This window comes from Zalophus californianus, chromosome 13 (genome assembly GCF_009762305.2).
Source record: "Zalophus californianus isolate mZalCal1 chromosome 13, mZalCal1.pri.v2, whole genome shotgun sequence".
Classification (NCBI taxonomy): Eukaryota; Metazoa; Chordata; class Mammalia; order Carnivora; family Otariidae; genus Zalophus; species Zalophus californianus.
Window position 1 is genome coordinate 5,629,754 of NC_045607.1, and position 424,980 is coordinate 6,054,733.

At 54.4% G+C, this 424,980-nt stretch overlaps 6 protein-coding genes across 8 annotated transcripts; all 6 read right to left on the reverse strand.

Moving 5' to 3' along the window:
• Nucleotides 1-5,253: 5,253 nt before the first annotated feature.
• PRDM12 (PR/SET domain 12) lies at nt 5,254-19,072 on the reverse strand. The gene is made up of 5 exons (XM_027616997.2): nt 18,850-19,072; nt 16,702-16,892; nt 15,057-15,212; nt 6,998-7,109; nt 5,254-5,669 (listed from the first exon to the last, which is right to left on the reverse strand). The coding sequence occupies exons 1-5, from the start codon at nt 19,070-19,072 to the stop codon at nt 5,254-5,256; spliced, it is 1,098 nt and encodes a 365-aa protein (XP_027472798.2).
• Nucleotides 19,073-35,877: 16,805 nt separating this feature from the next.
• Nucleotides 35,878-86,412, reverse strand: FUBP3 (far upstream element binding protein 3). 3 transcript variants are annotated; one of them, XM_027615504.2, is made up of 20 exons: nt 86,250-86,412; nt 73,133-73,238; nt 62,586-62,616; nt 60,213-60,262; nt 59,773-59,844; nt 58,438-58,495; nt 56,242-56,404; nt 54,932-55,030; nt 52,128-52,232; nt 50,724-50,826; nt 49,999-50,099; nt 48,244-48,318; nt 47,651-47,792; nt 43,840-44,000; nt 42,967-43,040; nt 42,597-42,677; nt 42,325-42,401; nt 39,663-39,734; nt 38,208-38,335; nt 35,878-37,228 (listed from the first exon to the last, which is right to left on the reverse strand). In XM_027615504.2, the coding sequence occupies exons 1-20, from the start codon at nt 86,331-86,333 to the stop codon at nt 37,220-37,222; spliced, it is 1,791 nt and encodes a 596-aa protein (XP_027471305.1). In that variant the 5' UTR covers nt 86,334-86,412; the 3' UTR covers nt 35,878-37,219. The 3 variants fall into 3 exon arrangements, with proteins under 3 accessions (XP_027471305.1, XP_027471304.1, XP_027471307.1); XM_027615503.2 differs by having other exon boundaries at nt 62,586-62,619; XM_027615506.2 differs by lacking the exon at nt 48,244-48,318 and having other exon boundaries at nt 62,586-62,619.
• Nucleotides 86,413-137,514: 51,102 nt separating this feature from the next.
• On the reverse strand, nt 137,515-187,807 carry ASS1 (argininosuccinate synthase 1). The gene is made up of 16 exons (XM_027615272.1): nt 187,712-187,807; nt 182,610-182,671; nt 180,705-180,814; nt 178,673-178,741; nt 175,308-175,496; nt 170,748-170,804; nt 168,553-168,627; nt 165,199-165,269; nt 164,612-164,642; nt 159,354-159,444; nt 156,433-156,517; nt 155,772-155,836; nt 147,866-147,997; nt 143,075-143,231; nt 139,262-139,327; nt 137,515-137,797 (listed from the first exon to the last, which is right to left on the reverse strand). The coding sequence occupies exons 3-16, from the start codon at nt 180,807-180,809 to the stop codon at nt 137,752-137,754; spliced, it is 1,239 nt and encodes a 412-aa protein (XP_027471073.1). The 5' UTR covers nt 180,810-180,814; nt 182,610-182,671; nt 187,712-187,807; the 3' UTR covers nt 137,515-137,751.
• Nucleotides 187,808-195,859: 8,052 nt separating this feature from the next.
• HMCN2 (hemicentin 2) lies at nt 195,860-346,163 on the reverse strand. The gene is made up of 98 exons (XM_027616876.2): nt 345,665-346,163; nt 327,458-327,528; nt 326,024-326,182; nt 325,023-325,145; nt 317,582-317,753; nt 316,834-316,940; nt 315,575-315,695; nt 313,625-313,888; nt 310,569-310,713; nt 309,959-310,080; nt 307,915-308,187; nt 306,672-306,813; nt 306,129-306,256; nt 305,076-305,189; nt 302,693-302,842; nt 296,306-296,494; nt 295,598-295,693; nt 295,210-295,337; nt 293,438-293,582; nt 290,722-290,834; nt 290,438-290,597; nt 288,809-288,974; nt 279,141-279,268; nt 277,170-277,424; nt 276,043-276,129; nt 272,299-272,493; nt 271,627-271,757; nt 271,154-271,301; nt 270,662-270,788; nt 269,349-269,503; nt 268,160-268,438; nt 266,450-266,731; nt 265,681-265,789; nt 265,318-265,487; nt 264,294-264,448; nt 263,818-263,914; nt 263,265-263,360; nt 262,324-262,500; nt 259,654-259,811; nt 258,652-258,775; nt 257,003-257,178; nt 255,836-255,932; nt 255,525-255,644; nt 253,562-253,723; nt 252,526-252,807; nt 251,304-251,471; nt 250,039-250,152; nt 249,465-249,551; nt 248,249-248,440; nt 247,330-247,503; nt 247,111-247,224; nt 246,415-246,557; nt 245,711-245,861; nt 244,879-245,097; nt 243,233-243,346; nt 242,690-242,877; nt 242,078-242,174; nt 241,127-241,288; nt 240,867-240,980; nt 239,770-239,972; nt 239,011-239,092; nt 237,375-237,506; nt 234,979-235,122; nt 234,726-234,885; nt 234,514-234,638; nt 233,895-234,078; nt 231,185-231,282; nt 230,420-230,686; nt 229,743-229,924; nt 229,209-229,290; nt 228,979-229,115; nt 228,233-228,374; nt 227,998-228,142; nt 227,110-227,237; nt 226,374-226,530; nt 225,516-225,637; nt 224,560-224,724; nt 223,335-223,442; nt 222,916-223,050; nt 222,392-222,526; nt 221,722-221,912; nt 220,619-220,832; nt 219,539-219,673; nt 218,157-218,347; nt 216,584-216,665; nt 209,547-209,816; nt 206,087-206,236; nt 204,619-204,756; nt 204,396-204,517; nt 203,820-204,057; nt 202,578-202,640; nt 202,314-202,436; nt 201,422-201,556; nt 200,312-200,440; nt 199,460-199,780; nt 198,686-198,805; nt 197,670-197,796; nt 195,860-196,672 (listed from the first exon to the last, which is right to left on the reverse strand). Exons 1-98 carry the CDS (start codon nt 345,912-345,914, stop codon nt 196,327-196,329), a joined length of 15,213 nt encoding a protein of 5,070 aa, XP_027472677.1. The 5' UTR covers nt 345,915-346,163; the 3' UTR covers nt 195,860-196,326.
• A 27,615-nt stretch (nt 346,164-373,778) lies between these two features.
• Nucleotides 373,779-424,366, reverse strand: NCS1 (neuronal calcium sensor 1). Its single transcript, XM_027615792.2, has 8 exons — nt 424,233-424,366; nt 400,381-400,405; nt 389,202-389,340; nt 388,198-388,276; nt 386,926-387,014; nt 386,502-386,579; nt 383,163-383,280; nt 373,779-376,478 (listed from the first exon to the last, which is right to left on the reverse strand). The coding sequence occupies exons 1-7, from the start codon at nt 424,294-424,296 to the stop codon at nt 383,182-383,184; spliced, it is 573 nt and encodes a 190-aa protein (XP_027471593.1). The 5' UTR covers nt 424,297-424,366; the 3' UTR covers nt 373,779-376,478; nt 383,163-383,181.
• On the reverse strand, nt 384,591-385,166 carry LOC113934549 (60S ribosomal protein L17-like). The gene has a single exon (XM_035723647.1). The coding sequence runs from the start codon at nt 385,134-385,136 to the stop codon at nt 384,591-384,593; it is 546 nt and encodes a 181-aa protein (XP_035579540.1). The 5' UTR covers nt 385,137-385,166.
• Nucleotides 424,367-424,980: the final 614 nt, after the last annotated feature.

Below are 424,980 nucleotides of genomic sequence, written 5' to 3' on the forward strand. Positions count from 1 at the left end.
TTTACCCCAAAGCCTGTACCATTTACCAAACACTTCTCGAGGGCCTTGTCCTTTGCTGAATGCTTTACAAACACATGCTACTTATTCCTCACACTTGGCACATCTTGGAGGTAAGAATTGCTATTCCTGACGGTCCCTTGGGGTCTCTGAGTCCCACAACAGACCGGCAATTGGAACTGGCACCCGAGACTCCAGACTCCCCACCAGAGCTCCTCTCTGTGCAACAGACTTGCTTCTTCATACCACACCGGGCAACCGGGCACCCGGGAACAGTGCACATCCCAGAGGGGCTTATTAGGAATATGGTTGCCTCGGGGCGTCCGGCTGGCTCAGTTGGTTAAGCGTCTGCCTTAGGCTCAGGTCATGATCCCTGGGGTCCTGGGATCGAGCCCCGAATTGGGCTCCCTGCTTTGCGGAAAGCCTGCTTCTCCCTCTCCCTCTCCCTGCCGCTCCTCCTGCTTGTGCGCGCTCTCTCTCTCTCTCTCTCTCTCTCTCTCTCTGTGTGTCTGTCAAATAAATAAATAAAATCTTAAAAAAAAAAAAAGGAATATGGATTCCTGAGCCCAAACTTGGGCATTGAGGTGCTACAAAGGTGGGGTCTTGGAAGCCTGTGAGCATGTGTTTAACTCCCTCAGTGATTTTAATGGCCTATCAGGTCTAACATTCATCAGTTCCCCCCACATGTATCTACCTCCCATCTGTGTACTTTCCTCAGGCCACTCAGTCATGTCTCACCTGGGCACCACCTCCAGGCTGGTTCTACATCTGCCCCTCCTACCATCCAATCTCCATACAGCAGCCAGCGTGAGCTTTTAAAAAAAACACATCAGGTTAAACCACTTCCCGGGTTAGAACACTTCTGGCAGCTTCCCTTTACACTAACAATAAAATCCAAACTCATCTTCGCCTGGCCCCGTCTCTGAGCTCGCTCTCCTCCTAACCCAACCCCTTACTCCTTCCACTGCAGCCAGATGTGCTGGTCTCACCTGCATTCCATACACACGGCTCTGGTCGCCACCCCAAGATCAGTGTACTTGGAGAGCTCTTGGCATGGAATTCTCTTCCCCTAGGTCTTGGCGGCGCTGGCTGCTTCTCACACAGACCTCAGTTCAACTATCACCTCCTCAGAGAAGCCTTCCCTGACCACCTTCTCTGGAATAATCCTCGGTCCCTTTTTTATCACTTGATCCTGTCTCCTTTCTTGTCACTGAATGTTCTTGTGTGTTTGCTTATTTATTGCAGACTTCCTCCACTAGAACGCGAGTACTCCAAGAACCGGGGGCTTTATGCTTTTTGTTCATTGTGTCTCAGTGCTTGGAACTGAGGCCCCTTCCAGGGTTAGCCATTTCCTAGAGATAGTAAATAACCGGCCCTCCTTTAGGGGGCTCACTCTGGGCCACTCTCCACCTGCCCTAATCCCGCCTGGGCCAGGTACCAGACAAGCAGGCACAGGCTCTTGGAGCACTTGCCTTTGAAGCCCCACGCTAACATGCAAGATGTCTGATTTCGACGAGGCAGCCACGTTGCAGGAAGCAGTTGGCATGGGTGCTAATCAGCGACCATCCAGAACTTTCCCCACTAGCCACAGACATACATCCCAGTAGGCCAGCTCTGAGGTGGGAAGGAAGCTGAAAGTTTGAGATATCTGTTCCTCCATTTCAAGAGATCCAAGGATAATGAATACAGCAAAGGGTAGGAGAAGAGGGGGTGGACCGCTGCCTCAGATGCCCTCTGGGGGAATGCCCAGCGGGGTGGGTGGTAAATGAAGCTACAGCCCTTCTCACCCACCAAAGGCATCCCTGCATTAACAATAGCTTCCATTTACTGAACACTTAACTTTGTGCCAGGCAGCAAGCCACATGCTTTATTTATTTATATTATCCCACTTTATCCTCACAACATTCTTTTCCATTTGAGGAAACTGAGGCACAGAGATGCTAATTGACTTGCCTCAGGTCACACAGCAAGTGAAGGGCAGAGAAGGTTTCAAACCCAGACCCGGTGGCCTCTATCTAGAATCCTCCACTCCTGGAGTTCCTGAACTACGCAATAAGATGAGAAAAAGAAAGAAAAGGCATCTTGATTGGAAAGAAAGCAGTAAAACTGTCTCTGTTCATAGACAACATGATCACATATATCGAAGTCCTAAGGAATCTCCAAAAAACTTCTAGAATGAGTAAGCGAGTTTTGCAAGGCTGAAGAATACAAGGTCTATATACGGTGCCGGTCTGCACTGCATCCCTGTGGGATATGCAGAAAGCCCTGACTCTGGGGGTTGACTGGGATGTGGTTGGCCTACTGGTCATGAGCATGGCTTCTAGGGTCAGCGGCCATGGCGAAAACGGCTCTGCTACTCGTGGCTGGGTGACATGGGCAAATGATTCACTCTATAGCTCAGTTTTCTTCTACTTCAAATGGATATTAATAGTGCATCGGGGAGGAAAAAAGAGCATCGGCTTCATGGGCTTGTGGGGAGGATTCCCAGAATAAATGCATTTAAATCCCTGAGGACAGAAACTGCTGTGGTGTTTGCATGCCTTTGTGGGGAGGAGGGGGTGTGCACTTCGTGGAAAGGGGCCTGAGGCGTCTGCTGGGAATGCAAGCACGGTGAGAGCTCAAGCCTTTGGTATCAGGCCTCCCAGCAGTGTGCAATTCTTCAGGACCCCCATTCTTCTCTGCTCATCCTTGGATCTCCAGCGCCCACACACTTGCGTAGGTCGGCCGCAGGCGGAGCAAATGCACTTTAGCCTGCCATTACAGCCTGCTGCCACCAGGTGGGTTCTGGAGCCCGGGCTGTGGACCCTGCGCTCAGTAGCGGGGACTTCACAGAATGGAATTAGCTACGGAGAGCCATGTAGATTTTTGATCAAGGGCCCTACTGACTTCTCTGAAGTCTGACTCCTGAAGGAAGCCAGCATTACTCTCTGGGAGGCACGGCATGTGGGTCAGGAGGGTGTTTAACTCTACTGGTCAGCATCCAGGAGAAAGGGGATTCAGCGTTTTTATGGAAACAAGAGGCCTCCTGTGGGGCCTGCAATGGGGGGAAGGTAAGACCAGGGGCCCCTGGAGGCATCAGAAGCCTAGTGGTGAGGTTTCAAAGGAGAGGCGAGGTTGAAGACAAGGGGAGGGGGAGTAACAAGGGTGACTTTCCCCGCTTACCCTAGGGAGGAAACCCCAGATGGGCCTTGCAAATGAACACAAGTGTACATCTCTACCTGTGTCCCCATCTGCCAGGGTACAAGACCAGTCCCCAAAGTATGGGGGTCTTTGGGAGTACCTGAAGCTCCAACTGGGGATGGCCTTTATAAAAGTGTGAGTTCAAGTGTCTTCGTGTGTGTGTGTGAGCTCGTGTGCGCACACACACACACAGCTAAATGAGGATGCACAGAGGTGTGCCTGTAGGAGGCCGGTGGGTTGGAAAGGTGACCCTCCCAACTAGCACATGCTGGAGTACAGGTGTGAACTCACACTTCCCAGTGTGCACACCTCCTCCTGGCCAGGAGGTGCTGGGTAGGAGAGCCAGGGCCTGGCCCTGCATTGAAGGCCTTCCTCCTCTTTCCTCTTCCTCAGGGAGGCTCTGGAAACGGGGACCCAGAGCATTTGGAAATTCTAGGCATTGGGAGGGCACTTGTCGGCCATCTTGGTCCACCCCACGGACCGCCTGAATTCTCTTAAATTGTTCATGAAAAAGAAAAAAAAAAGTAAGTAAAGATTTGGGGGAGGTAACAAAGCGGGACACCAGGATTTGAGAGTCCAGCTGGAAGCATGAAGAATGTGCCCAGCCCCTTCAGAGATTTCTGGTTGCTTTGAACCGTGGCCATCTCTTCAGGAGCTGACATCCCAGTTGTGATGGAGAATTTTCCTCGGGGAGGGCACAATGGTGACTTTCAAAAGCAGTGAAACAACTCTGCCCAACCCCTCTCCAGTTTCTAGGCACTTTTCATATTTCCTTTTCATGCAGATAAATGTGTCGACCCCTTCAGATGCTAAGTGATAAATGTTCCAAGTAATTTTTATTTTAGAATACAAGAGAGGTACAAATGTATTTACAGTTGTACATATACAATCAAATAATATATATCACAGTTTCGTAAATATCATTTTAGATAAATATTTACAAAGTTAAAGTGACCATTTTCTGGAAGTAGAACACAGTTTCTTGAAAACTCTATACATTTTATACTTTTCATTATTATTATAGTTTCTTTATTTTCCAAAACGCCCTACGGGAATTCTGGTACATGACTGCAAGGTGGGACAGCCGACACCAGAGGGCGCCCACCGCCAGAGTTTGGGGAGACTTGGGAGGAGGCAAGGGAGGGAGTGGGTGGGCGGGGCGGAACCCCCCCCCCCGCGGATCCCGCACTGCTTGGAAGTGCTTTCCCCGTGGAGAAGCCAGTCTTGCCCTCCTCCCGCAGGAGTGTGGCCAGGAGGGGAAGGGAAGCTTCTCCTCCCTAAGCGAGAAGTCAGATGAAGGGGAGGAAGCATGGCTCCCCCTTTCTCATTTTACGGATGGGGAAAGGGGAAACTGAGGCCCTAAGAGGAGCAGGGCCTTGCCCGGGTACCCCAGTGGATTTCCGTTGGCCCTCGCGCTCAGCCTGCCCGGCACACTGCACAGTGTTCGTGCCTCGTCCCTGCCCGGGAGCCGGCTTTGGGGGTAAGGTGGCCAGAAGGAGAGAAGGGCCCGTCCGCCAGGGAAGAGCAGGTCTCGGGTCTCTCCTGGCTGCCCCAGAGCCCCGCCAGCCCCCAACTCTCAAGATCATGTCCGTGACTCCCGACACTTCCGGGCACCCGGCTCAAGAGGCGGCCGGAGCGGCCGTGCGCTCACCGGCCCGCCCCCCGCCCCCCGCCCCCAGGGTCCCCGCCCCCGCTGAGGGCCTGCCACCCCCGCGGGATGCCAGCCCCGGCGGCCGGCTCGACAGGTGTGCCAGAGCGCCCCCGACGCCGGGCGTGGGGACCCCCGTGGAGGAGGCGGCCGAGCAGCCGCACCAGCTGGGTGGCCTGCAAAGGGACGCTGCCCCTCAGTGTCCTCACCTGCGAGATGGAGCGAAGACTGTATGCCTAGGGGGTCACTTGTGGGGCGCACCTACAGCGCCGGGCGCCGGGCCGTCTGCCGTCGGGGGGTGGGGGGCGTCGCGTGAGGAGAGAGCAGCCCAGGCCCCCGCCCCGCGGGCCGGAGGCGGGAGGCGGGAGGCGGGGCGCGCGGGCGCGAGGAGGCGGGGCGCGCGGGCGCGGCGGGCGCGGGCGCGACGCTCACAGCACCATGGCCGGCAGGTGGTGCGCGGCGGCGGCGGCGGCGGCGGCGGCGGCGAGCGCGGGCGCGTGCGCGTGCGGCGCGGGCAGCGCAGGCGAGTGCGCCTGCAGCGCGGCGCTGGGCGGCCGGTGGCGCGCGCTCTTCTGGTGGGCGCGCAGGCCGGCCAGCTGCGAGTAGGCGCTCTGGCACACCTGGCACTTATAGGGGCGCTCGCCCGTGTGCAGGCGCACGTGGTTGCGCAGCGTGGACGACTGGCTGAAGCGGCGGTTGCAGAAGCGGCACACGAAGGGCTTGTCCAGCGTGTGGATGCGCATGTGCGAGCGCAGGTTGCTGCGCGAGTTGAAGCCGCGGTGGCAGATGACGCAGCGCATGCGGCCCGCGGTGCCCGCCGCCGAGTCCGCCGGATGGAAGTCCTCTGGCCGCGCGGGCGGCGCCCGGGGGGCAGGCGGGGAGGGGGGGAGAGAGAGCAGCCTCGTTACGACCCCGCACCGCCGCCGGGCCCGGCCCGCCCAGCCCGCCTCGGATCGACGGGGGTGGGGGTGCGGGTGCGGGTCTGAGCAGACGGGTTGGTGGCGCTGCCAGAGGGATGAGAGAGGCATTGAGGAACCTGGCTTGGGGTCAGATAGGAGCTGGACTCCAGACCGTGCTGTGAGACCTCAGGGACTTAGTGACTTCGCCTCCAAACCTCCACGTCCTCATCTGTAAAATGGGGACCTACTACGATCTCACGGGGCTGTGCAGAACATCACGAGGTGTTCATAAAAAGGTGCATTTTACCTCCCTTAGCCTGTATACAAGAAGTACCTGACTCAAAGTAGCCTTGTGTAAATGGTAGCCTTCCATAAAAGGCTCCCCACCCCCCAAAAAACCCTTTGATTTATTCATCCCACAAATATTTACTGAGTGCCCTACTATGTACCAGGGAACTGAGCCTCACCTTTCTCATTGCTGACATGGAGTTAATAATAGTATCACCCCCATAAGCCTGCTTCTTCTAAGAATCAGAGAAATTACTGTTTGTTAAAACATTAGTTGCAGGGCAAGGGCTGGATAAACAGTAGTTCATGAGCCTCGGGTTCTTCCTCTAACCAAATTTCGCAAGGGTTTTATGAGGACCCCAGTGGGGTGATAGCTGTAAAAGGTTTAGTGCAATACTTGCCATGAAATAGGTCTTGAGCAAACTGTCTATCGTGATGACCAGTGTACCCCACAACACACAGGTACCCCACCTTCATTCAACAGGTTAATACCAAGCACCTCCACCAGGGACAGAGGGAAATGTACATTGTCAGAGCTGGAAGGGGGTTTAAAAATCATGTCGCCCAACCTCCTGCCTTTACAGATGGAGAACGTGAGGCACAGAGCCCTTCCCAAGATTGTACAGCAGAACTGGAACTCAATCTAGGCTCCTGCTGCCCGGCCCCTTGCTCCTTCTGCTCCACCTTCTGCCTCTCTGGTATCCCGACACCCCCCCCCCCCCCCGCCCCAACCCAGCCTGCCTCCAGACAATTTGTTTTGTCCAGAAAACAGTGCCATTCGTGTCCGGACTGTGGTGGTAGCTCTGGGGGCATTGGCCTGCTTGAGCCAGTAGCCTCATGGGCTCAATACTGCTGGAGATTGAACCCGGGTCCCTGGAGACCAGGAACCTCCCTGCCACACACAGGTACACACATGCACACTCTCACTCTCTCATTCTGGGTTCCAGGGGTCCCTTGTCACTGTGGCCTCATGGAGACTACCTACCATGCTTGTTCTTTTTCTGCTCCTCCTCTAGCCCGGGCACACCAGGGATCCCCAGGAAGGTGTTGTGTGAGTTTCCATACCACACCAGCAGCTCCTGGTCAGGAGGGATCATCTACAGGGAGGAAAGCAAAATTAGATCAGGGAGGCAGCAGTCCCCAGGGGTGGGAATCAGGGTCTCTGCATGTCCCCCTGCAGCCAGGAGGCAGCTGTCCTGCACCTGCCATGGAGACGGAGATCCAGTCTCAGCCCAGAGAAAGCCACACCAGCCATCCCTAGCAAGCTGCATAGACACAGAAGGCCCTGGGTTGCTCTGCCCCCGCCCCCTCTTTCCCCCTCCCAGCCCAGGCCTTCTCGCTGTTTCTGTCCTAGCTCTGGGGCTGGGAACAGAGCAGCCGCCCACCCATGTAAGAGTTCCCAAACTGATAGCAACAGAATGGAAGGCTTACAGCAAGCTGACGTAACAGAAGAAGGAAAGCTAGAAAACTTTTCCTTTCTTACTGGGGGGGAACCAGAATCAGCCAGCCCTCCTGTCTGCAGGGCTGAGCCAAGGATGGTGGGCTGCAGGGCGCCCTATGGCACTTGGTTACATCCTGTCTGATAATGTTCAGGAAACATCTCTCATGCAAAACGCCCACAAGGCAGCACCACGCCGCATGTACCTCTCTCCCGATCACGGGCTCTGTGTGACTCCGTGCACACAACAAATGCTAAAAAAGAAGCATTCGGATTGAGGAACCCCTCCACCTCAGGAAATACTGGGGCACACAGCCTGAAACAAAATCCATTTCTACAGAAGAGAACTCCACAGATGGTGACAGTTCTCTGCTAATCCCAGGGGAGGACCTGCACCAGGGAAAGGGTGAAGGCCACGGGGGGGGGGGGGGGGGAGGGGTTTGCAATGACAGTCCCGGGAGGCTGTGGAAGGCACTGTGGTGGCACTGACCATAGACCCCACACTCCAGGATGTCCCAAGGGGCACACAGGTCTTTGGCGAAAGCCAGTTAGCCCTCCCAAGTGGGGAACCTTCAGGCCCCAGCCAGCTAAGACAAATGAGAGAGATGGGGCGCCTGGGCTGGCTCAGTCGGTGGAGCGTGCGACTTCTGATCTCGGGGTTGTGAGTTCAAGCCCCACGCTGGGTGTAGAGATGACTTAAAAATAAAATCTTGAAAAAAAAAAAGACAGTTGAAAGAGGGGACAAGCCTGCACCCCATAGAGCTGGCTTTGGCATCTGTCCTGGGGGTCACTCTCTGAGCTTCCCAGAGAAAGCTGGACACACCCAGGCAGCCACCAGTTTGTTTTCCTAATGGGTCCTCAGCCGCCTCAAAGGCGTCGAGGCACCAAAGATACCATCTTGGGGTATCTGAAATCGCGCAAGAATAGGACCCTCTCTTTTGGGCCCCCTGGTTACAGTGAAGGCCCCAGCCCTTGCATTTGACTCTGGCCTGCAGACCCCTGCCACAAGCAGGACCCTTCTGTACCACAGCTTCCTTCCTCTGGTCAAAGCCAGGAAGACCCTCAGACCATCACAGCCAGCTCTGCTTGACCCTGAAAGGAGGTGGGGGGGGGGGGCAAAGGAAGGAAAGTGTGAGGGGGCCTAGTCACTGCCTCCTCCTGAGACTCAGCCTGGGGCCACCGTGTCCCTGCCCCCACAGCCTGTGGGGCATCCCGTCAAGCCCTCAGGGTCAGTGAGTGACCAGAAGCCAGGCAGAGGGTGCCAGCTCGGAGGTACAGGGTTCGAATATGGAAGAAACAAGTACAGTCCCGGAACCCGAGGAAAATCAGGTGGTGCCTCAAAGAAAGCAGACAGGTTAGAATCTGGCACCACAGAAGTCCTCGAGGCCATTCACAGTCATGACCATTGTCCCGGGGGTCAGCGGGACAGAGCTGGAGGCCCTGCTGGAAAGGGAACGGAGAAGACAGAAGGACCAAGAAGGAAGGAAAATACTTAAGATCAACTCGTTGCGAAGGATGCTCTCTGTGTGAGGATGCAGATGGACCCTCAGCCACCGGGCGCCTGGGTGACCTGAGGCAAGCACTTGTCCTCTCTAAGCTTGTCTCCTCAAGTGAGGGGGTGGGGGAACCTCCCTGAGGCCCCCCAACTCTGAGAATCTGATTGTAAAGTCACCTCCGACCCTGTCCCGACCCCTGGCTTCAATTTTCACAATCAGGGTTCTTCTAAAGCAGCCAGTCCCCCATCAGACTTGTCTGAACTGGACAGAGTGCTGGCAGAGGTCACCCATGTCAGGGTCCACCTGGGCTCCCCACCTGCTGAGCCTGTGACCTTGGGCAAGTTGCCTTCTGGCGCTGGGCCTCGGTTTCCCACACTGTAAAACAGGGACGGCCTCTCTGCTCAGGCCTCACGGGGCCAGGCCTCTGTGGAGCCGTGTGCAGAAAACTTTGCAGGGCGGAGGGATGCAGGAGCGAGTGTTATGATTTCTCCCTGAGCTCACCAACGTCTCAGGAAGCTGACAGCGCTCTCTGGGGGCATTGAGGCCCACAGTGGTCCCCACAGAGCCTGCAGTGTGGCATGGGGCCGCGGGCACAGGTAAAACCCAGGGTGACTGGCGGCTTTGCCTTCAGTGACTGACAACAGCACGGGCTGGGCGCCCCAGTGCCCCAAGGACGCGAGCCCCACTCAGGGCCACTGCCTCCGGCTTGGCTGGGGCGGGGGGGGCACCCCCAGGGAGAGCACAGATGTGGAGGGGAAGCTCAGCAAGCCCACATCGGCTGTCGCCCTGAGTTGCATCTCCACCTCCAGACTCTCAGCCGAGGAATCAAATATCCAAATCAACACCAGCCTTCTCATTGTAATTGACAATAACAACTGTTACTAAATGTAAATTTGGGGCGCCTGGGTGGCTCCCCAACGCACTTTGGCACCCAAAGTCAGATGCTTAACGGACTGACTTTGGCTCAGGTCGCGATCTCGGGGTCCTGGGATCAAGCCCTGTGTGGGGCTCTCTGCTCGGCAGGGAGTCTGCTTCTCTCTCTCCCTCTGTCCCTCCCCACCCTCCCACCCAGACTTATGCTCTCTCTCTCTCTCTCAAATAAATAAATAAAATCTTTTTAAAAATTAAAAAAATATATAAAATAAATACAACAACAACAGAGGTGATGAATGAGGAGAAGCCAAGAACTCCGGGCTTGCACAAATTCTGAATATTGTTCAAAATGGTTGTTTGGAACATGATTTTCTAAATAAGAGCTTCGACATTGACTTTTAACATAGAGTACATCATTTATTTACTAACATAATTTTTACATGTCCTAAAATTAATCTTACTAGTTAACTTCAGAAATTAAAACAACAAAGCAGACACATTGACAAACACGTGTCAACACATAAAGGGGGTAGAAGATGAAAAGTGACTCTCTCCCCCACCCTGGATGCTCAGCCACTGTGGCCAGTTTTCTGTGCTTCTTTCCCCAGGAGAGTTTGTCATTTTGAGACTATTAAAAAAATGCTGATTTAAGGTTCGTGAGGAGCAGCATGATGAGCAGAGTGGCTTCTATTTTTCTACATGGGATATCTGATTTTTTAAAAAATAATGAGCACATATTACTTTTATACTATCTTTATATTAAAGAAAGAAAATCTAGGGGCGCCCGGTTGGCTCAGTCGCTTAAGCATCCGTCTCTAGATTTCGGCTTGGGTCTTGATCTCAGGGCGGTGAGTTCAAGCCCCGCATTAGCTCCACTTAAAAAAAAAAAAAATCTATTTAGAAGAATCTACTGGAATTGAAAACGGCACAGATATTGAGAAGCCACCAGCACTGGGGAAGGCTGGAAGTGGAGTCTGTTGGCTCTTCAGAGCTCTGGGAAGCCAGTGGCAGCCCCTGACCTGGACGCCTGGTCCCTGCTTGCTCGCTGGTACCCCTCATGCAATAACCCCAGAGATCAAGACCAGGAGACCCTCAGGATCAGCAGCCTCTTCCCGGAGATTCTGGCACTATTGTCCACAGGCTCCCAGGGTCCCGGCAGCTGACTGCCTGAGAGCAAAGGACAACCACCGTCGCCCTCCCAGGCTTCTCGGTCCCTCAATACTGATGTTTCTTATCAGCCAACACTGGCACGGCCCTGCCAGGGCTCTCCGTTGGGGCCGGCAGACCCAGGATCACAAAGGTGTCCTTCGGTCACTTTTCTAGGCAGCGGGGACTCATTCGGGACACACAATAGACCAAATAATTCCCCCAAGAAACCGAGTCCCGTATCATAAAATCCACATCCCCGAGATTCTGGGAGAATATCAGGGCCTGAGTCTTCCCTTGACAAATTACATAATCTCTCAGCTCGTGCTTCTGAACCATCCCTAGCAGCCCAGACATTCTGTCCTGCCCCCTCTCTGAATTTTTATTATAAATGGAAACCAATCCAATTTTGGTTTGTTTTCTTTATATAAATGTATGTCACACTTTGAACACACTCCCGGGAGGCTCTGACAACTCCCTTCCCCCCCCCCAACCCCGGGCAGCACAGAAACCTTAGTCCAGAAGGATCTCCGTGTCATCTGGACGAATATCAATTTCCATTGTACCACAGATGTCCTGACAGACCAATTAATAGAGTTCCAGCAAATACATATTGGCTGGGGAGGCCCCCATGGCATGGTGACCAAGGGCTCTGCTCTAGGGTCAGACAGGCCTGGATTCAAACCACAGCTCACCAACTCCCCGTGATCTCCTTGAACCTCAGTTTTGCCGTCATTAAAATGGGGACAGTGATAGTATCTCACAGAGCGGAGAGGACTCGATTCTTAAACATTTGCTAAGACCCTCAGCACGTGCCAACAGGTGATAAATGCTCCACAGATGGCGGCATTATTAATGATGCTTAGTATTAATAATCAAGGTTCCCCAACTGCATCCGCCCCTGAGCAACATCAAAAGGAAAACGGTGCCAGGAAAAGCAGACATGGGGCTCTGCCGTATAACATGTTCGAGTGCTTGAAAGGAGAAGGAAAGTAGCGGGAAGGAAAGGCCCACACTTCAGGGCATGGTAATCTGCCAAGACATAGGGAGGGGAAAGACTGGGAATTTTCTTCCCAGCTCCAGAGTCCAAAGCTTTCATAACTTATTACTAAATCCTTTGCTTGCGCTGAGTTTCGGCATCAAAAGTCTTGCTTCCTGCGGTAGCTGGTTTTGTTTTTCTGGGAGAACGGGGGTCTGCGTGTTCCCCTTTCGACCCAGTCCCCATCACCTGCGGAAAGACTTAGTCATTCAACACTGAATGGTCACTTGCTATGTGCTGGGCGCTTTCTAGAAATGCTATTTTAGGCACCCCGCGTTATAGTAAATTCTTCTGTGGTTGAATCGATGGGAAGAATGCCCCAGAAATAGCATGCCGTAGATCCAGCCAGATGCCAATCCCGCCTGGGGGTTCTCCTCCGACTGGCTGGCCTTGAAACCCCATCTCCATTTGGAGGGCTATTATTTTTTATTTGTGGAAGATTTGAGAGCAGCAACAGTGCATTCCGCTTATCGAATAAAGATGGGCCTTCCCACTTTTGGGGTGAGTAATGGGTTACTCATATGGAATATAAATGGCAGTTCTAAGTGACAGAAAGACTAAGAAAACAGATCGTCGCAAAGGCCCGTCTCCTTGGCTGACTCGCACGCGCGCACAAAACAAACAGCCCATGTATTCCAGAGACTTCAGGGAGTGGCCTGGGGGAGAAGCAATTTCTTCTGGTGGAGCCTAGAAAGGCCAGTGAGCCCTGGCCTCTGCCCAGCGCACAGTGGGTGGTCACACTGGCCCAGACACACCGCTGGTCCAGTAAGTGGAACCTGACATGGCCACAAAATGATCTGAGAAAAACTGCTGCCACGAGAAAAGTGTCCAGCTTTGCTGATGAAAAGTAAAATGACCATAAAGTGATATTTTCTGTTTCCTTGTCCCTCCCTCAAGGGGTCCCTTCTTCAGAGGCTTGCTACCTCTGGGCAAGTATTAACTGCACATCCATGGCATCTTGCTCATGGTATATCCTATATGGATCGGTTTCTTTTTCCTGATCCTCTTTTATCAACTTACATCCTGATAAAATGCAGATGACTTTTTTTTTTTACTCTTCTAAATTCAGATTCCTCCCTAGAGATCCTCTTCAGCCCCTCTGATCTCTGACTCAATTTCTGTAGAAATTTCTATTAATATTTCCTGACTCCGTTGAGCCTTTAGCCAGTGTGATCTGCACAGGGAGATGATCGAGGCCCCCCGAGTCGGCCCCAGCCGGGAGTTCCTTGGCCCGAATCATACAAGCATTCCCACCATCTCTCATGTGCATCTGTGCTTATGTACATGGGCGTGCATTCGTGTTAGAGGAGGGAATGGAAAGACTGTGTGCCTGCTATCTCATCTGTATTGGGATGGCCGGGAAGCAGTGCATGAACGTGAGGATGTGTGTGTGAGGCTGGGAGGGTAGGAGGGGAGAAGACCCCGGAGCGTGCGCTCTGCCAGAAGTGAGGTTCAGCCACACCTGAGGCCGATTCTGGGATGTCTGGCAGGGAGTCCTTATTCCCACAGGGTGGTGGCCCAGCCAGATGGTCACAGGAGCCACCTTTGTCCTAGACGTTTGTCCTAGGCGCCTGGGCCACCTTCGGCCCTACCTTCACACAGCCCCATGCTGTTCTGCCTCACTTGAACACCAGCCCAGAACTTGGGCACCTTTCTTTACCCTCCACTTCCTGGCCCTCCCAGAGTCTACCCCTCTGCTGGGACCCACTCCGTGGCCACAACAACACCCAGGCAAAGACCATTCTGCTGTCATCCCTGGGAAATTTCCTGGAGCCTGGTTATTGAGGGACAACTGGACCCCAGTTCCAGAAGCTGCTAGGCCCCAGTGCCCCTCGGGCCTTAGAAAGATTTGAGGCTTTGAGTCCCAGGGATAAAATGGACTATAGGGAAGTCATTCTCCTGCCCTGGGAGACCTCCTTTGGACCTCTCCAAAACTCAGCAAAACCCAGCCCCACCCCCGAGGGAGGACACTGCCTCTCTCCACTAGGGGAGTGGAAGCAGGAGGTCCAGACAGGTGTGTGTGTGGGGGGGACATCCCCACCACCCCCACACAGCACTGGCCACCAGTCTGCCATAGGGAAGGAGGGAGCTTGTCTCACTCCTGGGACAGATGCTGAGCATATTTCCTGCCAAGAGACACTGCCCAAAGGGTCCCGCCAGCATGGCCCTCCATGGCTACCACCACTTGGCTTGCCTTGTGCCCTCAGCCCCTCTCTGTAGACCGTGAGCTTTTCTGCCTCTGTCCAAGGTTTCCCTATCGGGAACACCTCCTTTTTCCAACCTCCTGGTGAACCTTCCCATGACCTGGGCAGGGCTTAGCTACTCCCAACCATGGGATGTGATATTTATCTGCTGCTATCTTTCCCTTTCCCTTGCTTCTAAGCAGTTCGACCCAGCACAATAGTGCTAACATCCCCCCCCCCCCAATGCCTGGTAAGAGCGCCCAAGTCCCTCTGCCACCAAGTGAGCCCCAGCTTCCCTGTCTGCAAACTGTGGATGATCGCAGAACCCTCCCTCATGGCTTAAATGCACAAGGATTATAAAGGATAATGCATCCACAGAGTCTAGGAGAAGCCTTACACAGCGCGTGATCGATGTGTCAGAGCCGAGACTTAGAATCATGATCCCCACGTCAGCGTCCCATGCATGCAGAGCAAGGAACAACACACAGCGAAAATGCCGCAGACACAATGCCCTCTCTTGCATTCAAATGCTTTCCCCTGCGTCTTGCTCTCTGTATCTCTTGGCTTCTGAACCCCAGGACACCCTAAGCAGCTATCCGGGAGCCTCACGGTTGAGGTGCTCATGACATCCACAATGGCCTAAAGTCAAAGGTTCTGTCCTTTCTGATCTACAGCCCAGAAAACCTGCCACGAAATTCATGCTCCCAGAGACCATGATGCCTGGGCCCCAGCCCTAGGGCCTGGGCAGGGCCAGCGTGGCCGGCATCGATGCACCTCCATCCCCCCCACCCCCAGTCCCCGGACACGGCTGCCTGCACCCCTTCTCCTGGCTGCCCCCTGGCTTCGTACACAACAGCACAGGCACTCACTTCGATGGCCTTGTAGAAGATGCTGGTGCCGATCTGGACGACCTCCAGGTTCTGCTCCTGCTCATTGCGTGCGCACTTGATGTAGGTCATCCAGCTTCGGTGGTCCTCCTGGCTGGCATCGATGAAGTAGCGCACTGTGCCGTCCTCGTTGAACACCTGCATGCAGGTAAATTAGGGACTGAGTGAGGCAGGCTGTGCCGCAGGTGCCACCTGTGGCCGGGCTGGGCCGGTGCGGGCATATCCTCATACGCTCTCTCCATCCTCACGACAGCCCCAGGAAGGACGAGCACCTGTACTCATCTCAGTTTTCCAGCTGAGAAAAGGGGGGGGGGGTGCTCGGAGCAGTGCAGTGACTTGGCTGAGGCCAGCCAGCTAGAAGTGACCGACAGGGAGTCAGTCTCCAGGGCCCCACAGGCTCCTGCGGCCACGTACTCCCCAACTCCAGAAGAAAGGGGTCTCCAAGGGATCACTGACTCAACAAAGTGACAGCCAGCTAACTCCCTGGGGATGCAGAGGGGCTCCCCAAAGCAGCAGAGAACACGGACCAAGACCTCAGAGGGGGACACAGGAGCCTGGAGAGGGAAGGCTGGCTCACTGTGGCACCCTGGCCTGGCCAAAGCCCCCTGTGGGAGCTACCAAGAGTACTCAGAGATCAGACTGGGCCCCAACTTCCTAACCTAGCCACAAATGGAGAAGATAACTACGCCCAGGCCTCCAGGGAGGGAGGAGGTGAGGTCAGGAGAAGCATCTGGACCATCCCCCTGTTCCCTTCCTCCTGCGCCTGTGACCAGAGGAAAGATTTGTCACATTGGGCTCCTCCAGGGACTGTCAGGTGGGGGCTGTGGTGGGGACCCATGGGGGGAAGGGAAATGAGATTAGGGAGAGGTCACACCAGCCTGGCATCGGCAAGGTAAGAGCCCCAGGGGGAGGAAGAGCTTTGGGAGTGGCTTTGTCCTAAGGGTGTCCTAAGGGTGGCCGTCCCTGGCATCTGGCACTGTCGGAGGAGAGCAGGGTCAGAAGGCCTGGGGTGGAAGCCTCTCTGAGCTTCGGTTTCCTACTGTAGAATGGGAGTAATAATTCACAGGGCTGCTGAGATTTGGTGGAATGCGGGCCACTGACTCAGAAAGTTGACTCAACGCCATTTCGTCCCGGATCATTTCCAGTTGTCACTGTTCTGCCTGGGTTGAGAAGCCCATTCCTAGGAAGCACCGGCCCCTTCCATTCCCCACACTGGCCACCCTTACCCCCAGGCCAGGGTGTGGTTCAAAGGGGCTTTCCTTGCAACTTCCTCCCGAGAAGAAGAATGCAGGTAGCTGGGAGGTTGCCCCCAGAGTTGGCTTCAGCGCTGTGGGCATAACCCTGGGCACGCTACATGGCTTCCCGAGGCCTCAGTGCCCTCCTCTGAAGTAGGGCCAACAACAGTCCCTAGGTTGGCCAGAAGAAAGAGGGTCAGATTTTCTGAACAATGGCCTTAGCAGCCCGGTTTGGGGAGGCACCGCCAGGCATAGGGCGGTAGGATCCCGGATCCCGCGTCAGGGAGCTCAGGGGCCCAAGTGCCCCAAGCTCCCAGCAGGGGCGACAGGGACGGAGTGGCAGCTGCCTGGGGCCGACCGGCCGGCGCCCCTCTCCCCGGGCCCTCACCTACCTCCCACATGAGGTTGTTGTTCTTGCAGATGTCCACGTGCTCCGGGGCGATGACGCGGCCAGTGAAGGGACCCATCTCGGTGCCCGCCTTGATCCACGTCTTGGAGAAGATGCCGAGGCCCTCGCCCGGAATGGAGCTCTGCGCGATGATCACCTCCGCAGGCAGCACCAGGCTGGACAGTTTCTGCACCTCTGTGACCGCGGCCAGGGCAGGGGGGACTGGGTCAGAGCCTGAGGCAGGGAATGGCCCGCCCTTCCCGCCAGAGACCCAGGCCGGTCCTGTTCAGCCAGACCAACCTCAGGCCCCCTCAGGCCCGCCCTGGAGTGACTCCAGAGAAGTCACTAGGGTGCGTGTGTGTGTGTGTGTGTGTGTGTGTGTGTATGTGTGTGTGTGTGTGTATGTGTGCGCGCGCGCGCTGCGGAGTGGGGGAGGCCGGTGGGGCGCGGGGGGGTGGGTGGTGGTGGCCGGGTGCTCCGCGCAGGAATCTCCTCCATTTGCAACCCGGGGACCCTCTGTGCCCTCGGAAGCAAGAGGTGCTTTGGGGCTCATTTCTAGGGGCTTTTATTATTTTTATTTGTTTATTTGGTCCCTCCACTAATTCTCAAAGCATCCACAACGCCCCTGCCCTCCACCCTGAAAGAGTTGAAGAACGACTGCGCCCACCGCAGCGCGTGGTTTTACAAATGGGTAAACTGAAGCCAGCTCCCAAGAGGAGGTGATAGCCAAGCTGAGACCGCCCTTCCGCGGGACGCTCGACGCTCACTGCGCCTCCCTGCACCAAACACAGGGCGCTGTCGAAGGATCCCGGTTGCGGCCAGGAGCGCTGACTCTTTTCGGGGGTGCGGGAGGCCTGCGCCTGGGGGGGCCGGCGGGCGACGGCGCTGGGAAGAGACCTCAGGCTGCGGCGCGGCGGGGGGCAGGGGGCGGCGGAAGCTCAAAAGGAACGCGGGCTGCGGCGGGCCGCCTCGGGCGCTCTCTGTGTGACCCCGGGCCCGCCTCTGTCCCCGTGGGCACCCAGGATCCGGGGTGCCAGAAAGGGCGGCGCCGGGAACCTAGGCGAGCCCTGAAGTCGCCTCTCTGGGAGGGAGAGAACGGGCGGCCCCCAGCCCCCCGGGGGTCCCCCTGCCCGGCCTGGCAGCCGGAGTGGGGGCGGCAAGGCGCACAGGGGGCGACCTCCGTGTCTTACAAGGTTCCCCTCTAAGCTACCTGGGAAAATAGCCGGCGAGCGGGCCGGCTGAAAGCGGGGGGGGGGTTAAACGGTGTCCATTGCGGAGCGGCCGGCAATTTGTCACGCTGTTAAAGTGATAGCATTCATTCGGTTCCATTCGAAAGAAATTGCTAATTCTAAATTCATTAGCCCTGGAAGAATGCTGTAGCAGTAAATTGTAGCTCAATGCGGAGGGGACTTGTTTAAAAGGGGCCGAGGAATTCCCCTTACAAAAAGGGGGGATTAGATGGTTGACATAGCGTGAATGGAAGTGGGATTAGTCTGCACGGTAAATTAAGAGAGGAACAGAAATCGTCACGGGGGAAGAGAGGGCGACGCGCAGAGATGCCAGCGCCGGGGAAAGATATTGTTTGCAGGTTGATGAATGAGGAATAAGAACTTGAGACATCTTAAAGAAAAGAAACTTTTCTGGCGCTCTCTCTCTCTCTCTCTCTCTCTCCCCCTCGCTCCTTCAGCGGCTTTCTCTGCCGGCCCGCCCGCCCTCCGCCCCCTCCCCAGCCCCCTGCCTTTTAAAGTTCTCGGTTGAAGTGGGAACTTTCGCGGGTCAAGCCCAAGTTAACTAAATGAATTTTAAACCCCTTCTTTTTGAGTCAACTGCTATTACACGCCTAGTAAGGCTTTAGATGCCGGGAACCCGCCGGCTCAAAGGGGTGAGGGGCGGGCAGGGGGCCGCGGGGGGCCGCAGGGCCCGGGCAGCCTGGACGCGGCGATCCCTTCTCCGAGCCGCGCGGGGCCGCGGAGCTGCTTCCCGCCTCGCCCGGCCTTTGGCTGCTCGCGCCGCCGTTCGGCTCCCGGGAAACTAAGGCCCACCGAGCAGCCGCGACGCCCCGTGTCCCTGCCGCGCGCTCTTAGCGTCGCCGGCGGGGAACCCGGCAGCGCCGGGAGGAGAGGGCGCGACCGGCCTCGACGGCGCGACTCACCGCCGGAGAAGGACTGCGCCAGGACCTCGGCGGTGAAGGCTGTCTTGGGGCTGGCGTGGTGGCTCTTGTCCTCGAAGAGCTGCTCGCCCAGCACGTTGCGCCAGCGGCCGTAGAGGAAGCTGTGCAGGATGTCGGAGGTGATGACCTCGGCCAGCGCCAGCCCCGGCGCCTTCAGCCCGGTCTTGAGCACCAGGGCCTCAGCCGGGAGCACGGAGCCCATCATGGGCGGTCCGGGGCTCGCCGGCGCCGGGGACGGACGGCCGGGCCGACGCGGGGCTGTGGCCGGCGAGAGGAGAGCGGAGGCGCGAGAGAAGGGGGCTGCGCCGGACGAGAAGGAAGAGGAGCAGGGGGAGGACGCGGAGGACGCGGAGGAGGAGGAGGGGGAGGACGCAGGAGGTAGCGCGAGGCGAGGCGGGCTGGGAGGACAGTGAACGAGGGGGAGCGAGGCGGAGAGGGAGCGAGATGGAGAAATCAGCAGAGGTGGCAGAGGCGGCGCGGAGGGCTGGAGAGACGGGGGTGGAGGCGGAGGCGGGTGCGGGGGGTGCGGGGCGGGCGGGAGGCGGGTGGCTGCAGAGAAACGGCGGCGAGGGGCTCTCGGACGCGCGCTCGGCTCTCGCACACCCGGCCCGGACGGTCTTCCCGTTGGCAAAATCTCAGCGCCTTTATAGGAGCCGCAGTGACCCTCCTAATTGGTTATTAATGACCCCCTGACGTCGGACAGACTTGTTGTACCCGGCCGGGCTCGAGGAGCCCTCGTCGCGAGAGCTCAAGGGGCGGGGGCGCGCGGGCCGCTCCGAATTGTCCCTCTTCGCTCCTCCCGCCCCTCCCTGGCCCTTCCTCTCTCCACCCCCCTTCCTCCTCCTCTCCCCGTGGGAAGCGCCGGACTGGGAGGGAGGCTCAGCCCGCGGCGAGGAGAGGAGGGGACAGAGCAGGGGAGGGGGCGCGGCGAGGCTCGCTGGGACTCCAGGGACCAGACTGGGCAGGAGGGGACGCCTGGCCTCGGGCCCCGCCGGCCCGGCGCTCACCCACTGCCCCAGGCTGGACCTGCGTTCCGCATCCCCGCCCGGCCGGGCCCGGCGTTCACCTCCCCTCCGCTCCCTGGCCCTCCCCGCCCCGGCCCGGGCTCTCCGGAGCTCCGAGCCCCAGCGCGCAGGCCGCGCTCCTCTCCTGCTGCAGACGGCGCCTGCTAGAGCCCGGCGCTTCGCTTCAAACGGGCCGCTCAACCACCCCGCTCGCTGCTCGCCGCCGAGCGTGAAACTCTTCCCGGGGCGGAAAGGGCTGCGGGGAGGGGCTGCGGCAAACGGCTGCGGCGAACGTTGGGGCTGGGTCCTGCCCGAGACGGCGTCGTGGGCGACCGGCTCCCGACTCTCTGGGGGGCTAGGGACCGAAATCCGCACTGGCCGTGGGTTGCCCAGAATAGGTTTTTCTGATGGATACGGGGGATGGAAAGGGGTCCCCGGACAGTTCTGAGTGGGAGCAGCCGGGCTCCAAAGCGAACGATCTCCGAAACTGCAGGCAGCCCCAGGCCTGCGGTGCCCGCGCCGCTTGAGGTTCCGGCCTCCCAGCTCCTTCCCTCAGCTGCGACCTAGGGGAGACCTCTGCGTTCCGCACTCCTTTCTTGCCTCCTAGTTCTCGTTCTTTCTCTTCTGGCCTCCCCCTTCTCCCCCTTCCTCCCAACTGCCCCCTCCCCCATTCCGCCAGGATGCTTTCTGTGCAGAGGTTCCAAGGCACCCTGGGCGCCAGAACGGTGTCTCTCGGTCTCTTTCTTTCCCGTGACAAGGAGCTGCTGAGCCCGGAGCCTAGGAGGGAAGGCCACAGCTTCTTGCGGCCTTTGCCGACTTCTTGGGTTAGCCTCAAGCCCCCGACTCCAGCCCTAGACACTGGAGGGGCATCATGGGGACACCTCCCTTCCTCCCGCAATTTCAGATTCTGCTAGCGGAGCCCAGTTTTCTGGACCCTCGGGGCATGGATTGGGCTCACAGACTCTCTGGACTTTCTCCGCAGCACAGGGCCTTGGGCAGATGGTCAGGGGCCTGGCCTTCCCATAAGGAGTCACTGTCCTCACGCCCCTTGGCAAAGAGCTCCTTCCACGGGGGCGGGGGGGGGTTTCTTAGCTTTTGCTAAGCCATCCTCACACCTGGCCATGAACCCCCAGCGTCCCGCACCCAGTGCTGGCCAGGGGTCTCTGCCATCCCCGGGTCTGCATCCAGGCATACAGTAAGGAAGGCGGCAGTCACCGGCCTTCAGACACAGAGCCCGGATGAGCTTGGAGGCTGATGCCCAGAGGAGGCTTCACCGGGCACAAGGCACGACCGTCGGGCCTGGCGCCAGCAGAGGGCAGCGCTGCAGAGGAGCCAGCGAAGCTCGAGGGTTAGGGTCCTGGAACCTCAAATCCCTTCCAGAGACCACCGGTGAGTCACCACTGGCTCCGGCTTGAGCCGAGGGTTCCGTCGGAGGGGGCCCCCCCCAGAGTCCGAGCCTGGGTGCCTCACCCACGCCTGGACCTCGGCTTCTACAAAGACTTGGTGGAGGGGGAAAATGCACCAAGACAGAGGAGACTCCCTCGGGGAGCACTGCCCAGAGCTTCGAGCGCAGTTCTCAAGCTTGGCAGCCAACCTCAGCGCCTCCGAAGTGGACTGCTGTGCGTCCTTGGGGCCGCCCTTCTCTCTGGGCCTCAGTGTCTCTGCCTGCGAAACGGTTTAGGTTGGACTTTGTGAACTGAGATTTCTTCCCACCTTGTCCCGTTTTGGGTCAGGTCGCTTTCCTCTGAAAGCCCCGAGGATTTTGCCAATTCCCCGGGCCACACCCCAGAGAAAAGCCCTCAGGTCTGTGCGTACCTCCACCCACGAGCACAGCATTTGGGACCCGGACCCCAGCTCGGGGTCAGAATGTGAAAAGACCGAGGGTTCCGGCCGCGGCTAGGGAGCCCTATTCCTTTCCGCGCCCCCCCCCCCCCCCGCCCCGACCCGAACACCCAGGCAGCGGTGCTGGGCGCCGGACGGAAGCGGAACTCGGGACAGCCTTCTAGCTCCTGCGCCCGCCGGCCCCGCGCGTCTCCGCTGTGCGCTCAAATTTTGCGCTTCTGGTCTAGCCTCAGACCCACCTGGACCGCGCCCCAGGGAAAGGGGACCTATAGGGAGCGCTCCAGTCTCAGGGCCCATTGGAAATGGGGAGCAAGGCCCGTGCGCTGAGATTGCGAAGGAAGGTATTGCAAGTCCCGGAGTTTCTCCGCGGCGGAACCGTGTCGTTTTCCGCGGGGCCCAGGCGAGGCGTGTGTCCGCGCCGCAGCCCCCTACCCTACCCCGGCCCGGCCCGAGCTCGCAGGCGCCGCCCTCCTCGCGCCTGCGAGCCGCCGTTCCGCGATCTCTTTAATATTCATGGGCGTTAATAGAGAGGCCCCCAGTATATCGGTCCATTGTGGGCGGCTCGTAGGGCTTGAATAGGCCCCGGCCCTCTTTCTTCGGCGCAGCTTCCCGAGGGGCCGGGCCAGGAGTGAATGGCCCCGCTTCCCGCCCCGCGCCCCCTCCCCCTTGCGGGGAGAACATCTTTATCCCCGTCGCCGCCGCCAACGCCGCTGCCGCCCCGGCCCCCATTCACGCGGCCCGGGCTCCGGGCGGAACGAATCAATCGGCCGCGGCTCTTCGGAGGTCATCCGCGTGGCCCGGGCTGCCTCTTCTCCCCGAGCCCACGGGAGTGGAGAGGGGGAGTCGGCGGCAGGCCGACGGATCCACGGACTGAGGGACACTGGGGGGGGGGGTGGCCAGCGCCGGGGAGCCCCGGGAGGGGTGGCCGGCACAGGCAGGTGAAGAGGGACTCAGGGTCCCGCGGCCGCCCGACCCTGGCTGATTTCTACCTGTTGCCCCGCACAGAGCGGAGCGCGGAGAGAACGGGGGCCACGGCGCAAGCTCCTCTCGAGGCATCGGCGCGCGCCCCTCCGGGGCCCGGCGGCAGCAGCCCCGTGCCCCGGGACTCGGGGTGGGGGGCGGCCTGGGGCTCCCCAGGCCCCGCGGCCAGGCCCGCAGAGCACTTTCGTTCTCGCCTCTGCGCCGGGGCTCAGCTCGGGGCGGCCCCGGTCCAGAGAGAGCGCTTCAGCCGGGCGTGCCGAGGGGAAGCCGGGCTCCCGGCTCCCGCGCCCTCACTCAGCTGCCCCGACTCGGGTGGAGGGGGGCGCGAGCCGGTCAGGCGGGGCCCAGCGCCCGGGTCCCCGCCCCTCCCGCCCCGCGGGCCCTCCGAGGCGCAGAAAGGAGCCCATTGTCCGCCGGGAAATACATTTTTGGGGGCCGAGTGAAAGCCCGTCTTTCTTTTGAACTTTAGAAAAAAGTCTTCTGCCCTCGCCCCTCAGAGGGAGAGATTTGTCTCCCCTCCCGGGGGCCCCCGCGCGCCTCCTCCTCTCGAAACATCTGCCGGGGGAAAATCCACCCTGGAGGGCAGATCGCGCTCGCTCTAAGCCCCGCGAACTCATTAAAAAGATATTAGCGGCGGGGGCAGGTCCCGCGCAGGTATCGATCGGCCGGAACGAGCCCGAGGAAGAAAAGGCGAAGAAGGCGGTCGCGCCGCGCCCCGACCCCCTACGCGGCTCCACCGGCCCCCCGCGCCCCAGCCAGCCCCGCGGCGGCAGTGGGGCCCGCGCGCGGTCCGCAGCGGCCAGTGGCCTCCAGCGGCGGCTCGCCCCCTCCCCCCACCCCGGGCTCCCCCTGCCTCCCCGCGGCCGGCTCTTCCCGCCGCTCCCCTCGGCCGCTTGCCGCCGCCGCCCCGCGCTCCCCCGCCCGCGTCGCTCGCCTTCCCCCGCGCGCGCTCTCCTCTTTCGCCTGCGCTCCGGCCCCCTCGCCGGCGATCTCACACCCTCTCGGCTTCCTCCTCCCATTTCTCTCCCGAGCAGAGTCACATCTCAGTCTTTCGGGTCCCAGTCCCGCGGTGGCCCAGGGAAATTGCTTCCTCTCGTGGGGCCCGCGTGTCCCCCGGCCCCGCTCCCGCGGGACGGTCCAGGGCTCCAGGGCGCCCCCGCCGGCACCTACTAAGGCCCGACGGGCTGCCGAGGTGGGGTGGCTGCGCGGGCCGCAGAGACGACAATTTCATTAGACGTGACCCGGGCTGGGCCTGCCCGGGGCTGCCACGCGGAGTGGCGGTCGCAGCGCCTTGAAGAAGGACGGCGCCCGCCCCCCCCAACCCCAATCTAATTAGCCTCCCCGGCCCCGGGAGAGACAAAGGCGCGCCCCTGGGCCCAGGTGACTGGCACGCGAGTCTCGCTGGGCGCAGAGGGCGGGGATCCCCCCCTTTCCGGCACCTCTCAGGCGCCACCCAACGCCCATGCCCGGGCCTCCAGTCCCGCGGGTGGCAGCGCCCAAGTCCGAGTGATGAGCGATCCGTGTAGCGGGACCAAGGGGAGGGACAGTCGGGGTCCGCGGGAGATGGACACAGGCTTATGGGGGCGGTGAGGGGCCGAGATGGAGGGAGACTGAGGCAAAGAAGAGGCTGAGACGGAAGGATCCAGATGGAAATTAAAATCTGGTATGGGGAGACACAGGGCTATGTAGAGAGGAGGCAGAGCAGGAATTCTAAAAGTGCGGGGGGCTTTCGGAGACTTTTGAGAGCTATCGAGGTGGCCGGGAAGAGGGAAGAGGGAGGACAGGGCTTCCTGGGACAGAGACTTGGGGGGGGGTGTCCTGGGAAAGCAGGCAGGCAGCAAGAAGAGAGCAGGAGGCTGGCTGGGGAAGGTGGGAGAAAGGCATGCCCCTCATTGCCTGGCTGTCTCCAGGCCCTCCGCCATGGCCCCTCAACTCTCCCCAGTTTCTTGCCCCTGGGGGTCCTGGGACAGCCAGAAGGAATGCCCAGACCCCTCACACCCCCTTCCTTCTCCAGCGGCCCTGCCCACCCGGCACCCAGCCCGCCTGGCCTTCCTCCACTCCTCTGCCGCCTGCCTCCCAGTCCTTGCACCTGCTAGCCCTCCGCCTGGGATGCCCCCAGAGCAGAGAGGGCTGGGGCAGAGAGTTATGCCCCCATGCTGCTGCCCCTCATGCCCTACCGGCTGCCATCCACACCATATCTGGCCGCACAGAGATCCCAAAGGCTCCGGTCGTTCCTTTGTCCGACAACTTGTTTGAGGCCCTGGGGCAGCCAGGTGACCAAGGCAGACCCTTGTCCTTGCTTTCTCAGAGCAGCTTCCAGAGTTGGTGGCGGTGGGGTGCACCCTGGTGGGGCTAGAGGTGGTGACAGCCTGTTTTGGGCCCTGGTAGCTCTGACACCTCTGTCCAAGTGGATCTCATCTGTAAAATGGAACAGTAACCCTGCCTTGTCTCACAAAGCCTGATGTGCCCCATGAGTGAGCTCACACTTAAGAGGCGCCTGTGATTGTCATTCCTGTTGCTGCCCCCTCTCCAAAGACGCTCAACCTGATGTGGATCCTCTGGGCCCATCAGGAGATGCTCCAGGACCTGGAGACCTGAGGGTGTGAGTCCAACCCTGGCTCTGGTAGGTACTGGCCGGGAGCCAAGGCACCAATTTCCCCTCCTTGAACCTCAGTTTCTTCATCTGCAAAATGGGGATAGACTGGGAGGGCTGTCCTGTGGAAGAAAAGACATAATGCATGAAAAGCTCATAGGATAGGAGACATGCTTCATATATGGAAAATATTAGCAACTTCATTGCATTTAAAAAGTCACGTAGGGCCATGCTTGAAAATTTAGGAAATATGAAAAGTACTAGGTGGGTACCAAATATGGCCAGTGGGACATTGAAAAACGAAACCAGATGCATTTATCTACTCCTACCTCTACACCTGCCACTTCTTCTATGCCCACCTTTACCCACTCCCGCCTCTCCCTTCTTCCCTGTCCAGAGTCTGACTTTGGGCAAATTAGGGAGGATAAACTTATTTGGAGATCAGTTAAATAAGTTGTAGTTACAATGAAGGGGAAATTTACTGCCTCCAATGTCCAGTAAGTCACAAACTGTATTTATTCTGGAGGCCTCTGGACACTCTAGACTCTCAGATCATCATGCATCTATTTTAATCATGCAAATAATTATGCAAATGTTTAACACACACTGACAATGTGCCAGGCTGGACCTGGAGTTTGGGGCGTTGAACAAGGCGGGTTGTGCCTTGTAACATCAGCCCAGCCTTGGCAGCCGCTGGTCCCTGGAGACTTTAGTTAAAGGTGAATTAGTTCAACCAGCACCTGCTGAGAACTTGCACTGAGCTAGCCCTGTCTGAGCACTGAGAGGCCAAAGAGGACCCACCTGGCCTGGTCTCTATCCTTGAGATGCTGATGTTTTCCTGAATGAGCAGGCACCTCCACAGATCTCAGGTCACACTGCAAGATGTTGGCCTGGATCGTGGAATTCAAGGCTCAAATCCTCGCTCTCCAGCTGGTCGGAATGTCCTCTTGCTCGCACTTCTGTGCCCGCTCCATGCCTCCCGCCATGAAGTGCGAGACTCACTCTTACACACGCACATGAGGGGCTTCAAATCTTCAAATGTGTGTCGAGTAGTGAAATGCTTTCTCCAGATGAACTCTTATGAAGAAATCTAATTTATTTATTTGCTTATTTATTTATTTGACAGAGAGAGAGAGAGAGAGAGAGAGAGAAAACACAAGCAGGGGGAGCAGCAGGGAGAGGGAAAAGCAGACTCCCCGCGGAGCAGGGACCCCGATGTGGGGCTCGATCCCAGGACCCAGGGATCATGACCTGAGCTGAAGGCAGACGGTTAACTGACTAAGCCACCCAGGGGCCCCTGAAGAAATCTAATTTAGAAAACAGATATAGGACTTCCAGTTCCAGCCCCAACATGTTGAGAACTTGGAAATCATCACTCTGGTCCTTACAACAAGAAAAAGCTGGACGTTGTGAAAATCAGCAATTTTTCTAGGACCCATCAGAGAACTGAGGTTGTAAGGCATACCGTCACCTTGCAGTCTGAGGAGACAGGGGGGTCTGGAAGACCTGTGTACCTACAGCAGGATTGCTGAGGCCACAAACCTGTAGGAACACTTCATGGCAATTTTGACAAATTGCTGGAGACCGCGTGTGGAATAGTATCACAGTGAGAAACTCCTGGAGTCTCTAGTCTTGCGGGGAGGCACGCTTTCATGGCTTTTCACTTCCAGGAACCCCACTGGGTTCTCCAGGAGAAGATCTGAGAAGACTTGCTCGTGTCCCTGGCACGCATGGGGAGAGACAGCCTGGTGAAATTCACCCAGAGCGTTATCCCAAATTGGGGAAGGGAACTCTCCTCTCCCTCCAGCCCCTTCCAGACTTCCTGTCTCACCTAAGGGAAAAACAAATGAACAAACAAAGTCAGCAGGATATAGGGCTTCCAAGAATTTGCTTGAAATTGCTGCAGTCAGAGAAGGCTGTGATAGGCAGTTGGGGGAAAAGCTCTTCCACTGGAGAAACAGCCTTAAGAGCCAGACCCACTAAGAGACTGACCTACAATTGAGCCACTATAGCATGCTCCCCATTTCCAGCCCCTCCCCGCCACGCCAGCAGGGCTCCAGAATACGGTGGTGGATCCCAGCTGAAACAGTTGCAAGATTCTCTCTGAGGAGGTGTGCACAGGGAAGCCCCAACTCAAGAGAGGAGGTGAGAAAAGACACAAGAAAATTTGAAGCCATGCACGCCCACAACTACAGCAAACATCACACAGCCTCACTCCGAGGGGGACTCACATAGCCTCTCACACTAATAGCCTATTTATTTACCCCAGTTCCTATTTTCTGATACAGCATGTTCGGCTTTCAACAAAAAATTACAAGGCATACCAAAAGGCAAGAAACAACAAAATCTGGCGAGACAAAACGATGATCAGAACCAGACTCAAATATGACACCAGTACCAGAATGATCAGACAATGAATTTAAAATAACTATGATTAATATGTTGAGGGCTCTAATAGAAAAAGTGGGCAACTGGGGAGCCTGGGTGACTCCATCAGTTAAGCGTCTGCCTTCGGCTCAGGTTGTGATCCCCGGGGTCCTGGGATCGAGTCCCACATTGGGCTCCCTGCTCAGTGGGGAGTCTGCTTCTCCCTCTCCCTCTGCCCCTCGCCACCGGCCCTGCCCCGTGCTCTCTCTCTCTGTCAAATAGATAAATAAAATCTTTTTAAAAAGCACCCAAAATAACACAAACAAAAAGAAACAAAACCAATAACAAAAAGCCAATACACAGGAAATACCACACTCCAGCGTAACATAGGCAAACTGCCGAAAACCAAAGGAAACAGGTACAGGTGGCATTTAGGTAGCAATAGATTGACAAGTTCACATTTACAGTCTGTACTTGCTAGGTGGTCAATCAACGGCAGCAGGGAGGCTGATGAGAGATTCAAAAGGAGTTAGGGGTTGATGGTTTCACCTGAGCCTCAACATCCGTCCCCGTGTTATTTGTGAATTGGCTGCATAGTATGGGTGTGATTCTGATTCAGACAAATAAGTGGTTGTTAATGACTACAGTTATTTGAACGGCTTACCTCGTCATCTTAGATACTTTCCTTTTTTTTTTTTTTTAAGAATTTATTTATTTGACACAGAGAGATGGCAAGAGAGGGAACACAAGCAGGGGGAGTGGGAGAGGGAGAAGCAGGCTTCCTGCCGAGCAGGGAGCCCGATGCGGGGCTCGATCCCAGGACCCTGGGATCATGACCTGAGCCACCCAGGTGCCCTGACACTCTTTCCTAAAACTGATTCTGAAGATTCAAAGACAAGGTGGAGGATGAACTTTGTTTCCAAGTTGAGTTGTTGAGTAACCACAGGCATAAATAAGCCCTCCCCCGGATGGCAAGCTCCATGAGGGGAGAAGCAGCTTTGCCTTAATTCCCCCAGGGCGGAGCACAGGGAGGTGCTCCAGCAATGTTACTGCCCAATGACCACTGGCCACAGTGAGATGACCTGCTTGCTGGAGACTTGCCTGGCATCTGACTGAGCTTGGAACTCAGTAATGAACCTTTTGGCACAATTTTGCTGGAGACCTGAACCCAAAGACCCATCCAGAGTTAGAACATTCTTCATCAGGAATGTGACCAGTAATGGCATACCCAGATGGAAATGAGGAGTAAGCTAATAGCACAAGTCAACATGTTTCAGATGTTTTTAAAATTTTTAAAATTATGATTTTTTAAAAAATTATCGACTGTTCTCATGAATATACATGCAAAAATTCTAAACAAAACTATGAGCAATTCAATCAAATGATATAAAAGAAGAATTGATAATATATTGTGACCAAGTGAGGTTTATTCTAGGAATGCAAGGCTGGTTTAAAATTTGACAATCAAAGTAATTCACTATGTTAAAATTAAAAAAGGAGATAAATCATATGATGATTTCTAGAGATGCAGAAAAAGCATTTGAAAAATTCAGCACCCAGGCATGATAAAACTTTTGGCTAATGAGAAACAGAAGGGAACTTCCTTGTCTGATAAAAAGTACATATAACAAATGCACCACAAACATAATTAATGGGGAATTATTAAAAGTGTTCCCTCTGAGAAAGACATGTATCATATGACCTCTCTGATATGAGGCATTCTTAATCTCAGGAAACAAACTGAGGGTTGCTGGAGTGGTGGGGGGTGGGAGGGATGGGGTGGCTGGGTGATAGACATTGGGGAGGGTATGTGCTATGGCGAGCGCTGTGAATTGTGCAAGACTGTTGAATCACAGACCTGTACCTCTGAAACAAATAATGCAATATATGTTAAGAAAAAAAAAAAAAGAAGATAGCAGGAGGGGGAGAATGAAGGGGGGGAATCGGAGGGGGAGACGAACCATGAGAGACGATGGACTCTGAAAAACAAACTGAGGGTTCTAGAGGGGAGGGGGTTGGGGGGATGGGTTAGCCTGGTGATGGGTATTAAAGAGGGCACGTTCTGCGTGGAGCACTGGGTGTTATGCACAAACAATGAATCATGGAACACTACATCCAAAATGAATGATGTAATGCATGGTGATTAACATAACAATACAAAAATTTTTTAAAAAAAGTGTTCCCTCTGAGACTATGGATGAGACCAGCGAGGATGCTCACTGTTACTACTTTCAGAAAACAATGCACTGGAGGCCTTGGACAGGGCAGTAAAGCAATCAATTAAAAAAAAAAATGGCATAAGGATTGGAAAGGAAAAAATAACACCATTTTTATTCATAAATGACATGATTTGGAACAGAAAATCCAAAAGAATCTACAAGCTGTTAGAATTGATAAGGAATTCAAGTAAAGTCATTGGAATCCAGGTTAATATATTTAAAAATTATATTTCTAAAGCCAATGACAAAGAAATGAAAAATGAAATTTAAAAAGTACATTTTCAATAACAGCAAAACATCAAAAACCCAGGAATAAATGGAAGGAAAGGTGTACAAGACCCCTCCACTGAAAGCTCCTACAATTCTAGAGAAAAATCAAAGAATTAAAGCAAAAGAAGGGATGTACCATGTTCATGAAGTGGAAGGCTGACTATTGTTGGGTTTTGATACTTCCCAGATTGATGCATAGATTCAGGGCACTTCCAATCAAAATCTTGGCAGCTTTAAATACATTGTTTGTGGGGCATAGGGGAATGATAAATGGATTCTAAAATTTACATAGAGGGGCACCTGGGTGGCTCAGTCTGTTAAGCGTCTGCCTTCGGCTCAGGTCATGATCCCGGGGTCCTGGGATGGAGCCTCGCATCGGGCTCTCTGCTCAGTTTAGAGCCTGCTTCTCCCTCTCCCTCTGCCTCTCCCCCTGCTTGTGCTCTCTCTCTGTCAAAATGAATAAACAAGATCTTTTAAAAAAATAAATAAAAGTTACATGGGGATGCAAAGGGCTGAGGATAGCTAACACAAGCTTGAAGAGCAGCGCTGAAGGACTCACTGAAAGGCACAGTAACTAAGACAGCGTTGTGCTGGCATGAAGATAGACACACAGATTGAAAAAAAAATGAGAATGCAGTTGTAACATATTCGAATGCACGGTGTGTTTAAAAAATTATAGTCAAAACATTTTAAATACATTTAATATATTTTATTGGAATTTGAATCCAACAACAGTGGAACCCTTGACCCCAGCCTCACACAATTTGGAAACCACTGGTGTGGTCTAATTCCCATGGAAGGGACACTGAGGGATGTGACCTGTTCCAGTGACAGAGGAAGTCAGCCGTCCAAGTAGGGGAAAAAGCCAGGCCTCTGGACTCTCCAGGCGGCTGTTGGCTCCTCTCGACTGAAGAAAAGGCGGATTTGGGGAAGAACTTGTTGATATAGACACTCGGAAGGGGTGACCTAGTGGGATGTTATCAATCCCTAGAACGGAACCATTAATCCCAGGCCTGTCACCACCCAATCTTTATTGTCATCCTTCTCTTAAACACAGCTAAGAGCACCCGACTACACCCCAGAGAATTGAATGTACATGGATTTCTGGAGTGTCGTGTGGACTCCGAGCAAGTGCAGCTGGGACAGTTGGGGGCCCAGGTCCCTGCGCAGGGGTCGAGGCTTCCTGGGAAGTCCAGATTAGAGAGTCTGCTGCGAGAAGGGATCAGAATCCTTTCCAGTGTGCTTGAAATAGAATTGCCTTAAACATCATCTTGCCGGCCAGAATTGGGCAGCCTTGATCCACTCAAGCGCTGGCCAAAGTCATCTCCCACACAGCTGTGGCACATAGCAATGTGAGTGTGTGTGTGTGTGTGTGTGTGTGTGTGTGTATGTGTGTGGGGGGGTCCTGGCTTCTCCCGGAGTCACCCCACCTGCCCTTGGGGGCCGTTCTTTCCTAATGGCCTAGCTGCCGTGGCTTCACGGGACCAATGAGCTAGACCTGTGGTCAGAGAATCCCGGGGAGACCAGGAGAGCCCAGAAGAAGCTAGAGGGTCAGTGGTGAGGCTGATACATTTTTCAGATCACACACTCAGCCCCTCGCATTCCTTGTGGAATAGAAAAAGCCACGGGCGCAGGCAGAAGCCCTGGGCTCAATTATTACTAGGAAATGCCATGATTTGTGTGCTCATTATGCGGCAGGTGTCAAGTGCTTGTCATTGAATCTTAGCTCAGCCCATGACCAGGTAGATAGTTCTTATCCCCATACCGCAGACGAAGAAACTGAGGCACAGAATGTTAAATAATTTGCCATCGGTTGTAGATTTTGAGTAGTGGGGACACTGCTCAAACCCAAGCTTGAGGGGCGCCTGGGTGGCTCAGTCGGTGAAGCGTCCGACTCTTGATGTCGGCTCAGGTCTTGATCTCAGGGTCGTGAGATGAAGCCCCCCATCGGGCTCCACGCTGAGCATGGAGCCTGCTTGAGAGTCTCTCCCTCTCCCTCTGCCCCTCCCCCTGTTCGCAGCATGCTCTCTCTCTCTCTCAAATAAATAAAGTCGAAACAAAACGAAACAAACAAAAACCCCAAGCTTGAGTGTCCACACATTTATCCCCTATACTCTGCTGCCCCAGGTGGGCTGATAGGTGGCCTTTGCACACGTGCCATCTCCGTCCACGAAAGGGGCCATGCGGGCAGGTTGCGCAGTCAGACCGAGGTCTGAGCCCGGGCTCTGCCACCTCGTGTCCATAGTATGATTCTGGCAAGAACCCCTTCAAACCTGTTTCCTCATCTCTAACATGAGCCCCAAGAGTAGTGGGGCCCTCGGGGGAAACTAAGAGATAGTTGATTCTCCTTGTCTGCCGGTAGTCACATTCTACAAAATCTCCGAGAAGTTGGATCGGCGAATACAGGACCATCGCTCCCAGGGGGGTGGGGAAATGCAGGGTTAGGGTCCTGCCAGCCTCTGGTCACGACATTTCATCAATCAGTGCATAAACGTGTTTTAGGAGTGTTTCCGTTTAAAGGCACCTTACTTAATATATATTGTCGATTCCTGAAGATCAAACTCACAGCCAACCGCCGTGGGACGTGTGAGTACCAGACTCCCAGCCCTATGCTTGGGCACCATTTTAAGCAGCAAAATCACAGAGAGAAAAGCACAGACTTTGCAAAACCGTGGCACTAGACAGACTGCAAGACGGATGCCTGCTTACGGCCCGAGAGCCGTGACACGCGGGCGGCGGGGGTTGTCCTTATTTTCGTCGGCTAGAGACGTGCGCATCGGGCAACTCCGACTCTTTGCTGAGAATGACTGCAAGAGCGCAGGGGATAGGCATTTTAAGATTGTAAATAAATTGTAGCGAGTAGGTGAATTTGTAAATCCGGAACCAAAGACCGTGATTGCCTGTGACGCACTTAGAGGGCCCAGCCCAGGGTTGGCGCTCGACACTCACTTTTAGGGTGGTTTCCCCCGCCCTATGGACCACCTCACTTGGTGACAGCAGCGTCCGGCAACGTGACCTGGAGCTCCCTGTGGGCAGCCATTATGCTCCCAAGCCCAGCATAGAACTTGGCACAGAACCCGCCCCTACACTTGTGTGAACAAGAGCAGGTCGCTTAGCTTCTGACTCTGAGCCCTCCTCTGTGAAAGGGGAACAGTCCTGCGTACCCTCCAGGGTGTGCAGACCCTCAGCAAAGGAGATGCCCGCCAAGGACCGGAAGCCCCCCCGCCCCCCCCCCCAGGTGCTACTAGAAGGCCCTCAGGACAGAGGCCAGCAAGGCTCCCCATTGTTGCAGCGGTTCTTTGATGAGGGCTGTCTTTACTTCCCCTTCTACCCCACACGAGCAAGGCAGGGACCCCGGGCCAGCATCCCCTTCGGAACTGAGTGTCAAGCCACTTTCTGGCCATTAATCTCTAAGAGTCTGTCAGGACCATTTGCATTAGCCTGTCTGAAGAAACCCCAGTGGACCAGAAGAGGGCCTTGGGAAACCGAGCCACCGTAGCCAGCTAGGAGCCGAGGCTCCGAGGTGTCCAAACGCCCTCTCGGACCTGCTCCTGCCTCATGCCATCTGTGCCCCAGCCACGCCTCCGGGGGGGGGGGCTGTAGGACATCACGGGGTGGCCACCCCTTAGAGGGGACACGGAAAAGACAGCACCTCCTACCTGACGAGAGGGCAGGGATGTTGATGGAACACGCTGGCTGGAGCACTCCCCACTCCCCCGCCCAAACTCTTGGGTCGGATGGGAAGAGCCCAGCCGGATCCTCGAATCCGGAACTCGGAACCGGGGCAGTGGGCAGAGACGGAGTGCGCATGTGTGGCGGTGGGTGGGAGCCCGGGGCAGAGCGCTGAAGACAGACTGGGCCCCCGCCCCGCCCCCACCTCCCCAAACACAAACTTGTCCTTTCAGTGATGACCATGCAGCTTTTCTTAATGGAACACAATCGCTGAACCTGGTACATTTCAAGCACTTTAGGCTTCCAGGACACCAGACTGCTGATGAAAACCATCTTATGTGGGCGCCATGTTAATGAGAGGCCAAATTTCATATGCTTGCAAACTTTCCCCCCTGCCTCCTGCTGTACTGTACCCCGCCTTCCTCCGCCTCAATAAAAGGTTGCATCAGAGGGAGAGAGAGAGAGAGAGAGAGAGAGAGAGAGAGAGATTTCCATAATTTATAGTATGGGCATTTCACTGGGGACAAGCGCTAATCTGTACTTACCGATACATTTAAGAAAATGCATCCTCCCGCAAGCCTGCACCATTTATGACTCTTGGCACAAACCGCAATGCTCAGTCTTCAATTAAGGGACACCTTAGGGTTCATTATCACACAATCGCTCCCTGTGAACCATGCCAAATGCTGTTTTGGCACGGAGCTTGGAAGATGAATTAGAAGGAAGTCTTCTCTGTAATGCCCTCTCCCCAACTCCCATTACCATCATCAGCGTTTATGCCCTCCTCCTGCTCGCCCCTCCTTCTTTCCAAGTGGCTTTTACTATTCAATTTCTCAACGTCAAACTCGATTCTCTAGAGGTGTAGTTAAAGATGCCACAGCCCCCTTTTGTCTTCCGGCTCTCAACAGGCCTCAGAATGGCTGCAGATGGGCTGCTCTCCACACCCCTTTTCGGCCTCAAGGAGCCACAGATGCTTTTTTTCCCCTCCTCTTAGAGCTTGGGGTAGAGAAAAGAAAAGGGACCTGAACTGGAAACACACACACACACACACACACACACGTGAGCCATAAGGAGGGCTCTACGCAGGATCCTCACAGCACCGGGCGTCTCAATGAGGAGATGACTCACACGTAAAGCTAGCAGCAAAGGCAGGGCTGCTTCAAATAGGAAAGTCAGTAGCTGTGTTCAGAGCCGGTTGCTTCAACGGACCAGAAGGCAAGGAGGGAAAAAGTGGAGTCGAGGCTCTTCCTCTCCTGACATCCTCTAGTGGGGGGCCTACACTGTCCCGCTGTGTCCTGAAACCGCAGGACCCTCTGATTGAAACCTCGGGGTAAGGAGGACACTCCTTTTGTTTCCTCAGTGGAAACACCAAAAGCAAATGGGCACATTTGCTGGCGCTTTCCAGCCCTCCCAGCAACCTGGTGCCCCAGGGCGGGCCCAGGGGCCGAGAGTAAATGCTGCCCAGCCTGCCACACACCACGCGGCTGCAGGCCGAATGCTGGGGCCTGGGGACGAGGCGGGAGCGGCCCAGGCGGCCGCAGCCTGAGAAGCAGCCTGTGGAAGGACGCTGCCGCGGCCTGGGACGCCAAGACCGGCCCTACCTTCTGGGGGCACAACCGCGTGCCAGGGAGAGGGAGTGGGGAAGCGGGCGGAGGGAGGGGCATGCTGACTCGGTGACGGGAAGTGTGCAGATCCGGCTGCCGCGGAGCTGGTCACCACCTCCCTTAAATGAATCTTCCAGCTCTCCTTCCCCTGACAGCGCCTCTGCCTCTGCGCTAGGAGAACTCCTCATTGACTTCCTGGTGTCACACCCACGTCAAGAGCTGCTTAGATGTGACAGGTAAGGGGCTGATGGTAATCAAGGCTCTCGAATCACGCTGTCAAATTATATGAAGCCATTAAAATAAAATTAGCTTAACGAAGTGGCTAGAAATCTAGGCCGTGCACCGAGTCGGGCTGGTGTAGTGCAAGGCTGCAAGCGGCAAGAATCTTCGCTCGATTTTATTCCGGGGGCGGGGGGCAGAGGGAGGGACAGCAGAAAGGAGGGCAAACAGACTAAAAATACTTGGCCCACAAGATGGCTTGTGGACATTTTATTATATAGAGTGTAAAATGAATTGTCAGTCAAATAAAAAGAACATTTTTTTTAAAAACAACATGCATAACATTTTCCAATTGCCTTTTTTTAATAGTTAGACATTTCAAGCATTATAAGGAAAATAAGGAGAAAAACCCAGAAACTGTAACTTCGGTACATTTCAAACGGAATGTCCCTCGGGTCAATTAAAAATGCAAGAAAAAATAGCTTCGACTCCGTTTTTCTTTCCTTTAAAAATACAGGTTATCTGTACAAGACGCACTACAGTAAACACTGGAAATCATATTATCCCTTTTATTAAATCAAAATTATTTAATTCATATGGTGGTTAATACTAGATTTATTTATTCACCTAATTAATTTGACAAATATTAAGAAAATATTTAAAAGAAAAAAGGAAGAAACATCTTGGAATTAAACAACAGTTACTCCATTTTCACGCGGTTTAACGTTCCACAGTGTTTGTTAAAAGTTATATCGAATTTCTTTTTAATATTAAAAATAACAGTATTTATATTTCTGAGAGAAGAGAGAAAGGTTTTTTGTTTTGTTTTAAAACAAGCTTGGAGGTCTTAGATACACAATTGCAACTGGTAATGGAGACACAAAAAAAATGTATGCTAAACACACGGACACATTTTTATATTACCCCTTTAGCACTCTAGAAATTATACAAACCCTATAAAATGCCCCCTCCCAACCCCTGTTGGACAGCAATACAATTATCTGTCTCAATTCAGAATTCACATAATTAATTACAATACATAATAGTTCAGTTTTTTAAAAAATGCAATATAACCAGACAGCCAAGGTAACAAGAAATTAGAAGTAAAACATTTAATGAATTTACACATTTAAGAATATTTAAATACTGTTTAAAAATTTTTTAAAGAATTTGTTACATACCACCTAAGACTTCCAAGCCACTTTCTGTTGCAACAGAAAAAAACTGTAAATAAAAAGACACGCAACAAAACGGAACAAAACAAAACAGAAACACACCGTGTTGAAATGTCACTGCTCTGAGGCACGCGCTGGCGCCTGAATTTTGCAGGTCTCGCTCCAGAGAGAATCCCAGAGCTTACACATTTGAAATAACAAACAAAAATAATGAAACAGAAATTATCAGCAATTTTTAGTAACTAATTTTCCCGATTTTTAGAAAAATCCTGTTAATCTAAATATAGTGTTTCACAGAACAAAACAAAGGTTCTTCATCAAAAGGTTTGCAAATCTAAAAACCTCTGTTACAAATAGGTTTTCGCTCACAATGATTTCGGGGAGGAAGGAGCCGTGGGTCGCTGTTCTACTGCTCCTGCGGAAGGAAGGGGACAGAAGTTAGTGTGTGAGGTCAGCTCTCGCGTCCTCGTCTCGGTCTGGGGCTCCAGAGGATCGGAGGGGACAAGTCACCCTCTCCCTTCTGGCTCCTCAACGGGCACGGATACACGGCCCGTGTCCCTGCGTCCCGGGATCCGGTGCAGACAAACCCTCTCCTGCACAGGAGGTCCTGGGCGGCCCTTCAAGCAGGGGTGCTGGGGGCGGGGCAGGGGAGCTCGTGCTCCCCCCCGGCCGCCCACCAGCCCTGACACCTGTCTCCACTGGGCCCAGGCACAGAGGGACCATTTTGGCAGTGAGATGACTAACGAGCTTCGGGTCCGGGGCCTGCAGTAACCGGCACGCTGTCTGGGAGGACCTGGTCGGCATTAGGTCCCCTGAAAAGCGCACCTGAAGAATGCCCTGGGGCGGCCTCTGGCCATCTTCCCCACGTTAATAAGAAACCTTTTTCTGGCTTCTGACTGGACCGAGCGCTCCAGGTTTCCGTGCAGGAGGAAGACCTGGCGCTCTGCCCGGCCCGGCCTTCAGAGGGTGTGCGCTTGCCTTCCTCCTGCCACCCCTTACCACGGCCTGGGGGCCGGGGCACAGTCTCGCCACACCACCCTCTTTAGGAACAGCAGTGGGTGTGACTCCCGTGGTCCCTACTGTAGTGCCGAGCCCGCCCCAACTCATAAAGCTCGGCACTCCCACTGACAGCTGGAGAAACTGAGGCCTGGGAGAGAAACTGAGTGCCATTCGGCACTGCAGTCTCTGGGCCCCGACGTGAGGGAGGATCAGGCACTTCCTTATCGCGGCCACCAATTCCTCTCCCGCCCGGCCCCACCCCTGTCCCCTCCGGAGGGGAGGAGCGGGGCCCGCGAGGGCAGGCGCGCGCACGCGCACAGGCTCCAGGCTCCGGAGAAAGGGCCTTGGCGCGCGGGTCTGGGAAGCGCCCCCCGCGCTGGTGCTCGGCTACAGACCTGGCTGTGGGCCTGCGCTTGCCCTAACGTCTGCCCGTAGAAAGCGACCTGCTGTCTGTAATATTCTGCCCAGGCCATTGTGTAGTCCGGCGGGGAGCTGGCCTGAGGAGCGGCGCTGGCAGCGTGACCTGAGTGACGAGGGAAAGCACAGGGGTTAGCGGGGCTGGGGACGACCCGGGGGGACGTAACGGACGCGGTCAACTTGGAGGGGTCCCTTCCGAAAGACCGGGGCAGCTGGAACAAGGGACGGCGCTGTCTCCCTCTGGATGCCGGCGGCGAGGCTGGCGCTGGGGGAGCCACCGGCACGGGGACGCCGTGCGGCCGGGCGCTGCCCACTGCGGCAGGAAGTGCTCTGAGCTGCCTGCTGCCTGTCCCCGCCCCGCCCCTACAGGTCTCACGTCTGTCACCATCTCTGCCTCTGTCCGCCTGCCCCAAAGGCTGCCAGTGCCAGAGACAGAGAGACAGAGACACACACACACACAGAGAAACAGACAAACAGACAGACAGACGGGGGGGGTGGGGGGGGGTGGGGGGAGGCGGGGGGAGACGGGGAAGGAGGAAGAGCGAAGGAGTGCAGGTCCCCGGCTTGGGCGTGGGGGGCCCCTGTGCAGAGTGTCCAACCCCAGGAGGGCTGCAAACACAGGTCCACACACGTCCCGCGACTCTGGATTTGGGAGGTCTGGGGAAGACTCGGCATCAGGCCTCTCAGCAGGGGCTCTAGGCGACGATGACCTCCCTGACCCCCACCGAAGGCCCCCGGCCATCAACCCGGTGATGATTCCAAACACCAGGGAAACTATTTCTTTGACAGTCCCTGGCCTGATTTTTGCCAACCAGCAGGTGACATCCTCCGCAGTCAAGGCGTGGCAGTGAGACCTCCAACCACACTGCAGAATACGTACAGCGGATTTAGGACTAATTTTAAGAAAGGGGGGGCTCTTTTGGTTGCTGTTACTAGATGTTTTTCTTCTCTTGTTAAAAAGACAGCTTTAGTTTTTGGCACAGCGAAGAGAACGAACCTACTCGAGAAACCAGCACCCTGGCACCCGCTCCAACTTTAAGGCTCCCTTCCCGGAGCTCTACCTTCCTCCCCTTCCCTGTCCTGAGGTGGGACCAAAAAGGAGCCGGGTGCCGACGACAGCCAGGGAACACAACGCCTGCTGGTCTGAGTCCTGGCCCAGCGGTTCCAAAGGGGGTGGCTGAGGCCGGCACAGCTGGCCCTGAGCTGTCCTCAGGCCCTTTGGCGTCCAGAAGGGGGGGCGGCAGACGACTCCACACGTCTCCTCTGACGGACACACGGGGGATACAGGAAAGCAAAGGCAGGGACTGAGACCGAGTCGCACAGGCAAAGTGCTGAAGAGAACAAAGGTGACCGGAAGCCACGGACCATGAGGTCGGACAGGCAGGGGGGCGCTGGGCCTAGGGACCTGCTTGTTCAGAAGGCCGCTCACTCACTCTGTTTTTTGTAATAGTCTTCCCAGGCCTTGCTGTAGTCGGGCTGGCTGCTCGGCGGCTGGCTCTGCTGGCCTGTGCGGAGAACACGAAAGCAGTCAGGCCCCTGTGCCGGCTCCGGGCCCTGCTCTGCGGCTCCCTCGCCCGCGCCACGGCCCGCTCCAGGCCCTGCGGCCCCAGGCAGGCGGCGGCAGGCTGGCCGCGGGGAAACACACGGACGCCCCACAGGGCCTGCACCCAGGCCGACGGGGAGTGACTAAGAGCCCTGTGAGGAGGGGACTGGGCAGGACGGCTGCCCCCCAGGAGCAACGGGTCAGAACAGCCTCGACCCTTCAGATGGAGATTTGAGCTTGGGGAGCCCCGGGGCCAGAGTGACTGCGTCAGAGGCTCCCTGAACCGGCCTTCAAACGAGACAAAGAATCCAAGTGGTGCTGACCGCACTCGTCACCTGGCCCTTCTGTGCACGGACCGATGGCTTCCGCTCTGGACAAGCACAAGTGCGGGAAAGGCACGTGGGAAAACGGCCCGGAGACCGCCGGTGACGACAGGAAGACGAGGTACACACCGCCGAGGGGCCGAGCGCCACAACCCGCACCTGGTCCCGACCTAGCCTCATGCCTTCCTGGGGGAGGTGCAGACGGGGACAGGAGGTGTGCGGGCTCGTTCCTGGCGCGCGAGCCGGGGCGCCTGCTCTGTGTGGCGCTGGCAGCAAAGAGCTGGGGAGCGGAGTGGCAGCGGCCTGCCCCGGGCAGGAAGGCGTCAGAAGCCCCGACCAGAGCGACGAGGAGACCTTTTCCTCTGCCGAGGTCAGGGCTGGCTTGCATGCCCACCTGCTAGGACCCCCCTTCAGCGCCCTGTCTTGTTAGAACCGCAGCGGGCGGCAGGCGGGCAGGACGCGCTGGTGACCGCGGTCACGGCAGAGTGTGTCCCTCGCTAGTTAATCTACTGCGGTCTGAGGAGGGGCGTGGGGTGACGGGCGTGTGTGTGTGGGGCTGGGAAAGGAAGTGAGGCGGAGGTCCCCACAGGGAGAAGACCCCCCTCCCCGCCCTCGTCGTCCCAGGAGGGCAGGAAGGGCCTCCAGACGATGCAGGGAACAGAACGAGGTGGGTGTGGAGGATGTGGGCAAACAGGACGTTTCTTCCAAACAAGGTTTCACCGACGGAAACCGGTTCTCACCGCCCCCACGGACGAACACAGCTCAACACCACAAGACAAGGATGGGGACAGCGGCAAGAACCCAGGCACTGACTGTGTCTGCTCTCACTCGCCCCACGGGCCTCTGCCTGCGGCAGGCAGCGCAGCCGGGCCTCTGTGGAACCGTGGCCCCCGGGCCACTTCCCCTGAGGAAGGAGGACGTGTCCCCTACCTACTTCCCCCCAGTTTAGGGCTTTCTCACAGAGTCTCTGTCCCAGACAATGGGGCAAATGTGAACTCAGCCTGGGCTGCCTCTTGTCCCAAGGGCCCTTTCCGATCAGAACAGAAGGAAACGTGACAGGCCCTGGGAGCAAGTGAGTGCGGTGAGACTGGCCCGGCGGACTCCAGGCGGGGTGCAGGTGTTCATGGCGAAATTCTTCCTAACACTCTGCACGTCTGAGACGTTTCATTGAAAAAAATACTGGGAGGAATAAAGGAAAAAAATGCAACTATACAATTTCAGAGCTCATGGGTTACTCTGGAAATCAAACCTAAAGCTTTCATTTCTTAGGCCACAAAACTGGAGGCCAGAGGAGGGGAAGGTGCATGAGGCACACACAGCATCGGCCTCCAGACCCCACAGGGCGCTGCTTGTCTAGCTGTGACCTTGAGCAGGTCCCCCCTCCGCCGGGCAGGGCTTCTGCACAGCAGCACTCTGCCCAAAGGGGGCGGCGGGGGGGGGGGGGGCAGCAGGAGCCCAGAAGGCGGCCTTAGTCCCTCGTGAGCAAAGCTGCCACAAAGCAGTGTGGCGCCGCGAGGCTCATGGGCAGACGCGCCCAAGGATGCCCTCCAAACACAGACAGGCTGCCGCCTCAGGGGGACAGAAAAACTGAACGTAAGGTTTCTGTTTGGTTTTGGTTTTGAAGGCTGTGCAAGATGGGCTCTACCAGCGATCAAACTCCAGAGTGACTCCTGAAGCTCGTGTGGGGGCCGGAGGGCAGGCCACGTGGGTTGGATGCCAACAGGGACTTTCTCTAACAATCAGCTGTCTTGCCGAGGTGTCACTCAGCACAGCTAATTCTCCAGCTGTGTGCTTTCTGAAAAGTTCAGGAGACAGAAAGGACATCCTTTCTAAGGGAGTGCTGGAGAGAAGAGGAGGAGATGGTCACCAGGAGGCCAGAGCCGGGGAGGGGGCACTGTTTGGTAGGGAAGTGAGGGGAGGGGCTGTGGGCTGGGCCAGGTCCAACCCATCTGTGGGAACAAAGCTGACAAGAGCCCCTAGCTCTGAGAATAATAAAGGAGACGGGAAAGAAAGGTCTGAGAGGTGGGCCAGGAGAGAGCCAGCCGCCACCCTTGCTTAGCTAGAGGCCCCCAGGGGGCTTCTCCCTACCCCAGGGGGCTCCCGGCATCTCTGGGGAGGGACATGCTGGGCCTATTGGTCAAGAGATGCAACTAGAGCATTTCAGACACACGAGCACCCTCAGCCCTCCCGTGGGGCACGCGCAGTCCCACCTCCTCCCGGGCCACTTACCTGGGACCTGCTGTGTGGGCTGCTGCCACGCCTGGTAGGTGCTGCCCCATCCCTGGGTCAGAAAGGCCGGAGGACCGCTATGGAGGACAAAAGGGTCACTCGTTCCAGAGCAGGCCACATCCCCGCCTCCGCAGCTGGGTCCACCTCCCGCCATGCCATCCGTGGTCTGGCTCTTCACTGCTCCCCCCGCTCCCCAGTGGCAGCGGCCCCGTGGTGGCCCTGGTCCTGCCCGTCCCTAGAGAACCGCACGGATGGAGTGAGAAGTCGCCTACCTCACAGGGGTGCTGTGGGGGTTTCCGTTCACTTTAGCAGCAATGCTCGGGAAGCAGCCTGAGCTCCTTGGAGGAAATGTGCTAAAACAAAGTGAAGAACAAATGAACACAAAGGGCCGAGGACCGCTGGGAGGGGAGGGCCGCTCGGGGATGCCCGCGCCGACCACAGGCCCTCCGCCCCCTGGGAAGGCCCTCCCCCGCAGGACTGGTCGGTGGGCTATGAACAGGGTACAGGGGCCGGCCGAGAGGGGCAGAGGGATGAATCCTGCCCACACCCAGGCTTTTGGCTGGCACTCCCTAGAAGAAGCTGGAAGAGGACTTCTTGAGGCCGAGTGAACTCTTCCTGCCGAGACCGACGCAAGAGACTCACTTTTGATGAGGTGCGGCAGGTGGCTGGCTGAAGGGGCTCTGTCCGAAGGCTCCGGGTGCTCCGAGACTGGTCCCCTGTCATAGGCACAGAGGGGGCTCTCACTTCCTGTCGCCTGCAGCTCTGCCCGCTGCGCAGGCCCACCCCAAGGCCAACTACAGCTTTCGGGGAGACAGAGTCAGGTGATGTAAGATACCCTACGATACTCGCTAGCCTTGCTTCCCCACAGTGGACTCGCCTTGCAGAAATGGCGTCTGCCCCATCGAGTGACCGAAACCACCACATGGCCGATACTGGCACCACCACAGTTGCCCTAGCATGTCACCCTGGGGGTAGGGACCAACCTGCTTGACTCTCCCGTCAATTTAGGCTGGCCCACGGCTCTTTCTGCCATTCTACGTCCCCTTTGAGGTGAGCAGTGGCCAATCTGTCCTCCATCAACACTCCCTTTCTTTATCTGCTTTGAGGCGCCTGAAACTAAAGCCAGAGTCAATGAAAGCCGCCTGTAGGGCTGGCCGCCAGGGCCATGCCCGCGGGAGTCGGGGGCGGTGCTGGGGGAAGGCTGCCGCCCCAGCTGCTCGTCTAAGCCTGCAGGGGACCCGGCTCTGGGCCTGAGCTGCTGAGCTGCTGAGCTGCGGGGGCCTCGGTGAGTTCTGCCACAGGGCTTCCTTCAGCGCGCCTGGGCCTGGCCCTGGCCCTGGCATCCCTGGGCCCCGGCCTTCCCCCCCTTGGCAACGTGGGCGGGGTCGCCCTCACATGACATGAGGACCAAAAGGCACAGGCAGTACAAGGTTCTGGGGAAGAGCAGGTACCTTGGACATCCAAAAGAAAAGCCAGCTATCCTTAAGCCAGGTAGGGGAAGGACCTTGTACGTACGCCAACTTTCTCATCTATGAGATGTCTGGCCACCTCGATCTGTTGAGGAATCCCCCTGATGGTGAATATTCGCAGGTTGGGGTCAGTGTTGGGAGGGGGGTTCCGCTGGAGCTCCACGTGCGCTCCTGACTGCTGATTTATGCTTTTGATGTTCTCACCCCCTGTAGGCAGGCGGACACAAGACAGAAGGGTAAGTGGCAGCAGCGGCTGACCCGCAGGCTCGGCAGTCCTCTGCCGTGAAGAGGAGGAAAGGGTGTCATCTGCACCCCAGCCCGCACCTGAGAGCGGACAAGTACCTTCGATTTACTCAGAAACAGTTCTGACAAACACCAGGGCGCTCTCGTTTGCAAAACCAGACTGAGGAGCGAAGAAGCTGGTCCTCTCCGAGCCGGGCTGAGGCCAGACACCCCGCGGTACCTGCGCCAAGGCCTGGAGCCCACGGGTGTGCACGGTGGAGCTGGGCTCTTGGAGGCTCACGGTAAGCCCGTCTCCACTGGGAGAACACAGTCCGTCCTCAGCCCCATGGGCCACGGCCTCCAACAACGCCTGGAGCCCACTCGGGCCTTCCACGCCTATCCTGTCACTTCCCCAGCCCCTGCCTCCTTATGGGGGGGGGGGCAGGTCTAGACAGAGAGGCAGCCGAGGATGGGGGTCACAGAGGCCTGGGTGGAGCGGGGTAATGAAAATTTAGTGGGACCCTTTGAAAAACCTGTGAGAGTTCCAGTCTCTTAATGAGATTTGCGTAACAAAAGCTCCAGCAGTGTCACAATGGTTTGATTCTTCTTTTGAAATTTCACAGAATTTACAGATCGGTTCTGCTCAACTGGGGGGGGGGTGGTGGTGGGGGGGGGAAGAATACAAGGAAAACCCGGGAGCACAGCGTTTTGCAACATCAGAAAAAGACAGTCTGGAAGATCCGGTGCAGGCGACCAGAGAGCCCCAAATGATCAAAAGCAAAGACTAAAGGCCAGTCTCTGTGTCACTCTACCCCGCCCAGAGTCAAAATGAACCTCAAATGACATTTGTCATTTCATGGTAACATGTCCGCAATCCCTCCAGCTCGCTGCTGGAGGGCCTACGCAGCAAGCAGACAAGGAGGGGATCCCAAGAGCGGCCCCAGCCCGTGTTGCGTCTTACCTCATCCTCGGTGGGGTGTTACGGGCTCAGAAAGCAAGATCAGAGCCGGGGTCCTGCGGGCCTTCCGGAAGGCAGACGCCACAGGGAGGAAACCAGGAGGCTGCCGGCCTTCGGGGAAAGCTTTGTTCAAATTGGCTCGGGCCGCGTGTCAATTTCGTGGAGGGTGGGTTTCAATTTAAAAGCAAATTAAAAACAACAGTGCAGCAGACCACCGTGCTGTGCACGTGATTCTCTTCGAGTTCTGCGACAGTTTAAGAAAAGCGTCCCTGCATTTTCCACCTCCAGCACGCAGCACTGGCCAATGCAGAAAGTCGCAGAAACGCCTGATTCAGCAGCTCGGCTGGCCTCCGGGTAGGAGTGAGGCCCGGCCCCGAAGGCCTACAACTACCACCCTCTGCTCCTGCGCTGTGAATTCATCCTCTTTGCACCATGGAAAGTGAGCAGCTTTGCTCCTAGGCAAAGTGCTTCTGGGGCTTAAGGAAGGGCAAGAAGAAGGAACTGGAAGCCTTCCTACCACACACCCAGCACCTGAAGGAGTCCTCCAGTGTCCCCCAGGCGCCACTGGGATCCAGAGGCAAGAGCACAAAAGGGCACGCGTGTCTGAGGCTGAGAGCCCTGCAGCCCAGATGAGCCCTCCTCCGGTGGGCACTCGGACCCGCAGCCCCGCTCCCCGAGGCCCGGGCAGCATGCTAATCAGATGAAGAGGCAGCACAAAACCGTGCGGGCCGGAAGGAGTTCATTTAAGTTCATCTTCCTTCAAAATGAGGTCACCAGCTTGGCACATGGTGGCTGTCTACAGGCTCATTCAGCAGCCTGTCCATTCTTCCACCTGATGCGGGGCAGAAGCGACCCACCAGTGGCCCCCCGGCTGGACGTGAAATCGTAAAGCAATTAATCAACCTGTTAAAAGGCCCGGTTGACAAGAGCAGGGCCGACCACACTATCTGTCACTGCTGCTGTGTTTATCATGGAAATCCAGCAGGGGCCCCGGGAAGGCGCAGCGTCTGTCCAAGGACTGCGGCTGGGGAGGGGGAGCGCAGCCTGCCTGCTTGCAGCTCCCTCTCCTGTCTCCCTCACTCATGCGCCTTCCCTAAGAGGGTGCACCCCCTCATGTCCAGCCAGTGTGTGCGTGTGTGTGTGTGGGGGGGCAGATGGGGGGGGCGGCGGTGGAGAAAGACCCCAGCTGACAAAACTTTGGGCCTCTGAGGCTGCAGTTGGAACCGCAGGTCACACACAGATCAGTTACTGCTCCATGCTGTCACCCCTCTCCTGTGGGAGTCGCTCAGGATGACTTCGTCGAGGATAAACCACAGGGAAGGTTCTGCCCGCACCCAGATTTCACTACCGGGAACGGTCGCAGTGAAGACAGGGAGGCTGCGCCAGGCTAGAGGAGATGCCCAGTCACCGAGTCAACCCTCCTTGATAAAACGGTCCTCCAGAGGCACAGAAACCTAGCTCTGCTTCTCAACCTACAGGCACCAACTGGTCTGAATCTCACAGTAGCCAAGCTGATGGTCTGGGTAGCGGATCTGACTTTACCACAGTATGTGGGCAGCTGACAATACCCACTAAACCCTGATCAGCATGTACACCCTGCCAGGAAATGCAAACAAACCCACATCGTTCCTACCACCTTTGAGAGATTAACCAGCTAGAAGACGACACAAAGGAGAAAAACGTTTCAAAGGAGCATACCACACACACACCCCGTCCACGACAGGACCAGATGCAGACTCTAGAAGGTGACCGAGAGAGGCAGGAGGGACCGCCCCCTTGGGCCGGCACAAGAGAGCATGCTAAGGTAGCCTCAGCTCTCCGTCAAACATGCTCCCAAATCACGGTCTGAGGAACGTTAGCTCTCTCCCAGAGGTCAGAGAGGTCTGGTGGTGGCAGAGATGGGAGAAACTCTGGGGGGAAGCCTGTACTGATCTCCTCCCCATGTGGTCAGACAAGTATGAAGGCAGATGCAAAGGCCACAGCCAAACGTGCCTGTGCTGCGGGGCCAGCCCGCAGCAGAGAAGGCCGCCTGGTGGCCCAGAAGGCTGCCTGCCCTCCCCCTGCTCACAGTGAAGGACAGCTAGGGGGACATCAGCCACTAACAGGGGCTCTTACCTAATGTTCCCTACAAGCCTAGAAACAATGAGCCAGTCATTTTTTATTTCCCTCCACAGGGTATCCGTTACTCACGGTAAATGTGCTCAAAGGTTCAACACAGTTTTCACATGTGTCGGTAAGGACCAAATACCCAAATCCAGTCAGGACAGAAAGTGACACACTTGTCGAGGGCGACCTTCACTTGAGGAATTATCTTAACTGTTCCTCTGAGCTCCCAGGAGGCAAATTAATCACTAATCGGTCTCTGGACAAACATCCAGAGGCCCCTCAGGCTGGGCAGGGTGCCTTTGGGACAACCTGCGCAGCTTCACCAGGCAGTGGGTCTCACTTCCAGTCTGTTCATACGGGATAACCGACAGCCCACTCTGTGTGTACTTGTGAGAAGCCCTGACCTGGCAGGGTCCCTACGGGAGGCAGCTGATGGTACAGCCCGGGCACCTGCAGTCAAGCGCAGCCAACAGCCCTGGACCTCATGCTCTGGAGGTACCGCAGGGGACCCGTCTGCGGTCGGGTAGGACAGACGGAGGGGGACCACGAAACCCCATCAGCGGCTCCTCACCTTTGCCTATGACGAGGCCGCACTTATCCGCTGGCACCGGGTAGGTTATCTCCTGGACGCCACCAGGGGCTCCCACGCTCCAGTCGCCACGGCCACGGCCTCGACCTCTGGCCACCGCGAGGCCTCCGAAGCCATCTCTCTCCTGGGAAGGAAGCAAAGCTCGAGTGACGATTTCTGCCACTGCCACCGGGACCACTTTTCAGCCCCAGGGAGGAGGTGAAGTGACAGGATATAATCAGTGCCACACGCTAGAACCTCAGCACCTTTCCACATTTCAGCTTCTGAAGTGCTCTTTCAAAGCCAGAATTAACACAAATCACAGGCGCAAAGAGGATGTGTGCAGACGAACGCGTGTGGTTACCCAAACAGCCCCACTGTACCCAACTAAAACAGGCAGTCAGGTATAAACTCCTGTGTCTGAAGCCCAGTGCCCTGCTGCAGCGAGTCTTAATTACTGGGCCCTAACGTCCAGGTATTGGGCGTCGGTTTTCTCCTCCACACCGAGGCTGCCCTTTCCCGTGGCTAACACACGCTGGGCCTACCAGAAGCCAGGCGTCAGATGCGAAAGAGCCGCGGGCATCTCGAAGTGGTACCTGAGTGGCAAGCAGGCCTCCAACCCTCCCGTCCGCAGACACTGCTGAGGGTAGTCGGGGCACCTCGCAATCCAACTAGCAGAAAGGATAAAAGGCTCTTAAAGAAAGCCAGGTTGTCGCAGTCTCCCCAAAAGGAGGGAAAACCAGGTGCGTGGGCTCATGGTTTGGGGCCAGAGCAGCCTCCAACATCGCCACGCCAGGCCCCCAAGCAGAGAGAGCACAACCCACGGCCAACGCCTAACAGAAGAAGGTTCCTTTCATTCAGGGGCAGCCAATCTCGTTGGAAGTCTTTGTCCTCTGACTCACTCTGGTACTGCGGCACTTACATTCTTTTTTTATATGTTGAGGGCAAACGTGGTCAAGCCGAGAGCCCCTCCATGGAAGGCAGAAGCTGAACCGATGCTCAACACAGCGGACAAATGTCTGGCAAAACCTGCCTATGCTGATTCAGAGTAAACTGAGCACTTACCCAGAATCTAAACCAGCAGAAAGCCAGAGATGGTTGGAGTGCTTTTTTCCCTGCATTTGGCTTTTATGAGAAACAAATGATGAGTAAACAAGGCAATTTTAGGGATTTCTGTTAAAATGCCTGCATGCGCATGTGTGCACACACACAGCCCACTTCCTGGCCTGCACCAGACTCGCGGAGGTGAGGCTGTCTCCCCGCCACCCTGCACCTCCGTAGCTCTGGGTCTGTCGACTCTTCTTGCTACAAACGATGCTGGGCTCACTTAGGGACTCTCTTCTGAACTGGTCTCATCCTAAGAATTGCCCTGGACTCTGGCAGAAGCCCAAGCCCCCTCTCTGGGATCTGTTGATTCGGGAAGTCTGCGGTGGGGGCCATCATCCTGTAACTTCAACACGACGCTCAGTGACTTGGGGGACCGCGTGGGCGGCATGCCTGGTACACCCTCCCCCAAACCCCCGGCAGCTGAGGGCTCGTCCTCAGCGGGGAGGTTCAGAGGCTCGTCCCAGCTCACACGGCTCACGGCAGAGCAGGGGCTACGATTTCCGATTGTGTGCTTCTCCTCGGCTCCAGGTGTTTTTAAACTTTCCCTCAGTTTGGCACACCTGGGAGACATGCTGACCTAGAGTCAGTCACAGGGGTTCCAGGAGCACTTCACAGGAGGGGGCAGGCGGAGATGCTAACAGCCTCACACAAGCTTGCTCGCATCCCCAGACAGAGATGTGTGCGGAATCCAGTGCGTGAAGACAGCTCTAAGACTCTGGAGGAGACTAAAGTGCTTTCTGAGGCTAAGATTAGAGTTTATTTTTTAGGTAGACTCCATGCCCAGCGTGGAGCCCAATGCGGGGCTTGAACTCGTGACCCTGAGATCAAGACGTGAGCTGAGATCAAGAGTCGGATGCTGAACCAACTGAGCCACCCAGACGCCCTGGAGTTGACTTAATACAGTTCCACGCAAGGTGCACCCGATGGCTTGACACGTCGTGACCTGCGCTGTACTTCTCCCAATAGTTTAGAGTCAGGAACTTACTGTGTCAAGAAAACCTAGACCCTGGGATAACAAAGGCAGGAGAGCAAGAAGCTAGTAACAAAATACATGAAGGCAGGAAACGGGCAGGTGTTGAAAAGCCACTGGCCGTGTACCCAGAAGTGGGTAACTGGTAAGAGCGCTGTGTTCCAGAAATGTGACCCAAGAGGGCATGGCTGCTCTACGGTGCTGCCCTGAGACCCCATGTGGCACTTTCTGCTTTCGCAGGTGACGTATGGAAACCCCAGGGGGCCGGACCCACCTGGGCTGTAAGAATAAGCTCGTTGATGATGTGTGCTGCATGCTGACACCGATCTGGGGGTCCCATGACTTGTGCGGCTCTCTCCGGACTAATACCATCGTCTGCAGAACAACGTGAGAAGTGGGGTTAGGAAAAGCCCAACTTCAGTTGGAAACAAAGGTCAGTCTGACTTGCAATCAATGCATAGAGAAGTGTGTATGGTTACGTCTTTTTGCATGGCCCATGTCAACACTCGCTTCTCATGTAATTACAGGCATTTAAAAAAGCTATCGTTATAGAAACACAAAACAATAAAGCGAAAAAAAGCAGAGTTGAGCTACGGCAATGTTGCCAAAAATGAACCTATCACAACGTTCTCCCATCTTCAGAGAAATGAGGAAAATTAAGACAATGTAAACAATTTTGCTCATGAAGGTAAATTTACAAAATTTAAAGAACTGTCCTTTATTCTAAGATGTTAGTCCTTTTTTAAAATGGTTTATCTTTAAATAACGAAGTCAAAATAACAGTTGTTTTTAAGTCTTTACTTAAGAAAATTAAAAGCTGGAAATGCTATGAGGGCCCAGAGGAGAAAGCTAGATTGATGATCTGGTAATAGTACGGGGCGGAGGGGAGGAGGGAAGGGAGGCGGCAGGGCGCACGCAGCGGGCTAATTACAGAGCCCTTGTCAAGTGCTTCCTAAGTCTCCGTAGCACTAAGGGTTTTTGAGGGTCATCAAAACCAACCTGGCTTGAACTGAATCCTCACCCCGGCATCATTCTGAATCTTTTTGATCATCTCCCCATTTCTTCCTATTACAATCCCAACAGCAAACCTTGGCACAGACACCTGAGCACAGGGAAACGAAACCTGATCAGAGCTGTCTGCAGATCCGTTATTTCTTAAAGGATACATTAAAAACAAACAAACAAACACACACACACACACACACACACACAAAACCCAAAAAACACACAACTTGATTTTGATTGCAGTGAATTCCTGGAAATATGATCTAGCGTATTTTTCCCTCTTAGGGAAAATATCGTGATTGATGACTGCATTCCTGCCTATTAAGTATATCTAATGCGTCTGAGATTTCATCACAATAGTTATAAAAATGAAGGAAAGCATAATAAACCTTGTACATAAAGGGTTAAAAATGGCAAGCTTATCTTCCCAGTTCCATGAAATCAGCATAAATATACCAGGTATACGGATTATACTGGTGGTCCTTGAAAATGTTTTTTTATTGCCCCTTCATTCTTTTATTGTGATAAAATATACAGAACATAATCTTTATCATTTTAACCATTTGTTAAGTATATAGTTCAGTGGCAATTGTTGTGTAACCATCACCGGTTTCTATACCCACCCCCCAAAAAATTCTGTATCCATTAAACAGAGACTCTTTCCATCAGCCCTGGTCACCTCTGCTCTACATTCTGTCTCGATGAACTTGCCCATCCTGGGCACCTCGTGGAAGTGGAATCCCACAGTATTGGTCCCTCTGCATCTGGCTTATTTTACTAAGCATGATGTCCACAAGCTCTATCCATGGTGCAGCGTACTGCAAGACTTCACTGTAAAGGAAAGCTTTTTGGGGCACCTGGGTGGCACAGCTGGTTAGGCGCCCAACTCTTGGCTTTAGCTCAGGTCATGATCTCAGGGTTGCGAGATCAAGCCCTGCGTTGGGCTCTGCACTCAGCAGGGAGCCTGCTTGAGATTCTCTCCCTCTGCCCCTCCCTGCCCCTGCACACGCTCGCTCTCTCTCATAAATAAATCTTTAAAAAAATTTTAAAAAGGAAAGCTTTTCATCCCATTCCACCTCATCAATAAGTTGGGCTTCCAGGTCTGATATGATCACAATGCAGAGCACCTAGAAAACCTGGCCTCTGGTCTTTACCCTAGGCAGCAGGAAAAGCCTTGATTGAGGCAAAACCTCATAACCAGGAGGATAGCCCCATTCCCTGATGTGTGCGCAGCTGGCTCCCCTCCCCACTGTCGACTATTTCGGTCATTCCTCACAGCCACCCTGGCTTCGAAGATGAGAGCAAAGCTCACTCACTCACTCAAGCTAACCAAAGTGCAGCCTATGATCTGAAAGCGCAGCCCGTTTGCCTGGGAACTAACTTGCAGGGCAAGCATACCTCTATGCTGCCTCCTCCCACGCGGGCACTGAAGTCACCTCGGACACCTCGAAAGTCAGCTTGGTCTTTCTCTCGGATGATCTCTAATACCATTTCTCTTGCTTGCTGCGTAAACACAGAGGAAAGGCATTATGGAAACCAAAATCCTAAGAAAAGACATGACACCAGGTGAAATTTCAAGATCAGACCCTGTTACATAGGGCTTAAAGACTCAGAAGGCGCTTAGCTGTAGGACAAGTCACTTCCTGGGTTACAATACAGGACATGGGTAGGCTGCTGGGGAGGGTCACATATTATCAAATCTTTGGTGACGTGTTCTTTACACTGCCCAAGACATCCACACAGACAAGGGCCCTCCCGCCTTTAAATCACAGTTGGATCAGCACATTTGTGCTGGGTCAGAGCTTGATTACTATGGCCTGAGGCGTTTTGGCACACTGTTTCTTCCTGAGAGCTCTGTGGGCAGATTCCACAGAAAATACATTACAAGGCATTCCATTGCAGAGGATCTCTGGGGAGGTAAAGGGAAAAAGCCAGCCCAGGGGGCCTGAAAATATCTTCCAGCACCCAGAGATCAAATACCCCAATTACCAATTGGCAAGACTACCTCCCGGGCCTGACTCTGAGGCACACTCAGCGTCCTCTGCCCCCAAATGCACTTACGTCGGTCCATCTTCCCTACACCAGTCCCAGCCCCAATAGGAATCTGCATAAACATCAGGCGTACAGAACAACTCAAGGTCATGGGAACCCAGACTGAATCCTGGTTCTGGAAAAACCAAACCAAGCCAAAAAACCCCAAAACGGCAATTAAAGTCTTCAGACATTTGGAGAAATTGGAGTATGGGACTGACTATAAGATGATGTTAGGAGACTTGCTATCATTTTCTTAGGCCTGGTTAGAGAAATTAGTTCTTATTCTTAGGAGACATATGCGGGATCTAGGGGCAGACAGTCATGACGCCTGCCACTTACTCACTTCGAAATGGTATGGTAAAGCAGAAATAAGTAAATAAAGTAAACACACACTAGCGTGGCAAAATGACAGGCAGGATGAGGCTACCACACGCACACGTACATGTTCACTGTTCTATCTTTTCAACTTGTCTGTATGTTTGAAGTTTTTCATAATAAAAAGTTGGGGAGGAAAAAACAAATGACCAACAACTTATCCTAAACACAGCAAACGGCTTTTCCCAAATAAAAAATGTGGAATACACAGTTTAAAAAAAAAAACCAAAAATCTAAAAACCTTTGGTTGTCATGATTTTCCTGCAAATTCAGGGAACATCAAGGAAATAAGCTCTTTGCTCCAGTGTTCCTTTCATAAAGGAACCAAAGGTTCCACCAGCGACGGCAAGCAGGGAGCCCACCTGGACACGTTTAGGGAAGTTAGAAGCTCTGGTGGGCAAGGCACCTGGGGGACCCTGGCCTGCTGGAGGGGAGTGAAGGGCCACACCACTGACTGGAGCCCAAGGAAAGAGGCTGTTTTTATCACCGGCCCTCAATCCTGTTTTAAAACCAGGATTTTACATATGTAATATGTACTTGGACCAGAAGAACTACCAGTGACACCAACTTGAGTTAAGCCAAACAATAGCATTAAGCACTGGGGGAAATAAATAGGTGAAGGGGATTAAGAGGTACAAACTTGCATTTATACAAGAAATAAGTCACAGAGTTGAGAAGTGCAGCACGGGGATACAGTCACTAATACTTTAGCATCTCTGCACAGTAATGGAGGGTAAGCGCACGCATGGTGAGCCACTTCGTAATGGACAGAATTTCCCAGTGTGTTGAGTCACTGTGTTGTGCCCCTGAAACGGACATAGTATCATGTGTCGATTTCAGTAAAAATACATCCATACGTCAATAAGCAAACACATAAATACATCCATACGTCAATAAGCACACACATAAATACATCCATACGTAAATAAAGTATCATGGGAGGGGAAAAATAGGGGGAAATATTTTGCTGGAGACTGGTAACCTCTGCTGGCTCAAAGCCCCAGAACTCCTACGGAGAAACAGCTGCTGCTGACAGACCAGCTCACAAGGTGCGTCACCCTGGCGCTGTTCTAAATGCAGCAAAGGGACAGCACGCTGCAGCAGGCAGGAAAAGAACATGCGTAGTTCACGGGGACAGACCCATTCCCACACCCAGCCCACTCACATTCCTGCTGACAGCGAGAGTCGGAGGGTGGATCTGCCCCAGACGGTCTAAGACTAAGCCCCTTACTGCTTTCAGAAATGGGCTGTCCTCTGTGGCTGGGAGCTCAGGGCACAGGCCGCTTGCTCCAAGGGCACACATATGCTTGTGGGCCGCTCACCTCCCGCCTGAGCTGGAGGTCTTGCAAAAACGGGCCAAGAGAGAACAAGCAAGTAAGAGCCAAACAGAGCCTGCAGGCCGAGGTGCCCGCGGGCCAACAGATGGGAGACCGCATCTGAGCAGTGCAACAAAACCGTCTTCATTTGTGGGAATGTTGTGTACATGCAGTGTCCATGACCATCGCCGCCATCCTCATGTGGCTCTTAGGCTCTCAAAATATGGCCGGTGTAAACGAGGAAATCCATCCTCATTTACTCCGAATTAATCTAAATGGCCACCTGTGGCTAGCGGCTCTGGTGGAAGAAAGACAGCCCTACAGCCCTTCCGTCATCAGACTTGGTTTGGGACAACAGTTCACCTTAAAGGAACATCCAGTTTTACAACTTCTTGAGTGACATGCGAGCCCCACACATTCCTCCCGAGCGCCACCCCCCATACCCAGGACCCATCCAATCCGTGGTTTCTCCCCTACCTGTACTTTGAATGGGTCTCCGGTGATGCGGAGAGGCTTATCTGCTCCCGTAGGCAACGGGCCGTCCTGGATCATGACCATTTTCACACCTGTCCGCTCCTGTGGGGGTAGCATGCCAGGACAGGCCTCACCACCGTGAATAAGAACATGCATGTACTGCAAGCACGGGGCTGGGCCCTGTCTACCATCAGGCACGTCCCACCGACCATGAGGTGCTGCCCTCTGAGGTTGCCGGCACGTGGGCCATGGTAGACAGCTGCCAAGTGCGATATGGAAAACCGTTTCCCAAAACCCTCCTGCTTTCCTGGTCCTCAGAATATCTCAACCTGATGAACTCTGTTTCAGAGGTGCCAGGCACTAACGTCTAGTTAGGGCCCGTGCACAGCTCTGAGATGGAAGGGCTCCCGGTGCCCTATTTCACTGATGGGGTGGGCCCCGAGAGCAAGCTGCCCAAGGTCCCAGAGCTGAGGTGGGGCGGGGAGGCAGCAAAAGGTGGATTCTGGCTTCCAGGACCCTAGAGCCCACACTACAGTGCCCACCAGGCCGAGGGCTGGGCTGTGAGCACGCACCCCTGACCTCCAACTTCAAGAGCTCAGTTGTTTGTGGAGATAACAGTTTTCGCGTAACTCATCTGGCAGCAAAACTAACGTGAGCTCTTAGTGTATCTATATATAGCCCAACTCACACCGCGTGTGACTGTCTTTGCGTTTGACTAGGCCAATAGGCATCTGATTACGGGGTGCGCCCCGGAACTTGCCAAGGGTGTTCAATCCTGAAATACGTCTGGCTCCCCGTGTCTCACACGAGGGATTCTGGAACAATAGCAGCTAACGTCTGGGGAGCATTTACTCAGTAACGGGCTCTGTGCTAAGGATCCTAGGTAAAGATAAAATCAAGACTATCATTTCAGCCTCATGACAGCAGTGAGGCCGACAGGGCTCCAAGCCCTCGAGAAATACTCAAACGTATTTAAGATCCCACAGCTAGCGAGGGGGCATGTGGCTGGCTAAGAGCCCCAGCTCTGGACGTGGTACTTTCATCTGAGAGGTTGTCACCTGGTGGTAGAAGCAACCCTCACAGAGCGTCACTGCCCCAGCGGGCTGCAGGACTTGGCATCATACCTGCCGCAGTACCTGTTCATAAAGCATCTGTCCAACAGAGGGTCTGTGGCACCACAGAGCATGCTGGGAAGCTCTGCACCGAGGGGTGTACAGCCAGCCCAGCGGGGGTAATCCGGGTTAGGACCAGCCCTCCCACCCCCCGATCCCAGAAGGCCCGCTGAAGTGCCACTCTGCTAAGGGCTCACATACCTGCAACTGCTTGATTGTTTCCCCTCCTTTGCCGATGACCAGACCCACTTTAGACGCAGGGATAAGAATTTCCTGGATCGTGCTATTGCCGTCTATGTCGTTATGAAAGCCAGGTCCGTTCCGACAGCGGTCCACGATCTGCCCCAGCAGCCGTTTGGCTTGTCTTTGGGAGGGAAAAGAATCACAAGAGAAGGAGCATTAAATGAACGTGCCGGGCACCCGTGGGGGGGAAACAGCACCGGGGGAGGGCCACGAAGGAGTCAAGGCAGCCCTCCATCCAGCTCCGGCTCCTGCCCCCACAGCCCGGGAGGTCTCTGCCATCCGCCACGCTACCGGGCTGGAATTTAAAAGCAACACACACCGCACGCCAACATTCCACCACAGCCCTGTCCGGCCTGCCCTCTGCTCCTGAGGATGTCTGCCGTTCCCATCACCAACGTGTCTCGTCTCCTATCACAACCGTCAGCCGCTACGGCGGCGGAGACCACCTCTGATCCCTCTGTACCTTTCCCTGGTCCCCAGTCCGCCATAATGCTTCCCACAGAGGAGACACTCAAGAGACACTCGTTAAATATGGGCAGGAGAGAGCAACGAGAGAGGTGGGAAGAAAGAAAGCGAGGGTTAGTAGTCACCATCTGAATTCCCAGACTCCAAATCTCTTCTCCCTAGCCAACCCGCTCTCTGGCTTTTGAGCTCAGGCTATGGATCGCCAGTGTGGTCTCAAGGGGTGGGAGGAGGAGGCAGGGGCCTGGGGCAGCTGCAGAGCCACAGACGCTGGCTCCATGCCTGTCCGCTCGGATCTCCAGGCCCCCTGCTTCCCCTGTGATGCTATCTGGTGCCGGGGGACTCGGAGGCTGGGGAGGGAGACTGCTGTGTCGACATAGCACGCCCAGCCCGGCCCCCCAGGCCACCTGTTGGGGCAATTGCCTTTTCAGCACCAGAAGCTCCCCTGGCTGGTCTGGTCTGCAGTATTTGTTCTTTAAATCACCATGTACGGTCTATTTTTTGGCTCCTCTGATAGGGAAGAATTCTGCTACTATGCAGCACCCGAAGAAGAAAATGAAACTATTTCCTCCTAAAGTTACAATCCCATTGCCCCGACTGCCTGGGTAGAAGAGGAAGCAGGAATGGTTAGAAGAGTAGAGGAAAGAAGAGAGAAAGAGAGGAAACAGATGTTGCCTTTCATCGTCTTGAGCCTCTCTGGGTACAGAATCGGCCTGGCCGGTCTTCTCAGCGACACCAGCTTTTTAATATTTTGCTTGTGTACTAAATTAACCTGTGTTGGAAGAAAAATGCCTCGACTCTAGCAAAACCATCCCGCTTGGCCTATAATGCACACCTGCCAGTGATACTCACTCTGGTTCACTGCTTGCAATGTTGCAGCAGAACAAGAGAATTTAAACTCATCTGGACTCCCGGAGAAATGGAAACAGTAAAAGAGCCCTATCTACCGAGCCAGAGAGAATCTTAGCACCCCTGTCCCCAAATACAACGCTACTCAGTCGACTGAAAAGGGAGAGCGAGCAGACTCTAAGTTAGTACATCCCTGTTCCCCAGGAGGTTCGTGGATTGACAAGGCCTGCCTCTGGTGGTACAACGCTCTGAGCATGGGTGTCCCACGGTCAGAAAGCAATGCCAGCCATAAGGTGGTTGCAAGGGCCCCCCCTAGTCAGGACACCCTCTGACCGGTCCATACAGCCCCCCGAGAGGAGCAATGGCCACGAAGAATCAATTCGTTTGGTTCACGGATGTCAGAAGGGCAATGGGATCAGCCCCAGGCAAAAGACCTGGTACCAGGATTCTCAACGGTTCACCAAGTGACAGGCTCACGAAGGCAGACCTGCTCAGGGAAAGGAGGTGTCACCAAGGAAGAAGTAAAAGCTGATGAGAGCCTTCAGGCGGGGCAAACGCACACTCTTTAAAGAACCTGGTGTATGAAGTGGATGTTATGACGGCTGCCAGAAATTCTGTAGGGTTTGAAAAAAAAAAAAGGTGATACCTCATGTGTTTTTTAAGTAACAGCAAACTCCCCTGGCATGGCCACCTCCCAGATCCTTCTCCACAGAAGCATCTGCTTTCGTGGCCAGGCAGCAGGACAGATCCACAGTGTTCAGTGACAGTTTTGCCCTTCCGTGTCTCCCCATTTGGGGAAGGAGGAAGAAGAGTGAAAGGAAAAAGTAAATAAAATAAACTTACTCAATACTTTCTGGGGTTCCGGTAAGTACACAGGGCCTCTCTGGAATCCCAGAACTCTCTATAAGAAGAATCAAGAAGATGAGGTGTGTTGGTGGGCATCAGGCAACCGTGCACCTGTGCCTCTGTGTACAGCTTGTCTCTCTGGGCTGGTTCCTACACCGGCCCCACAGAAGCCCAGGCCCCAGGAAAAGACAGTTTGCTTCCCCTTGTGGAGAGAACGGGAGGCTGGTAGCTCCACCCTAAACTCTCAAAGTAGAAACAGGTTCTGCAGGGGGAGCAGGCAGGACGCTGCGGAGCCCTCCGAGTGGGTCCTGATTAGGGGTCTCAGCTTCATTTCTGACCCATTTGTGTGCTAAGAAGTGCCTGAGCCGCGTCACCCGCTCTTCCTCAGTTTCTCCGCCTGCAGAGTGGGGTAAGGTCACCTGCTTGCACACCAGTGAGCAATTTAATAGTAGATGCACATCAGGCCTATTACCAGGTAGTGCATGAATCTCCCAAGAGAACAGCGGTATCTATGTGGAAATAGTTCCGGGTGATTTGACAAGAGAGGAGAAGCTTGCTTTCCAACACCACACGACGCTTTACTTTGTTCCTAAAAAACTCGCTCCTTAAAATTCTTTTAACTCCAAAAAAAAAAAAAAAAGACAAATAACTAACAGCAGTTACTGCCTTCGAGACACTGTAACGTGTATCTTTTAAACAGACAAATGCCTCTCTGGTCAACGGTCCTCCACACCCCCTCCTCCACTATGGAAAGAGACCAAACTCAAACGAGTTGTTCGAACTATTCATAAGAATGCTTGTTTTCCTCAACCTCTTTCCGTAATTCATGGTCAAAACGGACCCAGCTGGGAAAGGTCCTGAACCGTGTTTCACGTGTGCTAATTTAGCCAGAACCGCCCCCAGCTGGCCTTGGCCTCTTTCCACAACGAGGGGTGGGAGGGATGGTCTAATCCAGGGGAGCCAGTGAGCAGTCCCCAGGAGTGACCCCAAAGACACAGCACTCCTCTAGGCCCCACTGTCTGGCATAACACCCTGGTACAGAAAACAGAGATCCCAGAGCAACAGGTGTCTGGCAGGGGCCACGCGGAGCCACAGAACTACGGAGGGCCTCCTCCAGAGGCCAGACGGGCGGCCTCATCTCCGGGCCCGCTTTTGCCCTGGTTTTTCTGGTTCTCATCTGAGTTCAGCTCTAAAAGCACAAGGAAAACAGCAATCGCACATACTTACCCAGGCCCCTAAACTTCTAAGCAACGAGCAAAGGTAATGAATCTGGAAAAGTGGACAAAATACTGATTTCTACCAAACTGAGATCTAGGAAAAAAGAAGCCTTACCTGAAGCAATCTGAATTTTGCAACCAGATTCTGCTTGAATCCGTGAAATCTGCTCACCTCCCCTGCCGATAACTGAAACAAATGGAACAGGGTCAGAACATTACTCCGTTCCATATTTAACCATGCATGAATGACTTAATTAATTCAGCAAACATTTACACTTGGCTCGCGGCACTGCAAAGCAGGGTGGCCTCAGCGAGCCACGGAAATCACATGTGAAACACAGCGGACAGGTACAGGGTACTCCAGCTGAAGTGAGGAGAGAGGTGGGGTGGGGAGAGAGATTGGAGGAGGCAGGCGCATGGGTCTCTATCTCTCAGCCTGGAGAGAGACCTGTAGCCCTTTGGGGCTCTGGGGGACACAGTGTGCAAAGCATTCTACCAGAGCGACAGTTACACTGAGAGACTCATCAGAGGAAAGTAGATAATGTGGATACTTACTAAATCCAACCATTTTATCAGGCACTTTGAATTCTTCTGTTATTACTGCCCTAAAAACAAAGAACATTTTGGAAAAACATAAAAAGAATTTCACAGCCATTTCAGGTCCCCCAAATTTCCCATGTTGGCAATGCTGGAAGACAGAGACTTAAAATGAATCATGCCAGTTTGGCCAACAAGTCCCCAGCCCTCAAGAAAGAGCGTCATCTAACGGGCCCTTTGGTCAATCCCTTCTTGAAAAGATCCAAGCCTCCTCTCTCGCTGTGTCAGAGGAAGAAACCTCTGATTTTTCATTAAACCATCAACTCTACTAACAACTGCCTTTTCTTCTTGGTATTGCTTAACACTTAAAAGACTCTCCAAGGCTTGTGAAGTTAGTTTAGACTCCTCTTCCGGTCTCGTTGCTAAATACAGACAGCAATGTTGAATTTCTCTTCAACATTCCTTGTTTCCCCATCTTTTTATTGCTTTCTGGCCTCCCTCTAATTTATCTGTTGTTTCGGGTGAGATGCTCCAAATGGAACTAGTACCCAGCAGAGGCCTAATCAGTGTTGACCAGGACAGGACCATCACCCACTTACTCTGCAAGGTACTTTCGTAAAATGCTATCCCAACCATTATGTGTTGGGTGGTTTTTTTTTTTTAAACAACTACTGCACTGGTTCTTTCAAACAAACCTTCAGATTTGCCACAGAGTGTATTGTGGACAATATCTAATTTGCCCAATGCCCCAGAAAGCAATTAAATCTAAACATTTACCTTAGGAGGAAGCTAAATGCAAGTAGTTTAAAAAGAAAAAAAGGTGAGCATTTTTAAACGTCTCTCACACAGCTGAATTTTTACCCATCATGGAGAAGACCGAATCAAGTGCACGTTTTTAGGGACAGCGGGGCACGCAGGAGAAAGACAGCATCATCAACAGCACTCGCCACTCCATCAGTTTGAGGAGAGCAGACCGTCTTCTGCCCGAGTTTACCTCCCCCGGTTTACACATGTGCAGAGATCCTTCCTACGTCTTGGGATATTTGAGTTCGCCCCCAAATGAGGCAATTTCAACGTCCTAAATCAGTAACACTGTGGGCCCAACACATCTGGACAGCACGGGTCCCTGTGGGGAGTGTTTCCCGGCCGTGGCAAAGGGTCACAGTGCTCCTGTGTGTGCAGCCACAAGACTGCGGCTCACGTGTGTAGCACCGTCTGTTCTCAGCAAGTGTTAATGGGGAATTTACTAGAAGCGGTTCAACGCTATCACAATACAAACTGTCACACAACTCAGGCAGTTCCTCAGCCCTCAGGAACGGCAGGAGCAGACTCTCTTTGAGGAAGAAATGTATGAAGATGAGCTGCTCTGGGCCCCCTGGAAGACAAAGCTCCATTCTGGTTGCGAGGCTGAAACTTGTCGAATGCACAAAGTATGAATGTTCTTGGGAAAGTAAAATCTTAATTACGGCTTTATAGGAAAATTATGTTTGATACTAACAGCAACATCATTTAAATTATTCTAATTCATTAAAAAACAAAGCAAACCAATAACACAACAAAACCCAGGTTAAATCTTTTGGTTAACTGAGGCCTGATGATTTCTAGAAACTCCCAAACATCTGTGTAGCACACAAGAGCATATAATTGTATCATTGCTGGTGAAGATTAAGGATAATATGTTATAGTAACAGATGCACACCACAGAATGTCATCCATGAGGGAAGAGAAACTGTGGCAGTTTCCTGCATATTTTATTGTTTTTGAAAGGTAACAGTGTGACCACAAATATCCTATCTTACAGATGGGTCTTTTTAAAGCCCAGACGTCTCTGTATCTAAATCCTCAATATTTAAGGGAAGGCTATGAGGGTAAACTGAGGCAGGGAAACAACTAGGCCCTTCTCCAAGGTTCTCTGGCAAGTCCCTCCTCAAGGGCATGAGCTGGAGCCCGGGCTTCTGGCCGCCCAGGCCCACGACTCCTTGAGAGTCACAAGGTTTATCTTGTGAAAGCCCAACGATGCATACTTCTTGGGGACGACTTTGCTCAAATGAAGGCATTAAGGATTCGTAAAACACTGGGGAAGCCATCAACTCAGGATGGAAAATTTCTCTCTTTAGATTGATGTATGTGGACAGAAAAGAGCAGCTCCCACACTCTAGAGGTCTGTTAAGTTTACATACAATAATGGCTGATTTTTAATACCTCCTGTTCGTTTATCCTTTGAGCCTTCGCTGTCTTGGGAAGGACTACAAAAAACTTGAGTCTTAAAGAAATCTAGCCCCTGGTTTTTCCCATTCTCAACCTCTGACTTTCTAACACTCTAGTACAGATGGTGGATCAATAAACAATTAGAAATGATCAATAAATAATAAAACATAACCCACTGCTTACCTTTGATGTACCAAGGCCCCTAACTGGTTACCTACTGCGGCAAAGAGAAAGAGAAAAGAAAAATCAAAGCATTAGCTTGGATAAACTAACTCTATCCTTACACGAGTTCTTACCATTTCGGGGAGGGTGGGGGGAAGAAAGGCAGAAAGAAAAGCAAACAGTAATTTAGGCTCAGTGGCTGCAATGAATGCGTTACATGATATGAAACAGGAGGGGACATCTTGATCAACACAGTCTCTAACCCAGTGTCCAGCTGAACGCAGGATAAGAAATTGATCTGCGTGTCCGCCTGCTGAGAAGCCTGGGAGAAAATCCCGCCTGCCTAAATCCCTCTCCCTTCCCACCTCCCTCCTGCTCTGGATCCAGACTCAATGTAAAGATAGTGAGGGTTCCCTCTTTCTCTTTCTCAAACAAATGAGAAGGTTTAACCTCCTAGCCTGGGAGCATTGTTAAGGACGGCTCCGTGGCAGCTGTGGTCACTAAGAACATGCACATATGTTCCTGCTGGCCATGGGGCAAACCGCCCCCCCCCCCAATTCTCCCTGCCCTCCCAAGAACATAAACATCTCAAGGAGAGGATCTGGCATCTTCCTTCCTTGGGCCTCTTCGTTGACCCACCACAGCAGTCCATACGCAGTGGACGCTAAGAATGAGCGAGTGCCTTTCAAGCCCATTTCACAGAGACAGCAGTGCCAAACAGCCTCTTACTATGAAAACCAACTCTGTAATCACATTCCCACAAAACCACTTTAGCTACGCTTTTTGTTCCAGTTTCTCCTCTTTCAGCTATTGATGAGTGTCTCCCTCACCAGCCATCAGCAAAAAGGATTCTGTGCTGTTTCTCTTTTGGAAAACGCAGCCCAGGAAACAGTCAGCGGACAATGAAAAAGTATAAATCCTAAACGTATTCCGAGGAACTGAATGGATCTTGCAATGTGCTAACCAGAGCATTCAAAAATATGTCTCAAAAATACGAAAGTCAGAAGGAGGACAGACAGGAGATCAGTGGGGAAGGGTCAAGCACATCAGCTTCCAAACAAAGAGTGGAATGGTCTGACAGCTGAAATCTACAACTCCCAACCGCTCTTCTTTCTGCCTGAACTTAACCCTGTCCTTCTGACTGGACGGGAACTGGTCCTAAGATGACAAAGGAAAAGAAACCAGATCATGGTATTTTAAAAGAAGAAGAAAGAGCATAAAGAAACAAGCTAGCAAAAAGTAAATGAAGCTACGGAGTCAGTACCATATTTCTTCAGGATCAATAGCAAGATAATGGTTTGCAGCCAAAATATTGACATTATATACTATTAATCTGCTTATCTCAGGGATAAGAGAATTGTTTTTTATTGAATCTTCAGATTTTCTTTTTGCATTTCCAGTTAGAATGTGACAAATGCTCTCACTTGGGATAGGTGGTGCTCAGGATTCCCATCCCACGTGAAAACTGTTCAATTACAACCTTGGGCAAGGAGTCCTTGTCACACACTCGGCCCCTGGATGGCGTGCACATGAGAGGACTGTCCACCATCTAAGGCAGTGGGTATGAAAAAAACAGGCTGAAGAAGGAGGTCTACAAGAGTGCCCTTGAGTTTGGTTAGCTGTCCCTACTCAAGGGCCCAGCTCAGTCTCCCTGCTCACTTTCAGAATGCCTCTCGGGGGTCAAGAATACACTGAAGACGGAGAGACTAAAGGCTGAAATGCCTTGACACGCAGAGAACACAGAGGTATCTGGTCCCCAAACAGGGCAACATAGCCGGACCTTGGCTCCTGGCCCGCTGTGCTGTTTGGTAAGAGATGTCAAAAGGCTGATGATCTTCAGATAGTTTGGCCAGAAAAGCTATAGAAATAGGGTAAGGGGCAACGCTACTACCGTAAAGAACTTCATGAGATTCAGAAGAACATTCAAAAGGCTCTGGTCGAAAGCCGTTTGAAATTTTGTGCTTGTCACACAAAAAAGGGCAATTCCTTTTTGCTGGTAAGGTACGTGTCACAGGTGCCCACTGCCTCGCTGGGAAGGTGAGGGGCTCGAAAAGAGCAAAAGTCGAAGTGCACACACCAGCATCCCGCCGAGAGACGGACTGCCGAGAGCCACGACCCCGAGGAAGGGAATCCAATTCCAACCCAGACTCAACTCGGAGTTGGTAGACTCTTAGGAAGCACTCTCGCACTCTCCTCTGTGCAAATGCTGAAGCCGCAGGCTGAAACGTGCGATTTATTAAAGTTTCAGTCCCTGTGGAAACGGCCCCATTTGATGCCTACAAGTGAAAACCAGCAGTTAGATCGGGCACTCACACGGGGGATGGGTAACACGAACAGGGAGCCTCCTCTCAGTCTTCACAATGAAGAGGGGTCCGACAAGGGAGTAATATGGGGACCTATCAAGTTCAATTCCATGGTAACTACAGTCATTTTACTGTAAAAAAGGCAAAATGCTGCATACAATCAGTCCTATTTCCCGTTAATGGTGCATGCTGGTCCACAATGCTTCATTTCCCCTCAGAAGTTCACCCCCGCTCCATTCCAGCACACACATGTGCAATTGCGCATACACACACAGACACACACGCACACAGGTGTGGTTCTCGTTTACCTGGCACACCACATAATGGGAAGCCGTCTGGGCTAGGGGAAAAATGAGCTTCCCATAGAAAAGACTCATGCTACAATACGAGAAATTTTTTCTAAAGAGTAACAACACTCTGCCAATTTCAATAATGATCTTCAAAAAAAAAAAAAAAAATAAGGTACTGGACACATTTTTCCCCACTAGCGAGGAGAAAAATGTCTTCCTCTTTCTTCCCCTAAAGAAATGCTACAAAATATCACCAAGGAACATACCCAACTTTATAACATGCATCAATTTTTAAAAAAATTTTTTTAAAGATTTTATTAATTTGACAGAGAGAGTGAGAGCGCACAAGCAGGGGGAGCAGAAGCAGAGGGAGAAGCAGGCTCCCGGCCGAGCAGGGAGCCCGATGCGGGACTCGATCCCAGGACCCTGGGATCATGACCTGAGCCGAAGGCAGACGCCTAACCATCTGAGTCACCCAGGTGCCCATGTACATGCAGCAATTTTAAGAGTTAACCCCCAGGCCCCCTCTTCACAAAAGCCCCCGTCCTCCTTGTAGGAACGCAGACAGCAGGCGCGGGCATGGTGCACAGAGCGGCAGACCGGAGGCAGGTGAATGGGTGGGTCGGCCAGGACAGAAAACATCAGCACTTTTTATATAACTGACCAAACAAGTAAAGAAACCAAAGCTTCCTCTACAGATTTCGGGAACAATCCTGCCCCCGTCCCTGGCTCCCCGGCTCCTCCGACTCTGATCAACGCCTTTCCAGGCCCCGGTTACGGTCAGGAATACCTACAGTCGGTGGCAGAGATTTCTGCCTTTTTCTTTTCTTTTAAGGTTTTTATTTTTTTTGACAGAGAGAGACACAGTGAGAGAGGGAACACAAGCAGGGGGAGTGGGAGAGGGAGAATAGGTTTCCTGCAGAGCAGGGAGCCCGACGCGGGGCTCAATCCCAGGACCCTGGGATCATGACCTGAGCCGAGGCAGATGCCTAACAACTAAACCACCCAGGTGCCCCTTCTGCCATTTTCTAAGCAGTTTTATAAGGCTTTCTTCCCAAGGACAGGACAAAGGCTTCCTGTGTTCTAAGGCAGCAACTCTCCACCCAGGGCCACAAAACACTGACCTGCTGAGTTCAGCTGAAAGTCCTTAGGCAAGTAATCCGTCACTGATTTTGCAAATTGTCATTTTCAAAAAATCAGGAGTGAACCCAGGCTATTCTCCATAATGGCACCCTCACTCGCAAGCTCACGGGCCTTGGCGAGCGGTGTTCTAGGCACCTCACCGCTGAGCCCACTCAGGCCTACGAGAGCCCCAGGAGGCAGACGCTTTATCAACAGGCCCGCTCTACCAACCAGGAAGCTGGAGGGCCCAGGAGAGCACCTGTGCCCCTGTGAAGGCATGCTGGTCACACCTCTCTGGTCTGGGCAGAGTCCGGAGGCAACACAGTGTGCAAGGCCATCTTGACCCTCAAGAAGCACAGAGTCTAGTAGGGCCAGGAGGAAGCTCTGGATGAGCAGTGACCTGACCTAGTCTCCAAGGCTGTGGGGGCGTTAGGAACCCCACCTGCACCCCTTCCCTGTCCGAGTGCCTACCCACAGCCTGACCTGAGGAGCACTGGAGTGACATTAAGAGGAAAAACAGGTCTCTGATACGTGTTTGTAGCACTGGGCCTTATTTTCCTTTAGGCCAGAGGTCATAAAATCAGTTTTGGGGATCACAACCAGCTTTATTAAAACCCGAAATCAGAAATGGAGTATATCATATACAGTAAGGGTATATATTCCATTAAGCTTTTATTTCAGCTACGCATGTGTTTTAGTGTGTGTGTACTAACTAGTTCTGATGGAAATATTGAGTGGTGTTTCACTCACAAATAACTTGTTATAATCCTTAGGATAACCTCATGAGGTCAGTATTAACTCCATTTTACAGGTGAGGAAACAGAGGCTCAAACAGGTTAAGCAACCTGCCCAAAGTCACATAGTTAACAAATTGCAAAGCTGGGATTCAAACCCTACTCTACCACTTTGGAGCCCACATTTTCTTTCTTTCTTTTTTTTTTAAGATTTATTTATTTTTAGAGAGAAAGTGTGAGTTCACGTGCATGTACACAGGGAGGGGGAAAGGGAGAGAGAATCTCAAGGAGACTCCGCACTGAACATGGAGTCCAACAAGGGGCTTGATCTCATGACCCTGAGATCACAACCTGAGCCGAAACCAAGAGTCGGATGCTTAACTGACTAAGCAACCCAGGTGCCCCGGAGCCCACGTTTCCCAGCATGCACTATCATGGCACGAGAGACAGTGACTTGGGTTCAAGTCTTGCCTCTGCCACTTCTCAGACATCAGCCCTTGGTCAAACCACTTCTCCAGACATCGGATTCCTTATCCACATGAAAAGGAATTCAGGCTTCTGGGTTCCTTCCAGTGATCTTTTCTTATTATACAGGGGCCTCCCCCACCCAGCTCCATCTCTACATCCTGGCAATCACTAATCTATTCTCCATTCCAAAAATGGTACATAAATGGGATCACAAAGTATGTAACCTTTTGCGATTGGCTTTTTTCACCCAGCTGAATTACCTGCAGATTCATCGAGATTGTTGCGTGTATGAATAGTTTATTCCTTTTGTTGCTGAGTAGTGTTCTACCATACGGATGTACCATTTTGTTAGCCATTGACCTGCTGAAGGACATCTGGGCTGTATCCAGTTTGGAGTCATTACGAATAAAGCTGCTACAAAGATCTGTGGACAGATTTTTGTTTCTTGAGAATAAACAGGTCTAACTGTGGGCTGAATGGAGAGCACATGCTTCATTTTGTAAGTTTTCTAGAAAGGCTGTACCATAAGATGTGTTTTTAAAAGCTCCTTGGGTGGGCCTCATAGCCAGCCAGGGTAGAGAACCACTTAGGATCATACATTTCCTAAAAGGGTTTTGAAAAACTATAAATCCACTTTTAATGTGACATCTAAAAGGAATCCCTACGTTAACAGGTACAAAGAACATAGCAGGTATTGTACAGAAGCTTCGGTTTTATCTCTGTTGTAACACTGATGTGACAGATTTATTAGCTCATTCATTTCTGCGGATCATCTCTATCTACTATATGGGATATCTAGTTGGCTAAGCCAACTGTCAAACCTGTCAGATCATACTTCGCCAGGGGGGAAAAATTTCACTTCCTTTTTCCAACTTACACATACATGTTAACATGCACCCATATGACTACCACTCACTTCTAAATTTTAATCCTAAAATGGATGGATGGATGGACGGGGAGGAGGGAACTACCTGAGTCTCTGCGATGAGTTGCTACCTGAATAAAAATAAAAATCAGATCCTGTCCCTTTCAATATTTCTTACCAAGACTCTCATGCTTTGTTGCTGGGGAATGCCCCACTCAGAATTCTGGATTCACGCCTCTTGAGGCATCTGAGGATGGTGATGTGCCACCATAAACCAAGGGGAAATATGGCAGGGGACACAGAGATGAGAAGGGCACAGTGACTCCACCACAGACCCAATTCTCAGATCCATTTTAGGGAAGAGGGGGCACACAAATAGAAGAGCTGGGACAGGGCTCTTGGAAACCCCTCTCCCCCACCTAGGGGTCTTCACTCCCCCTGCTTGAAGTCTAATGCTGGACAACACTCCTGATCCCCCGCTCCATCCCTGCCCCATCCCATCCCCCCCAGGCCTCAGGGACTAAGGTCTAGTCTTGGCTCCTCATCCCTGCAGCTTCCATCATTCTCCTCCTTCAGGGATGGTACGAGCATGTGTCGGATTCAGGTTCTCTCTTTTCAGAGCAGAGACTCCTGCCAGAGGTGGCGTGGGCCAGAGGTAGCGGTCCACACACCACTGCCGCCCAGCAGCAAGAACCCTGGCCCTCCCCACTATTCAGCACCGGCACCTTTCATCCCTCTTCTCTCTTGAAAAGTGTGGATTAAAAAAAATCTTCCCGCCTCATTCTTGTTTCCTCCTTCTCTTTGCCCCTGGGCCACACATGCTGAACCAAAACTCGTCCGGGGCCACAGCGATACTCTGTCCCGATCTTCCTGTAAGTGGTTCATGCGAGAGCACACTCAAGAACTCTGCCTTCGCTCACCAAGAACGCCATCCCGATAACCTTAAAAGGCGGTACTATCTAAACAGTAGTACATAAACCTCAAAGACTGACGGTCTGTGGAGCAGCAGCACAGCCATGCTCCTGTGCTTCCTGATCGTCTCCAGCTGCTTTCAAGCTGACAGCAGAGCTGAGTCGGTGGGACAGAGCCCATATGGCCTGAAAGTTTAAAAAAATTTACCGTATCGTCCTTTTAAGAAAAGTTACGCCAACCCCCGATTCAGATTAAATTAAGCTAATACCAGTCTCTTTGATTTGGATCTAACTTTTCACAAAATTTTCTAAATGCTAATCGTAGGACATGAAGAGAAAGAACGTAAGCATCAAGCGTTTATTCATCTACTACGTAAGGGAGGGAGGGAGGGAAAGAGCCCATCTCCAGGATCACAGCCTGCAGAATCTAGTAGGAGAGGCACATGATATACTCTGGTATCTGCAGAATAAAGTAGGTATGTGCCCTGGGAAGGGGACACATGAACGGCTTTCGAGGTTCAGAGCAGAATGTGACCTGTTTACTCTCTGGTCAGGCGGGTATGTGGAAAGGGGGAAGGGGGAGGGAGGAAGAACAGGGGACAAGTGAAGAGGCTCGGCGGCATCTGGCAAGGCACTGAAGAAAGGCAAAAGATGAGGATGAGGCCAGGTTCTCAGGAGGATGTCCCACCAATTCTGAGACCTAAGGACCAAGCAGGACTTAGCCAGGTAAAGAGCTGGGAGGGGGCATGGGTTTCGGGAAGAGCAAAGAGAAGAGACAGATGACCAGGCTGCTGCAGAGCGCAGAACAACAGGGACGGGGGGGAGCCAGAGTAGAAGGGCAGGTTAGGAAGGGCTGGACCCCCCTGATTACCGGAAGCTGCCACAGGTCTTAGGACAGAGGAATGGAACTGGTCAGACTGGCTTCAGCCAGAGGCCTCAGCTGTAGCAGGAAGAAAGTACCAGATGGAAAAGCTGTCTGCCACACTGAGGCTAGCAGGAAGATTCCCGAATTGGCAGGGTGCGCCTCAAAGACTGTTATGAAGTGTGGGTGCCAAGAGCGAAGATGTTAATGCTTACAAGGACCTGACCCAAAGCAGAGGGCAGTGGACCGACGGCTCGGCCCAGGTCAGGGCACCAAGGCAGGCAGGGAAAGCCACGCTCCGACCCCTTCTTGCTGGGCTCCGAGAGGGCTCACGAGCCGGCAGTGTGACGCTTCAAAGCTGCCCAGGACACAACTAACCGGTCCCTTCCTACAACAAGAACAAATCCTTTCCCTCATTTTACTTGTTTTTGTCCTCCTGTTGGTGTACTTGTTTGCAGATCTCAATGTCCTGCAGAAACCTTGAGGCTTCTGAGGGTTCTCTCTGGTTGACTTAATGAGTTGAAGCACTTTTAGACAGACCCAAGCAACACCTCCAGAAACTTCTAGGGAACTGGGCTTCAACCCTTGAGAGGTTAAAGAATCCGGCTTCCCAGGAAAGTCAGAAAGTTCATGTTGCTAAAGAAGTGATCTGGTGAACTTCTGTCAAAAACACCCGAGCCAAACCAAACAAATGGAAGAACCGCGAAGCTTTGGAAATCTTTATTGCTCAGAAAAAAGTGCAGAATTCCTGTTTGTTGTTCCGTCTCTGCTTTTCTAAACTCTCCTCTCACAAATGGCACGACTGTGACCCCTAGGAAGCTGTCGGGTAACCATGAACATCACTGTCCTTGACAGGACCTGTTTATTCACATATGTATTTATCCAAGAGAAGAGGAATGGCCCAGTGACCTTATTATCCCTGTCAGAAGACAACCGTGGCCTGCCCTGAACATGTTCCAAACGCCCAGAGTTCTCTCTGAACTCGACGGCACATCTCCGATGCCACGGGTGGAGACCGACTTGGAGGAAAACAATTTACATAATTCTGTTGTTGGAAAGGTGCTCAACTGAAGAGGATTAACTATCAAGCTGTCATGTCCAGTGTAAAAAGCCCGAGGGAAGTTTCTCGTTCTTCACACAGTCTGTTGTGTAAGACGGAGAGCTGGCCCCAGACAGGAAGGTTCTTTCTCAGTTCTTCCCTACTGTAACTGGGCTTCATATTTAGAAGGAAGAAAAAGAGAAACCATGTTTGTTTTCTGATTCCAAGGACTCAGTCCCCAAAGGCAGACATGGAAAAAAATTATGGTTCTCAAAACAGAGGTGAAGATACACCACAGAGTAATGAACTGGAGTTCCAAGTGAGATTCTGGAATTTCCCGTGACTCCCTAGCTACATCTGCCTGCTCCCGAGGTCTCTTTCTTGATAAACTCAGAGCCTTCTACGAATTTCCCTCAAATGGGTGTACAGAGGATTAACGGGAGAAGAAAGTCGGCCCAGCGCCCGTAGGTTCATTTGCAAATATCTAGGCGCTCTTTATGCAAAGGACACAGTGATCGCCTGTGCTGGGCACACACAGGTTTTACACTTCCCGCCACACGGGGGTTGCGAGCAAGGCAGGGAGCTGTGAAAGATATTGATCATGATTTCTGGAAACAGTGGGGCAGAGGGACTGTCCATTACCAGAGCATGTGCTCAGAGCCAGACAACTTAGTTTTATTTTTATATCGATGTCCCATAAGAGAAACCGAAGCATGATTGCCTTGAAAAGGTAAAAAGGTCACTTTGCATTATAGTTTTTCATGTCGGCAAAAACGCAGACAATGCAATCAGTCATATTTCTTTTAAGAAATCACTAACACCAATCAAATATAAAAAGATCACAGGGTACCATTTTGGAGTAGCAGTTTAAATGGTCACCTTAGCTCCAATGGCCCTGGGGTAGGTTTTGTGTGTGTGCGCTCATAAACAGTTCCTTTAAATAGACAAGAACTTTTACACCCAGATGAGTGCAGCCCCCTTAAAATCTTCACGCTGACCCTATACAATTATTCCAAAAAGGTTAGCACATTTAAAAACAATGGCAATCTCCCCTTCAGGATTCCCTAAGAGACGTGAGAAACCAGTCACACCACATTACTTTTTCTACATACATCAAAACACGCACTTTTTTTGGAAAAGGAAATTACACCATATCTACTGTTGTACACCTTGATCTTTTTCCATTTAATAATACATCGGAGAGATATGTGCATATACACATGGTTGGGCACACATGCAGACAGGCAGTAGGACAGAAGACACGCTGCGTGCATATTCATGTACAAACCAGTACATTTCCGATTCCCTTTTATAATAAGTCATACTTTGCAAGACACAAAATGCGATCAAGGAAGTCCGAGTTCCCTGTACACACCCAATCTGACAGATACTCTTTGCCAAGCTGCTGGTGACAGGCACTTTTAAGTGGGCTGAAGTAAGTATAGACAGAAACCAACAAAGTAACACATGAATGAAGGAAAGACGGGCGCCTGTGGGGAGAGCCTGTCATAAACAGGAGTGCTGAAAAACTCAGCAGACCGCAAAGAGGTCACCACCCCCTTGCCCTTTATCTTTAAGGTCAGGATGTAGCCACAGCTTCCTCTGGGCCATGCACCAAATCATAGCTTTTCTTTGGAGAAAAGTGGGAACTTCAATTTCCACGTGTGTCTTTGAAGAACGGAGGGCTAAAGCAAACAGAATTCTCGAATCAGTCAAATTACTTCCGAGCTGATGCGCAAAGGCCAAGCGAGGCCTTTACCTTAGAGCCCAGCTGAAAACATTCCCGTATTATCAAGGCAAATAAGAACTCAAATGCCGGAGAACTGTGCAGAACAATCATCCCCAATATGTCCCCTCCACTGTTCCTCTTCAGAAAGACGCTGGAGAGCTGCTAAGGAAATGGCTGACACCGACTCCACCTTAACTGGCAGGTTCGCTACCATCTGAAAGGCAAAGACATTTACTGCAACTCACCTCCGTCATCCAAGGGCCGTTTCTGTGCTCCGTATCCGTACACTGAGGGGTCCACTAGAGGTGTGGAATTATTCAAGTGAGGAACTGAATCAATTTTAGCAGCAATCTACAGAGAGAATCAGATTTAAATACTCAGTAACAAGTCCTGGCTCCATGTGAGGGCGAAAGAGGAGTCCTCTTAAAAGGCCTGTGGCCCCATTTCTCCCCCGACCTAGATTAACGCAAGCCATTGTCACCGAGGGGACAGACAATTTTCACTGCTAACTGAATTCTCTTTTGGCCTTAACAACGTCTTTAGAAATAAAATACTTCCAAACATTGGTCTTCTACAAATTAGTATTTTTAAGCCATCACTTAAAATACAGGTATACTGCATTCTAAGAAAACAGAGGAGACCAACAATATGAAGAACTTTGTTCAAAAGCTTTTATCACAGGACTCCCTTAGGAAACAAGCTCCCCAATATTACTTAAAAGGCTGTGTTTCCTCAAACATGACAACTCGTTAGGAAAACATCCATCCCATAACTTCAACGCCTATAAAGTGATGATGTCATCTACGGAGATCTAAAATAGTAAGCTGCTCCTCACTGAAGTGTCCAAACAGTGGGGAGATGACCCTCTGTCCAGACTACTTCAGAAGGATTCCTGCACTGGACAAAGTGAGATAACCTCTGAGAGCTGTTTCAATTTTTAATATTTATTATCAGTTAAAAAAATGATCACATAGCTATTAAAACGTTTTCCCCCCAGAAACAAATGCTACGTGGGATTTATCTACTTCATTCTTATTGGAAAATTAAATGTGATCTTCATGATAAATCAACTCTTTCATTTAATCAGAAGAATATTTACAGCCACTGCTCTTGATGTTAGTCCCTAAATTAAGCTTAATAAATAGGTGTGGATTAAGGGGCAGATAGAAGGGGCGCCTGGGTGGCTCAGTCGTTAAGCGCCTGCCTTCGGCTCAGGTCATGATCCCAGGGTCCTGGGATCGAGCCCTACATCGGGCTCCCTGCTGAGCAGGAAGCCTGCTTCTCCCTCTCCCACTCCCCCTGCTTGTGTTCCTGCTCTCACTATCTCTCTGTCAAATAAATAAAATCTTTAAAAAAAGGGGAGGGGCAGATAGAAGCTCTGTCCCACAGAGCAAGTCTTCAGTGGTAGTTCTCCTGAGCTTGTCCAAATGTGCCCAGAAGTCTGAGACCTTCTGGGACCAACATAAATGACCTTAAACAAATAAACAACCCAAGATAATCATGACACTGAAACCCCAAGGCAGGACTTAAATGTCAGGGATCCAGGGTCAGGTCTCTCCCTCCTCTTTACTAGTTCTGTGGTGTTGGACAAGCCCCTCTCCTTTCCGCATGAGATCCTCTGGGTGTACCATCACCTGCCGCAGAGTTTGGGGAAAGCTAACAACATACTCTCAACACAAAGGAGCTTTGTATACTAGAACGTGCTTCACAAATAGCACGGCTGTTAAAATAAGGCAACTCAAAAAAAAAAATAAGGCAACTCATCCAACCAATGTCAAGTGCCTACTATGTGCTGGGCTCTGTTCCAGGCACTGGAGTTCCTGTGGTGAGCAAGAATAACCAGGCCCCGGAGGGGCACCTGTGTGGTTCAGTCGGTTAAGTGTCTGACTCTTGATTTTAGCTCAGGTCATGATCTTATGAGCTTGAGCCCCTCATCAGGCTTTGCGCTGGCAGGGAGCCTGCTTAAGATTCTCTCTCTCCACCTGCCCCTCCCCAATTCTATTTCTCCCTCTCTTAAAAAAAAAAAAAAAAAAAAAAAAAAAAGGAATAACCAGGCCCCTACTCTGAATCAGCAGTCAGTGGGGAGTAACAGGGACACAAGCTAACCAATAACTGATCATTTCAGCTGGTAATTAGCATTATGCTAATAAGAGAAGATAATGACGTAGCATGCTTTGGAGAGCTACCTGAAACAGGGTGATGAGGGAAGACCACTGTGATCACGCTAGGTCGTGTGATCTAAGACCTAACGGATGAGGAAGAGCTGGCTATCGAAAAATCTGAGGAAGAGCATTCCAGGCAGAGGGAACAGCCTGGATAAAGGCCCTGAGGCAGGAGCCAGCCTGGTAGGTATGAGCCCAGAAGAGAGAAATCAACGTCACAAGAGTAGAGGGAACTAGATGTGTTCCAAGACACAGGCAAGGGCTGGTTCCCTAGGGCTCTAGGTCACGGTAAGGGTTTGGAGTTCATAGGAAGGGTGACAGGAAGCAACTTCGAGGCGTACTTGGGGAAGAAACATGTTTTCAAAAGGTCCCCTTGACAAGGAAAATAGATCCTAAGGAGAGAAGAGTAGGAAGACCATTTAGGAGATATTCTAGATCAGGAGTTAGTAAACTATGGCTGGTGAACCACTTGCTTTTGTAAATAAAGTTTTTATTAGAATCCAGCCACACAGTTTTTTCGGTTGAGGAACTGCACTGAGACCATACGGTATACAGTGCCTAACACAGGTTATTTATTATCCAGACTTTCAAAGTCTGCCAGTCCCTCTCTAGGCTACAGATGATGGTACCTGGATAGGTGCTTGTTTAAAAATATTAGTAGTAGTAAATAATTAAAATATTAAGACTGCTGATAGAAACCCAACCTCCTATATCCAAGAGGCCATTTGCTCTAAAACAAAACACGGTACAGGTCTTGCCTAACAGCATTCTACCACTGACTTTAATCTTGCTTTCCATATTTGTTTTGGATAAGTTTATGGAAGGTTGGCTACTTACTTAAGATGCAAAAGTTACCTTTTAGGACCCAGCTGGTAAAGCAGGTAGATTAAAAGGTGAGAACACTGCCTTGGCTTGTGCCTCACGGAGACTCTTTCATCTGCCACAATAAACTGAGCGGTAAATGACTGACGTGGGGTTTTTCAGGATTATTGGCCCAGCTGCTTTTAAAGACAGCCCAAAATGTTCCCAGCTGACCGCAAAGCACAAAGAAAGGGGTACAAGGGCTCATGATTATCAGGAGTCCCCCAACAGTGTGCATGCCAAACCACTCCCAGACACAGACCCCCAAAACATCAGCTCGACACATTAGGCACACTCCCTGCTGCTTTCTGATGATACTTCTTTGCTTCCAGATCTTTTTCCTTTCTTCCCAAGTAGTTACAAATGTTATTCCTGAGTTTTTAGCCTTCCTTATAATTTATACAGTATGTTTCGCATGTTGCGGAATGTCATTTTTTCCCAAAGCTGATAGCTAAAAATGTTACAATAGTTTCCTGTTCCTGAATTTGATTAAAGGCTGAGGCTTTCAGATTTGTTCTTAAGTCATGTTTACTTCAGTTATCTGTAATTTGGGAAATTTCCACTAAGAGAAAAGCCGTACACACTACTGCTTAAGAGGTGTAGCTCTGACTCTGAAGTCAACAGACTGCATCTGAACCCGGCTAAACAAATGTTAAAAAGGAGTTTAACAAGACAATATACAATTGTATCATAACTTACACCGATAGTACATTGTACATACAATATTCTGTAAAGAAACAATGTGTTCTTTCATTCATACAAATGCAAACCTTACTTTATTTTTTAGGTAGGCTCCACAGTGTGGAGCCCAATGCAGGGCTTGAACTCAAAACTGTGATTGAGACCTGAGCTGAGATCAAGAATTAGACGCTTAACCGACTGAGCCACCCAAGCACCCCCAACCTTGTTTTAAGAAATGATTTTAAATATCCACTAAAATAATGAGTTAAAATTTAGTGAGTGTTTACTGCGTGCTGGGCACTCTGTGAAGAGCATTTTATTTATTTTTTAAATAGTTAAGACTTTTTTTTTTTTAAGATTTTATTTATTTGAGGGCGCCTGGGTGGCTCAGTCGTTAAGCATCTGCCTTCGGCTCAGGTCATGATCCCAGGGTCCTGGGATGGAGCCCCGCATCGTGCTCCCTGCTCGGCAGGAAGCCTGCTTCTCCCTCTCCTGCTTCCCCTGCTTGTGTTCCTGCTCTCGCTATCTCACTCTGTCAAATAAAGAAAATCTTAAAAAAAAAAAAAAGATTTTATTTATTTGAGAAAGAGAGAGCAGCCCCAAGCAGGGCGAGCAGTAGGCAGAGGGAGGAGCAGGTTCTCTGCTGAGCAGGGAGCTGGATGAGGGGCTCGATCCCAGGACCCTGGGATGATGACCAGAGCCGAAGGCAGGTGCCCAACCGACTTGAGCCACCCAGGCGCCCTGGGAAGAGCATTTTAAATATTCTATCTCATTTATTCCTCACAATGATTCTCCAGGAGGTTGGTATTATTTCCATTTTACAAGGAAAGGTGAGGCTCGGAGCAGCTGAGGGCCCTGTGCAGTCACACGCCTCCCTAAGTGGCAGGAGCCCCATTTACGCCCGGCTTGCCCAGCTCTAACCTATGCCGTGACCCACAGCACTAGGCACCTCCCTTCTTCCACCTAATACTCTATTACACATATTTCATTTCCCAAGGACTTAAAACCTAATGATTTCCAGGGCACAGAGCTCAAGCAATTCCTCACACTGTAACTGATTGCTCTGAAGGGTACCTGCTTCAGGGAAGTGAGGTACATTCTCAGCTAATAATGGTGTGGGACAGAAAACGAGAGTCACTGAAGCCAGGATAGTCCAACAAAACCAAGGCCACTCCCGTCCTTGCCCTGAAGGGACTCTGCTGCTGATTTTTTAACCACTGGATTTCCTTTTCCCCCTTTTTTGGGGATGAGGCCAGGAGGAACATCTGCCATCTCACTACCTGTGCTATTTTAGGCACCATAAGAGATGAACTATAAATCAACATCACAGACATTTGACCTCGATTCTGAATAGTTATTGGAAACGAGGAGGAGGGGAGCACTGAACCAGGAGTCAGTCAGTCAAGGGTTCTGGTTTTCCAGCCAGCTCTTCCAATGTATGACCTTAGGCGAGACCTTCAGTGGCCTTGTTCCTTGGGGTACTCACCTGTAAAATGCAGGGATGGACTAAATCAGTGTTTTCCAAAGAGACGTATGTAGGCATTTTGGGGAGGTGCATGGATAAATGTTTTTAAACTTCTGTGTGTGTGTGCGTGTGTGTGTGTGTACACACACACATATATATTTTACAGTTATTTAAACTTATATGTGTGTGTGTATATATATGTTGTTTCTTACAGTTAACTTCTATGCATGGCAAAGTTTTTCACTTACAATAGTGATTTAGTTTCCTTTTAAAAATATTTTAAATAAATCCAAATTTTAAAAACACTTAAAAATATTAAGTAAACAAACACTGAGGGTTCAATGATATGGCAAAAATCATAAAGGTGGTACACAAATCATTAAGCTTAGGAAACACAACAATTAATTATTCCCAGTGCACATTTTTGCAACTAAAATTCTCCAACAAGTTTCATAACCGAAGTAGTTCACCTTGTAAATCCAAAGAAGCTCTGTGTATCTCCACAGCTTTACATTTATTAAAACATTACACTCAACAGAAGCCGGCAAAGCCATCGGAATGCCACGTCATCCACATCCTGTGTCCATACTATTAAATATAGCTACTGTTGATTCTCACGGATCCAGCAAGCAGACGTGAAAGCTCACATGACCTCCTAGGGAGCAGGAACCCAACTTGCTTCTTGGGAACCTCTGCTCCACGGTCACCTGAGTGATCCTGCCTAGGCCCCGGAGAATACATGGGCTGGACAGAAAGTCTCTGCTGCCCACGGCAGGAAGACACAGTATGTCACCCACAGTCAAGCCCAGTGGCTGAGATCAAGTCGCAGATGGCAGGTTCTGGAGTCCTGGTGCACAGGAGCAAGTCCCAGTTCTGCTTCCCACTACCTGAGAGGTCACACTGAGGGCAGTAGTGTATCTGTAACAGACTGACTGCACGCTTGCTAAGTGCCTGATGGTGTCCTCAGTTCATCTCCACGGTGGCCTTATAAAGTAGCTACTCTTCTCCCCCCCCACAAAAAGTAGCTATGCTTCTCATTATTGGGGTATTGGGAGCCCATCTGCGTGGAATTACATCCATGGGGATAAGGAGACAACAATGTAAAGCACCCAGAACAATGCTGGGCACATGGTAAGAAATAAGAAATGTTTGCTATTTTATCTTTTATTGAAAAATAATAATAACACAGAAAAGTACATAGATCATAAGTTTACAGGTCGCTGAATGTCCCCCACGCTAAAATACCTCTATAACCAGCATCAAGATCAGGACACAGAACATTACTGGGGCCCCAAAATCTGCCTCACACCCCCTTCAGTCACTACCTGCCCCCACCTTCCAAGGGGAACCTCCTAACTTCTAATATTAGCTATTAAAAAAAAATTATTACAACCACCAATGACCTCCATTTTCCAGATGAAAAAACTAAGGCTTAAAGAAGTTAAAGAACTTGCCCAGTCGCTAAGGTAGTAAATGGCAGAACCAGAACTTGAACTCACATGGGCTGAATCCAAAGTCTTTTTTTCTTTTTTAAGATTTTTATTTTATTTGAGAGAGAGAGAGAACACAAGCAGGGCAGAGGAGCAGAGAGAGAGGGAGAAGCGGGCTCCCCGCTGAGCAGGGAGCCCGACGCGGGGCTCGATCCCAGGCCCCTGGGACCATGACCTGAGCCGAAGGCGGACGCTTACCTGACTGAGCCACCCGGGCGCCCCAAATCCAAAGTCTTAATGAGCACTTCACTGTACAGTAACCCTCCCCGCATCCATGGGGGGTACATCCCAAGACTCTGGACACCTGAAACCGCACACAGTACCAAACCCTCTATGTACTGTTTTTTTCCCTATACGTACATGCCTATGATAAAGTTTAACTTCTAAATTAGGTACAGTAAGAGATTAACAATAACTAAAAACAGAACAATTATAACAATATACTATAAAAAACTGTTATGTGAATGTGGCTTCTCTATCAAGATGTACACTCACTCTTCTTGTGATGATGCGAGATGAGCGGCAGAGGGGCTGTGAAGTACCGTTAGGCTACTGCTGACCTTCTGACAAGATGTCAGGAGGAGGATCAACTGCTTCTGGACTGCGACTGAGCACAGGTAACTGAAAACCCGAAAAGCAAAACCGCAGATAAGGGGGGACTACTGTACTACCCCCTGGGGCCTTTGTGACCATCAAATGAGAGAACATATATGGAAGCCCTTGCCTGGCATCCAGCGCAACAGGGGCTCAATGAATGCCAGCTATTGTTGTCATCAGAGATGGGGCCCCAGCTGACCCTGCCCTATTTACTGGCATTAACCAAAACAAGGAATTCTATATGCCAATCAAATAAGGCACAGCTCTCCGGAGTAGCTTTTCCGGACAGCTTCATGCCACCCACATTTGGGCAGAATTAAATACTCCCTTTTCTGCATTTGCAAAGCACTTTATAAACTACCTCTAAATAATGTAACTCACTGAGGAAGTTATTGGTTATATTGTCTCCCCACTATAGGGAGCTGAATGGGAGACCTGTCTCAGTCCTCAGAACCTCTAGGACAAAGGTTTTTTTTAACTGGGAACTCCGGGGCTTAGCTTTAGAGAATTCACAAACCTCCTGAAATTACATACAAAACTATTTAAGTATTCCTGTGGTGAGGTTCAAAGTTTTCAAGAGTTTTAAAAAGGTCCGTGTTCCTGAAAGTTAAAGTGCAACTTCCTTAATGCATAGCAAAGTGCTTGACACACAGAAGGTACTCCTTAAAGGTTTACTAAATTTAAAGTGGATCTGGAGAAGCCCATCTGAAGGCAAAATGCTAGGATGACCAGCTGAGGCTCTAAGCTGAAATGCAGCTCCAGCCAGAACCTGCAGAGGCCCCAAAGATGACATGTCCATTCGTTTTCTACCCTACATCCCAGCTAATTCTACCAGCCTCCCCTCGGTGTGTTGTTCAGATTCTGATGCCTCAGAGATGGAAAGTTACCCAGCTCCCTCTGTGAAGGAACCAAGTCCTTAGAACGCAGAAAACAGTGACCCAAGAACAACTCTGTATATTAACTATTTGTGTACCTCTGAGAAAACAGCTTTATTTCCCTTTGGCTCATCATTTTCAAATACAAGATGAGAATCAGAACCCTGGTCCTATTTCACCTGGCTCTTGTGAGGACTAATCCCACAATAAGATGAAACCAGCTGCAAACCCGTCTGTCTTATCTTTGCGCTGGCCCAGCATCCAGGCAGGAGGCCTTCGAGTCAGCAGATCTTCAAATAATGGCAGGCAATCCGAATCACATCACTACTTCTATTAACACTACTCAGTTTCGCAAGTGATTTGCTATTAGCTGGTATGAGGATAAAAGTACAGTTTATGCCTCTAAAAGAAGTACTGGCTATTCTTTCCCAGGTGTCTTTGTAACAAAACTCTAAATGCAAAACATTTTCAAGAGACAGGACTCTTAACAGAGTAAAAGGATTGCACAGAAAAGCTGGGGAAAGGGGAGTTTGAATACATAGCCAATATAACGTAATAGAAAGCAAAAGAACCAAAATGATATGGCCAATTTTTTTTCCCTAGATCCAGCTAGATGACAGCTCGGAATGTTCAAGGGCTTGAAGGAACTATTGAGATTATCTAGCTCAACATTTCCTGAAATTTGATCTGTAGAATGTGACTTGGTTTTATGAAAAGACAGTATGAAATTATATAACTTCAGATTTACAACACACCTCCCAAACTCCTATAGGACTTAATACACACAAGCATATTAAAGGTTCTGAGAAGTCCTGCATTAAAGAAGCTAATTCACCTTTACCTGACCCTGAATTCCCCAAACGTATCAGTCCATGAATCCTTTTCCATGGAAGATCCATGAATAGCCTGTAGATCAAGAGGTGGGAATGGCCGACCCAGCCCAAGGTCAGACAGCTACTTGCAGGAGGAGACTCAGGTCTCCTCGATCTCCCTACACCGTTCTTTCCATTAGAACTTTCAAATAAAAACCAGAGATGAGGGACTCACAATTTGGAAAAGGACAAGGGGAAAAAGCTGTTGATTAGGCATCCCAATGGCAACCCAGAAGTCAATGCCCCGTGTAAAGGGGCAGCTGCTAGTCAGCTCCTGCTGAGTATTGCCGTTCCAAAATGTGGGAGCAGTGTGGCCAGATCTTTTCTTGAGAAGCTAGAGATCTCAATTTCTATTTGAAATCATTCTAGTTTCTAACTGGCATTGTGTGGGTTAAACAAAGCACGCCTGCAGGCCTGCTGTAAGCCCTCTCCAGCCCATGGGCCACCGGTTTGAGAACTCTGGTCCAGGTAAATTTGTATCTGCAGAATAAATGGGACTTCGGGAGAAACCAAAGTCTGACGCTACATATGCGCTATCAGATTTTAAAAGAAAGCTAAAGAAGTCTCCGATGAAAATGAAAAAAACCTTAGAAACACACAGTGGAACATACTGTGCATTTACTATCTACTTTTCAATACCGAATAGGAAGTTCAATACTTCCATGAAAGCAGTGACCCAAATGGGCTCAGTCACATCAGCAAAACCCTTTAACAAGGACTTGCTCTTTACAGAGCACTCTACTGGGTCCTATCAAAGCAAAGATACAGGAGCAGCTCCTAGATTTCCTGCAAATATTGGTTTTCTTCAAATGTCTGAGAAAGCAAAAATGAATGGAGTTAGTCCCTCATGAATCAATGACCTGAGCTACTTGAGCTGGGTGTGTAGGAGATAATCTCAGTGGCATAGAGCTGAAATCAATGGGGTGCTCAGCACATTTGCCATGAGTCAGAAGCATCATGTATTAAGGAAGCAAAGGCAGTCTCTCTCAGGGAGCGACCAAGAGCCAATGAACAAAGGCTTTTTCTTTTAATGGTGGATGCACATTCTCGTAAAGGCAATTTTGTGCGTTGTACACAGCACACATGCCAAATCATCTACTGCTTAGACTCAAAGCTCGAGACAGCAGCACTAGCAGGCATTCATGGAGAACCAAGGACATTCTGAGACCCCATGCCAATGAACACTTCCCAAAATAAAGTGCTGGTGAAGGACAGGTTCTAGGCCTACGGAACTGTCAAAAAGTTACTTCCTATTGATTCCACAAGGGGCTTGGTCACAATCATTTGGGTGCTGAACCACCATGATGCCCAACTCCAATTGGCACCCATTACACTGTATTTATGTGAAGAATACCCCGGGGTTGTGCAACACAGAGGCACTGACTGGGTCTAGAACAAAATAGGGGCTTAAAGTCCTGAAAGCATTAGCAGTTAGGCAAGAGAACTTCCTTCTACTTAGGTGATGACTGGCAGACAGCTGGTCCAACCTGGGGAAGGCTGCTGGGAATCTGTAAGACACCGTGGTGTTATACTGTCCTGTTAGCACACAAATGTGTGCACTACATGACAGGGGCTGCTGAACCACCAGCAACGGGCTTTCTGGGAACATTTTTGTTTTTAGAAAAAACAAACCAAACAGAACAGAGTTGTACCTACTTATCCATCATCTCTATGAGGTCCTCTGATAACCTAGACAGTCAGGGTAGAAGTGCACTGTGGCCGCAGAACAGGATGGCCTAGCCTGTCTGGCTCTGAATCCACATCCCACCCTTCACAGGATCCGGCTCTCTCTAAACGATGAGTTTAAAAAACTTGTTTTTGCTGACCTGCCTATGACTTGGAGGACTGAACGTGTTTTTTTAATACCCAGCAGTCTTAAATCTTCATCAGTGGGACTGAATCAGACCACACTTCTACACTTGTATGCTTCCCTATGGAATGGCTGTATTATTCGTTTGTGCCAAGCACTATTAACTCACTGAACTTCACGCTGCTGCGGAAAATTTTACATTTTACATGACATCTCCATAGACTCCCTTTTGATCTAGGAATACCATGCTCAGAGGAAACGAAGAGTAACAACTGGTTCCCTATGTTGGAAAGAGTCCAAAGGATATGCAGGAGTCTTCAAGATGCCAGGCAGGAAGCTTAGTGGATTAGGTACTGGGCTCCACATAGCAGACTTATTAGAAACTGCAGGTTCAAATCCCAGCAGGTTCGATTCAGACTCTGTTACGATCTTCTAGATAAACTGAGCACAAGACAGCTTATTGCTCCCTAAAAAACCCATGAGGGCTTTCTAGGCAACTGCTGGTGTTTATGAGGACATGTTGTGGGGGAGGGGGGGTAGCTTCGCAATCATTGAAATACAGAAATACCTTATCTTTTATTTCCAGTTACTAGAGAGAAAAAAAGCACATTTCTGCAACATGCCATGTATACAATGAAGTAGAACCATCATCATCTGAATGCCCCAATATGAGACCCATTGAGGTGAGCTTTACTATAAAGCATACAACAGTTTCAATTTCTAATATTCCATTCTTGCCCAATGCAAATCTATAAATAAACCTAAAATTACTCACAAACCTGTTTTTTTTTCTTTAGTTTTTAAAGGCCATCAAATCCTTGGAGATAGTATCGACCTCCAGCTGTTAATATTCAGAAGTAATACACTTACAGCACTGTCTCCATTGGGCTTATTACTGCTCCAGTCAATGGTGCATTTCAGAGCTGGGAACATTTCCAATGAAGTTTTCTTTGCTAGTAGTAAACACCACTGCTTCAACAATCCACATTAGGTCAGCATTTAACAGAGGGTCTCCCTCCCTCTTGAGCAGGTTGTCCAAGAATATGAGTTCAACCACTGGCTCAAGAGAGCAGAAAGTCTTCTCAATGGTTCAAAATTCATTTTATGTTCAACTACAGGCCTTCTGCAAACTGAGGATCTGAGCTCTTTAGGGCAGTGACTATAATTCTTCCTGGATAGAGAAGGCCAACAGGTGATTGTCACAAATCAGCACAAAGCGAAAGCCATTACATATTAGTAGCCAGTGAGAAACAAGGTTCAGGACCCTGGACTGTAGAGGAGAGCAGTGAAACACGCCGGCAAGCAGGGTGGTGCAAGGGGAGCTGGATGGCATGTTCATCCATTACAGCCACTGGTTGGCTCTGAAGTCTAAGTAAGATGGATACTCACTATTGTACCGGTTGATGCCTAGGCAGTAAGTAACAAGTCATTGGATAAAATTTTAGGTGGAACCACAGGTTTGGAAAGTTCTGGGATCCAATATAATGTCTACAGGAGCATCAGTATTAAAATGAAAAGTCAGTATCTGGGAAACAGGTAGGGTTCCCTCCCCTGGAATACTGGAAAGAGATGTAAAGACCATATCTTCAAGCGACCAAGTGGAGACCTTCTTCTAATACAATGAGTCCTGTGGCTTTCTGTTAGGAATCAAGCAGTAATTAGTTATAGCCCAACTTTTAAGGTGTCAGTTAGTACGCCTACAATTAAATAGGAAGAGACGATGAGTATAAGACACTCAGCAGCAAAGGTTTAAGTGTGAGAGCTAACTTGTAAGTTTTACACACGATACAAGGACATGCTCTGCTCTAAGCACCATGCCAGAAGCCAGAGTATTTCTGGCAGGTCCCACATTCATTCTCCAGGGAAGCCTGCAACCTCTTAAAACCCAACTTATTTAACTCTGGCAAAATGCACGACACTGTCAGATGGTAAGGTGTCACTGCTGGGATGAGTCCCTATCACATTCTCCCCGAGAGAGGAACTATCGTCCCTCAGGGATTTCTACGTCTTGTGGTCCACCCACACCTATTTAACATCTTCCTCTCTCCTCTCTCCAAGAGTAACTTCAAAAGTAAAATACCCTCGAATTCCTGCCACTCCACCCTCCGAATACAGGAAGTCCGAAGACGATGTTTTCCAAGTTTTAAGAAGCTAAAGGGCCTGAGACGGCCGCTTTCTGTCTACACCCGGGTCCTCACCGTGAGCTCCCCAGCACCCCCCCGCCCCGCCCCGCCCCGCGAACCTCAGAAGCCCACGCTGGATGCCCTGCAGGTCCAGCCCGGGCGTGGGGGCGCGGTGGGGCCAACCGACCCAGGCAAACCTTCTCCCAGCGGCTGCGCCTAGGAGAGGCGCCCGACAGGCTGGGCCTGGGCCTCGCGGTGGCGCCTCATCCCTCGGCTCCTCCGGCTACAGGAATCCCAAGAAAAGGCCGAGCCCGGCTGAGGCGTCAGCCCAGGCTGCCTCCCGTCCCCAGGCCCGACCCCCTCCTCCCCATCGGGCCCGGCCCCGCCTCGGGCTCCCGTGCTCCCGCCAGCCGGCCGCGCCCGTACCTGCCGGACCCGGTGCAGGGCGTCCACGAAGCCCTCGGCTTTCATCCCCACCGGAGCGCTCTGCCCCTGCACCAGCTCCGCCATTACCGCCCCCGCCGCCGCCGCCGCCGCCGCCGCCGCTCGGCTCCCCAGTCCGGCCTCCAGCTCCGCTTGGGGACCCGTAGCCGGAAAGGGAAAGTCGCCCCACTTCCGGCGGAAGGGAAGCCGGGACGCTAGACGCCAGAGGAGCCGAGCCTGTGGGGCGGGGTCAGGGCACGTGATCACGGTCCGGCCGGAAGTGGGGGCGGGGCCGCGGGCGCGTGGGCGTGTCCAGGGTGGGAGGTAGCTATCCGGCCTCCGGGAACAGGTATCTGTTCCCAGACCAGATCTGGGCCGGGCCCGTGGATGATGTCGCAACAGGCCCTAAGGCTCGGATGTGGCCCGAGGTGTCCGGCTGTCGGCTGTTTGAAACCCAGGGAGGAGTGGTGTAGCTTTCCCAAGACAGCACCAAGCAGTCTTGGTTCACCAAAAACCTGACCCTGGCAGCCCCTCCCAGGAATGGCCATTGATTTAGAATACTGGGATTGAGCTCTTGGAAATGGCACCGTGAGGACCGAGGGAGGCTAGAGGGCAAGGGGCAGCACCACAAAATGTCAGTTTCCCCAACGTTTGCAGAGAGAACCGGGCCGGAGTTCTTCAGATTGCACGGAGGATGGGTCAAGCCACACCTGGGGTTGCCTGGCGACACAGCTCTGGAAGGACGCTCCCAATGGAAAGTCCTCTTACACACGCTTTCTCAAACCTTGGGACTCTGGGGAAACAGAAAATAGAACAGGACCATCGTTGCTTCCATGCTGCTGAGTCAAAACCCTACTGCAAGGTGCCTTCTTGGAATGCTTAAGTAAATTTTTCTTAATGGTACTAGCTAGGTATAGATACTGCAAAGCAAGGGAAGGAATCTTAGCGCTGGAACACACTTGAGTTTTTGAGGTGACTCTTACAAATGAGCAAACAAAACCCCCAGAAAAGAAACCAAGGCTTTGGGACTTTGACACACATCTTGTTAGTGGCAGGTCCAAGTTGGGGCTCCCATCTTTTGATTAACAAGATTGCCCTCACGATTAATATTTCCCAAGTCCTGTTGTGCCAAGGAGCTGGATTTTAATGGAGAATCATGTCAAGCATTTTATGCCCCTCTTGAAGTTAGGAAGGAAGATAAGCACTAGAAAGGAAATTAAGGAGTGCCTGGGTGGCGTGGTGGGTTGAGCATCAGACTCTGTTTTTGGCTCAGGTCTGGTCTCAGGGTCGTGAGACTGAGCTCAGTCTTGGGCGCTGCGCTCAGCATGGAGTCCGCTTAGATTTTCTCTCCCAATCCCTCTGCCCCTGCCCCTTTATAATAAAATCTTTAAAAATAAATAAAAAGGAAATTAAGAAGTAAAATATAGTATGATTTTCTTTGATGATCCTTTGTGTCAGCATGCTAGGAGAGCTTTGGGTTTTGGAAAGAAGTGTGGAGAATAACTGGCCAATAATCAAAGAGTAGTTCTTCATTTGTTAATGACTTCACTACCAGACTGTGAGTTCCTCTAGGACAGAGACTGGGTCTTATTTTTCTCTGTTCCCTAAAATTTGGCACATAGCTGCAAAGAAAACTTATTTTGAATTGAATAATGCCAAATTGGAATAATTCTTAGGGTATGGTAAAATAAAAGAATTTGGCAAAAGTGTAACATTGAAGATTATCACTTTCAGACAAAATGTTTCAACCCATGTAGGAAAGCACATAGTTGGCTGTGTTCCAGTTTCTGGTGAAGGGCTGTCATGAGGCAGGACCAACACATGTCAACACACCTATTTGTGGTCCATCATGGGTGTGTTCTGTTTTAATTTTGCTATGTTTGTAAAACTCAAGGATATGGCATCAACCTTCAGGAATGGGGATGATTCTACTGACCTAATATCATGACATTTGTGTTATGAATATTTTTTTAAATCAGAGGTATGTTAATTAATCCAAATTCTAGCTGGCTCTCCCTATGAATATGAATAGTGAAAACAAGGTTATTGGCCCAAACTTAAAGGCATATTCCAAAGACCACAGACTGCCTAAGTAGGAAGACAAGGTTCTGATTCTCCCCCTCTTACTGGTTGAATAACTGGGTAACTCACTCATTTCTAAGGGCACAGAAGAGGAAGGTGACCCACACCTGGTCAAGTCCACTGTTATGTGTTCTACTAACGAACCGGACTTCATCATCTTAACATTTATCACAATTGATTTTAGGATTGTATTTTTTTATTTGACAGAGAGAGAGAGAGAGACAGTGAGAGCAGGAACACAAGCAGGGGGAGCAGGAGAGGGAGAAGCAGGCTTCCTGCTGAGCAGGGAGCCCGATGCCGGGCTTGATCCCAGGACCCTGGGATCATGACCTGAGCCAAAGGCAGCCGCTTAACAACTGAGCCACCTAGGTGCCCCTATCACAATTGATTTTAAATCACTGTGCAATTATTTATTATTTGTTTCTTCCACTAGAATAAAATTAATAGTTTAGCTAGTTACAGAACTCTGGATTGTAAATAATTCTTCTTTAAAATATTGAAGGCACCACTCACTGTCTCTAGCATCTCGTATTTATTAAAACAGCTTTATTGATGAAAATTTGATATAAAATAAACTGCACATACTTAAGGTATATACTTTGATTTTGTTTCACATATTTATATACCTGTGAAGCTATCATTACTATCAAGGTCATGAATGTATACACCACCACCAAACATTTCCTCATGTGCTCTTCTGACTCCTCCATCTTACCCTTCCACAATTCTCCAGCCTCCACTCCACTAGCCTCCCCAACCACAAACAACCACCAATCTGTTTTCTGTCACTCTAGATTAGTTGTAATTTTCTAGAATTTTATATAAGTGAAAGTACATAGTATGTTCTCTTCTGAGTTGTTTCACACAGTGTAATTATTTTGAAGTTTATCCATGTCGTGCTGTGTTTCAACAATTCATTCCTTTTCACTGTCTAATAGTATTTCACTGAATGGATATACCACAATTTATTTATCGGCTCTCTCACTCTCTTTCTTTCTCTCTCAGATAAATAACTTAAAAAGAAACCCCCAAACCTTGAAGTTGGAATGGGAGGTGGAATGGAATAGAATATTTGCTGGGCAGGCAAAAGTCAGTGCCTGTCATAGAGTTGCACAAAGAACGAATTGGATTCATATTTGTTCATCATATTCTTGTTGAGGAGCTGAAATTACTCTTATCTCTTATCCTCTCGTCCTTTCCATAATCTTTGTGACTCAACATAGATGAGCATCAGATCCATTTTATAAGTGGAGAAAGTAAGGCACAGGGAAGTCAAATGACATATCTAGATTCCCAAGAGAAATTACTGTTTGTGTTCCCAGCACCATGTATCTGGTCCATAAGTGACATTGAAGTATATTGGGTGGATGAATCCCAATTTATCAAATCTTTGAGTGTTATCACTTGGGTAGAGTTTCCTCCCAATGCTCTGTTAGAATTGAAGTTGTATCATTGGTTTCAGCCAGAGCTGTTCCCCTCCTTGCCGACAATAGGACAATTTCTCTAGCTCATTATTCAGCTCTCACCCTTGATGGATACATTGGCTGGATATAGAATCTTAGATTGGGATAATAATTTACAAGGCAGGGGCGCCTGGGTGGCTCAGTCATTAAGCGTCTGCCTTCGGCTCAGGTCGTGATCCCGGAGTCCTGGGATCGAGCCCCGCATCGGGCTCCCTGCTCGGCGGGAAGCCTGCTTCTCCCTCTCCCACTCCCCCTGCTTGTGTTCCCTCTCTGGCTGTCTTTCTCTCTGTCAAATAAAATAAAATCTTAAAAAAAATAATAATTTACAAGGCACTCCTTCATTATCTTCTAGCAAGCATTGTTGCTGTTGGGAAGCCTGATGGTATTCTAATGTACAATCCTTTTTGACTTTTTTCCTCCCTTTCTCTGGAAATCTATAGAATCTTCTTTTTTTCCCCTCAATGTTCTAAAATTCCACAGTGGTGTGTCTTGGAGAGTGGGTCTTTTTCCATCCTTTATTCTGGCCCTTTCACTGTGGAAATTTATGTCCTTCAGTTCTGAGAAATTGTCTTGAATGATTTAATTGAGGATTTCCCCCCAGCACTTTCTTTATTCATTGTTTTAGAGCTTCTATTATTATTTGGATATGGGACCTTCTGGACTGGTCTTCTAATTTTCCTATATTTTTTACTTTCTCTTTCTCTTTCCTCTTCTTTCTGGCTTATTCCCTCAATTTGATCTTCCAATCTTTCTGTGGCATTTTTTTTTATGCTGTCATGTTTTTAAATCACAAGAGCTCTTCTTTGCTCTCCAAACAATCCTTTCTTTAAAAAATAACATTTGTTTCTTGTATTGTGGATGGAATACGTTTTCTTATCTCTCTGAGGATTATAGTATTTTTTGAGGATTATAGTACTTTTTTGGAAGTTTATTCACTGCGCATAGTGTATGTTGCTTGTAGGTCACTGTTCCCAGTTATTTTATGTATATATGTATGTATACGTGCATGCATGTAAGTGGGCATTATGGTCTCTATCTTTCATGTTACAGACTTTGCTCAGATGTTTCAGAATCCATGGTGGTCTGCTCATGCCTCTGGGTAGGTGAGAATTGTGACTCTGAGCTTTACTGTAGAATGGTCCAGCTGGGGTGTTTGTTGGGCAACCCCCAATGTCAGCATCTTTAGGCTGTTCCTCTTGGGCATGTTAGATTACCTATAGAAAGCTATCCCAGTCTCCTTCCTGGAGACCAGAGCACCTATTTTAGTTTAAGTTATATTTTCATTCCTCTGATTATTTTACTGATACCTGTGTCCCTCACATGACCATGAGCTTTGGAGATGGTGGCCCTGTGTCCATATTGTTTGCTATTGTATCTCCAGCATCGAGCACATAGGGTATGTTCAATGAACAATTATTTCTATAAATTAATGAATGGACTCTTTTGGCAAGGTCTTTTAATCCCTGCTTTATTATTTTGTATTATGAAATATTTCAGATATACAAAAAAGTAGATAGACTAATGGCAATGAACGGCCATTTACCCAATACCAACATAAGAAATCAGCACTACGGTTGCTAGTGAAGAACCCTCTGTGACCCTCCACCATCCTTTTCTATTCCTTCCCTCTCCAGCGGTAACTGTCTTCCTGAATTTGGTGATCTGCATGCTAGTGGATGTTGTATTCTTGTATGTATATATAGTGAATGCTTTTAAACATCATATAAATGGTATCAAACACTACGCAATTTGAGTCTTTTTTTTTTTTGGCCCCACATGTATTTTTGAGGTCTATCCAAGTTCACATATGTAGCCATATCTCAATTACTTATACTCCATTCCACTATATGAATAAACCAGAAACTATGTATTCTTTCCCCTGTGGGTAACCATATAGTTTCCTTTTCTCTGTTACAATGTTGCAACAAGTCTTCTCCAACTTGTCTCTTTGCATATGTATTTGAGAGAGTCTCTAGAATACATGCCCAAAGGTGAAGTTGCTGAGGGGCCAGGGTGAGTAGAGGACATGCCCCTTAGCTTTGCTCGATAAAGCCAAATTGCTCTCCAACGTGGAAACTATTTCTCCAAAGTGGGACACGCATTCCGTCAGTTAAAAATGACCTCTTGCTACTCCGCATCCTTGCTGACATTTGGTATTACCACAAGTACTATTTTTTTGAACTCCAATGAGTTAAAAATTTTAAAATAAATATTTAAAATTTAATTTTTATATCATGGTAAAAGATACATAACATAGGAGTTACCTTAATTTCAACCACTTTTAAGTTTACAATTCAGTGACATTAAGTACACTCACGATGCTGTGTGACCACCACCACCATCCACCTCCAGAACTTTTTCCTCTTTCCAAACTGAAACTCTGTGCCCTTTAAACACTAACTCCTCATCTTCCCATCTCTCAGGGCCTGGCACCCACCACTTTACTGTCTGTCTCCATGAACTTGACTACTCTAGGTACCTCATGGAAGTAGGATTGTATAATATTTGTCCTCTTGTGTCTGGCTTATTTCACTGACCATAATGTCTTCAAGGTTCATCCATGTTGTAGCAGGGGTCAGAATTTCCTTCCTTTTTAAGGCTGAATGACATTCCATTGCATGCATATACCACATTTTGTTTGTTATCATCTGTCAAAAGACATTTGGGTTGCTTTAGCATTTTGGCTATTGTGAATAAGGCTCCTGTGAACATGAGCGTACCAATATCTGTCTGAGTCCCTGCTTCAATAAAATTGAATTTTTTATTTATTTTCATTTATCTGAGAGAGAGAGAGAGAGAGAGCAAATGGGGGGGGAGACAGGGAGGACAGAGGGAGAGAAACACAAGCAGACTCCATGCTGAACATGGAGCCCAACGTGGGGCTCGATCTGACCCTGAGATCATGACCTGAGCTGAAATCAAGAGCTGGTCACTCAACTGACTGTGCCACCCAGGTGCCCCTCAATAAAATTGAATTTTAATTTATGTTCTTTTCTTGGGATGAGCCCATACCAGCTTTCTAGGAAGATAAGTCCCTTCAGGGCTTACCTCTATTCCTCTCAGCACTTAGTATATAGTGAGTACTCAGAAAATAATGGTTGGCTCATTGGCAGAAAGAGAAGGCTGTATTCACCCTTAGTCAGTCATGGTTATGATATCTGATGTACCTACCAGGCCACTCCCTAGTTATTCATGGGGAGGTCCTGAGACAGAGTCTCACCAAATGTCATGTCTCTGTCTAGCAACAGGAATTACCCTATAGGCCACACTCCCCAAGCCAGGACTAACTATTCGGGGCTTGGTTGTTATTCTAGCAAAATAGCTGCCACTTGAGATAAGAGGAGCTTTATTCATCAAGGGAAGGGAGTCCAGGCATAGCACAACCAAATACCTTGACCTTTGCCGTTCACGTTTTACCAGCACTCAACTGACAACCACGGGAGACAGGATCTGATCTGCTTGATGGTGGAGGGGCTTGGATTTCCAAGGAATATGTGCAGAAGCCCTCTCGTGCCTCCCCCCACTCCTGTTTACTGAATGTTTTACCATTCTGAACACCTGATATACATCTGAACACCTGATATACATCGCCTCATTTAATGCTTGTAACACTCCTGGGAGGTGGGCACTGGTATCTCTGTTCCATAGATAAGGACACCAAGGCTCAGATGAGTTGAGGCACTAGCCACAGCTACTTAGCTTTCTCTCATATGGGAGAGTGCACCTAAAGGATTATATTAGTTTTCTATTGTTGTGTAACAAATAATTACAAATTTAGCAACTTAACTTATTAGCTCACAGTTCTGTGGGTCAGAAATTGTGTCACAGTATAGCTGGGCTTTTTTCCTGGGGTCTCATGAGGGAGAAGTCAAGGTATCCCCGTGGCTGAGGTCTTATCAGAGGCTTGGAGTCCAATCTCATGTGGTTTTTGAATTAATTTCTTCACATTTGTAGAACTCATGGAGTCTGGATTTTCATGCCTAGTAAGAATACATCTCTCTGACACTTCAACTTCTTCTGAAGTCTCAATTGATTAGGTCGGGCCCACTCAGGATGATCTCCCTTTTGATTACGATAAAGTTAACTAAACAGTATAACCTATTCACAAGGGATGATATCCCATCATATGCCTAGATCTCATCTACTCTCAAGGCAAGGGGACTATACAGGATGTCTACACCAGGGGACAGGAGCTTTACATGCCATCTTAGAATTCTGCCTACCACAGAAATCAATGAAGAATTCTCTTGCATGTAACAAAATAAGATTGGTGAGGTATGGGGGAGTAAGGAGGGTGATCAACCATTCAGGTTTGCCTGGGAATGAAAGGGTTTCCAGGATGTGGGACTTTTGGTGCTAAAACCAGGATGGTGGTGGGAAAATTGAGATGAGTTGGTCACTGAAGATATAGAAAGAACAGACCCATAAGGCTTGCTACCTTAACCATCCTTGATTGTTGCTTTGGGCTTTCAGGAGGGAAGGAGAATTGAAGGGGGAATAAAGCAAAGTAAAAAGGAGGGGAGTCAGTGGCAAGAGAATCAAAAGGGGAATAGAGCCTTGATTGCATCTCTGTACAACTCTGGGAGTGGAATTAAATCTAATAAATACACTCACTTGTTCATTCATTCATTCAATGAGCTTCAAAATCTTTTTTTTCCTAAATAAAAAAGCAAAACCTGCCTTTATCAATACAGTTGTCTCAAGAATACCTCAGGTAGAAAATTAAGTTCCCTGTGCTCCCACTTCTAGAAGTCTCTACCAATACAGTTTTGTAAAATAATGTGACGATGATGTCATTATAAATATGTATGCTAGCGATAACAACAATATTCAGTACCCAGAAGAGGAGGAAGTCACTTCATGATGGGCACGAAAAAACAAGAGAGATCAAGAAAAAATTTAATGGGGAAGGTGGCATTTCAGAAGGGCCACGAGGACATCTGGAGGTGTGGCAGAAGGGCATTCCCAATGAAAGCAACAGCATGAACAAAGGTGTAAGGGCAATAAAATGTGGGGTCTAGGTGGACAACAGTTTGACCTGGAGCTTGATGCAGGGACTTGGACAGTGTCCCTGGGACCTGGTTTCTCTGTCTTTGGGCTTTGCTTCCAGTGAATCCATTCTCAGATTAGGTATAGATATGGCATCCCCTTAGGCTCATGTCCAGCCAAAAAGAGTGTCTGTTTTTGTCTCCACATTCCTAGAACATGAGTCATTGGTTTGACTGGGTTGTTCACTCATGCCTGAAATAATCTTGTGACCAAGACAATGAGATTTACTAATTGGTGTAGACCCTGATTACATGCTCATAAAACACACCATTGAGAAAGTAGAAAGGTGGGAGCACTCCTAACCACTTCCAATTTGGCACTGCCTGACTGGAATCAATGTTTGCTCAAATAAACTCTCAAAAAAAAATATAAAAGCAAGCCACAGACTGGGGGAAAATATTTACAAAACATACATCTGACAAAGGACTAGTATTTATGATATACATAAAAAAAAAACCCTCCCACAACAACAACAACAACAAAACCCCAATGAAATAGGCAAAAAAAAAAAAAAATTTTTTTTTGGACATGTCACAAAGGAAGATGAATCGCCCAGCAATTCTACTCCTACATATTTACCCAAGATAAATGAAAATTTGTGTCCAAGAAAGAAGTTGTGTGGTAATTTTCATAGTGGCATTATAACAGCTTAAAACTGGAAACAGCCCAAGTGGTTGCCTCTGAAAGTTGAGGGTGGAGATGGACTGGAAAGGGGCATGAAGGAACTTTCTGGGGTGATGGTAATGTTCTACATATTTTTTTTTAGATGTTATTTATTTATCAGAGAGAGAGCATAAGCAGGGGAAGTGGCAGGCAGAGGGAGAAGCAGGCTCCCCGCTGAGCAAGGAGCCCAGTGCAGGACTTGATCCCAGGACCCTGGAATCATGACCTGAGCCGAAGGCAGGCGCTCAACCAACTGAGCCACCCAGGCATCCCAGTTCTACATATTAATAGAGATTTTGGCTACATGGTGTATGTAAAACTCAGCAAATGTTAAGGTTTGTGTATTTTAGTGCATGTATGATTTGGAATAAAGGAAGCCTCATTTAAAAGGAAGTCATGAGGCTAGAAAAGGAAGCTGTCATGTCCTACCACTCATCGTCAATTGTAGACCCCAATAGCAAGAGACATACTTTGCATTCTTAACAGGAAGAAGCCTAGGGGTGCCTGGCTGGCACGATCGGTTAAGCATCTGACTCTTGGTTCCAGCTCAGGTCCTGATCTCAGGGTTGTGGGATTGAGCCCTGTGTTGAGCGCCGCGTGTGGCGTGGAGTTTGCTTGGGATTCTTTCTCCCTCTCCCTCTGCCCCTCCTGCTTATGCTCTCTCTCTCTCTCTAAAATAAATAAATAAGCCTTAAAAAATTCTCTATTAAAACAACAACAACAACAACAACAACAACAACAACAGGAAGACGCCCATATTTTACTACCCCAACAGGATGAAGGAAGATTTTTCTCCTTGCCCGGCAGCAGCCCATCCAATGAGAGACTGTCACAACTCAGCCAATGCAAAGCTACTATACTTCAAATTCCCAGTTTACTCCAATGGACTTTTTGTCTATACTAGTCCCTCTCAATTACCCCTTTTCTTCATAAAAGAGAAGTTCCTCTCCTTTGTTCTCTGGATTTGACTATGGTTTTGCTGTAGCTTGCATGTCCCAAATTGTAATTGTCTGCTGTTCCTGAGTAAACCCATTTTGCTGGTAAAACAATGGGCTGTTTTATTTTTAAGGTTAATATATATAAGTTTTACAAAGAAAAACATGTAAACAAATATTGGACTCCAGTCAATGATACATATGAAGGAGGAAATGTACTGATGTCTGCAGTTTACTCTCAAATACACCAAAAATGAAATGGATTAATTGCAAGTTAGAAGCAGGATAGGAATGAGATAAAGCAAGTGTAGTAAAATGTTAATGGTAGAATTTGGTGGTGGGTTAATGGGGGTTTGCCATTAAATTCTTTCAATTTTCCCCTATGTTTGAAAATGTCATAATAATAATAATAATATGTTGGAAAAGGAGATTACATGAGTCATCTTTTGGGGAAGGGATTTGAGCCATAGATCTCAGCCATAGAGTTTGGAGATCTCAGAGATCTCAGAGATCTCAGAGCCATAGATCTTGAGTGTGAGTGAAGGGATCAATTCACCAAGGGAAAGATAGCTTTTAACAGAGGACAAATGGTTGCAGTGCAAATCACCAACTCTTGTCCATTACAAATGGCGACACAAATGTTCAAGGATGTAAAAAAGAAACAGATTTGATGGAAGAGGATGAATTCAAAAGAATCATGTTCATACAGCATTCAAGAATATGTGTGCTCCTGGGGCGCCTGGGTAGCTCAGTCGTTAAGCATCTGCCCTGGGCTCAGGTCGTGATCCCAGGGTCCAGGGATCGAGCCCCACATCGGGCTCCCTGCTTGGTGGGGAGTCTGCTTCTCCCTCTCCCACTCCCCCTGCTTGTGTTCCCCCTCTCACTGTCTCTCTCTCTGTCAAATAAATAAATAAAATCTTAAAAAAAAAAAAGAACATGTGTGCTCCTGTTGGACACAATCAACCTCCCTCATCCTTACCCAAGTGTTGGACAGACATATCTTCTTCCCTGGCTAGACCAATACAGAAACATTTGGTTGCGTATGCGACTGTGTCCTTTCCTTCTGCACAGAGAGTAAAAAAGGCTGGTAGGGACTGTTGCATTAATCTTTCTTAATTCCACCCATCCACCCATCCATCCACCCATCCACCTATCCATCCATTGATCCACCTATCCATCCATCCATCCATCCATCCACCTGTCCATTTGTCCACCCATTCACCCAATCATCCATCTGTTTGTCCATCCATCCATCCATCCATCCATCCATCCATCCATCCATCCATCCATCCATCTAACAGAAGTTCTTCCTGTGGGTGGATTGTTGACACCAGGGTCTCTGAAAGACCGTTGCCTTCAATAATCCATTCTCAAGAGCAGGGCATGATATCAGGAAAAAGGCAGCTAGCCCCGGGCTGGAAATGAAATCTAGGGAAGAGTTGCAAAAGACACAAGATAATAACCAAACCATCAAGAAAGCCTACAATTAATTGATGTCTGTGACTGGAAAGAGGCATAAGTCAGCAAGTAGAAATTGATGTGTGTGTGTGTGTGGGGGGAGCAGTGATGAATATCGCACTGAATCAACTGGGTGCAGAGGCCTCTCTATTAGTGATGAAGGGAAAGGACATGTCAAGGACAGTTACTGTTAGAACGTGTGCTCTGTTTGTTACACAGAGATTTCTAGAGATTCTAAAATTTCAGGGCTTCTTCTACCCTAAATTAGGGATATGGTTAGAATGGTCTGTGTGGTGTGGATTGGGTTAAGGCTGGAAGTATCTGGAGTGGACAAGAGGCAGGCTGGCTCCCCTCTCCTGGTCACATAGGTATCATGTGTCTGTCTCACATTTACTTTAGGAACACTAGTTTTCTGCTCTGCAGCTCGGCTGTTGTGCTTGGCTCAGCTCTGGACCTGGAGGCCAGGGTGAGAAACGATGACTACTCCACTGAGAACGAGGCTGCTAGGAGGCAGGAAAAATGTGAAGCTTCCAAAGAAAATTCCATCCTGTGTGGCAGCAGGAAGTAACCTGGCCACATTTTCACCAGAATGCCCCTCCTTGCTAAGGGTGTCTCATCTCTAAGAAAGTCAGGGGCTGGGTTTGCCCCAAGGGTCACAAAATCTGAAAAGCCAGGGGTGCCTGGGTGGCTCGGTCGGTTAAGCGTCAGACCCTTGGTTTCAGCTCAGGTCATGATCTCAGGGTCGTAGAATCACGATCCCTGCATCAGGCTCCACATTCTGCATGGAGTCTGCTTGAGATTCTCCCTCTCCCTCTGGCCCTCCCCCTGCTTGTGCACACTCTCTCTCTAAAATAAATAAATAAAATCTTTTTAAAAAAATCTGAAACGCCAGGTTGCGGCTTATCCTCTGTCGCCCGAGTGCCGGGGACAAGTTCTGATTCCAGTGCTAAATCACAGGTTGCTTTTATAAGGCTTCGGCGTGTATTCCAAAAGCATGGTGACACATGCTTTTCCATTTCTTCTTACCGGTTATCACAGCTTCCTTCCAAAGACTTGTGGCTCCAGAAAAGAGGCTTGGACAACAGGCCTGGGCCTCAAAGTCCATAAAGAAGAAACAAACAGAGCTCACAGAGAGTATCCAACTCCCCCACGGCTGGCCAGAGTTGATAGTCCAGCCCAGCTGAGTGGAGAGAAAAATGCTTTCGTGTTTTAGAACCTGAGGGGTGATTCAGTCAAAGAATGATTTTGGTTTGTTTGCAAAAATAAAATAGATAAGCTGCAGAAAAAGCAAAGTTGAGCACACCTAAAGTCAAGAGCCCCAGTGGACTCACAAGTAGTTTGGGAGTTGTAGGCTTTCCATGAAATTTGCCCCAGTTTCCAGACATGGGATCCTCTCCTTCCTCACTGGCAGTAGTAAATCCAAAGAGGTGTTACTGAGTTAAAAAAAGCAAGTGGTAGGAACACCTGGGTGGCTCAGTCGGTTAAGCGTGTGCCTTAAGGCTCAGGTCATGATCCCAGGGTCCTGGGATTGAGTCCCACGTCGGGCGCCTTGTTCAGTGAGGAGCCTGCTTCTCCCTCTCCCTCTGCCTGCCACTCTGCCTACTTGCGCTCTCTATCTCTGTCAAATAAATAAATAAAATCTTAACAAAAAAACAAGGGGTAGGGATGCCTGGGTGGCTCCATTGGTTAAGTATCTGACTCTTGATCTCAGCTCAGGTCTCGATCTCAGGGTGGTGAGCTCAAGCCCCGCATTGGGTCCATGCTGGGTGTGGAGCCTACTTAAAAAAAAAAAAAAAAAAGCAAGCGGTAGAATGATATGAATGATATGAGCAGTCTGCTCCCTTTATGCAAAAACAAACCAAATGTACTGCGCACACCAACTACTCAGTTTATTTCAAAAGATAAGTATGTATGTGTGCAAATGCATGGATTAATGTTTGAGGCACACACAGCAAAACGCTAATTGAGAATAACTCTGGAGGGCGGGGCAAGGGGCACAGAGGGGGAGGGGCAAGAGGCGCAGAGGCGGGGCCTGCAGAACAGGCAGTCAAGAGACTTAAGTCTTACCCATAATGTTAGTATTTTAAAAACAAGTAATATGTATTCGTATGTATTTACTGATGCAATTACAAATCAATTTTTTTAAAAGATCTTATTCTTTTTTTTTTTTAAGATTTATTTATTTGACAGAGAGAGACAGTGAGAGAGGGAACACAAGCAGGGGCAGAGAGAGAGGGAGAAGCAGGCTTCCTGCCGAGCAGGGAGCCCGATGTGGGGTTCGATCCCAGGACCCTGGGATCATGACCTAAGCCGAAGGCAGACGCCCAATGACTGAGCCACCCAGGTGCCCCAAAAGATCTTATTCTTTAGTGCATATCAAATGGGTGAAAAATGTTTTATATGTCAGATAAAGGAATGATGGAAATTAACATTTGCCTATTATTCGCATTATTACAAGTAATAATGGTGGTGGTGGTTGTAGTGGTGGTGGTGATGATGATGTTGTAAGGTAATATCAATTATTCCCATTTTACAGATGAGGAACCTGAGGCTCAGAGAGAAAATGAGATTTGCCCAAGCATTAGTATGTTGCAAAGCTGGATTTCGAGGCCATGTCTGTTGGATGTCAGAGCCTCAACTTTTGACCACAAAGTTATGCCATCTCCTGCTGATTTTCAGATTCCCTTCCCCACCAAGAATTAGGAGGGTGGGGAGTGTAGGGGAGGAGGGAGGTAGAAGGAGGAGAAAAGAGCAAAGAGGTGCTGGGATTGCTGTGGGGTGAAGCCTCCAGACCCTGAGGGTCCTGAGCAGGGTCAGAAACCTTGGCCACGGGCGCCTGGGTGGCTCAGTTGGTTAAGCAACTGCCTTCGGCTCAGGTCATGATCCTGGAGTCCCAGGATCGAGTCCCACATCGGGCTCCCTGCTCAGCGGGGAGTCTGCTTCTCCCTCTGACCCTCTTCCCTCTCGTGCTCTCTATCTCTCATTCTCTCTCTCTCAAATAAATAAATAAAATCTTTAAAAAAGAAAAGAAAAGAAACCTCGGCCAGATGCCCTGCCTAGTCTGTGGCAGTGTTGTTCAGTGGCTAGGAGCACAGGTGTTAGAGTCAGATGGGGCCACAATCCCAGCTCTGTGACTTAGTAATTGAGCCACTTTGAGCAAATCCCTAAGTCTCTGACCAAGCTCAGTGTCCTCTGGAAAATGGGTACATCACAGGGCTACTCTATGGAATGCATGTGGGATATGTCCAAGCACTAGCCAATGGCAAGAAGATGCTCAGAACTGCCTGTTACCAGGATTGGCATCGCCAGTGGGGCTGAGGGCTGGGTCCCAAGGACAAAGCAACCAAAGTGTGAGTACTTTTACTCTGTGGCAGATTTACTCTGTGGCAGAGACCGAGTACAGATGGTGTGTGAGGCAGGCAGCAGGAAGGTGTCCCCAGCCCAACCAGACCCGCCTCAGCCTCCTGAGGGTTCTGTGAGTGGGTGATGGTGCCCTGAGAGCAGATCAGTCCTAGCCAAGGCCCAGAGAGGTCATCCTTCAAGAGAGACAGCAGACTCTGCCAACACCTAGCTCTGCAGCCCCTTCCACATCAACCACACAGAAGTGCCAGGGGGCTTGGGAGATGCCCTTTGGAAGGTGTGGATGAAAGCAGTCCAGGTTGCTAAGCCCTGGTGTCTGGCTCTCACCGTGCATTTGCAGGGGCATCAAATGAACCAGCACACTTTCCCTTTGGAGGCCATAAAGCCATGCTTTTAGGGACCCTACAGCACCGAGGTGCCAGGCTGGGGAACCATGGCTTAGGAAGGCTAACCTCCCATCCGTTCCTGCAGGAATGACTCTCGGTGAGAGACAGCAGCAAGCTAAGGGGAAGAAGATTTTGTTAACCAGTTTTCCTGCTACAGAATGGCCCCTTAACCTGTGTTCAGGTTACTTTCACTAAATCACAAATGGACCCAAGTGTTGCCACTTTAAAACAACTGTTTTGTTTTGCTCCTGATTTGCAGGTCAGGGATTTGGGAACGGCTCATCTGGATGTTTCTGGCTTGTGAGGTCTCTCGTGCATTGGGCTGCAGTCAGAAGATGAGGGATGAGCTGGAGCAGCGGGGTGGGGGTGGAAGACTGTGGGGGCTCACTGAGCTCCCCTCCCTTATCATGAAGTCTCAGGTCCTTTTCACATGGGCTAGATTGGGCTTCCTCACATCATGGCGTACTCAGGGCAGTTGGCCTGCTCACAAGGTGGCTAAAGGCTTCAGGAACAGGTATTCCAGCAAGCAACATAGACATTGCGTTGCCTTTATGATCTTGCCTGGGAAATCACCTCTGCTTCTTCTGTTGGTTGCTACATAACAAAAACCCACTCAGATTCAAGGGGAGGAGACACAGACATCACTTCTTCCTGGGTAGAGTGTCAAAGTCACCTTGTCCATAAGCACTGGGATGGGGAATATTGTGACGACTCTGTTTGGAAAATGCAATTGCGCACTCCCGGCCATATTCCTAAACCATAATCTTAACCCCCTCTGGATTTGGCCACCTGTTATAATTCTCAAGGGAGTGACCAGCAGGAGAGATATGGGACGTAGGACCACCAGTGGAGCACCATCAATTTCTTTTGAGTGGGGTTGGGGTCTCAAAGGGCTGGCTCTGGCCAAGGTGATTAAAAATAGCTAACCCCTACAGATGATTTCCTCTATACCAGACACTCTGCTACACACACGTTCTGCTCACTATCTCACAGAACGCTCATTCTTTAGGAGGAAGGACGGTTAGTGTCCAAATTTTACAGATGAGGAAACAAGACCTAGAGAAGCTAGTAACTTACACAGTTGAGTGGTGGCTGAGTTCCCTCCCCCCCCCCGAAATGGACCCTGAGACAAGGATCTGGGTGCAAGTGGTGTGGGGGAAGGGGCACTGAGACCAGGGCGAGAGGAGAGCCAATAGATGATCCCTGAGCAGCTGGTTTGGGTGATTCTAACAATGGCCACAAAGTTCCACGAAGAGATGAGGACTATGCCCCTGTTCCTTGAATCTAGGAAAGCATCGTTCAATTAACATCTTCCTTCATGAAGATAGAAGGGTTTGCAAATGTATGTGTGGGAGCATAAAGAAAGTGCCATATACCTAACTCTAAGAAAGGACACAGTATAGAAAGCATCTTTCAGTGAACATCTGCTAGGTGTGCTTGTGATTCCTGCAGCCAATTGATAAAGCAGAGGTGACAATGTGTGACTTCCAAGATGAGGTTAAAAAAAAACAATGCAGCCCCCTGCCCAGTCCGCTGGGACACTTGCTTTGGGAGCCCTGAGCAGCCGTGTAAGGAGTTTGCCTATCCTGAGGCTACCATGCAGTGAGGAAGCCCAAGCTACATGGAGAGGCCACGGGCAGGTGCTTCAGTCCCCCGTCCCAGCTGAGCTGAGCCCTTGCAGCATAACAGAATGGTTGTGTCGTGCCACTAAGTTTTGGGGTGGTTTGTTCTGCAGCAATAGTAACTGGAAGAGAGGGCAAGTAGGGCTCATTTTTTTCCCGGGGGTCCTCTGAGCCATTTGCCCTACCTCCTGCCCATCATCGGTTTCTGGTTTGCCTCTCATGTGGGCTGAGCACGGCCCTGGAGGCAGAGATGAAAGAAGCTCACGGACAAGCTTGGGAACTGTGGATAGCCCATGGAGGCCGCTGCGTGGGGAGGGACCGGCCAGAAACTGGCTGCTCAGAGTTGGAGTCGGGATTTGAACCCTGAACTTTCCATCTCCATGGAGCCCAGTGGTGTTACCAGACTCCCCCGGGGACAATGAGAGACCCCAGCACAGGCAGGAGTTGTTTCATGACATCTACCTGTTGCACGTGTGAGGTCAGCCATCGATGCACAGGGATCAGCCTGTCCACCGACACATCCCCGAGCTGCTCTCTTCCCATCCTTGGCCGTCTGTGACTATTCCAGTCCCTACCTGGGGTCACAAAAGCAGGGTGACATTCCAAGATGTGGCTTTGCATATTCGCCCCCAGGTCTGTATCCCCAACCAACCAGAGTCTCCTGGCGGGCTTCAGTCCCTGGGGGACTCTCCCGGTGCCCAACTCCAGCTCTGGCACCTGGCTGGGAGCTCTGTGAGGGCAGGGCCTCTGCCTGCCTTGCTCACACCGTAGCCAGGTACCCGGGACAGTGCCGGACACACAGTAAGTGCTCAGGAATTATTTTCAGCAGAGGAAGAAGGTTGGGTGCTCGATTACGTTTCCCGTGTGAATAAATAAATGTCTGGGTAAATAAATGAAGACTTCTTTAAGTTTTATTTATTTAAGTCATCTCTATACCTGACATGGGACTCGAACTCATGACCCTGAGGTCAAGAGTCACATGCTCCTCCAACTGAGCCAGCCAGACGCCCCTAAATGAAGACTTCTGTGGACAGCCCAGTCCATACAACCTCCCCCTTCTCCCTGGAGATCTTGGTATTTAATGCCTCCAGAAAGGCAAGTGTACAAGTGTGTTTTCTGGTTTCTCCCCGGCAGCCTTGGCTTCATCTCTGAGCGGTCACCTCTACAGCAGCACCCGCTTCCACTAGAGATGAACTATCATAGCGATGTCATGGCACACGTTTTTTTACATAAAAGTACTGAAAGCTTTGTTCCTGTTCCTTTTTTAAAATATGAATTGCTGATTTATACTCATGGCCATGAGTTTGTGAACATAATTTATGGGTGAATTAAAATCGCCAGAATTCAATTCATGACTTTTGCATCTCAATTTGTAGGAGAAGTACCGTAGTCTTTGGTTTTATGTGCTGTGTTATGACTTGGCAATGAGGTTATGCAAATATCACAAGGTAAATTGGAAAACTTCCCATCTTTTCTCTGATGTGGAAGAGAGTTTGAACCTTGCGATGGCTTGTTCCATGAATGTCTGAAATAATCCAGACTTAAAATTCCTGGGGCCCAAGACTTTCTTTAGCGGAGGGAATTTTTTTAAGAAAATTGTCAGTCTCTTCCATAGTTCATGTCTTGTTTGGCTTTCTACTTTTTCAAAATTTTAAAACATTTTAAATTTTAGTAATTTTATAATTTCTTGCAAATTGTAAGTCATTTCATCTAGATTTTTGATAGTATTAGCTTTGATCTACAGATGGAATCTGCTGCTAAATTTTTTTTTAAAGATTTTACTTATTTATTTGACAGAAAGAGACAAAGTGAGAGAGGGAACACAAGCAGGGGGAGTGGGAGAGGGAGAAGCAGGCTTCCCGCTGAGCGGAGAGCCTGATGTGGGGCTCGATCCCAGGACCCTGGGATCATAACCCGAGCAGAAGGCAGACGCTTAACGACTGAGCCACCCAGGCGCCTCCTGCTGCTAACTTTTAACGACTGAGCCACCCAGGCGCCCCCCTGCTGCTAACTTTTAAAATCCCTCCGTGGTGTTATCCACCTTTTCCATTCCTCGTGGCAGATATTTGCTGTTCTTCTCTTTTCTTTTTAGATTGGTTTTTAGAAGCCAACTTTTTAGTTTACAAAATTTTTAAAAATTGTGGTAAAATGTATATAACATAAAATTTACCATTTTAACCATTTTAAGTGTCTAGTTCAGTGGCATGAAGTACGTTCACATTGCTGGGCAACCATCCCCACCAACTCCAGAATTTTTTCATCTTGCAAAATTGGAAGTCTGTCCCCATTAAGCCATAACTCCCCATCTGTCTTCTCCTCGCCCACCATTCTCCTTTCTGTCTGCATTAATTGAACGACTCTAGGTGGCTTACCTATGTGGAATCACACAGTATTTGTCCTTTTGGGTCTGGATTCTTTCACTTAGCATAATGTCTTCCAGGTCACTTAGCATAATGTCTTCCAGGTTCATTCACAGTGTAGCAGGTGTGACAGTGTCTTTTAAGATCGGATACTATTCCATTGTACGGATAGACCACGTTTCGTTTATGCCTTCATCCATCCAAGCACCCTTGGGTTGTTTCTACCTTTTGCCTGTTCTGAACGTGCACACACAGAAGCTGACTTTTGAAGCCATTGCAGGGGAGATGGGGTGGGGAGGGTGAGGTGTGGGGAGGTGGGGATGGGGGGCAAGACCTCCCCCTACTGGTTCCTCGCTGGGGGAAATCAGGATGAGAGCAACCACCAGTTGGCCAAGACCTTGTTTATCTCTTGTGCAGATGAAATGAGGCTCAGAGAGGGCAAACGACATGTTTGGAGTCACACAGCCAGGAAGTGGAGTCAGCATTCAAACCCAGAACTGCTGCACGAAGCATGGTTTCCCAGGACTTGTCCTGTCCTTTCCCGAAGCCTGTTAGCCCTGCTGGTGCCTGCTCAGTGACAGGCTTGTCAGTGGCCCAAAGCAGTCCTGGGGAGGGCGCCTCCTCAGCACTGGGTGAACGGGCTGTGGGAGCCTGCAACCCACTTTGTTCATTACAAATGAAAAGCAGATGTGATTTTAAGTGCTGTGCTTCAACTGCCAGTGCTGGATGGAGCCGAGACCCCGTGAGCAGTCACACCAAATAAAACGTATTATTTAGGAATGATTGGAAGGCAGACAAGCTGAAAACATTGTGCACGGAAAGGCTACCGTTATCCACCCATGAGCAGCAAAATCACTTTCCGCGGCTCATACGTGGATTCACATTTAGGGCAATTTCCCTCATGGTAGCGCAACTCCGTGAGTGGGTTCGGGCTTGTGGACAAGCGATTTCCCAGCCGAATGGCTTCTAGCCCCAGCGCGGAGCACGGGGCTTGGTGGGGCTTGGCTCCCCTGGGTCTGCCCCTGGAGATGTTACCCCAGAAGCAGTTCCTCATCACTCAAAAGTCACTTCCCCAGTTTCTGTTGGGATGAGAAGAGTGGGCAAAACCTTGATCCCATGCATTGGTAGAATACTCACTCTGCATCGTAACCAGTAGGCTGCAAGCTGCAAAGTAGGAAACTGGGGCTCAGAGAGGTTAAGGTGCATGTCCAAAGTCACACAGCTTCCCCAAGGAGCTCCTAAATGTGAGGAAGGCAGGGCTGGCTAGCAGGTGCAGTCCTGTGTGGCGCTGGTGCCCCCTGTATGGATGTTCAGAGGGAGGAGGCAGTGTAGGGCTGCCCAGGTTATGGCACATGACCTTCTGAAGGCAAACACCTTGCATTAGAACCCTGAACTAGGGGACTGACGCATGGCCACAGGCTGGGGGATCCTGCCAGTGGGTGCTGGTACATCTTTCTCACACTCTGGGTGGAGGCAGGGCCGAGTCTATAGCAATAGGCAGGAGGAAGCCTACAGGGGCCAGGGGCCGCCGACCTGAGGTCTTCCTGATGGAACAACAGGGAGCGCAGCTCCTAAAGCCTGAAGGGCTGGGACAGGAACACTGCCCCACCTGCAGACGCAAGCATACAAGGCATCCGCACGGGATTTATGAGCACCCGGGCTGGGCCGGGCTCTTGGAGCTCACACTCTGGCTGGAGGGAGCTGTGGAACCCTGAGGATACACCATTCACCAAGGTGTACTATGCATAAGCACTGTGCTGAGCACTTTGGGAGAGATTCACTCTTCACCCTCACGAGAGCCTGATGGGGGTGTGTTCACAAGAGCAGGCTCACCGTCTTAACAACTCCACGATAGGAGCTCGTTCTGCTCCCATCACGGTCCAACGTGAGGCAGGGTGTCAGCTGGGAACTCGACTCGGGTGGGCCCAGGAAAGAATGGCGCAGGGACTTTAGCGCGTCGCTTCCTCCCACCGTCCAACGGCCAGAACTCAGGTGCACGGGGCCTGTGGGGGAGCCTGGGGAACACAGTCTAGCTGGGAGCTCCCGGGAGGAGAAGGGAAAGGGTTTGGTTTACAGCAGCAGGTAGATGCCACCGGTAGGAACCACTAATATTCCGATTTTGCCTTGAGGACACGGAAGCTCAGAGCGGTCCAGTTGCCTCGCTGGAGGGGGTGGTGCTGGGATCCAGCTGTGGGCACTCTGACTCTGGGTGAACGGGGCTGTGGGAGTCTGCAACCCACTTTGTTCATTACAAATGAAAAGCAGATGTGATTTTAGGTGCTGTGCTTAAACAGCATGCCCTTAACCACCAGGCTACACTGCCTCCCTGGAGTGGGTGCTGAGCTAAGGAGGGGGCCCCTGTGGGGGCCCTGTGTGTGTTGAGAGCAAGGATGGCCCCAACGTCCCAGGTTTCATCCCCTGACTCTGCCTCCAGCTGACCAGCTGTGTGGCTTTGGGCAGGTCCCATAAACTCTCTGTGCCTCAGGTCCTCCATCCCTGGAGAAGGGTCCTGGCCTTTTCTCTCCCCTTCCCTGCTCTCTCCTCGGGGCAGCAGGAACAGGAGGAGGAAGGCAGGACGACACAGGAGAAAATCAAGCAGCTCACACAACAAGAACGTGGGTGGAACCAGGAGAAAGAGATGCAGGGGCCTGGCCGCCGCCTCGCACATCCACGGCGGTGCCGTTGGGCGACACCAGCCCCGGGACAGCACATCTCCTTCTGTCAGTCTCTGCTCCCTCACCCCGGCCGTGCTGTAGGGGGTGTCCCAGGGGTGGACACGCTGTCACTCCGCTCCCTCATTTAACCCGTGTTCTGTATATGGCGTGCTCCGTGACGGCCACTAACCTGGGGGCCCCGGGGGAAGAGCCGAGGCATCAGGAGGCACGGGCCCAGTCATGGGCGCCGAAGCCACTGAGGAGGAAAGCCAGGCCGGGCCTCCAGAGCGTGTGTGCCAAAGGATGGGGAAGCAAGGGGCCGTCTTGCCCGTTTCATCCTTTACCTGTTACCGGGGTGTGCGGTTCGCAAAGCTCATCCCACCCACCCCCTTCCTGCTTAAAATGCTCCCTTGCGCTGCCCCGCAGTCGCCGTGGCCCTCCACCCCGTGGCCCCAGCTCTGCAGGGTCCGGTCCCGCTCCTCCAGCCCCACGGGCTTGAACTCCAAGCACCCACCTTGTGGAATGACAGGCACTCCTCAGGGTGGGTCCTTCCACGTCCCCACACATATTTGCTTGCTGGGGCTCCTGTAACAAAGTACCACACGGGCAGGGACTTCAACAACAGAAGTTTGCGGTCCCACAGTTCTGGTGTCTAGAAGTCTGAGATCGGGGTGTCCCCGTGGGCTTGGTTCCCGCTGAAGGCCAGGAAGACCTGTTCGATATCCCTCAGTTGCTGGGGCTCTGCCGGCAATTGCTGGCCCTCATTGGCTTGTAGAAGCATCACCCCAATCTCTACCTTCACGTTCCCTTGGACTTCTCCCCTGTACGTGCCTCTGCCCACTCAGATTGGATGAGGCGCCCCTCCTTCCCTAGTGTGACCTCATTTTAACTAATGACATCGGCAGTGATCCTATTTCCAAATCAGCTGATATTCTGTGGTCCTGGGGGCCACGACGTGAACACGTGAATGGGGGAGGGGGACACAGTTCAGCTCCTAACACAGGCTTTTGCCTATGCTGTTCCCTCAGCCTGGAACTCCCTTCCCCAAGTGGTCCAGCAAGCAAGCATCCGCTCCTCGACCAAGGCCTCAGGGTAGCTGAGCTGACAGTGACCCTGTGTCCATGGTGCCCCACTGTCCTTGCGCAGCCACTGGCCAACACACCCAGTGCTTTGTGCCCATTTGTCTGCCTCTTTGTCTCCCCGACTCCGCTAGACTGTCATCTTCTCAAGGACAAGGATCGTGTCCTATGCATTCTGGGGCACCCAGCACCCCGACAGGACAAGCACGTGGGACGTGGCCCTGGATCAACACCCACTGAATTAATGCATGAATGAGGAGGAAAGAGGTTGAGGAAAAAGATGAAAAAAAGAAGAGAGGGGCTTGGGGCAGGCAGTGCCACTTGGCCCTCCCCTCTACCAGGGAGGCCTCCATGGTTGCACGCCTCTGCCAGAACCTCAAGAACCGAGGAGGAGGTGGCGTGTGAGGCCCTGTGTCCTGCCCTTTGGCTCGGGGTGGCGGAGATGAGGGTGCCTGTTGGGGGACTGGGGGGGTTGGAAACCCACAGGGCCAGGGCCAGCCCCCCACTGCAAACCGCAGTCCTTAAACACTCCCCAAACAAATGTCTGATGTAAATCTGGTTTTGAAATAATAACCATCATGATAAATAAAAAGAGGAAGGGGACGTAAGAAGGAGGGAAGGGGGTCCCTGCCAGGCCCCTCCCCGCGGGCCACCAAGCAGGGGGAAAAGCACATGGGAAAATTGAAATTAGTTGTGACAGCTGAAATTCTCTGCTCTACAGACGACATTTGACAGGGTACTTAAAAAAATAATAAGAAAAGGGAAAGCGGTTTGGGTCGCCCGTGGAAGGGGGGGACGGGGGATTTCAAGTGACACAAGACGCAGAATTCAAGCTTCTTAGATTGCAAAAGCTCTTCTTACCTAAGGGGCCCGCTGCCTTTATTTTTATCCAAATGGCTCAATTACTGCAAAGCCCCACAGAGAAAATTACGGATGTTTGCCTCTATTTTCTCCTCTTGTCTCGACAACTGGAGATATTTTGTTTTCCTTCTTTCTCTTGCTCTCTCTCTCTCTCTCTCTTTTCAGCGGTGGGGGGGGGGCAGTGAGGAGAGAAGGGGGTGTTCAGACGGACCGAGGGGCCGGAGGCTTCTGAATTGCTCCTCAAAGCCCTCATCTCACGCGCGCCCCACCCCCAGCTCGGGCCACACCACCCGCCTTTCCGTGTGTGTCCCTGCTGTCCCTCTCCTTCCCTGTCCCTCCCTGCCCGTCCCTCCTGTGCCCAGGCCTTCAGTGCCCTGCTCCTGCCACAGCAGCGGCTCGGGGGCCTCTCCTCTGCCCGGCGGGCACCCCTCCTTGTGGCTCTCCTTCCAGCTCAGCTATTTCCGAACCCTTCAATAGACACAGGGAGGCGCAGAGGTGCCCATTTTCCAACCTTCTTATTGGGTCTCCATTTGTCATTTTCGGAATTGGCGCTCCGGGGAGCCGGGCCTGGAGGCTGCGGCGCTCACACCTGCCCGCTCTGCCAGGCGAGGGGGCTGAGCCTCAGAACCCACAGCAGGCTCCAGAAGGGTCTCTTTGGGGGAGCTCTGGGGGGGACCAAGGGATGGGGGCTGAGCATCAGGTCCCGGGATCCTGATGGGTGGGGACAAACTGGGGAGGGGTGCCTGCCGATCCATTTTACCTCTACAGGCCTGTGGGGTTGAGCCTCCTTCTCTATCCCCTTCCCTGACCTTCTTCCAGGCCATCCTTACCACCTTTGCCCCCACTAGGCCACAGCCTCCCTTCCTACTCACCTCTCTGGCCCCCTCTGCTTCCTCCCTTGCCTAGAACCCCTTTCTGGTGCACTGACCTTGTAATAAAACCAAATCTCTTCCCCTGGCCCACAAGGCCCGGCAGCTCCAGCCGCACCCCAGCTCCAGCTTCATCACCACTTCCCTCCCTCGGCTCCCCGCCCCAGCAGCATGAGCCTTCGCAGCTGTGGAGGCTTCCACCTGGCCGGCTATGTGCCTCTCGCTCTTCGTCCACCTAAACTCACTCCAACTCAGGTAGCACTGGAATGCATGTCCCTTCATCAGGAGCCTTGCTGGTCACCCCTCCCCTCCCTGCCCAGCAGGCCAGGCCCTCTTCAAAGCTCTCACGCCCCCCCCGCCCCCCCCCCCCCCCCCCGCACGTAGGGTTAATATATAAACTATCACCACCGCCCAGAGCAAGGACAACCAATCAGAGTGGATGCTGGTGCAGCCCCCAGGCCGGGCCAGCCTTACGCCTCTCGTGGGTGGGTGTCACGAGGCCTGTGCGGTGGGTCCCACGCGAGGGAAATCGACAGAGGAGTCCAATAGTTTCACCCCTATTGCGGCCATGACATTGAACTTGCCTGTCCGTGTCCTCCAGGGGTCTCCACCCACTGGGAATTCCTGGTTTGATGTTGGTCCCCTCCACCTGTGTGAGCAGCCTGTGTGCTTCCCGCTCAGTGTTGTACCCGAGGTGGCACACGTAGTAGGTGATTGAGGAATAGCTGTTGACCGACTCTAAGGCCCTTGGGATAAGGCCCTTTCTGGGGAACCACTGAAACCTGGGCCCACCACACCCTGCTGTACCCGCAGGTAGCTTAGCCTGCGGGGTGAGCACAGTCCCTGTGGAACATGACATTGGGGGCACTGGGCAACCTGGTTGTACTTCAAAGGCTTTAGGACCCAAGAGCCTGGATGCAGTTCTCTCTCTCGGGGTGTCCTTGGGCAATTTTTTTTTTTTAAAGATCTTATTTATTTATTTGAGAGAGAGAGAGCGCACACGAGCGGGGGGCGGGGGCAGAGGGAGAGGGAGAGGCAGACCCCCCTCTGAGCAGGGAGCCCTACCTGGGACTCGATTCCAAGACCCTGAGATCATGACTTGAGCCAAAGTCAGACGCTTAACCGACTGAGCCACCCAGGCGCCCAGACCTTAGGCAATTTATTGAATCCTTCACCTGGAGGGGAAATGCTAATGTATGTAAATTACTTAACTCCTTGTGCCTGCAAGTAGTATATTGATTATTGATTTAGCTATTTCTCTTATCCCCTTGCCTTCCATCGTCAAGAGGGACCCCCTAATTGATCGTAGCTTGCCCCCACAAAACCGCTGTCCATGCCTCCATTCACTCGACACATACTTACCGAGTGTCTATTATTCTCTAGCTGTGAAGATACAGCAGCTGAACAGATTGTCTAGACAAAGAGCCTGCCCCCAGCAGCTATGGGTTGTGTAGGGTGCTGGGCTCACGGCTCCACACAGTGTCTCTGCAGGAGAAGCTGTGGTTATTCTCATCTTACAGCTGGAGAAACTGAGGCTCCAAGGACTCAAGCAATACACCCGAGATCGCTCAGTGGCAGAACCAGGATTTGAAACTCAGGCCCTTCTGAAGCCAGATCTTGATCTTTCATCTGCCAATTGGATTGAGCTACTCCTTTGCATCATAATCCTCGGTGGCCTCCACACTCCTGAACCAACCCAAGGGTCTTGCACCTTCTCGCTCCAACTCTTTCCTGTTCCCTTGGAGCCCCTCCACCCTGGTTGGGTGCCTCCCTCCAACCACACTGGTCCTTCTGTTCCCCGGGCAAGTCTAGCGCTCTCTTACCTCCTAGCCTTTGCACATGCTGTTCCCTCCGCCCAGAACACCCTTCCCTTCCTCTTGCTAACATTTCCTCTCCTCCAGGTCTCAGCCAGACCCAGTGTCCTCAGGGATGCTCTCCTGTCTCCCTGAGGCTGTGAAGCAACCCCTTCCCTCTCAACTTCATGCCCTCCCCGTGTGGGGCTTGCCTTGTCCTGAAGCTGGTATACTAACAGCCTGACTCCCCTCCTAGCCTGTGAGTTCCCAAGGCCAGTGCCTTCAGCAGCCTTTCACAAAGTTAGATCCTGAGTGCATAGCACTGAGCCTGGCACACAATAGGAGCTCAACGCGTATTTGCCAAATGAGCAAATGAATGAAAAATCCTTGCCTTCTCTCACCACCCATGCTGCAAAAGTGAGCCATCGCCATATAAACGTAGAGGATATTTTTCATGATCAACGAAAGTGGGGAGTTGTTCACAAAAGTATTGCCTTTATATAAACTTGCCCTATCTGGGAAACACAGCTCAAAATGAGCCTTTCACTAGAACAAGTGTTTGGAGAACTTTTTTTTTCCCTGAAGAAGAAAGACGCGAAGAACCCGGGGAAGATCAATAAACTCCGTGTGTGGAGAGGATGTCCCACAAGAGTACCAGCGACCACAGACTTTGGAGAGAGTGCAAAGCCGCTCTGTGAGTGGGGAGCGCAATCCCTGATCCTTGAACTCTGTATGGGTTCCTGGGCAGCTTCATCCAACATCAGGGTTGCAAATGATGCAATTGCCATGTTTTTGGGTTGTTGTTGTTGTTTTTTTAAAGATTTATTTATTTTGCGAGAGAGAGAGAGTGAGCGTGCGCGCGCGGGCGTGCACATGTGCATGAGGGGAGGGGCAGAGGAAGAGGGAGACTGAGTCTCAAGCAGACTCCCCGCTGAGTCCAGAAGGAGTCCGCAGGGCTCCATCCCACCACCCATGAGATCATGACCTGAGCCGAAACCAAGAGTCAGGTGCTGTTGCCTGAGCCACCCAGACGCCCCCAAAGCATAGGCACTATGTGGAATGTACCGCAGGGTCGGACTTTACTGGAATCTCCGTGCTAGGCCGCGTGGCATCCCTCTTGTGCGAGAGTCACACAAGCACCTCCCACGAGGCCTGAGCTGTCAGGTGTCAGGAGGTGCTCTGCAGAGCAGAGAGAGAAGATCGAGGAAGTCCTGTGGGACCCCCCCCCCCCCCGCCCTCCAGCCCAATCTTCTCCAGAAAAGGTCAGGAAACCCACAGGTGTGGTGGGAGGGAGATGGGGGTGGGGTGGGGCTCCTATTGGGGTTGCCTGACGGAGGGAGAACCCACAGAGGCAGAGTGGGAGGCCAAGAAGGTCGCCCCAGTGTCCGCGTCCCAGGATTGGAAGGGACTACCCGCAGGCAGGAAGGCCCCAGCAGACGTCTGTCGGGTCATCTCAGAGCCAGGGCACAAAACCAGGAAGAAGGGGCAGCAGAGGTGCCTCTCTGTGGAGCCCCAGATGCAGAGGTCCCCAGATGCCCCTGCAGAGGCGGGGATGGCCAGATGCCAGAGACCTGGGCTCGGCCAGTCTGTGGGTCTCAGCCTGCAGGTCCCCGGGCCCCCCCTGGTGAAGTCAGGAGTGTCTGAAGGTGGGAACCAGGCAGGACCAGACCCCAGCTGCCAGCGGTCCACACACCAGTGCTAACATCTCCTTTCCCTTCCTTCTAGCACCATCTCCATCCTTCTTCCTTAGAACCCTTTCCTGGTCTACCTGAGGAGGTGGGGACCAGACGGTTCTCCTGGGAGCATCACGGCCTGGAGGGCCCTCTGCCCCTGCCTTCTGCTGGGAAGCACACAGTGGGGGGGGCACTGGAGCCACAGGCCCTGGGTTCGAGTCCTGCTTCCACTGTTTATTTGCTGTATGTCTTTAGCAGCCGGCCTCACTGATGAGCCTCAGTGCTTCCACCTGTAAAATGGGGGGTTGGGAAGAGTCAGGGAGACGTGGTGTGTGGAGCCCTTGTCACAGAGCAGGTGCAGGGTCCTGGGACTGGTGGTGGCTGTGGTGCTCATCATGATTCTTTTTCCAGTCCGGGAGGCTCTGCCTCGGCCAGCCACTGCCCCAACAAGAGCTGGCATGGCTTTCGAGAAAACCTGGCTGAGGGTAAGGTTACGTCCACTTTGTGGCCATAAGCACAGATCAAGTCCGAGGGCCAGCGTCCTGAGACCCAGAGAGGGGGCACTTGTGCACATTGTGGGAGGATCCAGGACAGGGAGCCAAGAGAAACCTGACCTCAGGCCCAGCACACAGCATCCCCAAGACCCGGCCTGGTGCACACATCCTGCCTCGAGCCTGGGGCCGGGAGGGCGGAGGGTGGGGCTCAATCAAAGTTTTTGAAGAACAAACAAATCATAAAAATCTGGTCTTGTCACTCCCAGCTGAACACCTCCCCCAGCCTGCAGGAGTGCTTTCAAACATGTTTGCTGCAGAGCCCTTCAGATAAAATCTTATGCAGAAAATCCAATCGTACAACCAACGAAAGTACAGATTTCTTGTCTAAGGCCAGGGTGGGGGGCTGGGGTCACCTCCTTTCTGTTTCTCTTCTTCCAGGGTGCCCGGGAGCCTCTGAGGAACCCCTGGAATTCCAGTGAGCTCATTTCGAACCATTGGGCGAAAGCTCAAGTCCAAAGGCCTGAACAGAGTATTTAAGGCCTGGCAGGGTGCAAGCCAGCTAGCTGACTGCCTCTCACCTCACCTCCCAGCCCTTCCCTACGTGCCTCCCTGCACCTGGCTTTCCCACCCCCAACCGACTCACACCTTTGGCCAGTCCCACAGACTATTTCCTCACCTTCCAGTGCTTTCTGCTCGGTTCCACCTGGCTGACTCCTATACCTATGCATCCTTCAAAATTCAGTCAAGCATCACCTCCTCCAGGAAGCCTTCCCAGGCCCCTGTGGATGTTGGCACTGTCCTTCCTGTCCTGGGCATACCTCTCTGAGGGCGTTTATCACTTGCCCTGTAGGATCAGAGTTGTGCAAAGAGCCAGTCCCGTGTAGGAGCTCAGAGCTTGGGGCTTGGCCTCAGAGACTCAGGTTTGAATCCCGGCTCGCAGCTCAGCCGCTGTGGTTCCTGGGGCAAGCTTTCTAACCTGTCTGGGCTGAGTTTCGTCATCTACAAAGTGGGAGTAATAACAACGCCTGCTTCCCACGGTCATTGTGAGGATCAGACGAGATCGTGTGTGCAAAGGGTTTGGCCTGGTGTCTAGCACATGCCACCCACGTCTGCTGCCCTTCCTGCAGGTGCCCTGAAGTCCCGCTCGGGGACAGTCTGGGCCAGGGCTACCAGGAGACAGAAGCTGTGGATCTGCCTCCCCCAGGAGCTGATAATTCAGGCCCCGGACAAGTCTAGAGGCTGGGTAATGAAATCATGCCATGCTAGTTAAGTGCAGGCAGAAAGGAGTGAATCCATATGGCTGGACCCAAAACAGACGGTCCATAAATGCTTGTTGAAATGAAAAGAGCTGAGCTCAGTGGAAGGCTAGACAGCCCTGGGCCACAGCAGTCTCGGGACTCTTTGTGGGGAGCAAGATCCTGAGCTGGGGCTCCGGGGTGGGCAGGATGTGGATGGGAAAAGGAAAGGTGTCAGCGGCGCTGGGAGGGCTGGAGCCAGGGAGCCCAGGCAGGGTGGGGGGCAGGCAGGGAGCTCCCCGGGTTTATAAAGAGGGGGTCTCCTTATTCTAACTCTGCTACCAACTACCTGAGGCTGCCTTACCATCTTCTCGTGGTTTCGCTTCTGTCGACCTTTCTGTGTTGTCTGGGTGTTTTTCCTAACGAGCAAGTTTTCTTTGAAAATCAGAAAAAGCAATTAAGGTATTTTCATTCACAACTTGGTCCCCCTTACAGCACAAAGGGCAGAGGAGGCCCCAGAAGCAACAGTCAAGGGGGCGGTAATTAGACCAGGAACCTGGGAAGAACGAGTGATTTTTGACCAACAGGTCATTCTGGCTTTGAGCTGCCCGAGCCAAAGCCAAGGGGGCAACTGGCGGAAGGAGAAGATGGGGTCATGAAATCACTCGTACCTTGCAGCACGGAGAGGCAGGGTTACGGAAGCAGGGAATGATAGCAGTGGCCCCAGTTTGCTGAGCATTTCCTCCCAGCCCAGTGTCTCATGGGAACCTCTCATGACCCTCCCGGGGAGCCGCCCCCACTGACTTCACTGCGCCGGTGAGAGACCGGAACATGGAGGACTGGAGGGCTCGAGCATCACATCCGAAGTCCAGGAGTGGGCAGCGGCTGACCCGGGATCCGAACCCGGGCTGCCCAGGCCCCGGCGCCCGCTGTGTGCCCGTGCCTCTGGGGAAGGGACAGGAGGAGCGTTGAGCAGCGGACAGAGCTGTCCTCAAGTGTAGGCCCAGGGGGTGAGGACCGGCCCCCCTGGGGACTCCCAGCCCGACAGCTGTGAGCTGCTGCCTGGGCCTCCCTGATGGAGTCCTGATACCGTGCACTGCTGTGCCAGTTGAGCCCAGGGATAGCAGGGTGCACCCGAGCCCAGTGGGGCCAGTGAGCAAGGTGTCTCGAGGAACCAGAGCAAGGAACGCTGGCTCCCCGCTCTTTCCATCCCAGGGAGGGTCGTTCGCTTCGGCCACCCAGCCAGGGCTTTGCTTGGGCCCTTCGGAGCCCCAGAGGGAGCGCTCCCTGCTTCTGCTCTGTCCCCTACTCCCCAGATTCTTTCCACCTGGGAGGCAGGCAGGGTCTTTGAAAAAGAGAAATCTAGCGGGAACACTTTGCTGCTCTCATCCCTTCCATGGTTCCTTATTGCCCTCTGGATGAAGGCAAGCTCCTGACCATGGCCTTCAGGGTCCTTCTGACCCAGCTCTTGTCATTTCTCTAGCTTTTCCCTCTAGGCTCCTTTCTGATCCTCTAATTCAGTCCTGCCTCAGGGCCTTTGTATATACCATTTCCCGCCAACTGTGATCCCGCCCCGCCTTTGCCCAAACCCTGCGCTGGCTTGGATCTTATCCTTTCCACCGCAGCTTAACACACGCTGATTCCCGAGCCTGGGTCCGGGTGCCCTGTTATGGGCCCCAGCAGCCCCCATCCTTTAGACTGTGAGCTCCTGAGTGCAGTGGAGGGCCTGTGCTCCTGGCTTCAAGATCCATACAGGCACCACCTCGGCGAATTCTCGCAGTACCCAATGAGAGCAGGCACTGCATTATCTCACGTTCTCGTTGAGGAAAATAATGCTCAGGCTGAAGCAACAGGTCACATAGCCAGTCTGTAGCTGAGGCAGGATCGGAGCCGGGGTCTGTCCGAGGATCCCGGGATGCTATACCAGGCAGCATCTAGAAGCTGGAAGAGACTGTGAAGCCATAATCCAAACCGCCCAAGTGGTATATGGGGCTATATGGGGGTGTATGGGGAAGCTCAGGCTCAGAGATGGGCAGGGACCGCGCCCCCCCCCCCCCCAGGGCCCCACAGCAAGCTGGCAGGAGCTAGGAGAGAATTCTACCCTCTTGGTCCCACGCTTGCTTCTTCTCCTCACCCAGGAGCGCCCGTCCCCCCCAGGAGGGCTGCCTCTTCTCTCCTAGGGGAGCCTCCTGGTGCAGAGGCAGGGGAGGGAGGCGATGCCCAGGTTAGGCACCCTTCCCCAGGAGCGGGGCTCAGTGGCGTGCAGAGGGGCTTCTCCCAGAAGTGCAGCCTGAGGGCTGGGCCAGAGGTCCCCTCTCTGCCCCTCCCCCAGCCCTGCTGGCAGCTGCTTAGCACAATGAGCCAACAAGTGGCTGTTTTGTGGAGTTACTGCTGATGTGTTTTAAGTGGCTTTCTGAGTGGGAAATGTTCTGTAGGAGAGTTGGGCAGACAAAGGGGAGCGAGTGCATTAGGTTTTATTGGTCTGTTTTGCACACATCTGACATCATTCTTTGAAGCAAGTTCTGTTCAGCCCTGGGAGAATGATAAAGAGACAAGAGGGAGAGAGAGCAGAGAGGCAGACAGGCTCGCTCGCTCGCACGTGCTCCATCCGGTCCTCCGAGTGGAGGCATAATGGCCGGAGACACTGGAGCAAACTGTCCGACAGATGGGGCCTGCCCTGTTCCGGAGGGGAGGCTCTGGCTGCAAAGAAAGTCTTCAGGTGAAAGAGAATAACTGAATTAGCCAACCATTGTGCGGTGAGTGGGTAATGCGTCCGCCTCTTCCTAATGGCCGCCCTGTCACCAGAGAATGAAACCTCTTCTGAGCACGCAGACGATCCAAGGACAAAAGTCACCGAGAGAGATGGCAGAGGGAGCAGGGAGGAGGGAGCCCCCCAACCTGGGCTGAGGCTTGGACAAAGGGCCTGGCTCCTCACCACCCTCATGCCCAGGGCTTTTGCTCCAGGTTTAGTAAAAAGTAGTGAGCAAGGAAGTAGCTACCCACGGAGGGGAGTAGCCACCTGTGGAGGGGAATAGCTACCAGTGGAGGGGAGTAGCTACCCGTGGAAGGGAGTAGCTACCTATGGAGGAGCTGTAGCCACCTGTGGAAGGGAGTAGCTATCCATAGAGGGGAGTAGTCAAGTCACCTATGGAAAGGAGTAGCTACCGGTGGAGGGGAGTAGCCACCTTTGGAGGGGAGTAGCTACGTGTGGAGGGGCTGCTTGGTGTGAACACCGGGTGGGGCAGGGGCCCTGGGAGCAGGGAGGAGCATGGCAGACAGGCATCGGTAGCACAAGGGTAGACAGCGGGACATGGTCTGGAGTTAAAGCAGCTTTCCTTAGCCTCAATTCAGTGTAGCCATCTTTATAAGTCCCTCTTTCTCTTCAGGCCTCAGTTTCTGCTTCCTTAAAAGGAGAGAATTTGATTTTTTTTTAAAGATTTTATTTATTTATTTGACAGAGAAATAGAGCCAGAGAGCACAAGTGGAGGGAGAGGGAGTAGCAGGCTTCCCGTGGAGCAGGGAGCCCAATGTGGGGCTCGATCCCAGGACCCTGGGATCATGACCTGAGCCGAAGTGAATGCTCAACCATCTGAGCTACCCAGGCGCCCCAGGAGAAGATTTGATTTAACCCACTGTCCATCTGTCCATCCATCCCATCTCATCCATCCATCCATCCATCCAACCATCCATCCATCCATCCAGATAGAGTTATTCATTAATAAGCTTTCTGTTTGGAGGAAGGGTTAAAAATGTTTTATTTTGCTGTTCATGAAGCTTCAAGTCACTGAGGTTGGCACGTGCTCTCCTACCTCCATTTCTGGGTTCACGGTGAGCTCTCTCCTTGGAAACTTCCGTTACTCCATCTTTGCTTATTGACACTTTATCTACTTTCGAAACCTATTTTGCATACGAGCTCCTGTGTGGTGCCTTTTCAGCTTTTTAGCCAACTCTATATGATTTATATATCATTTAATAAGTATTTTTTGAGCCTCGATTATGGACCCCAGATTCTGTGAGGGGCTGGGAATAGGGAATGGGGAGGGACACTGAGCCCTGGAGGCTGAGCCTTGGGAGCAGAGAGGAAGGAAAGGAGGTGTCTGGATGCAGAGGAGCAGTGAGAATGCTTTGAGGGAACAGAGCCTCAAAGGTGGGAAGGGCACAGCCAGGGCCACAGAGCCCGCATGACGCTGGACACAGGGGTGACACCGGGAGGGACCCCAGCTCTCCACATCAACACTGGAAAACACTGGGGGTGACCGAGGTGGGGATGAAGGGAGATAGGGGGGGCATCCTTGCCCAGAAGGAATTGGCCATGGAGGGGACCCAGTTTGGGCTGAGAATCCAGTGATGGAGAAAGAGGCTCTTTTCACCCAAAGCAGGAATTTCATTCAACTCACCAAAGCCTTCTTGCTGCCCCTGGTCCTCACTTCACCCCCAGTCCCTGTTCGGGGCTGCTCCTCTGTCCATCCCTGCAGGCCCTGGGTGGAGACTCAGCGGGTGCAGCCGCAGGGTCCGCCGCCCTGTGGAAAGATGGCGCCTCCTGCCATTCACCGCCCCGGGGATCGCTTCCAACAGAGAGAGCCTTTCTCCCCCTTGAGTAAAAGATACATCTTCCCTCCTGCCCTTTCTCATTACAATAGTAGCACACACTTGCCGTAAGAAAAAGTCAAGAATCACAAAATTCAACAAGTCCAGAACCTTGGCGCCCTCTGGGCTCCTCCCTACCTCCTACCCCCACATTCAGTCCTCAGCCATTCCTGGCAGCCCCACCTTCAGAATGGGTCCTGACCCCGACACTGGCCACCACCTCCACCTTACCCCGGCCCAGGCCCCTACCTTGGGGCTTCTGGACCGAGCAGTAGCCTCCTAATGGTCTCCAGACTGAGCCCCTTCCTCAGGCTCCTCACTCAGTAGCCAGCAGAGACCATGCCATTGAAAGGGCGGGGGATCAGGACACACCTCTGCCCCAAAGCTTCCAGACACCTTTTCCTCTCACTCAGAGCAAAAAGCCGAAGTCCTCCTCTGCCCACAAGACACTGCACAATCTGTGCTCCCTCCCTCCTCTAGCTCCCTTTCTCTCCTCTGCCCACCCTCCCACCAGCAGCCCCCTTGCTGCTCTTTGAACCCATGACCCCACTCTTGCCTCAGGGCCTTTGCACCTGCTGCCTTGAACACCCTTCTCCCCATATCTGAGGGGCTAGGCCAGGTCAGTCCCCAAATGTCACCAGTTCAGAAAGCTGCCCTCAAGACCCTGTTTAAATAGTCCCTTCCTGGGCCGAGGGGAGGGGGAATGCAGAGTTGGTGTTTAATGGGCACAGAGTTCCAGTTTAGCAAGCTGAAAGAGTTCTGGAGACGGATGGCTGTGGTGGTTGCTTAGCAATGTGAATGTACTTAATGCCACTGAACGGTACACTTAAAAATACTAAGATGGTCAATTGTGTATGTATTTACCACAATTAAAATTTAAGAAAATTCAGCCACGTGTGCAAGCATAACAGACGGTGCTCCTCTGGGTGGGTCTCACAGATAACCCAGACTCCAACCATGGGCAGGTGTCTTCATTCTCTAGGACTCTGACATCAAAGCAGGTAGATGGTTTAAATGCTGTTTTCAATGACCAAGTAAGGCAGTGGCTATCAGAGGGGAGGGCAATCTCAGCATTCACCACCATGGAGGTAATTATAATAAAGGTCCAATTAAGGTCCAATAAAAAAAAAGTCCCTTCCCATCACTCTCTACCTCTTTCTCTGCTTCATGTGTCTTTCTAGCCCCATTGACTTTTTATATACCTGTCTCCATGTCTATGATCTGCTCCTCCACCCGCTGAGCGTGGGTCCCATGGGCATAGACGCTTGGTCTGCTCTCCACAGCATCTGCATCACCTGGTGGACTGGAAGGTCACAGAATGACTGAGGCTAGACCAAACACTGACCTTCCACCACCTTCCTGACCTCTGCCTCCCGAGCTCAGTGGAATGCTTCTGTTCAGCTGGGACCCGCGCTCTGCTCTCTGATCCTGGTTGGGAAACTGGCTCTAGGCAGAGAACTAGGTGACTATAGGGCTCATGGGTTTCCCTTCTCGCAGGGATTATAGTCTCACGCTGCCTGAAAAGAGCTGCCTCGTACATTTGGTCCAGTTTCCTGGATATTTATGGTGGGAGGGCTAGTTGTGTGCCCATTCCTCTACCGTGGCCAGTAGCAGATGCTTCCTAGAAGCCTGATTTATTTGCTTCTTAAATACAATTTTTATTTTGGAATGATTTCAGATGTACATAAAAGTTGCAAGGAGAGGGCAGAGAGCTTCCCTACGCTCTTCCTCCAGTTTCCCTGTGGTTAACATCTCATATATAACCATGACTCGTTTGTCAAACCGAGATATTACCATTGGTACACTATTATTCATTAAACTGCAGACTTCACTCTGATTTCTCCAGTTTTTCCACTGCTGTCCTTTTGCTGTTCTAGAATCCAGTCAAGAATCCCACAGGCTAGCCGCTCTGTGTTAATAGCCAGAAAGTGGACCCCACCCAAATATCCATCAGCGGAGGATGGGGCCATAAATGGCGCATTCACCTACTGAAATGCTGTGTAGCAGTGAAAAGAAACAAATCGCCGACACCGGCAACAAGGTGGATAAATCTTACTGTCGCAGGGTCTTGCTTGAGAGGAGCCTGAAGCTAAGACGCTGTGTGCTTCCATTTGGGGGAGCTCTAACTGATGATGACAGAGGTCAGAATAGTCGTCACCGTTCATGGCAACAGACCCTAGTGAGTGATGCCCCTGTAATTCCTACCCCCCCAAACCCCGGTGCTTAAACCTGGGGTAATCCCCTCCCCTTGACGGTGGGTGGGACCAGTGACTTGCTTTTAGGCCACAGCACCTGACTGAGCTGAAGGAGTTTTACAGGTGTAATGGAGGTCCCGTATCTGTTTGATTTTCAGTTCATCCAGAGGCTAGACCAGACTTAATCATGCAGAAGCCTTAAAAAGAGAGACTCTCCCACTGGCTTGCAGGAGCAAGCTTCTGTGGCGTGAACTGCTTGTGAGAAGGGCCGCGTGGCCAAAGCAGCCCCCCGGCTGACGGCCAGCAGGACAACCAGGCCCTTGGTCACACCCCTGCAAGGACCCAAATTCTGCCAACAGCCATGAGATCTTGGAAGACAGCCCTGAGCTCCAGAAAGGAACACAGCCCAGCTGACGCCTTGGCCGCAGCCTTGGGAGACCCTGAGCAGAGGACCCAGGAAGCCGTGCCCAGACTCCTGATTCACAGAAACTGTGGGATCCTACATGGATGTTGTCTAAAGCTGCTAAATTTGTGGTCATTTGTTACACAGCAGGAGGTGACTAGCATACTGGAGGGGGAGTGACTGGGAGGGGAGAGGAAGGGGCTTCTGGGATGCTGGGAATGTTCTATATCTGGATTTGGGTGGTGGTATTAAATAGTAAAAATTCATCAAGCTTCACCCTTAAGCTTTGCGCAGTTCACTATACGTAACTTATATCTAAATTAAAAAAAAATTGTTTTTTAATTTAAAAAAATCCCAGTGGCGAGCACTATGGATCACCAGCCCCAATTTTCTATCCCAGTCACATGAGGACTGAAGAAAATTTGGACTCAGGGCCCTCCAGGTCTCAACAACTTTCCTCCCTAAATAAAGGCTGCTCTTCTTTCTGGGAAGCGAGGGGGTCTGAGCACAGGACAGCTCAGCACCTCTGGCTTCTGCTCGTGGTGGGATGTTACGGCTGAGCTGGAAGACTGTCCTAAAGGTCTGGTTTCGGCTGTACATGAGTCAGGGGCAGAAGAGCTCTACCCTGGTGGTACGGTGGGTCCACCGTGGTCCAGCTCAAAGGCTCTGGGAGAGCCAAGCTTGGCCTTTCGAGGTGCCAGGGACATCCCAAATACCATGACCACCACCTTTGCTCAGAGGAGAAGACAAAAGAGCTGAGCAGGGCGCGTGCCCCACGGGGAAACCAGAAACCTCCTTGAACTTGCTCTGTGAACTTGCGGAGCATCCCAGCCTCAGTTTCCCCATCTGAAACCAAGGCAGCTGGACTCCATAATCCCAGCTCTTGCAGGCTTATGCCTGAGACATTTCAGTGGAGCAGTGGACAAGCCCGGAGATGTCCCAAGCCTGTGTGTGCACACAGACCCCAGCTCAGGGGCTGTCACCAGGGGGCTTCCGGGACAAGGGTCCCTCTCTGCTGTCCTAACTGGCCCACATGGGGCTGTTTTTCACAGCACCATTGATCTAGCTAAACCAGGGAGATGCATTATGTCTCCTCCCCCGAGGTCAGAGGTTGGGCAGCCCCACTGGTAAATCGCCTGGGCGGGGGGGTGGGCAGTGTTTTAAAGCCCTGCCCTGTGTTTTGGCTCCTTGGGGCCCAGCTTGGGAGTGAGGCTGGGGGCAGGCTGCTGAAGCCTGATATGGCTCTGGGGGGGCTGGCAGGGCAAAGGGTTGCAGCCAAGGGAGGGACAAAGAGATCGATGGGAAAGTGCCATGACCTCGTGACCTCAGAGATGGCTTTAAACCATGGTCTCAACATGTCCTAGGAAATCTGGGGGTGGATCTGCCTCCCCTGGGGATAGCGGAGACAGGCGTAGGGGAGCCGAGGAAGGGGGTGCCAGGGCTGGATGCCCAGCGTCCCTGACCAGACTGGGCTTGTCTGCTCTCCTTTGTCGTCATATAATGACAGCACAGACTTCACGGTTTGCGTGGAACTCTCCATGCACCATCCTTGCTGGAGCAGCCTCTGAGGGGCAGGGTTCGTGGCGCCATCTGACAGTGGGGAAACTGGGCTAGCCCCGGCCCAGGTGTGCCAGCTTGCTGGAGGCAAGCTGTTGAGGAGCCCACAAGTGGGTCAGTCTGGCTCGGGGACAAAATTCAAGGGGGTCTGGACAGGTTGTAGGGTGGGGCCCATAGGCGGCAAGGAGCGCCTCCAGCCTTAAGGAGCCCCGGGAGGGTTTTGGCTCCCGCGGGCGAGGGGCACGACATGATGCCCTTTGTGTTCCGGAAATCTCCCGCTGTCATGGCCGCTGTGGGGCCAGAGGGGAGGCGGGCGTGGTGGGCGATGACTGGGCTTGAGCTTCCCTCCCAGCACTGCTCCCCGGCCCGCACCATCTTCCCTGGACTCTGACAGACCTGGGTTCGGATCCCACCTCTGGCCCTGACTTGCTGTGTGGATGCGGGCGAGTGACTGCCTCTCCGAGTGTTGGGGTCAAGCGGTGAGTATGGCCGCCATGATTATCCCACTTCCACTTCTGGCGGCCTCAGCCCCCCCTCCTCAGCGTTCCTCCACCTCTGAAGACACACCTGCCAGGTCCCCGGTGCCCAACACAGATGGGCCGAGGGCACAGACAAAAGCAGGCCCCTCTGCTCCCCTGGTGGCATCAGCTGTCCCTGCCGGACCCCGCACAGCCGCCCAGGGCTGAGGTGGCCTGGGTTCCAGCCCGGGCTTTGCTTGACTGGCCCGGCACCCAGGGGCTGCCCCTTGCTCTCTCTGGGCCTCCACGTCTGTATGATGATTGATTGGTGTTGCCCAAAAGCAACAGGTACTCCTGGTGCCCACAAGTAGATTTAGGACTGTAAGCGTTAGATATCACAGACTCCCTTGTGATAAACGATCCTGTCCTTTTAATTCTCCTCCATTCCTTCCCATCGTGCCAGGAAGCCTTGGGTCAGGGTCGATTTCTCTTTTAGCGCGTGCCACAAAGGTCTCATGGGCATTAGAAATGCTCCCCAAGGAGGCACTGCACGGACATCATGGTCACCGTTATCCGTGCTCACCAGGGCTAAGCAGGGGCGACAGAGACTCGGCTGGGAGCCACCACCCCACGCACCCAGGGAGAGTCTGCGCAGGGAACATCGGCCCTCCCGGCAGGTCCTCTTTCTGATTCACATTCCCTCCAGTCTGCCCAGTGGTGGCTAAGGACATAGATCTTTCTCAAAGCTCCTTCTCATGGGGAAAGCTCCCCTCCTTATCGGTTGGCTCCCACTTCCTGGTGTTTCCCCAGGACCAGAGAAGGGGAGCAGGGAGCGGGCCCAGTAGACCCGGTTACGGGCACCCCAGCCTTACCTGCCTCCTTTCTCCCACAGGACGGAGACCATACAAAGGCCCATGTCACTGACCACTGCGATCGAGTGACCATATTGCAGGGGTGGTGAGGAGGGATGGGGATGCCTGTGTCGTCTTCTTGTCTTCCTCTGAGGCCGGGCTCTGACCCGCCACTCCCGCGGGGCACCCTTTTGTCCCCGGCCCCTCTCTGCATCTATAGCCCCGGGACTCAGGGCTGCCACTGCTGCCTGGCTTCATGGGCTCGCCCGGAACGCCCGCTTCCCAGCAATCTGGCCTGGGACACAGATAAAGCCGCCTTTCAGAGCTCCCCCTCAGGCCGCTGCAGGGGGCCTGGGGAGGAGTGCTGGGGTCCTCAGTGCCGGCACACAAAGCTGCCTTGTTGGGAGGACTCAGAAGGAGCAGGGCCCCCACTGCCTGGTGAGACCCTTCCCCTCGGGGGCTGTCCAGGGTACATGGGGCCTGCTGCTCCCAGGAGCAGGGCCATCAGCCTCACTGAGCCCCAGGCACACGAGGGTAGGGGGGGGGTTGTTGAGGGGTCTGGATCCCTGAGAGCTGAACTCCTGGGTTTGGGAATGCCTTGGCTGCCTCTTGACCGGCTCTTCTCGGCCACCTGAGACAACCATGGCTCCCCAATGCTCTTAAAATAAGCCCAAGGCCCATGAGGCTCCCCATGACCTCCCTAGACCCTCCGTGTCTCTCCTCTCTCTCCTGCGCCCACTCAACCCCCTTGGTTCCTCAAACGTTGGGTCTTAACCATGCTGTTCCCTCTGCCTGGAATGCCCTTCCCTGCACTTTTCACACGGCTCCCCCTGCTGGGCCCCCTCGGAGGCCTCCCTGACTCCCCTAGCTAAATGACTCCCTACCTCGGACCTGTTTACTCCCCCACCATGTGTTCTCTGGTACATGGCGGAGCTTGTGTGCCCTTCCCCTCTGTGTCCCCAGCACCCAGAACAGGGTGGGATGCACAGGGCATGTATTATGAATAACCATGGAATGAATGAAGCATCCCTGTTTCCCTAGGGCGAGTCATCTAGCAAGAGGAAGGAGCTGTTAAGTAATCTCTCACCCCCAACTATAGAGTGTCTCCTTTGGGCCACTCCAACCCCAAGAATGGGGGAGCCATACCCCTACCTCTGTCTTATCACCCACCCGCCCATCCTCTGAGTGGTGCCGAAGGGCTGGGGGCTGCCTCCGTTGGGGCCACGGCCCTGGACATCTGTCTTCATGAACAGGCCCAGTAGGGGCAGAGCAAGGCCTGGGGGGAGACCAGTGGAGCCCAACAGGAGCTGGAGGCCAGATCCGTGTGCCGGGAATGTGGACACAGATAAATGATGGCACCAGGGATAAACAGCTGGGCTGCGGGAGGTGAGGTGGGGGACAGAGGAATTTCTCAAACCTCAGGCCGGAGTCGGGTCAGCCGGGGTCCCAGATGGAAAGGCCTCCTGTTCCCAGCCGCTTCATTACCGTCTTAACTGAGTGGCCGGCTGGGTCCCTGTTAGCCCCAGTGGGGGTGGCTAGTGTCATGATTAGTCACAATTGGAGCCCCCGACCCCCAGGGCCAGGGTGGGGGGGAGGGGCCGGGTGAGGGAGCCCTGCGGGGGCAGGAGGTTTGCTGGTGGAATTGTGATGACCACTAATAATGGGACCGTTCTCATTTGCCGAAGAGCTACCAGGTGCCTGGCTTGTTTTAAGCTCTGTAGGTGCATAATTTCTTCCTCAGGACAGCCCTATAAGATAAGTACTGTCTTGGGTCCATTTTACAGATGAGCAAGTTGAGACTCAGAGAGGTCTGCCTGAGTTCTTGCGACCGCTGTGCTCCCTGGTGTTACTGTGGCTGTGCAGGGAGCCCTCAGAGGCCCAGGAAGCTCTGACTATCTTCCCTAAGGAGGCCGGCCAGTGGGGGCTGAGTCTGCACAATCCTGATGAAACATGCAGCACTCCACCTGGTCAAACTCCCACAGAGCCCGGACGGGTAATGAGGAAGCATCGGGGAGCCCGTATATCAAGCCTCCCCTTCCATGGATGCAGTTGGCCTCCATCTCTCCAGGTCTGTGGTTTCCAAATTTCAGTGGCATCAGCATCAACCAGGTAGCCTGTCATCAACCAGGGACTTTTGGGCCCCCGATTCAGAGGCCCGACTTGGGAATCTGCCTGTTTTCCAGAAAACATCCCACTCCTTGCAGCAAGTACTACTCTGCCATTTCCAAAGCCACAGAGGAAATCACTCCCAGAGTCCTTTCCTATTGGTATACCCGAACCCATATGCCAGAACCTGGACAGGTGGGCCGGAGTCATGTCTAAAGTCTTATGGCTTGGCCCTACTGAGATCTCCAGGCTGTCACCAGCAGGGACCCCTGGAGCTTCATGAGGGGTTTTTGCAGCCTCACAAGCTGTAAAAAGGACATTTGAAAAGAAAGGGAACCTGGGAATTGTTAAAATACCCTGGATTGTTAAAATCCTGACTGTTTTACATGTGGGGGAACTAAAGGCCCAGAAGATTCAGGTCTGCCTAAGGTCACACAGCAAATTAGTGGTGGAGTCAGTTTAGCAAATTTCCATGATGTCAAGCTGCCTGGGGTAACAGGTGTCTAGGTTTTCACTGTTCGAGGGCCAGTACTTACTGCCAAGTCCCTGGAGGTACACATGAAGCCATTTAAATAAAGAGCTTTGTGTTAGCTGGGCTGATGTGCCCCAGGGCCTGGCATATAGCGGCTGCTCAGCGAATAGTTTTGAAACGGGCACTGAACATCCTCCACAGTGGGCAAGATGGATGCAGTCCTTGCTCACAGCCTGTCACTTCCATGGCTTGTGAGCCAGGATAACGAAGACTGAGCAGGGGTCTCAGTTCTCTAGGGGACGAGGCTGATTCTCTTCCTCCTCATCCCACTACTCTAAGACCTCAGTCTTACTGATCCAAGTCCAGACAGGTGACGAAATGAGTAAAGCTGGCTGAGTGTGAGGCATTAAGGAACGGTAGGGACTGTGGCCAACCTTCACGGCATTTGAAATCCAGTGTTTTCAAGAAGCACTGAGCCAGCCAATAGAAAACCCCAACATACCTAAGGGCCAGGTATGGTCTATGGCCGTGAGTTTGCCATGGCCAGCATCCATTGTACTGGATGAGGAGTCTGGAGACCAGAATTTACTTCTGGGGCCATCTTCTGACTGTGTGACCTTGGACAGATCACTGATTCAGTCTCCCCACCTGTGCTCTGGAGGATGGGTCAGGTTCACCTCCGAGGCTTTGTACCAGGAAGTTGCTGGAAGACCAGGATGGACACGGACGTGCAGTGAGGCTGCTGTGGCTTTAAAAGTGCCCCAGTGGCAGCAGAAAGCCCCGGGCCACCTGCGGAGCCCTCCTCAGCTGGGAAGATTAGTCTCTTCCACAAGACAACACCCATTACCATGTTCCAATAGCCATCACTTCCGCTAGGAGAGCCACAGATGAGATATCGATTGTGCTGACCCCAGGCGAGCCCTTTCCCCAGCCTGAGAGGCGTGCAGATCAGCTCTGTGTCTGGGCCTTGGCTGCCAGGCCCGGCCACTCCTCCCTGCAGCTGCCTGGGGCCTCGAGAGCCAGGTGAGGCTGACGGAGGCCGCACCAGGTGAGCTCTGAGCCTTTATTCCATGTGCTCGTTGCTGTTAGGAAGGGCAGTTGGGGAGACGGGGGGTTTCACATGAGCGGAGGTGTGCACGTAGGAAAGGAGGGTCTGCCTGGAGCGTGGCTGGGGAATGGAGAGAAGTGGCTGCAGTCGCGGGGGGTAAGGGGACATGATCTGATGCCAGCATTTGGGCCAGGAGTGCAAGCTTTGGGGCAGGACGGGACACAATCTCAACCTCACCTTTGTCACTTGAGACTTTGGCCTCCGTCCCAGGAAGCCCAGCCTGCTGGCAGCTCCTCACATCTGCTCCTTCTCCCACAGTTCAGGCACCGGAGCACTTGAAATGGAAAGGGGGACACCCTTGGACTTGCGCCCCAGGGGCAGGCCACCCTAGCACGCCGCCCCCACCGCGGCCTGAGGCCACGCACATCGCCCATGTGTGAGCTAAATATCTCAGGAGAAATCAGCTGAGAGCAGAGGCAGGTGCAGCCTCCTTCCTTCCTTCATTCTCTCATTCACTCATTCAGGGAATCCCACAGGGCAGGAACCAGCCACAGCCCAGAGCTCTCAACAGGCAAGCAAGCGGCCCTCGGGCGTCCCTGCCACCAGAACTGTGACCGGGCGGCCTTGGTGGCTTTGAGCTTTGTCCACTTTCCCATGTGCCCAACGTGCCTCCATGAATTTTTAAAAAGAAGCAAGGTGTCTTCCCCCCCGCCCCAACCCTATGATTTCTAAGAGTCTCATGGTGGCACCAGGGAACCTTCTGGGCACTGGAAATGTTCCCTATCTTCATCTGACTGGTGCTTACACAGGTGGATACACCTCATCAAGCTGTCCACTGAAGATGTACTGTGCGTGTGTGTGTGTGGATGTGCATTAGTGTGTATGTTGGGTCTCAACAAAAACCAAACCCGTCTTCTGCCTTTGAACAGGAATGTTTTGCTTCTTCTTTTTTCTTTTTTCTTTTTTTAAAGATTTTATTTATTTGAGAGAGAGAACGAGATGGAGAGAGCATGAGAGCGGGGAGGGTCAGAGGGAGAAGCAGACTCCCCACTGAGCAGGGAGCCCGATGCGGGACTCGATCCCGGGACTCCACGATCATGACCTGAGCCGAAGGCAGTCGCTGAACCAACTGAGCCACCCAGGCGCCCTGTTTTGCTTCTTCTAAGAGCAGGGGAGCCTGGCAGGTGGGCCTGGCTGGCGGGCCGTTGGCTTGGATCTTTCCTTGTTTCCCCTGCCCCACAAGGTGAAAAGGGTCTGGGGTCCTTGCTCAAGACTGAGGCTCAGGATCCCAGCACCAGACCGCTCAGGATCCCGTAGATGAGAAACCCTCCTTCACCCAGCCAGGAGCTAGAGGAAGGAGAGGGGGTGGATTTAGAAACAGTAATAAAATCACAACTAGGCTGGGATGGGAGAATTCATTCATTTAACATAGTTTCATTGAGAACCTCTTATCTGTGAAATCCTGGGCTGGGTGCCAGGTGCTAGAACGATGGGCACAATGCTCACACTCGCACACACTGCTCTCAGGGAGCCTGCAGTCTGCAAGGTAGATGGAACCCATCCCAGGAATGAATGTCCAGGGCTGCGCATTTAGGGAGAGCTGGAGGATGTGCCCCTCTACCTCGAAGGACAAGAAAGTGGCATTTGTCAGGGTCCAGGGCTCATCGGCTCAGAGCCAGTGGCCGCTGATAAGTAAAATGCAAAAAGTTAAATTGTCGCAGGCCAAACACATCAAGAGAGTGCCTTTTCCCTTGCAGGCATGCTACATGGGCTGACAACCATGGTTGGAAGCCAGGAGCCCAGACACCCACGGTTGCTGCATCATGAAGTGCCCCTGTGGGGCGGGCACTGTGATTATCTTGGTTTGTAGCTGAGGACACTGAAGCCAATGAGATATACTAAGGAAGTCACCCCAGGTCACTGGTTAGGAAGTGGCGGAGGCAAGATTCAAACTCAGGTCTGAGTTCTCCTTCCCCCCTCCTTTTCTCACCACGATTGTGAAGCTCCCATGGTGTAAAGCAGGAGAAAGGGCCCTTTGAACTGCCCACCCAGGGTGCACATAAAGGGCAGTTTTTATTTGCAGTGACCAGCTTCCATGATGCTGCACCTCCTCTTATGTGGATCAAGGATGGAGACGAGACTCTGTCCCAACAGCCCACCGTGTGCCCCCGGGGGTCCTCTAATATCCCCGGGAGGAGGGACCCATTATGATCCCATCCTACAGATGGAGAAACCAAAGCTCAGGAGGGTGAAGTACTTACCCAAGTTCTTGAGGACCCAGAGGAGTAGCCAGGATTTAGTATGGGTAGCCCATGTCTGGCGCCTGAGCTGCCCCCATGGCCCCATCCCACCTGCCTCGTCCACAGCTGCCTCGTGAGAGTCCTTTGCTCCACTCTGGCGGGACGCTGTCCTTGCCTGCCAGAGGCTGGTTCCAGCCAGCACCTTCCTGGACAATGCTCTTCCCCATCCTTTCTTTAACATGGGCCATCTTTCCTCCTTGCATTAAAAACATTATTTGTTTTTTTTTAAATTTTATTTATTCATTTGAGAGAGAGAGAGAGAGAGAGAGAGAGAGAGAGAGAGACAAGCAAGGGGAGAGGCAGAGGGAGAGGGAGAAACAGACTCCCCACTGAGTGAGGAGCCTGACGCAGGGCTCGATCCCACAACCCTGAGATCATGACCTGAGCTGAAACCAAGAATTGGATGCTTAACCGACTGAGCCACCCAGATGCCCCTTGAATTTCCTGACTGACTTGAGAGCTAAGAACATGCCTGGAGAAAGATTGCCAATGTTGGCAATGACCTGATTCAGACATACCTGGACTGCTGTGGTGGTCTGGGGGCAACTTCATGGAGCCTAAAGCCAGGGGGTGAGGGAATCTCGGGTCTCCCAAGGATAACATCTACCCTGAGAGAAGCAGAGTCAGTCCCAATGAGCTAACCCCTGCAACAAGGTCTGTATCTGGAGGACAAGGTGGTTCTTGTGAGAGCTGGGGGCTGTTGGTTGAAACCATCGGCAAACAGACCACTTGGCCACACCTGCATGCCCAGATGTGGCAGAGCTGTGTTATGGGAAATGCTGAGTCTAACTCTCAGTGTCTAAGCCACCCTACTCTAGATCCCTAAGGTGGTGGTTTCCTCCCACTTCTCAGTGGAGTTGGGGTCCATGGTCATGAGAGCAGGGGCAGTGGCATGTCAAGGTTGCCTGTAGTGGCTAGAATGAAGTAACAGGAGTGACAGGAAGTGAGTGAAAGCCGGACCTGGGCTGTGGGATGAGGATTGGATTGGAATGACTCTGGAATGTGTAAGCACCCCCTGAACTGGGGGGAGAGGGAATCTGTGTTTCTGAAGTACCTTGGATGTGGCTTCTGAGCTAATGAAGACTGGGTAGATATTCACTCATTGAACAAATATTTACTGAGCACCTGTTATGGACCAGGCATGGTTTCAGCAGCTGGGACACAGCTCTGAATAAGACAGACCTGATCTCTGCCCATGTGGAGCTCCCTGTCCTGGTGGAAGAGACACACAACAATGCCCAGCATCTAATAAAAAATTATTAGGCACACAAAGCAAATCGATGCATAACGGGTCAGGTGGTGATATATGATATGGAGCAGAGAAAGGCAGGGTAAAGGGTATAGCAAGTGCCAGGTCGGGGCTCTATAACTAAGCAAGCCTTGTGGTTGTCTCAGGGAGGAGGCTCCAGGCAGAGCTGGTCTGTTTGGAGAACAGCAAGTAAGAGATTGGGCTGGACAGAATGGGAGGGAGAGTGAAGGGAGGTGAGGAAGGGAGCGAGTAGGGAGCCAGATCATGAAGGGATTCACAGGCCATAGTAAATGTATCAACGATCTGTTTCCGCATAATAAATAACCCAGTGCAATAGAACTGAATGCAATAGAACCAAACTTGACTCGTTGTAATGAGCCTAGAGGTTGCGGTTCTGAGTGATTCTTTGGCTGGTCTTGCGTGGGATCATTCAGACAGCTGCGGTCATCTTACGGCCTGACATGTGCAGTCTCACTTCTGTGTCCGGTAGTTGGTGCCGGCTGTAGGAGGGACTTTAGATTTTATGCTGAGTGAGATAGGAACCATGGTGGAGACAGCAAGGATGAGAAACGACGCGATGTACGTAAACCGAGAGGAAAAACTGCCCCAAATGTTCCAAATTTGATAAAAATCCACAGTTCGAGCTCAATGAACCCCAATAGAATAAACCTAGGAAAACCATAACAACGCATAATCAAGTTGCTGAAAATCAGTAATAAAGAGAAAGTCTTAAAAGCAGGCAGAAAGAAGAGACATTACGAAGCAAGGGACAAACAATGATAAGTTTTTTTTTTTTTAAGATTTTATTTATTTATTTGAGAGAGAGAGAATGAGAGAGAGAGCACGAGAGGGAAGAGGGTCAGAGGGAGAAGCAGACTCTGCGCTGAGCAGGGAGCCCGATGCGGGACTCGATCCCGGGACTCTAGGATCATGACCTGAGCCGAAGCATTTGCTTAAGCAACCGAGCCACCCAGGCGCCCAAACAACGATAAGACTTTAGTTACATTGATCAAGAAAACACAAGGACACAAATTACCAAGGTAAGTACTGAAAGAGGAACATCACTATCAATCCGAATACATTAAAAAGATAATTAGGAGCCTTTCCAGTGGTGATGTGAGAACATGCCCCTCTCGAAGGACCTCCTCCACCCATCCCGGGAAGAGGACAGAGGAAACACAAGAAGGAGCACCTGGTGCAGAGCCCCAACTCCTACTCATGGACGTGAAGTGCCCAGGATGCTCCACTGTCCTTTGCCAGACCACAGGAAGAAAAGTGAGGCTTCCAGAAGGATTCTCCTTCAGACAGAGGCAGCGCTAAAAGCACCCTGAATCAAGATGAGTGGGAAACTATCCCAATAAACACATTTTGGAGGAAAAAAAAAAAGAAAAAAAGATCATAAGGAAATATCATGAAAGACTTTATGCCCATCAAATTGGCACCTAAATGAAATGGGTAAATTTCTCCAAAGACACAAATTACCCAAAGTGACCCAAGAGGAAATGGACAACATGAATGACCCTATGTGAATCAAAGAAACTGAATTTCTACTTTATTTTTTTAAGATTTTATTTATTTATTTGAGAGAGAGAGAGAGACAGCACAAGCAGGGGGAGGGGCAGGCAGAAGGACAGAGAGGAGACTCCTCGCTGAGCAGGGAGCCAGATGCCCGGCTCGATCCCGGGACCCTGGGATCATGACCTGAGCCCAAGGCAGACACTTAACAGACCGAGCCACCCAAGTGCCCCTTTAAAAGCTTTCCACCAAGAAAATTCCAGGCCCAGATGGCTTCACTGGTCAATTCTATCAAACACTGAGGAAAGAAACATCACCAATCCTATACGCGGATAAATACAAAACATTCTTTTCTTATTTTTAATCGTTTAAAAATATTTGGCAATCCAAAGCAAAAGTAATAGCAACGTGCTGTGGGGTTTTGAAAGAAGTAATGCCTATGACAACAAGAGCACAAAGGGAATTGTTCTAAGGTTGTCGTATTGTAAGGTTCTCGTATACACATGAGGTGGTGTGGTATTAGTTGAAGGTAGACTGGGGTAAGCTAAAGGTAAACCCTAGAGAATCCACTAAAAAAGGCAAAAAACGTATAGCTAATAAACCAAGCACCCAAAATACTCAAATTCAACAAAGGGCAGGAAAACAATTTAGATGTCGAAAAACTAAATCTACAAATGGGAAAAAATTGAGTAACTTTGTTTTTTTCCCCTAATATAGCAGAATATTATGTAGCTGTTGTGTTTGAGAAGAGGTTTAATGATGTAGGGAACCATTCATGATATAGTGTTAACATTTTAAAGCACAGTGCAACATCTGCTTTTAAAATACGTTAACCCAAAGAACTCTGCAAAAATATTCATAAGCGTAGAAAAAATATGACCGTAGAGAAATACACCAAGTATAAGCAATGTTTGTAACTGGGATGCTAAGCTGATGGCTGATCATTCTCGCCATAAAATTTAATTTTTTTTTTTTTTTTTTTTAGTAGGATGCAGCCTATCATGATGATTAAGGACATAAACAAGGCTTTGGGGGTCAACCCGGCCAGGATTTGGTTCTTGGCTGTCTTCTTGCTAGCTGAGTGACCTTTGGCAAATCAATTTCTCTGCATCTGTTGTCTCCTCTGCAAAATGGAAATGGAAGTGTCTACCTCACACTGTTGTTTTGGAGATCAAGTGAGATAATGTGAATCAAGTGTACAGCAAAGTGTTTGGCAAAATTAATATTGAATAATTCATTTATAACTTTTATCATCAGAGAAAAATACGTTTTCAAGACAAAACTTGTTTGGAACGAAACCCTCAATGACAAAGGCAGTGGAGTGTTCAGAATCAGGGCAGGGCCCAGAGTAACCAGCATTCAGGTTTTCCCAGGAAAGATGCTTCAGGTTGCAAGTATCAGGAACGCCCTCGTCAAGCTTAAGCCCTAAATGACAATTGGTTATGAGAACCCCAGGTGTCTTACAGAATCCGGATGGAGAAATGCCACCATTAATGCCCCTGATTGGCTCAGGTGGTTGTCTGACTCTTGATCTCAGTTCAGGTCTTGATCTTGGAACCTGACTTCAGGCCCTGCGTCGGGCTCTGCAATGGGCATGGAGTCTCCTTAAAAAAACAAAACAAAACAAAAAAACCCCACAAAACACGCCATCAGCACCATGGTTCCTACCAGGAATGGGAACTGGGATTCTAAAACTGAAATCCACTCTTCCCTCCTTCTTCCTGCTTCTTTCCTCTCCCTCCGCTTTCCCGGGGAACCGGACATCCTATCCGGCCCAAGGGTACCTGTCCTCACTTCTGGCTATTTGCACCCGCCCAGTTCCTGGGAGTGAGATTCTGATTGGTCCAGCTTAGGTCAGGTGTCCAGTCATGATCCAATGAACTATGACTGAGGGGGCGGAGTCACTGTGCAGACATGGCCACCTTGGGTTGGTGGAGGAGCAGTAGCGGGAACCTTGTAGGCCAGGTGGCCTCCCCCAGGAGTGTCCGCTAAATTCTGTGCCTGTCCTTTTCTGTTCTCTGCCAGGCTTTTCTTCTTACTGGGGGCTCCTCCTCGTCCACAATTTAGGCTACTTAAGGCCACGGTGCTGTGGTGGGGGAGCGTCGTGTGGTCAGTCATGGCTGCCATTCCCAGTTCTTTGTGGGCGGTGGTAGGACAGCTCTCCCGCATGTCACCCAAACTCTCCTTGGTTCCCCTGTGACACGGCACGGGGCCACAGTCGGTGATAAAATGCCAGGCCGACCCAGGGGGACATATCTGGATTCCCTGGTTTTCGCTGGGGGCAGAGAGCCTCCGATCCTTCCAGAGAAACAGGTTCCCGGGCAAAAGGTGGCTTTGGCAGCGCTTAAATCAGAAAACACCAAGGTTGGACTAAGAAGAGCATGATTGACCACACACACACACACACACACAAAGAAGAGCATGACTGACACACACACACACACACACACACACCCCTCAATGCCCTCTCTGCAGAAATAAAGAAAAAGACTCATGTATCTTTTTTTAATTGTCATTTTACATCTCCCCAGCGCAGCCGCCTCCACCCTTCCCTCCGATGACCACTTCGGCAGGCTACAGGGGAGCAGGGAACAAAGCTGGGGCCTGGTACCCCCACCAGGCTGCCAGCCCGGGAGAACAAGTCACAATTACAAATTATCACAACAATTAGCGCCTGTACTGGGGAGATGGGCAAATGAGGAGGCCCAGCTCCTCATTGTCAGCCGGTCTATTTGGCAGTGACCTTGCTCTGGAGGCGATGATATTCCTTCAGCCTGTAAACCAGATTGAAAACAAAGAAAAATGTAAATTAACAATAACAACATGCACTCCGTTCAATTAATTCAGGCAGAACCCGGGTGGCGGGGGCAGCTGTCAGTTCAGATGTGTATGAAGTTGTCTTTTTTTCCCCCCTCTGTTCCCGCTCCTGCCCTGGCCCCTCCTGCCCTCCAATCAGGATAATGTAATTAATTTATCTTTGGGGGAAACATTGCTTGGCATTGTTGAAGACAAAACATTTAACTGGCAATGGGAGAGATGAAGAGGCCATTATGAAAACCCGATGTGTTTGCAGCCATTTAAAAGGGTTTATAGTCATAAAATACAGAGGGCGAAGGAGGTGGGGTGGGGGGTGTGGACATGATTGTTGGAGTGGAGAGCACCCCGGGAAGGTCAGCCGGATTCAGCGTCTCTCCCAGTCTCTCGGCTCCAGGGACAAGAGCCTGGCGTTGGGAGGAAATGGTGGCTCTGTGCCCAGGACATGTGTCAGGGAGACAAGAGAGACTCGTGCCCTCTTCCCAATGCCAAGCCGGGAGAGAAGGAAGCTGGTGACACAGAACTGGGAGTTGGACAGACAGACCTTCTGGACTTAGCTCCACAGCTTTCTAGCTGTGTGACTGTGGATGGCTTACTTAACCACTCTGGGCCTGTTCCTGGAGTTGCAAATTTTGTGTAAGAATTCAATGGGACGGCCCAGGAGAGTGCCTGGAAGTGAGTGTATAGTAGCCGCTGGTAATAAACCACCCTGTTTGCCTTTGTGCGTGCCCCTCCCCGGGCTACACCTGGGCTGAGCACGTGAGCTCTTCCTGCAGGCCAGGGTCTGGGCTGAGAGCCTGATTTCCTGGGATTCACACAAACTTTTGCCACACCTGTCAGGTGGCTATGGTCAATATCCCCACTTGTGTTCCCAGGGGTCCAGAAGGGGTCTGAGGACCATCCTGCAGAGCCAGGATCTGAACCCAAGTCTGAGTGGCTTCAGATGACGCATGCTACCCCACTAGGCCATGGGCATCCATGTGGCTAGGATGGTTTCCAGTTAGACCTGCAGCTCAGGTATGGTGACAGGTAGGCACCAGGTGCCTTCTGGCCTGGTGACTTTCTGAGGTTCCTTTCTACCTCTGGGCCATTTGCCTTTCTAACCTGCCCAGGCAAGGGGCTCCTGGTGGAGTCCTTCTTGCAGCTGGAGAGGGCGGGGGTGAGTGTCTGAGGCAAAGGGCAGGACCCAGAAACAGGGGACCCAAGCACCCAGGGCCCTGTGTGGCTTCCGGCTATGCCTTCTGCCCCTTTGAGGACAGGAGCAGGCTGGGCCCAAAGCAGGTACTGAAGATGTTGTGGGCAGAGGGACGGGAAGATGGGGCTTCTCTAGGACAGGCCAGCAGTCGGAGCGGCTGAGGTCCCATCAGAGCCTGCTGCGCACACCTGGGGGGTCCGGAGACCCATCAGGGCCCAGAGCTGCTCACCTGAGGGAGTTGATATTGATGAACCCAGTGGCATCGACGGGCTCATAATCACCCTGCACGTTCATGCTGCAAAGAGAGAGTGAAAGGCTGTCAGCACGCCGCCAGGCCTCACTCCCGACGTTGGAGGATCTCTGGGGCTGGGGACGACAGCTCAGGCTCGCAGGTACCCAGGGTATCTCTGCCGGGTTGGCCCACACTTGTGTTTCTGTCCAATTCAGGAGCCCTACTATGGGCCAGGCACCGTGTCCAGGGCTGGAGAGCAGGAGTCTCAGCCCTGCTACAGGAATGGGCAGGTAGGGTCCCGCCTCGGTCAGTGCCAGCCGGCGAAGTCCTCCGACGAACCAGAGAACTGCACTTGTAAGCCCAGGACACACCTGTGAGTCAGCTCCGCCCTCACGGCTGTGGTGGGGTGGGGTCGGGGGGCTCTGGGAGAAATCTCCAGCAATAGCTGATGGCGTCCAGTGGCCCGAAGGTCCGGGAGGCCACGGGGTGTACCCGGAACAGCCTCGGACTTGTGACAGCGCCCCTGAAGCTCTCAGCGCCCCCAGCACTGAGATCCATCCACAAACCTGGCACCTGCCCCACGCCGGCTGGCCCCGAGAAGGGCTTGCTCAGCCGCCACTGTTACAAACGTTTCCCCCATCCACAGCTGCCATCTTCCAGATTCGACAACCTTCAGCTTCTGGGCTGTTTTCACTTAGCTATTCTTCGAGGAATCCTTCCCAAACACAGTCCTCCCGGTCGGGGCTACCGCCGAGCTCTGCCACCCCGCCCCGCCGCAGAGCTTAGGGCACCCGTTCTGCTCGGTGAGCTTCAGGCTTTCACTTGTCAAATGGGCCTCTCAGTGTTATCACTGACTCCACGGGAACTGATGCGGCTGCCACACCATGGCTCGTATCATTCATTCACTCATTCAGGCATTTATTAGGCACCTATGGTCTGCAGGTGCTGGGGAAATAGGAGCAAGAAGGGAACAGGGCCCAGGGTACGTGGGTGGGGCAGCAGACGTCAGCAATCAGCCACCCATCTGCCTTAATCACGGCTGGGATAAGCTCTTTGAGGACAAGTTCAGGGCATTGTGGTCTCAGATCTGGCTCCGCACGGCCACCCTCCAAGCCTCTGGCGGGGAAGGGTCCCTCCTCTGTTTCTCACGCGTCCTGCTCTGAATCAGCCCCTTGTCCTCATGTCTCCAGAACTCCAGCCTCAGGACAAAGCCGTCTCAAGGTTCTTGATGACAAGGAGGCGGCCTGTCCCCTCAGGAGCCTTCTCCGGAGAGGTGAGATTGGGGGGGAGGAGGGCAGAGGGGAATCTGTTATTATTTGTCCCCCCGGGACCCTAAGGCTGTGCCTCTGGCTGGCTCTTTGTGGATTGTGGACTTCTGACAACAAGTAGGGTGTCTGCGCTCAGCTGTCCTGCAACTTGTTCAGGACCGTGGGCTCTGTTGCCCTACCCCCACCATGACCTTCACGGGCCCAGGAAGCTGCACATGAACTCCCACACTCCCACCCCTTCTTTCCTCCTCCCCACCTTCGCCGGCCCCTCCAGGTCTCAGGTGGCGCAAGCCACCAGGAGCAGACCAGCAAGTCCCCTGTAAGGGGGAAGATGTCGGACCTTGGAAAAGCTGCCTCTTGGCACCCCTCACTGGGCAGAGAAAAAGCTGGACCGAACTAAAGCATCAGGCTCTGCAGCTCCCTTTTACAGACCTTGTTCTGGGTGAGAAAGCGTACCCTTCCCCACACAAATCAAATCCTGGAACACGCTGCCACTGTCTGAATCACCCGTCCCCTTTGGAAGGACCCTGTGCTCCGCTCAGGGAGAAGCCAGGGCTCAGAGCCCCTTCCAGCTCCCCTCCATGCGCATCTGCCTTTTCATCGCCATTTCGCACGTGTCAAAACAAACTTTCCCGCTCCCCTCCCAGGACGCCGCAGCAGCCCCGGTAAAGAGAGGCCCACGTCCAGGGACACACTTGTCCCGCGCTCGAGGCTGCAGAAGAGTTCCCAGAGGTGTTTCTCGGGAGCTGAAAAACCTCTTTTTAAAATAGTGGTTTGGGGTGGTGGTGGTGGGGGGGTGGTGGAAAAGAGTTTACAATGATTTTTTTTTTTTTTGTACCTCCCCTGACGGTCTACAGAAAACCTCTGTGCTTTTATTTTTGCTCATTCGAGTGGCTCTGACCTGCTCTATAATTACGTTACTTTCTACCTACTGTGCCACGGCATTTCCAGTTCTGCTACCTCTCGCGGCTTCCTCGCTGGTCCCTGTGAGGCTGTCACTCAAGGGCTTTCAAGTCAGCGATGTAGAAATCAAAAAGAAAGGGGAAATGGTTGGAGACACAGTGAGAATAAATGCGCCTGCTTTTCTCTCTTTTTTTCCTTCCCCTTTTTACTTTCTTCATTTAATCTCCCTGAGTGAGGCTGTAAGGTTTAATGAAGGGTTGGGCAGATTATTAGAGGCTGCTGATTCGGAGGGGGAGGGAAGAAAGAGCCAGAGAGAGAAAGAGAGAAGATAATTTGACATTTACCCCGACTGATCTAAACTGATTCGGTTATATTTATGGCTTATAAAGTGTTTAGAAAGATGGAAGGGGGGAGAAGCTCAACGTGGCGAGGAGACGGGAAAGAGGGAAATAATATTGACCGCCAAACAAAACTCGCACGCTAATTCCCAACAGGCTTCCGCCGGGGCTAAGCTGGGCCTGGGACTTGAGTCAGGTGGGGCTGTCGGTCCCCACCTCTTGTGTGGCCAAGTGACCTCCAAAGGGGACACCTTGATCCTCCATGGAGGCCACAGTCTCATGCACAAGTGTAGGTGCAGCTCAAGAGCCAAGGCTGCCCTTGACCCAGCCCGCCAGGGCGCGGCAGCCCGTCCCGGAGCCGTGGCAGCACCCTTGGCGTGGCCTCAACACCCCTCCTTGTCTCCCTTCCCGGCTTGCACAGACCCTCCCCTCCCCGGCCAGTTTCCTCCTGGCTTCGGAAAACCTCGAGATGTCTGCCACTCTGCCCTGTCTTCCACGCACTTCCTCCTCAATTCTAGACCCGTGTGTCCAAGGGCTGACCAGGTACTCCCCTGATCTGTCTCCAAGATGACTCACCCTCAAGGTGTCTGAGCCTAGATGTAGGATCTTCCTTCAAGAACCCCCTCAATTCAAGAACTGCCACCCGCGTGTGCCCAGCTGCTCATGCCAGGCAATTCTATACCTCTTCATCTCCCTCCACATCCAAGCCCTTGCCGTTCTTAACCTCTTAACCATTTGTCAAATCCTCTGTTCCTCTCACTCTCACCTCACCCGAATCTATTCTCCAGAGCAGCCAGAAGGACCCTCGTAAGAAAAAGGTCTGACGGCTCCTTCTCTTTAAGATCTGGCTCCGGGACCCTCACGCTCTGGCCCCTGGCTCCCGGTGTTCTTGTAGTGCCTGGAATGTTCTGGACTCTTCCAAGGCCCAGAACCTCTGCCCATGACCATGTCCCTGGAAACTTCCCTGCTCCCTCTCCGCCCGGTTAGCTCCTGTCCTTTGGAGGCCAGCTCAAAGGTGACTTCCTCAGGGAAGCTTCTCCATACCCATTACTATACCCAGCCAGACTATCCTGCACCTCCTCACAGCCCGACACTTGCCTAATTCTACGTGCAGGTGATCATTTGATTGGTGCCTTTGGAAGGTCCCTGGGGGTAGAGGTAGCATCGATTCTCTTCATGACTGTCTCCTCCCCCTGCCCCGTACAGGCTTAGGCGCATCTTTGTTGAGAAAGCTGGTCAGAAGGGACACTGGCCGTGAGGGTCTGTTCCCCGGCCGGGGGGCCAGTGTGGGGGGCACCTACCTCACCAGCTCCTCGTTGTAGAGGGACAGCGGGGACTCCCGGCCGAGGATGTACACCTGGCCTTTGAAGACAGACACCTGTACTTTCCCTTCCACGCGCTCCTGGGACTTGGCGATGCAGTGGCGGACAAATTCACACTCTGGGCTGTGCCAGAAACCTGTAGGGAGGAAACAGTGAGGGTGCTAGGGAGGCCCACTGTGCTGGGGCCTAGGATTGGGAGGATAGGGAGGGCGCCCCGAGCCACAGTCCATCATGGCGGACCTTTGGGGGTGGGTCTTGCATCAAAGGAACGAGCCCGAGTCCCTGTCCTGTGATCTTGCAGGGCTCTTGTGGGTAGGGAGGGGCCCTCCCTGCCCCCGCAAACAGTCACCTCCCAGGGATCAGGAAGAGGGCAGCTAACCCTCTGCCTCACGCCAGATATTCGGTGCAACGGGCCAGGCCCTGGGAACACTGCCGGGAATGGACGCTGTCGCTTGCCCACAGGGAGCTCAGTCTCCTGAGGATGGCAGACAGCTGTGGGGCAGGAGACCTCAGGTAGGACTCAGACAAGCGTGAGCCTGGGCTGAGCGACAGGAGCACCCAGAAAGTCAGAAAGACCATGTGCTTGTGGCCTTCACCACCCTGTGCCTCTGATTCCCCATCTACTGAGCGGGAATGACGCAGTACCCCCTCCCAGGACCAGTGGGCTTATTGTGTGTGGAGGCCCCGGGTGTCCACATGCTGGTGTTCTGGCCAGGAGCCAGGAAGAGCCCCCCGTCCCCCCCCCCATCTCAGACATCAGTAAACTGTCTACATGCTGCTAATATTTTCCTATGCAAATATTTGTATGTATGAAGCACAGGCTAAGCTCTTTGAATCGTCAGAAACAGCCTGTGAGAAAAACTCTCTTCGCCTCTCTCTTTTCTGAGTTAGCAAGTAAGGCTCGGGGAAGTTGAGGTTTCTTCAAGATCACACAACAGGCTGCAGTGAGGGGCCCGGGGCTGGACCTACGGTAGAAGAGCTCTGCCTCATATGATAATCTGGGAGTTTTCCTGTCTGTGGATGGAACATCCGTCAGTATACAAGGTGCCTGGGAAATGTGCTATCCACCCCTCCTCGACCCCACTCTGGCCCCCAGAGGCCTCAGACCAGGGAAGGCTGTGTGCTCAGTTCCCAGGCTGCCCCGGGGCTAGTACCTCGGCACCAACAGGCTCAGATGTGCAGACAGCCATCTCCTCTCTAGTCTCTGTGGAGGGCAGGCGCGTTGTGGCCAGGGTTGGGGGAGGGACAGCTCAAGGGGTAGGGTTTCCCTGAAACGGAGCCGGGAAGGTGAGCCCACCTGGGCAGCTGTGGGGCCAGATGGTGCGCGATCTCCTGCCCTGATAAAGGGCCAGGTCAGCCTCGGGTCTGTGGCTATTGTTGGAGGCTGGGCCTCCAGGGGCACCTGCTGAGGCTCTCCGTGGGAAAGGAGAGCAGGCCTTCTCTGGGATAGGGTCCAGTGGCTTGCAGAGGTCGGGGAGGGCCGGGCAGGGAGAGAAGAGACTGGGCCACCCTCCGGCCACCTGTCATTTGGGTTTGCATCCTGCTCCACACTGACAGGCAACGTACCCACTTTGTACCTGAGTTCCTCACTTACACAATGAGATATTACTGCTCTCCAGGGGGGTGTATGGATTCCCTGATGGGATGCAGGCCAAGCACTAAGCATTTTAAAATCGAGATCTGAATATGGCCTCCACCAGCCCTCCCTGTACACAGGGAGACGGGCACCCAGAGAGGTGTGCCCAGCCACAGTGAGATCCTGAAAAGTGCTCCTGACCCCCACGGGAGGGGACACTGATGCTTCCCTACCCCCCCCACCCCCCCCCCCGCCATGCCCCAGTGGCTTGGCCCTCTTGCTAAGTCAGGATAATTAGACCATTAAGCTCTCAGGCTGGAAGACAGGGAGGAGATGGAGCCAGAGATTGGGGCGGGGGCAGAAACCCACGTGGGAGCACCTGGCCTGCGTTTTATCTCAGGATCTCCTACCTCCCCCACACGGGGGTCTTGCACTCAGATTTCTTTTCCCCGCAGACCCAGCCTGGGGCGAGGGACAGTGAGCCTGGCGTGCTGCATGGGTATCTCAGGTCTGGGGGTAGGCCATGCACTATGCTAATCGGGACGACAGCCCCCCGTATGAGCTGAGCATCATACCCGTTCTCCTGCTGAAGAAACAGGCAAGGGAGAGGAGGTGAGCTCTGTGCCCTAAAGGAGAGGGGTCCCGAAGCTGGGGTCCTGCCAGGATGCCCTTGTGGGCTGGGCCCCACAGGGAAACTTGGGGATGGGGTGAGGAGAGGATGATGAACAGGGCATCTAGCAGTGGGGCCGAGGTAGGAGGGCTTCCTTGTGCCTCAGTCTCCCTATCTGTGTTTCCGAGGAAGCCACGTGTCACAGCAGAGTGGCAGGAAGAGACCTGGCCTGGTGCCCTTTATTTTACAGGAAGGGAAACTGAGGCTCAGGGTAGACAGGCCTACTCGAGGTCATAAACCCAGCCCGAGGCAAGGCCCCCAGGTCCCTGACTCTATCCTCGGAAACCACGCCAGGCATTTGTAGTTTATCGACCCACATTGAAATCGCATTCCTCTGTGTTCTAGATGCTTTACAAGTGTTTATGTAATTAGTTGTCATTATGTGACATGTACATTTATGATCCCCGCCCTTCAGATGAGAAAACCGAGGCACAGGGAGGTTCAATAACTTGCTTAAACCGCTCTGTAACGTTCATGTCTCCCTAACATGAGAAATCACATCAAACAGCCCCTCCGAGTTGCTGCCCGAGGCCAAGGTGACATCTACAGGGCCCTGATGACAGCAGGGGCACCTGGGAAGGCGAGTGTCAATAATCCTCTGAAACCTCCTAATCACTGTACTTCATTTGAGGATTTGGAGGGCTCGGTGGGTTTAACAGAACAAGGATTCCACCTCGGCAGCCAGGTGTAGAGGCACTGAGCCTGTGGGCCAAGCTGTGCCCTAGACACCGAGGGACCCCTTGATCTCCCTTTCCTAAGGGCCCCAGCCCACCCTGCCGCCCACCCTGGATCCACTGGAGTGGCCAAGCACTTGGCCTCTGAAGCCGGCCTGTCCCGGGCTCAAAGCCCCCACTCATCAGCCGTGAAAGCTTGTTCTGTGTCCTGGCCTGCCTGGGGCTCAGTTTCTTCACCTTGGTGCAGCTAAGATTAGGTAATACCCGCGGCTGCCCAGCTCAGGCTCCTGCAGCAAGAGAGGTGGCGGCCCCTCTATCGTGGGAGGGGAGGGCAGCTGGCGGCCTGCCCCAACTCGGCCTCCCCGGAGGAGCCTCCGAGCTAGCAGCCCGGGCCAGGTGCTCTCCCCTATGGGCCTGCCAGGCTTAATGACTCTCCTACTCTGTAACCAGAATCCACCTTTCTGCTGAAACCCTGCTGAGCAAGAGAGCCTGCAGGAGACAATGGTATTTAAACACCTGTCAGTACCTGGGGGGTGGGGGTGGGGGGTGGTGGGGGGGGGGCGGATCCCAGCTTCAAAGCTGCCAGATACAATGGGAGGGAGAAATCACCCAGCCAATAACCACCGAGTCTCCTTGAAATCCCTGAAATCCCGAGATGAGTTACAGTGATTTGGAGCTTTCAAAGGGAATAAAACCTCTGAGGGGAGGAGGAAGGGATGAGGCGAGGGCAGTGGAGGCTTATCCCGGGTACGGATTATTAATATGCACTTTGCCGGGTCTCCCTGATGTCCAGGCATCCGCAGTTGTCAACGCCGCCTAGGGCGGCAGCCTGTCCCCCACCGCAGTTTGATGTGCCTTCTCACGTTATAGAGCGGGGTCAGCAAACATTTTCAAGAAAGGGCCAGTTAGTAAATATTTTAGGCTCTGCAGGTCATGTGCTCTCTCTCTCACAAACTACTCAACTCTGCCCTGTCACTCAGAAGTGACCACAGACAACATGTAAGCCAGTGCACATGGCCGTGCCCAAATGCTATTTATGGACACTGGAATTTGAATTTCCTAGAACTCTCATGGGATGTGAAATAGTATTAATAAACAGTTTTTTCCCCCCCAACCATTTCAAAAATGTGTAAAAACCTAGGCTTCACTCGTGGGCTGAACAGAATCGGGCCATGGGCTGGATCTGGGGACCGCTGTTACACGGTGTGAGGGATGGGTTTGCAGTCAGGAGGCCTGGATTCCAGCTCTATGACAGATAAGGCACCGAGTCTCACCTGTAACATGGTCCCCCACCCCACCATACCGTGTGCTAATGTCATTCCGTGCACGGGCTCCCTCTGGCTCAGGCAACGCCCAGGCCTGGGGCCAAGTTCTTGGTCAAGGCAGACTTTCCCTTGCTTGTGGCAGCTCCAGGTTCTGCCTGGTCACAGCCCGGCCTGGGGTCAAACCCAGCTAGGCCACTTCCAGTTGTGTAACTTTGTACAAGGTCCTTTTGCCAAGACTCTGTCTCCTCATCTGTAAAAGGAGCTGGCTGCACCTCTCCTTGGGACGCCTCCAGGATGGCTCGTGTCCCCACCTGGCACGTGCTGGGTAGAAGCTGGCCACCCTAGGGATGACACTACCGAACTCGTGCAAATCACAGGTGCAGAGGCAACTGGCCATCTTGGGGGGGTCCCTCAACACCCCGTGAACAAGGCAGGTGCCGGCACCCCCCCTACCCCTTGCTCCTTGTCCCCTGCCCTCTCTCGACCCCCCGTCAACCTGCCTCTTTCAGGCTCTCATGAGGATGGCGGTGGGTGGGGTGGGACTGGAGGAGGGTGCTGTTCGCTTCGGGAGGGGGGTCTACGCACCCGTGTACACCAGCTCGGCGAATTTCAGGCCCAGGCCCTGTTTGATTTTGCGCACTTCGCGATCCATGGTGAAGGCCTCGATGTCTAAATGAGCGTGGTAAAGGATCGTCCCTGCTGGGGTCTCGTAGATACCTAGCCATTTTTCCACGCAGGGGGAAAAAGAGAAAAAAGAGAGAAACACATGAAACCCAAACTGTCAGCAAATGACAAAAAAAAAAAAAAATAATAATGACTCGTCTGACAGAAGACAAGGCGGTCGGACCCATTCACTCCCAGCTTGTTGCAAAATGCGCCTGTCATTATGCTCATGCTGGGGCCACGACAGTCCACTCTGAGGCTTGTGGAGAAAATGTCTGGATGCCCCCCTTTGAAGAGGCCCTCAGACGTTGGAAAATGACAGGGTTTCGGAGCTGCTCCCCCCTCCTTCCCAACGCGTGCCCACTGGCCCGCGGCTGAAAACCTGTAATTAAACCAACTACGGTGGAGCCCAGGGCCCCAGATATCCCTTCCTCCCTTCCACTGGAGAGCCAGGGGAGGGGACAGCTGTGCACACACTTGCACACACACACGCGTGCCACCGTCAGCCTGAGGCTCCCTTGCCAGCCACGTCTCTGCAGATACAGCCTGACCTCTGTGGCGGCAGAGGGCTTGGCGGTCTCCCGCACCGACCCCACGTGCAGGTGTGGAAACTGAGCCCGGGAGGAGACAGAACGTGCCCAGTGTGGAGCTGGGACATGGACTGAGGCGCCGAGTCCCTGACCGGTGCTATCTGCTGCCCCGTGGGTCAGCTGGCGATGGGGCCCAAACCCAGAAGGTCGTGGGGCTCTTGCTCGAGCCCCCTCCCGATGACCTCAGGCCCCGTGTCTCCACCTCCTAAACAACCTGCTTGGAGCCGAGGGTCTCCAAAGTGACACTGGGGGGACTGCCCCTGAGCTGAGCACGGTCCTGGCTGGGAGGGAGGTCTGATGAGGAGTCCTACACTGGATTTGAGGACACTGAGGCCCCAGGAGGCAGGACTGCCCATGCGCACACGGCATGCCAGGGGAGCACGCTGAGCTGACCACAGGCACCCCTGCCCTAGGGAAGCAGCAAGAACGGACCCCCTCCCACCAACGCGACTCTGAAAGCTTCCTTTCTTCCCACCACGTAACATTACAGCGTTGAGGGGGCACATTTAAAGGGATCCCGAACATTTACCACCGTCCTTCCACACTGGCTGCTTTAAAAATCAGAAAGGATCTGTGCGCCCGTGTTCGTGGCAGCACTATTCACAACAGCCAAAAGGCGGAGGCCACCACAACGTCCGTCGCCGGCCCAAGGGATCAACAAAATGTGGCATATACACACGGTAGAATATTATTCGGCCTTAAAGAGGGAGGGACTCTCGACACCTGCTACAGCGAGGATGTACCTGGAGGACAGAGAGCGGGCGTGGGATGGTGGGTGCGGGGGGCGGGGAGGAGGGGGCAGAGGGAGGTTGTTTGGGGGGGCGGGCTACAGGGGGGCTCTCAGTTTGGGAAGACAAAATTCCGGAGGTGGATGGGGATGATGGCTGCACAACAGTGTGAACGTACTTTACTGCTCCTCAGCTGTCTGCTTCAAAATGGTTAAAATGGTAAATGTTATGTACGTTTCACCACAACTTAAAAAATACTTTTAACCACCCGCCTCCCCCCACACCCCCCAAAATCAGAAGGGAGATTGTTTTTGAACTTGGAGCCCAAAGGCACCATGGGCGTGGCTGAGGGTGCTGTCACTAGCCATAAACATCCCCCTCTAAAGAACCTTCTGGTCTTCGATCTTTCACCCTGGGAATCGGAGAAATGTCAGCTGCCAGGAGAGGCCCTTTCAGACCATCGGTGCCCCGTTCTTCTAACTTTGAGCTGCAAACCCATTATTCAGTCTTTGGCAAAAGCCCAGCATATAGAAGAGAGAGCCCAGACCCCGCTGGGGGGAGCAGACGCCCCTCTGCAGACCCCAGGCTCCACCAAGAAGTTCTTAAAATGCCAGTCTTGCCCAACATCACTTTTACAGATGGGCAGACTGAAGCCCCGGGAAGGAAGTGACTTGCCCAAGGTCAATGGGAGCAGCATCTGGATCTCCCTTCTCTGCTCCAGGTTGCTCCTCAGGTCCTTTGGCAAAGTGATCCTGTGCTTACCAGGGCATGGAAAGGAATGCAAACCTGGGGAGCCGTGGCTGTGCCTGAGGAGGAAAAGCCTGGGCTCTCACCCTGGCTCTGAGGTGTTCCCAAGCAAAAAAGAGCGTCTCTGGGAGGTGAGTCTCTTATTGCAACCCCTTGATATCCTGGTCTCGGGCGGGGGGGGGGGGGGGGCGGCGGCCAAAATTGTCAAAGCCCCACCTGGAGACCAGGTGCTGATATAATTACAACGTGCCACGAAAGAGCCTATTCCATTTCACTAGTGTGGCTCTTGGGCAATTCTGCTGTCCTGATCCAGTTGTGACCTTCTGGGAGCAAATGGCCTCCCCAGCAGGAAAAACACCAATGTCCCAAGTTCCTGCACCAGCCCCAAGCCCTGGAGCCCTGGAGTCCCGGGGTGATGTTCAGGCCCTCGCTCGGCCTCCTAGTCTCTCTTGCAAACAGTTCAAACAGGCTCGATCATCCATTCTACCGAGCGGCTGGGAGCCCCAAACCAGAAAGGCTGTTGGAGGCGGAGATGGATGGATGGCTGAGAAAAGCCAAGAGCATGAAAACGGGGAGTCATGGAAAACCTGCGAAAACTCAGCACAGAAGTCAGGGCTCCTCCTGGGGGGCCAGTAAGGGGCCACAAACACGTGGCTCCCGATGGCCCCGGGCCACGGAGGAAGGCCCAGTGGTTCAGCCATCTGTTTACAAAGACGTTTGCAGAACATTTAGAAATGTCTGCCTCCAGCACGGCAGACATGGCCACCAGGTTAAAGGGCAGGTTTCAACTCTCCTAGAAACTTCATCACCGGGAGTACAGGAATTCCCCAGGAGCTACCTAAAGCAAGACACACGGACAGAAACTTACTGGTCTTTCACCCTGGCACATACTAAGAGCTTGCTATTTAGCGAATTGGAGACCGGCCTTCTAATGATTAGTTTTCCAAGGCTCTCCGTAATTGGCACAGACATTCTCCGAGAGCGGAGCCCTCCTGCTTTCAGCTCCCGGGGCATCTGACACCTTGCTTGTCTGTCTTCGGCTGGGACAGGCACGGGGCACAGTCCAAGCTGTATCTGCAGGGCTGAGGCTGCGGAGCAGGAGTCTCATGGAACAGACACCTTCACAGAGTTCCCAGCTCAGCTTTGCTGTGTGACCTTGGCCTACCTCAGTCACCTTCTGAGCCCCAGGCAAAGTGCTCTTCGTTCTCACTTCCACGGACACCTGCCTGGATGGTAAGTACCCGGACACACTGTCACCCCCATGTGGTGGGCACTCTGATGGCTTTGCCTCTTTAGAAGATTGGGGCCGGCTCCACAGCATCACCTCCCAGCAGCCCAGAGAAGGAACAACAATGGTTGTGTGCAGAGTGCCAGGAGGACACCTATACTCTCCAGCCAGCAAGAGCCACGACCTGCCCAAGGCCACCCGCTGCTGCCCCACGCTAGCAGATCCCCAGGGAAGGAGCGGAGAGCGTCTGGTGGGCAGAGCTGCCCGCCCCTGCGCACTCAGAACCAGCCTCATGGCCGCCAACCCTCCCAGATGGCCGCAGGAGGCGCTGAGGGCTAGAAGAAAAGCCACAGCCCTCAAACACACCGCACAATTAATGTTCCTGCTCCTTTTCTTAGGTGTTAAAGTTAATTGTGACTGATCAGAAAGCTGTTTTCAGGTTGCTGCTGTCATGTGTGTGTGTGTGTGTGCACGCACATGTGTGAGCATTTGAAAGATCCCCCCCCTCCTCCCCGCAGGGGCAGGGGGTACAGATGATTTCTGTGTATTCCTTCTGGGAAAAAAAAAATGACTTAAAAAAAAATACAGTGACAGAAACCTGATGCTAAAAGACTATGGATTTGGGGCTTTTGACAGTCGGCATACAAACCACTGCGCAAAAAGAAGGAGATGACAGGTGAGTCTCGCTGTCGCGGTGGAAGAGACAACAGACACCTTCATAGTGACATGCACAGCGGCTCCGAGTGTCTATTTTCATCTCCCCGTGTTTACAGGAAAAAGACAGAGGTGTCAGTGGTTCTCTGCGGAGCAGCTTCAATCACACCATAATTACTGCCAAGGCGGGGATGGGGAAAAGGGCAAGGAGCTGGGGGGTGGGGGGGGTGAGTGGACCAAGGAGGAAGAGGTGGGGACCAAAACATTACTGCAGCTTATGTCCGTCTCCTCTGTTCCTGAGGCTGCCGGGTTAACCGGACGGCATGATTTGGCAGAACGGAGTGGGATCGGCCAATCCGCTGGGGTCTGGGTTGGGGTGGGGTGGGCGTTAGGGCACCTGGACCAGAGGCTCTGGTCCTTTGGGAAAGCAGTATCCAGAGGGAGATATCTGGAAAGGCCCGGGGAAGGGAGGTTGGCTGGAGCCCAAGGGCTCCCCTCTTGGGTACCAGGGCCAAGGATGGAGGCGGTTGCCATGGTGATGGGGAGTCAAGTCATGGTGGGCCTCTAGCCATCCTCTATGTTCCTGGTGCCCTGCAGGCCCCAGCCCGGGGATCAGGGTGGGCCTCTGGGGGTACGGACGTCTTTGTTTCATAGCTCTCCCTCTACTCTCCATCTGGAGCATTCCACCTGAGCGGAGCCTCTGGGAGGCCTGGACAGGTGGGCAGGCAGGTGGGTAAGTGGGCGGGCAGCCCTTGCTGCTTCTTAGCCAGAAAGTGGAGGAGTCAGGAGGAAGTGAGATAGGAGGGGAGAGTGGGAGACAGATGGGAAGGGTGGAGGAGAGAGAGAGACAGGGGAGGGAAGAGGAGAAGCAGGCAATGAGGAAGAGGGGGAGGGAGTCCGCCGAGGGAAGAGGCAGCGGCAGGCAGAGGTGAGACCGGCAGGGACGGGGCTGGGAGCTAAGGAGAGAGCCGAGCTGGCTAGAGAAGGAGGGAGGTGAGCAGAAGGACAGGCGCTGGCTCCTTCCCTGCTTCCCTCCTGCCTGCCCTGCCCCCCCTCCTCCTCCCCACTGATTTCATTTACTTCACTTAATTAGCCCCCCTCCAGAGTTAAAAAGATAATGTGATAATGACGATGTGAACAGCCACAATACAGCAAAAGCTACTCCATCTGCAGCTTCCCCAGTCCCCTGCCCCTCTGACCCCATGACCACCCCAGACTCAGAGCACTAACATTGCCCAACTCCCTACCCAACTCCCCCCTGCTCCCCCCCCAAAAAAACAAGCCCTTTAACGAATTTCAATTATGAGCTTTGTAAAATCAATACAAATGACATTTCCCCCTTGTACACGGAGGTATGGACAATAGCGTCTTCTGCTCTGCCCTCAGTATCATTGACAATTAACCGCTTCTCCCATTACCGTAGACTTAATAAAAACTGTGGCGTGTGGACAGCCCCAACACACTCATTTACTGCCCCTGCTCATTCTTCCTCATGACGAATTACTCGGAGTGGAGACATAAAAACAGGACACCACCCTAAAATCATGAAGCAACCTTCCTCTCTCACCCCTCCGACCCAAGTAAGAAAACAGGCAAATTACAACTTCCAGAGGGAAGATCACCTAGTCTCGCGCCACCTTTGATAGTCGGCGCCACAGGGAGGGAAAGCAACGTGCTAAAGGTCACACGGCAAGTTCTTGGGAGTCCGAATCCTGACTGTCTTCCCCAAAGACTGTACAACCCTCTGGCTAAATTCCATGCATGCAGGGACAGACCCTGCAGGTCCACACAGAGTACCCGGGCACCGTGAAGGCCGTGCTCCAGGAACCATGGGTTAGAAGCCAAGGGGGTCAGAGCTGACTGCTAATCTCAAGGCTCTGAACTTCAGGGGTGATGATGCCCCCCCAGTTCTGGGGAAAAGGTAGTAGTCTATCATCCAGAGCTCTCTGTATTTGGTCCACACAACAACCCATTTCACAGATGGAGAAGCCCGAGGCTCTAGGAGGCTAAGTTGCTTTTCCAGTGGTGATGGGGCCGAGACGGGGTCTCATATCTGCCACCAGAGCCCAGACTCGCTACAGGTGCCTCCCTCTGGCTCCAGGGGCCCAGCCCCCATCAGACCTAACGGGCCACCTGGGGTGCCCCCTACCTTTCTCCTGATCTCCCAGAATGTTCCTGCTCCACCCTCTTTATTCCACATCTACCAGCTGAGGCCTAGTTCCTGTCACGTCCTCCAGGAAGCCTTCTCGGCATAACCTCGTTCAGGCCTTTATCACCACCCCCTTCAGTTCACGTTTACTCGACCCTCCCTACCCAGCAGGATGGCATTTCACGGAGTGACCTCGGGCCGGTCCTTACCTTGGAAGGCAACCATTTTCACCACAAGTGCCGATCCTGGTTGGTTGGTAATAACTATCCGCAATTAGTGATGGTGCGGGAAGGGCAGCCAGCAGGTGCCACCGAGGACACCTCTGAGCCACACTGAGCTCCCAGAGGGCACAGGCTGCCTCTGACCTTTCAGCCTGCCCCTGGGGCCGCTGCCATTTATGGGGCACATTCCCTGCACCAGACCCCACTATCAAACATGGGCTGGAACTGGATCTACCCCACCCCAGAGTTCTAGTTCTTAGCCTCCACTCTGTGCCTCTCTGGGTCTGGGCATCAGTCCCGGCCTCGGTTTCCCCTTCTGTAAAATGAGGGTGCTGGTCTGTGGCTCCCTCCCAAGGTCCCCCCTTGGCCTGCCTCGCATGATTTACATTGTGTTGTCTCCCAAGGACAGACTGAGACAAAGGGACATTTAATCAGATGTTAATAGGGGTAAGAGGCAAAGATTTAAGCCAGGACAAAAGGGAACAGCTAATTAGTTATATTGTTCTGACAAGGCCTTCCCTGCGAGTTTCAATTAGGTTGCTTCTCGTAGACAGTAGCTGTGTTGAGGAGGAAAAAAAAAAGAAAAATCACAGGAAAGAGGCAAAGTGGCCCCACACCTTTTGAGACAAATCCAAACAGGTCAGAGCCGGAAGGATCTGACCTCCACCCCGGGGCCCACCACATCACACTTGGGGAAATGGGGCCCAGAGGTGACAAGTCAGATAAGTGAGGACCCCCGCTTCCTTTCGCCCAGACCAGCACCCTGTTCTAAGGGTGCTAAATCTGGTGGCCATCAGCTCTCTGGACAGGAGATCCCCTTGGGGAAACTGAGTCCGGGAGGGGCGGGTGTGGTCTGATGACCCGGCGAGGGACCGACAGAAAACCACAGGGCTCTGGTTAATAAGAGAAGACAGAGGCACCTGCTTGGTTGGGGACCAAACCTCTCTTCACCCCCGGCCCAGCCGGAGGTGGCAACAGCCCTGGCAGCCTAGGGGAGGTGGCATCTGTTGCACACAGAGGCAGAGCGCCACCCAGCCTGTGCCATGCTGGACCCTGGGACAGGCCCTGGCCGGCTCCCACCGCCAGCACAGCCCACAGCACCCACCCCTGGCGGGATTCCTGCCCTGTCGGGCGGGCCGCCTCTTCAAAGCAGCCTTTATGACTGTGAAATCGGCCCTGCGTGGTCGGCCTCCAAACCTGGCCGACCCGCCCGGGGCACAGGACAGCCTGACCTCCCGGCCTGTTCCCGGCCTCCCCTCTCCTCCGAGCCCCCCTCCTGGACCCCCAGGTTCCTCCTCGCGCTCTCGGGACAGCGCTTCTCATCATGCCCTTGAGAGTCAGTGGCGAAGGGCCCACTGTCCCCACCTCACAGGGGGGAAACTGAGTCTGGTGAGGGAAGGAACGTGCCCAAAGTCACCCACGTAGCAACACCTGAATGGGATGGGAATCTGAGGGGCCTCTGGGGTCTCTGGGAGCTGAGACACGCCCCCAAGGGTGGTGAGCAGACTCACCTCGGGACTTCATCCCAATGAAACGGTTCTCCACGATGTCAATGCGGCCCACGCCGTGCTTGCCCCTGTGGGGAGAACGGGTCCCTTAGAACCACATGCTGCCACAAGGAATCGAGTCAGACGCCACCCACCTGGCTGGGCTCTCAGCTGCAGGACGCCAGAGCCCTACGCAGGGCGTCAGGCACCATCCCAGGACCCAAGATGCTAAGGACCTTGGAGCCAGGTCACCTGCTTCAACTGCCCACTGTACAGGTGGGGAAACGAGACCCAGAGAGGGAAAGGATTACCAGGGTCACACAGGGAGTTGGCAACTTCTGTTACCTCTGTCCTGGGGCCTTGCAGGGCACCAGCCCTACCCACTGCTCATCTTTCCTGTTACCTGGGTCTCAGGTCTGGCAGAAAGCTCAGAAGCTCTGGTTGGACTGTCCCTAGGGGCAGTAGACCCCGGGGGGGGGGGGGGGAGGGCAGGTATTAACCTTCCAAGGCTGAAGGCCACCAGAGGCTCCCATCAGACCAGGAGACCCGGTGCCTGTGAGCCCCACCGAGGCTGCCTGTCCTCAGCCTGAGCCTCGGGCCCAGCCAGTGAGGCACAATGGCCTGCTCCAGCACTGGTCCAAGGGGGTGGTTTCCCAGGAGGCCGGGCCAGGCTGTGGGCACTCACGCGACTTCATTCAGGTACACGAAGAGCTCCAGGGACGTGCGGTGGGTGGTGCCGTCCTTGACGTTGGTCACCTTCACCGGGACCCCTAGGGCGGGAGGAAAGGGCAGTGGGCCTGCGGGGCCCGGAGCTCCCTCCGCGATGGAGCCTGTGCCTGCCACCCCGCCCTCTCCCTCCGCCCGCAACGCCTTAAATGGATCTGACAGATATGGACTCCAAATGACTCTTTGAAAAGCCCTGTGCAGGTTGGGGCCTGCTGGAGGGAGAGAAGGGGCGAGAACGCCCCCCAGCATGAAAGGGAAAATGCAATAAAAACGCGCCCCCCACCCTCCCCATTCTCTCTGTCCCTTTTGCATTTAGGGGCTGTGAAATTGGAACCAGCCCTGAACTAATTGAATTTCACGCTCCACCATTGTCTTACGCCGGGGCACCTTCTGTCCCACCAGCTACCCAGGCCGCCTGGCCGAGGTGCGGCGGAGCTCGAGCTCGTGCGCGCGCCTGCATGCACACGCATGCACGCAGGCCCTCGCAGCCCCCTGCCACGTCTGTCGGGTGGACCCCAGCGCCCCCCGCGGCCCCGCACCCCGGACCGCCACAGCCCGCTGATGGCTGGGGTGAAGCGGTGCCCGCTCCCGCAGGCGAGGTGTCGGAGGCGTCGGTGAATTCTGAGAAGTCGGGTCTCGGGTGGCAGGCGCGCAGGAGGGAGGCGGCCGCGGCCCCAGGGAGGGGAGGGCAGGGCCCAGTCAAGGGGGGTGGCGGCGGGGGGGGGGCAGTGGGTGGGTTCGGGGTTGACTTTGAATAGCAAGGGGCACTTTCTCGAGCGGTGTGAAATGAGCAATAAATGTATTAGGGGGCTAACAAGAGAGCTGTAACAGTGACAAAGGAAAGCTGTTCAAAGTTGGCGGATAATCCCCCACCCATCTGCCCAGCTCATTACCATGTAGCCAGCGACCGGGTGCCAATCAGGTCTCAATAGCGGCTTTCGGGTCTTTATTAGCCAGGCGCCGCTTGGAGGGGCTTCCCTCAAGGCGCTGTCACCTCGCCATTCTTCACCCCCATTTCCAGGGGTTTTATAACTTGGTTGTAAATTGCTATTAAATGTAAGTCTGCCCAATAATGAACCTTAAGCCCCTCTCGCCACTGCCCCCCTCTCCCGTCTCCCTTTCTCTCCCTCCCGGTCCCATTATGGCCGTGGACGGGGCCTGCCCCAGAGAGGGGCTGACATTGTTGGTGCTGCTGCCGGAGAAAGCCTCTTAGCCTTTAAAATAGTTAATAATTAGATTAAAACTTCAAATAAATTAACTAGAGGGTGAGTGGGAGTAGTTGGGGACGGCTCCTCCCGTCTATTTTTTTTTTTCCAGACGGTCCCCAAATCATTAAAACGGATCACGTTTCTTCTCCAGTTCAGCCCTTGGGGCTGCCCTATTTCTGGAGGAAAGGCTGCCAGAGCCTTGTGTCTGGGACCCCCGCTGCCTCCTGCCTGCCTCCCACCCTCACCCAGGCTCCCCCCCGGAGGGGGGGGGGAGGAACCTGCCGGAGGTGCTGCCTGGGGCCATCCCGCCTGAAGACGCCCAGCACCTGCGGACCAGGCCCGGGTCAGACAGAGTGGGCACTCAGGGCTCCAGCTCCGTCAGGGGCCTCAGCCCATGGGCCCTTTGGTCCCCAGGTGGTGTGAAATTCAAGGGTTTGAATAGATGGGGGGAGCAATGGAGATGTCCACTTGCTTGGCCAGGCTCTCGGGAAAGGCCAGGAACAGGTGTGTTACTCAAGCACTAACAGACTCTGTTTCCCCCCACCCCCACCTCACTCTGCACATCATACTTGACACCTGTGAGCATCATTTCCATGACCTATTTTAGAGGCAAGTGAGCCTGAGGCCCAGAGGGGTGAAGGTGGTTGTCAAGGTCACACAAGGATGAGTGAGGACAGGGATCTGCCACTTCCCCATCCTCGGTCCCTGAGGTGCCCTGGGAGGGGCAGAGTCCCTCTCCCTCTGCTCTGGTCCAGCCGGGGCAGCCGCCTTGTGGATGGCCTGTCCGGCCTCCTTGTCTAGGCTTGGGATGCCCTCACGCCCCCTCTTGGATCCTCCAGCTCCTGCCTAGCACCACCTCCTCCAGGAAGCCTCTCTGATTTCTGCAGCTGCCAGGACAGGTCTTCTCCTTGGGTGCCCTGAGCCCTCACTCTGAGCCTGCTCCTGCCCCTCTCATCACCAGGCTCATCTTGCATTCCCCTCCATGGCAAGAGGTGTGCCTGGTGCCAGGCTCAAGACCGGGCACTTGGGCCAGGCCAGCAAACATGGCTGGTTGATAGCAAAGATAAGGACATCAGGATACCCATCCACGGCTAAAGGGAGCAAAAGCACTGGCGGTTTTGAGCTCGGGGTAGAGGGGTGGGGTACAGCATAGGACTAGCTGAGGCGTGAGCTGGGGGATCAGAGGGGCCCCTGAGGCCAGCTCTCTAAGACCCACCGTTCACTGAGCACCTCCTTGGTGCCAGGCTCCTGTGCAGGACGCACCCCTTACGGAGCACATTCTACATCATGAAAATGCCAGGCGGCAGGTGCTTCTATCCCCAGTTTACCGAAGAGGACACTGAGGCCCACGAAAGCTGAGTGACTGTCCAAAGTCCCAAAGCCACTGGCACGTGACCGCTTAGGGACCGGAATGCTCTCACTCCAGACCTGGTGCCCACGACCCCATGTGATGGGCAGCTGAGGGTGCTTTCCACTCAAATCTGGAGACTTCAATGGACCATGCCATCTGGGGAAGGGGGTGATTGGGAGCCCCTGAAGCCCCTGCCTGAGCTCTGGCTTCCAGAAACACAGGAGGGATGCAATGGGCTCGTGCCCAGGCTCCCATGCAGAGGGGAGAGGAGCCAGGGCCCCAAGAGCCCACTCCCTTGAGCCCCGACAGGTGGGCACCTACCTTTCTTGAACTCGATCTCAAGGATGTCAGGGTTGTTGGGGGCTTTGGCGGGGTCCTGGGTCTTCGTGTAGAGGCCCGGAGGCGCTTGGTTCTGACAAAAGACAAAGAAGTTGGAGGATGGGGTGTCCAGAGCCAAGCCGTACCCCGCCAGTCCCCGCACACCCTGCACCCCACCTCCCGCAGAGATCTTCACCCCTTCCCCAGAACCAGGGGGGCTGAGGCACCCGCCGCCACCTGGCACAGACCCGTGGGCCTCCCAGCCCCCAGCCTGGAGCCGGCCTCGCTTGCCAGGGGCCTGGGAAACAAAGGGCTCGAGAAATCAGACAATTTTTCCCCTCAACTTGATCTCATCTTTTTCTTCGACGCCCCCACAGCTGGAGGTAGAATAGCAGCAGAGGAACAAGTCAGGCAAGAAAAGTGTGAGTTTGGAGGAGCAAGGCAGGAGCGGGCTTCCCGGGAGCGGGTGCTCGCTCTCCCAGGCGCGGGGAAATGGGGCTTATTCTGCACTGACCGCAAAGCTAATGACTACGCGTGACCCCAGCAGGTGCTCTGGCGAGCCGAGCCGTCCCCAGGGTCCTCGAGGTTAATACTCACAGGGAGAAAAGAGGAGAGCAAAGCAAAAACCCATTTGAAAACACATCAACCTTTATGTATATTTTTCCTTGGGCGTGTTGGAAAATGGGCCTCGACTCGTCTTGATGCAGCGGGCAGAGGGGGCCGCTGGCTGCCTGGGGCTCTCAAAAGTCCCTCCTGGCTCCCGAAGCCCAAGGCCCTGGGCTCCCCCCACCCCCCCAGCTGCGCTTGGACCCTGGCCACCCAGGGGAAAAGGGGGGGCCTCTCAGCCTGACTGCTCTGGTCTCTCCTGGGGGCACCTCAGGGCCCAGCTGTTTCCACCTGGGACACCCTGGGACATGCCATTCTTAAATCTTTGCTTTCGAGACCCTGTGGACGTTCACATGGCACTTTCCATCTGCGGCTCCTTTTGGGTTCTCAGCAGCCCTGTTTGGTAAGGTCAAGTGCTGTCACCCTATCTATAGATGAAGAAATACAGGTTGAGGGGGAGGTGCTGCCCCCACTCTCCACCGTGAGTTCTGTGAGGGCCGGGACCCGGCACAGGGTAGGGAACCCCAAGGCCGGCCACAGATATGTGCTGGATTTTACAGGGGTGGAAAATATCCTCTAAGCCAGGAAGTCAAGATCCCCAGCTGCGGGGCCTTGGCCAAGTTGCCTTGCTTCCTTGGGCCTGCTTTCCTCACCTGCAAAATGGGGAAAGGATACCTGCCCTTGACTTTCTTGCACCTTAAGCATATAGATGGTTTTTATGGTTTTTACTGGACACGAACATTACCCAAGAAAATGCCAGGGAAGACGGGTGTGAGCCATAACCTGCTCTGCAGGTGGGGACTACAGCTGGAACGGACTCCTGGTGGTGCCCGCCTCCCAGAAGCCTCCCCCCCCCCCGCCGCAGAAGGGGTGGCTGGCAGAAGTGCCTTGGATCCCTCACCTGTGGTCACTTTGCTTGTTGGCTCTATGTCCGGGTGACCAGCCATCCTGGTTCCCGCACCCCTAGGCACCCCTCAGCCCTGGGCAAGGGCGATGGTTGGTCCTACTATAGCACTACTCCTGAGCTCAGACAGGGGCCTGTGGTGGACCTGGCACCTCCAGAGTGCTGTGTGACGTGGGACCAGCTGCATCCCTTCATCTGTTTCCATTTGTGGGGTGTGAATAAGGACCTAGAACTGGCCTCAAAGACAGACTCAAACAGGGAGAGGGTCCTTAGGGACCCTACGCCCAAAGCCTCCACGGACCGGATGGAAAACCAAGGCCAGAGAAGTGGCTGGACCAAACCATGTTGCCTGTCCCCAGCAGTGTGGGAGCTCCACTATGTGGGCCCTCTGGACTCCCTGTTCTGTGCTCTTTCCATCACCTCCCGCTGTTTCCCAGCTGCTTTAGGAACCTACGGGCTGCTCAGCGCAAGGGCTTTGGCCAGAGACAGTCAGCATCATTAACGATGGGGACAGGCTTTGGGTGGTTTCGAAGAAATGCCCGGCTCCCCAGGCCCGACTGGGTCCTGCCAACCACTGTATTCCTTGGGCACAGACAGGCCCGATGACCAACCATCCTTGGCCAAAAGGCAAAGTGAACCAGGGTTTGGGCCTCTGGGTGTCCAGCGTGACTCCACAGTCCCTTTCCCCTCCTGCTGGGGTAGGGGGGCCTTACCGGCCCCCTGTCCAGGATGAACTCAAAGCAGGGTTCCAGTGCTCCCCCACCCACGGCCCCTTCCTCCCACCTCCACCTGCGCTGCCTGACCTTCTCCCGCCACACTTCTGCACGAAGCCCCAAACGGAGGATGAGATGGCTTGCCCTTGGGAGAAGAGACGAGGCGGGCAGACGCACAGGGCGGGCGACCCGCACTCCACGGTGCAAGCCAGAGGCAGCTGGTGTGGTTTCCGACACCCCGACAGCGCCCATTAAATAAAATAACTAAATAGAAATAAAGTGACATTTGCTTTGCATTCCGAGGTGGCTGGGCGCTGCCTTCTTTTTACTCTCCCTCCTAAAAGCCCAGTTCAAATGACAAATAGTTTGTTGCTGAGTATCAATACCATCTATTTATCCATCCCAGCGGGAGGGCTCACTTCCAATGTCATCTGGGGGGGGGCTGGGGGGAGGAAAGAGAGGGAAGAAAAAAAGAGAGAGAGAGAGTGGGGGTGGGGTGGGGGGGAGAGGACGAAAAGAAAGCATGAAACAGGGCCGAGAAGGAGAAATTGGAAGCAAATGGCCCATGAACTAAACCATGATGTAGAGGCATGATCGATGCTGCAAATGGTTTATTCATCCATCAGATATGGCGGGCCGGCGACTGAATGAACTCTTTCACTGTGTGCCGTATGAAGTTAAAGCAAGTAAATTTCTATCTTTCTTCGCATTAGCTGCCTCATTGCCCTTCAATCAGCCCTCACGGAGGCAGAAAATGGCTCCACCATCTGCCTTCAGACCCTCCCTTCAGCAGGTCTCGGGGCTTTTTTTGGAGAGGGGGAGGGGGCTCCGGTTCCCTTAAGCCCTGTCTCCCCATCTCCTCCCAAGCGGGCCGGGGCAGCGGGGGGTGGGGGTGGGCGCAGGAGCTCTCTGCCTGGAGGGTAGCGCCAGGCCCCTGGCGACTGTCTCCTCATCCCCGGGGATCCGGAGGACGAATGCCCCCCATGCCGCGGAAGCCCCGGGCTGCAAGGGAGGATCCTGGAGTTTAGCCTGGGGGAGCCCCCTGACAAAGGAGAGCAGGCCCAGAAAGCCAGACCCTGGGTTCCTCAGCCTCACCCTCCACTTCTCAGTGGGAATGAGGTTTCCTCTCTCTCACACCCAGCCCAGCCTTCCGGGCCAGAGGAGAGGGGTCCTGGGACGATCTTGGTCCCTTCCTCCCCAAACAATCTTAGGCTGCCCGAGGAGGTAGAGAGGGACCCCTGGCTCCATCCAAGATTGAGGTGTAGGGACAGACCAAGAGCTTTCTATGCTGCAGAAGGGAGGTGCTGTGGTTTCCCACTGTGTGTATGAGGAATCAGAGGCTCAGAGAGGTTGGGTAACTTGCCCAAGAGTGCACAGCAATAAGTGGCAGCGTCAGGATGCAGACCCCTGTTTCTTATCTCGGGGTGACTGATGCATCAACCTTCCCACCTTGATCGGTGGCAGAATCCTTAAAAAGACACTCTTTAGCACTGACTCATCCATCCACTGCCCTCATGAGCCAGGAGGCCGGAGGGGAAGGACCTGCCCGGGGGTCACAGAGCCATCTGTACCCCCAGCACTGCCCTAGGGGCCGTGCCTCTGCTCCCCTCGTTCTGGTGAGAGTTCTACAGGCTGTTTGGAGGGGGGGTAGAGGGGACAGCCTGCCTGTGCACAGCTCTGCGTCTGCCAGGCTCAGCCTCCCCCGCCCCCCTTGGTGCTGACTGACTAGCTAATTAGGGGTGGCTGGCCTGAGTGTCGTGGGGTCAGCAGAGCATGAACTGGAAAAACCTGTGGCCACAGCAGCCCCATGGGGCCATTAGCCCCCAGGGGGCAAGGGTGCAGGCTCTCTTGAGTGACACGGTTGGGCCGAGTGGAGTGCGGGTGCGGGTGGGGGTGGGGGTGGGCGGGGAGGAGGAAACCACAGGGGCAGGAGGGCCAGCTCCCCAGAGAGATATGGGGTGCCCTGGGGGTGAGTCACTTCTCTGGGCCTTGGCTTCTCGGTTTCCTCGCCCCTAAAATGAGGACGCATACTGCCAGGAGCCAAGGAAAGTCGGCCAAGAAAATGCTAAACGAGGCCTGGTCCCAGAACTGGTGGCTGGTAGTCGTTCTATTATCACCAACACTGACCGGGAGGCCGGGTCCCTCCGGGAGCCGTCCCAGGACCCCCGGGCAGGGCTCCAGCTCTCCCAGCCTCACCAACACCACCAGGGCATCGTCCCCTCCAGCTGGCCTTCTTGGATCCCCCAGGCCCAGCTGCCCAGGCGCACTCCCCTCCCCAACAGCACACTTCTTCCCTAACGTCAGACAAGCAGCCCACCCCACCCCCAAAACAGCCGAGCCAGGGAATGGAGACACATTCCCTCAGGGACAAAGAGATTTTTCTCTTCCCAGGATAGATTTCGTCCTGCCGCACCCCCTCACCCCCCATCTCCCACGGTGGCAGGGGGAGATACAAAGGGAAACCCCCCCAGGGAGAGAAATCCTAAACTTCAAACAGGGTCGAGGCCCAGCCTGGCCAGTCTTGGAGGCTGGGGACCGGGGATCAGGGCGGCCTGCCTCGGGCGGGTGTGGAGCACAAACCCAGACAAATGGGTCCTGAGGCTCTAATCTGTGCCACCCCCCCCACCCCACCTCATTTCAGCAGCAACGGCCTGAGAGCTGGTGGGCACAGGCTGGGCCCTCCCACAAGTGTCTCATCTGCCTAATTGCTTCTTTATTGTCTTACAATCACACACTCTCTCCATGCTGCCCTGAAATATTTCCTTCCCCTATTCATCCCAGCGGCAATTAGAAAAAGAGTGTGGTGGGGGCGGGAGGGGGGGGTCTCAAAATGCAGCAGCATGGAGGAGGCAGGCAGAGGGGGGCCCGGCGGGGAGGATCGGGACGCAGGCAGGGCTCAGCCCCAGGCCCACACCCGGCCCCCGTGAAATTTCAAATTAGGCTACAATCACATCAGACAGCATCGGCTCGGAGTAGCTACCACCAAAGACGGGCAGCCGGTTCACAGGAGACTGGGGGTGGGGGGGCGCGGGGATTACCTTGGGGTTCTCCAGGATTCCAGCCTCGTAGCTGCAGGGGGAGAGGGAGGACAGCGGATCAGGTGGGGAGGGGCAGAGAGACACCCTCCCCCCGCAACACAAGTCTGGTCTTCCCTTCTTTCTCGGCCCAAGCAGCTGCTGCCAACCCCGTCTGGAACATTCCGGGCCCACCACAGTTGGCTGTGGGAGCTGCAGGTTGCAAGAAAGAGCCTGGGACATTTCCTTCCATCTTCTGGGGCACAGCCCCGGGGCTTCACATCTGGGGGGGACTTCACACATGCTGTTCTCCCTGCTTTAAACACATTCTCCCTCCTGCACCTTGGCCAGTCAGTCCCTCCTCATCCTTGAAGTTTATAACTCAAATGTCACTTCCTATGAGAAGCCCTCCCGGATACCCAGGCAAGGCCAGGCGCCTATTATCTAGCCCCCTGCCCGCTGGGAGCCCTGCAGTGAGCGAGCGGCGGCTGGGTGGGGGGTGGGGGCGGGGACCACCACCAAGGCTACATCTGCCCTGCGGAGGCAGACGCTCCCGGGTGTGGGGCGGGGCAGCGCACAGGTGGGACGCACAGGTGGGACGCCTTGCTTACCTGATGTGCATGAGGTTCTCGTCCATGCTCCACGGGTTCTTGGGAGTGACTGGGATGGGGATCCCGTGTTGCTGTGGGTGAGAAGCGACACGGGGCCGGCGGGAGAGAGCGTGAAGTCGGCCTGAGGGTCAGGCCCAGCTGCCTTGGTTTTTCTACAAGGCTGTGGACGTCCCCAAACTCTGGTCCTCGTGCAGTCAAGACCGCCCCCGCCCTCCGGTGTCCATCTCCTCCCCACACCCCCGGCTGCCTGGGGAATGAGTGAGGACGCCATTACTGGACAAGCCCATGCAGAAACTACAAGATTGTGTGTCTGAGATGTCAGGGGGTGGATACTGACCTCGGAGCTTCCTTCCAGAAGATTCTCCAAATCTATACTTCACAGGCCCTGAAGCACTAGAATGTGCTAAGCAGTATGCCAGAGGCTTCCCACTCGCTGACCCCCCTCTGCAACCCTATATGCTGGGGGCAGGAGGCGTCCAAACTTCCACTGTAGATCTCAACCAAGGCTTCTGCGCCCACCCGGTACTTAATGTTGCCCCAGGGGAAGGGCTTCTAGCTCCTGGCACCTGTTTATGGTATCCGCCTGGCACGTTCTGGGAGCCACCCCTCTCCCCCTGCCTGGCACAACCACCACACACATCACTCTGCAACCCTCTAAAGAGCATCGTGGGCACACCCCGTACCCCCTCCGCCCTCTCCTAGTGGTTCTAATTGTGCCTCGTCTCCCAAATGCTTCCGTTGTGGAAGGAGAAAACTCATCCCAGCCGAGACCCTGGGTCTGAAGGCTGTTGGCGATCACTCTGAAGGCCCACCTCACTCAGCCTTTTGGATTAAGGACAAGGCTGACCCCTTAGCCACCCCCACGCTGCCCTGGCTTGACACCTGGTTGGAATCCAACACACACATTACATTCTGCTTTCCCCTCCCCTTGCTTATGGGGCACAGAGGCAGCTAAGTGGCCCAGCCAGGCCCCTGTGAGGCAGTGAGACCCGACACTTCGCTTCCCAAGCCCCTTTTAGCACCTTGCCCCCCTTCCCCGTGGTCCTAGAACCTGGCCAGCCCCAGTCCCTGTAGCTCCCACCAGCATCACCCCGTCTCTCCCGATGGGGCTCCCCTGATCTGCACTCAGTCCCACTATGGGAGGAGTCCAGCCTCCTCCAGGTTTCCTTTATCACCACCTTAAAATTTCAAAATAAATGAAGATAAAACCCTCCAGCTGTTTTTTGTGTGTGTGTGTGTGTGTTTTTTTTAAGTTTTACCCCGGGGAATGGCTTTAAAAGACAGACCATATCCATTCTAGGATTTGCATACTCTTCATTTTGAACCACATGGGCAAACAGGAAAACCTCATTTAGAGGCTGCTCAATGTTGGGGGGCCACTCGCCCCCCTCCCCAGAGTTGCTGAGCATCAAATGTACATGCTGCCCTTGGGCTCCCTCCAGGTAGAGGGGGCCAGGTGTGAGGACCAGGACCCCCTGCAGGAGCAGGAACCCCCCCCCCCCGGCTGGGGGCCGAGAGAGCCGGCAGATGGGTTCCCTGCAGCCTTTGTTTTGGGGGGGGGTTTGGAAACACTTTTGCCTTCTTTCCCACTGGCCTCCATGGTCGTGGTGGGAACAAGGTGAGGAGAAACGGAGGGAAGGCTGGAGGACAGGGTGGGCAGGCCCTCCTCAGCAGGGAGAGACACACACATATGCCAAAAATAGCCGTCCCTTGACCAAAGAGATTTTTATCCCCCTGGCCCCCCAAGAAACTCTCACTGCAAATGAGGACAGAAAACAAAACCACCTTCCACAAGTACACAGGCGACCACCCTGCTTTCCAGCCCCCTACCTTGTATGCTGGCCTTTTAAAAGAAATTGATTATGGTGATGATGCTAACGTCGGATGATGACTTGGGGGGAGGGGCGGAAAGTGGAGTGAATGTGTGTTTGTGGGTCTCCTACCGCACCTTTTGGCCTTGACAACTTATGGGTCTTGAAAGCAGGGGGTTTTCAAAGCGCCATTGATTTTCGTCTTGTCTGAATCAGCTGCCTGGCTCTGCATTTTGGACAAAGCCCGGTTGCTGCTCAGTTATTCTGGTCATTTCCTGGGTGCAGAAACACGGCCTCCCTCCTCGAATGTGCTCAGATTCCCCGGAGCTCAATGCAGATACCAGCCGCCCAGGGAGGTTCCGAGGCCTGGGGCCCCCCGGACTCCTTTCCTCCCGGAGCTTTCCTGTTCCAAGTATACTGGGGATAGAAGCTCCGTGAAGGGACTTCTCCCCCCAAATCTGAGAAGGAGGGCCAACAACACTCCTGAAATTCATCTTTGTTGGGAAAACCAGGAGTCGCTTTTGTTTGGGGCTTAACGGAAATGAAGGGCAAGGCACGGGTCACCCTGGCCTTCTCTTGAACCAGGACCACAGTCGTGAGAATGGAGACGGGGTGCGGGGGTTCCAATTCATTATACTTAAAGATGAAACGTGCTCCATATTCTGTATCGAGGAGACGAAGGGGGGTGGGAAGCCTCGTCAACCTCGGTTCTCTTAATAGCTCTGCTATTTGACAATTTGTTTGGCAACATATGGGCTTGCTCTTGTAAACTCCCCTCTTAATAATAAAACAACAGATGGTACAGGAGATCTTTCCTCCGAGCCCTCCAGGTCTTAATGGGATGCTGGCGGCAGGGGCAGGGCTGTGTCCCTGCCGTGTCCCCTACCACGCGGCACCTTGGCTGCTGGAAGAGCTCACAGCCAGCCCCAGTGACTGCTATTTAAAACCCGAGCAATTTTCTGGTGTGTGCACCGAGTTGCTGCCCCCCCACCCCCGCCCCGTCTGATTGATTGAGACTGTTTGTCAAGGGCTGCCATCGAGTCGCTAAAAAGAAAGGTACCCCGGGGAGAGGCTAAGGATCTTGATGCAAAACTTCTAATATGTTTTATTGCAACTTGTACTTCAAAAAGGCTGGCTCAACAAAAGCCTTTGTCTGCCACTGCCCCTCGGAGCGCCTACCTGCTCCTGGCAAAGCACCAGGGACAATGAGCAGCCAGGTAATTGTGGGCCAGAGAGCACCTCCCTCATGCCTCCCACAGAGGTGGCAGGAGAAGGGGAGGCTGACTGGGGACTCTCCGTGGAGATGCCCAGCCCAGGCAGTGACTGCACCTCAGTGGGGCCGGCCCCCTGGGGACAGGTGCCACGGGTGGCGGGGGGGGGGGGGCGGCTGGGGCAGAGATTCGGTCCTCTCCCCTACCGCACCCCTGGAATGGGGATCAGCCCCAGCCTGGTGCTGCTGGTCCAGTTCAGCCCCTCCAGAGGGATATGCCCCCAGGGGGGCAGTAGGCAAGGGCTGGGGACGTTAGGGGAGACTCAGCCATACCTTTGCATACTCCATCAGATCATTGCGGCCCTGGAACCGGTTGTAGAACTCAGGCATCCTCCAGGGGGCGATGACCTGGGCGTGGAGCAAGGAGTCAGATGCTGGAGAGCCCGGATCTTGGCTTCTGCTGGCCCTTCCGCTGCAGAGCCGGCCCCTCTGTTAAGGGGCCCGGGACTCCCACTGCTCACCTGGAGTCTCCTGCTACATCCTCCCCAGAGAGGACACAGTCCACGTTGGGTAGGCAGAGGTGCCCCATTAGGCAGGGGAAGGACAGGGCCTGCCACACGGGGGGTGGCTTTGTAGAGGCCAGGGCTCCATGGCAGAAAGGCCCTGTGTCCCCCGGTTGGGTCCCTGCCCTTCTAGGGTTCAGTCTGAGACTTGAGGGTTCGACCTAGACAGGCCTCGTGTTTCTTGCTAGCAGAGGGCTGGCGCACCCACCCCTACCACCTGGTGACTCAGGGAGCGTTCAGACTGCTGCAGACGCCCAGCCGGGCCCTGCTCCGGGACAGTGGGGCCCAGAGACAACAGACAGTCCTCTCAACCCATTTCTCTTGCTTTCCCTCCTCCTGCTCCCCAGAGCTGCTCTGCGTGGGGAAGGGAGGGGAGTCGGAGCCTGACTGGGGGGACTGAGCTCCTTTCACAGGGGCTCCATCAGCCTGGAGCTGGAAAGCAGGTCCCCAAGAGGAGCCCCCACCCAGCCCTGGAGCCAGCCGGGCCCCTGCCTCTGTGGGTAAGCTCTCCCGGGGCCCCCGCCTTAGAATGAGCAGCCCCTGGAGCAGGCCCGGCCCTGGGAGCTCCCAGAGACCAGCTGTGGCCCTCACCCCCGCTCCCTTGGCTCAGCCTCTGCAGACAAAGATTCAGAAACTGGACACCTGGCCCCCCAAGCTACTGTGGGAACCTAGAAAGCCCCCGTGGCCACCAGCCTGCAGTGGGCCAGCTAGCAGCCACTGGGGGAGGACTTCTTAGCTGCCCAGGGTTTGGGGTCAGATTGGATCATTAGAGCTCATCACCTCCAGGCCACCCCCACCCAGCAAGCAGCTGCTGGCTGGCTAAAGGGACAGAGAAAGATGTTCCACTTAAAAAAAAAAAAAAGAAAAAGAAAGAAAAAAGGAACTCCCTGAGGGCCCTGTCAGAGCTTAGGAGGAGGTACATCTTCTACAGCCTGAGCCCCAGGTAACCTCTAAGGAGCTCAGACCTAGGCCAGTGCCGTCCAGTCCAGCAGCCAGAGGCCACCTATGACCCCCAAGGCCTGAGATGTGGCCAGTGCCAACTGAGATGGGCTACCAAGCAAAGCACACACGGATCTCGAAGACTTCATACAAAGGATGGAACACATCTGATGAGGAAGGTTTTCGCATCCATGACAGGTTGAATGATACCATTTGGGTACACAGGGTTCCATAAAATATATATTAAAATAATGTCACCTGTTGCTTTTTATCTCGTTTGTTTAACAGGGCCACCAGAAAAATCTAAATCACCCATAGGGCTCACATTGGTTACACACTACAGCCCTGTATGCCTGGAGCCTGGCCCAGGGCCTGCACTGAATGGGCACCTGGTGCATACTGAAAGAAGGAAGGAAGGAAGGAGTGGATGGACAGACAGAGGGACACAAGCCCAGGGCCAAGGTGAGGCTGCAGGGGGCAGGGGTGGCTGTGGCCGGCTGGACAGTCGTGATGTGTGCTCTCATGCCTGGGTGACAGGCCACAGGCAGGGGTGGCTGATTCCCCCAGATCCTGGTGATTCCTATCCCAGGAAAGGGCTCCAGGATGCTGAGGGTCAGGCAGCCAGAGCAGAGCCAGGGCCTTAGTGGGGTGGCCCCGACCAGTGTTGGGTGAGCTATGAGCACCCCAGAAACAGGGCAGCAATGTCCAGCCTGCACCCAAGAAGCCAGACCTGGGAACGCCGAGGACAGTGGCCAGAGGGTGGCCACGTCTTTCTGTCCCATGCCCGTCTACACAGGCCCCTGGGCAGCACCTCTGGGAAGGGCTAATGATCAGAGACAGTGCTGTGCTCCTGCATCTGGCACGAGCCCACGGTCTCTCCATGAGCAAGAGGGGCACCACCCACCAGGAGACTCAGGTGCACTCTGTCCCTGTCCAGGGAAACTCCTAGAACTCCATACCCTGCCCTCCCCCCACCCAGGGACCTTAGCCCCCAGCACCCACCCCGAGGGGAAGGCAGCATCTTACCTTAATCTGAGGGGCCAGTGAGTAGCAGGTGAGCTCAAACCGGACCTGGTCATTTCCCTGAAACACGGAACAGGGGGTGGTCAGGAGCCGTGGAACAGCTCCTGTCGCTGTGCGACAGGATGCTCGCGTGCCGGCGGTGAACGCCACGACGTCTGTGCACGCCGTGCCGTGCGACGTATGCGAGGGGGCGCGTGGGGGGGGCGTAGGGTGTGCACCTGTATGGGTGCGCATGCAGCAGGATGGGGACACACACGTTTGGGGACATGGCAGGGCACGCACCCATCTCATCACGTATGTGCACACTTCGGGGGGCGCGTACGCGTGTGCGAGGCTGGGGGTCTGGCCGGGCCGAGATCCCGGTCCTTCTCTAGGCAGCCCCCAGCTGCCCACACCTCAGCCTCTGCCTCCAGTTTTCCTCCCCGTCTGGCCTCATCTGCCCCAATCCAGGGATCGAGTCTGGGGCTCGGGCTCCATGGTGCTTGGACTCCTCCTATCCATAAAATTGGGAAGCCTGTCGCCTCGGTGAGCCTCAGTTTCCCCATCTACAATCACCACTTGGCAGGGAACGGGTGAACCACTGAGGGCCCTTTGCTCCTCGGCTCCGCTCTGTACAGACGGGAAACCGAGGTGCCAACAGAAGGGACTAGTCAAGGGCCCCCGGCCCCCACCAGCCCGCGAGGGCTGCCCAGCCTCTCTGCGCCCGCGTCCTCTGCTGTGCAACGGAGACTCGTCTGACCCCCTGGCGCGCTGACGACACGGAGGGAGCGGGGGCCGCAGACCCGGTGGCTGCCAGGGACCCGCCCGCTTCCCATCAGCTCGGCCCCCGGAGGGGGGACTTAAGCTGTGGAAATAACAGAGGGACCTTCCGCCTACTGTGAAAACTGCACGGGCCCAGCGAGGCGGCGGCGGGAATGACATGTTATTTTCCAGAGTCTCGTCAGGCGGCGCGGAAATGCAGGTCTCGGCCCCTCTGGGCGGCGGAGCCAGGAGCCCAGGGGCTGAGGCTGCCCCCCTTCCCGTGCCTCTTGGGGCCGTGAGCTGCGCCAAACCCGCCACCCCACTCGCCCGCCGACCCAGTCCTGTCGTGAGCACCCACTGCACGCCCGCGGTCACAGGGGAGAGCCACGTGGGGCCAGTGGGGTATTTCCCCCTGCTTCGCTGACGACGAGAGCGAGGCTCAGAGAAGTGATGTGGCTTGCCCGGGGTCACACAGCCAACAGATATTTCTGTCCTAAGAGCTCATACTCAGGTGACTGGTCTGAGCCCCAGACTTAAACTCATTGAAGCCTTACAGCTGACAGCAGCCCCCAGAAGCAGGTCCTATTATTACCCCCACCTTACAGGCGGGGAAACTGAGGCACAGCCGGTAACAGGTGCCCAAGGACCCTGTGGCCAGCCCACTTCCCGGAGCAGCTACAATAAATGGTAGATCCATTTTAGATTTGTAAAGCGCATGGTATTGCCTATCCTGGTGACTTTTCCCCGTGGCTTCATGTTCCCCTACAGGCCTGCTGGGCTGGTGTCTGCCCATTCAGACCCACATGGGGACACCCATCTGTTCCAGAGTCAGAGACCCTCCCAGAAGCCAAACGGCCTCCCTTGGTTCAAACTCTGTCCCAGATTAAGAGCCACGGTGGGTCCAGTCCTTCCTCCCCCTGACCCCAGGACTCTCTGCAACCAGGGCAGCTCCCGGAGCAGGAGAGGGGGGTGGAGCTATCCTCCACATCACGTGTGTCCACGTGCTGATCCACGTGCAGTGTGTGTAAGTGTGGGTGCAGTGCCCATGGGGACTGGAGGGGCTGGGGTGGGGGGTGGTCTGCCCATCTGTTCCTGGGCTAGCCATACAGATGGCGCCATTTACAAAACTGCTCCCCATACCCCTGCCCGAGTCTGGCTCATATTTCCAGGCCCTTCTTCCAAAACTGGGGGGAGGAGGCCCTGGAAGGGCCACCCCAGCTTCTGCACAGCTCTCTGGCAGGGAGGAAACAGGGCAAGGCATGGAGGGTGGACCCCAGCTTAAGCTCTGTAGCAGGTGGGGCCCAGCTGGGCCCTAGGAGGGATGCTGCCTCCCACCTTCCAGGCCTTTGCAAGGGCTCTTCCTGCGGCCTAGGGTGCTCTTCCCCTTTGGTGTCACTGGCTAACTCTTGCCCCCCCCCCCCCCCGCCGTGGTCCACCCCCTGCTGGGTCAGGGCTCCTAAGTCCCTGGGTGCCTCCCTTAGCGCATCCTGTACCAGCGAGCCCACACATGGAGGACAGCCAGTGCTGGATGAATATGCAGGGAGTGAATGAACGAACACACGCGTGAATGCGACCTCTGGGAGGCTGGAACGAGGGCCCCTGGGCCCTGGTTGCCCCCATCGGTGACTCAGGAGCCAGTAGCTGGGAGAGCCCAGGGGCTGAGTCTCCACATGGCCACAGCCTCAGGACTGGCCATGCTGGAATCTTCTTATCAGTGGGGGGAGCCCCTGCAGTCTGCTAATGGCCCAGCTTTCTCTGCACTGCGACCCCCTTGCAGAAAACTGCGAAGTGGTTCTCCAGTATCTCTCTGGGCTTGCCAGCCCGACCCCACCGACCCGGGTTCTTCCAGCTGGGACCACAAGCCTCCCGCCCTTGCTCCAGAAGCCCATCTCCTGAAATGTAAAGTCACGGACGCCCGCCTCCAGCCCACGAGGCCACAAGCCCCCGGGCCCTCTCCCCCCACCTTCCTGCCTCACACAGCATTTCTCGGGACCCTGCCCCAGGCCTGCCTGGTTCTCCCTATTCACACCCCTCAGTTCTAGGAAATTGTCTTCAGAGACGTTGGGGGGCTTCCCCAGGTTCTGCAAATAGGGGAAACTAAGGCACGGGACTACGCCTTGCCCATCAACCCCAGAAGAGATGCAGATCCAGGGTGGCACTGTACCCCTCCCCTCCCATGGCCTTCCAACCTCTAGTCTTGGAGGCCACAGAACCTCCAGAGAAGGTGTTCTTTTCAGAACCCCAGTCCTGTGGACGCTGGTAGGGACCAGAGGACCCTGGGGGGTGGTGGCCTTTCCAGATGCTTTTCTTGAGGGTGAGCAACCCAAGGCCTCAAATCCAAGCCTCTGGTGCCCTCTCGTGGCCAAATGGAGCAGTGCACACAACTGCTGGTGGCTACTCTCACTTTCAGTGGGGTTAGTGGGCGGGGGGGGGGGGGGGGGGGGGGGGGGGGGGGGCTGTCTCCCCAGACCCTTGAATCTCCCAAGCCAGGGCCAGACCCACCACATGCACGCGTTCACTCCATCAGCCCTGAATGCCACCCATCCTCAGTCCTGGGCCTACCACTGGAAGGACCCTCTCCGGGCAGGAGCCCTTCCAGAATCCTGACCTGGCCTCAGCTTAAACATCTCCTGGAACAGGGAGCTCACTGCTCAGCCCGTTTCAATACGGGCAGATGAGATGGCTGGGAAGCTTCTTTATTCTGCACTCACATTTGTTCTCATTGACCTTCTGCCCATAGGAACCCCCCATATAGGTCTGATCATCAGATGAATAGGGTGCTCCCCTCCGGTCTCAAGTGAATCATTCCGTGCCCGTCAGGCCCCTGCCGAGAATTTATGCAATTATCCTCCTCATTGCTCCCAAACTGCACCACCCACTCAGGGGCCGGAAGTCGGGAGTGTATCACGGGTTGAGTTGTGTCCCCCACAGAAGAGAAGTTGAAGCCCCAGCTCCCAGTACCTGAGAATGTGGCCTTATTTGGAAAGAGGGTCTTTATAGAGGTAATGGAGTGGGGTTGAGGTCACTGGGGTGGGCGCTAATCCCCATATGACTGGTGTTCTAATAAAAGGGAGGAATTTGGACACAGAACCAGAGGGCAGAGGAGGGGACAATACAGAGGGCGAAGACAGCCATGTGCTTGTGCAACACCAGAGTGTCGAATCTACAAGGGCATAGCTGTCCCTACAGAAGCCCGGAGAGGCCCGGAATGACGCCTTCCTAGCCCCTTCAGAGGGTGCGCGGCCCTGCCCACACCTGGGCCCCAGAACTGCGAGACAACCCATTTCCCTGGCTGGAGCCGCCCCCTGTGTGGTGCTGGGGTGTGGCCGACCTGGCACATTAAGACAGGGCTCCCCCTGCCCCCCTCCCCTGTTTTCGCAAATGAAGACTACAAGGCTGGGGGAGGGGAAGGGCCTCCCCAAGGGCCACACAGCTGGGATCAGCCCCTCTTTGCTAACTCGGGATTTCCGACCCGTTCCGCTACATCGCATGGTAACCTGTGCTCTGTGACTTGGGCCGGTGGCGGATGTCCCTGAGCCTCCATGTCAAGTCTGCCAAACCGCTCCCACTGGAGGCAGAACCCGCCCACGGAACCCACAGCACACAGCCGCTACCACTCCCAGATTCCCGCTCCTACGGGTCTTATTCCTCCTACTCAGACCAGACCGGCAGTGGCCACTGCACGCCTGACTCTCCAGGGGGCAAAGCGTGCAACTGCTCAAGGGCTGTGGGCTGCCCTGGCTGCCTGAGTCCCCTTGGCAGTTCCCCTGCCCCCTCCTCCCCTGCCCTGCCCTCCCCAGCACCATCCATCTGTTGCCTCACCTTTCCCGTGGCGCCGTGAGACACATACTTGGCTCCCTCCCGCTGGGCAATCTCCACTTGTTTGCGGGCGATGCAGGGCCTGGCCAGAGAGGTGCCCAGAAGGTAGCGGTCCTCATACAGCGCGCTGGACTGGATGGCGGGCCAGATGAACTCCTCCACAAACTCCTTGCTGACGTCCTCAATGAACACCTACAGGGAGAGGAGGCCGTGGGAGGGAGGCTTGGCAAGGACGGGGCCCAGCCAGAGGACAGAGCCCCAGGGGCCTCTGATGGCCTGCATCTACAGCAGACACTACTAATGGATCCTGTAGTAGACATCTTCAATCAGTCCTAACATACAGTACCATTACTCCCCTCCTGCACTCGTGGCAGACATGGCTAATCAATCCTGATCTCCATCTAGCTGAAACTGGATGTGGTTCTTAAGTCCCTCCCAGCACAGCATTCTGGGCCCGAGAGGAAACTTATCACCTAAGATCTAGAGCAGTTGATAGTAGATGGTAATCCACAAAGCTCTCAACCGGGGATGATTTTGTCCCCCAAGGGCAGTGGCAATATCTCCAATGGTGGGTTGGGGGAGAGGGATTCTGGTGTCTCATGGGTAAAGGCCAGGGATGCTGCTAAACATCCCACGTTGCTCAGGACAGCCAGCCACATGCCAATAGTGCCAAAATTGAGAAGCCCTGATCTAGGGGAATGGTTCTCAAAATGTAGACCTCTGGACATCTTCAAGACCCCTTCAGGGAGACTGAGCGAAACGATTTTTTATAGTGACCCTAAGGTGTTATTTGCCTTTTTCACCAGGTTGACGTTCACACCGAATTTGCAAAAGCAATGATGGGTACAGGGGCCGGCAGCTCAGCACAAATCAGGGCAGAGACGGCCGCTGTGTTCCTAATGTCTCCCTTCTACAGTGACAATTTCACCCCAGAAGAAGCTGTCTTGAAGCCAGAAAAATAACGACTTTGTTGCATCTCGAGCACAGAAGGTGAAATACACACGAAACACTTCTGTTGCATTCCAAAGCTAGTTACAAGCTGAACTAGCCACTTTTTTCATAGAACATCGTTTTTACTTGAAAGAATGACTGACAAATTATGGTCTTTCAGACCCGAGCGTTTGGACAACAGTTTCACAAAAATGAAGTGACCTTGTCACTTCAGGGAAGACTGAGTACTTGCTGCCAATGATAAAATTCGGGCTTTCCAGTTAAAATCGGAATTATGGACAACTGGCATCTGTCAGCTTCCTAGTATTTCTGTGAGTAGTGGCGAGCCTGAGAAATGTGATATTCTGATATTTTATAATGAAACATAGCAACATTTGGGAGATCTGCATAACTCAATGAAACAATAGCTTTCAAAAGACCAACGCATGATGTCACATAATCTTACATGGTGAAAAACTCCACCCAAAGTGCAAGATGGACCAGAGGATTTTAATGCATGAAAAATTCACTGTACAGTTTCAGTTTCCCCATTGCACTAATCTTTAAGAAACTACCCCTTGTTGACTTTTGATGCAGTATCCCAGAATATCCCCCAACTCTCTGAAAAGGCTGTTAAAATATTCCTCACTTGGAGCGCCTGGGTGGCTCAGTCGGTTGAGTGTCTGACTTTTGGTTTCGACTCAGGTCATGATCTCAGGGTCCTGGGATCAAGCTCCATGTTGGGCTCTGTGCTCAGTGAGGAGTCTGCTTGAGATTCTCCCTCTTCCCCTCTCCCCCACTCACGCACCCGTGCTCGCTCTCTCTCAAATAAATCTTAAAAAAAATATTCCTCTCTCTTCCAGTGTTACATTCATGAGGCCATATTTTTTCCAAGTGCACACCAAAACAACACATCACAAAATGGAGACAGCTACAAGAACCCATCTGTCTTCTGTTAAACCAGACATGAAGAGATTTATAAAAATATAACACAATGCTACTTTTACCAAAAATTCTTGTTTTGGAAATAGTTACTTTTCTGAGGTAAAAATGTCAACATTTTATGTTAACATATAATGTGTTTAAGATTACTCTTTTAATTCTAATAATATTCTTCTTTTAAAATGGGTTAATATTTTAAAATTTCAGCTTTTATTTATACTATGATGATATCAATAGACGTGATCCACAAAACTCTATGGGGCACTCAGTAATTTTCAAAAGTGTAACAGGGGTCACGGGATTCTTTGTATTATTTTTGCAACTCCCTGTGAGCCCATAATTATTTTAAAATAAAATTTAAAAATTTTTAAAAAATGAAGCAAAGAATGAAAGAAAAGGAAAATTAAAAGAAAAGCAATGGGGACTATACCCTGATGGTACGGGCAAGAAATTTCAATTCCAAACAAACACATAAAAGTATACGGGAGCCTGAGAGCACAAGGTTAAGAATCTGATCTAGGGTAATGAACTAAGGCCAAATCTTTACGCAAAAGCCCAACTCATGTGAAAGCCCAACTCATTTTCAACACTCAAATGTTCTTACTGAACTTTCTGGGCTCCTGCTCAGACAACTCCTCTCCTCTCTGAGACTCAGCGGACTCCTGACCAAGGAGGGATATCCAGTGTGAGGTGCATGGCCAGTGAAGGGATGTGGGACTCATTCATTCATTCGTTTTAAGGTACCACTATGTGCCAGGCTCCTTTTTAGGTTCTGAGAACCCCACAGAAGTGCCCTGCAGAGGGGACCAGTTCTGAGCAAGCAGGTGAGCTGGTGACCTTTCACAACATCCCTGTTACGTCCCCCTGCCCATCTGCCCAAGTGAAAGGGCGAGGGTGCCAGGCACGTCCCCATGGGAGCAGCTCAGACTTTATACTGTGAGCCTGTGTGAGAAGGGACCACGTTGGCTCTGTTCACCATCTGGGCTCTGCACCCAGCAGAGGGCCTGCCCGCCACATGATTAGATGCTCAGTCAATGCCCTGAATTCAAGTGGAACTTTCTGATTCTGCTGAATGGATGGAAGGACGGACAGAGATAAAAGAGGAATGGGCACGGCATCCACCTGGATGAAGGATGGATGAGTGGATGGAAGGATGGATGGATGATGGTTGGGTGGAGGGACGGATGAGTGAGCCGATGAGTAGAGGGAATAAAAGAGGGATGGATAAGTGGATGGATGGATGTGGAAGAGGAAGATGGATGAGCAGGTGGGAGGAGGAGGTGGTGGGGCAGGGAAGAGTGGCTGGGGAAGGCAGGCAGGGAGATCATGGTGTCCCCGTGCCTGGAAACAGAAGGAATCGATCTCACACTCTTGGAAGCAAGAGGACCAACTGGAAGGGAGGTAGACGACAAAGAACTCTGGGACAGCAACGCCCACTGTTGCCCCCACATGTCAGAACCCCACTCCCAGCCCCAAACCCTGCCTCCACTTGGTACCTTTTTGGCCCCGAGCTTCAGTGCCTTCTTCCTGGCTTCCTCAAAGTCTTCCTTCTGGCCGATGTTGGCCTGAGAAGCAGAAGCAGAGAGGCCTCATCAGCCCAGCGGCATAAAGGAGAGTGGGGGAAGAATTTCAGCCCCCCTGGGCAAGAGCTGTCTACAGCACCCCTCAAACAGAGGTGCTTTCCATTTGAGGGGCCAAGGTCACAGTTAGGAAGAGAAAGGCACAAAGCAGGGTCCGGAGAAGCTGGACTGCTTCCAGGAGCTGACACTCGGCCCTGCCTGGGTGTGCTGGGAAGCAGTTCCTATGGGTCGGAACACTAGATGGGCCTGGCCCTGTTCACTGGGCTGCTGGGACCCGGCATTTGCTGTCATTGCCTTGAAGGTCTCGGGCTTCCCTTAAACCCATCTACCTCTTCCTGAAAACTCCCCCAAAGCCAGTACTGAGGTCGCTGTGTCAGAAAGTGCACAACCCCCTGGGGATTTCTGCAGCTGAGCACAGAGACTTGACCATCCCAAGGCATCTGGGCGGGCAGGAGGCCATCCCTGCTGTTGGAGTCCGACTTCTCTGACAGCCCCCTCTGCAGACACCAGCGTGTTTTCTGCTGGCCGCACTCTGGCCTGCTGCCCAGATTTCGACCCTGCGTTTTGCTCACCAGATTCTGGAATCTTCCCAGAGCCCAGCTGCAGGTTTTTTCTGAGGTCACTCAGTTTTTAAATCTGCATAGTGGTAGCCAGGCTTCTGGACTGCCCCATTATGCTGCCATCGGCAGGACCAACACCCACCCTGGGTTCCTCGCATGCTCCCGAAGCTGTGACTCTCACCTGCCAGGGGGCTGTGAGCGAGGTGCTTCCCTTCCCTGGGCCTCATTCTCCTCTACCTGAGGGATAACACACACCCTGGGGTCCCCGCATGCACCCAAAGCTGTGACTCTCACCTGCCAGGGGGACTGGGCACTATGAGGTGATACTGACTTTAACTGCAAACCAATCAATCCTGGCGACAGCTGAACTTTGGTCTCTGCAGAGCAGCATCCTTACTTCCTCTGGGCCCTCTTGCCATAGGAAGGGAGGGGAATAAATCATGTCTCCTGCTCATTGTAGGGACAAGCCCAGGATCCAAGCCCAGATGATCAGAACCCTTCATGACACAGCCATAGTAACCAATGTGTGGCAGGCAGTGGCTCGGGCAATGAGAGTGCCCCTGGGCCCTCCCATCAGAGCCTCTGCGGGAAGCCCTCCTTTCTCTGGGAGAGCCAGGCTACAATGACATGAGCCTTGCCTGCCCTGTGGAGAGGCCAAGAATGAAGCCAAATAGAGGTAGAGGCAGATCTGGATATGCACCTGGATCCAGCCTTGCCTGAAGCTGTCAAAGCCCAGATTTCTCAGTTACACAAGCCAAGAACTATCTTATTTTTTGGTTTGTTTTGCTTGAATTGGTATAGGTTAGATTTTTTAGAATTTGCACTCAAAAGAGTCCTGAATACGTGGAGAAGGATTCAGAAGTGACGTCCAGTTCATTAGAAGTGGAGCCGGCTTGATCAGGGATGCCTGCTGGACCCAGCATGGAGGAGTGGCATCACACATAACCTACCCTGGAACTAGATGGCCTCCAGCAGCTCTGCTAGCTCAGCCGCTGCAGGATTCTATAATCTTTGCAGAATTACTGGGGGCTGACAAGGGACTTCTGGAAATGGGAAGAGTATGTTCCTGCCATGGCCTTCAGCAGGCCCATGGTCCCTTGCAGGCAGTCTGGCCGAGTTGCACCGCCAAGCTCATTTCTGGCGTTCCTCCCCACCCCCTCGGGCACCCACAGACAGCTGGCCTCCTCTGTGCTCTGGGGACATCCCAGACCTGGGGTACACCATGGATGTTCATCTTACAGATGAGGAAAGGGAGGCAGAATGACAAGTATGTGCCTACAGTTCAGGGCAGGCTTAGGGAGGGGATGCTGGGTCCAGGCGAGTGACAGTGAGCACATGGCCAGCAGGACAAACAGGTAGAAAGATAGACACACTGAGCACCTCCTTACCAGGTAGGCAATGACGTCATAGCCTTGTTCCTTCAGCCACACGAGAATGCAGGAGGTGTCCAGGCCGCCACTGTAGGCCAGAACCACGGAGCCTTTGCTGGACATCTTATCTGGGGTGGCGGGGGGAGGTGAGGAAGGACAGTGACACAGAGTCAGCCCATCCCAACCCGCCAGCCCCTGTAAACAGCCCCCACCTTGCCCTTGGGCAGCCTCATCCCCTGGACAAGCTGCTGCGGGGGGGGCGGGAACAAGATGTTCACCTGTCATTAAGGCCAGCCAAGGAGCTGGTCCTTCCCGCAGCCTCAACTCTCTCCAGCCCCACCCCTGGGGAACCGACTCCACCACTGCACGCACACACCCCACACATGCAGGGTCCTGGGAATACTGACAGTAGCTTGGGTCTGACGGGGTGGCGGGGGGACACCCAGGGGGGTGGAAAGCATGTCTTGGAGCCAATCCCCCACCAGCTAGAGAAAGCACATGAGGCTCAGCTGTTAGGATGAGGCCAGGATGCTCGGGAGACATGGGTGGGGCCCTTGGAGTGTGCCAGGCATGGTCCTGGAGGCCTCGTGTAGCTCGCCCTGCACCCCAACCATGACCCCATGAAGTAGCTGCTGTCGTGCCCCCTGGGGAGACAGAGACTGGGGCTCAGACGGATGAGCAGCCTGCTCAAGGTCACAGAGCACATGCCAGGGCTCTTCCCAACATGCAGTGCTGCCTCCCAGCTGTAGGCAGAATAGGATGCTGGGGTGCAGAGCTCTTGCCTCCATGTACCTCTCCCACTGGGGGCCCCAGCAAACCCTCCCGCACTGGGATTTTAGACTCTTTTCAAATGCAAGCACCTCTGGGAGGGGAAACAAGAGACCCGGGGCACCTCAGTGACCAACGGTTCTGGGGCACAGATGCAGACACTGAGTCCCAGAGAAGGAAGGAACAGGCAGAGGGAGGTCCTTCCTGGAGGTATAGATCATAGATCTCACCCTCTTCAGCAGGGACAGGTGTGTCCCACCCTATCTGTCTCCTCAGCTACACTGAGGCACCAGGGGCTCCTGTCTTCTTGCCTTTGCAGCCACTGTTCCTTCTTCCAGAAGGCTCTCCCTGAACCCTTGGGCTGTGTTGGGGCTCGCCCTGCCTCCCCCAGCACTCTCTCCGTGGCCCTGAGTCTCAATGCCATTATTATGCCCCCTTTGCTAAAGAGGAAAGCGAGGGTCGCAGAGGTGGAGTCATGTGCTTGAGGTCAGATGGTCAGCAGGCAGCGGGACCAGATGTGGAACGAGGCCATCGGGTCCCAGCGTCCCTGGACATGGCCCCAGCATCCTGCATTTACAGGGAGGACGCCTGTGTCTGGTGAGAGTGTTTACACCAGAGTCTGACCAAGGTCAGTGTCCTTATTAGATACTCTTGAGAAAAGCCGTGGACACCCCTCCACAGACCCAGAGACCCATGGAGGCCAGAAGGGGCACCCCACCATGACTACCTGTGTATTGAAAACCTCCCCCATGCCTGGAGGTCCAGAGAGGTGCTGTCCTGGTCACTCAACCTTGTGCAGCAGAGCCTGGACAGAGCCCGACGGGACTGGAACACACGTCCCCTGTGCAGATACAGCTCATGGGCCCACCCGCCTGCTGGCCCCAGGGCTCACACACCCTGTGGCCCTTTGGACACAGAAGGGAACAGCGAAGTTGGAGGGGGTGTTTCTGATGGATGTATACAACTTTTGCCTCCACTGGGCATTCGACCACCTGCCAGGCCCTGTCCCCAGCTACCTGGTTTGCTGGTGACTCAGCAGACCCTGACCCTGGGGCCAGGAGATGGTGCCCATGGCAACTGCAGCCAGGCAACAGGTCATCAAAAATGGAGGGAGGGAAGGAAGAAGGAGGGAGGCAGAAGGGACTCAGAAAGTACCTTGGATTGGAGATGTGGGTTCCCGGCTTCTGGAATCTGACTTCGCAGCTCCGTGAACCACTCTGCAAAAGAAAAAGCTGTTCAGCCGCCTGGCATGGCGGTCCAGGTGAAGCCAGGGACCCTGAACCTGGCCCCTTCAGCTGCCAGATTCCCCTTGAGCAGCCCTGATCGGGGAGATTTGGGGAGGTTCAGGAGCCACATGCCCAGCCTCCTGGCCCTGGAAAGTACTGGTGCTCCCAGCCCTGTGTGCTTATGTGCCACGGTGCTGGGGCTGGGGTGGGGCGTGCATCCTGTTGCATATTTTTCAAACAGCTCCACCGAGGTTTAACTGAGATACAAGACACTGCATATATTGAGAGCATCCTATTTAGCGTGAAACTGTCACCTCGATCAACATAAGGAACCTATCCATCATGTGCTGAGCTCTTCCCTTCGAGCTGTCCCCATTTTAGAGCCAGGGAAACTGAGGCTCAGGCTAAGGAACTGGCTTGAGGCCTTGCTTGGCGGATCGAGTGGCCAAGCCAGGATTCAAACCCAGAGGGGCTAGGCCCCATGAGCCACTGCTGGAAGGGACAAGGGCCCAGAGGAGGGAAACACGGGGGCAGGTGTGGTCTGGGAAGCTATAGGGGGCTCAGACATTCTGGTGTGGCTGGGGTGGGCTCGAGACAGGGAGAGATGATGCCAGCCCAAGATTCACCCTGTTCTTAGAGTTGCCCCTGCCCTGCCATCTCCTAAGGGCACCTGGAGCCAAGAGGGTGGGCACCGGAGTGAGGGAGAGGAAGCTCCACGGGGACAGACAGACTGCCTGTGATCCCTTGTCCATGGCCCATCCTCGCACACGGCACGCTGGGTTGAATCGCACCCCCACCCCCACAGCCGTGAGCTCCACGGGGACAGGGACCATCTTGCAGACAGCAAGTGCCACACAGCCGGCACTCAGAACAACGCTTCTGATTCCACGGTCTAGAGGTCAGTTCCTTGCCTCTAAAGAGAAGGTTAGGCAAATCCCCTCAAAGCACGCCCTCATCCAGCCACTAGGGAGCCCCGCCTGCTTGCCAGGCTGTGCACATGCACGGGCACCGGGGACCTCAGCCTCTGGCTCTGAGCCGTGTGGAAGGACACACACAGCTATCTAACTGTGTGCCTCAGTGTGAACGCGTGTGTGCATGCCGGCACGTGGGGGGGGGGGGCGTGTGTTGGGTTTGGGCCTGCGTGTGCAGAGATGAGTGGGGCAGGTGGCCAGGAAATGATGCAATCTGACACTGGCATCCCCACCCCCCCCCGCCGCCTCCCCCCAGGCACCCAGTGAACTCGTCCCTGGGCTGCATAATGAGACTGCCGCCTGCCTCCAGGACTGGAGACTGATGGGGCTGAGGCCTCCCTGTGGGGGTGGGAGATGGGGAGAGGAGCAGGAAGGAAGAGCAGCTACTGTCTGGGGGGTACCCACTATGGGTAAAGCACAATGGCTGGGTCCTCCAGACCTGGGCCCAAGCTGCTTCAGCTGCTCATCTGCAAAATGGGGGTAAGAAGAGCCCATCAGTCCACAGGGCGACCGCTGAGGATGCAGTGAAATGCTGAAGGGGGGGTGCGGGGGGGGGAGCAGCCAAGCCTGTGCCCACCAGACTCTCCTTACCGCTGTCACGGCTAACCTCGGGCCAGTCCCCCACTCCCCAGGGCTCGACTAGCCATCTGCACAACCTGAACACCATTCTGGTTCCGACACCCCAGGGCCCTGGTCTGCCTGCCTGGGGGGAAGTGTCTAGCCCATCCTTGGCCCCACCCCACCTTCCATGAAGGGCCCAGGGCAGGTTTTGCCAGCTCCCGGCACAGGCCCACTGTGAAGAACGTCCTTGCCTCCCCGCTCCCATGTCAGCCCTGACATCCTGCACCAGAAGAGGGACACCTGGGAGGAAGGAAGAAGGTGGCCTCATGCCGAGATGCCTGCCAGCCAGCCAGGCCCGAGTTGGCAAGGCCGGCGGCATTCTCCATGGGCCCAGCCAGAGTCGCCCCACTACCCTCCAGCGTTGGCGCTAGGCCAGCCTTGGCACTCGATCGGTTCTGGGGAAACCCGTGTGCTCTAAGATGTCAAAGCTGGAACAATGACAAGAGCAGATACTATGTTCAGTGCCGCATGAGTGCCATTTCGAGGAGGAGACTATTATTAACAAGTGGCGCTCAGAAAAGGTAAGTGACAAGCGAGCAGATGGCAGGGCTGGGACAGAAACCTTGACTGACTGCAGACCGCCTGCTCGTTACTGCCCCGTGCCCCATACGCTCGGGACCCTAGGAGACCACGGATCGCCTCCCCCTCCCTTCGTCTCTCAGAAAGCAAAGCCCCCAAAGAATGATCACCGGTCAGTGGTCCATTTCTCTGCATAGGCATACAGCCTGGCAAATGTTCTTCCGGAACCCTTCCCTGGCATTCTAACTCAGCCAAGCGGGGTTTGTTATAGTTTTTTAAGACCCTAGCTCCACCGAGGCCAGAAGGATTCCCTCTGACTTTGGGCTTTCCTCATTGTAGGGCTGCAACCCCTATCACTTTGGGCCCCTTTTGTGTCGGACAGAGCTAGGCTGCAATTCCATACTCTGACCAGGAGGTGCCGCTGTCGGGTCTAAGCCTATCCGTCTGCTTGACAGGTTCAGCTCATCTCTTCTGCTCGTCCTTGGTCAGACAGGGGAGGGATTTTCTCCCCAATTGACAGAAGAGGCAGCTGAGGTCAAGGGGCTGGCCCTAGGCTAGACACTGAGCTGGCTCTCAGCCGTGGGGTTCCTGGGGCCTGAGAATCAAATCAGGAACACTGGCTCCCTTGCGGACAGTAGCACTCCCGCAAACTTCTTCCATCCAGGGTTAGGGGTCATTTGGGGGTCTGCCTGGGCTGGGAAGGTTGAGTCTCTGCTTCTGGTGAAAAGCCCCTGAGACGGGTGGTAGAAAGACTAAGGAGATCTCACCAGGCTCTGGTAAGAGACATGCAAGCTCCTAAGAGCATTTGGAGCTCATGGAGGAAAGGAGAGTGCATTCATTTATTTGTTGATTTCTACTAATAATATTAAAAAGCCTGTGGGTGCGTGGCCTACCCCCAAGTCTGGGGTGGGCACCTGCCACCCGAGGGAACACGCCAGGGCCTGAAAGATCAACCCCGCCTACAGTGTTACAGCAGAGCTCAGAGTCTCAGACCCTGAATTCCAGTGGGTTAGTTTCTTTTCACATGGGTGCCCACAGGCAAGGCACTCACTTCAGGGGCTGTATGCTCCGAGGAAGGCAGCTGGCTGTCCTGGCTGGCCTCCCAGGGCCCACGGGGCGAAGATGAAACAGGGCATGGGAAAGTGCTTACGCAGCAGGTGAGTCTGGGCCTGGGTCAGAGTCAGGGTGAGTCTGAGTCAGGTTCCTGGGGCCCCAAGCCAGGGGAAACGGCTACCAGTGCAGCCAAGTGGCCACAAAGCCCCCCCGAGCAGGCCGGCAGTGGATGGGGCACATGTGAGGACTCTGGGGACCTCAGACATTGCAGAGTGGGGGCCTCCCTCCTCTGCCCCACCCGGTTCCTGGCCCAGGCTCTAGGTGCTCGCTGGGCAGCCTTCATCAATCCATTCCGTCAGCTTGTACGGAGCAGAGCTAGAACTGCTTCTCAGCACAGTGCACAGCTCCCCCTGGGACAGGTCCCCACCCCACCCCTGGGCTCCCCTGCCTGGGCTCTGAGAGGAGGAGGGAAGAAGGAAGGGAGTTCAGAAGGAAGCCTCCTCCAGTCCCATCCATCTCCAAAATTCCCATCCCTTTGTGGCTCTTTCTGTCTCTCTGGTCTCCCTCCCCACCAGAACCTTCAGTAGGAAGGCAGCAAGCTTGTCTCCTGTTCCATGGCCCCAGTTTATGGCACAAGGGGAGGCATGCCCCAGACAGTTAATGAGTGAATGGACCCAGGCACGGCTCTCAATAGTCTACAGAGACCGTCCCACAGTCTCTTACTGTTTCGTGAGCCCTGAGCCTGGGCCAGCTCTGACAGATGGAGAAACTGAGGCTTGGGAGGCTGGCGGCTGACCTGACCCAAGCCTCACCTAGTGGTGGCCTGCCTTCCCGGCTTGGGTCTACTGGCTCCACAATCTGCCCTGTCACCAGCTGTGGGCTGGGAAAGAAGGATCAAAGCCCAGGGTCTATTTGATCCATCCCTGGGGAAAGGACAGGTTTGTTCCTGCCTGAGATGTGCAGCCAGACCGCGATGCCCCGGAGGAGACGCTCCCACTGCGCAGAAAGGAACACTGAGGTGGCCGGGTCACGGGACCTCCTCAGGAAGAGCCCTGGCGGGCTGGGAGAGGAGTTTCCTCCATTTCACAATGATCCTCCCTCCCTGTAGGGCGCAGCCGCCCAAGGTGCCAGAGACAACAGTAGCCCGGACGGCGGACATTTCCTGCGGAGCGGCCCCTCCCACTGCCCGGAGCGGGGAGCCAGCCAGAAACCCGGCACCGCGACCCCGCGCGGCCACCGGCCCAACCTGGGCGGGGAACGCTAATCCCCTTCAGGAGGCAGAGACTGCCACCCCCTGCAGGGGAGGGAGCGCAGTCGCACCCAAGACTGTGGGGCCCGCAGCCCATCTGCCCAGGGTAAACTGAGGCTCGGGGCTGTGGGAGGGACCATACGCCCAAGCCCCGGGACGAGGGGCAGAGGTGGGGCTGGAACTCTGGTTTCACGCAGAGAAAGAGAGGCGGAGACAGAGACTGGGGGATGGCCAGAGAGCGGGCGAGAGAGTCGGGAACCCCCACACCCTCCGGACTCCCAAGGTCTCCATCTGGGAGGCTCCGGCATAAAGAAAGCTGGATTAGAGACGGAGACTCCAGAAAGGACCTCGGCCCGCGAAGGGGACAAATAACCCGACCTGCCCCCCTCAGAGCTCGCGGACACGCGCCCCGGCCCCACCCCCGAGGGTCCCAGGAATCCGGCCGCCTGGCGTCTGAACGGCAGAAGCCCCGGCGTCGGCCTCCTTCCCTCCCGTCCAGGTGCGAGCCCGGTGCGCAGTCCCCTCGGCCTCCTCGGCTGGCTGTCGGCGGGACCCGCGGCAGGGTGTCTCCTAGGCGAGGGGGTGGGAGCGGGGAGTCTCGGGCCGGGGGCTCCTTACCGTGGCCCAGGCGGCGGCGGCAGGCGGCGGAGCAGGGCCGGTTGCGTCGCGAATCCCGGATTATAAACACCGGGCCGGGGGCAGGGCCGGGGACCAGAGACACGTGAGGGGGGGCCGCGCGCGACAGGCCCCGCCCCCGGGCCCGGCCCCCACGCGGAGCCGCTCAGCGAGGGCGGCCACCTGCGGGTGGGCGGGGCCCGGTCACTCCCTCCCTCCTGGCCCGCCCCCTTCCCCCTCCGGCCCTCGCGGGGCCCCAACCCCCGCCGGGCTCCCGGGGCCGCACGTCCTCCCGAGGGCGCCTGGGCAGTGCACGCGGCCCGGGTCTTCCCGCCCTGGCCCGCGGGCAGGCGGCTCCTCGGGGCGCGGCGGTGGCTGGACCGCGCGCAACTGGCCGGGTGACCGCGGCCGTCCTGCCAGAGACTTGCCACCGCTCCGGGGTGGGAGTGGGAATAAAAGTCCCTTAGGTGGGCGCCTGGGTGGCTCAGATGGTTCAGCGTCTGCCCTCGGCTCAGGTCATGATCCCATCATCCTGGGATCGAGTCCCGCGTCGGGCTGCCTGCTCCTTGGGAGCCTGCTTCTCCCTCTCTCTCTCTCTCTCTCTCTCTCTGTCTTTCATGAATAAATAAATAAAATCTTTAAAAAAAAAAAAGTCCCTTAGGTGCGGTGAGTTTCGTGTCCACTTTTATCCCGTGGTGGCCTTTCTGCAGACCTCGGAACCCCTCCCTTCCCCCACAGTAGCCCCCTTGAGCCGGAGCCCAGGTGGAGGCGGCACTAGAAGGTCGGGGTTTCATCCCTCGGTCCAGGGCTGGTTCTTGGCTGTCTCCCCAGAGGCTGGCGCCTGACCAAACTCCCCGGGGCACCCAGTAAATAGTGAATAGAAGACTGACCAACTGCCAAGCCACTGGGCAGCGGGGGTTCACAGTTGAGGTTCACAGAGGTGAAGCTTCTTGTTTGCACAAAGAAATGAGCGGCTACCCCCAGTTGGGCCTTCTGAAGGTTCTGTGTGTCAGACGTTTGCCAGCCTGGTTTAGAGGCCCCAGAGCACCCATCACTGCAACCACAACTGAGTGAAATAGCAGGTGCCCACCTGTTCAAGGCCACGCCATAGATAGGACTGGCTCCACCGAGTCCTCTCAGCCCTGAACCCCCTGGGAGGTGGGAGCCCCCAGACCATACTGCTGGTTTGCCATTCAGCCATCTTGTAAAAGGGGGTAGCTTGTGGTAAGGAGGCAGCCCTGTCCCAGGCCCCTTCCTGCAACCAAGAAGCAGCCAGAGAAAGGGACTCTTGGCAGAGAGGGGTGAAGGCTGCTCACTTAGTCACTTAGTCCCTCTACCAGCAGCTCCCCCATCCCATACCTGAGCACTCCTGGCCAGGCGTGTGAGTCCATCAAGAGGGAAAAGGCATCAAACCAATTCACAAGCAAAGCCATGGCTTTCAGTCCCCGTAAATGCCCCCAGCCTCGGGCACCCCCAGAAGTGGCCGAAATGGCAAGGAGCCCCTTATGAGCTGCGTGGGGCTGGGTGAGCTGAGGCATCTTCCTGCCAGGAGGGGGGATGGCAGCTGGCCCCCTTAGCCCACTCACTGAGCCCCTGGCCCTCCACACTAGCAGGAAGCGAACAGCCAAAACAACACACCTGCAACAGGTTGTGCAGCCTTGGGCAGCTTCCTTCTCCAGCAGAGGCGGGGAAGTAGGGGGAGCATTTCTGCTGTCCTCTCTGTCTCCATTCTATGACTCTGTGCTAGGTCTTTGTTTGTCCCTTTAAGATGTCACTGCCCTTTGGGAAAGTTGGGGAGAGTGTGGGCGCATAGGGGGAAAACTTCCTTGGAGCTATTACAGAGGAAGTGGGGAGGGAAACAGGCAGTGAGGCCTGGCGTTCCCCCAAGCTCCCCAAAGCCAGTGGTGGCCCCAGAAAGAAGCCCCGTTACCCAGACCTTATTAAGAGGGTGGGGTGAGGGATGAGCCCCTGCCAGTCTAGGATAGATCTGGGGCACAATTACACCGTTGTGGTTATCACCAAGCACTGTTTTATCTCCTTACCTTCACTTGCTCTTCACGACTAGCCTATATGAAGTCACTGTGACTGTTATCCCCATTTTGCAGACGGGAACGTGCAGTGCACAGAGAGGGCATATCTTCCCCCAGGCCACACAGCATGTTAGTGGCAGAGCAGGACTACACCCCGGTGTCTGTAGCTCTGGCCCAACCCTCTGCTCTAGCTCAGGCTTGAGTTGAATTGGTAGAGGCACCAAGGGTCTCAGTCCCAGGGTCACAGGCTGTGGGGACCTTTAGTCTCTGCGGCAGAAATGGCTCCAGTCCAGGGGACTGTCCGTACTGACGCACAGGTGCTGGTGACATTAGGGACAGTGGTGTCACCGCTCTTCTGAAAGGAAAAGGGGCCCAGCTGCCAGTAGGGGTCCTGCCCACTGGGCGCCAGAGTGGATGAGAGCCAGAGATCAAGGCCAGGGTGTATTGGCTGGTTCCGCGATGAGCCACTTTCCACCTGCATGCCTCCATCCACACCCTGCCCCAGCCCTCACCCTGCAGAGCAGGTCCTGGGTCCAGCACTGGAGCATGGCCAGGGGGGATCCCCCACCTGGGGCCCAGCCACTGTGGCATTTGCCTTTCAGCCACACCCAGGTCAAGGCTCCTAAAGGAGCCTATATACCTCTAGTAAGTGACCCTGGGTGGCGCCTCTAAAAGTACAGTAGCACCTAGGCCTGACCAGGTGGAGAAACTGAGGTGCTGGAGTCTGGGATGTTCGTATCTTCTACATGTATCCAGAGTCTGCCCCTTCCTTTCCATCTCCACCTCCCCCACATTGGCCTGTCATCTTCTCTTACTCAGACCATTGTTTTAGCCTCCTTAATCATTTCTGTGCTTCTCCAGTTCCCCGCCCCTCCTTCCCCCCAGATCCTTTCTCCACCAAGAGCAGAGAGTTCTTAAAAACTCAGAACAAGTCACTCCCTTCTTAAAAACTTTGGTGGTTCATTTTCCCCTATCAGTTCCCAGTTGTTCAAACAACATTAGTTGAAGACTTTCCTTTCTCCATTGAATTACATTGGCAACTTTGTTGAATATTAGTTGACCCTGTAAGTGTGAATATATTTCTGGACTCCCTCATCTGTTCCATTGATCGATCTATCTATCTATCTATGTATTTATTTATCCTTATGCCAATACTATACCATCTTGATTACTACAGCTTTGTAATAAGCTTTCAAGTCAGAGTGTGTGTCTTCCGATTTTGTTCTGTTTCAAAATTGTTGTGGATATTCTGGGTCTTTTGCATTTCCATATAAATAGTAGAAACAGATTGCCAGTTTATATAAAAAGCCTGCTGGGATTTTGATTGGGGATTCCAATAACCACGTATCAGCCTTGGGGTGGGAAGTGGTTATCTTAACAATATTGAGTTTTCAATCCATGATCATGGTATACCCCTCTAGTTATTTATATATTCTTAAATTTTCCAGCACTTAAAAAGACTTCAAACTATTTATTGAAAAGTATTAGTTGCTATTTACATGAGCAATGAGAAAGAAACTCAAACGGCCAGGCCAACCTATAGGAGGTTACATCTTGAGATGATCTTCATTTGTGATGAATTCAATTTTTGTTTTAAACCAAAAGTTTATCTCTCAGATAGTGTTGAAATATATGCCCTTGAGTGTCACAAAACGGTTTCTTTATTTGATGTGAAATCTCAGGTAAGAATCTTAAGGAGATAGACTAGCAGGACCCGAGCTAGAAGAGCTGGAGTTTTGTAAGTTCCCTGAGGGTGATGAGGTGTTCCAAATAAACTAGGTGCAGCTGGACATCCTCCAGTTGGGAAGGTATGTGGTGATTATGGGAAAGGCTTGGGGTTCCTGGCATCAGTGTGAAAAAGATCATTTCTCATGCTAGAAGAGACAGGCCTTCTTGGAATCACCAATATGGCTACTCCAGAGCTCAGCTTTGAGATGGATATTTGACTGGCCGGGTTGGATGACTTGCCAGGTGGAGGCCTATTCTCAGGCAATCAGCCAAATCTACTCAGAGAAGAGGGAAACCTGGGAGGTTGGTGCATCTTTGATGGGTGGTATAAAAGTCCTCAATTTCAATGGGAATGCCAAAGGATCCATCTTGGTTCAGATGTCTGAGCAATGTTTTGTTTTCAGTGTACAGTTCTTGCTTATCTTTCACTAGACTTATTTCTAAGTCTTTTAAGTATTTTGTTACTATTGTACACGATGTTTTAAATTTCATTTTCTGTCATTTGTTGCTAGTACATAGAAATACAACCGATTTTTGTATATTTGCCTTATATTCTGTAACCTTGCTAATATCGCTGATTAACTCTAGTAGATATTTGTAAATACCTTAGGATTTTCCACATAGATGATAACACTGTCTGTGAATAGAGGCAATCTTACGTTTGCCTGTATTATCTTTGTGTCTCTTCTTCTTGCCTTATTTCAACGGTGAGAACCCCCAGTATAATGTCGAATAAAAAAGGTGAGGGTGGATATCCCTGTGTTGTTCATGATCTTAGGGGGATGCATTCATTCAGTCTTTCACTGATAATCGTGATGTTAGTGCAGGTTTTTCTGTAGACACTTTTCATCAGGTGAAGAAGCTCACTTTTAGTTTATTGAGAGTTTTTATCATGAGTAGGGGCTGAGTTTTGTCAAGTGCTTTTTCTCTATCTGTTGAGATAATCATTTATGATTTTCTGTTGATTCTATAAATATGGTAAGTTACATTGACTGATTTTCTAGTGTTGAACCAACCTTGCATTCCTGGAATAATTATATCTCAATAAAGTTGATTTTTAAGTTTTTAAGAAAAAAAGGGGGGATGGGGAGCTTAGGGTTAAAAGAGACATAAAGGATGTACTTAATCACAATATATAGACTTCATTTGGATCCTGATTTTTTAAGTATAAAAGAAACACCCTCTTTGTGAGCATTTGGAAATTGAACACTGACAGGTGACGGCAAGGAATTACTGTTTTTGTTTGTTTTTTTTTTTACTAGATGTGATAATGGTATTGTTGATAAGGAGGTTTTATTGAGTTTTTTTTTAATTTTTAGAGATATATTTGGAAATATTAACGAATTAAAATGTTTTTAAAAAAGACTTTGATGGTCCCTTGTCACTTTTAGCATCAAATGTAGAACCCTGTACTTCCTGCTCAGCCCTCACCCACTACACCCTGATTGCACTGGCCTGCTTGTGGTTTCTTCGGCATGTCAAGCTCCTTGCTGCCGTATGGTCTCTGCACTTGCCGTCCCTTGGCGATGCCTCTCTGACCCCTCCCTTCCTCCCCCCACCAGATCAGTCCCTTGTCTGATGCTATCTGTCATGCTCACACATAGTAGATGCCTGGAGTTTCAGCAACAAAATGGAGGAACAGAAGGCTCTGGACCCTTCTTTGTCTCCCCACTGCTGTTGTCTTCAACCATCATCAACTCTCACCTGTACCACGCTGCACCTTTGTGGCTACGCTCACCACCCCCTCTAATCCAGGTTGGCTTTCCAAAGGGTGGGCTCTGACTCTTGTGGCCACTTGTCTGAACATAGATAGAGCCTGTGCGTCTAACCAAGGAGTAGGCCCCTCTTGTCTTCCGTCTCTCCTCTGCCACTCAAGGGCTCTGCACCTGCTAGTCACGAAGCAGCCTGGGAACGTGGCGACCCCAAGCATGTCACCCCACAACCATCTCGTGGTTGGCACCAGATGCCACTTTGCTGCTGCCCAGGCCTGGGCACTGGCTCCAGGAAGAAGACTGTCCTCTAGGCCGGACCCCAGGTGGCCCGTCCCTGCCCAGAGGGAACACAGAGTCCAGTAGTTGGGTTCTTGGAAAAACTACATCAGGGAGTTTAATAAGTGACCTGCAGGGCTGTTTACCACCATTGATGGTTCCAGGCAGCCTCAGCCTGGAGGTCAGGTGGTGCTAGGGGGCTGGGTCGCCGGATGGGGCCTTGGCCAATGATTGCCTGCTGGCAGCTGGAAAAGCAGAAGTGGAAGCCTATGCTCCCTTGGAGCGGGCTCCACCTGCAGCTCCCCAGGGAGGCTCCTCCTCCACAAGGGGACCATCCCAGTGGATGCGGGCGGGGGTGGGTGGAGTCAGGGGTGGGGGGCACAACACTGGGAATCCCAGCCCGGATTCCAGGCCAAGTCTGCCACTAGCTCGCTGCAAGACATTGAGCAATCTGTCCTTTCCACCAGCCGCAAATGGAAATTTAGAAGGTGGGGGAGGAAGGAGGCAGAACTGAATGGACACTCCCTTGGGGGTTCTTCAGGTCTTGAATTGCCGCGGTCCCTCCTCTTCATCCTTCTCTGGGCCCTCTCCCTCATCCCCATCCTCCTTTCTTTGGGGAGTGGAGGCAGGGGAGCCTGCAGGCTAACCTCCCTGGGCTCTGGAGTCAGAAGGCCTGGGTTGAGCTCTTCTCCCCGCTCCAGGCTTATGTGAGCTTGGACTGGTGGCTCACCTTCTCTGAGGCTCCATTCCTTCGTCTTTGCAATGGGCATACTCTGTCTTGCCTCTGGATCGCCTGGGAGAATTAAAACTCAGGTCCATACGGCCCTGGACATTCAACAGACAGTTTGCAAACATGAAGGGCCAGGGGCAGACTGGGAAGCAGCAGGCAAGAAACAGCAGGGGTGAAAGAGGAGTCGGCGGCACCTCCCCTCGCTCATCTCACCTCTGCAGTGCCTCACCCTGGGACTGACCTGTTCGTGGGCTCCATAAAAAAATTAACAGCCCAGCAAACAGCAGGGCTCAAGTTGTGACCTGTGGCCCCTAGGGTTGCACAAAGAGGGGCATCTAGCCCAGGGAAGGTCCTCATAAGTGGGTGCTGGACAAATGGGTATGGGGGGGTGGCTTGGAGGACCCTGCCCCCTCGAATTTCTCCTCCACCCAGCCTGAAATCCCACCATTAGTGACTTCTGTGGCTAACTTAAATCAGGGATGGCAAACTACAGTCCCCACCAGTTTTTATAAAGCCTGCAAGCTGAGAATGGTGTTTGCATTTGTAAGTGGTTGGAAAAAAATCAAAGGAAGAGTATTTCGTGACATGTGAAAACTGTATGAACATCAAACGTAAGTGCCCACTAACAGTTTCATTGGAACACAGCCACGTTCATTCACTCTTGCGCTGACCGTGGCCCTCCAGCTCTGCTGTGGTGAGGGGAGTGGTTTCAAGAGAGACTGTTCCGCAAAGCCAAAAGCACTGGCCCTTTATGGAAAAAGTGTGCAGACCCCTGGTTTAAACAAAAACAGAACCAAAAAAACAGCTTTGAAAGTGGAAGTGCCCTGGGAAGATTCTGGAGGGGCTGTCGGGTGGAAGCCAGGAGTTCCAGTCTAACCATGAGCCAGTCACCTATCCAGCAAGTGGCTGGGTCATGTCCCCTCTCCGACCCTCATTTTCTCCATCTGTCAAATGGACACAGCGATTTAACCCAGCAGCGTTTAATCCAGCATTGCTGGAAGTCCCCGTTTACATAGTCTGATTGTCATCCACCCCTTAATGAGAAATAACTCAGACGGCTTTCCTCCTTGCCCAGATGAGAGTATGAGGATACAAACGGGGAGGGGACAGTGTCACACTGAGCAAGGCGAACAAGGAGGAAGGAAGGGTCTCTCCTCTTCAAAACCACATGCAAAAGAGCCTCCTTCTGCCAGAGGCCGTGGCCAGGGGCAGCCGGCCACAGGGTGGTCGCTGATGCAAGGGCTGCAGACAGCCCAGGGCGGGGCCCGGGGGTGGGAAGACAAGCAGCGCACCGCCCTTCTGCCGAGTCCCTGAGGCTCAGACCCTATCCCAGCACACTGGAGACACGCCAATACATACACAGATGCTCTAATCCTGTCCCTTCCCAGCTCATTCCGTCAAAGCCAAAGTCCCCGCGATGGCCCAGAGGCCCCAAGGATCTGACCCAACACCCTTACCTTTCTGGTCGCGACTCCCTCTTTTTCCCCCAGCCCACCGCCACTCCAGCCTTCCCCACCTTCTTGCAGGATGTCCAGCAGAGAGCACCTTCCTGCCTGCGGCCCAGGGCTGCTGGACCAGAAGGGTGGTGGTCTCCTCCCCCGCCCCCTCCCCGCCCCAGGAGAAGCCCTTCCTTACCAAAGCAAAATAAGTGGGCGAAGAAATCGAGTTGGTTAAAAGAAAACGGTTTTATATTACAGGTATACGCGCGGGGTTCAGGGTGACAACACCAACTAGGAGCACAGGAGAGCCACTGCCGCCCTCCCGGGGTCTGTCCCTCTCCTCGGGCCTCCTATGTGCTCTGTCCCAACCAGGGCTCCCTGGGGCTTGGGGCAAGCCTTGGAGGAGCCGGTCAGACAAGCAGGCTGCCCGCTAGCCCTGCCGGCTGGCTTCACCACCTAAGGGCAGCAGTCCACGGGGGTAGGGGGAGCTCGGGTCCTCACTGTCCTGGGGTCAAGGCTGCAGGCAGGGTCCTGTTTGCTGAAGGGCTCGATGAACGCACAGGGGTGGGAGATGACGTCGCTTGCCACACCCAGTGGCGGTGAGGGCAAGGGCCACCTGCTTGGTGGGGGCTGGGCCCGCTCCTCCCTGTCCCCCAACCCCGGAGGTCACTGGCCCAAAAGCTGCGGCCAGTGGCCACACCCCTCAGTAGGGATAAGGGGACACTGCGATGAGCAGGACGAAGACGCTCTGGTGGCGCGGCGCGGCGGCGCGCACGGTCAGCCGGTAGAGGCCGGCGCGGGTGAGCGCACGGCGGGTGTAGACGGCGCCGTGGCCGGCGCGCAGCGGGCGCAGCGCGAAGGGGCTGCGCGGGTCGGGCTCGAGCACGCTGAGCTCGGTGCGGTTGGCGGGGACGCCGGCCTCAGAGAAGGCGGCCAGGCGGGCCACGTCGTGGTGGGCGCGCACGCCCAGGGGCAGCGGCAGCAGCTTGTACTGCAGCGTGGAGGGGCGGCCCGCGCTGCAGTCCAGCGAGCAGCGTCGGAAACACGTCCTGCGGGCGGGACACACGGACCGACTCGGGTGGCCGGCAGAGCGGGGGGCCGACGGTATAAACCGGCCCTCAGCCCCAAGCCCCGCAGTACTCCCAGGCGCTGCCCCTCCCCTCGGCCCCAGTGTCTTCTCTCCAAGCACCACTGTTAGCCCACCTTAGAGATCAGCAAACTGAGGCCCAAAGAAGCTAGAGACGTGCCCCCTCCCATGGGAGCGGGTCCCATAATCCCATCGGACTTTCCCAGCGCACGCCCTGGGGCAGCCCGGTGGGCAATACAATTTAGGGCCCTCCAGGTCCGCAGGGAACCCCAGAGCTGAGTCACCTGCTCTGGATTTGCAACGTGCTTAGCCTTGCCAGGGCATCCATGCCCCCTCCCCCCCAGCCTAGGCTTCCCAATTGGTAGAGTCTAGGGCAAGTCACCTTCCCTGACAGGTACTGCTACAGCTTGGGTCCACCAAGGTCCCCATGTGTGTGCATCTTTACCAGTATCTGTAGCCACAGTGAGTGGCGTGAAGGAGATGTGTTTTGTGTTTGTGTGCCAGTGTGTGTCAGAGTCCTAGGACTTTGGGGGGTTTCTGGGTGGTGTTGTGTGTGTGTGTGTGTGTGTGTGTGTGTGTGTGTGTGTGTGTGTGTGTGTGTACCTGTGTCTAGGGTTTTCTGTGTGTAGTCATGTGTCTCACGTGTATGTGTACACATGTCTGCCCCCAGGGCCTTATGCTCTGGCCACAGCATCACTGCACTAAACGCTAATGTCCAAATGAACTTGCACCCCGAGTGGCTGCAGGAAGGTGCTTTTCATGAGGGCACCCTGCTCTGTGGGCACAGATGCCCCACTCGGGAATTCTGGCAGGGTTGACCCCACGGGCCCTAGCAGGGCCCCTGCCTGACACATGGCCTTTCTGGAGAAAGGGTCCAGCCGTCCAGGAGCCAGAATGTAAGCACCCAGCCCCTGGCAGACAGTGTACCCTCATCCACCCCCAGCCAGCTCAGCCCTTACCCTGGGCTGGAGCCCTGCCGGTAGGTGGCCGGACACGGCGTGTCCACACACTGATAGCTGCCACGGGTGTTAAAGCACATCTGGCTGGGCCCACACTCGATGCTGTCTTCCTCACACTCGTTGATGTCTGGGTGGGGGAGGTTGGCAAACAGAGGGGGAATGAAAAGGTGGTGCGAATGGAGGGGCCTGGGGCAGGAACCACAGAAGGCATGGGAGCAGGGGCGAAGCAGGAGAGAAATGCCTTCAGAGGACCAGCAAGGCGGGCAGCCCGTCTCCCCTTGAACCCAGCCACCCTGATCTAGGACAGCCCAGCTGGCAGGCCCTGAGCACCTCCCCAGTCTCCCCAGGTGGGCACCCTGGGGACCTCTTGAACCTGGAGCTGGGCTGCAGGGTCTGGAAGAGATGGGGGCTGCCCTCGAACCCAGAGTGCCGACTGCCCACGACCCCCGTCTGTCCCTGTGGAAGGCCCACCCTTCTCAGAGGACATTCACAGATCCTCATGGCAGAGAGCAAGGGATGGAGACAGGCAAGGCAGGCCGATTCCCACTTTCCTGGGATGGGGCAAGCGGCAGGGCCGGCCCCAGCCCCGGAGCACATTCAGGAGAGCACCTTGGCTTGGGAGTTAGGGGGCTCCCCACTGCTCAGCAGCTGCTGCCTGGCTGGAATGCTGTCTCCGTGCCTGCCCTCCCCAGGTCTCATCCAGCCATCGCCGGGAGGACTGTGTTAGCCCCATTTCCCTGGGAGGCTGAGGCTCAGAGAGGTGAAGTGAGCTGCCTGGGGACACACAGCAGAGCTGCGATCCACCTCCAGGGCTGCTTTCGGAACCTGCTCATGCAACCTCACACGTAGTTCCTGCTTGGAGGCTTCTGGCCTGGCTGTGGGCCCCTGGGGTGCTCTGAGCTCCTCTCCCTGCCCCACCCTCATGTGAGATGGAGAAGCAGCTGGAGAGAGCCCCCCCCCCCCTTCCCATGAAGTCCTGGCCTGGCCCGCCCAGAACTGGGAGGGCCGCTGCTCACCCTGGCAGTTTTTCCCGCTGGGGAGGAGGCGGTAGCCAGCGGGGCAGAGGCACTGGTAGCTGCCCTCGGTGTTCCGGCAGGCGTGCTGGCACAGGCTTCTGACCCGGCACTCGTCCAGGTCTGGCCCAGGGGTGCGGGTGGGGGCAGAGACACAGACTGAGTCACCGAGGCCCCCAGCTCTCCACCCTGCCCACCCCACGTCCCCCACCCCACGTCCCCCACCCCCTGTCCCCCAGGCGTTGGGGGGGCGGGGAGACACTGCTTCCAGCACAGACCCCTGTGCCCCCGCAGGAAGGTGGGAACGCTGAAGCAGGTCTGCCCTCCACACTACCTCCCCTTGCCTCTGCAGCCCAGCACCAGCCTCTCGCGGGGGCCCTAGGGGCTGGTCCCCGCTCCCCCACCCCCACCAGTCCCAGTTCACCGCCTCCTGTCAACCTGTGACAGTCTCCTTCCCTCCTGCAAACCTCCCTCCCTGACTGCCTCACCTCTGAGCACCAAAAGGAGTGTTTCTCAAAAGTGGGTCAGGTGTCCAGAAGTCGAATGGTTTGGGAAAATCCTCCATCCCCCTCTTGGAAGCCCGCTACCCATCTGAACGGCTGGGGCTTGGAGATGGCATGGAGCCAGGATGTAACGACCTGCCTGCCCTGCCCACCCTGCTTGCCGGGAGCCCTGGGGTTCTGAACATGGGGGGTGGTGCCCACAAATCCGGCCTAGGAGCTCCATATGATGAAGTGGGTGTGTCCCCAGTTGGGACGGCTGGGGCTTGGCCTTTACCTGTGCAGACGCCATTCTGCCGGATGAAGCCAGTGGGGCACCAGGCCCGGCCCAGACTGCTCAGGGCCCCGGAGCCTGGCCGGAGGGAGACCCAAGCGTGGTAGGAGCCCCAGGAAAGGGGGGCACGGGGCCGCAGCCAAGACACTAAGGGGCCCCGGTGGCTGAGGGTGGTCACATTTTGTTCACTCTGCTCTAGTGGGATGCAGGTCTTGCCATCACGAAGCAGGGTCTGGCCTGGGGGGCACAGGCAACGGTACCCGCCCTGGAGGTTTTGGCACTGGAAGGCGCAGGTCTTGGGTGACTGCAGGCACTCGTTGATATCTGGAAAGGAACAAGGCCAGGCAGGGTGCCAGGGGTGGCTCAGAGGGCTCGCCATGGCCACTCCACCTGACTATAGCCATCTCTCCTGATCTCCAGCCTTCCCCGGAATCCAGGGGCCTCCCCCCACCGCATCTGGGCCCGCCCGCAAGCCTTCCCCCTCCTGCACCGCCTCCAGCCTCTGTTGCTCAAGGAGGCCCCACCCTTCCCCAGCTCCGGGCCTCATCCCAGACGCCAGGGTTCTTCAGCATCCTGGGGAGGCCCATTCTCCCTGCTCAGCCTCTCAGAGACCCACCCACTTCTGCCCACCCTCCCCTCCTCCTGGGCTCCCAGGGGAGGTGACCTTGCCGGGTAGGGGGTGAGGTTCGGGGCCAGACAGCAGCAAAGCACGGATCTGGGCACATGGGGGCGCACCGGCAGCGTTAGCTGCTGTTTTGGTCACAGAACTCAACAACACCCTTGTCAGAAACACTCCCTGCCTGTGCACCAGGCAGGTCCAACCCAGGCTCCCACAGCGGCTGTGTGTCCCGGTACCTAGGCAGGGCAGGCCGGGGCTCTGGATCCGGTACCCCCGGGGACAGCTGCAGCGGTGCCCGCCTGGGGTGTTCTCACAGATCTGGTTATAGTGACACTCATCCAACTGCTCCAGACACTCGTCCACATCTGCGGAGGCAGGGGTGTGGACAGAGGTGGGGCCGGGCCCCTCCCCCTGCTCCCAGCCGCCACAGCGTGCCTCCCCACCTCTGGGCCTCGCTCCGGCCCCTCCTCCGACCTCAGTGCCACCAGGTGGAACGCCAGTGTTTGCAACCACCTCTCCCAATCAGACCAGGTTTGGAGAGTGAGAGAAGGTTCTGGGTCCAGAAACAAAGCAGGGGCTTAAAAGGTGGGCTTTGGAGGCAGAGTCCCAGGTTGGGGCCGAGCTCTGCCTTATCTCTGGGTCCTTGAATAAGTAACTCTCCCTCTCCCAGCCTTGGTTTTCTTATCTGCGAAGAGGGGTGAGGACAGGACCTCTTCAGGAAAAACCTGGATCACGCTCGAGAAGGCCGTAGGAGCCTGGTTCAGGGAAAGAGCTCTGAGAGCTGCTGAGAAAGAAGGGAGTGAGGGCGGGAGGGAGGCAGGAGGCAGAGGAGCCGTCTGGGTGGACAGGGTGCTCCGTGGGCCCTGAGGCCACAGAGCCGGGGTCACCTCCTCTCCCGAGTTCCAGTTCCCCCCGCACTTTGCCCCTGCACTGGGCGGCCTCGTCCCTCTCCGGGGAGCCAGAGGACCCATGATCAGGAAGCTCTAGAACACTGGAGCAGGAAGTCACCCATCCAGGGCGGCTCCTGAGTTTCATCTCAAAGGCTAATTGCAGCTGATTCCTAGTGGCTGCTGGAGAAGTTGTGTTGAGAAGGATCCAGAGGCCGTCTTTAGGCCAGGCCATGATCCAGGAGGGGATCTCGGGCGAGTGGCAACAGACAGAGCATGTTTGCCATCCCTGACCTGGTCAGCTCAAACTTTCTCCCCGGCCTCACTGCTCCTTCCGCCGAGAGAGTTCTGCTTTCCCCAGAGGCCCAGAGGCCCAGAGGCCCCGGGGCACACAGCACCTCCTCTGCTGAAGCCTGGGACCACTGGAGTACAGACAGCCCCACATCCTGCCCCTGTCACCTTCGCAGCTGGCCCCATGAGGGGCCACCCGGAAGCCAGGCCTGCAGTCGGGGAGGCAGTGGTAGGACCCAAAGAGGTTCACGCAGCGCTGTCCCTCCTGGCAAAGGTGGGCATCCCAGGCACACTCGTCCACATCTGGGGGGCAAACGGGGGCAGGGGGCTGCGTGAACACACGTCCCCCCAGGCCCACCCTGGCTAATCTAACGACGCAGGCTGCTTCCCCAGGCCCAGGCGCCCCTGGCAAGAAGGCCCCACCCCTCCTGCTCACTCTTTCCATCATCTTGCCCCTCCCCCAGAAACATAGAGCCCACCCCCAGGGACCCACAGGCCTGGGTGTGGGGCCTCTGATAGGGGGTTGCAGACGATGCCCCATGGGCACCCGGGTCAAAGCGCAGTAGAGACTTGGCAGGGCCAGGTCTTGCTGCTGGGAGTGAAGGCACGTAGCTGGGGAGGGTCAGCATCTGTGTGTCCTACAGTCAGATTTGTTGTCCAGAACCTTTGTGAAGGGGCCAAGTAGAGCAAGTCAGGCAGATGCGTGTCCACTCGCTTCCAACCCCAGTCGGCTGGGGGTGACAGAGGAGTGGCGGGAAAGCGCCCAAGGCCGTGTCCGGGCTCAGCAGGTGCGCACGCCACGAGCACGGGGTGGCCACGTGTATGTCTCTGGGGCTCCCTAGCACCCCCAGCACTTGAGCCTCTCCCATCTGCAGCCCGCGCAGCAGGAAATTCCCAATGGAAACAGCGTGTTGCCACCCCCAGCCTGGCATCCAATGCTGCCAGGAACAGGCCCTGTCCTGAGGTGTGTGCCCCTGGCTGGGGTCCTGGCTCCGGAACACCCCGCACACACCCAGGCCAACTAACCCCAAGGAGAGCTTTTGGCCGTGGGCCCACTCACCTCTGCAGTTCCTGTTATCCCTGGCCAGGGCAAAGCCCGCCGGACAGGAGCAGGAGAAGCGACCAGGTGCGTTGTAGCAGGAGTGAGAACAGGGGTTGGGGCCGTCCAAACATTCGTCCCTGTCTGGGGGGGGGGGGGGGGCGGTGGCGCAGAGCTCTGGTGGTCTGTGCTCAGAGACCCTCCTGTCAGTTGGCCAGGACACATCATCCATCCCAGGCTGGGAGGCCCTCCCTCGTCTGGGCCAAGGGAGCGAAAGGCACTCACCCACACAAAAGTCTCCCTGGGCATCCAGCTCAAAGCCCGTTGGGCAGCCAACTTCATTCTCTTCTGCAAGGCAAAGGGACAGGTCGTAAGGACGCCAGGGCACTGCGGCCACGGTGCCCCTGGACAGACAGCAGCCCTGGCCATAGCTCTCTCCTGCCAGCTTGGCCAGGCCGATGCCCCCTCAGCCCTGAGCCAGGCTGACGCCCAGCGCGTCTGAGACCCCATCCTCAGCCCAGGCCTGCTGGAGGTGTTGGCTGTGGGTCACGCCACGGAGGGCTCACGGCGGGCCGGCCAGACCATAAGCTGGCAGACACAGGAGAGATCGTTATAGAAAAGTACAAAACAGGCTGTCCGTGCACGCAAACACGCACTCCTGAGAATCCAGAGGAGTGGACGTGGCCCCAGGCTGCGGGTGGGAGAGGGGATGCACAGAATGGGTAAATGATAGCATCTGATGGCGGCAGCAAGCACAGGGGTTGGCGCAGACTGGGCCCTGGAGACAGGAGACCAGACTCCCTAAATTATTATAAGGACCGCATGCTTGCTAAAGCAGTCACTGGGTGCCAGGTGAGGGTTTTAGAGAAAACACTGCTACCCCTGATACCCTCCAAGGCAGGGGATACTATGCCCATTTTACAGGTGGGAACCCTGAGGCTCAGAGAGGGCCAGGGCATTGCCGCCAAGGTCCCACAGCTGGGAAATCGTGTGGCTGGGTTTGAACCAGGGTCTGCCCGACCCCAAAGCTGTGCCCTTACCACAGTCCCATGTTCAACGTTACAAACAAGTTGGGGCCTCAAATATTGGTACCGGGTGTATCTTTAGCATGCACCGGTTGCGTATATACAGCGTATTCGTGTGGGCAGCCAGGGGCTCCAGCAGAGGCTCCTGGCTGCCTCGGTGGGGCAGAGAGGTGGCATATGGCCGGAGTCTTCAACAGCGGCCCGGTGGGGGGTGGGCTTGGACCTTCACCACGGGGCCAAGGAAAAGGCTCTGGAGGGTTCGAAGACGAGTGGCCCAAAGAGCTGTGTCCCCACTGGGGGTGTGGATGGTTGGACGGGAGCGAGGACACGCTGCAGGTGAGCAAACAAGGAGCTGAGCGGTCCCAGTCCCGAGTTTCTGGCCCATGGTCAGCGGGTGCAGGAGGTGGGCTGTCCCCTTGGCTCTCAGCCAGGTGCATCTGGGGCCCCTGCTGGGTGTTTAGCTGGGGCAGTGGGGAGTGGAGACAAAGGGTGGGGGCCTCACCAGCTTGCAGGGCTGTGGTAAGCTGGAAGTGCAGGGCCTTGGCCTTGGGGTCGAAGGCCGAGCTGATAGCTGAGGCCCGCAGGTGCTGCACCAGCGGAGGCTGGAGGCCCTGGGCCGTGCTGTACTGGATGCTGTGGTTACATCTCAGGAACATGGGAAGGCTGTCCTGCAGGAAGGGCTGTGTGGAGCCCACAAAGAGACGGCCTGGCCCCATCAGCACATAGCTCTCCTCGAAGTCCTGGAGAAGGGGGAGGAAGGGAAGGAGGGAGACAAATAATGTCCCAGATTTCGGCTTCCAAGGGGTAGGACCCTCAGCCTCCTATTCAAGGGGCCAGGAAGCCTGGAGGTGGAGGGCTGGTGGGCTTTCCACCCCCTCCTCCAGCCAGTTGGGCCCCCTTGAGCAGATGACTTCCCTTTGGCATTCTTAAGTATGAAACGGGGAAGACACCTGAGAGGCTGGGCCCAGGGCATCCTCCCACTGGGCTAAGTGCTGGGGTGTCAGGAGGGGGTGCTTGGGGCAGCACATCCCATTCTCTCCCCCACCCACATCCCGCACACCTTGGGGCCGGCCCCCACCTGCACTTGAAGATCTGCATCAGCCAGGCTCTCGGGGACGACGCCACTGACCACCACATCAAGGAGCAGGAGGCCATTGGGATCCAGGCCCCGGGCCTCCTGGGTCATCGTGAGCAGCTCCCCTGTAATCCGTCCCCGCCCAGCCTGGAGTCACCATGGGGGAGAGGCCCTGGGCTCAGGCCTCAGCCCCACCCAGCCGACCTGGGAGGAGACCACCGCTCACCTGTGGCAAACTCCACGTGCGACTTCTGCAGGAAGCTGCCACCCGTCAGAGAGTGGCCGTTCAGGGTGTCCCCACTCTCTCCGGCCAGGGCCCAGTAGATGGGGGCGATGGTGACCACGAGCACCCGCATCAGAGGCCCTGCATGGGGCAGACGTGGAGGCTGGGTCAGGGCCAGATCCCGAAAGGTACCACTCTCCTTGCTCAAGATCCCTCTGTAGCTCCTTATTGCCCCAGGAGGGCTCAGCCCCTTCCCTCCATGCCCAGGCCCAGCCCTGTGATCACCTGAGTCAGTTACCGGATCAGAACCTGGGAAGGGGTGAAGGCAAATATCCAGTTTGTGGAGAGGTTGTGAAAATGAGCAGAATATATGTATACAAAGAAGGGCACGTAACTTGTTGATATTCAACTCAGTTCAACAAATCCTAAGGGTGACTGGGTCACCACAGAGCCTGGGACATAGGTGCTGGACCAAGCTGAAAATCAACCAAGTCTCAGAACTTACAGACACCTTCCAGAAGAGCCTGGGAGAGGAAGGCCATTGACTTGGAAAACAGGGCCAAAAAATTGCTCTGGACATGGATTCCCAGATCTTCACGTGATGCCCAGCCCTCCTTGCAGGGCAGGGCGTGCCTCAGCCCGGGGATGGGGAAACCCCACTTGCTTGGGGTCAGGGATGGTTGAGCTTCTCAGCAGAACGGCCGCCTCCGAAAAGAGGTGCGGAGGACCGGTGCTCACAGCCAGGACAGCCTGTTTCCGCCACTTGGAGGCCGGCCCACCTGGGTTGGGGCCAGCTGCTTCTCCCTGGCTCCTGCCTGGGCAGCTAGAAACAGCACCTGCATCTGGGCAGGCTCTCACTTCCCTCGCTCCTTGCTGACAGCCCACCTGGAGTCACCCCCAGCCGGAGCTCCCTGACCCCACACAGTTCACACAGGCCTGTGGTCAAGGGCAGTTCTGGAGGTGCTTTAGCACTGCCCCCTCCCTGCTCTGGATCCTCAGGGTGCCCTGGAAGGGCGAGACAGCAGGGTCTGCAACATCACTCCAGAACATTCCATCTGCTGGGGCACACTGACATATGAATCTGTTTGAAAGTGGACATTCCTTGGTGCTCTGGGCCTCTGAGCTAATTTTATTGTTCTCATTTTCTCCTTTCTGCCCCCTCCAGGCTATACCCCTTAATCCTTCCTTTTCTATGGGCTCTTAACAGTGGGGGGGAACCTCACTTGGCCATCAGTGACCTCAAAAATCATCATCTGACTGTATTCACGTATCCTGATTATTTCACACCGTCTCGGTCTGATTTTTATTTTGTTTTGTTGGGAGGTAGTTGGGGGTGGGGGGGGAAGTGGCCCGCACCTAAATCCACTTTGGCTTGGACTCGGGGCTTCGGGGCAGTCAGATTTCCTCCAGCCGTCAGGCCCTGACCCAGCCTCAGAACACAGGCGCAGGAGAAGCTCTGCCCCCTACTTACCCACACTCGCAGGGATGTGGTTGATGCTGCTCCGGATGGTGGTGATCCCAGAGCGTGCCTCTTGTTGTACGCTGGTGTTGAGGGTGGCCCTGCTAAATTCCTGGCCATTGATCACCCCAGACATGCTGCCCCGGCTCCCACGGGGCTCCCCTGTGTGGAGGGAGAATGGTGACATTACCTACCTCTATGCCCTTAGAGTAAGCAGTACTGTTACCCACTTCACGGAGGAGTAACTGAGGCTCGGTGAGGGGAAATGATTTGCCTAAGGCCACACAGCTCGTGGGTGATGGACTCATTGCCCAGGGGATCCTGGCTCTGAGAGAGAGGGAGAGGCTTTTGAGAGGCACCGTGCCCTGGGATGGTGTTGGCTTCTAATTCTGCCTCTGCTGTCACCTTCCTGGAAATCTGGGCAGGTCAGGCCCCCAAGACACCTTTGAGTTGGCTTATCTATAAAGTGAGGAGGTGGGACCACAGATGTGCCAAAGACCCGTTGGGTTCTAAAATGCCGGGAGCTCCTGATGGAGGGACTGGCATGCTCCTCTGAGCCAGGGCACCGGGCCAGGACCTGAATGCTGCCCCCCGAACATCCTTCATTCCATCCCCTGTGGCCCTGGCTCCAGCCGCCCCGCAGCTGGATTTCCAAGAGCAGCCGGGCGGTCTGCAAGCAGGCGCTCTCCAGCCCTCATCAGAGGGTGCTTCCTCTGGCTAATGTGCCAGCTGTCTCCTCTGCACAGATGGCATTCCGGGGGAGAGACAGAAGCTAGCCTGCCTCTTCGCTCGTCAGCTCTCTGGGGAAATTAACAACCAATTGCCCATGATCTGTCGAAAAAATAACATAAAACACTCAACTGCCAGGATCCTAAATGGGTAAATCAGGGGGCTGGTTCATTCTGGATTCCAGGAAGCAGCGCCGTTTCCTGCAGCCCGGAGCTGGGGGTTTTGATGAGATTTGATGCCCATCTGGGATGTCTCTTATCAACATCCGCAGCTCTGGGATTTATGGGAGGGACAGAGGAGCAGGCCGTGCACCTACCCCTGGCCTCTTAAAAAAGGGAAGAGGAAGAAGTCGGGGGCAGAGAAGAAATGCAGCAGCGTGGCCTGGCATCTTTCGAAGGGGATGAGAAATTGGAGGCTGGGGATGACGAGCCACTGTCAACTTTCTCAGCCATGGGGTGACTCGGCAGCCTCTTGCCTCCTATGAGGCCTGGAGGGGCTGCCCAGCCTGATGGGAAATGAGGAAGAGAAGACAGTGTTCATGGTGAGGGATCCTCAAAACCCCCAAACACCCTTCACCTAGCCATGCCCCATTGGAGGGACTTATCCCATAGACATGTTCAGGCGAGCACACAAAGATGTGCATCACGGTGTCCATTTCAGAAAGGGGACCGGAAAAAAAAACAAAACAAAACCCTAAACCTGTTGCTTATTTAACAAAGCCAACAGCAATTAAGTTAGGGACTCCTGGGTGGCTCAGTCAGTTAAGTGTCTGCCTTCGGCTCAGGTCATGATCCCAGGGTCCTGGGATCGAGCCCCACATTATTGGGCTCCCTGCTCAGCGGGGAGCCTGCTTCTCCCTCTCCCTCTGCCCCTCCCCCCGCTCGTGCTAGAACTCTCTGTCAAATAAATACAAATAAAACCTTAAAAAAATAGCAATTAAGTTAGGAAAGCATCCCTGTGGAATATGAAACCACGGAAGAAGATGTAGGCTGGGTTTACTGTTATGGGATGTTGTCCAAACAGGTGGGTTGTAAGGGCAACCTATAAATTTGGCCTCATTTATAAAAAGGAAAAAGCGCATCTCTTTACATTCGAAGGAAAAAAGTGTAGTAATGGCTGAGATGGCTATTTCTGGTCATTGAAGGAGGTGAGAAAATCGGTAAGTCATTTTTTTCCTCAGAGATTCGTTTCCAACTTATCTGGCCTTTTTGTAATTAGCATATAGGAGACTTTAAACATGGCCGTTTCCATTTAAAAAGTAAGGAGGCTGTTATGAATTAAATGATGTCCCCTAAAAAGATGTGTAGGGGTCCAAATCCCCAGACCTGAGGCTGTGACCTTATTTGAAGATAGGGTCTGTACAGAGGGGATCAAGTTAACATAAGGTCATTAGGGCAGGCCCTAACTTAGTAACTGGTGTTCTTATGTGAAGGGTAAATTTAGAGGCGGGCATGTTCCCCGGGGGGAAAACGCCATGGGAACTTGTAGGTGGAGATTTGGGCGATGCTTCTGTGAGCCAAGGAGCACCACAGGTTGCCAGCAAACCATCAGAAGCTAGGGTCGGGGCATGGGACAGACTATCACAGATCTTGGAGGGGACCAACCCTGCTTATCCTCGATCTAAGCTTTCTGGCTTCCAGAACTGAGAGACACTACATTTCTGAGAAGCCACCCAGGCTGTAGTACTTTGCTATGACAGCCCTGGGAGACTCATCCAGAAGCCACATGCAGGGCTAGGTGGTTTGCGGTGGGGGCTTCCGAACGGAAGAGGACAGGGACAGGGACCAAGCTCTGAAATAAAGGGAGGGTCCGCTCAGACCGAAAGCTGCCCCCGAGGCAGCATCTGTGGCCGGGTGTCAGAGGACCCCGGGGTTTCCAGAGCTGTGTGTGGGGGGTGTTCTAGCCCTGTCTGCAGGAGATGAGGAGACCAGGGGCCAGAAAGGGTCCCGCCGTGGGTTCGCTCAGTGGGTTTCAAGTGGTTTTGCAAGCGGCAGCGTGTCAAGTCCCAAGTCCTGATAGTCTAGAGGTGCTGCCTGGAAAGGTGTTCTACAGAGCTGTGAAGAAGTAATCTGACAGTGTGTGTGGAGACAGATGAGTGACGGCCGCCGTGGCCGGGGACAGAAACGTAAAGCCACAGATAGGGGGTATTTGCTACAGAGACACAGAAATGACATTCAGAAGTAATATCCGGAGACTTTCCATTGTGCAGTCTGAGTCATTTTGCTGTGGTTTCTCAGGATAGTCCTTTTTTCTGTTTTGAAGTCTGGTCTGGCCCCAGGCGGAAGGGAGCTGAACGGGGAGGCCCGACGTGGCAGGGGTCTCTGATGCCAGAAAGCAGCATCCGTTACCGCCTCCCTACCATGGCCTAATTCAGACTTTACCCAACAACCCCCAAAGGGGGCACCACGGATGTCCTTGTTTTATTCTCCCTGCTTCACAGAATTGTGGAATACCCCCAAAAGAAGACCCAATTTTGTGCCAGGTAAGCAGGAATGGCCAGGGTACCCGTCCAGTACGAGTGGCCCACACTTAGCCTCTTGGAGCCTCAGTTTCCCCAACTGTAAAGGGCCCGGTGGGTAGGATCAGTCCCTGCCGGCTGGCTCCTCCTAAGTTTGTGACTCTAAGCAAAGAGAAGAGTGGGGGAGCTGGCAGGGGCCACGTCCCCCATAAGCAACACACAAATCCCCACTGAGCAGGAGATCCCGCCTCTGTCCCCCACGGGCTGAGCAGGGACGCCCCGTACCTCTCACGGCCAGGATCGCCCGGGCCGTGGCGGAGCCCAGGAGGTTGTGAGCGACGCACTCGTATGCGCCCGCGTCCCCGGCCTCCACGCGCTGCAGCCACAGGCTCCCATCCGGCAGGGTCCGGAGCCGCCAGCTGGCCCGCAAGGGCTGGCCCGCTCGCAGCCACTCCACCGTGGGCACTGGCTCTCCCGAGGCCTGACACTGCAGGGTCACGTCCTCCCCGGATCTCACGGTCACGTCCTGGGGCTCCACCCGGAACACCGGGGCACCTGTGGGAGGCCCGGGGTGGCTTTAGGGCACGTTTTATTATTTGTATATGTTTCTTCATTCAAACAGATTAGAAAATGCAGAGATAGGACGGAGACAATAGAATCACAAGTGACCATCACATCCAATTACTGTTCTGACAGTATTTCCTTCCAGACACTGTTTCCCAGAATGTGACCGTGGTGCTCACATTGCTTGCTTGCTTGCTTGCTTCCTTCCTTTTTCATCCCACAGTAAATCTTAAGCGCCTCTCCATGCCATGAGACATTTGTTCTTAGTGCCTACTTGGTGTTTGGGTCCATTACAGGGACGTTTCCAACGCGGTGCGAGATGGGAGACGGGGGCCCCGTCACCTGCTGTGGGTGAGTCTCACCAAGTGGCTCCCTGACCCTCCGTCTCCTCATCTGAAAGATGGCCATCCCTGACCACTCACTGCCACAAACCCTCCAGAGCGGCTGTGAGGAAAGGCATCACACTCCCAGCGCTGGTGAGGATGGGGGTGAGGCGAGCTCGTACACACGGGGGTACAGGTGCACAGCATGTGGAGAAGGGCCGGCCGGGGCTTAAAACAGCAATAGTCTGCTCGCTCACAGCTCTGGAGGCCGAGTCCAAACACAGCTATTTCACAGGGTAACGTCAAGGCGTCCTGCCTCCTCCAGAGGCGGCAGGGCAGAATCCGTTTCTTGCCTCTTGCAGCTTCTGGTGGCTTCTAGCGTTCCCTGGCTTGAGGCTGTGTCCCCCCAGTCTCTGCCTCCATCTTTCCCTCCCCCTCCTCCTCCCCTCCCCCTCCCCCCTCCTCCTCCCCCCCATATATAAGAGATATGTGCCTCTCTCTTATAAAAGCACTTGTGATAGCGTTTAGGGCCCACCAAGACAATCCAAGATAACCTCCTCATCTTAAGATCCTTAACTTAATCATGTCTGCAAAGATCCTTTTTCCAAATAAGATCACATTCACAGGTCTCTGAGCCAGGATCTCCTAAAGCGGAACGTATGGCTGCTGTATATCCCAGCCACTCCTGGATCGATACCCTAACAGAAACGTGCATGCGGGGGCGCCTGGGCGGCTCAGTCGGTTGGGCGACTGCCTTCGATTCAGGTCATGGTCCCGGAGTCCTGGGATAGGGCCCCGCATCGGGCTCCCTGCTCAGCGGGGAGCCTGCTTCTCCGTCTGACCCTCTCCCCTCTCATGCTGTTTCTCACTCTCTCTCAAATAAATAAGTTTTAAAAATCTTTAAAAAAAAAAACGTGTATGCGTGTCCACCAAAGGCATGCATTAGAATACGGAAGCAGTGCTGTTCATAACTGCCCGGAAGTGCGGTGCAATATGCAAACTATGGCGTATCCACTCGGCAGCCCACCATACAGCAACGAGAATGGATGAAGGCCTTCTGCGTGTGATCTCACACACAGTGCTGTGCCCGGGAAGCCTGACACGAGAGCACACACGATATGGTTTCATTTAAATAAAGGTCAGAAATAAACAGGAGCACAACGCTGGCCACCACTGCGTGAAGAGGCCAGCAAGTCCGCTCTCCCAAAAAACAAACATAAAACTTGACAAAATTATCCACACCAACCATTTCAGGGCTCTCGAAGTCCATGAAAGGCAAACAACAAATTGAGCATCATTTCTCCGTGAGAAGCTTCTAGAACTTCGGGCGAGAACGGTGGAGGTGTGGGGCCTGGGACTGCACCCATCTCCCACCCCCACTCCACCGTGGTCGTCCTGGTGGTTTTGCTGGGGCAGGGCTGGCTCCCAAAGCCCCAGCTCTTGCTATCCCAAGGGACTGGCTTGATTTGCAGGCGAGGATGCAGGCGTATTCTGAGAGACTGGTGTGTTGTTGGGGGACAGAACTGGCAGGAAGCAAATGGGGACCTGGCACCTCTGCTGGCCTGAGGAAAGCAGGGGGCCAGCTGGAAGCTTAATGAGAAGAGCCAGGAAATGAGGGAGCCCTGGAAAGGCCAGATCAGCTCTCTGCACATCCCTGGCTTCCACGGACCATGTGAACCTGTGTGGGGATCCAGGGGTGGAAGGGGGTGGGGGGCAGGGAGAGTCAAAGTCGAGGCCACTCCCAAACTGCCTGAATTCTGAATCACTCCACGGCCACGTGCAGATGCATCCATGGAGGATGGAGCCTTAGTTTCCTTCGCCCTTAATTTTTAGCAACTTCGATTGTGGTGTCTCCGGTGCAGAATTTCCTTGGTTTTATCCTGTTTGAGTTTTGCTCAGCTTCTTGAATCTGTGGGCTTAGGGCTTTAGTGAAATTTTGCAAAATTCCAGCTCTCATTTCTTTGAATACTCCTCACCCCTTTCTCCTTTCCCTCCGGGACTCTGACGCCACCCTGTCAGATCTCGGCTTCGTCCCACACGTTTCTGTGGCTCTGCTCCTTGTTTTTTTCCGAGTCTGTTTCCTCTCTGTTGTTCAGACTAGGTAAATTCTATTGTTACATCTTCAAAACCACTAATTCTTTCTTTTGCCCCCCTCATACCACACCTGCCCACTGAAGTTTTCATTTTATTATCAGTTAAGTCCTACAACTTCCCTTTGGTTCTTCGCAGCCCTCTTGGTGCCTCCTGTTTCAAGCATGTTTCTAATTGCTCAGCCAGGCATTCTTAACGACGCTTATTTTAAGATCCTTGTCAGATCATTCCAACGTCCATCGCTGTCTGTGGATCAGCTCTTCCCATTCAGGTTGAGAGTTTCCTTGTTATTGATCAGACGAGTGAGTTTCAGCTGCATCTCGAACACTCTGAGCATGACAAGCCTCTGCTTCTTATTTCCCAGCAGGCCTCCTCTGCTGCTTCATTGCTACCAGGTGAGAGTAGAAATCCAGCTTCCCCACGTGGCCTCCGCGGGCACCCCAGAACACGAGGGGTGCCCCACTACTCCCGGGCAGGCATGGGGGTTCAGAGTTCCCACTTCTCTCCGCCGACGTCACCCTGGCTGGGGGGCTGGGGGAGCACGTGCTATTGCCCCTCACTTGGCCTCACCTGACTCCACTTCCCCCAGGGGGGCACAGGTGTGCTCGGGATAGAGGGCACAGGCAGAAGTGTAGGCTCCCCACCCACTTGGTCTTCGTTGAAGGGGCTTGGGGTGGGGCTCAGTTTTTTTCACAGGGTTTGGCTGGACTAGGGTGGTCATTACTGGAGAGCTTTCCATCTTGCTATGCTGTTCCTTTCCTGGTCCTGTAGCAAGAGAGAGCAGGCTTTTGCCAGGGCTCTCTGTACGTGTGTGTGTGTGTGAGGGCCCCTTGGTCCCTTAGCAAGCATCCTGCCCAGGATACACGAGGCAAAAAGAGAAACGGGGGAATCTGCTGCATCGTCACTCCACAGGTCCCAAGATCCTTAGTCAATCCTTCTTTATCTTTCAGAGTCAATGTTTGTCTTCTCTGTAACGTCCAAGGTGTTCAGCCGTACGCAGTGGGAGGAGTAGGGAGAAGCACATCTACGTCGTCTTGTCTGGAACCAGAATCACCCCCAACCCCCGCAGTCCATGACCAAAACTCTCAACAAACTACATAGAAAATAAAACTTCCTCCACCTGATAAAAAGCACCTGCAAAACCCCACAGCTGCCATCATACTCAATGGTGGAAGACGGAATGCTCCCTGTCTACAGCTGGGAACAAGGTGAGGCTGTCTGCTCTCTCCACTTCTACTCAGTCTTGCATCAAGGGTCTAACCAATGAAATGCGGCAATGCAAAGAAATGAAAGGTATCCAGAGTGGCAAGGGAGAGGTAAACTGTCTCTACTCCTGTAGAAAATCCTACAGAAGCTCCTAAGGAATCTAGCAAAAATGACCAGAACTCCAAAACAAATTCAGCAAGGTTTCTAAGATCGAGATACAAAAATCAATTGGATTTTTGTATATGAGCAATGCAAAACCCAAAAATCAAACCAATAATTCCATCCACAATAGCATCAAAAATAATAAAATACTTAGTAATCAATGTAACAAAAGAGGGATAAGACCTGTGAACTATAAGACATCACTGAGGAAACCAAGATCTAAATAAATTGTAAAGAGCAATTGGATATCCATATGCAAAAAAAAAAAAAGGAATTTAGAAAAAGGAACTTATTTCACACAAAAACTAACTCAAAGTGAAAGTGGATCATAGACGTCCATGTCAAAATGAAAACTGTCAACCTTATAGGAGAATGTGACCTTAGGCTAGACAAAGATTATTTTTAGCTCTAATACCAAACACACAGTCTATAAAATACAAAATCGATAAATTTGGACTTTGTCAAATTTTAACGCTTTTGCTCTTCCAAAGCACCAATAGGAAAATGCAGAGACAAGCCACAGGATGGAGGGAAATATCTGTAAATCACGTATCTGATAAAGGACTTGTATCCAGACGACATAAAGAACTCTCAGAACTCATTCCTAAGACAAACAACCCAATTGTAAAATGAGCGAAACATCTGAAAAACACTTACCCAGAGAAGACACATGAACGGGCTGTACACACACACACACACACACACACACACACACACACACACACACACACACACAAAGATGCTCAATATCATTAGCTATTAAGAGGGATGCAAATGAAAACCACAGTGAGATACTAGTTTGCACCCACGGGATGACTGAATAAAAAAGGCAGACAACAAAAAAGTTGGCGAGAATGTGGAGAAACCGAAGCCTCATACACTGCTAGAAGAAGAGCAAAATAGTACAGTTTGGTGGTTTCCTGAAAAGTTAGCTATATCAAGGGATGCACTCCTAGGAATCTACCCAGACAAAGAAGGACACATATCCACACGAAGACTTGCGTGCCGATGTTCACAGCAGCATTATTTGTAACAGCCCCAAATCAGAAACCAGCTAACTGTCTAGTAACTGATGAATGGATACTGTTCAGCAATAAAACGGCATGAAGCACTGATAGGTGCTATAATATGGATGAACTGCGAACAACACATTGATGAGTGAAAGAACTCGGAACTGAAGAATACACAGGATTCCACTTAGATGAGGTTTCCAGAAAGGTGTCCCCACAGAGGCAGAAGGCGGATTGGCAGCTGCCTGGGGCTGGGGGCGGGAGCAGACGGGCAGAGGGCGCTTCCTGGAGTGGTAAGAAATGTCCTAGGAACAGATCGTGGTGATGGATGGACAATGCTCTAAGTTTACTAAGAATCGCTAACGGCAGGCTTAGAATGGGTGAATTTTTTCATTTTTTTAAAAAGTGTGGTAGGGCGCCTGGGTGGCTCAGTTGGTTAAGCGACTGCCTTCAGCTCAGGTCATGATCCTGGAGTCCTGGGATCAAGTCCCACATCAGGCTCCCGGCTCAGCGGGGAGCCTGCTTCTCCCTCTGACCCTCTCCCCTCTCATGCTGTTTCTCTCTCTCTCTCTCTCTCTCAAATAAACAAATAAATAAAATCTTTAAAAAAAAAAGTGTGGTAGAAAACATATAGCATGAAGTTTACCATCTTAACCATTTTGAAGTATAGTGTTGAGTAGCGGAGTGTGTTCACACTGTTGGGCAACACTCACCGCCACCCACCTCCAGGACCCTCTCATCTTGCAAAACCAAAACTCTAGATCCATTCACCCACTTCTCTCCATTGTGCCCCCCCCCATCAGCTTTCTGTTTCTATGACTCTGACAACTCTAGATACCTCATATAATTGGGAGTCATACAGTGTGTTTTGGTGACTGCCTTATTTCACTTGAGGTCTGCAAGTTCCGTTCATGTTGTAGCAGGTGTCAGATTTCCTTCTTTTTAAAGGGTGGATAATATTCCACTGTATGAATGGGTGAATTTTGTGCTATATATCTGAATGAAGCTGTTTTTTTTTTTTTTTAAGTAATCTCTATGCCCAATGTGGGGCTCGAACTCACGACCCCCAGATCAAGAGCCCCATGCTCTACCGACTGAGCCGGCCAGGCACCCCAAGCTGATTTTTAAAGGCAAAACTCTGGACAGGGGTCACCTGGGGGCAGGGGGCATTGACTGGAAAGGGGGTATGATATGATGGGAGTGGCTGGGAGCCGGCAGTGTTCCATTTTTCTAATATTTGCTCTGGGTGCAAGTTAACCTGGTGGGTTCATGTTATGAAGATTTGTTGAGGGGTGCCTGGCTGGCTCAGTCAGTTAAGCATCTGACTCTTGATTTCGGCTCAGGTCCTGATCTCAGGGTCGTGAGACCGAGCCCTGTGTCGGGCTCTGCGCTGGGCATGCAGCCTGCTTGAGAGTCTCTCTCTCCCTCTCCCCCTGCCCCTCCCTGCTTGTGCTCTTTTCTCTCTCTTTCTTTTTCTCTCCAAGTAAGTAAATAAATAAAAGATTAAAAAACAAAATTCACTGAGCTGTACCCTTATAACATTGTATTCTCCTTATGTGTGTTTATCCTCAATAAAAAGTTTTATTCAAAATCCCTATTTAGACGATTTCGCAGGGTTACTTTGGGGCTCAGATGGTGCTCTGCAAACTACCAGCTACTTGGCAAATCCAAGAGCTGTGACTGTGATCTTGTGGATGGTTGTGAGTTTGAATAAATGGGCCCCCTGCCCAGGCCTGGCTGTTGGGTCCCTGGATCTTCATGGGACCTCAATTGCGTGTTCTTGATAAATATTTGTCAGAGAATTCCCAGTCTGTGGCAACTGCCTCTCTGCCCTCCATTCTGACCAGACAGCCTGGGACGCACCACGCCAGCCTCAGCACGGCTGCTCGGACCCCCCCCCCCGAGCGCCCCCCCGACACTGTCCCTACCCACCCAGGGCCCAAGCGAGGGGGAGGCCAAGACTCACTCCGCAGCACGAGGATCACTACTTTCTCAACCACGCCCACCTCATTCTCTGCGAGGCACTGGTACTGGCCGGCGTCGTCCATCTGCAGGGGGGCATGGGAGGGGGTGCGTGGTGTTCAGGAGAGCAGGATGAGGGGGCCATTCGGGGCATGGAAACAGGGGACTGGAGTAAGACCCGTCTAACCAGAGGAGCTTAGAGCGTAAACCAGCCGGGGGCTCGTGGAGTTCATCAGAAGAGCCTCCGCGGCCACTCGTCAACAGACATCCAAAGAAAATCCAGCCCCTTTCACATCTGGAACATGGGGGGCAGTGGTGACTGAGGGCGTGGACTTGCTCCCCTCAGCGGAGCCACACACTGCAAAAGCATGATTTAGATTCCCCTCTTCCAAACTGGGTACAATGAAGTATCATCACTCCATGGCACATTACTAGGGATTCCTTGAAAAAAGGCTCCGTGGTGAAGTAAGTTTGGGAAACACTGAGTCAGACAACAACCCACTTCTGGCTGCAAGATTCCTCGGGGCTTTTATTGCGGGCGTGTGCCGCGTGCCTTCCAGAGGGGAGATGGTTTACAGTGTTTTCCCAGCTTAGCGAGAGGGAAGCTCTTTCTACAGGATACCCACCACCATGGCCGGTGAGGAAGCCCGGGAAGAACACGGCTCAGATTCACTTCTGAGCGGCAGTGCCACCAGGAGCGGGAGCTGGGGGGCAGCCTGAGGCCACCGTCTACACCCAGAAGGTGATATCCTGGATGGAGGCTGCTCCCAGGGGACTGCGAAGGCAGCACAGTGTATGCAGGTAAGAGTGGAGATTTGGGGGTCCGATCAGGATGGGACTAAATCTGGTTCCACTGGGGATGGTCCCGGACTCGTTACAAATACACCGCCGTGTCCCCATATGAGTACACGTCATCTCCCCATTGCTAAAATGGGGATCACGGCCGCTAAGATTGGACAGGAAATCATGCTCATCAGAGCAAAAGTATCTACCAGGGCCTAGCCCGTGGGCGAAATGGTGGGCGAAAGCAAGGGCCCCCTAAGAAGAGCCCGACAGGACAGTATTATGGATGTCTACATGACCACTGGGAAGGTGAGGGGGGCTGCCCCAGGGCTCAAGGCTTTGGAAACAGCACAGAACAGGAGTCAGGAAAGCTGGGATGGGGTCCTGCCTTGGGCACTTACTGGTCATAGGCCTCTCTGAGCCTGTGTCTTCATCTGTAAAATGGGGCACTCTTGTCTACTTTGTGCCATGGGGTTGTTAATAATCACATTTATTGGTATTACCCAGGGGCCAGCCAGTCACTCTTAAATTCCTGGCATGGGTCATACCACTGATTTCTTACGATAAACCTATGAGGTCGAAACAACTACTAGCCCCACTGAATGGCCAGGGCGACTGAGGCAGAGAGAAAAGTCACAGGCTGGAGGTTACTCAAGTTAGTGGCAGAGAGAATCTGGGTCATGGGTGGGAAAGTGCTTTGTAGACTGTAGGGGACTGTGGCAACCTAAAGAACTCTAAGCCATCAGAAAAGGCTGTAGGTAGTCCCCACCCCAAGGCACCGGGTCCCGCCTTGCCTCCGTCCTGCGGATGGTCAGCGAGCCATTCTGTAGCCGATACCGGAGTCGGCTGCCCCGGAGCGGGAGGCCATCTTTGATCCAGTGGATGTCAGGCGCTGGGGTGCCACGGACCACACAGTCCAGCTGGATGCTGCTCCCCACAGGCTCCACCAGGTAGGAGAAGGCCTCCCCTTGCAACACAGGGGCTTCTGCAAGATGACATCAGACAAAATGTCAGAAAGGCGGTTCCCTCAGCCTCTCCCATAAACCCATCCCCAGAGGCTCCTGCTGGCCCAGCATGACTGTGAATAGTCAACACATCAGGGACGGCAGACAACTTCCACGTCACGGGTCAAGTGAAATAGACTGCTGGGAACACCAATTTGAAATGGAGTGGGAATAGTGCTGCGATTGATTAGTGATGCCTGACGCAGGTACAGGACAGAAGGTAGTGTTATGAGTGTCATATACTTGCTCGAATGGATGGATTGCCCCAGCTGCAGAGTACCTGCCAGGGACTTTGGGAAACAAAGACTGCATGACCATTAAGACACCTTGGTTGGACACAGCAACACTAAGACATCCCTGATCCTCGCTTCATGCAAATCTTTCTTTTAAGATTTTATTTATTTATTTATTTGAGTGCATGGATGGGGGAGGGGCAGAGGGAGAAGGAGAGAGAGCGCATCTCAAGCAGACTCTGTGCTGAGCGTGGAGCCCAATGCAGGGCTCGATCCCACGACCCATGAGATCATGACCCGAGCCAAAATCAAGAGTGGGACGCTTAACCGACTGAGCCATGCAAGCGCCCCCATGCAAATCTTAAACCACTCTTGGCTGCCCGGTGTCAGTTTCCAGGCTTGCTGGTTTCCTGAGGCTGAAACCAGCTGCAGCTGTGTCCTGGTGCCTTGGGCGGCTCATTCCCCTCTATGAAGCTCCACCCCACCCATCCTGAAAGGAAGCAAACTAAGTCACGGCATCATGGAGGGTTACCATGCTGCCCTTGACGGAGCAGGGCTGTGGGGGACAACTGGTAGGCTGGCAAGCTTCAGGCATTTCCCTGCCGGGGTTCCTTGGCCCCGGTGCCCTCCTTCTACATGGGCCCCATGCCCCTGAGGGCGGTGCTGCCCGCCAATTGGTCAGATCTCATTCTACCTGCAGCCAACTCATCTGGGGAACATAAGAAATCCTGATGCTGGGGCTTCACCCCAGAGAGGCTGGTTTTTGGAGTCAGAGGGGGAACCTGGGCCTCAGCATTTTCTAAAGTCCCCCAGGAGATCCTAAGGCACAGTCAGGGTGGAGGGTTACTAGTTTAGAGGTCAGGAGGTCTATTTCTTAGAAAAACCAACACATCGGGTTCATCGGAGAGCTCAGGAAAGGCCACAAGGCTCATGCCCTACCCTTCACGTGGACGAAGCTGACAGCCTGTACGCGGCCCACTCTGTTCTCAGCCCAGCAGACGTAGGTCCCGCTGTCCTCTCTGGTGACGGCCACCCGCTGCAGTGTGCTGCCTCCGTCCTGCTCAGACACCCCCTCTGGTAGAAAAGAGATGCCCCGGAGGGTTTTGAGTCCAGGGTGCTAGGGACCCCTCCTGCCCTGAATACTTCACTCAGGCCAGGGTACCCAGCAGGTGTTTAGCAAAGACATGAAAACAGGTGTCTCTTTCCGAGGGTGGGAGCTTGACCATGTCAGACCCATTCACGGCAGGCACAGGCCACGGTAGGGGATGCGCTGGAAGAACCAGACTTCTATTTTCAAGTCCGCGCCGTGAGCTGGCTGCATGGGCGAGGGTAGGTCTTTGGGGGCCTATTAACATGCACTTCCCGCATTAAACCAGCTCACCCTCAGCACCCCTGTTATCTCCACCTCGAGAGGAAGAAGCTGGGCTCAGAGAGGCTGAATCACTCCCCCAAACTCCCTCCCCGGGAGGTGGCGGGGTCCAGGCAAAGCGTTCCTCACAGGTGCACAAAGGGGAGCTTCTGAGCACATTTCATAGCACCTGGACTCCGGTTTAGGAGCGTCTGAAAATATCCCTTTGCAGTGGAGGGGGCTCAGCAATTCATCAATTCAGCAGACATTTATTGAGCACCTACTATATATCCTGTGTCCTGTGCAGGCCCTGTGCCTCTCTAAACATCACCTGGGGACCAGATGAGAGAACAGAGCCCCGCCCCCAAGGAAAGGAGTTTTCCCAGGGGCCCACAGTGGGAGCAGCAGTGCTGGGCTGGAACACAAGCCCCCTCCCGGCCCTGAGGTCTCCGGGTTGAGTCTTTTTCGCAGGTGGCTTCTTGCCAGGTCTGACATGTGACCCGTCACATACGGCCACACGTGTGTTTGCTCTGCTCCCCCCTGCACAGGGCCAAGTCTGGAGACCCAGAACCTGACACTGTCTTCCTCTCCACGAGGTTGGGTCTCCCCACCAGTCTGCCCTCCTCCCAGGGTCCCAGGTCTCCAACCACCCACTCCCAGGAGGCCCAGACCCGTGACTGGCAGGTCGTTGATGGTCCAGCCAATGCGGGGGGTAGGGCTGCCCCGGGCCGCGCAGCGAAGCCACAGCCTGTCCCCAAGGTGCAGGCTTCGGTCCCCAGGCAGGGTGGTGAAGACGGGCAGTGCCAGGACGCTGAGGTGCACGCGGCGGCGGGCGCGGCCTACGGCGTTCTCGGCCACGCAGGTGTAGGTCCCAGAGTCCTGGCTCTGTGGGCAGAGGAGGGGTCAGCCTGAGCACTGCCCCCACCCGCAGCTCCTAGGGGCTCCTTCTCCCGCAAATTCCCTTGGAGCATGCAGCCCAGAGAGGTGAAGGGGCTTGCTCAAGGTCACACAGCCAGTAAATGGCTCTGCTTCACCGCTTCACCACTGCGCCCCCCTGCAGCCTTCCTAGTCATCCAAGCCCTGACTGCACGGTGGTAACAACACCCACGATGTGCCAGACCCCTTGTTCGGGACTTCACCTGCACCAGCTCATCCATGCTCCCAACGTCCCTGAGACAGGCCCCGTGTCGGGTGCCTTTTGTAGAGAGGACTCAGCCAAGCTCTGAGACGTTTCGTGGGGCATTGCCCCAGGGCTGGTGCACTCACCAAGCTATCTGGCTCTCTGTGCGGCAAGGCCAGAGGACCCTGTGACTCACCCCCCAGCAGGTGCACCCACCGAGCCGCCACCCATCCATCCAGAGAGAGGCCCGTTTGTAATTATAGAATCTAAGTGCTGTTGGGGAAGTGGGGTGGGGATCACACCCACGCCCTGGACTCAGGTCAGCAACAAAGCAGGGTGGACAACAAACCGGCACAGTTTGGGGACACAGAGTCATCTCTGTGCCCCGCCCCACCCCGTCCAGGGCTCCTTCTGTCCCTCAGGAATTAGCCACGGAGGTCCAGGTTCAAATCTTGGTTCTGCCTCTTGGCAAAAGCTGGATACACTCTGAGCCTCAGTTTCTTCATCTGTACTTGGGGATTATAATACCCCTGGGATTAAAAGCTGCACAGCACTCAGCACAGAACATGACAAACAGGGGGTTGCTCAGCAGAGGTTTTCTGCTCCTGTTGTCATTATTATTCCCCTTCGTGCCACACAGGGTCGGAGGCTCACCTCCAGGTTCTTCACCAGCAGCTCCCCAGAAGGCTGGATGGTGAACTTCCCCTCGGCTCTGGACACGGGCTGGCCGTCCTTTTCCCAGGTGATGCTGGGCTCAGGACTGCCACTGGCCGAGCAGGGCAAGAGGGCATGGGAGCCTTCGGTAACGGACAGGTCAGGGAGGCCAGTCTCGATCAGGGGCGGGACTGTGAGGAGAGGAAGGGCCACGTGGGGACGGGGGCTGGGCTGGGCTGGGCTGCCCCCTCCAGTGCCCCAGGCAGTCGGCGTCCCCCCTCGCCCCTTCCGCCACCCCCGTCTGCTGCCTCCACCACCTCTGTCATAGGCCATTGCCCATGCTCTGGACAATTTGGGGGCGGCTGGGTTTGGTGAAGCTGTGACAGGGTGATCCCAATGTACACACAATGGCTAAGGGGACAGAAATGGCTTTCGTTACTGGAGGATGATCGAGGGATGAGGGATGAATGAGGGATGATTCATGACAGGTCAGAGGACGCAGCGGGACCCGAGCTACGGTCAAAAGGCAGACATTGAGCACAGAATGGGAGAAGATGCTTTTCCCTCAGTTCCTTCTGGAATACAAGCCACGCTGGGACAGGGAAAGATGCAGGGATGCCGAAGGCCCTAGCCCCCTGGGGTCCGCCTCAGCCCCCTTCCCTGGGCCCACCTTGCACCACCAGCCGTGTTTTCCCCACGGCGCTGCCCGCGCTGTTCTGGGCAAGGCAAAAATAGTTCCCGGCATCCTCTGGGCTGGCATGGATAATCCGCAGCTGTCCGGTGGGTAGGACCTGGGTATTTGCTCCTGGATTAGTGGGGAGGAAATCGGGGGCTGGTGGCAGCAGCAGCAGGACCACCGAGGAGGGCAGGAGGGCCACTTGGCTATTCTGTTTGACCAGGCAGCAAGTGCCTCGTTGTGATCACAGGGTTCAGGGGGACAGAGCCCCAGAGCCCAGCCAGGCTGCCCCCCCAGCCCCCAGCCTGCCAACTCTGCCATGGGATGCTCAGATCATCAAGCTCTGGCTGGTGAACTGAGACAGGTGGGCAGGAGGTGAAGCGGACGCATGGACTTTCTGGGTCCTCCCAGCAGGTCTGCAGAGCTCCCCCCCACCACTACCCCCTCCCTCCCTGCGGGCAGGTAGGAGGATCCCAGGCCCATACGGTTCTTCCCTTGCTGGTGCTGAGGAGACTCACCTGCAGGGATGCTGAGCCCCTCCTTCTGCCAGGTGATGCTTGGCCGGGGGATGCCCAAAGCCTCACAAGGCAGCAGCACCTCCTCTGCCACCAGAGCCCGGACCGCACTGGGCAGAGGCTTCACCACGGGGGAGGCTGCAAGGGGACAGGGCTGCAGAGGTCCCTGGGGACACCTTTAATGCCCAGGCCCCTCCCACCAGGGGGCCCCTGAGCCCCAGAGAGAGGAGCCTCTACAAGGAACAGGGGATTCCTGAAATCGCAGCACAGAGGACTCCAGTGGGCCAGTTCTTCTCTCCCAAGGAATCCCACTGGGGAGTCAGATCAGAGGCAGGTCTGGGCATCTGGAACCTGGGGTCCTCACCTCCCTACCCAGCCCTACCTGGCCTCTAGCTCTCCTCCACCTGCCAGGAGACGCTTACCCTGCACAGTAAGGACCACGTGCTTGTGGGCCACGCCGGCAGAGTTGCGGGCCGTGCAGGTGTAGCGCCCGGTGTGGATGGGGAGGGCCTGCCCGATCTCCAGGGCACCTGCGGGTGGCAGCGGGGCATGGAGAGGGCTGAGGGGACCCGGGACAGACGTCCCTTACCCACCTCCACCCTGGTGTCTCTCTTGCAGGCCACTCCACCTGCCTCCCTGCCCATTTGTAAGCAGCATGGGAAAACCTGGGTTCAAGGCCTGTCTGTGTTCCCTGTCTGGAGCATAACTGTGGGCAAGTCCCTTCCACTCTTGGGGCCTCAGTTTCCCTATGTGTACAACGAGGAATCAGACAGGGTGGTCTCTAGAAACTTCCGGCTGTGATGTTCCAGGACCTGCCACCACTCTGCCTAGAATCCCTGGCCCACCCATAGTTCCACGGGCCCTCACCCTGCTACCTTTGCCGTGTTTTGCTCAAAACTCGCCTCCTCCAGGAAGCCTTCCCAGATTACTGCTTCATCTGTCCTCCCTTTGCCCTGTCTTTCTTAGTCTTGGGTGCTCAGTGAACACCATCTTAAGATTCCTGGACCACCCCAGCCCCAGATGGAACCAGAATGTCAACTTCCTTTACGTGATGGGCTTCCCTATAACCGATTGTCAGAAGAAAGGGTTCTACTGCTTTGGAAGAGTTTGAAAACCGCAGATCTGGCCAGTGGTGCTCAGGCTTTAGGATTTCACTGGCTCACCAGCTAACAGATAAATGTAATTTGGAAAATCCCCATAAAGTTGCCAACTTTTAATTTTGACAGGCAAAGACATTTCAAAAGCACCCATCTACTATCACCTTGATTTCGTGAAAGAGAGGAACGTCTAACACTAAAATATTAAGAAAAGTGTAATTTCAGAGTAACGGAAAATCTTTCGGATGAGATCAAATTAGCTTTATGAAAACTGTCATGTAGCTATTATTTTCCTTACGTTGCCATGAGGAGCGGCACCGGTCTGTCAACTAACATCAGGGGACCACTGATGAACATCAACACGCTAGTACGTACGCGGGGATACTGAGTCCCGGAGAGGGTGAGGGGTTCCCCTAGGTCACACAGCAGGGAACGGCAGAGCCAGGCCAGGACGCTCCATCTGGCTCTCCCACCTGGCTCCAATGGTCTGCCTTCGTACCCTCCGTCCGATCCCCCCGGTCTCCACTCTCCGTGGCTCACCCTTACTTACCCGAAAGCAAAACACGATAGCCGGTCCCCCGCATCCCCAGCTGGGTGCCTGCCTTGCTCCAGGACACGACCGGGGCCGGGACACCCGTGCTGTGACATGTGAGGACCACGGGCGCCATCTTGGTCACGGTGAAGTCTGTCTGGTCGTCGGCAATGGTGGGAGGTACTGTAATGCAATACAAGGCTTGAGGCCCTGCCGAGGTCCACGGCGGACCCCACAGTCATTGGGGCCAGGTGAATGAGAGCTATCAACAGAGGACTGAGACGCAGGTGACATCAGTGACGAAGGGCCAGGGAGGGAGGGGCGACAGAGAGAGGTCACAACACTCACTCGGGAAGTATTTTTTGCTGGGCTTTGGGGTATAGTTAAGAACTGCTTTCTGTAGAGATACCAGCTAGGTCTCTCTGGAGTGTTTCACAAGACAGCCTTCACAAGAGTGGGAGCTCAGAGCTGGGGAGGCCGGAGAAGGTCTCCAGGGAAAGTGCCATTTAACCTGAGATCTGAAGGAAGAGCAAGCGTCCGCTGGGTGAAGGGTGAAGTGTTCAGAGCAGAGGGAATGGCATGTGCAGAGGGAAACAGAATATGCAAAGGCGCTGAGGCGAGGAACTAAAAGCTAAGCAGCATGACTGGATCCCAGAGTGAGGTAGGCCTTGGGGTGAGCTGAAGCTGGGGGTGAGGGGGCGGTTGGCTGGGCCAGCATGCACAGGACCCTGCGGACCCAGGTGACACCTGTGCATTCTATCCTGAATGCAGTGGGTAGCCGTGAAGGGAGGAATTTTCACCAGGGTGATGACAAAGTCAGATTGGGGTTTAGAATAATCTGGATTGGGGAGAGGACTCTCCTGAGAGATCCTACGTGCCAGGAACAGTGCTGGAGTCAGGGCTGCGTCAGGCGGGATCAGGAGATGCAGGTGATACCCCCATCCTATCTTCTCCCTCTTCCTGTTCCAACTCACCGTGGATGGTCACCCGGTAGAGCCTGCGGGCCTCGCCCACCTCATTGCTCACCACACACTCAAAGTGGGCTGAGTCCTGGGGGCCGGGAGCTGCCAGGAGCAGGGCATTGGAGGGCAGGAGCCTGGGACAGACCGACAGACAGTTGGCTGCTAAGCGATGGGCCTGGCTGACCTGAGCCCAGCCAGCTATGACCTGCCTGCCCAGCAATCTGGATGCAGGAGACTGGATATCTCATGACTGATTTCTCCTCTGGTATCTGCTCCCCAGCCCTGAATCTAGAAATTTCTTCTAGAAGTTTCTATTCTTAAAGATGTGGCTGTTGAGCTTGTAGGCAAGTTTAATTTTCATCCCTGTGTTTCTCTATTACCCTGTATGTTTTCTGCAATCACCAGCTCTGACAAATTCTGTAATAGCGACCAGATCCAAGTCCCTTATCAGAACAGCTCGTGTTGGTTGAGCACCTGCTTTAGACAAAAGCTCCGTGATGGTCCGGCACCTGACACAGCAAATATCTGGAGAATTAATTGGTGAATCGACTCCTTTAATGTGCCCAGGGGTCATTTCATGATCAGCTACCTTTGAGAAATGGAGAGACGAGTATCTGGGCTTAGCCGAACTCAGGCCTCCAGGTATCGACATTGTTAGGCCCCAGCAACTGTAATGGTGTTAAACCCCCCGTTGGGCATCTCAGTGAAGATCCTTCTAGACCCCTGAGGTTGGGACACAGATCCTGGTGCTATGTTCAGGACCCGAGTGCCTCCCTGCCTTGTTTCTGACTGGGCTCCCCACCGTGAAACGGGCACCCCCTTCCCCACCCTGAGCACCTCATGGTGCCACCCCAAGGGCCAGCTCCATACCGGTAAGCATCCTGCTGCAGATGGAAATCCAGCTTCTGTCCATCCTTCCACCAGATCACCTGGGGCTTGGGGGAGCCGCTGGCCTCACAGGGCAGTGAGGCAGGGGTGTGGGCAGTCAGGGTCAGGTTGGAGGGGCCAGGGGTGATGGCTGGAGGCTCTGGGGAGACAGCAGTCGTCAGGAGACAAGGGTGCAGGATGGAGGCAGGGGCTTTTTCCACCATCATCTACCCATCCTCGCGGGGAGAACAGGAGACAGTCTGCAGGAATCTTCCAACAGGCTCCCAAATCTGGGGTGATAGGACCTTTGCTCGCCCCCCAGGTTGGCGGCCCCCTAACCACCTCTCCCTGAATGTAGCCCTCAGGGTCCCACTCCTCATCAGCCCTGCCCAAGGCCAGCACCCAGCAGAGTGGCCTCCACCAAGGGGATCCACTGGAACGAGAAGAGCAGATTAGAGCGTCTGGTACAGCGATTCTGAACCTTATCCTTTCAAATGTTTTCTATCTGTGCATATTCAATACAACAGTATCGTATTTAGTGTATGTGCTATCCGCATAAAATAAATATGTACCTTTTGAGTATGCGTGGTCGCAAGTTTTATTCATAGGCTTCATAGTCAAGAACACTGAGAAACCATTGCTCCTGACAGCAAGGATGAACCCAGAAACCAAGCTGGACCCAGCCCAGACAGGGGCTGGATGCCGAAGGCAAGGAACATGCTTTCCCTCGTCTACCTACCAAAGACCTGGAGATGGCGGCCTTGCCGATCAGAGCCTGCAGAGTTGGATGCAAGGCAGAGGTAGTGGCCGGCGTCCTGGGCAAGGACAGGCTGGATCCTCAGGGAACCCTCGGGCAGGACCTGCAGCCTGGAATGGAGGCAGGGGGTTGCCATGAAGACCAGCAGCCGAGGGAAGCCCCTGGAGGGGCTGGACCCTGGTGGTGTCTCCTCTGCCCCTGGCTTTCCTGCTAGGAAAGTGCTAACTCTGGAGTCCTGCATCCATGAGGCCAAGGTCAGAGGAGGTCACAGCCATGGGCAGCTGTGGCGGCCTCCCATGCTCCCACCTGGGCCCAGCTTCTCCCTAAGAGTCAGCAGGCAGCAGCATCCAGAAAGCACCCTTTCTGAGCATGTCCCCCAGATCTGAGGACTGTCCCTTCCTGGGGCCACATCTGGACTGCACCCCAGCCAGCAGGACTGGGGATGAGCTGGACCAGCTAGACTCAGGCTGGACCAGTGGAATGCTCCACCCTCGGAACTGGGATCATCAGGCAGTTCTCTAGACTCTGCAGGTTGCATGAACTCAGAAGCTATAACTTGGGGGCAGAGGGGACCAGGCGGCTGTCTCTGCCATGTCCCTAGTGGAAGGTGTAGAAAATTGACCTGAGAGAAAGACACAAAGAGAGAAGCATGAAGCCCCCTCCCACAGAAACAGAGATGAGCAACCAAGAGTCAAAACCAGACAGACAGACAGACAGACAGCCACCCGAGTTTCTTGACATCCCCAAGCCTGTTTCTTGGGTTCTGAGAAGCCCCCACGTGCTGGCCACACAGCCACCTTCCTGCTCCAACTGCCCAGGAGGGTTTCTGCTTAGAACCCGCCCCCGAGACCCTCCCTGTCCAGCTCTCACCTGGGGCTGTCAGGATCCAGGGGGGCTCCGTCCTTCCGCCAGCTCACAAGGGGAGGGGGGGCGCCGTCCACCCGGCAGGGCAGCAGGGCCGTCTGGTTCACAGAGGCGTTCACTGTGGCGGGTCCTGGCTGGATGGTGGGCACCGCTGGGGGAGGGCCACAGAGGGGGTGGGTACTGGGAGCCTGCGGCTGGAAGGAGGGCCAGCGTGGGGGCGGGGCGGGGCGAGGCCACTCACTGTGGATCTCCACACGGAAGGCCACGCTGGTGCTGCCCGCGGCATTGTGGGCCGTGCAGCTGTAGTCGCCCCCGTCGGCCGTGCTCAGGGCCTGCAGCTGGAGGAACCTGCCCTGCTCTGGGAACTGGGTGTGGGCGTCCGCCTATAGAGCCCCCCAGGGTGGAGAGACCCTCGTTAGTGCTGGGCCAGGGCAGGCCAGCCCCAGGCACCAGGCAAGGAGGACCAAGGAACCGGTGGGGCGGGACAGTGGTCTCTGCCCTGTTCTGGGCTGGCCTATAGATGCCCACCTGATGCCCCTCTGGGGGAAACAGGCTCCTGTGGGAGGGAACGAGCCTCCTACCCCTGGGCTCTGTCTGTTGGGGATGTTGCAGAGGGGGCTCATGCCTGGATCATGAGCTGGAGCTTCCAGAAGACCTACAATCCTTGGTCCCCACTTCGGGGCCGGGTAAGCACAGAGAACCTCAGTAACTAGCCCTGGGTCACCCAGCCTCTATGTGTAGCTCGGAGGTGTAACGGGAAGAACGTAGCTATGCATTAGAAGCCAGGACGTAAATCTTAGCCTTGCCTCAGTGTCCCCATCCATAAAATGGGGATGACAATAATAACAGGCGTGCAGGACACCAGGAAAGCAGGGACGCGAAGTGCTGGCACGAGGCCGTCCCTCAGCACCGAGGATCTAGTCTGCAGGGTCTGGGGCCTGAGCAGCACAGAAGGCGGTGCCCCCAGGTCCCCAGCCTGGCACCCACCTGCAGCAGAATGCCATCCCGGTGCCATTCAATCTCAGGTGCTGGCTCGGCCTCCACCGAGCACTCCAGAACGAGCTGCCCTGGAGCCAGGCCGACCACGGAGCGGGGGCCTCGGGGCCCAATAACATGTGGGGGGCCTAGGCGGGCAGCAGAGAGGGCGTGAGAGACGGACTTGCTCCGGCAGGCCCCATCCTGCCTCCCTCTCCTGCCTCGCCCCCGGCACCCCCTACCTTGAACCCTGACCCGAAAGCTCTTCTCGACTTCGCCAGCAGGGCTCTGGGCCAGGCAAGTGTACAGCCCAGCATCGCCCACCTGGGGATGGAGCAGGGTGAGCAACCGCCTCTGGCCCCAGCCTGCCCACCGCCCGATCCGGTCTGCTTCCTCCACAACTATGGACTGAGGATGCAGCCTCAGGCTGGCTGAGTCTGCCACCCTGCCTTTCCAGTCACTGCCCTCTCTGGGATGCTTCTTCTCTAGCTCCACCTCACCCTCGCTTTCTGGCTAGGGCAAAGCCTGCCTCCTCCAGGAAGTGCCCCTTGACTGCACCAGCCCTTCTCTGGTTGGGCTGGGGAGTTATCTGGTTTCTGCATCAGCCTTGGCTCTGACTTGGCTGGGAGCCCTTGAGGGCATGGCCCAGGTGGGTGGTCTCCACATGCTCACCCCGCACAAAGGAGGAGCTCAGCCTAACTGCCAAGTACTGCCCGGTCCTTTTCCTCTCCCGCCCCTTCCCCCAGCCCCATCCCACAGCAGTGGGCCAGCAGCACCTGCACGCCCTCCATCTGGAGCGCCCTGCCGCTGTCCTCAGGCCTGCTCAGGGCCTGTCCATCCTTATGCCAGGTGATGTTGGGCGGGGGGGTGCCCCGGGCATCACAGTGGAGCTCCAAGGGGGAGCCGGGGGTCAGCAAGAGCTCTGCAGGCTGGCCTGAGTCCTCGATGTGGGGGGGATCTGCAAGACACCCGCCCAGGGTCCGCCATGGCAGCTGCGCCCAGAGCACTGGGACCTGGGGTCCATCTCCCACACCCCACCATCCCAGGGCTGACCACAGATGGGGCCCAGAACACCAGAAACCAGGGGCTCCTTTGCCTGGGCCAATTATTTGTGCTTTAAAACCAGCAAGCACACAGTGTGGAGGGGAAGATACAGCGGACCCAGATCTTTCCAAGGTTTCAGCGGCTCTTTGTCCCTGCTTTACAAGGTCTGGGGGACAAAGCTGAAGAGCGCAGCCCCAGGAGAATGAAGGGCCATGCAGCCAGCCCTTCTATGTAGCAGCAAGGTCAGCATCCCGTATGAGCCTGCCTTTCCCCCAGAGCCTGCACCCAGGCGGCAGCCCCTGGGGAGATCCACCAGGGGACTCACCTCCTCACCACCTTCTCCATCACCCCCGGAGGCCCACCCTGCACCCAGGCCCAGAGAAGCCGGTGCCGGGCGCAGGTGACTCACCCATCACTGTCAGCTGGAAATGCCTCCTGGCTTCCCCCGCCTCGCTCACGGCCACGCAGGAGTAGGTCCCCGAGTCACCAGCTCCTGCTGTCTCCAGCTGCAGGCTGGGCCCCTGTTCCAGGCTCTGGGGCAACAAGGGCTCCCCATCCTTCATCCATGACACTAGGGGCAGGGGGCTTCCCCGGGCTTCACAGGGGAGGACCACCGAGGAGCCGCGGACTACTGCCACATCATTCTGGAACTCCGTGGGCTCCAGGACAGGGGGCACTGCGCAGGGCAAAAGAGTGGGCAGGAGTCCTTTCATTCCGCGCCAGGGGGCCCTCACGCTTGGACCTTCGCACAGGCTGTTCCCACATTGGTCAGAACGCCCTTCTCCTGGACAATTCCTTCTCATCCCCAGTCTTCAGCTTAGACCTCACCTCCTCTGGGAAGCCTTCCCTGAACTCCCCAGGCCAGTTGAAGAAGCCCTCCTCTGTGCTCCCACAGCTCCCTGTCCTTCCCCTGGTGTCACTAGTTGCCCGGGATTGTGGTTGCCTCTTCACAGAGCTGTTCCCTGCACTGACCTCCTGACCACCTCTGCTCCCTGCTGCATCCCGGGGCCTGGTAAGGCCCTGGCACACCACAGTGTCCAACGGCTGCTTGCAAGATGAATGAATGAGCAGCCAAGTGAATCAAAGACAGAGTCTCTGTGTTTGCGCCCTAAGGCCAAACGAAGCACTTATTCTCCATGAAGCCCCTCCCTCCCCGCCATGCCTTGGTCCATACCGTGCACCTGCAAGGTGAAGTTCCTGTCGGTCACGCCAGCTGGGCTTGCGGCCACACAGGTGTAGACGCCAGAATCTGCCAACTGCACCTGGTAAATCCTGAACCCCCCCGGGGAAGGGGGGAGGGGAAAAGGGGGGAGGGGAGGGTGGCTCCATGGAAACGGTCCCTCTTATGCTGTCCCCCGGTGGCTTACCTGCCAGAGAGGCAGCTCGGAAACCCCCACCTGAACAGGCCCAGCCTCTGCCTAACCCCCTTTCTTGGCTCCCCGGGGCCCCCAGAGTAAAGCCCCAGACTCCCTGGCCCCTGCTGCCTTCTCTGACCCCCCTCCCTCTGGGGCCAGACTTCCTGCTTTCCCAATTCCGCGGGCTGCGCTGTCCCATCCAAGGAGTGGGACGCCTGCCTGCCCTCACCCCTCTTCTAGACCATTCCTTTTCACCTTTAAGACTCATCTGAGTCACCTCCCCTGTCTGTGCCCCCCAGCTCCTCTCGAAGTCCCTCTGGCCCCGACCAGTCCTCCTGAGCTGGTCTTGTCAGTGTCCCCCGTGACCCTGAAACATGTCTCTGCTCGGCTCCCAGGACAGCACGCTTTCCTGGAGTGCCTCCTCCACCCTCCCCATCCTCCTGCCCACTTCTCCTTCCTGAGACCTTAGACCCATCCTAATACCAGCCGCCGGGGGTACAGTCCACACTCACACTTGCGGGGGCGGGGGGGAGCTGCAGCCCGTCCTGGCTTCCAACACCGCCTGTTTGCCCACAGCCCCCAAACGTCTATATCCCTGAACTCCTGAGTGGAGTAGCAAACACCTGGCTCACACCCTCCCTGGATGCCTAAGAACCTCTCAAACCAACATATTCAAACAGAACTCGGGTCTCCACTTCAACCTGCCCACCCGCACTATGGTCCAATCTCAGGAAACACCTTCCGTGGACCTCAGCCTTCCAGGTTCCTGGAGGCGGGCTGCAGAGCCTGGCTCCACTCCTCCTGCTTCCCACCTCTGACCACCTCCATCACCATGGCTGTGACCCAGGCCGCACGGCATCCCCCCCTCACCCCCCTCCCGCCCTGCCCTTGGCCCCATGGTCTCTTGTCTACCCAGTAGCCAGAAGGATCCTCTAAAAACCTAAGTCACAACCCAAAAGAATTTAGAGACTTGAACAGATATTTGCACACCCATGTTTATAACAGCATTATGCACAGTAGCCCAAAAGTGGGAGCAATCCACATGTCTGCTGACAGATGAATGAATGAACAAGGTGTGGTCTGTCTGTACCATGGAATATTACTCAGCCTTAAAAAGTCAGGGAATTCTGATACCTGCTACAATGTGGAGGGGACTTGAGGGCATGATGCCGAGTGGGATAAGACCAGTCACAAAAAGAAAAATACCGCATGAGTCCACCGATATCGACGTCCTTAGAGCTGTCAAGGTCATAGAGATAGGAGGTAGAATGGGGGTTGCCAAGGATGGGGGGAGTACGGGGGGAAACGGGGACACGGTTTCAGTTTGGGAAGATGAGAAAGTTCTGGAGATGGATAGGGGTGATGGTCGGATCATTGTGTGAATGTACTTAATGCTCCTGAACTGTACACTTAAAAATGGTTAAAATGGGGCGCCTGGGTGGCTCAGTTGGTTAAGCGACTGCCTTCGGCTCAGGTCATGATCCCGGAGTCCCGGGATCGAGTCCCGCATCGGGCTCCCTGCTCGACGGGGAGTCTGCTTCTCCCTCTGACCCTCTTCCCTCTCATGCTTTCTATCTCTCATTCTCTCTCTCTCAAATAAATAAATAAAAAATCTTAATAAAAAAATGGTTAAAATGATAAATTTTATGTGTATTTTACCATTAAAAAAAATGTAAGTTATATCATGAGGCTTCTCTACTTAACCCCCCCCCACACACACACACACTGGCTCTTCATCTGTCCTTAGGAAAACCTAGGTCTTCTGAAGGACTTACAAGTCCTATGTCACCCGGTCTCCCTTCAATCTCACCCATCCTATTCCTTGAACACACAGGCACATGCCCACCTCAGGGCCTTTGAACTTGCTGTTCCAACACCCTGCCTGGAAGCTCTTCCCCACGGAATTCACCCAGCTCCCTCGCTTGACTCCTTCCACCTCTGTGCAAAGATCACCTTCTCTGACAGTGCCTGTCACTGACCACCCTAAAACACCAGCCTCCCCTGCCACTTCCCATTTATTCTTCACCCTACTTTGTTCTTCAGAGCACATATCCCTAGTGACATTCCTCTGTTACAGCTGTTTAATTTCCATTCTCCTCCCCTGATCAAGCAGCAGTAGGTCAGGGGCTTTAGTTTGCTCACTGCTCTGTCCCAGTGCCTGGAACTGCACCTGCAACAGCCAGCACTCTAAAAGATTTAAGAATGTGTGAAGACTTTGCTCAGAAACCTTCTTCCAGGAAGGCTTTCCTGATTTCCTCCACCCCAAGGCAGGCTGAGTTGGATACAAGCAGATGTCATCACCTGGATCTGTGCCTCCCTCCCTGGGCTGTAAGAGCCTGAGGGCAGAGGCCCCCTTTATCTCTGGAGTTCTATTTGGGGGGTGGGGAACCCTCACTCTCCCCATCATAAACCTCTGTATGTTTATACTATTTTTATTTGAAAACCATTCAGAGGTGTTCTGAAACCCAAGCTGCCTGAAGAGTGGGTCTGGGACCAGGTGGCCCAGGGGCTGAGGAGCCTCTTCCCTACCTGAGCGTGCGGCCAGAGCTGTGAAGGAGAGTGCGCTGGGAAAGCGGGAGGGGCAGGCCGTCCTTGAGCCAGCTCACACGGATGGGCGCAGAGCCCCGGACGGGGCAGGCCATGGTCACCAGCTCCCCGAGCCTGCTCACCAGGGTCCCTGAGCTCTCTGCCCACTGCTCGATGGTGGGAGGGACTGGGGGTGGGTAGAGAGAAAAAGGGGGGTGGTAAGGGGGTTTAGGGAAAGGGTCCGGGTGGGGGAGATGGGCTCCTCTCGGGCAAATTCCAGGAAGCAGCAACCTTCTTGTATGGGGTTCTCAGAGCCACATCCTTGCCAGGTGAGGCTGAAGCCCACCACATGGGGGCACAGGTTCACCCCATGGCTCTATTTGCACCTCCCCTATTCCCCGACTCTCCTGTCGTACCCCGGGGCTGGGAGCGCTTGGGTCTCTGACTAAGAACAGGATGCAGGGGCCCAGAGAGGTCAGAGGATGGCCCGGCTGGGGCTTGAGGCCGGTCTCCTGCACCCTGGCCCCGGCAACCCCGTCCAGATGCCCCGGTGGAGGCCCCACCGTGGCCGGGCTGCCGCAGATGGCGGACCCCCACCTCTCCTCACCCCTCAGCTGCTCACCCAGCACGCTCACTGTGTGCAGCCTGGCGTCCTCCCCGGCCGTGCTGCGGGCCACGCAGGTGTAGGCACCCGAGTCCTCGGCCTTCAGGCCCTTCAGCACCAGGGCGCTGCCGTCCAGGGAGAACCTGCCCGGGGGCAGAGAGCCGAGAGCCGGCACGTAAGGGTCTGTGGGTGATGCCTGGGGACCCGGGAGGGCACAGGTCAGGCCTTACCGGAGGTGGGGGCCCACGCCCTGGTCCAGCGGGCCACCGTCCTTCAGCCAGGTCACATCGGGCGGTGGCTGCCCATCTGCCTCACAGTCCAGCCGCACCTCCTGTCCCTCCAGGACACTGTGCTCCTGGGTGACGCCCGAGCTCCGGATCTGGGGGGCCACTGTGGCAGGTGCTGTGGTGAGGCCCGGGGCCGTGGCAGGGGCTGGCGACGGGGTGGGACATGGGTGGGGGGGAGTGTAGGGGGCAGACGTACCCAGCACAGCCACTACGAAGTCCTTGCGGGCCTCGGCCTGGGTGTTCTTGGCCACGCAAGTGTAGGTGCCAGCCTGGGCGGGCTGCAAGCGACTCAGCTGGAGGCGGCCCCCGCGGGAGACCACACCATGCGCCACGCTGCTCTCTGGGGTGGAGAGACGTGCCAGGCCCTCACCTGCCCAGACCCACCACCCCAGGTGCCGCCACTGGGCCCGGACACGAAAGTCATGTGACTCCTCCGAGCGGGTGCCCATCTCCCGCACTCGCAAGATCCCTGGAACCTTTGCATCACCCACCGGCCTCTTGTACTCACAGGGAAACTGAGGCCCAGCCAGGGGCAGGGTCTCTTGCCGGCTACATCATGACCTTCCTCGGCCGGGTCTCTCATTGCTCTGTGCCTTACAGCCCTTCCCTATTTCCTTCCACTGGGGACATTCCTTGCCAGGATACCCCACTCCCCTTTAGTGTCCAGGACTTGCTCCTCTTCCTGTGGACCCTGGGGCCCACCTCACCCCCACCCTCGCTCCAGCTTCACCCTGCCCACCCCCATCCCCCAAGGCTGCCAATCAGGGTGAACCAGCCACCCACTGACCACTTCCTGGTCCCCATGCAGGTCCCATGAGGGGCACCCCAGGGCCTCTGCTCAGGCTGCACACCCACCCCAGCCTGGAATGGCCCCCGTTCTCTGCAGCCGCACCTCTGCCTGAGCCCAGGCTGGGCCACCCTCCCCCGGGTCCTCACTGGTACAGCCAGTCTCTCAACACAAAATCTACTGAGTAGCTACCGCATGTCCAGCTGTGAGCTTGGGGTTCAAGGCCGAGTAAAGCACAGCCCCTGGCCTCAAGGGGCTCCACGTGCATCAGAGACAGTGAGACACGCGTGATCCTGCGTGACCAGCCCCGTGAAGCCCCTGATGGAGCCGGGAGGGGTCAGGCACGTCTTCGGAGGAGGCAGGTCTCAGCGGGACCAAGTGGGTGTGAACTGGCCAGTAGAGGTGTTCGGGGGGGTTGGGGCAGGTATTTCGGGGAGGAAAGAGCGTGTGCCAAGGAAGGAGGTGGAGAACGGGGCCCGGAGCGGCTCCGCAGTAGGTGTAATTGGAAGAGAAAGGAGAGCGTACGCCCCACAAACACTCGTCCCCGAACCTTCACGGCACTCTGTTCACCACAGCCCCAGGGTGGAAACAACCTGAATGTCCACCAACTGATGAAAAGATAAACCAAATAGGACAGAGCTACGCAGTGGAACGGTCAGCCATAAGAAAGAGTGAAAAAAATTTAATTTAACCTAAAAGAAGGAATGCAGAATGGACACACGCTACAACAGAGGTGGACCTTGGAAACAGGATGCTAAGTGGAAAAGCCCGTCAGAAAAGGCCACATATTGTATGATTCCACTGATAGGAAATGTCCAGAACTGGCAAATCTATAGAGTCAGTGGCCGCCCGGTGCTGGGGTTGGCAGCGGTTTGCGGGGGAACGAGGGGTGTAAGGTAATGGGTGAAGGGTTGCCTTTTGGGTGATAAAAATGTTCTAAAATGGACTGTGGGGCTGGTCTGCGAATATAGTCAAAATAATGGAATTAGAAGCTTTACACGGGTAAATCGTATAGTACATAAATCTCGATAAAGCTGTTTTTGAGAGAGGGAGAGGGGATGGGGGAGGGAAAGAGAGACGAGAGAGACAGAGAGACAGAGACAGAGAAGGGCTTGTGGGAGAAGAAGCCAAGAGCAGCTGGGTGTGTGGGGGCCCGGTGTGGGGCAGGGGGAGGTGGGCTGGCTGAGCCCCGCAGGGCCTCCTGGGCCGTGTTTCTGAGGACTATGGCCACAGGATTTCAGCAGACGAGCGACCGCCTCAGAGCTGCACTTTGAGACCCCTTCTTCCCTGTGTGGAGACGGCACTGGAGGCTTGGAGTGGGCCCAGGACTGGCGTCGGGGCAGCCGGAATGGGAAAGGCCAGGGGCAGGGAGCTGGCTGTTTCCCACCTGACAAGAGGAAGGTTCTGCTGGGGCCCCGGGATGGGAGGAGAAGAGAGCTGGACAGGGATGAAGGCCTAGACAGGGAGGTGAGCGGCAGCCGGGCTGGACAGAGCTGAATTCCAGGGGGAGGAGCAGCTTTGGAGGCCGACGCCAGGCCTGGGGTCAGGCCGGCTGGGCCCTCAGCACCCACCCTGCATCCACCCATCTCGTGGGAGACGACTGTGGCCACAAACACAGGGAGCCTTCGAGCCCCCACGGAAGAGTTCTCAGCATCGGGATTTCAAGGGCCAACAGGGGCGGGAGAGACAGGACACTGCCGCCTTCCATTTTGCCGGGAACAGCGACAACCAACAACTCCTCCCCCTTCGTGGTCACGGCAGCACAGAAAGGAGTATTCGGCACCGAAGGGATGCGATGCACTCACCAACAGGCATTCTGTCCTTCATCCAGGTCACAGCAGGTGCCGGGACCCCGGTCACGTCACAGCTCAGGACCAGGGGGCTCCCAGCCACCTGGCTCACTTTCTCTGTCTTGGGGTTCTCAAACGTTGGGGGCACTGTGGGGGAGATGCCAGATTGCCACAGTCCTGAGACCCTGCGGCCCCCTTCCTTCCACGGGGGCTAGTTAGGGATACCCCAGCAGCTCTTCGTTCTGGTTAGTAGTTGACATTTTATGCTTTGCCATAGGTAGAGATACAGGTTGTTTTGATCACAGCTGTAAATAGAACCTGCATCAGTCTATTTCAAAACATTTACAAAGCAGAGTCCAGAGGGGTCCACTCAGCCCAAGGATGGTGAGTGACTGGCTACTGCACCAGGAGTTCTTAGCCTATGCCAGGGCAGACATCACTAATCGATCCAGACACCCTCTCTTGCTCGGCCAGGAAGAGGTCACACATCCCGGGCAACCACTACCAGTGGAACAAAAATGGCTGTGCTCAGGGTGAATCCCATTTGTCTTCAGGGACCAGATCTTCCCCCTCCCCACCACTCATCAATGTAGCCATCAGGAGAAGGCTTTAAACGGCACACCTGGTGTCAGTAATTCCCAACAATGGTATTCAGTATGGCTCCCGGCTGGATCCAGCCACTGCTCATCTGGTGGAGAGGTCACTGGCTTTGCCTTCTGGGGACAATTTACTTCTGGGGCAATTACAGTAATTTACCTCCACTTGGTAGGCCCTGAGCTATCCACCAGCCTAGATGCTCACTCCTGGGCTTTTGTAGGAGAGAGGTAACGTTCTCTCTCATTTAATCCACTGTTTTGGGATCTCTTTGTTACACAGCAGAGTCTACTCTAACTCACATAACATCTGACCCCAAGCAAATCTGGCTGAGTCTTCATCCCTTGCTTCCCTAGCTGAGCTTCCCCATACCCCCACCTTGAGTCACATCCAGTCAAATGCCATCTGTGCTCCATTCTTCTTTTTTTTTTTTTAAGATTTATTTATTATTTATTTTGAGAGAGTGAGAATGAGAGAGAGAGAGAGAGTACATGAGAGGGGGGGAGGGTCAGAGGGAGAAGCAGACTCCCTGCTCAGCAGGGAGCCCGACGCAGGACTCGATCCCGGGACTCCAGGACCATGGACCTGAGCCGAAGGCAGTCGCTTAACCAACTGAGCCACCCAGGCGCCCCTGTGCTCCATTCTTGGGCTGATGGAGCAGGCCCCCCAGGTGACATGGCCCCAGGACTCCAACCATCTGATCTCTGAGGGCTCCCCTCCCAGGGCTCGCATGCCAGGTTCATGCCTGGCACTTTATAGATACATTCATGGCAGCCCATCAACTGAATGCTTCCCATACATCTAGGGAGGCAGGTACTGCCTTTGCTCCTTTCACCAAAGACAAACCCGAGGCTCAGAGGAATCAAGATGTTCTGCTACACCCCAAGAGCAAGTCATGGGCAGTGCTGTTCCAATCCTGGTCTTTTCAATGCCAAATCCTGTGCCCTACACACTCAGGGCCACTGCCTCTTTCTAGCAACTGCTCTTCCCACCCTGGGCAGCCCTGTGTGCTGCTCAAGGTCCCACGGCAAGGCCCTCAGGCTGGTCCCCAGCTTACCCTGGACAGTGAGGACAAATGTCCGCATGGCCTCCCCGGCTGTATTACTGACTTTACAGCTGTATAAACCTTTATCCAATACCTAGGACAAAGAGCACATGGTGATGGTGTACATGGTGCTGGGATAGGGGTACCGAGGGCTCCCCCAAAACACCCAGGCCACAGAACCTTCTGGAGAAGGGACTCCCCAGATATGCTGGTCCTGCCTGGGAAGCCAGAGGAGATAGGACCCCCTGGCCTTCCCCCAGGAACTTCAAGAAGCAGGAGGGTGATTAGGAGGTAAGTGTGCAGGTTCCAGACCCCCACCCTCCCCTGGGCCTGCCTGGAGGGAAAAGTCCCTCGCTGTGGGGACAGCACTGGGCCAGGAGAGAGGGACCCAGCACCGTTTCCCAGAGGGGCAGCCAATATGCATCCAGCAAACACTTGTGAGTGTCTAATCTACACCAGGGAGGGTGGACAGAGCAAACTCCCAGAGAGTCATAGCCAGAGGGGCCTGGAACAGGCTTCTAGATCCCAGGAAAGCGGAGGCGGGTGATTGGGAACGGACTTGCTCAAGGCCAGTTTGGGACCAGATTGGAGCCCTGTGCTCTTCTCATGGCTTCCGCCTGGGGGCTGCTCATCAACTCACGGTGAGGTCCTGTGGGCTGAGGAGGCGGCGGTCCCCATGCCCTGCCACACGGCTGCCCAGCCCCACCTCCCAGGCTCGCCAGGACCGGCACCCACAGCCACCCACGGCTGCCGATGCCATGGGCTGCTCACCTGGGTGTCCTGGATCTCCAGCCTCTGCCCCCCGAGCAGAGCCTGGGTGCGCTGTGCCAGGACCAGGGGCTGCCCATCCTTGTGCCAGCTCACGGTCGGCTCAGGGAGTGAGTCGGTCTCACAGCTCAGGACTGCTTTGTCCCCGGCCCGGACCACGATGGTATCCTGGGGGCCACTGGGAGGCTGCCTGAAGGTGGGGGGAACTGGGGCAGCAGGTGAGCAGCGTGAGGCACGCCAGCCTCCATGGCTCCAGCCGTGGGTAATGGCCGATGGAGACCCACAGCGTCACATGGAAGAGCCCGCCCCAGGGATGGCACAGACCCAGGGAGTTGGAGGAAGAGAGTCCAGGTCAGCGTGCCAAGGACCTGCTGGGTGACCTGGGCACAGCCTCCTGCCTTCTCTGGGCCTCAGCCTCCTAGATGGGGAGATGCTCCGATGGCCCTCCTGGGCTCTTTCTGACACAAGGCAGGCCCCGGCTGGGTTAGAGCCCTCCCTAGGGGTCCCCGGAGCCCACGTCCTTCCAGCAGACCAATGTAGAAGCCCCCACCCCCACCCCGGGCTGTGAGCCCACAGGGCCTGGCAGTGTCTGACACGCACACAGTAGGTGAACCCACACAAATAAATCAACTGGGCCAGGGCTAAAAGGAACCTTCCGGTGAGTGCTGGCTCACGACAACTTGGGCCAGCTTTTCCCCAGGAGGATTCTGAAGACCAGGAGCCCGGAAACAGGCTCCATGCCGAGAACCTCTGGTCAATCAGGCTTGGGAAGGGCCTTTCCTGGGCCAGCTCCCATGGCTCCCACTGCCCCCTCATTGACTTAAGAGCGCACTGCGTGCCCGGCACGGCTCCGAGGCTCCGAGAGGGAGAGTGACTTGCCCAAGGTCACAGAGGAAATACGTGTACAGCTGAGTCTCAAACCCAGCGTGTCCAGCTCTACAGACCAGGATCTTCCCACCATGCTGCTCAGAGAGTGTGGGCATCCCAGGCTTCCCCAGGGCCAGCTGCCCCTCTCCTGGCTGTGCTGCCTCGGGGTGCGGGGCTGAGGGCTCACTGAAGGAGTGGGGCACAGTGCAGTTTGGGGGGCAGACAGGACATACCCAGCACGCTGAGCTGCACCAGCTTCTGGTCTCGGCCGGCAGCATTGAGGGCCTCACACGCATATATCCCGGAGTCTGACGGCCGTGCCCGGGCCAGCTGCAAGGTGTGGGTGCCTGCCGGGGGAGCCAGCCCCCTTACACCAGAGAGCAGACCCCAGGCCCCAGGCCTTCCCAGACTCCCTGTCTGGTCCCAGGTTGGAGGAAGCAACTCCGACTCCCCACAGAGCCTCAGGCTGGGCTCCGAGCCTCAGTTTACCCACCAGGCAGGAGGAAGATCTCTTTTCCCAGGGAGAGAGCCTGGCTGTCCCGGGACCACGTGACCTCAGGGCTCGGGTGAGCATGGACGTCACAGGACAGGGAGACAGTGCTGTTGACGATGGCAGTGACCTGCTCCAAGTTCGGACCTGTGATTCGTGGGGGGGCTGTCCCCGCAGCCGCCAGGAGAAAGAAAGACCCATGAGAACACATTCCGGCAGGGGGCCGAGAGCCAGAGAGTGGAACACGGCCTTGAGGAGCTCTTGGTGCCTTGCCTTGGCGCATCGTCAAACAAGGCCGTGCAACACACCCTGGATGTCATAGCTGCCTCACAGGTGAGAACACGGGGCTCAGAGATCAGAGAGGGAGAGTCACTTCCCCAAAGCCACTCAGCGGGTCAGCGGCAGAGCTGAAGTATCAATTCGGGCTCAGGTCCTAGACCTGGAGTGCTCTGCGCTGTCATCCCTCTGTCCTTGCGGCCACAGCTGCCCCACAGCTAGAGGCAGAACTCATGGCCAGTGAGATGGAAACCCCCTGCTGGGTGACTTCTCTTGAGCTATATATTTGGGCTGGCCTCCTAGCTCCGCTGGGAGGTTGGTCTGGGGAACGTGTCAGCCCCACGCCAGGGATACAGTACGTCTCAGTAACGGTGCTGTAAGGCCTCGGAGGAGCCGTTCCCTGGCGGCCTCCGATGTTGCCTAAAATCATCTGGGGTTGGCCCGCAGGGATCAGGGTCCCCTCCGGGTCCCAGGAGATGGCCGGCACCAGCTGGGATCCATCCACTGTGCGCCCAGGCCCAGAGCCCAGGATGCTAGAAGCAACGAGGCAGTGCCCCTCCGGGCGGGAAGAGGGGCCGGGTCTGCCCACAAGGTTAACCCAGGGAGTGGGCCACAGCCAGCCCAGAGCACCAGCCCTCAGCTGGGAACCCCCAGGAGCCACTGCTCAGCCCAGCTCACCTTGTACCCTGAGGGTGAAGAGCTTCTCTGAGGAGCCCGCCGGGTTCTCGGCCACACACATGTAGCTGGCGGCGTCGGCCACCTCCGCCGTGGAGACCTGCGGGTGCAGCGAGAAGGTGCCTGGGAGACCCCACAGGCCTGCCGGCTCTGGGCTCCCCCAGGAAGTGCTGTGAGGGCTCCCGGCCACCCCTGTGTGCATGGAGCAGCGCGCAGGGGGCTCCGCGGATAGGCACACCCGCCCCCGCCACATCCCCCAAGGCTCTCTGTGACATTCGGGGCATAGTGTGAGATTGATGGTGGATGATTCCCTGTAGCAAACTACATGGTGCCAACAGTCTCCCTCCGGCCCCAAGCAGGGCCGCTCGGTGCCACGCTGGGCTCTAGCTGGGCGTGCGTCCGTGTCCTTCTCAGGTGCTAAGTGTGGCCCTGTGCTGCCAGCAAGCTGCTCACGTAAGATTATTTGGTGAGCTGAATTAAATCCTGGCTGCGCCAACATGCTTCCAGGCCAAGAGCCTCATTTGGCACAGATAACGGCAGCTCCTTGGTTCCCAGACAAGCAGGACCGGGTCACAGCAGTTTCGGCCTTTAGCCCGAGCTGGGGGTCGCCCTGACCTGCAAGACTTGCCCATCCTCCAGGACCTGCAGCTGTGGGCTCGGGGAGAAGGGCAGCCCATTCTGGAGCCATGAGATGGTGGGCACGGGGTTGCCCAGAGCTGGGCAGCGCAGGCTGACAGTGCTGCTGGCGTTGACAGTCACCTCCTCCACCAGCTCCTCCGTGTCACCCAGGATCACAGGTGGGGCTGGGGGCAGGGGAGAGCAGGGTGAGGAGCAGGCAGCCTGCCTGGGAAAGGTCCCCGGGGTAGGGGGTGGGCAAGGAGGGGAGAGCAGCACGTGGTGCCAGGCTCTGGCGAGGGCGCCCGGTGCCCTCCTCCCCCCGCCCTGATGCAGCTAAGGAATCTGGGGCACCGGGAGGGCTGTGATGGGCTCAAGGTGATGCGGCTAGAAAGCAGGCCACTTGGAATTTGAACCCAGTCCCAGCTTGCGTGCCCTTCGTGATTAACCTCCCAGTGCAGCAGGACTGAACGTGCACTCTGCCTTGACCCCCTTCAGTAGGGATGCAGACCGAAACCCTCCGGCCCCAGGCCGGCCACTCACTCAGCACAAGCAGCTGGTAGTGCAGCCAGTCCTCGCCCACCTCATTGGAGGCCTTGCATGAATACCTCCCAGCGTCTTCCGCACGCACCAGGGGGATCTGCAGGACCCGACCTCCTGCAGGGACACAGGATAGAGACCCGAACGAGGGCAAGGAGGCCGGGGACCCCGAAGACATCACTGCCCAACCTCCTCTGTGAAATAGAGAGAATCAGCCTGCCCTGCTTGCTGTGGGGAAGGCCCCGGGCTGAGCATTTTCCTGGCCTCTGGCTCTGGTGCTCCCCCTCCTCCCATATTACAGATGGAAGAACTGAGGCTTCCCAAGAGTGCCCAGCAGCGCTGAGCCTGGCTCCTCAATGAAGGCAGAGGGAGGGGACAGAGAGCTGGGCAGATGTTCAGGGATAGGCCTTTGGGAAGCAATAAGGCAGCTCCTGGGCTGCGGTGATCAGGGGTGGGGGGTCCTGGGGGGAGTCACCTGGGACCCTCTGTGATTAGGAGGCAGCCAGGGCCAGACCCTGGTATCTCTGCAGGGCTAGAGGTGGTCTCCAGCGGAGCCGGGTTAGGGTCACCCTGTGTTCAGGGTTCTGGGTTGGGGGATCACTGGCCCAGGCTGTGCTGTGCTCATGACCAGGGTTAGGGGCTTGTTACCTGCTGAGCCGGGGACAGAAGCAGGATTGGAGAAACAGTGGCTCGTGTGGGGATCACTTGACACGTGAAATTAATCTATGGTCAGGTTCAGAATGAAGGTCCACTTGTGACCACAACTACTATGTGCCCATGATTAAGGGTCAGTGGCTGGGGTCAGAGGTCAATGGTGGGGTTGGAGGTTAATGGCTAGAACTGGGCGTGGGGTCAGCTGATGGCTGGGATTAACCTCGGGTCAGGATCTGAGGTAGGAATCAGCATGTGACTGAGCTCACTGTGTACCCAGGATCTGGATCAGTGTCCGGGTCCAAGGGCAGTGGCCAGGTTGAGGGGTCAATCAGGGGTTTCTGACAAACAGCTTTCAGTAAGCATTGCCTCTTCTCCATCTCCAAGAGACCGCTATCTTTTGCAAGCACCAAAGTACAAGCCTTGGAATGACCCTATTTGTCTAGAAGCCCGCGCAAACCACCTCATCTCCACCCCCAGCCAGCCCCACCACTGCTCCAGGCCTGGCAGGACACAGGACACAGGACACATCCTAAGCTGAAAGGTCACCGAGTCCCCGCTGATGAGATGATAAACAGGGCTCGACGCCTGGAATCCCCTCCCCCCCCGCCCCCCTCCCCCCCAGTGTGGTCCTCATGAGATCTGACTAAAGGAACTGGCTCCCCCTGCGGAGAAAGACACCAGCGTTGGCCGGTTATCCCAGGACATTACAGACCTTGAGGCCCAGAGGCGGGCACGGCCCAGGTGAGAACCTCGGGTCTAAAAACCAGAGGCAAAGGGGGCCCCCGTTCTTGCCTTCAAATAGGCAAGGAGCATCTAGTCCAGGCTTGCAGAAGGCGGCCAAGGCCCAGAGTGGTTGCGTGGCCTGCCCGTGGTCACACAGCCACACAGGAGAGCTCCAAGGACACGTGAGGGCCGTTAAGGAGCCCAGCTCTGAGGTGGGAGAACCCCGATCCCTGCCTGCAAATGCCCCGAGCTCTCTGTGCACTCTAAACTACCTTGCAGAACAGACACCCCATCTGCGGCCGAGAGTGGCTGGTCTTCCCTGTACCAGGTGAGCTCCGGGGGTGGGATAGCATTGGTGTCACAGTGCAGGTAGGCAGGGTTGTTCTCCACAATCTCCCGGTATTCCGTCACCCCACCCCGGGCCTCTTCTTCCCTGGACAGGATCTCGAAGGTTGCACTGGTGTCGTCCGGCTTCTGGAACATGGGGGGCACTGGGGAAGGGGACAAAGCCATTAGAACACACAGCCGAGGGACGGGGATGCACCTCTGCTCAAAGAGACTCCCGTGCTAGCCTCTCTCAGGTGTGGGGACTGCACGGTTAGAGCAGATCCCTTAGGTCAAGGCAGTTTTTAAATTCACTCATTCTTTCTGCCAGTGTTTATTGAGCAACTACCATGTTTGGCCCTAGGATAAGGTTCCTGCCCTCTGTGGCTCATGTCCTCAAAGACTCCCCATGACATGCTGACACCTCTCAGGGGAGGACACCAGATCCTAAGTTTTAGCCAGAGTTTGTTTATTGGAGCACAGAGGTACAAAATCATTGGCTTTCAGAGGTGGTGGGGGCCCTTGAGGCCCCCTGAGCTGATGACCCACATTTTACCAAGGTAAAACCAAGGCCGGGGGGAGGGCAATGGTGGCCCCAGGCCATGGAGTCAGTTAATGGGAGAGCCCGGGGCCAGGGGCCTGGAGGTAAGACGTGGCAGCCAGCAATGAGAAAGGGAAGAAGCCACCAGGAACAGAGTCCTCCTGCCAGACTGTTCCAGAAGCACGGACATTCCCCACGCCCAGCGCTGGCGCCCCCCATTCCCAAGGGCCCCCACGCACCCTGGATGAGCACACTGAAGTCCTGGTCATCCTCACCGGCCACGTTGCCGGCTACACACAGGTATCGCCCCGAATCCGAGACCTGCGTGGGCTGGATCTGGAGCAGCCGGCCTTCGCCCAGGATGCGGAGCCGCTGGTTGGGCTTCACGGGCTGGGGGTGAGAGAGGGGGAATGATCAGAAATGAGGGGCAGGAAGTACCCAGATGAGCCTACTTATATACATATAGTTTGTAATTTATTTATTTGAGAGAGAGAGTGCGCGTGGAGGGAGGGGCGGAGGGAGAGGGAGACAGAGAATCTCATGCAGACTCCATGCAGAGTGCAGAGCCTAATGCAGGGCTCGATCTCATGACCTGAGATCAAGACCTAAGCCGAAACCAAGAGTCAGACACTCAACTGACTGCGCTACCAAAGTGCCCCAAGCCTACTTATATTTTAATAAAATTTTAAAAATACAACACGAAGTGACGGTAGTGGTCTGGTAATTTTATAACACCAAACCCATATAGCTCAAAAACCGTGAGTTAAATGGGTAAATGTAGAGTTGAATGTTGAGGAGGCCCGTTCCCTACAAACAGCTGGATTTCTTGTTAAAATATAAAGTGGGGGAGGGCCCAGGCCGGCTCTGGGGCCAGGTGCTCCGACGGGCTTCTCTGGAAGGTTCCAAGCAGAAGCAGGGGGCCCCCCGGAGTTTCCTCACTTACCTGTCCATCCTTGTACCAGCTGATAGTGGGTGGGGGCACAGCCCAGCACTCACATTCCAGGGTCAAGGTACTGTTGACCTTGGTCTTCACTTCCTTCACGCTGGCCTCCCCCAAGGGGTCGTCTTTGGAGATGGAAGGGGGGACTGAAAACCACAAGGGAGTCTGAGGAGCAGGCCTAGGAAAGGGGTGCTGAGAACCAGGGCTCACCCTGCACCCAGGGCAGTCCCAGAAATGGGGGGCAGGTTCCCGAGAGCCGAGGAACAGGGACCCTGGAGACGGACCTGCTCCTGCGGCTGTTCGCTTAGGGGAGAGAGTGCTGGTTGTCAGCGGTTTATGGGACAGGGCATGTCTGGGGCAGGGGAATTCCTGGGGTGACCTCTGGGGTCCATTCTGGGGGTGCTGGGTCTCAAGTTGTGGGGCCTCTGGCTGCACCACAGTGCAGGTGGCAGAAAGAAACCAGGACTGGTGTGGATCTGGGTGTCCACATAACCCAAGGCCTAACTCGCCCGTTCCCCCAACTCCTGGGGCCCTGGGCCCTCAAGTGCCTGAGTCAGCCCTGGCCGCCTCGGACCATCAGAGGAGACAAGCCACAGGAAGACGCCAAGGGTGTCTGTGGGGCTCAGGTGCCAGGGGACCCTGGGCTCCCACGCAGCCTCCTGCCTGCCCTGCTGGTGCCCCGGAGGGTCCCTGACTCACTGAGCACTTCAACGTGGTAGTTCTTCATGGCCTCCCCAAGTTCATTGGTGACCACACAGGTGTACTGGCCCGCATCTTCCTTCTGGGCATTCAAGATCTGCAGCCCATGGGTGCCTGCTTGCAGGGACAGTAGCCAGGGTCACCCGCCTGGTCACATGACCTCAGGCCCAAGAACACGTCTCCTATCCTTTCGCTTCTCCCCCCTACACAGGGCATCACCTGGGAGCAGCTGGATGTTGTTCGAAGCCTCAAATGGGGTGCCATCCTTCATCCAGGTGATGGTGGGGGAGGGGAAGGCCAGTGCCTCGCAGATCAGAGAAATGGGGTTGTTGATGGTCACCATCACCTCCTCCTCCGCGCTGTCCTCAGTCACTCCCAGGATGGTGGGAACCACTGTGGGGGATGCAGGGGGTGTGATCGTTAACAGAGATCCCTAACCCTGGGCCCAAGGATCCAGAAAAATCTCAGACCGTGGTGTTTAGCTTCAGAGCCTAGGCTTTCTACCACTGAGCAATGCCACAGGGGAAGCTGGACAATTTCTGCCTGGATTTCCCCAGTAGTCTTTTAACATCCAGATGGTCTACTGATTTACCAGAGCCTTGTCAGTTCTGCCTGTGTTCCGGAGGGTTCCCTGATAATGCAGAATAGCTCTGCTTTCATTGGTCCTAAAATTTCCCCTTTCAGGTCCCGCAGGGGACTGTCCCCTTTACCACCAGCATTTTTAGAAACAGATTTTTATTAAGCCAGGCTGTGTCCCTCTCATCTACTAGCTCCCTGTTTCTCCCGACAAGACAGTTCATGCTGATTGCCCTCAGGAGATGTACACCTAGGGGCCCTGTGACCTCTCTAAGCCTCAGAGCTTCACTGCTGACACAGGGACAAGCACATCTCCCATCTCCTAGGCTTGTTGTGAAGAACCAACCAATCAGGCCTGTTCAAATGCCTAGCCCATGATTAATGTTCAGCTAACAGAGCTATTATTTTGTGGTGGTGGTGGTGGTGGTGTTACTATTGTTGAACCCGGAGAAATGGGGAAAAAAATAGGAGAGGGCTTTGTGGATGCTGTCTGTAAGGAGCTGGTCACCTTGGTTCTACCTCCCGTCGGCACCCAGGTGGCTGGAAGAGGCCCGGCACTTACCCAGGACACTAAGCTGGAAGTGTTTGGTCTTCTCCCCCACAGCGTTGGCTGCAATGCAGGAGTAGTGGCCAGAACTGGACAGGTTGGCCTGGAGGACCTGCAGGAGGGCTCCGTCTGGAGAAATGAGGTGGGCGTCTCCACCAGCCAGGGGCCGGCCATCTTTGAACCACGTGACCTTGGGCTGTGGGTGGCCTGTAAGGAGGGGGAGAGGCAGGTGGGACAATTTAGCAGCTTCTGACTAGGTTGGCCAAGAGGTCAGAGGCGGCTCCAGGATAGGGCAGAGGACATGGATTCTTCATCTCAGTCCCAGAGGCCCATGCAGCAGGGCAAGACACAGAGCAGTCATCAAGCCCGGCCTGGGTCCTTTCCTATGTGGTTGACTGCCTTTTCCTTATGGAGGAGTGGGCTGAGATGGCATGGTGTAGACAGGCAAGACAGAAAGGCAAGTTATTCCTTTCTCCTATCCATCCATCCACCCACCCACCTCCCCATCCATCCACCCACCCACCTCTCCATTCATCCTTCCATCTGTCCGTCCGTCCGTCCATCCATCCATCCATCCATCCACCCACCTCCCCATCCATCCATCCACCCACCTCTCCATTCATCCTTCCATCTGTCCGTCCGTCCATCCATCCGTCCATCCATCCATCCATCCATCCATCCATCCTTCCATCCACCACCCACCTCCCCATCCATCCTTCCATCTATCCATCCGTCCTTCCAGCCAGCCAGCCAGCCAGCCAGCCCAGTCCATAAGCATTAATGGGCGCTTACTCTGTCAGACACTGGGAAAACCATGGTGACAAAGCAGTCCTTGGGTCCTCAAGGACCTCTGAGCCCGACTGGGGTGTACAGATGTTCCAGGGTTACTACGGTCCAGTGTGCTTAGTGCTGGGACAAGAAAGCCCTGGGGCCTGGGGGAGCCCAGTGGAGGCAGCCCATGGGCCCAAGGGGTCAGCCAAGGACTCCTTGTGGGAAGTCCTGGAAGCAGAGGTCTGCAGTCGGGTGAGGAGTGGCGGGGCGGGGGGAGTGTTTGGGGGCAGAGGCACAGCGGTGCAGAGGTGAGCAGGGATGTGGTGCCAAGTTCATGATTTGAGAGACCCTCCGTGGGGAGCAGTGGGGCCGGGGGCGGGCTGGGACCCCCAGGGAACCCCTCCTCTCTGAAGCTGTCTTCTCATGCCTCTTCCCAGCCCACTGTGTGTGTGGCTCTTACCTGTGGTGTTGCATGTCAGCTGAGCTGTCTGCCCCTCAGTGACCTTGACTGCCTCCTCCAGGTCCTCGTTCGCAATCCTGGGAGGAACTGGGAGAAGCAGGGAGACAGATGGTTACTGACCAGGGTTGGCTGAACGATTGTGAGGCAGGAAGGCAAGAGCCCAGAACCAAGAGCCCAAGGCAGCTGCCTTCAGTTCCCTGTGCCTCAGTTTCCCATTCCCTTGTGCCTGCTTCCATGGGGCAGTTAAGTTCAATAAACATTTAGTTCTGGCTGAGGGAAGTACCAGTGCCTCTGGGGGAAGGCCCTGATCAGAGGAAGGCAGCTGGGTGGTGTTGAAAATATCTGCCCCCTTCCACTTTGGGTTAGTCCCTGCTGTTTCCAGAAAGTTCCACGGCAGCCTTAGAGCAGAGGTTGCTGATTAGGCAAAGAAGACAAGGCTTGGCCTCTCCCTCCTTCCTGTGCTGAGTCCCCTGCTATAGCACGAGCCCTAAGTCCTGGGCATGGGCCCCCAGAAGCTCCTAGGTGAGGGAGGAGGGATCCGTGGGGTGCACAGGAGGATGGGGCTCTGGCATACCCAGGACCTCGACGCTGAAGTTTCTCCGAGCCTCCCCAGCCTCGTTGCTTGCCAGGCATGAGTAGACACCTCTGTCTTGTTCCTGTGCCCGGGTCATCCTCAGCATCCAGCCGCCTGGGGAGGAAGAAGGGCGGGCTCCAAGCACAGCTATGAGCAACCTCTGTCCTAAGCTGAGCCCAGGCTGCTCACCAGGAACAGGAGGGCACCAGGTGTTGTCATTAGATGTGTGTGTGTGTCCCCCTCCCCCAGTGCTCCTTTCCTCAGATGGGGAAACTGAGGCCCGGGAGGGTAAACAGATGGAGGGAGCCCTCTGGGGTAAACTTGAGGACCCTGTTCTAGTAAGAAGGATCTGTCCCCTGGCTACCGCTGGTTCTGGGGATTGGCTGGGGCTAAAGGACAGCAATGGGCTCTGCAGTCCCAGCCCAGGCCAGATGCCCACATTCTATTCTAGCCGACCTAGAGAAAAAGCCGCCTTCTCCCAAGGACCTCTCAGAGGCAAGCCAGTTTCTCCCAGGGGAATACAATCAAGGCTCATCTAAGACCTGCCCAGGGAAGGCAGATACACAGGAAATGTCATTACTGCTGTTCCTGCACCCAGGGCAGACATCACGGATGGATTGCCATGTTCCTTTCTTCCCACAGTCTCTGAATTCCTATCACAAGGCATCTGGTAGGCCCTACCAAATGCCCAGAAGTGGTGCACAGAGGAAAATTTATTTGCCATCCCGGCTTTGGCTGTGTGGAACAACTGCTGAGTCACTGAAGCTGAGCTTCAGTGGTCTTGAAGTTCCTGCAAGATTTGGATGGGACACTGCTTCCTGGTCCTCAGTTTCCCCACTTGTATACCAGTAAGACCCATCACAAACCAAACTTTCTGGAGAGGATGAATATTCAGAGAAGGTGCTTAACTCAGCATTTCAAAAGTATGTTACTGTTCTGGAGGATGTTACAGATGGGCCGTGAGAATTTTTTTTTTTTTTCCTGCAGGACTTATCAGAACCTAAACTACGCAAATAGTCACTGTCAGTCTTCAGGAGGGGAACAGAGCAGGAAATCTTTTCCGAACTTATTTAAAACCCATTGTTTTTCCCGGAGTACCTCACCTAGCCAGTGTTTTTGGTTGCACTCTTGGGGGACCAACAGCTCAATGGTTATCCCAACCAGGCCTGGCAGCAAAGGGTCAGAGGTCATGGACATGTGATAAACAGAGGCAGAGGCAGAGGGCCAGACCTGATAACCAGATACTCCCCTGGCTGGCACCTTACCTGCCAAGAGGTAGGTGTCCTCCCTGGGGCTGATGGGCTCCTCTCCTCGGAACCAGCGGACCCCTGGGGGTGGGACACCTGTGGCTTCACAGAGGAGCGTCAAGGGGCTGTGCAAGGCAGCGGAGACGTTGGTCAGTGGGTCCAAGTCTCCGATGAGCTCTGGGGGCACTAGACACAGAGGAGAAACCACATTCAGGATGCAGATGGGCGCTGTATGCTCCTTCCCTGCCCCCTAACAGCTGTCCCCCCACAAGGACCCCCACCCCGACTCGGGAGAGTCCGAGGAGCAGAAGCGACAAGATCAGAGGGGCTTCCACTAAAGGGAGTGACTGGTGGCCACAGGCTCGGCTTTGGCTTCAGGCAAACACCTGAATGGGATGCCAGGAGGACTCAACAAGCACTTGGCACAGTGCCCAGGCTGAGCAACAGGACTGGAACTAGAGCCAGGAGGAACACAGATACACTCCCTGAATCTACACAGCAGTGGTTAAGTGGCACCTCTGCACTTTCTAAAGGATCCACTCCAAAAGGAAGCCACACTCTATCAGAAGGGGTAAGTGGGAGACGCCAGGGATCCCTGGGGGATGGAGGGGGGCAGGGAGGTGGGGGAGGGCACAATGGGAGAGGCCTCCCTAAACCCAGCCCTGCCCACCTTATCTCTTACCACTTCCTGCCCCTACCTTGAGGCACACAATAGGCGCTCAGTAAAAGATTAGAATCACGAGGCTGCTGCAGCCACCCTGAAAGTGCCATCTCACCCCTCCAGGCCTCTGTAGAGTCTGTTCCCTCTGTCCTGCACGCGTTCCCCTCATCCCGGCACCTGGTTAACTCCTACTCAGCTTTTACATTTCAGCTAAAAGGTCACCTCCTACAGGAGGCCGCCCTGACTTCCCATGACAGTGTTGGGAAGTACCTCACCTAACCATAGGCCCTGGATCCCCCCATTACACATGAGTCATACAGGATAGAGACTGCTTATTTCCCCAGGGCCAGGAACGGAGTAGAGGAACAGCAAGTATGGGAGAGAAGGAGGGAGGAAATGAGGGTGATTTGGAGCCAGTCCTGATTTTGAGAGCAATATTCAAGGCTTCCCCCCAGCAGTGGCCCCAGCAGTGGCCCGACTCCTGGGAGAACAAGGGGCTGTGCCCGCAGGTTGGAGTGGCCTTGCTCTCTCCAATCGGCCCCGCTCCCTGCCCTCCTCCAGCGCGCTGCCAGTCCTCACCCAGCACGGAGAGCGCAAACCTCCTCTCGGCCCTTCCGGCCACGTTCTCGGCCACGCAGCTGTAGCGTCCACTGTGGGCAGCCTGAGCCCGCTCCACGTGCAGGCTCTGACCCTGGTTCTGCAGCCGCAGGCCAGGCTCGGCCCTCAGTGGCCGGCCGTCCCGCTCCCATGCCACCCTGGGTGGGGGCTTCCCTGTGGCATTGCACTGCAGAGTGGCCTCCCCATCCTGGATCACAGAGACCTGTGTGGGGGGCTCCCGGGGGCCAGCGATCTGAGGGGGAACTGAGGATGAGGAGAATGCCTGTCAGGGCAGGCCGCCGTGGCCATGGGCACTGAACACTCGCCACGAGCCAGGCCTGCCCCACGCAGGCTACGCTCCCCCAGCCACGCGCTGACCTTGCCAGGTGACCTCACCTCTCGGGGCACCCATTTTCCATCTCTATAATGGGGTCACAACAGTACCCGCGGCCCCTCTCCCACACCCTGGGAATCAGGGGCAGGCCGGCTGTTTGAGGCCAGGGTCACACAGCACAGCCCTGACGGTCTGTGTGGGGTCTCCTTCTGCAGAAATCAGGCGCTTCCTGGAGCTTAGACAGTCACTGGGACTGTTTGGGGCAGGGTGTTATTGCATAGGGGGGATGCTCAACAATGCTCTTCCTGGTTTTATTTTCCAGAACGATTTTTACAAAGCTGCGTATCTAATTTCATCCCTGCAGGACAAGTCCACCCGGGAGCTTCACACACATTTTATATTGCTTTGTTTCCAACTGTTTCAAGATTTATTTGGTTTCTCTGGGCCAATGGGGGCTGCTTGGGACCCTGTCGTCCCTCTCTCATGCTGCTAACGAGCTGTAGCAAGCTGACTGGCGGGGGGCGGGGGAGGGTGGTTCATAAAACACCAGCCATCTAAGTTCTCATTGCCACAGTTCCCGCCTTTGCGGGGATTCTGGAGGGTGTGGTCGGCCCTACCAGGGTGCCTGGTTGCCCCCCCTTCTGGCCCCTTCCACCTGGTTCAGGTCATCCCAGCCCGGCTCACCATGCACCTCCAGCAGCTGGTCCTGGCTGCTATTTCCCGCCACGTTGCTGCACTCACAGGTGTACGTGCCGTCCTGGGCCAGCTGGGCCTGTCCCAGGTACAGGAACCGCCCCACAGCTGACACCTGCTCGAGGCTGTTCCCCTCCCCTGGCAAGGGCTGACCTGGATGCAGCGAGAAAGAACGTTTGTCCTCCCCTCCCCCCATCCTGGCCAACTCCTGCTCACAACTTCAGGTGTCCGCTTCCACATCACCTCGACCAAGAAGTCTTCCCTGAGTGCCACAGCTGCTCCTGGCACCCCCTCTGAGGTCCCACAACCCCCAGGCTTCTCCTCATCACAGATCTGCCTGCAGAGCAGTGTCCCATCCGAATCCCAGCCCAGCCCGGGACCTCCAGGAAGGCAGACCCTGCCTCACATCCTCCCTGGGATCCTTAGGAGCTCCTTGGGGCCTGACACATAGTCGGGCTCAACGAAGGCTACCGAATGATCCATTCATCTAGCTGCAGGCACCTGGGGAGGGAGAGCAAGCAGCTCCCCCTTACCTTTTCTCTGTCCATGTTCTCTCCCCTGCTGGTCTGCCTTGCTGCTCCCAGACTGATCCCTAGCCCAGATTTCTCCTCCAGCTCCAGACACCTCCCCCTGACTGCCCACTTGACATCTCATCGGGTGCCTAACAGAGGGCTCCAAATTAACAAGCCCCAAACTCCAGGTCTGCCCCCAGACCTGCCCCCCAGTCTCTCCTTCTCGGTGATGCTGGTACTCCTCTCCTGACTCTCAGACCAAAACCTCAAGTTACCCCGACTCCTCCTTCTCGCTTCCTAACCAACCTGGCAGGACATCTGCCAGCACTATCTTCGAAAGGCATCCAGACTCTGGACCCCTCTCGCCACCTCCTGGCTACTGCCTGCTCCAGGCGGTCAGGATCTCCCGCCTGGAACCTTGCACCAAGCCTTTCAGGGGCCACCCTTGCTCTCAATGGTCTGTTCTCAGCACGGCTGGCAGGGTGAATTTGTTAGAAGATAAATTGGATTGTGGTCCTCCTCTGTCCAGAGGAGGTAGCCCCATTCCTCCCAAGGTGAAAGTCAAGAACATTAGAGTGGCCTCCCATCCAGCCCCCATCACTCTGGTGACCATCTCCTGGTACCTCTCCCTTGTTGACTCTGCTCCAGCCCATTTCCTCTTTGCCTGCTCTTGAAACATGCTTGGCTTATTCCTGCCCCAGGGCCTTTGCACCTGCTCATACCGCTGCCTGAAATGTTTTTCCCTGCAATATTCTCATGTTCATCCCTCCCTCACCTTCTTAAATTCTGCTTGGCGAAATATCCCTGGTCACCCAGCCTGAAACTGCAAACATCTTCTCCCTCTTTCAGTTTTATTTTTCTCCATAGATAATACTTTCCATCAAAGTTATTCACTAACTCTCGGTTTATCATCTGACTACCCCAATCCACCACCATATTTCCAATGCCCAGAAGGGGGCCTGGCACGGAGAGGCTCTCAGTAAATATTGGTTAAATGAATGAATTCCAAATATTTATTGAGCACCTATTTTGTACCAGGTACTGACCTGGAATTCAGCCATAGCCAAGACAGTGCCCCACGGGGCTCAGACTCATAGGAGAACAGACCCTGAAAGACTGAGATGGCTACATGACAGGTTAACACACGGGGGCCGTATCCAGGAGGCCCTGCCCTGGCCTGGGGGGGGGGGGTCAGGGAGGGCTTTCTGGAAGAGAGGCCTAAGGACCAATCCAGCTCTCGCCGGCTGGGAGGGGCTGGGGCCCCTGGCAGACTTGGGGACCGAGCAGAGAGGGGCTGAAGGCAGCGTCACTTCTGTAACCAGCACCCTTACCCCCCGGGCCGTAAGCCCACCAGTCTCCAGCTCAGCTAGGCTGTGGGGTGGGGGGCACCCAGCGAGGGCAGGGGCACCGAGGGTGGGGCTGGGCGAGGGGAGCAATCATACCGTCCTTCCTCCAGGAGATCTTGGGGAAGGGGATGCCCCGACATTCACAGGACAGCCTGGCGGTTTGCCCCTCGGTCACGGTCAGGGTGCGGGGTTCCCTTGAGGGGAACACAGGAGGCACTGAGGATGAACAGAACAGAGAGAGATGTGGGGTGAGTAGTGGGCTGGGGAGGGAGAGGGATGGGCAATGGAGAAAGCCTGTATCCTGGGACCACTGAGGCAGCATTCCTCCGGGGGGGCGGGGCGGGCAGGAGAGCTAGCTGCGGCAGGGGCAGGGGGAGGGACCCCAGAGCAGCCCCCAAGACCCTCACCCCAGACGTTCAGGTTGTAGTGCTTCTCCGAGCGGCCTGCCTGGTTCAGTGCCTCGCAGGTATAGCGGCCTGCATCCCCCACCTCTGCTCTGCTCACCTGGCCAAGAGCAAGAATGATCCATCAGCAGGGGCAGCACAGAGATGGGGTTACCCCTGGACAGACTTGTGACCTTGGGTAGGTCACTTTACCTCACTGCATTCCCCACCACCACCTGGAACCCAGGGGCAGTGAGGGCACCTCCTCTCCCACCTACTGCCCTGTGACGTTTCCAGAAGCCTTGCCTTGTGGTGGCCTGACGTGGGCCAGGCACATGGAAGGGGCTCCCCATAATGGCAGCCCTGCCAGCCTCACCCCACTTCATATCCACAGCCTGGCCCTGCTAAGGATGGTGGACATGCGGCTGGGCCAGCCCCTCTCCTGCCTTTAATCTGCTCCTGGCCTCTTTGGAAAGTCCACCAGAACAGACCAGAAGGGAAGGTGGAAAATGAAGAAGGATGAGGGCAGGAGATCTTGTCCTCAGAGGTCAGATCCTGACAGAGGGGGTGATGAAGCTAGGTCGTGGCTTCGAACAATGAAGGGGGGAGGGGCAGGCATTCCGGGCAGAGGAAACCAAATCGAGGTGCTCAGAGTTGGGAATGATTGCATCACAAGGTGGAGAGGGGTGATCATGCCCCCCCCCCGCCCCCGTCCTGTAGCTGACATGGATGAGCTGTTCTAGGGGCTGGCTTTCTTTCCATAAGAACCCCAGCCACCCCAGGAAGGTGGTGGCAAGGTGCGTACAGGTGACGGACCTGAGGCCCGGGTGGTCCTAAGGCGGCTCAGTCGGGAGGAGGTGGGGCTGAAAAGTAAATCCAGGCCGACCCCGGAATCCCTGACCCTAACCCACCCTTCCCTCGCTGGGCCAGGGGCCCGATGAAGGGATCTAATGGCCAAAGGCCAGGAGGCTTTTGAACAAGGAGCGAAAAACAGGTGGAAAGAGAAAGGCTCAGCTTTATGGGGACTGAGGGAGGCCCTGCGGCGGCTTCTCACCAGGTCAGGAGGTTGTGCCCCGGGCGCTGGGTCACACTGAGCTGCACTGCTCTCGTGGGGGCACCTGCAGGCCCCCTCTCCCCCGGGCTAGCTCTGCTGTGGGTGAGTCCCTGCCGGCCCCCCGAGAGGCCACCCACCTCTAACAAGGCCTTGTCAGCAGAGAGGTGGACGCCGGGCCGCAGCTCCAGGGGGCGGCCGTCCTTCCTCCAGCTCAGCACGGGAGGGGGCACGGCTCGGCTCCGGCACTCCAGGGCCGTGGACTCGTTGACCACAACGGACACGTTCAGCTCTTCCCCGAGGATGCTTGGGGGCGCTATGGTAGGAGGGCGGGAGAGGAGTCTCAGGCAGGTGCAAGGGGTCAGCACCATGGGGTGGGGAGTCTGTAACCCTCTGACCCTCCCCTCCAGGACCTTCCCAGTCCTGCGCCAAGAGGAGGCTCCCAAATCTGAATAGGCTGGTGGGTCGTAGTAAGGTCGATATCCCACGTGCGATTTTGTGCGTTAGCTATACAAGATGATACCATCGAGGGAAAGGGGACCCCGGACCTCTCTGTATGAATTCTTAAAACTGCGTGTGAATTTACAATTATCTCAAAAATTTTTTTAGAAATAGAATATCTTTATTTACTTTTTTAAGTTTTTTGAAAAGTAGATCCCCAAGACACCTTTTCCCCGGACACAAAAATAACCAGAGCAGTGTCGGGGTTAGGAAGGCAGGGGCTAGAGTCAGAGCCCCTGGGTCGGAGGCCTGTGTCTACCACGCAGGCACTATGTGAGGCCCTGGAGATGTTACATGGATCAGCCTCTCTGGGCCTCGATTTCCTCATCTGTAAAATCGTGGGGGCTCTGTGAGATTAAACACAATGACACAGGGAGTACTTCGGCACTCAATCCCATGAACTATCACTCCAGCGAAGGAAAGAGCTAGAATGGACGGCTTCCTCACCCCTCCTGCCCAAGGCTCTGCGTTTCCCAGAGCTCTCTCGTGTACCTCCGCAGACCTCCACAAAATCCCATAAGAGGAAGTGTTAAAACAACAGTGACTGTAACTGTGCGTCGTGAGGGTAGTGAATCCCATGACACTCTCTGAGGTGGGTGCTATCTTCACCCCATTTCATGGATGAGGAAAGGGAGGCTCAGGGGCGCCTGGGTGGCTCAGTCGGTTAAGCGTCCGACTCTTAATTTTGGCTCCAGTCGTGATCTCAGGGTCATGGGATTGAGCCCTGCATTGGGCTCTGCACTCAGTGTGGAGTCTCTGTGTCTCTCTCCCTCTGCCCCTCCCCCTGCTCGCTCGCTCGCTCTCAAATAAATAAATAAATCTTAAAAAAAAAAAAAAAAAAGAAAGGGAAGTTCAGAGAAGCAGAGTGAGCAGCCCAAGCTCACAGAGCTAGGAAGTGGCAGAGGCAGGATTTGAACCCCACATCTATGACACTCACGAGTTCCAAACACCCACCCCACTGCCTTCCTGGAACAGAGTTACCCCCTTTGACCTGGCGCAGTGAGAACTTCTGGTTCCTGACGTGGCCCGGCGCCCTTTCCACCACGTCTCGCTCCTTCCACCTGTCCCTGAACACGGAGCCCCTGGCTGTGCAGCCGCCCGCCCACCCACCTGTCCACGACAGGCGAGCTCCCCTCCAACTGACCCCACGTGATGGCAGCCACAGTCGCAGGCTGGTGCCTCCCACAGCCAACTGCCCCTTGCCCTTCAGACGTGGTGGGGGAGCCCCCAGCCCCAGCTTCTTGAGCCACTGGCCTGGGCCAGACGGCACCCCGAGCTGGAGACTCACTGTAGACATACAGCACGACGTCCCGGCGGTCCTCACCCACCGCGCTCACGGCCACGCACGAGTAGCTGCCTGAGTCCGAGGCCCGGGCTCCGGCCAAAGTGAGGACCTGGCCCCCGGGAAAGACCTGCATCCCCAGAAGGAAGCCCACGTGAGCTTATGCACCTCGGGGGGCAGCACCCACACCTTCACATGCTGGCCCCAGCAGGCTCCAGACCCCAGAGCCCCCCACAGTGCAGGGGAACCAGGAGCTGGGCCCAGACCTCGGGACTGCTGCCAGCCGGTGGGCAAATGCCCTCAGCGCTGCAAGAGTCCTCTAGAACAGTGCTACAGCCACTGAGCTCTTGAAACAGGGCTGAACCCCAAGCATAAAATATACGTACAACAGACTTCAAAGAGTTAGAACAAAAAGAAAAATGTCAAATATCTTAATAATTTCTATATTGATCACATGATGCACAGACTTTTGGGTAGTCTGGGTTAACTAAAATATATCATTAAAAATTAGTTTCACTTATTTCTTTTCACTAATTTGAATGTGGTTACTAGAAAGTTTAAAATTACATATACGGCTTGGGGCATCTGGGTGGCTCAGTCGGTTGAGCATCTGACTCTTGGTTTCAGCTCAGGTCATGATCTTGGGGACTCAGGTTCGAGCCCCGCATCGGGCTCCATGCTCAGCATGGAGTCTGATTGACGCTTTCTCTCTCTCTCCCTCTGCCCCTCCTCCTCATTCTCTCTCTCTCTCTCTCTCTCTCTCTTAAATAAATAAATAAATCTTTTAAAAAAATTATATACATAGCTCGTATCGCTGGCATGCATTATGTTTCTGGAGACCATGAGGGTCTAGACTTCCCATTTAGCAGCTCTCCTTCCTCCCTTCAGTGAACCATCCTTGGAGGCCCCCGCTTCTCCCTCACTTCGGAGCTCCCAGGGCCTGACCTCTGCCCCTAGCTACCTCCTGAGGCACCAGGGAGGAAAGCCAGGGCTGCTCAGCCTGCTGACCTGGAGGCCCAAGGCCCCAGCAGTGGACAAAGGGTTTCCATCCTTCAGCCACATCAGCGTGGGGCTGGGGGCTCCGGTGGCATTACAGGTCAGCCGGACCGGGGCGTTGAGCAGCACGGGGCCTGGCAGGCTGGGTGGCAATGTGATGCGTGGAGGCACTGCAGGGTGGGGGTGACACGGAGCACAGGGTGAGCCTCACTTGGGGCGAAGCCAGGAGGGCCCCTGGCTGGGCCACCCCATAGAACACACAGCCACAAACAAAAGTGCAGACTGCCACTCCCAACACAGGTACATCACTCCACATTTCTCAAGGTGCTCATATCATCTTTACAATACCACCATGAGGCTTCTACAGATGGGGAACTGGGAATCAGAGAGGGCAAGTCACCTGCCAGCTAGACAGTGACAGAAATAGCACCTGAACTTGGGTCTTCTGGTCAGCATGAGGTCATTGTTATGGGGATGGCATGGGGTAACAAGGCTGAGGACCCGAGGGCAGGATGGATGGATGGATGGTGGATGATGGATGGAAGGATGGATGGATGGATGGATGGTGGATGGATGGAAGGATGGAAGGATGGATGGAAGGATGGATGGATGGATGGATGGATGGATGGATGGAAGGATGGAAGGATGGATGGATGGATGGATGGATGGATGATGGATGGAAGGATGGATGGATGGATGGATGGAGGGATGATGGATGGAAGGATGGATGGAAGGATGGATGGATGGATGGTGGATGGAAGGATGGATGGATGGATGATGGATGGATGATGGATGGAAGGATGGATGGATGGATGGATGGAAGGATGGATGGAAGGATGGATGGATGGATGATGGATGGAAGGATGGATGGATGGATGGATGGAAGGATGGATGGAAGGATGGATGGATGGATGATGGATGGATGGATGGATGGATGGATGATGGATGGAAGGATGGATGGAAGGATGGATGGATGGATGATGGATGGAAGGATGGATGGATGGATGGTGGATGGTTGAAGGATGGATGGATGGATGGATGGATGGATGGAAGGATGGAAGGATGGATGGATGGATGGATGGATGGATGGATGGAAGGATGGATGGAAGGATGGATGGATGATGGATGGATGATGGATGGAAGGATGGATGGATGGATGGATGGATGGATGGATGGAAGGATGGATGGAAGGATGGATGGATGATGGATGGATGATGGATGGAAGGATGGATGGATGGATGGATGGATGGATGGATGGAAGGATGGATGGAAGGATGGATGGATGATGGATGGATGGATGGATGGAAGGATGGATGGATGGATGGTGGATGGTTGAAGGATGGATGGATGGATGGATGGATGGATGGAAGGATGGAAGGATGGATGGATGGATGGATGGATGGATGGATGGAAGGATGGATGGAAGGATGGATGGATGATGGATGGATGATGGATGGAAGGATGGATGGATGGATGGATGGTGGATGGATGATGGATGGATGGATGGATGGATGGATGGAAGGATGGATGGATGGATGGATGGATGGATGGATGGATGATGGATGGATGATGGATGGATGGATGATGGATGGAAGGATGGATGGATGGATGGATGGATGGATGATGGATGGATGGATGATGGATGGAAGGATGGATGGATGGATGGATGGATGGATGATGGATGGATGGATGATGGATGGAAGGATGGATGGATGGATGGATGGATGGATGATGGATGGAAGGATGGATGGATGGATGGATGGTGGATGGATGATGGATGGAAGGATGGATGGATGGATGGATGGTGGATGGATGATGGATGGAAGGATGGATGGATGGATGGATGGATGGATGGATGGAAGGATGGATGGAAGGATGGATGGATGGATGGATGGATGATGGATGGAAGGATGGATGGAAGGATGGATGGATGGATGATGGATGGAAGGATGGATGGATGGATGGTGGATGGTTGAAGGATGGATGGATGGATGGATGGATGGATGGAAGGATGGAAGGATGGATGGATGGATGGATGGATGGATGGATGGAAGGATGGATGGAAGGATGGATGGATGGATGGTGGATGATGGATGGAAGGATGGATGGATGGATGGATGGATGGAAGGATGGAAGGATGGATGGATGGATGGATGGATGGATGGATGGAAGGATGGATGGAAGGATGGATGGATGGATGGATGGATGATGGATGGAAGGATGGATGGAAGGATGGATGGATGGATGATGGATGATGGGTGGATGGGTAGATAATGGATAAATGAATGGATGGATGATGGATGATGGATGGAAGGATGGATGGATGGATGGATGATGGATGATGGGTGGATGGGTGGATAATGGATAAATGAATGGATGGATGATGGATGGTGGATGGATGGAAGGATGGATGGATGGATGGATGGATGATGGATGATGGGTGGATGGGTAGATAATGGATAAATGAATGGATGGATGATGGATGGTGGATGGATGGAAGGATGGATGGATGGATGGTGGATGGTTGAAGGATGGATGGATGGATGGAGGGATGATGGATGATGAATGGATGATGGATGGATGGTGGATGGATGGTGGATGGATGGATGGATGAAAAGACTGACAAATAAATGGAAGGACAACTTTTTGGACAAGGACCCCTTTAGTCCTGGGGCAGCTCACCATTGACCCGTAGCCCATACTGTAGCTCTGTGCTGCCTGCCACATTGGATGCCACACAGCGGTAGCTCCCAGCATCAGAAAATCGTGCCCGCTCAATGTGGAGAACTCTCCCATCAGCTGACACTGTCACTCCCGTCCGGGCAGAGACAGGCTGGCGGCCCTTGAACCAGGAGATATCTGGGGGAAGAAGAGAGATGCAAGCAGTCTGGCCAGCCCTTCAGACTGCACCTGGATAATGAGCATCCACAAAAGGCTTCCATGGTTGGCCACACGGCACGCCTTTATTTCAGGCACTGGAGCAAGCCGGAGTTCTCCAGGAAGAAGGCTGGGGGTGGAATGGGGCAGTCTTGTCTGAGACAGGACACAGGCAGAAGGGACGTTCCATGGGATGGAGGCTGGGGCAGCCAGGACCAAGGAGAGTCAAAGCCAGCCCGACCCCCCTCACCTCATCTCCCTGCCAGGAAACCACCTTTAGAGGGAAACACGGTGCACTCTAAATCAGCACCCTTGTAAGCATGGGCCAACGTGTCCTCAGCTTCCTTACACCCTGCAGGGCCCACCCCGTCTGCCGAACACTCACACCTAGCCCCAAGCTCCTGGCCTTTCCCCAGCTGCTGGTCTAAAGAAGAGCCCCAGACAGACAACAACTTGGAGGTCCTGGTCCTGGCCCTGGGCCCCAGGGCAGTCCTGTGAAGTTGCAAGCTCTGAACAGAAGCCCCCTGCACGCTTGCTTCAGACACCAGTGCAAAAGCTCTGGGTCCTGGCAGTGACTGGCATATTGAGAAGGAAGAGAGGAAAATCTGGGAAATAGGGGAAAAGCCTACTGAGCGCTTGCTGTTCTGTCCACAGCCCAGGTGTTGCCTGGGGCACCGGCCAGCCTCATTCAATGGGGACCTGGGGCCGGCTTAGAGATGGCTTTCAGCCCAGAGGAGGGGTCTTACCAGGAGGGGGCACGCCCGAAGCCAGACACTCCAAGGTTACTGAGGCATTTTCCAGCACTGCCTTGTTCAGTGGGCCCGGCTCAATGTTGGGGGGCACTAGGGGAAACAAGGAGACCCCTGGCTTGGTGGATGCGGGCTCCGGGAGCTCACCCCAGCCATCCCTGATGTCCTGCCCCGGCCTTCCCAAAGGGTCTGGGCCATAAAAGCCCCGAATGGCTCATGTCCTCTGAGGGAAGAACCCCACTCCTGAGCCCGCACGAGAACAAGGCAGTGGGCTGCCCATCTTCATGGCTGGGGGCACAACGGGGATGACCCCAGTGCACAGCTCCGCGGGGACAGCCGACAGCCAGCCGGCATGATGGAAAGTGACAAGTCCAGGGATTCGCCCACACACGCAAGGACGTAAACGAACCCAAAAATGAAAGACGAGCAAAGGTAAGTGTGAATGCAGATGAGGACATGCTATGTTTTTAAAATCCCATCCCCCCCAGCCCCCCAGGGCAGCCCCGGGAGCCCCCCGGGGTCACCCCCCATCCGGCACCCTTGTCCTCACCCAACACCTTGAGGGCCGTGTCCCTTTTGCTCTCGCCAGCCAGGCTACTGGCTGCACAAGTGTAGACGCCTTCATCCCTCAGGTCCGCCTTCTTGATCTGGGGGGGGCGGGGGGGTGAGGGATGGCAGAGTGTGTGCCATGTGGAGGGTGGTCAGAGGGATGCTGGGACGTGGGGAGCAGCCAGGTTGCCGCAGAGCCCAGGAGCGGGAGAAAGGAGTCAAGGGGACAGTTTGGCTCCAGAGGTGGAGTTCTAAGCTCTGCATTCAGAGTCTAGGGATACTTCCCTCCCCCCTCCCCACTATGTCCCTCTGATAGCTGAAGCCGTCTAGGACCCCCGCCCCTCTTCAGGTCCACAACCCAGCACTCATCCTGCCCCCAGGCTGCCAGGGCCCCCCTCGGGGTCACCAGGACCTCTAAAAAGCGCCCCCTCCACCTGTGTCCAGTTGCCCCACCAGCCCTGGGGCCCCTGAACGTACCTGTAGTTTCCCCCCCAAGGCTGCCAGGGCCACCCCATCCTTCCACCAACGGAGACTTGGGGCGGGTACCCCAGTCCCCACACATTGCAGGGTCACAGGCTGCAGGAAAGGGACTGTGATATTGTCGCCCCCGACGATGGCCACCAGTGGGAGCTCTGGGCAGGGGAAGAGGCAGGGAGGGCGCAGGTCAGGGTCAGCAGGGGTGCAGTGAGCACCCAGCCACCCCCTCAACGCCTGGGGAGCAGGGAGTATCCTTACAGGGCTGGCCTCTGGCCTCCATCCACTCAACTCAACAGACCCTTGGCTTAAGGGGAGAGCACCAGACCAGGAGCCAGCAGAGCAGGTCTTCCCCTTTAAAATTCTCCTACCCATCCATCCACCCATCCACGTGTGCACTGAGCATCTACTCTGTACCAGGCTCAGGGGGAGAGCAGAGAACAGTGGCTACAGTGCTGCCCTCCCAGAGCTCCCAGAGCTGGGCAGGGGACACGGACAACCCAACAGGCAATTTTAATACAGTGGGTGGTAGGCTATGGCCAAGGTAGGCTAGGCAGGGCAGATCAGAACCACCATGGGATCAAGGAAAGGGCTTCCTGGAGGAAGGGGTGTTTTAGGACACACCTGAAAGAGAGGGAGGAGCTAGGCCGGCAAAGAGGAAGAGGGAGAATATTCCAGGCAGAGAAAATAGTATTTGCAGGCTTGGAGGTGAGAAAGCTGATGTATTTAAAGAATTGAAAAAAGGTCAGCGCCGTCAGCATGAAGAAAGCAAGTGAAGAGAGGGTGGGCTGGGGAGGGGAGTGAGAGCCTGCAGGCAGGACATGTGACAAGTGTGGAAGCAGCTGAGGCCAGCCTCTCACACCTGTGTCTCTTTGGGGAGCTGGAAAGTCCTGCCTAGAAATGCTGTCTAGAGAAGACCAGCCCTGGGCCCTTCCCTCATCCACCAGGGCAACAGAGGCACGGATGGAGGCCACAGCCTTCTGGCTCTGCCCACCCCTGGCACCTCAGGCTGCCCATGTCCCCTCACCATGCACGGATAGCTCCACCTCAGCCCCAGCGGTGCCCGCCTCGTTGGTGGCCTGGCAGGCGAAGAGGCCTGCGTGGCCCAGTTCCACGTGGTGGATGCGCAGCGTGGCCCCCTGTGAGGCCACCTGCACCCCAGCCAGCTCCTCGGCTGGGCGGCCGTTCTGCAGCCACCTGAGGGGGGTGGGGAGGGGGACATGTCGCTCAGCCAGAGGCCAGGGAAGGCAGGATGGGCAGATCTCCCTGGCTCTGCAGCCTCCTCCACCCTCCTGGGCAGGGGGAGTGTCTCCCATCCCCACCGACACCCCCAGCATGCAGTCTCTGCCTGCCCCCACCCCAGTCCTGGCCTCCACTGCCCCATACGCACTGGAGAGTGGGCACGGGGGAGCCTGAGGCCTGGCAGGGAAGTTCCAGGGGCTGTCCCACGAGGGCGGTCACCTGGCTGGAGCCTTCAGCCACCAGGAGCTGTGGGGGCACTGGGGGCAGGAGCCACCATTGGGAGTTTGGGACTGAGCAAACCCAAGTCCCCAGCACCTCCTGAGCAAGACCCTAACCTCACCCTTCAAGTCCCCCAGGAGGCCTTCTGGGACTACAGGGTGAGTGGTTCCTTCTGATCTCCCCACAGGCTTGGCCTGTTTATTAAATGTCTGTATCTCCCCACCAGACTGAGGCCTAGGAGTCTCGTCTGCCTTGTTCTCTGCTTTCTCTCCAGTACCACATGGGCCTGGCCCAGAGGTGATGCCTGAGAAACGTCTGTTGAATAGAGAAAGCAAAGGCCCACCCCACCCTGGAACCAGAGCCCACAGCCCAGCTTTGGGCCTCAGGGAGTCCATGACAAATGTCCGGCCCGTCGACCAAGAGGATCTGGAAGGCAGAGTGGGGTCCTGTCCCAAGCGACCTGGCTCGGGATCCCCGAGCAGGAACAGGAAGCATGATCCTGGGGCTCAACCCCACCCCCTTGTAGTTCTGCAGGACCTCCAGCCCAGATCTGTGTGTTCACCTGTCTCATGCAATACGGGGACGCTGGGCCTTCACCACCCTGCGTCTCCTCAGGGCCTGCAGGGACCCACACACAGTGGGCGTAGGAGGACTGGTCCACAGCCCAGGTGACTCAGCGGGGACAGTCCCCGGCTCACCTTGCACTTCCACGGAATACTGCAACACGGCCTCCCCCGCGGGGCTGCTGGCCACGCAGCTGTACAGGCCTCCGGACGCCTCCCCCAGCCTCTCCAGGCTCAGCACGCTGCCTCCCGCCTCCAGCCATGTCTCGTTGCTCTCTGCCACAGGCAGTCCCCCGTGGTACCAGGAGAGGGTGGGGGGCGGGTGGCCTCTAGCCACACACTCCAGCGCCAAGGGCCTCCCAGCCACAGCCTTCACCACACGAGGCCCTCCTCCAGCGCCCTCGATGGTGGGCGGGACTAGGGAAGAAGCAGGGGGCTGCTCTGGGACCAGAGGGGGACAGCTGTCTGCTCCCCACCCAGCAGGCCAGCGTAAGCCCCTCGCTGACCCACCTCCCCTGAACCACCTGCTCCCCGGGGCCCCTGGCTGGAAGCATTCTCTCCCTTCCTCTGCCCCTGGGCCGCATCGCTCCCCCAACACTGCTTGCCTCTTCTCTCCATCCCTGCCACCCCTGAGAGCTCCCCGAGAGCAGAACAAGAGCTTGTCTGTGTGTGCCTCAGCGTCTGCACACGGTAGGTCTCTAGTTCTGCAGAACTCAAAGTGATGGGCTCCCCAGGGCCCGAGACCAGAACCGCTGCTTCTTCAGGTCCCTTCCCTGGTCTGAGGAAGTAGACGCCTGGGGCAGGCCAAGCCCGGAGGGTCCGTGGGGGTTCAGCCCTTGATGGCCAAGGGGATAGTCCCCCCAGAGGGGGCCTTCTCTCTTCCCCTCCAAAGGGCCCCCCGTTGAGACCACAGAGCCCTCGCCAGGAGGCACGGGGACATGACTGCCTGGGATGAGCCTCTCAGTCTTGTCTGGGTCACAAGCCCCTTTGAAAATTGTATGGAGATGCATTTTCCACTGCGTTTCCAGGAGGTCCTCCGATCCCCAAATGAGAGTCCTCGAGATGGCAGCTGGGTGCATCCTCAGAGGCTGCCGGCGAGCCCCACATAGCCCAGCTTCCCTTCAGGATCCCCGTGGCACCAGCACCCAAGCCCTCTGCATCTTCAGGGGCCAGAGCTCAGGAGCTGAGTCCTCTTGAGGGGCCAGGATGACCCCACTGGCCTGCTCAGACCCCATGCTTGCCCACCTACACTCAGTTTTTCCTTCCCTCAGAGGCCAGCCCCTCAAAGTGGGTCTACACCCAGGTAAACAGCACAAGATATACATTCAGACCCCCGTCTGCACACCACGAACCAGGTCACATCACCTCCTAGCAGGTGACCCGCAGCTAGCCTCTCACCCCCAGAGCCCCCTGCACTCATGGGTAAGTGGGAGACAGGGAGACAAGGCCCCTGAACCCTGATGAAATGAGCTGATGCTATGAAAAGCCCAGGGGCCCTGGCTCACAGTGAGTGATTAATGAAGAGCAGTTAATTATTCACTGAAGAGCAGTGAAAGCGCTAACCCCAGACGGAAATGTGGGTTCTCCACTTGCCTCTGCCTGGGCCCCCATAAAGGCCCTTTTGCCCCCGGCCTCAGCATCCTGCCTGTCTGGGTGAGGGAAGCTGGATAAGCTGAGATGGCCATTCTCCCTGGGTAACTCTTCAGTCTCATTATCCTGGGCCTCTGGCCACTCCCCCTCGGCAACTACTGAAGACAGGCCCACCACGGCCCAGGGTCTCCCACCCCCACCCCGGCACTGCCGACCCCAGCTGACCACTGCTTGCTGCAACCCCTAGCCGCTCACCATAAACCTCCAGCCTGGTGTTCTTCTCAGTGACCCCCACAGGGTTCCTGGCCTGGCAGGTGTAGGTGCCAGCATCCACGCCCCGGGCCCTCCCCAGCTGTAGCTGCCGGCCGCCCCTGGTGTAGACAGCCTTGGCGCTGAGCGGGAGGGAGGCCCCGTCCTTGAACCAGGTGATGTCAGGAGCAGGCACTCCTCGGGCCTCACACAAGAACCGTACTGGGAGGCCCTCCATGACGGCCACCTCGCTCGTCTCGTTGGAGCCCCAGATGGTGGGAGGCACTGAGAAGGACAAGGGGGGGAGGTGCTGGTCACAGGGAGCCTCCCCAAGGCGGCTGGTGTCCTAACCCCAGAGTAGTAATCACATGCCCGTGGGCCACAAGCCCTACACATGTCACTGGCTCCTAGCACGGGGTGTGGAATGCGTGGGGCATGGGCACAGTAGAGCGTTGGGGACAGATGAGGACAGGCCTCTCAGGACCTGCTGATGTGGGACCCACCCGGTCATCACAAGAGGTGTGGAGATGAGAGGAGCCACACGTCCGGGCTCTGGACCCACTCTGCCTTTCACTGCACGACCAGGCACAGGGCACTTCCCCTCTCTGGCTCTCAGTCTCCCCAGCCGTAAAATGACCGAAATCAGGGGTTCACCACTGGTGACACCCATGGTGATCGGGGGCGGGTGTGGTCACAGCATGAAATAGCACTGCATCTCAGGACGGAACAGCTCCGCCCTTCCCAAACTCCTTCCATCCTGATTACAACAAATGGAAAGGCGTGGTTTGGTAGACTGTGTATGTAACCCTTCTAGTACTTTCTATATCAGTGCTCTCTTGCTGCATGTGTTTCCACAGCTTCTTCCCTGAAGGCCAGGTGGCCCCTGGCTTTCCACTTACAGTTGAGATACTAAATATCCTTTTAAGTAAGTGTGTTTCCAGGTAAGACAAGGGACTCGTTTTAAAGAAACAATCATCCCGAGCATGATCAGGAATAAGAAAGCTACAAGCTGGGGATGGGGACAGTGGGATTTGGGAATGCTGGGCCAGATTCCCTGTCCCTCCCCCCAGCCTTACTGGACCAGGGGTCTCCTCCTCCAGGGCCCCCCGTGTCTGCCCCATCCTCCCTCCATGCAGCGGGCAGCCTTGACGGCCGCCGCTGGTGTAGACAGCCTTGGCGCTGAGCTCGGGCTCACCCTGCATTCTGAGCTGGAAGTCCTTGGCCTGCTGGCCGGCGGGGCTGAAGGCCAGGCACTGGTACCGCCCCTCGTCCCCCAGGTGACTGCTGGTGATTCTGAGAACCTGGCCGTCCTCCTGGAGCTGGATGCGAGGGTCTCCTGGGGGGATGGGCCTGGAAGGGTCGTCATGAGAATACCACCAGTTAGGGCTGGGCTGCACAGAGGTGAGAAGCAAATCTGAAAGGTTCACAGTCGCCGGAAAGGTGCCCGTCCACCAAGGCATGCCTACGGTGGAATACTGTTCAGCCATGAAAAGCAATGAAGTTCAGGCGCACCTCACTTTCTCATGCGGCACAGATACCGCGTTTCTTACACATTGAAGGTTTGGGGCAAGCCTGCATCGAGCCAGCCCGTCGGTGCCATTTTTCCCATGGGATTGGCTCACTTTGTGTCTCCATGTCACGATTTTGACCATTCCCACAGTATTTCAAACTTCCTCATTATTATTATATTTGTTAAGCTGTGATTTGTAACATCTATCTGTTAACACGTGATGACGACTCGCTAAGAGCTCAGATGATGGTAGCATTTTTTAGCAATCAGCTATTTTTTTAAACATCTTATTTTTTTTTAAGATTTTATTTATTTATTTGATAGAGAAAGAGAGCACAAGTAGGCAGAGCAGCAGGCAAGAGGGAGAGGGATGTGGGGCTCGATCCCAGGACCCTGGGATCATGACCTGAGCTGAAGGCAGCCGCTTGACCGACTGAGCCGCCCAGACGCCCCAGGTAGGTACATTGTTTTTTTAGACACAATACTGTTTTATGTTTGACAGAGTGCAGTAGAGTGTCACGACTTTCATGTGCACTGGGAAACCCAAAAAGTCATTTGATTCGCTTTATTGTGATATTTGCTCTCTTGCCATGGTCTGGAGCTGAAGCCGTGGCATCTCCGAGATGGGCCTGAACCCATCCCTGCCCCAGCATGGATGAACCCCAAGAGAAAGCACACCAGTGGTTGCCAGGGGCTGATGGGTATGGGGTCCCCTTTTGGGGCAATGAAATGTTCTGGTACTAGAGAGAGGTGACTGATGGTGTGACCCGCTGTGCATGTACTAAATACTACTGAAGCGTGTACTTCAGAATGGCTGATTTTATATTTTGTGAATTTTACCTAAAAAAAAAAAAAAAAAGTTTACAACAAAAAGCAAGACTGGCTAAGGAATGAGAAAATCCTGCGGGGGGAGAGAGGGGCTTCCTCCCCAAGGCCCCCCTCCACCCGGCCCCAGGCTGGGCACCACCCCCATGCCATCCACTGGGAAGACCACTTACTGCCCGTCCTTGGTCCATTCCACCTGGGGCGCGGGGACACCCGAGGTCCGGCACTCCAGCTCCACCGCTGTACCAGCCAGGCCCAGCACCTCCTGGGCAGCCCCGGCTCCCAGCACGGAAGGAGGGACTGGAGGTGAGGGGCAGAGGGGTGAAAATTCCTCAAATCCTGCACAGGCAAAGGCCCTGCGGTGGGCCTTTGTCTGTGTGGGTCCCCAGCCCGGTGCACCCTTCCCTTCCCATCTGTCCTTCACTCGAAGCTCCCTGGCTGGATTGGGAGCCCGCTCTGCACCTTCTCAGCAGCTTGTACTTTTGTAGCATGTAACACAATTAACTACGGGGTTAATCATCTGACTGTCTAATGTCTGTCCTGAGAGCTCTGTGAGGACAGGGACGGCGTCTGTTGTGGGCCCCTCTGTGTCCCTGACTCCCAACAGGCAAAGTCCCCCTCCTCCCCAGCCCCCACAAAAGGGTAGGGGCTCAGGCCTCCCTCACTGAGCACGAGGAGATCGAAGTCCCTCTGGGCAGTCCCGGCCTGGTTCTCTGCCCGGCAGGAGTAGAGGCCAGAATCGCCCTCCTGGATCCTGGGAAAGTGGAGGGCCCGAGCCTTGTCCAGGAGACGGTGATGGCCCGTCTCGGGGATCTGGGCAAGAGAGTCCCAGATGGGAGCTGGTGAGAGGGGTCTGGCCCACTCTCCAGCACCAGCAATAAGAACCTAAGGCCCAGGGAGCTGGTCGGTGACTTGGAACCTGGGGCTTCTGACTCCCAAAACAGTGCTATGCCCCCTCCACCATGCAGCCCCCAGGCTTCCTTGTGGGAACGCAGTTCTCCACCGCCAAATGCATTCCCCCAAACCCCCGTCACATCTCCTTGCCACATCTGGCACATGCAGGAACCCACCCAGAAGGTCTACACCCTATCCAAATCCCACCCACGGCCCGCCCTCCCCCCCCCCAGAGGACACCCACCGGCTGCCCATCCTTGAACCACACGATCTTAGGGGCTGGAAAGCCATTCGCATCACACTCCAAAGTCAGGGACTGCCCGGCCATGCCTGACACATTGGACCTGCACCCATCCTCCCGGATGCTAGGGGGCACTTGGGAGCAAAGAGAAGCAGAGAAGCTGTCCCTGCCTGGAGAGCCAGGGCTACCCAGACCCCATCTGGGCCGTTCTTCCTGGCCTGGACAGCAGTCCCAACTCCTGCCCTTCCCCAGATTCTGGGGTCCCAGGATGCCCACCCCAGTCCCTGACCTGGCCACCAGGAGCCATGTGGACCTGGGAACGCCACAGAACCCACCCCGGGACCCACACACCCCCGCTGTCCCTGGGCACCATGCCACTTTCTCTGACATTCAGCTTTGCAAGATGCCGGAGCCCCCAGATCCACCTGGTTCTACTTACACCCGTTGTCATGGTCACCTGGAAAGGACCGGTGAGTCGTAATCCCTGAAGGTGGGGCCTGGGTATATCTTTGTAACTTCCCAGGCAAGTCATTATATAGCCGGCCAGGGCGGCTCGCAGCCTGCCCCAGTGTGAGCTCTCGGGCCCTGGGGAGCTGGCGCCACCACACCTGGGCATCCTGGGGTGCCACTGGGAGGTGTGTACAAGTCATCCCCCACCCCGGGGTCCCTGCTTACCATAGACCACCAGCTTGGCTCTCCTGGACGTGGAGCCTGCCTCATTGGTGGCCTGGCACTCATAGTCTCCGCTGTCAGTGGGAGAAACTGAGGCCAGAAACAGGGAGCCTTCATCCAGCACCTCCAGGCCCGGCCGGCCACGCAGGGGCTCCGAGGATGGGCCCTTCCGCCACGTGACCTGTGGCTTGGGCGTCCCTGGCAGGGCGCATGGAGTCATCAGCACGAGCACTCTGTCCTCCTTCCCCTCTGCGCCCACATTCCCCACCTTGTGCAAATGTCGCCGACGCTCCAGCAGTGATTCCACGCAGCCCCCTAGGCTGACAGGAGCAGTTCCCTCCAAGCTGCAGGCGCCCACACGCCCACTTGCCTCCCAGCCAGTGCTGCAGGGCCACCGGTCTCTCAGCGCCCTGAGGGTAACAGGCAAGGGGCCAGAGCCCTCTTCCCGGTTCCCTTCTCAAAGGGATCGTACTCCTGGCCCTGTTAGCTACCCTGCGCTCCTTTCTGCCGGTCACCCCCAACTTTCTACCGCGCACAGGATGGCTTACTTAGATTTCTTCTGTCTACCGCCCGTCTCCCCCCGCAAGGGCCAGGGTCTTTGCTCTGATTCCCTGCTGCCCCCCACCCCCCCGCCAGCTGCGAGCCCAGGGCTCGGCACATAGGGAGCACTAAATGAGAGAGCGAGCCTGCAGCGCTCAGCACCCGGTCTGTGCGCGAAAGGGGAGGCTCGGGCTCAGCTGGGCTGCTGTTCCCTCCACCGGCACGGGGCCTGGCACTGCTGCCCCCCCTCCCAGGCCCACCGCGACTCCACAATTGCCCTGGACTCCCTTCTTGGACACTACTCACACTGGATTGCCCAAGGTCCATCTCTGCCACCAGGCTGTTGGCTCACGTGGCCCGGCACACAGAGGATATGGAATACACGGCTGCCCCCCTGGGGCCGGGCACACGGGGGTTCCTCAGATCGGGGCTGCGGGCATGACCCGGCCTCCTGAGCGCCACACACGCCCAGTGGTCACAGCAGAGCTGGGGTCACACGCGTCCCCCCCCCCGCCCTGCTGACCTGCTGGACAACGTCAGGACAAAAGCGTGCCACGTAGGATGGGGGCACTCCTCAAACTCCGAGGACAGCACCCGCACGCCTCGGTCACCCCCCTCCCTCACGGCCAACGGTGGTCAACGGGACCCACAGTGCGGGCGAATCCATGTGGGCGAACGCAACGCCTCTCTCTCTCTCTCCCGGTCTCGCTCGCTCCTTTATCCTCAGCCCCGGGCAGGAAGGGAGGACGTGGCCCACCCAAGGTGTCCCAGGTGCCTTCTGGAGGGTCCCCGGCCCACTCGCCCTGCACTGAGCGCTCCACCTTCAGTTCTGGGACTCTGCCTGCCGCCGAGACGGCGAGGAGGGTCGTCGCCCACCCACACGCTGCGCTCTCACGCTCTGTGCCTGCCCGCGAGCCTGCTGGAGCGCCCCACGGCCAGGGACTTGTTCCCCACTGTGCACCCGCATGCCACACACACACACACACACACACACACACACACTATACCCCCCAGACCACACGTACACGACATATGCACATACATGGTACCAAATACACATCCCCCGGACACACATCCCACACACACACCACACACACCACAACACACACACAAATACACACCACATGCCACACACAAACACCATGCCACGCGCACACACTATACCCCCTAGACCACACGTACCACAACATATGCACATACATGGTACCAAATACACACCCCCCCGGACACACATCCCACACACACAACACAAGCACCACACCAACACATACACACACACACAAATACACACCACCCAGACTCACATTCCACACACATACACTACACAAACCACAACATATATACATACATACACACCACACACACCACACCAGCACATACACATACACACCACACACACACACACACACACACACACACACACACACACACCCTCACATACCACACACATGAATGCCATGCCCCACACATACACGTATATACCACACACCACATGCGCAGACACACACACACTCCACGACACACAATGCTCCTCCTAGCTCCTCAGCTTTCCCAGAGAGGTCCACCCTCCTGCCATCCTCCCACTATGCCAGGGACCAGGACTTCAGAGCTGCCGACCTGGAGGGACATTGAGTTTTGAACCCTGGAACTTCTTCCAAAAATGCAGAACATCTAACCCCTCGATGAGCTCTAATCACAGAACTGCCCTGCAGCTCTGCCCAGGTTCGATTCCAGGGGACTCAAAACTGTGGGTGAAAATCACTCACTTCACCTCCCCACTCCTATCACAGGGGCCAAGAGAGGAGCAGTGATGTGCCCCAAATCACCGGCAAGGCAGCGGCCAGCCTCCTGGTCTCCCCATCCCACCCCACAAGGAACAGGTGGGTGGTGTCACCCACCGCAGGTACCAGGGCTCCCGCATTCCAGGCACTGGGCTCGGCACTTTCTCCTTAGCCCTCCGAGCCCAAGGTCACACGGCAGGTGAATGCCAGCGCCCAACACTGCCCACCAGGCAGCTACCTGCTTGAAAGGGAGAAGGCCAAGGGCAGCCTGGGGGGGGCAGGTGCAGTTTATCAGAGGGGGTTTGGGTTATGCTGATTCAGCCGAAGTCTGGCCCAGAGGACAGGCCCCTGGCTGACCAGAGATGATGAGGGGCACCCAGGGCAGGCAGGCCACTGGCTGGGTGCCCCCTCCCACCTCCCAGGACTGCATAACGGCTGCTTGCTGTTACCAGAGACAGGCACAAGGTGGCGCCCTGGCTGAGGGTGGGTGCTCGGCCCTCCAGGTGGGTGGGTGTCCCAAAGGAGCCCGGGAGGTTTTCCGAGCTCCCACCCAGTGCCGGCCTCCTACCTGCCCCTCCCTCAGGCCTGTTCCAGGGACTTTCCTGGGCTCCTGGCAGGAGAAGGGCAGCGGAGACTAGAACCAGCTCCTTCCAGACTTTTTGTAAGCTGCCAGCTGTTCCTCAGGCCAGACGCCCATTCAGCACATTTCCCTGAGCCTCTATGGTGTGCCGGGCATGGTGCTGGGACCCGAAATTCCTGCTGTCCCCCTGAGTCCTCCCAGCCGTCCTGCATGGAGGGTCTGGAATGACCCCACTGTGCAGATGAAAAAACGGAGGCTCCGGCAGAAGGTAGACACTGCCCCAACGGTACCTGACCTGCAGGGGCCACAGCAGGGTTCAGCACTGGGCAGCTGACCACAGAGGTGGCTATCTTGGCCCCACACTGTGCTGCTGCCCCCAAGGGGGCCCCCAAAGGGCTAGTCTGCCTAGGACCACGTGAATCCATCCTCTGCTGCAAAGTCTGGGGTGGGCTTGAGGAGTGGCGGGGTCTCTGAGCCCCAATCCCAGGATCCTCAGGCCGTCCTCACTCAGCTGTCATGTTCCCCGGAGAGGCTGGGGCTTAAGGGGCACTCGGGACCCGCGTCAAACCGCACCACACATTGTGAGTCACCTCCTGGCTGTGTGACCTCTGACAACTTGCTTGTTAAACCCCTCTGGGCCCAGACTGCCCCAAGGAAAAAAAAGTGAATGCTAATACCCACCCTACAGGGTTGTCAATAGGATGAAATGCCTGGCATGGCCTGGCTGAGAGTGAGGACCCCCTAACCCTCCATAACCCATGGGCATAGCCCACAGGGTGTGACCCAGGGCACTGACATGTAAGGGGTGCCCCTTCCCAGCCCAACCCACCCTGGGCCCAGCATCACCTCTGGCCGGGCACGGCAGGCTCGCGTTCTCTCCCATCACTCTCTCCAGCAGGCCGCTGGTCTCATCGGCCTCCCAGTGCGGCGGCTCTGGGGAGAGATTGCGTGGCCCTACTTACCCCCAGGGCCAGTGGAGAGGGCGTCCCATCCACAACCCAGCCGGGCATAAGGCCCTCAGCCTCGGGGCCACTGGTGCGGACCCGCCTCCCACTGGGTGGCCAACAGAGAAGCCACCAGGGCCATACAAGGCTCCCAGGGGACTTGGAAGGTGGAGCCTGGCATTGTCCTGGCCTGCATTCCCCTCCAGCTGCAGCTTCCCAGGTTTGTTTTCATTGCAAAAGAGTGCGGGGCACCTGCGTGACTCAGTCGGTGGGGTGTCGGACTCTTGATCCCGACGGAGGTGGTGATCTCAGGATTGTGGGATCGAGCCCTGCATCGGGCTCTGCGCTCAGCACGGAGTCTGCTCTCCCTCTGTTCCTCCCGCCTCCCTCTCTTAAAGAAATAACATCTCTATTTATTTTTTACAAGACTTTATTTATGAGAGAGCGAGAGAGTGAGCATGCACGCACAATCAGGGGGAGTGGCAGGCAGAGGGAGAAGCAGGCTCTCTATTGAGCCGGGAGCCTGCCCCACCGGGGCTCGAGCCCAGGACCCTGAGATCAGGACCTAAGCCGAAGGCAGATGCTTCACTGACTGAGCCACCCTGGCGCCCCATAAATAAAATCTTTAAAACCAAGTTCATAATAGTGCAAATGAGGCACCACTGATCCAGACCTCTCGGGGCACCAAGCACTTCACACATTCTGTCACTGACTCCTCATGTATTATTGGGCCCATTTTCCAAGGGAGAAAACCAAGGGTCAGAGAGTGAAAATAACTGGCCTACAGTGGTTCAGCTGGAAAGTGGAAGAAGCTGAACCTCGGCCTGTGCACCTGCTCTTTGATCACGACCCCGTGGCACCTTCTGTCCATGAGAGAGGACAGGGTACCCATGAGGCTCCCTCACGCGGGACAGCCCCATGGCCTCAGGGGACCGGAGGCTGGGAGGTAGGGGTCACGCATCTCAGAAGCCCAGGCTGCTGTTGGGGGAGGTAGGGAGCGGTGAGTTCCGGGGTTCAGGGGAGACTCACCCAGCACCCAGAGCTCCAGCTCCCAGGCATCCATGCCGGCACTGTTGAAGGCCTCACAGCGGTACAGCCCGGAGTCAGAGGTTTGGATGGCGGAGAAGTGGACAGAGCCCTCAGGCCCCACACCCTGCAGGGCCACCCCGTCCTTGGACCAGTTCAGCCGAGGCTCTGGGCTGCCCTCGGCCACACAGTTCAGGTCCAGAATCTCTCCCACCAGCACCTTCAGGACGCGCGGGCCCGGCTGCACCTGAGGGGGCACTGATAGGGCCCCGGGGAGGGGCATCAGGTCGTGGGGCCCCAGGTGGGGGTCGCAGAGCCCAGACCCCCCCGAGAGGGCCCGCCTGCCCTCCCTTCTGGATATCACCAACCAGCAGAAATCACCATGGGGGGTAGCCTAAGGCTGACCATTCCTCATTCTGTCAGGAAAGGACAGCAGGACACCCCATGTGGACCCCCCCCCCCAAAGTGAACAGAATCTGACCTTTCACCTGAACACACGTGCTCTCATCACAAAACCGCTCTTCCGTGCTTGGCTGCTTTCTCCCCACCGCCACCTCCCCCATCCGCCCCCCGGGGCCCTCTCTGCCCCTCACCCCCCCGCCCCCACACCCTCCCACCCCTGTGCTGGGGCAGACGTAGGTGTTCATTTCTACCACATTTACATCTCCTCCATCGCATTTAGTCTTTCCTACAGGCAGGTGATACCACGCCCATTTTGCAGATGAAGAAACTGAGGCTCAGAAGGATTATGTGACTGACCAGAGTCACCCACTCCCTCAGCTGATAGGAGCTGGAGCCTGCCTGGCTGTCAGACGCGGCCCCCCCCAGGGCCTCGATATCCACGAGCAGGAGGGTGTACATGTCCCCCCCGCCCCCACGCCAGCCAAAAACAATAGCAGCCTTCCCTGTGCTGAGCAACCCCTTCTGACAACCATGGGATGGGGCATTACTGTGGCCCCTGCTTCACGGAGGAGGAAACCAAGGCTCAGAGAGGCTAGGCGGCTGGCCAAGGTCACACAGCCGGTCCGTGGTAGAGGCAGGATTCAAATCCAGTCCTCCCAACAACTCTGAGGTCCTACTCGTCACCCGGCCCCCCCACTGCCGCGTCTCTCAGACGCTCATGCAAATCCAGAGCAACCCTTTGAGCCCCCTCCCTCTCTGAGCTTCAGCCTGTCCACCTGGGAAATGGGTTGCTAGCTTACAACAGGGGCCGCTTTTTCCATAAAGGGCAAGAGAGTAAATCTTTCAGGCTTCACGGGCCAGATGGTCTGTCTCTCAGCTACTCGACTTGCCACCATGGCACAAAGGCAGCCACAGACCACACGTAAATGAGCGTGTGAGGCCGTGCCCCAAGAAAGCTGGTTTTATGGACACCGAAATCTGAATCTCATGTAATTTTCACATGTCACAAAATATTATTTGGGCTTTTTCCCCCCAATCATTTAAGAATGTGGACACCGCTCTTCACTGGTGGGCCATATGAAAACAGGAAATGGGTCAGATGGGGTCCGAGGGGGCCTGAGTCAGCTGACCCCTGTCTTCAGTAATTCCCTGGGGCTTTTGGAGATGACAAGCTCCCTGCCTTTTTGGTGGAGTGACTCCACGGCTGGCTTCTGTGGATGGGACCTGGACGCCCAGGGGAATGTCCGCTCCTGGGGCCCCAGCCGGGCCAGGAATCACAACCCCTTCATGGGTCCACCTCCTGACTTCTAAGCTCCTACCGCCCTAGGCCTTCCCTGGGCCTTGCCCTCTGTTCTCAGGGCATCCCAACCAAGGGTACAGGAGAAAGGGAGTGAGAAGAGACAGGGCTGGAGGAAGGCAGGATGCAGAGGGGAGGGGAGAAAGCACTGGAGGGCCCCCATGAAGAGGTGACAGAGCCCAGCTGCAGAGGGGAAAGGGCATGAAGAAGGCCCGAGAAAGACAGAGGGAAGGGCAGGGCCGTGGGCGAGACCCAGGCCACCAGCACAGGCCTACCTTGCACCTGGAGGACGAAGCGCCGAGAGGATGACCCGGCAGGGTTACTGGCTGTGCATCTGTAGAGGCCACTGTCACCGACCTGGGCCTGGGCCAGACGCAGGGAGCCTGATGGGAGGAGGCGATGCCTGCAGGAATGAGGGGCACTGGTGAGACCACAACCAGTGGTTCAAGACCCAACTTGAACCAACCACCTCCTCCAGGAAGCCTGCCAGGACTGAGGCTGTGTCTACCACCCACCCACCCTTCGGTCCTCCCCCTGCCCCACCCCCACTTCCAGGCCAGGGCCAGGACTCACCCCAACTGGTCTAAGACATAAAGAGCACTGGACTAGGAATTCACGGCTTGGGGTCAGGTCCATACTCTGAACTCTTCCTCGCTGGGTAAAACAAGTCCCTTCCCCTCTTGGGGCCTCCATTTCCTTATCTGCAAAATGGGCATACTAAGAAGGCCCATATCTGGGGCTGGTGAGCGGATTCCACGTGGGCTCAGCCCAGGGCCTGGCACAGGGTCACCAGTAACCCCCCCTTCCTCTACTGCACGCCCTACCCTCAGGCAGGGGATGAGTCCCCCCTTTGCTGGCCCTTCCCACGGCTTCCAGGGAGAAGCTGCCAGCCCAAAGGCCCTCCGTAGCTAAGTGCCAGGGCCGGCCAGACTCGGAATCTGGTGCCGTCTGGTGCTCTGTTGCCCAGCACTGTGCTGGGCCCTCCGGAGGAAGCCGTGGAGGCTGCCCATCATTGCCCTCCCCCATCTGGCCCACCTTGCTAAAGTCACCTGGCCCCCATCCCAAAGAGATCGGGGACCCCCAGCCAGACTGCTGCAGATGGGCTGGACCCCAAGGGGCCCATGCAGACATGATGTCACCGGCCCATATGTGTTGGCTCCGTGAAGCCCCTGTCCCCATAAATCGAGGAGGGCAGCTGCAACCACCGGCCCCAGCTGGTCCCAACTGCAAGCAGCCAGCACGGGGGTGGGGGACCCCAAAGAACAGCTCCCCAGCCTGTGCTCCCAGTATATAGCTGGGCTCTAGAGACCCACAGGTTTCCTCCTCTGCCATATGGAGGTGACAACAGTCCCCCTCTCCCAGGCAGCTGTGAGCAAAGTGCTGGGCATGCGCTTCTCAAACAGGTCAACGTCGCCGGCAACGGACTCTCTAGGCAACCTCAGGCTACTGCTTTGGCCCTACCGGGCCTCTGTCTCCCCATCTGTAAGATGGGGTAATAACCCCCCGGCTCAGCAGCCCCCTCCTACAGAGCATCCAGCAGGCACTTGGCGCAAGTTCTCTGAGGACAGCTCTAAGTGACATGCTGGGGGGTAGCCTCAGAGCCCAGGCACTGGGTCGGACCACCGGGGTCCAACCTTGTTTGGCCACATGCTTGCTGTGGGAGGTTGATCTAGACATTTAACTTCTCTGTGCCTCTGCTGTCTCGTTCTGGAAACTAGAGACAACAGTAGCGCTTATCCCTCATAGGGTCATCGGAAGAACAGAATGGCCTAATGCACAGCACGGTGCCCAGAACAGAAAGGTACTCAGCAAAGGACAGCTGTTACCATGGTGACGACAGTGCATGCGCAAACAATATGCGATACAGTTTTGCACTGTTTAAAACATATAACTGGCTTGACGGGTATGTGTGTAGGGCTGATTCATTCACTTTTCACTGCTGTATAGTATTCCCTTGCATGATCAGAGCTCAATTCATGAGCTTGTTCCTTTTTGGTGGACATTTAAATATTTAGATTTTTTTCCTTCCCTCCTTTCCTCCCTCCCTTCTCTCTCTCTCTCTTTCTTGCACCACCAGAGCTCTGTACATACAGATCTGTGTCCTGCCGGCATGGGAGCAGGACTCCTGGGCCAGGGCTCATACACCATTAGCTCTCATCAGCACGGACCGCCTCCCAGTGCCTTGTAGGGCTCAGCTTCTCACCAGGATCTCCTGGCTTCATGTGAAATGTGCAGATTCCCAGCCCCACCCTGAGACTCTGATGGGGGGCTGGGGGAGGAATGGGGGTTTTACCAAGACCCTAGGTGGCTCCAACATAGGTGGTCAAGGGACCACCGCCCAGGGACATAAGGAAATGCCCCTACCCTGGGGAGCAGCATGGCTGAGCACACAGGAGCAAGGCTTTGACGGCAAGTGGCCCTGCGTGAACCACCTGTCTGCTTCTTTCAGGCTGACCTGGGGTCAAGGACTCCGTCTCCCTAAGACTCGGTGTTCTCATCTGGCGTCACAGGAGCTGGTGAGCACGAAGAGACATGCAGCCTATGTGCTCAGCCAACAAGCCCCACTGTTAGTGCGACCGTGATTCACAGCGTCTGCGTTCTCGTCGCCTGTCTTCAATCAGCTGGGCTGCCCTGAGCTGGCCGCTTAATCTTTCAAAAGGGAGGAAAACCACCACCTAGATCCCGATTCGTCCCAGTGACAGGGGAATGCTTCTCCCACATGGCATGACTTCTCCGGCTTGGTTTATCTTATCTACAGTCTTTTTTTTTAATTAAATAATGTTGACAACCACCAAAGAAGGACCAAATCATTTTGAGGCTGGAACATACACTCGGTCACACTGGGAGCAGGGACATGGTTCCCTCCCTCCCAGGGCCTCGCTGCAAATCTCGGCTGGCAAAATGGGGGCAGCATGGCTCAGGGGAAAGAGGTCTAGGGTGGGGACCGGAGTTCAGGATCCGAGGGCTGGTCCTACTGCAGATATGCTGTGCAACCTCAGGCAGTCAGGCGATGTCTCTGAACCCTGATTTCTTCATATCTGAAGAGGCAGCTCTGGATTTCTTTACTCAGAAGTTGCCTTCTAGTTCCGAGAACTTTGGAGACCACAGAGCCCCTTGCTCTCTCTCTCCCCCTCAACAAGACCTTTAAAGGACAGGAAGTAGGAGCTTCTGGAAAAAGAGAATAAAAGAAATTTCCCAAAGTGGAAAATTCCCCACAGTGAAGGTAGGCAGCTTGTCTTTCTTAGGACCAGCCCCAGGTCATTTCCCAGAAAGGGGACACTGCTTGCTTTATCACAAAGGAAAAATGGAATGCAGGGAAAATCCATCTTACAGATGGACAAGCTGAGGCCTAGCAGAGGCCAAAGGACACAGTGCCTGCCCCATGCAGCCTGAGTCTGCTGTCACTGACAAAACGGCCATATCACCGCCTTTCTTTAAAGCCCTCTGTGGCTGCCCACTGCTTGCTGCCCCAAACCCAAGCACAGTGCCCTGGCCTGTGTGGTCCCACACGGAGCAGCCCCCCACCCCTACCCCTGCTGGACCACTGTTCTTTCTAGAGGGACCAGGTTCATCTCACCTCCACCCCTTTGCACAAGCTGTTCTTTCTACCTGAGGCATTCCTCCACCTCCTGCTCCCCCAGATTACAGCTGCTCAACCTTCAATACTTAGACATCACCTCCTCTAGGAAGGCCTCAAGGCTGGTAGGTACAGCCCATGGATTCCCACAGCTGCCTCTCCTTCTCACCCCCTGCCCCAGGCTTCCCCCTCCCCGGCTTGTGAGCCAGCTCTCCTTCTCCTTTCTCAGAGGCTCCGCAGGTCTGGCAGCTGCAGCCCAGGGGTGGGGGCCGGGGAGAGGTGGGAGAAAGTGGGGAGAACACCGCCACTACATGTGTGCGGCGTGATCAGCAGCAGCCCCTCCGTCGTGGTGGGAGCAGCCAGATGGCTCCCCAAAGCCCCCAGATGAGAACAGGGGAATTTCCTGTTTACGACACGCGCTGGGCCCGAGTCGTCACTGTTGGCTATAGCTGCAAGGTTCACACAGACACGCGGATCGGGGGTTGGATCTGAGAGGGGCCCAACTACCCTGCCTAGTCCCTAGTGCCCCCCTGGTTCTTGGAGCTCCAAGGGGGCACCTACTTGCCCAGAGAGACCAAAGGGCACCTGATAGAAAGTGCTCAGAATCAAGCCCAGAGCTGGGCTACACCGTCAGCCTCATTCCCAGCACATACCTGGGTGACAGCCTCCCTCGGGGTCACCTGTCCAGCTCCCTCTCATCCTCTGTGGCTCGGGGAAGCCACCACTACTGCCCCGGGTGACGCCCTGCATCTGGTTACAAGATCCCGGAGCCATTATGACATTTATCACACTTGTGATCACCTGTTGATATTGATGCTTCCGTAAGTGGAGGGGCCAGGGTCCGGCCCTGTCCCCAGCCCTTAACGAAGGCCCGGGCCCACAGTAGGTGCTCAATAAACACGCGATGGCAAATCCCAGCTGTCCACGCACACCCACTCCCTTCCCCACCTTCACTCACACTGTGTTCCCCCAACCTGGTCTCAAGGGCACTCTCCTGCCCTCCAGACCCTCTTCAAATCAGCACATGCCCCAGCTCCTCCCCGAGGCCCTCCGTGACATGTGCCCTGCTCTGAGCTGCGTGGAGCCCAGTTCAGCCAGCTGCTCATTCATTCCCTCACTCGACAAAGAGCCGCGGGGCTCCGGGTGGGCCAGCTGCTGCAGGGGTAGAGAAAATGCTCCCGTCCTCGGGCTGCTCAGAGTCCACGTGGCCTGTCTACACCCAGTCCCTCTGGCCGTGTCCCCTTTTGCTCATCCTGCTGCCCCCGTTTCTAAAGGGCCCTTTGCCACCCTTCCAAGCTCACCGCATGAGCACAGAGCCTTCGGGAGGAGGATCAGTGGCTGTCCAACGAACAGCACTTCTCACGGTCACCCACCGGAGGGCTGGTCCTCACCCACTTATGCCCGCCACGTGCCCGGGTGGGTCCCGCGTCTGCTGGGACTGGGGGCGGGGGCTCCAGGCCGCCCGCACCCTCACCCACCAATGGCTGCTCTGACCCTCATCTCCTTGCTGGGGCCACACCACAGAACCTTGCAAGGAAGCAAGGTTTCCTTTTTTTTCCTTTTTTTCCCAAATGGGAAAACCAGTCTGGAGAATTTAGGAAGAGGGGCCTGACACCCACAAAAGGGCCAAACACGAACTAGGTGAGAGCGGAAGAATGTGCCATCCCCATGAGTCCGAGGAAGAGCCCAGCAAGTCCCACACAGAGGGCTGTCAACGACCGAGCACCTCCTGCGTACCACACACATCTCAGCACCTACTATGCACACTCTCACTCGAAACTCCCACTGGCCAGGCCCGCGAGGCAGACAGAGCCTACCAGGAGCACCCTCTTCTGCAGAGGACAAAACTGAGACAAAACAGAGATGAGGCCACCCAGCTGGTCAGGGCAGAACGCAGACTTGACCTTTGGATGCTACGACCATGCTCCCAACCACCGGGGTGCTCCAAGTGTTTGGTTCTGAAGTTCATTGCACTTGACTGTTCTCCAGAAAGAGAGCTGCTGACCATAGGCTAATGAGACCCCACCTCAGAGCTGCTAGGCCAGGAAGCAGTGCGAGCTGTGAGCATCCACCAAGGTGAAGACCCCAACAGGGGGGCCCTGAGCAGTCACTTTTCTCCAGGACCCCCAGAACCCAGCTGCAGCCCCGACTCTCCACTCGGGGCTATCCTCGGGATGCTCCCTCCACTCGCTGTCCCTTCCCCGCCAGCTTCCCCCCCACCCCCGGATGCGTCTGGATTGGCCCTGTGTGGGACCCTGGCCCGCTGCCCCCGGGGGCTGGAGCCCGAGCCAGGAGCATGCACAGCTGTCCCAGCCACACCTCGGAGCCACAAACAAACACTGTTGCCTAGAAACCCCGCCTCGCCCCAGCATCCCAGGGCTGAATCATGGGACCAGAACACTAAGAGTTCTCTGGCCACCATCGTCTGCCCAACCCTTTCATTTCTCAGACGGAAAGACTGAGGCCCAGAGAGGGGACGGGTCTCGCTCAAGTTCGCTCAGTGAATTGAGGACCAGGCTGGGATGGGACCCCAGGTCTTTCGCAGCCTGGTGTCTCGCCGAGAGCCTTTGCTGTGGCCCGGGCCTAGGCACACGGGCTTGCTCGTGAACCCCGCTGAGAGCGGGTCCAAGAATCACGACTCTACTTTTCACAGGCAGCAGCTGCACAGGGTAGGAAGAACCCGACGACCATTCCCACCCCCAGACTCAGTTGTTTGCTTTTGGGACGATACCCCAAGGAAAGGACCCAGAAGATAAGGAGAAGCATTTGTGGGAAGATGTTCCAACAGCCCATTGATCACCACTGAGAACTGGCAATAGAACACATGCCCCAAACAGAGGAGCAGCTTAGCAACCATGAGAGCCGAGCGCCCTGGAATGTTATTTTGCCCTTTAAATGAACAGCAAGTGACACGGGCCAGGATGAATCAAGAAAATGGGTAAATGGGGAAAAAAATACCAGTGATGAAGGGCAGAAAAGAAGGTACGCTAAGCTGGATCCTATCAAAGCATCTGCGTGCACAGATGGGAAGGGGGTGTGGACGCAGGTGGATGGTTTCGAGTTTAATGATACTCAAGCTCCTACAGTCGTCTTTCCTTTAGGACTCACTGACTCAGAGGACAGAGGAGCCCAGAATATTCTCTAGACCCTCGAGAGAGAGCAGGGGCCTGCCAGACCTCGGCCCAGAAGCCTGATGGATATGTGTCAACATGTTCTCACGTCTGCGTTTGTGTCTGCACGCACGTCTGTGTCTGTCCGTGTGCGTGCATGTCTGTGTGTCTGTGCTGGTCTGTTTGCATATGTCCACGTCTGTGCATGTCTGTGTGTGTGTATGTGCGTGTCAGGACCCAGCCCCGGGAGTGGGAACGTCGGGATCCCAGTCTCCCCACCCCGTGTGCTACCGTTTCCCTTCTGTGCACCGGGCATGGTGTCGCTCATCCCAGCTGCCTCCAGGAGGGTTGGCAGGTGATGAGGGAGGAATGGAAATGCGGGAGGCCTCAGGGACTCACCCACATTGTGCTTCTCAACCTAACCGCACCACAGAGTTGCCAGGGAGCTCTCAAGAAGCACCAGTTCTGGACCTCTGCTGGCGACCCTAACCGCAGCCAAGGCTGAGAGCCCCCCTACCCCCCGCCACCACCAATGTCACCCACGGTCAGTCAAGACAGGCCCCAGGGAAGGAGGGAGCAGACACTGGCCTTTCACCCCTGAGGACAGAGGAAGGGGCCGCGGCACATGAGGTGCTGGATCCCAGAGGCCCATGAACACCTACGACTCGGGAGACTACGTCCACAAGCTTCCAGAATGGCCACTTGGATGGAAGCTGAGCCTTGGGACCCCCCCCCCCGCCCCCAAGAGAAGGATGAGAGGAAGGGCAATTAGAAGGAGCAGACCGACAGCAGCTCCATCCCACCCGGCACCGCCACGCTCCGCTCGGTGCATATTTCCAGGAGGGTTTTTAAATCCTCATTTTCTGGCTGAATGGTTGTATGACTAAGGGCATGTGTGTCTGTGAGAAAGCAGAGCTCCGTTCTGTGCAGGGAAGCTGTCAGCGCCGCAGTGAGGCCCAGAGAACCGCGGGGACCCGGAGTCTGCGAACCAAGTTCAAATGCAATCAAAGTTGGTGAGGTTACTCAGCACCGCCAGCAGCGGAAACACCCCGAAGGTCCCTCAGCAGGGGGATGGATAGACAGAAGGTGGTCTTACCATGCAAGGGAGTATTACTCAGCCACAAAATGGAAAGAAGTCCTGACCCACGCACAGCATGGATGAGCCTCCCAAACATTAGGTTGAATGAAAGGAAGCAGACACAAAAAGCCACATGTTATATATAGGATTCCATTTCTACGAAACATCCAGAAGAGAGAAGTCCAAAACCAGAAAGCAGAGGAGGGGTTGCCAGGGGCTGGAGTGGGGGAGGGGCAGGCATGGTGTGGGGTCGGCGGGGGCGGCGGGGTGCTGAAAATTGCTGGAAATGTCCTAAAAGTAGTTGTGGTGATGGTTGCACAACTCTGAATATCCCGAAACCCAGAACCGTCCTAGGACAACATGTGGATGGTACCTCACTAAAGCTTGTATATTTAAAAAAGCAGGTAAGAATAAAATGAGATAACAGATGTGATTTTTTTTTTTTTAAAGCCAGAAATGCTGCCTTAGTTTGTGAATAGCAGCGGGAAAAAAAAAAAAAAGTGGTATCAGAGGGAGCGATTTTCCTGCACTCGACCAAATACTGAGTAAGCATCGTGCATCCCTCGCTGTACCGCGTGAGCATTATTTAAACAAGGCCCACTTTACAGGTGGAGAAACGGGCCAGGAGGAGCCGGTGGCCACCTGAGGCCCCCACGACTAACATGACACCAGCTGGGACCCGGGGTCCCGTATGATGAACTCCAGGCCTAAGCTCCTTATCCAGCCCCGCCCCCGCCCAGGCCTATTTTCCTCCTCATTTAGATAAACTCCCAGAATCTCATAAATCTCAAGAGAAAGCTTGTAAGCCAGCAAGAAGTGGAGAGGGCAAGGGAGAAGGAAAAGAACTAAGGATTGCAAAAGCAGCTCCCACAAATTTATGGCTCCCGGTTGATCTATTAACACATCACAACAAGGAGGGGTGAACAAATGGGTATTGTGGCTCTTCATTTCAGTAACAGGCCATAAATAATAAACAAGCACCCGGCCGGCCGCCACCCACCAGAGGCACTAGCAGCACCAGGCTTTCTGGGAAGAGATGGGGGCTCCCGTGGTCTCCCAGCCCCGAGACATGCAGTTACATGAGACACCAACAGGACATGGGGGTGGAGGCGCTCCAGACCCAGCCCAGGCCCAGGCCCCCAGCCTCATTCAGGGGTGCAGCCTTCGAGGTTTGGAAGGGCTCACCGAACAGATGTTCTGAGATGCACAGACGCACGTGTGGGCGTTAGGGGGGGTGGGGGCTAGAGACCTCCTGGGTCTGGAACTTCTCAAGGACCTTGCCAGGACTGATGTCACTGGCCAGAGCTTCCCCCCACCACTGCCCCGACTCCCGCCGCCCTGGGCCCAAAAGTCAAGGGCCCCAGGAGTTTCGAGGCCTTCTTGTCTGGAACCACCATCTCCCACAGCCCTGCCGGGGGCGGCGCAGGGGAGGCCGGGTACAGCCTCCCTCTCTGATGGCTGGAGAGCAGCTGAGTCAGAAAGCCCAGCCGCCAGACACCTGGGCGGCGGAGCAGGCGAGGACACAGAACGTGACTCAGTCAGGACGCCGTCCCAACTGTGTTGTACCTCTTTTCTAGCTGGGTGACCACGAGCAGCTCACCGCAGCTCAGTGAGCCTCAGTCGGTCCCGACGGAAGGGCTGCCGTGCAGATGAATGGAGTTTCTGCCTACAGCACCCAGCGCCAGTGCACGAAGCTCGGGCACACGTGACTTCAGAGGGGTCTCTCTCTCTCTCTCTCTCTCTCTCTCTCTCTCTCTCTTTCTCTTGGAGGGGTCTCTGCTCCCTTAGAGGTCCCCTGAGAGGCTTCAAGGGGCCCATGGACCAAAGTGCTATGTGTGGGGGCGCCTGGGTGGCTCAGGCGGTTAAGCGTCTGCCTTCAGCTCAGGTCATGATCTCAGGGTCCTGGGATCGAGCCCCGTGTCGTGCTCCCTGCTCAGCGAGGAGCCTGCTTGTCCCTCTGCCCCTCCCCTCACTTGTGCTCCCTCTCAAATAAATAAATAAAATCTTAAAAAAAAAAAAAAAAAGAAGAAGCGCTATGTGTGAAGTTGAATACGCATCCCCCTGGGAGGGTCCACAGGGTCCCACACACTGGCTGGGCCACTGGCCCCCTTGAGGCCAGTTTCCTCAAACCCCAAGCTCTGCTTATGTCCAGGCCCTGGGGCACGCGGGTGGGGTTACCTGTCGGTGACGGATGGCACGGGCCGGAAGTCCTTGGTCCAGGTGACCAATGGGGATGGAGAGCCCTGGGCCTCACAGTCCAGGGTCACCTCGTCACCAGCCTTGGCCATGACTCTCAGGGGCTTGTCTGCATCACGTGAGCCATTCACACGGATCCTGGGCTCGGCTGTTGGTAGAAGCACGCAGCGACTGTGAGCCAGACAGGAAGTCACTGCACGGGGGCAAAGGGAACCAGAGAGCATACTGCCACCCTGGAATGTGCAGAAGCGGGTGGGCCCGGCTATCAGGGGAGAGTGCAGGTTTGGGGGTGGCCTCAGATCCAGTGCTTCTCCCCAGTGCTCCACCATCACCCTCCCTCTGGAAGCTCAGCTGGTTCTGATGACTCTGACATGGTCCCTCCTGCTTCAATGTCTGCTACCCCTAGCTTGTTGGAATGTTCCCCAGGGACATTCCAGCAAGTTCTGTCCTCACCTTCTCTGTCTTCCTTCTCCCCCAGGATCATCCCAGTTATTCTGAGGATATCAACCACCAGATGAAGCACAATGTCCCTCTGGCTTTCTCAAACCCTGACTGGGGGTTTATAACAATTCATGCATGTCACCTCTTTCTCATATCAAGCTCAAGGCTCCTAATGACAGAGATTACCCTGCACGCCTCCTTCCTTATGCCCTGCCCCCACAGGGTGGGGGTGCTCATAGCTCCTAGCTCCTAGCTCCTAGCCAGGGGCTCATACACGGACAGCAAGGGTAGGTGTCTAAGCAACAATAATTCAGCTAGCCAGCTGGGGACATCAAGACCCATGTAGCCCTCATGCATCCCCTTGCACAATAGAGAGAAAAATCTCCCCTTTAAGAAAAAAAACTTTTCTGCAGTGTGAAAATACTGGCTATACAAGTATATATAGAAAAACTTGGCTATGCATTTGCTCCTTCATTCCAGGCAGTTCCTGAGTATCCAGCTCTGTGTAAATGCTGGGATGCAGCAGCAAAGGGAACAGACCCTGCCCCTGTCCTCACAGCATGAGGGCCAGCAGGGAACACCGGTACCAAACAGCTCAATACACGACTCATTATTTAGTCACAGTCGTGAGGGGTGTTACGAAGGGGGACAGTCTAGAGAGTACACAGCAAAGCGGCTTGACTCAGTCTGAGGAGTCAGACAGCCTACATCCGACCAATGGGAGAAGTCAGTTGGGCCAAGAGGGGGTAGGAAATTCGAAGCAGAAGGAACTGTACGTTCCAAGGCCCTGAGGAAGGATGCACCATTTAAGAAATCGAAAGGAGGCCAGAGGGTCTGGGGCACAGAGAATCGGGGAGAGAGGTGGGCAAGGGGGCTGCCAAGGTGGCAGGGGTCCGGTGTAGGGCCTGTGGTTTTCCAAGGCTTGTTAAAGTGATGGCTGCCCATAATGTGCTTACAAAGGGCTGAGTTGGAACCCCTTTCAGAGTACGCCCACACTACTGAGGACAGTGGCTCGGGGAGGACAGCTTTGGTCTGTGTGCCTTTCAGATGGGAAGAATTTAGAGGCAGCGTTGACAGGGTATGGGGAAGATGCAGGTAAGGTCAGATTGTCCATGCCCCCGACTCCATGGCTGCCAAGTCCCTCTCCCGGGAAGGGATGGTATCACTCACTGTTGACAGAAAGCCTCATCTCCTGGCTTGAGAAGCCTACAGCGTTGGTGGCCGTGCAGACATAGGCCCCAGCATCCTGGGGAGAGGGCCGGGCGATGATCAGGGTGCCATCTTTGCTCACATTGTAGTGGGGACCCCTGGAGGTCAGGACATTGGTTTCCTACGGTAGAGTCGCGGGTGACATCAGCAAAGCCCACACCCCATGATGGCTTACATCATTCCCCTCCCCATGATGCACTGGGCCCACCTCTCTGGTTACCCTCATGCTAACAGTCTCCTCCTACCTTGGTCCAAGTGATGGTGGGGGTGGGGACCCCTGAGGCCACACAGCGGAGAGAGGCTGGAACCCCTTCATTGGTGACATGGTGGGTGGCAGTGGGCTGGATCCGAGGTGGCACTTTCAAAAACAAACCAATTTTATAAACCAAGCTTCAGAGCAGCATTATTCAGGGTAGCCAAAAGGGGGAAATAACCCAAGTATCCACCAATGGGTTTATGGATAAACAAAATGTGGTGTGAACATGTAAAATATTATTCAGCTTTAAAAAAGGAATAAAAGCCTGATAAGTACTATAACAAGAATGCACCTTGAACACAGTATGCTAAGTGAAATCAGCCACACACAGGACAAATACCATATGATCCCACTCACATGAAATCCCTAGAATAGGAAAATTCAGAGACAGGAGGGAGAATGGTGGTTGCCAGGGGCTGGGGGAGGGGAAACGGGGACCTAGTGTTCAATGGGGACAGAGCTTCATTTTGGGAGGATGAGAAAGTTCTGGAGCTGGGCACCTGGGTGGCTCAGTCGTTAAGCATCTGCCTTCAGCTCAGGTCATGATCCCAGGGTCCTGGGATCGAGCCCCACATCGGGCTCCCTGCTCTGCGGGGAGCCTGCTTCTCTCCCTCTCCACTCCCCCTGCTTGTGTTCCCTCTCTCGCTGTCTCTTGTCAAATAAATAAATAAAAATCTTAAAAAAAAAAAAGTTCTGGAGCTGGATGGTGGTGGTTGTATAGCCATGTGAAGGTGCTTCATGCCACTGAACCGTAGGCTTTAAAATGGTTAAAATGGTAAGTATTATGTTATGTATATTTGACCACAATTTTAAAAAAACCAAACTATTTCAACGAAAGAATACAAGTGGCATAGAAGTATCAACAGCCACACTTCTATAGACTCACGCCCCGGGCGGAGGGCAGCCTGCACCTGGAAACCAGCTGTGCCATTTCTTTGCTCTGGGACTTTGATTAAACCACTTAATCTTTTAGTACCCGTATTCCTTCATCAGCAAAAAAGCTCCTTAACCCCAATTCCCTGCCTACTCTCCAGGGATGGACAGATGAGAAATGGCAGCAAAGAGTGTTCACAGAACACAGTGAACTTGAAAACAAGTGCCAAATCCATTCTGGGCACCATCCAGATTTGCGGGGGAGGAGAAACCGGGTGTGGACCAGTCGGGAGAAGCCAAGGGCTCTGCCAGTAACGCTGAGACCCGTCAGGGAGAAAATGCCCTTCTGGATTCTCTCAGGTGGCCGAAGCCCGCAAGTCATTACTACTGTTGATGGAAATGAAGTGAGCCAAGAGCCAGCGCCAGCCCTTCAAAGGAGGCTGTGCTGCATGGGGTAGCCTTCGCTGATCCCGAGATCCTGCCCAGTGACATGCCTCTCTGAGCTGTCATTTCAGAACAGGGAGTCTTTTAAACCCCACATCTTGAGTTGGTATGAAATTTAAGTGAAACCTACACAGAACCTCACAGAGGTCTGGGCATGCCCAGCCTTTGATCACATTATTAGTCGGGAGTTCTGAGGTGAGACCGCGTTCTAGACTCCGCCTCCTTCTGAACTTTGGTTTTCCTCTAGAAAATGGGTAACAATGTCCTTCCTGCTCATCCTTGGGGGTTTTATGAAACAAGTGAAAAAAAAAAAAAAAACGGGACATTAACATACTTGGTAAATGACAAAATATAACCAAACTTAGTTTAAACTTCTTGTCTTATGCTAAAAAGAACGGTGGTAGCTGATCGCGTGGGTGAAGGGAATACGGGCTCTCCAACCCTGTGGGAGTGAGTGTAATTGGGTAAAATATACAAAAAGCCCTAAAAATGTGTGATTTCTGTCAGTCAAAAGTCAATTCTACATGAATGGGTTTATCCTAAGGAAAGAATCGCACACGCGGGCAAAGGTGTCCATGCTTGGGGAGCAACCCGACAAGAGGGGGCAGGTGAGAGGCTCATGGCTCATCCAAACACATCGTCTTAAACCGAGCCTTCTGAGTATTTATTCACAGAAAATATTCAGAATCTCCTGTCAAGGGAAATACCCAGGTTGTAGGACAATAATTCAGTGTGGTCCCAGTTTGGCTTTTAAATATTTCTGTGTATGTATATATAAAGGATTTATAGAAATATGGATAGAAATACAGATATGTAGGGCGCCTGGGTGGCTCAGTCGTTAAGCATCTGCCTTTGGCTCAGGTCATGATCCCAGGGTCCTGGGATCGAGTCCTGCATCGGGCCACCTCTCCGCGGGAAGCCTGCTTCTCCCTCTCCCACTCCCCCTGCTTGTGTTCCCTCTCTCGCTGTGTCTCTCTCTGTCAAATAATATAAATAAAATCTTAAAAAAAAAAGAAATATAGAAACATAACTTATATGCAATTTATATAAAGAATGTATATATTATGTAAAAATTATTTACACACAAGGTAAAGTTATATACAATTTAAGTTACATATAACTCATTACATATATAGTGTATAAATGCACATGTGTAAAGCTCACGTGTATAACATGTGAAAGATACACACCAACATGTAAAATTGTCTGGTTCTCCTTAGCTTCTGTATTGTGTTTTACTTGTCTCACCTCGAATTTTCCTACCATGAAAATGTACTATTTGTACAATTTTTTTAAACAGAAGTACTGAAGATCAAGTTCTCCCCCTGCACCTTCCCCATCCTATCACACCCCACACCCCTACCCCCCCCCCCCACCCCGGGACTCACCCTGGACAACCAGCTCCACGTCCCTGTGCTGAGAGCCAACCGTGTTGCTGACCACACAGCTATACCTCCCTGCGTCCTCCTGCAGCGCCCGGTCAAGGTGGAGGCTGCCATCTGCTCGGACGGAATGCCGGCTGCCAGGTGGGAGCTGGTGAGGGTGAGGGAGCCCCAGTTTGAACTGCGGCCCTACGTGGAGCCAGCTGAGAAAGAGCGTTCTGGAAAACCACACTGCCTGCCGGGCCAGTGGGGAGCAGTCTGGACTGAGAAGCTAGGGCTTTGGAGAACCCCTCCCCTTCCCTGAGACTCCTCCACCCTGCAGACCAGCAGGCCTAGGGGTCCTTGACCCCACTCTCCCCACAGCCAGCTGGGCTAGGGCAAGCTGCCTGACCCCAGTGGGCCGATGGGAGCCTCTCCCAAGAATGCAGGGTTGGGGCCAGAGCCTTTACTGAGCAGGGGCTGGGGCTCCAAGGCCCTTCCACACGGAAGCTGCAGAGAGGAGGGACAAACTCCTGGGGGGAAAAGAGAGTAGAACAGATGTGTGGCCACATCAGATGTGGTCCCAGAGAGAGAAGCAGAGACAGTGGCTCCCGGTGGCTGCCCAGATGTGTACGCACGGGGACCCAGGGTGGGGCAGGAAGCACTGGTCCAGAATGGGGCCTGGGGTAACCTCTGTAAAGATGTCTAGTCAGCCCATCTTTGGTGAGGGGTCCTTTGAAGAACCTTTCCACCAGGCCTGAGGCCTCTTTCGGCCTCCTCGGCCCTGTCCCGTGAGCCTAGCCTCACACCCTGCACTCAGGTTCTAGAAGCTGCTCCTGCACCATCTCAAGACCAGGCCCTTTGGGGCTGAGCAAGCTTGAGGGGGTTTCTGCTCGTGGCACGCGGCGGCCCAACAGGCAGGGGTCCACCCAGCGTCCCCACTGAGTTAAAACAGACTCCGCATCTCCAGCCACTCCCTGTCCTGGCCTCGACAAGGCCCAGGGCCACTCCTTCTGCACCTGCCCATCCGATCCTACTCAGGAAGGCTCCTCACCGCTGCAGCCCACACCCCCAGGCAGGGGCCTCCTCGGGGTCATGTCCAATCACACAGGCTGCAGAGTGAGCCGTCAGCATGATCAGCCTCTGCAAAGCCCACGCGCTCCAGGGGCAGGACCCTGTCTGCCCCGCACCAGGGTCTGGGAGCAGGACAGCAGGAACAGAGAGACAACCACACGGTCGTTACCTCCCTAGGTGTCCAGGGTCTGCCCATCTGCAGGAGGGACAGCACTTCCCTATGGCCTCGAGGGCACAAGGACCCCAGGATGTCTGAGGACAAGGCGCAAAAATTGGGGGGGGAGGGGCAAAGGTGGTGCGGCCACGAGAGGAGAAATGGAAGAAAATAAAGAAAACCAAATCAATATGAGTGGAGAAAGGAAGCAGCCACCGTGGGCCCAGCTATGTAGTCAGGGCAGGTACTAACGGGCCGCGTCTCTGGCCCAGAACTGTCGGGGGGGTGGGGGTGATGAAAGCACTGTCTCCGCTCCCCAGCCTCAGCACTAGCGGAGCACAAGGTCCTCCTGAGGCTCTCCAGGGGACCAGCAGCCACACGGTCCTGGGCTGGCCTCGGGAGGGCGGCAGATGCTACCAGTGCATTTATCAGAGAAATTTCTGGAAAGAGTCAGGAAAGAGAGGGAGGAAGGAAGAGCACATCCCAAAACAAGCGAACAGCCAAGCGGAGGCCGAGGGGGACACACGACAGCCCCTCCACCCCCAGGCATCCCCAGAGAGCCAGCACTCACGGGCAGGCCGGCCTTGAGCCAGCGCCTCTCCGGGAAGGGCCTCCCAGCCAGGATGATGCAGGGCAGGGACACCGGCTGCCTCTCCAGCACCCGGACAGTGGAGGCGCTGCTGGCGATCTGTGGTGGGGCTGTGGGGACAGGGGATGGTATGCGTCACAGATTCCCGCGGGTCGTCACCCCCTCTCCTCCCCAGGGAACCAGTGGAAGCGTCAGAACAGGGGCTCCTCCAGGGTCCAAGGGCGCACTTCCTGGGATCCGGATGCTCCTCTTGGAGAACCTGGCACGGACACATCTGTCCCAGAGCGTGGGCGGCCACTGGGGGGGGTCTCACTGGGGGGGGGGCCCGACCTCCCCACCAAACCCTCCTCCCCTGGATCCACCAGCGAACCGTGTCCGGTCACGACGAGCTGGGCCTCTGCCTGGACCTTCCCAAACACATTTTGAGCTTCACAGACATACGGGGCCTGATCTTCAGGGACCACACCTGAGAGGCAGAAAGAGGCAGGCGTGACTGCCCGGGCTCACCCCAGCTCCAGCCCCCCAGGGGCAGGCAGCCGGGTCCTGCAGAGGTGAGGTAGGAGGGCTGGGGGAAGCAGCCAGGCCTCGGAAGGGTGGGAAGGCCTCAGCGCTCATCTGCAGAATGGGGAACGTTTATGAATCCCTGTGCCTTGTGGCGTGATGGGGTAGGCTCGCTGATGTAAACACGGTGCCCGGTATCCGGCCCCGCACAGAGCAAGCGGTCGTAGTAGTGACGGTGGTGGCCATGATAATGGCAATGGTTAACACACAGAACACTTCACACGGGTCAAGAACCACGCTGGGCGTTTTATGTGCAATTACCCACACAGCAACCCCCCCGGGCAGCCTGTTAGTAAACCCAAGTGGTAGGTTTTGTCCTTATCATTACTGTCTTGGGTTCAGAGTAGGAGAATGACTTGACCAGGGTTAGCCAGCCAAAACACGACCCTGCATCAACCCTACCCACGGTCAATGCCAGGGGTCAAGGCTCTGCTCTGAGCCACCCGGCCTGGGGGCTGAGAATATCAGAAGCCATGCTGTCTCCCTTGCCCACCCTCCCCCAGCCCCAGTGTCTTACTTTCAAAGAACAGCACGCCCGAACTGGGCTGCCCGGTCCTGCTGCCCCGCCTGGGCCCCAGTGGCTGGCCATCTCCACGGCGCCAGGTGACCACCGGAGGCGGGCGGCCCATGGCCCGGCATGCCAGGAGGGCACTCCTCCCCAGCTCCACAGTGACGTCCCGGGGCAGCTCCATCAGCTGGGGCGCATCTGCAGCGAGAGGACCAGTCAGCCGTGCCTGGTGGCCGAACACACCGTGCCCCCAGAGGCTTGTTTATGCCGCCCGCCTCCCCTCCCACTGCTGGAAGGTTCCATTTCTCCCAGCCTCACCCTCATGAACCTGGGGCTGACTCATATCCAGGGCTCCAGGGCCAACCTGAGCTTGACTTGGTCCAGGCCTGGGGAGCTCTTGGGGACGAGGCAGAGGGAGCGGCCTTTGGCGGGACAAAGCTGCCGCCACGCCTCATACCCCCGCATGGGGTCACGGGGGCCTCGCCGGGCCTCACGGTGCAGGGGAAGGCAACAGGCCTGTTCCTGGCAGCAACACCTCCCGGGAAGCCCACGTCTGAGGCGTGGCAAGGCAAGCTCCAGCCACAGGAGCCCAGCTACCTCAGAGACCCTCCCATCTCTCGCCCTCTTCCACCTTCCTCTGGCAGGTGTCCTGAACTTGGGCAACAAACTATCCGGATCCCCAAAGAGCCAAATCTGTGGAGAGATGAATGGTCATCTTCACTCTCCTCTCTACATCTCTGTTTGCTAATATTTTTTGTAAGGAGTATATAAAACTCCACCACAAAATGAAAACATGCTTACTATAAATAAGGTGACCTTACACTTGATGGTCCAAATGGAACACTGGAACATACTAATCAGGGCACCAGGACAACAGTGCCAAACAAGGACTGCCCTGCTCACGGGAGTTAAAACTCCAGTAATACACAAGAATATACTTCCCCCAATTTTTGCTCCACACGCCCCAAATCTCATGCCCTTCCCCAGGGTCACCACTGTTAACAGTTTGTAGTGTTTCTTCTAAACTTTTTTCGAAGCACTGTCTTATATTTATAATCAGGAGAAAATAAGTTGTTTCCCAAAAACATAAAGTCATGATCCTTTCTACCCTTCGGCAGGCCAGGAGACGGCCCAATTCCAGATGGGTCCAGGCCCTGTCCCTGCAGCTTATGGGCACGGTTCTCAGGTCCTTGTCCCCAGACCTATGACCAGGAAGGTCCCCTAGCCTTTTTTTAACCTGTGGCATCCAACACCATGGAAAATCCTCCACCCCTTTGGTCTGTCCACCTCCGTCCAGAAATCTCCCCCATCCATCCAAATCATGACATCAAATTTCCCTCCTGGCTTGGGGATTAGGGATGTTCCAAGGAGATATAAACACAACTTGGAAAATTACTGCAAGGAGGACCCAACAGTCTTGGACCCAGCCTCAGACACCACCCGCACGCCCCTCTTCCTTATTGGGGCCTGGCAGCTGCCGAGACCCAGAATCCCAGAAAGCCTCCACTCCGGGCTCGCCTCAGATAGGATCATTGCTCCCGCAGAGCCCTGGGCCCGGGAGGCACGACTTTGCCATCCCCCACTCGCTGGGCAGAGCTGAGCCCGGGGCCAGATACCCCCAGAGCCTGCCTTCACCCGCTCCGTCCAGCCAGACCTGCTTCTTGACCTCCTTCACCCCCGAACAGCCCAGCTTTGTCTCCAGACTCTGGCACACAACAAAGCACACTCTTCCCCGTTGTCCTCCCGGTCCTGAAACTTCCCCCCAAAAAAGGGACAACCGGCTTATGATAGTTAGCAAATAACACGTACAGAGGGTAGCATCTGGAATGCCTACTAAAGGACAGGCAAGGTGACGGTGCTTTTAAGAAACAACAATTTCATCAACCCCATTTTACAGGTGAGGAAACTGAGGCTTAAGAGAGATTTAGGAGGGGGCCCAAGGGCACAGCTTGAAGTCAACGGCAGAGGTGGGCTCAGAGCTTAGGTCTGGCTGTTGCTAAGGCCCAGGCTCCCACCCACCGCACCCCTGTGTCCCCCCGGGGTCCTCGGGAGCAACTTGGCTGCTATTTCAGCCAGAGCCGCACCCACCTCTTCTGTCCTCTCTTTGGGGGGAATCCTGAAGCAGCCAAATCCCAGACTCAGATCCCACCCAGAAAACTGACTCAGCCTCCGGCATAGCCACCCCCCCCACCCCAGTCCTCACCAGAGCCCCCAAATAAGGCAGGATCCCAGAATCCTCATATGCCAGAGCTGAAGGCCCTTTGTTCCCCTCATTTGCAGATGGGAAACTGAGGCTGGGGGCAGGGGCAGGGGCAGGGCCGGCCTTGAGTCTTGCAGCATGTCGGTGGGGGCTGGGCTCCCAACCCCGTGCCCTTCCCAGAGACTCATCAGAGGTTCAGCTACCTCTGTCCTCAGGCCCCCTCCTCACGGACTCCCAGGTGACCCCTGCAGTAACGCAGGGAGGGACCGTAAACTGGCCCTGTGCTCGGAGAGAATGTCAGGGTGTCTGTCCCTGGGGGGAATGGCTTCCACAGCCCCCTCCTGGGAAGGTGCCTGCAATTGGGCACAGGCGGCAGCTGCCGGTGCACTCTCATGGGCCTCTTCCTCCTTAGAAAAATATTAACAATTTGGGGCGCCCGGGTGGCTCAGTCGGTTAAGCGGCTGCCTTCGGCTCAGGTCATGCTCCCAGGGTCCTGGGATCGAGCCCCGCATCGGGCTCCCTGCTCGGCGGGGAGTCTGCTTCTCCCTCTGATCCTCCCCCGTCTTGTGCTCTCTCTCTCTCAAATGAATGAATTAAATCTTTAAAAAAAATATATTAACAATTCTATTTTATCACCGCATTGACATAAAGGCAGACAATCCAGGCTGGATTCATTTTCATCTACTTGTTGTCAGCCATTTGTTTCCTTCTGATTTTAAAAGAAATTAGAATCAGAGCATTGTCTGGGGCCCTGGACCTATCCCAGGCCCTGGGTTCGTGCCCACTGTGCCTGATGGAAAAGCCAGAGCTTCTTCTCTCCTGCTCCCCTAGACTGGCCAGGGGGTCTCTGCACTTCCCAAAGCACAAGCTCTTCTCCCCTGCTCACCTACCCGGCTACCTGGGACTCCCACGGCGGGAACAGAAGGCAGGGACAGAAATGAGGAAACAGAGGAATGAGCATCCTCTCTTCCTGAGTGAGAATCCAGCAGGTGCAGGTAACTTAGCTCAGAGCAGCTGGTCTCAGGGAACAGACAGGGCGCTGAGCTTGGGGCAGGCATGCCTGCTGTGAGGCCGGTCACCAGCCATGTGATGAATCTCGCCGCCTCCCTGGGCCCGGGGCGGCCAGAGTGTTGAGTATCTATTCCATTCAAGCCCCGAGCGAAGCCCGTTCTCTCATTAAATCTCTCAAGGACCCTATGAGCAAAGCTCTATTACTTTCCTCCCTTTTCACTGACGAGGAAAGGAGGAAGGCTCAGGGAGGTCAATAACTTGGCCAAAGAAGCAGTGGAGTCTGGGCACCATCCAGTCTTCGAGATGCCAGGCCCACAGGGGATGCAAAGATGCCCTGTGGGCGGGGCCACCAACACTGGCACTCGCCACCCTCCTTCCCAGACGCGGCCGGGAAGCCGGTTCCCAGCTCAACAGCAGGAGTTGGGCACAGCGCCCAGCCGCTCCCCGCCCTGGAAGGCTCTGCCGGCCTGGCTAGGAAGGCCGGGCCACAGCTGCCACCCAGATGGGCAGGAAATTCGATTTCCCACCACTGCTGCCAGGCCGGCTCTCTTCAGACACACAGGTGCTCGGCCACCGTCTACCCCTTCCCCGACCTCAAGGCCGAAGGCCACCAGCGGCCAAGAAGCCTGCCCCCGGGATGCCAGCCGTCTCCTTCTCTGACATGGGGAACCCGCCCTAAGGTCCATCGCTGACAGGTGAAGGAATGGGACCAGGAGGGCATGTCAGCCTGGACCCCAGAGCAATAAGGCACTGCTGAAAAGAAATCAGACACGGAGCAAAGGATGATTGCCTGTGACAACGCCAAGTGCAGCCCTGGCTGGAGCACCCTCTCCGCTCACCCAGAACCTACTGACTATTAACAATGACAGTGACGTTGATCAGAACCCCTCAGGCCCCAGGCCAGTCTTACCTTGCCCTCCTGCAACATCCTAGAGACAGTTGGCTGACGAGGAACCCGAGGCTCAGAGTGGGGAAGCAGTGTCCAAGCTCACCCTGCTGCTGAGCGTCACGATGAAGTCCAGGGGCTAAAGGCCTGGACCCTGGGTTCAGATCTCAGCTCTGCCCCTCACCAGCTGTGTGACCTTGGGCAAGTCACTTAACCTCTCTGTGCCTCGGGTTCCCCACCTATTCAGGAGATAATGACAGAACCCACCTCAAAGAGATGTTGAGAGGTTTACATGTGAGTACATGAAACATGCTTAGAGATGGCCCTGGTGCCTGGCAAATTTCATAGATATCCTGGCTTATATGTTTTATTGTTATCAGGCTCTAAGCCTGCACCTTTCCACACCCACCCCACCCTACCTGAGAGCGAGCCACGTAGTGCACTCTCTACAGGGAACATCGAAGCACATCGCTCTCCACCCTAAAAACTCCCACCACCCCCGCAGGACCAAGCCCAAATGGTGCCAGGCTCCTGAGGCCAAGCATGACCCACAGCAGGTAGCAGCCTCCTGGGTGCCCCTCGGCCCTGGCTCAGTCTCACTCCCTGGCTCGCTTCTCCTGCTGTGGGGAGATCTGCACATGCTGCTCCCTTCGCCTGGAACACTGCTCCCGAGCTCATCACCTGCTTGATGGCTTCTGGGTTCATCTCAGACATCATCTCCTCCAGGAAGCCTTCCCAGCCCCCCGTGTCTGTTGGACTCCTTCTCGGGGCACCAACAGCTCCCCATGGATACCACTTGCAAACGCTCACTACCCTGAGTGTCCCACTTGTGTGTTTGCCTGTCTCTCTCCTTGACACCAAGAGCAACACGAAGGCGGATGCCAAGTCTCGCCTGCTGTTTTGTCCCTGGCACAGGGCCTGGCCACCTGGTGACCGTGCAAGGGAGGAAGGAGTGACAGAACCAACAACTGATGGCTAAGGGTACCCCAAGCCTGGGAGAATCCAACCCTGACATGGCACCATCGTCCTCGGGGCCAGAACCTTCTACTCACAAGGCCTGCTCCACCCAGGGCCCCCCACTGTCCTTGGGGAGCCCCTTGGCCATCCCACCCAGCCTCGACAAGCACATTGTTGATTCTCTGTGCTTCCCCGGGACTCCCAGCACCTGGCCTTCCCACCGTGGCCACGGCAAACCCCTCAGAGCCCAGTTCGTGTTGGCCCAGCATGCCGAGGAGCTGTGCCCACAACTTTTGAGCAATCCCCGGGGCCCAGGGTGCAGGTCTGGAATTCAGACGTCATGACAGTCACAGCTAAGGCCATGTACCAGCCACAGAAGAACCCAGACTCCCCATCTGTAAAGAGGGGATAATCACCCATCTGTTTATTAAACACTCGAGATGGGCCAAACCCTATGCTAAGCATTATATGCCTGATCTCACCGAACCCTCCCGGCAACCCCATTTTACAGATAGGAAAACTGAGGGTCAATGACTCAACCAAAGCACATAGATGGTAAATGATGGAGACAAGACGGGAACCCAGATCTCAGGGATGCCCATGCCCAAGCTTGAACCAAACTGTCTCTGTGGTAGGCAGCCTCCAAGGTGGCCTCCTGGCATGCACACACTTGAGCAGCCCCTCCCACCTATCGTGTACCAGGGTTGGTCTGTGTGACCAAGAGAATACAGTAGAAGTGACAGTATGTCATTTCCAGGACCGGCTGGTTATAAAGACTGCAGCTTCCTTGTGGGATTCTCTCTCTTTCCCTCTCCCTCCCTCTCTCTTTTCTCTCTCTTGTCTTCTCTCTCCCTCTCTCTCCCTCTCTCTCTCTCTCTCTCTCCCTCCCTCAGCTCTCTTGCTCATGGGAATCCACGTCAGGAGAAGCCTTCTAGAGACGCCAACACGGGGAACGAACTGAGGCGTCCTGCCAACAGCCACGTGAGTGAAGCCAGACTGGCTCCTCCAGCCCCAGTCAAGCCTTCAGATGATGCAGCCCCGGTTGAAGCATTAACTGCAATCCCGTGAGAACCTCTGAGCCACAACCACCCACTTTGGGAGCCAAGCCACTCCCAAACCCTGGCCCTCCAGAACTGCAACCAAATAAATGCTTACTGTTTAAGCCACAAAGTTTTGGGGCAATTTGTCATACAGCAAGAGGCACTGTGTCCTTGGTCCCACGTGCTCCGGATGCACATGATACAGATTCCACACTGGCGTTCTCTATGGTAGAGTTTCCTCCTCCCTGCTCAGAGGCAGGGCAAAGGGGGAGGGGGCAGGTGGGGACAAGGTGTACACTCACGTCCAATCTCCAGCCGGATCTCTGCGGAGGCATCGCCCACCTCATTGACAGCTCGGCAGGTGTAGATGCCAGCATCCCTCTCCCGAGCTGCTGGGATCCGCAGCGTCCCAGAGCTGGAGCCCTCAGGGGCCAGAATCATTTCAAGACCCCCTGCACCAAAGATGGGAAAGCATCAGGCGGGTGCCCGCAGTGGTCACGGAGCCTGGGGTACCAGGCTGCTGAGCCTTCCTGACCCTCAGGCTCCTGTAACTGCATTGGGCTGGAGCCTGGGAGGGCCCAAGTGGGGCACGGTCCTTCCCCAAAAGCCAGGACCCCCATTATTTAACAGGGACAGAGTTTCAGTTTTGTAAGAGGAACAGAGTTCTGGAAACGGATGGTGGTAACAGTTATACAACAGTGCGAATGTACTTAATACTACTGAGCTGTATCCCTAAAAAGGGTTAAGACGTAAAGTTTGTTATTTGTATTTTACAACAATTGGAAAAAAAATTTTTTAAGTCAGCACCCCTAGCTCCAGCCCTGCGGGGGGGGGGGGGGGCTTTCCCTGAGCCTCTCTGCTGACCAGGAGTGAGGCCCAGCCTGTCCCCCTACTTGCGACAGGCTCAGCACCCACAGCCTCCTTGCCTGGGCCTCCCTGCTGGGTCCCCATCCTCTGATCCAGTTCCAGACTGAGGTCACGCTGGGATGAGCACACCCCAGCCACGGCTGCCTCTCTCACACCTGACCCCAGGCAGGCCTCCCTCTTTTCTCCTGCCTGTGGTCTACACCCAGGCTCCCCTGATCCCGACCTACTTTCTACATTTTAATATAATTTTTTATTTTTATTGTGATAAAATATACGTAACACAAAACCTGACCACCTTCATCATTTTGAGTGTCCGATTCAGTGGCATCAAAGACATTCACATTATTGTGTAACCATCCCCTCCATCTGTCTCCAGAACTTTCTCATCTTCCCAAACTGAAACTCTGTCCCCGGTAAACACTGACCCCCCCCCAACCCCCCACACCCAGCCCCTGGTGCCCAGTCTTTTCCTTTCTGTCCCTACACGTCTGCCTCGTCTAGGTCCCTCAGGTAAGTGTAATCATAGCGTATTTGTCCTTCCGTGTCTGGCTGATTTCACTCCGCATCATGTCCCCCAGGCTCATCCGTGTTGTTCTCAGAATTTCACCCCTTGTTTTCAAACGAAGAAAGATTTTAATTGTGGTAAAAATCACAGAACAAAATGTACCATCTCAACCATTTTCAAGAGCACAGTTCAGGGGTGTTAACTGTATTTACACTGCTGTACAATTTGAATTCCACTTCTTTTCCAGTCTGAATAATATTCCACTGAGAGAGGCCCTTTTAAAAAGTGTTCCCGGGCCAGGCTCTCGGCCAGAACAGCAGAGACTCGAGCACCAAGTCAGGAGCCCCGGGGCCTCTGCCATCCAGGGGTGGCCTGGCACAAAATGCTCACACTCTTGAGCTGCTTCTGCCTGTGTCAAAGTCAAGGTGGGCTCTGACAAGCTGGCAGACAGGTGCCATGAATGACAGAGCCCGTCCAGGTGGGAGAGGGCAACATGGGTGAGGGCTGACCCTTGGGAGGGAGCTAGGATTCTACTCCTGGAAAGACAGGAGCAGCCCCTGCTGAGGGCTCCAGAACACTCCCATCAGCCAAACTTCAGCTCGGAGTCCGTCACTGGGAAGACCCTCCGTACCCATTGACTCAAAAGAGCCTCAGAACAGGCCTGGTACTACTGGTCCCTATTTCTTAGATTAACCGCATCACCATCACTAAGAACACCGAACCCGGGGCGCCTGGGTGGCTCAGTCGGTGAAGCATCTGCCTTTGGCTCAGGTCAGGATCTCAGGGTCCTGGGATCGAGTCCCGCGTCAGGCTCCCTGCTCAGTGGGGAGTCTGCTCTTCTCCCTCTCCCTCTGCCGCTCCTCCCTGTTCATGCTCTCCCTCGCTCTTGCGCTCTCTCTCAAATACATAAAATCTTCAAAAAAAAAAAAAAAGAACACCGTGCCCAGCCCACATGCCAGGCTTGTTCTAAACACTTTACTTATGTGAACTCATCTCATCCTCACACAACTAACCTATCTGATGTTCGCCATTTCCCAGATAAGGAAGCAGGCTCAGCAATGCCAGGTCACCTGCCCACTGTCACCCAGGGGAGCTAGAATTCAAATCTAAGTCTACTCTAAATCCTGCTCCTCACCACTGAGCTGCATGGATGCTCAGCTGGGGGAGGGGGTGCTGCTAGAACGGACCAGCCCTCCCAGACACCCCATTCGCAGTGCCACTCCCCCCCCACCCCCCATGACCATTCCGGAAAGCTGATCCTCCAGGGGCCCCAGGAGGGACAGTTCCCCAGGCCCCTCTCCCACCTGACGTACCTCGATACCAGACGACCCGGGGTGGGGGCACCCCAGACACCTCACACACCAGCACGGCCTGGTCCCCGACGGCGGCCAGCACCACTGCATTTACCGCAGAGACGGACGGTGGATCTGCGTGGGAGCAGAAGGGGAGCTTGGGACCCGCCCACAGACTCCCTAGGTCAACAGTGCAGCCTCTCACGGTGGGGGGGGGGGTGGGCGAGGACAGGGAAGGAGCTGCACCTCCTGCCTCCTCCCTACCCCCCCACCAGTCAGGGACCGTCACCCCAGAAAGATCTAGCCACTGTTGGTTTTCTTAAAAGTTTCTGACCCAGGACCTCAAATGAAAGCCAGTCACTCCTGGAACAAATCCACCCCACACACATCCGTTTCTCATTGAATTTGCCATAAAAGCCGAAACCTGGGGCGCCTGGGTGGCTCATTCGGTTAAGCGGCTCCCTTCGGCTTGGGTCATGATCTCAGGGTTCTGGGCTTGAGCCCCGAGTTGGGTTCCCTGCTCAGCGGGGAGTCTGCTTCTCCCTCTGCCTCTGCCCCTGCCCCTGCTTCTGCTCTCTCTCAAGAAAAAAAAAAAAAAAAGCTGAAACCCTAAAGGTCCTAAATGCCCTGCATGGGCTGCCCATCCGTCCCCTGTCCCCGTCCCTGACTCTCTCCCATCCTCTCCACACCAGCCTTCTTGTCACCTCCTAAGCACCCCAGACTCACTCTGACCTCAGGGCCTTTGCCTCACCGGGTCCCTTTCCCATTCTCATCTCTGGCAAGCGTCCCCCCGTCGTGGAGGCCTTGGCCCGTCCCGTGTGTACCAGCGTGTCCCTCCCGTCCCCACCGGCACATCATACTGCTCCCCTAGCACACTCCGAAAGCCCCCTTATCCGTCTGCATGCTTCTTCTGTGCCTCCCCATTAGAATATGAGCTCCCCCCGGGCAGGGACCATGTGTTCACTGCTGTATCCCCAGGGCCTGGCACACAGCAAATGCTCAACAAGTATTTGTGGATGGGAAGGAGGGAGGGAGAGAAGGGAGGCTCCTCTGAGATGCCCGGGGCCCAGGTACCTGTATAGTAGAGGGTGACCATCTCTTCGTCTGTGCCGACCTCATTCACAGCCTGGCAGCTGTAATTCCCAGCATCCTCTGGGGCCACTCCCTGAATGATCAGGGTTCCCTGGGCATCTACATGGATTCTGGAGTCAGGCCATAAAACAACATGTTCAATGGCCAAGGGGCCAACGAGGTCCGGTCACCCGAGGACTACCTCAGTCATCATCAACAAACTAACTAATAGCATCACTAGTGATCGCCATTTTCTACTGACTGCTTGCTCTGTGCCTGGCTGTGTGCTCAGAGCTTTACATAGATTGTCCTTGCTAATGCATGAGGTTCAGAGAGGTAAAAGCGACTTGCCCAAGGTCACACAGCCTGAATGGCAGGGGCAGGATTCAAGCACAGGTCTACTGGATTCTGGAACTATAGCTCCCACAAATGCTTCCCTCTCCCCGTGCCACCCCCTGCCCGCCGCCAACCCGTTTACAGGTAAAAAGATGGAGGCCCAGAGGCATCCCCCGGGAGTCCTTATTCACCTGGCTCTGGGCCCCTCACCTGCTGTCCTCTTGCAGAGCATGACCCCCACGGCTCCAGGAGATGTGGGGTGTGGGGTACCCAGAGGCTGAGCAGCTGACGCTCACCTCCATACCCTGGGAGAAGTGCTGGGACCGGGTGTGGATGCTGACCTGGGGGGCCTCTGCGGTATAAAGAGTGGACAGGTGGGGAAGAGCCTGTCAGGGCAGCCATGCCGTTCCAGGTGCCCAGCCCAGCCTCCTCTCCATCCCCAAAGTCGCAGAAGGGCCAGATGTAGGAAGTAAAGGCCCCAAGGGGCCTGAATCCCCAGGGAGTGGCTTTCCTGGGAGCTGGGGTTGACCAGGCAGCTGCCCAGGCCACACAAAGTGGATTTCCTAATGCCCCCGCGGGTTCTGCTCCAGGCTGAGCATCTTGGAGAGGCTTAGGCAAATAGGCAGATGCCAGGGCCGGGGACAACTCTCACCTCCAGTGACCCTGAGTGGACCCCAAGGCCTGCCCGAGCACTGGCCCCAAACCTAGGTTCTATTCACAGCACAACAGGCTTGTTGGCCTCCAACAGACCTCACCAGGCCAACTCACCTAGAAAAGGTAAACAGGGCCCTCCAATATCAGTGGCAGACAAAGCTCACAGATACGGCAGAACCTAGACATGGCCTCGGAATTCTTCTCAGCACACTCCAGGCAACCAACCAAGAGTTGCTGGCACAAGAGAGAACAGTTGTCCCGATAGGGCTCATTTTCACACTTGGGGAAATAGCAGCCCAGAGAGAAAGATCCGCCTAAACCCTGGGTAGACCCGAGGTGACCTCCAGGTCCTAAGACTCCCAGGTGGGGGCTCTTTCCACTGCCTCCCCCGACCCCATCTGGTCAATGCCACCCAGCACCTGCCAAGCACATCTGATCTCTGGACTTCCAGAAGTTTCCTGGATTCCACTCCTGCCCTACATATTGGAGCGGGGGGGAGAGGGGCAACGGAGGTGCTCCACGGCATGGGAAATCAAGAGGACACAATGAAATCGCCTTGGCCTACAGCAGCAGAAATTTAGGTTAGATATTAGGGTGAACTTTCCAACAGGGAGAACCACTAAACTTAGGCTAGGAGGCTACAGAATTCTCTTTCTCTGAAAATTCCGAAGACACAGGACTAATGTTGCCTGCCCGACGTGATGCTGGGGCAGAGGCACGGATCAATGGGCTCTGGGGAGGAGCACTAGGGAGTGTGTTCACCTGGAAGCACAGACAGCAGTGGAAGGCAGAGCCTCACCTCTCACCAGGAGCCAGATGGATGCCCTGGTGACCCCATTGGCGTTGCTGGCCATGCACTGGTACCGCCCACCGTCACTGGGGATAATGTCGCTGACCTCCAGGGATAGGTCGGCCAGCTGGGCGACTCTGCCCGGCGAGGCCGACAGGACTCGCCAGTCCCGGATCCACGTCAGGTTGTAGGGGACATCACTCAGGACCTGGCAGGCCAGGACGGCAGTCTCCCCTGGGGACACGGTGATGTTGGGGGCAGGGACTAGCTGCGGCGGAGGGTCTGAAGGAAAAAAAACAGAGGAGACTGGGAGGGGGCGGACACAGAGAGGGGGCCATCCCGCCGGCGCTGGGGACGTCCTAACTCCAGCGTCCCGCACGGGATCCTTGGGGACACGTCGTCTGTCAGAGTAGTGGAGAAGCATCTGCTCACCATCCCAGGCCAGCGCCACCCCGGGAGGAGGGCCCATTCCCTCCACGTCCCCCCACTTCCCCACCACCATCACACCCCTGGCGAGGGCTGCGTGGCACCTGCGTGCTTTGCACACGACAGCCAAGTGCAACACGGACCAAGACCCCCACTACCCTTCTCACCCTGTGAGCCAGGAACTCCACCCTGGGGAATACAGCCTCGGAAATCACCCTCAAGAGGGAAACAGTAGTGAGTACGAAGCTATTCTCTGTGCAGATCGCAGGAGGATCCTCACAGCCAAAATGTACCACAGAGGCCACTGCCCCAAACGAGGGAAGAGCTAAGAAAACCACTCTCTTGACAGGGAAAAAAGGGGTAAGTGATCAGATCAGAGCCCATCTAACCATGGATGTGGGCCCGAGCGCTCGCAGGGAAAAAGCTGGGTCCACACAAGCTGCACGTGCCAATGACCTGCCGTCACAAAGAGCATGTGAACTTCACAGCCCCGAAAAATGATACTGCAGAAACCAGCCAGAAGTAACATTCTGGGGCAAATGAGAAAATCTGACTGCAGCCAAATTAAATAGCATTAAGGTATTATCATTCATTTTATTAGGTGTGATCATAACATTTTTACTATATGGGAAAATGTACTTTCTAAAAAAAAAAAAGAGAGAGAGAGAGAGTGATAAATACTGAAATGTCAGGATGCCTACAATTTAGTTTAAAATAGTCTAGCCAGAGAGTGAGAAAGCAAATATGGCAAAATTTTAGCGATTAGTAAGTCTAAGGAATGGGCGTGTGCGTTTCCTTATGCTGTTCCCTTTCCTGTCCCTAGCATTTCTAAAACGTAAAACCCCCATGGGGCGCCTGGGTGGCTCAAGGCGGTTAAGTGTCCGACTCTTAATTTCGGCTCAGGTCATGACCTCAGGGTCGTGAGATCGAGCCCCAAGAGGGGAGTCTGCTTGGGACTCTCTCCCCCCCTTTGCCTCTCCCCCTCAATCCCACGCTCACTCACTCTTTTTCTCTAGAATAAATAAATAAGTCTTCTTAAAAAAATGCTATGGAGGTTGTCTCTAGAATAAGACCACAGGTTATCCAAATCTTCTTTTGTCCGTCTGTACTCCCGCCAGCCTTCCTGCAAGGAGCATGGCAGTCTGTGTGAGATTAGAGGCTGCAGACTGGCTAATCTTTCCATGTTCCTTGGGCTCCTTTTCTTCCCTTCAAGACAGTTTAGATTCCTGATTTAAAAAACGGAGCCGATTTCATTTCTAGACGGCCTGTGACGTCTCCAACCTTCCTGAGCTGGATGGTGCTATCCTGGCAGGGACCTGGAGGCATTAAGGGAGGGGGACTTCCGGATGGACAGTGGCCCCTGGAAGGGCCTAGGGGAGGAAGGCATGACCCTAGCCGGGCTCCTCAACCTTCCTCCATCTGAGAGCCACAGGCCGCTCCTGGGTGACAGCCCAAACGGCGCGCCAGGGGGCAGGTGGCAGTGTGGGCAGTGGACTCTGGGAAATGGACAATCCCCGGCAGCTGGCTGGCATGTGCCCCCCAGATGGACATGCCCTGGGGGCAAACCCTAGAGGGAAAAATCAGGAAGAGGGGGGAGGGCATACGAGGACGGGCCGAAAGGACAGACCTGTGACAACAATCTGGGCCTTTGCTCGTCCGGTCCCAGCCCTGCTGACAGCCATGCACTCATACACCCCTTCCTCGGTCTTGGAGGCCCGTGGAATCTCCCAGCTGCTGTTTCCCGACACCCTGCAAACCCAGAACAGCTGGAGACACACAATCCCCCTGACCCCAGCCAGGGTCCCCCAGCCTCTCCCAGTCCCTAAACCCTGCCCAGAGGGAACAAATCCTCTCGGAGAGGCTGTCTGACTCTCCTTACCGCCAAGGACATGCAAATTTTACAACATGCTGTGTGACTCTGAGCAAGTCCCTTTCCCTCTCTGAGCCCTAGACTTTCATGCATGAGGGGGAGGGTCTCAGATGGTCCTTCCTGCCCTAACCTCAGGAGCTGGGTCCTGCATGGGATGAGTGTTCCAGAAGCTGGGGAGGCCCACAGCTCCTTCACAGGGTGATGACCCAGCAGCGGTGGGAGCTTTGGGGAACACCCTCCCCCATCCCGGGCCATGCTGTGAGGTGCCCAGGAGGACATTATGACCGAGACCAAAGGTCCTTCTCCCGCCACCCACTCCCCTCAGACTGCCGGGGTTGGGGACACTGGGTGGTCAGCACCCACTCACTGCAAGTGCCTCTCCTCGCCCAGCCTGGCTCCGTTCCGCCGCAGCTGTAGCCGGAAGGGCAGGGTGCTGTGCACAGAGCAGGAGACCAGCAGGGGCTGGTGCAGGTAGCCATGGATCCTGGGGGGCATGCTGACCAGAGGGGCACCTGTAGGCAAGGCCCAGCAGTGAGGATCCTTCCCTGCCGCCCCCCACAGCCCGCCCTTGTCAGCGATGCAGAGAGTGCAGGGATGAGCCAGGATTCCATCCCTGGCCCTGCCATCCAGCGGTCACCAAGAAGAGGTCGCTTTGCCCCTGCCAGCTCAGTTTCCACCTCTATAAACTGGGCTTAATCCTGGTACTGACGTCTCCATGCTGTCTGGGGAGTTGGTGAGAGGCAGGGCACGTGCACACGGCATGGCAAGCCCCCTCGGGACAAGCTCCTGCTGTTTCTGTGGTTTGTGGGAAGACCAGCCGAGATGGGCCAGTCTGCGCCCCTGCTTTCTCCACTGTCCAGGACGTAGAAGTCGGACCAGTCCAGAGATCTGACGAAATGCTCCCCAGATTGGGCTCTCCGCGCTTCCAGACGTCTCATCTGCCTGGAGGGTCAGTCTCACTCAAGGATGTTGGAAGAAAGCCTTTTTTTATATTTAAAAATAAGCAAAGCTGGAGTATGGCTGTGAACACAAAGTTCACACGCATTTTTGAGATAAAATAAGAGACTTCAATGACATCTCACAGTTTGTGATGAGCCCCGTGGGGCCCCCGGGAGACACCCTCCCCTGCCTATCCCTGGTCTTGGGGTGACACGTTCTCTCTCCTTGGCTATTGGAATCGCTTCAGTGGCAAGGTCTGAGAACACCCCCATGGGGTCAGTGACTGCCATCAGGGCCTCGCTGGGGGATTGCGGGCGTAGGCTCAACTCTCGTCCTGCCCCCCCCACACCCTGCATCCCCACCAGAGATGCTCCATGGGTGAGACAATGCACCAGACGTCCTCCGAGCCCAGAGCTGAGGGTGGGCGGGCGGCGGGTGACATCATGCTGCAGGCTCCCTGCCACATCCCAGGGGAGAGGGATGTCGGACTATCCAGCCACGTCCTCAGCTGTGTGCAAAGCAGCCACCGCTCACCCACACACACTGGAAGCCTCTGCAAGGCCAGCTCAGGCTCCGTCCTCCATGAGCTCAATGGGCCCAGGGACCCGAGGCCCAGCCCTGCCACCCGCCCATGTCTCCAAACCCAGAGCCTCCTGCTCGAGGCCAAACTCCCAGCTTCCCAGACCTAGAAGGTGGGGAAGGAAGGAAAACTCCAAGCCACCTCCCTTCTCCCTGCCAACACACACACACACACACACACACACACACACACACACACACACACACACACACACACACACACACACACACACACACACACGGAAGGAAAACTCCAAGCCACCTCCCTTCTCCCTGCCAACACACACACACACACACACACACACACACACACACACACACACACACACACACACACACACACACACACACACACACACACACACACACACACAAGGAAGGAAAACTCCAAGCCACCTCCCTTCTCCCTGCCAACACACACACACACACACACACACACACACACACACACACACACACACACACACACACACACACACACACACACACACACACACACACACACACTTTCATCTAGAGCTGAGGTGAAGAACAAAAGCCAGAGCTTAACTCCAAACCCTTAGATTCATCTGAAAGACCAAGAGAGAGAGAAACAGAGGTTGCTATTGCCCCTGCTGGAACTCCTTCCTGAAAATTCCTCCTCGGGGTTATAAAAGCCAAGGGACAAGGAGCCCAGGGACCACAGCAGGGGAGTGGAGACCAGGAGGCTGAGAGAAGGGGGTCCCCAGCACCCTCACCCTGCCCCACTTGGGTTCTCAAAGTCCTTCACCTCACCATGGGCACCTTGGTGGCCTCCTTGCACCCCTACTTGAAGTAGACAGAGGAGTCTGCTCCTTGTCAAGAGATCCCCAGCAAAGAAGATGTTGGGTGTCAGTGACATCCATCTCTGTGAGCTCCCCCCAGGCCACTGCCATGCGAAAGGGGGTAGCGAGAAGGAGGGAACAAAGCCCAACAAGGGAGGCTGCTGGCCAGTGAACTCAGATACCCCAGGCTAGGACCAGAGGCAGAGCGGGAGAGCCAAAGACTCAGCCCTGCGCTCTGGAAGCTTCTGACCTGGATGGGAGACCTCAGGGACACAAGGGAATGGGCAAAAAGCCACACATGACCAAAGATAGGACCATAAAATGACCTGTGCCCACAATGACATGACAGTAACAGCAGCTGTTACATATGGGGGCCCTGGCCCACAAAGCCCACATCCTGGGCACAGCCTCAGGGTACCCAAGAGATGTCTTGTTATGTGTAGTAGCTTATGGAACCCTCAGGGCAACTCTGTGAGATGGGTAGCCTGAGCTTCTTCATCTGTAAAGTGGGGACACACCTCACAAGTATTATAAGCACTCAGTGAGCTACTGTATGGCAGGTGCTTGGCTCAGGACTGTCCCATGAGAGGCGCTCAAGACGATGACTAGTATTACCATGATTATGATTATGGAAGAGGACACCCACATTCACTGCCCTGCCCCCCGCTGTGCCTACAGTGCCTAGCACCGTGACGAACACAAAAATGAATGCTAGATGGATATTTGGATGGATGCATGCATGCATGAGTGGGTGGGTGGATGGATATTTGGACGGATGGATAGATGCATGGACAAGTAAGTGGGTGGATGGATGAATAGGCAGATGAATGGATGGATGTTTGCATCAATGAGTAGGTGGGTGGACAGATGAATGGGTGAGTGGATGCATGGGTAGGTGGAGAGATGGATGGCTTGGTACTAAATCCTTGACCTGACTGCTACATCTAAAGCACCTCAGTATTTAGCACGATGCATTGCAGTGTGCTGCTCATAGAAGTTTAATGAACATTTCCTCATCTCATCTAATCAGGGAAGGCTTCCAGGAAGAAATGGGTCTCCAAGTGAGCCAGGGAGCTGGGAGCAGTAAGAGCCACTCACTCACCTGGGACCACCCCACTGTAGGAAACTCCAGAGACACGGAGCAGGGGATTCCCCTCATGGTCTTTGCCCTTCACCTTGAGGTAGAAGCGCTCCTGGGGGGCGTGGAAAGGCGGTCCGCCCCACAGCTGATGCGTGGATCCGTTCGAGAGGGGCCTCGTGGGCAAAGTCAGGAGGGACCGCCCTGAACTGTGTGAGAGCTCCACCGAGTCCAGGTGGCCAGGTGCCTGCAGGCCCGTGGAGTTGATCACCAGGGAGATGGGCACCCCTGCAGAGGGAAGGGGGAGGAAGAAGATCCCAGCGTCTGTTCTGGGCTCCATGATCCTCTCCAAGCAGGGGCCCTCAGACCACAGTCAGGGACCCAGCCTGCTTGGCCCTCTTACCGGCTTGCTCACCTTGTTCCCTGTACCACCTAATGCTGGGGGTGGATAGAGAGGGGTCCTGCCACTGTCCGTGGTCCTGAAACACCACTGTCCATCCAAACCACGGCTTCCCACGGCTGCAACACCTCCAGTCTGCAGACTCGGGCTCACATGGAGTAGAACTGGGAGAGGGCATTTCTCTGCACCTTAACCCGCCCCCCCCCCCCCATTAACTCTGGAATTGCATCAGGTAGGCTCTGGGACCAGCCTAGGTGAGACACACGCTAGTTTGGGAACTCTGGCTCCTGTTCATCCTCTCCTGTTCAGCTTTCCTTTGATTTTCCTTTTGTTTTATTAGAAATGGACTTTTCACACTATTCCAGAAAACGTAAAATTGGAGTTAGGTTTCATAATTCCCTTAGTTGATTTGGGAATGTCACTCAGGTCTTTCCCTTTTCAAACAGTTATTATTTTTTTCCTTAGAGAACATAAACCAGGAAACAGAGGGTGTGGTTGGTATGATCCATCAAATGCCTTAAAATCTTTGAAGAAACATGGAACACTCTGGAAAGGGCACATAAAAATCTGGAAGTCCAGATTCCTTTGAAAAAGAATGTGTGTCAGTGCTGGGCCCCATTCCCATGTTGCAACAATCAGCCAAGGGCACGCTCCCTGTGGTGGGGCAACCACTACCCCACTCCCTGATGCCCCTTCAGTGAAGCCAAGGGCCAAGTGCTATTTATCACTTGCAATCGCCCTGCTGTTTCTCCTCCTTTTTTTAACAAATGTCTTGGACCCACCTCTTTCTCAAAAGCAGAAACCAAAGAAGATCACATGTGGCCCCCCCTTCACCCTCTTCCACTGGGGACTGGCCCTAGGGACCCTTCAGTTTTCAAGCGCTGCATTTAGGATTTCTTTTCTCTCCTGGCTCTAGAAGTTTCCCTACCTCTCCCCCTTCCTACTACTGGGAAAAACAAGCACTAAATAAGCAAGCGGCCCCCTTTCGCTTTGAAGATGTTACCGCTAGTCCTGGCAGAGAACCAACCAGGGCTGACAAGGATGACAAAGATTAGAGGAAATGCATATTCAAAAGCTCTAAGGATCTGGTATCTACCATTTTGGTCACCAGTCAGTGATCTGGAGTTAGCCTGACCTGGTCTAGGTCCCTCCCCATCTCCCTTCTGAGCTGGTCCCAGCAAAAATCCTCCGAAGGGCCCCTGGTGAGTGATCATACTTCCCAAACTATAAATTGGGACCCCTGAGACCTGGCCGCCAGATGGCATTTTCTGGCATGAAGCTCTCGCAACCTAAGCCAAAAGCCCCTGCCTGCTCTGGAGCCCAGCCTTCTCCAGATGGAACCATGATGGCGCACACAGGCAACCCCAGATCCCAGTGGGAGGCTTCTAGCCAGAAAATCGACCTTGTGCCTCCAACTCCAACATCCCCCTAGGCTCCCAACCCCCACCCAGCCTGCACAGGGCCCGTTCTAGCCACACACTTAGGGCCTGCCCCCCCCCCCCCACTTCCAAAAGGCAAGCCCCACCTCTCCAGAAAGCAGCTCTGCATCACCCCCAGGGTCAGGAGCACTGTACCTTGCAGGGGCCACTCAATGGTGTGGTTGAGGTCCAGAGAGGGCTGAGTGGAGAAGCCGGCTCGGAAGTCGATGTTGCTGACACCTGTGATCCTCACTGAATGGCGACCACTGCTATAGACCTAGCACAGACCCAGACCCCATCACCAGGGCGCCCGACTCCAGCTCCAGGGCAGAAGGTGGCCGCCCTGACCTGCCTCCGGCACCCGCAGCTGCAGTTCTCCCACCTTTGCAGACACGTGGGCGACTTCCCTGCTCTCTGGGGGCCCAGCACTATGCTCCCAAATGCAGTAGAAGAGGCCCCAGCTATGGCTCTGTCCTGAGCGGGACTCTGGAAACTGCTTTGCCTTTCCAGCCACCCCCCCAAACACCCACAGCCCCGTCTGTTCCCCTGCATGTCTAATCCCCGCCTTGCCTTCCCCACTGGCATTAGAGCTCTTGGCTCAAAAATGCTCAGAGTTGGGGCGCCTGGGTGGCACAGTCAGTTGGGCGTGTCTGCCTTCGGCTTGGGTCATGATCTCCAGGTCCTGGGATCGAGTCCCGCATCGGGCTCCCTGCTCAGCAGGGAACCTGCTTCTCCCTCTGCCTGCCGCTCCCCCTGCTTGTGTGTTCTCCCTCTTTCTGACAAAAAATGAATAAAAATCTTAAAAAAAAAATACTCAAGAGTTCGAAGGGCAGGGTCAGTATTGCCCCTTTGTCAGTACCATCCACACCTAGCTCAGGGCCCAGCACCTAGGAGGTGCTCCATAAACGTTTGCTCAACCAGCCAGGAGCTCACATCCTTCCAAGGCAGCAGCCTGACCCATCCCAGGACCCTCTGCCAGGAGCCCAACCTACCCCCGGTCCCTGGCCTCCAGCACCTTGCAGATTAGAGCAGGCCCACCTCCCCCTGCCAGGCATATCCCTCTAAGCCATCCTTCCCCCAAGGTCACCCTTGCTTCCTTTGTTCATTCTTCACAGAATAGGTTTCTGAACCTCAAGCTGGCTTGGTCACCCACCTCTGGACACTCAAGCTGTTTCTCCAACTCTTTCTTAAAAGTTCCCTAACTAACCCCAAACCACTCTACTTCCTCTCACGGCTGCAAAGCAGAATACTCCTCCTCTGTTCTTGACCCTTTGCTTCTATTGATATGTCCCCATCACCACCCATGCTCCAGCCCTCAGCTTCCCAGGGCCCCAGCTCCCCAGGACAGGCAGGAGGGAGACAGGGTCTTGGCTTGGTGAAACCGGTCCCCCTCCCTGGGCACCAGGGCCCCTTACCTTGATGGCCCACAGCCCAGGATGCTCAGGCTTAAAGGCCACAACCTTGGCGGAGTCAGGGATGTTGAGAAGCACGTTGAGGCCCTCATCCTTCTGTAGGATCCTCCCTGTGGAGCCCCCAAGGATTTCTCAGTCCCCGATGCTTTTCTGGCCGTGACAGAGGCCCCAGCCTGTCCCCAGGAGCGCAGGGCCCTCCAAACACCAGCCTCAGGCTTCCCAAAGTAACTGACAAGAGACCTTTGGTGGTGCTCGGCCCTTCACCTCATTCTGCACGCCACCCTCATCCACCCGCAGGTGGGGGTTGAACACCTCGCCTCTAGACCCGGGAACTCGTGACATCCTCGGAGCACCATGAGGCCGGGTGGCTGGGTCCAAATCACACTGACCCTGGGTGACCTGGACAAGTCACTCCACCTTCCAGAGTCTCAATGGCGTGCCACTAATTCTTGCCCCGACTGACCTGCTAGGCCACTGTAGGGATCCGCTGAGAACATGGGGAAGACCACACATGAGCCTCACATCCCAGGGACTGTGGTTATCTTAATTCCCCTCACTTGGCTGCTAACAGCCTCCCTGCCTCCTCACCCACCACAGGCACCCTCTCTGCCCTCCACGTGGCATCCCCCCTCCCTCCTTGTTCCTGGAGCCTTGTGTCCAAACCCCCTGCCACCCTGGGTCTCTCTCTTTACCCCATCCTGGACTCCTAGCCCAGTCTCGGGGTCAAAGATGAGGCCGGTACTGCACATACCCAGTGGGTCGCGGACTTCGATCTGAGGCCCCGGACCGCTCAGGGAGATGGTGACCTCCTTCAGGCTGGGGTCAAAGGGAATCTTCCACGTATGCTCGCCCTCTTCCTTGTGGTCCGTGGACAGCAGATGCACCTTGGTGGCCTGGACTGCTGACTCTACCCACTTCAGCACCTGGGAAGCAGGCGCGCGAAGCTGATGCCAGCAGGTGCCTGTGGTCTTGCCTAGAACTGACCCACTGGAGGCAGGTCTGTAATAGGTTCCCAGCGGAACCTAGTCCCCCACCTGGGTTTTAGGCAGCATATAGGCTTTCCAAGTTACCTAAGGCCACCCCCACACCCACTGCCCTATACCAGGCCAATTTACATTTCATTACCTTCCTGGCCTACGGGTTGGGAGTTGTGACACCCAAATTAAGGCCACTCGGAGGGAAGGGCTGATCTCTATGGCACCCTGGAGATCTGGAATCTCCCCCAGAACAATGCAATTCACCATCACCCCAAGGGGCCTCAGACCACCCTCCCACCAGGGTGTCATGCTCTCTAAGCAGGCCTGAGAGGGTCTGCTGCGAAGACAGAATCTCCTCCTGATCTGTTACACAATACTGAGAAATATTAAATCCTTAAATCCTATAATTTCAGATTCATTCTAAAATCTTAAGCAGGTAACAGGTGAGGACTCCCCCTCCAGACTACCAGACCACCTAGGTACATGTTTAAAGTATGATTTGGGGGGATTCTCAAACTCTCCCACAGGTGCCCCCTTTGAATGCATAGACCCCATGTCAGCAACACTGGATCCAGCCTAAGATATCTCACTGAGCACAAAATTATTGAGTTTCTCCAAATCCTTACCATGGTCTTCAAGACCCTATGTTCTGTCCTGGGTTTTAGGCAGCTGCCCAACCTGACTCAAGGTCAGTGTGCCCCTGACTCTCCCCATGCTTGCAGGGTCAGACTCCCACAGTTGGACGCCCATGCTCCCACCACACATGCTTCTCTCTTGCAGAAATGACCTGCACTCTCTTTATCAACCAACTCCTGGTTAGATTCATACCTGTCTCCCCTCTTGGCCTGGGAGCCCCATGAGGGCCGAGACCCTCTGCTATGCCCTGAGCTCAGTGGCTGGCACAGAGAGGGTGTTCGGGAAGCTTCTGTTCACTGTGTGTGACAGCAGGGCAGACACCTCCTTAATAGGGGCATCAGATTCACCTTACGGACACCTCACTCCGTTCCACCCCCAAACCAGCCTTGTAATAGCCACGCCTCCCAGTTTCCCATTAGAAAACCAGGAACGAGGATGAAGAGGGGGCCTTCTTCCAGGCCAAGTTACTTTCACGTTTTCCCAGGATGCTTCTCGAACTAAACAAAATGAAACATGAACCTCACTGTACAACAAATGAGCACCATAGCCACAGAGAGAAAAAAAAAGAGCTCCTCATGTACTGAGAACCCAGGGGTTCGACTGAACTTTCCCAGTGGAAGGCACCCTGAGGACAGAAAGAACTGCAAAGAAATTCTTATTTAGTAGCTTTGACTTGGCACAACCATCAGTACTGTGCTCATAAAACTGTTTTATGTATCTTGCAGAATAAAGCAAAGAAGTAAAAGATGTTAAGGCTTGCTGAACCAAGATTTCCTCTTACAGCCAAGTGTAAGAGAGAGTTGCAAGTATTTTATTTATATACAAATTCATTCCAAGTGAATTTATAACCTGGGGGTTTCTCAATACCATTCCCCACTAGTATTGTTTGGAGAAATGGCTGATTCCAGGTCTGGGGCAGGTGACTCACAAGGTAAGCCTGAGACAACTGTTAGTTCCATTAAGCAAGGAAGTTCTCAGAGAAGGAAGGAACCAGCCAAAGGGCAATCCCATTAGCTAAATCTGGGAGAACTTGAGCCCCCCAAAAATAATGACTTGAATCAACACAAACACATCCAATTAAAGAATCCGTGTGCCCATAATAATACTCGAAAAAGAACAGCAAAATTCAAACAATAAAACCTCTTGCCACCAATGAAGGCAACTTCTTCATTAAAGAGAAAGAATTAAGTATGATTCCTGCCTTTTCAATAGGTTTTCTGTGCTTCAAAAAACCAAGTCATCAAAAGCTCTTCTTCATGGAAGGATGCCCACTAATAAATGTGCAAGAGATGAGATGTCCATGTGGAACCCCAGCATTACCCCACAGACCACTTGAGCCATAAAGGGAAAAACATGTCCCTACAATACAGAGAGCTGTCTGTCACCACCTTCACCCAGGAACCAAACCTACCATCAGGAATAGAAGGACAATGAGACATGACTTACCTCCTGGTGTGATGCAACAGAAAAGACACACAGCACCAACCATGAAATATTCCTGCCCCAAACGCTGGCCTCCACTAATCAGTCCCTTAGAGCTAACTGCCAGGTTAGAGGAAATACAGCGGGGGAAAGGAACAAATTAATGACATAAGGAAACAATCAGATGAATCCGGAACCCGGGGTATTGTACAATCAAGGCCTCTCCAAGAAGTTAGTGGCAGGAAAAAAAAAAAAAAAAAGGGTAGAAGGCTCCAGATGTAATCAGACTTAACAGACATAACAAGCAAATGAAATGCACGCCCCCTGATTAAACCCTGATTTGACAAAAACTGTTACCAAAGACATTTTGAGGACAATTAGGGAAATCTGAATTTGAACTCGGCATTGAATAAAGCAGCAAAGTACTCTTCATTTTATTAGAAGATATTGTGGATTACGGCCAAGATCATTTTTTTTTAAATTCATACTGAATTATTTACAGAGAAGATCGAACAGAGAGGTAAAGCAGGTGGGGCAAAAATGGTAACTGCTGAATCTAGTTGGGACATAGGTTCTTCTCACCTTTCTTTAAGATCTTTCATAGTAATTTTTTTAAGTAAAAGTCCCTTAAAAAGAGCAAGTATGTCATGACTTTCATGTATACTCCTAAACAACCACAGTGGGGTCCTGTTGCCAATTCCAATCAACTGGAAGTGATATTGTCAGACAAAATCCAAAGCTGCATCAGTCGCAGAGAGGAGAACGCTCTGTGATTGATGAGTAATGTCTGCCACGGATACAGGATAAGAAAAGTGGTATCTTATGTGCCGCATATTGGCCACCCTTGCTCTGAATCATACTCCTACCGTGCGATCCTCCACGAAAGCGAACAGGAAAAGAAGGGAATTGGAAGAACTGCCCGAGATTGAAAAAGCAAGTGTGCTTTATTCAGACTGAGCTGGAATGCTTGTGCCTAGATTTCAGTTATCCCAGGATAAGAATCCTGTGTTCTGAAAACTCACTTGTCTGTATGCTTGGAGCTCCCTCCTTCTGTTTTGCCTCGCTTTCTAAGTAATGTTTCTCTTGACAACGTTCTCCGTGCACACGGGAGCTGGCTGGAGGAAGCAGCAGCCAAGGCCTCCAGCTGGAAGGATGGACAGAAGCTGCCGAGGTGAGGCAACTGCCCCCACCCCAAAGCCACAGCCCCATGATCACTGTCCTCTGCCCCCTCCCCCCAACCCCGGGGTCATGCCTTGTCAGGGGTTGGGAGGAAATCACAACTGAGCAAAGCTGCTGGAAGGCGGCGGCAGCACCAGCTGACAACGTCCCAGAGAGATCACACCAACTGTTGTGCCGCAACTGTCATTACAAGCTTGTCCTAAGATGTTCCAACAGAGGGACGATGCCCAGGAGTTCAGGCTACTGAACCTCAGAGAAGGCTCACACAGAGGACGATGCCAGTGACCCCACCAGGAGGCGGCATGCCTCCTGTCCTCCTGCCACGGGGTCTGCCCCTAAGCACAGCACTGCCAGGGAGCTGGGGGTGCTGACCATCTTGCCCACAGCAAGGCCAGACTCCCTGCAGGCCCAGGCCTGCAGACAAGGCTTTCTGGACCCTGCAATGCCCCCAGGGCTCCGGGCAGAATGTAGGGAGCCTTCTGAGCGGAGAGCCTTCATCCAGCAAGCTCAATGTTTATTTGGCGGAGACAATGGCTTCCAGATGTTAGCAGGACTGGGGGCCTGCGAGCCAGCGCTGCAATGAGGCTCATCTCTTTGTCACCGATAGGGAAGGAATGAAAGAATCTGGTGCTGCTACCCGAGCCAGATGGCTGCCGCTCGGCCGTTCACGGCAGATAAATCATCCCGAGGCTCCTCCCCGGACACTTGACAGCCAGGGCGGCCGAGGAAGCAGAGAGGAGAGGCCAGGGGGCCTAGAGGGCCTCAGAGCCACAGAGCAGAAAGCTGGGGCCTGACTGTGGGGCCTGGGTCAGGAAGCTCGGCCGGCAGTGATGGAGAGAGAGCCCCAGCCCCTTCCAGCTGCGCACCGCTGGGCACTCAGGTCCTGAGCACCTGTTCCGAGAGAGCCGTTACTCTTCAGGGGGCTTCACGGGAGCCCGGGATACATTCTAGGCTCCATACCAAAGCAGGGGGCTAGAATCACGGCCATCACTAACTCTTACCAAGGGCTTCCCAGGGCCTGCCAGTCACCCGTCTCACTAGGCAGGGGCTCTCTTAACCCACTGTGCACAGGAGGAAACAGAGGCCCAGAGAGGTTAAGTACGATGTTCAAGGTCACCCTGTAGGCAGGTGGCAGGGCTGGGGTCTGAAGCTGGCACGGGGCCCTAACCCACCACCACGCTGCCTCCTCCTGGAAGAATCCAGAATGAAGTCATCTCTGGGGCCCGTGCCTCCTGATCTGTTAATTGGAACCACCCGGTCAGACCTCCCTTCCTCCCCCACCCCCCACACTTACTGTCTTAGAAGGTGGTTCACCTTTCCCCGAGTTGATGTGCAGAATCTGGGCGATTTGGCATATTTGTATGGGCTGGTGCTAGACAGGAGAAGGGGCTGGGCTCCCAGAACGGACTTCCCAGGAGCAGGGAAGGCTGCAGAATGAGGGGGTTTGCCCAGCAATTCTGGCCCACTCTTCTGGGGCTGGTGGCAATACACTGAGCTGGGTCTGAGCTGCGGAAAGGCTGTGCTTTGGCCGGGGGGGTCTTGGACCTAGCCAAGCCTTGACCAGAAATGCCCACTCCCAAAGGGCCATGGTGCCCACCTCCCCTGTCCATTGAAGGATGGCAAGAGCCCCAAATTACTCCCACCAGGAAGAGGAGATCTTCACCTTGCTTCAATTACCCTAGAACCCCAAAGGGCTACTAACAACCGGAAAAAAGCAAAAGCTCAAAAGCACTGAGACCTAACCTGGATGGACTCTGTCTCTGTGTCCAGCAACTGGACCTGAGCTAGCCAGTAGCAGGTGCACGGTAAGCGGGAAATGAAGGCAAGAGAGAATGCAGAACGTGTCCCTCTTGCTGCACTGGACATACTGTGCAAAGGTAAAAGGACTGACTACACGTGCACAGTTTGGGGACTTTGGCAACTTCTGAGGAGTCATTCTCTCAGCTGGAGCCCCCTGGCTTGGGCAAAGGCACTGTTCCCTCTCCTTGGGCAGGGGTTGGGGGGGGGGGGAGTGGGGGGAATGATCACAGCCCTGGCCGTCCTGGCCACTTTCTCAGGCTTGCTAAATGTCTGGGAACATCTAGAATGTCACAGCTCTGCGTCTAGGAAGGAGAAGAATCCAGGCCCCTACCCAGAGGCAGCCAATCCTGGCCACTGGAGGTCCCATCAAGTCAAACACAGACTGCCAAGTCAGGCTCCCACAGCAGAAGGCTGGCCACCATGGCCAGGAGCCAGTGGATTCACCCCACTTTCCCTGCCTCAAGAGAGAGAACAGGGGAGCCCAGCCCCCACCTGGGCAAGCTGTCCCCCGCTGACCTGTCCAGCTGCCCTGTCTGATTTGCCCCTGACCTTCAGAACCCAGCTCCCACCCAAATAGGTCTCCCCCAAAAACAAGGACTGAGCCATCCCTCCACTCCCAAAGGCCTCCCACCCTCACTTGGGCGGCTCAGTGCCAGAGAAGGCCGACATGCCAAAAAATAAAGTCTAATGTGTCCCAGAGAACCATAAACGCCATTTGTCAACAGGGAGTTAAGGCACGCTAATCTAAACATGGCCCTAGAGACCATTCTCTTCAGTCCATAAATATATAACACAAAAAAACCCTCTCCTGGAGGCTACAGCAGGGCTGCTGGGGCTGAGGCCTGCCTCCCAGACACGGCCTCTCTTGCCTCCCTCTTCCCAGGGCCTCAGGCACAAGGGACCCTGCATCTGTCCATTTACCAGCTATTTACTGAGCACCTGCTCCATGCTGGTAGCCGCATGAGGTACTGGCGATACACAGCAGCACAAAGGACCCATAGTAAGGGCCTGTTGCTCAGGGAGCTCACAGCCTAACGCGTTCAGTGATGCCACGGTTATAAAACTGCAGTTATGTAAAGCAGTGCCAGGAGCTGGGAGAGGGTATGAAAGAAGACTTAATCTTGACGGGAAATCAAGGAAGGTCTCCCAAGGAGAGAGCATTTCAGCTAAGACTGGGAAAATGAGGAACCAGGGGAGGTGTAGGAAAAACAAGCTGCATGAGCAAAGGCCCTGGGGTAGAAAGACGGGACACTGAAGAAACAGCGGAGTCTAGTGGGGTGGCAGCAGTCAGCAAGGGGAATAACACAGGTCATGGGGTCAGAGAGGCAGGAGTCAGAGAAGGCTCTGGACCTTCTCCAGGGGACAACCAGAAGAGACCCATTGGTCAGATTTGCTTTAGAAAGATCCAGTGTATGAGAGATGGCTCATAGAGGCTCGAAAAAGTCCACTGAGAGCACCTTCCCAACCCTGCTCAGTGACTTCATGATGGCAGCTTGAAATCAGCCAGGGTAGGAGGATTTATACCACAGAAATGGGCACTCTCGTTCTTTCAGGGAGGTGGCTGTGGACATTTACCAGCATGTCACTGGAAGGATCCCTCTGGCACCTGGGAGGGAACAGACTTATGGGGAGAGGGAAAGCAGGGCGAGCCCTGAGCGGCCAGTGGGGCCTGGAGGCGGGGGAAGGACAGACACCTGGTCAGCACCGAGCTGAAAGAATCCAGATCACTGACAACCCTGTGCCTCAGGACATAGGGCCAAGCGAGCCCCCGCCTGCCTAAGTGCTCCAGCAGGATCTTCTGGCCCTGAATCTGACGCCCCTTATCTCCCACCTACTCCTCTACCCACCCCTGGGTTCCCTGACTCTGGGGAGAAGCTCACCCCCTACCCCCACCTCTGGCAAACTTTGCTAGGTCCATCCTGCCAGCCTGCACCATTTGCGGGATCCAGGATGCTTCCTCAAGTTCCAACCTCTTCACCTGCAAAATCGGGAAGTCCAGTGCACCTGGTTTGGGGTGGGCAGCAGGTAGAAGGGCCTGGCGAGATGACGTCATACAGCCCTGAGCATAGCACTCACGGTGCTGGCCACAGGGTGAGACATGGAGCTGCTCATCCATGGCAGCGACCTGACAGCCAGGCACAGACGCCCGGAGATGCAGGATGGCCAGGGAAGGCTCACCTCGGTCACCTGCTGCTTGTCCAGGTGGAACACCTGCCCAGAGCTGGTGGCAGCGATCTCCTCGTAAGCCAGGTAGCCGGGATGAGTGCGGTCACCACAGTCCCCTGTCAGCACGAAGACCACCTGGAAGAGGGACATGAAGCCTGGCTCGGGGCTTCCCTGGCCGCCTCCTTCAGGTGTGCACGGCAGGGCCAGAACGAGGGAGGAGGGACCCAGGGCGAGCCCTTGCCTCTCTCTGGGCTCAGGCGATGCATCTGTAGACTGGGAACGATGGGAGTACCCACCCCGTGCGGACCAGGGCTGAGGCGGGTCAAGGGTGCAGCACGGGACCAGGAACACTTCAGGTGCTCAAGAAATGGAGGCCGTTACTAAATCTACAGAAAGGAAGGGAATGGAAATCGGCTCGCTCCAAGTAGCCCTTGGGGGCCACAAAATTAGAAGAACCTTGGAGAATGGAGTTTGTTCCGGATGGGAGACCAGAGACCAGAGAAGCCGTCCCAGCTCTTGAGAGCTTGGCCGGAGGAGGTCACGCGGTTGGGGGGCCCTTCCCCCTTCCCCGCGCACAGCCCTCCACCCCAGCCCTGGCTGTGAAAGCGAGAAGCAAAAACCCAAGCAACAAGTCAGGTGCCCGAGGCAGTGGGAAAAGGGCCCCGCACCACAGAGACGGGAGCGCAGGGTGACACCAGGAGGAAGATGAATTTGCACAGACTCTGACAGGGTGCAAGCGAGAGGAGTGGGTGGTGTGGTCTTTATCAAGAATGAGCCTCGCCAGGTGGCAGGAGCCGCGGCGGGCGGGGGGCCCAGAGCATGAGAACACACTTGGACTTCACCAGACCAGCTCGGTCTTGAGGGCCGGCGGCCGTGCTGGCGGGGACCCCGGAGGGGAAGCAGCCGCCCTCCACTCGGCAGGTGGGGGCTCGGGCTGCCCGCAGTGGGGACCCTGGCTTCCTCAGCAGCCCTGGGGGCCCCCACGCTCAAGCCCCCCAGGCCGGCCCACTCACCTGTGACTGTTTAAGCTGTAAGAGCCGCAGGACCTCCTCTTTCTTGTGGTAGTCCTTGGCGCGGGCGTCCGAGAAGACATAGATGAAGGAGCCGGGATTGGCCACCTCCACAGCAGCCTTGATGGCCCCCACACTCATCTCTGGGCAGTCACCGCCCCCCTGCAGGGCAGGGGTGCGTCAGGAGCTGTTGCCCACCTCTTCCGGGTGGGGCCCACCTAGGGACACCTCTGACACCAGTGGGGGGTAGGAGGAGGTCTAACTTTAGACGAGTAGCACCTTCCCCTCGCTCACCCATGCAAGAGAGGCATGGTCCCTCCCGTGGGGCCAGCACCTCACGATTATTTAATTACCACTGCGATGAGTGATCCAAGCTGGGGAGGAGGGCTGAGAGCCCTGGGATACCTAACAGATGCCCCCAAAGAAGCCCCGTGTCAGCCGCGGCTTGGGGGAGCAGAGGGTGCCGGGGGGTGGCCAGGAGAAGGAGCGGCGGGCGTGGGGCAGAGGAAAGAGTCCAAGCTGCCTCCCCAAATCCACTTCGTAGCCTGCCCTAGAATCAGCCCCAAAGCAGCACACACTCCCGCCATCCCTGACCACGGACAGGAGCTCTGCTCTGGGGAAGGGAGCGTGTCCTGCCTGACCGGCTTTGCCCAGCCAGTCAGGGTCTGCACATGGTCACTTTTCAGTAGTGCTCCTCTCCTGGGTTCACTCATCCAGCCCACAAGCACTTCCTGTCCCCTCTATGTGCTGGGCCCTGTTCTGAGTCCCGTGGGACCTGGCCGTGAATTAGATAGGTGGGGGTCCCTGCCTTCAGGAACCTGCTGCTGTCGGTGGGCGGGACAGATGCTGAACCTGGGTGTTCAGTGTGGCAAAGAAGCCCAGCTGTTTTGGGGGTCTGGATCGAGACCTCTCACACCCTCCTTCCGCTACCACACACCTCTTCCTTCCACTGCTTCACCCATTCGCTAAATAATAAGCACCTACAGGGCGCCTGGGTGGCTCAGATGGTTAAGCGTCTGCCTTCGGCTCAGGTCATGATCCCAGGGTCCTGGGATCGAGTCCCGCATCAGGATCCCTGCTCTGTGTGAGCCTGCTTCTCCCTCTGCCTCTCTCTCTCTCTCTCTGCCTCTCATGAATAAATAAATAAAAACATTTAAGAAAAAAAAAAAAAATAAGCACCTACAATGTACCGAGCACAGGGACCCCCACAGGTACTTGGGTCACTGAATAAAGGAAGGAACCCCAAGAAGTACAGGATCTTCAGCATCCCCAAGCTGGGGCACAGGTCAGAGGCAGTGCTGGGAGACAGTTCATGACAGTAGCCGAAGCCGCCATCTTGGCCCCTGGGTGGGGCAAAGACCTTGGCCTCAGGCTTGGACTGGGAAAGGAAGTGGGGGGGCGGGGGCAGAGCAAGCAGCCAGGGGCAGGGTGGCCCACCTGCACATAGAGTTCTCTCAGCTCTCTCTGAAACACCGCTGGATCTGCCGTGAGGGTCACTGGGCCAATATCTGCAGGGAAAAGAGAGAGGGGCCGAGGTGGGCTTGTATTCCCGGATGTACCACCTCCATGGGGTGGGGCAGCAGTTACACGATGTGCTACCAGAAGGGAAATAAGGTGAAACCTGGGCCCCAGAGACACCCTCCCCAACCAAAAGGGGAGCAGTAAGGGGGCAGTTTCCAGGTCTTCCAGGCCATTCAGCCCCCTGCCCTGCTCCAAGCCAGGCCCAGAGCTCCAGGGGAGCACAGAGGTGAGACAGAGGGCAACCCCCCTGTTCTTCCTCAAAACCACAGTTCTCAGTCTTTTCTGAACATGGCTGTCCTAGGAACCTCCCCTCTACCACCCTGCCCACCCCACCATCAGTGGGAGAGGAATTCTGGAAAGACAGAGACAGAGAACTGTCCAACACCAGCCTGATCAACGAGAAGAAAATCTTCCAGAAACTCCATCCATATATTAGCTCGTTTAAAAAGAGCAGCGTTAGATTGCAAAGGTTGACTACACCAAATGTAGGTGAAGACATGGGACTAACTTCTGTCCGCTGCTGGTGGGAATGCAAAATGGTTCAACCACTTTGGAAGATAAACAGAACTTTCTAAAACCTTAAGCATGCACATACCATGAGAGCCAGTCATTTCACTCCTAGGTATTTACCCAAGAGAAATGAAAACATATGTCGACACCAAGACTTGTGCTCAACTGTTCAGAGCAGTTGTATTCATAATAGTCCAGAACTAGAAGCCAGCCAAATGTCCATCAACCAATGAACAGATAAACAAACTGTGGTCTCTTCATATAATCAAAAACTGCTCAGCAAGAAAGCAGAACAAGCTACCAATGCAGGCAACCACACAGATGAATCTCACAGATGATATCACGCTGCACGAAAGAAGCCAGACACAAAGAGCGCACATTTATATGGTTCCATTTATAGAAGTTCTGGAACAGGAAGGAATAATCTAAGGTGGAAAAAATCAGAACAGAGGTTGTCTGGGGGCTAGGGAGATACAAAGGGACTGTCAGGGAAGGCAGAAATGTTCTATAGTGTGATAGGAGTGTGGGTTCCACAGGAATAAGGTTTCTCCAAACTGCAAAGCAAAGATTTGTGCATTTCAATGTATGTAAATTTCACCTCCTAAAGCCAGCACTATAGAGAACAATCATCACTGAGTGGGGGTGGAGGGTGAGAGGTCTAGATGAACAAGAACGGCAGAACAGTTTTGATGTCTGGCGATGGGGATGTAGGGATTCATCACACTACTCTGCTGACTTTGCATATATTTGAAATGTTCCCCGATAAAAAGATTTTTTTAATAGCTGTAATTGAGAGTCACAGTTAGCATAAGACAAGGCTATCAGGGCACCGAAAACAGGGCTAGGATCCCAACTCCCCATGGGGATGTGTGCACTAAGGGGGTTTTACAAGGTTCGTGGACGTCAAATTTCTCAGGAAAATATTTCATCTGAGTCCTTGGTGAACTCTAATAATGGACTATTTTTAGCTCAAGAATTCTAAATTCTAGTCACCCTAAAAAAATTCCCATACTCATCGACTAGTCAACTGACCTTGGTCCTTCTTAGGGAAGGAAGCCCATGGAATTATCCGGCATTCATCCACAATTCTCAAGGAGAGTGCAGACACCAGCTCTTCTGCCCAACACTTTAGGAACCAATCGTCCCCTGGGAGCCCATGCCTGTGTTCTGAATTTATTATTCATCATGCCCAACACCCCTCCCTCAGCTGCTCTGGCGTTTACCAAGCCTCCCCCCTCCCCCTGACCTCTCATTTTCTGAACTCTGCAGTAATTCATTCAGCCAAACCCTCAGCCTTTGCTGACAGATCTGATTGGAATCCTGACTCCATCCTTGAGCCACAGGGCCTCTCAGACCTTACTTCACTGTCCCCAGGCTCAGTTTCCGCATCTGTAAAATGAGGCACAGAACAACACCATCTCTCCTAGCTGAGAAGCATCACTCTGAGAACGCAGTGGGGTCAGGGAGGGACAGACCCCGCATGGGTCCCGTGTACACAGCGAAGGCTCAGCAAACATGGCCATGTGGCTGTTCGTGCTCCAGCATGAGGTCCTCAAACTCCAGTTTGACAGAGAAAAGCAGTAATTTTATTCAACATTGGTTCTTTCTTTATTACGTGATAATACATGGTCGATGTTTAAAAAAAAAAAAAGTTCACTAATGATACTGACATTTACTAAGCACTTACTAAGTCCCAGTCCATGTGCTGAGATGCTTCCCGAGCATTTACTGGCTGAATCCTCCCTGGCACCAGGTCGGTCTCAGTCTCACCCACATTTTACAGAGGAGAACAGGGAAGACTAGAGAGGTTAAGTGACTTGCCCAAAGACACACAGCCAATAAGTGGCAGGGCTGGGATGAGCCTAGGTCTGTACAACTCCAGAAACCAAGCTCTAGAGAATGGCTCCCTGTGAACCATATATAGAAATTCCTGACACAGAAAGAGAAGGGAATTCTACCAACCAGAGACAGTCATTCTGATTTTTATACATAACCTTCAACACTTTCATGCATATTTGTAAACCTGCCCCTTGCACGCATGCATACTATTTTACACAGAATTTCTACTGAAGTACAAATAACATCCTATTTTTAACCTAATTCTTTTTACCGAATAACATATTTTGAGCAATTTTCCAGAAGGCTAAATGCTCAGTTTCAAAATCATTTTTAATGGCTACAAAGTATTTCCTTTGTATAAATGACTAAGAGTGGATGTGCTTGATCCCACGTCGCTTTGTTTCCAGTTTTTATAATGAGCAATGTTACCAAGAACACCTCTAGATCCACAGCATTCAAGCACCAGCTCAGTGGATGCCTTGGCATATACTCCCATGAGCACAATTACTGGGTCAAAGGCCAGGACGTTTGTAAAGGCTCTGGAAGCAAGTTCAGTAACCCCCTAACTGTCCTCCCCTCCTCCAGACGAGCCAGCCACTCATCCGTCAATGCTGGGGAAGCCGGCCTGCGCCCAGTTTTGCTCACATGGGGGAATGGATACCAATAGCTCATTGTCTGTGAACCCAGGGAAGCCCCAGGGGATCCCAGCTCTGACTCTGGCTGCCCACCGCCCCCCCCCCCATGGTCTAGTGACCTCAGCTACCCTCTGTTCCCAACGCTAGACCAGGGCTGGGCCAACCACCTTCTCTTCCATTTGCGGCAGCGTGAGAACAATAAAGTCGGTGACATCAGTTATCACAAATCAGGCAGCGGTTGGAAAGGCGGCCCTTTATTCTCCAGTCTATGCTCTTCCTCCCTGGGGGCCGGGGGTGAGGATCACTCTCTTTCGTGGAGGGACAGTAATTGTTCGGGGGAGTTGATTCTGTTCACGGTTCTACCTGGTAAGATAACATGTTGGTCACCTATGTCCATTCCTTCTCTTTTTCTTTCCTTTTCGTTTTTTTTGTTTTTGTCTTTTAACAATTTTACCGGATTGAGAAACCCAAAGTGGGCGGCCAGGTGGTAGAGGGCAGGGAGGATGCCAAACCGACCATCTAAGGTCTAGCCTTCCACCGCCATGGCTGTTCTGGGAGGGTCTGCGCTCTGGGGGGGGGGAAGATTCTCCCGGGAAATCGCCCATCCTGATTCCCCCACACCACTCAGCCATGCTCAGTGACTTCCTCATCCAACCTCCTTATGTTCCAAGGACCCGGCCAGCTCACGCTGAGGGCCAAGGACTATACGCCTAAAACACGGACTCGGAACATTTCAGGAGCCAGAGAGGATCCTCTGAGCTGGAAAGCCCTGGAAAGGATTTTAAGGTTGGTCTCTGTATTAGTTTCCTACTTCCACTTTCATAAATTACTACAAACTCAGCCTCTCAAAACAACACACTTCATTTCTGGAGGTCAAAAGCCCTCCAATCAAGGTATCATCAGCAAGGGTGCACCCCTTCTGGAGGCTCTACGGGAAAATTCGCTCCCTTGATTTTTCCAGCTTCGAGAGGCCGCCCGCACTCCTTGGATCATGGCCCTCCTCCATCTACAAAGCCTGCAGCAGAGAGTCTCCCAGTCTCTCTCTCAATCCCCTCTGCTTCTCTGCCACATCTCCTCAGACTCTGACCCCCCTGCTCCCTCTTACAAGGAGGCTTGTGATTACTCTGAGCCCATCTGGGTAATCCACGATAATCTCTCCATCTCAAGATCCGTAACTTAACCACACATGCGAAGCGCTGTCTGCTGTGTCAAGTAACAGATTTACAGGTTCTGTGGATTAGGACACGCACATCTTTGTGGGGGGGCGTTTCTTCTGCCTCCCACAGACTCCATCATCCTGTCTCCAGCAAAAATGGACTCGGGAGGGCGCCCGGGTGGCTCAGTCGCTAAGCGTCTGCCTTCGGCTCAGGTCATGATCCCAGGGTCCTGGGATCCAGCCCCGCATCTGCATCGGGCTCCCTGCTCCGCGGGAAGCCTGCGTCTCCCTCTCCCACTCCCCCTGCTTGTGTTCCCTCTCTCGCCGTGTCTCTCTCTGTCAAATAAATAAATAAAACTCTTAAAAAAAAAAAAAGAAAAAAAGAATGGACTTGGGAAAAACCAATTCGGACTACAAACCTATGTGCCAAACAACAAAGTTGAAGATAAAGAGATCCAAAGACCCCAGCTTTTTAAAGATGGAGAAACTGAAGCCCAGAGAGGAGAAGGAAGTCCTTCAAGGTCAGCTGGGAAGATCTGGTGCAAGAGTTACCTGGATATATCATACAGACAGTGACCCCTTCTCCTGTTCACCATTGTAGGCCTTGGGCCAATTTCAGTGCCAGGTATATGGTAAGCACTCAATAAATGCAGTTCCAGTGAGTGACTGAATGAATACATTTGAATTCCATATTGCCTGAGCAGCTCCAGGTCAGTACAAAGCTTCATTTATCTCTATAACCTGTCCCAGAACAACACCAGGCATACAGTCAACACTCAGCAAGCATGTACTGAATGCCAAGCCTACCCGGTCCCCAGGCCCTCCCACTACAACACGCGGCTGCACGAAGCGAAGCAGGAAACTAATGTGATTATTTGGGGCATGCAGAGGAGTTGGTCATATGGAGGAAGGGCTGGCCAGATGGACAAGAGTGTCCGTGATTGCTCTCAAGGCAGAGGGCAAGGCCCTAGCAAAGACTGAAGGCAAGGGTTTTTTAAATGCCTGCCTCAGCTTCTGAGAGTACACAATTACACACACACACACACACACACACACACACACACACACACACACACACACACACACACACACACACACACACACACACACACACACACACACACACACACACACACACACACACACACACACACACACACACACACACACACACACACCTGGGATCTCTTCCTTTTGCTGAATAGATCCCAAGCCAGTTCCAGGTACGGGGAGTTACTGATGACTGGTCCCATCATTCCAGGGCAGGACTGGCTCCCAAGATGCAAAGAAGGGGCTGGGGGTATGGAGGTGTCCTTGCTACCTGTTCTCCCAGGCACCTGCCCATCCACAGCTACAGGCAGCAAGCCAGAGATGGATGCTTTCTTGTCATTAATTAACACTGGCCTACAGCTTCCTCTGTCATTCCTGGGACCCACTGCACATTGTCACTCACCATCCTGAAACCCCACCAGGACAGGGTGCTCTCAGCAGGATGACCATTTCAAGACCCATCTTCCAGCAGGACAGAGTGAGGTGCCTGGTCAGGGCAGGAGAGGGTAGGACACCTGACACATTCCCATGTGAGTTTACCCACTGAAACGGGTCATTTGAGACCCTCCCAATCTCCTTCTTTCACCCAGTCCAGGGAGGGCTGGCTCTGGTCAAAAAGCTCTGATCACCTGACATCTTAGCATGCTGCATGACAATGATGATGGTGGTGGCGATGGTGGTGGTGGTGGTGGTGATGATGGTGGTGATGATGGTGGTGGTGGTGGTGGTGGTGGTGGTGATGTTGACACTGATGTTGATGATGGTGGTGGTGGTGGTGGTGGTGGTGGTGATGTTGACATTGATGTTGATGATGGTGGTGGTGATGGTCACAGCAGTTTCTATGCCTTGAGCAGTTATTATTTTATAAGCTTGAGCTCACTTCTATTTTTTTTTCATCTCCCTGTTACAACTGAGGATACCAAGGCTTAGAGAGAAAACAATGCCCTTAGTGAAGGTCAAACAGCTAGTAAGTGTAGTTAATGTCTGTCCTGGTTTCCTGGGGCCACTGTAATAAAATACCATGAATTGGGTGGCTTTATACAACAGAAATTTCCCTTCTTGCAGTTCTTGAGGCTAGCAGCCCACAATCAGGCTATCAGCAGGGCCACGCTCTCTCTGAAGGCAAATACCAGCAACCCTTGGCGTTCCTTGACTTGTAAACACATAAGCACTCCAGTTCTGCCCCCATTATCACAGGGCCTTCTCCCTGTGCCGGCTCTGCCTCCCTCCTTCCGATGAGAGCACCAGTCACATGGGATGAACGGCCCACTCTACTCCAATATGAGCTCATCCTAATGAATTACATCTTCAGTGATCCTATTTCCAAATAAGGTTATGCATATTCTGAAGTTCTAGGAAGGACACGAATTTCATGAGGACACCGTTCAACCTAGAATATCAAATCCACTTGCTTGGCTCCAAAGCCTATACCCTTTGCCACCGGCTGTCCTGTCTCCAAAAACCATGGTGGTGATGGTGACGGCAGTTTAACATTTTAATATGATTAACTGTTTTAATACTTAGTAAGCATCAGGTGCTGTTCTATGCACTTGGCACACATTCACTTAGAAAACAAAAACAGCAACCAGAGAAGTCGATTATTTATTATCCCCATTTCACAGATGAGAATTTGAGGCCCAGGGAGGTGAAGTGACCTGCCCAAGGTCTTAGAATGCGGAAGACGTGGAGGTGGGATTCAAAGCTGATCCGTCTCACCGCACGTTCAAGATCTCAGCCACTGCCAAGCTGCAGATACTCAGAACTCATTCCCTTGTTCCCTAGCCCCTCATTCTTGTTCCTAGAGGGGGAGAGAGGCTCGTGACTGAAGGTGGGCACTTGCCAAACAGCTGGGCAGATGTGGCATGCAGTCCCTCTGAGCAGGGCCTGCCGGCCGGCTGCAAACACCATTAAACCCATGACCTTGGCCCCACTTGTGCCGCCCCTGAGCATCTGAGCCCCAGAAGCCTGGCCCGGAACCATCTCTCCTCAGGCAGATTTTTTCCGCTCCACCGGAGGAGGGTGTGGAGCTTCTGGGACTTGGGAGGATCATGCACAGGATCACACCCAGCTCCTCACCCAGGTGATGCCCCTTACCCAGAATCCTGTGCCCCAGTGTAGTTGGTCAGGGCCACAGTGAGGCACCAGAGGTCCAGCCTCAGAAAGACCTCATGTCATGGACTCCTCCCAGGGTCTACCCTTCCCCTCTCCTCCTTGAAAGCAGGGCTTGAACCCTGGGGCCAATTCTGGATTCACACCTGCCCCCCTCCTCCAGCTGCAGTCCCCCCAGGCAGGGTCCCACAGTCTGCCACGATCGTGGGCAGGTTGTGTCCCCTCCCTGGGACACAGTCTTCCCATTTATAAGGCAGGGGCTGGAGAAAACGAAGTCTAGCCTGCTAGAATTCCAACAGTTCCTGAGCTCGGGGCTGGGTGAATGTGATTCCCTTGAAAATACCCACAAAGGACAGATGTGGTGGGGCAGGAAGCAAGCTAGGCAAGTGACTCTGTCCAAAGAACCAAAATGGCCCCAGAACCTTCCTCCACCTCCTCCTTCGTGTCCAGGAGTCTAGAACCCGATGCTCCTGAAGGCCTCCTAAGGAGGGCCCCTTGCCCTGAACACCCAATGGATCCGGGCCCTGCCCTGAGTGTCCACATCAGCCAATCCCTGATGTCTTCAAGGAGAGGTTCACATCCACATTCCTGGCAGCCTCAGAGCCATTGTCTCTGCTGTTCCCTCAGCCTGGAATGCTCTTCCCCAACCCGTCCAGGCTCTCCCCTACCCACCCAGCTCCTCTCCACCTCAGCTGGAACATCATTCCTGTATCCCCACCTCTCAGAGCAGCCGGGACCTCTTTGTACAAGGGACCACACTGTGGCTAATGAACTTGGCCCTTTGCTGTGGGCCAGGCTGGACTGAAGGTGGCAGGGCAAGCTGGCACCTGCCTGGCCCGTGGTCATCCTTCGAGAATCACCTACTGAGCGAGTGAATAATGGGTCTGTCAGGGATCCCTGGGGACCAGACTAATGCACCCAGCCCACCCCAGCCCCTTCAGGCAGACTCCTGCCCTCAGACCCACTACATCCTTACCTTGCCACTCCTCTCTCAAAGGCATCCCCAACCTGTCTTTCTCTTCACACCTCTGCCCTGCACGGACTCATGCCTGGAAAGCCCAGGCAGGAACACTGCCCTTGGATTAGGTGCCATCAACAACAGGGATGCACCTAATCCAGCTTACAGCTCGCGGGCAGCTCAGAGGCCCCAGCCTCCAAGGAGAGAAGCACAGGGGCCAGGCCACAGGGCTGGACTCACCCCTCGGAGCAAGAACCAATCAGATCTATTTCATGATGAGCGGTTGGTTAATAGCAACGTTGCTCAAGGATGACAGTAGACACACACACACACACACACACACACACACACACACACACACACACACACAATCAGATCTATTTCATGATGAGCGGTTGGTTAATAGCAACGTTGCTCAAGGATGACAGTAGACACACACACACACACACACACACACACACACACACACACACACACACACACACACACACAATCTGCAGCCAGAGGCCGAGCTGCCCCAGCTCACAGGCCACACTGTGAGCCAAACACATTGGCCTGCCTGCATCCTCACCCCTGACCGCCTAAAACTCCTACTCCCCGAGGCAAGCTGACAGTGCACCTGGCGACCCAGAGAAGATGCTCAAACTCACTAACGATCAACCATAGGCAAATTAAAATGGGACACCATTTCACACTTAGCAAATTAGTGAAGAAGAGAAGAACGATGTCCCCAGACGCCAGCAAGGTGTGGTGTGGGGGAGAAAACGCAGTCTCATACTCTGCTGGTAGGATGTCAGGATGGTACAGCATTTCTGGAGGACAGTTTAGTGATAGCTCTCAAAATTTTAAATGCTCATATGCTTTAACAAAGCAACTGCATTTCTGGGAATCTACCATACAGATATGTCTGCGAATGTGTACATGTTTGTTGTCAAGAAACTGAAAGCAGGGTGCTGGATTGGCTCAGTTGGTTAACAGGCGTCTGCCTTCGGCTCAGGTCGTGATCCCAGGGTCCTGGGATCGAGCCCCGCATCGGGCTCCCTGCTCGGTGGGGAGCCTGCTTCTCCCTCTGCCTCTGCCCCTACTCCTGCTTTCTCTCGCGCGCGCGCTCTCAAATAAATAAATAAAAATCTTAAAAATAAAAAAGAAAGAAACTAAAAGCAATCTCTCTTCTACAATACAGGAATGGCTGGATAAATCAAGACAGGATTAAGATAAATGAAGTCCCCTTCTGCCACATCTTATGTAGTCATTAATAACAATGAGGTGGATTGATATTTCCTAACATGGAAAAGTATCTGGTGTATCGCATAGGGAAGACAAACAAGTTGCAAAACAGTATGTGTTGCATAATTCCATTTTTTTTAAATAAAAAATTAAGTATACACACAATTACACACGGTCTGGAAGGATGCAAAATGATTAAAAGTGTTTGCATCCCTTGAGAGTCATATTATTAGAATATTTTACAAGCGCATATTAATTTTACAATTTGGGGCCTGGCTGGCTCAGTCAATGGAGTGTGCGGCTCTTGATCTCAGGGTCATGAGTTCAAGCCCCACGTTGGGTGGAGAGATGACTAAAAAAGTAAATCAATAAACTTTAAAAAAAAAACTTTCACAACTTGGGGAGAAAACTTAATAATTTAAGTTGTTAAATGAAAGAGCTAACTAAGCCCTGGTGCCAACACTCAACAAAGGGCACACAGAGAGAATGTCCCTTACTGATCTGACACGCTGAAACAAAACCCAAAGCTCCCCAAATAAAACACTGGCCAATGGGATCCAGCTGGATAGGAAAGAATCATCCGTGACCAAGCAGGGCTTATACAGGGAATGTGGAAGTCGTTAAAAATTAAGGAATCCCATCAATAGGTCAACAGGAGAAAGAGCTTACAGATATCGCAACACAGCCAGAAAGCCACTGGCTAAAATCCAGCGCCCCTCCCTGTTTGGGTTTTGTTTTGTTTTGTTTTGTTTTGGGGTGTTGTAGTTTTGGGGGTTTTTTTGTTTTGTTTTTTGTTTTACCCTTAGTAAACTAGGAATGAAAGCATCATCTTCGTTCACTTGCTGAAGAAAACCTCAAACCAAGAGCCAACATCACACGGCAGTGCATGATCAGAAGAATGACCATTTGCTTTGTGTATTTCTCATTGTTCTGAAAGTTCTGGCTGATAAATAATACAACACATTTCAAACAAGTGAAATATGTGATTGGAAAAGTGAGACAATATTATGATTTGGACAGGCTATGGTGGCCAGCCTAGGACACTCAAGCCATTACCCAAAAAACTGAAAGAAAAAAAAAAAAATAGAAGTAGTTAAAAAAAAAAACTTCAGTAAGAACGTTGGAAACAGAATAAATATATGAAAATGAATTGCTTTCCAACATACCAACAATACTCATTTGCAAAAAATGTAATGGAAAAAATTTCCTAGTCAAAAGAGTAACAAAAAAACAAAATACTTAGAAATGATCTTTAAAAGAAATGGGTGGAACCTATAAGGAAAAAAGTTATAAATCTTTACGAAAGGAAATAAATATGCGGACAAAGGAAGAGGCGTGCGTCCTAGATGGAAACAACTGAATTTTTTTTTTAATGACAATTTTCCCTAAATCGAGATTTCACACAATTCCAAGCAAAATCACAGTAGGAATTTTTGGGGGGAAGTTGACTAAGTTTTTCTGTTTGTCATCTGAAAGAATACATGTTCAAGAATATTTTGAAAATGAAGGTGAATCAAAAGATTACAAACAAGGGACTGGCCTAAGTCACTCCCAGATTAAACAGTCTGTAAGGCAGAAGAAGGGACTCTAGTTAATAAAGTTGTTTCCCATGGGGTACGAGTTAACGATGCTAAAACCACTTCTCCATAGACTGGACTGGAACCATTAAGTAAACACATGGTGGATGGTGGGTGGTGGGAGCAGGTGAGTCACTGTCGGAGTGGGAGGTCGTAGATAAGCAAGGGGAGGAGACTGGAATGATCTACATGGTGATAAAATCTGAGTTGGAGACATCAGTCCGAACTCACGTCCAGCTTAATACAGACACAGATGGCAACATACAGAAATACTTATAGACCAGTTATATATACAAGTTACCCATACAGCATCCCTTCCTTGGTCTGTCAGCTAAGGGGCTAGAGGCAGTGACACCCCAGTACACGTAGCACTCGGATCCTACTTCCTAGTGCCATTTTTCAATAAAAGGATCCAGGGATTCTTGGATAAATTGCTAGATCTAGGATTGCGGCAGGAAATATGTAAGATGAGTTTTGAACACCTTATAGTACCAGAAAGTAAGACAGTGCTTTAAAACACACACACATAACGGGAGCATGTCAAAGGCACACAGAAGCCAACAGAAAGAAATTCCAATGACCAAAAAACTGAGCAACAAAATAAAGCAGTATTGGTTAGTAGTATTGGGTTATAACCCAGAGTACAGGAGCGCCTGGGTGGCTCAGTCATTAAGTGTCTGCCTTCAGCTCAGGTCATGATCCCAGGGGCCTGGGATCGAGCCCCAGGTCAGGCTCCCTGCTCAGCGGGAAGCCTGCTTCTCCCTCTCCCACTCCCCCTGCTTGTGTTCCCCCTCTCACTGTCTCTCTCTCTCTCTCTCTGTCAAATAAATAAATAAAATCTTAAAAAAATAAATAATCCAGAGCACAAAATAACTATCCATGAGTCTATACTGAGATATAGAAATAATAGAATAAACGGGGAAGAAGAGAAAACTCTCTGATGAAGAATTCCAAATGATTTACACTAATTCTCCACCCTCAATAAGGTGGAGGACAACGTCCACTTCTTAAGTATGAGCCGCACACAGTGACTTTCTTCCCAAGAGGGCAGTATGGGGGCGCCCGGGTGGCACGGTCGGTTAAACATCTGCCTCCGGCTCAGGTCATGATCTCGGGATCCTGGGATCGAGCCCCGAATAGGGCTCCCTGCTCAGCGGGGAGTCTGCTTCTTCCTCTCCCTCTGCCCCTCCCCCTGCTTGTGCTCTCTTTGTCTCTCTCTCAAATAAATAAATAAAATCTTAAAAAAAAAAAAAAAAAGAGAGGACAGTCCGGAAATGGAGAAAGAGAAGAGGAACTTCCCAACGGCGACAACTGACCACCTCAGCTGTGTGATCAAGGTCAACATCAACCGTGACCCATCATATGGGTAGTATGTACCCTTGACAGAACGTAATGAGAACGGCATTGCTCCTCTGTGGTCTTCCTCTCCTGTCACCTGGTCTAACTGGAGAAAAACACGGGACAAATCATGACGAAGGGACAAAACATCTGAGCGATTCTCATCAAAGCTGTCCGGGTCATCAAGAACAAGGTCTGAGGAATGGTCACAACCAAAGGAGCCTAAGGGGACATGGCAACTGAATGTAATGTAGGATCTTGGGTGGGCTCAGGAAAAGGACATTAAGGAAAAACTGAGGAAATCTGAATAAAGAATGGACACTAGTTAATAATAACATATCAATATTGGTTGGTTAATTGTGATAAATGTACTATAGCAAGGTAAAACGTTAATAACACGGAAAACTAGGTGTTGGGCATAGGGGAACTTCTGTACAATCTTTGAAATAAATCTGTACATCTAAAATAGAACTGTGCTAAAGTTAGGCTTATTAAAATAATTCTTTTAAGATTTTTTATTTTTCTTAAGTGATCTCTATACCCCACGTGGGGCTCGAACTCACAGCCCCGAGATCAAGAGTCACACACTCCACCGACTGAGCCAGCCAGGTGCCCCTAGATTTTGTTAAACCATGAACCGATGAATGGATAAAGATGTGGTACATATACACACGGAATGGAAAGGTATGGAATACTAGACTATTATCCAGCCATAGAAAGGAAATCTTGCCATTTGCAATAGCATGGAGGGACCCTTGAGGGCATTACGCTAAGTGAAATAAGTCAGACAGAGAAAGACAAATACTGTATGATCTCACTTACATCTGGGATCTAAAAAAGCCAAACTCAGAAACAGTAGATTAGTAGTTTCCAGGGACTGGAAGATGGGAGAAGTGTGATAAAAACTTCTCGTCGGGGGCGCCTGGGCAGCTCAGTGGGTTGGGCGACTGCCTTCGGCTCCGGTCAGGATCCCGGAGTCCCCGGATCGAGTCCCGCATCGGGCTCCCTGCTCGGCGGGGAGTCTGCTTCTCCCTCGGACCCTCTTCCCTCTCGTGCTCTCTGGCTCTCATTCTCTCTCTCTCGAATAAATAAATAAAATCTTAAAAAAAAAAAAGAATCTTAAAAAAAAACAACTTCTAGTTGGAAGGTAAATGAATTCTGGAGATCTAATGGACCACGTGGTGATTATAGCTAATATTGCATCATATACTTGAATATTGTCAGAGTAGGTATTAAATGTTCTCACCACAAAAAATGGTAATTAAGTGACACAGAAGAAATGTTAGCTAATCATTTTGCAATATATAAATGTATCAAATCAACATGTGGTGCACCTTAAACTAACCCAATATTCTGTGTCAATTACATCACAGTAAAGCTGGGGGAAAATTAAAAGAAAAAAAAAGATTTATTTATTTATCTTTTTTTTTTTTTTTAAGTAAGCTCATGGAGCCCAACATGGGCTTGAACTCACAACCCTGAGATCAAGACCTGAGCTGAGATTAAGAGGCAGAAGTTTAACCTAAGTCACCCAGACGCACCTGAGGGAAAAAAAATTTTTTTCTTTAAAGAAATGACGGTTTATTTATTTATTTTTTTAAGATTCTGTTCATTTATTTGACAGAGAGAGAGTACGAGCACACAAGCAGGGGGAATGGGAGAGGGAGAAGCGGGTTTCCCACTGAGCAGGGAACCCGAAGCGGGGCTCGATCCCAGGACCCCGGGACCACGACCCGAGCCGAAGGCAGACACTTAAATGACCGAGCCACTCAGGTGCCCCCAAAAAAATTTTTTTAAAGAAAAAAGAATATGAGGAAGAGTTTGCCTTATTAGTACATATTGTAAAACCAAATAATGAATATAATATGCTCTTGGCACAAGATTTGCCATATAACAAAACAGAATGGAAAGCCCAGATAAATTCTTAATAGATAAAGTAATTTGGGATAAAGGCGCGATCCAAATAAATGGAAAAAAAAAAAAAGAGGATTGTTTGATAAAATGTACCTGAAAAATTATCCCATCCTGGTAGAATTACATTAGATTATTTTTTACACCAACTTTTTAAAAAACTCCAGGTTAAAGATTTAAATATAAGGAGAAAACCGGTGAAAAAATCTAGAACATGTACCTAACTGATTTTGTGATAGGGGAAAAAAAAAAATCCTTCTAAGCATGTAGGTGAAGCAATTACAAGGGGAAAAAGTCCATAGATTTCACAACATAAACATTTAAAATTTCAGACCACCAGGGAAATAAATAAATACACACATAAATAAATAAATAAATAAATAGTCAGACCACTGGGGATCACAAACAATACTAAAAGGCAAACGATCAGGAAAAACACTAACCCCATAACAAAAAACAGTTAATATCTTCAATATTAAAGTCCTCGTACTGACTGATAAGAAAACTACTAAAACCTCAACGGGAAAACAAGTAAAGGCACCACCAATGTGCAAAAGAAGAAATTCACACCCAAAAAAGTCTAGGGAACATCTGAAAATGCACTGAACCTCACTAGAAATTAAAATATTTGCCCAACTTTTGAATTAGGGAGAAAAAAAGTTTTTATCTTAAATTCCCAGTGTTGGGGGTTGGCTACTCTGAAACTGTCCCCTCAGAAGCTTCTGGTAGAAGTTTAAACTCCTGAAACATTTTGGAAAACAAATTGAAGAGTTGCCCACCCATTCAGTGTGTTAAAAATGGCCAAGAACCCTCCTTCCGTTAACCTTCACATAAAGCTGAACAGTTATGTGAGTAGTAGCAATTCCTAAATTATATATACCAAGCTTCTGGCCCTTTCATAGTTAATAGTGAATTTTTCTCTTTAACACTTGTCAATTAACTTTTAGCAATAAAGATGATTTAATTTCAAAAAAAAAATGGCCTAGGAATTCCACTTTGAGAAGCTTAACCCTGCAGAAAAACCAATCAGAAAGATTTGCACAGGAGAGTGGTTCTTTGCAACATTTTAATAATGAAAACCTGAAAATCAGCTATATTTTCTTCCAAAATGAAACCATTAACAAAATGCTAACTTTCCAGTTTGGGAACATACCACTTTTTTCATTGAAAAACTTTAAGAATATTTCCAAAGCACGGGTCCTAGTTTCTCTCCAAACACTTGCAGTCCAGAGCCACTGATAGTCTCTCCGCTCCTCCCTCCCACCCCCTCACCCCCCCCCCCAGAAGACAGGTCCTCGGGGTTTAGGATGGGGGTTTCCTTTAAGAAAGCCCTCTACGCCTGCAGCCTTGGGGGCCTCAACAGTCAGCTAAAACCCCCGTTTCTGAAGCGCCTCTTCCACCAAAGGAAATTCCACGGGCCGATTCAAAAGACAGCCAAGCCTAAACCACAGTCCAATCCCTGCTCAGAAACCCTCAGTGGTTGCTCGCAGCCCATAGAAGGAAATGTAAGTGCTCCAAACCCCAGAATCCTGAAGTCAGAGCCCGGACCAATCTTGCCTTTCCCACCTTCCCATTTTACTCCTCCTACGCTCCCCCCAACACCTGTCCCTACTTGTCAGCCACTCCCCAGCAAGCTCCATGTGCTCAGGGAGCCCGCCACCCCCACTGCATTGCCAGCACCTAGCATCGGCCAGGCAGATAGTCAAAAGCTGATAAACATTCATTCGTGTTCAAGCCCTGCTCCAACACTGCTTCCTCCTCAGAGAGCCTTCGGTCAGTACCCTCCCTTGCTGACCCATAGTCAGGAGCTGGTACCGGAGCCAGCACGTGACACGTTCTACTCTCCACCTGGCCTGTCCCCAGTGGGATGCCTGCTCCTTACAAGGAAGCCTGCTCCCCTTCACACTGGGAGCCTCACAGAGGCTGTGCACACAGAACCAGCTCACTAAACACGGAGATGCCCCTCCGCACTTGGACCTGGATGGTTTGGGGAACACGGCAGGAGGACTGGCGATTTTGTCTCATAGAGGATGCAGTGAAGGTCAGAGAGTCGCACACCTGCTCAGCATCCAGAGAGGGGGAGGGGAGGAAAGGCTGGGGGGTGGGAGGCGGGCTTCAAGAAGCCCACAGTTAGAGGGGGGCAGGGGCAACAACCCTCAGGAGCCCCAGCCCGGGCCCCAGAACACTAAATCTGGCTCCAGCAGGCTGTTCTCCTGCCCTGCAACTGCAGCCAAGCATTTTGGAGACAAATGTGGGTTATGAATCAGAAATGACATCATCCTGGCAGGTGGCTCTGGGTAAGCCCCATCCGTGTCCTGAGCCTCAGTTTCTCCATCTGTAAGAGAAAGGGGTGGATTGGATGATCTCTCAGCTCTTTCAATGTGATGTCTTTGGAAGCCCAAGAATGATCCAGAAAGGGAGAGAAAGCACTGGGGGGATGGAGGGTGACCTGTGTCCGAGGTGAAGCCCCAGGACACACCCCACACCCCTCGGCTTCACAACTCCCCCAACCTTGTTGCCCCCGACTGGGAGGTGGGAGCCATCCCTTTGTTCCCAAAAATATTCTTCTAGACATCCCCCCCCCCCCCCCCCCCCGCCGCCTCTGGGCTTTGAGCAGCAGAGCCCTAGAGAACCCAGAACTCCTGGGAGCAGAAGGACCTCCAAACCCAGCCTGAGGACTGTACTAGATTAAGTCACACCCACGGCTGCCCATTTTGCAAAACTCTGTAACACTGTTGTGATTAATAAAGGCCACTTCTTCTAAAAAGGCTTACAATCTCATATAGCCTCGGGTCACTGTGAATTTTCTCAGCCTGAGGCGCTCTGTAGTACCATTCTGAAGGAATCTGCCATTTTTAGATTTTGGCCTTATAAAGCTATCGTTCTGGATAGAGAGGCAGCTAGATGGAGAGACGTGTGATAAAGCAAACAGTAAAATATTAATCATAGGATCTGGGTGGCAGGAAGACAGGTGTTCAATGAACTCCCCGCCTCCCCCCATTTTGCTGGAAGTCTCAAATTTTTCATCAAAAACTGTTGGTGGAAAAGCAGACCCGCTACTCAGAAAGTCGGAGGTCTGCGGCATTACTCAGCCGCTGTTTCCCTGAAGCTCCCTCCCCACAGTGGGGTCTCCCAGGGACCCTTTCAAGGCCACGCCCCTAACAGTGAGTTGAAACTCAAGTGACTGCAAGGGGACAAAGTGCTGCGCGCAGGGGCGGGGACCTGGCCGGGAGAATCGGGGAGGTGGAGGCGACCTGGACGAGCTGCAGTTTTCCTAGGGAAAAGAGGTCGGGCTAAAACGAGGCAGGGGTAGGTCGGCCTGCCTTTGGGGGCTCTTTTGGCCTCTGAAGCCCGTGCTGGGAGCAAAGTCTAAGAATTAACAAAAAGTAAAAACGCAAACGCTGCAAAAGCTGATCGCGTGCCAGGCCCTGAGCACGAATGCGTCTCAGCAAGCGTTGGGGACAGTTTCTCACCCGGTTTCATAAACGAGGTTTCAGAAGCTAGGCTCAGGAAGGTGAGGTCACCTGCTTACGACACACAGAGGTGCCCGCCGCCCTCTGTCCCTAGCCTGCCTGGGCACCCCGCCATCTCCGGAGGCGCGGGGGAGGGAGACAGCGGGTTCCCCGGGGCAAGCAAGGGGCGGCTGCCCGAGGTGCGGACCTGTCCGCGGGCGCGAATGCGTCGAGAAGGCGCCCCCGCCCGGCGGAGCAGTGTGCGGACCTCCAGGCGCGCCCCGGGGCGCGATCGCCCGCGGGGTGCGGGTGAGCGCCCCACGCCAGGGCGCCCAGGGTGGGGGGGACGCGGGGGCGCTACCTGGGTCGTGGAAGGGCACCAGCGCGTAGTTGGCGATGGACTGGCTGCGGCGGCTCAGGCTGCTCTCCAGGATGCGTGAGGCGCCGTCGAGCACCTGCATCAGGTCGTCCCACATGGAGCCGGTGACATCAAAGACGATGGCCAGCGTGGCATCCCCCGTGGGAAGGGGCAGCGCCGGCCCGGGCTCGCCGACCACCGCCGCCGCCACGGAGACCGCCATCAGCAGCTGCAGGAGCGGCGCCCGGGGCATCGTGCTGAGAGGGGCGGGGGGGACACGACCGGCGGCGGCCGCAGCGGTGAAGGCGCGTGGGTCGTTGCGAGCGCGACGGTCCCGGACACCCAGCGGTGCCGCCCAGGGCGCAGCGGCAGCGCGGCGTCTCGCTCCGTGGGGCCGGTGCGTGCGGGACGTGGGCTCGCGGCGGGTCCCCCTGCCGGGAGCCCGAGGCGGGTCCTAGAGCCCACCCCGTTCAGGGTCACGGCCCGCCTCCTCCGCTCCCCCACACCGTGACTCAAAATTTTCCGGCCCCGCGGTTCGCCAGTCCAGACCCGAGGTTAGCGGAGGACGCGGGGCGGACGGCAGTAGGGAGCTGGGGCCGCGGCCAAGGCGGCGAGGGATGGGGATGCGCGGGACGCCGCGGACACCTGCGCCCCGCTGTGGGGGTGGAAGAGGGAGGGGCAACGCGACAGGCCCTGTCCCAGAGGCCTGGCCACATTGGGCCTTGGCTTTTGCTGCTCTCTCCACCCATCCCCCTAAGCCGGCCCCAACCCCAACACACACACAGACCTTACAAAGTCTTTTCTTTCCGCAGCGGGTCTGTGCTTCCCAATTATTGCAATTATTACTGTTATAATCAAGCACCCTAAGCTGAGCACCTACTATGTGCTAAGCATTTTTACATAGTTATTATTTCCTCCAATGCTCGCTGTAACCCTAGAGGGAGAGCACTAACGCTAAGCCCATTTCACAGATGAGCTGAGATTCAGTCAGCTGCAAGCTGAGGGGAAGTCATTTGCCCAAAGTCACTCAGCTCTCAAGCAGTGGAGAAGCCATAGTTAGAAGCCATAGTTAGAGAGATTCCAAAGCCCCTGGGCTCTGCTGCCTCCCCTAAGTGTTGGAAGACATTGTCAGGGGTCACCTGATGACCCCAGAGGATGCGGGATGCCCCTCTGCCCACCTACCTCACCAGATCCCATGACTGCAGGTGAAGGTTGCAGGGCACATGTGAGGTGCCCATTGGGGCTGCCTGGGGCCCCCTCCCTCAAAGAGCTCCCTTCTGCCATGTGGAGAGAGGGCAGCTCGCTCCCCACCCCAATCCCTCCTCTGAGAGAAATATGCTCCCAGGACAGGGACAGGCAGCCCCCTAGACATAGCTAAAGGCTCTGGGTCTATAATTGGTTGTTGTTATGGGGTCGGGGGGGGGTAGTTCTCCAGCCCCTGTCCTTTCAGACCGCTCAACCAGGAGGAAGTCCCCCCCACCCAACCCCTACCTCCTCCTTCCTCTTCAATCTCAGCTCATGTCCCATCTCTGAGGCTACTTCAGTGACCCCACAGCCCCTTGTCTGATCCCTTGTCCTAGCACGGCCCCACGCTATCACAGTGTCCTGTCATGTCAGGTCTGTACCTTCCACCCTGACTGTGAGCTCCGTGGCAGCAGAGACCCAGTGCCTAGACACAGCAGGTGCCCAAGGAAGGCCTGCCACGTGAATGGGTCAGCGGGTATCAGAGAGGCCTGCTAGTTGGGCATTGGCAAAGGCGGGGGGTGAGGGGGAGGCATCCCTGGGTGTCCTCGGGGATTTGCTTCTAGAACAGGGCAAGGCCCCTGTGTAAGAAGGGCTGGAGTCCAGGAGAGATGATCTTCATGGAGCTCGCTGGCTCACGGGATGTGGTGGGAGCCGAGTGCCAGGCCTGGGTGAGAGTAGAACTCATGGCCATGTTCACAAGAAGTTGAGTCACCTGCACTTCTGAACACTGGCTCTTTAAATCTCCCTGGGCTAAGGCGGTGATTGGCCCCAGAGCCTGGGCAGGGCTGGGCCAGCTGCTGGAGAGAGAAGAGAGGCTCCAGCTGTGGAAAAGCAAAGGCGAACAGGAGCCAGGATCAGGCAGAGCTCACATACGGTGACATTTCAGGCACAGTGCAGGGAACCTTTGGGGGGCAAACAACTCCTTCGGTCATTCATTCCACGGACATTGGCTGAGCCTAAGCTGGGTGTCAGGCACTCTGCTAGGCACTATTGGGGGAGGGGAGACATACAGATGCATAAGACATGCTTCCTACCCTGGGGAGAAGAGACAAGTAAACAAATAATTCTAAGTCAATGACATAAGTGCTAATAGAGGAATTACCAAGAGCTCTGGGAGCTCAGAGGAAGGAGGGGCTGAGCCCAAGGGGTCACTGGAGGCCACAGAGTGAGCCTGAGAAGAGAAGCCTTGAAGAACAAGAGGGGAAGGGCATTAGAGAAGCAGGAACAGCATGTGCAAAGGTAGGGAGTCACGAGAAACCCACTTCTAGCCCGAAGTGACTGGAAGGTGATGGCAGAAGAGGGGACAGAGGCTAGATCCTGAAGGACCTTAAATGGTTTGTGAAGAGTGGGATTTCTCCAAAGGCACTGGGGAGCTGTTGAAGAATGTCAGGCAGGGAAGCAACCTGATCCAATCTGCACTTCAGAGAGGTCACAGTGCAGAAGCTGCAGAGGGAAGAACTTGCAGACACCAAGAAACCATAAACCTACTCCCCAAGGACGTGAGAGCAGAGCTGACCCCAAAGAAAACAAGATACTTCACCTTGGGCTGACCCCGAAGGCATGTGGGATCATGCGTTTGAGTCCTAAAACAGCCTTGTGAACTTGACCAAGGCCCTCCCCCTCTCTGGCCCTTGGTTTCCCCATTGGTAAAATTATTCGAGCCGGAGGAGGGCTGACAGGAGGACCTCCAATGGTTCTTGCTGCCCAACCACTCTGGAACCACCTCCAGGAGTCCCTGGGAGGCATAGGGCGGATTCGAGAAAATGTCTGAGCTCATCGAGACAAAGCCTCCCCACTTGCCATGAGAGCGCGCCTAGGGCAGGCACCCGTCATTCTGTCCGGGGTGGCCAGGTACGCTGCCCCAAGCCTGGGCCTCTCCAGGGGCTCCGTGCGTACCAAGACTGTAACTGTGGTCACCCCGAGTGAGCAAGGCCCCAGTACCCAGCAAGAGCACCCAAGGCCCAGAGGAAACAACCCAGCCTTATCAATCAATTTCCATCCCACCATCTCCACCTCCAGGCCACCTGGGAGCCCACATTTTTGAACTTAAGATAATCCACATTTTCCCCCTATTTCCGGAAGGAGCAGTCTCAGAGGAGTTATCTGTTTCCTAACATAACCACATGTTTGCTGTGGAGAGCACCATGGGCCCGGCCCGGCCACTTGCAGGAAGCATGCACTGTTATGCTCACCCCACCGCCCTCCGCCTCGGCTTGGCAATCCAGTCCTGTCCACTGTGCCTACACTAGGGATCCAAGACCAGATGGGGGCTGGATCAAAATCCAGGGCTCTGGACACTTGGCCAGTCAAAGAAAAGTGGCCCCTCCCTACCAGTAGGCCTTCCTTCTGCTTCCTTATGTCCCATTCCCTAAATGGACCAAGTTAGAGTTTCTGATCTTTAACCAGCACCTCGCACCTCGTCCCACCCAGCCCTCTCCTTGAGGGAATCTGCCCCATTCCTCTGAAAGGGTGGAAACACCAATGATGGAGAGCATTTGGCCAACCCTTACCAAGGGGCCAGACATGCAGAATACCAGTGGGACTTGGACTCAAGTTTCAGACACTTAGCACCTTTGAAATGCTGATGAGTCCTATCCGACCCATGTTTAATCAAAATGCCCAGGCACAACTCAAGAGAAACAACCTGTAGATAAGCAGGTGGGCTGCCCGTGACCCTGTGGACACACACCCAGGGCCCTGAGAAGTAGAAACAGTCTCAAAGCCTTGTTTCTCTCTTCTGGGAAGGAATGAAAGAATTAAGTGAGGGCCCTGGAGGGCAGGGCTAGCTGGGAGTCTGAGCTACGGAGGATACGGAGGAGGAGCCAGGAAGTTAGAATCTGCATTAACTGCCAAGGGCTCCAAGCAGCCAGGCACTCAAGTGATTTACTGCTGAATCCAATCCTTCTAAGGAACTGGCCTCCAAATCACATGTACCTTAAGGAATGGTTTGAGACTGTCCCAAGAAATACTTGAGCAGCTCAAGAGACATGGGAACTCTTACCCATCCCCATGTTTTCAAGAACAAATAATGAAATGAGCTCCAACAGAGCCAAGAGCTCTAAGTCTCGCTCCCCACCACCCAGGCCTCTGGATGGAGCTCATGAGCCACCGAGCCCCTGATGCCATCAGGGGAGGAGGAGCCTGCCTCATTGGCAGCTCACCGTGCTGTACACTAAGCCTTGTTGTCATCTATGGCCATGATGTCACCTCTGTCATTGTCACCAGCAGCTGGCAAGAATATCCAGAATGAGTTGAGGTTTATTGTTTGTCCCTTTTAATTTTTTGTCCTATCTATCTATCTATCTATCATCTATCTATCTATCATCTATCGCATCATTTAAAATTCCATTGAACTGTTGCATACGTTTTGACACAGACTGTGGACTTCTTACCCTAAAGTCTCCCTCCTTCTTCCTGGAAAACTTGGCTTCCCCCCAGCTTCCTAATTCAGGATCAAAGCCCAGTGTGTCTACTCTTCTTCCATGTGACTTGAGGAAAAATGACCCTTTCTCGTCTCCAAGAGAAATCCTGATGGGATAGGTCACCCCTGTGGTCCCACTCATCTTGCCAGTGATTAGGCTGGGAAGGGGCATTTGAGGCAGTTCTGGCCAGTGAGACATACAGGAACATGTGCTAGTATCTCCCCAAAGTCAGAGGACTTACACTGCCCGACTTGCAGTCTTATTCTAAAGCAACAGTAATGAAGACAGTGTGATATAGGTGAAAAGAAATGTGAATCGGCCAATAGGACAGAAAAGAGAGCCCAGAAATAGATCCACTCATATATGAGCCATTGATTCTTGACAGAGGTACCAGTGGGGAAAGGAAAGTCTTTTTCAGCTAATGGTGTTGGAACAACTGGAGAGCTGCTTGGAAGAGCAACAGTCCTGGATCCCTATCTCACACCATATACAAAAGTTAATTCAAAATTATTCATTGGCCTAAGTGTACAAGCTAAACCATAAATCTTCTAGAAAAAGAGGGACAAGGAACAAAGAGCCCCCCTTCTTCCACTTGTTATTGTGTCTGCCTAGGACCCTGGAACTCTGCAGCCTGAAACCACGAGAAAGCCAGACTGACGAGAAGAGAGCGCTGGAGCGGTCCCACGTGTGGCTTTCTTGACATGTGCCATAACGCATTCGCTTCCTAGTTAAGCCAATTGTGTTGCATTCTCTGTTACTTACAGCCAAAAGCGTGCTCACTGAGACACCCTATCAATTTTCCCTCATATGGTGCACAACTTTCCACAAACTATTTCTATTCGGGCAGCAAGAAAACCAAGTACACGGACCACGAGTAGTTTAAGGGAGTATCAAACAATTTTTCTAGACCTAGGTTTCTTCTTATGTGTTGACTCTGGACTCCAGCCCTTGGTGCAGGTGCCGAGATACCCTGCAGCCGAGAGCTGCAGAAAAGTGAACCATGAGAAAATGTCCCTGAAGCACAGAGACAATATATGACTCTGTTTAATTCAGAGCCCCAAGCCCTAGCACAGCCCCTGGCTCACTGTGGAGTTCAATAAGTAAGTGTTGTACAGATGGACGGATGAACGGGAAAATTCAAGCCCTCCCACTCACTGTTTTATAAACCCACAAACTTAATCAGTACAATTAAATTCCATAAGCTGTATCCTTGTTCCTTTACTAAGTCCCCTTAATTTACAGTCTCCTGTTACTTGAATACTTTCCCCCAGGTGTTTGAAGAACACGGTCAGAATTGGACAGTCTTTTGTTGGGGACAGGGTCATTAAAGAATGAGGCCCCCACACCAGGACCCTTCCTGCCACAGTGGTGGTTCCGATCAGGCCTACGTGCCCACCATGAGCACCACTTCCTCCATGTTCCGTGGTACAGGGGAAGGAATTTGCTCCGGAAGGCTCCTGCCATACAGCACTTGGCTCAGATAAGGTGACCCTAGCCCTTTCTCATCAGTCTGTTAGCTTGGATTGCTCAGCAGACCAGCTCTTGTCAACCAAAAGATTCTGAGAGCCTGTCTCCAAGGCAATGGGAGGGAAGCATGACAGCCAAGAAAAATCACTGCAGAGCATTGAAAGATGCCAAGTCAAGAAGAGCAGGGCAACGGGGATGGTGGGTGGGGCGGCCGCTGGGAATGTTTGGCATTTCTTCAAAAAATCAAACATGGAATTACAATATGGTCCAGCAATTCCACTCCCAGGTACAAACCCCAAAGAATTAAAAACAGGTGTTCAAACAAGAACTCGCACACCCATGTTCATAACAGCATTACTCACAATAGCCAAGAGGTGGAAACAATCCAAATGTCCATCACAGATGACTAGATAAACAAAATTTGGTCTATTCAAACAACAGAACATCATTTAGCAATAAAAAGGAATTACTGATATAGGCCACAGTGTGGACGAACCTTAGAAACATGATACTAAGTAAAAGAAGCCAGACACAAAAGGCCACAGATTGTATGATTCTATTCATATGGGGTCACATAATTAGAATCTGGAAATATCCAGAATCTGAAATAGGCAAATCCATAGATATATAAAGCAGCCAGGTGGTTGGTTAGGGCTGGGGGTAGGGGAGAGAGGGGGAGTGACTGTTTAGCAGGTATGGGGTTTCTTTTGGGGTGATGAAAATGTTCTGGAAGCAAATAGGGTTGATGATTTCATAACACTGTGAATGGACTAAATGTCACTGCATTTTATACTTTAATTAAAATGGTGAGTTTTATGTTAGGTGTATTTCACCACACACACACACACACACACACACACACACACACACCACAAGAGAAGAGGCATGGTGTGGAAGCCTGGGGAGGACGGGTGGAAAATCAAAGTAAGGCTTCTGGATGACCAGAGCATCTGTAGAAGCCAGCTCTGGTGACACTGAGCCCAGCCCCTGCAGGGGGGACGCTGGATTCTCCCACGGCCCTGAAGTCCTGCCCCCCCCCACCCCCACCCCCGGCCAGCCTCCTTTACCTTCCTGCCAATTCGATCTCCCCCCAGGAAATCTGCACCAAAGGATCCATAGCGTCATGGAGATAATATCAATCAAAGAAACACATCGATCTGACAATTGAGCCGTGACAGCTGACCTTTGATGAAAGCAGAGAATTGCAAAAATGGAATCAGATTAAAGATGTTTAAATTAAAGGTGCCTAGAGCTGCTTCCCAAGAAACCCCACTAAAATCTGAGGGAGAGAAATGACGCGCCCCAGCCCAGACACTGAGCCGTGACCTTAGCATGAAGAGGGGCTACTTGCCACGTGGCAAGATTTATGGGGTGGACTCCTGGCAAAAGGAGATCTATTACCTCTCATTTGACATTTAGTAGAAACCGGCCTACAAGGCAGGAACGAAGGCCTCGCTGGGCAGGGCAGCGGCGTGAGCTGCAGCCCCCCATCCTCAGGCTTCTTCCTGCCTGGTCAGCACCAAGCGTAATTCTCTAGCACACCTGTGAGCACCCAATAGCTGCTTACATCAGCAAACGTTAGTTAGCTTCTGTTGCCTACAGTTAAGAACATCGATCTATTCCTTCTGGTAACTTCCAACAGCCTTCCCCCAAGGACAGGATGATCACGTGAGCCAGGCTGAACTAACTCCCCCATACTGTTTGCGGTATGATCATGTGCATCGATAAGTCCCCCTGTTTTGCTCAGGTTCATTTGGGTTGGGCTTCTGCCATTTACAACGAAACCCTAAATATTGAAGGTGGAAAAATGGTGCTTTATTCAGGAAATGGCCTCATGGACTGATCTTTCTCGTGAAATAGCAGCTGATTTACAGTTAGTTAAAAGGAGCAGAATCCCCAAGACCTGAAACACCCCTGGCAGGGCAGGCCAATAATAGTCGGTCAGCAAACATTTAATGAACATCTTCCTAAGGCTGGATCCTGGCCTATGTACTTCCACTGTCTGTAAAATGATCTGGCATTTAGCAAGCACTCAATAATTGCCAGGTGCAACAAGCTATTGTTAGCACTGGTCCTACTGTCTCCTTCCCATTTACAGGGAGGAGGGACAGGAGAGGGCAGACGGGTCGGGTCTGGGATGGGCTGCTTCCCCCTTTCCTCCTACCGTCTCCAATTAAGACCCCACCCCAAGTGGTTCCTCCCAACTCTGTGAACTTGAAAAAGGGGAAAATATATTTTTTGATGTAACCAGGAAACTGTGCGCACTGAGGGAGTTGATGACCTGTTCTTGGAGGAAGCACTCTGCTCGGAATACGGTACTTCCATAATTAAGGAGTTCCCTGAATTCCAACTTGTAATGTTCTTGCCAAGTCTCCCCTGCGTCTGTGCCTTCTGGTCCTGGAATGAGAGAAAAGCCACTGCTCCAAGCTCCTGTACGGTGTCCCCCAAATTAATGCACTGAACATGACGCTTTGCGCTCGGTCTGACCTTCAGGTCCAGCTCGGCATGACGTCATAACCAGAAGAAACACAAGTGCAACTCGAGAGTATCAGTCAGGTCAGTCCTAACTGAAGACTTTGAGGTGTTAGCAAAGGGGCGATCACGCTTCACGATGTCCGATCCACACGTCTCCCCAAAGGTGTCCCCTTCTCACTGCTGCACCTCCAAATTTTTCTACTCCTCTCCCTCACTCCAGCTCCTCTCTCCCTTCCAGTCCATCATTTCCTCCTTCCAATAGCACTGAGCCCTTTTTATTTTAGCTCATTTAAGTTTTTATTTATTTAAAGTAATCTCTACACCCAACATGGGGCTTGAACCCAGGACCCCAAGATCAAGACTTGCATGTTCTACTGACTGAGCCAGCCAGGTGCCCCAGCATTGGGCCCTTTTTTAAAATGCAAATTAACTTAGCCCCTTTAGACTTGTCCAGCTTCACCCACCACCCCCATTAGCCCACAGAGTTTCAGGGAAGACAACAAAACGTCCATTAGGAGGTCAAGGAGGGGGAAAGGCACTGAATGCCCAGCCTCCTTCAGCCTTCTCTCCTCAGGAATGTCATAAGAACATAAGGATAAGTAAGTTCTAGGCATATGTGTGTTTAGATGTACATAGGTCATGTCCGGAACTCAACCGTTAACCATGAACTCCCCCTTAGGGGGCCATGGGGACTGGTGAGGTTCAAACTCATGTGTGTCCACCTCCCAATATGGCGCGGTGAAGGACACCAATGCAGCCGTGAGGTCGCAGCCCGTTGGAGACCAAGCTACCTTGTTCTTCACAAGTGGCATTTTGTCCCCTACTTGACAAACTCCTACACGCGGCGGCGGCTTCTCTCCATAATTGATTGAGCTAGTTAGGAAACCCAAAAGGACATAGAAGAACTGAACGCCACCGTCAACCACCTGTCTCTGATATATAGAGAACATTCCACCCAACAATCTCAGAATACACATTCTTTCCAATTGCAGCTGGGACAATGACCAAGCTACACCATGGCCTGGGTCATCACAAACCTTAACCAATTTAAAAGAATTAGAATACACAAAGTATGTCCCCTGACCATCATGGCGTTGGACTAGAAATCAAGTAGGAAAATGAAATGACAATATGTCAGAATATTTGGGACGCACGTAGAGCCGGGGAAAGTTTATAGGATCAAATGCTCATGTTAGAAAAGAAGCAGGGTCTCAAATCAATAATCTAGGCTTCCACTTTAAGAAACTAGAAAAAGAAGCTCAAAATACAAAGCATAAAGAAGGAAACAAAGATTAGAGCTGAAATCAATGACCTTAAAATCAGAAAAATTAGAAAAAAAGTCAATGACACCAAGAGCTGGTTCTTTGAAAAGATCAATTAATATACTTCCAGCAAACTGACAAAGACAAAAGAGAAAAAAAATTATCAATATGAGGAATGAAATAAGGGACATCACTATTAGCCACACGGACATTAAAGGGATAATAAGGTAATAGAACAACTGTGTGCTCATAAACCCAATAATGACAGTGAAATTAACAAATTCCTCAAAAACTACAAAGTATCAAAACTCCAACAAGGTGAAACAGATGACCCAATTCATCCTATAACTAATCAAGAAAATGGGGGCACCTGGGTGGCACAGTCAGTTGAGCATCCCTCTCTTGGTTTTGGCTCAGGTCTTGATCTCAGGGTCGTGAGATCAAGCCCCATGTCGGGCTCCCCACTCAGCATGGAGTCTGCTTGAGGATTCTCTCTCTCTCCTTCTGCCCCTCCCCCCATGTGTGCGCGCGTGCACACACACACACACACACACTCTCTCTCTCTCTCTCTCTCTCTCTAAAATAAATAAATAAATCTTTTAAAAAATTTTAAAGATAAAGAAAATGGATCTGTAGCTTGAGAACCTTCCAAAAAGGAAGACTCCTTGTCCAGACAATTTACTACTGGTAATTATACCAAATATTTAAAGGGGGGGGAATTCTTCCCAATAAAAGAAAAGGGAACACTTTGTCATTCATTTTATGAGACCAGGATTACCCTGATACCAAAAACCAGATAAAGATATGCAATAAAAGGAAGCTACAGACCAATATTTCTCATGAACATAGATGCAAAAATCCTCAACATATTAGCAAACCAAATTCAGAAAATAAAAAATTACACCAAGACCAAGTGAGGATTATCCCAGATACGCCATATTCAGTATTCAATAGCAGTCAGTGTAATCTACCTTATGAAGAAAAAGTACATGATCAAATCAATTGATTCAGAGAAAGAATTTCACAAAATTCAACATCCATTCATGAAAAAACTCTCAGCAAATAGGAATGGAAGCTAATTCATTCAATCTGATGAATGGCATCTACAAAAAAACCACAGCTACCATCATACTTACTGGTGAGAGACTGAACAGCCTCCCCCTAAGATTGGGAACAGGGAAAAGATGTCATTCACACCTCTCCTTTCCAACATTGTATGCGAAGTTCTAGTCAGTGTGGCAAGGTAAGAAAAAAAAGGAGGGGGCTGATCATAGATTGGAAAGGAAGAAACAAAACTGTCTCTCTTTTCAGATGACTTAGACTGTCAGAATAGAAAAATCCAATAAATTTACCTCCAAAAAAAAAAATCAGATAACTAGTTTGTGAGTCTACCAAGGAAGCAGAATCAAGGTCAACACACATCTTATTTCTATCTACTAGTAATGAACAATCAGAAATCAAAAATTTAGGGGCACCTGGTGGCTCAGTCGGTTAAGCGTCTGCCTTTGGCTCAGGTCATGATCCTGGGACTGAGCCCCCTAATCTGGCTCTCTGCTCCGTGGGGAGTCTGCTCCTCCCTCTCCCTCGGTGCTCTCTCTCCCTCTCTCGTTCTCTCTCAAATAAATAAATAAAAACTTCAAAACAAATAAAAAATTTAAAGATACTATTCTACACTAAGTCCCCAAGATGAGATACCTAGGTACAAATCTAACAAAACATCTTACAGGCTCCATATGCTGAACACAATAAGATGCTAAGCAAAGAAAATCTGAAGAAATGGAAAGACACACTGTGTCTATGGATTGGAAGACTCAGTTTTAATGCAATTTCAATACAGATCTCAGCAGGCTTTAAGACCTAAACACGCTGATTCTAAAATCTCTACTGAAAGGCAAAGAAACTAGAACACACGGCATAATTTTGAAAAAGAATAAGTCTGGAGGAATCATGCTCCTCAATTTTAAGACTTACTCTAAGCAACAGTTAACCAATCAAGCCAGGGCGAGGGAAGAGTGACACAGATCAGTGGAACAGAAGGGACAGTCCAGAAATAGACTCCCACAATTACGGCCAATTGATTTTGACAAAGGTGTGAAAGCAATTTAATGGAGAAAGGATAAACTCTCTCCAACAGTGATCTTGGGAACAACAGGACATCCATACGCAAAAACTAACAACAATAAGAAAAGAACCCTGACCTATGCTTTATACCTTATACAAAAACCAACGCAAAATGGATAATATAAAAAGCATGAAACTATAAAACTTTTAGGGGAAAAGAAGGAGAAGATATTTACAACTTGGGGATGGACATCAAATTCTCAGAGGTGCCACCAAAAACACAACCCATAAGACAACAGACTGGACTTCACCACAATTGGAAATGTTCGCTCTGTGAAAGACACTGTTTAGAGAAAGGAAAGACAAGCTGTAGTTTTCGAGAAAAGATTGGCAAATCACACATCCCATATAAGACTTGCATTCGGGATGTATAAGAAAATCTCAAAGCGCAACAGCAAGAAAACACTCCCAGGAGGACATATGGAAGGCCAATGCTCAATATGTTCAGTTATCATTAGCCATCAGGGAAATGCATGTTAAAGCCCGCATGAGATGCTCTACGAACCCACTAGAACAGTAAGATTAAAAGGTAAAAAATAAATAAAAACAAAAAGAGTGACAACACTCAGTGCTAGTAAGGATGCGGAGGAACCCATTCACTCACAGCAGGTGGAAATGCAAAGTGAAACATACACTTGCTGTATGACCCAACCGTCCCCCTCGTAGGCATTTACCCTTGAGAAATGAAGATTTATGTTCATACAAAAACTTACACATAAATGTTCACAGCAGCTCTAGTCATGATCGCCAACAACCGGAAATGACTCAAATGTCCTTCGGCAGGTGAGCTGAGTCCCTCCATACTACCCTGCAAGGCAGGAAGAATTACCGACACAGGCAACAAGGTGCACAGACCGAGAGAACAAAGCCAGCCTAAAAAGGTTACATGCTGCCCATTGTTTCGTGTTTCGTGCCCTTGGGAGCTCGGGGTGACATCTGTGACAGGCCCCCCCCGTACTCAGAAGGCAAGGAGAGGCCAAAGACTGAGGCAGGCCACTCCAGATGGGCAGGTGGCAGGTTTAAGAAGCAAGGGAACTTACTTAGGAGGCTTGTCTTGCGGGCCACAAGGCGGGTAGTTCTCCCCACCTGCCACCAGAATGTTAAAAGTTTCTACAGAGGCTTTATGGGGCTCCGTCACATACACCGTCCAGGGGATCCCCAAGACACCTTACTCTCTCAAGGCTCTGTCCCCAAAATTCAGCTCCTGCTGTGGGAACAGGGGCCAGGACATACACTCCCAGGATGTGGGAGATGGTGAGGAGCCTCTGATTGTCCGGGTCCTGCTCGCGGGTCAGCCAGGCAATCTCGTCTTCTCGACGACCTCCCCCGACAGTGCGCATTTCCATTTTTAGAACATTCTCAAAAAGACAAAACTTTAGTGATATAGACACGAACCAATCAGAGTGAGGGGAGCCGGTGACTGCAAGAGACAGCATAAAAGTATTTCTTTGAGGTGACCGATGTGTTCTGGATCCTGAAGGTGGTGGGGGTTACACAGATTTAAACAGGTACGAACACTCATAGAACTTTACACCAAAAAATAAAGTCAGTTTTGTTGTATTTTAATTCAAAAGCTAAAATTAAAAAATACAGAAGCCTAAGAAGATTAGTGTAAAATAGAAAGAGCTATCAATCTATAGTTCTGAAAATAATATATATGAGGTTTTAGTTATTTTTTTAAGATTTATCCATTTATCCGGATCCGTTAAGATCCATTTATTTGAGAAAGAGAGAGAGAGAGAGAGAGAGCACAAGTAGGGGGAGCGGCAGACAAAGGGAGAGGGAGAAGCAGGCTCCTTGTTGAGCAGGGAGCCCCATGCGGGGCTCGATCCCAAGACCGCGGGACCATGACCCAAGCAGAAGGCAGACGCTTAACGACTGAGCCACCCAGGTGCCCTAAGATTTTTTTTAAGTAATCTCTACCCCCAACGTGGGGCTCAAATTCACAACCCTGAGATCAAGAGTCACACACTCTACGGACTGAGCCAGCCAGGCGCCCCTATATGAGTTTTAAAATTCAGATATTTTTCTTCTAAAAACACACATGTTAATTGCAGAAAATTATTTTAAAAATGAAGACACATGGGACACCTGGGTGGCTCAGTCGTTAAGCGTCTGCCTTCGGCTCAGGTCATGATCCCATAGTCCTGGGATCGAGCCCTGCATCGGGCTCTCTGTTCCTCGGGAGGCCTGCTTCTCCCTCTCCCACTCCCCCTGCTTGTGTTCCCTCTCTGGATGTCTCTCTCTGTCAAATAAATAAAATCTTAAAAAAAAAAAAAAAATGAAGACACATGATGGAGATTTAAAATATTTCTTAAACCAGTTTCCCAGGGATAAAACCACTGTTACCTGGGTAAATATAACCTCAGACCTCTGTCTTTGCCTGTGTCTCTTTTGTCTATGATTAAAACAAACAAACAAACAAAAACACCCACAACAAAAAGCTATAAACAACAAACACGCGTTTCTCACAGTTCTGGAGGCCGGGAAGTCCAAGGTCATGCTGCCGACAGATTCCATGTCTGGAAAGGACTTGCTTCCTTGTTCATAGATGACCTTCTCGACCGTGTGTCCTCACATGACAGAAGGTGCCAGGGGGCTCTCTGGGGTCTCTTTTATAAGAGCACTAATCCCATTCATGGGGGCTCCACCCTCATGACCTAATCACCTCCCAAAGATCCCACCTCCTAATGTCATCACCTTGGAGGTTAGGATTTCAACATAGGAGTTTTGTGGGGAGCAAACTTACAATATGACCTTAAACGGTCTTCTACAACCTGATTTTTAGTGGCTTCTTTGTAATCCATTGCACCACGGGTATACCATAATCTATGCCGCCAATGCCCTATAATCAGACACCTAACGTTGTGTCCTATCTTTAATATTACATACGTGACAGCAAAATTTTCAAAAGGATAAAAACATGATTCTCATACAAATAAATATAGCGTCATGTAGCCAAGTTCAGTAGCGAGGGGATCAGCAGCAGGACAAAGCCGGTTTGGAGATTATGAAAAGGTTGGGGTTGTACAGTTGGTGAACCAAGGAATGCTGAGATTATTGGAGAGTAACTTTCTCCCTGGCAGAAAAGAAAATCTTTGCACTTTATAAATTGCCTACAAATTAGCCTGAAACTTCCCAGAGATGTAAAATAGCAGATCCCTAATGCATGGTGATCAGAAAGTCAAAGGAAGTTACAACTCCTAGGAGAATCAATCCATCTTAGAAAATACCACAGCCTGACTTTAAAAAAAGTATGACTTTTTGCCTTATTTCCACATTTTGAATTACTTTCCTATATACAAACAAGTGTTATTTTTATTAGTACTCAGTGAGCACCTTGTAGCTGAAATTTTGCACATGCCCATAATTATTTTGGATGGAAAGTTTTCTGGAAGCAGAATTCTGAGATGAAGAGTTGAAAAAATATATTTTTTAAACTTTTTTTTTTTTTTTTTTGGAGAGAGAGAGAGAGCACAAGTGGTGGGGGAGGGGGCTGAGGGGGAGAAAGAATCTGAAGCAGACTCCACACTGAGTGCAGAGCCCAACACAGGGCTCGATGTCACGACCTGAGCCAAAATCAAGAGTTGGTCACCCAACCAACCGAGCCACCCAGGTGCCCCCAAAATACATACTTTTGATATAAATTGTAGATTGCCTTCAAAAAATCTGTACCAGTATACCCTTCCATCTGCAGTGACTGCAGCGACTGCAGTGACTGGAGGTCCTCATTCTTCTACACCCTCCCCAGTACGGCAAGTTATTCTGTTACGGAACCTGGACTGGATCGCCCCACGGAAGAACCGAGCGGCACTGGGAGACCTTGGAGGATAAGCTTATTTAACGCCGGCGAGCTCAGAGAACAGTGGTCTCCAAGGGTCTGAGCCCCCAGCCCCAGCAAAGGGGGCAATTTATACACTGCTACTTCCGCATACTTGGCACTTTTGGCGCGTGCGCAAAGCGGGGCAGGGAGAGGAACCCGGATTGGTGCGCGCGGAAAGCAGAGCATGGAGAAGAACCCGGAAGAGCCCCAGGGTGAGGACTGGGACTCTCTCTCGCTGGCTCGGTCGGCCATTTTAGGACACAGATTTTCCTTATCAATTCTAGAGACGCCTGGCTGACTCAGTCAGTGGAGCGTGTGACTCTTGATCTTGGGGTTGTGAGTTCAACCTCATGTGAAGTGTAGAGATTACTTAAAAATAAAATCTTTAAAAAAATAATAATAATCTTTTTAAGAAAAAATAATGTAAAAAAAAAAAACCCAGGGGCGCCTGGGTGGCTCAGTCGGTGAAGTGTCTGACTGCGGCTCAGGTCATGATCTCAGGGTCCTGGGATCGAGTCCCAAGTCTAGCTCTAGTCAGCGGGGAGCCTGCTTCTCCCTCTCCCTCTGTCCCTCCCCCTGCTCATGCTCTCCCTCTCTCTCTCTCTCAAATAAATAAATAAAATCTTTTTAAAAATCTGTAAATAAAAATAATAAATAAAATCTTCAAAAATCTTTATAATATCTGCACCACTACGGTAGGTGAAAATTATTATATATATACTTATATATGTGTGTTATACTTACTTTTGTGTATACTTATGTATATTTCTTGGTTTACTAACGAAGTTGAATGTGTTCAACGCACTGGCCATGAAAATAGGATTTTTAAGAAAATACAATTTAAAAATCTAACAGGAGTCCAAGTGTAATGTCAATATCCATTCACTCAGCTTCTCTGAGGCTCTGTTTTCTCATCTGTAAATTGGGGGTAACAGTGCTCACCTCCCAGGTAGTTGCAGTGGTTCCCTAGGCTCACCTCCCAAATAAATCCTTCTCATTGAAGGCTTCACTCAGGACCTTTTCTGGAAGGTCTGAAAGCAAGATGGGAACTGAAACATGCATGGGCACGGAGCACCCAGCACTGTCCAGAGAGAGAAGACGTCCACCTTGAGATCTGGAGAACCCTGGGCCTGCAGGCAACATCCCTAGAACGGCGTTTGAGCCTCTGGCCTCAGAGTTGATCGCCTCAGGGGCCCTTCCTAGCATAGTGGGGCTTCCTGCAGAGGCCTGCCTGGGGGAGGACTAGCAAAGGAGGATCACAGGATCATTTGTTGAGCATTTTCTATGTACAGAGCTGTGCATCACCCTACCCCGTGAGTCGCACACCGATCTGGGAGGTAAATCCTGCTGGGATCCGCACTTCGCAGAAGAGCAAGGAAAGAGCGTCCTGCCCGCACTGATCCGAGGACTGTGTGTGTCACCGTTCATTCATCAACATGATTGCTCAGCGTGATGGCACAGCGTGAACCTAAATGTCCCCAGCACCCTCCTGGTCACTCTGGGCATGGACGGGAGCCACTTGGAGAGTGTGTCCTTGGGCAAACCTGCCGGGAGGGAGGAACTCCTTTTCCTTCCGCAGCTCCAGGTGGGCTTGGTCACCCCTTCTTAAAGACTAGGGAGCACATAAAAAGCCTAACAAGGAAAGAAGTCCTGATACGTGCCACAACATGGATGAACCTCAAAAACGTGATGCTACGTGGAAGAAGCCAGACACAAAGGGACAAATGCTGTCTGATTCCATGTATATGAAATATCCAGAAGAGGCACATCCACAGAGACAGCAGACTTGTGGCTGCCAAGGGCTGCGGATGGGGGGCGGGGGGGGCGGGGGGAATGGAGTGATTGCTTAATTGGGAACAGGGCTTCTTTCTGGGGTGATGAAAATGTCTTGGAAGTAGACAGAGGGGGTGGCTGCACGACATCGTGGGATGTGCTAAATGCCACCGAATTATACACGTTAAAATGGTTGCTGGCCAACTGTGTGGTATGTGAATTTTACGTCAATACAAAAAGTGACTCCCTGGGGCGCCTGGGTGGCTCAGTCGTTAAGCGTCTGCCTTCGGCTCGGGTCATGATCCCAGGGTCCTGGCATCGAGCCCCGCATCGGGCTCCCTGCTCCGAGGGAAGCCTGCTTCTCCCTCTCCCACTCCCCCTGCTTGTGTTCCCTCTCTCGCTGTCTCTCTCTCTGTCAAATAAATAAATAAAATCTTAAAAAAAAAAAAAAAGTGACTCCCCGAGAGGCACAATTTTGGGGCCTAATGCCTCACTCATCGGTGTTTTCTGTCTCAGCAGATGGTTGCTGGTTGTGTAGAGTCGGTCGGGCAGAGCACCAGAAAATAACCCTCAAACTATGGGAAGAAAAGGATCCTTGCTTCTGTGTTCTCGGCCTGCTCTGTTAAATATTTAAAGCCCATTCCACTGATGTGATTTCGTTTGGTCTTTCATTTTTGTAGAACACTTACGGCACGAAAGTGTTAAATATATGATCTTCTCCATTGTAAACACACACGCACAGGTGAGAGAACAGAGGCTGCTCAGACTCTCCAGCTGGTGCTTCTGCTGGATCTAAACCCGGGTCTGCGTGACCTGAGGCCAGCCAGTGGTTAAGGTGAAGTGTGGCCCCCGGGGCGGCCGGTGGGGACAGGGACACTGGAAGTGACTGAACGTCCTCCAGGCTGGGGCTCCCTGCTTCTGCTGGTAAGAAACTAGGGACACATTACAAATCATTTCATTTCACTTCATGGGAAAAAATCATTTTCTCCTCCTTCTCCATCCCCTATGTAAGCTCTCAATTTTCTGCTGGTGCTGAGCAGAACTCAGACCATTTTGTGCTGGGTACTGATCTGGGGAATTTCCAAGTATGGATTCTGGTCACAGAAACGGCCAACAGCCGGGCTGCATTTGGTGCAGACTTCCCGGGCTCATCGTAGACGTGAGTCCTTGTGGCTCCAGGAAAGGAGGGGGCGGGGAAGGCAGTAGCAAGGTCACGGTGAAGTCTAAATCCCCCCACAGTGAGCAGGAAGCAGGGGCTTTCTCCCTGCTGTTGGCACAGCGTCCTTTTTGTGCCTCAAGGGTCTTAGGGGCTTGTGCTGCTCCAGAGACAGGAACGTGGGCAGAAGCTATATGTTAGCACGGAGGGAGCCTCCCTCGGCTGCGGAACGGTTTTGCATTCTGTATTTTCCTCTAGAATTTGGGACTCGGACCAGGATCTTGAGTGCAGTCTATCCAGTGGCAGAAGTGGTGAGAAATAAAAGCTGAGGGTCATATTGCTGGACCAAAATTGGGCCAAATGAAAGGGGCAGCAACTGTGGGATGGGGAGCATTGGATATTAACACTAACTTCGCTTTGTGAAAGGCCTCCAGACGTGTCATTTCATTGATTCTCGATGAAAAACAAAACAAAACAAAACAAAACACTTCCATTGTCCCCACTTTACACACGAGGAAAGGGAGGCTAAGAAAGGTTCATATTCAGTATTACCCCAGATCTCTCAGCTGGCAGGGGTGCAGTCAGGACTGGAAGCCAGGGAACGAACATAACTACGTTACATTGGTGAGGTGGGAAACTTCGGGAGAGGAGGGAAATCCTCCTCCTAACCCCTGCAGTATTTAATTTACAGCCAGATGGTACAGCAAGTGGGGTGGCTTGGAGATGTCTTGAAACCAGCCAAAAGTGCAAGGAGGGCAGTCTTTCCCAGGCCCCCTCCCTGCCCCTAGATTTCCAGGCCTCCCCGGGCCACTGGGAGGTTGATCAGATCCCTTTTTGTGGAAGAAACCCCTTGTCCTGCCTTGTCCAAAAAGTGGTCAGGAGGGTGAGGACAGGGGTCGCGGGAGTAGCTCGGTCATTGCCTCCCTTGCTTTCTGGAAAGTCCAGAGCAGGCAGAGGCCAGAAGCCGGCCACGGACACCCAACTGGGGGCCAGCAGTTCTAGAGACCCGAGGGCGTGACTTGTCTTTGCATCAAGAAGATGACGTTTCCTCATGAGGAGTTAGCCCCATGGCCTGGTGGAAAATTCCAGAATCTGGGAAGTGCCAGTTCTAGGTGACCCAAGAGAGAGAACCCCAGGCCAAAGGTGATGGGTCATAGTGGTGGTTATGGCTTTGGGTCCAGGAAGCCTGGCCTCAGATCCCGATTCTCTCATTTACTCGCTGTGTGACCCCAGGCAAGTCACTGAACCTCTCTGGGACTAGGTTTCCTCATCTGAAAATGGACACGGGGGGAGGAGTTACCCCACTGGGTGAGAGAGGACAGCACACAGGTGTGGTGGTGGTAGAGACGGTGAGGAGGGGCCGAGAGCCAGCACGAGCGAAGTCATCATCACATCAGCTGCAGCAGCTGTGTGTGAGCGCTCCGGGGGAGCCCGGTGCCAGCCACGTGCTCCCTCTTCCCTGTCAGGTGATGCTCATGACAACGCTCGGCAAGGCGAAGCTCCCAATCAACCCCATTTTATAGCTCCAGTCCTGCCCAGGACGGGCCCTGGGACCCTGTTCAGGTTTGCTGCCTCCATCCCTGTGCCCTGCAGAGCCCCTCTCTCGGGCATACCCCCTCCCACCCCCACCTCCCAACTTCGTGCCTTATCGGCTGCCCAGGCAGATGGGGCTCTAGGGCTGGGGTGCCCTCAGGGTCCCATGCTCCCAGCCCCAAGTAGGTTGTGAACAGGACCCTCTTCCCTGTGCCCAGCCCCTGCCCCTGTCCCCTTGCCTCCCCCAACCTGCCTCTGAGCCTCTTCTTCCTCCAGACGCTGGGCCTCCCTCTGATGGGCCCCAGGTGGCCAGGCCCCCTCCTTGGTAGACCTTACCTCCCTGAGCATGAGGCACTTGGGAGGGAACAATGGGTGAACAGCCACTGCCCAGATCTGGACTCAACAGAAGCTACCTCCCCCAGCCCCCTTCTTCTGACCAAGGACAGTTGGATCGGAGCCTGGAAGCCCCTTACAGACTGTAAGATTGGACAAGGACTTCCCCTCTGGGCCTCAGCACCCTTGTCTGTGAAATGTGGGATGCTAATACTAGGACTGGCCTCAAGGGGGCGCTGCCATAAGGAGTAAACGAGATAATGCATGTGAACCCAGCACCCGGTAAGTACAGTGTTAATTATGATCATTACCAGGCTCAATATTGTTATGATCACTTTGCTAACAGTTACAATGGGTGAGTTACAGAGAAGAGCCTTTCTGCTTGGTCCCAAGAAGCACAGAGAGAGGGCCGCAGGGTGGTAAGTTCAGACCACCCTGGCCTGTGTTGGTGTCAGCTCCCTGGAAGTGGCCTGTATCTTGTCTTTCTGTGTGGATTCATATCCTAGAAAAATCTGACGTTCCACTGGCATATAGGAAGCTACGATTAGCTCCGTTTGCCTTCTCTGCCCGCCCCCCTCCCCCTGCCCCCCAGTTTGTCTATCTCCTATGATCCAACCTCTGCACCTTTGCACCTGCTATTTCCTGCCTGGGATGTCCTTCCCTCCTCCTCACTCACTGAGATCCTGCCATTCTTCAAGGCCAGCCCAGGAGGGGCTCATTCAGGAGGGCCCCTGGCGACTGCAGGTGGGCCCCATGCTGGGTCACTTGGTGGACACTACCCATATATGGCTGGGGTTCATGACCTTCTATGGGTGCATTTCTCCTTCTTGAACCACCAGCACGTTCATCAGAGGCTGTGGCCCAAGCCTGACCTTGCGACCCCCCAGCATACTGAAGGGTAGCAGAATATGCCCCCCCCAAATATGCCTCTTTTGGCATCAGGATTATTTTGAGCTGATTATTTTTGAGAAACAGCAGATGCAGGAGAAGTTCTAGAAACAGAGTAGAAGGGAAATTTACATTTATAAAGGACATTTCCATTAGAAAGGGTACCTGTACCAGGAAGAGATCTATTGCCAGAGATCTTTTTTTTTTTTTTTAACCTGAGAGACTTATCTGCAAAGCAAGGCAAACTTTTTTCCTATATATTTCTTCCTCTCATCTTTCTATGGATTGCTTCCTCCCCACCTAGAAGCCCCAAGCCCCTGCCCCTCTCCTGAGCTCAGGATGGCACATAAGTAAATCATCTGGCCCCTTTTCAAGTAATATCTTTTTGTAACTCCCATGCGTATGTATGCAATTAAATTTGGATTTTCCCATTCATCTGTCTTATGTCAATTTAATTCTTGGACCAGCCACAGAACCTGGAAGAGTAGGAGGCAAAATTTTTCCTCCCCTACAGTTCATGTATCAGACTCATTCATCCCCGTAGAAGCTGGTGAAGGACTCCAGTTAGCTTTAGGCTGTTGCCTAGAAATCGCTTAGAAAACCCAACACTGGGCTAGTTGATTTGATGCAGGAGCTTTGGTGACTCTGCATCTCAGAGTGGGCTGGAGAGTTTCCCTGATGACCACAATGATTCCCTCCTAGGGACAGGGAGCTCCCCACCCTTCTCCTCCAAAGGCTGGCACATTGTACCTTCTCCCCCAGGTCCCAGCTCTGGCCTCTGACCTTGCACAAATATGCTCCTTCTAAAGGAGGAAGGCCTTTTGACATATATTAATTGGGTCTTTGGAATCCTCGAAAATCAATGCGGCCCTTCCACAATATCACAAAGCCTTCCCCTCACCTCTGGGGCAACCAACAGACCCATGACTAAAATAGAACACACCCTCGGCCAGATGACGGTTCCCACCCATTCCTCCTCCTCTCTGAACAATGCTGGTTTATGCTTCATCGCATTTGTTAATTCTAAGATCTGCTTATGCAATGACTTTATTTCAGGTCTCTGGAGAAAAAGACACGATTTCTGAGATGGGAATTTGAAGAGACTGTGAGGAGTTCTGGTCCATAATCCTCCCCCTTCCCAGGCCCCCCAACATGAGGCCAGCCTGCCCAGCACCCTCACTGTGGTATCCCAGCAAAGACCCACCTAGCCTAGTTTTGCAGGGCACCCCCCCCCCGCAGACCCCCAGTGGCTTCTGCCCCCGCATCCCCAGTCCTTCAGCAAAAGAAAGCCCGGCCCCAGGGAGCCCTCCCCACTGGAACCCTTAGTCCCTGAACCTGTGGAGGAGAACACAGTGGGAAAGGAAGAGGAAAATGGAAGCTCTGAGCGAGAAGAGGCGACGTGGGGGACACACTGCACTGTGCGGTTTTCATTAAATCACTTTGGCTTAAATTGAGAGTTTAGAGGCAAACATTTGTAGGTGGCGTCCAGTCATTTAAAAGGACCCATGGGCACCTGGCTGGCTCCGTTGGTAGAGCACGTGACTTGATCTTGGGGTTGCAAGTTCAAGCCCCACATTGGGTGTAGAGATTGCTTTAAAAAATAATAATAAGGGGCGCCTGGGTGGCTCAGTCGGTTAAGCGACTGCCTTCAGCTCAGGTCATGGTCCCGGGGTCCTGGGATCGAGCCCCAACATCGGGGTCCCTGCTTGGCGGAAAGCCTGCTTCTCCCTCTCCCACTCCCTCTGCTGTGTTCCCTCTCTCGCTGTCTCTCTCTCTCTCTCTCTCTCTCTCTGTTAATTAAATAAATAAATAAAATCTTTAAAAATAATAATAATAAAATAAAAGGCCCCAGCAGATTGCTCAGTATATTAGGTAGAATATAAATTTGGCTGTTGACACAGAGACCCAACGTGGCTTAATCAAGATAGAAGTGTGTTTCTCTTCCTCCTAACAGTCCCTGTGTAAATGGCCTAGGGCTGGTGTGGCAGCTCCACGGGGTCAGGGGCCCTGGTTTCAGGAACGCTTGTTTCTGGGTCCTTGGTCCAGCCTGAGGGAAAGGGGGACGCGAAAGAGGAGGTGCGCTCATCTCTCTCACCCCATTGGTCAGAACTGAGTCATGTGGCCACACTCAGTTACAAGGGAGGCTGGGAAATGTAGTCCTTTCTTCCATGCAGTCCCGTGTACTGCTAAAAGGAATCGAGAGATCGGAGAACAAGTAGAAGGCCCTATCATACCTACGTGGGCTCGCTTTTCCTGCACTCAGGTGGCCTTAAAGCCCTTTTCCATGCCCACTGCCCTGACCAGGCTCCTCCAGACCAGGGAAACTGGAGGGTATAAAGTTTCTGTCCTCAAATATGAGCCGGGCTCTGTTGCCATGGGTTGCACCCTGCCTAGGCCCTCCCCAAAAGATGGCAGGAAGGAGGCAGCCGCAGCAGAGCAGGGGTCAGCATCTCATCCCCCACCCCCTGCCCCCACTGCCCATCGCTCTCTTTTCCTCCTCTTCTCTGCCTGGTGATGTCTGGGTTGGGCTCTAGGGAAGAAGAATTGGTAAGATACTTTCTAACGTGCAGACATGAGTCTGGGGTTTGGCAGAGTACGGGGATACGGTGGAAGGCTCTCAGTGGGGAGAAATGGGGCCACCCTGGGGGTGGGGGGTTCATCTGTGCTATCACACCCAGGAAATGACAGCCAGTTAGAGGCATCCTGGAAAATCAGGTGGCCCAGATGGAGAATTAGAGGCCAAGTCTCTGTCTCCACTGGGCCTCAACCCACAGTAAGCTGCCCAGGGTAGGCTGGGCCAGGGGCAGGTCAGTGCAGATCTCAGCCTGACCCAGAGCAAGGGGCTATGCCTCATTCGCCCACAGAGCATGTGCAGCAGGCGCTCTGAACCTTGTCCCTGCAGATGCCTCCCCAGGCTGCCTAGGACAGGAGCCAACTCCAGCAACAGCTAACACCCACTGTGAGCTCACCGGGTGCTGGAAACATTGCCCCAGCTACCCCCACCTCAGCCCTTTGAGCCAGATCCTGGTCTTCCCAGAGAGCGATGCCCCCATGCACTTATTTACTTTCAAAGCTTTGGTGGAACTGAGGGTGTGCGTGTAAATTACCTCCAGTCTCCACCTCAGGGACAGTCCCTTAATATTTGAAATACCCTAGTTAGGAATCTCTCTCCAGAAGGTATCACATTAGCATTTTAAATACGTGCTGTTATTAAAGTTGACACGACGGTACGTTCATTAGCAAAGGGCTGTTAGAAATCCCTTTTCTTAGAAGTGTGAGGTCGTCAGATAAGTGGTTGGCTACAAAGATTCCCAGGAGTGAGTTCAGCAGCCTGAGACCCCTAGAGCTGTGCTCTGGGGCAGAGCCCTGGGGTACTGGTCCCCCCACTCCTTGGACAGATACGTACAGGTGTATGATCCTTTGTACCTGCTTGCTAGTAAATATTTGGACATTTGGCAGACTAAGACCTGCTTTTGTTATAACATTCCGTCTGGTGGCAAGGTTGTTGGGGGTGTGTATGTATATGGGGGGCGCGTGTCTGTGGGGCCATCATCTGCCTCTAATTGGGGGTCCACATTTTTGCCAGCACACCCAGTCAGTTATAATGCATGCCCAAAGTCAAGTGGTGGAGCCTGCCTGGAACCAGGTCTGATTCTGGAACCTGTGCCCCTACCCACCACCCCACACTGCCTTCCCACACGGCCTTTGATTTGCTGCCACGTGTCTAGAGGAGTTCCAGCCTTTACTCCAGACCCTGCCAGGCCAAGGCACTCTGCGGGGCGCCCATGAGGGCCACGGAGGTGCCATCTTTGGGCGTCCCTTCTCAGCAGCTGCTTCAGCCCCAAAGTGGAAGTCAGGTTGGGCCCTCCAGCTCGGTCTGGCGGGCGGTGTTGGTCTGATGATTCCTTTCACAAAACCCACTCTGAAACACGACCTGTTTTTGCAGGTGGCGGCTCATTCTAAGGTTGGCCGTTGGGCCTCATCTATGCACACGTTTTTCAAGAGCCTTCGGCCAAGAGCAACAGTCTATTTCTAACGGGTAGTTACACTCTTGTTGCAACATCGCCTTTAATTGTTCTCCCAACTACTGTCTCCTCAGCAAGCTCCGGAGAGCAAGGACCATCCCCTCCTCCCATTCCTCCTTGCCCCAAACACCCAGCACGTGGAGGGCCCAGGTGTGTCAAGGAAACACCTGGTTACTTGACCGGAGGGGAAGGGGAGGCCCCCCAAGAGCCCAGGTTCCAGGCCGAGGGGACCACGGCAGAGGGCAGCCCCACCAACTGCCACATCACGGGGTGCCTGAGAGCTCCCCCAGGCGGATGATTAGCCCGAGACCCCTGGGCGAATGGAGGCAGGACTCCTCTCTAGGACCCAACTGGACGCCTGCAGTGGGAACAGCTCACCGGGGGTTCTCCAGATGCGGTCCCCGGACCAGCAGCATCAGCATGGCCTGCGAACTTGTTAGAAAAGCCAATCCGGAGGCCCAGCCCAGAGCTAGCTAATCAGCAACTCTGGGAACAAGGCTGGCCCTCCAGGCGCACACACACCCCCTTTGAGAAGAACTAATCCAGGCCCCTAGTCTTGTTTTCGCACCGTTTACAACCTTTAGAGAAACCCCTTAGAGACCACCCCCCCCAGGAGATGACAGAGACAGGAACGGACATGCCGGCTGGCAGTGAGACAGGGGGGTGGGGGCTCACCCTGGTGAGCTCTCGGCTTCCCACCCCACTCCCTGAAATGTGATGGTTTAATCATTACGCCCAAGGCTCTCATCTTGCACAGACTCTGTCTCGGGGACCCTGGGCAGACAACACCCAAAGCAAGAGAAACGGTGTCACAGGAGGAGGAGGAAGCCTAAAAATGAAATGAAAAAGAACAGAAGCAGACAAAGCAACAGGTCCACACAAGGGAGGCGAGGACAAAGTCAGGAAGCGTGTTTAATTAGCATGACATGGAAGACATACATCAGGAGCACGAGAGGAGGCCTGGGCACACGAGGTGGCCCTTGTCCACCCTGGGGCCTCCCCCTCCCCCACCTGCACCACAGGGCAAGGGCCTGCTTCTTTCCCAGAGACACAAACCAGTGGATTCAGACAGGACAGCACCCCAAAAAGAGGCTCAGAGAGGGGTTGGAAAGGCAAACAGAAAGAAAACAACCATAGCCAGGAAACATTACACTTTCCTTTTTTTTTTTTTTTTTTTTTGGTTAAGAGTTGCCCAAATTCCTTTACCAAGTGGCAGACAGCGGGTCAGGGCACCCAGACAACGGAGACCGCCCCACTGGCCTCGCACCTCTGCAAGGTGCTCTGACCCCTATGTTCATGCCCGCTCTCCGCTCCTCACTTGGCCCTGTGAGGGGGGCTGAGCAGACACCTGCTTCCATCTGAGGGACAGAGGAACTGAGCACGAGCAACCCGCCCCGAGTCTCAGAGAAAGCTGGTCAGGGAGCCAGACTGGGGGGGGGGTGGCCCTCCGTGGAGCCCCGGGCCCCTGCAAAGACTTAGGGAAAACGGAAGTGTGCAGGGGGAGGCGGGGGGTTCTGCGTCTGTCCCAGTTCCGGGCAGTAGACAGAGCTTGACCCTAGATGCCAAGACAGAAGATGGGACCAGCTGTTTATTCAACAAAAGCCTTTTATTCAGTCAAAAATCAACCATTGGGTTTATTCCGCAGATATTAAAAAAATGGGTAGAGGGCAATGCTTCCCATCACTGTGCCCTTATGCTTATTAACTTAATTAACTTGCTATCCCGGCGAGGGGGGGGGGGGCAGAGAGCGGGGAGACCTAGAAGACGGGCATCTGGGAGACACGCTGCCAAAAATGCGGGGCTGGGGCCCAGAGCCCGGGCGAGATCGGAGCCCCCTCCTCCGCTCCCCCGCCTCCCGCTGCCCCCTCCAAGCTCCTGTTTGGCCTGTGGGGGGCCCCCACATGCCTTTGCAGATCCCCGCCACCAGGGGGCGCGCCGGCGTCCCCTTGGATCCCCAGACGCGGAGGCGAGGCTGCGCCGAGAACCGGGTAGCTTTGCGCTGGGCGCGCAGTGGGGCTTAGCTCCAGAGAGAGGCTGCCTCTCCCGGGGAGCCAAGGCCCCCCCAACCTTCCTCCCCTCAGAGAAAAGACAGGTTCCCGAAAGCCCAGGTGTGCCTGTCGTCTAGGAAGTTGGCTGTCAAACTGAAAAGCATTTCTGGGGAAAGGAGGAGACACACACGGTTTGCCCCGACGTTACTCAAAACGTTGCCTGGTCAAATATCGGGAACTCTGGCATTCTCCTCGGTGCCATCCACACAGAGTGGGAGCAGACGCTGTGAGGAAGAGGCCAGGGCCGCTGCTCCTGGTCCAGGGGACGAGGAGAGAAGGGTCGGCAGAGGGACGGAGAGCCTGGCGTCCGGTGGGTCTGGAACCCCCCGAGAGCAGCATGTGACCAGCCTGGGCCTCGGGTGGAAATCGCTGCTGGGGACAGAGGCCCACAGCTGCTCAGAATTCCAGATCTAGAGGCCTGGTGAGAGGTGGGGACAGAACTGTCCCTGCCCGGCAACCTCGGGCACAAGCGGCCAAAGTCCAGCACCCTGCCAGGAAGAAGGCTGGCCCTTCCGGCAGCTCTGGCTGTCCCCGGGCATGGACCCAAGGTGCCACAGGAGGCCTGCTAAGGCCAAAAGCCACACCCGTGGCTCCAAGCCAACAGGACAGAGGGCAAGAAGGGAGGAGGGAGGCCTCATGGGCAGATGCTCATAGACGCCTGGGAACTGATGCCTGAGCTGGGGGGGGGAGGGGCGCGGGGGGGAATCCACACGCATAAGCCTGGATGATCCTTAACGACAAGTCCCTCACCGAGATGATGCCTCTAGCACGGGCTGCTCGACAGCTCCTCCCCACTGGGCCAGAGACGTAAATCGAGGCTCAGGCAGAAGCCGGAGAAGTAATGTGACGTGGGGAAGGGCCCCCCCTCTCCCCTCCTCCAGCCCCAAGCCACCAAGTCAATCTCCTGCCCTAAGGTCCTAGGCCAGAGCCAGGATTGGGTGGGGGAGTCCTGGGGCTCCTGAGCCAGTGGCCTGAGTAGGAAGGTGACTGCAGGGGCCTCGAGGGGCCCAACCTGCAAAGTCACCTGTGAAGATCAAAGCGCTCCCGGTACCCGCGGAATCTGGGGGCTTACAGCAGAGGTTGGGGACAGCCACGGGCTCTGCTGAGCAAGAAGGGAGTCAGGGACTGGCTGAGCGGTCCAGCCAGCGGGAACGGACATGCAAGACCCACGCTGGCAGAGCCGTGCTCTGGGTTAATTAGCAGACGCCCTGGCCTCCTGGGAAAGTGCAAAGTGAAGACCAAGGACAATTCAAAGTGAGAACCAAGGGCCAGCTTTTCCTCTCCTGGGGCTGGAGTAAGCAGGGAGAGGACAGGCTGCTGACTTTGCAAAGAAGCAGGAATTCTAGAGTCAGGCTGGGCCCTACATAGTCTGGGAGGCTGCTTCCCATGCCAGAAGACTTCCTTCGATGAGGACTAGTTCTGGGCCAAAAAGACAGTTCAAGAGTCCAGCAGGGACCAGGAAGAACTGCAGAGAGAACCAGGTAGGTCATCTGACCCCACACAACACAACCAGCAGCTGCCATGTCCCCAGAGACTTGTGCCAAGAGACAAAATAGTGACTCAGACGGATCTCGTGTCTGTTGGGGTCTGGCAAACTTAGCCGCAGACCGCAGAATCATAAACTGTAAAAGACCCCGCCTTACGATTATACACTGTCAGCATGGAAAAGGACCTTCCAGTTCAAGCAGCCCAAGCCTCCTGGTTCTGCAGCTGGGGTAGCTGGGGCCCAGAGAGGGCTGGGGCCTGCCCACAATCACAGAGCAGGGCCAGCTGCAGGTTCCTGGCCTCGGTCCAAGGTCATCTGACTTTCCTGGTGGCAGTTCCAGGGCCATCCTGTCTCGGTGGCAGGCGGGGTTAGAAGCTTCCTATGAGCGCATGTGGGCCAGAGCCCCTAGGAGCAGCCACTGCTGTGCTCTTCCCTCCTGCCCTCCCTCCCAGCATCTGCGCTGAGAGAGGAAAGGGAAGAAGGATGCTCTGTGGTCTACCGGACAAGGCAGACCGGCAGGCAGAAGAGCACGTGGGAGAGAACTGAGTGACGGTTTTCAAAATCCACGACGGAGGGAGAAGGAGCCCTTCCTTCTGCTCACCTGCTTGCAAAGAGTGCCCTCCTCCCCTTTCCTAATGTACCCAGTCCTCCCTTGTTGGCTCCCAGGCTCCGTGCTGCTGCAAACACCAAAGCAAGAGTTGAGAAACCAAAAGATATCCCCTGTTTGTCCTCAGAAAAGATGCTGTGGACCCAGAGGAAGACACAGGATGGGGAGTGTGGACAGGAAGCAGAGAAAAGGGGTTCAGGAGGAGGCATTTGGGCTGGGGGTGGGGGGAAACAGTGCATTAGCCATTTAAGAAAGCCACCCTTCCCCCTCTCCAAACATCGAGCACAGTATCTGGGAAAAAAAAAAAAGAGAGAGAGAGAAAGTTTTTTGGCTTCTAGGCCGCTGCAGGCCACCATCCTCCCAAGCGCAGGTGGGCAGGTGGGCGAGGGCGTGCACTTGTAAACGGTAGGCCCCACATCCCTGGGAGCTTTGGACACATGAGGCAGCAGCAACAGTTAACAACCAATAAATAAAAGATATCAATTATATATGTATAAAAAAAACTCACTTTCCCCACAAAAAGCACAATACTGTTATCACAAAAAAATCATCATCATCATCATCATCAGGTTCATCCTAGCCACGCGGGTGGTTTCGCTGCTCGAGGAAGGGACGACAAATAACGTTAATCAGGTGGCCCCCCCCGACACCCCGAGCATATCGTGGCCGAGGCCGTGACTTCCTGTGGCCTCTCCAGCTGCCAAAGGACGGCCGAGGCAGGAGGCAGTGTTCTCTGAGGTCAACGGTAGCCTTCTCCCCATCTGTCAGTCTGTACCTTCTAGGACAGAAGGTAGTTTTGTTTTGTTTTTTCTTTTTCAATGTCTGTTTGAAATAAAAAAACAAAAGCACACGCGCAGGAGAGCGGGAGGGACCCAGAGGCTGCCTGCGAAGCAGCCGAGTCCTTGGTTTTGCAGAGGGCTAGAGCCTTTTCCGTTCCGTGTTGGTTTCTGGACAAGCAGAGGTGGTTGGCAATTGGAGCCAGTGGCTTCAGGCGGTGGTGGGTGCAGGGCTGGGGGGAGGAGAGCTGGGCCTCACGGTTCCAGGGCGGCCCGGCTGGGTATGGATGCGGAGAAAGGCTGGGTGGACACAGGAGGGTGGTGTTGGGGCGGAGGTGGCCTCATGGCACGGGAGGAGGTGAGTGGTTCCCAGGCATCTGGAAGACACAAGGAGGTGAGACAGGTGCAGAGCTGGCTGCCAGGGACGCACCCCTACAGGGCTGGCGGGAGAGTCAGCGAGGGTGCAGGGTGGCATTCTGTCAGAAGTCCTAAAATTCAATGTGCACACCCTCTGATCCACCCATTTGGTGCTTAGTATTCATCCTTAAGAAATAAATCAGGTGGGGGCGCCTGGGTGGCGCCGTCGGTGAAGCGTCTACCTTCGGCTCAGGTCATGGTCCCGGGGTCCTGGGATTGAGCCCCGCATCGGGCTCCCTGCTCAGTGGGGAGTCTGCTTCTCCCTCTGCCTCTGCCTGCCGCTCCCCCTGCTCATGCTCTCTCTCTCCCTCTCTTTCTCTGTCAAATAAATAAATAAAATTAAAAAAAAAAAAAAGAAAGAAAGAAGGGGTTTCCCTCAGTAAAATCATCTGTAATAGCAAAATAAAAAGGGAGGGAGCAACTCAGTGTCCGCTAACAGGGAGCTGGCTGGATACACAGGATGCAGCCAGAGCATCACGTGATGGGCAACCACTGAGTCGGCATGGCATGGCCAACAGGCTCAACGGAATGAGTCGTCAGGGAAGCGCAAAGAAAAACCACACTAAGACACGACTTCACACCCACTAGGGTGGCTCTCCTCAGAACACAGGGAAACAAGTTTTGGTGAGCGTGTGGCGAACCCGGGACCCCCAAACCTTGCTGGCGTAGGTAAAATGGCGCAGATGCACGGAAAACGGTCTGGCGGTTCCTCAGAAAGTTAAACACAGAGTTACCACAGGATCCAGCATTCCCACTCCTAGGGATACAGCCCAAAGAACTGAAAATCGGGACTCGAAGCCATGGACACCCATGTTCATGGCAGCACTGTTCACAGTTGTCCTAAAAGGTGGAAACCCAGATGTCCACCAATGGATCAGTGGATGAACAAAATGTGCTCTGTCCATACAGAGGAGCACGACTCAGCCATAAGAAGGAACGAAGTGCTGACACGCGCTGCGGCATGGATGGACCTGGGAAACATTGCACTGAGTGAAAAGAACCAGACTAAAAAGGCCACAGATTTCACTTCTACGAAATGTCCCAGATAGGCAAATCCATAGAGGCAGAAGGCAGGCTGGGGCCGCTGGGGGCTTAATTGCAGGGGGGGATGGGGAGAAACTGTGTAGTGGATTTGGCATTTGATTTTGGAGAGATACAGACATTTTGAAACTAGACTGAGGTGGTGGTTGCACATCGTTGCGAATGTACGAAATGCCACTGAATTGTTCGCTTGGAAATGGTTCACTGGAACCCACTCTTCCCCTCTGGGACGGGGCACCCTATTGGCTCAGTCGCTACAGCTTGCGACTCTTGATCTCAGGGTCATGAGTTCAAGCCCCATGATGGGTGTAGAGCCTCCTTAAAATAAATAAATAAGTAAAAAAAATTTTTTTATAAGAAAGTGATTGATTTTATGTTAGGTGAATGTCGCCTTGATATATTTTGGAAAAAAGGGCACGGAGGACCGTCCTGTCTGTTGGCGTCTGCACCATCCACAGATCCTTCCCGTAACCTGCTCCACTTAAATCCCGTGTCCCTGCTCCCCCAACTGCATGGGCGTAGGTGTCCGATCCAAAAGAGGCCATTTCCCAGATCTGTGTGAGATGACCTGAAAGCATCATCTGGGTCAGTCAGGTGGCGGTAGCCCTGGAGGAGTAGGAAGGCCCCACAGGACCAGAGCTGGGGTGGCTGCCGCAGTGCAGGTGGGGGGAAGAGTCACCCAGGGAGAGGACTGTGTCCCCTCAGCCTTCCGTCCTCATGCCAACCCTGGGGCACTTGGCTGAGTTTCTAATCACATGCTTTGCCTTCTGTGGCAATCTGTGAACCCTTACGATCCGCAGCGTTGTGGTGAAAACCGCAAACATGATGAAACTCACCAAATGCATTTAAATCCATAAATTCATGATTCTATGTTTAAAAAAAAAAAAAAAGCCATTGGTTACCTCAAAAGGATATTAGAATCCAACTCATTTTGAAAACTGAAAAGAAGGAAGAATCGAGTATCTATCCTGCCTTTCCAAATAAAAACTAGGTTTTAGAGTAACGAAATAGTTGACGAGGGGAAGGTTCCCTGCGTAGAAGCAACCGAGCCACAAACAAAGAAGGACAGACAGCTTTAGGACATCACCTACAGAATGAATGAATGAAGCAGTCATCACCAATGGCTGCTGATGTCACCTGACCTCATGAGCTACCTGGTGGACACAGGCAGCCCCACTGAGGAGGCGTTCTTGACGAGGTGGACCAAACTGAGTGCTGGGCAAGCCTGTAGATCTAACTGCCCATTTCCAGGAAGTACAGGGAACCAAAGAACATGTGAGAACTACCACAGGGGCGCAATCCACAAACCACAGACGGAGGAGACTCTACCGAACGTGTTTCTCAACGAACAGCAAGCCAAAAAGGGAAGGGGAAACAGATTAAAATAAACTTGAGAGACCTATCAACCAGTTGCAATAGGTGGAATTTATTCAGATTTTGATTCCAATAAACAAAAACCTGTGAAGTAATAGGAAATGGGAATACCAGCTGCAGGGTGGGAGGTATTAAGGCATTATAATGTATTGATTTTTCTACTACTATGGATTTTGTAAAGGATTGTTATCTTTTAGGAATACATTTTGAAATATTTATGTATGAAACGATAGACTGTCTTGAATTTGCTTCAAATTAACCCACTCCAAAGGTGCACATGGAGGGTAGAGAGAGTACAAGATTGGCAGCGAATTGGTGATTCTGAAGGAGGGTGGTCCGTAACGGGATTACACCATTCCCTCCACCACTGCTTGTGAATACGAGGTGTTTTTTTTTTTTTAAATCCACTTCAAGATTTCCAACAGCCTAAGTGTCCCACAGCACAGGACTGGGTAAATTATGGCCCGACTATACAACAGAATACCATGCAGCTATTAAAAACGATGGTGTCGAACCACATTTTTACTGATGTAGAAAATAGGCAGGATCTCAGTTCCTGGGTGGCTCACTGGATTGTGTAACGGTAACTTATCTAACAATTAGGATACATCAGGAATCTGAGAAGGCAAATCAATCACAAAAATGATGGAACACAAGTTGGATCTAATTACTATCCAGTAGGTTCTAGGACAAGCCTGAGAACAGGAAGAGGGCAATTTTCGGGACGAGCTATAGAAAGGCTGTCTGAAAAGCTCGTCGTGGAAATAAAGTAACATCTTCTTGGCCGCCATGTTGCTGGTGAGGCTCAGATGCGTGTCTCCATACATGGTGTTAAGGAAAGCCTGTGCAGACACAGCATGATGTGAACTTTGTGCCAAGTTGGGTAAAACACGTTAAAAATCGTTTTTCTTGGGGTGCCTGGGTGGTTCAGTCAGTTAAGCAACTGACTCTTGATTGTGGTGCAGCTCATGATCTCAGGGTCATGAAATCGAGCCCTGCACTGGGCTCCACACTGCGCGTGGAGCCTGCTTGAGATTCTCTCTCTCCCTCTCCCTCTGCCCCTCCCCACAGCTCGTGTGTGCTCTTTCTCTTTCTCTAAAAACAAACAAACAAAAACAAAAAAAACTCTTTTCTTAGCATTGAGTCTCCAAAAGAAAACATAAATGTTTCCTATAAGTTGTCCATAAAAAAAAACAACAACAGCCAACAACATATGGTTATGAACTCATTGTTAGTGAGGAAATACAGACACATATGTGTTCACAGAAAACCGTAAGGCAGAAACAATTAGGGTGACTGAAAGATAATCACACACCATAAAGAAATTAGTGACACTGCGTGAGTTTTTCTGGGGGGCGGATATATCAAGAAGCTATGTTTGTACCACTTTTTCCACAGCCTGCGGGAGACAAAGCAGCATGTCACAGGAGGCCACTGTGGTAATTCACAAAAGAAGCCTCTGGGAAATGAGACAATGGATCATACACACCATGGGACCCAAAGCCACATACCGAGTGCTTCTAAGATCAGAGAAATAACTATGGTGGTTTCTTTAGAAATTGGTTTGATTATATATCCCCATGTGACCCAGTTATTTTTGTGAGTGTTCGATTCCTTTTGAATCACCCTGGACCCAAAATGCTCACAGTGGTTACATCTGGGTTATACATGAAGGTTTTTAAAAATAAACTTCTTGTGTTCTGTTTCAACATACTGTCTAAGGTCTCTTCAATGGAAAAGGATTTCTTGTGTAAAATCATCAACAGCAGCAGCCTCATAGAAACTTCAGAACAGCATAATCCCCCAAAATAAATAAATAAATCTTAAAAAAAAACAAAAAAAACTCCTAGGAGGGGCGCCTGGTTGGCTCAGTTGGAAGAGTTTGGGACTCTTGATCTCGGGGTTGTATGAGCCCCACGTTGGGTGTAGCAATTACTTAAAATAAATAAACATAAATAAAAAACAACTCCTGGTGAACTAGAAAAGGAAATTTCTAAATCTGATAAAACCTACCAACGGAAGACCTATACCAGACATTCTAATAATAATTATTGAGTTAATTATAACTTAACTAATCTAACTAATAGTGAATTATTTTTTTAAAGACTTTATTTATTTATCTATCAGAGAGAGAGAAAGAACACAAGCAGGGAGAGGGAGAAGCAGACTCCCCGCCAAGCAAGGAGCCCGATGCGGGACCCAATCCCAGGACACTGGGATCATGACCTTGGCCGAAAGCAGACGCTCAACCAGCTGAGCCACCCAGGCTTCCCACTAATAGTGAATTATTGAAAGCTGTCCCCCAGACCAAGAGTGAGACAAAAATGCTCACCATCGCTACTCCTAAGTGACACTGCACTGGAGGGCCCAGCCAGTGCAAGGAAGCAGGACAAAGGAACAGATGGTGGAAGGACAGGAGAGGAAGAAATAAAGCACAGACAGTCACAGGGAATTGAAGGTAGATTCTTAGATTTGATAAGTGACGTTAGCAGGACCATTAAATATATCATCAATAAACAAAAACCAACTGAATTTCTAGAAACCAGAAATAAACAGGAAATACAATTAAAAAAAAAAAAAAACCTGAATATCCAGGAATAAATCTATCATAAGATGTGAAAGACTTTTTAGCTGAAATCAATAAAATGTCCTAGAGGAAAAATATGAAAGACCTAAATGAATGGATATACCGTTTTCATGGATTGGAACACTCCACACAACAAAGATGCCAATTCTCCCCCAAACTGAACTGTAGATTCAACTCAGTCCCAATCAAAACCTCAATGTGTGCATGTGTCTAGAGAAATGGACACATTCATTCTAAAATCTATATAGAAATGCACATAGCCTAACGTAGCCAAGGCACTCCTGAAAAAAAAGTGATGAGGTGTCACTTCCAAGATTAGGTTATGAGAAGATGGACGCCTGCATCTCAGGTTCTCGCTCCCCCTCCCTCCTAGGAAGCTCCCCCTGACGGAAGCCAGCAGCCCTGTGCAGAAGTCCCCACAGTGAGGACCCAGGCTGCCGATCCAAATGAGTGAGCTTGGAAGTGGGTGCTCCCCCACCAAACCTTCAGATGACACCACGGCCCTGGCCAGCACCTGAGGGTTATCCAGGTTACCTGAGGCTGAGGAGTTTCCTAGAATTTGAGACTTTCTGTGCAAAATCTGGGACAGTCCTGGGCAAACGGGGATGGCTGGTCAACCTTGCTGACAGCTTGACTACATCCTCATGAGAGACCTCAAGCCAAAGGCCCCCAGCTAAGCTGTGCCCAAATTCCTGACGTCTGTTCTTTTCAGCAGCAGTTTTGAGGTAACTGAGCATTCAGCAATAGATAACTAAGACGGCACTTCCCAAAAGGATGCCATACATATGACCAGCGACCTGACGTCCGTGCTCACCGGAGAAAGGCAAATTAAAATTATACCCCGTCACAACACACCCACCAAAATGTGTAAAATGTAAAAGAGAATATCCAGTGTTGGCCGGGTTGTAGAGCAACTGGAACTCTGGGGCAGTGCTGGTGGGGTCTAAAACTCGGGGGGAGCCACACGGGAAGACTCGAGGGGCCTCCAGTGAAGCCGAACACACACACATCCTGGGTCCCACGATCCTCCTAAAAGATACACACCAAGGGAACGCATCATCCATCCACCAGAAGGCATGTTCAAGAATGACCTTGGGGGGGGCAACACCCCCATTCCTCGCACACAACACGGAGGACAGAACAGAGAGGAGGCAGAAAAAAGAGGTAGGGGAGAATCGGGAAGAAAAACAGAGGCCATCCTCTCCCGGCCACAGAGCCCTCTCTGGCGCTATGGCTCAGCACTTCCAGCAAACCCGACTGGAGGAAACGAGAAACCATATCTGAGTTATTGAACAAGGGAGCCAGAGGGCTCACTCAGGGCTTCCACGGGCCACACCCGGAGGGCGTGCACAGCCCTTGCTCTCCCCGTCCCCCAACAACTGTGCTTTTCAAAGCGTTTCCAATCCAGGGAAACTTCTACTTAAGCAAACTCTCGGGCCGAATCCGGGCATATAAAAATGACAAAAATAGAAAGGCTGTAGCTGATTTGAAGCCCACCTCCAGGCCCTCCTACCAGCTTGTCTCCAGCTGGGCAGACCCCAAGGACTGCCAAGAGACCCAGCGAATCCTAGGTGCCCTGTGACTGGCTTCCTGCCCCCCCCCCCCCGCCCCCAACCCAAGCCCCAGGTTCCCCTCCACTCACCCCGGCTCTGGGCCGTGGACTATACCAGCCCGTCATAGAGGGACAGTGCCTGCACGATGGAGGGGTCTGCCTTCGATCCTTCCTGGAATTCCTGCAGGGTCAGCTTCCCGTCGGCGTTCTGCAAGCAGAGAGGTGGCTGAAGGCGGGGAGACAAGCCTCCGCGGATAGGGGCCTCTGGCCTGGACCCTGGACACCTGCTCCCCAAGCCCATCCCAGGACTGGCCCGGAGAGAGCTTCCAAATTTAGGTCAGGAAGGAGGCAGTGCACCTCGCTAGGTAGGAGGAATCAGGGGTCAAGGGAGACCCGGGCACTTCCTGGCAAGGTGACCTTGGGTACGTGACCCTGGACCCCTAACTCCATACTTACCATTATCACTGCAATGAATTCCCATAAATGGTGGTTAATCCCCAAGGGCTGAGGGCCCACTGCATTTCTGTGGGGTCACTCTTGCAAGGGCATTTAAACCACTCCCGGAGCAGCCTACACCAGACGCCACGAGACCCAGTGGAGCTCAAGAAAAAGGGCTTGAGTGGGTCTCTCGGGGTAGTGGTGATTTGGGCCAGAATCCCTGCCTCTGGAGCATCTCTCAGGGAAACCCAGGAAAGGCCCGGAGAGACGGCTCACTGCGGGCCCTGAAGATGCCATGCGTCCCATGCTTGGTCTCAGGGGCTCCTCACGGCCGCCCTAAAAAGAGGCACTGCTCTTATCCCCATTTTGCTGGTAAGGAAACTGAGGCTTGGTCACCTCCCCAGGGCCCCATGGCTAGTCACTGGGGAAGGTAGAATTTACACCAGTCTGGGTGGGTGGTGGGCTCTGTTTCCCTAAATAAGGGACGTATGAGTCAGGGAGATTTAAGGAGTGTGTGGCCTTGGCATTAAACAGCATCGAACCGCCCCGTGACAAAGTCAGTATCCCTCGCTCCACACGCTGTGGATGCATCTTTTGATCAACGCCAAGAGACCAGCGCAGTCTGAACCTAGAGGTCTTCCCTGCCTCTCTGACATGTGCTGATCTCAGGCTCTAACTTTCAGGGCAAGCACCTGGATCCAGCCAGGACATACTAGTAATTAGCCCACTGTCAGGAGCGCCTGGGTGGCTCAGCCAGTTAAGCGTCTGCCTTTGGCTCAGGTCATGATCCCGGGGTCCTGCTCAGCAGGAGGCATGCTTCTCCCTCTCCCGCTCCCCCGCTTGTGCTCTCTCTCTCATTCTCTCTCTGTCAAATAAATAAAATTAAAAAAAAAAAAAAAAGCCACTGTCACTGTAATTTGTGTTCTTTGATTTAAGGCAAGTGATACGGGGTTGCCCTACCATCACCATATCAAATTTCCAATAAATACAAACTTATTTCACTTAAAAAAAAAAGTTTGATACAAACAGGGATTTTTTTTTTCTCTCTTTTTATTTTTATTTGCATTCATTCTGCAGAATTTACTCCTGGGCCCTAAGTTTTTGCTTCTTCTGGGATATCTTTTTCTTCTGTACAACCTCCTCTTCTGGTTTAGGTACAATCTGCTCTTTTTCAGTAAGGATCATCTCAATGTGGCAGGGAGAGCTCATATATGGGTTAATCCGACCATGAGCCCTGTACGTTCTACGCCGCATCTCGGGGGCTTTGTTCACCTGGATGTGCTCAATGACCAGAGAATCAACATCTAAACCCTTACGTTCAGCATCACTCTCTGCATTTTTAAGCATGTGCAGTAAAAATTCAGCACTCTTCTTGGGCCACCGACCCTGTGTCCAGCCCCACTGTTTGGCCTGGGCACACCTACCAACTCCACCACTGTAGCGACGGAATGGCACACACTGCTTCTGTAAAGCGACGTCTTTCAGATACTTGGTGGCTTTTCGGATATGCATACCCCTGATGGCCTGGGCAGTTTCACGTGTGTTCTTAAAGTGCACACGAAGGTTTGAACTTCTTGATTTACATGATTTCGTAGGGTTTTCTGGGTCAAGCGAATAGCGAACCATTTTCAGAGGTCACCTCAGGCCGCTTAGGGGAAGAGCCAAACAAGGATTTCTTAACCTGGGGTCTGTGGCTAGAATGCAGCAGGTCTGTAAACTTAGATGGGGAAAAAAACGAGGTCTTTCTATTTGCTAACTTCTAACTGAAATTTAGCTTTTCCATCCACAATGATGGTAAGTGACAATGCCCAAGAGAACCAGCCGCACCTGGGACCTGTGTCAACCGTGGGGGACATAGGCAATGACGTGCGGGCATCATGTACGTCTGTCACCGCTTTGAAACTAGGGGGTGGTGACACCCACCACTACACCTCCTTATTTAATGCATTCCTAAAGAAGCTCACAGAATGCTCTATCATGAATTCTTTTTCTTTTTTAAAGATTTTATTTATTTATTTGAGAGAGAGAGAATGAGAGAGAGAGAGCATGAGAGGGAAGAGGGTCAGAGGGAGAAGCAGACTCCCCGCTGAGCAGGGAGCCCGATGCGGGACTCGATCCCAGGACTCCAGGATCATGACCTGAGCCGAAGGCAGTCGCTTAACCAACTGAGCCACCCAGGCGGCCTATCACGAATTCTTTTTAAAAAATATTTTGATGTCTGTATTCCAAAATCATTAGCTTCCTTTTTGATCCTATGGATTTGATTTGATGCACTGAAAACCGTTATTGTGAGACGCCCAGAGACTTCTCCAGTATGTCAAAGGAGTCCAGGTCAAGAAGTAAAAACGGTTAAGAATTTAGCCGGGGAGGGACGCCTGGGTGGCTCAGATGGTTAAGCGTCTGCCTTCTGCTCAGGTCATGGTCCCAGGGTCCTGGGATCAAGCCCCACATCGGGCTCCCTGCTCTGCAGAGAGCCTGCTTCTCCCTCTCCCTCTGCCTCTCCCCCTGCTCATGCTCTCTGTTTTTTTGTTTTTTAAGATTTTATTTATTTATTTGACAGAGAGACACAGCGAGAGAGGGAACACAAGCAGGGGGAGCGGGAGAGGGAGAAGCAGTCTTCCCGCCGAGCAGGGAGCCCGATGCGGGGCTCGATCCCAGGAGATCCCAGGACCCTGGGATCATGACCTGAGCCGAAGGCAGACGCTTTACAACTGAGCCACCCAGGCGCCCCTGCTCTCTCCCTCTTTGTATCTCTGTGTCTCAAGTGAATAAATAAAATCTCAAAAAAAAAAAAAAAAAGGAATTTAGCTGGGGAAAGAAGAAGTGTTGGCTAAACTTACTTAAAGCTCTGGACGTTTGATAGGGATGGCTGCTGACCTGCACTGAACATCTATGCATCGCCGAGGGTCTGCACGGCCCACCCACTGGGGCCCAGGGCCTGGCCCCCACGCCTTACCTCCCTGGTCAAGGACCAGCCTCACCCGGGCTCACCTTGTCCATCATGGCGAAGATCCGGTCCACCCTCTTCTCGGGGGTGTTTTCCTCCTCGGGGAGCTCCACGGTGTTCCCCTGCCAGAGAGAGACAAGGTGGGTGCTAGGCTCCTGGCACTCCGGCTTTGGGGTCCTGGCCAAAAGTCTGCCCCCCAGATCTGGGCGGGTTCCAGATGTGGACTGCTCTTCCTCCCATTCGCCCCCCCCCCCCCGACCCCGGCCCTCTCTGCCTCCTGCTCTGGAACACTCTGCCCCCGCAGCCTCTGCCCACCTCGCAGATGCGCACAGTGACCCCTCCCCTGGCCAACTCTCAGCCCGGGCGGGAGAGCGGCTACGCGAGCGGGCTCCCTCGGGGCCGACCAGGCCCTGTCCCCAAACGTGATGCCCCTCCTGCCTCTCCTACCCCATAGGGCCCAGGCCTCACCACCATCTGGTAAATGGCATCCACAATGTCCAGCATCTCGTTCCTGGTGATGTAGCCGTCGTTATCCAGATCGTAGAGCTTGAAGGCCCCTGTGATCAAGCAGCGGGGCGGAGTCAGCCCCAGCGCAAGGCGGGGTCCGGCAGGCTCTGCCACGCCCCTCCGACCCCACCCCACCCCAGCATGCGGGGTGGTGGTGGAGTCCCATTACTCATCCGCAGAGGATTCACATCAGGACAAACAGGGATGTACAGAGACAAACACACGCACACATGACACGGGTACCATTTCAAGTAGGGTTTAAAAAAAAGAAACCAAAAGTAAAAAGAAGGGGGCTCTGGGTCTGTAAAGCAGGGGCTGGGGTTGAGAGGGGCGGGGGGAAGCCCTAATGGCCTCCCTCCCCCCGCCCCCGCCCTCCCCAGTCTCCGCCTCCTCTCCACCCCCTCCCCTCCCACAATCACGCAGCTTCCTGCTACGGTCAACTTAGAAAATAAAATAATATGCCTGGGATGGGGGTGGGGGGGTAGCTTTTACATGAATAAAATCCTCCTTTATTCCTAAAAAAAAAAAAGAAAAAAAGAAAGGAAAAGAAACTGCACTGTTTTCTTGTTGCCAATGCAATGCAACGTAAAGGCCCAAGAAAGCGGTGAATTCTGGTTCAACTGTTTCCACCCTCTCTCCAGACGTCTTTTTGCCCCCGCCCGCTCCGCCCTAGGGCCTCGCACATGCTGTTCCCGCCTCCCGCAGGGCCAGCTCCTGACCCTTCACAGAGCCAGGTGCTCTCCTGTCTGCTCACCCACCCCTTTCCCGCCTCGGCTGCAGTTTTATGGGATTTTTCAAGATCATGTCCCCGTGCTAGACTGACAGCCATGACAGCGGGCGCCTGTCTATCTGATTCTCCCGCGGCTTCCCAGCCTCCGGGCCAGGGCGCGCTGTGGCCGCGTCCTGTGGATATCTGCTGGGTGAATGAGACCAGACATCAAAACAGCGGCCTCCCAAGAGGTGCAGCCAGCACTGGAACCGGGTCTTTTAACGCAAGGCTACACCACCCATGGTCCACGTCTATACCCACTGACCGCCCCATCTGTCCACCCTGCCTCGGTAAGCTGTGTTCCTCCTACACGGCCACCCCCAGGGAAGCTCCTGAGACCTGGAAAGGCCGGACATCTGGGTCATCGCTCAGCCCTGGACCCACAACCTGGCCCGGTTATCTGGGCTCCCTCCAGCCTGGGCCCAGCCAGGGGCTGCCTGACAGAACCCGGGCACAGGACTTACACCGAAGCTTCTCATCCAGGGTTCCCCTTGAGGTCACCGACAGCGCCTGGATGAACTCAGAGAACTCGATCCGCCCGTCCTGACAGGAGAGAGGGGCAGGGTGGCCCCAGTCAGTACCGGGTCTCTGGTCACGCTGGGCCTTGGGTGCATGATGGGTGGTGGCAGGCACCAGATACCCATGGCTGATGGACGGACGCCCAAGTGGAGAGGGTGGGAGAGGGGACAAGGGATGGGGTGGGAGGTAGGATTACAGATGGGTCAGGCCAGGCAGGCGGGACAGAAGGAGTGGGGCTAAAGGCAGAGCCCAACTCCACATCTGATGGGAGAAAGAGCCAGAAGGCACCACCAACACACACCCTCTCTGGGCAAGGGCCTCCTGGAGATCCCCTTTTCCCTTGGCCTAGAACTACAGGCTTCCAGGCTTTTGAGGGCAGGGCTCTAGACTGTTTAATCCCACCTGTCTGTTTTGCAAATAGGGAAACTGAGGCCTGGAGAGGGCAGAGCTCTTCCCAGGGCTCGGCAGTGTGACTGTCAGCCTGAGGACACGTGGGGAGAAAGCGAGAGAGTGACAGCACAGAAACATTCCAAGTGCCCAACAGTACAGAGCGTGAAAACAAGTTACAGTAAATCTACCGTGAACATGAGGAAGCCTGGAAAAATGCAGGCATGGGACAGAGTGCTAAGGACGGTGGGCGCCCTGACAGTGGATCTGCCAACTTGTCAGCACGGCCATCCCCAGGAGGGGTCACATGCGACAACACAGATGAGCCTTGAAAACGTGATGCTCAGTGAAAGAAGCCAGGCACAAAAGATCCCATATTGTATGCTGCTCAGAGCCTCAGTTTCCCCATCTGCAAAATGGGTGCGTGTGTGTGTGTGTGTGTGTGTGTTCCTTCTCCAGAAGGGATCGCCGGCAGGAGAGCATGCGTGCGGAGATGCCGCAGGCACCTGCAGGAGGGAGGGCACTCTGGGCCGGGCGCAGGCCCCGCCAACCCCCAGCTCACCTTGTTTTCGTCAAAGACGTTGAAAACAAACGTGGCGAACTTGGTAGGATCTCCAAATGGGAAGAACTGCTTATAGATTTTCTGGAAGCCTGCAGCATCCAGCTGCCCGCTGGGGCAGTCCTTGATGAAGCCTTTGTACCTGGAGGCAGCAGACCCGACGAGAGAGGGTAAGGAGGCACCGACATCACCCACCTGCCCACAGCCCCTGCCCAGTGCCCTGGGAGGCTGTGAATCCTGGTTCAAAAGAGACGGTGCCCCATGGGGGTGGTGGGCGGACGTCCTAGCGGGGGCTCATCCCAGCTCTGCCTCCGGCTAGCTGGGCAGTCTGGGATAGGTGACTGCATCTCTCCGAGCCTCATCCGTCCAAGAGGGAATAAGAGACGCCATGAGAATGAACACTGTGCATACAGCACTTGGCCCCCCAGCCCTGCCCCCCGTGCGGTGGGGCTAAAACAAAACTCACACGAACCAGCTCCCCAAAGTGGCGCTCTTGCACCAGGCTCTCCCGCCTCCCCCACTGAGCCCTTCCTGGCACCACAGAGTGGGCAGAGCCACCATATGGGGCCGGCAGCTGGCTCCTCCCACATGCCTGCACCCTACAATATGCACACCCCCCTCCCCCACCCCTGTTCCCAGGGATCTGCACTGACGGACACGGGAGCCAGGCAGCGAGCTCAGAGGGCACCCTGGTTTATTCCGACTGGACTTGTCCACCCCGTATTCCCAGTGCCCAGCACAGGATCCTGCAGATGCCCGCTGATGGCGACATGTCTTTATGCTCCAAATCCCAGCTTTGCCCCTTGCTGGCTGTGCAACCTTGGGCAAGTGCCTTCCCCTCTCTGAGCCTCAATCCCCTCATTCATAAAAAAGGCGACAGCTCTCAGAGCTATCTTGTCGGGATCAGATGAGATGATGAGGTTAACATACTTACCCCAGGCCCGGGCATAAAAAAATCACCAACAGCATGATCTTTAGTAATTATGAACTCAGATGAGTTGTTGTAAAGCATTTCATGAGTTGGCTCTTGTGTGTAGCTTAGCAACCCAACTGGAGGAGGGGGATTCCCCGCATAGAGGGAAGCTAGCGAGGGATCAGCCATTGTCTGCTCCCAGCCCCTAGCTCTCAGGGCCCCTCGCTGCAAACCCCATTCTCCTGGACCGCCCACGGCGGCTGGTGAGCCAGTCTACAGTGAAGCCCATTTGAAGGATGAGGAGACTGAGGCTCAGGAGGGGGACTTGCTCATCCTCGAAACCCAGACCGGAGCTGAGGCGGGGGTCGAAGGCGAACACTGAAGAGCCCAGATGCTCAGAGACATGGGGTTGCCGAGACTCACCTGCCCCGTTGTTCTGTTCTAATGGAGACCCTCGTGTCCAGGGAGGGGATTCCGGGCACCCCAGGCTTGGCCCTGGGAGGTGGCACTGTGGCCAGGGTCCAGTCATAGAAGGGGCATGCGGAGAAGAGGTCCAGGGAGGCCAGCTCCCTGCTCAGTAACCAGATGGCTGCCCCAACCCACCCTCCGCCTGGACCTTCGGCAACAGCTCTGTGCCCCGGGCACGGAGCTCAGCCTTCATGGCTGCTCCTTGTGAGTCACCCCTGCCCTGCGAGGTGGGTTCAGTGATGCCAGGGTTCAGAGATGAGGCAAGAGGTCGGGTGCCCTTCCAAACACTGGTACCAGGAAGGGACCCAGCCCCGTGCAGGTCCCTCCTCTAAATTCTCCTTCCCAGCGGGGTGCTCTGGGCTCCAAACTTCATACCTGGGCAGGACACACGGCCAGGGAGCAGGAGCATTGCAGGGACAAGACCTGGTCCATGGCCCCAGGCTCCCTGGCCAAGACAGGTCCCCGGGCAGGAGGAGGGGACGAGCCTGGTGCCAGGACTTGATGGTCCACGTGGGGACAGGCTCTGTTGTCCCCAGATCACTCCGGATGCCGCGGTGGGGGCCTCCCCCAGAGCCTCTCATTTCCCACAATGGATGTATGTTACTTAAGTGATCCGCAGAAATTGTTAAAAACAATAAAGAGAAGACAAAAGCCTCTTCGGAGTGTCCCTGCGGGTGGCTCCCAGGGGGCGGCTCTTGGAGGAGAAGGCGGCTGGCTCGGCAGCAGGAGTCCTCAGCTCGGAGAGCAGCTGCCTGGGCCCACAGTGGGGGCCCTGTGGTAATTGGGGGCTGGCGGGGCGCAGGGAGGCCAGCCTCAGTGGGGAGACTTCGGGGAGGGGGTCTGTCCGGTTACCCCCGCAGAGGCTGTCACGGTCCAGGGCCCCAGGAAGCCCACCCCCAGGAGGCAGTACCAATTAGAGGCTGCACCAGTCCCATGGCCGAGCCTCCTCTTGCCAGGCACTTCCATAATCCACACCCAATCACACCTTCTAGAACTTGCCATACGATCTCCAGCCTCCAGGCCTTGGTACCTGCAGGTCCCTCTGCCTGCAAAACATACATCTTCCTTCTCTTCATTGGGCTAATCCACTCACCTACCATTACCAAGTCCCAGCTTAGCTGTCACTTCTTCCACGAATGCTGGCCAGGCCCCCCAGAGCCTCACAGGCTCCTCTGCTCCCTCCCCCCCTCGGAAGACCCCAGCACACCGTACCCTGTCTGTCTCCAGGCTGTGTCCCCATCCGACTGTAACCTCCCTGACGCTGCAGGGCCCCATGCCCGGCACAGGCCCTGGTGTACAATGTGGGCTCAGTAAATGTCTGTCCAGGGAGATGGATGGATGGATGGACGGATCAGCATACAAACTGACAGGCAGGGACAGACGGAGGCGGGGCCCAGGCATCCAGTGTCTTCTTCCTGAGCCCCGAGGACCCTGGCCAGAACCTGAGAGCTTCCTTCAGATGGCTAGAGACCCACTGATGGCCCCCCACCCCTCCGTGACAGGGAACTGAGGGCCCAGAGAGGTCGAGAGGCTGGCTCAAGGTCACACAGCAAGTCAGCAGCAGGATCAGGGCTCAGACCCGGGTCCCCTGCCTCCCGGGTTCCCATGTCACCCGCCCCTCCTTCAGCCAGGCGGAAACATGGCCACATAAACGCATGGTGAGGCCGTGCTCCCCAAACGCTGTGCCACCCCGCTGTTCATCATCAGAAGGTGGGGGCACCCTGCCTCGCCGAAGCAGAGATGGGGGAGCTGTCCCAGACACCCCAGTTACCCCAGAGCCCTAACTCACCCTGTGAGTTGTCACAGCTCTGAGGCCGGGACTTGACAAAACGGTCCAGTCCTGAGGCGCAGCCCAACCTCCCGTGGCTGGCTGAGCCGGGGCACCCCGCACCAGGCACACGCCCCCTCCCCACTGCCGGCGGGGGGCTGCTGCCTCATAAGGAAGTTCATGTCCAGGACTCCTGTCCCCAGGATGACGGAGTGACTCCATCCCCCATCCAGGGCCCAGGCCTCAGGTTCCAACAGGACCGGGTCCCTCCCGCTCCCCTTCAGATGCGCAGCCACCAGGAAAGCTGCTCCAGGAGCCCAGGCCCTGCGCACCAAGCCCGTCCCCATCCTATCTCGCTGAGAGAGGGACCCTGAGGGACCCCTTCCCTGCAATGCCCCTCAGTTTCCCTGCTGGTAAAATAAGTGACTCAGACCAGCTCCAGGGGTCAGGGTTTCCCCATCCCAGCACCTCTGACATTTGGGGTTGGATGATTCTCAGAGGGGGGCCTGTCCCGCGTCCCTGGCCTCCATCTGCTAGATGTCCGTGGCACCCGCCCCCAAGTTAGGACAACCAAAAGGGTCTCCAGACAGGGCCAAATATCCCCTGGGAGTGGAACCACTCCAGCTGAAAACCGCTGAACTAGATGGCCTCTGAGAACCCCATGAGCTTGAGGGGGTCTACCACTAGTATTTTCTTCTGTGTAACAACTACCCCTGGGGGCTACTAAGGGCCAGGCAAATGGCTATGTTCTCTCCAGGCACAATTTCACCCCAGGGTCCCACTGAGCCCAGGAGGCAAGGACGATTATGCCCATTTTACAGATGGGAAAACTGAGGCTGGGGAAGGTTACGTCTTGCCCTGGCTCAGGGCCTTCACTCAGCACGCCTTCTGTTCAGCCTGCTCTTCTCCTCCCTACCCTGCTGACTCCCACCCACCCTTTCATTCTCGGCTTCGGTGTCTCCCTTAGAAAAGTCCCCCTTGGCCCCTGCAGACCAAATCACACTCTGGGACAAACACTCCCAGCAAGTCAAGCGTCATGTGTGGTGCAAAGCAGGTGGGGGAAGGATCTTTTTCTTTTATTTATTATTACTAGCTCCATGCATGGAGCATGCATGAAGTCCCTAATACAAAAAAAGTTTAATTTTTTTTTTTTAGAGTTTAAAGGACTGAAAAGGAAGGGCTCAGCCTTCCCCGTCAGACCTGGCTCGATCCCAGGACCATCCGTGAGCTGTGTGTGACCCTGGGCAGGTGACTTCCCCTTTTCGGGCCTCAGTTTCCTGATCCGTGAGGTGGAGACCACCACAGCACCTGCCTTCCAGGCTCTGGGTGAACTTCAACAAATGACAGCAGTGTGGCAGATCACAAAAGACGTCCTGGACATCTGCCAGACGCCAAGCTCCTGCCCCTGACCTCTCCCACACAGCAGAGCCCGAGATGCCATGGATCCCCCGCCCGGGGCGCCCTGTCCTGCCACCTGCCCCAAGGAGGAGGTTCCAGTACACCAAGGCCCCTGATGCCCCCGCCCCATCCAATCACTCAGGCTTTATGGAGGCCACCCCCATACACAGCCTTAATGGTTAGGGTATTTTACGTTATGTGTATTTCACATTTCAAAAAAAAGAAATTAAAATCATTACAGAGGGACGCCTGGGTGGCTCAGTCGGTTAAGGGTCTGCCTTTGGCTCAGGTCATGATCCCGGGGTCCTGGGATCGAGTCCCGCATCGGGCTCCCTGCTCAGCAGGGAGTCTGCTTCTCCCTCTCTCTCTGCTGCTCCCCCTGCTTGTGCTCTTCTCTCTCTCTCACTGACAAATAAATAAATAAATAAATAAAATCTTTAAAAAAAATCATTACAGAATGTTCTAGATCAGGCATAAAAATATCAAACACAGATATAGTTTGGTGTAACACAGCATGTGATATAGAGTACAAATCTTAGATAATAAAAGTTGTTTATATCCACATAAATCAACAAACCGTGAAAGCAATCGACCATGACCCACTAAAAAATGGGCTACTTTTAAAAAGATTGTTGCAGAAAACAAAACCTTTGAAAAAACAAATCAAACAACAATCACAACTCTACCTAGATTTGCCTTTTCTTTTATAAACCGTCCTTAGTTACTAGGACTCGTGAAAGCTATTTTTTTATTTTAAGTCATCTTTTTATTGAGGTAAGAAGATAACATTTGATTAAAATCAATTATCTCCGTACCTGTCGCTAGTCGAGAACAGGGGTCTTAGCTCTCGGGGGCCCAGAGGCGGCTCTGGGAATCGGACAGAAAGCTATGGCACCGAGCCTGGGAAATGGGCCCAGTCTCTGCGCACACGGCACATACGCTTCCCGGCCACATGAGCACAGGTGTTCGACAGGGCTGGCTGTGTTTGGGAGCCAGCTCTTCGAGACAGGGTGGGGATGAGAAGAGAAAGCTGCAGACCTGACAAGTGCGCTCTTACGCTTCTTTGAAAAGGAAAGGGGCGAAGCAACCTGTCATTTCATAAAGCAGGGAAGCCTGAATGCCACTTACAGAAGGGGCTTCCCCACCGTGCCAGCCTGGGCCATGCCTGTGTCCCCTCCCCCAGGGGACTCCAGGCACCTGTCTCCCTCAGAGCCGGCTGCCCCCAGCGCCCCGCACTGGCCTGGCCCATAGCAGGTGCTCAGTAAAGACTTACTGAGCAGACAAATGAATGATCGAGTGAATGAATGAACGAATCCTCGCTATGACACAGGGGGGTCCAACTCCAGCTCAGCTTCTCGTTCTCGGAGGACCCCGAGCAAGGCCCAAAGGGCCCAGCCTGCTAGGACTTGCTGGGGATTCAGTGCTCTCAGTTCCCAGGGATCTCTGCCCTGTGGGAGCCAGCCTGAGGCCAGGCTGCAGCTCCCTGCACGCGCCTCTCCCACCAGGCCCAGGGTAAAGTGAGGCAGCGCGGCCTTCTGCAGCAGGAAGGATACGCAATAGACGGATACACGAGAGCGCTTCTCCCCCACCCGCCATCAGGCCCAGTGTGGCCCCAGCTGCCTCCGTGGTGCACCCGACCGATTTTTCTCCCATTATCTTTGCAAACAATCCCCTCCTGTAAACACAACCCATGAGGACGATGCCTCTTCCTTCCTGGCCTCCCCACCAGCCCCCACGGTCTTGAGCTTTGGGGGGCTGCCCAGGCGAGAGCCAGCAGGATGGAGCTCCCACAGCCTGGGCCATGGAAGTGGAGCGAGCTGGACCCCAACTCCAAACACACACACACACACACGCACGCAGACAGCACTGGGCCACCTGGGCAAGTGTCTCCACCCCTATGAGCTTCAGTTTTTTCAGAAAATTGGGAAAATAGAGGGGCGCCTGGGTGGCTCAGTCGGTTAAGCGGCTGCCTTCGGCTCAGGTCATGATCCCGGGGTCCTGGAGCCCCGCATCGGGTTCCCTGCTCAGCAGAGAGCCTGCTTCTCCCTCTCCCTCTGCCTGCCCGCCACTCCCCCTGCTTGTGCGTGCTCTCTCTCCATGTCAAATAAATAAATAAAATCTTTTAAGAAAAAGAAAATTTGGAAAATAGAAACTATAAGAGAGAAAGGCACCACAACCCATAATGCTGCTACCCAACACGCACCTCTGGCTGTTCCTTCCCAGCTTCCGGGCCCTCTGCCTGTGTTCATGAGGGCCTGGGGTGGGCACGGGTGGGGGGCATTATCTGTGCCCTGCTGTCTGTCTGCCCTGGGAGTGACGTCAATTTCACAATCGTCTGCAAAGGGCCTGGGACCTGCTGCAGTTTCTTAGCCCTCACTGCAGTTCCTGACCTTCCAACAGTGACAAACCGGGTTCAGCATGGGAACGAAGATGGTCAAGAGCAAGGCGCAGGGACCCAGGCCGGCTGTGGATCCCGACACTGGCCTCACCTCTCGGCCTCCAGCCCCCTCCCTGCAAATACAGACAACCGCACAGCAGCGCGGGGGTGGGAGCCCCCGAGATGACCCCGAGGGGCACTCAGCAGGAGCCCGGTGCAGACTGAGCCCTAATGATGCTGGCCTGGTACCCCATTGCTGCAGCCTTGCCTGGGCTCTCCCAAGGACCTGCGCCCGACCAGCACCGAGGCCCGAGTGCTGCTCCCGGCTCTGCCTCTGCTCCCTGGGTGGCCCACGACCCCCATCACAGAATCATGTAAGAGCCCTGGGCCTTGGGCTCAGCCGGTGGAACGTAGGACTCTTAATCTCGAGGTTGTGAGTTCGAGGCCCACCTTGGGAGTAGAGATGACTTAAAAATAAAATCTTGAAAAAAAAAAAAAAAAAAGCCCTGGGTCTTGGTTCCCCCGCTGCATCGCGGCTACTGAAAGTCAGCACAAAACAAGGGGATCCTAGAGCATGCTGGAGAAACAAAGACTGGGCGGTGAGGACAGGCCTCTCGGAAGAGAGGACACGGGGTGCAGACGCCAAGATCTGGATGCGGAGAGCACAGCAAGGACAGGGGTTCTGAGGTAGGAAGGAGCTTGGTGTGGGTGAGGGACAGGAAGCAGGGGGATGCCCAGCGAAGCATCCCCCTACAAGGGAGAAGGTGAGGGGAGAGGTCCTGGGAAGCCCAAGTTTTCCCAGGGAGGCACCGTCCCCAGCTGCTGGGTGCCCTGAGAACTGTTTAGGACACGAAGGGGCTGGCTGGTGGCCGTGGTGGCAAAGGGTCCTCTGAGAAGGGCCCAGGGCACTTGGGATGCAACTGCTCATCCTACCCGTTTCCTGTGCAAAAGGCGGAGGGGCCGGTGGGCTACCTACAGTCCCAGTGAACCAGTGAGGCTCGGGTCAATCGAAGGATAACAGATGGGCTCCTTTTGTGGGCCAGCAACAATGGCACGGGGCGCCCTGAGCACTGGAGGAAACGGATCCAGAGTGCGATAATCTGTGATCCATTACCAATGTCTGCTGTGGGCGCCGGCGGGGAGAGTGGTGGCATGGGTGGCCCTGTTTAACCACCCCCGGTCTAGCTTCACCCTACAGGGTATAGCCATTCTAGAATACCACAGTGAGGTGGGTCGTGGGCTGACCCAGGAGGGACAGAGGAAGGCACTCAGTCAACCGTCTCCTAGGCTTGAAGGCACCACCAAAATGAACCAGAGGACATGGACTCGAGGCTCACAGAACTTTCTGGCAAAGAAAGATCAGTTCTTGTCTTTATAAGCTCTTCAGAGACAGTCACCCTATGGCAAGGACTGGGTGTCACAAGGCCTAGGGCCCCGGCTCTGTTATGGGAACCTCCACGAATGCTCTCCACAGGCCAGCCTCTTCGGCCTCCCTGCTGTTCCGCGAACCCTCAAACACGCCAAGTCTATTCTCACTGCACCTTCACGCTCACTCTTCCCTGTGCCTGGAACTCTCCTCCACGGCCGAGTCCTTGTCCAGGCTGTAGCTGAAATACCAGCTTGGCAAATGAACCAAAGGCACTCCACCCGTCTGGGCCTCAGTTTCCCCACTGTCATAATGAGAAGGGGACCGTGACGCTCAGGACTGCCACATGGGTTGTACTGATGATGATACCAGGATTACTGTTAACACCACCAACAGAGAGAGGGCTACTAGGCTCTGCTCCAGTTGCTTTATGTGAATTACATCACTTGTTCTTTACAATAGTCCTATAATGTTTAACTATTATTACCCTCATTTTCCAGATGGGAAAACCAAGGCACTGACAAGTCGAGCAACTTGCTCAAGGTTGTTCACGCAGGACGTGGGGTGTGGGTACCCAAGCCCAGCGCCCTGGTTCCAGAGCCCGCCTCGCTGCTCTGCCCTGCCTTCTCCGGGGGAAGCACAGGTGTAAGCAGGGTAGAGCCTGGAGGCTCAGGGGCCCTGTCTAGGATATGCCATGATGGGACACTCCTCTGGGTGACAGTGAGGAGGAACTGAATGAGGCCATGTCTGAGAGCTCGCAGGGCACACGGCGGCGCTGGGGAAGCATCTGCCATCTCTCCGGGACAGACTGTACCTTCTGCCCTGCCGGGCAGGGCTCGCCGTGTTGGCCCCCAGGGCAGCTCCCAGGAGACAAGAGCAATGTATGGGAAGCACTTGGCGTGTGCTTCTTGGGGGCTGAGCACCTGCTGTGGCCAGGCTCTGGGGGCACAGGGGCGAACAGGGCAGGGCCGGCCCTCAGGGCCAGGAAAGGAGGCAGGGAGGCTCATAGATGAGTAACTGTTATGGGCTGTGTCCCCGGCTGTGATGGAGGGCCCAGGGGTCTCAGGGAAGAAGCCCTGAGGGTGGGGAGATAGTAGCCAAGCAAAGAGGTGGAGGGGTATCCCCAGAAGGGGGACAGACCAGGCAAAGTTCAGGAAGGCCCAGGGAGCGAGGTGAGTTCAGGAACAGAGAGCAATTCTGGCAGGCCAGGGGGCAGAAGGAGGCTGGTGGGATCAACAGGGTCAGACCAAAGCGGTCCTCATCCCCATATAAAGATGCCGAAGGCACCGCCTTCACCTGAGCGTCAGGGAGGGTTTCGGCAGAAGCTGAGCATTGTCAGGTTTTTGTTCAACAATGACCCCTCTGGCTGCCAGGTGGGAAGGAGGGGGATAATGTACAGATGGGGAATCCCGGAAGGCTTCCTGGAGGAGATGACTTGGATGAGCCTTGGGAGAGGAGAGCTCAGCTGGCCTAGGAAGGTAGGAAAGAAGGGTGGGGAGTTCTGAAAGGGAGATATGAGTAGACAAGGGCCCAGGAAGGAAGGGCGGGGAGTTCTGGAAGGCAGAGCCATGGGGATAAAGACCTAGCAGTAGGAACATTTCTGGAACGCTCACCTGGGGAAGTGCAGAAGTGAAAAGGAGGTCGGAGGCAGACCAGACCCACAAGTTGGTCCTCGGATGTGGGGGAGGAAGAAGGCGGCAGCGGCTGCTCCCACCACATGCACTCCTCCCTTCCCCCCCCCCCCCCCATTGCAGGAGTAGCCGGCTCACCACCCGGGTTCCGCCCACCGGGCTGGGTGTCCAGCATGGGGTCAGCAGAGCCGGGCAGGGCGGCCGCAGCTCCCACCCTCTGCCACCTGGACTCAGGGACCTGGAGTTGCACGGACTGGCCACTAGGGGAGCCTGGCCAGGAGTCTCAGGGCGTGGGTCCCTGCAGGCCCGTCGCGGCTGGCTGTGACAGGGGGCACATCCCTAGGCCTCAGTTCCCCATCTGAACGGCGCACAGAAGACCAGTGGCCGTGGCTGTCATCTCTTGGACACCGTGCTACGACCTTCACAGGGAATGTCTTCCCAGTGAGTCATCATTCCCACCGTACACATGGGGAAACTGAGGCCCAGAGAATCACTTGAGGCCTTGTCAGGATTTAGAGTCCATTTCTAAACCACCAAACTTTCCTGGAAGTTACCCAGGCTTGCCTCCTCCCCTCCCTAACCCCCCAACCTCAGGTCTACCCTAGTGTGAGCCTCCCGTCAGCACTACATTCCACCACATTCCACAGGTGACCAGGTGACAGACAATATGCCACTCCCCTCTCCCCCAGCCCAGGCAGGCACCACTAATCCGTTACAGCCCTCATTAATCCCTCACTGCTCTACTTTCCCTTTGCTCCATGACATACAGCCTCAGAACCCTTCTTAACACGGCACTCTGGGCAGCCACTACAGATTGAACGGAACGGGCATCCAAGAGAAAACCTATCTGCCATCCTTGGTCCAGTCTCACTGCTCACTTTATAGAAGAGGGGGCTGAACCCCAGAAATGGGAAGAGACTTCTCAAGGCCACCGGTGACTTAGTGACAAAGCCAGGCCTGGGACCCAGTCTCCTAACTCGTTCCTGGTCCAAACCCCTCTCTTTGGTGAGCAGGGCCTGATGGTCCTTAGAGATGACACACAAGGCAAGGAGTCCCCAACACCCCCTCTCCACTCCAGTTCAACTGGCTCTACATCAGCCCCTTGTGGACAAAAAAGTCTAAATGAAGGCTGCCTTGGACAGAATGGTAGAGGAGCCATGCTCAGAAGCCCCTCCCCGTGCCCCTGTCCTGGGCAGCTGGACTGCTGTCCCATCAGCCCAAAGCCTCCCCGCCAACAGTTTGGGGAAAAACAGCTACTCACCACTGCTGGACTTCCTTCTCGGTAACTGCAAGAGAAAAGAGAAGTAGCCTTTTAGCTACTTAGGGGATGGGCAGACCCCGGGGAGCCTCCTTCCTGCCCTCCCCAGCCCGCCCCCACGGCCTGCCCACCCCTGTCCCCCGAATGAACAGTCCCGGTCAGGAGCTCCGTGTCCTGCCACCCCGGCAGGGGACGGCACTGGCCTATCCCTCCTGAGGGCCACTGTGCTTCTAGAAGGATTGACGAGAACAGCCCCTTACACGCGGGGTTGGCTCTCCCTGCTGTCCTGGGGGGGGGCGGCGGGGGGGCCGGAAGGAGCATCACACCCAAGCCAGTGTTTGAGATATGCCGCTGCGCCCCACCTCTCATTCCCAGGACAGCACCGTCGGAGAAGGCACTCGGCTGCCCTGCCTGTGTGTGGCAGGCCAGGACACAAAGGCTGAGCAGTGCCCCGGGGCCCTGGCAGCCCCCAGGCCCCTCCCCTCCTCAGCCTGCCCCTCCAGCCCCCCACGGCAGTCACTTCCAGGTTTTTTACAGGCAAGAAGAGAACAGAGCCGTAAACCAAAACCTGGGACAAGCCACATAACGTGGTCGAACACCCAACCAAGCCCAAATAGTCATTCTCTATTGAACCGTGAAACAAACAAAAAAAAAAAATCTTTTTTTTTTTTTTCTGAAAAGTACTAAATTGGCTCAGATTGGAACCAAACCAGGGCTCTCTCTACGATCACTGAATGAGAACATGTAACCACCTCCCGGGCCACACTCACTCTCTGTGGGGGTGACTTTGGGAGGTGCCTCCAGCAACCCATGCCTCAGTTTCCCCATTTGTAAAGCAGGAATAATAGGACCTGCCCCATGAGCTGTGCTGGGAATTCAATCAGAACAGGTATGAAACGGGTGTGAAAGCTCCTGAGTCCCTGGCACGGGCCCTGGCCCGCCTACGTGCTCCATGCCCACTTGTGGAAGGAATGAAGGAAGGTACAAATGAACGGACGGACAGGAAGGTGGGTGCCAGGTGGAGGTCAGCTGAGTAAAGGAATTGCAGCCTCCTCCCAAGGAAGTGGGAAGGGAGGCCCAAGGGGGTATCCCTGAATTGCTGTGCCTGATTGGACTCAGGAGGCCACTTTTCCAAAACCCGCTCAAAGGAAGCTTGTAACAGCTGCCAGTTACCAAGAGCCCACCGGCTCCGTGCCAGGGTGGGCCTCTGTGCTTTGGCTCAGCCGCCCTGACAACAGCTCCAAGGGAAGACAGTGTTACTCTGCCCTGGCTCCAAATGGGGAAACTGAGGCATGAAGGGGCCAGGACGTGAAGTGAGAGGGGGAGGCTCTAAACTCTGTGTGTGGGCCAGCCATCTGATCCACAGGCTGTAACCTGGTGGTCAGACCCCTGGGGCAGGCTGGAGGCCCACCGCCAGGTTCCTCCTCCCACAAGCCCAAATCCCAGGCAGAGGAAGAGGCCAGTCCCCCAATAGGCAGCCGATAAACAGAGGGCATGGCGACAGTGGGAGGTGCCAGCTACGGGGACTGGCCAGACCTGGAGCAAAGAATACAATTTTCCAAGAGTTTTGGCAGACGACAGAAGGTGGGAAGGGGGTCAGGTGTGGGGGTGGAGAGGGAAAGGGACCTTGGTCTAACCTAGGCTGAGGTGCCCTGGACTCGCAACCCACTCCTGGCAGTGAAGGGCAGCAGGGGCAGGGGCTGATGCTCAAAGCCCGAACCTGGAGAGACACAGGAGACCCATCACAGCACAGGCAGGAGCTTACGGGGAGCCTACTCCGGAGCCAGACTAGGCTGCCTGGATTCAGACCCAACTCCACAGCTTACTCTGTGTCCTCGGGTAAAGTACTTCCTCTCTCTGAGCCTCAGTTCTCCCGTTTGTAAAACGGGTCCTTGTGAAAACTACAATGGCTTGATGCTCTTTCCTGCATAAGAATCCCACAGGTAGGGGCACCTGGGTGGCTCAGTCGTTAAGCGGCTGCCTTTGGCTCAGGTCATGATCCCAGGGTCCTGGGAGGGAAGCCCGCATCATCGGGGCTCCCTGCTCAGCGGGCAGCCTGCTTCTCCCTCTCCCTCTGCCCCTCCCCACTGCTCTAGCGCGCGCGCGCTCTCTCTCTCTCTCTCAAATAAATAAAATCTTTAAAAAAAAAAAAAAAGAATCCCGCAGGTAGGTGATAGTCCCGTTTTCCCAATTAGATTGAGGTTCAGACGAGTCCACTTGCTTATAGTCAGCCAAGGTCACCTTGCCAGGAAATGGCAGGGCCAGGACTGCCTTCAGAGCCCAGGATGGACGCCCAGTTGGGTGCCTCCCCCACCCCGAGAGAAAGAGGAAGAGCTGCATGACCTTGTGTGACCTTGGCATCACGTGACAGGAACGGTGGCAGGAGCTGAGTGGCAAGAGTTTGGGTGGCAGATCCACTGCTGACCTCTGGCCTCACAGGGCCAGAGAAGGCTCCCCTGGAACCCCCTAGCTCAGAAATTTCTCCCAAGTCCCCAGGATGGAACAGCTAGCTACGTGGGGGGAGGGAACATAGTTGGCTGCCCCTCCCCCATTGGAAATGGTACCCAACATGAACACTGGTTGATCAGCAGGCAGCTAAGCCCCAGGGGCAGTGAGCTGGGGTGGTGGGCGATGGGCCCTTCTGATGCTTTAAGGAGCTAATTAACCTTCAGGAAACAGACAAAGCCATCAGGTGTCCCCTGGTACCATGCCAGGGCCAGCAGGTCATCACTGCCTCACTGCCTGGAGCCATGGAGGGTCCTGAGTGGGGTGGGCATCAGGCAGCCCTCTGGGGACCCAGCCACCTACCCGAAGCCCCTCCACTGGTGTCAGGAACCTGTAGGTGACCAGTGTGAACCTGACTGTCCAGGTGAGGCAGCTGAGCCAGAGACCTGAGGAAGGACCCGAGGCCACGGCCAGAAGGAGGCAGGCAGGAGGTCATTGCCCAGGTCTGCTCAGTGCCGAGACCTGCGTTCTTACCATTCTGTCTGGGTTTCCAGGAGCTCAGCCATTCCCACGCTACCTTCTCGATTCTTCCCTAACCACCAGTCCGATGATTCACTCAGGATGTTTCTCTAAATCAGCTCGCTCATTTCACTGACTTGCCTGATCTAGATTTAGTCTAAGCACCAATATCCATAAAATTACCAATGACGTGTGCTGTTCGTATATTTTCTAATACACAACAAAAATATAACCATGAAGATGATTGTCCTTGATCAAACCTGGCCTCTCCAATAGTGAAACACCCCGAAATCATGTGCCCCGCTGATTTCATGCCGTGGGAGGACATGGCATCCATGGAGTGCTCTTGCCAGAAATATTCAACCTGAGTCTAATCATGAGGACATAACCAGACCAGACAAATCCAGAAGGCAGGACATTCTACAAGGCAACTGGCCAGGACACTTGAGTCAGTCAGTGCCATGAAAGGTAAAACAAGGCAGGGGATCATTCTGGAAAAAGAGACAAGACCATCAAATGCAGCTCGCAAAGCCTGGATTGGGTCCTGGATCTGGTGTTAAAGACCAGCCACAGAAAACATTATTCGGATCGCTGCGGAAGCTGCACCATGGGGCGCAAGCAGATGCCCCGATGGACTCGCTGCTGATTTTCTTAGGGGTGGGAACGGCACGGAGGTGGTGTGGGAGAACGTCCCTTTTCATCGGAGATGTGCCCTGAAGTATTTGGGGGTGAGGGTCAGGATGCCGGCAGCTTCTGGTAGGAGGTTCAGAAATGTACACACATATGTTTAGAAAGAGAAGCAGCAAGCCCCAGCAAAACGCTGGCCGCCGGCAAATCTAGATGAAGGACACACAGGTGCTCGCTGCCCTGTTATTTCAATGTTGCTCTCGCTTTCAAAATGAAAGGTTGCTGGGACATATTTGACCTCATCAGCCCACAACCTGTGTGCGCCCCCATCCCCCCTCCCGAGAGCGGGGGAAGGACCGGGGGTCCTGCAGCTCTGACCACCACAGGCACCAGGAGGCAGGAGGGGGTGGGGGACATCACTGGGTCCCTCTGCTCCACACTCCACCCAGATGCCAGAGTGACATTCCCAGGCTCAAGCTTCCCAGCTTCTCCCCGGGGCCTCCATCCAAGTGTGAAATTAAATAGGCATCCACCCACACCGCGCTTGCACTAGGCGGGTCCACGCTCAAGGCTCAGGGCTCAGGACAACAGAAGGCTCTCCTCAACGTTACCTCAGCCCAGCACTGCCCCCTCCAAGCCCCTCGCTAGCCACCCCCCCCACCCCCGCTCCCTGGCTCCTGTACCTGCGGTTCCTCCGCCCAGGACATTCGTCCTCACCTCCTTCACCTGGGTAACCCTATGCACCTTCCCAATCCCCGCTGGGATGTCCCTTCTCTGCAGAGCCCTCCTGCCCTGCCACGGCCCCCTCTGAAGCCCCCTGCTATGTGAGAATCACTGCTTCCTGCCTCATCTGTCTTCCCATCAGCTCCGCAGCGGAGGGTCAGACCGGGCGCTGCCTGCCAGGGCCAGCTCAGCGAGGAGGGGGGCAGCGGTAGAACGGAGCGGCCCGCAGAAGGGGCCCTGGGGTCAGCCCAGCCAGCACTCCAGGCCAGGGCTCTGGTCGTGTGGCCCTGAGCAATGACTCCACACTTTGGAGCCTCGGTTTGCTCATCTGAAAATGGGACAAACAACAGCCTCTGTCTTAGAGGGGGAGGGTGTACGGAAAGCGCCTGGCATGATGGGTGGCACCCAGCAGGCACTCAACGGTGCCACTTTTTCTCCTCTTCCCAGCTGGACGCTAAGCACCCAGAGGCCAGGGCGCTTCTCGTGGCACACCCCAGCATCACCGGGGCACCCGGCCCGGTGTCCTGCACACGGCAGGCAGAGAATAAACCCTCGTTGATTTCCTCATCATCGCCAAGCCACTTGGCTGCATTTGGGACACACCCTACTGTGTTTCTCAACACGTTTACTTTTACAACTGCCATCGGCTTTGGGCACCTTTACAGATGAGCTGCCTTTCTCCAGCCCCCTCCTGCCTACAGGCCAGGGGGCCCCAGGCTCATTAGGAAACCAGTATTTACCTCAACCACATGGTTGAGGGCGCCTGGGTGGCTCAGTTGGTTAAGCGACTGCCTTCGGCTCAGGTCATGATCCTGGAGTCCCGGGATCGAGTCCCACATCGGGCTCCCTGCTCGGCGGGGAGTCTGCTTCTCCCTCTGACCCTCTTCCCTCTCATGCTCTCTATCTCTCATTCTCTCTCTCTAATAAATAAATAAAATCTTTAAAAAAAATAAAAAATAAAACCACATGGTTGAGGCGGCGAGAGGCTCTGGGCCAGTGTCCTGTCTTTGCCGTGTATAGGCTGTGTTACTCTGAACAAGTTACTTAACCTCTCTGAACCTGGTTCCTCATTGAAAGATGGGGTATAAACTCCTACCAGACAAGAGCCATGGGGAGGGCTTCTTTAGAGGTAGCTAGAAAACTCCCAGCTTAGAGTGGGCACAGAGCCAGGAGGAGAGGGGCTGGGCATCCCCTCTGCTCCCCTCCCAGAGACCTCCCTGAGAAGCAGGGAAGGCAGGGAGGAGGCTTGCTGGTGGCTGGGAGTGGGGAGGGGGCCCAGGTGTGGCCCACTCCCCAGCTGTCCCCCAGCTGGCTCACTGCAACTAGGCCTTCACCCCCTTCGGCAGGGGTGCCTGCAGAGCCCCTCTCTTCGCCACCCCCCTTCGCCCCCCCAGCAGGAAGAGCAGGAACAGCACTCCCGCTCCCGAGGCTGCTCCCTGGGCCTCCTCCCTCGCGCACAGCTCTCGTCTGCCAGGAATGAACGCGAGAGAGCTGGTCCCTGGAGCCCCGGATAAATGTTGAGTCTGATTTTGATTTCCCTAAAGCAAAATACCTCTCTCCTGATTGAAGCTCAGCTCAAACACGGTGGGAACAGAAAGCAGGGGTTGGTGGCCCCCACAGAGGGCCTGGCTGCAGCAGGAGGGATCGAAGGCCCACCCCGCTCATTCTGCCCTCTCCAGCCACAGCCCTATGGCCAATCCAGACCCCGTTTCCGTCTCCAGGGACAGAGGCTGGGTCGAATGCCTGTGTCACCCATGCCTCCCACCCCCGTTGCAGCAAGAAGGCCTCTGGTTTGATGAAGACAAAAGGCGAAAGTGGGGCCGTCTGGGCCTGGCCCCAGCAACCCCTTGTCACTAAATCTGACACTCCAATAGTCCTGACACATTTGACCACTCGGACAAAGAAGTGCTCAGAAGTGCAGAAAGACAGCTTCCAGAAGCACAGCACCCCTCAGACAGCTCCTGCTCAAGCCCCGGGCCTCTCCTTTGCTCCACCTCCAAATACTAGAGTCCTTTGAGTCCCTTTCTCACACGGCTGTCAGGGATGGGGGGCAGCATAGGCACCCCACACACCTCACCCCAAGCTCCTCTCCAGCTGGCCCCCTCTAGCTCAGCCCCTGCCAACACTCCACGTGGCCCAAAGAGATCCCCACCTCAGACTGGACCTCCCCTTCCTGGGGACACCCCTTTCCTGCTCTACTGGGCAGAAAACACAGCAACACCCCCACATTCCAGAGCCAGCCGGGTGTCCCCCACCTGACCCGCCTCCCCCAAGCACTTGCCAGCCTCCCACCCCCCCCAATCTAGTCCCCACCAGCAGCTGCCAACATCCCTAATTTGACGTGTCCCTCCCCTCGCAGCAAAGCTCAGAGAAGGGAGGGAAGCGGCTGCCATGCCCCACACAGCCTGCCCCTCCCTCCATCCTGGGGACAGGCCCCCCCCACCTGCAGGAGGGGCAGTTCCCTCTAGGGAAGGCAGCATAGTGGGGTAGGCTCCTGGGACCTGGATTCCGGGGGTCTGCTACTCCCCCACCGTGTGACCTGTCCCTTTTCCTGTCTATGAAAGAGGACACGGCTCCTCCCCCACACAGCAGACCTTACCTACAGTGCTAACTGCGGAGACGAGAGAGCGAGAGAGCGAGAGAGCGAGAGAGAGATGCTCGGGAGTTTCCCTCCCAGGGCCCTGTCCACAGAGCAGACACCTGCACTCCCCCAGCCTCCAAGAGCCACACGCCCCACGAGCCCCAGGTCATCTCCCAGCAGACCCATGTATGCTGCAGTGGAAATACACTGGTGTTCCCATGGGGGCCGGGGACTAGGCGGCCCACCTTGGCCCTGCAGCTTTCCCTAGACTCCAGAGAGTTCCAGTCCCCAGCTCCCGCACCCCATGAAGTGACCTGCAGGCAGCCAGCCAATGGCCATGGACTCCCCCCGCCACCCTGGCCAGGCCCTGTGCCCCAGGGCAAAGGCCATGGACACCCACCAGGGGCGGTGCGGAAACAGGAGGGCGGGCACAGGCCCTGGGCCAGGTGTGGTGCTAAGGTGCTAGGAGCCCTCAGCCGCCGGGGGGTGGCAGGCTCCTCTGCAAGAAGGAGCCCTTGGGGACAGCTGCCTCGGAGATCAGCTACAACCGGGTGACATACACAGGAGCTGACTCTCATTTGATGCCTCCTCCAGAGGGGGGGGGGGGAGAGAGGCGGCCAGCCCTCCGCCCGCCCCACTCCTGCCTTCCATAAATGCCCAGCTGGAGGGAGCCAGCCTGAGCTCATCGGAAAGGCACCTGGCTTCCTGCCCAGAATCCCAGGGCGCTCCAGGCTAAGCAGGGTGCTGCGGAAGCCCCTCTAGCTGACCCAGAAGGAGTGAGTTCCCCAGGGCCCTGGCCCCACACCCCCAGCCCTCCCCTCCGGGCACCCCCTGCCACTGGTGGTTAGCACACCCACGTCAGCTGGGGCCAACAGCAGTCTACAGGACACGGGGCAGGGCCTTGCCTGCCACGTTCTTACCACACCCCGAACCTTCTGTGCAGGCTCACCTGCGGAGACTTGGGGGCATCAGCCATCTGCAGACCCACCTGGACCAGATCTGTGAGCTGCCGCTACAAGGCTAGCCCTGCACCAAGCCCTCTGCACACAGGATTTTGTAAAGCCTCCCAAAGCTCCAGGGGTCACAGCTCTGGCCAGAGCGAGGCCAGCTGCCCACCCCTCACCCCTCTGCTCCTGGGACCGACTCTGGCTGACCCGCCTGTAACCGCCTGGAAGCTGGGCTCTCTCCCACCACAGGCCTTTGTGGGGACAGGTCCACCTGCTATCTCGCTGCTGTGTGACCTCAGTCAATGTACACCCCTCTCTGAACCTTGAGCTTCCCTCCCTCTCATGGAGCTGCTGTCGGAGCCAACAAGAGCATGCAGGCCCAGAGCACTGAGCCCAGCAGGTGACGAGTGACACAGAGACTCAGACTATCATGACGACAGCCACGGTGTTAGAATAAGATGTCAGGGGTCTCAATGCCACTGGGGCAGCAGCAAAAGATATGGCCTGCGGGGCCGGTGGGGCTGATGGGAAATGTCCTCCGGCACAGAGAAGAGCCAAGCCCTCAAGGGGACCGAGGTGTGAGAACTGCTCAGGACCGCTCAGATCCCAAGGCAAACGCCCCTGCTCCCTGTTGGCCGCTCAGGATCCTCCTGAGCCCCGGACAGAGCCGGCTCCGTTGGCCGAGCTCTTGTATTGCTCCAAGCTCTGTGCTGACAGGTGGGGGGGCCCTGCCAGCCCACCCAGCTGGTGAAGAAACTGAGGCTTCACAGAGGCAAAGACACCCGTCCGAGGTCACAGTCAGTGGTGGAGGAGTGGAGGTGGGCGCCCAGGTCCCTCCAACTCCGAAGCCCGTGCTCAAGAAGGCTTTAGCCTGGAGATGGTCGTTTCCAGGGAGGGGGCCACCTGCCGAGCCCCGCAGGCCGTGGCAAGCCCTCGCTGAGCACCTGCAGTCGGCCAGGCCCTGGGCGCCTGGGGTGTGAGGTTCATGGCCCAGCAGGGAGCAGCGGCTCCTGCCCGTCAAAGTGCCCCTTGCTGGTCCACCCTCTGAGAACCAGGCTCTGGGCTCCACCTTTCTCCTGGACGCCGAGACCTTCCCACATTCAGATTTGCCAGCTAAAGCATGATGTGTGTCTTTCTGCTCATGTCTCGGTTTTCTCATCTGACAAATGGGGTAAGAATGCTCACTCCCACCGGCTTACGGGGAGATGAAAGTGCTTGGTCCCTGGAGAAGGGCCATGTGGGGAGGAGTCCAGGGGCTCCCCAAAGGTGCCCTCCCCAGAGCCTCTGAGGCAGAGGGCTGGTACGTTCCAGCTCAAATATTCCCATGAGTTTTGCATTCTGCTCCATCATTTATACACATTTATTTTACCCTAAAGTTATAAAACATATTGATTTTACTTTCTATATGTTAAATAACTTCTCCCCCTAAAATTCTTAAAACTGCAGAAAGATGTACTGTCTTATGGCTTCCAGGTGCAAAAACGTCTCCATTTACTTAACATTCACTGCGTGCCCACCTGCGCCTAAGCACGTGGCAGGCATTCATCTCATTCACTGCCCGAACGAGGCTGTGGGAAAGGACTTTGCATCCCCCTTCTACAGATCAGGAGACTGAGGCTTCTAGAGGTGAAGCCACTTGCCCAAGGACCAACCCCAGTCTGCAGCGAGGCTGGGACCAGAACGAGGGTCCGTGTGAGTCCAGAACTTGCTGGAGAAGTACAGCATTTCAAACATCACAAAAATGCATTCTGGGAGTTACCTTCCTGCCTGACTCCTGAACTGCATCACCTGGGGCCCTTGAAGAGGCACCAAATCTTTGGCTTCGACTCCCCAGCAAACGGCCGCCGGGGCTGGGAAGCAAAGGTTTTCAATATCTGCTGATCTATTAACAACTTGCTTTGGCCAAGGGACCCACACCAAGGGACACTCACAGGTTCCAATCCCAGCCGTCCCACGTTCCAGCTGTGTGACATTGGACAAGTCAGTTCATCTCTCTGAGGCTCGGTTTCCTCATCAGGAGACTGAGGATAAAACCTACCCCGGCTACATACGCAGGGGAAAGCCCGGACAGCAGAGGGAGTGGTTTTGTTCTTGTCTTTCTGCCTGCCTGCATTATCTGATTTTGTCTTTCCTCGGCGGCCGGGGGGGGCTCCATGGGGCAAGATCTGTGTCTGCCTCAGTCACAGCCATAAAACAACATCTGGTACGTAGTAGGTGCTCAATGCCTATCTGCTCTTGGAGAATGCATGTGTGTCTCATGCGTGTTTTAGGTGGGGAAGTAGACGCACCTGCTTTTACTTTCTAGAACTCAAGGTATTCCGTCTGGCTCATTAATGGGCTTGCTCTGATGGCTACACTCTTGGGCGCTCCTCTCTCTCTCTCTCTCTCTCTCTCTCTCTCTCTCTCTCTACTCCCTCTCCCTTCCCCCTTCCCCCCCTCCCTCCCTCTTCTCTCAAAAAAAGAAAGGAAGGAAGGAAGAACAAATGGGATTTCCTTTGCCCCTTCATTCACCCAATAATTAATTGCTGAGCAGCATATCGACTAGGCCCTGGGCTGGGCTCGGGGAACACAGCACTGACCCAGACACAGGTCTCTGTCCTCCGAGTCTCTGATGAACAGGAGAGATGGGACATAAGCACGCAACAGCTCAGCTGTCTAACCATGTGTGCAAAGTGGGATCCTGACCCAGTCAGGGGGTCAGGGCTGCTCCCTGGGGAAAGGGTGCATAGGCTGACATCGAAAGGATGGGCAGACCTCCGCAGGCAAAGAAGGGAGAGGGCTTTCCGGAGATGACACAGAGTGTGGTGAGCTCAGGGGACCACAAGAAGCCACGGCTCACTGGAACAAGGAATTGGCCAGAAGAAGCACGATGTGGTCCAGGCAGGTGGAGCACAGCGAGGGCCCAAAATATTAACAACTGCTACTATTATTAATAAAGGTGTCACAGCCTGGGATGGGCGGGGTGCAAGAAGCCCTGTCCTAGGGCCTGCGGGGTATGCGGCATCTGCCTACCCCAACATCCCCCACTTCCCTGCCTCATCCCCAGACCTGGGAGGGGGTGGGGACATGCTGGGCTGGCCTCCATCCCCGCTCAGGCAGAAGCCAGGTCAGTCACAGCCCTTGATAAAGTCACAAGCCCCAGAGCAAGGAAACTTCGGAACAGGAGTGGGGGAGGGGCCCTGAGAGACCCAGGGAAGGTGCAAGCCCCCCCCACCCAGACCAGGGAGCTAGAGAGGACACTGGCAGGGACCAAGCAGGGGCTGTACCAGGAATGGAAACCGGGGGGTCACGGGGTCAGCAGGACCCCTCCCTCCCCTTCCTGCCCAAGATGTGGCAAATCCCCCACTGAGAATGACCAGCCAGCCGCACCTGAGCCCCACTAGGGTGGCCCAGCTCCCGCAGCGTCCCTGCAGCTGCTGAGTGGGGGCTGGAGCCCCAGGAGCCCTGGGCAGCCAGCAGCCCTGCGGGCTCTGGCTCTGGCCCTTTAAGAACCAAGAGCAGAGGGTGGCCTTGACCTGGCCTCCACACAGAAGTGACTCGTCCTGTCCTCTTCCTGGTCCTGGGCAGCAGGAGGACCCCAGCACTGGGCCGCCAAGCAGCAACGGGGCACAGAGAGGCACAGCCACACGCCTGTCAGCCTGGCCGGAACCCACCGGAGGCCAGACGGAGGCCATGACCACTTCACCTGCTGGTGCCTCCTTGGGCCAAGGTGGACACTCATCTCCCCTAGTGTCCCTGGGCCTTCAGATGGCTCACCTGGTTCCCAAGATTGGCTCCCAGCAGGGCTCCCTCCAGGTGGGGCCCCGCCCTGCTGGTCGGCAGCCCCTCCAGGGAGCTAACTTACCACCATACCTCTGCCTTACCATGCATCTTCTCTCCACTCTGGCCACTGCACCTTCTCTAGGTCCTCAGAGTTGCCACACCTAGATGCCTCCAGACCTGGAACACGCAGTTCCTTCTGCTTGAAACACTCTTAGCATCCCCCATAAACTACCCCCAAAACATCTTTGTGCCTTCTCAGCTTCAGGTAGGGCCAGCAACTTTAGCATATAAAAATACAGGATGCCCGGTTAAATCTGGATTTCAGATAAATAATGAATAACTGTTTATTATGGCTGGCAACCCTACTCTCAGGTTTCAACCGAAACATCACCTCTTCCAGGAAGCCCTCCCAGATGCACCCCCGACCTGGTAGCCTCCCACAGCATTGTGGAATGCCCTGTCTTGATGCTTATCCTAGTCTCCTACCCGTTTCCCCACCCAAATGCAAATGCCAGGACGGCTAGAAATCCATCCATCCATCTGCCCTGCATCCTGGCACCCACAGGACCTGGCATGAGGCATTCGTCCCACAAAGGCTTTCTGCATCTGGAAGTAAAGAGCAGCAAGGTGGCCTGGGGATACCCTTGGCTGAATTCACCCCACACGGGCACTCAGGGCCTCCAGCTCTTCTCCCCTCCGCCGGCTGGACCTCCTTCTCACAAGCACCCCCAGCTCCACAGAGCCTGAGCCGAGGAAACCCAAATCAAGGTACGAGCAGCTAGCTCCTCTCCGTTATTTTGAGGGCTGCTGTTAGTTTTAATTAAGATCATGTACCGCTCAGGCCCAGCAAGGGCCTCATCACGGGCAGTCTGGAAGTAAGAATCACCCACCGCGGCTGTGTGAGCTGCTGAGGCCTGGACAGGAAGCAGGACCCTGGGGGCCGGGGGGCAGAAGCCCAGGCAGCACGAGCTTTGAGCCCCGTCGAGCGCCTCGTCTGCCCAGCACACACACCATATACTTTTGAACAGAAGGGAAGCGTTCGCTTTTTCCCCCACAGTGCCAAAAATAGCCCCATCTCCTGCCTTTGAACAGGAATCTCTTGGTTCCTACAAAGAGACAGGAGTGGCTGGTGGGGGGGGGGCGCTGGAAGGAGGGGCCATGCTGGCTGGCTGGCCCCCTCCTCATGTCCCCAACCCCGGGGAGGTCCTTGCCAGGCCTGACTTGCCGGGGCCCAGGCTCCCCGTGCCTGACTTCTCAGGATGCCCCCAGACAGGGCAGGCCCCCCAGCCCCAGCCCAGGAGGTCGGATGGGGCCAGACAGGAGCAGAGAGCACAGACCGAGATGGATGAGCCGCTCCGCTCACTCATTAGCTTCTTCCTTTTCATATTTGCTCGTTTGTTCCAACAGATTTGTGCCAGGCTCTGTTCTAGGAGCCGGGGGGACAGTGGTGACCCCCGCAATGAGACGAGTCTGTCCTCAGGGTGCTCACAGCTGCATGAGAGAGGACGAGCTGAAGGTGTCCTCGCCACCCGGGTCTCGGGAGGCCACTGGCCAGTCCCTGGGCACCTCCCTCGGAGAGGCTGCCGGGGCGCTGGTACACGCGGAGGGCCAGGTAAGGAGCACCCCCGAGCTGCCCCTCGCCCAGGGCATGGACCCTCATTCAACCTGGCAGCAAGCCTGTGTGAGGCCACCCGGGCTCAGAGGAGGGGTGCAGGAGCTTGGGGACCCACCAGGCCGTTATGCCAGTATTTTCACACTCATTCCAGCCACAATCCTGGGAGGTGGGATTATCATCATCTGCCCATTTTACAGGTGAAGTAAGGAGGCTCGAGGGAAGGAGCTTGGCCAAGGTCCCAGAGCTCAGGAGAGGGGCCGGGCTTCGCACCGAGGCCCGGCCGCTCCCTGACCAGGAGCGCCTGACACAACACCGCAGACAAGCCATCTCCACTCACGTCGCTGTCCCCTGACCCTCCAGTTCCACAGAAGACAAAGCAGAGGGTCAGGGTAGGAAGTGGCCACAGGGCTGGGAGGTAGAGAACGAGGGATCTGAACCCAGCTCCATCTGCTGCCAAATCCAGGACCTTTCTGGTTTCCACAGCAGATTCTTAGTTGTTTATTTATTTATTTATTTATTTTTTTAAAAGAGGCCACTTTCTGTCCCCAAAAGGCCAGAGTGGTGGGGGCGCTGGGGGAGGCTGGGGGGAGAGAGAGAGGGAGAGAGAGAGAATGGCACTCTGAGCCCACTTCCTAGCTGAAAACCCAAGCCTAAAATAAAAAAAGGAGAGTGCTATTTCTGCTTTGGGTTAAACATTCCTCAAAGCCACATTCCTCCCGCCCCCCTCCTTCTCCCCTGCCAGGGAATCCGGAGCACGGTGGCCTGGATGCCCCACCGGGCTTCCTGGTGCCACCGCATGAGACCAGGAGTGCCAGAGCCAGCAGCTGCCCAGCACCCCTTCCTAGGCACGCCCCAGCATGGACTCAGTAGGTGGGGAGCACTGCCCCCTGGGTGGCCCCATCAGGATACGCTCAGGCTAAGAAAAGATGACTCCCCATCACATAGACACGGGACACTGGAGAAACTGAGACCCTGAAGGGGCAGCTAAAAGCTACAGCAAGTCGGGCTAGAATGAGGACCCCAGACTCCAACCTGGAGATCCATCCCCTCCCACCCCACCCCATCTGATTGCAGGTCAGGAGCACAAGCAGGTCCCACCCTGGTCAGCGGAGGACCAAAACAAAGCAACACATAGACAAACACTTTAGAAAGCCCAGACTCTTATACAGAGGTGTTCACAGGCCGGCCCTGTGTGTGACTCCAGGTCGGGCACTGCACAAGAAACAAATCCACCACGAATGTCCCAATCCTCAAGAAGCCTGCCATCGCCCGGGGTGCTGCTACCAGGCCTCCGGCCCCTGAGGCCCCCTCTGTTGCTGTGTCCCTGAGCCTCACACTGCACCTGTGGCCTCCCACTTTGTCCAACAGATGTTTCTCGAGGCACCCTGGCCACGCCAGGCACGGGCAGGGCAGGACGGCTGGGGGCACTCCAGGTGTACCCTGTTAGTCTCCATGGCCTTATCCTCAGGCTGCCTCCTGCTTCGCAGCCCCGGGCCTACAGGCTCCCCAAGAGCAGGGATGGTGCCAACACTGGACAATGGGACACACCGCTCCTGAGCCCACAGGCTGGGAGGATCCCACGAGGTAAGCACAGCACTGGGCACTAGTGAGCACTGGAGCCTCCCCTGGGACAGGCAGAGGGCTGAGAAAGCCTCAGAGGCCCGGGGTGGGGCAGCCGCCTTGATGCCCAATCCTACCGATGTCCCCTGGACTTCTCACAACTGCTCGCCTGCTGCCTTCCTGGAGGAAGCCAAGCCGAGGCTGCCCCAAATCCCTTGCAGGAGGCGAAACACCTGGAACCGGTAGGGCCACGTGTAAAGCTATGAAGCTGCAAGGATCCTATCCACTGTCCAGCCTCACCTCCAGCCCAGGAATCTGGGATGTCCCGGCAGTATCTGATGAACAGCTGCCTGAATGCCTCCAATGTTGGGGTGCTCACTACCCTACTCAGCAGCTCTAAGGCTGTAAGGCTCACAGAGATTGTAGGAGCCAGGCACACAGAGGAAGGGGCATTGCTTTGCCAGACAAAGATTTGAGCCTGAGCCCCAATGTGGCCACTGCCTGGGAAGCCATGGGCATGTCTCTGACTCTGCCTGGGCCTCTTAATGGGCACAACAGTCCCTATTCCCAGGGTTGTGGTGAGACCACAGGGCGGTAGATCTGTACTAAGTACTCACCGCTCCGCATGTTCACTTGGTAAATGGGGGCTGTCACTTCTGCTATCCCTCCCCAATCCCCCCACCACCCCAGGACAGATGGGCTCCCACAGAGCACCGTGGCGACGGCAGGAGGGTGAGAAGTGGCAGCCAGGATGCCTGGTCCCAGAGCTCAGCAACTGCGCCACCGGCTTCTGACTCAGGTCTCCGGCCCGTCTATGCCTATGCCTCCGGCCCAAGCTCCCCGCCCGCCAGGCGCATCCGCATTTACAACCCGCGCCGAGCTGCCCTCACACACAGCAGCACGCGCACGCGCACGCGCACGCGCGGGCACAGACGTGCCGCCGCACCCACTCCCGACACACACCGCGACCCCGTCACTCGCGCCCGGAGCACGCCCACGCGAAGCGGGGCTCGCACACGTGATCCACAGCCCCCGCCCCACCATACACCCACACCAGGCACCCACGCTGGCCCACGATCGTCCGCGCACCTCCAAGGCAGCTTCTGGGCACCCCCACCCACAAGCCACCCCGCCCTCGGCCCAGGATCAAACGCCGGCTGCATCACTCACCAGATGGGTGGCCTTGGGCCCACCCTGATCCGCCGTGAGCCTCAGTTTCTCATCTGTAAGCGAGCACCACCCAGGATTCCTGGGAGGAGCTGGCGATCCGTGCGTGTGAACCCTGAGCTGGGCCCGGCAGAGACGGCCTCTGATCCTTCCGCGATGTTGATTACAGATTTGCCCTCATTACTCATGAGCCATCAGATTCCTGTCTCCACGGTCCCTACACTCACCCACAACAGCCCCAGTTCGCAGATGAGAAAACCGAGGCACGAGAAACTAAGAACTGTGTCTGCGGCCGAGACAGCCCATGATCCCAGGTCAGCAGACACCAGAGCCCGGGCACGCTCCGTCCCTGGGGCCCCGCTATAGCTGCCCCACATAAGTCTCACCAGCTGGAAATCTGAACATCATACAGAAGGGGAAACTGAGTCCCAGGGGCACTGGGGACTCCACGGTGACTGTCCAGGCTGAGGGTTCTGGGACTGAAGCCCAGGCAGGTGTCTCTCTGGCCCTCCAAGGCTACGTCCATGCAGGGACCTAAAGTCCAGCATTCCAGAGCCTGTCCTCCCTCCCCAGCTCAGTGAGCCAGGAGCCCAATGCAGAATGATCCTGCTGCCAACCAGCTGGGCCAAATACAGAGGCCATCACATTTGCCACTCACTCCCAATTTATCTGAGGGCTTGTGACGGCTCACCCTGTGAGCACCCGGGGGGTGGCCAAGGACTGCCATCCCCTGACACGAAGAGCTTAGCAGCTTCTTTCCTGTGAGAGTATTTACTGAGCACTTACTACATGCCAGTTCCTGTGTCCGCCTGTTGGGAAAAGCACTGTGGTCCATCCCCAGGTCACACACAAGACACCCAGAACTCAGAGGGGCAAGGGGCTGGGCAGAGTCACAGCCAGAAGACAGCAAAGCTGTCCCACAAACGCTCAACGCTCTGTTGTCCTGCCCTCAGCTGGGAATCTGACCCCAATTTCAAGTTACCTGGAAACTTGGCACATTAATTTATGACGTTCTCTGCCCTGGTAAATAGACCACACCCAGGACGTGCAAAGTGTTACATCTCAAAATGCCAGTAAGAAGGATGCTCTTTTTAATTGATACTGGTTTTTTCCTTGCCTGAGAGGAAGAGCTATTTAGGACAAGATGAACCAAATCAGAAAACAGCAAGACACCCCTGTCTCAACCCCAAGAGCCAACCCATCATGGCACAGTGGGGAGCATCCCAACATTTAGAGCCAGGAGTCCTGGGTTTCTGCCTGGTATTTGCCTTGTAACCTTGGGAGGAACACTTCGTCTCTCCAGTACTTGATTTTTCCATTTGTAAAATAAAATAAAATAAAATGTGTAAAATAAAATTTGGACTATATGATCCCAAAATCTCCTCTAGCTCAAAGATCCCAGGATCCTATTTAATAGTAACCAAAGGAATGAACATTGAAAGAGCGAGCTACTCTTTTCTTTCCCACAAAATCAGCAGTAATCAAGAAAAGCAGTAAGACTCAGTTCTGGCAAGAATGCAGGGAAACAGGCACTCTCTCATCCACGTTTGCTGAGAATGGAAATTGGAACATACTTTTTGGAGAGTGATTTAACAATTTTTCTATCAAAAGCCTTTTAAGACGTCCCCAGGCTTTAACTCCACAGCTTCATTTTGGGGAATGTATCTTCAAGAAGAGCTACATGCAAAAATTTATTGCAAAGATGTTCATACAAAGATTGAGTAGAAAAATGTTTGTCACAGCACTATTGATATTGGCAAAAAGAAGGAGGAGGAAGGAAGGAAGGAAGGAAGGAAGGAAGCAAGCAACCTAACTATCCAATGGCAAGGGATCAAATAAAATATTGCATTCACATGATACACCATTAAAAAAAAATCATGCTTTTTATTTTTTTAATCATGTTTTAAACTTTGGTTTTTTTTAAGATTTTCATTTATTTGACAGAGAGAGAGAGACAGTGAGAGCAGGAACACAAGCAGGGGGAGAAGCAGGCTTCCCCCCGGGGCAGGGAGCCTGATGCGGGGCTCGATCCCAGGACCCTGGTTTCCTGACCTGAGCCGAAGGCAGACGCTTAATGACTGAGCCACCCAGGCGCCCCTAAACTTTTTTTTTTAAGTGGACTCCATGCCCAGCGTGGAGCCCAACGCGTGGCTCCAACCCACGACCCTGAGATCAAGACCTGAGCTGAGATCAAGAGTCAGATGCTTAACCAACTGAACCACCCAGGCGCCCCTTAAAAATCATGTCTTAAAAGAATAGTTAATAATGTGAGCAAACATTCACACCTGTCAGGTTTAAAAAAGTTAGAAAACAAAAAGTATATAATCCCAAATGTATAAGGTAATGAAACCTACACACCAAGTCCAAAGGAATCTTCCTCCCAAATACACCCAGAATCTGTCTCATCCCCGCTGACACCCAGTTCATCACCATGACCACCCCCTCCTCCAATCCATCCTTGGACTATAGATAAGAACACTCTCCAAACCCACATCGAACTTTCTCCACCACCCCCTTCCATGGCCCCCCACCCATCTCAGAAAATGTGCAAATCCCTTCCCATGGTCTTCGGGGCCCTTGGTGAGGAGTGACGTGAGCCTGGCCCAGCCCCAGCCACACTGCCCGCTGCCTATGATCTGCCCAAAGGGGCCGAGGTCTGGCCTTGGGAGGAGAGGAAGTTGGGGGTGCAAGAGAAAGGGCTTTTACCTCACACTGCCAGAATCTCGGGGCTGGGGTGGGACTGGGGCTGGAGATGGAAGGAGCCAGAGGAGGCAGAAAGAGCCAGAACAGGCGTGAGGAGGAGACCTGGGCTCTGTGACTCCCCACGAGTCCCTGCCCCTCTCTGGCCTCCTCTGCTTCTCTCTGCACAAAGGGGAAGGCGGCAGACCCACTCGGCCCACCCTGCTCTAGGAGACAGAAGATCCTAGGACCGAAGCCACCAGAAGTCCCCTCAGAACCAGGCACCGTGCTAAACCCTTCACATGCCCGTGAATCCAACTCTGGGGCCTCTGGGCTGCTCATCTTCCACAGGAGGAAAGCGAAGCTCTGTGAGAAGGGGCGTGCACAAGGAAAGAGCCAGAACCGCAGCACATCTGGCCCCAGAGGCCCACTATCCTCCCTGAGACTCTGCTGCCAAACAGGCCCCCTTCCTTTCTGGCCCACACTCCGGACCTCAAAGCATCCTCCCATTTGTACCCACAGAGTCACATGGGCAGGTGTTACAGATGAATGAGCCGCTGCTCAGAGAGGGTAAGTGACCTGCCCAAGGTCACAGAGCCTGACTGAGGACCCAGCCCCGTCCTCTAGAATACTGAGTTCTTTCCTAACAGCAGACGTGGATGTTTCTTGCCCAGCGCCCACCCTAGTGTAATGCCCCTAACCTCAACTCCTCTTGCTGCTGCTCGGTCTCACCTCCAGTGGAGAGAGGGAGCGGGCCTCCCTGGTCTCACCCTCTTGTGCCCAGGATACATAGGATTACAGCAGCCGCCTTCCTCCCTCGGGGCCTTTCCTCTCCTGGGTGGCTTATTCCTTGCCTGGCTGTGGGGCCCCTCACAGCCCAACCCATTTGTCCCCAGATGGGTACCAGATACTGCCTCCCCACAACGGCAACGTCTTGCCCCCCTCTGGCTGAGCAGCACTGGGTGGGGGAAGGAATCATGGGAGAATATTCCTTCTCTTACAGGAAGGGACCCTCGTGTGACCTTCCCAAAGCCAGGGAGTTTACAAGAGCCCAAACGGTGACACCCGGTATCTCTTCACCCCAGACTCCTGACCGTGAACGAGGGTCCCCTTCTTGGCTCTAGGTGGCAGAGGGGTTAGCCGCTGGCTACCCGAACCTACCCCCCCCCGGTTGCCCCTCCCCCTCCACAAGGTGCCACGTGCCGGGCACCATTCTGGGCATCAGGAAAAAGGCTGCAGAGACTCAAGGTTGGCAAGCAAGGTCAAGGCAGAGCCTGGGCTGACCAAGAGCGACAAGGAGCAGGCGACCTCCTCCGGGTCCTGGACAGAGGGTCCCTGGGGAGTGCCGGGAGCACCATGGGGAGAGGCTAAGGAAGGGAGGCGGGGTGGAGGTGAGTGTCTATTGGGGCCGCCTGGCTGGAGCCCAGAAACCTTTAAACCAGTGCAGCTCAGACCACAACAAATGGCTCGAGCCCCATAAGCTTGGTTTTTTGGACCATGTGGCTGGTTTCCATCTGAAGGCAAGAGTTATATCCTTCCCTTTCCCGTTTCAATGTCTGTGCCCAACCCCGAGTGAGCGCTCCATGAATGGCAGGTGAGGGCGGAGCAGAAATGACCAAGTGGGGGTGTGGGGAGACCACTGCAGGTAAAACAAGAAGCTGCTAGGATTCGGGCTCGCCAAGGATCCCACCTTTCTCTGCGTCCTATGGGCCAGGCACAAAGTCCGGGGCCGTGGGAAGATGCCCCGTGTGGAGAGATGAACTTTGCCCACAAGATGTATTTACGATCAACTCAAGATGAAGCTGAATCGTGTAGTCAAAGCGACATTAGGAACGACTGCTCCCATGCATCCTTACATCCTTGACAAGTGTTTGTTGCGCCTTAAGGAGGACCCTTTACAAAAGGCCACGTATTAGGCTATAAGGGAATTACCCTGTTGGTGCCTTACGTCCCCTGGGAGCCAAGTACCATGAGCATACCCATTTTGTAGATGAGGACACCGAGGCTCACTTAGGGGAGGGGCTGGCCTGTCCCACTGCCTGGGCACACAGGGTGGACAACAGCCTCACCAACAAGCTGGAAGACAGTGGGCCAGACCTCCAAGAAACTGGGCCGCCGGCCACACTGACTCCTGCTCTCCGAGTCCTGGCTGGGCAGGGGCCCCCATCAGGCTCGAACCTCCTGCTGCTCCTGGATATGAGCTGTGCCAGGAAGGGGGAAGATTGCACGACGGGGCGCGATGATTTACAAAATCTCATCTGCAGAGGAGGAAAAAGTCTCCTCTGCAGTGTTCGGCCTCAAAGACGGAAGGTTTTAGTTAGGCTGCATCCAGATGTGTCTTAGACCTCCTCCTGCCCCCTACCCCCCCAACCCCACCACACACACACCAGGACAGTCTTTCCCACGGAGGAGAAGAGTCACCACCAAGGGTGGCAGCCAGCGATGACTCAGGTGTGAACATCTGGGCTCCCCTCTGGGCACTGGAGCCAGCTGTGCTCTCCCGAGGGGGCCTAGAACCCCCCGGAACCAGTGTGGGTCTTCACATGGGGCTCCTGGGAACCAAGATCTGCGTGACAAACACCTGTCAAGGACGCAAGGCCCTGGACCCAGCCCAGACCTCAGGACTGAGAAATCGGAGTACGAAGCAAGCGGTGCACGTGGAATTCAACAAGCTCTCCCACAGACTCTGACGGCCCTTGCTCAGTGCTCCTCTCTTGACCCCACACACAGAGCCCCCGGAACACGGAGCAGATGGCTCCAGCACCCATCAGAAGGAAGCCCATCTGGGGGCCTTAGGACAAGCTGGAGGCTTTCTCTGCTTTTCCTGCCGGGAGACTTTTCATCATCAAATATCTGTGGACCTACTAAGTGCCAAGCAGCAGCAAGGGAGACAGATGGGAAGCCAATGAAGCCCCCGCCACCTCCCCCAGCCCACACCTAATAAAGGCTCTACAGGGGAAGGTACTCGGCTAACTCTCTCTGATCAAAACTGTTCCATGTCTCAAAGGCCTTTAAAAATAGCCCAGGCCAGCTCAGCACTACCAGACCCGTTCCTAACAAAGCCCTGTTGACTCAATTTCTCCCAAAGTTGACAGATGTGCCCAGGGGTGGGGCGGCGGGGGGGGAGCAGCAACATGACCTCCCCCCCAACCCCTACCCATTTAGAATCCACCATCAACGGGCTGATAGCAGCAACCAGACAGGGACCCACAGAAGAAAAGCCCCTCCTGACTTCTTGGCCTGAGTTCTGAGGTCTTTCAAGGGGCATAACTTTGGAAACGGACCGGAGTTTGAGTCCTGACACCACGTGGTGACTGGCCGTGGATCTTGGGCACAGGACTTCACCTTTCTGAGTCTTAGTTTGTCTGTCAGTGAGGTTGGTAACAGTGCCCACCGTGTGTAAGGCGATTCTATGAGCTAATGATGCCAAGAGCTCGGCACGTGACATGCTCAGGAAGCAGGCAACCTGGCTTCATTCAGCTCACAGTGGGCCCCCCTGCTCCGCCAGCATGGGGACGCCCTGGTTCAACCCAAGCCCACCACTCCTGTCAAAGCCCGTGGTGCCCTCTGCCGCCCCGGGGCCCAGGAACCTGGGAAGTCCCACCTGCAGCCAGCCTGCAGACAGCTATGGCCCACATCTGGACAGAGCCTGAGGAAAGGCCCAGCAAGTCTCACAGAAGAGCAACCAAACTGGGCCACCTGCCCGCTCCCCCCATCCCCCCAGGAAAGAGGGTAAGAGCAGGAAGGACCGAGTCCCAGTCCTTGGAGCCTCCACACTTCAAGCAGCAGCTACTGGGATGTGAGCTCCTTGCTGGAGCATTCCACTGGAGAAGGACCAGTACCTCCCAGCAGACTAGTGCCCACTCAGGAAAGCCCCCTTTGTTCTAAGCATGTGGGGGCGAGGGGCAGGGAGCTGAAGCGTGGGCTTGGCCAGACCTGCAAACGTGCCCAGAAGACCGATGAAGGGGGGGAGGGGGGCAGAGGTTGTGCAATGCACCACCAGAAGCTGCCTCCCGGGCCTCCATCAACGCAGGAGGCTGGCAGTTAATCTCCTGCCCCTGGGAAGAGTGCAGAGGGGCTGGCCCCCTGCGGCTGCCCAGGTATGGGGTCTGAACTCCAACCCACAGCCAGGGCCAGTGCCCCCTTCCAAGTCACACACCCAGGCAGGAGCCCTTCCAGACCATGCAGCCGTCCTTCTCCAGGTCCCCCCCCCACAAAAAAAGAGCATGTGGTCATGTGGTCAGGACCCAGTGCCATGAACCCCTGGCAAGCTGGGGTGTCCCCCCAAGAGGCTGCAGGGAGGAGAGAAGTCCGTGAGGGAGAAACCGAAGATGCGAAGGTACAGGACAGTTGTGAAGTTGAGCCAAGTGGAGAGACACACTGGACCAGCTCTGAAGAAGTCCGAAATGGGCAGACCCTCCTCTTAGGGGGGGCCCCGGACGATGACCTGCTGAGATGGCCCAGACCACCCCACGCCCCCAACCCCCCCCCCCCTTGTATCAACCCATTTCCCAATGTGGCAGATAGAGATAGAAAAGGGGAGGTGAGATGAGGGCCAGGGGAGAATTCACCCTGTAAATCCTGCAGCCCACAGGGCGCCCAGGACCCCACGCCGCCGCCGCCGCCGCCTCGAGCTCTCTGGCAAGTCTCGCGCCCCACCCCCCCTCAAAGCACACGATCCGGGCCAGGGAGGGGGCGACAGGCCCACCTCGAAGCAGCAGCAGCAGCAACAGCAGCGGCATCGTGATGCATGAATCACCCACCCCGCTGTGCTCGTGCCAGTCGGCTCCGCACAGCCCCAGCCACCGCGCCACCGGGAGCCCCCTCCCCGACCACCGCCCCTCGCCCTGGCACAGCCCGGCTCTTTCGGACAGCTCTGCAGAGGGGGGGGGCTGCGGGGGGGGGGGAGGGGGAGGGCTGGAGCCGGCCCTCCCGGCCCGGGGGTGGCCCCGCGAGCGCCGACAGGCGGCACCCGTCCCGGGCGTGGGGGGGGGAGGGGTGCCCTAGAACAATAGGGCCAGGTGTGGGGCCGGGGGCGCGGCCGGGGCTGCGCAGGGGTCCGCGCGGAGGCAGGGCGGGGAATGGCCGAGGGAGGGGTGCGGCGGGCGCGCCCGGAGGACGGACGCGGGGTCCGGGGGTTGGGGGTGGGGGCCGGGCGTGGGGGAGGGGCGCGAGGGGGCGGAGGCAGCGCCGCGGAGCGCGGGGCGGGGGTCCCGGCGCGCGCACTCACAGTAGGTCTTCCTGGTCAGCTCCTCCACAACTTCGGGCTTCAACTTGCTGTTGGATTTCCCCATCCTCGGCGGCCGCGGCCCCCGCCCCCGGCCGGACCCCGTCGGGGCGCCCAGCAGGAGCGGCTCGGCCGGCGCGGGCCGCGGCGGGCGGCGGGCGGGGCGCGCGGAGGGCCGGCGGGCCGGGGCCGGGCCGGGGCCGGGCCGGGCCGGGGCCGCGCCTTTGTCTGCGCCGGGCCCGCGCGGCCCGGGCGCGGGGCTCCGGCGCGCGGCGCTGCGCGGCTGGCGGCGCCTCGGCCCCCTGGGCGCGGCGCGGGGCCGGGGACGTGGGGGCGGGGGGGCGCGCGGGCGGCCGGCTCGCAGGCCCGGGGCCGTCCGGCCGCCGCCCTCTCCCGGGCGCCGCGGCGCGGAGCTGCGCTGGGCTGGGCGCCGACGCGGCCGCGGGGTGGCCGCGGTCGTCCCTGGTTACTGGGCTCCGCGGCACATGCTCGCTGCTGCGCTCCCTCTCGCCGCCGCCCCTGCGCTCCCCGCCTCCCGCCTCCCGCTCGCACCGGCGCGCCAGGGGTGGACCCGGAGCCGCCACTCAGCGCCCGGCGCCACCTCCCGCCCCGCACCCGCCCGGCTCGGGCCTGCGCCCGCCGCACGGCGGCCCCGCGGGGCACCGAGCGGGCCCGCGGAGGGGCGCCCCCGGCCTCGCCCGGGCCCGCGGCGGGAGGGGGCGGTCACCCCCGCCCCCGTCCGGGCCGCCGC

Coding starts and splice junctions, on each gene's coding strand:
- PRDM12 (XM_027616997.2), bottom strand. CDS start 19,072: ATGATGGGCTCCGTGCTCCCGGCTGAGGCCCTGGTGCTCAAGACCGGG. Junction 15,213..16,701: donor ACAACAACCTCATGTGGGAG/GTAGGTGAGGGC, acceptor ACCTGCATGCAG/GTGTTCAACGAGGACGGCAC. Junction 7,110..15,056: donor TCTTCTACAAGGCCATCGAA/GTGAGTGCCTGT, acceptor TCCTCCCTGTAG/ATGATCCCTCCTGACCAGGA.
- FUBP3 (XM_027615503.2), bottom strand. CDS start 86,333: ATGGCGGAGCTGGTGCAGGGGCAGAGCGCTCCGGTGGGGATGAAAGCC. Junction 50,100..50,723: donor GAGGATTCAGTTCAAGCCAG/GTTGGTTTTGAT, acceptor GTTGTTCTGCAG/ACGATGGTATTAGTCCGGAG. Junction 39,735..42,324: donor GCCCACACAGCAGGTCCCAG/GTAAGTGGCCCG, acceptor TTCTCCGCACAG/GCCAGCAGAGCCAGCCGCCG.
- NCS1 (XM_027615792.2), bottom strand. CDS start 424,296: ATGGGGAAATCCAACAGCAAGTTGAAGCCCGAAGTTGTGGAGGAGCTG. Junction 400,406..424,232: donor GCTGACCAGGAAGACCTACT/GTGAGTGCGCGC, acceptor TTTCTCTTGCAG/TTACCGAGAAGGAAGTCCAG. Junction 388,277..389,201: donor ACGTCTTTGACGAAAACAAG/GTGAGCTGGGGG, acceptor CTCTCCTGTCAG/GACGGGCGGATCGAGTTCTC.
- ASS1 (XM_027615272.1), bottom strand. CDS start 180,809: ATGTCCAGCAAAGGCTCCGTGGTTCTGGCCTACAGTGGCGGCCTGGAC. Junction 159,445..164,611: donor GAATCCTGGAGAACCCCAAG/GTAATCCCCGCG, acceptor GTCTTTTGTCAG/AACCAAGCGCCTCCGGGCCT. Junction 147,998..155,771: donor CATTGGGATGAAGTCCCGAG/GTGAGTCTGCTC, acceptor AAAAATGGCTAG/GTATCTACGAGACCCCAGCA.
- HMCN2 (XM_027616876.2), bottom strand. CDS start 345,914: ATGCCCCGGGCGCCGCTCCTGCAGCTGCTGATGGCGGTCTCCGTGGCG. Junction 255,933..257,002: donor CTGACAAGGCCTTGTTAGAG/GTGGGTGGCCTC, acceptor GCTCTTGGCCAG/GTGAGCAGAGCAGAGGTGGG. Junction 228,143..228,232: donor CTTCCGTGTGGAGATCCACA/GTGAGTGGCCTC, acceptor GCCCTCCCCCAG/CGGTGCCCACCATCCAGCCA.
- LOC113934549 (XM_035723647.1), bottom strand. CDS start 385,136: ATGGTTCGCTATTCGCTTGACCCAGAAAACCCTACGAAATCATGTAAA.